Consider the following 550,441-nt stretch of genomic DNA (forward strand, 5'->3'; position numbering starts at 1 on the left):
CATTACAATATTTAAAAGGCATCCAGATGGGTATATAAATAGGAAAGGTTGAGGGGGATATGGGCCAATTGCTGACAAATGGGACTGGACTAATTTAGGATATCTGGTTGGCATGGATGAGTTGCACTGAAGGGTCTGTTTCCATGCTATACATCTCTATGACTCTATATGCTTTGAAAATCTAAAATCAGCCTGATTCTGGAGTCAGAATTTGGTTTAATATTTCAGGGAAGTGAGCATCCTGAAAAGTTTCTCAATTCCTTATGAAATCTAAGTTTCAGTTAGACCGAAGAACTGATCTACACATTATCAATATAGCACTAGTGCTAAATTTGGAATGGAAATGTACCTTTCAGAAATTTACAAAGGCTAACAAAAACATTCAATAAAATTCAATATTTCAAAAAGCAGAAAATAAGCTCAACACTTTCCTGTACTTATATCGATAGCGATGTAGAATCCCTACAGAGTGGAAACAGGCCCTTTGGCCCAACAGGTCCACACCAACGCTATGAAGGGTATCCACCCAGACACATTCCCCTATCCTACTACTCAACATTTATCCCTTACTAATGCACCTAATGTACACACCTCTGAACACTATGGGCAATTCAGAATGGCCAATTCACATATAAATACACATCTTTGGACTGTGGGGGGAACCGGAGCACCCGGAGGAAACCCATGCAGACATGGGGAGAAGGTGCAAACTCCACACAGACAGTCTCCAGAGGCTGGAATCGAACCTGGATCCCTGGCGCTGAGAGTCACCGTGCTGCCTTTTTAATAAATTGTGGACCACCCCTCCACCCCATATATGACCTACTCCTTTTCCTACATATTACAAATACCTTCTACCCAAGTTTCTGAACTTAATGAATTCAATCGCTTCCAGATCTTCCCAAACGTTATGAAGGATTGAAAGCTATATTTTGCAAGTTTTAGAGATTCAAACAATAAAGAACGTAGTCTGAACAAAGTTATTTTACATACCTTCTAAAATTGGACTGGAAGACCTGCAAATTCTTCAGATGGAGACGGTACATCATGCTGTTCACTCTACTACTGAGAATCTAGGAAACTATGGCAAGAAATATAAATCATGGTCTACTTCAATTATCAACTTCATTAATGTTTATCTCAATCTCAAAATTATCTTGTGATTTTCAATTTAAAATTCCAGTTTCATTCTGACATTGCATACTCCAGTCACCAAGGAGGCACCAGGTATGTTAAAATTGCTAAATCTTTTTTTTTAAAAACAAGACTCCCACCCCATTAAAAGTATCCATAAACATGATGTCTGGTGTAATCCTGCTCAAGCCTAAAGATGATAACCAAGAAATTGAAGAACATTTCCCACTTTTTACTTGAACTGGGTGTGCATATTTAGTCAAAGTCTACGTGGGTGTTAATTCAAACAGATAAAAACAGAAACATTTTTCTGATTTCTTTCCCCTTGATACAAATAACCAATTGTAACAATTACATTTATATGTTCACAGAAGACCAAATCTGCCATTCTGATCTTGCTTTCTTTTAAGCTTTTATGAATCTTGGAAGCACAAATAGTGGACATGGTTCTAACTGTTAGAGAGAGTGAATTGTTAAAAAACATACATTTCTCAGGTTTTATGCACATGGTTTTTAAAATCCAGTAATCTATTCACAAGGGCACTCTAAAAATCAAGCCTACTGGATGAAAAACTGACTTCCGACATGAAGAGAATACTGATGTTAGTTTCCAAAATCTGGCTACTTAAAGAAATGCAAGTGGTAAGAAATATAAATCATGGTCTACTTCAATTATCAACTTCATTAATGTTTATCTCAATCTCAAAATTATCTTGTGATTTTCAATTTAAAATTCCAGTTTCATTCTGACATTGCATACTCCAGTCACCAAGGAGGCACCAGGTATGTTAAAATTGCTAAATCTTTTTTTTTTAAAAACAGCATTGTTCCACAATAACTTTTTTTTTTAAAAAGTGAGCAAAGTCTAGATGTCACATACTTATCCAGCTCAGCATACTGTATCATGAAGTAGAACACCACAGTATTTCTTGCTTCTACTGTGTAAAGATGTGAAAGGAAAATTACTTGCTCTCATGATCAATACTGGTCTTATCCTCACTGAAATCTGGCATGGAACTGTTAGACAAGTAGGGTTTCAACTGTAGCCATGGCTACAATCATTAACTAATGCTTTAACTTATCATTTTAATGCAAGTCAGACAGTCAATGGTGTTTTTCAGAAATACTGCTGATTACTAGTAATTCTTTATGGAATATGAAAATAGTTGAAACAAAATCTCATGCCCACAAGCCATAATCTAAAAAACTAATTTGAAATTGTTTTCTGAACTGTCAAATCATAGCTTATACCAGAAGGAAAATACCCAAGAATTGAAGTACTACCTAAACATACTTAATCAGAATGTTTTGTATATTTCTGCCTTAAGTAAAATGTTAGAAACATGCAATAAAAAACATCAAGTTGTATTTATAATTTTAATTCCAAATATATTGTAAGCAATAATTTGAAGAGCCCAAATAATTAATCACCAGCAATAATGACAAAAAATGAGGTACTGTTCATTTTTATTGAATATTAAGGTAAATATTTCACATTAATACAGGCTACATAAAGTAGAGCCACTATACGACATGAAATTTACTCTCGTTTTAACCCTTTTTAGTATGTAAACAATTATACATGTATTTACCACTCTAAAACATCTGGATTAATTCACATAATTATCTAGTCCTCGGCTGCATACAAGCAGTTTACAGTACTGTTTAGCCAGCAGCACAAGAATAGTTTGTCCCAAGTCTTAAGTCAAAATGGCTAAACTAACCAGAGAACCAAACCTGCTATGCAGGTGATCACTTTGTTCATAGACAGTGGTAAATCAATTAAGTTCATGCGTAACAGCCCACACAGAATTTCAGTTAGGCACATCAGAAAAGTTTTGTCCTGTTAATTTCTTCCCAGATCAATCTTGTTTCAATCTCAGAAAGATGTCAGGAATTTGTGGGCATGCTTGCATCCTCTAGTTGACATGGTTCAGGTGCACGTTACCAATATGTGGTGCCCAGGTTCCAGGCCACACCTGCAGAAGTTCATTAAAACGACATGTTTATTTATGACATATATACCCTTATTGGGGAAATGTACAAATAAATGCTATAGAACACAAATACTAAAGCATATTACTGCAAAGTTTGAAATGTGCAATCGCCACAAGCTTCTGGAAATATTCATGCTGGTTTTAGATGTTGTTGCCACACATGGACCTCTACGTTCCACGCACTGAGAAAATAAATTAGAGGGAGCGCTGCCTGTCAGGATTTGCGGAGAAAAATACACCTAACGTTTCAGGTTGATGACTTGAACTAGAAAACATGAGACATTTTGAAGCAAATACAGAGACAGAAAACTTAGTCGAGTAGAGGGAAAAGAAAAAGTCTGTAATTGAGGGGAAGTCAGCAGAACCTGAAATAGAAAGTTGCAATGGGACATGTAATTAGACAAGTAAACAAAAGATATGCATGGCGATGGTGCAAATGGGAAATTGCAAGCCTGCTAATAGCTGCCATTCAAAAACAAAAAGGGTCAGAGACATTTATCTGGAAGTATTGGACTTATGTTGAGTCCAGGAGGTTATAAAGTACTAAATCAAAAGATGAGATGCTCTTCCATGAGCTTCTGTTGAATTTCACTAGCAAGTCTAGGTTGCAGAGGTCAGAGTGTGGGGTGGATAATTTAAATGGCAGAAATTGAAATTCAGGGTCACATCTGTAAACTGAAGTGGAAACATCCTGATGAGCAGTCACCCACACTGCGTTTAGTCCCCCTTATGTAGCAATCATCTACTTGCAACATCCAACTTGCTAAAGATGTTGCCACATACGCAAAACATTTCAGGCATTTTCCTTTGTATTCTATTAATCCATATAATCACATTTCAATATTAAGATTTGAAGGCATTAACTTAGGAAAGAGGAATTAAAGAAATCACACTGATCATATACAAAGACGTTTGTGTGCTTAATTTAGAATCTGAAGCTTTTGTCAAGTCAGTTAAACACTGGTGTTCCTTGTTCTTTGAATTTTTGTTCTAACTTTCAAAGCAAACCAATATAACCACTTCATAAATATTCTCTGCTGCACACATTATTCAGAGCAATGGCTAAGTGATGTAATCAAATGGTAATGTTGCAATAAAGTTTATAAAGACAAAAATAATCTTAACCTCATCTCATAATTACCAACAAATGTAAGCAAGATATCCAATGTGTAAAGATATTCCATCACGTACATGGTGCAAACAAGGCTTTTGATGAAAGTGTGCTATTTCAATACAGGTCATTCTGCTAGAATGCGCATTCTGTTAATGCGAATTCATTATAACGCGATTGACAAATTGGGGATACTTTCTAAAGTGTGAACTTTTAAAGCGCGTATAGGTTATAATGCAATTCTGATCCATTAGTTTAAATGCTATTACGCGATTTTCTTATAACACGAGAACGGAACTACCATGTTATAATAGAACTGACTGCAGTTGCTAAGGAAAATGTTAATTCACCCATGATGAGATGTTTATCAGGTAAACAATTTTTAAAATATTGGTGGAACATAAAAAAAAAGTGTCATCAACATGTGTGTGAAAGTTGATTCTGTGATGGCAACTGTCGAGGTATTGTATGTAGAACATATCGGTGAGATTATAGGATGGAATTTAGGAAAAGGTGTCTGTGAGACATAGGAAGGAAAAACATTTGGGATGCAGAAACCAACTGGAGCTACAAGTGTGTAGTGAAACTATCAAGAAAAATGTAAACTGAGTGGTGCACAAAGTGGACAAGGGCAAATTCCAGCCTGTCATAAAGCTGGATTCTAAAATCTGGTGAAAATTCAGACTGGAGGATAAGACACGTGGGAGACAAGTAGTAACAACTTGACATGGCTCAGAACAGAAATTTGTTGCACAATGCCTTTTTTTTTAAAAAAGAAAAACTTCATTTTACTTGCAAAGCTCTGACTCTATCAACATATCACTCCCACCTCATGTTAAAAGAGCTCACCAAGTTCTTGTTAATTTCTCACCTGTTGGGGGTCAGCATTCTCAGAGGAGTTTGTGACAACCTTGATCATAGGATTCCAGGCTGGATCTGTAGCATGAAGTCCATTAAAAAGAGGAGCACCTGGACCATCAGCCAACTGTGGATGTGGAGGAATCATAGCATTCCCATACATGGAAAGTGGCAAGCCCTGCTAAGAGGAAAATAGTTCCAGGTTTCATGAAACATCAAGTTTATTTTCTGATTTTGACAACAGACATTAGGGTTACTCATTTCTGGGAAGCATTCCAATAATTGTTTTCCTAGTTGGTAACAGTTTACTTCTTCATGCATAGAAGTTGGATAAACAGAATAGATCATTGGTGCATCACAACTAAACCATTGTGCTGTAAGCCAACTGATATGTTCTTTAGTATGCCTAAAGCTGGTAATTACCTATCAGTTTATGTTAAATATTGTAATTTTTTTTCCTATCTGGAAGGTCAGCATTTAATATCAAGAGTATAAATGTGGAGCCTGCTTTGCTTTTGTCAACATGGAATGCAATCAAAGCAAATGAATGAACAGACTTTAAACAACATATTCGACTGTGGTGCCTCAAAGTTAGTAAATGTGAACATTAGTTACAAGCAAAAGCAGACTATTTGCCCCTTGAGCTTGTTCTGCCAGTAGATGGTAATCTTGGGAAGTTAATCACCCAAGTAAAAATTAACCGTTTCTAAGCATAAGTACACAATGATTTTGAAAGAAGAAAAAGCTTTAATGAGTACTTGTTATTTTCCAATGGAAACAAGACTAAACTTGCTATTTAAAAGCTCATGTTAATCAATACACTAAAAGGAACAGAATACATTTACAGCAATAGATTCAGATATCCCATCTACTGCATTAAATAGAAGTAATCCGCATTAAACAATTGTCTATGAAACGTTTTGTACTGTGTGGTTAAAAATTGATCAAGTAACATGCAAACATGTTTATAACCAACAATGCAAGAAAGGTAGACTTTGTTCAAACAATTATTCTAACTGAATTAAAAATCACAGTTTTGTTGCGATGCTTAAAACCTGCCAATTTGGAGTGGAGTCATTCTTGCAGTGCTATAAAGGTGTTAGTTTTTTTTTGCCAGCACAAACTTCAGTGCTAGAGTTGAAAGATGGCTATCAACATACTGAAAATATTTCATAAATTTTAAAACTTGCATTTTTTGTGCTGGAAATTTTCACTGAACTATGGATAGCAATTCATGAAGTTTGGGGAAAAAAAACAAATTGCAAATACCAAAATTAAAACCAAAAATGAAATACTAAAAACATAGGGTAGTTAGCATCAGCAGAGAAAGAGCCCTGATGAAAGGTTGCATGATTATATCGTGAATTCTCCAGTGGTCAGTATTGAAATCCTTGCTTTTCCAGATATACAAACACCTGGATATTGATGTGCATGGGGCAATTTCAAAGTTTACAGATGACACAAAATTTGAAAGCATTATAAACCGTGACAACAGTATAAAACCCCTAAAGGATATAGGTAAGTTGGGAGAGTGGGCAGGTAGGTATCTGATAAGGTCTAATGTAGAAAAATAGAAGGTGGTGATGCACTTTGGTGGGAAGAACATTTAAAGACAATATAAAATAGAGAGTACAATTCTAAAAAGGGGATGCAAAACCGGAGTGATCTTGGTTTTTGTGCATGGATCACTCAAGATGTCAGAACAAGTGGAGACTTCAATTAATAAAGCTTATAGTGTGTTTGGCTTTATTAATAGAGTACAAGAGCAAGGAAGTGACATTGAACTTGTATAAGACACATGTTAGAACTTAGCTGAGTATTATGCAGTCAAAGGCATCACATTATAGGAAAGATGTGAATACACTGGAGAGACAATGGTCCTATGTAAGAAAAACTCCAGTTATAAGAACAGATTGAAGGTGCTGGGACCATTGTTCATTGTACAGACTGCAGCTAGGATGGAGGTTTTTAAAATCATGTGTAGGCTGGATAAGAGTAGTAGAGAACAAGAGGGCACAAATTTGACGTACAAAAGAAACAAGGGTGATGTGAGAAAACACGTTCACACAGTGAATGGTTAGGGCATGGAATGCACTGTCTGGAAGTGTGGTGGAGACAGATCCAATTGAGGCATTTAAGTAGATATTGGATAAGTAGTTGGACAGCAATAGTGAGCAAGAATATGGGGGCAAAAAAACAGGAGACTGGTACAAGGTAATGATTCTTCTTTGAACCCCGGTGCAAGCACAATAGGGTGAATGGCCGCCATGTGCACCATATGAGAAATAAGGTGATATGGTTGGAAATATGAACAAACAAAAAGAATCACATTGCTGTGAGAATATTGTAAACACTTATAACAAGGCAACGACCATAGAAGAGCAATGGGAATGCACAGGAGATCCATAATGTTGTTGTCAGAAAAGGAGAATGTTAGCCACAAAGAAAACTTAGATAGGTTGGATTTATTTTATTTGGAACAGAGGCAGCCAAGAGGAGCAGGGTCTGCAGATGGTGGACAACGCTGACCTAATTCCAAAGATGTCAATAACAATAGAACACAAATCCAAATTAATTGGTGTATGTTGGTGGGGATGTGGAGTGACGTCTTCACCCCAAGTATGCCCACATCCCATGAAGAAAAACTTTCAAGTCCTAGCTGAATTCATCTATGCTCTCACCAATATTCAAAAGTCCCCAAAGTTTTCAAACTCTTCAAATCTACTTCTTAAAACCCCACCAGGAGGTTAATCCCTTTGAATTTTCCTACACACCAATTAAGTCATTCTGAATCATCCAAACTCTAACTCGGAGTTGGGAACTTTCTCAGAGGGTTTCAGATACTCGGTAACTGTGCATCCAAAGTTGCAATTTCCAAGGCAATTCCCAGAGTCAACCACACTGACTTCTGCATGGTCCCAACATGCAACATCTGTCTATACTGTGATGACGACCATCTTTCTTTTGGACAACCTGGGTCAACGTTTTAAGTCAGTGATCTTTCATCTTATCAACAGGAAATGTTTCTCTCACCAGAGAAACTGTCTGACTTGCTGAGTATTCCCAGCTATTTGGTTTCCTTTTTTCACTAATTGTATGCCATTGTTTCAGCTTTTAAATTACAATAGACAACTTCATCAAAAAGCATATATAGGTGCATTATAGCAACATGCCCTACCAAAACTCGCCAAAGATTAATTCAGCCTCCAAGAGAAACATTCATTCACTGTTGCAGATTTGACTACTTTATAAACTACTGTTATCAGATATCAGTGCTCTGTTGAAATAAAAGCAAAGTAATCTTCACTAACCTTGTTATAATCCATGAAGTTGCTTGGCACTGGCTGATGGAACGTGTTTGAAGGTGCCACTATTCCAGTATCATCTCTTTCTAATGTCTGGTGTTGTGAAAATGAAGCTGGGTCTGACATTGATTGATGCATTAAGTGGCCACCCATCACACCTTGGGACCAGCCAGATATGCCATCTGAAATAAAAATCTTACTTCTCAGAAAATGGCAACAATTTGCAGCTTTGACACACAGCTCTGACAAATACACTCCTTATAAAGCTTATCAACACTACATTTTTAACACCTCACCTGAATTATTGCTGACACCAAAAGACCAGATTCCTCCTTGTCCGACAGGAGTTGTCAGATTACTACCCACCATAGTGGAAAGTGGAGTCATTGACCCAGTCTGCCGAATGCGAGCTGATCTCTCTGTTCCAATAGGTGGTGGTACCTTACGATCCTGGTTTGCATTACTTGATTTTGATTGGCCCAAAGATGGAGGGGCAGAAGCAGCAGATAAAGGTGAAGATGCTCCGGAAGAGACTGATGGAGGAGATTCACCTGCAGGGAAATTACAATTCACATTACATCCAGTAGTTTGTAGAAACAGATTATGTCTCCACAATATATTCTGAACCACAGAAAAGTCTCACATGAAGTGCAAGTTAAACTCAAATGTCGATGAGGCTTCCTTTTCAAATATTACACTGAATGTCATGCAGCATATGCAAACTACTGATTTTGATTCTTATTCTCCAATTTAAAAATCAGAGAAAGTTCAGATCTTTAGGCAATTAACATGTCAACCAATGAAGTCCTTCTGCCAAACTTCTCTTGCAAGTGTCATTTAGACATTCTGCAATTCATTTAAGCAGCAGATAAAATGTGAAAAAATCATTTTGATATGCAAAATTTATGTTAATGAATGAAACGCTGAAAATATATTTGTGCAAGTATTGTTTAGTTTTATTTCGTGATTCAATGCTGTTTGCTTCAACACTGCCTCAAAGTGTGTCATGCAGTAAAAAAAACTTAGTTTTTAATAAAATGTTGAACTTGTTCAACACCAAATTAATCACCACAAGGCACTCTGCAATTCTTTGAAACACATTTATGCATTTGGTTAAGGATGGAAGTGAATGCTTATGGATACAAAGACAGGATAGGAAATCTTTTAATTTGCTTAATATCCATGGGAATCAAGCAGCTGAGGAATGATCAAATCAAATGTTGGCAACTTGAGCAAGGGATGGTGTTCAAGCATAATTTTTTTTCATACTTCTTAGTATAAACATTTTTTTTGAATAAGGATCCCAGAAAAAACATGAGCAACCCCCAAGATCAAAAACTCTGCTTTGAGCTTTACAAATACATTGCTTCTGACATTTGCATGCATCAGGCACAGGAGCAGCCCACGTCTGAAAAAAAGAGTAATCAGATAGCAAAGTACAACACTTCAAATGTGTTTCATCTCCACCTTTTTTAAAAAAAAATGTAAGGACAATCATCAACTTTATCAAAGTTTCGCTCAAAGTTCCTGCAAAGCAGGACCTTCTTACTACATTAGCAGCACTATATATAATTGCAAATTATTGCTTAATAGCTCACTGCTTTGAGGCTGGCACACTAGTGCTCCTATTGGCTAGAATGAATGTTAAGCACAGCATGTCATTCATCTCCGCATCTTAAATTCATTTTTAACTTTTGCCAGAGGTTAAGTACATAACTGCACAAGAATAACTATCACTTAATATTTTCATCTAACAGTGCACAAAGATAGCATCACCTGTGTGCAATGCGACATACACTGTTACGACAGTCTAGAACTTGCCAGTACAGTACAAATAACCCATGGCATTATACATTTGCATAAAGTGTAATACAATGTATTCTGCAGAATAAGTATTCGGCATTCGTACAAAGAAATTATTGAAGATTGCAAAAATTTAATTTCCACATAAATAAGATGTAAAGTCATCAGAATAGAGATTAATTTTCCCTGACTGACATTTATTCATACCATAAAAGTGGCATCAGAACATTTAAAATTATTCATTTATTTTGCCATTTTCAGAAGCGATTAATCTGGATTTAACTGGCCTTGCATTCAAACAAAACAATTTTAAAGCTACACTGCTTCAGGGACCATGGACTCAGGGCTAATAATATTTTTTGGTTAAGCATTTATTCAACATTTTGTTTTTCAACCTTTGCACCATAATTTTCTACCTAAATTTGGAAGATTAGACCTACTGGAGGTTGTAAAAATGGTACTTTTAATGCATGAAATGAGTGCTGGATCCTACATTAAGGAGCATAATTTCCCACCCCCAAAATCGCAACTAAAATATAGAAAGGATTGGCTTGTACATACATGTAGCTGGAGCAGTTGTTGAACTCCAAGGGTGTGGGGAAAAATGTTGTCTGCTGAAGCTAGGAGCAGGCATTCCTACAGGGGCTGGTCCTTGTACATACACCTGAGTTCCAGCCATACTTGGAGCAAAACTCGTCAATGGGGTGGAAGAGGAAGAAATGGCATTGCCTGATGGGTCCATAGCAGACATTCCTTCAAAAACATTTTTAAAAAAAATCACATGAAATGGAATATTTGAGAAATGCACATTGTAAAAAGTGACTTATCTATAACTTGTACATTTCTCTTTAATAAAGGGGTAATAATCTAAACTGGGAGTAGTGCTCACCAAAGTGTCTCTATTTTAAAAAAAGGTAGAGTATTTGTACTCTTCCAAAAAAACTGAAATGCAAGCACAGACATGCACATCATTTCAAACTAAAAAGGAACTAATTTAAAAAAGTAACTTTATCCTAATCTCTTGAGCCATTACTGGCATGCCATAAACATACCATGTTAACAAGCTTCTGTTACTCCAAGAAAAATGTCTTAGACACTGCCTAAGAAACAGGAGTAGACGATTCAGCCCCTCTGGCATATTCTACTATTTCATTAGATCATTGCTGATCTGTACTTATGCTATATTTGCCTCCATAATAATTTACTAGTTTTCCCATACAAGCAATTTTTAGATCTTAATCTTCAAACTTTCAATTGACTTGATGTACACAGCACCAGATCTCCATCACACCGAGGAAGTGCTTCCCAATTGCTCTCCTTGCTGATTTAACTTTAGGATGATGCCCACTTGTTCTTGGAAATTAAACAGAAGACACACAAATCATTCTTCTGTACCTCACGCATTTTAAAGATCTTAATTAGATCACTCCTTGACTATCTAAAATCAAGGTTGCTCAATCTGTCTCCAATTTAACACCCTTGGAAACTACGAGGTCTTAAGATTTTACTCCTTCAATACCTGCTTGAATGTCTGAAGTCCAACTTATTGAAGTCACAAGCCATTTTTAAAAAAAGTGCATTATTGTGTGTGTTATTTTAGCTTTAAGAATCAGAGGCCTTTTTAGAACCTTGCAGCTAATTTGTGAAGTCACCTATTTATTCTTTTAAACACAAACTATAAATCATGGATAATGTTAAGAGTGCCCATTTTCAAAGAAAACTTGAGCTTGATGAACAAACAACTTGAAACTAATTTAAGATCTGTATCAATTACTGAGGTGATATGAAGTTTAGATAACAATTGTACGGTTCCCACCATCCTCAAACCCAATACCTTTGTCCAGTAGAATGAAAAGAAAAACAGTTGAATTAACAATTCTATATTTCTACAGATCTTGCAATTTAATGGTCTAATTTTGTTACAGTTAATAAAAGGACCACAAAACTACAAATAACTTATCAATTGTTACCTAAACATTATAAACATCATGAATAATCTCACAGATTAAACTTTGCAATTATAGCAATCAGGTTTTAAGCAGTACATTAACTTGAGGTTGAGGGTGATGGACGATTAGATGAAGGGGAGAAACAAATTTGTTCCTCCAGTCTCAAAGTCCTGCCTTGATGGTTAAACAAGTAACGAGAGAAGCCACTAAAACAAAGGTAGTGAAAGACAAAGAAAAAATAAATAAGAACATAGATAAAAGTGAGAAATACTCAGCAAGCAATTTGAAGTTTGGAATTTTTATTTGGTGCTACTACACAATACTGTGAATAATGGTTTAAATTAGAATCTTTAAAAATTAACCAAATATATCAATAAAATCCACAGTCAATCTCACCTGTGGGGCTTGATGTCACCCTCTGCGAAGGTGGCCTGAAACCGGGAGCCTTGGAATTATCATGAGGAAGTACTGCGTCCAATTGTCCAAGTACAGAATTGCCCATATAGTTAGAATGTCCACTAAACGTTGGATCTTGCGTTGGGCGTGAAGGCAGTGGGCAGCTTCCCCACACGTGATTTGCGGACACTTGAGTATTGTCGAAGAAACTGTTGAAAGGACTGAAGAGGGCTGCAGAGCCAAAATTTGGAGGCAAGGATTTGCTTCCTTGGTTTGCGTGAATCTGTGAAACATTCAGCATGCCGAGTGCAGATGAAAGCTGCATCGGAGAAGGTACACCATGCTGCTTCATAGGATCTTGGGTAGATACCATTGGAACTGGGTTTGGGACAAAAACTGATTGTGGTTCTTGCTGAACTAGGGGATAGAAAGGAGCACCAGGCTGTATTCTGTGAGATACTTGAGGAGAGGCAGCTAACTGAGGTAAAGTGTTGTTGGTCTGAACATTAGGGCAAGCTGACATGGTGACGGGGCGAGTAGAAGCTAGACTGCTTGGGGCCACTAATCCATGATCTGGATTTGAAATATAAGGCTTCGGCAAAGTAGGTCGAATATCAGAGGAACTACGGCATGGAATTTGTGGTAGAATGCTGGGCAGTGACGAGGTTGGTTGTATTCCTATAGCCCCAGAGCTACTGTTGACTGAAGAGCTGCTGCAGACATTTGAATGTGCACACTGGCTTCCTGCTGGCTGTTCTGTGGTGGCCACTTCTTCCTTCACAATGGAGGTGGTGAATGGTTCATTCTTACTCAGTGACATGGATTGTTGAGAAGGCTGTGCAACAAGTGGAGGAGGGGGTGGAGGTGTAGGCGGCTGCCCATTGCTCACTGATACAGTTGAACTTGTAGGCAATGAGCAAGAATTGCTAGTCACAGCTGAAGTCACTGATATCATGGCATTAGGTTTATTGACCGAGGTGAAGAGTTGCTTTCTAACTGATGAAGGAGTTGGACTGCTTGTGACACATAGAGACTGTGTAGTGAAAGTTGGAGAACTCACAGCCACAGAAGGTGAATTAATAGCTGAGCTACCACTGTTGGGATGAATAATATTACTACCCTGGTTATTGAGACGCGTTGTGTTATGTTTTGGTGAACTGTTGGCACTTCCAGGACTTACAGGTCTTACTGGGAAAGGACCCCAAGTGTTTGGTGATGGAGAGAAGGTTCCTCCAAAGTGTGCCATGGGTAACCGAGGGTGTCGAATCTGCTGGATAGTTTGAGCAGCCAGTAGAGCATGTGCTAACTGTGGATGTGAATAAGCCAAAGGAAGCGAGACTGAAAATGTAGGACGCATATTGCTTGACACAACGTTTTTACCAGATTTGTTAATGGATTGTAATGATGTGGATGATGTTGACAGTGAAGCTGTTGCAGAGGAAGACATCATTGAAACAGTTATTCGGTGGCCTGCAGTAGTGGTGCTAGCTGTAGTCGTGGCAGCTGTGGACCCCATTCGCGTGTTGGCTATTACACTTTTAATATGATTCCGAGGAATCAAATCCTCCAGTTCTTTTGCAGGATCCTGAATCAGTGCATTAATCAGCTGCACTGCATGTCTCGTTGATTCCGTGCCTCCTCTGAAACGAGTACAAAGTTTCACTGAGATTTTTTTTAAAAAAGTCTTGTTGATTTATGCTTGCAAATAAATGAAAAGATTCTGAATATTTATTCAATCCTAAAGTACAATTGACTTGCCACCAAACTACAGTACAGACCATTTTGAATGCTATTTCAAAGCAGGAAAGATCAAACTCTCGAGCAAGTTTTGAGGTAGATTAATAGTTCCAGCACTTAGACTGACCCAGTAATCCTCAGCAAGTTTTAGGCAGCATTGCTAAGAAATGCACACATCATTACTGATATTTTAGTAATTAATACATTTGAACATTATTAATGTAAATTTTAATCTGGATTGAATAAATATTCAAGTTAGAGATTGAACTAATTCAAGTTTTTGATTAAATACTGCAAAATATTAACATGTTTTAGTCCGCACAGGATAATTTTTTATCGGTTTGAAAACACAAGCACTTTAGGAAGCAAATGATATAATAATACTAAAAATAATCAAATAATAACAATCTTTCAAAAATGCAAGTTTGTAATTTTAAGGCTCTGATTAAATTACAAAACTTTTGTCAGAATCTTTTAAAAAAATAGTTCCTAAGAATAAAAGGCATATCGAGCAAATATTTAAGTCTAAATCCAATTTTATGGCGTTAACCAAATAAAATTAAGTACCCGTCAGAAAGATGAAATGCATGTAGAACAATTGCGCACTGAAAACAATCACTCGATTCTAGAGAGCACTTCGTGCTAATGAATTATATACTAAATTATCTTAAAACCTGCACCTAATCAGATGTGAACATCATTGACTATACATTTGTACTTACTATTAGTTCTATCTTTGTGCTGAATTTTTGTTTTACTCCTTGGAAATTGGAAAGAACAGTTGGGAATAACTGGTATTCAGATAATTACTTTTCAAGAGAGACTGAAAAAAATCAGTGCTTGCTTATAATTGTAGTGCACACCTGATAAGTCAAGATATGCTTGGATAAGGTTCCGAATGACATATAAGACAAGGAATAACCAGTCCAAAAACTGAAAATTTGCCAGATTTTTTAAAAATCTATTTTGTGAAGAGAATGAAGATAATTGTGATCAGTGCATTAATATAGTATTTCCAGCCACAGTTTCTTCATCTTTTTTCAGGACAAAGAAACAGTTAGGTGGTGTAGCACACAAGAAAATATTAAATTCCCAAACAAAATTGAAAAGATATTGGAAATAATAACAACAGCTAAAACACCAAGAACAAATCGATTGGGATCTCAAAAAATGGGCTTGTTAAAGAGGAGGAAAAAAAACAAAACAACTAAGTAGCACACAATTGATTAACTAAGTGACTCACCAGGAATAAATCTCAAATCTATCCTTCTCACATTTATTGTAAGTACTCAACATTTTTGAATGAATACAGAGTTCACTTAATTTTGAAGTCAGTTCTTTTATTTTTGCAAGATTTTTTTGTCCCCATTGGCAGAGGAATATCTACCAAATACCACCAAGCTGAGGGATAACCTTTGGTTTAACGAAGAGTGCAGCAGGGCATGCCAAGAGCAGTACGAGGCACATACCTGAAAACGTCATTTGTTCAGCTCAAAAACAGGACCCCCCACCTACATGTCAAACAGCATTAGCAGCAAGTGAGAGAACTAAGTGATCCCACAAGTATCAGATCCAAGCTTTGATGTTCTGCCACACCATGTCATGAATGGTATTAGACAATTAAAACAACTGACTGGAGGAGATGGAAGCTCCACAAACATCCCCATCCTCAATTATGGTGGAGGCCACCACATCAGTGCAAAAGACAAGGCAGTAGCATTTGCAACTGTCTTCTGCCAGAAATATCACGTTGATTCAACTTGGCTTCCTCCAAAGCTTTCCAGCTTCATAGATGCCAGTCTTCAGTCAATTCAATTCTTGTAATATCAAGAAACAAGTGAAAGGCTTTATGGGGTGTGACAACATTCTGGCAATAATAGTGAAGCCCTTGCTCTCTGCAACCCTTCACCAAGCTGTTCCAGTACAGTTACCACACTGGCATCCATGTGACAATCTCCAAATTTGCCCAGGTAAGCCAAAAGTAGGACAAGTCCAACACAACTAATAACCACCTTAGCAGTCTAGACTTGATCATGAGTAAAGTTACAGAAAAAGTCATTAACACTTGCTTACTGACATTCTGTTAGGTTGCCCTGGAGTCAGTTAGTTCCCCATTTCATTACGGTCTTTGTTCAAAGATGGACAAAATAGCTGAGCTCCAGCAGTGAGGTGAGGTGAGATTGACATCAAAGGCCACATTTGACAGAATGCAGTATCAAGAAGTCAGAACAAAACAAAGTCATCGGGAATGCGGTGGGGGCTCTCTGCTCGTTGAAGTCATACCTGGCACAGGTGAAGATGGTCACAGGTTTTTGGAGGACAGTCATCTCACCTGCTGGGCATCTCTGCAGCAGCTCCTCAGGATCGAATCCAACCTCTTCAGTTGCTACATCATGCAGCAGGTAACTCCTCTGATAGCCCAGAAAAACTGCTCACTATCCACAAGGCACAGGTGGGGTATGGGATGAAAAACTCCCTGCTTGCTTGGATGAGCGCAGTTCCTACACAAAGCTTGACACCATCCAGGATAAAGCAGTCCGCTTCATTAGTGCCACATTCACATACATTCATTCATCCTACTACCAAAAGAGTACACACTACTCCTGCTATCTACAAGATCCTGTGTAGCAGGTCCACCAAGACTCCTCAAACCACAATTTGCAAATCCATTACCATCTAGAAGGACAAGGCCAGCAGATTCATGGGAACACCATCTGCCAATTCCCAATGCATATCTATTTTCAAACTCTCTCTCACAGAAGTATAGGAAATAAGAGTAGGATTAGATCATTCAACACCAGTAGAACGGCCTACTCTGCCATTCAAAATGATCATGACTAATCATTATGCTCAAACGTAATGCCATGCTCCCCCCATATCCCTAGAGTCACAAGAGTATATCTATTTACTTCTTGGAAACACAATATTTTACACTCAACCATTTTTTGTGGAAGTGATTGCCAATGGCTCACCACTCTCTGGGTGAAGAAATTTCTCATCTCAGTCCTACAAGGTTTACCCCATATCCTTAAACTATGACCCTGTTTCTGGACTTCCCATCAGGAACATCCTTTCTGCATCTAACCTAGTCCTGTTGGAATTTTACAGGTTTCCATGACATTCCCCCTCATTTTCTAGACTCCAGTAACTACAATCCTAACCAATTCAATCTCTCCTCACACGTCAGTCCTGTCATTCTAGGAATCAATTTGGGTAAACCTTTGCTGTGCTCAAAATCCTGGAACTCCCTCCCTAAAGCAGTATGCATATACCAAATGGACTGCAGTAATTCAAGGTGGTGGCTTACCACATCCTTCTCAAGAGAAAATAGTTAAAGTCAATAAATTCCAGTCCAACCAGTAAAGCCTACTTCTCATTAACAAAATAAAAATTACTAGTTGCCCTGAGAAAGTGACGATGGGGTCAGAACTGCTTTAACAAAGCCTTTCTGGGCTACTTTGGAGCATTAAGAGACAAGTACTTATGACTGGAATTGCATGTGGGCTATGTCATTTTCAGACACAGGTTGCATTCCCTGAAACACTAAGGTTTTGTCCAACAATCCCACAGCCTTCACAGTCTGTTTTCCAGTGTCAGACAGCAAAACAATCACATTTATTGTGTTTAGTTGCACAACTTGCCATGTTTTTTTTTAAAACAACTCATCACACCTGGGCTACTCATCCAATACCATAACAAATATGCTCACACTCATCCGTTTTTTGTCAATCGTGCATTAAGACTCCCAGCTGAAAATGAACTGTAATCACTTGAAAGAGAACAAGAATAAGTATAATCAAAATATAATAAAAATGAATCAGTTATACCACATAAGATCTCCTTCAGTTCGAAGACTTTAATTTGAAGTAGCTCAAGTTAACAGCTTAACAGCTGGAACAACTTGAATGATTTGTCCTTTTAACTGAAGGTCACATTACCTTATGGTGATCATTCTTTCTCCATTCTTGTCTTTTTGCTTGTCAACATCAATATGTGCACCAGTAACATCTTGGATTGCAGTTATATTGCATCCCCCTCTTCCCATTATTCTTGATACAACCGACGCTGGTACAGATAATTTCTTTGACCTGGTTAAAGCAACTCTATATAAAAATCATAAAATTCTCAATATATATTATTTCAATTTTTGCATTTTCCACATACAAATCATTTCTACCCCCCCACCCACCAAAAAATATTAAAGATAGCAACAGTTATTAGGAGTGATTTGGGAAAACATGCTTCACATGTAAACCTAAATCACAAACACCAACTTATTCAAATCTAGAGCATATTATAAATACTATACCATAATTTTCACAATGACCACACAAATATTTTTCAGTCAGGACACCAAATAATGACTGAATGGAAATTCTGGCCACTTAATTTCAAATCAGGGAAATTCAAGTCAATTTGTGACACCTTTACTGCTGCCAAGATAAAGACCAGAACGCAAAAGTTCAATGAGTGCAGCTGAACCATATTAGTTTCCATGTCAATGTAATTCATAATTGTGTTTAAGTGAAGATAAAACAAACATCCATAGCACAGCTTTCTAAATATACAATCTTGAAATTTTAACTCAAGATAACAGTTTATCCCCTGTTGAGATCTTCTTTTTACTATTTCTAGTTTGGAGCTGTGAACAATGAGCGGAGAGCTGAAGGTGACCACTGAGCTGTGAGCAGCAACTTGTTTAAAAAAAAACTAAAACCGATATTTGTTTCTGAGGCTAGACCTGGAAATTAACTGCAAGTTGATTCTTGGTCAAAGTACTCTTACAGACCATTTCAACTCGTGAAAGGCAGTATATGCTCAAACAGATGGCAGATGTTTGCATGTTAACAGGGTCCTCATGAGAAGATTTGTGCCAAGAGAAAGTTGCAAAAGAGAAACCAAAGTTGGCATTGGTTTTGACTTGTCTGTATTTGTCAGAAGATCTGTAGCTGCCAAAAGGTACAGGAAGGAGGTCTGATTGAATAAATTGATGATGCAAGGTAAACTAGAAAGCAAAGTTCAGAGTACAGAATCTCAGAATATTCCTCAGAGCCTACGGGAAATTATTGGCATCGACTGGTGCCCTCAGAAACCAAGCAAGATACAATTCCATGTGTCTGTGATATCATAGAGACAATTTCAGTGAACTGGCATTTTTTGTTGTGATTTATCCTTAATGTCTGGTTAAGGCATTTTTGAGGGTCACTGAGTATTTTAATTTTACTATATTGTAAATATAGGGGATGGGAAGCTGATTTGAATTGGCAGTCTGTCTCTTGTGGAGAAACACTACTGACCTATCAATCCATGTCTTAAATGAAAGCAATGTCTATTTCAATACATGGCATAGATCATTCATATACTAGATAAAACTATTTTTCTACCAAGTATGCAATCCAAAATAAGCTAAAAGCTTTCCTTGTTTGCATAGGAGTCATTTTTTTTTTTTACATGCTACAAAATTCTTGTCAAATATTTATAACTAAATTTTAGCTCCTTTGATACTGAAGATTGGGTTAGCAACAAACTGATCTTTTAAGCAAATCAAAAAAGTGTCTTGGAGCAAGATTTTGGGGTTGAACCATCTTAGACTGGGGCAAAAAGCATCTTTACAAATAGCAATTTGACTGAGTGAACACCTTATACAAGATTTTTGCAATGCTACTGCATTTTATCTGGTGTCATGAATATCAAAATTTCAATAGCTTTTTGCTAATGTAAAATCAACTTTATGATCATAATCTTGGAAGCAACAGCTTGTAGACCCAACCAACTTACCAGGGGCTTAAAAAAAAACTTGCATCCCTGGATCCTGCAAAGTAAACAGTTCCTCAAAGACAGGGAAAAGTAAAACTTCAGTGTGATTTCTCAAGCCAAAATATGTGAAAGCGTCTATTACACCAAATCAGCAGAGCAACAACTATTGTATACTAAGGGCCTAGAATCAATGTTGATGCAGTCACTGCACAGCTTCTAAAACTCACCGACACCAAAAAACAGGCAAGTTCACAGATAGTGAAAAACAACCCTGTCTTTCAAGTCAGACTTCTAAAGCCCGAACAAATTAAATTGGACTGCACCCTGACTACTGCAACTAAGTCAGGCAAAGCAGCGAGAGCCGACAGAGTTACTGAGAATTGAAGAACATTACATTATCAGTAAAGTAGTAAATAGCAAAATTGTTCATCAATATACACAATACTGATATCATTCAAATATACGATACCAATCTGAGAGTGCGACCACTGCTCCTCTCTACCCCTCCAAAGGCCTGGGGAAGCAACTGTTGTCCCAGACCATTATCACCCTATCAGTACGTGCTCAATATGTACTCAACATGTAATATCCTGAAAATTCTCCTGCTAAAATAGAGTTCCAAACTTAAACTGCTGCTTAAAAACATTCCATATGAAGGCTGTTTTCCCTGAAGTGTTGTAGGCTGAGGGGTGACCTTATAGAGGTTTACAAAATTATGAGGGGCATGGATAGGATAAATAGACAAAGTCTTTTCCCTGGGGTCGGGGAGTCCAGAACTAGAGGGCATAGGTTTAGGGTGAGAGGGGAAAGATATAAAAGAGACCTAAGGGGCAACTTTTTCATGCAGAGGGTGGTGCGTGTATGAAATGAGCTGCCAGAGGAAGTGGTGAAAGCTGGTACAGTTGCAACATTTAAGAGGCATTTGGATGGGTTTATGGGTGGGAAGGGTTTGGAGGGATATGGGCCGGGTGCTGGCAGGTGGGACTAGATTGGGTTGGGACATCTGGTCGGCATGGACTGGTTGGACCAAAGGGTCTGTTTCCATGCTGTACATCTCTATGACTCTATAAAAGTCTGGGGAAGAACATATCTAGTTCTGCGCTGACCAAGACACTTTGACTGAACATTCATAAGGACAACTAGGAATCTCGTACAGAAACTGGTTGGTACTGATTTGGGTAGCAGAGCCAATACATGACAACATGCTTCATTTGCTTATATTGTACTTTGCTGCTGCTCAATCTGGCTCAGGAACTACCATGAAAATGTGGCAGTAAATAGATTATATCTGGAACATTGAGACCAATTCCGTTCAAATCACTTCCTGTTTTAAGCATACACTTAGCCCCTGCAGGGAAAAACACATTGCGCGAAGAATAGCTGACAGTGAACAAAACATACCCATTGATGCACGATCTCAAAAAGAACATAAACATACAATCACCTGAAATTCTATAAGCCCCCAAATGAAACATATTCAATTGCCAGCAACTCCATCTCTTATAGTGCATCTCCTGGTTGACTGCAAGTATTACCAACTTTAACAAAGTAACTGACCTAAATAATTAAATTCTAGGTTTCAAATTTCCATAGAAAATGTAAAGAATGCTCAAACTGCTTGAGGACAGTCAGGGAGGATGCAGTCATTTTGGAAGATAAGGAACACCTCAAATTTGATTTTTGCCATGCAAATCAGACCATAGACTGAATTCCTACCCTGAAAGATGCATTCTTGGTAACATCACAACCTCACACCATCAGATTAAGCCACTGGATGAACTGTTAACTTCAAGACTTAACATTCACTACTCTCCTAGCCATATGAGTGTTTCCCCACTACCTAGCCAGCACATTTTGACCTGTAAGTTAATTGAAAGGGGAACATTTAGCATGCCCAAAGGAATAGACATAAAACAATGTAAGCATTGAAATTTTGATATAAATATTGAACAGAATTTTTTATCTGCATCCTAAAATCAGTGTTGTTTTACCAGGTGATCCACAATGGCACATCTCTGGATTGGAATTTTCCATTGCACAGCATATTGCTGAAAAGATTTATAGATTCTAGTAAGACTGCATAAAATTTACTCTTCAATAGAAATGCTTTTTTTTAAAAAAGTGGTGGTCTTTCAGATAGCTTGGCAGCACTATAACAGGATGACAATGGAGGCTCAGAAGTTAGCACTGCTGCCTCACAGGGCAGAGACCGGGGTTCAATTCCACCTTCTCAACTGTATGTGTGGAGTTTGCATATTGTCCCTGTGTCTGCATGGGTTTCCTCAGACTCCAGTTTCCTCCTGCAGTCCAAAGATGAGCGGATTCGGTGGATTGGCCATGCTAAGTTGTCCATTGCGTTCAGGGATGTTCAGGCTAAGTGGGTTAGCTATGGGATGAGATTGGGAGCTGGGTCTGGATGGAATGCTCCTCGGACGGGCAGTGTTGACTTGATGGGCCAAATGGTCTGCTTCCAAACAGTAGGGATTCAAGAATATCCCATTTATAAATGCAAGCATTTTTGTTCAAATTAATGAAGGAGCATCATTACTGTATTTAATACATTAAAAACAACATCCCTGGAGAGTTTAAAATAAATACTTCCTTACTCAACATATAGCATAGCAACTCACCAGAGTGTAATAAAAATTAAGTACATTAAATACTCAAATGAGATTGATTCCTGACTTGAATCTCAGGCCATTCATTCAGGTGCACAAAGGTATACCAAAGTCTTCAAGAACCATTATCTATCTCCAACCCCAATATTACCAAAGAGGTTGCTTAGTCATTGAGAACTGTGAAATAATAATAAACTTCTAGGCAGGTTTTAAACCCTTCCAAAGCTCTCATCAAAAGAATGCTATGGATGAAAATATATATTTATACAGAAAACTAGCAGAAGGAGTTATGTAGCATTAAGCTAGATAAATGCAGGGCCCAACATTGGAAAAACATTCCCCACAAGGTCAAATTTCTATTCACTTTGGGCCAAAAATAATTTATTCATAGCCCAGTCCAAAATTCACTGCACATTGAAAACCTTCTCCCCCATGGCTTGACAATTTCAATTGTTCTTTTAATTTTTTGCTTTTGTTGACTTCCACAATGTTGCTGTACACAAAAATAATGAATGCCAAAGTTAATCTGTTTCCCTTTGGGAAATTAGGGCAGTGCATCCAAGTGGAAAAAAACTGGAATACTATCCCATCCCCATCAAATCGACGGTTAGATTAGTTCCATGGAACAAAATTCTTTCAAAATTTATTAAGATCTTGCACTTGGAGGAAGAACCAAAAATAATTCAATGGCTTTGAAGGGGCATGAGTTTTTTTTTGTTCATGTAATAATTCAATTACACCCCTATCAAAAACACAAAAATTCTTTAATTACCTTCGCACAACTTCTTTCCAACCATCTTCCCTCTTCTGACCCCGTTTAGGACTAGTCAGATTCATCTTTCCATTTGGGGATGACAATGGCAGTGAAGTAGTCTTATGAGTTGTAGATAGTGAGCTTGAATTTGTTTCATTAGTGCCATCATGTAGCCTACAACAAAAGCACATATCATAAATAAGAAAGAATGCCAACAGAAACAAAATTACTACTGAATGACAATGCCAGCACATGATTAATATTACCTTGGGTGATTTGGAGTCTCTGATATGGAAGTATTAGATTTTTCATTTCTTGGAGGGTACAATTTCTGGTCACCAAAGTTGTGGAAGTCAGCAATTGCATTGAGATCCTGGCTTTTACCGCCACTGCTGCACTCACTATTGCAATCTGTACTGTCAACATTATCAGAATCACTGTTCCCTCCTACTCCACCACCTCGCGGCTCCCCATTTATTTTATTTTTATCTGCCTTCTGTTGCGCTATACACATATGCTGATCTTCTAGAATTATTTGAACACTCTGAGAAGAATCCTTAGTTTTGTTTTTCTTGTTTTTCCTGTTCGTACTTGGTGTGGTTACAACATTGGCTCTCTTTTTCCCATAAGCATTAGTAAAAGTGGCTGAAGTTGCAGAAATACCAATGGTGGTAGTTGTTGTTGCACTGGGAGGTTCTATGGGTACAACTTCATCATCTGTGTAGAACAGAAAATATGAACTCAATTCTTTAAAAAAGAAACAATTTATGATTTACAGTAGACAATTTAAATTCAAAACAACTTGCCTTCAAACCTATCCTTTTCGGGAGTTTGCAGTTTCTCTGAATTCTCTTTAACTCTGGCTTCTTCCTCTTCCTGTTTCCGTTTCTGTTCTTCCTTTTTCTTCTTCCTTTTTTCCTTCCTTTTCTCTCTCTTTGCTGCAAGTGCTAGTTTTCTGCTTTCTTCCCTTGACTACAACAAATAATCAATTTATGCAAAGTACAAATCTTTCAGATTTAAACAAAACTGTTAATATAACATAGTATCAATATTTCAGGATACTCAAATTAAAGTCAAACTTCTATTTATAACAATAAATATAATGTAATTATGAAAGTAAAAGTTAAGTAGAACTGAAGCAAGCATAAAGATTCACATTTGGAAAAAGGAGAACAAATTGCACAAATGACAGAGCAATCCAAAAGATGGATTCTGATTAGCACAAGGTAGTAATTTGAAATACCAATCACTGAACATTCAGAATGAACTCTCACCTTCTCCAAGTCTAGTTCTTTGAGAAGGATGCTTGCATTCTTGTTTGCTTCAGCAGCTTGCTGGTCCTTCGCTTTAACTATCGTTTCCATGCACTGGTGACATTTCTTAAGCAGCTCCTAGGACAACAGAAAGTAAAAAAAAAATGTTTTTAAAGTTATTTAAAGACGGTGGAATACAGAACCATGAAGTGGGTGAATGCAAAGGATACATCTTGGAATAAAAAAAAAGTCTGTTGTCATGAGTTGACAGGATGTTGCAAACTAATCATGTCTTAGATTAGGAAAAACAAATGCTGATGTAAAACTATTAGTTTTTACAGAAACAAAACTGTTAACTAAGTTTCACTTGGTCAAATCAGTCCAAGTTGAGTTCAACCTCAAAAGTTTAGGAGAAGATTTGTAGCTCGGGTGCTCGTTGTTGTGGTTCTGTTCGCCGAGCTGGGCATTTGTGTTGCAGACGTTTCGTCCCCTGTCTTGGTGACATCCTCAGTGTTTGGGAGCCTCCGGTGAAGCGCTTCTGTGATCTTTCCTCCGGCATTTATAGTGATTTGTATCTGCTGCTTCCAGTTGTCAGTTCCCCAGCTGTCCGCTGCAGTGGCCAGTTTCTTGGGTCCAGGTCGATGTGCTTATTGATTGGATCTATGGATGAGTGCCATGCCTCTAGGAATTCCCTGGCTGTTCTCTGTTTGGCTTGTCCTATAATAGTAGTGTTGTCCCAGTCGAACTCATGTTGCTTGTCATCGGAGTGTGTGGCTACTAAGGATAGTGTACAAAATCCCATGCAAGGACTGCACAAAACACTACATAGGACAAACAGGAAGACAGCTAATGATCCGCAACTAGCCACGAAACGACATGACCAGCTATCCTTAGTAGCCATACACTCAGATGACAAGCAACATGAGTTCAACTGGGACAACACTACTATTATAGGACAAGCCAAACAGAGAACAGCCATGGAATTCCTACAGGCATGGCACTCATCCACAGATTCAATCAACAAGCACATCGACCTGGACCCAATATACCGGCCACTGCAGCAGACAGCTGGGGAACTGACAACCGGAAGCGGCAGATACAAATCACTATAAATGCTGGAGGAAAGATGACAGAAGCGCTTCACAGGAGGCTCCCAAGCACTGAGGATGTCACTTAGACAGGGGACGAAACGTCTGCAACACAAATACCCAGCTCGGCAAACAGAACCACAACATTGAGTTCAACCTCCACATAAAGAGTTCAATTTATCCACATATCTATATTATCTACTCTCAGGGTTTCTACAGCAAGTAGGAAGAGGTAAACACGCTACATGACTGAGTGGAACTTAGACTTTTTCATGGAAGACACTGGCTCAGAAGCTCAGTTTCGGATTAGATAGTACACCAAGGTTGAAAACAGTATGGTTCATTCTGGCTAAGAGGAGATGGTCCTCACAATGCTCCTATGAAGCACCTGGGGATATTTTGTTACAAGGCACTAAATAAATAGTCATGGTTTGTAGCTCAGGTTGAGGTTCTGGATGTAGGTTTGCTCGCTGAGCTGGAAGGTTCATTTTCAGACATTTCGCCACCATACTAGGTAACATCTTCTGTGAACCTCCAAATGAAGGACTGCTGGTGTTTCCTGCTTTTTATTTATATGTTTGGGTTTCCTTGTGTTGGTCACATCATTTCCTGTGGTGACACCATTTCCTGTTTTTTTTCCTCAGGGGGTGGTAAATGACATCCAAGTCAACGTGTTTGTTGACAGAGTTGGAATGCCATGCTTCTAGGAATCCTCAAATCTCTGTTTGGCTTGTCCCAGGATGGATGGGTTGTCCCAGTCGAGGTGGTGTCCTTCCTTGTCTGTAAGTAAGGATACTAGTGAGAGAGGGTCATGTCATTTTGTGGCTAGTTGATGTTCATGTATCCTGGTAGCTAGTTTGTTTTGACTTGGACCCCACTTACCACCCCTTCAGAAAAAGAACAGGAAATGAAGTCACCATACAAAATGACATCACCACCGGAAATGACATCACCAACCCAAGGAAACTCAAACATACAAATAGAAACCAACAAACACCAGCAGTGCTTCATCCGGAGGCTCACAGAGGATGTTACCCGATATGGTGTCGCAACGTCAGCAAACCTATATCCAGAACACAAAACAAGAATGGACTAAGGATAATTTCTTGGGAGACTGGAGAGATATTTGTGCAGGAACTAGAAGACAATTCTGATGACATTGTTAAAAAAAAATTGAACCAAGAAAACAATCACCACTGAGCTGAGCAGCAGACAGGCATTACAGAACAATAATGTTGTTGACCATATTAAAAGACTGCAAGGAGGGTAGAGAGCTAAAAGGTACCAAGACCATAGAAAATTTCACTTTCCAACTTCACATTTGACCATCTGAATTGTACAAAGTAACACAGACCCCATTTCATGGGCAACATTGTAACCCAGTCACAGTTTAGTCATTTCTTTACCATATATAAAATGTTCCCTATTTCAGAATTCTACTTTTGTCAGATGGCTATCCAATGCAAGCAATAAGACATAAACACAAACAATTATGCTGCATCATGTATCAGCAATTGGAAATTTATCCTGCAAATTCCTGGCTAAACACTACGTTTTCATCGAAACTCCATGAGGCAGTGAAAAAAAACCCAGTAGATCTGAAAAATAACAAACCTACTTGGAAATAATGGCTGATTCGTTACTGTGTCCTGTTTAGCCAAACATTATTTAAAAACTCTTAAAAGTGCACTAAGTCTCAAGAATACTATAATAATTTGCCATTAAGAGATCGCATATTATTCTGTGCTGAAGCTTTGAATTTTCTGAACACAATGTATTAGATACAGAAAACAAAGCTGTCACTGTCACTTACACAGCTTTACATAAGTGTAAAGCTAATTACACATGCATAAATTCAAGATTTGCTACAACATTGATAAATTACTGTTTGCACTCAGGTCACACCTATTTGCAATTCATAAAAGGTTGCTGCTGTTTGCCTCCCACTTTATTTTCTCTTTTGCTTCTCACTCATGCCATACCTGCTCTAACTTGCATTGATGAATATCCACTAGATCCTGCTTTCAGAAAATTTCCAACTTCTTCAAAACCCTAAACTCACCAGTTCATGCTACAACTCAATGGAACTGATTAAGCTCCTTTCTTCTTTTCAAGAAGTGCAACTTTAAATAACCACAAATTCCATTATTAAAAACTTTGCTTAAAAACATGTTGGAAATACAGAACAAAGCTAAATGACTACACACAAAAGAGGTGAAAACTGTTGAGAACACATGGGTCTCACATAACATATTAATATACTCACTTTGTCAGTAATGGTTGCTATGTACCTCATACATTCAATATCAGATGGAAACTGGTTCACTTCCTTGACCAAGTACTGTACAACTTTCACATGACCCTGAAAAAGTACGATTCAACATTAAATTTGCAAATGAATGGTTATATAAAATTTCTTTTAAACTGAGTCTTTCAAGCATCCTGATGTTATGAAACAGCTCAACAACTGTTTTACAGTATAACTTCAATATTGATATAGCTAGATATTAATTCAATGAGTTCTTATTTGAACTCACGGGTGCTACTTAACACTTATATTAAGGTTAGATTTGAATGTTTGAGGAGAGAAATAAATGAGCAAGCAAAGCAACCAGGAGATAACAAAAACATCTCCCCTTAGAACACAATTATTTCTACTTCAAGACTCAAATGACTGCCATTCATTTCTTAATGCACAAGAGTTTTATTATACTGGCGATCTTTAGATGGGCTGCAATGAAAACTACCACAACACAAAAATACTAAGCATGTGTAATGGGTTCAGTTCCTGTATTGGTTTGAGGTTACATGAAGGTCCTACCTTCTCAAACTCTCTTCACCAGAGGTGTGGTGATCCTGATGTTAAACCACCAGCAGCCATCACTGTCTAATGAGACAGCAGGCCCTTGGTCTGGTAGAACTATGGCGACTTTATCATTATCTAGTCAATGATATCCTTGAGAGCAGCCCGAAACAAAACAAAACCCAACATGATGGGTTATGAAGTTGCAAAGAAAATGACCAGCTACACTCATAACTGCCATTGCAAATACAGCAACTTGACTGGCTGTTCAAAATTGAAGAGGCATTCTGAACAACTTAAGGTGCTCTTAGTGGATATATTTCTTGTTTAGCAAAACAGCAAAAAGAAAATTGAACATACTAAGAATTTACCTTGCGGAAAGCTGCCATAAGAGGTGTGATTTTCCTGTTGTCTGCTGCATCCACATCAGCACCAGCCTGCACCAATAATTGGACCACATCAAAATGCCCACCATTTGCTGCCAGCCACAGGGGCGTGTTACCTTTCTTGTTGCGAACATCAATATGAGCTCCTCTGTAGAATTCATAAAAATCAAAATTTAAAATTGCAATGATTCTGATTATACTTTGAGGATCTTCACTAAATCCAACTTTTTGGATTAATTTTGTGTATATTATAAATTATTAAATACCTGTTTATCAGCAGTTCGCAAAATTTATAGTGACCTTTATCAGCTGCAATGGTTAAAGCTGTATCACGTGAAGAAGGCACTGGTGGTGCATTGACATCAGCACCTTTGTCAAGCAATACTCTTCCCACCTCAGCATATCCTCCAGAGGCAGCTTCCATTAAGGGAGTTAGACCAGTCTAAATAGAAACAGATCAACTCACTCAGTTACAAATTACATTAAATTTTATTATTAAGGTTTTGGAATCCTAAAATATTTAGTATGCATTTTCTTCAGTGAAGCAAGGGATCAACGTGTTACCCTAGAATTCTTAAAAACATCCATTTATAGACATGAAAAACAACTTGAAAATGCTCCAACATTTGACATTTGCACTGTTAACTTTAGCAGGCATTATGCAATAGCAACAATCCACATACCGTGAGATGAATGACCTATTTAGTTATGTAGTATGATTTGAGAAAGGAATTTTAGGCCAAAGTATTGGAACATCTTAATCATCTAATCAAAAGGTGAGCATTCACTGTAAAAGGGAGGCAGAAGTCTGTTTACCGTCTCAGGTAAAGATCAGTATTCAAAAAGGAGCAAATTACAAATTGAAAATCACAACTTCAGGTTATAGTCCAACAGGTTTATTTGGAAACACTAGCTTTCCGGAAGTGCACACTTATACAAAAGTGCTAATACAACCAAATTAATGTGTTTATCTACAAGGGGATGACAGCTTGGGGGTCACTGAACTAGTTATCCATAGACCCAGGATGTAGGTTTGCTTGCTGAGTTGGAAGGTTCGTTTTCAGAAGTTTCGTAACCATACTAGATAACATCTTCAGCAAGCCTTCGGATGAAGCACTGGTGGTGTAGCCCACTTTCTATTTGTGTGTTTGGGTTGGTGATGTCATTTCCTGTTCTTTTTCTCAGAGGGTGGTAAATGGGATCCAAGTCAAATGTGTTTGTTGGTAGAGTTCTGGTTGGAATGCCTTGCTTCTAGGAATTCTCGTGCGTGTCTCTGTTTGGCTTGTCCTAGGATGCATGTGTCCTCCCTCATCCGTATGCAAGGATACTAGTGAGAATGGGTCATGTCACTTTGTAGCTAGTTTTCTGCCCGTTTGTCCAATGTAGTGTTTATTACAGTTCTTGCAAGTCTTCTTCCTTGCAAGAACTGTAATAAACACTACATTGGACAAACAGGCAGAAAACTAGCCACCAGGATACATGAACATCAACTAGTCGCAAAAAGACATGAACCACTCTCAATAGTATCCTTACATACGGATGAGGAAGGACACCACTTTGACTGGGACAACACCTGCATCCTAGGACAAACCAAAGAGATCCACGCACGAGAATTCCTCGAAGCATGGCATTCCAACCAGAACTCTATCAACAAACACATTGAGTTAGACTCCATCTACCAGCCCTTGAGAAAAAGAACAGGGAATGCTGTCACCACATGAAATGATGTCACCAGCCCAAGGAAACTCGAACTAATAGAAAGTGGGCTACATCACCAGTGCTTCATCTGGAGGCTCACTGAAGATGCTACCTAGTATGGTGATGAAACGTCTGAAAATTAACCTTCCCGCTCAGCGGGCAGACCTACATCCAGAACCTCAACCAGAGCTACAAATCTTCTCAGAACTCGCTAATCCATAGACCCAAATGAATATTCAGCGAACATCAGCTCAAATTCTCCTACTGCAAGTGGTGGAATTTAAGTGCAATCAATAAATCTGCATAAGACAACTGTTGTCTTAGTAATGGCAACCATGAGAGTTACTATCATTATTAAACATCTATTAAGCTATTCATGGCCTAAAAATGAGGAAATTCCCCCATCCATAGCTGATCTGGTCTAAATGTGATTCCAGACCCACAGCAAAATGGTTGACCCAACTTCCTTCCGAAATAACAAGCTACACGATTCAAAGGTATTTAGGACTGGGAAACAAATTATGGCCTTGTTCACAGCCAATGATTTTTTTTTGGTTAAAGCTCAAGCTACACATAGTTCACATAAAACCAGCGAGGGCAGTACTGAAGTCATATATTCTTGAGAAAAGATTGATCTTTTGGTAAAAAGCATTAAGCCCGAGGAGCTGCTCTTTATAAATGTATGTGTTTTAATAGTCAATTAAACAGAATTACCTTTGCTCTGTGCTCAACATTGGCCTTTCTATCCAACAGTAGGCTCACTACTTCTGCTCGACCTTGGAAGCAGGCCAGAGTAAGGGCAGTGTTTCTATTGGTCTCAATCTGAGCATTAATGTCAGAACCCATATCAAGCAACAGTTTCACTGATGCCACATGGCCATTCATTGCAGCTAACATCAAAGGGGAAATTCCCAGCTTGCTTCCTGTCCTGCAAGAGAATAAATATTATCAAACAATTCAACATTTTATTGAAATTTGCCATGTGACAAGTACAATGTAGCAAAATTAGCACATGGAAACCACCTTCAGACATGCCGAAATGGTGAGAAAATCTCCAGTCAATAGTTTCTGTGGTGTAGAGGCTATTAGGTTTACCTCACACGCAAAAGGCACCCAACACCCCCCCCCACCCACATTCCTCGTACCACAATGATGTCATACAGGCATATAGTAATTTTAGTTCATTCCTCCTGGTTATCAATTGCTATTAGTTCTATTTCTAGTTTTGTTTCCATTTTAATTCTTTTTGCATTCAATTTGATATGAATTCACACACCCCAAACAGTACGTTTCTTTCATCCTTTCATTTCCCAATCTTTATATCTCATTGGTTAGAATCATGAAATAGGAGTAAGCCTTAGGGCCCTTCGAAACTGGTCTTCCATTCAGTAAGTATAATCATGCCTGATCATCCAACTCTGGATTTCCCTGTCCCTGCTTTGTCCTATAACTTTCAATTCTTTTGGCCCCAATGCTATACTTAACTCCTACTTGAAACCATAGTGTCTTGGCTTTGACTACTTTCTGTGGTGGCGAATCCAACAGGGCCACCACACTGGTTAAGAAATTGCTCCTCACCTTGTTCCAAAATTATTTACCCGGTTTTGTGACCCCCATTTTGGACTTGCCCACCGTGAGGAGCATCCTTCCTGCATCTGTCTGACCTCGTCCTGTTAGAATTTTATTAGCTTCAATGAGATTGGCCCTCATTTTTCTAAACTCTAGTAAATATAACCCGAAGAGATTCAAACTCTCCTCCTGTCAGTCCTGCTAACCCAGGAATCAGTCTGACAAACATTCGCTGCACTCCATCTACAGGAACAGCATCCTTCCTCAGATAAGGAGTACAAGCTTACATAAACACTTCCTTACAAAGTCCCATATAATTGCAGCAAGATGGCCCTGCTCTGGTATTCAAACCTTCGATGAATGCCAACATACCATTTGACTTCTTTATTGCCTGCTGCACCTGCAACTATCTTCAGCAACTGGTGTACAAGGGCACACATGACTCATTGCACATTCCCATTTATAGGAGAAAGTGAGGTCTGCAGATGCTGGAGATCAGAGATGGAAATGTGTTGCTGGAAAAACGCAGGTCAGGCAGCATCTAGGGAACAGGAGAATCGACGTTTCGGGAATTTCCTGAAGAAGGGCTAATGCCCAAAACGTCGATTCTCCTGTTCCCTAGATGCTGCCTGACCTGCTGCGTTTTTCCAGCAACACATTTCCATCTCATTCCCATTTATAGCCAGATAACAAACTGCATTCTATTTTTGCGACCAAAATGGATAACCTCACATTTATCTACAGCTACTGTATCTGCCAAACACTGGCATACTCACTCAGCTTGTCCAAATCACACTGAAGCATTTACATGTTCCTCATAGCTCACTCTCTCACCCGGTCTTGTCACATCAGCAGATTTGGAGATAAAACATTTAATTCCCTCATCTAAATCATGAAAACGTTGTGAGTAGCAAGGATCCGAGCACTGGTCCCTGTAATGCCCCAGTGGTGACACTAACTACGTTTTGGAAAAAGACCTGTGTATTCTGACTCTTCACTTGTCTGTCCACCTAATTTTCTACCCATCTCAAAGCACTACCTCTAAACTCATACAGTTGAATTTTACACACTTATCTTGTGTGAAACTTTGTCTAAAGCCTTCTGAAAGACCAAACTGACCACATCCACTGGCTCCCTTCATCAATCTACTAGTCAAATGCTCAAAAAATTCCAGTAGATTTGTCAAACATGATTTCCCTTTCATAAATCCATGCTGACATTGTCCAATTCTACCACTGCTTTCCAAATGCTATGCAGTTAAATCTTTTATAATGGACTCTAGCAGTTTCCCCATTACCAACCTCAGACTGCGTGATCTGTAATTCCGTTATCTCTCTGCCTCCTTTTTAAATAGAGGGGTTATATTAATTAACTCTCAAATGTTTTGGAACTTTTCCAGAGTCTACATAATCTTGTAATATGACCACTGATGCTTCCATTGTTGAAAAGGGCATTTTATTAACACAATTGCCGAATTGGGGACACTGTTTCTAAAGCGTGAACTTTTAAAATGTATTGCCTATAATGGGACTACATCGCCAACAATTTAAGTGCCGTTTCCAAAGCAGTTTGTATACAATGCAGGGTTGCACAAGAACACAACCATCATATTACAGAAGAACTACCTGTACGTCACTCTCCATCTTGATAAGGAATTCTATCAAAATTATGGTTGATCATTCCCAAAGGGCCTCTCAAAAATGATGCTTTTCTCATTATATAATAGCCAGTCTAGAATGGTCTTTTTCTCTCTCTCCATTTTTGGTTGCATCAGTCACCATGGTCCCCAGGAACATCCCTGCACCATAACCAGTTTGGATTTGCAGTAACTTGCAGCATAAAATAATTTTTGAGTTGAAGCGTTCAGGAAAAAGTCAAACTAACCATGTAGTAAAATCAGATCCAACATGAGAGAATAGATGGCTTTAGGCCAATATCATTAAAACCTCAGCTTTAGATAAGACACCAACATTGAAATAAGGTCTAATAACAGAGACAGGAATGATCTCCGTTGACAACCAGATATTCTTATATGAGGGCAACATGGACTATTTCTGCGTATGCTCCCCATATCTTTAATAAGTTATTTATTTGGCTGCAATACCTGGAATTAATTTCTGCTCCAGCATTCAGAAGGATCTTTATGATGTTAACATAGCCCCCAGAAGCAGCGAGACTGAGGGGTGTATAGTCTGAAACATTGCGATGTTCTTTGTTTGCACCACGAGCCAGCAGCAGCTCCACCACCTTAATCAAGAAAATGTTAAAAGATTCAGGTGAGAATTTGAAGAAGTGAGAAATCAAACTCTTATCTTTCATCAATTAGGATGTCATGTTTGATAGAATGTTAATTATAAACTGAAATGCCAAATTTAAGTAATCCTATGGCTTTACTCACTCGGAAATTTAGTATCAACATTTTGTAATCAATGCCATGACACACAGTTAATTTCAATGACTGATTTTATCACGGACCATTATTACAACTGTTTGATGAAACTATATGGAATGTACTCATGTCAAAGAAAACAAGGAACATTTAGCCTGTCAAGCCTAGTCAAGCCTATTCAGCCCCTTAATGAGATTAAGGGGAGTTGATGGGAGTTAACTCCACCTGCAATTTTATTATTCAAAGATTTAAAGAGATATCAAATAAAAAAATTATAATTAATATAGCATCAATTGCCATCTCTGAAAATATTCAAAACTGGCACAGTCATGTGTATGCAAAAGTGCTTTCTAATTTCCCAATTGCAAGAGCTGGTTCCAATTCTGAGATTATGCTTCTTAATCTTCGGTTTCCCAATCGGGGAAATAGTTTTTAAACATCAACTCAACTTGTTACACTTAATATCCTGAAAGCTTAAATCACATGATCTCAACATTGCTTTAATTTCACTCACAGGATGGGTGTGTTGCTGGCTATCATTTACTGCCTGTCCCCTTGAGGGGCTACTGGTGAGCTGCCTCATTGAACTGTGGTAATCTAATTTCCAAAAGAAAATACCAACTCTAGTTTCTATAACTTCTCCCAGAGGTTTATCCTTGGAGTGCTGGTATCCTTCTTGGAAACAAACTAAATTCCATCAATAGTTTATAGTAGCCTTCAAACAGTATGGTATCTAAATCTTCTTCGACAACTTTCGGTATGGTCCAACCTAGACTTTGTACAACTGAAGCATGACTTTTATCTCCTTGCTATCTAGTCCTAGGGATATAAAAGCCAGCATTCTATTAGCCTTTTGTCATGTTAGACAGCATCATTCTTTCTCATTTTTCACCATTCAGATGTGGAAGGGATGGGAACAAGAGCACTGATTGAGGTGAAGATAGAAGTTAAGTAAGCCTAAGAACAAAAAGGGTCAGATTAATGAACAGAAATTAATGGCAGAAATGGTGGTCTGTAACATTATGCATGGTGTGTAGATAGCAGTTAAGGTAGATGAGCTTAGAGCATGGAACCATAGTGTTCTAGACAAAGTAGAAACTTGATTGAGAGAAAGGCAGGTCTGGTAGCTTAATGTTCCAGGGTTTAAATATTTCGGGCATGATAGAGGGATATAAAATGGGGAGGGGTTTTGCATTACTGATGAAGGAAAATGTTAGAGCTGCACTAAGGACATCTAGTATGGTCATATGGTAGAATTCAGGAATAAGAAAGGTGCAATTACTATGATGGGTTTACACTGCAGGCCTCCCAGTAGCCAGCAGGAGATAGTGGAACAGATATGCAAGCAAACCATAGAAAGATGCAAAGCCAACAGGCAACTTTCACTTCTCCAATATTGACTCGATTCCTTTAGTGCCAGAGAGTTTGTTGGGGCTGAATTTGTTAGGTGCATCAGGAGGGTTTCTCATAACAATATGCAGATAGTTAACTAGGGAAGAGAATGTACAGCAAACTTTTTATTAACCTGTACCTACGGAACCAGGACTGTCCTGAGGAATTAGCTTGGCCAGATGATTGACAATTTAGGTGAGGGGGCATTTTGAGGCGCAGATCACAATTCTATAAAATGTTGAAAGGATAAGATTAAACCTCAAGTAAAAATGCTAAAATTTGAGGAAGGCTAATTACAACACCATCGATAGGAAATGGAAAAATTAGATTGGGGCAGCTGTTTCAGGGTAAATCCACACCTGATATGATGGACTCTTTTAAAGGTCAGCTGATCAGAATTCAGGATCAACATGTTCATGAGAGGGTGAAAGATCAGGATGGCAAGATTCAGGAAACCTGGGTGGTAGGAGATACTGAACATTTAGTCTAAAAATGCCAAAAGCATATACAAGGTTTAGGAAACTTGAAATCAGGCAAGGCACTTGAAGAATATAAAAGCAGAAAAGAACATAGAACATAGAACAATACAGTGCAGAACAGGCCCTTTGGCTCTTTATGTTGTGCCGATCTGTGAACTAATCTAAACCCATCCCCCTACACGATCCCATCATCATCCATACGCTTATCCAAGGACTGTTTAAATGCCCCTAAAGTGGCTGAGTTAACTACATTGGCAAGCAGGGCATTCCATGCCCTTACCATGCTGAGTAAAGCATCTGTCTCTGACATCTGTCTTAAATCGATCACCCCTCAATTTGCAGCTATGCCCCCCCCACCGTACAAACTGATGTCATCTAAGGAAAAAGACTCCCAATGTCCACCCTATCTAATCCTCTTATCATCTTGTATGTATCTATTAAATCCCCTCTTAACCTTCTTCTCTCCAACGAGAACAGACCCAAGTCCCTCAGCTTTTCCTCCTAAGACAGTCCCTCCAGACCAGGCAACATCCTGGTAAATCTCCTCTGCACCTTTTCCAATGCTTCTACATCCTTCCTGTCATGGGGCGACAAGAACTGTACACAATATTCCAAGTGAGGCCACACTAGCTTTTTGTAGTTACAGCATGCTCCAGAACTTAATTCCTCTACCAATAAAACCTAACACACCGTATGCTTTCTTAACAGCACTATCAACCTGGGTGGCAACTTTCAGGAATTTATGTACATGGTCACCAAGATCCCTCTGCACATCCACACCACCAAGAATTTTTCCAATGACCCAGTATTCTGCCTTCCTGTTATTCCTCCTAAAGGGATCACCTCACATTTAGCTGCATTGAACTCCACTTGCCACCTCTCAGCCCAATTCTGCAGTTTGTCCCCCCTACAACATTCTTCCATACTGTCCACCACTCTAACAACTTCAGTGTCATTTGCAAACTTACTAACCTATCCACCTATGCCTGCGTCCAAGTCTTTTATAAAAATGACAAACAGCAGTGGTCCCAAAACAGATCCTTGCAGCACACCACTAATAACCGGACTCCAGGCTGAATATTTTCCATCAACCACCACTTGGTGCCTTGTTCCAGAAAGCCAGTTTCTAATCCAAACTGCTAAATCACCCTCAAACCCATGCCTCCACATTTTCTCCAAAAGCCTACCATGTGGAACCTTCTCAAAGGCTTTACTGCGCTTTACACCAACTGCCCTACTCTCATCCACATGCTTGGTCACCTTCTCAAAAAACGCAATGAGGGTTGAGAGACATGGCCTCCCCTTGACAAAACCATGTTGACTATCTCCAATCAAATTGTTGCTTGCCAGACAATTATAAATTCTATCTCTTATAAACTTTCCCAAAAACTTTTCCTACAACAAACGTAAGGCTCACTGGTCTATAAATTACCTGGATCACCTCTACTGACCTTCTTGAACAAGGGCACAACATTTGCAATCCTCCTGTCCTCTGGAACTAAACCTGTAGACAATAACGACTCAAAGATCATGGCCAAAGGCTCCACCATCTCCTCCCAGCTTCCCAGGAATTGGATAAATCCCATCCAGCTCCGGGGACTTATCTACTTGCACACCTTCTAGAATTGATAACACCTCCTCCTTACTAACCTCAATCCTTTCCAGTCTAATATCTCTTATCTGATTCTTCTCCTCTCCAATATTCTCCTTTTCCAGAGTGAAAAACCAATGAGAAATATTCATTTAGCTCCTCTCCAGTCTCCACAGGGTCCACACACAACTTGCCACTTATGTCTTTGACTGGCCCTATTCCTACCCGAGTCTTCCTTGTATTCCTCACATACCTATAGAAAGCTTCAGGGTTCTGCTTTATTCTACCTGCTAAAGACTGCTCATGCCCCCTCCTTGCTCCTCTTAATTCTGTCTCTAAATCCTTCCTAGCTAATCTGTAACTCTCCATCGCCTCATCTGAACTATCTTTTCTCAACGTCACATAAGCCTCCCTCTTCAGCTTAACAAGAGATACAATTTCTTTAGCAAACCGCGGTTCCCTTACCTGATCACTTCCTCTCTCCCGACAGGGACATACATATCAAGGACATGCAATATCTGTTCCTTAAACCAGCTCCACATCTCAACTGTCCCCATTCCCTGCATTTTGCTACCCTATTCTATGTCTCTTAAGTCTTGCCTAATCGCATTATAATTGCTCTTACCCTGTAGCACGTACCTATCCCTTTCCATTGCTAAACTAAACATAATCGAATTATGGTCACTCTCTCCAAAGTGCTCACTAAATGAAACTTACACAAGAAATTTGGAAGGCTAAAAAGGGGCCATGAAATTCCTATGGCAAATAGGATTAAGGAGAATCCCAAGGCATTTTAGACACATAGTAGGAGCAAAAGGTTAATGAGAGAAAGAATAGAGAAGGGCTGATGAAGGGCTTTTGCCCGAAACATCGATTTTCCTGCTCCTCGGATCCTGCCTGACCTGCTGTGCTTTTCCAGCACCACTCTAATCTAGACTCTAATTTCCAGCATCTGCAGTCCTTGTTTTTACAGAGAGAAAGAGTAGGTCCACTCAAGGATCATGGAGAGAATTTATGCCTTGAACTACAAGTAGTCAGTGAAGCCCTTAATACATTTTAAAAGTCAGTATTCACCAAGAGGGACGTGGGTGATGCTAAGATTTTTAGGTGGTCTCTGTGCGTCCGTGATATTGATATTAAAGTCATGTTGTTGGCTGTCTTGAAAACAATTATGACTGATAAGTACCCAGGTCCCGATGGGACCGACCTTAGGATGCTGACGGAGACAAGGTAAGAGATTGCCTCGACCTTGATAGAGAATTTTGTATCCTCTTTCACCGCAGGCAAGGTCCTAGAAGATTGGCTATTCTCCAATGTTGTTCCTTCGTTTATGAAGGGCAACAGGGATAATCTGGGTAATTATAGACTCATCAGCCTTACATCAGGGATGGGGAAATTGGAGAAATAGGCTGGTCCAGAAGATTAAGTCACATGGAATCCAAAGCGAGTTGGAAAACTGAATAAAAAACTGGCTTGATCAAAGAACTCAGAGGGTAGTTGTGCAGGGTGTTTTTTTCTGATGGAGATGTGTTACCCGGCATTCTGCAAGGATCAGTGCTAGGACCTCTTGTTGTAATATACATAAATAATTTAGATAAAAACATAAGTGGTCTGGTTAGTACTTTTGCAGATGATATTCAAATTGGAGTTGTGGATAATGCAGAAGGTTGTCAAAGGATGCAGCAAGATACAGGTAAGTTGGACAGAGAAATTGTAATTGGAGTTTAATCCATTAAAGAGAGTGAGGGGATGTATTTTGTGGTGTCAAATGCAAAAGGAAAGTATCTAGTAAATGGTAAGCCCCTTAAGAGCGTGGACATAGAGGGATTTTGGGGTACACATCCATAGTTCCCTGAAAGCAGCAACACAAGTAGCTAAGGTGGTAAAGGAGGCATACCACATGCTTGCAACTGTACAAGACTTTAGTTCGGCCACATTTGGAGTACTCGTGTGAAGTTCTGGTCATCATACTATAGGATTATGGAGGCTTTGGAAAGGTACAAAAGAGATGTTGCCTGGATTGGAACATATTAGTTAAGGAGAGATTGAAGTAACACTACAGCATCAGAGGCTGAGGGACAACTTATGGAAGCATATAAAATTATGAGTGGCATGGCTAGGGAGTCTTTTTCCAGGATGTGGGGTGGGGGTGGTGAAGAATTTAAAAAGAGATGCTCAAGGCAAACTTTGTTTTTTTTTTAAAACAGAGGGTGGTAGTTGGCCTGTAACATGCTGTAGGTAGTAGAAGTAGATCCAATAGCAACATTTGAAGCATTTAGACAGACATGAATTGGCAGGAAATACAATGATATGAACCATGCCCAAGCAGATAGTATTAGCTTTCAATGGCATCACGGTTGACACAGACATGGTGGGCCAAAAGACCTGTTCCTGTGGTGTACTGTATATCCTCTCCTTTCCTTTGCAGATCCAAAACTCATTTGCCTACACTGAAATCCACTCATCAGGTTTAGCCATTTAATCTGGGAGTCTTCCCAGTTTTAAGCTTCCAGCCATACTCCTTAGAATGCTTCTTATTTGCGTAAATTTGGATACAAGGCTCTCCATACCATCATTCAAATGCCCAAATCAAGTTATACACTGATAAAAGATGATAAAAGACTGTCATGTTACACTAGTATTTAGCCATCATTCAAGAACGGTCAACCACAAGAAGGTCTCTCACCTCTTGCCTGCCTCCGGAACAAGCCAGTGACAATGGTGTATCCTTGGTGCGTTCAGATTGCGCTTCAATATCTGCTCCTTTGTCCAACAGAATTTCTACAACGCCAACGTGACCAGCAGTAGCAGCCAAAATAAGTGGAGTAAAACCTAACCAGATGAAAAAGAGAGAACCATTTTAACTGGCAAAATAGCTAACCTGTTTTTACGTGACTAGTCTGGTTAATAAAATAGGATTTCCATTCTGCATTCTTGAGTTCAACCATTCTGTAGTGGAAGACATCAAATGACTCTAAATGGGAGTTTTTGTTTGTTTACTGTACAGCACATAGTTACACTGATGAGCCCCCTGTGACTTTTCAAGTAGTGAAACACTTCTGGATGTCATTAGATGATTTCTGTATCTAAGAGTACTGCCAAACCCAATATCATATTTTGCTAACTATTATGAGTCAAGGGCAGAATAACAAACAACGATCTTCCAAACAAAATCTCAAAAATATTCCCGTATTTGGATGAATACATGAAACTTCGGGTATTTTAAATTCAAATCTGAATTTGAAAGCATCCCACAATCCATTGTATCAATCAAACAGTAGCGAGGTTTATGCTCACTCATTTCGTAAGGTTCCATATATAGCTAGTAGGTGAAATTGCAACTCCTTGCTAAATAGTTATACTAAACTACAGACTTCTCAAAATAGAATGTCAAGATTTGCTTACCAATTCAATAATCAAAATGACTCTCTCACTCCAAAAGATCAGATGGGGTACAAAGTAAATATCAATATAACAGTTTAATCAAGGAACAATCTCTATATGGATGAGTCACCACTACTGTTTTTAAAATTAGTGGAATCTGCACAGCCTTCTAGAGACAATGGCCACTGACAACACATGCCAAACATCTGAACTGGTCATGTTTACTAGCCCTGGTTGGAGAATTAAGAGCTTTACTTTGCACAGTCCAGTAAAGCAGCTCTGCTTGGAGAAAGGAGTTGGAGTGTCTGTTAAAATAGTGAGATGAAATAATGTGGAATGAAAATCTTGCGGAAGCTGAACACTTGTATGAACGCATTTGGTCAGTGGCCTGCTTCCATGCTTTAAAGCATACAAAGATATTGTACGTAAGTAGCCTAACTGCTTTCTAATCCTCCCTGTGTCCTAACGCAAAGGTCAGATTTACAGCTGTAAAAAAAAGTCTTAATATTTCAACTACCAATAAACACCCCAATTACTAAAAAGCAGTTTCAAGTCACATAAAGAAAGGGTAGCATAATGGTAATATTAGTGGACAAGTGTTCCAGATGCCACAAATAATGTTCAGGTGGGAGAAGTACAATTCCCACCAAGACAACGAAGAGAAATTAAATCCAAATAATTAATATAAGTGGAATAAAACAGTCCTATCTTTAAAAAAATCATTTGTACGTGTCACTGGCTGGGCGTTTATTGCCAAACCTACTTGTCTTTGAGAAGGGGTGGTGAGCTGCCTTCTTGAACCTCTCCACTTTATTTTTGGTCGACTCATCATGCTGTAAAGAGGAATTCCCAGGATTTTGACACAGAAATACTGAAGGAGCAAGGATGTTTTCCAAGTCAGTCCTGGAGGGGAAATTACAGGTGGTGTTGCTCCATGTATCTGCTGTCCTTGTCCTTCTATAGTTTTAGTTGTGGGCTTTGAAGATGCTGTTTAAGTAGCCTTGTTGAATTTCTGCAGTGCATCTTGTAGTACACAGAACTATCACTAAACATCAACCTCGGACACACGGAATGTTTATGGCTATAATGCTAATCAAGCAAGCTGCTTTGTTCTGGTTGGGTTTTTATAACAACCGGCAATAGTTTCAGTCATTGTTGAACTTTTAAATCCAGATTTTTGCTGAAGTCAAATTCCACTATTTGCCAAGGCGGGACTTGAACTGGTGTCCATAAAACCACAAGATGGAGGAACAGAAGTAGGATATTCAGCCCATTGTGTCATTCAGTGAGATCATGGCTGAACTAATAATCCACAACTCTGCTCTGCTACCTTTCCTCCATACCACGGATTCCTTTACTGATTAAATATCTTCCATCTCAGCCTTTAATATACTTAATGACTGAACCTCAACAGCCCGAAGGTAAAGAATTCCACAGATCCACTACCCTCAGAAGAAATTGTCCTCATCCCTGTAGTAAATGTGAGACCCCTTACTAAGATTATGCCCTCTGTCTGAGACTTTCCCACAAAGAGAAATAATCTTACCACAGCTACCAACTCCTCCAAGAATTCTGCATCTTTCATTAAGGCTGGCTTTCATTTTTCGATATTCCAACAAGTACAGACAAGTACAATTTACTCAATCGCTCCTCACACTACAATCACTATACCTAGTATCTGCCATTCAAACCTTCCATGCCCCAAGAACACTATCTGGCTCCCTAGATAACTAAATCAGTGATAATACAACAATGCCACTACCATGATGATTAAATTAATGAATATTCAAAATTTCTGCTTTATTTAATGACCCTGAAAGACATCTAACCTCCTTACCCAATCTGCCTTACATGCATATTCCTCCCAAAAAGTCAAGCAGATTTATGCTTATAAAAGTAATAACTAATTCTCTCTCAAACTATGAATATGATTTTTCACTAAAGTGGACTGCATGCAAACTCTCACCTGAACTCAGTAGCTTCAAAAGCTTGTTTTATGAATTCCATTAAATAAAAGATTATCCAAGTGTGAAACTAGTCCATACCTTTTTTATCTCTATGTTCAATATTGGCACCACGAGCTATTAAAACTGAAACAAGTTCTTCATGTCCCCCAGCACAAGCCAACGTTAATGCTGTATCGTGGTTACTCTCCGTCTAAGTAGAAAGACAGCACATTCAGTAATGTAGGAACGATTAAGTGCATAATACGGATTCAAATATTCAAAGCAAGGAATAATATTTATACCTGTCACGAAGACATAAAAACACAGGAAAAACAAATAAAAAGCCTTTGCGCCCTGCAAAACTGTTTATATTAAGAGCTTGGTTCTTCATCTACTTAAGTAACGCATTGCAGCATTTCCCCAATATCCCCAGATTCCTTTAGTACCCAAGTACTTGTTGATGTTTTACCATCTTATACATCATTGCACTAGTTATGTTCACTAATACAGTTCAATCTCGAAGTCTTTTTCGGTTTCTGCTGGAAGGATGAATTGACAAATTCCCAAGATCTGCTGGATTTCAGCAAGCAAAATAGTTAAATGCATTAGTTTTAATTCACCAAAACCTGACTGGAAATTATCTAATCCAATTATTTATTCAAACAGGGAGGTAGGCAGTTTGCTGTTTAACATTTTCTCTCTGACAACTGTTAAAAGTTTAATATCTATTAAAAAGGTATTGCAAAGCACTTGGATAAGTTCAAGAAATTGGCAGGGCCAACATGGTTTTGTCAAAGGAAAATCATTTAGCTTAGTTATTGGAATTCTTTGAAGTAGTAACTTGTGCTGGAGGTAAGGAGGAACCAGTGCATGTACTGTTCTTTAATTTCCAGAAGGCACTTAATAAAAGTGCCACAGTAGAAGGTGATTGCAGAAAATGAATGCTTATGCATATGCTGGCAATAAGTCTCAAGTAGTATGGCACCAGCATCAGTGCTGGGGTCTCAATTCTTTATATTTTATATAAACGACTTGGATGAAGGGGCTGATTTTATCATTAGTAAATCTAGCCGAGTTATGAAGAGGACATAAGGTGTCTATAAAAGGAATACAGAAGGTTACGAGAATAGGCAAACATCTGGCAAATGGAATACAATGTTGAAATGTGTGAACTTGTCCATTTTGGCAGAAAGAACAAAAGAAAGCATATTATCTAAATGATGAGAGGATACAAAGCTCTCAGATGCAGAGATTTGGGCATCCTAGTGCTTGAATCACAAACTTAAAAATGTGTTGCTGGAAAAGCGCAGCAGGTCAGGCAGCATCAAAGGAACAGGAGAATCAACATTTCGGACATAAGCCCTTCTTCAGGAATCTGGCTTATGCCCGAAACATCGATTCTCCTGTTCCTTTGATGCTGCCTGACCTGCTGCGCTTTTCCAGCAACACATTTTTAAGCTCTGATCTCCAGCATCTGCAGTCCTCACTTTCTCCATGAATCACAAAGTTAGGATGTAAGTATAACAAGTAATCAGGAAAGCGAATAGAATATTATGGTTTATGGAGAGGGGAATTGACTGCAAGAGTAGGGACGCGATGGTTTAGTTCGATACAAGTGTGACAGCATCTGGAGTACAGTACTGATCACTATACTCAGGAAAGGATTTAATCCCTTGGAAGCACTCGAAGTTTACTAGACGAATAAGTTGACTGCCTTCTGAGAAAAGACGACCTATATACACTGGAAATTATGAAGTTAGAGGTGTGATATTCAAAATCATGCAAGAGATTGAGGGGATTTGATGGGTGGATGTCGAAAGGATACTTCCTCTTGTGAAAGAATCCAGAATAAGTGGTCATAAAGAGGGAGTTTTTAAATTAAAATCTCACTGTTGAATACCTTTGAAATTCCAATCCTCAAAAGAAAGCAAATGCAGAATCTTTAAACAATTTTAAGGGAGAGGTTAGATTAGACTCTTGATTATCGAGGGGATGAAAGATTATCAAAGATATGCAGCAATGTACATGTTAAAATCAGATCAGCCATGATGTTATTAAATAGTGGAGCAGGCTCAAAGTGGACTTCTCATTCGTGAAGAAGGGCTCATGCCCGAAACGTCGATTCTCCTGCTCCTCGGATGCTGCCTGGCCTGCTGTGTTTTTCCAGCACCACATTTTTCAACTCTGGTACTCCAGCATCTACAGTCCTCACTTTCTCCTACTCTTGTTCCTCGTTTGTTTGCTCATTTGTCTAAAATGCCTTGCTATTTGCATGGCATGCATTAGCTTGTGATTCATATATTTTTAGATTAGATTAGATTAGATTACTTACAGTGTGGAAACAGGCCCTTCGGCCCAACAAGTCCACACTGCCCCGCCGAAGCGCAACCCACCCATACCCCTACATGTACCCCTTATCGAACACTACGGGAAATTTAGCATGGCCAATTCACCTGACCTGCACATCTTTGGACTGTGGGAGGAAACCGGAGCACCCGGAGGAAACCCATGCAGACACTGGGAGAACGTGCAAACTCCACACAGTCAGTCGCCTGAGGCGGGAATTGAACCCGGGTCTCTGGCGCTGCGAGGCAGCAGTGCTAACCACTGTGCCACCGTGCCGCCCCATAAGGACACCCAGACCCCTTTGAAAGCCAACATTCATTACCAAGTTTCATTATTTCAAAAAAGTCTGCCTTTGTAATATTACTATGAGAAAATTTGGATGCATTATGTTCAGTCCCCCATCGGGATACCTTTAAACAACCTGTATAGATATATTATTACATCTCTCGAGTAGGCAGGACTTCAATCCAAACCTCCTGGCTCAATTGTAGGGGATACTATCATTGCACCACAAGAGCCCTCCAGTCCCCTCATCTAAATCACTAAGATATAGATTTTAAGTAGCTAAGACTCAAGCACTGATCCCTGCTGTGTTATGAATTACTGATTCCTAATCCAAAAAAAGACACTCACTCATGCTGGTTAACTACTCTACTATTCATTCTAACTTCTTAGCTCTAGCTCTGTGCACAAACTTTACTATGACAGCTTACTGAATTGTAAACCTATACACTATAAACCTATAGACTATAAACCTATACACTATACGCACTGCTTCCCCTTACCCACTGTACGAGTTACTTCCCCGAACAAAAAAAAGTCTTGTCAAGCAATATTGCCCTACAAGAAATTCACACAGCATATAACATGAATAGGCAGAGTCCAAGTGTTTGATATCAAACCCTGAACAGTCTACAGTACTTCCCCAATGCCACCAGGCTAATTAGCCACAAATCACGAAACATGAAGACAAATCATTTAAATTGTTATATCACAAGCTTCAACCGTTTATCTTGAACTGTATAAATTTATTAAAATGTTCCGTAATTTGTTATTTGACAACCCATTTCCTGCTCAATTACACGCTTTTAGAATATTTACCTGTGCGTCAATTTCAACTGAAGGATAGAGAGGCAGCATTGATGAAGGAGAAACAACTGGACTGGGAGTTTGAGTCCGAGGCTGAGGAGTAGGGGGTGTTGTAGTGTGGGAAGAAGCATTCGGTCCAGAAGGCATTCTACTACTCACTGCTGCAAAACAAAATCAGTTGTCATTTCCTCAAAATGAGAAAGAACTCGAGTTTGTTCGGTTGGTACAAGCCTCCATATAGATCAAGCATATTTTACAAAGGGAGATTATGTAACAGTACCATTTGCAATATTCTGGAAATGTAACCTAGATGAAAATAAATTAAATAAAACTCAAATATCATTTTGTTTAAGATGTAATAAAGACAAATTTAACATCGCCAACAGTACCTCAAAGCTGTTCCATTATTATGCCAATATTTTACAGATATATTATGTCATGCCTAAATAAGAAAGTGAAATATTTGGCAAAGAAAATTGAAAAATGCTCACTTAAGTAGTTAATAATTTTGAACTGCAGTCCAAGTCGTTTCAAAGATGCCAACCTGTTAGCTTTGGCCCTCAAAAAACCCCACTGAGTTTATCAAATGAAAAACTGTTTCAAGATTCAAATTATGAAAATAAAAATGTTGACCATATAAACAGAACATACAAAACAGAATGATATTCTACGAGTGAAGATTTAAGTTGTAGAATTGTTCAGTTCCAGATTCTTTCTTTGCTTTAATGAGGTTTCAATTAGTCTGGATAAGCAAAATTAAATTAAAACAAAAAATTAACTACTTCAAAGATTGGAAGGCTAAAGGGTCTTGAATATTTCATAGAAATTTTAATCAGGTACTAGAAGCAATTTAAGTGATTTTTGGTGGTTTAATGTGGAGTAATCCCAAACAAATTCATATTAGGCAATTTATCTAATTATCCATCCCTGTCAAATGCCGATATGTAGCTAAGTCACTGTTAGTTAAACATAGTTTTAACAAGGCTCTACAAGAATTTTCAGTAAATTGGTTCCATGAAACTCCTATCTCCTTCAAATGAACTTAATTTCTTCTTGACTGAGTAAGAGCAATTAGTGGCCAACTCCAAATGTTCGAGGAAATAGAATGAAAACTAGATAAAATCTGATAGAATGGGAGTCTCTACTCCACATAAGGGAAGGGTGTTGAATATTTAAGGTTGTGACAGAGTCCAGGTTTGCTATGTAATTCTACTTCAATTTCACTTCAGTTTGCATTTCAAATTCCGATGACATCAGAGTAAAGGACTCTTTCACTTCATGATTGAATAAACTCGATCTTAGAAAAAAACATGCTCACAAATCTGGATGAGTGGAAGGACAAAAAGGTGCTCAGAGAGTGCTTAATTCAGCCTGTTAATCAAACTTTGCTCATGGAGGGTGATCTACAGGATGGTGAGCTTTATATATTGTAGGTTTCCAGTTTAGTTTTATTTACACTATTTTGCAACAATATATTTGCTTTTATAATTACAGCAATGAAAAATTTCCCAAGGAAGTTCTTCCATGCAAAGGTTTTTTTCTCAGGTGGAAATATTGTTTGGATGAAATAGTTTATCTCAATTCCCCCACCTATGTAGGTGGAAATAGTCCAACTAAAGTATTTGGCCAGGAGTAACCCAATGAGAAACAATTGCTGACATTTCCAGTTGCTATCCTGGTGTCATGCATTATTCCTGAAGGTCATGTGGTAAGCCAATGCAAAACCCTTGAAACCATTTCTACAATTATGCAAAGGTTAAGTGCAAAACTATTGTGACTCAGTCATTATTTGTATAGAAACAGACCTCCCACAAATCATTCAACAACATTTAGCTGTACAATTTACAAATTGAAAAAATGGGATCCCAATGATTCAGTAGACTGACGAACAATTTCGTGGAGTATAAAGACCAAAATGGCACTAATTTTCACTGTAGTCTTTACAAAGTTCAGATACATACTTGCTGGAAGCACTACAACTATACCTTAATGCTACAACATATTGGGGCAGGGCAATAGATAATAAACAGCTTAACTTCAAGTAAAGCTAAAACAACTCTATCATTCCTATTTTTGATCATTATCTGGCAATAAAATATACATTATAGATAGTGGATTCAGGATTTTGTTGCTGCCTGTGGTCAAACATCATGCCAATATTCATCACCAGACAAGAAGAATGGTCACTTAAGGCATCAAGATTTCAGCAACTTGGAGCAATATTGCCCCAGGAAAATATGTTTCCAGAAACAATAAGCCTGGACTTGTTTTTTTTTGGGAGGGGAGAAGCATTTAAATTATGGGAATGAACTTGATTTTTTCCTTTTATTTCCCTAATTTTCTCCCCTTAATTTTTAAGGCAGTCACACAAAATCATATATGGGTAGTTCCAATTCAGCTCAGTTAATAATACACTTGATGCAAGGTAATGGGTTTATATACTCCAGGATTTAAGCAGATAATCTAGGTACCAAGTCACCCAGACACTAAAGAGCTACAGGAATTGGAAATGCAACCTTTTAAATTAGATGCTAAACTTACCCAACTTCCTGTCCACATAGGAAACAGCATTACTTGCTTGCAAAATTGCCTTTAAACTAAAAGCAACTGCCATTTCACTTTTATTTATGGTAGGAGAGTTTTTTTAATCTGTAAATTGGCTGCTGTGTTTGAATTAGTGTATTAACATGTAGAAAATGCCCATCAAGGCTCTCCTCCCAAAAGTGTTCCACATTTTGAAGTCCTTAGCTTCAACAGGACATTGCCAAGTCTTTTTGTCATCTTATCCAGAATAACATGCTCCATCAAGACTAGTTGATCATGCAGAGCTTTACAGGTGAGTCCCAACTTATCTAATTCTACATGGTCAAGTGTGCATTTCCACAACAAAGGTACCAAGAGCTAAGAATTAGTATTTTGGTTGATTCATGCCTCATTATGCAAATTATTCACAGTTGCTAACCTCAGCAAATTTAGCATAAAGCAAGAGGTTTTTTTTAGGATACAAACTTGCCCAGCCAGCTATGAGGAAGGTGAAATGAAAAAACATATAACAAAGTTCCTGGACTTCAAGAGGTCTCCAATAAAGGACTACGTAAGAGACACTTGTACAAATTAAGCCACTGAATAGATTACAAGCTATGAGCGAGCTGAAGTGCAGTTATAAAAGGGAGCTAGATCACAAGATTGAGTAGGGAAATACAGTACACCACAGCTGGTAGCAGGATCCCTCACGTTTCCTGTACTGGTGACTAATTACAACAGTAGTTAAACATGCAGATGACACCAAGCAATGGAGATGTTAGAAAGAATTCAACGCCACAGAGAATCGAGACCAGAGAAGCTCAATAGAGACAAGTGCAAGGTAACGTATAACTGAAGTGAAGATGGGGCAGAATATACTATTAGAGGTGGTCAAGGAGTTGAAAGAGATGTAGAGATGATTGTTAATTCAACACTTGTTCAAGTAATGCCAACACTAATAATGCAGATTGACAGTGGGATAATGCTGCTGTATCAGGTGAATTCAAATCTCCAGAAATTCAAGCTGAAATCGTATAATTCTCCCATTTATCCTACACATGTGCTCATTGTCATACAAGGCGAGTAATGCATAACCCTTGGAGAATGTGTAATGTGTCGAGGTTGATTCCAATCAATGACGGTGGAGGGGAAAATACTATAAGAAATGGCTTCCTAAACTAAGCTTCCTTGGCCAAAAAAAATCTTGTAAATGAAGTAAATGAAAATTTCAATGCTGGCCCTGCTGGCCTGGTGCAAACATCTTCACACTAGGTGATTAACAAGTGGTCACAAAAGTGGTCAAAAAACCAAGATTTATTTATTAAAAAAAGATGGTGCAATTGGAAATGATTGAGCTGGGCATTCACAAACCCAGGACAAAGTACTGTTACAATAAAGGCTCCAAAAACATTTTGCAGTGCTTTTCAGAATTAAATGCTTCAAATCTCACATATGTACATGTTCTTCTGTCGTGTTCTCAGCAGAAGTAGTATGTGAAAATATTTGTTTTAACAGTTGCTGCTGATAGCAGATTTATGTGTAAAGTGCATATTACTACAAACTGAAAAAATCTTAAATCATTTTTTTCCCAAAAAGTCTGATAGCAAGAATCTCATTAATAAAAGATTAGACACGTGAAGCTTAAAAGTTAAAAAGAAAGCTCATTTGCAAGTTAAAAGAACTACATTACCTTCTTAGCTTTCCATGAAAGATCGTAAACATTAGATATAAATGTTGAAAGCACACTTTTTGAAGCTTAGTTACTGTTAGAAAATGCTACACAACAGCCAATTTACACAAATTCTCCTACAAACAACAACTACAGATTGTTTTGGCGTCATTGGAGATAAATGCAAAGGAACCTCAATTATCCGGTTTTACATTATCTGAATATCCAATTATCTGTTAAGATTGCAAGGTTCCGATGCTTGGTTAAACTAGGTTATCCGGCATTCGATTAACCAGACAAAATACTCCCTGCCTGTGCCCTTTGGATAATCTAAGCTCCTTTGTATTGACCAGGACAGAAAAAAATAGCAACTGAACAAAAAAACTTAATACTCCAGCTAGGTGACAGGAGGATGGTGTTCAAGTTGGGACCCACAGGCCCTAGGCCTTCTGGAACTGCAGGGTTAGAAACTGATTTAGAGTCTGTTTGCCTGGTCCATTTCAAACATCATTTCAGTAGCATTCTATTTCTGTCAGAGTGCACTAAAATTATTTAAGATCATTTCTTTTGGAGGATGGATATTACCTTTTCTGATTTAGGAGAGTATATGACCCAAGATGCATTTATATTGTTGCAAAGTTACCACCTTGCACAACAAAAAGGCTGTTGATCTAAAAGGGTCGCCACTCAAATGCTGCATATTAAAACAGTTAAGTTTTATTTTTGTTCTTTTGCATCAGACCCTTGTCCTTCCCATTTTGGATGTCATCTACCAGTTCATTTACTTTAAATATTATGAATTTTCAGTCAAGTGACCATTCTTCACACACAAGACCAAACAGATTACACAAATGACATAGGGATAATCACACCTGGACATCGTGTTCTCAGATAATACTCAAACATTCATTTTCTAGCAAAACACACAACAGGAACCAAGTGGCAGAATACTGGCAAATTTAATTTCAGTTTCCAGGCAAAACACTGCTGCAAAAACAACAGTTCATTTTAGAAGAACGTGCAATTTGAAAGATTCAGACAGACAAAAAAAAGGGGTGTTAAAATGCATCACAAAGATTTGAAAACCATAAGTAATAGTTCAGCATAGCACCAGGTTCTTATAATATTTGCACAATTGGGCCCCAGTTTTACTCCTTGAATAGTAATGATATAGGCAAATACAAGAACAGCAGAGTTATTAAAATCTTAACTTTAAACCTTTAGAATGGGACCAGCTGAAGACTGATAGGTGGAAAAGCTCTTTTGACAGTTCACATTAATAACCCTGAGTGAAATTAACCTGACTCGATTCTGCTCAAACTGAGTCAGCATGAAGCACAACATAAAACTATACCTAAATTAGCAATCTCATTTCAAAATGTGAGAATGAGTAGCACTGGAAGTATCACACTGGCCAAGTACTGAGTGCTCTTCCAATGTCAAGGCTAAGGAACAGAACTATTCGAGAATGGAGAGAGGCCTGGCAGAAACTTTTCAATGCAAACTGCTGATTTCTATGAGGAGATAAATTCAGCTAAGTAATCAGAACAATTAAAAAGAAAAACACATTTGTACAGCATTCTACCTTAACACAAGGCAGAGTCCTTAAGGCAACTTTTCATTGCTGGTTTCAACTCTGTTAGCTATATGAGGTAATCAAGAGAACAAATACTTTCAAGTGAGAATCCCTCCACCTACAGGGGCAAGAAGTTAATTGTTAAAATTCAACTGCTATTCATTCCAAGATTTGTATACAGCATAATTCAGTTTTAAGTCAAAAAATTTGAATATTTAAAAACTGATAACCCACTAAGTGACAACTTCAAAGTCCAAATTAATGGATTCACAATGTATTTAGCACACAAAACAAATTACTTAAAATTACAACAGAAAAAAGCCAAAGTCAAAGTGTTGCTCTCAAGGTGTCAGGTTGTTTTAAGATTTAATTATGAAAGGGATTTTACTTGCAGCAGATTTCCAATATAATACTAAGGTCTCATAACACCACCACTAGATGCCACTATTGCAGTAAACCACTGCAGCAACAGCGTACTTTTAAAATGCAAACATCTACCAACATCTAGTTAACAGCTAAGAAATTCAATAAGATCAAATCTCAATTATACACTCTAAGAAGCGAAAATCCAACGGAATATGAAAAACAAATCAGTTATGAAAACTATACTAGTTTTTCAAAAATGTCAATTGATCATATTTGAAATTGCAAGTCAAATTTTACACCTCAGGCTAATTTAAATAGTTCTCTAAATATCAAATAAAATCAAGCAGAGAACCACAATTTTGAAATTGCAAAATAAAGTGCACCACTGTGACTACCCATTTCCTTTACATTTGTTTAACCACTTCAAATTAACAAAATACTTGAAAGATGGGATCTATACTTGTAATTAATATCACCTTTAACTTGTTTTATTTCAATCCTCTTGTTGGTGCAAAATTTCATAAATAAGATTTATCATGATAAATACAAACCATCACTAAGACCATACGCTAGCCTTTGACATCTCCAATAAATAAATTCAACACCTTAAATACTGCAAGTATTCACCACAGTCAACAAAATAGCTGTATTATCATTTTCAAAAAAGATATTCTATCAGATGACAAATTTAAATTCCCAAGAAAAGTCTAAGATGAGGCTGATTCAAGATTAAACATTTAAAGTGATGCCCATTTTAGAAAAGTAAACCGTTTTCTATCATACACAGAGATACTTGTGAAGTTGAGTTTAAATCACTTTGGTTCATATTCTAAAGGATAAAGTATTTTGATTGGAGAATGGCAACATGTTACAAAAACCTTTGAAGCACAGCTGGAATGTGAAATAGGAAGGTCAGTACTAGTTTCTTAATGTCTATCATTTTTGATTTTGAACTCTTACTGGAAGCACTGCAATTATGCTAAACTGCTGTCTAATGGCAGTGTCCACACAATGTAAAAGAACTTCACTGTTCACTTTTAGTAAAGGAAAGGACAACTATTTGTAACAGCTACTTCATGTAAATGTAAACAAGACTGGTAGGCTGAAATTGTTTGGAAGTTATTACTTTTATTATCTATTATTGGTATTTTTTGTACTGTGGCAATCAGATTGCAAGTGGAGCAAAGCCATAGGTATAAAATAATCATTTGGAAGTGGTGCTTAACTATAGGTGGATCTGGACTTCTGATTTTTCACATCAAAGTGGTACTGTCCTTGCAGTGATAAAACCAAGATAAAACTATCCAAGTTATTTGTTTTAGCTTGATGTGATTTAAACTACTGTATGACAAAGGTCAATAACATTTGACAGACGAGTTATTAATCATTTGCAAAAAAGATTAAGGGCAGAACAAATATCAAAATTGAGATTCTGACCCATGCATCAACACATCTGATTGACAAAACAGGCCAACTTTGAGCAATAAAAGTTCTGATTATGTCTTAAAGCTAATGTATAATGTTTGAACTTAATTTCAAATGTGTTTATCCCTTATCTGCAAGCCCATTTTATTTTTCATTTAAAGAGATGAAGCATTAATAAAATTACAAGGAAATATTACATGAAGCTTATGAAAACTGGAAATCTGAAGTTAAAAAATCTGCTAAAAATGCACAGCCATGTAAACAAGCATCTGACAGAAAAATAAGCCAACTGGAGAAGATTAACCTTCATTAGGGCTATTCAATTGTGAACAAGAATCACTCAAAACATGAATCTTACTTTCTCTTTCAGATGATTATTTCCTCTGCACTTTCAGCATATATAGTTCAAATATCAAGAACTAATTTGAAAGGTATTAGTTAGTTGGTTTGTGCAGCCTTACTATTACAGTAGTTTCATTAAAGCATTAGTGTGCTGTTAAACTATAGTTGTGTATCAATGGATCTAACAAAAAGTCCATTTGTACCTAAAAGCTAGTAGGTATGAGCAAAGGTAAAAGGTAAAGTTGACCAATTCTGAACCCACCTGCCATGATGTCATCAAGAGTGTCAGTTAGCGTCTGCGCTGGAGTTGCAACCATTAATCCATCAGGTGCTTGAGCTAAGAGTCCCTGTCCAAGTCCAGCAAGTTGTGCCTGTCCTAACAAAGGCTGGTTCACAATTACTCGCTGTAGATCAGGTACATTAGTGATAGGATAAACAGAACTAGTAAAGTTTGGAGACACTGGAGTTGCTAAAGGTTGGATAGGAACAAACCCCATTTGGGTTGCAGGTGGCTGCTGCTGGCCATCTCTGTGCAAGATGGTGTCCACCTGAGGCAACTTTGAAAAGTCTTCCTCCGGCAGACAGTCACCAGTCCCCACCTGAGGGAACAGTCCTCCATGTGGACATTGCTGCTGTTGTTGCTGGAGCTGAAGTGTCTGCTGTTGACCCTTGGCTTCCAAGTACTCTTTGGTAAACTGCTGCTGAGTTTTCAGCTGCAATTCCCTTTCAACTTTTTGCAGCTCTTTCAAAATCTTTTTCTTCTTCTGGACTTGCTCTTCTCTGCTTTTTTTAAGTTCTTCTATCTTGTCTTTGGTTAAAGTGTCTCCCTGAATCAACTCTAGTGACTTCAATTGTGCCTTCTCAATTGCGTTAATTCTTTGTCCCAGCTCTGTCAGCTTGCCTTCCGTCTCTTCCACAATGCATTCTAAAGGCTGGTATTCGTGGAAGGGCTGGACATCCTGTTCCGCTACCTGCAGGGGACTGGACTTCTGCTTGGATGTACCTAAGCACACGAAAAATGTTTGAAAAAAATGCCATGCAAAAATTACTTACCCATGTGAAACCAGTGTAAACTTTTCACCACTTTGAGGCTTTTATTCAGTCTAGCACTGAACATAAACTATTCTATATTTGCTTTGTTCAATCTAAAGTATTTGCATTCCAGATATCAGTTTTGCAAGGTATCTGAAATTATTTGCCATGATTTTTGTCTCAGTGCAAGAGGAAAAGGAAAAACATTACACAAAACAGTCTCCCATCATGATATTTCTAGAAAATATTTTTAGTGGGAAAATGCAAAAATAATAAGATGACTGCAATATTAAGACTTTTTAAAAAAATGTAGTATTATTAATATCATTTTAAATGATTATTCATTCTGATGTTTGAATGCTACACCTATATAAACTTAGAATTTCCAGTAATAACAGTTAACAGAATCAAACTAATCTTGGCTCATAGGAAAAAGTAAAAAGCTGCCAAAAATGGCATTAGTAGGAAATCAAATTTTCTGAAGCACATTTACAATATTCACACTTGGGACCATTTCTGTCCAATACGAGATAACCAATGCAACTAAAAGTTGTTACCTGAAGAAACCTGTGCCAATGACAAACTTGAAATTTCCCAATTTCCATTTAATTTTGATCTATGAGTTGGTAAATCAAATTAGCCACTGGATAAATTAAAATTATCCATCAAAATAAGATTTATATTATATAATGATCTGGAAAAAATATTCTTGCTTTTCTAGATTTCTTTAAAAGACTTCTACAATAGAAATCAAATATATTTTGGATATTATCAATTCTCCATATGTTGATGCCACATGGAAAGAGAAGATAGTGATGTACAAATATGTAAATATTTGTGTCACTGAATTAAATCACATTATACTATTTCAAGACAAGTAAATTTCCTTTGGGATGTTCCATAGTTTCATGCAATCATCTCTCTGCTAATATCAAACAAAGTAGTGTGTCAAGCATAACCTCTATTGTTTTTTGTAAAAAAAAAAAGTGGGTGATCTTAGCTGGAGGAGCAGGAACATTATCCACTATCTCAGGACTTGGGCTGGGGAAGGGGGTGGGGTGGAGTGGGGGGGGGAAATGCAGATGTAGTAGCTGTCCTCATCAGTGACCCTGGTTATCAAGTAAACATTAGACTTGGATAGGATGAAGCTCATCTTTGATCACAAGGGAAAAGAGCACATTGATATTCCTACCTTCATCTTTATCCTAACTCACATCTGATTTTGTGCCTACATTAGTTTCCAACCCAAGATTCTTCCATGGCCTCACTAATTTTTTTCTCAGCAACCTATTCAGGCCAACAATCTTCTAATTCCAGCCTCTTGGATTGTCTTGATTTTAGTTACTCCACTATTGGCAACCATTCCTTCAGATCTCTTCACTCTCAGCTCAAATTCCTTCCCCATCTCTGCCTCTCCAATCTTTAAGGCATTTGTTAAAACATTGCTTTAAAGCTTTAGATCAACTGTCCTAATATTTTCTTATGTGGCTGTCAAATTTTTGTTTCACAATGCTCCTGTGAAGCAGCTTGGGAAATTTAACTACACTAAGGTACAACTGAAATGCAAGATGTCTTTTATGCTCACAAAAATTGTTACTTGGGAAAAAAAACAGCACAGTAAACCTGAACCCATGAAACTACCATCCAAAAAGTATCATCCTCTTCCATAAAAAGCACAAAATTGATTAAATATGGTAGAAACAATTTTCAGATGAGAAACTTTAGTCAATAATGAAGGCTAAAAATATATTCAGCTTTTATCTCTGGAAAGTATCCATGCATATACTGTATAATTTTTTTTTTAAAAAGTGAAATAAGCCTGGCAAATGAGTCCACTAGTACTATGCAGGTATACCTTACATGACAGCAATCTCAAAAAAGCCAAATAGTACAGAAGGCAACTGAGAAAAAAAAATTATTGAAGCTTCAGTTTTCTGCTTGCATTAAATTTAAAATTAATACAAATGTAGGCATGTTAGAAATTTAAAACAATCCATTAACTTATTGAACTAGGATGTTCAAGCAGAAAGGAACCCTCAAACTTTTAAACCCAATTAGGAATTATTCTATTAAGTTTCATTTTTTGTTAATACAAAAAAAAGAGAACTGACAAAACTCAGTTGCCTGAAAAACAAAAGCTGTTTTAAAATATTTGCTTAGAGTCAAAGACACTAACTGTCTGTTTATACGGGTTTAAGACTTAATGCCATCATCGGATGGCCTGACCCAAAGTGAACAAATTTCTAACTTTTTATTTTTAATCAAACATGGAAATGTTCCGGCTGATAAAAACATCAGTGTAAACTTTTAAGACAGACACAAAGGTCATGTAAAAGCATTTGACAGATCTTTTGTTTGAGTGTGCAAACAATAATGCATCATTTGCCACTACATTACATAAAAATGAGATGACATTTTTATGCAATATTCACACAAAAAGATTGGCACAGTTTCATGCAGACGACACCCCTCAAATTTGACACAGAATGAATCAAAACTTCAAGATGAGCAGATTTCAATCATGTAGCAAAGCTGGTTTCCACATTTAAACTATGTTAATGTTCCAGGAATTCTACATTTTACAATGAAAATTGGATTTTTGAAACAATTTTTTGTAACTACAATACTCAACATATTAAACGATCCATAAGCTGTCCACTGTAATGACTTAATATTTTCACTAACAGCTGTACCAATACAAATTCCCAATCAACATTTTCCCCCAGTATTAACTAGTTTTACATAAATGCAGTTAAAGAACGGGACATGGCTATAGAAATAATATTTGAGAAGTGTTAATTAATTGGTTTGAAAGCTAAAACATTGCTTGGAGTGTCAATCATACAATGTTTACTGTAAAGGAAGTAATAGTACAAGATGTAAAAAAAAAAGTCTTATAAACACAAAATGACATTAAAAAGTAAGTGGCCAACTAACTCATTATGTCAACACTATTATATGAAAATTTAACATTAAATGCGAGCGAGATGGTTAACAATTAATTTAAAACAAGAAATGAGCAGTTTTCTTTGGTCATCTTTTACTGAAAATGTTTAAAATTTAAATACCTCATCTAATCCAATCACCAGCTTATTATACATCAAATTCAAACACAATTAAACTTCTTTGTAACTAAATTAGTGGTGTTACAATGCCAAATGAGTGATCAGTATATTAGGTTGCTAAACATATAATGCTGAATTTATTATAGTAAATTTCATGTATTTTATAGCTAAAATTTAAACCTCTGTCACTTAATTTATCAAACAGGAAACAGTTTGGTTTATTTTTTTAAAAAACAGGAAATTCTTCATTAACAAAGGGAAAATTTGTTAATCATTGCTCATGATTTGAACAGTCAAAACTGCAATGTGAACAGTTACTTGTGAAGAACTGTATTAGATAGATAGCTCCATCAGTTTCAAATCACAGATCACATGAAGGAGACAAACCCTATCTCAACTCGTGTGTTTGTTTTCAACTGGATCACCAAATGGTTTTGTTTGGTATTGCTACACCTGAGGAAATGGGACCACTTAATGTGAGTATTACAAGAGGAAGGTAGCCCAAGAGTTTTAGGGACCCAAGTCTTAAACTGTAATTGATACGACTGGTTTGTAGTTAAAGCGTATCCATTGTGGTTAGATCAGGGGGAGCAATTTTCACATTCCCATAGAAGATCCTAACAAAATATTTAAATTACTATTAAATATACTTTTTAAATAAGCACAGCAGTTAACTGTACTCACATCATTAATGAGTCTAAATCAAAATTAGGTGTTTTGCAGCTGTATGGCTCATCCTTCCAACAGATGTTAAAACCACCAATTTGAAAAAGGAATTTCGGTTAATGTAGTCTCCGGGAACATTTGTAAACAAATTATGTACCAATAATAAAAGAAAAAAGCTAGGCTAAATTGAGCTGTGCACTACAGTGGGCCCTTAATGATCACTGCTCAAATTATTTGAAAATGCGTATGCAGCAATGTATTTTGCATTCCAAGAAAAGGCCAATTACTAAGGTCAACGGGCACTGCAACAGTATATCTCTCAGACCATACATCGGCTTACAATTCCAGCTGATGCACTTGTGGAAGTGCTTTACACACTAAGCATCCTCAATTACAGAAGAAAGTGTTTAAATATAGTATGGAGGTATCTAGAACAGTTCCACCAAATGATCTGAGATCACTGTTCAGATCACCAATGAAATTGCTCAAGTGTCTTCAAGCCCTCACATCTCAGGAACTCCTGGTTGGTAAATATCTTCAAATACAAATGAGGATAGGAGAAGGTCACTGCAGAATGTAAAGAGTAGTCCTAGATAGTAAGGCATGTCAATTCAGCAGTAGCTATCATTAAGATGTCTCTAAATACTAATATCCACTTACTATTTTATAAAATAACATTCTCTTTTACTTGAAAAAACTAAGCACATCTTCACCTGGTTTCATACACTAAAACCTATTGAGGAATGCTACATCGCTGCATTTGACAGCTTATCATACAATTTTATTAAGACTGAGTTAACCACAAAAAATGTCCTTTTTAATCACTGGATACCTTGACAGACACACTCATCACCAGGATTATGGCTCTAAATCTTACTCTTATGAAATCTACACAGGTAACATAGCTGATCACATCCCTGCAAGGAATAACCACAATTATCTAACAGTCCTGTGGGAGAAGTTTAGGATAAGCCAAGAGACCCTCTCCTCCTTTTGTCTAACCTAACCACTAAAGTTCAGCTGTATACTCTGCTAGTGCCATGTGACCGTTCTAGTTATATTCCAGAACATTATGTTTCTCTCCGATGTCATGTGAGAAACACTAAAATTAGGGCAACATTTGCAATGTGTTACATCATACAGAATGCCTGCCTTCCCACAATTCTTCCCTCCATTTCCTGCCCACTTCGAGGTGTCTCAGAAATCAAGACACAGGTTTTGGCATAAAACTGAGTCTTGGAAGGTTGATTCTTTTCCATTTTTCCCTGATCATATTGGAGACAAAGATCTTACTTATATTCCATAAAGCCTTCCAAAGGAGGATTGTCTTAATCACTAGCTGACAGGCACAGATTTGAGGACAGCCTACACAACTGCCAATATCAGAAGCAGCATGAAGAACAGTAAAACTGATATGTGCTACTGCTGCTTTTCAGATTGTGAAAAAACCACCATGCCTCAGACTGAGGTGTGGAGCTTCAGTGAAAACTGCTCGTTTCTCTGTAATATAAACCATACTGGGTATAAATCTTAGACGCAAGTGAAGTCTTATACTCTACTTTAGTGCAACACTATCAACTATCCTCAACAGGACCTTAAAAATGTACATCTTCAAATGTGATGAAATGTTCCAAAGCGCTTCACAGGTGATCATATAAAAATGAATGCCAAACCAAGATGATGAGGCAATTAAAATTTTCTTCAACACACGGATCAAGTTATTGATAATGGGGAGGTTTCAGTTTCCACCTCAGCTGCAGCCACTGGGTTTCAGCATGTTGAAGGAACTATATAGGACAGCAGCAATATACATAGCATTTTGATACTGTAGACATCTAAACTGAATATGATAAATCAGACTTTCATCAGTTGCTCAATCTAGGCCTCAGTCAGAGACCCTATCTGCCCCCCCCCCCCCCCCCCCAAAATGCTGAAAGTAGCCATAGCCTCCTTCCTTACAACTATGTGTCCTTTGTTTCACAAATCAACCCCAAACATCATTTCTAGATCTCTCAAGTAGATTAGAGGAAAGGTTTTAGTAATCTCAGGACCTAAACACATGAAGGAAAACTTCCTGTTCACACCTCATAGAATCCATTTTTCCTTACTAACAACAGGAGTTTGAGGCCAAAACAAAATCCAATACTCAACACAATCCAGACGAAGATGGTATCTCGTGCTCTGTATGCAGGTCAAAAAGTAAATAGGACAGTCACCTCAAAAGTCCTAACACTGCTCTATGACATCTAATGAAATTGTCTTCTGGTTAAGCCATGGTTTGACATAAGCAGCATTTTTTCTGGGGGTGGGGGGAGGGGAAGGAGGAAGAAGAACAAGGAGGAGAAAACAGATGTCATTGTCATGGGAGATCAACTTCTTAAAAAGCTTTCACAAGTGCCTGCAACACCCTCAGGTATCCCATTAATTTAAATGACATTGACAGCGAGACTGCATGTGATGGACAGTAGAATCATAGAATTTCTATAGAAACAGGCCATTCGGCCCAATAAGTCCACACCACCGCTCCAAAGAGCATCCCACCCAAACTCATCCCCCTTTCTCTATTCCTGTAACCCTAATATACACATTTCTGGATACTATGGGCAATTTAGCATGGCTAATCCACCTGACCTGCACATCGTTGGACTATGGGAGGAAACTAGAGCATCCAGAGGAAACCCACGCAGACACCAGGAGAATGTGCGAACGCCACAAAGAACCGCTCAAAGCTGGAAGTGAATAGGGGTCCCTGGAGCTTTGAGGCAGCAGTGCTAACCACTGAGCCACCATGCTGCCTTAAGATATCTCCTAATTGGATGAAGTTTAGTGAGTCTCTTAAGTACCTTCATTAGGAATCTTGAATAAACTTAAAAAGACATAGGGACGTACTCCCATCGTTTCCTGCTTCATCATGGAAACTGAACAAGGTTCTAGGTCAGAATTCTTCTGACAATCTATTAATACAATATAGGTGCACTCAGTTTTGGAATACTAATTGCATAGGAAGTAAACTACACTAAATATTTCTCATAAACCAATACTTTGATTATTCCATGGACTTCCCAAGAACATTATGTAATGACCCAAAGAGCCTCATTACAGTGACATAAGCAACGTTAAGCTTGAGTATTTTTTATTTCACTTTGAACTCAAATTATAACTACTACTTAACTATTAAGGGCATGTTATTCTCAAAATAGTCAATTTCCTATCCCCTCAACACAAAAGCAAAACAAGCTGACATTCCTCACATTAAACTCCACTACCATTAAAACTTTTGCCCCTATATTCTACCTTTTGGAATTAGATATGAAATTGATGATCAGTTAAAAATCCAGGAAGCTATTATCACAAGTAAGTAATTTTATTTTCAAGGGACACAAATAATATCTGAACTGTTAGTTACACATAGGGGTTTTAAACAAATCATGCAAAGAAAATTGAAACTGAAAACTAAACTTGCCTCCTGAAACCATGTGCTTAAATTACAAAAGTAAATAGACTTGTTACAGGTATCATTTTTACTTCCTACATGTTCCTTCAGTGTGGTTTCTTTGAGGGTCAGGTTGTCTAAGAGACAGAAGTTGGCAGGAAACTATATACTTAATCCACTGCACATCAACTTCCTCCTTTAATCAATAAAAAACAAATAAAAGAATCTCACCTTTATTAATGACAGAAAGCGTAGCTCCAACATTGGCTGGAGACTGGTCAGGCTCCTGGGGTGGAACTACCATGGCAAGTGCTTGTACTGGTACTCTGGGAACCTAAGAAAAACAATTCATTGAAGACCAAGAACACAGTAGTCAAAGTCTCACACTCATGCCCGTAAATGACACCTAGTTTCAGTTATAACTTTTATTCATATTGAAATACTAAATTTTTAATAAAACACACAGGCATAAAAACAAAGAATTTCCCCTACAAAACAGTTGTATGTGCTAGTCCCATTCCTGTGCACTCCATAGCCCTGGAAATTTTTACCCATCAAGTACTTCTCTATTTCACTTTCAAATTAACAGCGAGTTTTCTTTCGCCACCTTTCAAGTACTGCATTCAAATAATAAAATTAATCTCTTCGGATTCTTGTTAATTACCTTAAATCTGCAATCTTTGGTTAATGACCCACCTGTCACCTAATGCTTTTGAACTTTTCGATCAAAACTTGGCTAACCTTCCCTGTTCCAAGGGAATAATCCCTCCTCTTCATTTCTCAATGTAATGGAACCAATCTAATAAATGCCCTCTGACTTTCTCAATTGACATCAATCCTAACATTTAGTGCTGAGAATTGAGTAGCGTACTTCAGCCAGAGATTTGGGACAAAAAATTATATTTTACCCTTTGGCTTTCATATCCTATGTCACAATTTTTAAAACCAAACAGACTTCCCAAGTATTTAAACTATCTTCTCAGCTTGTCCTGCACTTAACATACTTGTATGCATGCGCTCCTGAGATTTGTTTCTTTTAAACTGTACCATTTAGCTTATATTGCTTTATTTTTCCCTAATAAATTACATCAATTGTCATCTACAACATTGCCCCGAATCGGTTATTGTCCACTGTGCCATTACTTCCGAACTCCATGTGAGCTGCAAATATTGAAATTTTCCTCTGCATAGTCAACTTTATTAATTTACGTCTAAAAGAGTAGTGGTCTTAACACTGACCCATGAGGAAACCTTTCTTTTCAGTCTGAAAACAAAATACAGACCATAACATTGTGTTTTATGTCCCTTAGTCAATTATGTGCATGCAGAGTCTTTGCCCTCCTAATCCTGCAGGTTTGAATTTTGCCAAGCAGTCCAATGTCAAACTTCATCAATATCCAATGTCTTTTTCAAAGTCCACAGCAGTCATATTACATTCATCAACCTCCTCCATTATTGAACACAATTTAGTATGATTATGGCTTAATTTTGGGCTTTAATTCCACTTTCCAGCACACTGCCCTTGATTCCACTGTACCAAAAGTTGCCTATCCCAAATTTAAGAGTATGCAACGATAAAGGATCTAAATACGTAGGGAGTTAGAAAATTCCAGTGATTCATAAGAAAGGAAGAAATCTTCAGATGATTGGTCATTAAACTTGAGATTATGACCTCATGTTCTTGATTCCTCAACAGAAATAATCTGCTTCTATATCAAGATAATAGTTCATAAACTCCTGTTTCAAAAAGGCTGCCTCTCAAGTCTTCTAAACTTCAGAATATATTTACTCAGCCCATTATAGGACATCACCTCATCCAGTCATCAGTTTAGTGAAACTTTACCACTCTGCCTCCAAAACACGTTTATGGTGATTCCTTAAAAAAATGAAAAATAAAATTGCAACCGTATTTTAGTTCTGCTCTCACCAATATCTTATACAATTGTAACAAAATATCTTTATTTCTGCACTTGCAAACTCAGAGTAATGCCACTATACTTTATAATTGCTTGCTGTAGCTACATATCACTGTGCATTCCTTGTGCACATCCATATAACTCATATACATCCACATTTACAAGGTGCACATCTTTTAAAATCTGCTTTTCTCTTCACGCAACCAAAATAACCTGACACTTGACTATGGTATACTCTACCTGTCAATGCTCCCTTACTTAACCTGTCTACATTTCTTGGTCGCCGGTATTCTCCCCACTGCTTACCTCACGTCAAGATAGAGACAAATGATGTAAAAGATATAGCAGAAGTACGTCACCGAGCAACATTCAGGTCTCAGGATTTTATGGTTATTATCACAGGAGGAATCCAGCTGATGACCATGACTCAGTGGAAGGGCAACTTTGCAATGCACAAGTGTTAGATGTTTCTAACCCATTCAGGAAGACACCACATGCAAGAGGTAGGCCTTGTCATTTTAAAAACATGGAAAGCAATGGCTAATGTCACAGACAAAAACAGCAGCTGGTTTTTGGCATGAAGCTGCAATGACTTAAGAGTTATCACAAACCATGACCTTTCAGTCCAACATCAAGAGCACTTCCTACTCTTGAAGATATTAAAATATAACAACAGAGTATGTGGACAAAATTCTTGAGTCTGTATCAGTGCAAAGCCCTTAAAGAGTAGGGTGGTTCTCCAATGCCAAGTATATCTCCCTTTATTCCAAAGGAGTTGCTGTACATCTTATTGATGAATGAGGCAGTCACTTGTAACAAAGGCGGCACTACCTGGCTCATCATATCCATGTCAATTCACTATGGAGCTACCCAGTTGATCACATTCCTCTGTTCTAACCCCTTAACACAAAGCTGATTCTCTTCAAGTCCTTTTGAAATGATGAATGGTATCTGTTACCAACAACCTGCGGGAAGAGAACTGGTTAATTACTACTTAGTGCTCAAGAAAGTTTATGCCCCTTGCATACCTTGCCCAAAAACTATGAATTTGCATTCTGATGGTTGAATGATTAAGTTAATTTAAAAGTTATTCCCAAAACAATTTTATTCACCTCTACAAATTTCCCCTCAACTTCATTTGCTTTGAGAACAATCCAAGATTATTGTTCACTTCCTCTGTTGAACGTGAATTAAGATTGGCCATTTTCTGTGGTCATTCCATTAAAAGGCTTCATCATGCTCTATAACAGTTCCACAAGAAACTTTATTGCAATTACCGCATACAGTTTAATATAACCTTCTGAATGAAGTCACTATTTAAAGTTTTAAAGATGTACAGTCTGCATTAGTGTTCAATGGACATCAATGCAGTTCAACAACACATGTTTAATCGAGCAATAATCATTGAGTTTAGCACTACAACTTTTCTTTCGTGTCACTGTTGCAGGTCTGTTTGTCCATCTCTTTATCAAAGTTTTAAGGCACAACAATAAGTTTCACTAGTGAAGAAGTTGATTTAGCAATGTACAGATGGACTTTAACTGTTTATATTGATCCATAATGCGGTATTTATGGAGAAATGCCTAGAACATATTTATGTGCTTAGTTGAAAGTTTCTTTGTCTCTTTACTAGACTGAATCCAGTTTGTTTCCGTTATTCATCATTTAAGTTATATTTTCACTTCAATTCATAAAATCTTAGAATGGTATGGCACACAGGTGGTGGTCACAGTGTCAAACACATTTGTGCTAACTCTTTTAAAAAGCTGCCTACTTAGTTCCAACATTCTGCTCTCCTTGTTTCTTTTCTTGCCTTCAAGTATTTATCCAATTCTCTTAACTATTTTGAATAAATTTGCTTCCACTACTCTTTCATAACTCATGGCACAAAAATTTGTGTCACATCACATCTGCTTTATTTGCCAGTTTAAATCTGTACACTGTGGCTACTAATACTTCTGCACTGCAAATAGGTTTCTTCTTATGCAACACTGTTTGAATTCCATCTTCATCTGTCCTGGTCCAAGAAGAACAATTCCGAATTTCCCAGATTTTGTATGTAATTAAAATCTCTCACCCCCAGTAATGTTCTAACGGCATGCTTGATTACCAGAGTATTTGATTTACTCCATTTACAATACTAAGTTAACACAGATGATAGTTAGAATGAACTGCAAACTTGCCTGTAGAAATATAACCAACTATTCAACTAAAATTTCTAGCCTCCCAAGTCTGCATGTGTGCTTGAAAAACAGATGACAGGCTTTCACATTGATCTGAATTAAAGTTGATGTCGAAAATTTTGGTGAGGTGCTGCAAATCAGAAATAACAGAAAAACTCACCTGAGATTGGTCATGTGAAGGTGGTGTGAGCTGAGCCACATCTGGTCCTGGAACAGGCAGGATATTGTTTGGGTAGTCTAACAAGTACGAAACCACATTTGTATGGCCTCCTTTAGCAGCTTCTATGAGCATGGTGGAACCATCCTAAGAAACACAAAATTAAGTTAGCTATCCTTTCTCAGAAAAGGAATTTTCTAGAATGATATTTGCTTTATCCAAGTTTCATATCGTTTACAATCTTACAAAAATGACTTGTGCAGCAACTTTTCAATACCTTTAATCGATGTGTTGGATCTGCTCCATGTGCCAAAAGGAGTTCAACAACTGCGAGGTGTCCTCCTGCACATGCTAACGAGACCACTGTGTGGTCATTGTTAGCTGTAGCTCTGTTGACATTCGCTCCTGAAAAGACAAAGTTAAATCCTAGTTGGTGTGAAACAACTGGGTCTTGACTGTATTGCAAACTACATATTTTGCATTAGTTTTAGTATTACCATGAACACCCTTCAGTTAGGGTACAATAACTTCTAATATTTCAGATATTCAATTAAAAACTTATATTCTGATGCTACAGGAAGGATGAAGAAAGGGAAAACCACATCTACAGATCCTCCTTTTGGCTACATACCTCTAGTAGATCCACTAAACTCAGTGAATAATGCAATGTGTCATCATTGCTTCAAAAGACTGAAGAGACTATGCAAAAATCTAGCAGATTACAATTAGAAAATCATATTACGAGCAAGAGTCAAGAGGATTTTTTTGAAGGGTAAATCATAATTAATTAATGCGTTTTTGAGGATGAAACAATCAAAGTGAGTAAAGGAGAACCAGATATAGTGTGCTTGCATTGCAAAAGGTATTTGTTGAAATGGTATAATACATTACTACACAAGATAGCAGCTCAATAGTGTTTGGAGGTGACACATGAGCACGGATAGAGGTTTGGTTTACTGACAGGAAACAAAGGATCAGGATTCAATTTGGCAAACTCAATTAATGCCATGCAACAGGAATCATTGCTGAGGTCTCTATTTATAATTGACATTTACAACTTAGATGAAGGCGCTGTAGCCAAATTTGCTAATATAAAAGATAGCAGGAAACCAATTGAAAGGCGGATACAAAAAGTCAAACCTGGGGGGTGGCAGTGATAGTGGTGTATAGTGGTAATGTCACTTGACTAGTAATCCAGAAGCCTGGGCTTCAAATCTCAACATGACATACAGTGAAATATGAACTCAAATGGAATTAAAAGTTAACCTAATATTGACCATGTTATCATCGACAGTGGTTAATCCTAAAAACCTACCTGGTTCACCAATATCCTCTAGGAAAGCAAATCTGGCATTCTGACCTGGTCTAGCCATTGGAGACACTCCAGGCTCTCTAATGTGGATAGCTCTTAGCTATCCTCAGAAATTGCTCATTATAACATGTTTGTCTCCAATTTTTACAAATTCTAACGAAAGGAATGAAATCACAGATCACCTTAAGTCAACCTAAGCAAGAGAAACAACAGCAGCAAACAATCCTGTTGACCCTGCAAAGATTTCCTTTCCAACAAATGGAAACTTGTGCCAAAATCAGGAGTGTTTGGCCACATACTAGTCAAGAAACAATCTCATGGAATCAAAGCTTACAGACAATGCCCGAGACATCATCTTCCCTGGGTATGTCCAAGCAGTAGGACATATGTACCGGAGGTGGCAGCAGAGAGAGATACATTTGGGAAACTTTCCCTGTTGAGTCCTCAAATCTGAACCCCATGGAATCTTTCCCACTCCAGTGCAGATGCATTGGTCCAGGACAGCATCAGTACAGTAGGTATAATCACTTCAGTTCTGCCAGAGACAAAAGCCCCATCTTCACTTTGAGGATACCATCCATAATCTCCATGTTGTGTGCCACTACAACTATGACAAATGGAACACACTGAACAGATACAGCAACTAAAAGCTGAGCATCTGAAGCACTGTGGGTGGTCAGTAGAACTGTATTCAACACTTGATGGCTCAGTAAATTTGTCACTCTACTCCCAGCAAAGCCAGGGGATCAACTCTCATGCCATGAAGTGTGCAAAGTACATGCAGGAGCAGCAACATGTATACCTAAAATTGAGGTGTCAACCTGGACTACCTGCACACCGAACAATGGAAATAGCTTCCAACAGATAGGGCTAAGTAATTGTACAACCAATCTGAAAACACCCAGCCAAGATTGGTAGTGGTCAATTAAACAGTAAGTGAAAGCCCCACAAATATTCCCATCCTCAATAACTGGGGAAGAGATTCAATTATTTGCATCTATCTTCAGCCAGAAGTCCGAATGTATGGTCTATCTTGGCCTTCTTCTGAGGTCTCAAGCATCACAAATACCAGTCTTCAGTCTTTTCAATTCATACAGTCAATGTCGCACAGCACAGAAGAGGCCTTTCTGCCCACAAGATGTCAAGAAAAAGCTGAAGACACTGTATACTACAAACGCTGTAGGCCCTGACAAGATTCTAGACACAGTACTGAAGATCTGCTCAAAAACTTGCCATTCCATGAGCCAAGCTGCTCTGACTTAATTTGGAAAACTGCCCAGTAATATACAGCCCGCAAAAAGCCATATGAATCCACACTGGCCAATTATCACAGAGGGAAGAAAGGGGCTGTCAATGGCACTATCAAGCATGCAAATATAAAGAAATAACTGACTCAATGTCACTCAGTTTGGGTTTAACCGGACTTATCAGTTGCTTGTCATCATAGCCTTGGCCCAAACCTGAACAAAAGAGCTGAACTCCAGAGGTGAGTGTAACTACGTCAACATCATGCTGCATTTAACAAGAGTACAGCATAAAGCAACCCTAGGAAAACTGGAGCTAATGGGAATCAGGAAAGAAATCTCCACTGGCTGGAGTCATACCTAGCAGAAAGGAAGATCTTTGATGGAGGTCAATCATCTCAGTCACAGATCTATATAACAGGAGCTTCTCAGGGTAATGTTTGAAGCATTTCTTCAAAGACCTTCCCTCCACCATAAGATCAGAATTCAGGATATTCAATGATTGCATAACGCTCAAAGGCATTCATAACTACTTAACTACTGAAACAGCTCATGGCCATATTTATCAGATCCTGAACAACATCGACGTTTGGACTAAGTAGCAAGTAATGCTCATGCCACACAAGTGCTGACAATTGCCATTTCTAAACAAGAGAAACCATCTCCACTTGCCAACCAATGACATTTCGATCAACATCTTGGTCACCCTGCAGCAGTGACCAAATCTCCTCCTGTCTTCCCAATGCCTGTGAATGATCAATAAGGCACAATTTAGCAGTGTGGTGAAAAATCTTCTTGCTTTGTTTGGATAAATGCAGTTCTAATTTCACTCAAGTAGTTTGACATCATATAGAACAATTGGCTGGCACTCGATCCATCAGCTTCAACATTTAATTCTTTCACCATCAATGCTCAATGATAGCAATGTATGCTATCTACAAGATGCACTACAGTAACTCATCAGGCTTCTTGAACTGCATTTTCCAATGACCTCTCCAGCTTAGAAAGACTAAGCCAGCTGATGCATGACCACATCACTACATGCAGGTTCCTCAAGTCACAAACCATCTGGACTTGGAAATGTATTCACATCTCTTCACTGTTGCCAGCGCTGTGGTGTCCCTACATTATGAAGGTTGCGGTGATTCAAATAGCCCGTCACCACCTTCTACACATTAGAGGTAGTCAATAAATTCTTGCCTAGCAAGTGATACCCATATTCTCTAAAATTTAATAAAAAGACATATTAAGAGGGCGAGCAAAAATTTCAGAGTGCATATGGTGGGAAAATGAGAACTTGTCCACTTTGGCAGGATCAACAGATAAACAACTTATTTACATTGAGAGACTACAGAATGCAGTAGCACAGGGTGGCCTTGCATATGAATCACCACAAGATTGTGTGCTGGTATAGCAATTATGAATACAAGTGAATGCTAGCTTTTATTGCAATGGCTTGGTAGGATAGGTTGAGCAGATCGATGCTATACTAATTGGAGCTTTAGAAAAGCAAGATATGAACTTGCTGAAACAGAAGGTTTGAAGGGTGCTTGACAGTTGCAGATTCCAAATGACTAGAAACATTGAAGGCATAATGTGTTCAGAAATAAGAGGTCTCCCGTTTAAGATGGAGTGGCAAAATTTTGTTCCTTGGAAGGTCATTCGTCTTTGGACTTCTCTTCTCAGGCTTTGCCCAATAAATCAACCCAATGATCAATTTGTGGAGTGCAACATACACAATGTGCATATCATGGATTAACAATTATAATCTCAGGTTTATACAGCTGTGAGCAGTGCAACATTTTAAAACATTTTACAGGACGAAAAATGAAGGCTCACCTTTGCTAATAAGGAACTGTACTGTACACAAATGGCCAGCTCTTGCAGCTTTCATCAAGGGTGTCCTCCCACCTTCAGATTCATGTTCCTTAAAAAGGAAGAAAACTTTTGCAACCTCATAAAAGTGGTTTTGGGTTCTAATGAAAGGATTCAAAAACTAGAATTCTAATCAGTTTGTACACAGTGAAGTTCAAAATCTTATTTAAAAATTACTAGCATGCTTCAATATAAAACCTAATAAATTTATTACATAACTAGGCAGAAAAATTATTATTTGAAATAAGTTAAAATCACAGTATTGAATACTTGCTCGTAAAGGTTTAAATATATATCGATTGTGGTTATGGAAACCACCATATTTGCACGTGTTAACTGGTGCAATATACTGCCACAAAATAGTGATTCTTACCAAATCAGCTCCTGCTTGTAAAAGAACATCAGCGACATCAGTGTGTCCATTTTCACAGGCATATGTTAAAGCTGTATCCCCTGTAGCTGTAGTGGCATGTACGTTTGCTCCTAACAGAAACAAGAACTCAACATTTCAAATACAACACGCACATGAAAGTGAACACATTTTATACGTAAAAAGACATCTATGGCTTATCATTCCATTAAGATAACATTTTAATGAAAAATTAAGTGTATAAAACTTATTAAAGTAGGGAAGTAAAACATTTATAAATGCTGGGTGCAATTTCTATCTCAAATGAAAGACTTGGATCACTTAGTATCAAATAGACCTTCATGGATCATTCTGAGCGCTCCACTTGAAATTGATGACTCTTCATCATTACCAATAGAATTTTTAAGAGTTGGTTACCACCAACATTAAAATGAATTCTTTCAACATGTTAAATGCGCTTACCTTTTAGTGACTGAGGTAACTGAGCTTCCAAAGAAATGAAAACAATTTATTGCAAGGAATTCTTGTTATCTGTGAACCCACACTTGCAATTACCAAAATTAGTGCCCAAATTAAAGTCTGTTTGGATTTAACATTATATTCATCTCACCTGAACTGAAGTTAAAATCTGCTTTTTTGTTTAAAATCAAAGGAAAACTAATTCAAAACACTTTTTTAAAAAAAGTTAAAATAAGCACCAAAAAAAAGAAAAGATAGAGCAGGAACAATTACAAAGCCCAATTGTATTTTTTCTGCATTATTGGTGATCAGGTTAAGAAAAAAAAATGTGCTTAACAAAGCACTGCATTTTTTGTGCTCTGCTTGCAGCATGGGTGGAGACTGAAGGTACTAGACTTATATCGCTTATATTACAATTACTTATATTGCAAGATTAAAGTATGTTAAAGGAGATGAATATTATAGTTTTGAAACTTAAATTTGATTTAACAACTGGCATTACTCCACAAAACAACATTTTGCCACTTACTATGTACAGTTAGACATGGAGAATTAGAGATACACACAACACTGCGAAAGGATATTAAAAGTTGCATACTGCATTGACTTATGACAGTATTTTGATTAACTTCTAAACTGCCATGCATTTCTTTGATTGCAAAGTAAAACAGCAAAACCTCATTTAGGATATCAGAATTAGGAACACACCTGCTGCAAGTAAATATTTGACCAATTCAAGATGACCTTCTTGAGCAGCCTCCATCAGTGGTGTTGAGCAACCCAATTCAATATCAGCTCCTGCCTTTATTAAAAAGTCTGCAACTTCCAAGAAGCCTCCACAGCAAGCTAGAGTCAGAGCTGTCTCTTGGGTTTCCTCGGTTTGTGCATTTATATTGGCTCCTAAAAAGTCCAAGCAGCAATTTATAATTAAAGAAGAGTTTGTTAAACCAAGCTCCAAGAATTTTAGTTATCACTGGTTTGGCAATAGTGTTGTTCTGTACCTTAATTATGAAGCTCTCAGGTTTTGTTTGAAAGCATTAAGCTACCCAAATACTAAGTAAAAACAATAGGTGAGTTACAATACAAGTCTTTGATTTAGTCCAAGAGGACTTAGTATAATGCTTCGTCATAGGCATTAACTCATTTGAAGTGCAACATAGCTGGTGACCATTTCAGAGAATAACTCAGTCGGGGAATAAAAGGGTAAAAACAAAGCATTTCAACATTTCAATGCTGCAGGATTTTGTCTGTCATGCCACACAAAGAGCTAAATCAGATTGTTTTTCTATCCACAACAGTAACTGCACAGTTGAGAAGTGTGTTCACTCAAAATGATTCAACTTATTTTAATAGATATGGGAATAAAGTACAGCATTTAGTGAGATAAAGGTGAGGCAATTCAAATATAAGAATTGTGAATTCTCTGAAGATATGTTTGTTTCATTTGCAACTCTTGATTTTGAGACATAAGAAGATTTGTTTTAAATGGTTTCAACAAGGTCAACTGAAACTGAAGTCATGCAACACAAGCAGACAAAAAAAAATCTCACAGTCAACCTCTAGTTGCAACAAAGGTCTCTGGCCAATCTATTCATATATTGGCACAGCAGCCTTTGCCAATTGTAATTTTCTATTTTCTGATATGTATAGGTGGATAATTAAGCCTGTGAAATTAAAAAGGACACCAGAAGTTGAATGTATTTAACTGTAGTACTAAGCCCAAACACGCTAATGAAACAAAGAAATATGCATGCTCAGTAAAAAAAAAGTCAACAGTTCCAAAGCTAAGTCAATGACTCCTCATCATGTTTAGAATTAAACACACAGGACATTTCATACCCTGGGCAAGCAGCAATGCTACCATTTCCTCATGACCTTCTCGTGAAGCTTCCATTAATGGTGTATATCCTTCATCATTGACTTCTTCTAGGTTTGCACCTCTTTCTATGAGCAAAGCTGCTAACTCCACATGACCACCACAAGCAGCAAGAGTCAATGGAGACTCAAAAGAATCAGCTGGCATGTTTACTTGCGCACCACTATCCAAAAGGAGGCGAGCCACTTCAACATGGCCATCCTATTCAACAAAGTCAATTATCAGCACCTTGATGCATTTAAATAGTCAGGACATTCCTTTCTAATATAAAGCATAGATCAAATTCAAATCCAATTATGAATCTGAACAGTCAAATAAAATAAGCATTTACTTTACATTAAAAGTGTAACATAGTACAATCAACCATATGTGAAAAACAAAGTTCATCTTTAACTTAAAAATCCTCAGGTTTCTATACAAATATTCATGAACATCCACCCCATAACTGAAATAGGTTACCATGCAAGAAACAAAATCTTGAAAATCATAACTTACTCATTCCAATATTTTGGGAAAATCTGTGTATTACCCTCAGGCAATGAGTAGTCACCAATATGCACTATAATTAAGTTTGCTCAATATCAAATTAACACTGTATTTGCTAGACTAAGAAAAATGGAACAAATCAAGATCTTAAAATACTGGGGCAGCACTTTTGCAAGGAACAGGAAATGATGATGCATAATAACACTTACCATACATGCTTCCATTAAAGCAGTATGCATCTCATCTGTTTTGTGCTCCTGATCAGCACCAGCTTCAAGAAGAAACCGTACCATTTCCAAATGTCCTGAGATACAGATCAAGTTAAGATATAAAAACATATTTTGACATGTAACCACCTAAATACATTTAGAACAGTTTTTAATGTATAAAGTTGTATTAAGTTTTCAATTTCAGATGGAAAGAAACCTATGAATTTTCTTTACAAAACTGTGAATGTAAAGTGGTGTTTTATTGAATTCTTAGAAGCTTTCCAACACAGAAATCAGTATTTTATTCAGTTGTTGAATATATTGACAGAGCCGATAGATTTTTGGACTTACAGAAATCAAGAGAAGTGGGGCAGGAAAACTTAGTTCAGGCAGTAGAACAAATGTCATCTAAATGAACAGTGGAGAAAGCCAGAGGTGGTATGGTGTACCCTTGTCCCTTTTTGGGTTCTTAAAGCCAAACAAATATAGCGTATTCGCTGTGCATTTGTCAGATTACAGCATTTTAAAGAGAGCGATGTCTTGGAGAAAGTCTAAATTAAATGAGCCTTTTCGCTCTTGTAGAAGCATCTTACCTTAGAATTGTATTTCAATATTCTTCTAGTCTACATATAGATCACCTTTATTTTCTCTTCCCTCCTCTAAAATTAATGAATTCTGAAGACATCAACATAGCTCAAAGAAAATGAAATTACCCTTTGAAAGGCTGACTTTGAAAGCCTTTTTAGTGTAGCATTGGAGCACCGAGTTAATAGGGATGTAACGGTACCACAAGGTTTCAAAGAAACTTTAGTTACTATGGAACTATTTCAAAGCTACTTCTCAATATTCATGTTTTCAAATTTTATTAAGTATATCAGACAAAATTGCTCTGAAATGCTAATCACGTAATAGAGTTCAGATAATCTTTCAACTTCATTATGAAAAAAGATATCTCAATTAAGTCTTCAGGAAAACCAACTACATCATTCATTTAAACATCACAATACTAATTGCTGCTAGCTTGGGTATCTTTTCTAAGTGGCAAAACTTAGATTTAATGCATTAAATTACAAAGTAAATAGATTCCAATATTTACAGCACAAGATGCCCATGCCAGTAGGTAAAAATTGGTCACACTAGTTCAATTTTCCAGCCTTTGGCTCATAGCTCTGGAGGCTATGGCAAAATAAATAAATATATAAATAAATACAGTCAGTCAGTCATTCTTCTGTATCCATGAAATTGCTTTTTGCAAACTTGCCTATCTGCACCAAAAAAAAAGTAACCAATTAAATCAACATCCCTGGACAAAAATCACATATCCGCAAAAACTTGTGTGGCCAAGGTAATAGGGTAGACTATGTTGCATTAGTTACAGTCTGCCTCTTAGACTACTGGACTGTATAGGTACTATACATTTTTTTAATGCTAATTTTCATTTTCTTCCATTACAAAACCATATTCTACTTAAGTATTAACAATGTCGGTAACATTTGTTATTTTAACTCAAATATAATAGGCAAAAAGTCATAATCTTGGGGTCTGGGAACCTAACCCTATTTTTATCATAAGATATTAAGATTCACACTCTCAAATTCATCGTTCACTAAGTTTTCTTTTGGAACAGAACTCTCACAGATAGAGGAACATCTGCACTGCTTAAACATTATAATTGTTTCTGACTCAAGCATTTTTCCCAACAGACTTCCAGATTCCCACTAGCCTCAGTGAAAAAAACATTCACTCCAACTCTCTTTCGTTTTAAACCTCTGGTTACTGACACCTCCACTGGGTGACTGTCTGTGTGGAGTTTGCACGTTCTCAGTGTCTGCGTGGGTTTCCTCCGGGTGCTCTGGTTTCCTCCCACAGTCCAAAGATGTGCAGGTCAGGTGAACTGGCCATGCTAAATTGCCCCATAGTGTTAGGTCAATTAGTCAAAGGGAAGTGGGTCTGGGTGGGTTAGTCTTCGGAGAGTCAGTATGGACTGGTTCGGCCGAATGGCCTGTTTCCACACTGTAGGGAATTTAATCTAATCTAAATGGACAAAAGTGCCTTTCTATTTACCCTGTGACCCTCAATCTGATACATCTCTATAAGGTCCCATGTCAGTCTTCATTGTTCCAAGGAAAACAACCCCAGCCAATGTAATCTTTCCTCATCTCAAACTCCATCCCTGGCAGCATGTTAGTGAATCTACTTTGCAACCACTCCAATGTAAGCATGTCCTTCCTGTAATGCAGTGACCAGAAGTACATGCTGTATTCCAAGTGTGGCCCAACCAGCCTTTCATAAAACTTCAGCAGGTCTCAGCTAATAAAGGCAAGTATTCTTTACCTTATTTAACTTCCCTGCTCCCTTCAAGGATCTATCAACATGCAGAATATTTTGTCACGTGATATATTGCTCACAAAACATCAACATCATACCTTTGTAACATGCCAATGTAAGTGCACTTTCCTTGAACTCATTTGAATGAGTATTGATTCCTGCGCCATATTCTAAAAGCACTCGAGCAACTTCCACATGGCCAGCACTTGCTGCTTCCATCAAAGGTGTGTGACCATTTTCATTGTGATCCTCAATATTGGCCCCTGCTTTCAGAAGTACTTTTACAACATCAACAAACCCACCAGCACAGGCATAAGTGAGTGCTGTATTTCCTAAAAGGAAAGCAAATTTAAGTTTTAAAAGTCTGAAGTGCCATCTCACTTTATGACGGAACTGAAACTAGATAGCTAAATAACTTGATTACTTACCTGTTGAAGACTGAGCATTTACATCAGCATCATGGGCCAGTAGCAATTTGACTATGTCTACATAGCCTCCACTGGCAGCAGCCATCAATGGAGTTATGTCTCCCTTGATACCACGATCTTCAACATTAGCATGCACAGCAAGCAAAACCTAAATAAATAAGTTATTAAATTAACAAGGCTCAAAAGAATAGTTTTATTATTCAAAAGTTTCAATTTAAAGCTAAGTGAGGAGCACAGCACTCATGAGTCCTGAGTACACACATCTTTTTTCTTTTAATTCACTCATAGGATATAAGCGTTGCTAGCTGGGCAAGCATTTGTTGCCTAGCCTTTGAGTGTGTGATGGTGAGCTGCCTTCACGAACCTCTGCATTCAACATGCGACAATGACCATGTGCCACCTTCAATATTGTTAGAGGGGGAATTCCGGAATTTTTGACCCAGTGAATGACTGGTAATCTATTTCCAAGTCAGGTTGGAAAAGGACTTGCAGGTAGTGGTGATCCCATGTATCTGCTTTCCTTGTTTTTCAAGATGGAATTCGTTGTCAGTTTATAAGGGGCTGCCTTAGTATCTCGGATTTTTTTTGCAGTGCATTTGTAGACTGCTGTTACTGAGTATTGGTGGTTAGAATGACCAAATGCTTGTGGTTATGGTATCAATCATGCGGGCTCCTTTGTGCTGGATAATGCCAAGCTTCTTGAGCAGAGTTGGAGGCAAATGGGGACTATTCCAGCAGATTCCTGACTGCATTTATGTAAAGCACAGTTCAGTTTCTAGACATCTATTTTGTTTCTCATCTTTTTTTCTTTTATTACTTGGCATCCTTCTGCTCGTTCCCTGAAACATCCGCAGACGTATTTCCAGATTCCCATTTGATTTATCTTCTCACTACTGACGGTGCTAGAAATCACGGGTAATTTTTAAAAAATTTGTTCATGGATTTAGGATTCACTGAATCAGAGTTGCTCACTATGGCCATTTCAGAGAGCAGTTAAGAGTCAATTACATTGCTGTAACATGTAGTCATACGTCGGCCAGATCAGGTAAGGCCAACAGACTTCCTCCCTTGGAGGATCAGTCCTTCACTCAGGACAATAGCAGAAGAGTTTGCACAACAATCGGGAGTGATTGCATGGTGACCATTAGGCGAGTTTTTAATTTAGTACAATTTTTAATACAAATTTAATAAACTCCCATGATGGATGGAACTCAAATCCATGTCTCCAGCACATTAGCCAAGAATTCTGAGTTATCCATCCAGTGATATTACTACTATGTCATTACCTCCTCTGAACTGCCAGAATTGGTACTTATCTGATCTTTGATATTTAAAGCCCAGCAAAAATTTTTAGATTTGCAGGAACAGTTTTTCTGAATTCTTCAATAATCTTTGTTTTCAAAATTTTCTAACTTTTTGACAATTGATCCATCCAGCTGATTTTCAAATGAAGTGAATTATCTTTTGACTTCATCCTCAGTAAATCTAGACACTAAACATAGATTTTTAGTTAAATTAAATTCTGTACTTTATCAGATTTATCCTTTTTCCTTTAAGGTACGATGAAATTTTGTCTAACTGCCTTATATCTTTGACATTCAAGCCTTTTCTTTAAGTTCACTTAATATGTCTCTCTTTCCGCACTTTTCATTAGCTTCTGTTCTACTAACAAATCTTTTCATTTCTCTCAATCAACCTTTTTCCTTTTCTATCCAAGCTGTGGCACCTCAGTTTCACATTTCCTTTCTAATTCTAAATGCTTAATAATCATTTAAATAACTTCTTCCAAGATTTTGCTTTTACTTCTGGATTCAAGTTATCCACTAATCCTCAGTGTAGCTTTAGTGGAAGGTTTCAAATAGTCCACTGCTGTCTCTTCCATTTCTTGAAAACTGTTAACATTTAAAGCTATCTTCAAAAATAAGTTTCGATGCAACATTGCCATTTTACATCCAGAACCTCCTTATGCCCATTTCTTTACATGAGACAGATCCCTCTTAAATGAAGTAAACTGAAAATGCAGCAAGAGTCCCACTTGTGATGTTCCCAGCTGATGTTACTAATGGATAAGTCAGATCCCAAAATGAAATGCTGCATAGTGGGACATTTTGTTTTTCTCTAATTTACTGTGGCAATCTTTCACTGAAAAATAAGTAAAAAAGGTTGTAGATTTTGTTTTAATAATGAAATAGAAGCTCATTTAACAAAAAGAAAATAGAACAAACAAGTCTGAAAGTTTTCCAAATCCATTGCAGAAACAAAATTTCATTTAATCTCCAATGCCATCACTTCATAGTTCCTTAAATAGCAAAAACACTTTACAATCCTCAACACTTCAAACAAGGAAAATCCACATCCATACATTTGACTTAATTGCTTTTTCTCAGTTCTGCTCCAGTGAGCTGCAAGGCTTTTTTTTCCCTTGACTACCCTTAGAACAGTTTTTAGACTGTCTCTTAATGATCTGCAGACATCTAACGAAACAGTTCTTGTCTGGACATTTCTCAAACTATACTTTTTCACTGAGGTGACTTATTTCCTGCTCTGAATCATCTGCTCATTCTAGGAGAAACCATACTTCCTCTAGCCCCAGTCAAGTTTCCTTACAACTGCCCAAAAGCTTTTGCACTAAATTTTTTGTACATCCTGGACTCTAAATCTAATGGTTTGATGTTTTGTTTCTCAAGTCAAAAATTCTCCTAGTTAACTTTCATTAACTCTCCAAAATGCACATGCTGGTTTAAAGGCAAGGTTTTGCAAAGGTAAGCCAGTTTTAAACCCCTTCACAAAATTAGACCAACAGCCATATGCCAGTGATTTAAAGTCCAAACTCAAAATATTAATACATCTCACATCAGTCATCACTGCAAAACAAATCTTTCACTTGTCTATATCTTGCATCTGTTAAACATGTGATCACAATACCCATTAAAAACTAAAGATTCAATTTTGTAGCAATAGACACTGGTTTCGTTTGGAGAATTTGTTGGAATGAACTGATGGCTGCCATCTCCACAGCTAATTTAAACACAATTAGTAACATGCAGTGTCCACACAATGGCATAATTGGTGTTCATTATTTAAGTTTTCATTGGAATAATTGCTGGCTTATTTTACCAACTCTCAGCAGTTAGCCATTTAACATTTACATTTATTTGTGTACACCCCTGGATTAGTACACATTTGAAATGGCTAAAGATGACCAAACAAGGAACGTCAGGTCAGCTGTTCAACCTTTGGCTCTATGAACATAAATCAACAGAACAATGGGTAGAGGTGTTGTATATACAATTGAGATGGAAGATAGATCTGAAAACACAGCATTGTATGGAGATATTAATAATGCTGCTCAGTCACCTGAAAGACTATACATTCAACTGCACTGGACACAAATCAGGCACCTCTTATCACTCCCCAAACCAATGAAGTAATAAGCAAAACAGTCCTATACTAATATGTTTAAGCTGTTTATATTTCAGGCTGCCTTAAACTGACTGGACTACTGGAATTTCTTCCAAGTACCAAATTGAATTAGCAATAGCAGCAGGCTTATATTAACCCTAGGCCATGCAAAGTTTGGTATGCAGGACTTCTCAAACAGATTTAGCCCGAGAGAAGACTTCAGCAGCTACCCACTGTACACAAACACGACAGACATAAAATTAAATTATCTTAATGTTAAATAATAGCAAGCTGACTTGCAGAAAACCAAGAATCAAAAGAAACTCAAATGAAAATCTTAAAACAGTACAAATGCAGTACTCTTCAGCACACAGTTGAAATTTGTAGTATGTTAGTTTATTGTAAAATAAATGAGTCACTTAATACTTACTTGTGCAAGTTCATAGTAGCCAGCTGAGCATGCCAAGCAAAGGAGACTTTCACCCTCTTCTGTATGCTCGTTTACGCTCCGACCTTCATCCAGCAGTTTTCGGACCGCATTCACATCTCCATCTGAACATGCTTCTGCTAAACTTCGGCTAAACCAAAAAACAATATTATTTACTTTGGCATGTCATCACATTAACAAAATGTTTTCACCACCAAGATTTAATTTTGAACTCTGTTTGTTGGAGAACTTAAACACAAAGGGAAAGTATGGTTTAAAAACTTGAAATGTGATAATTAATCCTAAAAACAATATCAACATTCACTTTTGGTCATGGCTACTGACGCTATGTGTTTTCTACACATTCTGAGCATGTGTTCCACAAACTACTCTTTTTATTACCTATGAGATTACTTAGCTAGCTGGTTTAGCAATTTATTACTAGAGTTAATTTTTATACCTCTTTAAACTGTTAAGGTGGTGTAGATATGCACTGTACCTTGAAGAGGAAACTAGCAAGGACTGACTGAAAGCACAGTATGCTGAACAACTTAAAAATTAACATTTGGTGGAAACAAATTGCTGGAGTTGCATTACCATAGAACAAAAACAAATTCAGATTCGGCCAATCCGTTTAAATTATGTCCCAGATACCAAAATCCAATTGAATTGGAATTTTAATGATTGGGATGACACCAAACCAATGAAATGGTCCGATGTTTTAGGGTAGAAACCTGGACATTTTAAAGTGTTAAGGGGAGAACGGCAAAGGGCACCAACAAGTATATACTGCTAGCCAAATAGCGCTCTGATAGGAATCTGTCCATAAGAAACGTTGTGCAGCAGAAGACCAAAGAAAAGGCGGCAGAGGAGGCTGGTTTTGAAACATGATTTTTTTTTCCTCTCTAAACCTTAAATCAGGGTTTTTGTTTTATCGGACCAGTATTGTAGAGTCGGAAGTAAAAGATAGGTTTGAGAGAAAAAGAAGTTGTATATAGTTGTTGTTTTAATGTTCTCTGTTGAACTTTAGGAATAAAATTTTTAATTCTTACTTTAAAATAGTGAACTCTGGGATAGTTCTTTGCCTCTCTAAATTTAACAAACTACGGCAAGATGAGCTTCTGTGTGTCGGGTTTAAATTAGCAGAGTGGTTTACCCCATGTCGCAACAAAACATTTTTAAAGAGTTATATTTGGGGAGGAAATGAAATTGCAACAGAATGAAGCAAAGAATAGCACATGTGCAATGGTATGAAAAGGGAAATTGCCAATTAAAATTAGTTCTGACACAAACAAACAAACAAAGGTAGATTACAGCCTTTACTATATTAAACAGCAACGACATCCTTTGGAAAGGCAAACAGTACGGAAATGACAATACTATGAAAACCAACTGCTGCCTGAGTGCCATCTGGATTAAGGGATCGAATCAAAACAATTCTCAAATGAGTATAATAGGTAGCAAATTTACAACAAATTAATACTTTTCTATGAAACTCAAATTATCCCCTTCAGCAAAGTCAGATGGGAAAGGGGAGAAGCAAACTAAGCTTTCTTGCTTATCCTGCAAAATCTGACAGTACTACACAGTCAAGTGAAAATCTAACTTTTTGTGCATCATCTGAAAGATACACCCACCTGCATTGATATTAAAACTGCATTTACTCCCAAAATATAAAGCACAAGATTAAATTTAACCGACGACCCAATATCCCCTTCTCAACATTTTCACTTATCGTCTAAGAGTTACACAGAATGGAAACAAGCCCTTTGGATCCAACTCGTCCGTATCAACCAGAAATCCCAATCTGACCTAGTCCCACTTACTTGTATTTGGTCCATATCCCTCTAAACCTTTCCTATTCATACACCTCACCAAATGCCTTTTAAATGTTGTACCAGCCTCCACCACTTCCTGAGACAGCTCATTCCATTTTTGCATCATCCTCTGCGTGAAAATGTTACCCCTCAGGTCCTCCTTTAATCCTTCTTTCCCCCCCCCCCCCCCCACCGAAAACCTATGCCCTCTAGTTTTGGACATCCCCACCCAAAGAAAAAAGACCTGAGCTATTCACCCTATCCATGCCTCTCATGAATTTACAAACCTCTATAAAGGTCACCCCTCAGCCTCTGATGCCCCAGGGAAAAGAGCCCCAGCCTCTTCCTGTAATGTAAACCCTTCAGTCCCAGCAACATCCTCGTACAACTTTTCTATACCTTTTCATGTTTAACAAAACCTTTCCTCGGGGAGGGTGACCATAAGTGCATGCAGTACAAGTCATTCTGCTATAATGCGCATTCACTGTAGCGCAATTCATGAACTGGGCACACAGATTCTAAAGCGTGAAATTTTTGAATGTGTGTCAGCTGTAACATGATTACAACACTAAGCACTGTTTCTAAAATGCAATTTTTCTATAAATGAGGGGTTGAACAAAGAACGCAACCACTGCGTCATCAAAGAACTACCTAGATGTCTTGAAATGGTTAAAGGTTAAAAATCCCAGGACCTGAGAACTCTGTGGGAAGCTAGAGAAGTGATTGCTGGGCCTCTTGCAGAGTTATCTGTATTATCGATAGTCACAGGTGAGGTGACGGAAGACTGGAGGTTGGCAAACGTGGTGCCACTGTTTTTTAAGAAGGGCGGTAAAGACAAGCCAGGGAACTACAGACCTGTGAGCCTGACCTCGGTGGTGGGCAAGTTGTTGGAGGGAATCCTGAGGGACAGGATGTACATGTATTTGGAAAGGCAAGGACTGATTAGGGAGAGTCAACATGGCTTTGTGCATGGGAAATCATGTCTCACAAACTTGATTGAGTTTTTTGAAGAAGTAACAAACAGGATTGATGAGGGCAGAGTGGTGGACATGATCTTTATGAACTTCAGTAAGGCATCTGACAAGGTTCCCCACGGGAGGCTGATTAGCAAGGTTAGATCTCATGAAATACAGGGAGAACTAGCCATTTGGATACGGAACTAGCTCAAAGATAGAAGACAGAGGGTGGTGGTGAAGGGTAGTTTTTCAGACTGGAGGCCTGTGACCAGTGGGGTGCCACAAGGATCGGTGCTGGGCCCTCTACTTTTTGTCATTTACATAAATGATTTGGATGCGAGCATAAGAGGTACAGTTAGTAAGTTTGCAGATGACACCAAAATTGGAGGTGTAGTGGACAGCAAAGAGGGTTACCTCAGATTACAACAGGATCTGGACCAGATGGGCCAATGGGCTGAGAAGTGGCAGATGGTGTTTAATTCAGAAAAATGCGAGGTGCAAATCTTAGGAGTTATACACTTAATGGTAAGGTCCTAGGGAGTGTTGCTGAACAAAGAGACCTTGGAGTGCAGGTTCATAGCTCCTTGAAAGTCGAGTTGCAGGTAGATATGATAGTGAAGGCAGCGTTTGGTATGCTTTTGTTTATTGGTTAGAGTATTGAGTACAGGAGTTGGGAGCTTAAAATTGTGTTGCTGGAAAAGCACAGCAGGTCAGGCAGCATCAAAGGAGCAGGAGAATCGACGTTTCGGCAGGAGTTGGAGGTCATGTTGCGGCTGTACAGGACATTGGTTAGGCCGCTATTTGAATATTGCGTGTAATTCTGGTCTCCTTCCTATCGGAAAGATGTTGTGAAACTTGAAAGGGTTCAGAAAAGATTTACAAGGATGTTGCCAGGGTTGGAGGATTTGAGCTACAGGGAGAAGCTGAACAGGCTGGGTGGTTTTCCCTGGAGCATCAGAAGCTGAGGAGTGACCTTATAGAGGTTTACAAAATTATGAGGGGCATGGATAGGATAAATAGACAAAGTCTTTTCCCTGGGGTTGGGCAGTCAAGAACTAGAGGGCATAGGTTTAGGGTCTTAGGGGAAAGATATAAAAGAGACATAAAGGGCAACTTTTTCAGGGTGGTATTTATATGGAATGAGCTGCCAGAGAATGTGGTGAAGGTTGGTAAAATTGCAACATTTAAGAAGCATCTGGATGGGTATATGAATAGGAAGGGTTTGGAGGGATATGGGCCGGGTGCTGGCAGGTGGGACTAGATTGGGTTGGGATATCTGGTCGGCATGGACGGTTGGACCGAAGGGTCAGTTTCCATGCTGTACATCTCTACGGCTCGAGTCCAAAGATGGCCTGATCAATGTCCTGCATAGCTGCAACATGACATCCCAACTCCTATACTCAGTGCTCTGACCAATGAAGGCCAATCACCTCCTTTACCACCCTGGCTACCTTTAACTCCACTTTCAAGGAACTATGCAACTGCATCCCCAGATCTCTTTGATCAGCAACACTCAGCAGGGCCCTACCTTTAACTGTACAATTCCTGCCCTGGTTTGCCTCACCAAAGTGCAACACCTCACATTTGTTGAAATTAAACTCCATCTGATCAAGAAACCATTGTACTGTGAGGTAACCTTCTTTGCTGTCCACTACACCTCCATTTTGGTGTCATCTGCAAACCTATTAATCTTACCTCCTCTCTTAACATCCAAATCATTTATATAAATTGCAAGCAGCTGTGGACCCAGCACTGACCCTTGTAGCACACCGCTCATCACAGGCTTCCAGTCCTTCTAAATCACAGATGCCTATTGTAAAGATGGACTTATGCTCACACTATTGGTATTCAATTCCTGTTGTGTATCCATATACATAAATATACTAGCCAGGAAACAGAACTGTTTTGAATTCAGATTTATGCCTTGACAAACTGACAGAAACACTGGCAATTGGAACACAGTATAACTTATGCTTCAGTATCACTGCTGAAACATAGCCATCCGATCAGTTTATCTGGATATGTGACCAGTCTAAAATTTAACCAAAATTCAATAAAAAGTGTATACATATACTAAAATGCATGGATTTAAATAATGAATGGATTAATCATAGATTAGCTATTCTTGAACTTTCAAGCCATGCAATGGCTACTCTACAAAGTAGGATGTAACCAGTAACACGTTAATACCACTGTCTGGGGTTTTCACTGAAACGCATGTAGCCAAATTTTTATGCCACAGCAAATACACAATTTGCATTATAGAAATATAATTCTACTTTCTCTGTTACCATATAATCACAGAAAGAACCAGAAAATACCTTTTGGAAAAAATTCCTAAATCCCATAAAAGAATTAATTTTTATAAAGTCATGCTGCTGAAATGTTTTGTTGAATAATCACCTATTCCATTTTCACTTATCTCCCTGCCCCAGCCCCATGAATACAGAAATAACAAGAAAAACATACTTGTCTGCTTGTCCTGCATTTAAAGTATTTTCTGCTCTCATTCGGGTCAAGGCAGCAGCAGCTTCATCCAACGCACAGCTAACTGAAGAAGTCAGTCTTCGGAGTACCTCAGGATCTGCGAAGGCTTTACCATCAGCAGTGGATAATTTACCAATTCCTTTTGTTTTGATTCATCACATCAGTTAGTAGGAGTGTTGCAGGTGAAAATGCAAAGACACAAACACAACAGCCATACGTTAAATGCAGTTCATGCACAATATGGTTAGTCCACAAAAAATTAAAAGCTCCATCATAAGTTTTATATTAAACATGCAACTTTAAATAAGATACAAGTAAAATAATTTGACACTCCTAATTAAGGGTTTGGCAGCTACATTTTCTAAATGCATCTGAAGACTGCTTTGTTTTATCGTCTTCTCTCATGCACCTGTTAAACTTGGGGGGGTGGGGGTGGCGGTTGGAAAGTGTGCCAAATTTTCAATTTTCTCCCTTCTCAGTGCAAAACATTAAATCGCAGGTTCATCCAATTGTGATTGGAAATGAGAAATTCGGGTTTTCTTCTGCAATACCATCATGCTCATCCCCATTCCTTTCAAATCAACATGAAGAAAGTGCACAAGTTTCAAATTCGACAAAAATGTAGCCAATCTAAAGAGTTTCATTATGTGCTCAAGAATCAAAATGATGAACTTTACATTAGAATTCCAAGTCACATCACATACATCATTTACAGAACTGGAGCACTGGAACTAAATTCGAATAAACATTCAGCAATACGGAACAAATTTTGAAAATATTTAGAAGCCTGATGATCCTCCATACAGTACAAAAAGTTAAAAGTTAAAAAAGGTGACAAGTACTTAAATACGTATTTTTGTGGAACTATGAAATAATTCAGTTAGAATCAAAACTAACATTCCCTATGCAGAACCTCATTCTTCCTTGAGCTTCTAGAGTTACTTCCAGCATTATACTGAAGGCCACTGCTAAGAAAGTTAAATGATTCCATTATACTTTAAAATGTAACACTGCACTCAAGGCAAGGAACGTTAGTAGTGGGGAACAGATACTTGTCACCTCAGACATTAAGCTGACAACATCAACTATTTTCAGTACATAATAAGATGATGCCCATAGTTTGGATATCTTACTACTGAAGACTTATTGCTGAAAGTGATTTTCACTTTATAGTGCCACAAAACTGTGCTGCAGACCTACAGTTTTTGACCTGAAGCCAGAAAGAAAAGCTTCAGTATGATAACTGAGTACAGCTCCTCACAGGTATTTAACCACATTTGGAAAACTTTGGGGTACATGCAGCAATCATCAGTGTGCTTTTTTAAAACCCACCAAGCTGCCAGCAAGGAGCATAAATAGGATAGTACCTGGCTGAAATCGATAACACATTTACTTAACAAAGACCATTGAACTTCAACAAATATACTAGTTCAGATTTTGTTAAAAGGAAAAGCATTCACCATTATGGAGCAACTGTCAGCATCCAAGTGTGCACAGTTAAATGTGGAAATCCTAAAGTTGCTGCTCAACTTGTTCCTTCATAATTTGGCAAAAAATTGCAGTTCTTTCCCACTCGTTACCCACCAGCATGCAAAAAAATGTTAAATTCACTTGCATTGGGATACATCAGTTTTTTAATAGTGTGCCAGACTTTTAATTATTGGCTTTGACCCTAAAAATGTAACTTTACAAGTGCTACCTCTCATTTTTCCGCAAGCTATTGTTGAAACATGTTAAGAATCATTATACTTGTCTGTCTTGCTTGGAATCCCATCTCTCCTGAACTGCAGATTTCACGTGTACATTATTTCACTTTGAATTAAATACTGTGCTTTTTTGCTTCCTCATTTAGATTCTATACCACAAGATAGATTTTAATTTAGTACCAGTTTGGTATTAAACAATGACCAATGGATAACATGATTTGCTCACTTAAAATTTCCCTCATATTAAAAATGTCTACAGCTTTATCTTCAATCATTTCTCAATTTAAATCAAAACAATAAAATTAACGACAAAATAAAAAGATGTTAAGTTAATTATTTGGAATCGCATTTATTCTTGTTAGAGAAATAAGAAAACCAGAGTTCAGATGAAAGGCCATCATTGAAACTTGAACTGTTTCTCTTGAAAAATGCTGCCAAATACTCAGCAGCTGTTGTTCTTATATTTCAGATTTCCAGCTTTTCTAAACACTTAGAACATCTCAGTAACTATGCAAAGAGTTTAACTAAACCCAAGTTAACATATTACATAATTGAAAGTTAAGCTGGCGAATGAAAAGTCTATCTGAATTGTGCTGGCAGTTCATTCAGAATTAATCTAACAAATCTTACATAAGGAATATCAAAATTACAAAGCATGTTGATACAGCAAATAAGAAGAAACATTTCAGCCAGGGAGTTGTTAAGTAGAGAACAAATTCCAATTAATTGTCAAAAAAATAGGTGATTTATTTTTAAATAAAACACCTATGATCTAGAATGCATGATCTGGGAAAGGTGTGGATGAAGTTTTAATGCCACCTTTCAAAAAAGGAAAACTAAATATATACTTAGACACACAAAATACATATGTACACATCAAAAGGTCGTCAGAATTTGGCTTCCAATATTTTAAAAAAATACAACTTTTGTTAAATTTGGTATTACATCTATATTGTCTGAAAATAACTCCATAAGCAGCATTCAAATATTCCAATATAAAAATTGGTCCACAACTCCTTTAACCAGTCAATAAATAGCATCCACTATTAAACCTGGCCTGGTCTATTACTGAAAGCACAAGGTTGAAATGACAAGGTACCCTCTCAAGGACATCGAGAATTTGAATGACGAAGGCATACAAGTATATTTCTTTAACCAATGAGACTGAAGCATTGTCGAATGAACAGTTCATCTGAACCAAGGAGGACAAGATGGAATGGTGAATTTAACATTAAGGAAAGAAAGTAGTAAAACAAATTAGATTAACAGATGAACTAAGGAGAGTGAAGGAAAGAGATTTTGATCTTAAACAAATGAAGGAAATGAGATTTTAGTAGCTCATTTTGAGGCCCAGAGAAGTTAACTGGAAGGAATTAGCTCTTTTTACAATATTAAGGGTACTTGGATTTGAAATTGCTAAAACACCTTTGCTCATACATGTCTGTAATTCATGCCACTCATTACAATCTGAAGAGGAGCCAGACTGCACACTACCAAGCTTGCAAAGCCAATTTTGGAACAGTACATCTTAGACAACTTTTCAATTCCTGTGTTACATCTTGCCCCTGCATTGCCTGGAGTTGCTAGTCACTTTCATTTGAATATGGTAAACAGAATTAATCTAAACATTGTTTTGACAGCAATTTGTGGGCCAATAATGGAATTGAAAAAGGTCAGAAGTCAAGGTAGAAATAAGCCTCGACCTCTTCCATTGAAGATTTCAACCTCGAGGAACATATACAGCAACGTCAAGAATTAGAACCTTTTATCTTTGGAAGGTTCTCCACTGATCCCTTTCAGTTCCATTAACCCAACCAGCCTATCAATAGTACTCTGGTTCATCTGCAGTCCAATCTGGCACATGGCATCACTAGTTTATGCATCCTTTGTGCTCATTTAGTCTGGCCGAATACGCGACTGTAAGACCACAGTAATGTGGTTGATTATCAAATTCCCTTGGAAACAACCCATCAAACAATTTATTTTTATTTTAAAATCTAAGAAATTAAAGCAGATGATCACTCAGGATCAACCTAGGTACAGAGTACAACCAAGGTACATTCAACCCAGTATTCCCTGCAAAGTCTTTTTAATATCAAGGTTTTGTGCCAAAGTTAGAAGAGATGGTTCACGGTTTAGTTAAGTAACAGCCCAACACAAATCATATTAGTAGAACTGTATCTCTCTGCCAACATTCTTGATTTCCCCTATCAACTACTATAGGTATACAGAGTTATCAGTAGTGATAACAGTGATTTATAGTCAGGAAAGAGGAACCTGGGATACTTCAGCATTAATTCAGAGTCTGATGAAGTCTAAAAATCTAGTCAAACAGACAAGGGAGCCTACTGCTCACTACCTATGGCCCTCCTTTGATGATGAATTAGTATTGCTTTACATCAAAAAGTACTCACAATAAGGGCTAAACACATCAAAGGATCTCAATGTTCATCAAAAACTGTGGTTCAAAATCTCAACCCACTCACCAAACTGACTCAGCCTTGAAAGACATTGCTAGGCCTTTGTTAGGTGGTAAAAATCTTCACAAGAAAGAAACCTACTTGATCTCACCCGCACCAATCTGTAAATTGCAAAATGTACATACAAGAAACATTGGCAGGAGCAACTACTGCACTGTCCTTTTGAAGAACAAGTCCCCTCTTCACACTGTAGAGACTGTCCATCATGTCGTTTGTCTCCACTGTTGAGCTGATTGCAATGGACTCCAGAAAAGGTTTAGCAGCTCAAAGGATGGCATTCACAAGGCACTACAGACCAACAGCAGAACTATATTCCAACATAATCTCTCGCTTCATGGCCTGGGTGCTCCCTCAGTCTTTCCTAACCACCAAGCCAGGCAACCAGTCTGGTTCAATGAATGAAATGCATACCGTGAATAGTCCCAGGCACATTTATGAGTTGCTGATCTACTCAAACAATTAAAAACAAACTCAGTGGATCCAAGGATGGTTATGGGCCCTGACAAAATTAGTCATGCTGGAAATTTATGTTCCAGAACCAGCTAGGTCCCGAGTCAATTTTCCAGCATAGCTACACTGCCATCTACAAGGTACCAGACAAAAAAAAACAGAAGGTTACTTGGTTGTCTTTTTCACTAAAGAGGGCAGACCTAATTTGGCCAAATATCATATCAGTCTATTCTTAAGCAACAATCACCTGACAAACATGTGAACTGTGCTACCAAGTAGCAGTTAGGTTAACGTAGTCTGCTTATTAAAATGCAGTTTTAGTTTCACCATGGGCATGCTGCTCCAGTCTTGGCCAAACATGGATGAGGTGAATTCCAGGAAAGACACTGTCCTGAGATTAGGGCACCAATGTTTAAGGAACCCTTCTAAAACTGAAGTCACTTGGATTCAGGCTGATGACTGTACTGACTTAGTCATACTGATGACAAAAATTATTTTGCACACCTCTGTGACTGTGATGTGCACTTTCAAAACATATGTACATGCAAAATATGAACAAGTCATTCAACCCCACAACCTCCATTCACCATGTGTTAAGATCATGACCCATCTGATTGTGACCTCATATCTATTTTCCTGTCTACCTCTATAACCTTGACTCCCCTGGTGCTCTCTGGGGAAGTGAATTCTACAGACAAATGACACTCAAAAATGTTCACTTGTCTCACATAGGAGACATCTCATTTTTAAAATCTTGCTACTTGTTCTAGCTTCTCTCATAAGGCGAAACATCCACCATTTAAGTCCCTTCCTTTCAGGATACTGCATGTTACAAGATCCTCTCTCATTCTTCTAAACGCCACTGGTTACAAGCCCAATGCATCTACAGCAAATATATTGTTTAATTTGGGATAGAGTAATTTGAAAAAAGTAGCAAAATAATACTTCCATAAGTTGATAATCTCAGCAGCAAAAGCAACATTATCAATAAAATTGAACACGCAGTGCTACCTAATGCTTTAAACCTTGTGTTAAATGACAAGAATGGTAATTCAGAAGAATAGAACAAGTTGTTGAATAAAATTGTTAATCACAAAGGCAACATTTTAATTGATTTAGTCACCATTTGTTTAAAGTAGAACTATCATAACAACTGCTTTGCAACTTCTACAAAGATCAATTATTCAGCTTTCCTACTACAAACCAACATGCATCCCTCTTCAAATAAAATTTTTAGATTTACATTCCCTACAGTACGGAAACCGACCCTTCGGCCCAACAAGTCCACACTGACTGTCCGAAGAGTAACTCACCCAGACCCATTGCCGTATCCTATATTTACCCTTGACTAATGCACCTAACACTATGGGCAATTTAGCACTGCCAATTCATCTGACCTGCACATCTTTGGATTGTGAAAAATCCGAACACCCAGAGGAAACTCATGCAGACACGAGGAGAATGCACAAACCCCACACAGACAGTCACTCAAGGCGGGAACTGAACCCAGGTCCCTGGCGCTGTCAGGCAGCAATGCTAACCACTGAGCCACTGTGCCGCCCAGTTAGAGGATCAAAAACTACCTAAGATTGGCAACCTGCTGAATCCAAAATGGTAAGGTAGCTCCACCTGGCTTTATAATTTAGCTGCTGAAAGTCAGAAATCAAAAAGTTCTTAAAACACAACAAATCAAATAGTTTAGAAGGCAGGTAACAAGTTCTCGTATACCTAAAAGGGCACTCAGGATGATACACATCTCTGAAAAAGTGGACAATCCTGTCCTAAATTGCACAAGTGCAAATAAAAACAAAATGCCTGATTTGTACAAAACTACCTCGTACTGTTAGTCTAAAAAGAAAATACTTCAGGACAACACAATTTGAGTGTTTGCCTGCAGGGGAGCATAATACAAAAGATTTTCCATTCAGAAGAACCCAGTGAGTAGTTTTAAGCAGGTGTAAGCAAGAAAGAGGAGGTTTTCAGCTAAAACATCACAAAGCCTATGATTTGGAATAAAAAAATTCAACAAGCAAACCTTGTAACCACAAGGCAAAAGAATTTCAGATCGAGTAAAGCTATGGAAACAGAAAAGATTCAGAGCTACATTTTTAGCTTTGGAACATACTGGAAAATTAAGATTTAAGCCTTTGTTTCTACTCTAATATTTACACCATTATCTGCAAACAATCCCAGAATAATAATAAAAATTCCTCCATTCTGCATAACCAGTCTCAGCTGCAAACCTGTCAGGTAAAATAATATCCTCAGATGTCACGAGAACAGAGGAAAAAAAACCTCTTCGCCAGAAAGGAGTGGACCACTTGCAGATTTGACATATCTTCATTCTGACATTTTCAGCGACAAGATAAAATTAATCTAATTTCATAGAACGGAGGAGAAATATGCATTTGCTGACACAAATGTTATAAATGCAGTCTGTTAAGATGACCACGTTAAGATGACCACTTTAACTGACATCAAACATAATTGGTATCTATTCAAGGGCATTTCTGGAGGAGACCACCATGCTTACACTGTAAATCTATCCCACAATTACCAGAAGCACAATGGTCATTATTCCCAACTTTCACTACTACTAATCTAAATTAGTCGTTAACAGCCAGGTTGGTGAGGTGGCATCAAAATTAAATGTAATATTGTTACAGAAGGGAAACAAAAATCAATCAGGGTTCTTAGTGATAACTGGAGATATACTGCTTCAGGAATGTGTATAGGCGTTGCTGACAAGTAACCTAACAGCAAGAAAGAGGGTCACTGAGCAATGAACTATACCATTGTGTTGGCATATGGAGGGGAGATAGGAAATTGGCAAGCACATATTGTTTAAAAGTTAACTTATTTTGGAGGTTTAAAAGTGAGAAAATAATATTTCAGATCACATTTTAATTATCCGGAGATAACTAGGTTCAGTTAAGTACCAGACAGTAGTTTCAAATTTACCAAATTAACACCATTAACAAGTTTAGAAATATTGACCATTTTTGTTTTAATAGATCAGATTTGTTACTAGGAATTTTACATTTTGTTTACACTTAATTTAACTGTTTAGTTGATTCTGTTAGAAAGGTACCAACAGGATTCGTGATTTTGATTCTTACCGAAAATACTTTGAGAATATGAACAATAGTAGAGTTATGATATGACTGGACTATTAATTCAGGAGGTTGAGTCAAAGGATTTGGAAATACTATCAAATCCCACCACAGCAACTAAGGAAATCAACTTCAGTTAATTCAATAAACATGGATTACAAAACTAATGTCAGTGGTGGTGATCATGTAAGTAGTAGATTGTATGGGGAAGTTGATGAATTTAGGGAACAAAGAGAATAGGAAAGGAATAGGTTATTTAGCCCTTTCAATTGCTCCATTTAATATAACCAAGGTGGATCATCCAACTCAACATGCTTTTCCCACTTTCTCCCAATGCCCTTTGATTCCTTCAGCTCCAAGAGCTTGATCAGGCTCCTCCTAGAAAACATTTAACCTTTGACCTCAAGCACACATACTATGGCAGAGAATCCCACAGGCTCACCATTCACTGGGTGAAGAAATTTCTCATCTCAGTCCTAAATGGCCTACCCCATATCCTCAAAGCAAAACCCTGGCTCTGGAACTGGTGGGTGTCCAGATCTACAAGATAGTTATGTTTTAACTGCCCTCTGAAATGGCCTACCAAGATAGTGAGCTGTGCCAAACTACTAAGACTAACAGTAGTGAGAATAAAATCGGATAGAACATTGAGTATCAACACAGGCGTCAGATTTAGCATTCCAGAAACAAAGACCCCAAACAACCCCAACTAATATCTAGAGACTTGCGCAAGCCGTCTCGGACAATCTCCGCGTCTTTTCACAGAAACCATCGTCATATTCACCAAATCATGCCTTTAGGTTAATGGCCCAGAAAAATCCTCATCTGTAGATACATCTTGTCCCATATTTTGGACAGACAGTGACAGTCTCTCATATAGTTGCACACTCATGAGGGAGTGGCCCTAACATTAAAAGGTCTTAACATTGATTCCAGATCCCATGAAGCATCATAGTAGAAGGTAAAAATATAGGTAAATGTGCTTCTTGTTAATCATCAGCTGCCTCCATACCCAGACAATAAATTATATTTCCATCTATCAGAAAAAATGGAAATTTCCCAGGAAATGTTCTTTCACCTAAAAGGACAAATCCAATTCAATCTATAATCAGTCCACTCTTTATTTTCATTCAGCACTGTAATAAAAATGGCTTTAATAGCACTATTTACTGGCATTTATTCACCAATTCTCAGTTTACAACATTGAGTTGGAACTTCACATCTCCAGCATCCGCAGTACTTTGCTTTTAGATAACGACATGATGTTCAGGACTATTGGTGACTCCTCGGATATGGAGGCAGTCCAGATTTATATGCAAAATCTGGACAATATCCAGCCTTGAACCCACGTGTGACAACTAATGTCCGCCCTACACAACTTGAAGAATGCAGGAGGGCATGATCAGTACCAAGACCAGGCTTACCTAAAAGTGATATGTGAACCTAATGAAGCTACAAAACAGTTTCACGTGCATGCCAAACAAAGGATAAACAGTGATAAGTGAGTCCTAAACTGGACTAACTACAAAAGCAAATCAAAAGGCCAGGAATTCTGCAGTCACTTCCTGACCACCCCCATACCCTTCCCAAGATTATCCATCTACAAAGCTCAAGTCAAATTTGAAACTAACCATGTCAGACGGTGAAATCAGAATTTCTTTTTTGAAAATCTGAAATTGCAAAGCCAGCCTAATGAGGACTACCTAACTACAACCAATTGTTGTGAAAACTCATCTGACTCCCTACTGTCCTTTAGGGATGCAACATTAACGTTCTGCAACAGTAGTGTGTACCATTTACTAGATGCACTGCAGTAATTCACTAAGGTTCTTCTGGCATCACCTTTCAAACCCGCGACTCTCCTCGTACGATGGAAAACTCTATTTGTCCAATGGTTGTGGCTCCAAGAACACAGGTTCGACACCATTGAAAGTAAAACAGTTCACTTGTTTCAATGTTTCAGTATGGATCCAGTGCGTAACATCAAGAACCAGCACCTTCCAAGGAAAGTCAACAAAGGGCAACAAATGCTAGCCTTTCCAGCAGCACCAAGTGTCACATGTTTCCATTCTCAAGTGCCCAATGACCTATAGAACTGTACTAGTTTACAGAAAACCAGCAGCCTTATGGACTACTACTCTTGCTCTTTGCCAAAATTAGTAAATCATTCTTCACCCTCCCCCGCCCCCCATCCTAACATTACTCCTCTGCTTCAAATATTTATCACATTTTACCTTGAAAGTAATAATTGTCTCAGTCTCAAAAACGTTGATTAAATCAAGGACACAGCTGCAAAACTGAGTCAGCATCAAGTGTCAAGGGAATCTCAAAAGTAATTTTTTGACCGAGTAGTCAACATTGAGACACCCCTTTGTTTGAACAAGCAAAATGATGAATGCACTGCCATTATGCAGACAGAAGTCTCAATGCCACAGAGGGTTAATTGTGTTGTGTTATGTCGTAAACAAACTTTCGTTTTAACTGGCACCTTATGAACCAGTGTATTCTCGATAACTGGCAAAGATTCTATACTTCAAATACTGTGATGTTTGCTGTATTATTTGGTCCAATTATTATAGCTTTTAATTTATTTACCTCTACATAAATATGCATGTTGTTCAATTGAATGACCACACAAAAGATCAATGGTTAATTTAATTTTGATTGAATTTTTCCTCAAATGTGAGATCTATCAAAATGTCCAAGTAGTTGGTTGAGGGTGCGAGTGAGGCTTTCTGCCAGTATGTTTTATTAAATGCAAAGTTGCATTATTATTTAAGTGATTTGTGCTGTAAATAAAGTTTAACAGTAATTAGCATAGCCCACATCATGTTTCTGTTAGTTAATGTGTGTTTTTGCATGATTATGTGGACTTTGACAATTGCCACACTCCTGGTCCCATTGGTGCCAGGTAATAATAAGTTTACTGTGTTACCATCAGACTAAGTGCACAAAACTGGTTTTCCAGGAGACACAATAAGTCATCAGCAGCAGTAGAATTGCACATGACCACAATAACCATGCCGAGCACGTTTTAAAAAAAAACACTATCAAATCAGTTTATTATACAAAATTCACTGATCGATCACACGAGCTCAAGTATCAAACAAGGTATTTTCCTCCACTAAAACTTAGCATTGTTTTTTAAAAAAAACTACAACTCAGGGGGTCTCCGCTCTGATGGAAATAATCCCACTAAGTAAAATCTTCTTCATAACTGGAGCTGTCCCATGGCTAGTGTTATTTTGGTATATCTACTTCACATTACTTATTATCTCCCTAAAAGGGTGGACTCAAAACTGAACCTATTACTGTGATCAGTCTTTTTCCATTTCAAATTTTGTGCTCTATGCCTCTAAACAAACTCTGCAGTTGATTTCATGCTTTACATCAGCACACACAAAGTTAAGCATTTGAAACACAAAGATTTGAGATACAGTCTGTGTATGCAGGGATTGAAGGAGTGTAGATTGCATGCATAATAATCTTTGAAGGTAGCAGGACATATTGGACAAAGCATTTAGGTATGTAAGCTCTTGAGATTCATAGATATACTGAAAATAAAAGCTACTGAGATTTATGTAGCAGCAGCATAACTTTAGTTAAATCACACGTCAAGTCTTGCATCCAATTTTAGTCAATATACTTTGGGAAGAATAATGAGGGGGGGCATGAAGAGGTGCAGAGGAGATTTACCAGAATGCACCTAAACTCTCCCACTCCTGGTGAGAATGTGTACAGGGTATGAGCAGGCAGGGAAAGAGTTAAGTTCTGAGTTTTGTGAAACAAGAAGTTCAGCTGAGCAGGACTCAGATCAGATAAGAGCTTACAGTTAACAATGGGGTGCTGGAGGCAAGGGTAATGGGTTAACAAGGTGGAAAAGCAGTCATTATGTACAGCCATTTAACAATATTGGAAGCATTCAGTACGCAAGGTCAGCTAACAAGAGGAAAAGTATCCGTTGTACGAATCCAGTTAACATGGTTAAGAACATTCATTGCATAATCATAAAGGGCTTGGTCTCTACTATGGATACTCGTTGATTGTACTGGTCACCCAATTAATATGTATGTTGCCTTATCTGGATGCTCCTCCCTGTAAAATGACTATCATTGAGAAATTGCTGTTCCAGAGAAGATCATAAACTCATGTCTCTGTGCACACAGGCGATTATTCTCTCCCTCTCCAGGGCCCAGAATAAAGATGAAGGAGGTGAAACTAGATTGAGTGCTTTGCTTCGATTGAGGGAGGGCAACTGGACAACACTGGAACCAATATTGGCTTGGCAAAGTTGGGTTTATTCTTCGAGCTAAACAGATTGAGAGCATATTTGACAGAGGAAATGGTAGGTTCAGATAGAGATGGACATGATAAAACTGTCCATAACCACCCCAGAGCAAAGATTCAAATGAGACTTTTTTTTGAGGGGCAGGGAAAGAGAGGGGAACAAGAGGGAGAAATTGCTTTTCATTTTAGCAAATGACTATGATCTACATTTTGTAGATCATTACAAGGTCAATAAAAACAAAGAACAATGATTTCAACAGGAAATTAGAGAAGCACTTGAAAAATGTGCAATCTATAGAACTATGGGTGTACAGCAAGAAAGAAGCACTGATTGAACTGCTTCACAAAGAGCTGGATGCTGCCTTCAGTACCATAAATGACTTAATGATCATCTTCATATATCTATAGTCTTCCATTAGTTATGTTCCCAAATTCCATAATGGGGAAAGGAAGATTAAACAGTATGCACCTTTCCTGACTTCCCACAACTAAGAAAGGTACTATGTTTCAGTAATACTTATGACAATATATGGAAAGACTGCAGCCAACATATGCTGTCTACAGAACCAGGAAATGCAAAATACCAACCATTATTTAAGGGTTGTTTTTTTCGGAAGAAAGACAGTGCAATTAGGTGCTAAATAATTAATTTGCACTACTGCCTATAAAATTGAAGGTTAAGCCAAATATAAATTTGGATCTACAGAAGACAGCTGATAAAAATCCTAGCATATGACTACAGGTAAATTTGATTTCAGTTCACAAATCTCTTGAATTTCCATTTTCACCAGGTGTTTCCATTGAGCCCTTTTGCAGGTTCATTTAGTTCCACAAAAAGGAGGTATAACAGCAAGGAAGCAGGGCAACATGTCATGGCTGCAGGTTTTCATGAAACTGCCAATGTCGAAACAGACCAGTCTTCTTTAACTGTCACTGCAGAAAAAAGGACCAGGAACAAGGGAACAAAGTGATGGAATTAGTCCTAAAAGGACCTCACTAATGTTAACAAATAGACTACAACAGGATACTTCATCCAGCCACCCATTGCCTTCAAAACACTAACGTTTGATGGTTTCTGATAAAAATGTGAACCAAATCCTGGAATGTCGTTTCCCTTGTATCAGTATTTAGCAACTGCTAAATTAAGATTTAAGCAATGTACTTAGAACGTGGCATCAGAGCCATCTGGCCTCAAATTTGTACCCCTTGCCTAAAGTAACATTCAATCCAAATTAGCCAAAAATCTCAAGTCAACTTGCTGAATTACGTAACTGATAGTGACAGAAGATGTGAAGCTTCCATTGTTTACAAACAAAACCAATTAAGGTCAGTAACGTTAAACTGTAACTGACCAGTGGTGAGGGGAAAGAAAACTATTTTATCAATTGTATTAAATGGTGCACCTAGCCTTACTCATTGCACACAAGTGCGAGAAAAACTCCAGGGAAAAACCCTAACAACGCCAAACATTTATAAAGGTGAAAAAGATAAAATGAAACCAAGTAGACGAGAGCAGACAAGGAGAAAGAGGAAATAAAGAAATTAAAGCATTTGCACTCAATGGGTGTTAAACAGACATGCTACACCAATCATGTAACTAATTTAAACAGCTTTTCTATGAAGATATACTTCAGGCAGCTTAATTCATATCCACTCCACTATGTCACAGAAAATATTCAAAGACATTTTGAAATACTATAGGTTTTATAATGCTCCTAACAAGCTAGAGATCAGAGCACAGTATCTGCATAAGTCATTGAAAAATAACTGCTTTAAAAGAAAAAGCCAAAACATGCGACACATGGTATAACCTTGAATTCCAACATTGTGGTTTCTTTCCTCCAAAGCATGGCCTTAAGATAATTGCATCAAGCGAACAGATTGTTGTCCAACTAAAAGTAACATGCATTTTATATCAAGTCAGATGCTTCGAAACATCATGGTACACCAAAACAGTGTGTATTATGTCACAGAACCTCCTTGAATATAATCTGAAATCATTCATCCAGGAAGTCAAAACAATTCTGCCACTGACCAGATAAAGTTGATAACTACAAGAGGAACTTAGATGAAGGAATTTATATTTATTTTAAAAGGATAGTGAAGAGATGTTACCTCAAACTTGAGAACAGTTTGGCTATAAAAGCACATGCTACTAGTGTCTCATTTTAAAATATTTCTTGAATTTAGAATTGTAATGTACTTCGCATACTGTTTTGAATGCCATAGAACATGCAACAGAAAATGAATGCACTAGGGGCAAAATAAAAACTGTAAAACCACCTTCACACAAACAGCAAACACAAAAATCAAGGCAATGGGCAAACAGACCATAAATATACACATACCATATATCTCTTCCCATTCTGAATCTTCAGGAGGAGAGGAAAAAGAAAAAAAATAAGTAGAATGACTTCATATATTTGACCTAAACTCCTTACTTCAGAACATTATGTAGTGCAAAAGAATGCGTTAATACTCAAAGGCCAAGAATTGGATTCTGACCTTTCACAGAAACACGTTACTGCACTTTCACTATTTGGACATCCACATTGGGGCTGGCTTGGGAGCAGCACAGGTGTATGAATTCTACTAGTTTTGAAGCATTCAGCTCTACAATGCATTATTGCGTGATTATGTTGAACTGACACCATAGCATGTAAGCTCCAATCTAGCACCACAATTCCAGACTGAAAACCTCCTCCATCTGAAAAGCAAGTTGCTCCAAGGCCAAGTCTTCCATTTTCAGTTAAACTACAGCACATTTATTTTCAATTACTTAGCATTACTGGCTTAACAGAATTCAGAGAGAAAAAAAATTTTCAAAATGGTTCGCCAAATTTGGGAGAAATCTGATGCTCAAAGTAGCATGGATTTAAAAAAAAACCCAAATAATTATAATTTAATTTAAACCAACTTACATCAGTCACATACTAGGACATAAAACAGATCATTGTTCATAGCAAATTTGAGAAAATCAGGTTTTAAAAACAAAATAGTAATTTCATTTGAGAACTGATTGACCATTTGCAAAGTTTAAAGTTGCTTTTACAATATTACAGAAGAAAAATGAAGTTCTGCCTCTTTCAACATTACAATAGAGAAAAACATAATAATGACCATCTGCACACCTTTAACACAACAAAAACTAATCACATCCAAGTTCTGAAGAAAGCACATTAAGTAAATGGACAAGATTAATGTTTTACAGCTCAGAACATGAATAATAATTGTTATATGTTGCACCTGTCCCATTAGCAAATTCAAATAATTGTAGGAACGGATAATGGTAAAAAATCTGCTTTCCCTTGAGGATTCACAAGATTCAGTTTAACCTGGACTAAAGAAAAACATAGGTCTCATAACATATCAGAAATGTGCATCAGTATTACTAATTTCCAGTGCATCTTTTTTCCACTCCTTCCTCCCAATTATCTAGTAAACTTTTGAATACATTTTCCAAAATGTAAATATACTAAACACTTGTGATTAGTAATTTCTTCACAATTAGAAACAATTAGAGAATTCAAGAGACAAAGATTTTCTCAATTTTAAAATGTTGATTTCTTTTTATTTAAAGCAGAATTGTTTCTTCAGATGTCTTAAAACATTCCAAAGAGCAGTTATTGAATTTGGTAAAACTGAGTAAGCAAAACTGTAACTCAAGTTGATACATGAAATGAGTGATATTACCCAATGGTTTCTTACTGAAAAGTTCAACAAATGTATTTTTAAATGCCTATTAATTTAAAATGCATTGCTAATACAGTCTGAGAATGGAAACATATCCAAACCATGCAATTACATAATTATAGCCGTAAATGGCCATATCACCAAAATAATTATGACTTGACATACATGTCTAATGTTATTCACTCATGATGAAGTGTGTTAAATGAACTAATGAAGCAGCTCTTTGTTTCTTTAAATTTCCTTTAAAATACTAGATTACACATTTCCTCTCATTTAGATTGGCCTGAATTTTGAAATGGGATATTACTATCATTGCCTGCACAGACTCTACCACATAACCATTCCAGGCTAATGAGGCAAAACAAAAACCATTATGCCACAACCTAGAATCCATGTGCATTTTTTTTGTAAATTGTTAACATTGAGAAGTCAACAACAGATTTAAAGTTTCAGCCAGGGTAAACACCTCAATTCATATTACAAGCCTCAACCTGGCAGAGAATTTGCCAAGTCAGTTATTACAGAATAGAATGCACATTGACTCAAGTTACCAAACAACTTGGTAATCAAATTTGGCTGAATCACTTCAGGATTTGGACCACAATCGCTGCCAACATCTCCCACTGTTTAATGATCGGCCCAGAGTTTGAAGATTCCTACAGGAATCCCTGCTGCAATGTCCTCTGCACCCAATTCCTTCCATAAGTCATTTGCCATTGTAGTTAGTACCTTTCAAATCTCACCCACTGTATAATGGTATTGTCCACAAAACCCAAATCGTGCCTCCATTTAGTTCTGTAACCTTTTGAAGTGGTTAGCACAACCGTAATTTAAATAAAAGCTCAACTTCTCTTGGCAAGTATAATTTGAATCCTACTTATGACACTACAGCTCAATGACAATTTCTACTGTGTTTCTGTACTTGCCTACTGACAAACCCATACATAATACTTTTGTTCCATGGATTCAACAGGGAGGAGGATGCGGGGCAAGAGTAGGGAAGAGTAAGGAAAAGGAAATAGAAAAGAGAGATGAGAGGACATGAAAGAGTAAGAGGAAAGAGAAGAGAAACTTTAGATTGCAACTCAGCAAGGTAAATAATGGGGTCTCAAAATCTGTTTAGACTTTGGGATGGAGGTGCCACTGATTGGATCAACATTTACTGTCCAGCCTATTCTGCAGTTGAGAACATGGTGGTGAGCTACCAGTTTGAACTGCTGCAGACCATATGGTTTAGAAACACCAACAGTGCTGTTGTTGAGGAGAGTGATCAATAATTGTGACACAGCAACAGGAAGAAACAGAAATTTAGTTCAAAATCAGGATAATAAATGCCTTGAAAGGGAACTGACAGGTGACAATATTTACATGTACCAGTTGCCCCAGTTCTTAGCTAACTGGTAAAGGTCACAGTTTGGAACGTGCCATCTCAGAACCCTGAAGCGAGTTGCTGAACTGCGTCTGAGAAATGGTACACTGTTGTGAAGGGAGTGAATGTCAAAGGTGTTGGATGGGATACTAGCCATGTGGGCAACTTTATCCAGAATGCAGTTTAGCTTGTGTTGCTCCAGTTGCATCCATTTCGACAACGTGAGATTATTCCATCACATTCCTGACATGTGTGCCTTGGAGACAGTGGGCAGGCTGCAAATGAGTCAAAGAATCATTTGTGATAAAATTTCTAAATCCTGAACTGTTTTTGTAACCACAGTCTTCATATGGTTCATCAGGATAAGTTTCTGATCATTGCTAACTCCCGGGTTAATAATGCCACTGAATGTCAAAGAAAAAATGGTAGATTCTCTCTTGTTGGAAATTGCCATTCTTGCCATCTAAGTGCCATGAAAACTTATTTGCCACTTTTCAGCCCAAACTAGGAGATAGTGTCCATGCATTTTTGCAATTGGTGCGGAAGCACTTCAATACCTGGAATCATGGATGGTGCGGAATATATTGTGCATTGAAAGTGCACAATACAGGAAAGGTCATTGGTGAAGCAGCTGAAGATGGTTGGGCCTACAACCCTCCAAAGAATACCTACAGAGATATGCTGAAGCATAGATGACAAAGAAACAACTATAGTCATACTTTACATGCAACATGGCTACGACCAGCAGGAAGGGATTCCCTCCAATTTCAATGCATTTGAACTTTGTTGATGCACAAACTGTTAAATGTCATTGATGTTAAGGGTCCTCTCATTTCAACTCGAGTTTAGCTCTATAGTCCATGTTTGAACAAACATTATAAAGAGATCAGAAGCTGAGTGACCCTGGTGGAACATTAACCTGTTTGTTAATGCACAGTTTATGTTAAGCAAATGCTGCATGATACATAATGCCCTTACACCCTGTAGATTAAGTAATTCAAACTAAGTTAATGATCAGGGACAACAGGGTGCGACTGAAAGTAAGGCAGGTAGGGGGATTCCGAGTTCAGGAGTGGAGGAGCCTCAGCCATTGATCTTGTTCAACAGGTATGAGATTTCTGCTCCCTGCATGGATGAGGAAAAGGGCTGTGGACAGCATGAGCCAGCTGACCACAGCACTATGGTGCAAAAGGCCATTCAAAAGGGGAGGAACAAAAAGACAAGTCGTTGTTATAGGGGATTGTATAATTAGGGGAATGGGTCTGGGTGGGTTACTCTTAGGAGGGTCGGTGTGGACTGGTTGTGCCGAAGGGCCTGTTTCCACACTGTAGGGGATCTAATCTATTCTAATAGTACCCTTTGAGAGCCTGATTGGGAGTCCACATGGTGTGCATTGCCTGCCCGGTGCAAGGGTGCAGGACATCTCCGGCCGGCTTGAAAGGATATTGAATTGGGAGGGGAGGATCCAGTTGTTGTGATCTACGTTCGGACTAACAACATAGGCAAGGCTAGGAAGGAGGACCTGTTTGGGGATTATCAAGCATTAGGAAGGAAATTGAGGAACAGGTCAAGGGCCATAATCTCTGGATTACTGCCCGAGCCACGTGCTAATTGGGAACTAAACACATGGCTAAGAGACTGGTGTGGGAAAGAGGGATTCCATTTCATTGGACATTGGCATCAGTTTTGGAACCAGACGGATCTGTACCAATGGGACAGTCTCCACCTGAACTGATCTGGAACCAGTGTTCTGGTAAAAAGTTTAAATAAGGTGGTCACTAGGACTTTAAAATTGTGAGTTGGGGGGGGGGGGGGGGGGAAGAGAGAAGCAACACGAAATATGGAGTCAAGTAGAAAGATAAGTGTGCAGGGTTTATGTTCAAGGCAAACAAGAAATGAAGCAAAAATATATGACAACTTAGGACATATTACTAGAGATGTTGAAAATCATGAGGATAAGAAAATTAACATCAAGGTGCTTTACCTGAATGCTCGTAGCATTTGAATTAATGACACAAATCATCATGAATGATTATGATGTGGTAGGCATCACAGAGACATGGTTGCAGAGGATTCAAGACTGGCAGTTAAACATTCAAGGATTTACAATTTATCGAAAAGACAGGGAGACGGACAGAGGGGGTGGGGTTGCCTTGTTAGTTAAGAATGAGATTAAATCTATGACACTGAATGACATAGGGTCAGATGATGTGGAGTCTGTGTGGGTGGAGTTGAGGAACCACAAAGGCAAAAAGACCATAATGGGAGTTATGAACAGACAGCCCCAGCAGTGATCAGGACCAGGGATGCAAGATGTACCAGAAAATAGATAGGGCATGTCAGAAAGGCAAGGTCACAGTGATCATGGGGGAGTTCAACATGCAGGTGGACTAGATGAATAATGTTGCCAGTGGATCCAAAGAAAGGGAATTCATGAAATGCTTACAGGATGGCTTTTTGGAACAGCTTGTGATGGAGCCCACAAGGGAGCAGGTTATTCTAGACTTAGTTCTATGTAATGAGCCACATTTTACAAAAGATCTTAAAGTAAGAGAACAAAGTTAGGAGAACAAGCAGGTAGTACTGAGGAAGTGGGGAAGCTGCAGAAGGATCTAGACAGTTTGGAAGAGTGGTCCAGGAAATGGCTGATGGAATTCAATGTGAGCAAATGCGAGGTCTTGCACTTTGGTAAAAAAAAAAAGAGTACAAGCATGGATTACTTTCTAAACGGTGAGAAAATTCGTAAAGCCAAAGTACGAATCTGGGAGTGCTAGTTGAGGATTCTCTAAAGGTAAACATGCAGGTTGAGTCCGTGATTAAGAAAGCAAATGCAATGTTGTCGATTATCTCAAGAGGGTTGGAATATAAAAGCACTGTTGTGCTACTGAGCCTTTATAAAGCTCTGGTTAGGCCCCATTTGGAGTACTGTGTCCAGTTTTGGTCCCCACACCTCGAAGGACATACTGGCACTGGAGCGTGTCCAGCAGAGATTCACACGGATGGTAGATCTAACATATGAGGAACGGCTGAGGATCCTGGGATTGTATTCATTGGAGTTTAGAAGATTAAGGGGAGATCTAATAGAAACTTACAGGATAATATAGGGCTTGGAGAGGGTGGACACTAGGAAATTGTTTCCGTTAGGCGAGGAGACTAGGACCCGTGGACACAGCCTTAGAATTAGAGAGGGTAAATTCAGAACAGAAATGCGGAGACATTTCTTCAGCCAGAGAGTGGTGGGCCTGTGGAATTCATTGCCCCAGAGTGCAGTGGAGGCTGGGACGCTAAATGTCTTCAAGGCAGAAATTGATAAATTCTTGATGTCACAAGGAATTAAGGGCTACGGGGAGAATGCGGGTAAGTGGAGTTGAAATGCCCATCAGCCATGATTGAATGGCGGAGTGGACTCGATGGGCCAAATGGCCTTACATCCGCTCCTATGTCTTATGGTCTTAACACTTAGAAAGAGAGAAGGCAAAATCAGATGTAATGGTGTTACAGTTAAATAAAGATAATTGCAGGAGCAGGAGAGGAACTGATGAAAATCGACTGGAAGCAGAGCCTAGTGGGGAAGACAGTTGAGCAACAATGACATGAGTTTCCAGGTGTAATGGAGGACACAGCACAGAGGTTCATCCCAAAGAAAAGAAAGATTATCAAGGGAGGGGTTAGACAGCCATGCCTGACAAAGGAAGTAAGGAAACGTATCAAAGAAAACAAAAAGAGAGCCTATAAAGTGGCCATGAGCACTGGGAAATCAGAAGATTGGGAAGACTACAAAAATAAACAGAGGATAACAAAGAGAAATAAGGAAGGAGAGGATCAAATAAGGAAGGAGGGTAAGCTAGCCAGTAATAGAGTCATAGTCATAGAGATGTACAGCATGGAAACAGACCCTTCGGTCCAACCTGTCCATGCCGACCAGCTATCCCAACCCAATCTAGTCCCACCTGCCAGCACCCAGCCCATATCCTTCCAAACCCTTCCTATTCATATATCTATCCAGATGCCTTTTTAATGTTGCAATTATACCAGTCTCCACCAGTTCCTCTGGCACCTCATTCCATACACTTACCGCCTTCTGCGTGATAAAGTTGCCCCTTAGGTCTCTTTTATATCTTTCCCCTCTCACCCGAAACTTATGCCTTCTAGTTCTGGACTCCCCGACCCCAGGTAAAAGATTTTGCCTATTTATCTATCCATGTGTGCAAGGGGGAGCGGGAGTGTGTGAGCACAAGCGGGTGTGAGTGCGTGAGTCCGAGTGTGACTGGGAGCAGGAGTGAGTGTGAGTGAGAGTGTGACGGTGCTGCTCCTTTAACAACATTATGTTGCCCTTGGTTTATTTTCTCAGAGCGGTCATAAAGACCCATGTTCCGGGAGGTCTGGGTTAGATGGGTTTTAGGGCCTGTCTGATTATAGCTAACAAATACTGCCTCAGGCAAGAGGCTTTCACATTCAAAAACCACTTGGACAATGAAAGGCCAGCTCAGCTTCTCTCTGGTACAATTTGGTTTGGTTTGTAGAAGGCAATTGCGAAGCAGCTGGACCCACAAAAGCAGGTCCATATTAATTCTCTCTCTCTCTCTGACATCTCTCCTGTCAGAGCCTGTATTGTAACTTTCCTTTATATTAGAAATGATAGTAAAAGTTTCTTTCAATACATAACAAACAAACGAGAGGCAAAAGTAGACATTGGGCTGCTTCAAACTGATGCTGGGAGATAGGAAATAGTTGAAGAACTAATAAGTACTTCACAGTGGAAGACATGAATAATATCCCAACAATTAAGGAGAATCGGGACAGAGTTGAGTATGGTAGCCATTACAAAACAAAGTGCTAGAAAAGCAAAAAGGTCTAAAAATCGATAAATCTCCTGGCCCCAATGGGCTACATCATCTAGTAGAGAGAGATGGCTGAGGAAAAAACACAGGCATTGACTGTGATCTTTCAAAAATTACTGGAGTCAGGGAAAGTCACAGATGATCGGAAAATCACTGTTGTAACCCCCTTTTTCAAGAAAGGATCAAGACAAAAGATGGAAAATTACAGGCTGATTAGCCTAACCTTGGCTGTAGGTATAATTCTAGAATCAAATTGTTAAGGATGAGATTTCTAAATTCTTGGAAGTGCAGGATCGGATTAGAACAAGTCAGCATGGATTTAGTAAGGGGAAGTCAGGCCTGACAAACCTGTTAGAATTCTTTGAAGTAGGTTAGATCAGGGACACCCAGTGGATGTTATCTATCTAGACTTCCAAAAGGCCTTTGATAATGTGCTTCAAGGGAGGCTGCAGTAAGGTGAAGGCCCATGGTGTTCAATGTGAGCTACTAGCATGGATTGAGGATTGGCTGTCAGACAGAGGCAGAGAGTTGGGATAAAAAGGTTATTTTTCGGAATGGCAGCTGGTGACAAATGGGGTCCTGCAGGGTTCAGTGTTGGGGCTGCAGCTGTTCTCTTTATATATTAATGATCTGGATGAAGGGACTGGGGGCATTCTGGCGAAGCTCACCAATGATTTGAAGTTAGACAGACAGACAGATAGTACCGAGGAGGTGGGGAGGCTGCAGAAAGATTTAGACAGTTTAGGAGAGTGGTCCAGGAAATGGCTGATAAAATTCAACATGAGCAAATGTGAGGTCTTGCATTTTGGAAAAAAGAATACAGGCATGGACTATTTTTTAAATGCTAAGAAAATTCAAAAAGCCAAAGTGCAAAGGGATCTAGGAGTGCTAGCCCAGAATTCTCTAAAGGTTGATTTGCAGGTTGAATCAATGATTAAGAAAAAAAATTTAACTCAACAGGGCTGGAATATAAAAGCAGCGAGATGCTTCTGAGACTTTATAAAACTCGAGTTAGATCCCATTTAGAATACGGTGTCCAATTTTGGGCCCCACACCTCAGGAAGGACATACTGACACTGGACCGTGTCCAGCAAAGATTCACACGGACGATCCCTGGAATGGTAGACCTAACATATGATCGGCTGAGGATCCTGGGATTGCATTCATTAGAGTTGAGAAGATTGAGGGGAGGTCTAATAGAAACTTAAGATAATGCATGGCTGAGAAAGGGTCGACACTGGGAGGTTGTTTCTGTTAGGCGGGGAGACAAGGACCCGTGGGCACAGCCTTAAAATTAGAGGGGGTCAATTTAGAACGGAAATGAGGAGACATTTCTTCAGCCAGAGAGTGGTGGGCCTGTGGAATTCATTGTCATGGAGCGCAGTGGAGGCCAGGACATTGGGTGTCTTCAAGGCAGAGATTGATAAATTCTTGATCTTGCAAGAAATTCAGGGCTACATGGACAGTGTGGGCAAGTGGAATTGAAATGCCCATCAGCCATGATTAAATGGTGGAGTGGACTCGATGGGCCGAATGGCCTTGCTTCTGCTCCTATGTCTTATGGTCTTAATCACACTGATGATCAAGACTAGATTGATGGAACAATGACTAGATTTAATTTTTCACGCTTTTCTTGTGGACAGGATACCCTGCAGCTGTTTTGCATATTGTCAGGAATATGCCAGTACTGTAGCTGTATTGGAAAGCTTTGCTGGAAATACAAGAATTTTTGGAGCACGTCTCTTCAGTACTTCAGCCAAATGTTGATATCTCACAGAATAAATAGAATTGTTGAAGACTGGCATCTGGTGGTTTGGGCATCTCAAAAGAAGGCAGAAAGAGATAAAAGATGAATTGCTTCAACAAATTTCATTTTCTTTTAAGCAAAATGGCTATTTAATACATTTTTGTTCAATGACCAAGAATATCTACAATAGAAGAACTTGATGGAGTAGATTGCAGATCATCCTATCCTCGGTGAATGGCAGGGTAGGCTCAAGGGACTAAATAGTCTGTTACTAATTCTATACCTATGTGAGTGGACCAAAATCTACATGATCGTAAAGGTGGGTATCAGGGATGAAATATACGGTCAACGTGGGCTCAGTTAATACTGGAATCGATATTTAATAGCTTAGCTTTTCCTGAGAAATCGTTCACTTGAACTTCTGATTTCAACTTGGAGGGTCACAGGCACGGAAGATTCTGTTGGACAATTTGTCGAACACCCTCAAAAATTGCTTCAAACTCTACGACAACAGAAAATCTGAACTATTTTATATTTAATGATCTTCACATTTTAAAACCTAACTCACTTTATGGCTTTGCCAGATGTACAAACTCCAGATCTTTCTCCTACGCTGTAACATGAAGCAAGGGCACTGAAGTAATCTATGAATATTTTGAATCATATTACCAATCTGGTCACATCATTCATCATACCTCTCAAACCTAAGACCTGGATTCCAATCAGTTCATCCAAGTAACAGAGAAGGATAATTTGAACACAAAAGGAGCCAGGGGCCATCAGAGAAAGACAGGAAGGTGGTGGCGAGGGCTCACTAAGATCAGTCATGATCTGACTGCTGGAGCAGGTTTGATAGGCTGAATGCTTCCTACACCTTTGATTAATATAACCTAAGAGCACTGGTTCTAAATGAATTCTCATCTGTCTCTATTAACCCAAGAGTTCCTATTCATAACTAGAGTCTGTATTTGTATAAACAATCAATTTGCCTTCCAGTTTGAAATCAGATTTCTAGTTGACTGGGTACAACACTCAAAAGGTCTTTTGCAAAATCAGACTGAAGGCAAGATCCCAGATATCCAAGTTCTGGTTTGCTCTACAAAATGCTTATAAAGTTAATAGCAATATTGCCATCTTAATTTCAAACTGCAGTCCAAATTAGTTTTGGAACATCTTGCTGTATGGACTAATGAGAGTTTAATTGTACATCACACTGGATTCCAAAGAACTGATATTTGATTTCCTGCATGCTCCTAAAATAAATTTAACAATATTGAGGGCAATTGATAAGTAGAAAGCAAAGAATTGTAGTTACTTCTACCTACTCCAAGGATATTGTTATCCTCCTATAAAGATTTGATCTTGAGAAAAAAAACAAAACATCAAGATGCAAAATTTAGAATACATTTCAAAGTTTAGCATTTCAGAGGAAAGACGACATTGTCTACTTTTTTTTTGAAAAACCAAGGATTAATGTTTTGTGAAAAAGATGCAGAAATCAAAAGTTCTAAAATCAAGTCTGCAAAGGTCCAAACAGAACCAGCTACTAGCCTCAATAAGCAGAAGCCATTGTAAAATGAAGTGCAATATAACATTCTTTTCCCAAAGTCTCAGCACATTAAGCTTAACCTCTGCTCAGTTCCAATTTTTCCAAAGAGCTCGACAGCCCGTCCACTGTCAGATTCATAGTTATAAAAAAACTGAGAAAAATGCTGAATATTCCAGTGCCTGAAATATTACAAAGCCCAATTCAACCATTTATAGCAAAGGCCCCATATGGCTTACCTGGTACAAGGATATGACAATTTTGTAGGAAAAATACATATTAATCAATAAGCTTCTGTGCAACGTTTTATTTTTGTAACTTGAATTTGATCCTGCCACCAAGATTTACACAATGCTCTACAAAAAGTCTCAAATATACACCAAGATTAAAAGCATTCAATCTTATTGTGCTGCTAGGGTTCTCCAGTTTCTAATGACAAAATACTTCAGTTAAACCTTGAAAATTAGTAAGCTTACCTTAGTAGAAATCAAACTATTATTCTCAATTAAAATCCTAACTAGAAAATTGTGCATCACTAACTCAGTTCACTTCAGTGTTCCTTAAAAAGCCACAAACGATGTAAAAACTCAACTGACTTGGCATGGTTGTTTTTTTGCTGAAGCCCATTCATTTTAAACAACTGAAACTGGACTTAAAAACTGCGCTTGACAAAGCAAAGCCTAAGTCTTGGTGAAATAGCATTATATAAAAAAAGTTGTAGCAGAAATAATTCTCCTTTTCTCTTATTTTCTTATCAACTCTTGCAGAGACAAAAAGAGACAATAAGTATGAAAACATGGGATAATTGGATGTAGAAGTTCTGTTCCAGGATTGACATGCAAATTCAATGTATTATTTGCACGTTTATGTTCAAGCAAAATTGATGAAAGCTGCTAAAAATTGCGTTAAAGCCACGTAGAACTACATTTGCACAGTTTCTTTGAACAATCAAACTGAAGCTAATTTTCACAAGTTTCCCAAATAGAAAATCGATTTTCAACAGGAAAAAAAAGAGCGAGCATAGAATGGGCTACAGATGTTGGGTGGGTTTGTATACATGAATAAAGGCACTGGAAACAGTTTATGTAAAGAAAACAGGAACTATAATTTAAATTGATAGAGAACTGTTGAATGTGGAAAAGTGTACATCAATATTGCAAGGCCAGGTTTTCTAGAATGTTATCATAGAATTTCTGCAGTGTGGACACAGCCCATTTGGTTACAACATTCATCCTAGTTTACAATAGGACTGGGACTATATCAAGACTTGAATTCACTAGTGCACATAAGTTTACACCAGTTTAATCGATGCTCCCTCTTAGCTACACAGGTGGACAGCTGTAGCAGGAGTCAAAATGACCGAACCTTGCTACTTAAGGGTAATTTGCTTGTGTTCAGTCATTTTGACTCCTGCCACAGCTATCCACCTGTGTAGCTAAGAGGGAGTATCAATTACCACGTGGTGTAAACTTATGTGCACTAGTGAATTCAAGTCTTGATATCATCCCAGTTCTATTGTAGACTAGCATAGGCTAAATGTTGTAACCAAATGGATGAGGAGCTGGCGTATAGAAGAAAGATTCGCATTTTTCGATCATTGGAATCTCTGCTGGAGTAGAAGTGACCTGTAAAAGAAGGACGGATTGCAGCTAAATTGGAAGGGGAATAACATACTGGCAGGGAGATTTGTTAGGGCGGCTCGGGAGGATTTAAGTGAGTAAGGTGGAGGGGATGGGGCCCAGGGAGATAGTGAGGAAAGAGATCAATCTGAGACTGGTACAGTTGAGAATAGAAGCGAGTCAAACAGTAGGGACAATGTAGGACTAATAAATTAAACTGCATTTATTTCAATGCAAGGGGCCTAACAGGGAAGGCAGATGAACTCAGGGCATGATTAGGAACATGGGGCTGGGATATCATAGCAATTACAGAAACATGGCTCAGGGATGGGCAGGACTGGAAGCTTAATGTTCCAGGATACAAATGCTACAGGAAGGATAGAAAGGGAGGCAAGAGAAGAGGACAAGTGGCGTTTTTGATAAGGGAAAGCATTACAGCTGTGCTGAGGGAGGATATTCCTGGAAATACATCCAGTTAAGTTATTGGGTGGAACAGAGAAATAAGAAAGGGATGATCACCTTATTGGGATTGTATTATTGACCCCTATAATCAGAGGGAAATTGAGAAACAAACTTGTAAGGAGATCTCAGCTATCTGTAAGAATATTAGGGTGGTTATGGTAGGGGATTTTAACTTTCCAAACATAGACTGGGACTGCCATAGTGTTAAAAGGGTTTAGATGGAGAGGAATTTGTTAAGTGCGTACCAGAATTTTCTGATTCAGTATGTGGGTGTACCTACTAGAGAAGGTGCAAAGCTTGACCTACTCTTGGGAAATAAGTCAGGGCAGGTGACTGAGGTGTCAGTGGGGGAGCACTTTGGGGCAGGCGACCTTAATTCTATTAGATTTAAAGTAGTGATGGAAAAGGATGGACCAGAACTAAAAGTTGAAGTTCTAAATTGGAGAAAGGCCAATTTTGACGGTATTAAGGCAAGAACTTTCGAAAGCTGATTGGGGGCAGATGTTCGCAGGTAAAGGGACGGCTGGAAAATGGGAAGCCTTCATAAATGAGATAAAGAGAATCCGGAGAAAGCATATTCCTGTTAGGGTGAAAGGAAATGCTGGTAGGTATAGGGAATGCTGGATGATGAAAGAAATTGAGGGCTTGGTTAAGAAAAAGAAGGAAGCATATATCAGGTATAGACAGGATAGACCGAGTGAATCCTTAGAAGAGCATAAAGGCAGTAGGAGTATACTCAAGAGGGAAATCAGGAGGGCAAAAAGGGGACATGAGATAGCTTTGGCAAATAGAATTAAGGAGAATCCAAAGGGTTTTTACAAAAACATCAAGGACAAAAGAGTAACTAGGGAGAGAATTGGGCCCCTCAAAGATCAGCAAGGCGGTCTTTGTGTGGAGTCGCAGAAATTGGGGGAAGATACTAAACGAGTATTCTGCATCAGTATTTACTGTGGAAAAGGACATGGAAGATAAAGAATGTAGGGAAATAGATGACGACACCTTGAAAAATGTCCATATTACAGAGGAGGAAGTGCTGGATGTCTTGAAATGCATAAAGATGGATAAATCCCCAGGACCTGATCAGATGTACCCGAGAACTAGGTGGGAAGCGATTGCTGGGCCTCTTGCCGAGATATTTGTATCATCGATAGTCACAGCTGAGGTGCCGGAAGACTGGAGGTTGGCTAATGTGGTGCCACTGTTTAAGGAGGGTGGTAAGGACAAGCCAGGGAACTATAGACCAGTGAACCTGATGTCAGTGGTGGGCAAGTTGTTGGAGGCAATCCTGAGGGACAGGATGTACATGTATTTGGAAAGGCAAGCACTGATTAGGGATAGTCAACATGGCTTTGTGCGTGGGAAATCATGTCTCACAAACTTCATTGAGTTTTGTGAAAAAGTAACAAAGAGGATTGATGACAGGAGAGCGGTAGATGTGATCTATATGGACTTCAGTAAGGCGTGCGACAGGGTTCCCCACGGGAGACTGATTAGCAAGGTGAGATCTCACTGAATACAGGGAAAACTAGCCATTTGGATACAGAACTGACTCAAAAGGTAGAAGACAAATGGTGGTGGTGGAGGGTTGTTTTTCAGACTGGAGGCCTGTGACCAGTGGAGTACCACAAGGATCAGTGCTGGGTCCCCTACTTTTTGTCATTTACATAAATGATTTGGATGCGAGCATAAGAGGTCCAGTTAGTAAGTTTGCAGAATACACCAAAATTGGAGGTGTAGTGGACAGCGAAGAGGGTTACCTCAGATTACAACAGGATCTGGACCAGATGGGCCAATGGGCTGAGAAGTGGCATTTGGAGTTTAGTTCAGATAAATGCAAGGTGCTGCATTTTGGGAAAGCAAATCTTAGCAGAACTTATACACTTAATGGTAAGGTCCTAGGGAGTGTTGCTGAACAAAGAGACCTTGGAGTGCAGGTTCATAGCTCCATGAAAGTGGAGTTGCAGGTAGATAGGACAGTGAAGAAAACTCATTGGTCAGAGTATTAAGTACAGGAGGTGGAAGATCATGTTGCGGCTGTACAGGACATTGGCTAGGCTACTGTTGGAATATTGTGTGCAATTCTGGTCTCCTTCCCATTGGAAAGATGTTGTGAAACTTGAAAGGGTTCAGAAAAGATTTACAAGGATTTTGCCAGGGTTGGAGGATTTGAGTTATAGGGAAAGGTTGAACAGGATGGGGCTGTTTTCCCTGGAGCATTGGAGGCTGAGGGGGGGACCTTATAGAGGTTTACGAAATTCTGAGGGGCATGGATAGGATAAATAGGCGATGACTTTTACCTGGGGTCAGAAAGTCAACAACTAGAGGGCATAGGTTTAGGGTGAGAGGGGCAAGATATAAGAGAGACCCTAAGGGGCAACGTTTTCACAGAGGATGGTACGTGCATGGAATGAGGTGCCAGAGGAAATGATGGAGGCTGGTACAATTGAAACATTTAAATGGCATTCGGATGGGTATATGAATAGAGAGGGTTTGGAGGGATATGGGCCGGGTGCTGGCAGGTGGGACTAGATTGGGTTGAGATATCTGGTCGGCATGGAGCGAAGGGTCCGTTTCCATGCTGTACATCTATGACTCAGCATACTATGATCCCAATGGGATCAGGCAGTGCAACAATCTAGCACCACAAAACAAACAGAAGTTGGTGAACAATGACGATGACTACTTTGAACAAAATAATTGAAAAATTTCCCTTCAATTATCATTTTTAAAAGAATTCTGAAGGAACAATGTTGTTAAGACAGTTCGTATTCCTTGCTGAGAAGTGGTGGTGCATATTCTTGAACTGCTGCAGTTCATGCAATGAAGTATTAGCCCCAGAACAGTCAGGTAGTGACTTCCAGGTTTTACTCAGGCAAAATAAAAAAGATTGTGATAAATATCAAAGTAAGATTAATGTATAAAATGCAATTGGAAATTTCAGGACACGAGCTCATGCCCTTGTTCTTCAAGATAGTCAAAGCTGCAGTCTTCAAAGATGCAGCTGAAGAAATCATGGCAAATTGCTGCAATACATCCTGTGGATTACCTCTATTGCTGCAGGGAGCACTTACATTGACAGCCCATACACAATCTGACTTTGATGTGCATGGAGGTGAGGTTTCCTGAGCATTGCTGCTGTTGCACCAAAAAGACAAATATTGCATCATATTCCCAAAGCATGTCCTGTACATTGTGGAAGGGCTTTGGAAGGCATATGGTGAGCCAACTCACCCAAAATACTACAATTTGTTCATTTATGCTTCACAAGATTCGTATCTAACAAAATTTGAATATTGGACAGGAGAAAGTTACAATGTGGAAGGACAAACTGTGGAGGTATTCAAAAACAGCTTGAGAATTTTAAATTGAAGTATACAGAACCAAGATGCGGCGCCAATAAGCACACTGTTATTAGTGACTGGAAGTGGGTGCAAGTTGGATATCAGCCCATTTGAGACATTGCCATTCAAGTTAATGGTGAAGATGAGGGGCAGCCAGGAAAGCACTGGATCATCACATCCACAGGCAGTAAAAGCACAAGTAAAGGTTGTGGAACTGGCGCATAGGCAAATTTCAGAATTCAGTGGGAATTTGGGGATAGGAGTTAGGAAGTTCGGTTCAGGATTTCAGTGTTTGCTTTGACTCTTATATGCTAAATCTTGCAGCTGCAGTCTTCACAGAAATAATTAGAATTCTTAATTTCAAATGTTATAATGACAATGGAAGTAATGAAATTATTTAAAAATACAGAACCAAGGGCAGGGCCAACTAATTACAGAGAGGGTGAAAGGAGGACATTATCATCACAAACTACAGAGTGATTGAGAAGCAGAGAGAGAGAGATCATAGATCACAGCAACACATTATGCCATTTCTAACTATGCTAAGGATCAACTCAGAACAGCGGAGGAACCCTAAATGGAAAAATTCTAATGTGAAACTGAGCTGAGGGGAATATGGGCTAAACTTTAGGTGATAACAATTGTGAGGAAAGGGAAATTGGGGGGCAGAACCATACCTGAACAATACAAATTATGAGTAGTAGCCCACTTGGTCCATTGAGCCCGCTATGCCATTCTGCAACATCATGGCTGATCTGATTACCCTACATTCACAACTATCTGATGAGCTTTTATCCCTTTACCTTATAAGGGTTCAAAGGTTTTGCGTCGTCACTTTTCCTGACCTGCTGAGAAAAAAAACGGCAGGCTCCTTATTTTGAAATGGTAACCTCAAATTCTAGTTTATTCAACAAGAGGAAACACACGCTCCATACACATCTTGTCAAGATCTTTCAATCAAGTCACTCGAGCTCTTCTGAACTCCAGCAGACACAAGCCGAGCCTATCCATTATGTGCCATTGCACTTCCTAAAGAACCAATATTCAGTTTGATAACATTTTTGTAGAAACTATTACAATGTTTACATAATCCTAGCTAGCTTTCCGTCATACTGACTTTTCACTCAAAAAAAAAACTAAAGAATTTTAAAAATGTTTTGTTCCACCTTCTGACATACCACCCATCTTTGCATAAAAAAAGCCTTTCCTTTTAAGATTGATACTGTCTTTTTTCGTTCACCATATATGGGGAGTCCTCTCCTTTAGAAAGTTTTCTCTCTCATTGAAACTTTATTCTGTTGATAACTCTAATGTAAAAATATTACCCTTGCAACTTTTACCTCATTTTTTTAACCATATTATCTTAGGTTTTAAACTATTTGAGAAGAGGAGAAGACCAAAGTCACACATGACCTTTCAGTGGCTCTAGTCACTTCTTGAAGGTTTTGAGTTATTAGTATTCGCACCTCATGGAAATGATGCCCTAAAAGGATTTAATGCAATCTAAAAGGCCGTTGGATTAGTACTACCACCTCTAATATTTATGAGAAGTGAAGTCCATATCAGCTACTGTGTTTTCCCTTCCCTGCTGTCAGTATTATATGTTAAAATAAGGACTTGAATACACTCATAACATTTTCCAGTGTCAGATCGGACATCAGCACAGGCCAAATCTAGCCCAGTGAGATAAACCAGCAAATTCCATTCCTTAATATCAGACGTGCAACCAAATCCTACAACTAAGTGACCCAACACAAATGTCCCTCATTGAAGAGATCCCTAAGGGATATCACTTCATATTTTGCGCCATACAGAAGAATTGTCAATTTGATATCACCAGAGTTATTTTGAATATCCTAAGCAACACCAAAAGAACAAATAAAAACCAAGCCATAATGATTCAATTTCACAAAGAAATCTAGTGGGAAGGCAGCTTGCTTTGGCTGAATGATGTATATTTTAGGGAGAAAAATCATTTTAAAAAAAGCAGGGAAGATGCACATTTTGCCCCTTAGAGACTATCCTGTGCAGTGATCACTCCTGCCAATTCTATCATAGACAAATACATTTGTGACAAGTAGATTGGGGAAGTCAAGGTGAAGTAGTTTTCCTCTCTTGGTTCCTTCATTATCTGCTACATACTTTGGGACTTGCATCATTCTGCCACACAGCAATACAATAAAGTCTCCTATATGGACTACATTCCGTGCCCCTGTAATGCTCAGTGCTTCTTCCAAGTCGTACTCAACACAAGTACGTTAATTCATTAGCCAAAAGTACAAGACAATCACAAGAGGATTTGTCTACGTTTGCCCTAATACCATGAAACTTCATAGGGTCTCAAGTTAAGGTTGCAAATTCTCAAGACAAGTCCTGACCTGCCATAAACTTATGGCACAAGCCTCTTAGCTGTGGCACAAACTCAGATGTTAATATAGATGACTTTACAGGATTGTCATGGCTAGGTAGTCATTTCTGGTACGAGTGTCCCATCCAGTTTTATTCCTTTCTTCAGATTTGAATAAGCAATTGTGATACAACTGAGTAGCTTGCTTGACCAATTCAAACAAATGTCTGGAGCTGGAGGCCAGACGAAATTGAGTCTAACCGATTTCGATCCCTAAAGGATTGCGAATGAGGTGGGTTTTATGACAATTAGGCTAGCTTTTTAATTCCAACCTTTTTTTAGGAATTCATATTTCACAATCTGTTATGCAGATTTCAATCACATCTCCCCAGTATCAGGGTTTCTGGATTACTCATCTAGTGACAAAATTGTTGCACCACCAACATCTCTTGAAATTTAAGAGTTTGGATGTAAATCAAATAATAAATTCAAAATGTCCAAAACCAGAGTCTTAACGCTGAGTATTGACTTGAAGAACAATTTGGCAGAGGTAGATTTAGAAATCAGAATTTTAAAAAAGACGACACTGAATAAGCCATTGCAGGTAGTTATGCAATACACATTACAATAAAACTCCATGGACAAAGTGGTTTTATACTTTTTGGAGCATTTCAATTGGCATTTAATGAGACAAAAAATGAGAAACAGAAGTATAAGAGGTATATTCTAGAGCTTGTGATTTCATCAACTGAAGGTTAGGCCGCCAATGGCAAAACAATTAAAACATCAAGGGAGTGCAGATATCTGAGCGCTTTGGGGCTGGAGGAGAAAGACTATGAAAGGATTGGAAAACAAGGTTAAATTTTACAAGGAAGACTAATAGATAAGGTATGTTATGGGGCAACTGACCTTGCCGCTGAACATTTACAAAAGACTTTCAGATGATCAAGTTATGGAGGGTAACACGTGAGAGATAAAAACAGGTGGTGCCACTGATGGCAGAGGTTTGAAGCTTATCTCAATAAAATACGACATCAAGGTATTCCAAACAATGGCCAAATCTCAGATGCCAAGCAAATAGATATCACTGATAGCTAGGGAACAGAACTTAAAACAATTAATCCAGACTTTGCAATATTTATGTGAGAAAATTTCTCTCCACACTACAGGAGATATCAGATTATTGGAAAAATAGCAACAGTGGAAGAGTCAAGAGAGATGGTGATTGTGGCTATGAAATAGAACTGCAAGTTGTCACCATAAACAAATACTAACAGTACATCTTCAAATGATGGCACCAAGGAACAATATGTAGATGGGAAATAAGAGATGTTCAAAGATAAAATGTCAGTGTAGGAATAGGAGGAGAACACTTTGCAAGTGATTCTTTGTCAACAATCAGCTAGGTAAGCATATAATAGTGAAAGCGATCCCACCTAACTGGACAAAAGTGGAGTGGCACTGAAAGAGCAGTGCGGGAGCCACAGTATCAAAACCTGCAGACATGTCTAGAGGAAAAATTTCCATTGTCACAGTTCCATAGGATAACATTGACTAGAATTGCAACTGGGGCAAACCTAAAAAGGATTCAAATGTGGAGGTCCAGAAAAAGATGAGAACAGATATATGAGGCAACAACACAGTCATGGGCTTTTGAAGGAGATTGCAAATTACCATCATATCGCCAATGACAGTAGGATTAAAAAGGTTTTTTTTTGAAAGGTGCAATGGAGACAGATTTAAAAAAAAGGAGAGGGGGACAACAGTCAAGGAGAAAGAACTAATCACAATACCAGCTCAAGGTACCATGGGTAATAAGGTGATTAGCAGTTAACAGATGAGTCTCATGGATAAGATGAGTTTGTAGAAACTAAAGGCAGAGGATGTTTGGTCTAGGGCAAAAGGACTGATAATTAATCCCAGTGGGCTAGCGGAAGCTGAATCACAAAGCCAATTGACTATCACCAAAACTAATCACAATCCAACGTCTGAGGGCTGTTTTGGGAAAGGAAGATGGACAGGATCAGGTAAACAAAGATTAAGGCACTGAAAACAAATGCTGGAGATCACAGCGCATCAGGCAGCATCCACTGAGAGAGAACAAGCTGACATTTTCAGTCTAGATGACTCTTCCTTCGTACCCCCTCTCTCCATAGATGCTGCCTGACCCACTGTGATCTCCAGCATTTGTTGTTTTCAGTAAATATTCTATCATCTGCAATAATCTGTTCCTACTCGAAGTTGAGGTACAGTCATTCTTTAAACTGGAGCTTGCTTGAAGGGCCAAATCAACCACTCCTCCTCCCTTTTCCAACTTAATGTAGCGTTTTGAGGGGGACTTGAAAAAGTTTGTTCATTTACCATTACAGCAATGGATTAGTTTTCTGACCTTACTGATGAGTTCTTTACCCAATAAATAGTAGCATATTTCTTGCACAGCTGTTCTTATTTGGTCAAAAAAGTAGTTCCAAAACAATAGCCAGAAGTTGTTTCACAAAAAACAGATCAGCCACCAACAAATTAGTGGTTGTAACATGACTCAAACAAATCTCATGATCTCTATGACAATAAGGAACATAAATTAAGGGAAATGGCTAAGATATTACAACCTATAGATGCCATCAAGTAGAAATATACACTCCTGAATTCATACAGATCACCAAAAAGGGAAACACTGTAAAACCAAGACAATAATCTAAATGCTTGAGACTAAGCAAACATTTACACAAGACAGCTTGCTGAAGAGAGTAAAATACACCATTTTTACAGGATTGTTTTATTCTGATGTGCACATGAATGTATTGTTGTCCATGAGATAACATTCACAATGCCAAATCAACATGTTGCAACATATGAAGCGGGCACATGTCACAGAAATATGTACTACTAAGAAGGATAGAAATTTAGCTATCCCTCTCGGTTACTTAACCGACCCAAAAAAATGACTGGGGAAGTTATATGCATTATTGCATTTTGAAAATCCATAATGCAGAGAAATTTCTGTGAAAAGGTTATGATAAAATTGCAATCACACTATTAAAAAAAATACCTGCTGCTTCAAGCAAGGCTTCTAATCTAGCTTGTGTTTCTGGGTCCACTGTTCGGAGGTCTGTACCATCTGCGGCACTTGATAACAGTAATTCAGAAGCTGTTTTGAGCATTGGGTTATCCAGATCTTCCTGGTCCAAAATAAATGATTCAACCTGAAAAAGAAATTACAATTCTAGGTTAAAGTTGCAAGGCAGCACTTCCTTCTTCCAACAGTGAACTTGCTTGACTGAAGAACAGGATGTGCTCCAGGAAATTAAGAATGAGAATGGCAAATAAAAACAAGGGTTGGCTACACAAACTGTACATACAGAATTCTAAATGTCATGCAAAATTGCATGAACATGAGATCGCTTAACATATTGTACAAGTAGCATACAATTCATATACAGCATATATAATTATGGCACTTACAAAACACTATAGTCAATATTGAGATAGAAGCGCAATTCAACACTGCAGAGCCTTAGCTTTAAATAAAAATGCTGCACTTTGCTGTTATATACACTTAGTCAAATATAATTTAAAGGGTCCGAAATACACACTGCATTTATACACTGGCAAGAGTAGTTTGTGACAATTGTCCCTTTCAGCGCCATCACTGCTCTGAAGTGTAAGCTTCCACAGGAGAAGAATCAGAATGTTATATGGCAACCATCTGTGTTTAATGTTCACTTACCACTTATAAAGTATTATTTTAGATGAAATTCAGTAAATGAACAGTTCATTCAGCTCCAAGGGAATACAGACTAGCTATGTACAGGGCTATACCAAATTACTAAAAAGCATGATCAAAGGCTAGCAAATAAAACCATCAACCAATGAACTAAGTCATATGCGGGCTGTTGAAGGGAAGGGCAATGAGAGGGGGATAATTACAAAGATGCTTGCAAAGATTTACGTTAATTTATACTGTGACCAGGATAATGAAGAATTTGGGCCCATTCTCTTCAAACAGGAGCATAAAGATTGTTCTTTATTGACTTAATTTAAAAATTCCCCATTACATACAACATCCAACTCTTATTTCAGTCCGCTTATCACAGTTAACATATCTTGAACAATAATTTCAGACACTTGAAAATTGTTTCACCCTAATAACAAGTACAAATACCATACACACTCAAAAGTAAAATCAAGATAATATGACACTTATGTATTGCTCTCCACACCAACAATACCAAATTAAATATGACTACCACCCCACCACAACATCCCAAGTAAAAGCACTGCTTTTACAAACCTGAAGTCCATTCTCTGGATGTACCAAGTTCGCTGATCACAACTGAAGCTGCAGTAAGAATATTACATAGGGCAGGAAAGAAAAATCATCCAGGATTCCCATTCCTGATTGCTATCCAGTAATTCCAGCTGTAAAACGTGAATTTCAACATCTGTTGAGAACAGGACAAGGCTCAGCCATAAGAGCATCTACAATCAAAAAGCTTGCTGAAACTTTTTATGCTCACAATACTGCTGAGGTACCCAAGGCTGGTGCTCATAACAAGAAAGTCAGTGCTTTCAGAGAAAGCAATCTAATTTGCATGTTCTTAAAAGGAGGGAAACAAAAGAGGCATATTTATGTATTTCCTATGCTGGTGCACATGTTAAACCTAAAACTATGCTCTCTTGCTCAGCTGGCTTTGCTGTCACTGTTCCACTTATGGTTATTTCTGATTTTCTGCTCCTTTCTAACTCAAATGGCTTTTTAAAAAAATATATGAAAAGAAGAATCTTTATGTGCTGTTCTATAACAGCTACATATCATAAATGACTTGGTCTCCACAGCCTTCTGCAGCAATGAATTCCAGATTAATCAACCGGTGGTTGAAGAAATTCCTCCTCATCTCACCCCTCAAGGTATAAATTAAAACGCAGAACTTGCAAAATAATGATCTCTGAGGCGCTGCTTGAACTACACACCAATTATCATTCAGATAAACCAAACAGAAGGTTAAAACAACAGCTGAAGGACTAGTGTGGGATGAAGGGATCAATGCTATCGGACACTGGCACCATTAGTAGGGCAAAAAGATGCTGTTCTATTGGTACAGGCACTACATTAACTGGACTGGAACCAATATCTGAATAACAATTTTTATTATTAACATTGGGGATGGTCCGTATACAAAATAAGGTATCCCATTTACTGTTATTGCTATCCAGTAATTTTCACAAAAAATTGAGATTATAACATTTAATTTTCACAAATTAAATTTCAACCACATACATGAGTTATACATTGTTGTCCAGAGGAAAACATTGTACCATTAAATATAGCACAATATTCTTGCCCAGAAGAAGGAAAATTACTAAGTTATCTAAATGGAAAAGCTCAGCTCGGGAGGACTCCATATTAGTGGTAAAGGAACTGAATTGTGTTAAACCAGCCATTTTAATTCCTCAGATGATTATGTGGGTATATGCACCAAATGTTTTGATTCTGAACCATAAATTTTAGAAGCTGCTTAAGATTCTCACGAACAAAAAGAATAAGATTTATTGACATTGTTGTAATAATCAATTAACTTACTCTCATTAAACAGAAATAAATTTTGCTTTACTGACGATACTACACACCATGTCCAAATCATTTCTTCTGCCAATACAAGCCTGACCATGGCAATTGATAGTGGGGTAATCCTACACATGAGGACAGGACTGCTAAATGATTATTGGCATTAACATCTGTGCATGAAGCTCTCTACCATTCATGCTGTTGTTGGAATTTGATTTTTGTGCAAGGTATAGTTCATAGCTTAAAAACAGGTACAAAGTCAATTCTAGTGTATCCTTCCATAATCCAGTCTAACCCAATTTTGTCACTGGCTGCCTATATTTTCAAAATATTTCACTGGCTGCCTATATTTCCTGCTGTTCTTTGCAATATTATTGTGGGGTATTGCAAAGTATTACTGTTGTCATATTATGCTACTACTTGTTTCTGCACCATGGAAACTGTATTTCAAAACAAATTTCAGCAACAAATTTATGGCAGAAAATTTGTTTTCTAGTGAACTTCTTTTTCTCTAATCTGCCCTTTCCTCCTATGGGATAGTTTAAATTAATACATTCACTACTATCTCCAAAGCAAAAATCACTTATTCTACCATAATCCTCCCAGACTTCAAAGACCTCCCTCAGGTCATCCTTCAACCATCTCCATTATTATAAAACTAAAGCTGGAATTTCTCATGTCATTCCATATAACTGCAATACCTTGTCTCTCCCAAAACCTGATGCACATATCATGCTTTTCACACTGCTCAACATCTTCCTGATAAATGGCACACACAAGTCTCTGCATGAGATTTATCTTGTATGCGGTCAACCTATGCTTTTGTTTCAATTACTTTGGATACAGCACCAAGAATTTAAGCTTTCTTTCTTAAAAGAGAAACAAATTTAGCAACCACATTTATGCTGCTCCGACTGCCTTTCCAACAAACATGTGGTCCCTAATTTGAAGTAAAGCGTGTGAAACCATGCATGCATTTTTAGAATCACATTGGCCAAATCCCATTGAAATCAAACTTTATATTCATTTGGCAAACTTCAAAGTCACATACAAATCATGCAACTCAGTTACTGGATTGTTAATCATTATTTAAGGCTCAAAATAGGAGTGGGAAGGGAGAGAAAAACTGAACAAAAGGAGTGATGAAGGGTGCACAGCATGAACAAAAAGGTGAAACAAGGTGACGATATAATGTAATATACAAAGAATTGTATATTTATGGATTCAGAGGGCACTGAAAACACATGTGTCAAGCAAACAGTAAACGTACATAACGTTTGGAGGACTACAGTCAAAAAACCCCATAGTTCCAGGGATCCAATATAGGAAGAATTTTAATAGCAACTTAAGTGCTGGTAAGTGTACTAACTTAGCCACATTTCTATGTTTCCATGGTACAGAAACAAGTAGTAGCATAATATGACAACAGTAATATTTTGCAATACCCCACAATAATATTGCAAAGAACAGCAGGAAAAAAAACTGTTGGAAACATACCGGCTGTTGCAAAAACATAACAGGATTAAATTAAAGACAGTTAAAGGTGCTATGGCGGACCATACATGACAGGTCATATAGGAAGACAGTGATAAAATCATTAAAAACAGTCTCTACTGCAGGTTTATATTAAGGATTAAAAATGGAGAGTTTGGTTTCAGTTTAAGATGAATTAAGAGTCAGTTTACTCAGTTTGTTCACAAATGATGGGTCAACGTTTGACCCAGCTTTTTGAGGCAAGAAAACACCATGGTCATTACGGACATAACTGCTGAGAATGAATGTATGCTCTAAACAGAAACTGGTGGGTTTTAGTTTTGAAAACATTAAAATGACAGACCTTTAGGCTGCAGACATCCAGACCAGCATGTTTCACCAAATAATTCAAGTTCTATATGTTTGAAGAGAGAAAGCAAATTATAGAGAATTGGAATCGGTCAAGTAGCTCTGAAAGGATAGCAGCCCAATTATAGAAAGAGTTGTTAGAGCAATATCCGAGTGTGCCTGGTAAACCATGGCAATTGTCTTAACAACCCCTATATTCGAACCAGGTGGTTATACAGGGAGGGAGATACCTATGTATTTATTGGAAACTGGGACCTATGCATCTAAATCCAGGATAAAAAGCAACTGCGCTCCAGAGTATAAAAGTACGCTGGAAAATCGCAGTAAAAAATGATAGTAAAAAAGATTTAGCTGGTTTAAGTCTGCTGGCTTGGTTTAAGGTAAAAGCTCGTCACTTAGAATCTTATTTTTTTCAGAGTACCTATTTCACGAGTGTTTGTAAAATAAGATGCTTCTGGAGTCCTGTTGAGCATTTTCCTATCTTTGGTCCTTCCACACACATTCTCCAAATGTGATCAGCTCCAAACAAACATCCAGCTGGTCTAGTACTTTAAGTGGGATCATAGCAGATCATACTGAATACTTAGGAGAGATGAAAGGGGGTTATGTGTGTGTACTTGACAGAGGAAACAGTACCTGGAGCAAAAGCATCAGAATAACGGAGAAGGGATGTTCGATTTCAAATTGAAATGTTGACAGACGGGTCAAGTCAGTCTGTTAAGTGTCGCACATAAAATGCTTAACTTACCTTGGGGACAAATGTAGGGAAACCTTAGAGAGCTTTACAATAAATATTATACTGCCGTGTAGATAGATATTTCAAAATTAAAATATTTTGACATCAACTTAAGCATCAATAGAGCGAATTGACGCCAACACCACAATTCCAAAGTACTTGGTTTCATAATTGAACTACAGCTCTCAAATTTTCAATCTGACCAAACCAGCAGGAAAAGGAACACTTCAGCGAGGAAAAAGTCATGTCAATTTGATACAATACTATAGAGAGCTGACAATACCAGACAACTAAGTGTTTTTCATTACTGAAGGTAAACTCATTTATCTGTGATAGAACAAATGAGAAATATTCTTACGCTTGGGTCAACCACAGTTGAGTACATGACCAAATGAGAAGAGCTCAGATACAAAAGGGGCCAAGACTTAACGACAACACCACTGAGCTACATACAACTCAATGTCCTATTCTACCAACCCCAATCAATTAGCATTATCTCCAACATTCAGTTCCACTTCGGGCCAGCTACAGAGCCAGTCATTAAACTGCATCCAACTTTGTCATGCATATATGTGCTTAAAGATTGCAGAACAGAAATAGAACTTGACTCAAAAATAAAACATGCACAAACGAATGAGGTGATCTGTCCGCACATAATGAAAATGAGACTGTTAGTGGGAACAAGAGCAATATAGACAAAGAGTCTGAATGACAAGGAGGGAAAATAAAGAACAAGTAAGCACAATAGGAATAAAGAGAATAGATACAAACAATAAAGAGCTGGCACACAAAGGGAAAGACAGAGTAACAAAACTGACTCTATACAGTCTATATAGGAGAGAGAGAGACAGATTCAAAAAGCCACCAGAAAAGGATTATATTTGTGAGAGAGAGCGCGAGCACAAGGGGAAGTGGGAGAGTGTGGAAGAGAGAGAGAGCGCGCAAGCGAGCGAGAGACCAAATGCCAAGGAAGCAAAGAGAAAGCAAGCAGGACAGTGAGGAGAGAAATAAGTAGAATAACTTGCATTTAAATATCATCTATCATGACTTCAGTACATTTGAGAGCTTGGTTAAGTGTCACTGAGGGAGGGGGGCGAATGCATTACAGAAAAAAAGGTAAACAAGATGCAAAGGACAAGAAGGGCCTGTTTCCACACTAAGTAATCTAACCTAATCAAACAAAACAAAAATAAATAATTTGTAGACATGCAAATTCATGACAACAGGAGTGAATCCTGCACATTCCAACTTAAGTTAACAAAACATTACAGTTTTGAGACAACCTGAAGAACAAATTAGAACTTGACTAAATATTAGCGGCACGGTGGCACAGTGGTTAGCACTGCTGCCTCACAGCGCCAGAGACCCGGGTTCAATTCCCACCTCAGGCGACTGACTGTGTGGAGTTTGCACATTCTCCCCGTGTCTGCGTGGGTTTCCTCCGGGTGCTCCGGTTTCCTCCCACAGTCCAAAGATGTGCAGGTCAGGTGAATTGGCCATGCTAAATTGCCCGTAGTGTTAGGTAAGGGGTAAATGTAGGGGTATGGGTGGGTTGCGCTTCGGCAGGGCGGTGTGGACTTGTTGGGCCGAAGGGCCTGTTTCCACACTGCAAGTAATCTAATCTAATCTAATCTATTAACATATGGAGCCACAACCATCTGCAGACCACTTGCTTCATTAAAAAAAAACAAATTAATAGAAGGCAGAGATTAACATACTTGTGTAGAAAATATCATACTTGCACCCATGATTATGAACTCCACTGTCAACAATTTCCAAAATGTACTTGCAATGGTTTAGAAACCTACTGAAATATTACTGAATGCTGTTGACGTACAATGTCAGTTAAGATCTGAAAAAAGTTAATATTTTTGTTTGCATGGAACTATTCATCAGTTCCAAAGAAGAACTTCATCATGAATTTTGAATTAAGACAACAGGTGCAGAACATTAAAACGAGAAATTCTCATTTCAGTTAGCCAAGAGCAGTCACAGACAAACATCAAGAGTAGACCAACAGGAGATCAGTGAAGTGTATAGAACTGATCGGTTTCTTTATATTGCTGATGGAAGACATCAAAAATAAAATTTACTGTTAAAAATTTCTGCACATCTTCAAAAAATAGGCCAAAGTATGGGGATCATTCAAATAATTTATTTAAAACAGAACTAAGACTTGCACCAGAGCTGAAAATGTGTTGCTGGAACAGCGCAGGTCAGGCAGCATCCAGGGAACAGGAGAATCGACGTTTCGGGCATAAGCCCTTCTTCAGGAATGAGGAAAGTGTGTCCAGCAGGCTAAGATAAAAGGTAGGGAGGAGGGACTTGGGGGAGGGGCGTTGGAAATGCGATAGGTGGAAAGAGGTCAAGGTGAGGGTGATAGGTCAGACTGGGGTGGGGGCGGAGAGGTCAGGAAGAAGATTGCGGTGCTGAGTTCGATGGATTTGACTGAGACAAGGTGGGGGGAGGGGAAATGAGGAAACTGGTGAAATCCAAGTTCATCCCTTGTGGTTGGAGGGTTCCTAGGTGGAAGATGAGGCGCTCTTCCTCCAACTGTCGTGTTGTTGTGGTCTGGCGATGGAGAAGTCCAAAGACCTGCATATCCTTGGTGGAGTGGGAGAGGGAGTTGAAGTGTTGAGCCACAGGGTGGTTGGGTTGGTTGGTCTGGGTGTCCCAGAGGTGTTCTCTGAAACGCTCTGCGAGTAGGCGGCCTGTCTCCCCAATATAGAGGAGGCCACATCGGGTGCAGAGGATGCAATAGATGATGTGTGTGGAGGTGCAGGTGAATTTGTGGCGGATAAGGAAGTTTCCTTTGGGGCCTTGGAGGGAGGTGAAGGGGGAAGTGTGGGCGCAAGTCTTGCACCTCCTGCGGTTGCAGGGGAAGGTGCCGGGAGTGGAGGTTGGGTTGGTGGGGGTTGTGGATCTGATGAGGGAGTCACGGAGGGAGTGGTCTTTACGGAATGCTGATAGGGGAGGGGAGGGAAATATATCCTTGTTGGTGGGGTCCGCTTGGAGGTGGCGGAAATGACGGCAGATGATACGGCTATACATAGAGATTGGTGGGGTGGTAGGTGAGGACCAGTGGGGTTCTGTCCTGGTGGCGGTTAGAGGGGCGGGGCTCAAGGGCGGAGGAGCGGGAAGTGGAAGAGATGCGGTGGAGGGCATCATTGACCACGTCGGGGGGGGGAAATTGCGGTCCTTGAAGAAGGAGGCCATCTGGGTTGTACGTTTTTGGAACTGGTCCTCCTGGGAGCAGATGCGGCGGAGACGAAGGAATTGGGAGAATGGGATGGCATTTTTACAGGGGGCAGGGTGGGAGGAGGTGTAGTCCAGGTAGCTGTGGGAGTCGGTCGGTTTGTAGTAGATGTCCGTGTTGATTCGGTCGCCTGAGATAGAAATAGAAAGGTCGAGGAAGGGGAGGGAGGAATCTGAGACTGTCCAGGTGAATTTGAGGTCAGGGTGGAAGGTGTTGGTGAAGTGGATGAACTGTTCAACCTCCTTGTGGGAGCACGAGGCGGCGTCGATACAGTCATCGATGTAGTGGAGGAAAAGGTGGGGCCAGTGTAGTTGCAGAAGATGGACTGTTCCACATCTGAGGTCTCCAGCATCTGCAGACCTCACTTTCTCCTCTAAGACTTGCACCAGCCCAGCTGGTAACATCTCAAATCAGAAGAGAAGGATTAAGGGGTTCAAGTCCCTCTCCAGGACCAGCACACAAAACAAAAATCAAAAGAAAATCCCTAATGTAAGTGTGTTGCACTTTCAGAAGATGTTATGCTGACCCAAAGAACCCTAGATGTCAATAATCACATGACAACTTCTTGAACACTTGAGACAGAGGTGTACAGCAATGGACCTTCAGTCTAACATGTCTATGCTAACCAAATTCAAGTAGAGTCTCATTTACCAGCACCCGGCCCATATCCTTCTAAACCCTTTCTATTCATATACCCATCCAAATGCCTTTTAAATGTTGCAATTGTACCAGCCTCCACCTCCGCTGGCACCTCATTCCATACACGCACCTACCCCTTCACCTTAAACTTATGCCCTCTAGATTTGGACTCTCCACCCTGGGGAAAAGACTTGGCTATACACCCTATCCATACCCCTAAATGATTTAATAAACCTCTGTAAAGGTCACCCCTCAGCCTCTAATGCTCCAGGGAAAATAGCTCAAGCCTATTCAGCCTCTCCCTATAGCTCAAATCCTCCAAAAGTGGCCTACCCAAAAAGTCTACAACATGACCTCCGAAATCCTATATTTATTGCACTGACCAAACAAGGCAAACACATCAAACACCTTCTTAATTACCCTATATATCTGCAACTCCACCTTCAAGGAACTATAAGCCTGCACTCCCAATGTCTCTTTGCTTGGCAACACTCCCCAGGTCCTTACCATTAAATGCAGCACCTCATTTGTCTAAATTGAATTCTATCTGCCACTCCTTGGCCCATTCACCCACCTGATCAAGGTTCCGTTGTGCTCGGAGGTAACCTTGCTCACTGTCCACTACCCCACCAATTTTAATGCAATTTGCAAACTTACTAACCATGTCTCCCATAATTGCATCCAAATGATAGATTGGTTAGCAAGGTTAGATCACATGGAATCCAGGGAGAGCTGGCCATTTGAATATAAAATTGACTTGACAGCTTAGACAGAGAATAGTGGTGGAGGATGCTGACAAGCAATGTGCATGCACATCGTCCCTTGAAAGTGAAATTGCAGGTAGACAGAGTGATGAAGGCAGCATTTGGTAACCTTGCTTCATTGGTCAGTGCATTGAGTATAGAAGTTGAAGGTCATGTTGTGGCTATACAGAACATTGGTTCGGCCACTTTTGGAATGTTGTGTTCAATTCTGGTCTCCCTGCTACAGGTAGGATATTGTGAAACTTGGAACGGTTCAAGGTTGTTGCCTGGGTTGGAGAGTTTGAGCTATAGAGATTAGCTGAATCGGGTGGAGCTATTTTCACTGAAGCATCAGACGCTGAGGGGCATCATTATACAGATTGATAAAATCAGGAGGGGCATGAAGAGGGTAAATAGACAAGGTCTTTTCCCTGGTGTGGGAGGTTAGAACTAGAGGACATAGGTTTACGGTGTAAAGGGACCTAAGAGGCAATGTTTTCATGCAGAGGGTGGTGCAATGTATGGAATGAGCTACAAGTAATAGTAGTGGAGGCTGGTACAACTACACCATTTAAAAGATATCTGGATTGGTATACGAATAGGAAGGGTTGAGGTGGACATGGGCCAAACACTGGCAAGGGGGACTAGATTAATTTAGGATATCTGTTCACCATGGACAAGTTGGACCGAATGGTCTGTAATTGCGCTGTATTCATCTCTATGATTCCAAGTGCTTAAAATCCAACATCATTCATAATGCATAATGGAAACTAGAGACAGAATCCTATTAATAGTCTGAGCAAGTTACTTGACTTCCTTGTCTTTCCATCCAATTGTCACTCTCAAATCTATCTTATACCTATAATGGTTGTCTGAAATTTCCAAGTCCATGTATGCCTTGCTACTTCCCATTTTCTATGCAGGAGGTTACAAAGTGAAACTCCTTACCTCAGGGAATGGCTGAGGAAAAATTGACTTGGAGGCACTTAAAAGGCTTCATAGTCTCAAGGGAAGAAGGGATACACTGACAGATTTAGTTGAAGAAGAATGGAAAGAGGCATGAACAAAACTTGAAACGGGTGCAGTCTGGATACAATGACGTACTTGTTTATGCATTTTATATATCCATATAACTCTCCAAATCAGTGCTCCTCCAATTTAGAGCTTATGCAAGTCACCCAGATCATCATTCCAACAGCAGCAACTCTATTCACTTGACTAGGTCCCCTGTTTTTGGAATTTCTGCCCCAAACTCCTTTGCATCTCCACCTCCCTCTCACTCCTTTAACAGGTACCTGAAAACATCAACTAAATCAAGTTTTTTGGCATCTATCCCGGTCTTCTTGGTTTATTACCTTTCCAGTGAATGTTATACAACAGTTTTTTTTATATTAAAAGCCACTATACATTTGGAAGATGCCTGCACATAATCAGAATGTCTCAAAATTTGATCCACATTGGCACTTGGTTGAATGCAGCACACAGAGGATTTGACCAATATTTCCCAATAATCAAACAAATTCCCAGCAATTTCCCTCATCTTGATAAGCGCAACATTCACAACAAGCACATTAGAAACAGTGAAATCAAAAAATAAAACCAAGGCGGCCCACGATAAGGCTTAGAAAAGTAGTAAAAAGATAAATAAAACTTGAAAGGAAGATGAACATAAATGGAATTTATTGCCAAATTCAAGCAATGCCCAAAATTTGCTCTCTTGAAATATTAACTTCTATGCAGTCATGTAACATAGAAATACTACATTCTGAAAACAAACATGAGCTTCTTTAAACATATGAAAGATGGAGAGGGATCAAACTGAAAGTAGGCCTCTGAGAAAATGACACTGGGGAATTAAATATGGAGATCTAGAAAATGGAAAACGAGTTAAACACAGTTTGCATCAGTCTATACAGTGGAAGAAACTTCAAACATTTCATTAATATTAACGAACATAGGGGACGAATTAAGTGTCATCACCAAGGAGGAAGTATTAAACAAAGCAATGGGCCTAAATGCAGACAAGTCCCATGGCCCATGGCTTGCATCCTATAATCCTACAAGTAGAAGAAACAGATAGCGGATGCATTTATTGTAATTTTCCAAAACTTGCTTGGATCCCGGAGAAGTACTGGAGGATTGGAAAACTGCCAATGTGACATCCAAAAGAGGCAGCAAGACATGGGTAACTATAGGTTGTTTAGCCTAGCATCAACGTTAGAAAATGCTGGAATCAATCAGTAAGGATGTAATAGCAACATACGTGGAAAATCATAATGTAATCAAGCAGAGTCAGCATGGCTTTAATGTCATAAAACTGGTCCCTTTTATAAAGGGTACTGTGTCCTTTTTTTTCAGGCGGGTAATAAAACACTCCCAGTTCTGGTTAGATTGGTTTGGTACAGAGATTAAAAGGTATTCAGAGGCCTTTTTGTTTATATGTAAACAGATGAGACGAGACTTCAGGTCAAAGTGGTCATGTTTTAAAAATGACCTGTGCAATGGAAGGGGAATAGTCAGCTTCTAGCTGAGCATGTCAGTCCAGAACTAGTTGGGGCTTCAGCAATGGACTATGTGAACAGATTCTCTCTCTCTCTCTCTCTCTCTGTCCTTCTGACTTCAATCTGTAAACATCTGTTTCTTTTTAAAAAACTGCTTAAGGGGGTTTGCTTATTGGGACGGCTGTGTATATTCAGAACAGCATAATTAAGTCTAGTTTGGATAGACTGAGTTCTGTAGAGTTTCTTTATTTTCTTCTTTGTGTTGCATTCTATCATTTGATGAATACATTTTTGTCTGTTTTAAAACCTAATAGTTAATCTTGGTAATTTACACCAGATAATTTTCACTGTACACTTACCAATAGAAATTTCAAAGTAATGGTCTAGACTGCCTGCTTAAGAATGTTTTTAGTGTGGCCTAGTCCATAACATTATGAAAAGGAAAATAGTGTCGGACAAATTTATTAGAATTCTTCAAGGAAGTCTCAATTAAGAGTAGATACAGGGGAACCAATAGATGTGTTGTATGTGGACTTCCAGAAAGCGCTTGACAAGGTATCGCATAGAAGTTTACGTCATAAGAAAACAGCCCATGGTGTTAGAGGTAGCATAATGGCATTGGCAGGAAACAGCAAGTGAGAATAAAGAGGTTCTTTTTCAGGTTATGACCTGTAACCAGTGCGATGACCACAACTGTTAATGCATGTTAATGACTTGGAGGTAAGAAGCAAGAACGTTATAGCCAAATTTGCAGACAACATAAAAAGTATGTGGAAAGACAAGTTGCAAGAAGGAAACAGTTAACGGAGAGATATTGATAGGTTAAGTGAGTGGCCAAAATGTTGGCAAATGTAGTAAAATGTGGGAAAAAATGAAGCTGTTCAGTTCAAAAGGTAGAACAAAAGAACAGAATTATTTAAAATGGAGAAAAACTACAGAAAGCTGCAACACAAAGGGGCATGGGGCTACTTGCACATAAAACAGAAGTGCTGCAGGTTGTCAGGAAAGCTAATGGATTGTCAACCCTTATTTCAAGAGATTGGAGTAAAATAATAGAGAAGTCTTACTGCAATTATGCAAGGTGTTGATGAAACCACATCTGAAATACAGAGTGTATTTTTGGCTTCCCTTGAGGAAAGATATCATTTCAGTGGAGGCAGTTCAGAAAAGGTTCACTTGGATGATTTCTGGTAGGAAGGATTATCTTATGAGGAAATGCTAAGTACGTGGGGACTCTACTCATTGGATTTTTTAAAAAGTGAGATGATCTCATTAAAACATTTGGGATTCTTAAGGGACTTGACAGGGTAAGTGTAGTGAGGATGTTTCCCATCATAGGAGAGTATAAAACGTCAATTTAAGACTGATAAGGTTTTTTTTCCCTGAGGATTGAATGTCTTTGGAACTCCTTATCAGAGAGTCTGTTGTAGAGTCCTTGTATATATTCAAGGCTGAGATGGACGGATTCTTGATCAGTAAGGGAATCCACAGCAAAGTGCACATGAGGAATGGTGAAACAGCCACAAGTCTGCTGAACGGTAAAGCAGGCTTGAGGGGCTGAACAACACACTATTAGTATTTCTTACGGTGTTATGGCATTTCCTTTACATATTGACAGAATAATATTTAATATGATCTGAGCCTTCAATTCAATCCATTTCCTGTCTCAGCACAACTTTGATTGCCACATTTAATAATTCCTGAGCTCGGCCAAAAATCCAAAATTTTCAGTCACTCTTTGTATGTTGGGTAATATTATGGTTAGTTTGTTGGTTATAACTTTAAGTGAGATCCAAGCTTTCTCGAAAGAGCAATGTTCCCTCATTTCAGTGGATGCTGACAACAAGGCACAAGACAGAAACCAAGTTAACCTCTGTAGAATAGACAGCATCTGGTGTACTGTATACAGTATTGGTCACCATGGTATACAGATGTTAATGCATCGGAAGCACTTCTGAGAAAGTTTACTAGACTAACATCTAACAAGAAAAGATGTACAAGCTAGCAGTGTATCCGCTGGAGTTTCCAAAAGCCAAAATTCACTTAATTCAATCATAGAATCCCTATAGTGCAGAAAGAAGCCATTCAGCTTATCGAGGCTGCACCAGTCCTCTGAACAGCATCCCACCCACCCACCAGCATCCTCGTATTTACGATGGCTAATCCATCTAACCTGCATATCCTTGGACTGTGGGAGGAAATTGCAGTACCTGATGGAAATCCACAAAGGCACTGTTGGGATCTTCCAGTAAGTCAGATACAGATTTGGTAATAGAAGACAGTAGTGATGGAAAGGCATTCTGCTGACTAGAGATCTGCAGTCAGTGGTATTCTGCAGGAATCAGTGCTAGGACCCTTGTTTGTAATACAGTCATTCCTCGGTGCCTGCAAGGGTTCCATGCCTAAGGATGCCCATAAATGATGAAATTTGCAAATGTGGAGCTCGTTTAAAAGTAGGTAAAATATCACAGATACAATCTTGGATACACAATTTTTACCAATGGATGTTAATATATATTTTGTGGCTCAGATGGGTGAATTTGCGATTCATGGTTTCACAGAGGATTCACTATAAATGATTGAGGAGAATGTAGATATGGACTGCACAGAAAAGAGACGTTTTTAATTTTGACACAGGCGTGATGGGCCAAAAGGCCAGTTCTTGTGCTGTACCATTCATCAATTATAAAAACAAATTTGCAAGGGACATAAAAGACAAATGGAGTTTTTTGTAGTAAAAGGGAAAGCAGCCAGTTAAGAGTACTACCAATCCACTAAAACAGAATGGGGAAACTGTTGATGGTCATGGGGAAATGGCAGATATACTGATCAATTACCTTGCTTCAGTATTCACAGCAGTAAAGGAGGATAGCTTGCCGGAAGTCCTAAAGAAATTAACAGAGGTTGTGGTTCTGTTCACCGAGCTGGGAATTTGTGTTGCAGACGTTTCATCGCCTGTCTAGGTGACATCCTCAGTGCTTGGGAGCCTCCTGTGAAGCGATGTGGTCGGTATATTGGGTCCAATATACACTGCAACGGACAGCTGGAACTGACAACCGGAAGCAGCAGATTCAAACCACTACAAATGCCGGAGGAAAGATCACAGAAACGCTTCACAAGAGGCTCCCAAGCACTGAGGATGTCACCTAGACAGGGGACGAAACGTCTGCAACACAAATTCCCAGCTCGGCGAACAGAACCACAACAACGAGCACCCGAGCTACAAATCTTCTCGCAAACTTTGAAATTAACACAGAGGATCAGGGACAGAGTCTAAATAAAGGTAGCTTAAATAGTTCCATTAATTTCCCCTAATGACTGAAGAGTGACAAATTCCTAGAACTTGATGGTTTCCATCCATGGACATTAAAAGGTGATAGGAGAGCACATCAATAGTCCTAAGCATAATCTTTCATAATTATCTGGATTCAGAATTTGTACCTCAATTAGAAATTGATCATGTCACTCCAGCTCTAAGAAAGGCGAGAGAGAGAAGGCAGGGAATTACAGACCAGTTAGCCTAACATCTGGTCTATAATCAAAGGATAGGATAACTGATCACTTCAAAAAAGTTTCAGTGAATTGGGAAGAGTCAGCATAGACCCATGAAGGGGAGGGCATGCCCGACAAACCTTAGTGGAATTTTTTGAAGAGATGACAAAGATGATGGACAGAGATAAGTCAATGGAGGCTGTTTGTACACATTTCTAGAAGGGGAAGTCCAGCATAGGACTTTTAATTAAGGTGGATTCACCCACAGAATTGACACGGAAAGGAAATTGGTTGACTGGCATTAAGGAGAACTGGAAAAACGGCTAAGTACTCAAATTGGAAGGATAGGAGTGGTATCCTGCAGGGATCTGCGTTAGTGACCATTGTAGATAATTAAGGCACTAACAACTTGGATAATGGCACAAAGTCAAATATTCAAATTTGATGATGACAAAATTGGGCAGCATAAATGTTTGCATCCTTATACTCCAGCCTTTTAGATATGAAGGCCAGCATTCCCTCAGCTTTCTTCACTACTTCTGCTCGTGTTTGTGACATTTTAAAAAGCTGTACACCTGAGCTCCCACGTCTAATTGAAGACAATGTTGATAACAACATAAATTACAACAGGATATTGATAGATTAGGCTAATGGTCAAAGCTATATCAGATTGATTTTAATATACACAAGTGTGAAGTTATCTATTTCAGACCAAGAAACTACAGATCAGAATATTTTCTTTAAGGCACAAAGTTAAATACAGTGAATGACCAATTAGATTTGGGGGCTCAGTGTATAGCTCTTTAAAATGTCACAAACAGGGGCAGAAATATAGTGAAGCAAGCTAAGGGAATGCTGGCCTTCATATCTGGAGTATAAGGATGCAAACATAATGCTGCAATTATACAAAACCAGAGTTAAAGCCATATGGAGTACTATCAGCAGATCTGAGCACCACACCTTAGAATGCTTTAGGTCCGGAGGGAGTTCAAACGCAAGTTTACAAGAATGATTCCTGGATTTCAAAGCTTACATTAGGAGGAGAGATGAGACAAATTCGGCCTTTATTCTGAAGGATTTACAAGGTTAAACAGGTAATCTAATAGAGGTCGTCAGGATATTAAACAGGGAAAGATAAAGTTAATCTATTTCTATTCATTGAAGATTCTAGAACCAGGGGCACAGCCAGAATTAAGGGCCAGGCCATTCTAGAGAAATGCTAAAAAATGCTACACGCCAAGAGTAGTGAAGGTTGAGAACTTTCTTCCTCAAATGGAGGTCAATGTGAATTCCATCATGAAAATTTAAAATGAATATTTTCTCTTAAGCAAGGGTATCAAGAGATTTAGGGCCAGTGATCAGCTACAATCTTCAGTGCTTAAGTAGGCTTGAGGGGGCTGAATGGCTTATCCTGTTCCCGGGCCCTTCAAATTTTTTTTTCTTAACAATTTTTTGTCCTCCCCTAGAATACTAACAATTGGAGAGTTGAGGAAAGGAGCTGTAGCAAGGGAGATGCTTTTCAGTCACAATGTCCAATGACCCTGAGCACTGAATTCATCACGTCCCAATTGCAGATTAATCTTTCCCAATTTGTATCACTAAATCCCACAAAATGATACAAAAGATTCAAAGTCTCTTTCTTTCTCCCATAATTCAAAACACTCTTGTCCAAAATCTCATCTGAGTGTGGAAAACAGGTTACCATAACTTTGATTTAATCAATTTCACTTTGAATTTATTCAGGATCAAGAGGAGCTTGCAAAGTTCAGTTAATGGGTTATGCTACTGATTATGGAAGATGGCCGAGAAGAGAAAACAAATCCAAGAACCAAGTACCATATTTGCAGTTATTGTAGTTTTGAGCATTGAATTTCCAGTATGTTGGATGCTTAACACAAATTAAAAGTGATGCAAAGATGCCATTTATTCAAACCCGCTTTCAAATAACATGCATCAGTACAGAACAACAGGACACTTGCTGTTCAATATCTTTATTTTTGTCAGGTAAATAAACACTCCACAATTTTAAACAAATAGGGAGATTCCATACTCATTCCAAAACAATTATTTCAAGAGATGAGATCCATGAATACATTAATTACCTATTATATACAAAACATTAAATACACATATTTCAAGTTATAAGCAAAGTAAATATGTGTTTTGGAACTTCCAGTTAGCATGGATCAGCTGGTAAGCATTCACTTTTGACTGGGTTTACAGAAACTCCACTTCAGGACTTCTTGTGCTTGAAGTTGATTTGCAGAGGCAACATCTTTTAAATGATATAATAAATACAAGTCCAAAGTGTAGAATGTTTTGTTCCCACATCCATTCATTTCAGCCAAAACCAAAAATAAAATTTGCAGCACTTCTCTCCATTAGGAAATACCCAACAGTCAAAATGATATCTTTGTATTTTTGTAAAAATACAGAGTCGGGCCTCACAGAACCTGATCTATGTTCTGCACCCTACTGGCTACACACTCCCCAGCCAGTAGCACAATTCCCTCAAGTCTTCCGATCAAGTCTCAAGTCAAACCAAAGTCAGTCCTCCCTGGTTTAGAATGGAGTACTCCTTGTAACTCCGCAAAGTAGTCTGGTAAGACAGACATTTTGAAGTCACGGTCCTCAGAAAAATAAATTAGTTTTTATCTATGACAGGGCGAAGTTTTAATCAGAAATAATTCTGCTGCCTCACAGCGCCAGAGACCCGGGTTCAATTCCCACCTCCGGCGACTGACTGTGTGGAGTTTGCACGTTCTCCCTGTGTCTGCGTGGGTTTCCTCCGGGTGCTCCGGTTTCCTCCTACAGTCCAAAGATGTGCGGGTCAGGTGAATTGGCCATACTAAATTGTCCGTTGTGTTAGGTAAGGGGTAAATATAGGGGTATGGGTGGGTTGCGCTTCGGCGGGTCGGTGTGGACTTGTTGGGCTGAAGGGCCTGTTTCCACACTGTAAGTAATCTAATCATATGATGTTTTCTTAAATGCAAGGTTCCAACGAACAATAACAGCCAGTGGCATATAAAATTCAGCAATAACTTAAGGAATTACTAAGTGTCATAATCAGAATCTTGAAATTATACAAATTTGGTGGGCTCAATTTGCAATGAATAAAGTTGTTTTTTTGCTTAAAGTTGTGTCTCCAATTTGTGATACACTAACAGCCACTCCAGCTCAGATGGAAGCAATCATTACAGTTACTGTTTTGGTGAAGTGCTGGTTATTAAGGGTAAATAAATCAAGTCATGTTCTCCTTCTGGTTAATGTCCTAATCTGTACAATTTCCTACTCAAACCTCTTCATCTCTTCCCAATTTTAAGACACGTCCTAAAAAGCATCTAATTATCAACCCTCTTGAGGTTTATATTGAATTTTATCAAGTATCATAAGACATTATGTTAAAAGCATACCAGAAATACAACTTGCAATTATTGGTTATGCAAAAACAAACATGCATATATTGGTGAGAACATCTCCCTAAATGTCAGGCTTCAGAAGTCTGCTAACTTATCAATTACATAAAAATATCCACTAGGTAAATTAAGATAGCATCTGGTTTGTATCCACCAGAAGGTAATATTTTCATGAAAACATTGGTTAAAAATAACTTAAGCATTCTCCTTTCAAGACTTAAGGATTCAGCTTGCTCAGAGACTAGTAGCACTATACACAATCCTTTCAATCACAAGAAATTGAAGACATCAAAAGAAAAATAGCTAGCTATTGTAATGTACATTGTAGTAGTATCAACGTGCAGATTATATTTAGTACACAGCCAAAGACAGATTTGGCATGGTTACCATATTGTACATTTAATAGGCACAATTATCAAGAAGCTTCCAAAAGAATCATGTTACAAATTCTCTTTTAGAATGTACTGATGTTTTGAATCTTCTCAACTGTTCACCAGTTTACGTTTAGATTTGTCCTTTTTTAAAAATAAGCCCTGGACCACAAATGTTTTACACATATGTAACATTCCATGTACTAGTTAGTTACAAAATAGATTGAAAGCAAGGTCCAAGAATCAATTAAAAAGTTTAGCAAGAGACACAGGAGGGAGCTCACATCTCTCAGTTTTCAAATGTTAAACCAGACTGACAAAATTAAGTGACATTTTCATTTGTCCTTGTGACTAAAATATGATACGAAATGAAGAAATGTGGATTTGCCACTTTAATTCTCAGTTTTTAAGACAAGTCTCTCATACATATACAATAAATTACTTCGTAAGGGAATCTCAAAGGATACAGCACACAAAAAGGCCATTTGGCCTGTCAGTTCTGCACCAAAGCACTTCAATCACCATTACTTGCCAGGCTTAGCCTAATGGTCCAATTTTTCCAAACCTTCAGACTTTACCTAATCCCTCTTTGTAATCCACAACAATCTTCTTCCATAGTATATACCGTTTCTTCTTTCATGATGCCTTTGGTCCTTTTGCCAATCACCTCAAATTTATGTTCTCTGGTATACAACCCCTTCAACAAAGGATACATTTCTCTATTCACACTGTCCAGATCATTTTGGACTTTGAACACCTATCAAACCTAATTTGAATCTTCTCTCTCCACAGACAGCAGTCAAAGGTTTTCCAATCTATCCATGTAAGTGAAGTCTCCAGAACTAGCTTCCTAAATTCTTCTGTGCACACATTTTTCACATCCTTCCTCAAGTGCAGCGCAGAATTAAATACAATATTCCTGTTGAATTTTGTTACAGTGCACCATAATTTCTTGGCTTTTGTACTCTGTGGCTACTCAATTGTAGCCACAGTGATGGCTATAGTATAGTGGTGGACCTTGAACAGACAACCCCTACTGCAATGGGAAGGCACATGACAAGTTACATGTCTCTCAAAAGTAAAATTTCACACTGGAGTCTGCCAGAAACTACAAAACCTTTTCAGGATAGTTATTCGTCATAAGTAAATGGACTACTTGATCAAAACGTTTTGACAGAATGTATCCCAATTCCAACTTATGGCATTTGCACTTTGAAGAACTAGGAATTATCCAGGTAAAACTAACCCAAGAAAATTCCAGGTGCAGATTCCTGGCAATTCCAGTTTACTGTGGTTATCAGCATACAGTTCTCACCAGGTAACTAGCTATGAAACTGAAATTACATTGCGGTCCAGACAATTCAAAGGAACAAAAACAAAAGGAGTAGACTATCCCTCTTCATGCCTGCTCTTTCATTAAGGTCCCGTCTGATCTTTCACCTCAATTCTAATTGCTTGCCTGTACTCCCTTAGTTCTCCTACTACTCAAATCCTTATTTGCCTTGAACATATTCAACCACTCATTATTAACATTTCTCTTGAGAAAATTCTAATGATTTACAACCCTCAGACAGGAAACATCACTTCAACTTAGCTTAAATTTGATCAATTCTTACCCTGAGAGACTGAATCCATATCTGAGCCTCACCAAGGGAAAACAACTTCTCAGCATCAGTCCTTTTCAGCTAAATCAGGATCTTCTGCATTTCAGTGAGTTCAACTTGTTGCTTTAAACTTACTATTGAGACAGTATTGCTCTATTACACACAATCCATCCTCACAGAACAGTCTTCTCACCCCAAGCATTAATCTATTCCATAGAACTATATTCTTCCTTTGTAGGTGCACATTGAATATAGCATGGTCTCACCCAAAACCCCTGGACAACTGCAAGTCTCTGCTATTTGTGCTCCAAACCCTTTACGATGAAGGCCAACAAATTGGCTGCCTTTGGTTTTGTGCACAAGACACCCAAATAGTTCTGAACATTTAATGACCCATCATATAGAAATTACTTTTTTTATTCTCTAAATCAAAGTGAATATCACATGACCGTACATTTCACCACTGCCATATTCTTGACTATCCTGTACATTTTACTTATCAAAGCGCATTGCACACACAAGATTTTTATTCATCGCACTGCTAGTCGGAGACCAATAATTTTCTTTTAAAATTGGAGGACCGAGGAAATCACTAAAAGAAAATGAAGCCACAGGGGTTTACAGTTCAAAAAAGGAATTTTATTGCACAAAAAAAAAACACATTATCTGCATTACCTTCAATGGTCAGTTACACTAATTGAAGTAAAATGAAAATTATACTCAATTGCCATAAAACACATTCCTACAGTATCCATGCAATTTGCACCCCCAAAAATCTACTTGTGCAACAACTGGAAAGTTGACCACTTGATCAGAGCACTACTTCAAAGACCAGTATAAGTCTGGTAATTTCTTGGTTTTCAATTTACTTCCAGCAAAGCTGTTCCTTCAAATCTACTCCAATCATCCTGTGGTCGTCAACTGCCCATTCAACACAGCATTTGGAAGACAGTACAATGAAGGGTATGACCTTAATGTAGGATAATAGGTTGGCACAACGTGGAGGGTTAAGGGCCTGTACTGTGCTGTACTGTTCTATGTTCATATCAACAGCATTGCTACCCAAGGTCAGAAGTCCTGTTTCTAAAGTTCTTGTATTGAATTTTACATCAAAAAGAAAATCCCTCTCTCAGCCTGAATCTTATGTAAATTCAACTCACTATTAGGAATTTTTCAGTTAACCAGACTAGAGTTTCTGAGCTAACACATGAAATTTGAAAGAAGCAATTTCTCTTTGCAGCTAGCTTGTTTGAAAACAAAAAAAAGACAATTGTTCAAACTGTTGGCCCCACATACACAAACTACATACCCCAGTAATTCACATGTGAGTGGGGAAACATGTAGAAAATAGTAACAACATAATACAGTTCAATGTTAAATTGAAAAAGGAAAAATAAAATCAATGATTAAGATCCCAGATGGAAAAAGGGCAGATTTTAGGATCCAAAAGTTGAACTGGAGCATATTGTTTGGAAACATTTTGGTGGATAAAACAATGGATGCTAAATTGGAGAACTTCAAGAGATGAACAGGGTGCAAGATAGGTAAAAACCTGTGAGAAATAATACAGCTAAAGCTATAATACCCTGGATGAGCAAAGATATTGATCAGAAAATAAGGAAAAGGAGGGACATAATGGATACTGGAATAATAATGATAGCAGATATCAAGAAGAGTCTCAAATGCAGGAGAGAGGTTAAGACTAGAATAAAAGAAAGGATAAAAAGGAAGCATAAGGTAAGGACGGCAGGCTGTGTTAAAACAAACAGCAGAATGTTCTTCAAACACATGAAAAGTAAAAGATGCACAAAGGATAGAGTTGTGACACATAAGGAACAGGGTGAGCTAACTAAAGCAAAAGGATATGGCAGAGATACTTTATGAATATTTTACTTCTGTCTTTACCAGATTAGAAGATGGTAACAAATAGCCTAGATGAAAGTGTGGGTGTTGAACACCTGAGCAGTATAACGATAAAGGAGAGGTGCTAAACAGGCTGGCGATACTTAAGGTACAGACGTCACCAGGCCTGGATGGGATTGCTGAGAAGGGTAAGGGAGCAAATTGCAGGCTTGTTGACAAATTTCCCATACCCTTATAAACATGGGACTGGTCATGGGGGACTGGACAATTGAAAATGTGACACCGTTGTTTAAGAAAAGGGGCAAAGGTAACCCAGGAAACTGATGTCAGTTGACATCAGTGGGAAAACTCATTATGGCCATAATATAAAGGTAAATATACACTTGAGAAAAATAAGTTAATACTAAACAGTCAACATGGCTTTAAATCAAGGGCAGGTTAAGTCTCTCAAATTTAATTAAGTTATTGACAACATGACCGGTAGTCGATGACAGGGTTGTGGATATTGTGTATTTGGATTATCAGAAAGTCTTTGATATGGTGCCAAATTAGATATGTTTGAGATTGATGAGTCTTTGGCAGAGTGGGTCAGAGGTTGGCTAAAAGATAGGAAACAGAGGGTAGGTATAGATTAACATTTCTCAGGTAAGAGACAGGTTCTAAGTGGTGTTCCCCAGGGATCAGTTGGGATGCTTGTTTTTTCTCATTTATATAAAAGATTTGGAGTGGAGGGCAAAAATCTTAAAATTTGCACACAACACTTAAGCTAGGAAGAGTAGTGAATGGAGGGGACAATACGGAGGGACTTCAAGAGATATTGACAAGTTTACCAAATGCGCAGACAGCTGGCAGAAATGAGAGTTAATGCATTTTGAAAAATGAAACACAGTCAATACAGACTCACATGACTTTGAAGGGAGTACAGAAGTAGATGGACTTCATGGTTCACATGGATAATTCTCTGGCAGTGGCCAGGCAAGTTGAAACAATTGTTAGGAAAGCTAAAAGGATCCTTGGGTTTACAAATAAAGACATGGAGTATGAAAACAAGGAAGCGATGCCACACTTCTACAAATCATTGGTCAGATCACAATTGGAGTAGTGTGTTCAGTTCCAGGCACCAAGATTTACTAGAACGATACCAGGAATGAGGAGTTTTAGATAAAAGGAAAACTTGGAGCAGAGAAGCTTAAGAGGTGACCTTATTGAGGCGTTCAAAATTTATAAACAATTTTGACAGGATAAAGGAAGATATTCTGGATGCACTAATTGGTAAGTCAGTAACCAGGAGTCAATTTCAAGATTGTTAGCAAGAGACCAAAGAGTGACAAGAGGAAAATCTTCTTTACTCAGAGTGGTTGGGATTTGGAATGCACTATCTGGGAAGAGGTGAATTCCACAAGTGGCTTCAAAAGAGAGTTGGATATATATTTGAGGAGAACAAGTTTACAGGGCTATAGTGTTAATGCTGGAGAAAGGCACCAGCTGGGTAGCTGGCTCAGGAATCAGTACAGACAACAGGTTAAATGGCCTCCTGGATACTGTAAAATTCAAAGATTCTACAGTTACCTAATGACTGACTCCAAATTATTTTATTGTCCAGCTCCCAGGCAGCTTCGTCACATGATTAGATCCTGAAAGCAAAAAGTCATAGAGTCATACTGCACAGAAACAAGCTCTTTCATCCAATCAATGCAAGGCAGACATAAGCCCAAACTAAGCTAGTCCTACCTGCCTGCTCCTGGCCCCTCTCTCTCCAAACCTTTCCTTTTCATGTACTTATCAAAGTGAATTTTAAACATTGGAACTTGCCTGCATCCACTATATCCTCAGGAAGTGCATTCCACATGCAAACAGGCTTGTGTAAAAAAAGTGTTTTTTTTTTCAAATAAATCTCTCCTCTCCCCTTAAATATATGCCCTCTCGTCTTGAAATCCCCCATCCTAGGTCAAAGATACCTGCCATTAGCTCTATCTACACCAGTCATGATTTTATAAACTTCTATAAAATGTCATCTCTCAACCTGCTCTCCTCCAGTGAACGAAGTCCCAGCCTATACAGCCTTTCTTTATAACTCAAACCTGCCATACCCGGCAACATCCTGGTAAATCTATTATGAACCCTCTCCAGCTTAATAATGTCCTTCCTATTACTGGGCAGCCAGAACCGCCAGACACAATACTCCAGAAGAGGCCATACCAACATCCTGTACATTGCTTCCCATCTTCTATACTCAAAAGGACCGAGCAATGAAGGCAAGCTTGCTAAATACGGTTTTAACCACCTTGTCTGTATGTGACAGAAACTTCAAATAATTATATACCTGAACCCCTGGGTCCCTCTGTTCTACAACACTACCCAATACCCTACCATTAATTGTATAAGCCCTACCCTTTTGTTGTACCAAAATGCAGTCTCACATTTATTCAAATTGAACTCCAGCTACCATTTTTCGGCTCATTAATCCAATTGATGAAGATCTCTTTGTAATCTCAGAAAGCCTTTATCACCGACTACAATGCCACCAACTTTTGGTGTCTTTGCATACTTATTAACCGTACTCTCTATATTCTCATCCAAATCATTTACACAAGAGGACCCAGAACAGATCCCTGCAGAACTCCGCTGGTCATAGGCCTCCAATCTGAAAACCTTCTGTGACCACTTGACTCCTATTGTTAAGCCAACGTTGTATCCAATTAGCGAGCTCAGGCTGAATACCATGTGACCTAACTTTACTAATTAGCCAACCTTGCGGAACCTTGTCAAAGGCTTTACTAAAGCAAAAAATAAACAACATCTCATGCTCGGCCCTCAATCTTTTTGTAACTTCCTCAAAAAACTCCAAAGTTTGAGAAACAACTTACCTCACACAAAACCCTGTGGACGATCACTAATCAATTTTTGCCAATCTAAATGTTTGCACATCCTACCAGAATGCTTTCTCAGAAATAATTTTCGACAGAAATTACGTTCCAAACAAAAAGACCACTACCCAATATATAGAACACAGCTAGCCTCCAGAAGCACATGGGTTCCTCAACATTCACGAACACATACAGAATTGATGTCATCTCGGATTCTAGTCACAAACGATGTACAGCATGGAAAGAGACCCTGACGTCCAACTCCTCCATGCCAACCAGATATCCTAAACTAATCTAGTCCCAGTTTCCAGCACTTGGCCCATATCTCTCTGAACCCTTCCTATTCATATACCCATTCAGAGATCTTTTAAATGCTGTAATTTACCAGATCCACCAACTCCTCTGGCTGCTCATTCCATACATACACTGCCCTTTGTATGAAAACATTGCCTTCAAGTGCCTTTTAAATCTTTCCCCCGTCACCCTAAACCTATGCCCTCTAGTTCTAGACTCCCCCACCCCAGGGAAAATATCTTGTCTATTCATCATATCCACACCCCTCAATTTTATAAACCTCTGTATGGTCACCCCTCTGCCTCCGATGATCCAAGGAAAACAGCCCTGGCCTATTCAGCCTTTCCCTATAGCTCAAATCCTCCAACCCTGGCAACATCCTTGTAAATCTTTCGTGAACCCTTTCAAGTTTCACAACATCTTTCCGATAGGAAGGAGACCAGAGCTGCACACAATATTCCAAAAGTGGCCTCACCAAAGGCCTGTATAGCCTCAACATGACCTCCCAACACCTATACTCAATGTTCTGACCAATAAAGGAAAGCAAACCATTCTATTGACTTCTCCACTTTCAATGAACCTGCACTCTAAAGTCTCTTTGTTTAGCAACACTCCCCAGGACCTTATCATTAAGGTGTATGGTCATGCTCCGATTTACTTTTCCACAATGCAGCACCTCACATTTATCTAAGTTAAACTCCATCGGTCACTTCTCAGCCCATTGTTCCATCCGACCAAGGTCCCATTTGTAATCAGAGGTAACCTTCTTCGCCGTCGACTACATCTCCAATTTTGGTATCAGCTGCTAACTTACTAACCATACCTCCTATGTTCACATCCAAATCATTTATGTAAATGACAAAAAGGGGACCCAGCACCATTCCTTGTGGCACACTGATGGTCACAGGCATCTAATATGAAAGGCAACCCTCCACTGCCGCTCTCGCTTCTACCTTCGAGCTAGTTCTGTATCCAAATGGCTAGTTCTCCCTGCTTTTCCTCGATCTAACTTTGCTAATCAGCCTACCATGAGGAAATTATTGAACATCTTATTGAAATCCATAGATATCACGTCCACTACTTTGCCTTCATATACCATTATACATTCACAAAACGGTGATACCGTGCCCATTATAAAGACAATGCACATCAGTAACTTGCTCTCCCTTACTATCAGCATCAAGAAAACCAAAATTATGAATCATGGTGTCAGATCTTTACCTTTCTGGAAGCATTAGCAAATTTTGCTCCCTCAGATCCATAATGGCAATGTTCCTTAGTACAGAACATGATACACACATTGGGGAAGCTGCTATCAACTTTGGCAGATATAATAAGTGTGTGAAGTAAAATCAGACCAAGATTCTGCTTTGAGAGTTATGTGCTCAACACCTTGTCACATACTGTGAAACATGGAATATTTCAGTTATCAAGAAAGAAAACTTAACCTTCATTGCAATTGTCTGTGTCGTATTCTGGGCATCTCACTGAAGGACAAAATGAGAGCAGCAGTCACCTCAAAGACGAATTGCTGAAGCATAATGGCAATCATCCAGTGACAACTCCACCTGCTACATTCAGATGATAGAAGTTGGATGTTTACGCAATAAGTTCCTGTACAGCAAGGTAACCAGAAACAAAAGTTCAGTTAGACCATCAATGGTGCTCTTTGAAGATGCATCAAAGATGACATGAGAGTTTGAAACAGCTACTTTCATAGCAAGCAAGCACAGGCTGATGACAGGTAAGTGACATCACCTGTGCACCTGCTGGCATTGCCACGACAGTCAATAGCGCAAGGAAATTTACAACCAACACCAATAAAAACAATCACATCTCAAAAATTGGTCAAAGTGCATCATAAGAAGCTATGTTATGCTCAATGGATTTGATTCCTTGCAGGTCCATGAGCATATGCAAGTGGAAGGATGCCAGTGATGTCAGATCATGAACACAGACTGTAAAAATCATATAGCCACATACTGATTGCTATAGCTCCCACCAATAACAGCTATAAAACCTGAAACTGACCAGTTTATTCTTGCAGTTTTCTGTCCTTTAGTCAATCTTCTCTTCATGCTATTGTATGCCTAATCCAGTGAACATTGGCTAATGTATCATGTGGTACCTTATTGAATGCTTTTTGTAAATCCACTGGCTTGCCTTTGTCTACCTTGCTAATTATATCCTCCAAAACACTAAGTTTCTCGAATTCAATTTCCCTTACATTAAACTATTTTGGATCTACCAAAGTGATTTTCTAACTGTTCTTAGCACTTTCATAAATTAAGTTTCCAGAATTCTTCCTATGACTAACACCTGGCTAAATGGTCTGCAGTTACTTATTTATGCGCCCCCATCTTTCTTAAATAGTATTTTACTTATTCCAATCCACGATAATATTCAAGAATCTAGGGAATTTGGAAGATCTCAAGCAGTGCAACCAGTCATCTCCACGAGACTCCTAAGGATCAAGCGCAGGTAATGTCAGTTTTGTTTTTATAAGTCATTTGTTTCTTTTTTACCTTTTCTTTCCAAGATATGGAATAATTTCAAGTTTTTCACTCATTACAGTTGGTGCCCTCTTTTGATAGTTTTTGCACCTATAAGACTTACAAAATATTTAGAGATGCCGGTATTGGACTGGCATTGCAATTAAACGTGCTGGACTGTAACCTGGTGTTGTGTGATTTGTAACTTTGTACAAAATATTTGTTCTATGTTATTTCTTTATTCACCCCTAAATTTATTCTTGCCCAAGTCTTTAAAGGATCCACATTTACTTTTGTAACTCTGAGGATGACTGTACAATCTTGTAGCACCTCTTAGAAGCTACTTCTTTTTGCTTACTACTTTACCCACTTTTTTCCTGGCAACATTCAAAGGTTCTTTTTCAATATATTTATATCTATAACCTCTTTAGCAAAAGGAGGGTGGACTTTACCCACCTTTTTGGAAATATTATTAATAAGCAATGCATATTCTCCGAGAAATGTGTGTCATTATCAAATGCCATGCCTTCTCATTTAATGCCCAATTATATTAAACCAACTCTCATCGCAGTCCTATGCAATAGGCTTGAATTAAGTTTATGACTCAGACTAGAGTATTTCTCCAACTTCATCCTACACTATTAGGATTTCCCATCCGACTTCTTTTCTAGTTTGCTTGAATTTTGAAGCATCAAATGACCTGTAATATTTAATTGCCAATCATTAGTGAAAAGGTCACCTATTGACCATCAAACACATGCATTTATCGTTGTACCATTAATTCAAATTATAGACAACTCTCAAATCCAGATAAAAGTGCTTTAAGTTTCACAATTTTCACACCAGTTCGATTTTATTCATTGTGCACTATTATTTAACCTTTGTCCATTCATGTTATATCTGTTTAAACAACCCAAATTGGAATCCTTCTATAGGATCCTTCTTTTTCTCTGCAAATTTATAAATACCTCCTTTCTTGAACACAACCATCTTTTACCTTTTAGTTCATTGACCTGTGTAGTGCCGTTATTCCACTCGCTAACACGTTGGTTTTAGTGCACTTTAAGGAGAACTTATTTCAATACAACAATTCTCTCTTTGTCCTGTACAGTGCTAGTACCCTAGGAATCAAAATCCTGATTTATTGTACCATTCAGATGCAGACATTCAGCATTCTGCTGTGTTTGACCCTGTGCAAATTCCCATTTGACTCAAAGTAATCATAACCACATTCCTTTTCACTCCTCCCACTTCCTACGTTCCACTATCAGAGTGCTATGGCATTCGTTCATCCATCCTTTAAGTTTTGACATCATCCACAAAGGCAGGTAGACCCTGCAACTATTAGATAAAAATAGGCTAAGCAGCACTGGATCTGGACCCAAATGCTACCAAATCCAAGTCACACACAGCCAACATAATCAAAGACTACTCCTCCCCTAGTTATAATCTTTTCTAACCTCTTCCATTGGACACAAGATACAAAAGCTTAAATCACACAAACCAACAGACTCAAAACAGTATCTTCCCCTCTTATTAAGCTTCTGAATGGACCTCTCTTTAAATTTCATATTGATCTTGCTCTTTGTACACCTTCTCTGCAACCATAACATGGTCTTCTTTGCTCTGTCCTATTAAGCTTATGCACTTTGTATGGTATGATCTTGCTGTACTGCAAACAAAACTCACTGTACCTAGGTATATTTGACAATAATAAATCAAAACAAAAAACCCAGATCCATGTCACGTCTTAGCCGATCAGATGTGGCTGCATCCACCAAGACAGACAGGTCAACTCTGACCATTCCCGATACCCTGCAAGATCTGCATGTTGGACTAGGAGCTGAACTTTTTCCAAGATAAATAGTTATTGTAGATGCGATTGTCTGAAATCAACCTTCTCAAAATTCTACTTGCCGTGGCCACTTTATAAGCAGAATTGCTTCTTTGGACCAATTCGACACAGCCTGATAAATGGTTGCTTGTTTTGGGTTTATTGACACTGCTATTGATATTGTACTGCTTGCATGAAAGTATGGAGTTAAGCAAAACCCTAGATAATATTCCAAACACCAGTGGATACCTCAATTGTGATAAGACACTACTGAAACCAGAGTTAGAATACAAATACAGAAGATACAAGTCACGTGTAATACTTTTACTTAGAATTCCTTTGATGCAAATCTCATTTAGGTGGTCTAATTAAAGGGAAGGGACTTACTAATTTGTATTGCCTGCATTTCAACCTAGCCTCAATTTAAATCCTAAATACATTTAGCTTAATTGCAATGGACGAGAAAATAAATCAGGATAGTCTCTACCTTTAATACTATCCTGGCAGCACTGATTATTATTGAGATCATTCAATAAGTCAGTAGTAGAAAATCTTGATACTTTGCCCATCCTCCTTGTTGTGCAGTGAACTGGTCAATTATCACATTCACAACACTACTCCAAGCGAAGTCAGAAAACCCAGAGGTAAAAAACTGAAGTTCAAACCAGAAACCTCCAGAGTCAACCATGCATTTACCAATCAAGCCCACACAGGTTCTCGGAAGTAAAAAAAAAAGTAGTTAGGCCAGTCAGATACAGTGAGTATCATTCAGTCTCTGACTCCATGTAGTATAGCAGCAGAGAAAAGAAACAGCATATTCCAATATTGTCAGAAGGAAAATAAGTTGCCTTAGCAACACTAATCAAGTTAAATTGTGTTACGCTTAAAATTTTGTCAAAGTGCCCATCTCACCTGAAAATACTCCTGTTCACAAACTTCAGATAACTGTAGGTCGTCCTCCCTACCCCTTCAATGGGTTGTGTCAACTCATACTAGGGTACTATCACTAGCAATCCAAGAATAGCTTAACCAATCGTGCTTAATTTCCAGTATAAAAGCAAAGGATTAGGAAACTATTTCAAAAGGAACACTTCTAATGCACTGCCAATTTTTAGTTGATGTTCACTATGCAACAGGACCTATTAGAATCCTGGCTATTTTTATCCATCATGAGCCTAAGTACCCAGAGAGAACAACCAATTAATTCTCCCTGTCTGATAAGTTAAATTACCACCAGGCCAAAAAAAAAAATCAAATCTTCCAGTCAAATGCATTAGTGTTACATTGTGCTACCAACATGAAACATAGTAGATTATTCAACTCCCGAGACATCTTCCGCCCATTCAATGAGATAATAGTCAATCTGGATTCTAACTTCATTCACTTACGCAGACTCCAAAATGCCCACTTCCTCACAACATGCCTCAGAATGTCCAATTTCAAATTACTTGAACACACATGATTTTCCCCCTTTTAAACAGATAATGTCACACTTGTACCATACTTTGTTAAACAAAGTGCTGCAAAGTGATTTAAAAACCATGAGTGAATAAACTTTGGCAGGGAAAATATGACCTTGTGCATTTTGGCAGGAAACATAGGAGACACATGTTATTTAAAACAGGAAGGAGTTTGCAGAACAGGTGTTACAGGAATCCAGATTCCCCATTACAGAAGAACCTCGATTATCCAGCATTCGATTAACCGAACTTCGGATCATCCGAACAAGATTGCAACGTCCCGATGCGGCAACGAATATCCAGCATTTGATTAACCAAATGCAATTCTCCTTGCCAGTGTCCTTCGGATAATTGAGGTTCCTCTGTACATGAATCACAAAAGGTTAGTATCCAGATAAAGTAAAACACTGGTATTTTTGCAAGGGGAATAGAATATGAAGGGGAAGTTGGACTGTAGTTGCGCAGGGCCTCAGCAAAGCTATATCTGGAGCTTATGTACAATTCTGGACTCGTTACCTGACAAAGGAGGCAGCCATAATAGACATTAGACAATTCAGAGAATGTTCACTCATTCCGGAGGTGATGGGATGATCTAGAGCAAGCCTGTAAAACACTGGAGCTGAGAAGAATAAGATGCGATCTCTGAGACACAGAAGATTGTGAGGAGACTTGACAAGGTAAATCCAGGACGATACTTCCTCACATGGAGGAGACGAGAACTACAAAACACAATTTACAAATAAGAGAAAAAGAGGAGGATTTCTTCAGATGGTCATTAGTCTGGGTACACAGAAAGCACTGGATGCCAAGTCACTGAGTTTATTCAATTTTAGATTTGATACATTTTTGATTAACTAGGGAGTTAAGATTTCTGGATGACAGACAGGAAATGGAATTAAGACTACAACTCTATTGGATATGATCTATCAAATAGTTGAGCAGGTTCGAAGGACTGAACTGCCTACTCCTGCTCCTAGTTCTTATTTCCTGGAGAAAGTCTGGTTCAGGTTTTGAGCTAACATTCCCTTTTCTGAAACTTCTCTTTCAGTAAGAAAAGATTCTGTTGACTCGATCAATTCCTTATGAAATACTAATAATTCAAAACAAAATCATCCCTTAAAACCTTGTCTATCAAAAAGGAATTTGATTTATACTTTCTGATTATCCTTTGCAGCCATGGTAGCATTCTGGTGAATCTGCAACACACTTTCCAAAACCAACATAGCATTCCTCAGGTGCCCAGAATTGCACACAGTAGTACAAATATGGTTGAACCAGAAGTTATCATTGTTTGACAAAACTCCCTCTCTCTTTTCATCTTTTATAATGACTAGTATTCAATTAGCTGTGAGATGTTTTTTTGAATTTGGCAATTGTTTTAGTGATCTTCATACATGTAGCCCTAAATATCTTTCAGATGTTTAAAAACTTTTTTTTAGTGCAATGGAATCCATCACCCATTGCTTTAGCTACTTATTAAGTGAATTGTGTTTATTTGCAATTTTAACCTAAGAGTATAAATCAGTGACACCATGACACTCTACCATATGATGAGGCTAAGGCTCAGTTAGGAAGCCACCATAAAAGAAGCAACACTTCAAGGGTAGCACCATGGCTCAATGGTCCCTACCTCAGTGCCAGGGACCCGGGTTCAATTCCACCCTCAGACTGTGCAAATTCCATACATTCTCCCAACGTGTGTGGCTATCCATCAGATACTCCAGTTTCTTCCCACAGCCCAAAGATATGCAAGTTAAGCAGATTGGCAATGCTAAATTATCCGACGTGCTGGTTAGGAGGGGTAGTCACGAGAAATAAGAGGATGAGGGATTGGTCTGGGTGGGATGCTGTTCAGTGTGGACCTTTTGGGCCAAATGATCGGATTCCAAGATTTGAACTAAAGAAGCCTTCTTCCTCAAAACAAATAATGTAATTGTACTTACGCCAGCAGAGCTGCCTTAAGACTAATTTAAGGCTTCAATGGATTCTAACTACATGAGCAAGGTCCCTTAACATATTGATATTTTCCAAAATACTTTGCCACAAACAACTGCATTAATGCAGCACACAGTGTAAATAAACGCTCTTCAAATATGTAGAGAAACAAACTGGACACTGAGCCAAAGATGAATATATCAGGATGGTCAATGAAAGTCTTCCAAATAACTTAAGAAAAATCCTACAGGATGAGAGAAATAGGTAGGCAGAGTGCTATAGTGAAGGAACTTCAACTTTAGGTCTGATACTAGGTTGAAGGCACTACCATTCATCACAGGGCACACGAAAATATCCGAATGAAGGAAGTATGCTTAGAACTACAATTTTTTTTTAAAAAAAGTAGAAATGGACATCAGGTGCAAATTAAGAACATAATCGAGGCAAAGCATATTAAGGTTTTTACATAAAAATGGATTCCAAACTCCAGAACAGTCGCTGAAACCTCTGTTACCAATGATGGCTAACATACAATGTGATCCAAAATTGCAAAGGAGAGCTCAGTTTGGAACATGGAATGGAATAGATCACTGATGAAGCAACACCTAGTCACAAAAATTCAAAAGCAAGCAGTAAATTCAACATGGTGCGATTCACAGATCCAGTGGGGAAAACAGATCTAATGAGACCAAGACAAATTTACAGTTGGTAATCGTATCTCGGGCAACAGTATGTCAACAGATCCACCGCTGAGTCCTATCCAATTCTTCTGCTGGAAAGAATACGTACAAAAACTACCTGGACTTATATTTCATGTTTAACACAAAAATTATGATGCTTCAGAGACACTAAACAGAAAAATGGGCACTTGACAAAGGGAAATATGAACTGAGAAGATCAAAGTCTTAGTCAAAGAAGTACATCTTGAAAGAAACACAAAGGCATTCATCTAGGTGATTTCAGTGGGTACTGCCAAAAATATCATTGTGTCAACACAAGCAAAAACCTTAAACCAAAAGGAGAATGCAAGAGTCCACTGGCAGAGGAATGGTAAATTTCTCTAGAAACTTTATTGCCTCTGGGATCGAAGATACTTAAATATATCAAATTCTCATTTTTAATACTCAAGACAGTAGAAACCAACAGATTCAGCAAGCACAGAGATCAAGGACAATTAGAACATATACAAGATAAAATTTGAGAGCCTGGATGATGGGACAAAGGTTCACACAGCATTGAAACAATTGACAAATGTTAGGAGGATTTAACAGCAGAAGGAAAGAAATGGACGGTCATGCTGATGCAGGCAAAAGGTTTTTAAATGGAAAGAGTCAATGGGTAGGAAACCCAACTCAATATCAAGCAGGATTCCAATGATGCAAACATCCTGGTTGAGAAGTGGTGGGGTTGCAACGGTATCATGGTGTGCAGTGGTGGCAACAAGATAATGCTTTGTGTCTTCCCAACATTTGTCCAAAGAACAGTGCAGATCACCAAAACCTACATTATGGAGAATTCTTGCAACAAAGAAACAACGGGAGGAAGAATATAGGTATAGAATGAAAGACACATTAAGCCAGCAGCTGACCTTGAAATATTTATCAAGGAAGAGTACATAAATTGAGGAGGAAAGATTATTAGATCCTTAGGTATTTAAAAGCTAGCTGCTTGTGCCATAGCAATTTCTAGAGCTACTCCAAGTACAATTCGGTTAACATGGTTCAAATTTAGGGTCAACACAGGAGGAATGGTTTGGAGCAAGATGGCACAACTATTTTAAAGACTTAAAGTTGAAGCGAAAGCTTATTCTGTGCAACTATAAAGTCATTTTTGAGTTTAGAGCTGTCCAAATGCTGTTCCGCAACAAAACCATTAATGGCAGATTCAAACACATACGCAGCTGTTGTCATGAGTTCTGACTGCCACAATACATTCACAATAGACAGGTAGGAGGCTGGAAGAACACTGAGCCAGGCAGCATCAGGGGGTGGAAAAGTCAACATTTCAGATGTAACCCTTTCACAAGCTCTGGAGAGGAATTTAGACAGGTTGCATGGGTAGACATATGCAAGTTTGTTAAAAAGCTGAGAGGCCATTTTAAAAGGTGAAAGTTCTTAAGTTAAGAAGCACAACACTAGGTTATTTTTTTTTAGATTACATTACAGTGTGGAAACAGGCCCTTCGGCCCAACAAGTCCACACCGACCCGCCGAAGCGAAACCCACCCATACCCCGAACCTAACACTACAGGCAATTTAGCATGGCCAATTCACCTGACCCTACACATCTTTTGGACTGTGGGAGGAAACCGGAGCACCCGGAGGAAACCCACGCAGACACGGGGAGAACGTGCAAACTCCACACAGTCAGTCGCCTGAGGCGGGAATTGAACCCGGGTCTCAGGCGCTGTGAGGCAGCAGTGCTAACCACTGTGCCACCGTGCCGCCCACAACCACTAAATAGTTATAGTCCAACTGATTTATTTGGAAGTAGAAGCTTTTGGAACACTGCTCCTTCATAAAGGGGGGGGGGTGCAGGAAGCCATTTCCTGATCTTAAAAGAACAAAAGCAAATTCAGGAAAAAGACAAAAATAAATTCAGAATGGTTTGCTTTGGTGCACATTGGGGAGAATGATAAAGCAAGAGAATCACTAAACAGCATTAATTTTAGGATCAATGAAGTCTATCTGCTGCTTTCACATTATGATGGGGCAGGAAAGAGGACTGAGATCTTGGCAGAGGAAAGTGAAATCTGATTGCATATGTGACACAGCCACATCTCATGACACATTTGTAACTGCATAACAGGTCAATTCAGTTCAGCAAACTTTAGAATTGAGGGAGTAAAGATGGGCAAAACCAGAAGAGAACAAACAGAACATCATCATGCCAGAGTCTTACATGAGAAAGAATCAAGTGGTGAAAGTGAAGGAATGCCAGAACTAATTAACAGTCATAGATCCACTGGGGCACTGAGAACAAGGAGTCAGGCACTGAAGCTAACAGAATAATTGCCTCTTGTGTGACAGGACAGGGTTCAACTATACACCAACATGCATGGTGTTAAGTTCTCAAATAATAAACAACCATGTGCAGCTATCAGACACTAAGGACATAGAACTTGTTTGTACCTTCAAATACAAACAAAATTTCAATATACGTATAAACATTAATTTGAATAAAGCAATGACAAAATTCAAATCAAATTTTGACAAAACTGTGATCCATAGTAATAATTTTATCAAGGTGCACCATTTAGTTATCTAATTACATTTGATGTTAATCCAGGAAAAAATAATTTTATGGCTGTGTATTCCCTCAATGCAGCTTGAGCATAATTTAGCTAATGTCAGATAAAAAGATAAACTAATCAGCTATGTTGTACCTGTGCAAATATTTTAAACCAAAATTCTGTTCTCAGCATCCAAACCCTTTTAAATTAGTTTTAACTTGTCCGTTGTCCCCCGAGACTGTTAAATCATAAAAAACCAAATGTTGTCAAGTTGAAGTTAAAGAAATTTGTAACGTTTGCTTCTGGCTCTTATTTTCATGTGCTCGCTGTAAACTGTAATATTTTGTCCATTTCTGTAGCCAAACCCAATTGTGTACGCTTGCAGACTAAAAACGCTGCTTTGTACTATTTTAAGATGCAACTGTAAAATGCCCCAAACAAAGTTGAAATTGTAAAACAGTAATGACATTATCGGTTCCCTCAAATGAATGATCTACCGATTCTGCAACACATACATAACCTCTTCTACAGTGAAACTAGGCACGTCACGTTCCTTTGGTAGCAGATCAAAATCAAATGTAGAACTATAATTGAGATGTAAACTAGAAACATAGCCTTTTTCAGACCTTAAATCATGTGACAAGGCCCGAAATACGGTATTTGTGCGAACGGGGACAACACAGGACCAGGGGCCTACTCGCTCATTTCCATTACGTTAGGCGCTTCCTGGCGTAAATGGGAATAATATGGTACCTTCGAACTCCGTTTATAGTCAAATGTACGTAAGCGAAATATATTTACAGAAAATGGGGCAGAAAAAAATCTGAGTTGACATCTTATGCAGTTTGTCCAATCTAATCGATGCGTTCATACTGTGGGAAATACTTAATATACCAGTCCTTAATGGTTCAACTTACATTAATCGTAATTCGAAAAGGGTTAGTGGCTTCAGGACAATTCAGGCCAGAACTAGTTTTTAGGTTCCAAAAAAAACCAAGCAGCGAGTCGGTAGCCTAATGGGAGTTGTAGTCCCAGTTTCCCGACGCTCCGATTCCAATCAAACTCCGAGTCGAACGTACGAACTACATTTCCCAGGATGCACAAGTCCCCGCGCACGCGCACACGGCACTCCGGCTCCTCTTTCTCTTGTTTCCCCCCCCCCACCCCTCCCCCATCCCCTTTCTCCTCTCACCACCACCACCACCCACCTCCCCCCCCACCCCGACACAATCTCCGGCCTACCGTTTCGGCCAGCCCAGCGCCGAGCCTCGGCTTCGTCTTACAAATTTAGACCCGGATCTGTGCGCACTGCCACCACCATTACAGGTCTCGGGCCTACTATTCAAAGGAGGTGAGATTATTGCCGGGGAGAAAGCATCAGAAGGGGAGGGGGCCGCGTACTAGCACCTCAAAATGATTGACTAAAAGAACGGTTCCGTGAGTGGCAATGGTGAAGTGAGGGTCACTTTACCTCAGAAACCTCATCCTCTTCGCTACCGGAGAGCACAGCCAGCTTGAAATCCAGGCGATCCCCGGGTGTCGGCTCTAAAATGCGAACTTTAGTGCTGACGGCAGCGGTCACAGAATCTATTTCGTCTTCAAAGCCGTCTGTCATCGTGTCCAGCGCTCGGTTCTCCGCTATTACTTCATTCTGCATATTCTTGGCCCTCTATCCTTACCGTATCGGGCGCCTACGAGTCTGACGGATTTCGGCGTCTTTCGATCGTCCCGATGTAAAGTTTGACTTGGGCGACGAACAGCGAAAGCCCCCGCACCTCAGAGACAGACTAGGCCCCGCCAATATTAGTCCACCCGAACCATTAACTTCTGTGCGCCTGCTCCGACTAACTTGATAGGTGCACATCCGGCCCCCGCCCCTGCCCAACTGCTCGATACTGATTGGTCAGAAGGCCCATCTGACATTCTGGCACGCGGCGTAACGGCAAGCAAAGCGGCCAGCAACTGGCTAGTATGGTTGCCAATCAAGTGGCTAGCGGGCTCGGATCAGGTTAGGTTGGTCAGCGATGTCTCCGAGAGAGAGAGAAAGACCCGGATTGGGGGGGGGGGGGGTGTTGCACTTGCTTTCTGTGTGGGACAAAGATTCATTTACACAGCTGGGTGTTTACCTGTCCTCTTTCATAATTTCAGAAAGGTAGTCTTTCTGAGCTTTAGGGGTTTAGTTTTTGTTGTTTTGTAGTTTTACCAGTTTTTGTGAATATTTTTGTCTCTTTGAGAGTCTATTTGCTGCTAGCTCCAGAAGTTGAGTCCACACACCAGGCTCAGAGTTGAAGGAAACCACGATTATTTTTTTCCCCTAAAAGCTATTCCCTGATTGCGCAATAGCGCAACCCGCCCCAGAGGGGAAGTATAGGTGATTTTACATTCTTCAAAATACGCCACAGGAAGTCATGGCTGAAGTGTATCTTTATTTTTATCTATATATCCTTTTTAAGGACATCTATCACATGCAGTCAGTGACAAATTCTGTTAAAACGCATTTATAGGTGACGAGCCCCATTATTGAAAATTCACTGCAAGTTTGCAAACATCCAGCACATAAGTACTGTTATCAAATGCAAACACTGAAAGTTACGCTGTTGTCACGTTGCTAGGGCCTTCGGCTTGTTCAAATAGAAGTAAGTACTGTGGAAGAGTAGAAGAATTTGAGTTTAGAAGTTGAGCGGGCATTTGGCAACACTTGACAACAATTCGTATCAAGATAGTGTTTTCAACGTAGTAAAATTTCAGATGTATACAGGTGCCTTATCAGACAAACGAGTAACCAAATGCAAGCATTACAGTAATTGATCAGAAACTTGATGGAAGAGGTTGGTGTTAAGGAGGATCAAAAGGTAGGAGAAAGACAAGCTAAGTAGAACTTCTTGGAAAGAGAATTTGAGAGTTTGGGGCATAGACAGTTGAGGACAAAGCTTATATCAGAAGGGCAAAGCAAATTTGGGATGTTCAAGAAGTCAGAATTGGAGCAATGGTGAGTTTTTGGAGAGTTGTAAGAGTTGGAGCAGGTTACAGCTGTAAGGTGGCTCATAGTAGGATTTAAATAAGCCAATCAGACACAAACAAAATTTCTGGCTTTTATTGCATTGTATAGTATACAAAAGCAAATCTATGTGAATCCATAAGGATACATCAGATTACTGTATGTAGTATCGGGCTGCATACCTGTATTATAGGAACGATTTTGTGGCTTTGGAGTGGACAATGAGTTCAGATCTCAGATGCTATTCAGCAGGATGAAAAACAAATATGATGGAAGATTTGAAAATCCAGATTGTTTTTCATTAGACTAATGCAAATTATCGGGCACCGTGATAAATATGTTTAAATTTAAGAAAAAAAAACCCTTATGGTACAAAGAAGTAGGTTTTCCAGTATTAGGGTTAAGTCATGAAAAGGAGAGATTCAAGCTAAAATGTGAAATATTTAAATCGGTGTGCAAGTGAAATTTACTTGTACTCAGCATTATGAGGATGTGGAGTTCACATTCATAGAATGATTACAGTGTACAGTAGAAGGACTTTGTTGATCCATTTTGTCTGTGTCTGCTCTCTGCAAAAGGAACTCTGGTCATTCCTTTCCCATGCATTTCCCTGTAGCCTAGCAAATGCTTTCCATTCTAATAATTATCCAATTCTGTCTTGAAAGCCATGATTGAATCTATCTCCCCACACTCTAGACAGTGTATTATACATCCTAACTACTCTCTCGTGTAAATTAAGTTTTATCTTGTGTTATCTTTGGTCCTTTTGCCTTAAAACTGTGCTCGAAGGTTCTCAATCTTTTCACCAATATGAACAATTCTTTTTCATCATCTTGATCCACATCTCTCATGATTTGAGACAGCTTTATCATATATCCTCTCAACCTTCTCTTTGCTAAGGATGACAGTTGCAGTTTTCTAACCTGATAAAGTAACTCACGCCCCTCATCCTTGGTATCATTCTTGTTTCTGTACAAGGTCTACTGCCTTCTCAGCCTTTCTAAACTGCAATAATTAGCATCGAGTACAATATTCCAGTTGAGGATAAAACAGTATTTATAAAGGTTCACAATGACTTGTTTACTTTTGCATTGTCTGCTTCTATTGAAGCTCAGGGCCTAAATGCTTACTTTACTATTATTAACCTGCTCTACCAACTTCTCAATTTGTGCATATACCAATGTAACGTTTATGTCATAGTATTCTTCCTTGATCTTCCTACCAAAATGTATCACTCAGACTTCTCTCTATTAAATTTCACTTGCCATCTGCCAACTGTATTATTGAAGTCTATCACTCACCTCATAGTTTGCAATACTTCTAAGTTTTGTATACACTGCACATTTTGAATTGTTCAAGTCAAGCTCATTAATATGAATCAAGGAAAGCAGTGATCCTAATATTGACACCGGAGGAAATCCTACTCTACCTGTTCCCAAGTCAGAGTAACAGCAGTTTATTATTACTCTATTTCCCATCCATGTTGTCATTGTCTCTTTTTATTCCATGGACTTTAAACTTGCTAGCAAGCCTGTTATGGAGCATGTTATCAAATACCTTTTGGAAATCACTATATTTATCACAAAATCCTCATCATTCTTATCTTGCTAACCTCATCAAAAGCTCAAGCAAGTTAGTTAAATATGGCTTTCAATTTTTTTGACAAATTTGGGTTTGCGTTCCTTTATTAATCAATATTTGTCCAAGTGATTGTTAATTTTGTCCCCAATTATCATTATATTGGTTTTCAACAAGTAAGATTAACCTAATTGCCTGTAGTTAATGACCTTATCCTTACACCTTTTGTTTTGAAAGAAAATTTTGCAATTCGCTAGTCCTTTGGCATTACCTTAGCATTGGGTAAAAGATTGAAAGATATGACTAGTGTCTCTGAAATTTACACACTTCCCTCAGTATCCTGGACAGCATCTAATCTGGTCTTTATTTTAAGTTTTTCCATTGGGTGTTAGAGTTACTAGCAGGGCCAGCTGTTGTCTATCTCTATTTCAACTCTAACAGCCAGACCTACTATGCTTTTTTCTAGGTAGTATTATTTGCTAGATTATTATTCCAGGGACGAATCTTGCCCTGACAGATGGTGTAATTTGAATTCACTAAAATGAAATTTGGAATTAAGAGTCTCATGATGACATCAAACATTGCTAATTGTTGGAAAACCCTTCTGGTTCACTAATGTCCTTTAGGAAAGGAAATCTGCCCTGACCTGGTCTGGCCGACATGTGACTCCAGATCAACAGCAATATGGTTGTCTCTTAGGGAATTACAGGTTGGCAATTAGTGGGCAGTTATAGATGGGCATTAAATGCTGGTCAAATTAAGGCAATTACCTGATTGTGGATCTGGAATTATATGTCGACCAGACTAGGTATGAATGGCGGAATTTCCTCCCTAGTAGAAATCAGATTTTTATAATAATTGGTTATAGCTTTCATGCTCACCATTAGTGAAATCACCTTTCATGTTCCATATTTCTGAATTGAATTTTAAATTTTACTAGCTGCTATCATTCAGTTTGAAACCACATCATCAAAGCATTAACCTGTCTCTTGTCGAATTAATAATTCAGTAACCTAGCACTGCAGCACCGTCTCCAGTATTTCAACCACCTCCTCTTTCAACATGGCTTTGACAATAAGTAGACCTTAGTATGATAAATGCAAGGTAGCTGTTTAGTAACTCAGTCATGACCTCTACTTCTATACAAAAGATAAATTCCCTACTAAGGTCCCAAACCAGCTCATACCATCTTTTACTATACTTTTACTATTCATGTACCTTAGAAGACTTTTGGATCCCATTTTACATCAGCTGCTAGTCTCTTTTTACATTCGGTCTTTGATTCTCTCATTATTAATCCCTTACAAATTTTATATTTTCAACTGGTCTTCACTTGTGTTATCAACATGGTATTGGTCATGTGCATCCCTTTTGTGAACCATGACCCCTTTTAAGGCAGCCAATTGCTTGTTACAATATTACCTACCAATCTTTGATTCCAATTTATCTGACCAATGTTTTTGTTTTCACCCCACTGAAGTTGGACCAGCCACAATTATTTCCAACTGTATTGCTCCTTCTTCTTTTCCACAGCTAACCTAAGTCTTATGATACCACGGGTGAAATACAATGCCCTTCCCTGTGATGAGTTTACTGGTGGGGAGGGTATTTAATCAGGCGAAGAGATGATAGGTTTAACGCAGCTATAAGCCTCTCATTGGTCATGTCTTCTGCTCCTGAGATCCTTAGTCTTGGGTAGGACCACCATTGGTCTGGCAGGTACCTAAATGACACTTAATTTGGTGAACCTTCCCTAAATAAGGCAAAATGCACTTTTTGCTGACTCTTCAGCAATGTGTGAAACTTCTATCTTCTCCATTAAATACACCCTACAATCCACTTCCAGGTTTGCTGGTTGAGGCAGAGATTGAACTATAGAATAGATTCCCTACAGTGCAGATCGAGGTCATTTGGCCCATTGAGTCTGTTTTGACTCTCTAAAAAACATCCCAACCCATCTTAATAACCATAGCTACTCCACCGAGCCTCCACATCCCTGGACACAATGGGGTAATTTATCATGCCAAAACCACCTAACCTGCAGATCTTTGGACTATGTGAGGAAACCAGAGCGCCCAGAGGAAATCCATACAGACATGGGGAAAGTGTGCAAACTCCACACAGACAGTCGCCCGAAGCTGGAATTGAATCCATGTGCCTGGCGCTGTGCAGCAGCAGCACTAACCACTTTGCCACCCAAAACAATTCCAACTGTGGAGATGCTGGTGATTGAACCCAGGGCCTCATACATGCACTGCTGTACCACTGAGCTGCAACCATTCAAGATTAGATTTAATAGATAGATGAATGGAATGTGTGAAGGGATATGGGAATATATGGGTAAGTATGATTAAAAGCTCATGTCACCAAATCAAATCTTTTGTTTAGGTTTTGAAATTCATCTGAGAGTGGTCCTAGGATGGTATATCTTTCTCACATTATAATGTGGTAACATAAATGGTTGATTCATGGTTGGTGCAAAAATAACTAAAATGTGGCTCATATTACAAACCCCCAGCCTGTGTGTTTAGCAAGTTACACTATCAAAGTGGAAGAGAGCAGTATAACAAAGCATCTTTACCCCTAGCACAAGAGTGATATAGAACATTGTGTAACATTTGGGTTTGGGCGTAAAGAAAGGAAGAGAGAAAATAAAGGAATGACTCAATAGCATTTGTGCGTCTGGCTGTAGCTTTCAGAGAATAGCGTCTTGGAGAGATCGGAGAGGAGAATTGTGAAGAAAATAAAGATTTATTTTTAAAAAGATGTCATTTCTAGTACTAAGGATTTCCTTAGTCTGGGTTCTGGTTTTATATGATCAGAACAGACATGGATGGATATTGTGAGACCTAGGAAAAAATCCTTTCCAGTTTTTATTGATGTAACCATCACTAGATTATTTTATAGGAAAGGTCAAGCAAAAAAATAGAATTAGACTGTGCTTTCTAATGTTTCATATCCTTAAACCAAAACCATGTTTTATTGGCATGCTATTTAAGGCTGTTCTTGTCTTTGAGCCAGTTAAACTAATCCTGAGAGTAAGCTTAATAAAACACAATTGAAATGTTGACATTTCTAATAATGTGTTTCAGCAAATAACACATGGTACCATTTGCATAAGCCCTGAAAGAATTGCCTTCTGCTGTTGCTGCAGAGTCAAATTTAATAAAAGTCCAAGTTAAAGAATCTGCTGGGGTAGTAAGCACACCCACTTCGCAACACCTCATATTTCCCAGCCATTAAACAACTGTGAATCTTATTGTATGCAAAATGTAAGATAGTCACTGGACTTCAAAGTAATTTGTTTCTTTGAAGCACTTAAAAGTGGTTCTTAGAGGTCTGAGAATGTCTCTTACATACTTTATTTGATTTAGCATAAGGAGAAAATTTTTGCACACAGAGGTCCTTTGTACAGTAGGTCTTTACAGAAATAAAATTCTGTCTTGTACTTCAAATTGTGTCGCCTTACTGTCATAGGGTTGCAATTTTGTGCACTCTAAGATTATTACACAATTTCTGAAGGACGTAGATTTTCAGCATTTTTTTGTCTTCAGTGTGTTCTAGTAAGAGCTAAATGCTAGTGCAAAAGTTTGAAACAAATTCTAATTCAATTAAATATAAGTGATTTCTATTTTTCATATATAGTCCTTAACTGATTACAATACTATGATTCCTCTGGAGGGCTGATCATAAATCTTGCAGTTTATCCAAGAAATAAGACACTAAACAATTCCAGCGTGATTGGTGACCATTTCATTTTTAAACAGCTTCAACTCTATTGCTCTGAAATTCGTGGATTGTCAAGAAGATGTTTAAATTGATGTCTTCTAGATATGAAATATCACAGGATCAGATATTTTCATCATGAAGTTTTTACCTTCTGAAACCACTGATTGTTGCTGGCATTCAGTTTCATCAATGCCTCTCAAATATTTGGAACGAGTATCTGTAGTCTATCCTTTAGTTCCTCAATATCCGCCCATGGAATTCTCAACAGGTATAAACAAGCAATAATAATATTGCAAACTCTGACTTTACTTCGAATCTTTCAAAATCACCGAGAACAATTCTGACTGCAAGGTTAGAGGTCAACAGACTGTGGTATTTTCTGGTTTTTAATAGCTTAATATGACACAAGACATACATTTGAATTTTAACTCAGAGAATACAGGACTGACCTTTATAATGTCAGTGATGATCCTAAAATGCTTACAGACCTGGAATTAACATTAAATTCTGATTGCTGCTGCAATTGAATTTCCTACTGTACTCTCATTGTTAGTATCACTATTCATGTTGATTCTGCTTTGTTCTGTAATGTACCTACATTAGCTATATTTTTTTTATGTGGTGTGTTAGCTCTATGCAGCTCTTTTTTGTTGTACTGCAATCGTATTGAGAAAACTCAATAAACATTTTGAAAAAGTTGTAAATAATCCTTGTCATTTAACATTTTTAAGCAGTTTGTACATAGTATACCAGCATATTGTCCAATCTGAGGTCTTTCACCCTTAGACAAGTTATAAATACAGCAAATTCAGAAAGAAAAACGTTAGATAATTTGACAATGCCTACAATAATGTGCTGGGACTGAGGTTACTATTATCCAACAACCATAACCATCTTCATTTGTGCAAAGTTTTACACCAGGTAGTTTCAAGCTTCCTTGCTGAATCCTATTAACTTCATTGTTACAACAGTTCCCAGATGTCATGCTCAGTCAAATTCTGCCTCAATGTCAAGGGCAGTCAATCTCACTTTGCCTTTTTTTAAATTCATTCATGAGATGTGAGTTTTGCTGGCTGAGCCAGCATTTATTATCACCTTAACTGCCCTTGACAAGGCAATGATGCCTTGATCCACTGCAGTCTGTTTGATGTAAGTCATAATGCAGATCAGGAGGAAGTTCCAGGATTTTCTACCCAGCGACAGTGCCGAAACAGTGATATGGTTCCAAGTCTTGATGATTAGTAGCCTGGAGTGGATCTTAGTGGTGGTGTTCCCGTGTATCTACTGCCCCTGTCGTTCTAGATGATAATGGTGGTGGGTTTGGAAGGTAGTGACTAAAGAGAATTTGTGAATCTCTGCAGTGCATCTTGTACATGGTATAAATTAGCATTGTTGCAGAAAGAATGAATGTTTGGGGATGTGAACCGATCAAGCAGGATCCTGTGCCCTGGATGGTGCCAAGCTTTTTGAGTGTTTTTGGAGCTGCATTCATTCAGGCAAGTAGAGAGTACTCGATCACACTGCTGACTTGTATCATGTAAATAGTGGAATGGCTCTGGGGAGTCTAGAGGTGAATTAATTGCAGAAAGATTCCTTAATTCTGCCCTGCACTTGTATTCACATTATATAGTTAGCCAATTATGTTTCTGGTAGTTAATGAAAGGGAATTGTAATGGTAATGCCATTGAATGTCAAGAAGCCATAATTCAATTCTCTCTTATTGGAGATGGTCATTGCCTGGTATGAATGTTACTTGCTACTTGTCAACCAAGTCTGGATACTATCCAGCTCTTACTGCATTTGGATATGGACTGCTTTAGTATCTGAGTAGGCACAAATGTTTGTTCATTGTGTAATCATCTGTGAACATGACCCCTTATGATCTTATAATGAAGGGAAGGTCATTGATGAAACAGATGAAGATACTCTGCTGAGGAAATCCTACTGAGATGTTGGAGCTGAGATGACTGACCTTCAACAGTAATCCCCATCTTCCTTTGTGACTCCAACCAGCAGAGCATTTTCCCAAATTTTCTTTGAGCACCCTGCAAAACTAGAGTCGATGTCACATTTGGTCAAATGTAGCATTGTTGACTAGGGTGGTGTCTCTCATCTCTTCTTTGGAATTGTGTTTGGACCAAAACCGTGTAAAGGTCAGGAGCCATTCTGGAACCCAAACTGAGAGTTATCGAGCGGGTTATTACAAAGCAAGTGCTGCTTGACAGCACTGTTGATGACTCTTTCCACCACTTTACTGATGATCCAGAGTAAACTGAAGGGGTAGTGATTGACCTGTGGAAATAAAGCTTGTTTATCCATGTTTGGACAAAAACTGTGTTGAAATCTACAACAGAGTAATCCTGACAGCATCCAAACTAAATATTGAAATCATGTAGGAGAAAGTGAGGACTGTAGATGCTGGAGATCAGAGTCAAAAAGTGTGGTACTGGAAAAGCACAGCAGGTCAGGCAGCATCCAAAGAGCAGGAGAGTCAACATTTTGAACATAAGCTCTTCATCAGGAATGTTCCCATTGAAAGCATGTACTTGAGGAAAAAGAATTTTCTGTTGTACTATCTCAAGACTGTGTAAAACATACTATTAAGAGATATGCTCATGGAGGGATCCAAGATGGCAGCGAGCTACGAAGATCGCACTGCAGAGCTCCGCAACGCAGCACAAGCGGGACAAACCTTTAACCCACCCAACCCAGACCATCGTGATATCTTGGGACTTCGGAAAGATCATGGAGCCCCAAGAAACTTGTAAAACTTAACTTACCTGCATCTCCAGTCGTCCAGAGATGCCGAAAAAGGGAGGAGGAGCATCCGAGGTCAGGTCTGCAGTTCAGCCTACGGGATCCTTGGAATCTATTACTTTCCAGGCCCTGGTGAATGAGCTCGCGAGATGCTGGGGAAACAGATTGAAGAGAAGCTGGTTCCAATCTCTCTCATGCTGCAGAAGCATGAGCAGCAGCTGGGAGACTTGGAGAAGAGGACGGATGAGATGGAGCACAGGGTCACAGTGGTGGAAGCTGATGCCAGCTGATTCAAGGATAAGATCCAAGCCCTGGAGACGCAGGTCTGTAATTTGCGCGACAAAGTGGATAATCTTGAGAACAGAGGCAGGAGAAAAGAACATTCAGATCATCGGTCTGTCTGAAGGTAAGGAAGGTGAGCGGCCTGCAGAATTTGTTGAGAATTAGCTGCCAAAATTCCTTGACTTGGAGGCTCGCATAAGAGGATTGAAGATAGAGGAGGCTTACCAGATCGCAATGCGGAGATCGGGTCTGGGTCAATGTTCTCGTCCTCTCCTGGTGCAGTTCCATCATTACCAGGATAAGGAGAAAGCCACAGAGGCTTCCAGAGTCCAGGGGAAGGATTCGAAGGCCCTAATTTATGAGGGCTGTCAGATCATGTTCTTTCAGGACTTCTCAGTGGCGGTGATCCAGAAAAGAAATTCTTATAGCAGTGTCAAGAGAAGACTGAGGGAGCTTGGGATTCAGTACTCCCTGAGATATCCAGCAGTGCTTTGGTTCACCTTAGATGGATCCATACATCTCTTTGACACATCGGAGAAGGCAAGAGGCTGTGGACAAACTAATCTAATTTGAACAATTTTAGTATGTATAAATAGTGTTGTTTGGGTATGTGTTTATTATTCTGGAAAAGAAACAGAGGAAGTCCAGTTGGAGCTTTAGCTTTCTTTTTTTTTTCTCTATTGATAATAATTTGGTTTAAACTATGTTTGCCGACAGTTGGGATATATATTTCTAGTTTCTAATATGAAAGGATGGGTGGGGTATTTATTCCCCTTTTTTATGTGTTTTTTTTTAATTCATATTGGTATTCTATGGGGTGTTTATTCTTTTCTGCTTGTGTTTGTGGTGCAGCTGTAGCTGAGAGAAGTGAAGGTGGCTGGGATGGTTAGATGCCTACTTATGGGAAGTTTGGGATGGGTAGTTGCCCCCTCTGGGAGGAGGTGAGTTCCCCTACTCAGCGCTGTTGGCGCTTTATATGTTGGTTTGTTCTTTGGTTTTTGTTTATAATTTTCAATAATTTTGCAGGTTTGTTAAATGTAGTGGTTTTAGTTTATGTAGTTTTTATATTTGGATCCTGTGACACTAAGGCTCAGCAGTTTGTGGTTCGGGTTTCTCCTCTCTGGAATTTAAATGTTATTTATTAAATGGTGTATCTGGAATATCAAGGAAAGTCACTGAGCAATTAAGAGGAAGGAGGTACTCTTGAGTCTTAGAAAGGAGAAGGTAGATATTGCTTTGTTACAGGAGACACACTTGGATGACAAGGAGCATCTGAAATTACAGCAGAATAGTTTTAACAGAGTTTATTTTTCATAATTTGATATCAGAAGTAGGGGAGTGGCTATATTGGTTAGGAAGAATCTCCCATTTAAGTTGTTAGAGTGTGTTAAAGACACACATGGGAGGTCTGTAATTCTTAAAGCCTTGATAAATAGGGAAAAATATGGTGTTTTAAATGTTTATTGCCCTCCAGCTGTGGTGAAAGGGTTAAAATTGTGTCCCAATACATGTGTGAATCTAACCGAAAATGGAAGGTGTCGCTTAGTCCCGTGTGAATCTTGTTATACACCTTCCCGTGTGAATCTTCTTATCTGTATGTAACCAGAATGGAATGTGTTTTTTAGCCTTGCTCTGCTGTTCACATGAATGTTTATATCTGGAAAAGGGTATATCAGCTGGAGAAGTCTCCAGTTCGGTAGAGTCTGCTCCGGGGTTACGTTTAACCGCCGAGCGTGGGTTGTTGGCAACCGCTCTACGAGAACTGACGGCTCCCAGTTTTGGTAACATGTAGAGTGAGTATAAGCCAGACCCGTTGTAAGTACGAGACTGGTTGTGGGGACACTGCGGGGAATAAAACTATATTCTAGCAGACCCGCCTCTTGGCTGTTTGTTCTGTGTCAGACTACTTTCCTGCGAGCCTGGTCCTTGACCTTGAGAATTTTTTAAAACATTTTGGCGTAGTCGGCAGGATCAATCGCAATTGAGGAAAGATTTTGATACAGAACAATGTTTTGGAAAAAGGCTAAGAAACCAGAGGAACAAACTGTGGAGGTCCTGACCGTCCCGGGATGGCATGGGCCGTGGCATGGCGTGGCAGTTTGTTTGAGAAATGGTGGGGGGCGACCGGAGGACTGGGAGGCCGAGGGCGTAGGAACCCCAGGGTCGCTGCTGTCCACCCTTGAGAGGATCCCAGTCCTGCCGAAGAACCCATTGCCTGGGGTACAGCGGAGGATGTGGGCCTGTGCGGCGGCTTGTAGACAACAGTCAGACAAGCGCCAAAAAGCTGAAGCAGAATTAGCCCTCCTGAAACATGAGCAGGGACTCAGTTCGGGAGATGCCTCTATGTTGAGGCAGGAAATTATGAAGTTAAAAGCTGAATTGACAGCATTAACTGAACTAGCAGGACGAACTATTATGTATTTGTCTGCTAAGAAACGGAAAGAGAAAAGGAAGGTCCCTCGAACCCCGGACCCGGTACAAGTACGGGCGTTTGTAGCCCAGTTAAATAACGGGGATCGGTGGGATATCGATCATTGGGATGGGAACATTTGGGGAGATTTAGATGATCAGTACGAAGAGGACCCACCCGTACTCCAAGCTAAACCAGTGGTTAGGAGAAAGCAGGTTCAGAGACGTCTCCCAGTGCAACGGGAGGTAATGTTAGATGAGAAAGGAAACCCTATACGGAATGAACAAGGGGAGGCAATTATGCATGAATTACCGCGGGCTCAGCCTCCCGCAGAATTCTCTGAATTAACGGAAGACTTCACTACCGATGAGGTGCTGTTTATCACCCAGAAAACTCGACGTAATCCTGGGGAGCCGTTAGAGCTATGGCTAATTCGGCTCCTCGAGGAAGGGGGGCAACAAGTGCAGGTAGACTATCAGGATGCTCCCAAGTTTGGTGGATTAGCAAAGGATGCTGCCATAGACCTGGGGTACCGCAACCAAGCCAAGGATATGGTAATAGATCGCAGTATGGGGACCCTATTTGGGATGTATGCCAGGGCAGTGGCCGAACAGTATCTCTTCCCGTCCGATTGGCCCCCCTTGGAAGGAACTTGGACAACGATTAAGGAAGGGGTTCAGAGGCTAACCCGTTTGTGTGTGCGGGATGCCCTGTTGCTGGGAGTGCTGGACGAGGTAGATAACACAAATGTTAGTAGACAGACTAGAGACCATCTAGTGAAGACTGCCCCCCCCCATTATAAACCACTGTTATTAACCATAATGTTGAGTGGACGGGGAGAAACCCTAGGAGATGCCCGTAGTATGATGAGGGAGATGGGTGGTTTGGGGGATTGGGGACCCACAACCCGTGCTTCTCAGGGGGGCACGGAGGGGCGTCGCCCTGAGGCTCGAGCAGGGGGAAAAGTAAACCCTAATCAAGGAAGTAACCAAGGCTCCTCACGGCGTGCTTTGTGGCAAGCTTTGATACGGGCGCAGGTCCCAGCATCGGAGATTGATGGCCTACCTACACCGGAATTAAAAGACTTATGCAGACGAAAGGGACTGAAGGTGTCCCGGGTAGAGACGGAGTCCCGACCCACTATGGAAGACCTAGTGGAATTACTAACACAAAAATGTCAGACACGGGGTCCGGTTGTTAATGAGCCTCGAAGGGGTAGAACTTCCACTTCCCAGCGGTGGGAATCCTCGGAGGACGAGGAGGAGGAGGAGGTACGGCCTCCCCTCCGAGAGTGTTATAAAGTGGATAGGCGTGGCCGGAAACCTAGTAAGAAAGGCAAGAACAAAGAAGGGCGAGGCAAACGTCTTTACCCAGTGCTGTCTGGGGAAGATGAATGGGAGGAACAATAGGAATCGGGCCAAGCCCCAAGGGTTTGCCCACGAACGAGCCAATGGTCAGCAGACGACATTCGACCTCATGTATCATTGACTATCTATTGGCGCAAATCCGTCCAAACCGTTATGGCTCTAGTGGACACAGGGGCGGAGGCCACCTTAATCTATGGGACGCCCCATAAGTTTAAAGGAACCCCAGTCACGCTGGTTGGGCTGGGAGGTAATCTGATTGAAGGAAGAACAGTACAATTGCCCCTAAAGATAGGTACAATGCCCATTAAAACTTATTCAATTATCATTACACCGGTTAGAGAATGGATCCTGGGAATGGACATTCTGGCCGGTTTAACACTTCACCTCCAACAGGGGAAGTTTGAATTTGGAATCACGAAAATGGCTTTGCGCTGTAGGACGGTGTTAGTGGGAAAGGTTAAGATGGACCCCTTCCCCATCCCGATCGCCGATCGCGTAATAAGTCTTAGACAGTATAGGATTCCCGGCGGACATAAAGAAATATCCGCCACAATTAAGGATTATTTGGAAGCGGGAGTGCTTAGGACATGCACCACGGCGTGGAATAACCCCTTATGGCCCGTACATAAAGCCGATGGGTCATGGCGGATGACGGTAGATTATCGGCAACTAAACCGTCACACTCCGGCCTTGACGGCAGCGGTCCCGGATGCCGTCACTATTATAGGACGAATCCAACATCATCCAGGGGTGTGGTACGGAGTAATTGATTTGGCTAATGCCTTCTTCACAATTCCTATTCCCGAAGATAGGCAGGAACAGTTCGCATTCACTTGGGAGGGTAGACAATTCACGTTCACACGACTGCCCCAAGGATATCTGCATAGCCCTACTATCTGCCACCGGATAGTTGCAGAACACTTGGCTGCCTTTAAAGTGCCTGACGAAGTGATGATCTCGCACTATATTGACGATATGATGATACAGGGGACAAGTCAGAAGCAGGTTCAGGAATTGCTGGACCAACTGGTTCAACATATGCGAGGATATGGGTGGGAGATCAACCCAGCCAAAATCCAGGGTCCCTCACAAACGGTAAAATTCTTAGGAATCGTGTGGAACAAGGGGGAAAGGGAAATCACTGCGAAAGCTAAAAATAAGATTCAGGTCTTTGCCGTCCCTCACACCCAGAAGGACGTGCAGCAATTTATTGGGTTATTCGGATTCTGGAGACAGCATATTCCCCATTTAGGACAAATTTTAAAGCCTTTGTATCGAGTTACGAGGAAAAAGGCAGCGTTCGAATGGACGGAGGTCCATCAAACTGCATTTGAAATGGCCAAGCAAGCGATACAGCAAGCTGTATCCTTGGGAAAGATACAGTCAGGACCTGTAGAACTGCAAGTCTCAGCACAGGGGGATTATGCCAATTGGAGCTTATGGCAAAAACAGGAAAGGACCCGTAAGCCACTGGGATTTTGGTCCCGAAAATTACCCCCGGCAGGGGAACGGTATACCCCCTTTGAGAAACAGTTATTAGCATGCTACTGGGGCTTGGTGGAAACCGAAGCCCTGACCATTGGACATGAAGTGATCATGAGAACAGCTATCCCTATTCTTCCGTGGGTACTTAGTGACCCCACTACCCACCGAATAGGAACTGCCCAAGAGAGCAGCATCATTAAATGGAAATGGTATGTGTCGGAGAGAGTGCGGACTGGACAGAAAGGAGTGTCAGTCCTACATGAGCAAGTGGCGGAGGCCCCTGAGGAAGGGGAAAAGCGGTTTGAGGTGATTGAATACAAGGAATCACCCGTTAAGATGGGAAAACGGTATGATGAACTGACCCCGGATGAACAAGCCACGGCTTGGTTCGTAGATGGGTCAGCCCAATGGAAAGCGGGACAGCGTAGATGGAAAGCTGCCGCCTTTAACCCAAAACAAGGCACTACCCTAGAAGAATTAGGGGAGGGAAAAAGTAGTCAGTGGGCAGAATTAAAGGCAGTGCATATGGTAGTCATGCAAGCAGGGGTCATGGGAGTTTGTTTGTTCTCTGACTCGTGGTCAGTGGTTAACGGCATGACACAATGGATGCCAACTTGGCAGGCCAATCAGTGGATGATCCAGAATAGGGAAGTGTGGGGTAAACAGTTATGGGAGGATATATGGGAGAAAGCTCAATACCTGGTCATATACATCACCCACGTAGATGCCCATACCTCTCGAAATGATGTGGAAGCTCTACATAACCGATATGTGGATGGTATCGTCCGAACCATGATGGTGCAAAGGGGCACCTCAGTGGACCTAGCTAGATGGGCACACCTTAAGGCTGGGCACTGGGGAGTGCAAGGAACCTTGCACTGGGCTCGAGACCGAGGAATAGATCTTATGGTAGATGATGTTAAGACTGCAGTAAACCAGTGTGAGCAGTGTCAACATCAGCGGCAGGGAGTGCCCCAACACATGATGGGACATATCCATCGGGGGGATGGTCCGGGACAGAGCTGGCAAATGGACTTTGTGGGTCCCTTACCCTCCTCACAAGGATGTAACCACATATGTACAGCTGTGGACACTATGTCTGGGGTTTTGGTAGCCCATCCCTGTCGTCACAACAATCAACAGGCTACCTTGCGATGTTTAGATTTGATTGAACAATTTTATGGATTGCCCATACAGGTCCAGAGTGACAATGGCTCCCATTTCACAGGAAGGGCGGTAAAGCAGTGGTGTCACGATAACCACGTGGAATGGGTTTATCATGTACCCTATCACCCACAAGCTGCGGGACTTATAGAACGAATGAATGGGCTTCTGAAGTCCTCACTACGAAAAGCAGGAGGTTGCAATGACTTAACGGGTTGGAGGAAGCAACTAATTCGGGTGGTGAAACAAATTAATAACCGCCCATTAGGAAATGGGGTAACACCCTTGAATAGGATGATACGAGTATGTGATACCCCAAAGACTCAGCCTATTAAAATGTGGAAGTTCGCTGAGGAAGCTGATATTCCCGTAAGGGCCACGCCGGCTTCGGCTGGACTGGACCTACGAGCACTAACTGCCCAGACTTTGATCCAACAGAAACCTACGGTGATTAAGACCGGGTTAGGGTTGATTTGTCCCCCTGGAACCTATGGGCATATCCTCCCGCGGTCGGGACTGTCACTAAAGGGGATTGATGTGATGGCAGGCGTAATTGACGCAGACTACCAAGGGGAGTTGGGGGTGATCCTGGTCAACATCACCGCTGAACCTTACGTGATACAGAAGGGGGACAGAATAGCGCAATTGGTCATTAAGCCATGTAACCTTACAACGGTGGAAGAGATGGGAGCTCCCGTTACGGTTACTGAGCGTGGGACGGGGGGATTTGGGTCTACTGACACTAAGGGGGCCAAGGTATGGGTGCGCCAGACGACCGGCCCCCCCAGGCCGGCCGAAATCATAGCACAGGGGAAGGACAGTCTGGTCACCATTATGTACCCCGGAGACCCGACCTGGGCAAACGTCCCGGCGAACCAGTGCTACTTACATGAGACCTAAATAATGTTGTAATTGCTATGCACCCGCAGGCTGACCCTCCGCCTTGAACATGGGGTGGTCATGGGGATTGCGACTCCTATTGGCGATGTTCGCGATCGGATGGCCACTCCAGGGCATCGGTATCACGGCCTGGACGCTGGTACCGGTCGCCCGCCATGAGGTGCGGTGGGAGGCCAGTAGCCAGCGACGGACGCAGGACGACTTTACATGTGAACCCGGTCAGCAGTGCGTTGTTCTGACTCTCACCAGCGACTGTCAATTGTACACATGTGCACAGTGCTACATGCGCCGGGATGGGGAAAAATATGACATATCGTTCATACCGCCTAATTGCACCCTGGTGGTAAATGCCCAAGTCAAGACGTGTTTGTGGGACCGACGCACCCAGACATGCGGGACAACGGGGACTCATTGGAGCGTCACAGCTCGGGGGGAAGATCTGTGGCTGCGCAATGCCACCGATATTCGGAATCGTCATCGATTCATGTGGTTAATAATGGTACTGCCCTCGACGAACGCCCCGTCTGAGGCGTTATTAAACCCCACGCGGGGCGGGCCAGCACCGAAGAGGGGTGCCACGGGGGGCGTGCGGTCGCATCGAACACAGTTGGCCCCTATTATGTCAACTTGTCAACAGATGGCCCGGGCGGTACTGCACACTGATGTTCATCGGCGGGTACAGTTGCCCCTCATACCCGAGTGTCATACCAAGAGGCGGCGACGAGCGTGGTACGACACCCTGCTGGGAGGCGCAGGAACTGTTATGGGTATCTCGAATGCCATTGACTCTGAGGTAACCCGTACTAAATTATCTAACACGGGACAGGCCACCTCACAAGGACTACATACTATTGGAAGGTGGATGCCATCCGTAATGATGACTCAAGGAGAGACAGCTGAAATAATGATACGATCTCTGCAATGGGAACTGGATGTCTGGGGCGCCACTCAGGAACTGTTTGAGAACATTACGGCTCAGTTAAATTGGACTGCCTGTCATATTCAAATGTTGCATGCTCAAATACAGAAAGAACGCTTTTTGCGTGTGGTAACATCCCCCAATGTACAAGCGTGGAGGGGAATATGGAATGTATCTGAGAAATTGTGGATGATAACCCATCCAGAGCGAACATGGTGTAACGCAACTATGTGTAACGGATACTTTGTTACCATGAATGTAACCCACACTGTTACGGTCTGTCGATATTATGTATTACCAGTGATTACATCTTCTGGATATTATTTTCTGAAGACAAGGGGACAGTGGTTTAGCCCAGATACCAATATTACCTATGATCTGTCCGCTTGTGAACAGACTGATCAGGGGAAAACTTGCCTACTGATGGACAGGTATCGGGACCCTTGCTTGACTAAGGGAACGGCCCTGTGCGAATGGACTGTTGAGACTCCAAGGGACATGATGTGGCAGATTGGGCCACACACGCTCTGTATGGCTACCAATAATCCACATCCTATGCTTCCCTCAGCACCGTTCTCGGGATGCCTCTCAAATGTCTATCAGTGGCACTGGCAGAATCACACCTATTTGTTGACCACTTATAGCAGTGCTCGCCACTTTACCAAGGTGCAGTGGAAAGTGCTGAGGAATCCCTGGAACATTTCCCTGGATCGGTTTAAGCGGGCATTGGACCGATCCGAGGAGCTTAAGCAGATATTACGAAAGCATCAAACCAATGTCACCAAGGTTACGGTGTCTACCTTTATACATGGACAGGAGGTAGTACATGCTGCCCGTGTAGTGGACGTGGAGTCAGCTCATCATTGGTGGGACATATTGAGTGGTATGTCCTCCACTGCGGGGACATTCCTGTTCCCACCCTTGTCGATCCTGGTAGCGGTCCTGGTGATTTTAACATGCTGTAATGTCCTGACTTGCTTGTATATTTGGCGTGTACGTAGGCGCTTGTTAGAAAGAATACATATGGGCATAATGTAACACATGTATTGGGCCAAGCAGTGGAATGTGGTGAAAGGGTTAAAATTGTGTCCCAATACATGTGTGAATCTAACCGAAAATGGAAGGTGTCGCTTAGTCCCGTGTGAATCTTGTTATACACCTTCCCGTGTGAATCTTCTTATCTGTATGTAACCAGAATGGAATGTGTTTTTTAGCCTTGCTCTGCTGTTCACATGAATGTTTATATCTGGAAAAGGGTATATCAGCTGGAGAAGTCTCCAGTTCGGTAGAGTCTGCTCCGGGGTTACGTTTAACCGCCAAGCGTGGGTTGTTGGCAACCGCTCTACGAGAACTGACGGCTCCCAGTTTTGGTAACATGTAGAGTGAGTATAAGCCAGACCCGTTGTAAGTACGAGACTGGTTGTGGGGACACTGCGGGGAATAAAACTATATTCTAGCAGACTCGCCTCTTGGCTGTTTGTTCTGTGTCAGACTACTTTCCTGCGAGCCTGGTCCTTGACCTTGAGAATTTTTTAAAACACCAGCTCATCCCCTTAAATTTTTGGTAGACGCTTTTTCTAAACTGCTAAGTCTCAAGTCCCAGCACATCATTATAGCGAGAGATTTTAACTGTCTTATGGATTCCACAGTAGACAGGTTATCCAAAGGTCCCTCACCCTCTGTATAAACTAAACAGTTAGTGGGTCTGTGTGGGGAATTAGGATTGGTGGATGTCTGGAGGCGTCTCCACCCTAAAGGTAGGGATTTTATGTTTTTCTCCAATCCGCACAGATGTCACACTAGGATTGATTTTTTCTGACCCCTGCGGTAACCCTGGATTTGGTGGCATCTTGTACAATTGATAATATTACCATCTCCGATCATCCAGTGTACCTTATGTTTAAGATTAAGGACGTTACAGTGGGTTGGAGGCACTAGTGAATGGATCCCTTTATCCTCAAGGATAATAAGCTTGTGGAATATTTCTCTAGGGAATTTCGGATGTTCTTAGACATCAACCTAGGCTCGGTTGGTAGATCATCCGTCCTCTGGGAAACTGCCAAAGCCTATGCTAGGGGGTTAGTTATTTCATATTCCACCAGTAGGAAGCAGCAGAAGAATGAGCAGCAACGTCGCCTTGAAGCACAGTCAAAGGCATACGAGAAAGCCTACTTTGACAGAAACTCGTTGGTCAAACTACAGAGGATTACCGCGCTGTGGTCTGCATTGAATTCCGTGCTCACGCAGACGGCAAAGAAGGAACTGGATTTTGCAAAGCAAAGGTTATATGAGATGGTGTCAAGCCAAGCAAATACTTAGTGTACTTCGCCAGAAAAAGGAGAGCCCCACAAGCCATTACAGCAATTAGGGAAGGGTCTGGAAACCTAACGTGATTCTAAAAAGATTAGTATGGCGTTCCAGAGATTTTCCCGAGGATTGTGAGGAGGGGCAGGCCAAAATGGAATTTTCTTTAGGAATCTGAAGCTCCCGGGTGTGACTCCCAAACAAGAGCAAGAAGTGCAGGAAGTTGGGAGGCAGTTTCAGAGTGGAAAGGCGCCCGGTCCTGACAGACCTCCCAGTGATTTCTATAAGGAATTTATAAGTATGCTGTCAGGCCCAATGCTCAATGTGTTTAATGATTCATACAGTCATGATTGTCTCCCATCATCTCTGTGAGTGGCCAACATTTCAGTTGTCCTTAAAAAAGGAAAGGACCCAGAAGACTGTACTTCGTACAGGTCTATCTCGCTCTTAATGTGGACTTTAAAATCCTCTCTAAGATTCTCGCGTTAAGGCTGGAGACTGTGTTACCCTCTATTAATAAAGAGGATCAGACGGGCTTCATAAAGGGTTGCAGATCCTCCAATAATAATGTCAGGAGGCTGCTTAATGTAATTCAAGCATGCCAAAAACAGTCAATACAGGAATTGGTGATTTCTCTAGATGCAGAGAAGACATTTGGCCGAGTTGAGTGGCCGTACCTTTTCTATACTCTGGAGCAGTTTGGTTTGGGCGAAGTCTTTATAAGATGTGTAAAGGTTCTCCATGGCGCTCCTCACCAACGGGGTACGATCAAGCAATTTTAATATTTTTAGGAGCAGCCAGCAAGGCTGTCCCCTTTCACCATTGCTTTTTTCGTTGCTGATTGAACCATTGGCAGAGGCCATTCATGGGGATCCCAATATATCAGCTCCAGAAGTGGGGTCAAAATTACATAAGATTTCATTGTATGCAGACAATGTCCTAATTTTTTTGACAAATCCAGCAGTTTCAGTGCCTCGCCTGATACAATGCATTCGTGTGTTTGGTGCTTTTCGGGGTACGAGATTAACTTTGCAAAATCAGAGGCTATGCCTATGGGTGGTCTTATGAAGGAGCTAGGTCTTGAGGGTTACTATAGATTCCCATTTAGGTGGTCACAGGGAGGTTGTGTATTTGGGCATATTCATGACTCCAGTTCTGGATTGGCTATTCAAAGCCAATTTTATTCAATTATTTGAAAAAATTAAACAAGATCTTCAAAGATGGGAGGCACTTCCTGTCTCATTGTTGGGTTGGATAGCGCTTATTAAGATGAATATTCTCCCCCGTTTGCTAGACCCTATACGGATGCTCCCCCTGATTTTCAATAAGCAAATACTCAGGAGACTGAATGGCTGGTTCAGCTCCTTTATTTGGCATCGTAAGCGACCCCTCATTAAATTAGCTAAACTGCAACTGCCTCACAGATTGGGTGGAGAGAACCTTCTGGACATTAAAATTGACCAACTAAGCTCGCTTTTGTCCTACGTGAATGATTGGGTTTGTGGAGACCGTCTTTCAATATGGCTAGATATCGAAGCCTCCCAGGCAAGGTGCCTCTTTATCAGTTTGCTGTTTTTGGAAAAAAATGAGGACAATTAGGGAATATTGCCACAACCCAATAGTTATCAATACTGTTAAAGCATGGAGGGCAATTTGGCAGAGGGAGGGCAATGTTGGTAACACATCTTTGCTTACCTTTAATGGATATGCTGAATTTTCAACTGGGGGTGATAGATTCAGGATTTAAACATTGGGCAGCTACAGGTGTGTCTTGCATGGGCGATTTATTTGAGGGAGATGTAATGATGTCCTTCAATCAGTTAGTACGGAAGTACGAGTTATCTAATAGAGACCTCTTTTGCTTTTTTCAAGTTAGGGATTTTATTCAAAAAAAAAAGCACACTTTTGACTGATCCCTACAAATCTGACATAGAGAGGGGGGTGCTAAGTGCTAAGAGTACACTTTCTGTCAGTACTTTATATCATCAATTGGGGGGGGTGCCACCTCAGATGAGTTTGATCAACTCTACAGGATGTGGGAGAGAAAGCTGGGTGTTGAAGTCTCCTCAGACGCATGGGAGGATATTTGGGAGAATGCAAGGAAGATATCAATTTGCAATAAGACCCATTCTTTACAGTTGAAGATTCTGCACAGTGTCCACTTGGCTCCGGTCTGTTTGTCAAAATTTAAACCAGGGGTATCTTCAGCATGCCCCAAGTGCAAGGTCTGTATGGGCACTCTTACCCTTTGTCTCTGGTCTTGTGATAGGCTTCAAACATATTGGAGCGCTGTGGTGGGCGCAATGGAGAGGATTTTGGATGTAATGGTGGAGAAGGACCCAATCTCCCTCCTTTTGGGTCTGCCCACTGTATTTCCTGCAGATGCGCATAAGAAAAAAACTTTTCAATATTCTCACGTCGCATGCAAGAAAGAATATCTTGCTCGGTTGGATATCTGAAAATCCTCCAGGCCTGTCGGGTTGGCGGAAGATTGTTATGGAGCATATTCCCTTGAATTTTCTCTCAAATATGGTACACCACAAAACTGAGAATTTTTATAAGACATGGCAGCCCTTTTTGGAATACCTTGATACAGATTTATCTGCCAGACTAACAAGGGCTTTTATGTAGCCGTAATGATTGTGTTTTATGAGTCCAATATCCAGGGAGGAGGAACTGTGAATGTATGAGCTGGGCTGAATTATTGCCATTTATAAGTTTGTTGTTAGTTATTTATTCATTTAGTAAAGTAGCCTGCGATAGGGTTAAGGTTAGGCCAGTTTGGGTTTTTTTTATTCTATACTTTTCTGTATATGTTTATACATATGTACGAGAGTGGGTTGGTTTTTTTAAATTGTTTTTTTGTACTGTTTGAATTGTATTGTTTTGTACTTGTTGTAATATTAAAAAATCAATTATTTTTCAATAAAAATATATTTAAATGAAAAGAAATATACTCATGATATTATTACCTTAACATTGCATGTGCCTTGATGGAATAAAGGTCTCAGATTCAACTTAGCAGGGGTCACTTGAAGCATGACACGTTGATGGAAGGGTGCTGTGGTTTGTAACCAAAAAGTTTAGTAATTGCTCAGACACTGACATGTCTGTGACTGTATGTATATATATACCAGGATAAACTTCTTTTCTAACCTTAAGTACCAAATTACTGAGACCTATTTTAATGTTATAGGCACTAACATAAGGATTACTTAATCAGATACAGCCATCCTGCTGAAGTCAAAAGGCCACAAAACATTGGCAGATCACCACATTATAGACAAAAAGGGGGATGTGAGATAAAGCACAACCGATATTTCAATGTGTCACCTTACGCACAAGTCAAACTGCCTCACATCCTGTAAATTTCTATCATTCCATGATTCAAACTGAGCACAGGGATTAATTTTGACTGATTCAGGCACTTTATAAAGTCAACAATAAAGATGAAAAAATGAAGCACATCAAATGTTGGAATTCTGATCTTAAAAGTAGAAAATGCTAAAATCATAGATTTGCCAAAAGTTACACCTTAAACAGTTGGAAATGTTGATGTATCTCTCGCATTAATTCACATTGTGAATATATACATAATGGAGAAATTACTTCCAAGAGGTTAAAAATCCTCATTATAGCTTTGCACTTGGACTCTTGCCTCTGGGTTAGACAGGCATTACTTCAATACATCTTTCAAATATTGGAGTACATAATTCAGACTCATGCCTTGAGGTTCAACTCCATCGAGTGCAGTTAAAACATAAGGACAAGGAGCAGGAGTAGGCCATCTGCCCCTTCGAGCCTGCTCCGCCATTCAATAAGATCATGGCTGATCTTTTCCTGGCTTCAGCTCCACATACTCGCCCTCTCACCCTATCCATTAATTCCTTTATTGTTCAAAAATTTATCTACCTTAGCATTAAAAACATTAACTGAAATAATGTCAACTACTTCACTGGGCAAGGAATTCAGAGATTAACAATCTCTGGGTGAAGGAGTTCCTCAGTTCAGTCCTAAGTCTGCTCCCTCTCATCTTGAGGCTATGACCTCTTCTCCTAGCTTCACCTGCCAGTGGAAGAATCCTCTCTACTTCAATCTTATCTCTTCCCTTCATAATTTTCTATGTTTCTATAAGATCCTCTATCAATCTTCTGAATTCCAATGAATATAATCCCAATCTACTCAGTCTCTCCTCATAAACCAACCCCCTCAACTCTGGAATCAACCGAGTGAACCTCCTCTGCAGCTCATCCTTTCTCAAGAAAGGAAACCAAAACTACATGCAATACTCCAGGGTGTGGACTCACCAGCACCTTGTACAGCTGCAACATAACCTCTCTGCTTTTAAACTCAATTCCTTTAGCAATGATGGAAAAAAAATCCATTTGCCATCCAAATTATTTGTTGCAGACCAACCTTCTGTGATTCATGCACAAGGACACCCAGGTCCCTCTGCATAACAGCATAGGGCAGCTTTTTACCATTCAAGGAATAGTCCTTTTTACTATTAATCTGACCAAAATATATGACCTCACATTTATTAACATTAAATTCCATCTGCCAGACCTTTGCCCACTTACTCAATGTATCTATGTTCCTCTGCAAAGTTCCACAGTCCTCTGCATACTTTGATCTTCCACTCATCTGAGTGTCATCTGCAAACTTTGACACCCTACACATGATCCCCAACTCCAAATCATCTATATAGATTGTAAATAATTGCAGCCCGAACACCAATCCCTGAGGCACACCACTAGTCACTGATTGCCAACCAGAATAGCACTCATTTATCCCCACTCTATGCTTCCTGTTAGTTAACCAATCCTCTATCCATGCTAATACTTCACCCCTAACACCATGCATCGTTATCTTATGCAGCAGCCTCTTGTGCGGCACCTTGTCGAAGGCCTTTTAAAAATCTAGGTATACCTCATCCATTGGCTCCCCATTGTCCACCTTGCTCGTAATGTTTTCATAGAATTCCAAACGATTTGCCAAGCATGACCTGCCCTTCATGAACCCATGCTGTGTCGGGACAATTTCTATTGAGATGCCTTGCTATCTCTTCCTTGATAATAGATTTAAACATCTTGCCCACTACAGAGATTAGTTAACCGGTCTATAATTCCCCATCTTTGGTCTACATCCCTTTTTAAAAAAAGCATCATATTTGCTGTTTTCCAATCTGCTGGGACTGCCCCAGAGTCCAGCGAATTTTGGAAAATTACCGTCGGTGCACCTGCTATTACTCCTGCCATCTTTTTAGTATCCTGGGATGCAGTCCATCAGGGCCAACAGACGTATCAATCCGTGGCTCCATTAGCTTGCCCAACACTAGCCCCTCTTCCGTAATAATGATTGTTTCCAGGTCCTCACCTACCTTCGTCTCTTTGTCAATTACTGGCATGTTATTAGTGTTCTCCACTGTGAAGACAGATACGAAATACCTATTCAATGCCTCAGCCATTTCATCATATCCCATAACTAAATTCCCCTTCTCATCCTCTAAAGGGCCAATGTTTATTTTAGCCACTCTTTTTTGTTTTATATATTTATAGAAACTTTTGCGAACTGAATTTATATTCTGTGCCATTTTCTTCTCATGTTCTATCTTACTTTTCCTTACAGCTCTTTTGTGGCTTTCTGTTGACCTTTAAAGTTTTCGCAATCTTCTAGTTTGATGCTATTTTTGGCTACACTGTATGCCTACTCTTTCAATTTGATTGCCTCCCTTATTCCCTTAGACACCCACGGAAGATTACTCCTTTTTATTTTAGCAGTCCTACCTTTTCACTGGGGGAAAGTGAGGACTGCGGATGCTGGAGATCAGAGCTGAAAATGTGTTGCTGGAAAAGTGCAGCAGGTCAGACAGCATCCAAGGAGCAGGGGAATCAACATTTCGGGCATGAGCCCTTCTTCAGGAATTACTGAAGAAGGGCTCATGCCCGAAATGTCGATTCTCCTGCTCCTTGGATGCTGCCTGACCTGCTGCACTTTTCTAGCAACACATTTTCAGCTACCTTTTCACTGGAATATACTTTTGCTGACCACTTTGAAAAATTGCTTTGAAAGTCCTCCACTGTTAATTGTCAATTGTCCCACCATAAAATTTTTGTTTCCGGTCTACTTTAGCCAAGTCATAGTCATGGAGTCAGAGATGTACAGCATGGAAACAGACCCTTCGGTCCAACATGTCCATGCCGACCAGATATCCCAACACACTCTAGTCCCACCTGCCAGCACCCGGCTCATATCCCTCCAAACCCTTTCTATTCATATACCCATCCAAATGCCTCTTAAATGTTTCAATTGTGCCAGCCTCCACCACTTCCTCTGGCAGCTCATTTCATACACGTACCACCCTCTGTGTGAAAGGATTGCCCCTTAGGTCTCTTTTATATCTTTCCCCTCTCACCCTAAACTTATGCCCTCTAGTTCTGGACTCCCCGACCCCAGGGAAAAGACTTTGCCTATTTACCCTATCCATGCCCCTCATAATTTTATAAACTTCTATAAGGTCATCCCCCAACCTCCGACGCTCCATGGAAAACAGCCCCAGCCTGTTCAGTCTCTCTTTACAGCTCTTATCCTCCAACCCTGGCAACATTTTCTGAACCCTTTCAAGTTTCACAACATCTTTCCGATAGGAAGGAGACCAGAATTGCACGCAATATTCCAACAGTGGCCTAACCAATGTCCTGTAAAGCCGCAACATGACCTCCCAACTCCTGTACTCAATACTCTGACCAATAAAGGAAAGCATACCAAACGCCTTCTTCACTATCCTATCTACCTGTGACTCCACTTTCAAGGAACTATGAACCTGCACTCCAAGGTCTCTTTGTTCAGCAAAACTCCCTAGAATCTTACCATGAAGTGTATAAGTTCTGCTAAGATTTGCTTTCCCAAAATGCAGCACCTCACATTTATCTAAATTAAACTCCATCTACCACTTCTCAGCCCATTGGTCCATCTGGTCAAGATCCTGTTGTAATCTGAGGTAACCCTCTTCGCTGTCCACTACACCTCCAATTTTGGAGTCATCTGCAAACTTACTCACTGTACCTCTTTTGCTCGCATCCAAATCATTTATGTAAATGACAAATGTAGAGGATCCAGCACCGATCCTTGTGGCACTCCACTGGTCACAGGCCTCCAGTCTGAAAAACAACCCTCCACCACCACCACCCTGTCTTCTACCTTTCAGGCAGTTCTGTATCCAAATGACTAGTTCTCCCTGTATTCCTTGAGATCTAACCTTGCTGACCAGTCTCTCATGGGGAACCTTGTCGAACTGAAGTCCATATAGATCACATCTACCGCTCTACCCTCATCAATCCTCTTTGTGAGACATGATTTCCCAATGCACAAAGCCATGTTGACTATCCCTAATCAGTCCTCGCCTTTTCAAATACATGCACATCCTGTCCCTCAGAATTCTCTCCAACAACTTGCCCACAACTGACATCAGGCTCACTGGTCTATAGTTCCCTGGCTTGTCCTTATCACCCTTCTTAAACAGTGGCACCACATTAGTCAACCTCCAGTCTTCCGGCACCTCACCTGTCACTATCGATGATACAAATATCTCAGGAAGAGGCCCAGCAATCACATCTCTAGCTTCTAACAGAGTTCTAGGGTACACCTGATCAGGTTCTGGGGATTTACCCACCTTTACCAGTTTCAAAACATCCAGCACATCCTCCTCTGTAATATGGACATTTTGCAACATGTCACCATCTATTTCCCTACAGTCTATATCTTCCATATGCTTTTCCACAGTAAATACTGATACAAAATACTCGTTTAGTATCTCCCCCATTTTCTGCGACTCCACACAAAGACCGCCTTGCTGATCTTTGAGGGGCCCTATTCTCTCCCTAGTTACCCTTTTGTCCTTAATATATTTGGAAAAACCCTTTGGATTCTCCTTAACTCTATTTGCCAAAGCTCTCTCATGTCCCCTTTTTGCCCTCCTGATTTTCCTTTTAAGTATACTCCTACTTCCTTTACACTCTTCTCAGGATTCACTCGATCTCTCCGGTCTATACCTGACATATGCTTCCTTCTTTTTCTTAACCAAACCCTCAATTTCTTTAGTTATCCAGCATTCCCTATACCTACCAGCCTTTCCTTTCACCCTAACAGGAATATACTTTCCCTGGATTCTTGTTATCTCATTTCTGAAGGCTTCCATTTTCCAGCCATCCCTTTACCTGCGAACATCTGCCCCCCAATCAGCTTTCGAAAGTTCTTGCCTAATACTGTCAAAATGAGCCTTTCTTCAATTTAGAACTTCAACTTTTAGATCTATCCTTTTCCATCACTATTTTAAATCTAATAGAACTAAGGTCGCTGGTCTAAAAGTGCTCACCCACTGACACCTCAGTCACCTGCCCTGCCTTATTTCCCAAGAGTTGGTCACGTTTTGCACCTTCTTTAATAGGTACATCCAAATGCTGACTCAGAAAATGTTCTTGTACACATTTAACAAATTCCTCTCCATCTAAACCTTTAAAAAGTATGGCAATCCCAGTCTATGTTCGGAAAGTTAAAATCCCCTACCATAACCACCCTAATATTCTTACAGATAGCTGAGATCTCCTTACAAGTTTGTTTCTCAATTTCCCTCTAACTATTAGGTGGTCTATAATATAATCCTAATAAGGTGATCATCCCTTTCTTATTTCTCAGTTCCACCCAAATAACTTCCCTGGATGTATTTCCAGGAATATCCTCCCTCAGCACAGCTGTAATGCTATCCCTTATCAAAAATGCCACTCCCCCTCCTCTCTTGCCTCCCTTTCTATCCTTCCTGTAGCATTTGTATCCTGGAATATTAAGCTGCCAGTCTTGCCCATCCCTGAGCCATGTTTCTGTAATTGCTATGATATCCCAGTCCCATCTTCCTAACCATGCACTGAGTTCATCTGCCTTCCTTGTTAGGCCCCTTGCATTGAAATAAATGCAGTTTAATTTATTAGTCCTATCTTGTCCCTGCCCACCCTTACTGTTTGACTCGCTTCTGTTCTCAACTGTACCAGTCTTGGATTGACCTCTTTCCTCACCGTCTCCCTGGATCCCAGCACCCCCCACCTCACTAGTTTATCTCCTCACAAGCAGCTCTAGCAAATTTTCCTGCCAGTATATTAGTCCCCTTCAAATTTATGTGCAATCCGTCCTTCTTGTACAGGTCACTTCTACCCCAGAAGAGATTCCAATGATTCAAAAATGTGAATCCTTCTCCCATATACCAGTTCCTCAACCATGCATTCATGGAACCATGTTTCCAATGTGGACAATGACCTCTTGCTGGCCCCTCTCCCCAGTGAGAACTGTCTGTACCCTCTCTGAGACATCCTTGATCCTGTCACCAGGGAAGCAATACACCATTCTGATTTTTCGCTGCTGGCCACAGAAACGTCTGCCTGTACCTCGGACGAGAGAATCCCCTAACACAATTGATCTCTTGGAACCCGACATACCCCTCATTTCATTACAGCCAGTCTCCATATCAGAAACATGGCTGTTCGTGCTACATTCCCCTGAGAATCCATCACCCCCTACATTTTCCAAAACAGCATACCTGTTCGAAATGGGTATATCCACAAAAGACTCCTGCACTAGCTGCCTACCTCTCTTACCTTTCCTGGAGTTAACCCATCTATTTCCCCCCTTCCTATAACTGCCATCCTTCACATACTGTTGCTGTTGCAAATTCCTCATTCCTTCTAATTGTCTCTCCAACCGATCCATTCGATCTCATAAGATTCGCAGCCAACAGCATTTATTACAGATATAATCCGCAGTAACCCTTAAACTCTCTCTAAACTCCCATATCTGACAAGAAGTACATATCACTCTACTAAGGCCATTTTTGCTCCTTTACAATTTACAGACCCAGAAAATAATACCATCTTATTCCTCTGCAAACACTGCCCCAGGTTAAATTAAAAGTTCTGGCTTAAATTTTAAATTTAATCAAGAGACATAGCTCCAAAAACATATAATCAAGAAAGAACCCACTCTACTCACTACTGCAGACTTTCTGTAAGCCACTTAAATCAATACACTTATCTGATTCTGTGCTGTGAATTTCGCCCAAACAGTTCCTCCAAGATCAGTTGTGAATTTCACTGTTTGTTAATTTTCCCAGACACACTCCGACGTCCACTGATACATGAATTCAAACAGCAAAGGCAATGTCAGTTTCTTTCTCTCTCTCCTGCACTGACCTCACCATGTGCTTCCTTTGTCTGTTTTCACCCTTGTAAAACTGCTGTTGTTTTGACTTTTTTTTTCCAAAAGTTCCAAAACAATGCAACAGCATATGAAACAATAATTGCTTCTCCTGGAATTCGAGGAAATCACTTCCAGCACGTAAAACACCTCAAAAAAGGAGCAACTGTTACAGCCAGAAATTTTTCCCGTCCTCCATCTTGGATTACCCAGAACCTCCCTCATTCTATTATAGTCCCCCTTACTCAAGCACAGGATTCTGGTATTGGATTTTATCTTCACACTCTCCATCTGTATTCCAAATTGAACCATACTGTGATCACACCTTCCAAGAGGCTCCCTAACTATGATGTCATTAATTATTCCTGTATCATCACACAAAGCCAAATCTAGGATAGCTTGCTCCCTCGTCGGTTCCATTACATACTGTTAAAGAAAACTATCACGGATACACTCAATTAACTCCTCCTCAAGGCTACCCTGACTGAGCTGGTTCGACCAATCTACAAGTAGATTAAAATCCCTCATGATAATTGCCATACCATTTTTACAGGCATTAGTTATTTATTTGTTTATTGCCAGCCCCAATGTGATGTTATCATTTGTTATTCAAGTAAATAAGCTTATTATGTGTTACATAATGCCAAAATCATGTGTTAAGAAATGGATGAAGTCGTGCAGAGAACAATTTTATGCAAATATGTTTGTGCTACACAATGTATCACTCAAAATTAAAGTTCTTCACAGAAATTATCTTATGCATTATTATTGCCTTTTTAAATAATATGATTGGGAAAAATGGAGTCACATAAATTTATTGGCCATAACTTACATGCTCTTCCCACCTTGTTTTCACTTTAAAAATAATGAAGTAGTGGAACTAAATTAACATCTATGTTTGAAGTTCAGGTTTACGGCTTGGTTTCTGCTCACTCTGGTTTTCAGGTGCACTTTGATCTAGGTCAAATCTCCTGCTGGAAACAGATAGGAGCCTCATTAATAAATGCAAATCGGAATCAAATGATGTATTTATGACCCATGATCTTATTTTCATCTCAGTCTGTTGCTATCATCAGTTCCTGCTCTCATCCGCAAACCTTGGATACTGCAATTCATGAAGTGGCCACTTTCAGCATTATTTGAAGGTATGTTCTGCTACTGTCAGATAAAACGTGTGAAAATCTTGTGAGACACTTTTATTTGGAATACATGATAATATTTTGCTATTTAGATGATTTTAAAGTAACTGTAGCTACTGTATAAAATTCTGAACTTGAAAGGGGCTTTTCCATCATACTCTTCTTCAGGAAGATCCTTCTCAGAATTCTACTTTAGAGGAGGAAGAGGGGCATTTGAAGCTGGAGGAAAGAGCAAACATAAAGAGTTGTACTTGCACCTTTTTTTTTAAACCATCCCAAAAGAGTTAGGAAGTTTAGAACCAAATACCCACAATTCTCTAAGAAGCAGTGCATTTGAAGGCTCTGAAAAGGGTGTCAAATAATTGTGTCACCTCCTTCAATAAGATGTCTCACAAATTTGTTTGAGTTTTTTGAAGAAGTAACAAAGAGGATTGATGAGGGCAGAGCGATGGATGTGATCTATATTGACTTCAATAAGGCATTCGACAAGGCTCATCATGGTTAGCAAGGTTAAATCACATGGAATACAGGGAGAACTCGCTATTTGGATACAGAACTGGCTTGAAGGTAGAAGACAGAGGGTCGTGTTGGAGGGATGTGTTTCAGACTGGAGGCCTGTGACCAGTGGTGTGCCACAAGGACCTGTGCTGCTTTTTGTTATTTATATAAATGATTTGGATGTGAACATAGGAGAAATAGTTAGTAAGTTTGCAGATGACACCAAAATTGGAGATGTCGTGGACAAAGAAGAAGGTTATCTCAGATTACAAAGGGTTCTTAATCAAATGGGCCAATGAGCCCAAGGAGCAGCAGATGGAGTTTAATTTCGGTAAATCTGAGGTGCTGCATTTTGGAAAGGCAAATCAGGACAGGACTTATAACTTAATGGTAAGATCCTGGGAAGTGTTGCTGAACAAAGAGACCTACAGATTTATAGTTCCTTGAAAATGGTGTCACAGATAGAGTAGAATTGTGAAGAAGGCATTTAGTATGCTTGCCTTTATTGGTCAGTACATTGAGTATGGTGCAAGAGTTGGGAGGTCATGTTGCTGCTGTACAGGACATTGGTTAGGCCAGTTTTGGAATACATGCATGCACTTCTGGTTTCCCTCCTGTAGAAAGAATGTTGTAAAACTTGAAAGGGTTCAGAAAAGATTTACAAGGATGTTGCCAGTGTTGGAGGGTTTGAGCTATAGGGAGAGGCAGAATAGGCTGGGGCTGTTTTTCCTGGAGCATCAGAGGCTGAGGGGTGACCTTATAAAAGTTTATAAAATCATGAGCATGGATAGGGTAAATAGACAAGGTCTTTTCCCCAGGATAGCGAAGTCCAAAAGTAGAGGGCTTAGGTCTATAGTGAGAAGGGAAAGATTTAAAAGGGACCTATGGAGCAACCTTTTTATGCAGAGGGTGGTGCGTGTATGGAATGAGCTGCCAGAGGAAATGGTGGAGGCTCGCACATACTACGACATTGAAAAAGCATTTGAATGGGTATATGAATAGAAAGGATTTAGAGGGATAGAGGCCAAATGCTGGCAAATGGGACTAGATTTATTTAGCATGGAGGAGTTGGACCAAAGTGTCTGTTTCTGTACTGTATGTGTTTATGACTCTAACTGAACCAACTGCCACAGTAAGCCAACCAGGATTCCATAGAAGAGATCGATAAACCAGACAATCCTCTGTTAATTTTGTATTAAGCAGCTGACTAATGTCATGGACGCTATAATAAACATTTTATCACTGTCCCCATGGACAATAGGAGTTATGCTCAAATAATGCATAACCAAAATATCAACAGCACATAATGGAGGTCTGTGTCCAGTTTTTTTTAGCAGCCATGATGACACTTTTATATTGCAGCAGTACTCCATTCTTTTCAATCTTTGCTTCTGCTAAGCAAGCAAGAGGCTGGATTCTTGGAGGTAAAGAATATTCGCTGACTCCTCTCAGGAAGAGTCAGATTTGCTAAAATCCGAAAATCCCACCTTTGAGTCAAATAGATCTCTCAATGAGTGAATTAACACAGTCCCCAAGCCATGATCTGATTGCATGGGGGATGAAGTACACAAAATAAAACAAACCTGTCTTGACGTCATGGCTTGAGAATTCCACTTGTATGCTCATGAAATTAAACTCTGCCCAAGACCAACATTGATATTCAGGTCAACCAACATTGCAACTATCTTTGGAATATGCAACTATGAAAAGAGTTTTAAAGGTTATAACTTTACTATTTACAAAAACAATACCACATTATTAACTGCCAAGTCTGGACCTTAAGCATTGATTTACCTGCTGTAGATATCCATTTAGATTTCCAATAAAGTGCTCCCGAATGGCTGGCAGCATGAGAGGTAGAAAGCCCAGTCAGGAGCCCATGAGATATTTCCAGCTGATATCCTCCAGAAGCTTCAGCCTGACAGTGCCCACTACTAGCCTCCATCAATTCATCTGGTGTCTGACCAATTTTGCCAATCTCACTTCTGGCACCGTGGAATCAGTCACCCAACTGAAGCTCTCACCCATTTGTCCTCCTAGCCTGTGCAAGATTGTTGAACCAAATAGCCAAAACTTGAAAATTGAAAACAAGGGATAAAAGCTCCACCTATCTTGCAGTAGGCATCTATGTTACTCAAGCATTCATAGACAAATTTAAACTTTTCCTTTGACAAAATAAGACTATTTACTATAACTAAACAAAGTGTTACAAAAAAACAAAGAGAAAGTCAGCAGGTCTGGCAGCTTCTCAGAGAGAATATTTTGAGTTCAATTACTTCTTTGGAATTTTTGAATAAGGCTACCCTCTCTTTCTCAAGATGTAATTATACATAAAACATTTTAATAAGTAAATTAATTAGGTTCCACGTGTGTCATTCCAAGATTTTCTTTTTAAACAGAGGAAGAAATGCCTAAGTTTGCAGTGGTTGATGTTATTCAAGCAAAAATAACAGTCATTCAACAGTAAAAATGGTGCAAATTATAAAAAAATAAGATTAAGATCATCGCATTCATCTGAAGATTTTGAATGAGCATATTAGGTTTGAATGATCAATTAATACATGAGATATCAGGTTCGCCATTTGTGCTGCAACTATCCCAATTTTCAATTCAAATGAGAAGTTTTCCTGTTTCATCCATTTTACACTGTCACCCAAAGTCAAAACTTTCCCTCTTCTTGTGGCTTCCTTATTATCCATGCATTGCTAGTCATGGCTTAATGGTGTCACAATATTGAGCAAGGAGAAGAGGCAAACATCAAGAGCTATTTCAGCCATTATGGGGACAGTGCATTGTTGTCAAGAACCATTCTATAAATAACTAAACTAACTGATCCTACAATATCACAACTATCCCCCATTACGTATGTCAAGACCAACTGATGACTTTTTTTCTTCTGTAAGTTGATTCTAAATGATTAAGAATTGGAACCAATTTTGACTGAAAGGTCAAGTGTAAAAATGACCAGATATTAGGTGGTAAAGATAACTTATAAGGATTGTGATATCTGCTTACAGGAGGTATTATTTATTGTGAGCCTTGAAAGAAAAATAGAATCTTACAAAAAATCTTTGACAAAAAAATTTAATATGATTCTGATCCTGCTACATTATTTCTGGTGCAACTCGAAATGGCAGTCACATTTTCAAGAAGAAGAATTACATGGAATACACAGAAGACCACAAAATAGACATAGGAAACATATTTCAATTATGAATCAATATTGCCATTGTTGTGTCACTATAACTTAGATACTGTATTGGAGCAACAATGAGAAGTGCTGTTGACATGATAACAAATGGAGTAATGCATGTCAGCTATGTCTAATGATTCATTTTATCTTGATGATAGTTTATGAAATTATGCAGCATTTCATATCGTTGTTAGGTTGTTTTGAAGAATGAGTGTGAGAGACTGACATCAGACATGGAGAAAGTGAGGACTGCAGATGCTGGAGATCAGAGCTGAAAATGTGTTGCTGGAAAAGTGCAGCAGGTCAGGCAGCATCCAAGGAGCAGGAGAATCGACGTTCCTGAAGAAGGGCTCATGCCGAAACGTCGATTCTCCTGCTCATCAGATGCTGCCGGACCTGCTACGCTTTTCCAGCAACACATTTTCAGTGCTGACATCAGACATGCCAATTCTTGGTAGCATGGAAGACTGATTTAATTTAAATTAGTGGTGACCAGATTTCCATCCCTTTTGTCTAAAAAGAAATGGTTGTTATTGGTGAAATTTCTAAGTGGCTCAGTGGTTAGCATTGCTGCCTCACAGCACCAGGGACACGGGTTTGATTCCAGCCTCGGGCGACTGGCTGTGTGGAGTTTGCATATTCTCCCTATGTCGCGTAGGTTTCCTCCGGGTGTTCCAGTTTCCTCCCACAGTCAAAAGATGTGCAGGTTGGGTGAATTGGCTATGCTAAATTGCCCATAGAGCATTAGTCAGAGGGAAATAGGTCCGGGTGGGTTACTCTTCGGACGGTCGGTGTGGACTGGTTGGGCCGAAAGACCTGTTTCCACACTGTAGGGAAGCTAATCTAATCTAAACTCTCAGTCGGTCTTACAAATGGCATATGCAGGACTCTTAAACCTGCAGAAACTGTCCTCAGTTGGATGATACTTCCCCTGTCAATGAGCTGAAGAACTGGTTGAACAACCCATATCCAAGGATGCAAAATTATTAATCTCTAATTCCAATCTGTTACCTAATACAGCAAAGCAACTTCCACAGGTTACTCTGTGTTGGTAAAGTTACTGGTATGCAGATGCTCTTCCTCTTCCCTCCCTTCCCTTCCCACCCCCCCACCCCCCACCCATTTTGCTACAGAGCCATTAACACAGGCAGAAAGAACATGGAAAGAGAATCAAATACTAAATCAATTTCTTTGTAAAAGGACAATGTTAAAAATCACACAACACCAGGTTATAGTCCAACAGTGCTCCAAAAGCTAGTACTTACAAATAAACAGAGTCATAGAGATGTACAGCATCCATGCCGACCAGATATCCCAACCCAATCTAGTCCCACCTGCCAGCACCTGGCCCATATCCCTCCAAACCTTTCCTATTCATATACCCATCCAAATGCCTCTTAAATGTTGCAATTGTGCCAGCCTCCACTACTTCCTCTAGCAGCTCATTCCATATATGTACCACCCTCTGCATGAAAAAGTTGCCCCTTAGGTCCCTTTTATATCTTTCCCCTCTCACCCTCTAGTTCTGGACTCCCGACCCCAGGGAAAAGACTTTGCCTATTTACCCTATCCATGCCCCTCATAATTTTGTAAACCTCTAAGGTCACCCTTCAGCCTCTGACACTCCAAGGAAAACAGCCCCAGCCTGTTCAGCCTCTCCCTATAGCTCAAATCCTCCAACCCTGGCAACATCCTTGTAAATCTTTTCTGAACCTTTTCAAGTTTCACAACATCTTTCCGATAGGAAGGAGACCAGAACTGCACGCAATATTCCAACAGTGGCCTAACCAATGTCCTGTACAGCTGCAACATGACCTCCCAACTATAACCTGGTATTGTGTGATTTGTAACATTGTCCACCCTAGTCCAAAAGCAGCATCTCCACATGTTTGTAAAAAAAACAGCAGCATAGTGTCTCAGTGGTAAGTGCTGCTGCCTCAGTGCCAGAGACCTGTGTTCAATTTCAGCCTCAGGAACATTCTCCCCATATCTGTGTGGATTTCCTCCAGGTGTTCTGGTTTCCTCCCACAGTCCAAAAGATGTGCAAGTTAGATGCTAAATTGCCCATAGTGTCCAGTGATGTGTGGGCTAGGTGGATTAGCCATGGGAAATACAGGGATGGGGTGGATCTGAGTAGGCTGCTCTTTGGAAGGTCGGTGTCGACTCAATGGGATTAATGTTTCACACTACAGGGATTCTATGAATTTATGAAAAGCTACCTAAAGGTGTATGCTTGAAGTAACTACTTGTATCACTCTGAGGTTGATCTAGGTGTTATTTGAATATAGATGCCACAGAATTGTTGCAAACCAGCTGCAGTGAATTACACGAGGACAATACAAGACAGGTGAGTGTGGTAATCCATGATAGCAGATCTCTGGCGGAAATAGCTACAAACAACAGCAGTATAAAATGGAGTTATGTGTTAATATTTAAATGCCAGATTTGATTCCAAAAACTTTATAATTTATTCTTAGGATAGGAACATCATCGGCTAGGATAGCAGTTGTTGCCTGTCATTAATTGATCTTGAGAAGCTGATGGGGAGATTCTGTATTGAACTCTTGCAGTCCAGTCCATGTGATACAGGCACATCCATAGTGCTATTGAGTGCGCTCAAAGGGATTATGGAGACTTGCAACCATACGTTCTGTGGATGGTACACACTGTTGCTGCTGTGCATTTGTAGTGGAAAGAGTGAATGTTCGAGATGGTGAATGGTGAGTCAATCAAGTGGACGACTTTGTCTTAGATACTGCTAAGCTTCTTGAGTATCATTAAGCACATCAGACGAAAGCGTAATAACAAGTTAATAATAGCCTTTTTTTATTAATTTGATTAAATCAACAATGTAAAAATCATGAAGAAAAGGGCATTCATTCTACATATGTCATCCACACACAAGTCCATACAAGGTCATGTTAACCAGCTTTCTCATGCCTTCCAACAGAAGCACTCAGTGACTGACAGTAACTCAAGGAGGTGAAAGTGGGTACTGCAGATGCTGAAGATTAGAGTAGTGTTGGAAAAGCACAACAGGTCAGACAGCATCCAAGGAGCAGGAAAATTGACAGTTAACCGTCATAAATGAATGATTCTGTTCACACAATTGCAACTCAATATGTTTAGGTTAATGAAACTGAAAATCTATGCATAAATGTAGATGTAAACAAACATGATTCATCAAAAACATGCCAAACAATTTAAAAAATAATTTCAGAGTGCTTTAAAGATGTGTCAATAATATGGGAGTAGATTAGTTTAGGATATCTGGTCAGCATGGATGAGTCGGACCAAAGGGTCTGTTTCTGTGCTATGTATTTCTGTGACTCTATGGCTCTATATAGCTGACGAAATGTTCAGACCAGTAAATCTATAAATGTACTTATAGATATATATTGAACCCAATTCGAGACATCTGATTTCCAAATGCCCATAAGTAAACTACAAAAGGCTAAAATTACATTACGCATTCTACACAGCATGATACAACACAGAAGTAAGCCAAAGGATCCATATAATCCGTAAATTACATTTGCTGCACGCACCCCTACCCACCCACTGTGCAAAGGTACTTTTTTCCCTAACTCCACTTCAATTATTTTATTGTACCTTAAGTTTGTGCTCTTGTATAGCTATATTACTGAAAACAACATTTTTTTAATCCTGAAGACCATTATCAGGTCACCCATAACCTCTGAGCCAACGGGGGTAATAATGTTAAATTCTCAACTGTGTGTTCAGACATGCAAATTCTCATCCCTGGCAACATCATAATAAATTTATAACGACAACAGCTATATTTATACAGCGTCTTTAATGTGATGAGCATTCTCAAGAACTTCATGATACTATTATAAAACAAGACATAAAACCAAACTACATTGGTAATATTAGTTCAGACAACCAACAGCTTGGTCAAAGATATTAAGGATTGATTTAAAAGTTGTAAAGTGAGGTAAAGAATTGGCAAAGCTTAGGGAGGAAATGGCAAAACTTAAGGCAACTAAAAGGCACAGCCACCATGAGTGAACCAATTGAAATCAAGGTTACACAGAGGCTAAAACAAAGAAGATTTCAAATAACTTGAAGGTTATAATTGGAGGAGATTACACAGATAGGGAAGGCCAAGGCCACAGGTGACTTTAAAAGCAAAGATAAGAACTGTAAAATCAAGACAATACTAAACAGGAGTCAATGTAGGTCAGCGAGCACTGGGTGATGGGTGAACAGGACTTTGGTGCACATCAGGAAAGATGTAGGAAAGCTTTGGAATACTTAAATCATGAAAAAAAGTTCAGTAAGTCATGCTTCTTCTTGCTCATTAAAATCCTAGGGATTCCCTTGTATTGAAATGGCATCTAAATAATGATGCAAACCAAAATATTTCACTTCTGTAATATTTCATTGTCAGTAATTGAGTCCAACAAGAAGTTGTAATTATTTCAGTACAAGAATATACCTGACCACCTAAAGATGACACTAATTTAAAACATCAAAATTAACTATTTATTATGAATATGAACTTGTTCAAGTTTGCTTTTCAATTCAAAAGAATAATGAAGGGTAATTTTGTTCTGTGCAGTGTAAAGAGAAGTTAGTTTTTGTTTTCAGACCAGAATAATCCTGTTTTACTTCTTCCACAGTTTTCTTTCCAATATCAGCATTGAGTTTGCCTTTCACTGTATCCTTTACTTTCCACAGAGTAAATACCTATTAAAATGAAAACAGACAATTGCTAAGCCATGAAAAATATGTGATAAATTGTAAGCAGCAGTTAATCTAACTTTACACAAATTTAACATATTAGCATTTTGTTGACATTTGTTTATATTTTATCACTTGTTAACTTTGAGAAATTTTGTTTTAGAGAGGGGGGAATAAAGCATATGTGTGTTATCCATTGAGATGTCCAATACAAACCATTTTGCCCTCCCGGAATTAGACCTAGAAGCTATACTGATAATATCAGAATCATTCATACAAGTATTGGTGATGATTCCCATAAAACAACTGAGTTTTTATTAAAACCAATCTCTCTACTTCACTAATGTCCTTCAAGGAATGAAATTTGCCATCCTTGCCCAGACTATACTATTTGAGACACCAGACCCAAAATAAAGAAGCTAACTTTCAATCGTCTGCTAAAATAACTCAATTCACCGCTTAGTTCTACCCATCTGCTACAAGGAAGCATAACAAGGATAAATATCATGGACGGTTTAGGTTCTTGTGGCACAGTGATAGTGTCCCTAAGCCTGGGCCAAGAGACCTGGGTTCAAGTCCCACTTGCTCTCGAGGTGTGAGATAGCAACTATGAACAGTTTGATTAGAAAAATAGGCAAAGAACCATAAATGGATTGTGCTCTTGTGGCACACTGGTCCCATCCTTTCCTCTGAATTAAGAGACCCAAGTACAAGTCCCACCTGCTCCAGAGGTGTGAGATAACAGCCCTGAATAGGTTGACTAGAAAATAAAACCAGGGACTGGAGTGTTCTTGTGGTGCAGCAATAGTGTCCCTTCTCTAAACCAGGAAGTGGGAGTTCAAGTCCCAGCTGCTCCAGAGATATATAATAATGTTCCTGAACAGGGTGATCAGAAAATATCCAAAACTACAACAGTGCACTGCCACTTTCCTAAAGCCTGTAGCCTCTTCCCACAGGGTGCTACAGCAGAACAGCCCCAAAACTTCAGGGAAGCTGACAAGATTGTCTTTCTCCCTGTGCAATGGTGAACCATCCACCACTGGTAAAATGCCAGAGGTTGTTGGAAAAGGTTCTTAAGTGGTGCAATTGGTTTCTGGGGAGGACATCTGTCATCTACCTTTCCCACTATTGGTAAAATACTTTGGCTGCAAAAAGATAACAGTGCTCCATTCCCTACCTTTCTTTACTATTCCACCACAGAACATACCAGATGGCCTCCTTCTTCAAAGATCGCAATTACCCTTCCCACATTGTTGATGCTGCCCTCCAGCACATCTCATCCACTTCCCACACCTCCACCCTTGAACCCCACCCCTCCAATCGCAACAAAGACAGAAACCCCTGGTCCTCACCTTCCACTCCATCAACTTCCGGATACATCGCAGTATCCTCCACCATTTTCACAATCTACAAACAGACCCAATCACCGGGGTATATTTTTCTTTCCACCCCTACATGAGTTCAGTAAAGACCATTCCCTCTGCGACTCCCTTGTTAGGTCCATGACCCCACCCCCCCCACCAACCAACCCACCCTCCCCTCCTGGTACCTTCTCTGCCACTGCAAGAATTGCAAAACCTGCACCCACACCTTCCCCCTTACTTCCATCCAAGGGCCCAATGAAGCATTCCACATCCATCAGAGTTTTACCTGCACTTCCACATGTCGTTTACTGTATCTGTTGCTCCCGATGTGTGGTCTCCTCTACACTGGGGAGACCAGACACCTACTTATGAAATGCTTCAGAGAACGTCTCCAGGACGCAGCAAAAAAACAACCCCACCACCCCGTGGCTGAACACTAACCCCCCACTCCACCAAGGACATGCAGGTCCTGGGCCTCCTCCACTGCCAAACCCTTACCACCTAACATCTGGAGGAAGAACTCATCTTCTACCTTGGGACCCTCCAACCATACGGGATAAACACCAGTTTCCTCATTTCCCCTCCTCCCACCTTATCTCAGATCCAACCTTCCAACTCAGCAACGTCCTTTTGACCTGTCCATCTTCCTTCCCACCTATTCGCTACACCCATCCTCCCCCCCAAAATATCACCTTCACCCTCAACTTCATCTACCTCCCACATCATCTACCTCCCACATCCTCAGTTACCTTCCCCCCCCCAGCCCCACCCCCTCCCATTTATCTCTCAGCCCCCTTGGGTCACCCCCTCAGTCCTGATGAAGAGCTGATACTCGAAACGTTGATTCTCCTGCTCCTCAGATGCTGCATGACTGGCTGTGCTTTTCCAGCACCACACTCTGACTCTAATCTCCAGCATCTGCAGTTCTCACTTTCTCCCATTCACCTCCCACCATGTCCCTAAGAAGGCTGGAAAAATCTAGTTCATGGAATCAGGGCAACAGATGGACAAGAGCATACCAGCACTGTTTTCCCAGTCCACCTTCACTGAAAATGGTAACAGTGTCGGTTCAAAGCCATAGCAAAGCCATAGCATAGAGGTTATGAGGAACCAGGTGTGTTCCTAATCTGTATATCACTAAGGACAAATGCAGTCAGGTACAAGCTTGACCAAAAATGTTCACATTGATGGGATTTTGAAGAAATGATGGAGGATCACATAACCAAAAAAAACTACCTGAAGGATCCCAATAAAATCTTATATCTCAGAGAATAACTGAAATACTGAGGTAAATGATAATAAATTTTTAAGAGCTGTGATGTGCTTGGTTTGAAGTCCAACAGAAGACATGAATCAATTTTTGATATTTTGTAACACATAAAAAGAACTTCTGAGAAGATGTTAGGAGATAAAAAGGGAACTGAATTTATACTCCAAGTCTTGACAAACTATACTATTAACTCTAGAAGTGCTTAATTTGTTTGATAATTTTTGTTTAAAAATGTGAAATCTTGTCAAATTTCTGGAGTGAAAAAATAGCTATATGTTTTCTCTAGGAATAGCGAGTCTCCATGTGCAGGAGGAGTTTTGTTATAATAATGTCAGCTTGCATGGAACTGGGACCTGAGTCTAGAGTACCACAGATGTTGTCTCTCAGCATTGCTTGTATGTAGCCTTATAATTCCACCTGATGAAAAAACTGCGTGAATCAGAATCCAGGGTGAAAAATGGCTTGACAGACCATAAGTTTTATTTTTGCTACTGTTTATTATTATTGTCAATCACAGAATATCTTTGCAAGTGCCTGCTAATGTGCTTTTAACAAAAAAAAAGACCAAAGCTTATTATGCACGAAAGAAAAAAGCTATTTTACACATTGGTAGAAATATTTGAAATAGTCTTATGACACATATTAGTATTAGAGATACAACTGTTTTATCCTCAACTATAACCTTACATATATGCAAAACTCAGTGAATGGTCATTCTGTTTCCAGTTTAAATTTCCTTGTTCAGCACATATCGACACAGACATCAAGTTTCTACACTTTTGCTATAAATTCTGTGTCTTACAATTGTGTACTTCACAACCACCTGATGAAGGAGCAGTGCTTCAAAAGCTAGTGCTTCCAATTAAACCTGTTGGACTATAACCTGGTGTTGTGATTTTTAACTTTGTTCAGTGGGCACAGTGGTATTTGGTTTCTTCCACAAATCTTGACATTTCACTTTGGTCAGTGTCTGTTCCAAATTACCTTAAACAAACTGCTAACATAGCTCATTTATTTCTTAATTTGGATTCTTAAAACTCCTCTTCCCCAGCCCTCTGATTCTGGAGATGTTCTATTGCTGACGTATAAGACTTCTTTTCAACCCAAACAGCATTAGAGAATACTAAGCTGACAGCATCTTTGTTGCCATAGACCTGTTCTCTTTGACAAAAGCATGCATACTGTCTAATCAACTTTCTGGATGGTTCTCTTTTTCCAAAAAGAAACTTGTTCCTGTATCTTATCTGTCTTTGGGGTGAATTTGCATTTGCAGAATTGTATGTGCAGATACATTCTATTTTGTTCAAAAAGCACACTATCTGTAGGCAGTCAATATTTTGTATAATTCATTTGACATTTTATAAATTCCTACTTTGGAAATAGAACCAGTCTGACTCAAGATTGGAATACAGACAGACTCTAACTTCACGCCTTTAATGCATTGTCTGAGCTGAGATATCACCTTTTTTAATAAAGTCTTAAGTTATCTTGGGAATGTGACTTGAAATAAGATTTACATATTAATGATTCGAAACCGGCAACCCATTCTAAAAGATGAAAGACCGAACAGCAATCTAGGTTTGTTCAATACATCGCATCAGTTGTATGACACTATGATCTTTTGCTATAAATTCTGTGTCCTATGATCCTACTCCACTAGCTACCTGATGAAGGAGCAGCGCTCCGAAAGCTTATACTTCCAAATAAACTGTTGGACTATAACCTGGCGTTGTGTGATTTTTAACTTTGTCCACCCCAGTCCGACACCAGTACCTCTACATCACTGTTTCCTTTTGTCATAGGACACCTTACTGCTAGGCAAGGATCCATTTTTTTTCCTCTCTTCTACCCTTGCTTTCTAAAGCGTTGAAGTATTTTCCTCAAGGTAATTTTTTTTAAAGACTCACTTAAATGGATCTCATCTATTTTTCTGCAACCTTGCACAACCCACAGAACAAATCAAAAATGAAACTAAAAGCATATCTTCCCTTCTCAAAGCATGTAACAAAGAAATAAAAATCAAACTTAAAGCTGTACATGGTTCTGTCCATTTTAGAACACAAATTTCCAAATAATAATACTATCCTGTGAAACCTTATCACAACAGTTATGTTAAATAAAGCCTGTTAATGTTCTCACCTAAGTGCAGATCTTACTACGGTTTCTTCCAGGTAATAACTGGGTGTCAAATTTCCCTTTAAAGTTAATCATCTCTACAGATATCAAGAGGACGAAGGTAACTAGATGCCATTGATTTTTTTTAAAAATCACCAAGAAATCCAGCAGGGAATTCATAAGAAATGTCTTTACTAAAGAAATGGTAAAAATGTTAACCTCACCGCCACACGGAATGGTTGAAGTAAATAACATGGATACTTTTAAGGAGGAATTAGACAAGCAAATGAGGGAAAAGGGGACAGATACAGTCACTGTGGTCAATCAAAAAAGATGGCAGGAGGCTCAAGCGAAGCATAGACAATAGTATGGACTTTTCTGGGCTGAATAGCCTGTTTCAGTGACATACATATTACATGCATGTGTTTTCCATCTTTTTTACTATCTTCTATTGTGGCTCTCAGTCTCTCACACAAGAATAACTGTCAAGCCTCTACTTGCTGCTGTTCTCTAATGTACTTGTATGAGTGCTGAAATATAATTTCGGGTGGACCTCTTCAGTTGTTCTGCTGTCAGACTCTCATATTGCCTGAGCTCCATGCTTTGCCTGGGGTTCTCACAAATCTCTACATCTTGCTGACTGTGGAAGCTTTAAAACAAAAATCAGCTGACCGGGAGTCCAAGTTTAATTTCAAATGTACCAATGTTACAGTTCCTTCTACAGCCCCATGTCCCAGGTATATCTAAAAATGATTTGTTCTTGATTCTAATGACAACACTGGGAAATCGATTCTCACTCAAATTTACTTTCTCCATTTACTTTGATTGAACAAAAATATCTCCAATAGTTTCCATTTGAGTTGGAATGTTGCTTTCCTTATTCTTACCATATAACATATTCAATTTATATAATACTCCCTACAAAGCATAATTTATGTTAAAGGGATAAGCAATAGAATCAGCCATTGTAAATGAGTTAAGCAAGATCACAAAAGCTTGTCAAATGGAAACTTGAGTGGAAAAGAATGTATGTTATACAGAAATAAGTATATATTGGTACAAGTACAACTACAGCACAGCTATTTGGTCCTATGACCCTGCTAGTGGATTTCATGAGGCAACAATAATGTGTTTTTTACTCCGATGGAGTAACTTGTCTCTGATGATCTTTTCTTCATGATGAGAAATCTGATCTTTGCTCCAGACTGACTCTTAAATGATTTGACAAAGACCAGGAACTTGAATGGGGACTCTGTGATACAAATTAGAATTGCTACAGCATAAATGCTTGTGCAAAGAGCTGTAAATGATGAAAGGAGCCTGGTATGTTAATATATTTCTTAAGGTATTATTAATTACACTCATTACTAATTATTTTGTTCAATTAATGTTCTAAGTGCAGGAGTAGACCATATAGCTCCATGATGGAAATGTGTTGCTGGAAAAGCGCAGCAGGTCAGGCAGCATCTAGGGAACAGGAGAATCGACGTTTCGGGCATTAGCCCTTCTTCAGGAATGCCCGAAACGTCGATTCTCCTGTTCCCTAGATGCTGCCTGACCTGCTGCGCTTTTCCAGCAACACATTTCCATCTCTGATCTCCAGCATCTGCAGACCTCACTTTCTCCATATAGCTCCATGAGCCTGTTCCACAATTCCAGTACATCATGGTTGATCCATTTGCTTGTTGTTGCTCCATATCACTTAATAGCTTCACCTAACAAAAATCTATCAATCTCTGTCTTGAAGATGTCTGCCAATCCAGTCATGATCTTTTGTTAATGTGATTTCCAAATTTTAATTTCCTTTTCTATGAACAAATGTTCCCCGATTTTAGTCCTATTTTAATTTAAGAATGATTCCTCTTTGTTCGGGATCTTCCCAAATTGATTTTCTGCATGCAATCTATTGAAACCAGTTATTGTATAATTTTAACTGTTTCAATGAAGTAATTCCTGAACTTTCTCAATTGGCCCTGGGTAGTGTTGTAAAACAGAGACCTAGGGGTTCAGGTACATAATTCTTAGAAATTTGTGTCACAGGTTGGCAGGGTGGTTAAGAAGGTGTTTAGCATGCTTGCCTTCATTGCTCAGACTTTTGAACATAGGAGTTGGGATGTCATGTTGAGGTTGTTACAGGACATTGGTGAGGCGTCTTCTGGAATACGGTGTTCAGTTCTCGTTCCCCTGTTTTAGGAAGGATGTTATTAAATTGGAGAGGGATCAAGAAAGATTTACCAGAATATTTCCATGAATGGAGAGTTTGAGATATAAAAATAGACTGGAAAGGCTAGAAAACTTTTCACTGGAATGTAGGAGGTTGAGGGGTGACATTATTGAGGTTTATAAAATCATGAGGACATAAAGAAGATAAATGACAAGGGTCTTTTCCCTAGGGTGGTGGAGTTCAAAACTAGGGGGCAAAGTTTTAAAGTGAGGAGAAAGATTTAAAAAGGACATAAGAGGCAACGCTTTTACACAGAGAGGGGTTCATGTGTGAAATGAACTACTAGAGAAAGTGATGGATGCAGGTACAGTTATAATGTTCAAAAGACATTTGGATAAGTTCATGAACAGGAAACATTTGGAGGGATATGGATCAAATGCAAGCAGGTATGACTCGTTTAGTTTGAGAACATATTCGATGTGGACTGGTTGGACGAAAGAGTCTGTTTCTGTTATATGACACTATGACTTTAAATGTAAAGACAATGTCTTTATATTTTTCTGTGTTTTTAATTGTGGACAAAAATAAGAAAGGAAATGTATAAACACCAATGATTGCTGAATAATTTGAATGGAAGTAACCTGACATTCATTGTCAACACTGTTTATATAGCTGCTGTTTCCAACAGTGTTTGGAATGTAGTTTGCAAATGAACTGAAGCTGTAAGGTTATATAAAAATTGAGCTTTGGTTGCCAGCAAGTCGTTGATTGGTCTGTGGACAAGTGATCAATTATCGATGATTCTGTCTCCCAACAGCTATATGATTGGTTCTCAGGTATCTGAAGAGTTTGGGGGCTGTGAACAAGATCATAAAAAGCCTTCAGATGACCACCAGTTCAGACATTCCTACTCCTCCCTGCAATAAGTGATTTTAAGCCTGAAGAAAACCAATTTATCTTCCCTCCAACAGTTGTTGTAAGCCGTGACTTTTAACTAATAAATGTGAATCCACCCATTTGCCTCCTGTAAACAAATAAAAACATCCTCACAAGACAAGGAAGCAGTGTTTCGATCAGCACAAGAATCATCTCAGCAGATGCTTGTGAGCAGAGACAACTGAGCTTTTTCCCCTCTGTCCATAATGTACCTGTGCACATCTGCGTGTGAATGTGGGGTGTGTGTGTGTGTGTGTGTGTCAGGAGCATAGTCGGAGGAGATCAGCATTTTAATTAGTAAAGTTATATGCTAATAGTTAATTACCTGTAGCTCAAGTCAATTTACTTATAATAAAGTTATTCTTGTTGCATTCAAAAACCTGGTCCATACTTTTTGTACCCCTCAGTCTAAAAGCAAGTGAATGAGGGAATTTTGCATGCTTCTATGGAATCCTTCACTTTGGAGACAACTCCAAGAATAGTAGGGTTTGATTTCCAGCAAGTTCACCCAGTGAAGCATAAGACAAGGGAGCACAAATCAAGTTTATGCAATTCATTCTGACTGTTATGCTGTGGCTTGTCTAAGAATATCATACCTTTCCTGAGGCACATCATCCCAACCAAAACAAAATATTTAAATGGGGTCTGTGATTACAGAGTGAAAATGTACACTTCATTGTGGATTAGCAGTGTGAAAGTAAAAGATAATCAAAGGAAGATCAATTGCTATTGCCACACATTGAATTCACATGGATTTCTGCAAAACAGAATCATAATCCTTTTCACATGCCTGATCCAGTTCCCTGTCTTGCCTTCTTGGAGCTTACATTCATGCATTTCTCTCAGCCTTTGCACTGTTGTTATTGAAAGATTGCACAGAAATTTCATTGAAAGCAAGAAACTCAAGTTCTAAGAACGCATGGTGATACAAATGCAATTAGAAACTTCATTCACATTTTCATATGTAGTGATGGAAGTAATTTATAAAAATAAATGGATAGATTTTTGAAACATAGTTAGATTTTTTTAAATGACATGGCATACATCAGAATTTCAGTTCAAAACTTCATTTTCATTAAGAAATGTTTTTCAGTGATTCAATATGATTTATTTTACTGTGAGACATAGTTTCATAGTTAAAAGGTTATGTGCACAAGGTATGCAGGTGGCGATGAACTGGTTTGGTTGTTTACTTACCATCTTTTCCTTCAATTCACAGAGATATTTATATCACAACCTTTTTGTAAGTATAGGTATTCAGACTAAAAAGGAAGAAAATAATTCACACTCAGTTCAACTTTAAACCACAATTTCATTTGTTTAGAAATGTTAATGTAATTCATACAGACTACTAATTCTTTTGTTGCAGTTTTGTGTTTCATGTATTCCTCTGCAGTTCTGACAGCATTGATTTATACCAAAACATAGATCTATGGCATTTTTGTGAATTTATAAACCTTCACATGCAAGTTTACAAAGCCTACACATATCACATAATGATATGCAATCATTTTAATACCACCTATGGGCAATTTTCAGATGGGAGCGGAACAATATCTTTCTTTATTTTCATTCATGGGATGTGGGCCTCACTGGCTAGATCCAAATTTATGTTCCATCACTATTTATCCTCATGACAGTGATTGTGAGCTGCATTCTTGAACAACTGCATGGGGTAAATACATTCAAAATGCTGTCAGGGATTTCCAAGATTTTGATCCTGCAACAATGAAGGGCGGGCAATACAGTTTCAAATAAGTTGGCCTGTGGCTTAGGGGGAACTGGTGGGTGATTGTGTTCTCAGGCATCTACTGCCATTCTCCTTAAAGATGATAAAGATCATATGTTTGGAAGGAGCCTTGGTGAGTTGGTGAAGAACTCCCTTAAGTGCCAGGGGCTTGGATGGGGGGAGTTTCTTAGGTGTGTCCAAGCTGGTTTCTCCAAATAATGTGTAAATAATCCAACTAGGGAAGGGACCATACTTGACCTGGTAATGGGGAATGTGCCTGGCCAGATGGTTGAAGTTTCAGTGGAGGATTACTTTGGGAACAGTGATCATAATTCTGTAAGTTTTAAGTTACTTATGGATAAGGATAAGAATAGTTCTCAGATGAAAGCACTAAATTTGGGGAAGGCTAACTAGTACAATATTTGGCAAGAACTGGGGAAAGTAGTTTGAGGGGCGGGTGTTTGAGGGTAAATCCACATCTGGCATGTTGGAAGTTTTTAAAGGAGAAACTAGACAATTATGAGGGATTTCAATGAGAAGGATAGTAGACTGAGATGTCCAGCTGGATGGAGAGAAAAAAGAGCAAAAGAAGCAAAATGCCCCTCACAGATGGTCTTGGTTTTACAGTCAAAATATGGCATATTATCTTTGTCATTTTGAAATTTGTGGTTTGAACACTTAGTGTCACAAATTAAAAGCACAAATTAAAATTGATCTTGTGGTATAGGATAATGGCATAATGGGTGGCTTGGCAAAAATTGGATAAAGACTTGTGGGACAAATTCAAAACAGTATTGCTCCTTCAAAAGGAAAATATTTCTTCACTTACTGGAGAACTTGAATATTTTAGCAACAGACATTGTGATTAAGTGTATACTCATCTAAAACTCATTAATTACATCAAAAATATTATATTTTTAATTACATGATATCAATTAGTTTCTGGCTTCAACTTCATGATCCATTACTGAGTTAAGTACATCAAACCTAAACTTGTAATAATCTGAATCATACCTATAAATTGAACTACAGTTATTTAACATTGTCACAGAGTTACATCATTATTACAGCTCAGAAAGCCAATTGGCCCATTATGTTGCGCTAGCTCCTCAAATGAACAAATCAGCTAGTGCCAATCCCCCACCTTCTTCCTTTTCAGATCATAATCCAATTCGTTCTTGAATACCTTAATTGAATCTCAGGCAGCACATTCCAGAGTTTAACCACACATTCCATGAAAAGGATTCTCATCACGTCTCCACTGTTGCTTTGTCAATTAAGTTTTAAGTTGTTAAGTTTTTAAGGATGCCTTAAACTTGCTTTTCATATTATAACATAAAATATTTTCTTGTGAGAAACAAAATACAGAATATTTTATATGACTTGTTCTAAATTGATTTAGTTCTCAGACATGTAATTTTCTTGAATGCTGTCTCTTGCCATCTGTTTTGACAGTTACCCCTCTGGATCGAAACAAGCAGATTGACTGCTCTCCGGCCTTAAGTAAGCTCCCAGTTCCATGTGTGAATACATTGGCTGCTGAGTGCGCATGTGACTGAGTTTAATGCTTCCACTTACACATCTGTCTGCACACCAGTGGATTGGCTGCTGTCTAAATCTGCCTGTAACTAGTCCATCTGCTGTCTGCACTTTCTCCAGCTGGCTGGTTGCTCAGTCATGCTGTCGATTGGACATGTTTGACAGTCAAGTGTGTTTGACAGGCTGAATACAACTGGGTTGATTCTATCTTTGATTAGACAGAGTGGATCTCTCAGATCAGGTTGGCTGCATGTGACTATTTGCTGTACATAGTTGTAATGACAGTGTGCAACGTGGCTGGCCGTGTGACTGAGTTGTCTGCAAACTGGATGTAATAAAACTATGTAAAAGAGTGCTCCGTATTATTTACATTCAATTTATATGTAGCTCTGCTTATTAAGGCCAAAGCCTGTTCATTTTGGGGAGAGATTTGCATGTAGATTCACGATCAAAGAAAGACAGATTGCGCATGTAATTAAATTCATGATTTTCTTTTAGAGAGGTTTAATTTCAAGAGAAATGAGTAAGCATTGACAAGAATTACAGAGGCTTGTGCTGTTAACATTTTCTAGCAAGGATATGCTATTTTCCAGCGACACACTGTGAATAAAAATCTGACACCAGAGATTGTCAAACACAATGAGCTGCATTGCAACTAGGAGCTCAGCTGTGAAACTGAGCTGACTGTCTGACACACATTCAGTTCAGGATTGAAGGGATCAGCTCTGTTGAGAGCTTAATTTTTCTCAATTAAAATGTGGAAAAATATAAAAGCCTATTTGAATATAAATACAAAATATTTCATTTGTAACTCGGAATACTGTGTTGTGTTCTTTGAACTGCTAGATGTGCTGTATTTTTAGGCCAGCCCAGTGCGAAATGAGGCAGAAGGGAGGGTGACGAGAATGGTTGTGCATTGCACTTCCCCCGTGCACCTCAGCAGGGTGGAAGCTGCCTGCAGACCAGAGCCACCCTATTTTATTTAGGCTTTCCTATTTTAATTAGATGTCTCTTTGGAATCGAATTCCAAAACTGGAACAATGCTCCTTGTGGTTTGCCTTAGCCATGTCATAAGGCAGACACTGCAGTCACCTACCTTACGGCAACTTCAATAAAGACCAAGTACAAGCAAGACTATTATCTCATGAGCCCATAACGTGGTGTCAGGAGTGGGATGTGAGCCCATTCCCCTATAAATTTGTCAGAGTCGAGCTGAGATTGAGTGTTAAAGACCTCAATCGAAGCACAGCTACTAAGGACAGGGCCATAGGATTATTCAGACCCACTGAAGGCAACTAAAATCCAGAGGAAACAAAAAAGTAAGCTACAGAAGAAAGTACTGGATAAGAAATAAATGGCTGAAAATCTTCCTCTTCCAATGCCAACCAATTGGAAAGGTCAGATGAAGCAGAACTGGCAGTTTTTCCACATACAAGATCAGAAAAACAAAATTGTAACACATTTAATTCACACACTAGAGCACCTACAAGTAGCTACTCTTCCATCGTTGCTAGCGAGAGACTGTTACAAAGCGTATTCCACCCTTAATCTCTCCGAAAAACAAATCAGAAATTTTGAAAGCCTCTAAGGCATGCTTTGAACCGGAACTGATCACAACTTATGAAGGGTATCTGGAGTCACAGGGTCATCGAGATGTACAGCATGGAAACAGACCCTTCGGTCCAACTCGTCCATGCCGACCAGATATCCCAACCCAATCTAGTACCACCTGCCAGCACCCATCCATATTCCACCAAACCCTTCCTATTCATATGCCCATCCAAATGCCTCTTAAATGTTGCAATTGTACCAGCCTCCACCACTTCCTCTGGCAGCTCATTCCATACACGTACCACCCTCTACGTAAAACAGTTGCCCATTCGGTCTCTTTTAATTCTTTCCCCTCTTACCCTAAACCTATGCCCGCTTGTTTTGGACTCCCCCACCCCAAGGGAAAAGACTTTCTCTATTTATCCTATCCATGCCCCTCATAATTTTGTAAACCTCTATAAGGTCACTCCTCAGCCTCCGACGCTCCAGCCTGTTCAGCCTCTCCCTATAGCTCTAATCCTCCAACCCTGGCAACATGCTTGTAAATCTTTTCTGAACCCTTTCAAGTTTCAAAACATCTTTCCAATGGGAAGGAGACCAGAATTGCATGCAATATTCCAACAGTGGCCTAACCAATGTCCTGTATAGGTACAACATGACCTCCCAACTCCTGTACTCAATACTCTGACCAATAAAGAAAAGCATATCAAACGCCTTCTTCACTATCCTATCCACATGCAACTCCACTTTCAAGGAGCTATGAACCTGCACTCCAAAGTCTCTTTGTTCAGCAACACTCCCTAGGACCTTACCATTAAGTGTATAACTCCTGCTAAGATTTGCTTTCCCAAAATGCAGCATCTCATATTTATCTAAATTAAACTCCATCTGCCACTTCTCAGCTCATTGGCCCATCTGGTCAAGATCATGTTGTAATCTGACGTATCCTTCTTCGCTGTCCACTATACCTCCAATTGTGGTGTCATCTGCAAACTTACTAACTGTACCTCTTATGCTCGCATCCAAATAATTTACATAAATGACAAAAAGTAGAGGACCCAGCACCGATCCTTGTGGCACTCCATTGGTCACTGGCCTCCAGTCTGAAAAACAACCCTCCACCACCACCCTCTGTCCTCTACCTTTGAACCAATTCTGTATCCAAATGGCTAGTTCTCCCTCTATTCCATGAGATCTAACCTTGCTAACCAGTCTCCCGTGGGGAACCTTGTTGAACGCCTTACAGAAGTACATATAGATCACATCTACCACTCTGCTGTCATCAGTCCTCTTTGTTACTTCTTCAAAAAGCTCAATCAAGTTTGTGAGACATGATTTCACACGCACAAAGCCATGTTGACTATCCCTAATCAGTCCTCGCCTTTCCAAATACATGTACATCCTGTACCTCAGGATTCCCTCCAACAATTTGCCCACCACCGACATCAGGCTCACTGGTCTATAGTTCCCTGGCTTGTCCTTACCACCCTTCTTAAACAGTGGCACCACGTTAGCCAACCTCCAGTCTTCCGGCACCTAACCTGTGACTATCGATGATACAAATATCTCAGCAAGAGGCGCAGCAATCACTTCCCTAGCTTCCCAGAGTTCTCGGGTACACCTGATCAGGTCCTGGGGATTTATCCACTTTTAAGCGTTCCAAGACATCCAGCATTTCCTCCACTGAATATGGACATTTTGCAAGTTCTCACCATCTATTTCCCAACTGTTTATATCTTCCATATCCTTTTCCACAGTAAATACTGATGCAAAATACTCGGTTAGTATCTCCCCCATTTTCTGTGGCTCCACACAAAGGCCGCCTTGCTGATCTTTGAGGGGCCCCATTCTCTCCCTAGTTATCTTTTGTTCTTAATGTATTTGTAAAAACCCTTTGGATTCTCTTTAATTCTATTTTCCAAAGCTATCTCATGTCCCCGTTTTGCCTTCCTGATTTCCCTCTTAAGTATACTCCTACTTCCTTTATATTCTTCTAAGGATTCACTTGATCTATCCTGTCTATACCTGACATATGCTTCCTTCTTTTTCTTAATCAAATTCTCAATTTCTTTCGTCATCCAGCATTCCCTATACGTACCAGCCTTTCCTTTCACCCTAACAGGAATACACTTTCTCTGGATTCTCGTTATCTCATTTCTGAAGACTTCCCATTTTCCAGCCATCCCTTTACCTGCGAACATCAGCTTTTGAAAGTTCTTGCCTAATACCGTCAAAATTGGCCTTTCTCCAATTTAGAACTTCAACTTTTAGATCTGGTCCATCCTTTTCTATCACTAATAGAATTATTGTCGCTGGCCCCAAAGTGCTCCCCCACTGACACCTCAGTCACCTGCCCTGCCTCATTTCCCAAGAGTAGGTCAAGTTTTGCACCTTCTCTAGTAGGTCTTTCCACATACTGAATCAGAGAATTTTCTTGTACACACTTAACAAACTCCTCTCCATCTAAACCTTTAACACTATGGCAGTCCCAGTCTATGTTCGGAAAGTTAAAATCCCCTACCATAACCACCCTATTATTCTTACAGATAGCTGAAATCTCCTCACAAGTTTGTTTCTCAATTTCCCTCTGACTATTAGGGGGTCTATAATACAATCCCAATAAGGTGATCATCCCTTTCTTATTTCTCAGTTCCACCCAAATAACCTCTCTATATGTATTTACAGGGATATCCTCCCTCAGCACAGCTGTAATGCTATCCCTTATCAAAAATGCCACTACCCCTCCTCTCTTGCCTCCTTTTCTATCCTTCCTGTAGCATTTGTATCCTGGAACATTAAGCTGCCAGTCCTGCCCATCCCTGAACCATGTTTCTGTAATTGCTATGATATCCCAGTCCCATGTTCCTAACCATGCCCTGAGTTCATTTGCCTTCCCTGTTAGGTCCCTTGCATTGAAATAAATGCAGTTTAATGTATTAGTCCCATCTTGTCCCTGCCCACCCTGACTATTTGACTCACTTCTATTCTCAACTGTACCAGTCTCAGATTAATCTCTTTCCTCACTATCTCCCTGGGGGTCCCACCCCCCCCCCACCTTACTAGTTTAAATCCTCCCAAACAGCTCTAGCAAATCTCCCTGCCAATTTGTTACTCCCTTCCAATTTAGGTGCGATCCGTCCTTCTTTTACAGGTCACTTCTACCCCAAAAGAGATTCCAATGATCCAAAAATGTGAATCCTTCTCCCATACACCAGCTCCTCAGCCGTACCAATTCTTGCCCTCACTAGCTCGAAGCACTGGGAGTAATCCAGATTCTATTATTCTCGAGGACCTTCTTTTTAAATTCCTGCCTAACTCTGTCGACCCCCTTCAGAATCTCAACCTTTTCCCTTCCTATGTCATTCGTTCCAATGTGGACAATGACATTGCTGGCCCCTCTGCCCCTTGAGAACATTCTGCACCCTCTCTGAGACATCCTTGATCCTGGCACCAGGGACGCAACACACCATTCTGATTTTTCACTGCTGGCCACAGAAACATCTGTCTGTACCTTGGACTAGAGAGTCCCCTAACACAATTGATTTCTTGGAACCCGACGTACCCCTTGTTGCATTAGAGCCAGTCTCAATACCAGAAACTTGGCTGTCCGTGCCACATTCCCCAGTGATTGTGAATTGATGGTGCCATTTGACCAGCTAGCTTGTTCTTTCTTTAAAAAAAGGGAAAGAGTAAACACATGTATAAAATGAACTGGCCTAGGAAGTTAATTGCAGGTGGATTATTGTTCAAAAGAAGACTGTTGATGTTTTAGTTCTGAAGATGCACTATGCTCAAAAGCTAGCAAATGTTTGAGTGTTAAAAGGGGTGATCACAGGAAGGCCTATGCCAACCATTCTAATAAGGAGAACATTGGAAAAAACATAAAAAGGAACCAAAGTTTGAACTGGCTTTAACTGTGTTTTCAGACATAAAGGCTGTGACTGTGAAAGCTGCTGGAAGGAGGAGTTTTTGGCTACTCTCTAGCTATCCTCTCATTATCAATTTATTGAAAGTATGAAGATTAGAATACCAGTTATAAGAAAGAAATGAATATTCCTTGGACCTTACTGGTAGCTATTTGCATTGACCAGTGTCATCACAATGTGCCTATGATACAATGCATCATTGAAAATGCTGAAGTGAACTGTCCAGTTACATCTCCTTTCGGTTTCTTTTAACTTATCCCTTAACTATGTCTGTTTATTTGTGTGGGGCTACATTCAAGGAAGTTTGGGTTTAGATCATGGACAGGAATTAGATTATCTTGTTTCGTATTGCACTGTTAAAGTTACTGTGCTTATAATAAATTGTTAATATGTGTTTGAGCTATAAACCTGGTGTCAGATATCTATCATTCTTTAAGTCTGGTTAGGAAACATTGGGATAATTTTGAGGGACATTGCATGCTTTTGTTTTACTGTGTTGTGAATATTGAGATAGGGAAGCTGATTTGATTTGTCTTACTATCCCCATATCATAACAATATGGGGATAGTATTGTTATAAGGACATAAAAAATGTCCTTATCAAGATGTGACTGTATTAGCATAGCTTGCAGAATATCATGAATTTGCACAAGTTAAGGATGATCTAATTAAAGACAGGTTTGTGTTAGGCATATGAGATCCTACAGTGAGAGCATGTCTACAGAGAAGGCATGGAAAGCAACCCATTGTGAAGACTAATGTTATGCCACTCCCCAAACTACACTTTCAATTGTAAAAAATGCTACTGGAGCCAGACCAAGTATTCCCAAACTCTGTCCAGATCAACTATCAGTCCCATAGTTCAACAGCATTCCAACAACGTAAGTTAACAGTTACCTCAGCAACAAGCAATTCGGAATTACACTTCCTGATAGTATCAGTTAGATGAATAGGCAATGATAATGCACACAAACACCATTAAGAAACTGACATGATTTAAAGACGATTAGACATCTGCAGAAACTGATGAGAAGAATGAACCGTGAATACATAAGTACCGTTTTGTGCATAATGGGTAACTTAGATGACTCGTAGTGTGAATGATAATGCATGTTTTATGTCTTAGAAAGGGGATTGAAATGTGATGCTGTACAAATATGCCTCCTGGTTTACCACAGTTATGTGACCTTGACTACACGGCTCTCACTGCAAACATCCACCTTACACTCAGTTCAATGAATGTTCTCGACAAGCAAGACTATGAGCTCCCAACAGTTATGACAGCCTTATCTGTACTGAGGTAGGATGCAATACAATTTAACTTCTGGAATTTTATCACACATGGGATGTGAAAAAGTTGGTGGCAGCATTAGGCCAGCGGAAGCCATTTTTGCATTTTTTGAAGGCATTTTGTGGACCGGAGAAGCAAGAGCACCAAAAATAGAAGCCTTGGTCTTCCTCTTCACTGGCATTCTGTTTCCTTAGTCCCCATGTGTAACCTAAACCATTTCCACCCCCACCCCCCACACTCCCCAAATTTACTCTGCTGGCTATTGGTTTTGATTAGCGTCAATTTCCCACTCAATTTCCTATCACTGGTTCTTATATCATTCCCAGTGCATTCTGGCAGGATCGAGCACAGAGAAATATAAAGTGGATCTGGGCAACAGAATGACCTGATCCTCACATTCAAATACTCAGAGATTTATTTGATGCCCTTCCCTGAACATAAACAAAGTTAAATTTGAGGCTCATGTTGCAAATATCTGCCATGTTCTCCTACATACACCTCACAATAAGATCTCTGCAGTGCAAACATCAAATTTCACATAGAATTTTCTTACAAAGGTGGTTATTACTAGCTTTTCAAAGAGACAAAATTCTGCACAAACCTTTCCAGCACAGGTTGTAAACACAAGGGAATTACACTTGGTCAACGTCCCTGTAGAAGAACTGTGCCAATTCACTCCTGAACAGAACTGCAGTGCTTAATCCTGGAATTTTTCTCATCATATATGATTGTCATTCAGAGCAATTAGCAGACATTTTTCTTGTGAATTTACCATAACAATTTCAACTTCAAAAATAGGCAAAATTACCTTCTATGTTCTGGAATAGTGCAGTGGTATACAAATACGTATAATAATTATCTTTACAAGTGATTTAGGTGTTGACATGAGAGATTCACAATAATTAGTACGATTGTTTTTTGCATGAGAAGGCATTTTCATGATACTGTGGCAAAGATGCTTTTAAATGATCATTTTTATACTGGAGCTACAGTGTGTTGTCAGATCACAACATGCAGATGGCAGAACTGTTCTCAGACGCTAGAGAAGAGCCATGATTTAAATGAAATTCTAAGTTAGTGCTTGATACTTAGAAGTAGCAATAAAATACATGTTGAAGGGAAATAATTGTTCAATTTAATCATCTCCAGAATGAGGGGGATTAAACTGCCACTAGATGGCTGCAAAGATCTCATGCTTCACATCTGTAAAATTTCTGTATTCGGTAAAATGAACAGAAAATACTCACATCTTCACATTCATTGTTTGAAGCTGCTTTCTCTGCTTTTTTATCTTCTAATACTTTGTTCTCTTTCTCAGGCATTGTGTCATCAAGCCAGCTTAGGTCATGTTTTGAGAAAATGCATTCCATTGCCTTCCGTACCCATACTAATGCCAGGAGCTATGAAACACAACATTGTTATTCAATAAAATTCTAATTAAACTAAAGAAACAACATTTTTATTTATTCTGTCAGAGAAAGTATTCAGTCAACTTATTGAAATGCAAAAGGAATCTTTGCAATAATAATTTTGACCCATAATATTAAATGCAATTTTTAACTTTTATAATCATCAGAAGGGGAGCAGTAGGAATGTTCTGTTCAGCTGACAGGGTTTCAGTTCCTCTATAGATGCAAAACTTAAATATTTAATGGATGGCCAGATCCATTATTCATCTGCTCAAAATTTTATTCATCTGCTCAAAAATGAAATGAAACAAAGCAGGATTCTGGTTTCTAAGATTCAAAGAATTGTTAAATATGGGGAACAATTAAGTACCAGGAGCGATTTTGTTTTGTTATTACCTTGTTCTAGAGCATGAATTACAGATTGGTTGCAAACATGTGGCATTCGTGCTGCTGAAACTTTTACCCCTCTTTGGATGAAGTTCCCTAATGTTCGGATCACTCTGTGCTACATAGGTGTAGATGCCAAAGAGTTCCCCAACAGTGGCTGTACCAGGGAGGTGCCATCGACAGAGAGGGTCAGTGCTGTAGAATGGCAAAGGAGTTGGCAACCTGTGTGCCAGACCTTTAAGGTCAATGTTTTATGTTAACCTGAGTTCATCAGACAGGAGAATTGAGGACCTCCAATAACTTGATTAAATATGTACCGTTTGTGGTGTCCCCAAGAGTAGAGGTGCTCAAGTATTAGCAAACTCTCATAACATGTTGTCCCCTTTAAAAACCCTCTGAGTGGTGTGTGCAGCAGCCCCCTCCCTCACAGGTCAAGTCATTGCCGTGTCCACTCCAAGCGTTGTCACAGCCATTTTCTTCCCATTGATTTCCATCTCAATGTGAGCTCATTGCCAGTGGTTCCAAGCCTCAACTTGACTGTGAGCCCCTAAATATCCATATCCCTTTCCTAGTTGCCCATCCTGTAATCTCGTAGGAATCACATGTCGACAAGACCCCACTCAGCCCATTGAACCCATTGACTTTTGGCAACACCTGCCTACTCTTCCCACCAACAGCCTGGAATATGAGGTGATTGTGTCTTGTGTGGTTGTTCATCTTGACCTCTGCCCTACTTGAAGCCAGGTTGCCCCCGAATGTGGATAAACACCCCCAACCCATCAATTTCACCGATATGGTCTGGCCATTATGGTCTGGCATCCTTCATCATCTTGCTTGCCTCCTTCACAATTGCTCTCTACTTTGCCCAGAACCAGCATCCCCAGTCCTGAAGGTTGAAACGCACCCCTCAGTGCCACAGCTGTGGCTGCTATTTCACTCCCATCAACCCCCCTTCCCCGAACCCCTTTCCATTTTGGACGACATGTAACTGAAAAATGACAAAAAAAATTGTGACAGGCAATGACCATCTCCAACAAGAGATAATCTAACTATCGTTCTTTGACATTCAATGGCACTACTAATGCTGAATCTCTCACTATCATCATCGTGATTGCTACCAGTGAACTGAACTGGACTAGCCAGGTAAATACTGTGGCTACAAGAGCATGTCAGCGGGTCTGAACCTTGCAATAAATAACTCACCTGACTCCCCAAAACCTGACCACCCTCTACAAGGCACAAGTCAGGAGTGTGATGGAACTCTCACTACTTGCCTGGATGAATACAGCTCCAACAACCTTCAAAAAGTTTGACACAACCCAGGACAAAGTAGCCCGCTAGATTGGCATCATATCCACAAACATCCACTCACTCCACCACTGAGCAGAAGCGGTGTGTACCACCTACAAGATGCACTCGAGGAAATAACCAAGGCTCCTTCGATAGCATCTTCCAAATCCACAACTATGACTTTCTAAAAGGATGAGGGCCGCAAATAAATGGAAACATCAACAGCAAGTTCCACTCCAAGCCACTCAGCATCCTGACTTGGAAATATATCATCGTTCCTTCAGTGTTGCTGGGTCAAATCCTGGGAATTCCCTCCTTAAATACATTGTGGGGCTACCTAAAACACATGAACTGCAGCAGTTCACCACCACCTTCTCTAGGGCAACTAGGGATGGGTAATATATCCCATGATTCAATATTTTAAAAAACCTTACTCATCTAAAGTCTAAGCCTCAAGGCAAAAAAGCCTACAACTCAGCAGGGAGGCACTGATCTAGCAGTATTATTACTAGCCTATTAACCCATAGAAGCAGGTAATGTTCCACGGACACCGATTCAAATCCCGCCAAGACAGATAATGGAATTTGAATTTGAAAAAGTCTGGAATTAAGAGTCTCAAGATGACCACAAGACCATTATTGATTTTCAGAAAACTATCTGGTTCACTGATGTCCTTTTGGAAAACTCCCATCCTTACCTGGTCTGTACTACATGTGACTCCAGATCCACAGCAGTCTGACTGATTCTTTACTCCCATCTGGGCAATTAGGGATGCTGGCCTTGCCAGTGACACCCACATCCCAGGGATGAATAATAATAATTTTTTGTTTAAATCACTATTTCCTGTTATGGTAGTCAGTCAAATCTTCCATCACCAACATTCCACCACTTACACATGAGCTTTTATTTTACACAATGACTTTAGATGTGGCACCTTATGAAATGCCTCTTGGAAATCCAAGTTCAATCCACCTGTTTCCTTTTATCTATATCATGTGTTACCTCCTTAAAAGAACACCAATGGATTTTCCAAATCTAAGCTCGCTTTCACAGTACTATGTTGACTCAACCTGATTATCTTGAACTTATCCAGGTGCTCTCATATAACTTTTATAAAACTTAGCATTTTCTCTAAAACAGATGTTAGGATAATAACCCTGTAACTTCCTGTGTTGAATAAAAGAATTACTTCACTATCTTCTAATCTAATGGGACCATCCTTGAATCAAGTGAGTTTTGGAAAATTAAAACTAATGCATACACCGTCTCACTAGCCACTCATTTGAAGACATTAAGGCTGTAGGCCATCAGGATCCAAACCCTTGTCAGCCTGAAGTTCCAACTATTTACCCAGCAAAGAAAGAAAGGAAACAAATTTTAAATAGACTGTGCAAAATTGCTCTGAGGTAGAGAGATCATGACTGAAGCTTTCTACATTCTTCAGACTCACAAACGTATCAACCGCACCTTCTTCAGTTGCTTTTGCAGGCAGTCATAGGTTTTTAATTCTAATTTACCCAGAATACTTGGAGTACAAAACCTAAAGTTCTGGAGGTGTAATGCAAACCTTGTCAGGTCACCCTTGTCACCCTTAGCAAGTGAATTGTAGAGAGGCCAACAACATAAGGAGATAAAGCAAACCATTAAATTTGGTTGAGGCAATTCAACCCAAATGACATCCAGCCCACTTTGATGCAGAGAAAAGTTCTTGATCTTGACAATATGATAAAAAAAGTGTGGAAATTTAGATTGAGGCCTTTACCTTATGGTTGATCCTATGGAGTAAGTATAATGTTCTTTGGACAGCAACGCAATCAACTGCATGGCTAGCTAATGTGCTTAACATGCCCATACAGGCGACTAATGTTGACACTTGCTATTTCTTCTTCCTTTCCTATTTCTCATCTACATGATGCCTCTCAGTATCAGCAGAAATATATATTCACCTATACATTGGTAGCACCCAATTGTACATCATGAACACCTTTCTCAATACCTCCACTATCTCAAAGTGGTCTGCTTATCTGACACCAAGTCACAGAAATTTCTTCCAACTAAATAGTAATGAGATTGACATCACTGTGTTTGGTCTCCATATCAAACTCTGTTCCCAAGCCATCAACTCCATCCTTCTCAGCACCCACTATCTGAGATAGAACTAGACTGTTTACAACTTCGATGCTGTACGTGACTCAGTGACAAGCTTCTGAACATATTCAGTACCATCAGTAAGACCACAGGCAGAATTGTTTGGATTGACAAGGTCAGTGAAGAATGCACTTGAAGCTCCTGATGACCACCATGTAGCTGCAGACAGGCCTTGTGCCTTAAACTGGGAAGGAAGGTCCTTGTCAGAGAGTCTCTAACGCAGGCAAGAACGATAGCCACTGAGAGGATTACCACAATCACACAGTGCAAAGTGATGGATGTCCAAAATGGAGATAAGTCCAGGGGGTCTCTGTCCGGGGGCTGACACGGGAGGTGCTGGAGATTCAAGTGGGTGGGAGCACTCAGGACCTGAACAGGAAAGGAGTCCCATGAGGGAAATGCTTCCTGTAGGCTAACCTCCTGGAAATTCACTTCCATCCTTGACCTCCTTCCACAAGCCTAAAATTATAAAACACTTTGAAAGCAGCCAATAATTGGCTTTTTACAAGTTTCTGTTAGTGCAAAGGCAGGCAGGTTGCCCCTTGACCCATCTTTATCCATAAAAGTCAAGAATGGTTGGGAAAGATGTGCTTAGGCTGTTCTGTGGCAGCCATCATTTGCACTATACAAGTGCTAGCCAATGACCATCTCTACCATTGGAGAATATAGCCATCTCCCCTTAACATTCAATAGGATTACAATTGCTGAATCCCCTGTCATCAACATTTTGTGGCTTACCATTGACCAGAAACTGAAATGGAGCAGGCACAAAATGACTGAAGCTACAAGTGCAGGCCAGAAGCTGGGAATTCCATGGCAAAGACATGTGTATGGTGACACACTAAGTGATAATGATCGTGGAACATACTCCCTCTAAGGGTAATGGAAGCAAAGATGATGAATGATTTGAAAAGGAAATTGGATAAGCACTTGAAGGAATAAAAACAAATTTTGCAGTGTTACAGGAATAAAGAATGGAATGGGACCGACTTGATTGCCCTACAGAAAGCTAGCAGGGACTCAAAGGTCAAATGGTCTCCTTTTATGCTATGGTGACTCTATGCTTAATTTCCCTCGACTTTTCCAAGTCTATCCCCCATCCCTAAAGCACAACTTAGGTGTATAATAGAATATCCTCCAATAAATTAGACAAGTGCAACAACACACAAGAAAGCTGACACCATGCAGGTTAAAGCAGCATGCTTTACTGACGTCCTAGCAACCTCCTTATTTACTTCTTTCATCATTGATGCACCATGTTCAAGATTCATTGCTGCAAATCCTAAAGGCTCATTCAGCAGCACCTCCCAAACTCAATCTCTACTGCCGAGAAGAATAACTGTAACAGACATATGGGAACGCCACCAAGTTGCCCTCCAACTAAAACTTCATCCTCACTTGGAATTATATCACAGTTTCTCCAATCTTGCTGGCTCAAATTTCTGAAACTTCCTATCTCAAAGCATACTACCAAAGGTATCCTACAATAAAAAGACCACAACAGTTCATAATCACTTTCTCGAGGGCAATTACAGATGGGCAATAAATGCTGGCCTGATAGCAATGTCCAAATACTATAATCAAATATAAAGATAATTGGTTCGCTTTCTAGATAAGACAGCTGACCATTGTGAAGAGGATAGTGGAATAAAGAAAGATTTACATGATAATGAGTAAGTATTTTACCATTCTGGCTCTGTAATTAAAATTACAGATGATTTTCCCGGCTAATTTTACAAATATTAAGTTCAAATTGGCTTAATGCATATTTATGTTGAAAATGTCTATAAAGTTGTTACTTACCATAACTGGAAATATGATTGCAGCAGCTGTTGATTTCAAAACCCACAGCAGAACCAAGCACAAGATCTGAAGCAATGTGAAAAGGTGGACTCGGCGCAGTGGAACATGACGTAAGTAAATTAAGTCAGGCTGGTGTTTAGCTGGTGTCAACAGCAACTTCAACCTATCCATGAACTATCAAAAAAAGAGGAATTGCAGACAGTTTTCTGATTATTACCATTTTTCATCATTTTTCAGCATTCCTTTCATTCATGCTTATTCTCAATTGCAACTTTTCTTATTTTATTGCCATTCTTATCCCTTACAATCAATCCCCTGATTTTCTACCAATATTCTATTTAGTTGGATCTAATTTTCTTTCAAAATTCTTACATTTCAATGCTCACTTACCAAAGAAATCTTTAGTCTGCTGTCAACACAAATTAATTCACAGCAAACAAAATTATGTTTAATATAGAAATCTCTTCAGCAAGGCAGCAACATTCCTGCCTCAATTAAAGTTATTGATAATATCATTCAATTGTGAATGATCTTCTCAAATGTAAAAATCTCAGAAAAAAATGTATATTATAGTATAGCAAACGTTCTGTGGGGCATAATCCTTGTGACAAATCTGTTGTTGCCCTCCAGTGTTGATCTTGAAGTCAGTCAGAGGCCACCTAAATTAAATACTGATGACAGGCATTCCGCCATGACAGTGCACCTTGGATATCTGTCTTCCCATCCAATGATGCTGGAAAATATGGCCTTCAAGTCCAGCCTGGGAAAAACAAAGAGAGGGGGAGACTGTGTGTGTGTGTGTGTCTATGTGAGAGAGAGTGAGGCTTCACAAACATAATATGTTCCGAAAACAAGTAATTTTTACATAGGAGAGCATATCATAAAAGTGGATCAGAGTGCTGTCCACTGCCTTTCTCCTAAGCTCATTGCAAGCACTTTCGACACAGCAAGCATGACCAGAGAGGAAAAAAAGGTAAAAAGAAATTACTGTGAAAGCATCTTTAAAACAGAAAACAGGTCTGAACTGCAAAACAAATGGTTGGACTGTGCAACACTATACTTATAATATATAAGACCAGAGTGTGACAGTATTGTTAAAGATAAGATGAAAACAAAACATGCCATACATTCAGAACAAAGCTCTCAATGCAGTATCATTTGTGTGCAGCTTCTTTGCCTCCCCCAGGCTACAGGTTCTGAGTGAAACAGAAGTCGAGTTATTTTATGGCAGTGTCTCCTGAAGCAGCTACTTCTGCTTCCAGTGAAATCCAGAAATAATTCCACCTTTCATTGCAAGAGGGTAGGCAAAATCACAGCTTTATTTTCACCAAAACGCTTTCATTGCAAATTGGAAACTGCACAGTTTACTAAATGTGTGTTTTTACAAAACTTCAGGTGGTTGTAAAAGCTGACTGCAGTAAACGGAATTCTTTCAGATGGATTAGCATTGAAACAGAATTTCCAACTGAATGTGTTTGTTAATGCATTTGTGAGAATAACTTACCAACTGTGCTAAACTGAAAATTGTAGTTGTGGACAGAATTTGAGGAAGTTCTTTAGCTCAAAACTATTCATAACATTATTGCGAATTATACTAAGTGGGAGATTCTGATTGTTGCCATGATCCTATTACCATCCAGAGTTAAAGACGAATGAGCGAGAAGCACCAATGATTTTTAGTCACTAAATATTTAGTGATATTTAGTAATTAGTTCCTGATGAAGGGCTTATGCCCGAATGTCAATTCTCCTGCTCTTTGGATGCTGCCTGACCTGCTGCGCTTTTCCAGCACCATACTCTCAACAACAACTATTTAGTAATGTCGAATCCCCAATATCAACATCCAGAGGGAAGCTTCTTCAGACTGGTCACATAAATACTGTGGCTATAATAGGTAAAAAGCTGGGAATTCTGCAGTGAGTAACCCACCTGTCTCCCTAAAGCCTCTCCATTATTGGCACAAGTGACCAATGTGATGAAATATTCTCCATTTACTTGGACCAAGCTCTAACAACATCTAAGAAATGTGCCACTTTCCAGGACAATTGCAGCCCAATGGTTGGTAGCCCATCAGTCACTTTCAACATTTACTCCCGACACGGTGGACACACGATGGCAGCACTGTGCACCATTGAAACATATACAGCAGCAACTCATCAAGCTTCTTTCAATAACATCTTCCAAATATCCAGAAGACAAAGGTAGCAGAATACCACAACCTGCAAGTCCCATTCCAAGCCACACACCTGACTTGGAAACCATTCCTTAAGTATTGCTTGTTAAAACCCTTTGTGTGAGCATTGTGAACATATTTTAGCAGTTCAAGGTGGTGGACCACTTAAGAACAATTTGGAAAAGGCAACAAATGCTGGACTAGCCAGTGATGCTCAGAGCTGATAAAAGAATAAAATGTTTTTAAAACATTAATTTGCATTTCCTGTCAGTCATCTGTCCTTCACAAAGGTCAAGTGTCAGTTCGCATTGTGTGCTCCATGAATCTATGCACTTCTGAAGCGAGAAATGTGATGCCATCAGTCCATGAGTTTGACAGTGCATCAATATAAACAGGTTATGGGAGAGATTTTAAAACTGCCAAGAGTTGCTATCTGGCCTTAAAGTCATCTTTCAGATCTTGCCCAAATGTACAGCAAGGCTCAGAACAGACTGGCATCAAGAACTGGAAGGCAGTCTCAATTTGGGTGCGGTGGCTATGCTGCAGTAATGAGTAAAGTTCAAGCAGCGTGTGCAGATGTGACAGGGCATGTGAATGTAGCCACTCTCGTGGCTAAATCATGATGACAACAACTGTTAGACCAGTGCACATTTGGAAAGTGAAGCATGCAAATAGTGTACATTCTGATCTGATCCTTTTGCTAAGTTGCTGTTTTCTTCATCACAGTAAACTTCACCTGTCATACAGGAAACATTGCCAATTACTGATATTTCTGAACACAAAATATGCACTCGTGATTTTTGAGAAGATTTGTAGCTCAGGTTGATGATCAGTATTTAAGTTAGCTCACTGAGCTGGAAGGTTTGTTTTCAGACGTTTTATCACCATGACTAGGTAATATCATCAGTGAGCCTCTGGTGATTGCCCTGGTTTCTTAAGGTGGATGATGTCATTTCTAGTTTTTTTTTCAAGGGAAGGTAGATAGGATCTAAATCAATGTGTGTATTGATGGAGTTCTGGTTAGAATGCCATGCTCTTAAGAATTCTCGTGTATGCCTTTGTTTTGCTTCTCCTCGGATGTGAGTGATGTCCCGGTAAAAGTGGTGTCCTTTGTCTGTATGTATGGAAACTAGTGATAGTGGGTCATGTCTTTTGATGGCTAGTTGGTGTTCATATATCCTGGTGGCAAATTTCCTGCTAGTTTGTCCAATATAGTGTTTTTTTTAACAATTCTTGCATGGTCTCTTGTAAATGGCATTAGTTTTGCTGGTAGTATCTAATGGGTCCTTTAGGTTCATTAGTCGCTGTTTAAGTGTGTTAGTAGGTTTGTGGGCTACCATTATGCCAAGTGGTCTGAGTAGTCTGGAAGTCATTCCTGATATGTCTTTGATGTAAGGTAATGTGGCTATAGTTTTTGGTTGCTTTGTGTCTGCTTGTTTGGGATTGTTTCTGAGGAATAAAACATGCATACTATGATTGGGGTGCTTCTGAAGAAAGAACCAACAAACACTTCCCCAGTCATTCACATTTCAAAGCGATCCCACTTGGGGATCAGTTTGTGCTGCATTTTTCAGGATGGTGGCCTCCTCGCTTCTTCAGGCAGTATTTTTCCTCTTTTGTTGGCTGATCATCTGCTTCAGTTACTTGCAGCCTTTCCTTGGCCTGGCTCCTCCATTTGTAGGTTGGTCTTCTGAAGGGCACAGCAGGCAACTATAATTTTACAGGCTTTGACTATTAGTTGAATCAAATTATTTCCACAATCCCAGGTGAATATCTGGGTCACACTGAACGTGGTTGGGTCCAGTTGTATTGACAATGATGTGTTCTGCAGTGTTGGGTTGTGGTACAGGGTGAAGACTGAATACCATGCTAGTGCAAACTAATGAGCATTTGTTAAATATTTATATAATTTACAGAGTCAAGGTTCAACAGGACTCTATTAGAACAATAATAACTCCAATTGTAGGCTGCTTTTTTGGAGGGCTATTTTACTCGCCTTAACTATTATTTGAAGCAAAGACATTTCCAATTCAGGATGTTAAGTGTGAATTTCACTTCACCCCAGGTGAATGTCTGGGTCACATTAGATTGCCTCTGAGCTGTTCTCCTTCTAGATGACACAGCTATCCTGAGTTATAGTTGTGGAACATACCCTTGGTCTCCTAAAAATTTATCCCTGAGATCTTCCTTGTCCTTCAAATAATATTGGAAGGGTAATACTGGATAAATAAAAGATGAAAGTTGTTTTTAAAATGAACATGATTCTGACCCTGTGGTCAAGGATCATGTGCAAACTGGTGGGACATCAATAGTTTCTGTTCACAAATGGTGGTACATTTGGGAAAAGGATAGGTATGAACACAAATGCTCTTTTTGGAATCCACTCATACAATAAAGTAGGAAAATTTCTTAAAGCTGCTAATTGTTTTTCACAGGAAATGTGTTGAAATTTCTGGTTTTGGCAATACCTGCTAGACACAATTATGAATTGATGTACAAAGTGTACAGAAATTTCTCCTGCATTCATCCAGAAGGTGATCTCTGCATTGAAGTTCAAGCCAGCAGCAACAGTTATAGTCAGTGACACAGCCATCCCTGCACTGGAAAAAAACTTAGCTCTCTATTAACAAATGTGAGCATGTGGATGAATGTGAATGAAGTACCTGAAGATGTCGTGTCCTTTGCAGTCCTTTTTCCAGACTCAACCAATGGAGAGTTACACTCAAGAATGTGCATTGTTTCATACTCTGGTTTTCTCCAGAACTATAGCAATACAAACTGCTAAGCTTTAACAAGCTACAAGAAAGACAAGCTCAATACCTTCCTTTGCCCAAGATTAAAACGGTGTAGAAACAGATATTAAGCAATATAGCAAGAACTGGACAGTAATTTGAAAGGTAACAACTGAACTTTCTATATCAGGTAACTCTCACTCTTACTCTCATATCATGTGGATGGGCCTTCAAGTGAAATGGAGTGGTATTAATGCTGGGACTCATCCAAAGCATTATCTGACGCACAGTGTCACAGGCAGCTCCCTTCATGTTTCACTTCCAAGAGAGATTCAACAAAAAAAAAGAAATATTTTTGGGAACACATAATATCAGAATTCAGTTAAGGTCAAATTGGATACTTGTGAAAGGCACACTACCTGAATTCAGATCTACATACTTTCAATGTCCTACTCTCTCACCTTTTACAGATTCCCAAGTAATTATTCCCAAAATAAGAAATAGTAAATGTCAGCAAAAAATTAAGATAAGCCAACAGATGAAAAGCAAACACTTTAAAACAGGACAAAAATATAGTAGGAAATTTTTGAAAGCATAAGCAAGAAACTGGAAGTGGCGGTAGCATGGTAGTAATTTAAAATACTGTGTAATGTAGTAAGGAACATTGGGTTGTGTACAAGTTTATGACTGGGTAAGACCAGAAACAATACTAGTGTAAACTAATGAACATATATTAAATGTTTACATAATCTACTGAGTCAAAGGATTCAACAGGACTCTGATAGAATATCTTTAGCATTCCGTCACAGTTTCATGTGATTTAGCATAATCTGACTACGTGATGGTGAATTCTAACTATTAGCAGAAGAGCTGTTAAACCCTTAAACTTCAGCTTGCACCACAATTATCATGTTTTGAATTTCCCATCTCAAATGTGCTGCGTGGAGGCCAGGCAATTTTCACCAAAGTGGAACTTGGTAACTCAGCATTCCCAACATCTTACAGACTATCAAATGACCAGATGCGCTGCCCAAGATCTGAGAATAGTTTTGTTGCCTGGTTTCTTGAGCTGAAGAATACAGAGTTGTACAAGGACGTCTCAAAGTGGGACAAAAAAAGAATGTCTGGGGATGGAGTGGGATGTTGGAGGGGAAAGAAAATAAATGATGTGTAAAGGAAGCCCTACTCAGAAAGTTGCTTCATAGAAGTTTTCCATATGAGATAAAACGTTACAACCTTTTCTTCAAAACAGAGTTAAAACTACTTAGTGAAAAACATATCACCACATTGCTAAATATTTTAAAAAGAAGTTGAGTGCAGAGAAGATAAATTCACTGCTGCGTAATGAACTGCAATTTTCAGTTTAATTTAAAGGGCTATACCAGGAATCTGAGCACACATTTAACATTCAGTTCTGAAAGCACAAAAATAGGGTAAGCCTCTGATTGCTTCAGAGGGATAGGTATTCTATGTCTCTGCCAAGTGATAGCCCAGAGACATTCACTATGTACATTCAGAGCAGTGTTTAATCGGGATGTCAGGAGTCTTGCCTAAAGGAAAGCCAGCCATATTATATGAGACTCAGACAGTTAACTGGGCAGTGGTAGACCTTCACTGGAGTCAAGGACACCAGTGGTAGAGGTCCTGTCTGCCAAGAGTTGCTGACTAACAAAGGCTGATGGTTCTATGAATGGCAGCATCACCTGCAAGGTGGTGGTAGCTGCTGGTACAATACCTATCAGAGACCTAAGGGCATCACCATGGAAGAGAGAGAATGGGTTACAGGGTCAGCAGCAAAGGCAAGGGTGTAGCTCTCAGTGTGTGCCCCTCCATTAGGCACTGAGACCCTTTGAATTAGGAGGATCTCCCCCTTGGGCTTACTTGTCATGCTCCCCGAAAGGTGGGTCCCCGCCCGATGTTGAGTTAGTACCAATGCTATCAAAATGATGCCCAATTGTATTCCTGCACTCTACCAAACTCACCACAGAACTGGGCATTACATTTCCTCCTCATTTTCCAAAATTTTATAAATTAGTATAGTTTAAAGTCATGAAAATGAATGATAAGCTGAGGTGAAGCTAAGTGTCTAAATTGGAAGCATCTATCAATAACATTGTTATGCTTAAAAGGATCTCTCCCATGAAAATAAATAAGCTTCAGTCCAATGTTTGGTTTATAATTCAGTTCTAGTTTGGAATAGGCTGTGAGCAGTCTTTTCTATTTTTAGCAATAATAGTTCATTATTTCCTGATCTGAATCGTAAGACCAAGACTGTACATGTACAGTAAGTTAACAACATAGCAAGATTTCAAGCATGAATGAAATGCGCACAAAAATCTTGATAACTATGATTTTTTAAAAATTGACTGGAGAATCACCTAAAGGTATACATAAGCTTCTTGTGGGCGTACTTTTAGAAATATCATGTTTGGTAGAAGCCTGTGGAAGTAGCTCAGATTATTATTATTTCCCTCAAATCTCCTTTCATTTGAGAAACAATAGATGGGCTATTCCTACAATGGTGGGTTTGCAGCTGACTGGGAATACCTTTGTGTATATACACCACTTTTTCTTATCCAATATACTCTTCCATGAAAATCTTTACTCTCTAGGTATTTGTTATGTATTTCTGACTGTGTTTAAATATATTTATGAGATTAATCACAACTAACACACATGCTCCTAGGCGTCAGCAAGCACAGTCATCTTGCTATTCTACAAGCTCCAACCTGCACAGTCAGCTCCATGTGTTTGGTCTTCACTTGGTTCGTAGGCAGCCCCTCAGGACTAAGGATGATTTGCTTCCACTCCAGGGTTGTGGATGTGAGGTTCTAAACAGTCCAACGCTGGGTCTGTACACCCAGCCACAGGTGGGGCAGCTGAGTGGGATATTCAGGTTTTCTGCTGTTTATGCTTAGCCTCCATCTGGGCCTGTCAGCGACACTGAAAAATGGTTAACACCTTTGCAGCTAATTCTTCTCCAGTTTGAGATGCCCAAATCTCATTTGGAATGAAATTTCCACAATTTGGCAGAAATATTACATTTTTCAGGGTGTCTCTAAGGATGGCCTGTTAGTGTATCCTCTGGTCTCCCATTAACCACTTGTAGTGATGAAGCTCAGAGAGTAATTTTCTGTGGGTCTTATGTCAGGCCTGCAAACAAGGTAGTCCACTCAATGCAACGAGAACTTTGCAATCCTACTGGTACATGGACGGTGTCAGGGGAGATAATCCGAGTCCAGGTCCATCTTCCTGTGACATTACTCTCACCTGGGCTCAGCTACTACTATCCTGGAGCCAAGGTTCACTCAGTCCCAGCAGCACACAGGAGGAACTCAGTGGTCTTTGCTATACATCTACAAAGAACAGACCTGAAATCCAATGCCCAGTTGTATGAAATAAATGCAAAATAACTGACACTAAAATAAGAAATATCAGAGATAAACACCCCACAAATAACATTCCCACCCACTCACACACTTGTATGTAAGATACAGTCACTGGTTAATCAGCAAGGCCTCGTCCAGTCTCACAAGGTCTCAGGGTAACATGAGTTAGACTGACAGCACCAGGAGAAAGCTGTCCAAGTTGATGGAGTGCTCAAGGGGAGATCATCCTCCACAAAGTAGAATCAATGTCATACAGCACAGAAGCTTTGGTTCTGCACTGACCAATCTACATAATCCCATTTTCCATCACTTGGCCCATAGTCCTGATTGTTATGACATTGTCATCCATGTACTTTTTAACAAGGTTGTCAGATATCCCATCTCTACTACCCTCCCAGGCAGTGCATTCCAGATTCCCACCGCCCTCGAGGTGAGAATCATAATCCTAAAATCCCCTCTAAACTTCCGGTCCATTCACCTTTATGTCAAGGTTATGCCCCCTTGTGTTAACCCTTCAACAATGAGGATCAGCTGCTTTGGCCCTTTGGAAGAGCTATCAACTTTGTCCATGCCCCTCAATCTTATACTTCTCAATCAGGTTCCCCCTCAGCCTTCTCTGCTCCAAAGAAAACCACCTGAGCACATCAGCCTTTTCATAACTAACCGGCTCCATCCAAGAAATATTCTGGTGAATCTCCTCTCACCCTCTCCAGTACAAATTATATCCTTCCTATAGTGTGAGGACCAGAATGGCACACAGTACTCCAACTGTGGCCTAACCAAAGTTTTATACAACTCCAACATAACCTCCCTGCTCTTACATTCTGTGCTAAGATAGATAAAGGCAAGTGACCATATGCCTCCTTAACTGCCTTATTAATCTATCCTACCACTTTGACAAGCACGCCAAGATCCCTCTGTTCCTCTGTGCTTTTTAGTGGCCTGCCATTCATTGGTGGCAAGGTGGCTCAGTGGTTAGCATTGCTGCCTTGCAATGCTAGGGACCTGGGTTCAATTCCAGCTCAGATGACTGCCTGTGTGAAGTTTGCACATTCTCCCCATGTCTGGTTTCCTCCAGATGCTCCAGTTTCATCCCACAGTCCAAAGATGTGCAGGTTAGGTGGATTGGCCATACTAAATTGTCCCTTGCTACAGGGATGTGCAGGCTAGATGGATTAGCCACGAGAAATACAGGGCCAGGGTAAGGTTTGGGTGGGCTGCTGTTCATAGGGTTGCTGTGGACTCGATGGGCTGAATGGTCTGCTTCCACACTGTAGGGATTCTATGAGTACTTCTGTTTCATGTTACATATTCCAACTCACAATTATTAGGGTTAAATTCCATTTGCCAGTAATTTGCCCATCCGACCAATCCATCTAGATCCTCATTAACCTAAGACCTTCATCCTCACCCATTTGGCCAATCCTCATGTAATCTGCAAATTTCCATATACCCTTCAATCTCACCAATATCATCTGTTAATCACAAACAATAAAGGACCCATCACTGATTCCTGTGGTAAGCCACTGTATACCAGTTCCAGTCATACAAGACAGTCTTGTACCACTAGCCTCTCTCTCCTACCACTGAGCCAATTTTGAATTCAATGAGCCCAGGTCACCCTGGTTCCCAAGTGCTTTTACTTTTTTTTATCAGTCTCCCATATGGGACCTTGTCAAAGGCACAGAAACTATATCAACTGAACTACCCTCACCTAACTACCTCCTTGAAAAACTATGCCAAATTTGTTAGGCATGACATCCCTGAAAAAGCCATGCTGATTATCTCTGATCAAATCTTGCCTCTCCAAGTAGAAATCAATTCTCTCCTGCTGAATTTTCTGCAATAGTTTCTTTACCAATGATGTAAGCCTCACTGGTCTGTATTTCCCTCTTTACAACCCTTCTTGATAAGTAGAATCATATTGGCTGTCTTCCAGTCTTCTGACACTTCTACTGTGACCAGCCAGGAATTGAAAATTTTGGTGAGAATCCCTATAATTTCTCTCTCATCTCCCACAGCAACCTGGGATGCAATTCATGTAGATCTGGGAAATTGTACACTTTTAAACTTGCCAAAATCTCCAATGCCTTCTCACTCTCTGTCAGTCTAATCAAGGACCTCACAGTCCCTCCCTGCAAACCCTTTACCTCCATCCTGTTTCCCCAAAGAGGACACCCAATCAATGTTCTCTGGCTTCACATACAGATTGTTCCCTTGGTTCCTAATAGGTTCTACTCTTTTTTTCTGATTATCCCTTTCCACTTAATATATGGTTACAGAATCTCTTGAAATTATCTAGAGGCAGACTTGATAGGGGAGCTTAAGGTGAAGGAAACCTTAAGAGGCAGTAATCATAATATGATATAATTTACTCTGAGGCAGAAGGTGGAATCAGATGTAAAGGTATTAGAGTTGAATAAAGGCAACTACAGAGGCATGAGGGAGGAGCTGACCAGAATTGGCTGGGTAAGGAGCATAGCAGGAAAGGCAGTGGAACAGCAATAGCAGGAATTCTGGCAGTAATTCCAGAGACATAGTAAAAATTCATCCTGAGGAAAAAGAAGCATACTAAAGGGAAGATGAGGCAACCATGGCTGACTGGGGAAGTCAGGGACATCATAAAAGCAAAAGAGAAAGCATATAATGTGGGAAAGGGCAGTGGGAAGTCAGAGGATTGGGAAACTACAAAGACCAAAACAGGACAACGAAGAAAGAAATAAGGAGGAAGAAGATTAAATATGAGGGCTAGCCGATAGTATCAGGAAAGATTGCAAGACTTTCTTTGGATATATACAGGGCAAAAGACAGGCAAAAGGGGACATTGGGCAGCTGGAAAACGATGCTGAAGAAATAGTAATGGAGAACAAAGAAATGGATGAGGAACTGAATAAGAACTTTGCATCAGTCTTCATGACGGAATACACGAGTAATATCACAAAAATTTAACATAGTTGGGTGACAAATATGAGTATGGTGGCCATCACCAAGGAGAAGGTGCTAGAAAAATTGAAAAGTCTGAAAGTGGATAAATCACCTGGACCAGATGGGCTAGGGTTCTGAAGGAGATCACTGAAGAGAAAGTGGAGGTTTTAGTAGTCATCTTTCAGATATCCCTGGAGTCAAGGAGGGTCCAAGAGGACTTGACAATCACTAATGTAACACTCCTATTTAAGAGGGGAGCAAGGCAAAAGACAGGAAATGATTGGCCAATTAGCCTGACCGCAGTCGTTGGTAAGATTTTGAAGTACATTGTGAACTATGAGATTTCTGAATACTTGGAAGTGCATGATAAAATAGGGCAAAGTCAGCATAGTTTCATCAAGGGGAGGTCATGCCTGAACAATCTGTTAGAATTCTTTGAGGAAGTAACAAGCAGGTTAGACCAAAGAGAGCCAATGGATGTTATCTATCTGGAATTCCAGAAGGCCTTTGATAAGGTGCCACACAGGAGGCTGCTGAGTAAGATAAGGGTCCAAGGTGTTAGAGGCAAGGTGCTAGCATGGATAGAAGGTTGGCTGTCTGGCAGAAAGCAGAGAGTGGGGATAAAAGGGTCCATGTCAGGATGGCAGCTGGAGACTCGTGGTGTTCCACAAGGGTCAGTGTTGGGATCACAAGTTTTCACTTTCTGCATGAATTATCTAGATGAAGGAACTGAGGACATTCTGGCTAATTTTGGAGATGATACAAAGATAGGTGGAGGGGCAGGTAGCATTGAGGAAGTGGGGAGGCTGCAGAAAGATTTAGACAGGTTAGGAGAGTGGGTGAAGAAGTGACAGATAAAATACCACATGGGAAAGTGTGAGGTCATGCACTTTGATAGGAAGAATAGAGGCATTGATTATTTTCTAAAAGGGGAGAAAATTCAGAAATCTGAAGTGCAAAGGGACTTGGATATCCTAGTCCAGGTTTCTCTTCAAGTAAACATGCAGGTTGAGTCGTAGTCAGGAAGGCAAATACAATGTTGTCATTCATCTTGAAAGGACGAAAATGTAAAAGCAGGGATGTACTTTTGAGGCTTTATAAGGCTCTGGTCGGACCACATTTAGAGTATTGTGTGCATACTTTGGGCCCCATAACTCAGGGAGTTGGCCCTGGAGCGGGTCTAGAAGAGATTCATGAGAATGATTCCAGGAATGAAAGGCTTAACATATGAGTAACGTTTGAGGGGTCTGGGACTATACTCAAAGGAGATTAGAAGGATGAGGGAGTATCTGATTGAAACTTTCAGAATACTGAATGGCCTGGACAGGGTGGAAGTTGGAAAGATGTTGGAAAGGAGAGACTAGGACCTGAGAACAAAACCTTAGAGTAAAGGGAAGACCTTTTAGAATGGAAATAAGGAGAAACATCTTGAGCCAGAGCGTGGTGAATCTGTGGAATTCATTGTGGAGACCAGATCACTGAGTATATTTAAAACAGGGATAGATAAGTTCTTGATTGCCAATAGAATCAAAGGTTACGGGAAGAAAATGGGAAAATGGGGTTGACTGAATGGCAGAGCAGACTCAATGGGCTGAGTGGCCTAAATTATGTTCCCGTGTCTTATGGTCCTACTCCAAATTTTACCTGCCAGTATTTTTTAATGCCCCTCCTATTTTGCTCTCCTGTATGATTTCTAAAGGTTTCCCCCCTGCATTTTCTATCCTCCTCTCAGGCTTCCATTGATTTGCTCCTTTCGTACTTGTTAAAACCCTTTCTCCTTCTTGTCCACTCCTGAATATTCCTTGACATTCTGGCCTGTATGGGCTTGTTTCTTCGACATTTCACCCAAAAGGAATAATTTACCCTCCCCATTCCCTTTTTGAACACACCTCACAGTTCAGCTGTGGATTTACCCACAAGTAGCTGTTTCCAGTCTACTTTGGTCAGATCCTTCTTTATATTTTTAAAAATCTGCCTTCTCCCAATCCAAAACCCTTTCTTTTTGTTGCAGATTATCACTTTCCTTCTCTATAACAAACTCAAATAAAACATTGTTGTGGTAATTTTCACTAAAATGTGGCCCCCTGCCTGGCTTTGTTTCCCTAAGACCAGCCCGGAATCATCCCTAATTGGTTATTTTACATATTGACATGAAAAGGTCTCTTCAAATCATTTCAAGAGACTGCATACTATAAACTCTTTGCATTGTGCTATCCCAACTAATGTTGCGTAAGTTGAAATCCCTAAACATAATTTTTCTGTTACTGTTTCTGCATATCTCAGTGAATTGTCTATTATCTGCTCCTATTAACTATTACCTATAGACCATTTGGGAATCTATAATACACTCCTAGCAATGTGTCTGTCCCCTTTATGTTCCTGCATTCCAGCCACAAAGCTTCATTTGAAGACCCTTCCAAGATATCATCCCTTTTTACGACAGTAACCAACTCCTTGATTAATAATCCTCTATTACACCATGCCCTGTCTCACCTGAAATGTGAGTTGAGTTGTCAGTCCTGTCTGTCTCTCAACCATGTCTCTGTGCTCACAGCAATATCACAATTCCACTTGAGAGTGTGTTGCTGGAAAAGCCTCAGGTGTGGGGCTCCCAATCTCATCTTAGTGAAGGGCTCCGGCCCAAAACGTTGATTTTCCTGCTCCTTGGATGCTGCCTGACCTGCTGTGCTTTTCCAGCAACACACTGTCAACTCTGATCTCCAGCATCTGCAGACCTCACTGTCTCACAATTCCACTTGCCAATCCATGGCCTTAACTCATCTTGCTTACCTGTAAAATACTCCTGACATTAAAGTATGTTGCCATCTAACTTGCTTTATTCCTTTGAATTGCAACATGGCTGAGCTCCTTTGCTATGTTATGCTGTGTCTCTACTGTACTAATTCTCTGTATCTCTCCCTTCACTGAACCATTTTTAACAACACTGGCAAACTTACCTGTGAGGATGTTATTTCAGGTACAGACCATCCCACTTGTACACGTTCCACATTCCCCAGAAAGAGTTCCAGTCGTCCAAGAAAACACAATCTCGGTGATTCCGAATGAGTCTCCATGCCAGGCCCCATGGCTTCCAGTTAGCCCTATTTTGTCACTGTGTCAATAACTGGCATTTTTGTCTTAGACTCATCAAATGCACTTTAGACTCTGAAGCCGGATATTCACAGTTACTAACATATAGATTCTGCCAACCAATTGGAAGTTAATACTGCAAACATCCTGAGAATTAAAAGTGTATTTCAAGTAAAAATAAAAAAACACAAAAAGCTTAACCAATTTGCAGACAAACTGCCTTCTCCCTTTGCATTAACTGTTCAATATAGTCCCACTTCCAATGTCTATTTTTCCTCCTAGCCTCTCTGCTCTCTGTACATTAGCAAATTACACACATTTCCTGTATCATTTGTGGGAAATTCATTCTCCACATCTCTCATTGAAAAAAACCTTCCCTTTTCTCAGCTCATCTTCCTCTTTATTATCTTCATAGGATATGGAAATCATAGGCAACATTAGAATTTTTTTTGGTCAAGATGGTGGTGAATCACGTGCTTGGATATTTGATTAGATTAGCTTACTAATATACTTTGGAGCTCAATCAAGTTACGTATCGGCCATTCTGAGGAAGGACGGCAGTTTGTCTTTTCAGAGGGGTTTTGTGAAACAGATGGGTATTTGCAATCATTATTGATTCTAGCTTTTTAATTCCAGATTTATTACAGTGAATTTAAATTCCCCAGTGATCATGGTGGGGTTTGAATTTATGTCTCTAGATTAGTAGATCCTGCATCTGGATGACTCATCCAGTAATCCTATAAATTCTTCATGACCTGAATTGACCTACAGAAGAAATGCACTCCCTGCCACTGGAAAAATGGCAGTGGACACAGGTAAGATAATGGGCAAAGCACACTGCCATAGTACCCATTTTTACAGCCACCTCACCAACCCTCTTGCCCCGAGAGACAACAAAATTCATTCAAGATTCCAGTCAGTGATAAAATGCAGATGCAAGTGTTTGTGGGTTTTAGTTTTCATTACAAAAAAAAGCATGCTGAATGGTTTCATCACATTTTCCACTGGAGATAAAAATAATGCCTAGAAACAAAAACCAAATTTGCTTACCTGAACACTGCTGAGAGCAGACATACCCATATACAGAAAGATTCCAAACAGGACTGGCAATGGGATATACTAAGAAGCAACAGAAATTTATCATTGATTGCATTTTTTAAAAACACTATCAAAATTTATTTTTAATATGATTTATAAAGTTTAAATGTAACGGCTGTGGAATTATCATCACCTTAAGAATTGGAGCCAAACAGAGGGATACGCCAATGAGGATGAAAACAAGCAGTCCAGTCACTCTTTGCTCTCTACAAACATACAAAGAAATGAAGTAATACATTTAAACTTTTCCATTTAAATAGGAACAAACTTTTTCTAATCATGGAATTTTAGTTTTTTTTAGATTACATACAGAATGGAAACAGGCCCTTCGGCCCAACAAGTCCACACCGACCCTCCGAAGAGCAACCCACCCAGACCCATTCCTCAACATTTACCCCTTCACCTAACACTATGGGCAATTTAGCATGGCCAATTCACCTAACCTGCACAGTTTTGGACTGTGGGAGGAAACTGGAGCACCCGGAGGAAACCCACGCAGACACGGGGAGAATGTGCAAACTCCACACAGACAGTTGCCTGAGGCGGGAATTGAACCCAGGTCTCTGGCACTGTGAGGCAGCAGTGCTAACCAGTATAGATTTATACCAATGAGTAATTACATTGATTTACATAAAACAGTGTCAATGATGCTATCTAAAACAAATTTAGCAAACCTTTGACCGCATAATTATCAACAAAATATGGGAAGCAAAGGATTCCATTTGAAGTATCGAATGATCCATCTGCACTGGGTATGTTTTGCAAGTAATATTGACAATGAAGTTCTATTCCTGTCTACAGCACCCACTTGAAACTGCGATTAAGTCTATACAAATAGAGGTCCTAATATCTATTTCAGATCTTTTCCTAAAAGATCATCAAACTGAGAGTACTACGCACCATGTGCACTGTAGTCACTTTTTTTCAGATGAAAATAAATGGTCTTCAGACAAGATCAATAGAGCTTCCAGCAACATAGCACAAAAGTAAAAACTTGAGTGTGAAGCTAGAAAGAGAAGTGCTTATCCCATCTTCAATTTAAAATTGTGGGCAGCAGATACCCTGTTGCTCTCATTATTACCTCCTCTCACCCAAACATATCAGAAGAAAGCCTCTGAAATCTTGTTCCCAACTGTGACCAGTAAGCTGTGTCCCAGCTATGATTTATGTTTACAGTTCACTGTCATATCCCTAGGCCAATTTATCATGATCTAATTTGTAAGCCATTATTCCTTGCATTGATAATTCCCTTAACATTATTATAGAACTGGCTTATGAGCCCCACCCGTGGGACCTACAAAAAGGATTGATGAATTATTTAAAGTTAGAGCTGTCATAGTCTTGATACGTCAGAGCCTTCAACTTTCATGCAGTATTCACTAAACTTTTTTTTTTGGTTGTCTCCATGAAGGCAGAGGTTTATGCTGGATGCAATTCTGTCAATAAAGGCGGTTAATTTGAATCTTACTGGACTGAATTTTCTTTTCAACAGACTATTTAGTCCAAGCTCTGGGGTCCTGTGGTCAAATGTAGTGCCCTACTGCTACCCTATTTGAAACATATACAGGGGAACAAGAGTAGGCCATCCACCTGTCTCCCCATCTAATTAAATCTTGACTGTTAAATCATGACTCAATTTCCCCTGATATGCTAATGAACAAATTGTTGAAAATTCCACTGGTCCCAGTATCCACAGCTTTTGTGGGAGAATTCTAAATCATATTACTTTCTGCGTGAAGTCAAGAGCAGCACCTCAACTCGCCCTTAGGCGTATTTTTAAAAACTTAATCACATATGGAATTTTATAGGAGTCTGAGCAACATGGGCTATGGTGAGATTTTTAGCAGAATCAGGCAAGGAGTCTGGCAAAAGGCATGGACATTGGGAATAACTCGCTTTCTGTTATGCTTTGCTGAGCAATGAAGCAAGTTTCTCCCTGAGTAGCGGCGAATTGCCAAGTCAGGAGGATTATTGCTTTTTAAGTACCTCATTAATGCTCCAACTGACTTCATTAATATTCAGCTTCCTATCTTACTAAATGTGCTGAACAAACTATATATTGAGAAATCCTGAAATGGAAGTCAAAGCAGATACCTGGCAACATCAGCTCACCGCCTGCAGTGAACAGCCTCCATGTTGGTCAGCATGAACCAGCATAGAACACAGAAAAGTACAGCACAGAACAAGCCCTTTGGCCCACGATGTTAAGCCAAGATTTAATCCTAATGTAAATAACTTAACCTATGCATCCCTCAACTCACTGCTGTCCATGTACATGTCCAGCAGTTGCTTAAATGTCCCTAATGAATCTGTTTCCACCACCACAAGCTGGCAACGCATTCCATGCATTCACAACTCTCTGCGTAAAGAACCTACCTCTGACGTCTCCTTTATACCTTCCTTCTAATATCTTCAAACTATGACTCCTTGGACCAGTTAGTCCTGCCCTGAGGAAAAGTCTCTGGCTATTGACTATCTATTCCACTCAGCATCTGTATACCTCGGTCAGGTCTCCTCTCTTCCTCCTTCTCTCCAGATAGAAAAATCCGAGCTTATTCAACCTTTCTTCATAAGGCAAGCCCTCCAGTCCAGGCAGCATCCTGGTAAACCTTCTTTGCACCCTCTCCAAAGCTTCTGTATCTTTCCTATAGTAGGGCGACCAGAACTGTACACAATATCCTTGAAAAGAGGAACAACATTCGCCTCTTTCCAACCCTCCGGTACGACTCCCGTGGAGAGTGAGGAGGCAAATATCCTCGCCAGTGGCTTAGCAAACTCCTTTCTCCCTTCCCAGAGCAGCCTAGGATAAATCTGGTCTGGCCCTGGGGATTTATCAATCTTAATGTTTTCTTAATGCTTAATAAGCAAAAAACTCATTTAGGACTTCCCCTATCTGCTCAGATTCCATGCACAAGTTCCCTCCGCTATCCCTGATCGGCCTAGCTTCTCCCTGATCATTCTCTTATTCCTCACATATGAGTAAAATGCCTTTGGTTTTCCCTAATCCTTCTGGCCAAGCCTTTTTTGTGCCCCCTCCTGGCTCTCCTCAATCCATTTCTGAGCTCCTTTCCAGCAAGCCTGTAATCCTCTAAAGCTGTGCGAGATCCTTGCTTCCTCTACCTTATTTAAGCTGCCTTCTTCATTTTGATGAGAAGCTCCTCTGTTCTCGTCATCCAAGGTTCCTTAATCTTACCTGTCTCAGAGGAACAAATTCGTGCATCACTCACAACAACTGCTCCTTAAACAGTCTCCACACGTCTGCTGTGCCTTTTCTGTGGAACAATTGCTCCCAGTCTGTACTTCCCAACTCCTGTCTGATAGCGTCATAATTTCCTTTTCCGAAATTAAATATCTTCCCTTGGTAACTGCTCCTTTCCTTCTCCAAGGCTATGGTAAATGTGAGGCAGTTGTGATCACTGTCACCAAAGTGTTCTCCCACCGCGAGATTTGACACCTGTCCTGGATCATTGCCGAGCACCAAATCCAAAATGACCTCTCCCTTCGTCGGTCTGTCTACATACTGAGTAAGGAAATCCCCTTGAACACACCTGACAAAAATGGCTCCATCCAAACCATCTGCACTTAGGAGGGTCCAGTTGATATTGGGAAAGTTGAAATCACCCACAACAACAACCCTGCTACTTCTGCATTTTTCCAGAATCTGCCTGCCTATAAGTTCTTCAACCTCCCTACTGCTATTAGGTGGTCTGTAGAAAACCCCCATTGCGGTGGCTGTTCCCTTGCTGTTCCTCACTTCCACCCATACTGACTCAGTGGACAAACCTTCCTCAATAACCTTCGTTTCTGTAGCTGTGATGCACTCTCTGATTAGCAATGCTACACCCCCACCTCATTTTCCACCCTCCCTGTTCTTTTTAAATGTTCTAAATCCGGGAACATCAAGCAACCATTCCTGCCCTTGTGAAACCCACGTCTCTGTTATGGCACAACATCGTAGCTGCAAGTATCTCAAGGTACAATCCATGGGCACCACCCACATGCACCCCATGAACACGGACATTGACATCTGACATTTGACAGCCGTCATGACCATCATGGCACCTCTCTGACCCACCTGCTGGCCACTTAGAAAGTACAGGCTCACATTGTAGGACAACCCAGCAACTAGCATTGAAAGGCTACAACTGTATGGACAGATACTTGGCTCATGCAATGAGCCAGGCTGTCTCTCAGCGCTTTGTCAATGTTTGCTCACTAAGCGTATACAGTACTTGCATGTTTGCAACATCCATGCCCTGCCTTGTCAGTTAGCACAGCCACACATCCAGGCAGCTTGCCTTTCTAGTCAACAGTCCTCAGTCAGGGACACACATATCTCGGTATACAGCAGTGTGCTAAGTCAATTTCACACCTTGACTGTGCACTAGCATATGCAGCAAGCAGGCAGTCATGTCTCAGTGTCTTAGGGGTGTAGTCTTCATTAAAGTCAATGGAGATACCCATTAGTCAGGGGCTCCTAGCATAGTACATCAAGGAAATCTCTGATCCCAGACCAGGGGATTAGCCACGGTCAGCCATCCAGTCAGGCTGATTCATTCAGGGGGTCCATCCCTCTCCAGGCCAGGAAATGGGTTACTGTCAGTCCTGTGGCTCTACAGCAGCCAGTCTGGGAAGGTAGGGCTAATGCAGTCTGGGAATTTCTCACCCAGGGCTGTCCAAGAACGTCACTCAGAGAAGGTGAAGCATGGTCAGTCTATCAGGACTATCCACAAAAGCTGATGCCACGGGAAGGAGACTTTGGAGCCTAGTTTTCAGGAATGGGGGCTGCAGGTTGGTTGGGAGGATTGTGGGAAGGCCAGAAGAGAGGTTGACAATAATGAAGGGGCAATAGTTTGCAAGGGAGTATCTGGTAAATCATGGAAATGTAGGGGTGCCATAAGGAAGGTTGAAATGTTCATGGTCGGGCACTCTGGCTTTAAGGGGGACACAGGCTAGGCCTGGTCTCCTCACTTGCCAGGCAGTAGAAAGTTGTTGGTCCATGTAAATTGGTTGGGTAAGTACCTGGGGAGGTATAAAGCTTATGGTGTCTATGGGAAGGCCTAACAGGAAGGGGGAACTAGGTGTTTCAATGTTTGGGATCTCATGGGTATACAATGAATAAGAGTAGTAGATAACTGAAAATTGATCCTTGAGGCTCTCTGTGTGCTGTATATCTTTCTATTTCAGACATCGCTGACCACCTCAATCAAACCAATGCTTTTGGAAACAGAGGTCATGGAATTGATAGGAATGTTGTAGGACAAGAATCAATGGTGTAATCAGCACCCATTGTCCTGTTTGCACCTTGTTCATCTGTGGTAGGTAAGTTACTTGAGAAGATTCTGAGAGATACGATGTACATGCATTTGGAAAGACAAGGTTTGTTTGGGAATAATTAGCATGGCTTTGTGTGTGGGAGATTATGCCTCACAAATTTGTTAGAGTTCTTTGATGAAGTGACCAGGAAGGTTGATGTTGGCAGGGCAGTAGACATAGTCTACATGGATTTCAGTAAGGCCTTTGATAAGGTTCTGCATGGTAGACTGCTCTGGAAGGTTAGAGCACATGGAATCCAGGAGGAGCTGGAAAATTGGATACACAATTGGTTTTTTGGTAGGAAGCAGAGGGAAATAATGAAAGGATGCTTGTCGGACTAGAGGCCTAAGGGGTTGGTGCTGGGCCCATCGCTATCTCTTATTTATATCAATGATTTGGATGAGAATGTACAAGGATGATCAGTAAGTTTGCTGATGACACTAAAATAGGCCGTATCATAGACAGTGAGGAAGGTTATCAGAAATTGCAGTAGGACCTTGATCAGCTGGGAAAGTGGGTCAAGAAATGGCAAATGGAGCTTAATATAGATATTTGAGGTCCTGCATTTTGGAAAGTCAAATCAAGGAGTTTTATGATGAATGGTTGGGCCTTAAGGAATGTCGTGGAATAAAGGAACCTTGGAGTTCAGGTGCATGGTTCTCTGAAAGTGGAATCACAGGTAGACAGGGCAGTGAAGAAGGCTTTTGGCACACTGACCTTCATCAGTCAGGGCACTGAGTATAGAAGTTGGGAAGTTATGTTGCAGTTGTACAGGATGTTAGTGATGCCACATTTGGGGTATTGTATTCAGTTTAGTTCATCTTGCTATAGGAAGAATGTTATTAAACTGGAAAGAGTGCTGAAAACATTTACATGGAGTTTGCCAGGATTCAAGGGTCTGAGTTAGAGGGAGAGGTTGGACAAGGTAGAACGTTTTCTTTAGAGCAGAGTAGACTGAGGGGGATCTTATAGAAGTGTATAAGATCTTGAGAGGCATGGATAGGGTGAATGCACTCAGTCTTTTTCCTAGGGTTGGGGAATGAAAGACTAGAAGGCATCAGTTTAAGAGTACAGGGAATAGAATAAAAGGAAACCTGAGGGGCAACTGTTTTACACAGAGGTTGGTACATATATGGAATGAGCTGCCAGTGGAAGTGGTTAAGGTGGGTGCATTAACATTTAAAAGGCATTTGGACAAATACATGGATAGGAAAGGTTTAGAAGGGTATGGGCTAAGTGAATGAAGTGGGGTTAGTGTGGATGGACATTTTGGTTAGCATGGACCAGTTTGGGCTGAAGGGCCTGTCTTTCTGACTCTATCTTGTTTCCACACGCTACGGCAGGCTCTCAGCACTAACACTGATCCATTGTACATCCAGTAGGTATCATACTGGCACTGTTACATTCAGGACCACGCAGAGACTTAAACAAACAGATATAAAGTCAAAACAGTAGCATTTATACAAATGTGAGAATTGAAATACACAATGTAATGTCACCCGTATCGTCATAGTGCCCTCAATAAGTTTTAAGGACATGAGACGAGAAGTAGGCCATTCAATCCTGTAAACCTACCCCGCCATTCTATAAGCTCATGGCTGACCTGCCCCAAGCCTCAACTCCTCTTTTAAACCAGCTCCTCATAGCCCTCAACTTCTCGATATTTCAAAAATTACCTCCTCTTTTAAACACTTCCAGCGATCCAGCATTCACAACTCTCTAGGACAGAGAATTTAAGACACTACCCTGACAGAAGAAATTCCTTCACATCTCAGTTTGAATTGAGTATCCCCTTACTGTTTACTATGTCCCTAGTTTAAGACTCCCCCACCATCTTCTTACATCTAAGCTGCCAAGACCCCTTGGAATCTTGGAAGTTTCAATAAGATCACTCCTCATCCTTCCAAACTATAATGAATAAAGGCATACTCTGTTTAACCAATCCCAATAAGTCAACCTCTTCATCTCAGAAATCAGCCTGGTGAATCTATTTTAAACTATCCCCAGTGGCAATATATTCTTTCTTAAATACAGGAATCAAAACTGCACCCAGTGCTTCAACTTGTTTGTAACAAGACTTCCTTATCTTTAAACTCCAACCTCTTACCAATAAAGGCCAAAATTCCTTTTATGTTCTTAATTATTTATTGCATCTCATGTTATCATTTTGTGTTTCATGCACAAGAGAACATAAATGCCTCTGTACATGCACTTCAGAGTCCCTCTCATTCCATTAACTTAGTTAAGGGTGGCGGGGAGATTAGTAGTACTCACCAGAAGTTATTAAATCTTCCAGAACAAGTAATAGGACAGAGTGTAGAGAATATCATGAACCTAACTTCAACCACTGCAGGTAAGGGAAGAGTTTCAGGGTTGCAGCAGGGAGCGTTGACTCAGGACTGAGGGTGTTGTAATTAATTGCACAAAGTATATGAAACAAGATACATGAATTTGTAGCATGGGTTGAAATTGGTGGGTACGATGTTGTGGGTACCACAGAGATGCAGCTGCAAAGGGATCAGGGCTGGGAACAAAATATCCAAGGATACAAATCCTATCAAAAGGACAGGTCGATGGGCAAAGGGAGCAGGGTTACCTTGTTAGTAAGAAATGAAATTAAATCAAGAGCAAGAAGTGGCATAGAGTTGGAAGGTGTCGAGTCTGTGTGGGGAACGTTGAGGAACCTGCAAGGGAAAAGAAAACCTAGGCCTCCTAGCAGGAGTCAGAATGTGGGGGAGGAAATAAAATCAGGAAGTAGAAAAGGCAGATAAGAAAGACATTATTACGATAATCATGGGAGACTTCAGTATACAGGTTGATTGAGAAAATCAGGTTGGTAATGAATCCCAATAAAACGGGGATTTGTGGAATGGCTACCAGATGGTTTCTTGGAGCAACTTGCGATGGAGCCCATTGTGGAACAGTCAACACTGGACTTTGTGATATGTTGAGGTAGATTTGATTAGGGAGTTTAAAGTGAAGCTTAAGAGGGTAGTGACCATAATACATCAGAATTTGCTCTGCAGTTTGAGAAGGAGAATTTTGAATCAATTGTAACTGAATTACAAATGAGTAAAGCTAACTACAAAACCAAATGGGAGGAACTGGCTTGAATTGATTGGAAGGGGAGCTGAGCAGGGTTTTCCGGGGGGGGGGGGGGTTTGGGAGACACAGCAGAAATTCGTCCCAAAGAATAAGGAACATACTAAGCCAAGGATAAAGTAACCATGGTTGACAAGGGAAGTCAGGAACAGCATAAAATAAAAGAAAAAACATACAATGTGGTGATGTTTAGTCAACGATAAGGATTGGGAAGCCTTTAAAAATCAGCAGAGTACAACTGAAAAAAAGGGTAAGCTAGTTAGTAATACAAAAGAAGATTGCAAGAGGTTTTTAGATATGTAAAAGATATAAGTGGCAAGAGTAAATATTGGACCACTGGAAAATGAAGCTAGAGAACTAGAAATGGGGAACAAAGAAATAACAAGGAACTGAATAAGCATTTTGCATCAGTTCTAAGTGGAAGACACCAGCAGCATACCAGAACTTCAAGAGAATCGATGGAGAGGTAAGTGTAGTGGCTACCATTGCAGAGGTAGTGCTGGGAAGCTGAAAGTCCTGAAGGTGGATACATCACCCAGACCAGATGGACTACACCTAGAGTTCTGAAGGAGATAGCTGAGGAGTTTGTGGAGGCACTGGTGGTGATTTTTCAGGAATCACTGAAGTCAGGGAGGGTCCCAGAGGACTGTAAAATGGCTAACGTAACACCCCTGTTTAAACAGATGGGAAATTATTGATGACTTAGTCTGATCTTGGTTGATTGTAAGATTTTAGAGTCCATTATTAAGGATTAGATTACAGAGTACTTGGAAGTGCATGGTGTAATATGGCTGAAACAGCATGGCTTTGGAAAGGGGACATGATGCCTGACAAATCTGTTAGAATTCTTTGAGAAGGCAATGAGTAAGTTAGACAGTAGAAAGCCAGTGAACATGACTGACAGTATTTGGATTTCCAGAAGGCCTTTGACAAGGTGCCACACAGGAGGCTGCTAAATAAGACAAGAGCACGTGGTGTTCGGGGCAAGTTACTGGCATGGATGAATGATTAAAATGTCTTTTTCAGGATGACAGCCAGTGACTAGTGGGAGTTCTGCAGGGTTCAATGTTGTGACCACAACTATTCACGTTACACATTAATGATCTGGACAAAGGAACTGAAGGCATTGTGACTAAGTTTGCAGAATACATAAAGATAGATGGATGGATAGGTAGTGTGGAGGAAGTGAGGAGACTGCAGAAGGCCTTGGAGAAGCTAGAAGAGTGGGCAAAAAAGTGGCTTATGGAATATAATGTGGGAACATGTGGGGTTATGCAATTTTGTAGGAAGATTAGAGGCATAGACTATTTTCTAAATAGGGAATGACTTTGGAAACCTGAAGCACAAAAGGGACTTAAGACAATCCTTAACTAGGATTCTCCTCCCATGCACCAGCTCCTCCACCAGGACCTCTGTGTCCCTGTCAGGGTACAGCAGTGCCATTTTCCCTTTTCTCTGACATGTTCAGATTCTGTCCGGCAATAAGCAGGGCAGCTTGGAATACTCATCTGGGTCCATAGAAACTTTTTAAATAATCGCACGGTGGCCAAGGATGTTTGTTATTTGGCCGACGTCTGGTGAGTGGCAAATTGTTTTGGGAATAGTGTGTAGTAAGAAGGGGAGAAGTGGGATGTGAGGGTTACTATACTGACAGGCAAGTGGTTAATGAGGTGAGTTTGGTAGGGTACAGCAAGAAACCTCACTGGGCCTTTCAGTGAGGATCCCTCCAAAAAAACTCAATGTGACTCACATTTAACCAGAGATTCATTTGTTTCAGCCCTTTGTTTTTAATTTCACCCTTGAATGACCTTGTTATAATTCCAAGTTTATTCTACAAAAGAAAATGAATTCGCTGAGTCCTTTTACATTTTAAACACCTTGATCAGAGTAGTTGATTTGAATTCCAAAATCTCTGCTCATTTACAATCTCTCGTTTCTCCCATACAGGAAGCAATTTGATGTATCTTTCTTGAGGCCAATGTGAATGGTCTCATACCTATTCACATTCAAATTCACTTGTCATAGTTTTACACAGTTGCTTAATCTGTCCCCATGCATTTGCAACTTCTTATTTTTATTCCTTACTTTTAATCCTAATTTATTGTCATCTGCAACAAGATAAAAGCAACTTTTATCACATAATAAATATAGAGTGAAAAATTGAAGCCCTAGAGCAGATCCCTCCAATCAGACTGCCCTTTCTTCTCATTTACTTTTCCAATTGGTTTCCAATTTAAGTCAATAACTTATTTGCAATTTCATATACATTTATTTTTGCTCATAATCTCATATGTGGAATGATACCAAATGCCTTTTAGAAGCCCCTGTAAATATAGGATAACATCCATAATTCTCCCTTATAGGCCTTATTAACAACATCCTCAAAAAAAATCAACTAAATTTGATTTTAACAAACTAACTACTGTTATATAGATGAGGCATCTAACCCCAGATGTCTTGTGTTGTATTATTCACTTGGACCACTATGTGTGACTCCTCTAGAAACCTTTATTTCACTATTCTATCTCCCTCAGCTCTTAAGGGGATATCTGGATACATTTCCACAGAGTGGCCCAAATGCCCATTTTTCAGATCAATGCAGTGAATATTTGACACATTTCATCTCCAAGACCAATCATGACTTCACTTAAAGGTCTTCAAGAAAAAGAGACAAATCAGACTGGCAAGTAAAGAATCTCTCACTTGTCAAACTACTACAAAAACAACATTTTTTCTGAAAAGGTTATATTAAGGCCAAGTGAACCCATTACATTTTTTTAAAATGCTGTGCTATTTACAAACATTATGTGTCTTTTTGCTTATAGAATCATAGAGGCATAGAGTTATACAGCATAGAAACAAGCCCTTGGGTCCAACTCAACCACGCCAATCAGATATCCTAATCAGTCTAGTCTCATTTGGCCCAAGTCCCTCTAAACCTTTCCTATTCATGTACCCATCCCAATACCTTTTAAATGCTGTAATTGTACCCATTTCCAACACCTCCTCTGACAGCTCATTCCATACACGCACCACCCTCGGCATGAAAATGTTGTCTCTCAGATCTGTTTTAAATCTTTCTGCTGTCACCTTATGCCTATGCCCTCTAATTTTGAACTCTCATACCCTAGGAAAAAGACTTTGGCTATTCACCCTATCCATGCCCCTCATGATTTTATAAACCTCTTTAACAAAACCCTTTGGCCCCCAAAGCCCCAGCCTATCCAGCCTCTTCCCATTGCTCAAAGCCTCCAGTCCTGACAACATCCTTGTAAGTCTTTTCTGAACCCTTTCAAGTTTCACAACATCCTTCCTCTAGCAGCAAAAACAGAACTGAATACAGTATTCTAAAATTGGCCTCACTAATGTCCTGTACAGCCACAACATGACCTCCCAACTCCTACACTCAGTGCACTGACAAATGAAGATAAGCATGTCAAACATCATCTTCGCTACCCTGTCAATTTGCGACTCCAATTTCAAGGAACTATGCACAAGCAACCCAAGTTGTCTTTGTTCGACAATATTTCCCAGGGCCCTACTATTAACTGTATAAGTCCTGCCCTGATTTGCCTTACCAAAATGCCTCATATTACACCTCACATTTATCTAAATTAAACTCCATCTGCTACTCCTTGAGAAATTGGTCCACCTGATCAAAGTCCCATTGTACGCTTTTGCGACATGAACTTTCTTCACTGTCCACTACACCACCCAGTTTGGTGTCATCTGCAAACCTACCAACGATATCTCCTATATTCACATCCAAATCATTTATAAAAATGAAAAGCAGCAGACCCAGCACCAAGCCTTGCAGTACATCGCTGGTCACAGGCCTCCAGTCCAAAAATTGACACTCCATCATCACCCTCTGTCTCCTAACTGCCAGCCCATTTTGTATCAAATTGGCTAGCTCCCCATGGAGCTCAAGTAATGTCACCTTGCTAACCAGTTTACCATGCAGAACATTGTCTATATAGACTTCAGCAAGGCATTGACAATGTGTACCCTGCTCTGCCTTCATCAATCTTCTTTGTCATCTCTTCAAAAAACTCAATGCATTGTCCAAATTATATTAGCATGTCATTTTAATTTGTGATAGTCAATCAATTTACCAAGTAATTGTAGTCTGTGTACATTACTCCATCATTAGTTTATTGCTTTCAAACATGATTGGGAATTATTCTTCACATATTCTCTCACAATAAGATTACAATCACAGAATAATTGTTAAATTTACTTGTATTAATCTATATATTGTGCTGAATGTGAGATTGAATTCATAACAGTCTGCTCATGGAAACTACTGTGTAGCCATGAAACAACAGCATGTGCTGAAAAGAGAAAGATTAGGTACAATGATTATACTTAGACTAAGAATCTGAGATAATAACTGATACATGTCCATGGATATGTTGGATGAGAATACAGCTCAGTCGATTACATGAAGAACACAATTATGCTCTAAGTAAATGCACCCAATTTAAAAAGAACTCTAATTATATTATTTCCATCAACAATCTATTAAAAATCCTCAGAATATTGCTCAACATACCTCACTCCCATAAATGTGGGCTCTACACCTGGGGCAGATTTTGCAGTCTCCATTTTCAAGCTGTCTATGTGTGCAAGGGATATTACAGTTGCGGACACGTACCAGGGCAGACCCATGAATGAAGTAAGGATCATAATGATAGCTATCCAGAACAGGTCTAGGTGAAAGCCAGCACCTTTCTGTGGGGTAATTGTCACAGTTTGAATTGGGAAAAGAAAACACATGCTAAATAGAAATTGCATCTGTCCAAAATATTACTTACCCTGATTGCCATTTCTCTAAAACTTCAAGATTGGTCTTCTGTTAGAGTTGTACAATGGAGTCCCTTTCAGATGTTATAAAATAACATTGTTTCCCTCACAATAGTCATTTCAGTTTTCAGATTTCAGCTACTATTCCATGTAAAGTATTCATATTTCACTTTTATATATTAAATTAAGTTACATACAATTATTTAGAAAAGTTCCTATTTTGCTTGGTGAACAAGGGATTGAAGCTAAGTGATTCACTTTAAATTGACTTATTTTTCAATATTCTACATTGCAGCCAGTAGATGATCTCCTAGTATTGTAGCAATTATTTGTTTATGTAGGGTTTAATCAGTATATATATTAAAGTGAAAATGAATTAATAAATGGTCCATAGTTAGGTGAAATTGAATGATTTTAATAATTTAAATTTATTTTTAAATTTACACAATTAATATCCCTTCTGTTTATGGAAGGAAGGTAATGTGGCAACTTGTAATTCGACTTTTCTGCCCTCATTTGGCCTTGAAATCTTTCCCCTTGTTCTCTCTTGAAACTCATTGCCATTTGCTGAGACAAGGTTTCCATTTTCCAATATCTCAAAGTAATGAGTCGTAATGTTTGTATCTGGAGAATTGGTAAGGGGAAGTTATTTAATAATGTGGACTGTTAATCTGAGTCTGTGCTGTTCCATGTGTGAACATGAAGACTTCAAGAGATCATTGTCAAATTACTTCCTTTGTCAAACACTGAACAGGTTAATGGAAGAGGGATAAGTAAGGACAGTATGTGGCTATTACAGATGGATAGGGCTCTCATTACCATGACATTAGAGTAACTTCTAGGTCTGGAGAAGGCTGTACAGTAAAGTAATGCATCTATATGGTTTTTTTAAGTTGAAAATGCTCCATGACACAGAGGTATCATCAGACAAAAATAGATGCTGAGACAGTTAGTGAGATAATAGAAGTGGTAGCCAATGGGAATTAAAAGAGAATCTTACAGGTGGAGAGGGAGCAGGTAATTTGAAGGGTTGGTGGCTGGGGGTTTAGTGTCTGGGTTGGGGAGGGAGGAGAAATATTGAAATCAGAGTGGTAAAACAAAACTGAAACTTGAAACAGTCTTATGATAATGAAGAACAAGACAGTGCTAAAGCTGATCTTGAGGCACACCTAAAGTGTAGGAGGGAAATGAAAATGAGGCTTTAAAGAGCAAAACAGATTATTCAAAGAAGACCAACGAATAACATAGAAGAGGATATACAGGGCATTTTGGGGAGAGGCATTCAAATCCTGCCATTGTAGATAGTGGAATTTGAATTTTTTTAAAATTGTGGAATTAAGAGTCTAATGATGACCATGAAACCGTTGTTGATTATCAGAAATACCCTTCTGGTTCATTAATATCTTTTAGGGAAGGAAACTGCCATTCTTACCTGGTCTGGCCGACATGCAACACAGACCCACAGCAATGTGGTTGACTCTTAACTGCTGTCTGGGCAATTAGGGATGGGCAATAAATGCTGGCTTAGCCAGTGATGCTCTCACCCCATAAATGAATACAGAATTTTCATGAAAATATAAAAAAGGAAAAGAACAAACAAAAAGAGTCAAGCAACTCCAGGATGTAGGAAGTAATCTTAATTGTGTAGACTGAAAATGGCACATATATTACATATCCATAACCTGGAACTTCCTTGGAGTTGTTTATGCTGCACCATCATAACTTCCCGTGAAGTTATGTCAGCAAATTGGGAGCTGCTTGAAGAAATTATCAGTCAATATTTTGCATTTACCTTAACAAAACGAGAGAGCTTTTGTATAGTAGCAGAACTTTTGAAACAACCAATCAATAAAACAATTGATATCGGACAACTCAAATTGAAACAGAAAATGCTGAATAAACTCAGCAGGTTTGGCAGCATATGTGGAGAGAGAAACAGCGTCAACATTTCAAGTCCAATGTAATTTTTCTTGAGAACTGGCTGCGTTTGCTTTCATTTGATATCAGACAACTGATGATTCAGAAAATACCCAAGGTACTCAGTACGTCACTCAACATTAATGTAAGGTAATTGACCTTGTTTCTTTCTCCATTGAAGCTACCTGAACTGCTCTGCATTTCGTTTTTCAACTTCAGATTTCCAGCATCTGCAGTATTTTGCTTTTATCTGACATACTGTTCAGGGTTGATAAGTTAGAAGACTCTAACACATGTACCCAGGCTACAAAAAAGGAATCAAAAGTTGGATAATAGATTCTCTGATCACAATTTGCGAATCCTGACTAAACATGAAAGTTGTGCCCTGGAACCAGAGACGAGAGGATATCGCATCATTGTTTAGAAAACGGTAAGTGGTTAGTCACACAACTATAGATCTGTCTGTCTAATAGCAGATGCAATTAACAATTAGATATTCTTAGCAACTTAACAATCGATTTTTAATCCCCGCTGTCTGTTTTGCTGAAAGACACATTGTGTTTTACAAGTATAATACCTTTTTGAAGAAGTGATGAACTAGATAAACATTGTATGTCAGATAGATTTTAGAAGATACTCAAAAGATGCCACACAAGATGTCTGTTAGAAATTTCTGTTGCATTGGAAATGAATAGGGAGAGGTAGAACATTGTTTAATAGCCTAGACAAAAAGTGGGCTAAAAGTGTCCCACGTGTATTCATACAAAAGATTTGGATGAATGTTGTCAATTTAAAAATAGAATGAGCAATATAAAGACATAAAGACAACAAAAGTAGGCTAATGGAATGTGTCAGATGCAATTTAATATAAATAAGTCATTAAGCAATACGTTTTGAGGAAAAAGGAAATAAAAAGATTATTTCACTTATGGAAAGGCACTGAAGGGAGTGGGTGAAAGGACTTAGGAAATTCAATTCCATGATTTTATAAAAATGCAACTGTAATTAGATGAGGCCATAAAAAGGTCGATAGAATTTTGCATTTTATGAATATAGATTTGGATGTGAATGAAGAGTTAACGAAGAATTTATATAAATACAGGCTCAGATACAGTCGAACTGAATCTCATCTCATGCATCACCAATGGCATACAGAGCATGAGCTGAGAGCACTAAATGACGTAGTTACAAGAGGAGAAATGAAATCTTGCAATTCTTTCCATATAGCAGAGAAAGCTAAGGAGATGAAATTGAGATTTTTAAAATTATAAGAAACTTAAATGGAAAACATTGTTTGTGCTGATTTGAGAGCATGAGAAAGTGAGGATTGCAGATGCTGTAGATCAGAGTCGAAAGTGATGCTGGAAAAGCACAGAAGGTCACGCAGCATCTGAGGAACAGGAGAATCGACGTTTTGGGCATAAGCCCTTCATCAGGAGTGTGTGTGGGTGTGTGTGTGTGCGCGCACGAGAGAGATGAAGGGCTTATGCCCGAAACATTGATTCTCCTGCATCTCGGATGCTGCCTGACCTGATTTGAGCAACAGCAAAGAATAATCAGTTTAAGACTGGAGAGTGAGGAGAAGTGTTCGGAAATATCTCTTAACACAGACGTTGTTAGCATATGGAATGCTTTGCCACTGAGAATGGTTAGAATAGATACCACACTCTCTTTATAGAATTTGATGCAGCAAGATGAAGTAATATGAAAAAGCATGGGATTATGAGATTAGGTTTGAATTGCTCTGCTGAAGAATCAGAATAGATAGGATAGGTTGTCTGACTTTCTTTATCATAAACTTATATGTTTGTAATGCTAATATTAATAGATGACATAATTTCAGCAAATACATGGATTGTTAATTATAGCTAAATTTCAAAATAATTTTGGAATAAAGTTAGAACTGTCATGTGATTTTGCAAATATTTAAAGAAACAAACCATCAAGCAATTGTTTTCCAACTGACAGTGCAGTGAAACAATTTTTTTTTCAAACAGGAGAAATTAATGACAAACCTTGAGTTTATGTTCCTTGCGGTTCAGGATGAGAGCAGTAATCTGCTGGTCCATAAAGATAAGTATGGTGACCAGTAAAGCTGGTGCAATTGCAATGAGGCACATCCACCATTCATTCCCACCAAATGGATACACAAACCACCCTCTGTGTGGGTTCGTTGGCTTTAATAAAAAGAATAATATCCATTATATTGCATTTCCTCAAAGCATTACAAAGTGAAAAGCTCCATTTATCTTCCACACATCTTTCCTCATCTAACGATCTATTTAACCCTTTATTCCTGTTTCCCTCATCTGTCTATTTAGCTTCTGCTTAGAAGTTTGTATAGAATTCATTTCCATAAATCCGTGTGGTAGTGAGCTCTCAACACTTATGAGTAAGGGTGTTTCTTGAAAATTCCCTCCTGGATTTATTGGCTTATTCTATTGCAGAGAAAATTGGACACTTTCTGTAACTCTGACAGTTCATAAGCTGATAAATGTAAGTTTATTGTTTAAACATCAAAAATAAATGCATTTAAACGAGTGTTTGTGTGATGGAAGAATTCAATATCAGTGTAGATTAATTTATAATCAGCAGATTAAACAAAAATTGCCTACATTAAAAAGTATTCAAAGAACAGTTGTATTTTGAAAGTTAAAGACCCTGAAGAGCTGTTACAATGTCATTTGGATAACCATGCTTAAAACCCATGAGTTCATATAATTCAGGGAGATTTGAGTTGATAAACAAATACAAAAAAGTTTACCCAATCTCTTTATTATGGCAACAATGTCGTCTTTAAGTTCATACTGTTGCATGTGTTGGTAATAGACAAACCAAACAATTTACTAAAGTATTAACTATGCAGAGGTATTATGTTTAAATATTATTGTATGATCGTCCCACAAATAAAAAATTAATGCTGCTGCTTTGTTTCACACTAAATCAGAATTAGTTCAATGTTTTGATGTTTCTGTGTCAATGCAATAATTAAAAATAGGTATTTTAGCCTCCTAAAGGGCCAGAAAAGCAGCTTAAATATTTTGCAATCGCGTGTGACAATAAAAACCTTGATTTTTGATTATAGTGGCAAAATGAGAGTACACCAAATTGGTGGGGTTAGCTTCCTATAACAGGGTAAGTTTCGAGAACAGGCAATTGTAGTTTACAGTACTGACTGGAATAGCCTTGAGACTGCTTTTCTTCTTTTTCATTAAGACCTTTTACAAAGTAAATTTGCCCAGTTATTATTTTAAAACTTCTACTATCCTTAATAATCCCAAATGCAAATATAGCAATGTAATTACATCATGCCATCTTAAGGCAGTAAGAGAAAGTCCATAGAATATTCATGTTAGATGTGACAAAGCATCAAATTTTACCTCATTACAGTTTTACTAACACAATCCGGAGACAAATATAACAAATGTTTTGCCAGAAGCAGATGATAAGCAATGACACAAATTGCTAATTTCATAATTGGATGTCTTGAATTCACCAAATTGTCTGCAGGAAGTGCACGAATAATGAATCCCACTGCCTCGATTTTACATTCATTAAGTGCACTTTGCTGCAGGATGTGACAGCTGTGTGTTTAAATTAAACCCTAGTCCTTGTTCAGATTTGTTAATTATATTTAGACTGGACTTCAAAACTTTCTACCTGGGGAAATGGATGGGATAAGACAAAAGTTCAATCTCTGGCCCCTTGCTGAGATATTTGTATCACCGATAGTCACAGGTGAGGTGACGGAAGACTGGAGATTGGCTAACATGGTGCCACTGTTTAAGAAGGCTGATAAAGGCACATCAGGGAACGACAGACCAGTGAGTCTGACGTCGGTGGTGGGCAAGTTGTTGGAGGGAATCCTAAGGGACAGAATGTACATGTATTTGGAAAGGCAAGGACTGATTAAGGATCGTCAACATGGCTTTGTGCGTGGGAAATCTCACAAATTTGATTGAGTTTTTTGAAGAAGTAACAAAGAAGATTGATGAGGGCAGAGCGGTAGACGTGATCCATATGGACTTCAGTAAGGTGTTCGACAAGGTTCCCCATGGGAGACTGATTAGCAAGGTTAGATCTCACAGAATACATGGAGAACTAGCCATGTGGATACAGAACTGACTCAAAGGTAGAAGACAGAGGGTGGTGATGGAGGGTTGTTTTTCAGACTGGAAGCCTGTGACCAGTGGAGTGCCACAAGGATCGGTGCTGGGTCCACTACTTTTTGTCATTTATATAAATGATTTGGATATGAGCAGAAGAGGTATAGTTAGTAAGTTTGCAGATGACACCAAAATTGGAGGTGCAGTGGACAGTGAAGAAGGTTACCTCAGATTACAACGGGATCTTGACCAGATGGCCAATGAGCTGAGAAGTGGCAAATGGAGTTTAATACAGATAAATGTGAGGTGCTGCATTTTGGGAAAGCAAATCTTAGCAGGACTTAATGGTAAGGTCCTAGAGAGTGTTGCTGAACAAAGAGGTCTTGGAGTGCAGGTTCATAGCTCCTTGAAAGTGGAGTCGCAGGTAGATAGGATAGCGAAGCAGGCGTTTGGTATGCTTTCCTTTGTTGGTCAGAGTATTGAGTACAGGAATTGGGAAGTCATGTTGCAGCTTTACAGGACATTGGTTAGGCCACTGTTGGAATATTGCGTGCAATTCTGGTCTCCTTCCTATCGGAAGAGTGTTGTGAAACTTGAAAGGGTTCAGAAAAGATTCACAAGGGTGTTGTCAATGTTCACAACATCATTGCCTTGACTTGCTTTTTTGTTCTTTGCTCCCTCAGAGCTTAAAGGCTTCAGCCTTCTGTCCAGCCTTGATGTTAGTACAGGCACAAAGCTATGCAGCTTGTCATGGCTGTCAGCAATCAGACAAGTGAGTGGATATGTTGCTGTACAGCACTCTGCTACTTCAGTGTTACAGCTGCAGCTGACAGAGCACACACACTGCATTTACGTCAACAAAATGGCCAGGTCTCAAAGTAGTCCTCAGTCAGATCAAGGGAGACCATTTTCAGCCAGGTGTCCCAACACGGTTAGAATAAGGGCATCAATCATTATTAGCTCAAAGGCTTAGATACAAGCCAACTGCCTAGGACAGTCAGTGTGGGGGTCCATATCACCATTTGTAGGGAGTGCGCTATGGTCAGTCCTGCATGCCCAGTGCAACCAGTTCAGGGGGTTGTGGGAAGTCAGGCAGAGGAGCTCTGCAGAGATTAGTCAGGGTTCTACTCAGTCAAAAGTATGGCTCTGGAAAAGCACAGCAGATCAGCAGCATCTGAGAAGCAGGAGAGTCGATGTTTCGGGCATAAGCCCTACATCAGGAGAGTGTGTGTGTGTGTGCACGCGCACTGAGAGATAAATGGGAGGGGTGTGAGACTGGGGGAGAAGGTAGCTGGGAATGCGATAGGTGAATGAAGGTGATGGTACTAGGTTGGAGCTGAGGGTGGAGCAGACACGTGGGAAGGAAGATTGACAGGTCAGACAGGTCAAGAGTGCAGTGCTGAGTTGGAGGGTTGGATCTGGGATAAGGTGGGGGGATGGGAGATGAGGAAACTGGTAAAATCGACATTGATCCCATGTGGTTGGAGGGTCCCAAGGTGGAAGATGAGGCGTTCTTCCTCCAGGCATTGGGTGGCTAGGATTTGGCGGTGGAGGAGGCCCAGGACTTGCATGTTCTTGGCGGAGTGGGAGTGGGAGTTGAAGTGATTGGCAGGGTTGTTTAGTGTGTGTGTCCCAGAGATGTCCTCTGAAATGTTCTGCAGGTTGGCGTCCTGTGTCCCCAATGAAGAGGAGACCACATCGAGAGCAATGGACACAGTAGATGAGGTGTTGGATGTGCAGGAAGATCACTGTCAGATGTGGAAGGATACTTTGGGGCCTTGGATGGAGGTGAGTTGGGGGAGGTGTGGGCGCAGATTTTAAACCTCTTGCGGTGGCAAGGGAAGGTGTCGGGAGTTGAGGGTGGATTGGTGCAGGGGGCGTGGACCTAATAAGCGAGTCGTGAAGGGAATGGGATGTGGAATGCTGATAGGGGTGAGGAGGGAAATATATCTCTGGTGGTGGGGTCTGACTGTAGGTGGTGGAAATGATGGAGGATGATCCATTGTATCTGGAGATTGGTAGGGTGGAAGGTGACCACCCTGCCAATCCTTGTTGTGGTTGGAGGGGTGGGGTTCAAGGGCGGAAGTGTGGGATGTGGAAAAGATGCGCTGGAAGGCATTGTTGACCACATGGGAGGGGAAATAGCGGTCCTTGAAGTCAGAGGCCATCTGGGATGTTTTGGAGTGAAATTGAACCTCCTGGGAGCAGATGCAGCAGAGGCAGAGGAATTGGGAGTAAGGGATAGCATTTTTATAGGAGGTGCAGTGGGAGGAGGTGTAGTCCAGGTAGCTGTGGGAGTCGGTGGGTTTGAAGTAGATGTCCGTGTTGAGTCAGTCACTGGAAACGGAAATGGAGAGATCCATAGTGGAGGAAAAGGTGTGGAATGGTGCCGGTGTAACTGCGGATGATGGACTGTTCCTTGTACCCGACGAAGAGGCAGGCACAGCTAGAGCCCGTTCAGGTGCCTATGGCTACCCCTTTGGTCTGAAATTGGCAATGGTGGCAGTGTAATGGGGCAGCTGGGGCAGAAATGATATCATCATTTACCGCAGTGGTGGCTGTAGCAGCCGCATGGCTAATGGTGTCTGAGTGGTCAGTCAGTCAAGGTTGACCATCCAAGTTGTCAGAGGGTGGCAGATCATGGTCAGTCTTAGGGATCAGCTCAATAAAAGTCAATGGGATTTATCAGGGGCCAATGCTGTGGTAGTGAAGTTAGTGAAGTCAATTCTGTGGACTTATGGCAGCATGCTGGGATGCAGACTGGACAGTAATTGTAAAAGGGGAAAGGGGGTGAAATGATAGTGCATTAGAGACAGGAGCTACTGCAGGGGCTGAAGAATTGTCACTGCTACGCTGACTCTGATAATTGGGAGCTCACTATTGCACCCACTGTGATTGGTATGATTAAGCTGTATGCTACACCAGGGATTGGGGGATAAGTAGCACTTCTCTAGATAGAATTCTGAGATTGATGACTTTCAACCCTTTGTAACTTTTCATTTGAAAATATTGTGACCTGCAATCATGTTGTTGATTTCTGTCATTGCTTTTGTTTTCTCAAAATGTCATTTTTCTCCACTGTGCTTTTCTACATTTCACAGTTAAATACATGTAACTGTTTTTAGGTGTCTACCATCTTGTTTTCAAGGAAGATTTAGATAGAGTTCTTATTGCTGCAGAGTATGGTGAGAAAATGGGAACACGGTACTGAGTTGGATGATCAGCCCTGATCATATTTAATGGTGGAGACAGCTCAAAAGACTGAATGGCCTATTGCTGCTCCTATTTCTGCCACAGGGAGAATAGGAACTTATTAAGGTGGTGCTGGCAGGGTACTTAGAAAATCTCAATGCAGTGTGGCAGAGTCAACATGGTTTGTAAAAGGAAATCATGTTTGACTATTAGCATTCTTTGCGGAAGTAACCAGCAAAGTGGCTAAAGGGGAACCTGCAAACGTGACATACCTTGATTTGCAAAAAGCATTTTACAAGGTATCACACATGTTATTACATAAAATAAGAGCCCGTGATGTACAGAGTAACACATTAGCATGGATACAAGATCGGTTCGCTAATAGGAAACAGAAGGTAGGTAAAAGTGGGTCATTTTTAGGTTGACACGATGTAACAATTGAAGTACCACAGGGATCAACGCTGTGACCTCTTCCACTATTAATGATTTATTTCAGTTTAAGTGAGAGCTTAGGTGTCTGGTAACTAAATTTCCTGATGACATAGAGATAACTGTGAAGGCAGGTTTCAGACAGTGTGTATAGAGTCTGCAAAGGAATAGATAACGTAAGTGAATGGAGTATAATGTGGGAACGTGTGAAACGTGTCCACTTGGGAAGGAAGAATAGAAAAGCAACATAATATTTAAATAAAAGAGAGACTGCAGAACTCTGAGACAAAGATGGATCTTGGTGTCTGAGTGCATGAATCATAGCAAGTCACAATGCAGGTACAACAAGGGATTAGGAAGGCAAATGGCAAGGTAAGTAGAATGTAACAGTATAAGTGGTCTGTGATATTTGTACAGGTCTTTGAAGAGACCATCACTAGGCTAATTCCTGGGATGAAAGGGTTATTTATCATGAACAGCTAAACAGGTGAGGCCTTTATTCATTATCACTTTGAAGAATGAGGGGTGAGCTAAGAGAAACATAAGATTCTGAGAGATCTCAAAAGTTTGAGAAACTTTTTTCCACTAATGGGGGAGTTTCAAATTCGGGAACATAGTTACAGAATAAGGAAACATTCATTGAAAACAGATATGAAGGAATTTATTCTTTCAGAGGAAGTGAACATCTGGAATTCTTAGTGGATTGTGGAGGTTAGATTAACGAAAGAAATTTAAAAAGTAGTTAGTTTTTTGAAATTAATCGAGGAGCTCAGGACTACGAGGAGTTGGTACAAAAGAGGAATTTAGACCTGAGATAGATTAGCCATGATCTTGTTGAATGATGAGGTTACCATGAGAGGCCAATGGCTTATTCCTGGTCTTATGTTCATATAACTATATTAGTGCATTAAGGAGATATTTCATTGCATTAGAAGCAGTTCAGAGAAGGTTTACTTGACTGATTCCCAATAGGAGGGAGTTACCTTTGAAGGAAAGGTTGGAGAGACTATGGGTCTCTATCCATGTGCGTTTAAGAAGTAAAAGATCCTAAGAGGATTTCACAGGGTGAATGCTGAATGGACATTTGTGTGGGAAAGACTAGAATTATGGGTCACAGTTTAAAATAAAGGAGGCTTCCATTTAAGATGGAAATGAAACAATTTGTTTTCCCTCAGAAGATCCCAATTCTATGGAATGCTCTGTCCAAGAGAATGGTGGAAGACACTGAATGTCTCTAAGGTAGAGATCGATGGACATTTGGCTAACAATGGAATCAGAGAATAGGGGACAGGCAGGAAAAAGTGGAGGTTACAGTTAAATCAGCCAGAATATGATTGAATGGTGGAATAGGTTTGAGGGTCCAAATGATCTAGGAAAAAGTGAGGATTGTAGATGCTGAAGATCGGAGTTGAGAATGTGATGCTGGAAAATCACAGCAGGGCAGGCAGCATCCGAGGAGCAGGAGAATCAACGTTTCGGGCAAGAGCCCTTCATCAGGAATGACCTTCCCCTATTCAGAGTTTGCATGATTAGGAGCATGTACAGACCCCTGCCAATACATCTTTTCACCAGAAGCTTGCTTGGTACTTCGGCATCCATTCACTCATTTGTAGGATTTTAATACCATATTCAATTTTCCTTTTCTTTATCCTTCTCACTGTAAATATACACACTCTGTGTATAAAGGTTTATAGGTTTTCCTCTTTTATTTCAACTATTTCAAATATTATTAAACTGTTTCTCCACTGCCTCATACTTCAATCCCTCTGTTTATTAATCTCATGCTTTTAATTCCTTCACGAACTACAAGTTTTGCTGATTGTTAAATAACTGTGTATTTTAAAATAAATCATGAAGTATATAGTTCCATTAATGCCTTTATTGGCTAAGTGTAATGATGTCTGAGAATTACGTATGGAAAGAGGTGAATAATATCTGTCACACATGATCAAAGATCACAGAATTTTTATGGTGTAGAAAGAGGCCATTTATTCTATCGTGTCCACACTGCCTTGTTGAATAAACAACTTGCCCTGTGAATTCTCTTACCTTCTCCTTGTAATGTGTGCACTTTTCCTTTCTAGTTAGTGGTCTTAGTGGAAACTGGGCAGTGCATTTCAGTTCCTAACTGCTCACTACATGAAAGAAGGTTTTGCTTATATTACCTTGGTTTGTTTTACTTGTTACTTCAAACTTATGTTGAAAAGGGTGGTGCTGGAAAAGCACAGCTGGTCAGGCAGCATCTGAGAAGCAGAAGAGTCGATGTTTTGAGCATGAGCTTTTCACCTTCCTAATAAAACATCGACTCTCCTGCTCCTTGGATGCTGCCCGACCAGCTGTGCTTTTCCAGCACCACACTTTTCGACTCTGATCTCCAGCATCTGTAGTCCTCACTTTCTCTTACTTCAAATTTATACCCTCTCACTCATGACACTTTTACAAGTAGGAAAAATTTCGTGCTAACCTTTCTATTCAGACCCTTCATGATTTTGAATACCGCTGTCAAATCTCCTCTCAGCCATTTACTTCCTCCAAGCAAAACAGTTCTAACTTCTCCACTCTGCCTTCATGACTGAAGATCATCATCCCTGGAACCATTCTTGTGAATCTTCCCTCCACTCTCTCTAATGGCTACCCAAGCTTCTTAAAATGCACTGATCAGAACTGGATGCAATTTTTCAGCTGAAATAGAACTAATGACTAATACAAGTTCAACATAACCTCATTGCTCTTGTACTTTATTTCACTGTTAATAAAGCCCAAGATACTGTACACTTTATTAGCCACATTCTCATCCTGTCCCGTCACCTTCAATGATTTCATAAACAGATGTACACAAACATCCTATTCCTGTAAGTCCTTTAAAAGTTTTACCCTTCATATGATCTCTCCATTTTTTTTTCCAAAATGCATCACTTCATATCTCTCTGCATTGAAAATCATCTGTCCACTTATTCATTCAATTTGCTGGTGTTGACAATGTTTCCACATACTAGAAATGGTTTATGGCAAAGTAGCCTTCACTTCCAAGAAAAATCAATGCATTAATTAGACTGAGCAAACAATCTTCATATTCAGTGACACAAACCTTAAGCTCACTTGGCACAATGAGTTTTGGGGTATCCACACCAACGAGGATATCAACTCCACAGAAGATCAGTATTGACAGGATGATGGAAAAATCACTAATTAGTTTCCTGACCTAAGGAAGAAATCAGTAAGTTGTAAAACAATCATCATACAAAACAATTTAAATGGTTTCATATGCAAAAATTGGAGTGTTGAACTTTAATTGTTAAACTTGAGTCAACTATAATTATGGAATGAATTGAGAGAGCCAATCTAAATGTAATCCAGTTCTGATTATTTACAAGGACATTCCAGAACAAATGTGCTCTGACAGGTTTTACAGAATAGAATATGTCTGTCACAAGAGGCAATGGATCAGTTGGTCAATGTTGGACCCCAGCTCACAAATTCTGGCTGATTAGGCGCATGTTACTTGTTCTGATCTGTTGAGTGAAGTAATGCTAACTTCTTACTTCTGTGCACTGGAGGTACTGCTTCTTAAGCCTTTCTATCCATTAGTCATGTACATGAACAATAGCAGGCCGATTAGCCTAAACTCAGTCCTGGGTAAGAGTTTGGAGTCCATTTAGAAGGATGAGTTTTCTGAGTACTTGGAAGTGAATGCTTGAGATGGGGTAAAATAGGGTAAAGTCAGCATGGTTTCATCAAGGGAGGTCATGTCTGACAAATCTGCTAGAATTCTTTGAGGAGGTAATGAGCAGGCTAGACCAAGGAGAGCCAATGGATGTTATCTATCTGGACTTCCAGAAGGCTTGTGAGAAGATGCCATAAAGGAGGCTGTTGAGTAAGATAAGGGCCCATGGTTTTAGAGGCAAGGTTCTAGCATGGATAGAAGGTTGGCTGTCTGGCAGAAAGCAGAAATTGGGGATAAAAGGGTCTTTCTCAGGATGGCAGCTAGTGACATGCAGTGTTCTGCAAGAGTCAGTGTTGGAACCACAACATTTCACTTTATATATTAATTATCTAGATGAAGGAACTGAGGACATTCTGGCTAAGCTTGCAGATGATACAAAGCTAAGTAGAGGGACAGGTAGCATTAAGGAAGCAGGGAGAGTGCAAAAGGATTTGAACAGGTTAGGAGAGTGGGCAAAGAAGTGGCAGATGGAGTACAATGTGGGAAAGTGTGAGGTCATGCACTTTGGTAGGAAGAATAGAAGCATGGACTGTTTTCTAAATGGAGAGAAAATGCAGAAGTCCGAAGTGTAAAGAGACTTGGAAATTCTAGTCCAGGATTCTCTTAAGGTAAACCTGCAGGTTGAGTCAGTAGTTAAGAAAGCAAATTCAATGATAGCATTTATTTTGAGAGGACGTTAATATGAAAACAGGGATGTACTTCTGAGGCTTTATAAGGCTTTGGTCAGACCATATTTAGAGTACTGTGCACAGCTTTGGGCCCCATATCTCAGGAAGGATGTATTGGCCCTCGAGCGCGTTCAGGGGAGGTTCACAAGAATCGTCCCAGGAATGAAAAGCTTAACATATGAGGAACCTTTGAAAACTCTGGACCTATACTCAATGGAGTTTTGAAGGATGAGGGGGGATGTGATTGAAACTTACGGAATACTGAATGGCCTGGACAGAGTGGATATTGGGAAGATGTTTCCATTGATAGCAGAGACTAGGACCCAAGGGCACAGCCTTAGAGTAAAGGGAAAACCATTTATAATGGAGATAAAGAGAAACTTGTTTAGCCAGAGCGTGGTGAATCTAAGGAATTCACTGCCACCAAAGGCTGTGGAGGCCAGGTCATTGAGTATATTTAAGACAGAGATAGATAGGTTTTTGATTGTCAAGGGGATCATGGGTACAGGGAGAAAGCGGGAGAATGGAGTTGAGAAACCTATCGGCCATGATTGAATGGTGGTGCAGAGTCAATGGGCTGAATGGCCTAATTTCTGTTCCTATGTGTTATGTCTTATAGCATTCCTGAGCTTTAATGTGCTACCAATCAGTCTCAGATTGGCTAGGTAGCCAGCTCAATTTATGATTGGTTTCTTAAAGGTGATAGTCATCTTACTGATATCACTTCCAAACATCCCCTGACTGGTTCCCAAAGGTGTCAGTCATTTTTTGAATGAATTATTTCATTACAGCTTTTCCTTGTTAGGGTATTATCTGTACGGCTCCTCACTGAAAATGAAAATTCACTATGAAAGTGCTTTGTGTATGCTTAGAGGATATATAGTCGAATTGATACTGCTAAATGTTCAAAGCCAACCAATTCTTTTTAGATAAAAATAACTCTTTGTTTATGTACTACTTCACAGTAATTGCTGCTGACTGCAACAAGCTAACTTACAAGACATCTTTTTAAAAATTTCCTAAGATGTAGGGGTCATATTAACAAGCATTAAACCTTAAAATCACACTATATCTAAGTCAAGATTGACTTAAGAAATCAATATGTAGCATTAGAACTTATATTTCATACATTTACATTGAAATTAAAGGCCTGTCTCTTACATTGGATGCTTTAAGGAGAAAGTTACAACTTTAAGTTAAAATAACTAAACCAATTTCAAACAAAAGCTGTTTCACTTCAAAGCATCGTCACGAACATTTATTCTGTCACAAACATCTGTCTTTTTTATTTTGTTTGTTTACTTGTTTATTTTGAACTGAGGCGATGTGACACGTTTCACTAGAATAGGTAACGTCACCATAGTCCCAGATGCCTATATGGTTGCTCTCTAATACATATGCAAGTTACAGAAAAAGGCCATATCATATTGCACTGACCATAGCTCAACAAAATATAAAATCTAATGTCTGCTTGCTTGCACATACCAAATTATAACTAATTATTGAATAATAATCTTAATCCTACATTTGGACTAGCTAATTCCAATGTAATAAAACAAACGTAAAGCAAGCATAAACTGCAATTAAAGCAGCAGTACCCATTTTTAAATGGACACTTGCATGACTGAATTTGTGAACATGTTATGATTAATGATAATTAAGAATATCTATGGACAAGGATATTTAATTTCAAAACTGATAAAAAAACAGATTTAAAAATAATACCAAGAAGTTCATCTTGATGTAAGCAGTGTTTAGAAGCAAACAGGAGTAGAAGCAAAACGTTTGGAATTATTTAAGAGATAGTTTGATGCCCTAATGGGAAGTCAAGTCTTTTTTTCCTGAAAGGATGAGCTCATGTAGTTTGAATGCCCTCTCAATCCCATGTTCATCTTGTGATCTTTCCAATCTGAGACAAAAGTGCTAACTATTTTCAGCATGGGAACTGAACAGTCATGCTTTGTCCTAAGTTTGAGGGTAATTTAACCCAATTTGTTGCTAGAATTGACTCTGCATGATTATTTCAAACTGATGTCTCTGTCAAACCACAACAAAGCTAAGTTGCACTCATGAAATAATTTCAATGCCTTTTCAGGGGAAACATAAAATACGGCCAAATATTATGATAATACAAATCTCTACAATGTATCTGCCGGTACATTGCTGAGGTACAAAAATAGTCTTTCACCTCCTTTTATTTTCTTGGACCAGTCACAAGTTTAGTTCTTCTTTCAGTAACATCTTAACTTCATGCCAAAGCTAACCAGAGATAATAGCATCACAGAAGAGGGGAGTGCCATCATCGGAAGGCAAATCTGGCATGCAATGAGTTCAGAGCAATTTTATTCTGATCTGACAATCACACACACTAGTTTACGATAGTTGATGAATACTGATCAGAAATGGGAACATTGGGTGACTTTCCCCTCTTCTCACTGGACTCCTAGGGATGTTTGGCACTTCTCACACTATCAACCTCCTGCAAAGGTGGGTTGCCAATTTAGATTCACCAAAACCTAAACATTTAAATTTAACAACATGCCAGCAATATGATGATTTATTTATTGTCACAATGATTTATTTATTGTCACTTGCATTTTACAGTGAATAATATAGTAAAATACAATGAAAAATTTCAACAGTTGCCGCAATCTGGCACCATTTTGAATAGTCTAAGACTAAAAGGGATAAAAGACATAACTAAAAGAAATTGCTGAGCCCTGAGAGAGCTCACCATCACCTACGCCATCACCCCTCCTCCACAGCCTTGCCACCATCTGTGCTGGTCCCACCAACATAGGAGTTGCCACTCTTCAGGCGCCATCTCTTCACCACTGGGCCCACCTAATCGCCAATGGCAGGTCCCATGCTGAACCCACATTTGCTCCACACCCAACAGCCTGCAAGCAGCCCTGCAACTCTGCTGCCAACTTGAATATACATTGAACATATGAATTTGACTTAGTTTCCAATGTCACTAAGATTATTCACAAGTCTTGGTCATCCAGACCAGGAAGGTGTGATTGCAAAATTCACTGATAACACAAAGATAGGTAGGAAAATAAATTATGAAGTGAACATAAGGAGGCTACAAAGAGATATAGATAGTTTAACTAAATGGGCAAAGATGTGGAAATAGATTATAATGTGGAAAAATGTGAAATTGTCCTATTGGAAGAAAGAACTTTAAAAAAAGAATTTTATCAAATGGTGAGAAATTGCAGCGCTTTGACTTGCAGAGGGATACGGGTGTCTTTGTGCTTAAGTTGCAACATATTAGTATGCAGATAATTATGAAAGCTTATACAATATTAACATTTATCATGAGTGGGTTGATTATATAAGTATGTGATTATACCTCAATTATACAGGAACTCCCAAGATCTCATCTGGAATACTGTATCTAGTATGTGTTACCTTATTTATTGAAGGATATAAATCCATCAGAGACAGTTCAGAGATGAGGTGAAATGTTTTGCCTCAGAAAATAATAAGGCTTTGGAATTCTTCCTTAAAAAGGTAGAGGTAGATAGTTTATTTTTAGTAATGGGCTGAAAGCTTATTAGGGATATGAGGAATGTGGATTGAAGGTTACCACTGGATCAGCAGTGATCATATTGAATGGTGGAACAGGCTTGATGAATTGGATGGCCTACAACTGGTCCTAGTTCACACGTTTACATGTAAGCTTTCATCACTAGCTAACTAGGCTTCTGTATTAAGCTCTACCTTTAATTACAGATGGATTTGGGGATGCCAAACCCTAAAGGAAAATCATCCTCAACCTGCCAACCAGATACATGGTCATTTTTATAATGTATAACAAGATGTACAAGTCTCTTGCCTTAAAGAACCTGGAGACTTCATTATAATATTTAAATCAGGCTTAGACAGTCTAATGATGAGTCTGATTTAAAAGTGCTTTCAACCAGGTTCCTGAGAGTTTGAGGAATCAGGCAGCAAAATAAACTGTTCTGAGAAGGTGCTTTTTACAGCACTCCATGTATTCAGAAGGAGCAGAAATGCTCCCTCCAAACCATTGGAGCAGCCTTTCGCATCACATCCACCAATCAGAACTGCTCTGCTATAGCTACAGACCTCCAGTTCACCATTCCTACCCTGATCTGTAACCTATCCTGTAAATTGATACAATCTGCCCCACCTCCCACCATAACGTCATCTGTCCCACCTCCAACCATGATCTAAAGCCTGCCCTAGAATTCGTGAGATCTCTTTCCAAGAGGGCATGCTGTGGCTTCTTGCCCAGAGTTTTCCCATCCAACAGCTGGTCAGCCTATCAATCAGTCTGACGGCTGGGCAAAAAATAGAAACAAGGTTAGAGGTTGTGTCTTCTCATTCACCAAGGACACCTGTCCCAGGTGTAATCTCTTACGTTACTAAGCAAGCCTGCACCCAACCTGTAAATATCAGTACACTGATCATATGCAGTACTGCAATTACAATCAAAGGAACATATCCAGTGTTCCTACTCCAGGTCACCCTACAGTGACCCCTGCTGGGTGTATAAAAAAAGGACAGGAGAAACTATTTTATACAGAGTATTTAGAGGCTATGGTGTTCACTTCCAGGTATTGAGACATATGCTGTGTGAGGAATTTTATTCCACCATTGCCTGATAGAAATTGGAGAGCACTGGAGAGAATGGTAGCAGGTAAGATGAATCCAGGACTCACCTCTTCTGATTCAGTCACCTTCCCATTGGTAAGCTTTTAAAATTTTACCTGAATTTATTTTAAAATGTTAACTGATAGATTGTAAAGTTTTATATGAGGATTCCTTATATATCAAGAGGTGGAGTGTTTCCCCCTCTTCTTCCTGATCATCTGAAGGAATGCCCCCTCCAGTGACCACCACAAGTAAATCTCATTCTGTTGCTGCCAAATTCCCTTTCTTGCTTGCAGGTCAGATTTTGGATCTGGCTGAGTTGAGGCAGAACACTGGAAACTTTTATGTAAATGAAGATCAGCCAGGTCCACATGTGTTCCGACTCCCTGGGGACACCCCTGATAACTTCAAGCAATGGCAGACATGGTACCCCGTCTGCCTCCTCCCCTCGATTATGTTTAAACCAAGACCAATAAGTTTTGTTTTCTGTCTGCCAACTGATTGCCGTTGATGAAACATAAACTCTGCTATCCACAACCTTTCAGTTTTCATTGCTAATATTAGCTTTGTGACAGTTAAGTGACTGGTGTTTTGGTATTTTTAGTTTTCAGAGCTGCCTAGAGGCATGTTGCTTTCAACAACATCTAAAATGCGTGTTCTCGACAGTGGCTCTTAAAGCAGCTTTTTAAGCAGCTCCAATTGATCATTCATTGGGCAACTGGCTCTCACTTTATCTCAAATAACCGAAGTTGAGATATAATTTTCAATTATTTGATAATATTACATTTTACAAAGCTCAATAACGTTGACTCATTGTAAACTGGTTCTCAACAAGGCTTATTTAGAAATTAAACGGGGTTATAAACTAAACTTGTGATTACTTGCTGTTATGAGAAAGCAACTATAAAAATTTTTTAAAATATTATGCTTACCGCAAATGGGAAGTATCTGCTTGTTTTAAAGTTCTTCAGCGACATGGAACAAACAAATGTACCAAAGAAAAGAATAAAGGAAATGAGTGTGATGTCTGGAATATAATCACAGGTTTTGCCCACAAGCTGTCCTCCGTACTTCAAACAGTCTTGCTTTGTGAGTGAAGGCCAATTGACAGACTCTATATTGGGCTGAAATAAAACACACAGTCAAGTAAGATTATTATAATTTCTTACAGATATTTAAGAAATATACAATCATGCGCAAGTCATAAAGATAGAGATCTTAGTTTCAAAAAATCCTGTATTGCATAATTGCATATAAAAATCAGGCGAAATTGCACATGATATATTTCTACCGAAAAGAAGCAAAACATTATGCTGAACTGGTCATGTGACTAATCTCTCAAAAACACCACAACTGGAATCCTGCTGAAGGCTCAATAAGTAAATGCAGCCTCCAGTGGAACACAAACAGATAGATTTGATTTGGGGTCTGTACTGATCTCAACAGAAACTGGTTTGTAGCTACTTTAGTGATTCTGGAAGTGTTTTCAATACCATTGGGTTAATGGAGGAAAGTCAATTTTCTGATTTTTGTTCAGTAATATCCAAGGGACATGTGCATGTATTGACATCTGGTCAGAACAGCTTCTGACCCAGATATGTAGCTACATTTTGGTGAATAGCCAGGGCAAATAAACCCAACTGGCAAATCTTACCACTCAGGCTCCATTCCTGCAGACTGCTACTTTAACTGGACTCTGTTGTCAGTGTCAGCCTGGTTAGTTAAGAAAATCAGATGTCTACGACATAATTAACACTCAATCGACATTTTAATTACTTAGTAACTTGGACTCATATTGCAACTGCCCCATTTCTCTTGGGAGAGGTGCATGAGCTTAAACACTATGTCACACAGGGTGTGGAAGACAAGAGTTCTTTTAAACCCCACCTAAAACATCTGCTCTTCAGGCCTCTTCCTTTTAGTTTTTAAAGAGATCATGACAAAACTTCCATTACAACTTAACTGAGTGCAATCACTAGTCTAGCAACTCTTTGTTTAGTTTTCAGCAAACTCTTTATACCCATGTTTTGCAAGTAACTGGCCAGCAAGATGTAAATGAGGTCACAGTGAAAATCGCACAGATTTCCAGTGGATACTGTCCAGAAGTGAGCATTGATTTCACACTCGCTCACTGAAACTGGCCTTCAAGACTGTCTCCATGGCAACCTAGGCTCACATGTGAAACCAAGACCTTGGAAGGGCTGCTGTGCATTTACCAACATCTTCATGAAAATAAAGGAGAAAGTTTAAATAAGAGTTAATTTCAGAACATGACAACATTTACTTAAAGCCAAAACTTACAGTTGTATTATAGGTGGCAGTGCTGAGTTTAAAGTGTGTCTCAGTTGTTTCGTTAAACAGACTTGAAACATTTTCTAAAAGAAAGAAATGAATTTGATGAATTCTCTAAATCTTCTTCCAATAGTTTGTCTAAAATTGTGGAATCAAAGATTTCTCTAGCAGGAGAATCTTACCTGTTTCAAAAGGAAGACATAAGCAATGATCGAGAGTAACGTGGTCAATGTTAAAATCAGAATTGATTGGATAATTCTTAGCCAGGTTAAACATTTTCTGAAAAGCATCATGGATGAAAATGAAGCTGATCAGTGTGCAAAAGCCTTCCTCAGTGAAACGTGTAAAATATTGAATTAGGTAGCTGGCATCTGTGGCGACCAGAACGAGACAAAAGAATGCTGTCCATATTCCAATCCAAAGACGGAATTCCAAATAGTCAAGTTGATAGTCACTGTGAATTTATATTTAGAGAATAAAGAATGAATACTGATTGCGCATTAGATAAAAAGTGAAATTTTTCCATCATTATAACTTTAGACAGCTCTAATTACAGTTGATCAGCTTTGAAGTTTATAGAAATTAATGTAAAGTCACTAGATAAATACACGTATAAAGATACAAACTATACACCAGAATTTACACAACTGATAGTGAAATCACTCTAAGAAGTGTTTTGAATTATGAATGTATTTAAATTTCACCTGACTTTTTATCCCAAGATACAGTTCAAGAACAAACTACATTTCCAATTATTGTACAGGGTCTTTCTAGACAACATGGAAAGTGAAACTACATAGAACTTCTGTATGATTCTTTTATGGGGTGTAGACATCGTTAGCAAGGCCAGCATTAGTTCTCATTCTGAAGAACCATTGAACTGAATGGTTTTCTAGGCCATTTCAGATAGCAGTTAATGAGCAGCTACTATAGCGTAGGCGTTATCTCCAGCAAGGTATTAATACCAAATGCAGCTATACTTAGGTTACCTCCTGTAACACAAGAACTAAACATGGGTAACATGGTATTGAAAGAGTCAACAGATATTCATTACAGCTCCTGATATTTACTAATGTTACAGTCACGGCACTTCTGGTCTAATATTAAACTGTTTGATCTCAAAGAATAACATGCTTTCACAAAGTATCATGCCTCAAGTGACCCAAGTTAAGATGGAGTATGAGACCTTAATACTGTGAGATGACATGCAATGATACAATTTTAATATGATAATGCCATGAACCTGTCTCTTAAAACGTATACTACGTACTAGTTGGGAGACATAGTACAACAGTTGAGTGCCACTCATATTACTGTGGGTCTGGAGTCACATGTCGGCCAGACCAGGCAAGGATGACAGATTTTCTTCCCCAAAGGAAAACACAGATGAGTGTTTTGAAGATCGTATGAGGAAAGACTGAGACACTTGGGGCTGTTTTCATTAGAGAAAAGAAGGTTTGGGGTGACTTGATTGAGGTGTACAAGATGATTAGGGGGTTAGATAGGGTTGACAGTGTGAACCTTTTCCCGCGTATGGAGTCAGGTATTACAAGGGGGCATAGCTTTAAATTAAGGGGGGGTAGATATAGGACTGAAGTTAGGGGTAGGTTCTTCACTCAGCGAGTCGTAAGTTCATGGAATGCCCTGCCAGTAACAGTGGTGGACTCTCCCTCTTTATGGGCATTTAAGCGGGCATTGGATAGGTATATGGAGGATAGTGGGTTAGTATAGGTTAGGTGGGCTTGGATCGGCGCAACATCGAGGGCCAAAGGGCCTGTACTGGCTGTATTCTTCTATCTATCTATCTTCTAACAATTAAAGTTGTCATAGTCACCATTACTAAAACTAACAATATTCCAAATTTTTAAAAACAATTGAATTTAATTCCACAATTACTATGATGGGATTTGACCCCATATCCCCAATTTATATTGTTCTTTGGTACCTCTCCTGCAAACCCTTTATACACATTTTATTCAGGAAAGTGGCCAGCAGGATGTAAATTAAGTCAGCAGTGAAAGTCACAAAGGCTCCAATCTTCAGAAGAGCTCTGAAGAAGAGTCATATTGGATTCAAAATTTTCATTCAGTTTCTCTATCCACAGATGCTACCAGTTCTGCTGAGTTTATCCAGAGTTGTCTGCTTTTAATTCAGATTTTCAGCATCTGCGGTGCTTTATTTTTATTACCACAGTGTTAACCTGGATCACTGGATTACCAATCCAGTGATATTACCATTTCATCACCATCCCTCAGGTAAAATATCTGTGCTGAGCTAGCAGATTGCAACTGGGGAGATAGAATTGGCAACAGCATGCCCAGATTAGGGAGCAATCAGATAAGGTTATAAAATTATGGCTATATTGCCTGCTTCAAAGTGCACTTAAGTGAAAAAATGCCCTAACAACACTGAAAGTAAACCAACATACCCTGCTTTACATGAGACCATAACGAAAGCATCAATGGAGTGTCATTCAAAAAAGTTGCACCTCATAATCCCTCACCACTTTTTTCATCTATTTTGAAAAAAGGTGGAATGTATATAATGGGTAACTGATTTACCACTGGCTATCTTATGATCTCACCAATATCTGTCTGATTCTTCAATACTGCAGTATCTACATCCAGTTTCTTGGAAAGCCAAACAGCCAGGCAGCTCAGATACAAACCCTTCAGTCCAATCAATCCTTGCCAAACATAGTCCCAAACTAAACAAGTCCCACCTGCCTGCTCCTGGCCCATATCTCTCCAAATCTTTCCTTTTCATGTACTTAGCCAAATGTCCACATCCACCATTTCCTCAGGAAGTTCATTCCTTCATTCCACACGCTCTGTGTAAAACAGTTACGCCTCATGTCTTTTTTAAATCTCTCTCCTCTCACTTCTAAATGTGCCCCCATCTTGAAATCACCCATCCTTGGGAAAAGATACCTCCCATTAACTCTATCCATACCCCGCATTATTTTTTAAACTTCTGTAACAACATCCTAAACTCCAGTTGAAAAAAGTCCCAGCCTATCCAGCCTTTCTTTATAACTCAAACCTTCCATATCTGGCAACATCCTTCTGAGCCCTCTCCAGCTCAATAATATCCTTCCTATGACTGGGTGACCAGAACTGGACACAGTCGTCCAGAAGATGCCTTACCAATGTCCTGTACAACCTCAACATGACTTCCCAGCTCCTATACTCAAAGGTCTGAGCAATGATGGCAAGCGTGCCAAATGCCTTTTTAACCACCCTGTCTATATGTGACACAAACTTCAAAGAATTATGTATCTGCATCCTTAGGTCCCTCTGTTCTACAACACTACCCAAGGCCCTACCATTCATTGTATAAGCCCTACCCTTGTTTGTTATATCAAAATGCAATAGCTCCTATTTATCCAGATTGAACTCCATCTGCTATATTTAGCCCATTGACCTATTTGATCAAGATTCCTTTGTAATCTTAGAAAACCTTCTTCACTGTCTACCGTGCCCCCAACTTTATTGTCATCCACAAACTTACTATGTCTTCTTTATTCTCATCCAAATGTTGCAGGAAATAACATAAGTATTGCCAAATGAGGAAAAACATACTAATGGAGGTAATCTGACAACAACCAATATAACTAGGAGAAAGTGAGGACTGTGGATGCTAGAGATTAGAGTCGAGAGTGTGGTGCTAGAAAAGCACAGCAGGTCAGGCAGCATCCAAGGAGCAGGAGAATCAACATTTCAGGCAAAAGTCCTTCAACAGGAATGAGGCTTGTGAGCCAGGGGGCTGAGAGATAAGTGACATGGGGGTGGGGTGGGGGGAAGGTAGCTGAGGGTGCGAAAGGTAAATTAAGGTTGGGGATAATGGTAATAGTATGGAGAGGAGGGTGGCGGGGATAAGAGGTAGGGGCAGGTCATGAGTTGGAAGGTTGGATCTGGGATAAGGTGGGGAAGGGGAAATGAGGAAACTGGTGAAATCCACTTCAATCCCATGTGGTTGGAGGGTCCCATGGCAGAAGATGAGGCGTTCTTCCTCAAAGCATCAGATGGTTAGGTTCGGCGATGGAAGACGCCCAGCACCTGTGTGTTCTTGGCAGAGCGGGAGGGGGAGTTAAAGTGTGCTGGGGTTGGTTCGGGTGTGTGTCCTGGAGATGTTCTCTGAAGTGTTCTGCAAGTAGGTGTCCTGTCTCCCCAATGTCGAGAAGACGGCATCGGGAGCAACAGATACAGTATATGACATGTGTGGAAGTGCAGGTATATCTCTGATGGTTGTGGAAGATTTCTTTGGAGTCATGGACAGAGGTGAGAGGGGAAAAGTGGGCGCAGGTTTTGCAATTCTTGCTGTGGCATGGGAAGGTGCCGGGAGGGGGTGGGTGGGTTGTTGGCAGCATGGACCTGACAAGAGAGTCTTGGAGGGAATGGTCTTTATGGAAAGCAGATAGCAGTGAGGAGGGAAATATATCTCTAGTGGTGGGGTCCATTTGTAGGTGTGGAAATAGCAGAGGATGATGTGATGTGTCTGGAGGTTGGTGGGGTGAAAGGTGAGGACTAGGGGTTTCTGTCCTTGTTGCGGTTGGGGAGATGGGGTTCGAGGGCGGAGGTGCAGCAAGTGGATGAGATGTGATGGAGGGCATCATCGACCAAGTGGGAGGGGAAATTGCAGCCTTTGAAGAAGGACGCCATCTGGTGTGTTCTGCGGTGGAACTAGTCCTTCTGGGAGCAGATGTGGCAGAGGCGGAGGAATTGGGAATAAGGTGATAGCATTTTTACAGGAGGCAGAGTGGGAGAAGGTGTAGTCAAGGTAGTTGTGTGAGTCGGTGGGTTTGTAGAAGATTTCCGTGTTGATTCGGTCACTGTTGATGGAGATGAAGAGGTCCAGGAAGGGGAGGGAGGTGTCCGAGATGGTCCAGGTGAAATTAAGTTCGGGTGGAATGTGTTGGTGAAGTTGAAGTGTTCAACCTCCTCGTGGGAGCGCGAGGCGGCGCCGATACAGTTATCAATGTAGCAGTGGAAAAGGTGGGGAATGGTGCCGGTGTAACTACAGAAGATGGACTGTTCCATGTAACTGATAAAGAGACAGGCATAGCAGGGGCCCATGGATACCCCTTGGTCTGGAGGAAGTGGGAGGATTCAAAGGAGAAATGGTAGAGGGTGAGGACCAGCTTCAGCCAAATTAATGAGAGTGTCGGCGGAAGGCTATTGGTGGGGACCCTGGGAAAGGAAGAAACAGAAGGCTTGGAGACCTTGGTCATGGCGGACAGAGGTTCATAGGGACTGGATGTCCATGGCGAAGATGAGGCATTGGGGACCGGGGAAACAAAAGTGATGGAGGTGGTGTCCCTAACGTATGTGAGGAGTTCCTGGACCGGGGGGATAAGACAGCATCAAGGTATGTGGAGATGAGTTCAGTGGGGCAGGAGCAGGCTGAGACGATAGGTCGGCCAGGGCAGTCAGGTTTGTGAATCTTTGGTAGGAGGTAGAACCATGCGGTGCGGGGTTCCCTGACTATGAGGTTGGATGCTGTGGGTGGGAGATCCCCTGAGTTGATGAGTTGTGTATGGTCTGGAAGATGATGGTTTGGTGATGGGAGTTGAGGTCATTGTAAAGGGGGCAGTAAGAGGAGATGCCCGTGAGTTGGTGCGTGGCTTCAGCAGTGTAGAGGTCAGTGCACCAAACTACCAGTGTGCCCCCCCTCCCCTTGTCCACTGATTTGATGGTGAGGTTGGGGTTGGAGTGGAGGGCTGCACGTTGCGAGGGTTCCCAAGTATTGAGGGGGGTATTGACTCGGGAACACTTTCGAATACAACTAGCCAATTTTAGGAACATGATTACAAAATATGTTTTACATTAAAAGGGAGAAAACGGCCAAATTGAAAGCAAGAGAATTATAAAGATTTTAAATATTAACAAGATGGAGTTTTGAAACATTCTTTAAAAGATCACAGTTTGTCACTTTTCTTTTGTAAGGAAGAATTAAGGAAAATTAAGTTTTCTAATATTCTTTATCAATTCTGAACAGATGTTTGTTTCTTGTAGAGTTGGGAAAACATCAACTAATGGGTGCAACCGCTCAAAAGAAAAATAATTCATATAAAAAGGATTCCTCTGTATTTTGAAAGACCTTAAAGAACTACAGTGTCCCAGTGGCTCAACTGTTTCAAGCAAAGCATAACCAAACCTTACTGATCAAAAAGATCTCATGTTTGATTTCCAAGATAGGATTTTAATTTTGAGTCAGGTTACAAACATTGGCAAAAAATGGAGGCACCGATCTGCAAACTGACAGGAATAGTAATTGGGTATCAACCTTTATTGAATTGATTAGTTAGCAGCTTGAAGACAATAGGAAATACCTTCAAGAGGAAGATAAATCAATGGAGATATTTCCCTCTTGCCCATTGCTGGGGACCTCCTGACAGGGATTCTCCTGTACTTGAGATTGCCTCCTCAGAGAACCCAGTCCAGATTCTTGCAGAGTCAGCCTCATCTGGTGTCAATTATATATGGGTTTTTTTTAAGATTAGATTCCCTACAGTGTGGAAACAGGCCCTTCGGCCCAACAAGTCCACACCAACCCTTCAAAGAATAACCCACCCAGACCCATTTTCCTCTAACTAATGCACCTAACACTGTGGGCAATTTAGCATGGCCAATTCACCTGGCATGCACATCTTTGGACTGTCAGAGGAAACCGGAGCACCTGGAGGAAACGCAGACACAGGGAGAACGTGCAAACTCCACACAGACAGTCGCCTGAGGCTGGAATCGAATCTGGGACCCTAGTGCTGTGAGGCAACAGTGCTAACCACTGAGCCATCATGCCACTGGTGGGGCTGAATTCAGGGATATCCATTAGAATTCCAAATGACAGCTGTTTTTACCAGCATGGAATAAGCAATCTCACGACCCAACTTGGCTACCTCCATTTCTGAGTTATGCAACTCATAGCCCCTGCAACTTTCATTTGGGTATATTGGAGTAGCTTTTGGGTGGGTCATAGTTCACTTGTTCCCCTTTCATGATCTCTGTGCTTCCCAGGCCATCACCATTCTCATCTATTCCCATGAACTGTGCAGAGAACAGTGACCTATTTAGTAAATAATGGCAAGTTTTGAGATGCTGAGAAAAAGACACCCATTCAGAAATCTGCTTTATATAACTCTATAAAAATATGAATCAGACAGGATCAGTAATAGAAGCTTTAACAACTTTGCACATCTGAGTCATAGCTAAAATTAACACTATTACAAAGCTTCACAGGAAGAAGAACATTTTATAACCATATAAGATTGTCAATCAAGCAAGCAAACATTCCATTTCAACTTGTCCAATAGAACCCAGCTGAAGTATGCAGTTCGAGGTTTTAGAGATCAACATTTAATATAAACTGCTCTGGGAATGTATCAGAATGTATTTGATTCTCATCTTGGGCTTATTTGTCTGTTTTTTCATATGTTTCATATAAGAGAGACCATTCTGCCACAGCTTCTATAACAACTTCAATCTCTTACTTCAGCTAAAGAGCTAATATTCCCAGTCAAATGTGACAATTGATTATTTGCAGTCATTAATATGGCATTTTCAGATTTAGGACTAGGAAACCAGTTGGCATTTCAAAAAAAAATTCGCCAGAATCAAACTTTACGCCAAAACTTAAGTAACATCCAACCACAATTACTGTACCTGCTAATATTGTAGAGGAGTCGCTCAAATACCAACACAGGGCCAGTGCTGCCAAGAACTGTTAATGGTTGGCCAGCAAAGAGACAAAATACTGTTCCAGCAATTGCAGTTCCAAGGAAGCTTTCTAGGACTCCCTAGAATACATACACACAGACAACAAGTGCTGATTATAATATGTTTTTTTTTGGTCTACAACAACACAGTAGAAGAAGATTAGCAAGAAATAAAGAAGCAAAAAACTAGAAGAGAAACTAAGTGGAGAACAAAGAAACTGAAAAGCAGAAAATGACAAGAAAAGGAATACAAGTATAAATGGTAAATTATTAAAATTGTAATATAAAACAGAGCTTAAAATATTCACATATGTACAGCACATGAACAGGGATAAAAATAGCAAGTAGAAAGCAGTGTAAGTGTTTTGCCTTTTGATTAGTCAAGCTTCATGGACTTCAGTAAGGCATTCAACAAGATTCCTCATGGGAGACTGACTAGCAAGGTTAGATCTCATGGAATATTGGGAGAACTAACCATTTGGATCCAGAAATGGCTCGAAGGTAGAAGACAGAAGGTGGTGGTGGAGGGTTGTTTTTCAGACTGGAGGCCTGTGACCCTGTATGCCACAAGGATCGATGCTGGGTCCACGACTTTTCATCATTTACATAAATGATTTGGATGTAAACATGTGAAGTTTAATTAGTAAGTTTGCAGATGATACCAAAATTGGAAGTGTAGTGCAAAGCAAAAAGGATTTTCTCAAAGTACAACAGAATCTTGATCAGATGGTCAATGGACAGCAGAGTGGCAGATAGAGTTTAATTTAGATAAATGTGAGGTGCTGCATTTTGGAAAAGCAAATTAGAGCAGGACTTATACACTTAATGGTAAGGTCCTAGGGAGTGTTGCTGAACAAAAAGTGCAGGTTTATAGCTCCTTGAAAGTAGAGTTGCAGGTAAATGGAATAGTGAAGAAGGCATTTGGTATGCTTTCCTTTATTGGTCAGAGTATTGAGTACAGGAGTTGGGAGGTCATGTTGCGGCTGTACAGGACATTGGTTAGGCCACTGTTGGAATATTGCGTGCAATCCTGATCTCCTTCCTATCAGAAGAATGTTATGGAACTTGAAAGGGTTCAGAAACGATTTACAAGAATGTTGCCAGGCTTGCAGGGCTTGAGCTATAGGGAGGAGCTGAATAGGCTGGGGCTGTTTTCCCTGGAGCATCAGAGGCTGAGGGGTGACCTTATAGATGTTTATAAAATCTTGAGGGGCATAGGATAAATAGACAAGGTCATTTCCCTGGGGAGGGGGAATCCAGAAATGGTGGGCGTAGGTTTAGGGTGAGAGGGAAAAGATATAAAAGGGACCTAAGGGGCAACCTTTTCACACAGAGGGTGGTGCATGTATGGAATGAGCTGCCAGAGGAAGTGGTGGAGACTTGTACAATTACAGCATTTAAAAGGCATCTGGATGGGTATATGAATAGCAAGGGCTTAGAGGGATATGGGCCAAGTGTTGTCAAATGGGACTAAATTAGGTTAGTATACCTGGTCAGCATGGACGTGTTGGACTCAAGGGTCTGTTTCCGTGCTGTACATCTCTCTGACTCTAAGCTGACTATCCAACTAGGATAAAGAGCATTATAATGTGTAATTACTGCGACTAAGGAAGTCTTTTATGGTGCAGATGCTGTGCACTTACATTCTAAATGAAAATTGCAACATCATGCTCCTAAAATAAATAACATCCAAGTAATCAGCATACAAACCTGCATGTTGTCAGTTGCATCACCCAAGATTCCTCCAAATGTAATTGCATTTGTTACACTGGCCAAATAAATAAACAGGACAGCTGACAGACATTGAAGGTTCAGAGCATCATAAAAGTCACTGGCAAACCAAGGTGCTTTTCTTTTGATGTCATTAACCAATCCGCCAAATAACCTAGAGATAAGACAAAAATTACTTCGTTATTGTAACAGATTTTAATGGTTTACATTATCAAAGTAATTTTCTGCAACTGTATTTAAGTTTAAAGGAATTCTCCAGTTCCATCTAATTGAATTACTTGGTAACTATACAGTTCTATTTGATTTTGAGCAAGATTTTCAGCTTCAAACCATGATGTAATTCTCAACTGGAATGATTTTTAATTCATCTAGGAGATATGGGTGTCACTGGCTGGACTAGCATTTATTGCCATCCCAAGTTGCTCTTGGAAACATGACAGTGAGCTGCCTTCTTAAATTGCTGCAGACCAGTAGGTGTAGATGCACCAACAATTGTATTAGGAAAGGAATTCCAGGATTTTGATCCAGCGACACTGAAGGAGTGGTGATAAATTTCAGTCAGAATGGTGAGAGGCTTGGAGAGAAACTTGCAGGCAATGGTGTTCACATATATCTGCTGCCCTTGTTCTTCGAGGTGGAAGTGGTCGTGGAAGCACTAGTTTGGAAGATGCTGTCTAGGGAGACTCGATGAATTTCTGCAGTGCTTCTTGTAGAATAGCATACACAATTACTGCTGACTGTCAGTGGTGGAGGAAATGTTTGCTGTGGATATGGTGACAGTCAAACGGGCTAGATGGTGTCAAGCTTCTTGAGTGTTGTTGGAGTGGCACACATCCAGGCAAGTGGGGAGTACATCACATTCTTGACTTGTGTCTTGTAGATGGTGGACAGGCTTTGAGGAATCAGGAATCGAGTTACTTACTGCAGGATTCATAGCTTTTGACCTGCCTTTGTAGCCACTGCGTTTATGTGACAAGTCCAGTTGAGTTTCTGGTCAATGGTATTCTCAGATTGTTGATAGTAGGGGAATTCAGTCATGTTAATGCCATTGAATGTGAAGGGGAAATGTTTAGATTCTCTCTTGTTGGAAGTAGTCATTGCCTAACTCTGAAGTGGCACAAATGTTACTTGCCACTCATCAGTCCAAGCCTGGATATTGTTCAGGTCTTGATACATTTGAACATGGATTGCTTCAATGTCTGAGGAGTCATGAATGGTGCTGAACACTGTGCAATCATCCGTGAAAACCTCTTTCCTCTAACCTTATTCTGGAGGAAAGATCATTCCTGAAGCAGCTGAACATGTTTGGGCCTAGGACATTACCCTGAGGAACTCGGAGATATCCTGGAGCTGAAATGACTACCCTCCAACAATCACAACTATCTTCCTATGTGCCAGTTTATGCTCCAACCAAAGGAGAGTTTGCCCCGACCCCCATCGATTCCAATTTTGCTAGGACTCCTTGATGCCATACTCAATCACATGCAGCTTTGATATCAAGGGCTGTCACTCTCACCTTACCTCTGGAATTCAGTTCTTTTGACTATGTATGAATTAAGGTAGTAATGTTGCCAGAGCTGAGTGGCCCTGGTGGAACCAGAATTGAGTGTCAGTGAGCAGATTATTCCTTTAAAAGTATTGTTTGATATCACTTTTGATGATACCTTCATCACTTTACAGATGATCAAAAGGAGACTGCTTGGGTGGTGATTGACTGGGTTGGATTTGTCCTGCTGTTCTGGAGAGGATGTAACTGGATAATTTCTCAAGTCAGGTAGCTGCCAGTGTTGTAACTGTACTTGCTGATGTGTGATAACTTTTACTTGGGTGAAAGTTCCATCACCCAACTTTCCAGGGGGTGATGGAAAGTTCATACTCCTGCTGAAATGTTGTCAGGGCCCCCAATCTCTGTCTTCAACAAATTCTTGATGTCATACGGCTTGAACTGAATTGGTTGAAGACCAACATCTGTGATGCAGGATACTTACGAAGGAGGCCAAAATGAATCATTTACTTGACACTTCCAGCTGAAGCTTGTTACAAATGCTTTAGCCTTGTCCTTTGAACAGATGTAATGAGTTCTTCCATTAGGGATGCTGGAGAAATTTGTGGAACCCCCCTCCTCCAGTGTGTTGTTTGATTGTCCACCACCATTCACAATTTGATGTGGCTGGACTGCAGAACTTAGATCTGATCCATTGGTTGTGGGATCACTTAGCTCTGTCTGTCACTTACTGCTTATGCAGTTTACTGTATCAGTAGTCCTGTGTTGTAGCTTCACTAAGTTGATATCTCAATTTCAAGTGTGCTTGGTGCTGCTCCTGGCACTCTCCATTGAACCAACGCTTGATGGTAATGGTTAAAGGTGGGATATATCAGGCCATGCGGTTGCAGATTGCTTTGGAGTACAATTCTGCTGCTGCTGATGGCCCACAGCACCTCGTGGATGGCCAGTCTTTAGTTGATAGATAGTCCAAAGCTCATCCCATTTATGAAGAGGTGATAACTTAGTGTTGTTATCGTGAGGTTATTAATCACAGGTAATGTTCTAGCGACCCAGGTTTGAATCCTGCTATGGAAGATGGTGGAACTTAACTCAAACGTCTGAAGCTAAGAGTCTGACGATGACCATGAAACTGTTGTCAATTGTTAGAAAAATCAATCTGGTTCATTATTGTCCTTTACCGAGGGAAACTACCATCCTTAACTGGCCGACGTGACTTCAGATCCACAGCAAATGTGGTTAATTCTGACCTGCCCTCTGGGCAATTAGGGATTGGCAATAAATGTTGGCCTGGCCAGCAATGGCCACATCCTGTGACTGAATAAAATAAACAAAGTACAGTGAAAGTGTCACACACCCAATAGAAGGTATTCTCAATGTGAAGGCACGACTTTGTCTCCCCAAAGACTCTGCAGTGGTCATTCTTACAGATGATGAACCCTTATGGTAATGGACAGATGCATCTGCAGCTGATAGATTGGTAAAAATGAGGTCAAATATGTTTTCCCCTCTTGTTGGTTCCCTCACCAGCTGCCATAGATCCGGTCTAGTAGTTATGTCCTTTAGGACCTGATCAGCTCACAGTAGTGCTGCTGCTGAGCCAATCTTCGTTCTGGACATTGAAATCCCCTATCCAGAGTACATTATGTGCCCTTTCCACCCTTAGTACTTCCTCCAAGTGTTGTTCAACATGGAGGAGTACTAATGCATCAGCCCCTGTTGGGGCGGTGGGGGAGTGCGGGGTGGAGTGGGGGTGCGGTATTGGATTGTGATACATGGTAATCATGGGAGATCTCCTTGCCCATGTTTAACCTGAAGCCATGAAACTTCATGGAGTCCTGAGTTTATGTTGAACACTCCCAGGGAAATTCCCTGCTGATTATATATCACTGTGCTGCCACCTCTACGGAACACAGTCTGGAATGATTATGGTGTTTTCTGGGATAGTGTGTATGACTGTGTCAAGCTGTTGCTTTACTCATCTGTGAGACAGTTTTTCCAGTTTTGATGCTCACCCCAAGATGCAGATGACTGGTTTCATTCCTTTATCAAGACCGTCGAGCAGTTTGGATACAACTGAGTGGGTTGCTAGACATTTCAGAGAACAGATTTGAGTCAATCACATTACTGTGGGTGTGCAATCACGTACAAGTCAGACCAGGTAAGGATGGCAGATTCCTTCCTTAAAAGGATATTAGTGAACCACATGACTGATAGATTTGATATATTCGTCTTGTTTGGATATTTATTCTTCTTTGTCAAAAATATATTTTATCTATAAAACTTGTAAAAGTACATGACATAACAATTAAACTTGGCTGTAAATAAATAAAGTGGAATAAATTTCTTTCAACAAAATATATGACAATCTGAATTTACAATTATAGGTTATATGCATCATATACATTTCATGTCAAATATGCTTTTCCTTCAGTATTGTAAATAAGCCAAAAAGTATGTAGATACTCACTTTCCTGTTCTTTTCAAATCTTCAGCAACATGCAGGTTACTCCCATATCTCTCTTCATGCTGAATATGATTTCCTTTATACATGTGAACTTTAGAACCAAGAGAATACATAGATTTCCTATAAGATAAAATGTTAATAGGAACAATAATTTCACTAAGATGTAATTTTAATATCGTGCCAAGATAATGTGTTGTACAGATTGTTATACTATCAACGTGAATGGAGAACAATTTACTTTCGTAATTTATTTCAGGGCTACAAAAACTAAAAAAGTGACTAATGCATAAGATATCTTCTGATAGAGCTCACATTACAAGATAGTAACAGAAAATGTGATTAAGAAATGGGCCAAATACAAGACTATGTGAATAGGTTGAGAAAAAATAGACTGCGGAATGACAAATGGCATTTTGTGAGGACAGCAACAGAATCTGACCACATGTTTTGAGAACTGGGCCAACTGATCCCTTATCTCCTTCACCATCAGATCAGATCACCTGAAAATGCTGCAAATATGGTTTGGCGGGGCCAAGGTGAGGCAGGAATTCGTCTTTTGGGAACACTGCTCTGTCTTCATTTCAGGTAAGAACATAGTCATCAGGTGTGAGGCACTCTCTCTGAAGTGGTATGTGGCACAGATCTGGCTCATTCCCTGAAACTGTGTCATTGCGGTCACCCGAGCCATCTTTCCACTTCATCTGGAGATCTAAAATAGACTGTGTGCACAGAGTCCACATTCCTGATGAAGGGCTCTGGCCTGAAATGTCGATTTTCCTGCTCCTCGGATGCTGCTTGACCTGCTGTGCTTTTCCAGCAACACACACTCAGGTGTGTCCACAGAGATACCCATGTACAAAATTCTGGATAATGGGGAGGTGGGCAAGTGAGGTGGGGGACATTCCAACACTGTCACTATCCCGATGGACATCTTAGTCTGCGGCTGCATCAAGCTGTGCGTAGACCCTAGGTATGCAAACACTAAGAGTCACAATGTACTGACATTCTATCTGTTCCTGGTGTTGCGAAGGATGGGACTGGCTCCAAGGACTTGGACTGTTCTGTATTATCTGTCATTCATGGAGAAATTTGCAAAGAAAATGTAACTTGAGACCCTGCAGGTAAAAGAAACGATGAAACCTGTCAAGTGATTCCCTGAGCAGACTGCCAAAGTAATTTGGCAGAATGCCTCATCACCAGAACTTTCCCAAAAGTGGCAAGACATCGCTTGGTTGATGATGAAAAGGGCACTACCTGTGAGATCCTTCTTGTACACCGGTCAGTCTGCACCACTGCACGCTGCCCTCAAAGTGGCTGGGTTGCGGGAGTGGAGTGTTGAAACTGTCATACATCTCCTTCTGGAATGTGCCTTTGCAAAGGACGTCTTGAAAAAGGTGTAGTGGTTTTTGTTGAGGTTCATCCTGAGCAGATCTGTGACACTGGACTCTGTGCTCTAGAGTCTGTTCCCCAGGATGCACACCAAGACAAACATCAACTCCGCCTACAGGACATCAACTTGGTGAAAGACCCTCTATGGTCTGCCTGAAATTTGTTGATCCTCCAGAGCAAGGAGTTGACTTTGACTGAGTGTTGCAGACTGGCACATTCCAAGTTCCAGGACTATGCGCTGAGGGATGCATTAAAGCTTTGGGCAGCTGCTGCCCAGACGCAGTGGGAATGACCACAGTCTGAGGTCTTCCTGCTGAAGACAAATGGGGATCCATTCAGTTATCGGACTGGTGACCCAAATGCCTATAAATGTAGCCTGGTTCAAGTACGAGATACCTTTGGTTTGTTTGGATACAGTAAAATTCCAGTGTTTATTTGTTTCTTTGATATGCTACTGTACAGAACCGAACTGCATTTGTGATTATGTGTGTGTTATTTTTTAATTAATAAAGTATATTTTGAAATTTAAAAAAATAGAATCTAGCATTTATAAAATGCCCCTGATGTCATCACTGTCACAAGGCTCTTCACAGGAGCACCGTGGGCGGCACGGTGGCACAGTGGTTAGCACTGCAGCCTCACAGCGCCAGAGACCTGGGTTCAATTCCCGCCTCAGACGACTGACTGTGTGGAGTTTGCACATTCTCCCCGTGATTGCGTGGGTTTCCTCCGGGTGCTCCGGTTTCCTCCCACAATCCAAAAAAGTGCAGGTTAGGTGAATTGGCCACGCTAAATTGCCCGTTAGTGTTAGGTAAGGGGTAAATGTAGGCGAATGGGTCTGGGTGGGTTACGCTTCGGCGGGTCGGTGTGGACTTGTTGGGCCGAAGGGCCTGTTTCCACACTGTAGGTAATCTAATTCAAATCTAATTCAAATCTGATGTGAGAATAAGAATCCAGATGTTTGAGGAGATGTGTATGTGTATGTTTTAAGTAGTACCTTAGAAGATGAAAAAGTCGCAGAGAGATTTGGTCAGGGAATTCTAAAGCTTTGGGATTAACATCTGAAGTCTTGCGACTGAAGAAAATCAGAGCTTCACAAAAAGCAAAATATGAGAAGCACAGGGGGCTTTTTAAAATTCATTTACAGAGTGATGGTGTAACTGGCTAGGCCAGCATTTACTGCCCATCCCCAATTGCCCAGAGGGCAGTTTAAGATTCGATCATATTGCTATGTGTCTGGGGTCACATGTAGGCCAGGCTAGGTAAGGATAGTCAATTCCTTCTCTAAAGGACATTAGTGAACCAGATGGGCTTTTCCCAACAATTGACATTGAATTACTGGCCATTGTTAGACTTCTTATTCCAGATTTCTATTAAATTCAAATTCCACTATCTGCCAAGGCAAGATTCAGACCTAGGTCCCCAGAACATTATCTGGGTCTCTAGATTAATAGTCCAGCGATAATACTACTAGGCCATCACCTGAGCATTGTGAATGTGGTGCAAGTTTCAGAATTGAAGGGGTGAGGTTATGGATAAATTTAAAAACAAGATTATGATTTATATAATCAAGATATTGCCAAACCAGGAGTCAACTTATGCTTGGACCCCAAATATTTACGATAATCTATGAATTACTTGGATGAGGGGACCAAATGCAATATTTCAAATTTGTTGACAATTGAAAACTGGGTGTGTTTGAGAGTGGTGAGGGGAACGCGAGGAGGCTTTAAGGTGATTTAGATAAGTTGAGTGTGTGGGCAGATGCAGTATAATACTGATAAATGTGGTTATACATTTCTGTGTGTAAAACAGAAATGCAGTGTATTATTTAGATGATTATATATTGGGAAGTGTGGATATACAATAGAGATCTGGCGTCCTTGAACACCAGTCAGTGTAAGAAAACAAGCAGGTTCAGCAAACAATGAAGAAGGCAAATTATACAGTATGTTGGTTTTCATTAGAAGAGGATTTGAGCTTAGAAGTTGAGATGACTTATTGTACCTATACAAGGCCTTGCTGAAACCACAGCTGGAGTATTGCACTGCACCACATGTGCAGTTTTGGTCTTCTTATCAAAAAGAGGATTTTATGCCATAGACGGAGTACAGCAAATGTTCACTCGGCTGATAACTGAGTTAGCAGCACTCTAGTATGGAGAGAGATTGGTTTGATTGTGCCTGTATTCATAAGAGATTAGAAGAATGAGAAGCGATCTGATTGAAACATATGAAATTCTAACAGAGCTGGATACATTAGATACAAGTAGGATGTTTCTCTGGAGAAAGTGAGGTCTGCAGATGCTGGAGATCAAAGTTGAAATTTTATTGCTGGAACAGCACAGCAGGTCAGGCAGCATCCAGGGAACAGGAGATTCGACGTTTCGGGCACAGGCCCTTCTTCAGGAATGAGCAGAGAGTGTTCAGCAGGAGAAGATAAAAGGTAGGGAGGAGGGACCTGGAGGAGGGGCGTTGGAAATGTGATAGGTGGAAAGAGGTCAAGGTGAGGGTGATAGGTCGGAGTAGGATGGAGGCGGAGAGGTCAAGAAGAAGACTGCAGGTCAGGAAGGCGGTGCCGGGCTGGAGGGATTCGGCTGAGACAAGGTGGGGGGAGGGGGGATGAAGAAACTGGTGAAGTCCAAGTTCATCCCCTGTGGTTGGAGGGTTCCCAGTCGGAAGATAAGACGCTCCTCCTCCGACCGTCGGGTTGTTGTGGTTTGGCGGTGGATGAGTCCAATGACCTGCATATCCTCGGTGGAGTGGGAGGGGGAGTTGAAATGCTGTGCTACAGGGTGGTTGGGTTGGTTCGTCCGGGTGGCCCAGAGGTGCTCTCTGAATCGCTCCGCAAGTAGGCGGCCTGTCTCCCCAATATAGAGGAGGCCACACCGGCTGCAGCGGATGCAGTAGATGATGTGGGTGGAGGTGCACCTCCACCCACATCATCTACTGCATCCGCTGCAGCCGGTGTGGCCTCCTCTATATTGGGGAGACAGGCCGCCTACTTGCGGAGCGATTCAGAGAGCACCTCTGGGCCACCCGGACGAACCAACCCAACCACCCTGTAGCACAGCATTTCAACTCCCCCTCCCACTCCACCGAGGATATGCAGGTCATTGGACTCATCCACCGCCAAACCACAACAACCCGACGGTCGGAGGAGGAGCGTCTTATCTTCCGACTGGGAACCCTCCAACCACAGGGGATGAACTTGGACTTCACCAGTTTCTTCATCCCCCCTCCCCCCACCTTGTCTCAGCCGAATCCCTCCAGCCCGGCACCGCCTTCCTGACCTGCAGTCTTCTTCTTGACCTCTCCGCCTCCATCCTACTCCGACCTATCACCCTCACCTTGACCTCTTTCCACCTATCACATTTCCAACGCCCCTCCTCCAGGTCCCTCCTCCCTACCTTTTATCTTCTCCTGCTGAACACTCTCTGCTCATTCCTGAAGAAGGGCCTGTGCCCGAAACGTCGAATCTCCTGTTCCCTGGATGCTGCCTGACCTGCTGTGCTGTTCCAGCAATAAAGTTTCAACCTGTTTCTCTGGAGTCTAGAGCCAGGGGTCACAGGAGACGGGTTAAGCCATTAGGACTGAGATAAGTCAACATTTCTTCATTCACAGGGTGGTTATTCCAGGGAACCTCTTGTCACAGAAGGCTATGGAGACCAGTTCATTGAGTATAGTCAAGAAAAAGTTTGATAACTTTATAGATATTCAAGGTATTAAGGAGTATCAAGAAAAAGCAGAAATATGGTATTAAGGTACAGGATCAGCCATTTTCATATTGACTGGTGGATCAGGTTCAAACGGCCAAAAGGCCTACTCCTGTTTCTTGGTTTCATGCTTATATATATCCATACTTTGGATGCAGAATAGAGCAATGAAATATCATAAAATATCCTTTTGTCTCAAAAAGTGCTAAAAATAAGCCATAATTAAAAGAGAATGGACCCATGGATAAGTGACACCTGAAGGAATCAATCATGAGTTAGCTGGATACCTGACGTCAGTCAATATCCATCAATGGGGTGGTACGGTGGCTCAGTGGTTAGCACTGCTGCCTCACAGCACCAGGGTTCCAGGTTCAATCCCAACCTCGGGCAATTATCTGTGTGGAGTTTGCACATTCTCCCCGTGTCTGCGTGGGTTTCCTCCGGGTGCTCCGGTTTCCTCCCACTGTCCAAAGATGTGCAGGCCAGGTGAATTGGCCATGTTAAATTGCCCATAGTGTTAGGTGCATTAGTCAGAGGGAAATGGGTTTGGGTGGGTTACTATTTGGAAGGTCAGTGTGGACTTGGTTGGGCCGAAGGGCCTGTTTCCACACTGTAGGGAATCTAACCTAACCTCAAGAGCGAATCACAGATTGATCATGCACCCTTGAGCTAATTACAAATAAATCTGGCCTCATCCAGGCTAATCTGAATGTAATAATGTTATTGATCTTGCAGTGCATGGAAAGAGTTAACAAGAACCAGCTTTCATTGACAAGAGTATAAACCAAGTTTGAAAGTGAAATTAGAATACTTTGCTGTCCTGTGGATATTTGAAAATGACAGAGGTATTGGGAAGAGATTGGAGACCAAGCATCAACCCTTGCCCTCATCTAAACTGGAAAATAAGAAATGTAGTAAGCCTGTAAAGATACTATCCTGCTTTATTAAGTATTACTTTATAACATAAGTTCCCTGAGTTACTGTCTCCTGTTGCCTGAATGTTCAAAGTAGATAGATGTTGAGGTTTAGATTTAAACTGTAAAAGCTTACCTGTCCAATGATACATCTTTGGAAGCTCCTGAGCTCATGGTGCAGGCTGGGAAGCTAAACCATTGCAGGAGCTATTTTGGCTATAATGATAGATGGGCATTAACCTTGTTGAGAGTAGTCCTATCAAACTAGATAACAGAGTGGAGGTGTTGGGGGAGGATGGTGTGGTCATCTGTGTCCACATAGTTGGCACACAGTTCAAGATGCATAAAGAGTGATAACTTACCACAGACAGACAGACACAAATGTGCACGAGTCATATGATATGTCACTTGTGATTTTTAGAAATGAGTCATTTCAGTGCACATGGATGGAAACCAAATTAGAGGAGTTCAAACAAAGAACAGCAGGAAAGATGGCACAGATTTGCAAGTGACACACTTTTGGGAACTTTAGAGAATAAGAAAGTTTGAAAGGAAGCCAATAGTTTGCAAGAACAGAGAAGTGAAGGAAAATGATGTAAAGACCAGAATAATTTCTTGCAGAACAAAATTGAAAGCAGTAACATCTAGAAATTGGTTTACAAATGAGGATGATCACAAAGTTCCAAATATTCTGAATGAACATATATCCTTCAGGTATCATAAGGAAAAACATGAACAAAAATTTGTTATCGGTGGGACAGAATGTGAGAAAGGACGTTAGAAAAGGACAAACATTAGATACTGACTTTCATAGCCTCAGCATGTCCCAAAACACTTCACAGTCAATGAAGTACTTTTCAATTATAATTGTAGTTAGGTTGTGAGACGATGTGGCACCGAATGTTGCAGGGTCCCACACACAGCAGTGACATAAATGGCTATATTTTCTGTATTAGTCAAGTTGGTTGAGGGAATAAATATTATCCAGTGTGTTGGAGAATTCCCACAATTAGAGCTTTCTCACTGAAATCACTATTATAGATTCAATTAATTACTAATGTGCATAAGGAGGCCATTCAGTCCATAGTGTCTGTGCTATAGCTGGAATGGGACTTGAGCCCACAGCAGTCTAGGTCCTATGTCAGTCTGTATCAGATAGTTGCCAGCCTCAGTTTGGCTGGTAGAAATCAGGAGACAGCGTTCTTCTCCCAGTGTCCTTGATTCCCAGAAAAAGCTTGCCTGATTGGTAAGTACAGAGGTGGGCCTTCCCCACAAGGTGGCCTGGGGCTTTCACCAGTCCTTCACTCATATCACCTCAATTAAATTCCACTCAAAACATTTATTCTATCCACCCAAGTCCTACTTCATTGTTGTTCTTTCTATAGGAAACCAAATACAATACAATACAGCACAGCACAGATTCCTATCCTTATTTAGACCTGCTACTTATTGCCCATGTGAAGTAGCTGTCACTCTGTTTGCCTCACATTCGTATGTCTATCAAGATACGCCTTAGACATCACTGATGTCTGATATGTGCTTCTGCCACTGGCAGTGCATTCCAGGCACATTACCCTCTGTGTGAAAACTTGTCCCCACATTTTTTCCCTAAGTTTTCCCCTTTTCACTTTAAACCTGTGCCCTTTTGTAGTTGACCTTTTCACCATGAGGAAAAAGTCTCTGACTCTCCACCTATGTCCTTCATAATCTTGTCAATGGCTGTCAGGTCGCTCCTCAGTCTCTGTCTTTCCAATAAAAACAATCTGAGTTTTTCAACCTCTCCTCACAACTAAACTCCTCCAGACCAGGCAACACTCTGGTAAACCTTCTCTGCACCGTCTCCAAAGTCGTCATGTCCTTCTGCTATTTTGAAAGAATAGCTTTAAGAAATTACTTAAATATTAATCTCAACTTGCTGTTAGAGGTTTATAGAGATGACAACAATGCCTTTTAGAAAGAAAAGGTCTATTCTTCTGTAAAATACCATCTCAGACCAATTTCATGGCTTCTCTGGTGATCGGTGGATTCTTTTCCTATTGTGAGATTAGGAAGAATCCAGTGGTTAAAATGTTCCAGCATAATTAGTGGATTTATGTGTGTGATGAGGAAAAAAACCAATTCATTTGGCACTTACCGTTTGTGTGGCGATGGAAGTATTTTTGGTGGTGCTATCCGTAAAGTGGGATCCCATTTCCCTGGAGGCAGTACAGTTACCTCATCAAGGAACTCATCAATTCCAGCCAGTAGGTCTTCCCTCAATTTTGCCTTGAATGCCACAATGTGGAATAACTGCAAAATAATATTATCAGCAATCATTAATCAACTAATTAAAAGAATGAATAATTCATTATAAGTAAATGCCAACTATAAATAAAACTCTTTTAGATTATTTGCTGAAGATCTGGAAGGAAATAAATATTAATTGAAAGTTGGAGAATATCTTTGTGTTTCTAAAGTTGGAAGAATTATGAAATTCTATTCCACATCTCTGCTACGCTAATCCTAGCATACAGATGGCTCGTCAGAGGTGTCAAACCGGTTCTGAAGCAGTTGAAAACCTGGCTGGCAGGAGCCATTTCTGCTCTTCAAGACTGTTTTGACCGCACTGACTGGCACGTGCTAAGAGAGGCGGCAAACGATGCGGTTCCACCAACTTAGAGGAGTACACGGTGTCAGCGATTTGCTACATTAACAAGTGTATTGACAACATCACTGTGTCCAAGATCATCACTTCTCATCCCAACTAGAAGCCGAGGATGACCGCAAAGGTGTGTGCACTGCTGAGGACCCGTGATTCCTTCAGAGCAGATGACAAGGCAGCCCTAACAACAGCGAGGGCCGAGCAGACCCAGGCCGTCAAAGGGACAAAGTGTGCACACGCACAGAGAATACACAGCCACTTTCAGGACAGTGGCGATATGCGGAGCATGCGAAAGGGCATCCAGGCCATCGCCAAACACAGAACAGCATCGTATGCTTGTGCTGGTGATGCCTCCCTCCCGGATGAGCTGAACAACTTCCATGCACAGTTTGAGGCACGAAACGACATGGCAGCGAGAAAGCCCATCCCCCTCCCAATAACCAGGTGCTGTGTCTTACCACGGCTAACGTGAGGAAAACCATATGCAGAGTCAACTCACATAAGGCTGTTGGACCAGATAACATCCCTGGCAGAGTGCTCAGAGGATGCTCTGACGTACTGGCTGATGTTCTCACAGACATCTTCAACATCTCCCTGAGCTGTGCCATAGTTTCAATGTGCTTCAAGGCTGCTACCATCGTCCTCATGCCGAGAACACTTCAACATCATGTCTCAATGAATTATACCCCATTGCACTAATACCCATCATCATGAAGTGTTTCGAGGGGGTCATGATGAGGCAAATTAAGACCTTGCTGTCCCCTTCACTGGACACCCTGTAGTTTGCGTATCATCCCAACCACTCAACCGATGATAACATTTCCACCACCCTCCATCTGGCCCATACCCACTTGGAGAAGAACACCTAAGTTAAATTACTGTTCATAGACTTCAGTTCTGCTTTTAATACTATCAATCGTCTGCATCTGATTGGAAAGCTGAGTCTGCTGGGCCTAAATACTTCCCTTTGTAACTGGATCCTGGATTTCCTGACTGGGAGACCCCAGTCAGTGCGGATTGGGAACAGAATCTCCAACACGATCACATTGAGCATGGAGGCGGCCCCCCCCCCGCTGTATGCTCAGTTCACTGCTGTTCACCATGCTGACACATGACTGTGCAGCAATGCACAGATCGAATCACATCATTAGGTTTGCTGATGACACAACTGTAGTGGGTCTCTTCAGCAGGAACGACAAGTCAGTATACAGAGAGGAGGTGCAGTGGCTAATGGACTGGTGCAGAGCCAACAACCTGTCTCTGAGTGTGGACAAAACAAAAGAGATGGTGTTGACTTTAGGATGGCATGGAGCAACACTCTCTGTTGGACATCGACGGCTCCCCCATGGGGATCGTGAAGAGCACTGAATGTCTTGGTGGCCACCTAGCGGAGAATCTCACCTGGTCCCTCAACGTCAGCTCCATAGCCAAGAAAGCCCAGCAGCATCTCTACTTTCCGTACAGGCTGAGGAAAGCCCACCTCCTACCCCCATCCTCACCACATTCTACAGAGGGTTCATTGAGCATACCCTGAGCTGATGCATCACTGCCTGGTTCAGTAATTGCACCGTCTCGGATCGTCAGACCCTACAACGGATAGTGAGGACAGCTGAGAAGATCATCGAGGTCTCTCTTCCCTCCATTACAGACATTTACACCACACACTGAATCCAAAAGGTTAAGAGCATTGTGGAAGACACCACACACCCTTCGCTCAAACTCTTCCCCCTCCTGCCATCTGGCAGAAGATCTGGCAGGCATTTGGTCTCTCACAACCAAATTGTGCAACAGTTTCTTCCACCAAGACATCAGGCTCCCTAACACTGTATGATTGAACTCTTTTCCATCTGAAACTCTTTGCACAACTTTGAATTGCTGCTTGAACGATGCCTATTAATTATCATTCTTTTATTACACTTGAATTTATGTGTTTTGCACTTTATGTCTCTCTTTGTATGGTCATGTAGTTTGTGCTGTCCATGTAGCACCTTGGTCCTGTAGGAACGCTGTCTCATTTTTAACTGTATCAGCTGCATTTGATAGAAATGACAAATAAAAACCTTCTCTCTCTCAAAAGTAAGTGATAAAGCCTGCACCAAATTGAAAACTAAAGGCTCAAAAACTGCCAACAAAATAACTCTGAATTTCACGTACATGCTGTTCCTAGTGTGTAAATTGTCCAGCAACTTGTGATAAGGCAAAGATTCTTCATAATTCGTAAATAGTCAAATGTCGCAAGAAGAATTATACCAATCCACTGCTAATCTCAATTAAACAGCACCAACTATCCCATGAATTTCATGTCGTTGCTGTATTTGCATATTAATTGCCCACTTAACGCTGCTCAGAAAGTTAAGGCTGATAAATAATGATGTAAATATCCTTAATAAGAAGATTAATGTACCTAAAGAACAATCATTTTCTCTAGCCCAGAAAGCAAACAATTTAAATTGTAGAGTCTCATTCCAAAAGTTACTATGAGCTCTCTTGTGGTGCAGTGGTAATGTCCCTACCCCTGGACTGCAGAGGCCTGGGTTCAAGTTCCACCTGCTCTAAAGGTGTGTAATTATATTGATGAACAGGTTAGGGAAAAAATTTGGTAATTAAAAAAAAAGTCTATACTTTTGTTTTACTGAATCTTTGTTTTCTTTCCCTTTCTGATTCTTATCTCTCTCTTAATCCAATTTTTTACCATCTTATTTTTCTTTCTAAAACTGATTTGACTTTAATTTACCCATTCAATTCAACCTTTTTTTCCTTTGTTAAAAATTACACAACACCAAGTTATAGTCTAACTGGTGTAATTAGAAGCACACTAGCTTTCGGAGCGCCACTCCTTCATCAGGTGATGAAGGAGCGTCGCTCCGAAAGCAAGTGTGCTTCCAATTAAACCTGTTGGACTATAACCTGGTGTTGAGTAATTGTTAACTTTGGACACCCCAGTCCAACACCGGCATCTTCAAATCATGACTTTTTTTCCCTGGTTCCTCTGTTTCTTTCTTAACGGAGTTACATTGTTTTCTGATTCTAGATGCCTCATTGTCTTTACCAGGTGGTCACCGTTTTTAAATTTTTAAAATATTTATATATTTTTTATTTTTATTTGTTTTATATTTTATTTACGTGGTTATCAGTTCACATTTCCAGCTGCATGCACCCTAACCCTAACCCAACACTGCACAGTGAACTGCTGCTTCTCCATCATCCACCAGACACCTGGCCTCAAGCAATTTGCCCTGCAAACTGTTTTTGGAATCTACTCTCCAGCCACCGAATAAGATTTAGGGTCCCAGACATCCTGTATCTTATTCAAACCCCTGATATTTCAATTTTAGAGGAATATCCTTGTACTAACTGGAAGGTTGGTCAAGTCAGTCTTATAGTTGTTCAATATCTTCCTCTTGTCTGATGCTCACTTATACATAGAACATAAAACAGTACAGCACAGTACAGGCCTTTCGGCCCTCAATGTTGTGCCAATCTTTTATTCTACTCTAAGATCAAATTAACCTGCATACCCTTCATTGTACTATTTTCCATGTGCCTATCCAAGAATCGCTTAAACGTCCCTAATATATCTGACTCTACTACCACTGCTGGCAGTGCATTCCACAGAGCCACCCACCATTCTGTGTAAAGAACCAACCACTGACATCTCTCCTAAACCTTGCTTCAGTCACCTTAAAATTATGACCCCTTGTGATAGCCATTTCCACCATGGGAAAAGGTCTCTAGCTATCCATTCTGTCTATGCCTCTTATCCTCTTGTACAACTCTATCAAGTCACCTCTCATCTTTCTTGCTCCAATGAGAAAAGCCCTAGCTCCCTCAACCTTTTTTCATATGACATACCCTCCAGTCCAGACACCATCCTGGTATATCTCATCTACACCTTGTCCAAAGCTTCCACATCCGTCCTATAATAAGACAACCAGTACTGAACACAATATTCCAAGTGTGATCTAATCAGGGCTTTATAGAGCTGCAGCACAACCTCACAGCTCTGAAACTCAATAACCCTGCTAATGAAAACCAACACACCATGTGCCTTAGAGTCATAGAGATGTACAGCATGGAAACAGACCCTTCGGTCCAACTTGTCCATGCCAATCAGATATCCCAACTCAATTGATTCCCACCTGCCAGCACCTGGCCCATAGCACTCCAAATCCTTTCTATTCATATACCCATCTAGATGCCTTTAAAATGTTGCAATTGTACCAGCTTCCACCACTTCTTCTGGCAGCTCTTTCCAGACACAGACCACCCTCTGTGTGAAAACGTTGCCCCATAGGTCTCTTTTATACCTTTCACCTCTCAACCTAAACTTTTGCCCTCTAGTTCTGGACTTCCCACCCCAGGGAAATGACTTTGTCTATTTATCCTATCCATGCCTCTCATGATTTTATAAACCTCTATGAGGTCACCCCTCAGCTTCCGACGCTCCAGGGAAAACAGCCCCAGCCTCTTCAACCTCTCCCTATAGATCAAATCCTCCAACCCTGGCAACATCCTTGTGATTCTTTTCTGAACCCTTTCAAGTTTCACAACATCTTTCCGATAGGAAGGAGACCAGAATTGTACACAATATTCTAACAGTGGCCTAACCAGTGTCCTGTACAGCCGCAACATGACCTCCCAACTCCTGTACTCAATACTCTGACCAATAAAGGAAAGCATACCAAACGCCTTCTTCACTATCCTATCTACCTGAACTCTACTTTCAAGGAGCTATGAATCTGCACTCCAAGGTCTCTTTGTTCAGCAACACTCCCTAGGACCTTACCATTAAGTGTACAAGTCCTGCTAAGATTTGCTTTCCCAAAATGCAGCACCTCAAATTTACCTAAACTAAACTCCAGCTGCCACTTCTCTGCCCATTGGCCCATCTGATCAAGATCCTGTTGTAACCTGAGGCAACCTTCTTGTTGTCCACTACACCTCCAATTTTAGTGTCATCTGCAAACTTAATAACTATAACCTCTTATGCTCACATCCAAATCATTTATATAAATGATAAAAGATAGTGGACCCAGTACCGATCCTTGTCTCACTCCACTGGTCATCGGCCTCCAGTCTGAAAAACAACCCTCCACCACCACCCTCAGTCTTCTACCTTTGAGCCAGTTCTGTATCCAAATGACTAGTTCTCCCTGTATTCCTTGAGGTCTAACCTTGCTAACCAGTCTCTCATAGGGACCCTTGTCAAACGCCATACTGAAGTCCACATAGATCACATGTACCACTCTGCCCTCATCAATCCTCTTTTGTTACTTCTTCAAAAAACTCAATCAAGTTTGTGAGACATGATTTCCCATGCATAAAGCCATGTTGACTATCCCTAATCAGTCCTTGCCTTTCCAAAAATGTGTACATCCTGTCCCTCAGGATTCCCTCCAACAACCACCACCACCACCGACGTCAGGCTCACCGGTCTGTAGTTACCAGGCTTGTCCTTACCACCTTTCTGAAACAGTGGCACTACATTAGCCAACCTCCAGTCTTCCGGCACCTCACCTGTGACTATCAATGATACAAATATTCTTAACAACCCTGTCAAATTGTGTGGCAACTTTGAGGGATCTATGGATGTGGACACCAAAACCCTTCTCTTCCTGAATACTGCCAAGAATCCTGCCTTTAACCCTGTAATCTGCATTCAAATTTAACCTTCCAAGATGAATCACTTCACACTTTTCCAGGTTGAACTCCATCTGCCATTTCTCAGCCCAGCTCTGTATCCTTTCAATGTCCCATTGCAACCTCCAACAGGTCTCCACACTATCCACAATTCCACCGACCCTCGTGTCATCGGCAAACGTACTAACCCACCCTTCTACTTCCTCATTTAAGTCATTTATAAAAATCACAGAGCAGAGGTCTCAGAACAGATTCCTGTGGAACACCACTGGTCACCGAGCGCCAGGCTGAATACTTGCCATTTATTACCACTTCTGTCTTCTATGGGACAGCCAATTTTGTATCCAGACAGCCAAATTTCCCTGCATTTCATGCCTCCCTACTTTCTGAATGAGCCTACCATGGGGAACCATGGGCCTTGTATATCCTTTCCCAAATAGTCCTTGTACTTGCTCATTTCCTCAAGAAATCTTGGAGTGAGCACAGTCTGGCACAAACCTTCAACAGGTAACCAGCTTAATTCCTAACACATGCAGCTCCAGTGAACAGAACCTGTAACATAATCATAGTGCCCACAACAGCAGGTCAGAAGCTGGGAATTCTGAGACCTATAACTTACCTCCTGACTCCAAACATCATTCCAGCATCTACTAGACATAAGTCAAGAATGTGATTGAACACTCTCCACTTGCCTGGATGTGCACAGCTCCAACAGCACTCAAAGAGCTCAACGCCATCCAGAACAAAACAACCAGCTTCATTGGCATTCCATTCACCACCTCTACCATCGACGCATAGTTGCAGCAGTATCTACCATTTAAAAGATGCACTGCTGCCATTCCTGATGACTCTTTTGAAAGCACCTTTCAACCCCCTGACCTTTATCACTGAGAAAGACAAGGTTGATAGGTGCACAGCAGGTTTCCCTGCCAGCCACCCACCATCCTGACTTGGAATTGTATGGCTGTTCTTTCAGTGTCCACCTAATAGCTGTATGGGTATACATATACTACCATGGACAGCAGGGGTTCAAGAGGACACCTCACCATCACCTTCCCAAAGTCATTTAAGGTCGGGCTATAAGTGTTAGCCTAGCCAGCAACACTCACGTACTATGATAAAATCAAAAACTCTAAAACATAACAAAAAGCAAATCTAGACATTAATTTCAGATTATATTAAAGATTTCTCCAGATCGGAGGCAGTAGTGAAACCTTTGCTAGTTACACTTGTTGTTTTCTTTTCCATGAGAGCTTGGTTCTCATCTTTCATTGAATGCCCTCTATCACCATGAGAACCATGCAGTGGAAAGTAAACGGTCAAAGATTAAGATGACTCATTGATATAAGGGACTGTATATGAATACCAATCAAACTGACAGCAGGATTGTGCACACAGCTGTCTACTCCCAAGCAATTAGATATTACTTAAAGAGAAGGGAGTGTCAGGTATCAAAGGAATTTGACCGTAGTGTCAGGGAGAAAATGGCTGCCTAGCAGCTCCAGTTCCGTAGATAGTGCTGTGTAATCACAGGAGACTTGCAGAGGTTTGAACCAAGATCATGCAATAAGTTAAAGGAGGGTGCATAATAACAAGTTACACAGCACAGAGAAGGAAACTATATATCTCAGAAAAGAAAGTGTGTAATGTTTTCTGCTTACAAACTTGGATGAGACAAAGTATTAATATGTGAAAGACTCAATCCCCTTTTCTATTATATGTTTCTACTGAAGATATTAAATTTTAAATGCTATATAAAGTTAACATTGTAGCTTTTATACTTGTTTTTTATGCAGTTAACAAATTACTCCAAAAGCTATAATTTTATAATTGATTCCTGTCTTGCCTCATCAGTAAGCAGAGTTGCAACAGCTCTCCCAATTTGATGATAAGCCATTGTCTTAGTTTTTGGCCCGAGGAGAATGAATAGAAACCTGAAAAAAGAAGACAAAAAGCACATTATTTCTGTGTAGAACTATTCCAGACTAGCTTTCTGTTTCAGGGTATATTTGTGAGGTCTCAAACATCTATCAGAATATCAGAAGCATGCTGTGTGTGTGACCAGGGAGTCTTGCAAATTTATACTTTTTATAAAATTAGCCAAGAAACACTTGAAACGTAATAAAAAATCATTTATAGTATACTTCTTTGCTAGATATACAAATTATCGAAAATGTAGAACAAAAAGGAACCATCTGGTTCATACCAGGGAATGGAGCCATGGTAATGTCACTGGACAATAAATCACAGGTCCAGGCTATTTCTCTGGGATACAGGTTTGAAGTAGTGAAATTTGCATTCAACAAAAAGTTTGGAATTCAAAAGTTAGCTCAATGGTGGTCATGTCGATTGTCTTAAAAATCCATCTGGTTCACTGAAGTCCTTTAACAAAGGAAATCTGCTGTCCTTACCTGGTCTGGCCTGTATGTGACTCCAAAGCACAGCCATGTGGTTGACTCGGAACTATACTCTATAAGTGAGGGATTATATTAGATTAGATCTACCTACAGTGTGGAAACAGGCCCTTCAGCCCAACAAGTCCACACTGACCCTCCGAAGAGTAACCCACCCAGACCCATTTTCCTCTGACTAATGCATCTAACACTATGGGCAATATAGCATGGCCAATTCACCTGACTCGCACATCTTTGGACTGTGGGAGGAAACTGGAGTACCCGGAGGAAACCCACGCAGACACAGGGAGAATGTGCAAACTCCACACAGACAGCTGGAATTGAACCTGGAACCCTGGTGCTGTGAGGCAGCAGTACTAACCACTGAGCCACCGTGCCGTGAAGGATGGACAATAAGTGCTGGCTGAGCCAGCAATAACCAAAGTGAAACAAAATTATACGAAATTTGTATAATAAAATTAAATCAAGTTCAGTTTGGGTAAAAGTTTGAACAAGAGCAGGAGCACATGACAAAATGTAACCCTGGTCAACAAAATTAAAGCATAGCTTTACAAAGAAAAATGATGCCAATACGAGTTTACTTTCCCTATATTTTGGGCATATCCTAACTCATTGTTTTTAGCATTTTCAATCATGTGTTGAGACAGAACTTTGCAAAGTAGAACAAATTTTGACCAGGAGCTGTCAAAACGAGCAGAGTGACCAATCAGAAATCATGATTAGATTAGATTCCCTACAGTGTGGAAACAGGCCCTTCGGCCCAACAAGTTCACACCAACCCTCCAAATAGTAATCCACCCAGAACCATTCCCCTACATTTACCCCTGACTAATGCGCCTAACACTACGGGCAATTTAGTATGGCCAATTCACCTAACCTGCACATTTTTGGACTGTGAGAGGAAACCTGAGCACCCAGAGGAAACCTGCACAGACACGGGGAGAATGTGCAAACTCCACACAGACAGTTGCCCAAGGCGGGAATTGAACCCAGGTCTTTGGTACTGTGAAGCAACAGTGCTAACCATTGAGCCATCATGCCACCCTATTTTAAGCATAAGGATAAAACTCATTAGCCTAAACGTTCTAATCGGAAAATCGTTGTTCCTGCAGCATATAGAGGTGTGCACAGGAACCGTGTAGAAGTCCCAAAACAGCTGACTCTGCCGGTATTGCTCAGGAAGTGGAAGATTCTGCCGAAAATAAAGGCCCCCAACTCTGAGATTTTTTGAAGACTTCAAATGCTTCTTACACATTTAGTTACCCAGGAAAATCTAGAAAAATCAAAAGCTGCTCTAATTCCTGAATAACTACAAAACTACCCCTTACAACTTTGCACTGCCCTCTCCCACTGATTAAGTGCTCCCAAACCCCTATAACACACTGATACTTCCTCAAACCTGGCACCCCACCCTGCCTGTGCCAACCTGTGAGCCCTCCCAATCTCTGCCCCACCACAAGGACCTCACCCAAGTTAACCCCCTCAGCACCCCTGACAAAAAAGGATCCTCACAACCCAACAGCACTTGCTCAAACCAAACCCCAGAACATGGCCTGGCCTGACCCCCTGACACATTCCACAATATGACACGTGACATCCCTCAATCCAATGCCCCCCGATTTGTCACCTCCCCCAGCCTGACACTACCCCAATTTGACCAGCAGCATTCCTCCTACCAACTCCTCAGCTGACATCACCCCTGACAGCCTCCAACCTGTCATCTCCTCCTACCTAACATTCTCCCAGCTTGACCGCCAATCCCCATCAGCTCTGACTCAACCTCTGACACCCCGATGGTGCTTTGGTTTACGCTGAAACCACCACTGGCTCTTGGGAGGGTTTCCTCCGCAATGGTAAAGGCACAAGCATAGTCAGAATCCTTCCAGCCAGGATCTTCCCAGCTAAATGTGGGATGATCCCACGTCACTTGACTATTCTTCCTTCTTCTTGTACAAGGTGATGAAACCAGCATCCTGTGGGATCCTGCCCTGTTCCCAACCGACCTTGAAAAACTCATGGAGTGTGGTACATAGGGCATAATCACTATGCCTCAAATAGCTTTGCCACAACCACTGCTCAGACTCATACTGGCAGAATGCCATCCAGGAAGATAGAGAACTAACAGAGAACCACATCCCAATCCAAGTCAAAAGGAAATAGTGATTTCATTTGTGATTAAAATAATATTTGTAACAATAACTGACATAATACAATATCCTTACCTGGTTGGCAATGGAACCTCTGTAAGAGCCCCTAAGATCATAGCCTGCTTTAATCGTACAAAGGCAACAAATGGCTTCTCCAAAAAATTTACTTCACCCACAAGCACATTTGCAGCTTCAGCACCTTCAGGGATCTGCTTCTTGAATTTATTTTTCAACTGAAACAATAAATTCAGAAATGTGCATGCAACTTTGGTGAAATTATAATGGAATTTAGTTTTCAACTCATATAAATAATAATAGTTAAATACAGTAAACTTATTTCTCTTTCAAGAATCAACAGAAAATAATTAAGTTATACAAGTTCCTCCATTGAACGGTTAACAAAGTAGGTACAGCTGCCTTGTCTCTTGCAAGCAAATGACAGAGGCCGGGACTGGAATCTTCCCAGATCTCGAAAGATATGAACATTGTGAAAATGTTTGCAAAATCAAGAAAGACCATCAGTCATGAGATTGTTGATGTCAAGAGCAAAATGTCCCATTATCTAAATAATAGATAACAGATCTAAATAATTGTTGAACTATGAAATAAGAATCTCACTTGTCAGCAGTGATAGGCTTATTTACATCCACTTACATAATTAACATAATTCATATTATTAGTTAATCTCACTTTATTTATATACAGTTTCCCATAGAAACTAGACAATGACAATTTCTGATTCAAATGTCTGAGCAGGTAATTGGTGATTCCAGCTCACCGCTTACTCCTCTGGGCCCTGCATGTTGCACATCAATCACCAACATCTTAGGGCACACTCCATGGGCAGTAACCACAAGCTCTCACCACCACCTGTATCCACGGACATTGGCATCAGACAGGAACCAGTCTAACACAACTTCTTGGCACATCTACGATCTACTTGCAAGATAGTTCTGCACTTTAGTGCTGCATTTTGCTGCACCTTTCATAGGAATGCTGCTGCTAATGTACACAGTGACAGTCACACACTTCTGATTTGACCAGGGTTCATCTTGGGGTACCTCATTTCCTCCACAGGTTGGGTAGCAGTTTGGGAATTTTAAGACTCCATTCACAGAGGTGATAATGAGAGAGCGACAGAGCAATGGACAATGACTCTTACTCAGTTACCAGTGCACTTGGCATCACCACAGGAAAGGTCACTAGCCAGAACCAGAATTCTTTCTTCATAGTAGGTGAGGAGTCAAACACTGAATGCCCCACCACCTATTCTGGTCCTCTTAACTCTATTCTGGGCTGTTTTCTCCTGGAATGAAACCAGGAGAGATTGAGGGAGATGAAAGTGGTTGGGACAGCTGTTGGCTGGTAAAGGTGGGGGAATGGTGGCAAGTTTTCCCAAGTGAATGAGTAGGTAACATAGAGACTAAGCCAGGTTAATAATGTAGAAGGATTGGGTGGGTGAGACTGGGGGAGGGAACATGTTGCGGGTAATGGCGAGAGTGGCAGACCATAAGCCTTGGTGGGAAGTGGGTACAATAGCTGAGATAAAGTAAGTGGGAGGTAATAGAGGGAAGATAGGGGTACTTATCTCACAGAGCAAAGAAGGGCATTCACATTCTTATGGCATTACTGGGCATTCTTCTGGATCATTGACACTGGTGGTAACTTTAGATTGAGCTGGCAGTGTTGTGGTTCCGTCTGCCAATCCTGAGGGAAGAGTGAAGCCTGTTCTGAACCATCCTGTCCACCAGAACCTCCAGATCTCTATCAACAAAGCCTGTGCCAATTTTTCTCAATCACCATCTCCAGGGCAATTCATAAAAACCATGCAGAGCAGCTCTGAACTGGCAGGACATTATATATGGAGCTGCCGCAGGAAATCCTGGGAGTTGCCAGGAGGGGTGTATTCTTCTGTCTGCGGCAAGGGGAGAGATATACTGAGCAGCTCTCCATTGGGTTTTTTGGAGGCAAGTTTTGGAAAGTATCGTGAGAAATCTTGCTTGGCCTCAGAGAGAAGCCCTCCACAAAATTCACCAAAATTGACAGCTGATTTCTGGTAAAATTCAGTTCTAGAAGAGTGAAACTTTCTGTGAGCTATGGCTCAATGGGATCAACATTGTCTCTCTCTATCATTGGGTTGAGAGGTTAAATTCCATATCAGAGATCTAGGTACAAAAGTCAGGTAACTCTTCAGTGCTCAATTGAGGCAATGCTGCGTTGTTGGAGATGCTGTCTTTCACATTAAAAACTGAATCTTATTAGAACAATGCAACTTAAGGGCAAGATGTTTATATAATGGAATCCAACAGAGTGAACAGACTCACTGATTCATATGGTGGATATGTCAAGAAAGATAATGAGAAATTGGATGAACGTTCATGCAGAGGACTCAGAGCAATGAGCATGCTGCAGGAGTTGTCTGTGGGATTTGTTTCCAGCTGTAGTGGTTAAGTCAAAAAACCATGTTAATATTCAAGATTAAATTGCACAGGTGCATGAAGGAAGAGAGGACAACTGAGTTGGGTAACAGGATGGGAAAGTGTGATTATGAACCATTTGTTCATGGGGCAGGGCAGTTGGGAGTAAAAGCCAAAGGACCTGTGGGCCAAATGGCTATTTCTGTGTTGTAATTTCTATGTATTCCTGCATGCCTGTCTGAGTCTTTGTTTTCTGACTGTAAGACTTCCTTACTCTATCAAGGGAGCTGTTATCTAGCAAAGTTACTATAATCGTTATAATGCGATATTACATTAAAATTACTACACTTTGTGGATTAGTTTGTTGACGCGAATAATATCTTAGAAACTTCAAAATAACCAGTTTCCACTGAGAGAGGTTTGGGAAAACAAGAACTAGTGAGCAAACATAACACCATGTGAAAAATAACCACTTACCTGTTCCTGGAGAGGTTTATCTGAGATTTCATTGGTGAAGTCTGCAGTTGTGTTAGAATTCAAGGAAGCAGATTTATCTGACCAGAAAGTTAAAATGTTTTACCAAGAGATAATTTTAATTACTTTCTCAAACTTGGAAACATTATCATAATTGACTGACACATGAGCCCCAACTGAACTATTCACAGTAACTGAGATATTGATGGTGGAAAAAAGGTTATCTGTTGGTCAGTATTGAATAATATATGCAAGTGTTCAGATATTTAGCTTTTATTTTACATTTATTTCTCGACACTTACGTCGCTTTCTTTTTACCATAATCATAAAGGATTATCAGATAGGAATAACTAGTTGCTCAAACCTACAGCAAAGAATCAGTTTTGGATATTTGCCACTGTATTATGAGACATGGAAAACGTACTCTGGATAGGAACATATAAATAGGAGTCGGACATTTAGCGCCTTGATCTTGTTCCACCGTACAATGAGATTAGGACTGATCTGTGGCCTGACTCCACACACCTGCCTTTAGCCTATATCTTTAATACCTTTGCTTAACAAAAATTTATTTATCTCAGATTTAAAAGTAACAACTGCATTTATGGAACCGAGTTCCAAATATCTACCATCCTTTGTGTTGGATTGTATCATAACCTTTAATGCTGCAGCACGTGGGTAACATCAAGACAAAGACTGTGCACCTACCATTATTGTTATTCTATTCCACAGACACAGTATCACCAAACATGGATATATAACTGTTCTTTTTATCTCTAGCATACATGTAAATGTTGTTTAAGTATATTTAGCAGAAAAAAGCGATTAGAACACTAATGTCACATACATATGTTATACACATCCAGAATAATGATACGCTATTTCCTCAGACTTATTCTGACATGTCAGTTCAGTCTTACTTGGAAAACAATATGCAATCCTGGTCACCACACAAAATAAATTGAAGGAAGAAGAGAGAACCAACAAAAAAATCTTCAGTGCGAAAGTGATAAGGAAAATGAAGGATTTTAAATGTTAGCATTTAGTGACAGAGCAGACACTACTGAGAAATATAAAATATTGCATTTCAAAAATAGGACAAATTCTATTCATGGCATCCTCACAACTAAGTCCAATCCTCTACACGTTTTCAGCAGGATGATGATCCAGAGTCATTAGGAATTAAGTCGAAGATAGTTTTAGTCAATATTGTTCAGACAATCACATTCTCAATCAATTGAGGCATAGCAAACCATAAAACTGAATTCTATAGTTTATCATAATTCCAGCACATTAATTCAAGTGTGAACAAATAATTTTTACATGCTCAACAATAATCAGTTATGCTGGTGTTACAGAATGGCATCATGCCTAAACCCAGCAATTTAAATTGTGAAATATATTTTCAGTTTACAGTATAGTGCAGGGACAATGTAACCCTCTTAAATCCAAAGATTTAAAACAAATTGGACTCTGCTTCCTGACAATGAACTTGTGAAAGCAAGTTCCAAACAATGAACTTGGGTATCATGCCGGGTTTGGCAGCTGTTATGCATAAACATAAATTTAGAAATGCATACTTATATCAAAAAACATACAAATGTTGGAATTTGCTTTCTGGTGACCCAACTGATTATATTCTTAACTAGATCATTTGCTGGAGAGTGGCAAATATCAGGCTCCAGCTGCCTAAATCTGCCATCTCGATGGCAGAACCAGTTGAGATTTCTGTATCCTTCAGAGTTGTAACAGTTCTTAGCCAGAAAGATGTTACAGATAGTAAATTATATGACCTCAAAACAAAAGATGAAATGACCGGAATGTGAAGTGGCAGGATGGAATGGAGTCAGTTGGAATACCAAAAATACAGTAATAGTGCATTATCTTCTATCATTAGATCAATGGTAAATACTAGTCTTGCCAAACTATTTATTGTCTGTTCAGTTAAGCTGCAGAATTCATGTTAATAATTTCCTAATGACCAAGTTCTTTATCTTTACTGTGTTATTAGTGAAGTGTTAGGTGCTAAGCCCAAGATAACAACCCACCCCACCTCCCTCAAACCTCCAGTAGGAAGGGAAGTATTTTAAGCCTTCAGGACTATATGAGAAAGATACCAAAAGCTAACAATGTGTATTAAATGACACATTAAAATGTTATTGCTGTTGAAAAAGAAGAAAAATAATGTCAACGAATTGAAATAAAAACAACCTCAACCTTCTGAGTACAGTAATTTGTACTGCTTGGACTGCATTGGCTGGAATAAGTTGCCTTGCTGCCTTCATGATGGTGTTAAAGGCTACAAAGAGTCAAAAATGAAAGTTAAGAAATCTTTAGAGAGAAAAGGGACTACATTTGCACTGCTTAAAGAAATGACTTACTTGCAAAGGAAGCACCCCTCAACAGATCAAGCATGGTCTGCATTCTGGACGTCTTTATGTGATGCTTGTGAGTTCTAAGAAGGACGTGCATGACCTTTTCCTTGAGCACACTTTTCTGATTGCCAGTTGGAATTTCATTGTTGACTATTATCTCTGAAATATTTGAAAGACTTGGTACAGAACTTGACACTAAATGAATGGGCATATCAAGTATCAAAAATTGTTTTACTTTCTCTTATACCAGTCCTGTAAGTTGATGTTTATCAAGGTATGATTTAATATGGATTAGCAGTCTGACAGGTTATCTGTGTAGCTTTTTTAATACATGGAAACCAAGAAAGTTAGTGTTCACAAGTAAGTCAGCATCACATCAGAGCCCATTGTTCTCTCATTCCATTTTCTCACACAGACCAAGCAGAATTTAAACACTTTCCCCAAGGCAGGTTTGGAAGACAGGTGGAGGAGTAATTTACTCAAGGGAAGGCTGGCAGGTGAGGAGCCTGTTGGCTTCCCCACTCTGTTTCAATTAAGGCCAGGTTAGGAAAACACATTTTGTTTTTTGATTTGAACTATTTTTCTAATCAATCTGTTCAGAGATGTTAATACACTCATCTAAAGCATACAGGACGTAAACCCAGGCCTTCGGGTCCAAGGGTAGGGACTCTACCATTGCACCACAAAGAGGGCCCTTTAAAACACACCCTTACTTGTAACACTGCACAGCTCAGATATACCCTGTATCACACAATCCCCATTGGGGAATTGAACACTGGTCTCCTGCATGACAGGCGGGGATACTGATGGCCTTCCTGTTTCACTGCTATTTGAGAATTTAAGTAGGTAATGGAGTGGAACCCAAATTTAAGATGATTTACAAAAGAAGCAAAAGTAGCACAAGGATAAACCTTTTTACATAATGGATGGTTAGAATTTGGATTGCTCTGCCTGAGTGTACTCTCAATCAAGGTGTTCAGAAGAGAATTGAAAATTATCTGAAGAGATAAGTTAAAAATCACACAACACCAGGATATAGTCCAACAGGTTTAATTGGAAGCACTAACTTTCGGAGCGCGATCCTTCATCACAACCACCTGACCAAGGAACGCGCTCCGAAAGCTAGTGCTTCCAATTAAACCTGTTGGACTATAACCTGGTGTTGTGTGATTTTTAACTTTATACATCCCAGTCCAACCCAGGCATCTTCAAATCCAAAAGAGAAAATGTTTGCAGGGCTACAGGGAAAAGGCAGGGTTGTGGTATAGGTGAGTTGGTCTTTCAAAACATGAGCATAAACACAGTTGGGTGAAGGGGCTCCTTTTGTGCTGTCACCATTCTGTTATTCTTAGGTCATCACGTCACATTTTAATCTGATGACATTAAAATCCTGAAATTTCACTTTCGATCAAAAATAGAATCCTGTTGTTCAATATAATTAACAACTTGCTAATTAATTTGTGGAAACTCAATTTCTGATTGTGCGATTTTGTTGGCAATGCTGGTTATTAGGCAAAAATATAGATACTCTGCTGTAGATCATCTTATGAGCTCAGGCACTGAGGCCAGTGAGAGCAGCCTAACAATTTCCTCAGTTGATTCAGCGTGTCAACTAAGAATCAAGTCTATGATGTTTTGGCTTGTATACCTTAATGTTTAATGGTTATTCATAAGACAATTATATAAGAAAAGTAGCCACAATAAAACTAATATTGATTTACATTCCTCCAGGCTACCTAACTGTGACAATGACTAGGTCAGCTATACTGAACCTGATCTTAACCTCAAAACAAAGTCACAGTTAAATGTTCTGCAGCCAGCAACTGTTCTCACCTAACAGAAAATATTTCTTCTCAGGAAGGTCTGAAAGTGCATTTTTATTTCTGAACATCATGAGATAGTTTCATTAAGATAATTTTGCATTTTACACTTACAAAAGTTAAACTTCATAAAACGTTTCCTGTGCTATATTGATTTGTGTCAATATAAGTTAATCCTTAGTTGCTTACAGTACTTATTCATAATTACCTAATATTTCTTTAAAATTGTTTGCTTCTAAATCAAACAGAAGTGTTCCCCTTTCAATGCACGTACGTAGCTCAAATAAACTGTGTAAAGGCAAGGTGGTCACATGAGGTTTGCTCCATCTTTCAGCTCTTTCTTCGATTTTTTCCTCAAACTTTATCCACCTGTGAATGGAAAACAGAATAGGAATTAGAAAATGCATGGATGTTATTCAATTCAAGAACTATATTTTTGTTCAGGAAATTACACATAACACACAAATTATAACCAACTGCCACTTATAAAATATCATTATTTTAAAGTCATTCTGGGGCAATTCAGAAGCAAATGAGAAAAATGATCCCGAGGTCAAAGGAAGAGCTATTATGAAGATATCAGAAACTATGTCAAGGAGATAGGTTTTAGGGAAATGTTTGAAGGAGGAGAGGAAATTAGCAGTGTCTACAGGAAGAAATGCCAAAGTTTGAGATCAACCATGACCATTAATGGTTGGACTAAGGGAAAGGAACCAAGAAGTCACATTGAGAAGCATGCCCAATTTGTAGGGAAAGTTTATTTTAAATTGATCTTAGAACATGGGCAATACTGGCTTGTTATTGCCCATCCCTAATTGGCCTGGAAAATGTGGTAGTGAATTGCATTCTTGAGCCGCTGCAATTCTGAGGTGTTGATGTTTGGAAGGATGCTGTGTAATTTTGACCCAGTGACAGTGCAACAGAGACACTTTAGTTCCGAAATAAAATAAGTGCTGCTTGGAATGAAATTTGGTTCAAGAGATGGAGAAGTCCAAACTGTAGCAAAATCTAAACATGACAAATTTTAGGTTTGAGCTGCTGTAGCTTTAGGACACAATGATAGCCATGAAATTATTTGGAATAGTGAAACTTGGATATGACAAGGCTGTAATGGAAGGGTTTCAGAAAGAAATGGGCTAAAGTAGGAACAGAAGTGAATGATCTTACATGCAGCTCTTACAATGTGGAGGATATGGATTGGAAACTCAAACTTAGAGTGAACAATATAAAGGATATGTATCTCTGGTGAAGATTGTTACTTCCTGGGATGGGAATATGGAATGGGTCTGGGAGGAGATAACAGCCAAGGTATCAATTGCAACACAACAGTTTGTTTAATACCACTAAATGAAGGACAGGAATTATCAGTCAGGTGAGAACAGGATCAGTCTGTGAAAATAAATAACCAACAGATGCATGCTCCTTAGACTTTAGGGAGAAATTATCCAGTGAAGGAAGTGTTGGAGGATGCCTTGTCACCATGGAGCCACACTATGACTAATGTCAGCAGCACTGAAAAAGTTTAGGAAAAATCTCAAATAGAATCAGGTATAATTGCCCACTGTTCATAATAATTACTCTTAGATTCTCCATTAACAATTAGAGCTTTAATTTTATCCTAATATCTTTTATCTCTGAGGAAATACTGAAATTGAACAGAAATAGCATTAACAATCAAAGTGTATAGCTTTCTGTGAGACTTTTTAATTATAAGATTATCTCATCTCCAAACATCCTTTGAGTTCAAAATCTAATCATTTCTTATTTAAAGAATGTGGCATGCCCTTAATTTAGTTTAAGTTAATTAAGCTGTTATGCTTATTCAGATGTGCTGGAGAGCTGTTAATTGTTAGAGCTGATTCAGTCCCTTAGCGTTTATTTAAATCCTGTTTAAATATGGATCACAAGGGCTGTCCTGAAGGCTCAGCAGGTTTAACTTGTGAACTAATGAGCCATTCAAACATTCTAGATTCCAGATGCTCTCCCATTTGATGCCAAATTACTTAATTTTAGCTGTTACTATGGCACTGTTATTACAATTGATATACATACTGTCGTGATAGACAAAAGCAAGTCAGGCAAAGGCAGACATGACAAATTTTCCTGATTGTAAATTGACAAGAGTGAGATGAGAACAAGATTGAGCTCAGCTGTAAGGCATCTACAGATCAATTTTCTGTCAAGGCACACACACGAAATTAAGAAATTCAGATGGCGAAACTTTTTCACAGAGTTGATATATATTTTATCTGAAAATAGTTATTTATCACTTTTGGTATTTTGCGTTATTTACTTACATAATTTCTTTGAGATTTTTTAACAAAATCTTTTGCATACTTCCAATTTTGTTTAAAATGAACTTCAAATATATGCAACATAAAGAAACAAACAATCCTTACCTTGCTGTTTCCTTCCATTGCAATTGTTTCTTATTGTCGAGAATAAGTTCATCTAATTCAGTGAAGAGTTGTGGGGTTTGGGGTTCATCCTCTTCACCCAACATCGTGGAGATTCTCTTGGTAGCAGGTGAAAGATTTGCAGTAAATATATCTCTATTTACTGCTTGTGAGATAATAAGAGAATTGCGGTTCTGCAGGTCTGTTTTGCAGACACAGTCAGTACAGGCTTCATTTGCCCTATTGTGCAGAAGCAGTTCTTTTGTTTCTTCAGGTATCATTGTTCAAATAGCAAAGTTCAGACTGGATCTGAAATGACTTGCTCCTGCGACAAGTGTGAATTACTACTGAAGTCTTGTTCCTTAAATGCAGTGACCTAACAATTCTCAGCAGCTTACAATATCATTGAATACAATTCTGACAACAGTGGAATGTTACCAGTATATCACAGAAAAAGCTTGTCCTGTCCAGACTGATGTAGGTTTTGCTACTAAATCATGATGTACTACTGCAAAAACAACAGCTTCTCTTCCTGGACTTCTGAATTCTTCAAAACACCTAACAAATATAGTCACTAGATAGTCACATAATAAACCAAGTTCCTTACTATTTATTTTTGTATAGCAGATGGACATATTTTCAGAGATAATATTTGTAAAATAATATTTGCTGATCAAACTGAGAGCTTAGAATTTTGATTGTATTTATTAGGTTTCTTTAACAAGGTTTTGTTTCCCAATTAAGATATAGATGGATGCTGGGTTCTGCAAGTTGCCTAGGTCTTTCCTACACACTTTATTGTCCACGTATCTGTTGTGCACAATCATTACTAGTCAAGTATTTGACCACAGGGGAAAGAGAATGAAGGTGTACCTAAGTCGGTTCAAGTGTCTGACTGAAAGACCTTGAAAATACATGTTTCAGAAGCACCACCAACCAGTGATTGGAAATGGAAATCTTCTCTTTTTCCCTTTGCAAATACAACCGTTTGGTTTTCCAACTGAGATCCTCAAATGTAATTAACTGAACATGAACCCTTTTAATCTGTATGACTGAGACCCAGACCAAGCAATTATGGAAATGACCTATCTCCAGTATAGGTATAATCAAAGCAAGCTCCTTGATATTTTTTTAAAAATTGTGTTGGTGGTCTAGTGTTGTTTTTTGGTGTGTGTTTAATCTTCATTCTTAGAATTCATGCCTACCATTAATAAAAAAGCGAGTCACTATTATTTCCACATTTGAGATGATGATTTTTATGATTAAAAAATGTTATTCCTTCGATACCAAAGTGACATTGGCTAGAGTCCAATAAAAGGATTACAGAAACTGCAAAACAAAGTTGACTTTGTCTTACAGAAATCTCTACAAACAAAAAGCTATGTTTACAGTGTAAAGAGTATAACATATATAAAAACAAATTTCACCATCCACAGTATTATTATATAAACAGCATTGTAACATAGCACGTTTTTTTACAAAAACTTAAATAAGAAATGTCAGCAAATAAAATAATTTTGTAAAAACGTGCTATTCTCTAGTGCCAGTTCTGATGCAATGAATCATATTTGGTTTGTTTTCCAGCCATTCTCAGATACAGAGCTAAAGCAGCTATTATTCATACCTGAGGCTAGACTACAACATTACTGAATTATTTAACCTGACAAGATGTCAAATGCCATTTATAATCAGCCAATATCTACACTTCCATGGAATGCTGGCAAATCTTTTCTTCTCCTCTCAGACCCTTTGTTGGGTATTTGAGGGAATTAATGCCCTGTGCCACTGCTATGGCTAATTCAACATCATCTTGGAAATAATTCTGAGAACTTCCCGAAAATTATGTGTCACATTGTGCATTTCCTTCTTCCTTAATATGTGTGTTCTATAGTTCTTCTTATATTTTATTATCAAGTGTCTTCTCTCTTCTACTGCTGGAAAAATCTATAATTTTTTAGATTAGATTCCCTACAGTGTGGAAACAGGCCCTTCAGCCCAACAAGTCCACACCGACCCTCCGAAGAGTAACCCACCCAGACCCATTTCCTTCTGACTAATGCGCCTAAAACTATGGGCAATTTAGAATGGCCAGTTCACCTGACCTGCACATCTTTGGACTGTGAGGAAACTGGAGTACCTGGAGGAAACCCACGCAGACACGGGGAGAATGTGCAAACTCCACACAGACAGCCACCCAAGGCTGGAACTGACCTGGGTTCCTGGTGCTATGAGGCAGCAGTGCTAACCACTGAGTCACCATACCACTCATAATGGATGCAATTAGACAATACCTTATATAAACAGACAATCTTCATTAAAAAAAAGAACTGCAGATGTTAGATCTCAGAAACAAAACAGATATTGCTGGGAAAACTCAGCAGTTCTGGACCTGAAACATTAATGTTGCTTTCTCTCCACAGATGCTGACAGACTTGCTGAGCTTTTCAAGTCAATCTTCGTGCCTGAGTTGAGGCACTGAGGAGCTAAATATGCCTGTATAAAATTAGCTGGCTTCAACAAATTTGTTTTCTTCATTCATGGGATGTGGGCTTAGTTGTCTGGGTCAGTATTTATAAGTCTTCCCTAATTGCCTCTCAGGCATGTTAGGACCACTTCAGAGGGCAGCTAAGAGTTAACCACATAGTTGTGGGTCTGGATTCACATGTAGACCAGTCCAGGTAAAGACGACAGATTTCCTTCCCTACAGAACTTTAGTGATCCTGATGGGATTTTACAACAATCGACACTGGTTACATGGTTGAAATTAGGCAAGCATTCAATTCCAGATTTTTACTGAATTTAAATGTCACCACAGTATGATTTGAGAGCATTATCCTGGTGTTCTGAGTTACTAGTCCACTATCATTACCACTACGCCACTGCATCCCCACTCTGTTCATTTCAAGTTCTACATTGTATTTACAGTTTACAATGCTTCCAGATTTTGTATCATGCGCAAATTTTGAAATTGATCCCTGCACACCAGGATTTAGGTATTAGTATTTGTCAGGAAAAGCAAGGGTCCTAATACTGATCCCTAGAAAACTCCACAACAAACCTTCCTCCAGCCGAAAAAAAATCTATTAACTATTACTCTCTTTTTCTATCAATGAAATGAAATCAGTCTATTCATGTCATTTTCAGGTAGTTCAGGCACATCTTTCAAAGATGATCACTTGATGATTGGGAATGGACATTTTGATTTGCTTTATCCCTTTACAGTCATAGCGCCAAAATTAATGACAGCACCTTCACCATTACCCTATCTGAGATCAGCAAATGTATAATAGGTATGATTGTACATGATCTACAATTCTAATCACGTGGCTGAGTTCTAGACGAAGCAATTCACTAAGTAATTTACCTATCTCCAATAAACTTTGTGATTTTGATTTTGATTTGCATCAACAATTTTGTTTTGTATCATTTTCATTGTTAAAAATTATGCTTAAACATAAAAAATGAGAAATCATTCTACAAAGTTTACACATGATTATACAGGGAGACTGGAGGTATAATGGTAGGATGAAGTGGGCACTGCAGATGCTGGAGATTAGAGTCAAGATTAGAGTGGTGCTGGAAAAGCACAGCAGGTCAGACAGCATCCGAGGAACAGGAAAATTGACATTTCGGGCAAATGCCCTCCTGGAAGGAACCAATGAACCAGTGAAAAACTGTTCATTGCCTGTATCCTGTTATTTCAGTCAAATAAAGATGAAAAAATTGCAGATACTGTAAAGCAGGAGCAAGGGCAGAGGATGCTCATGGGTCTGGCGGCACCTGTGAAGAAAAATCAGGAATTGGAGGAGCCGGTGTTGGACTGGGGTGGACAAAGTTAAACATCACACAACACTAAGTTATAGTCCAACAGGTTTATTTGGAAGCATTAACTTTCAGAGAGCTGCTCCTTCATCAAGTGGCTGGGAGCAAGAGTTTATAGCAAAAGATTACAGGGTCATGCAACTGAAATGATATTTTAAACAAACCTAGATTGCTGTTAAGTTCTTCATCTTTTAGAATGGGTTACAGGTTTCGGTTCATTAATATGTAAATCCCAGAATTTCTTTTAAGTCACATTCTTGACATAACTTAAGCTTTTATAAAAAAAGGTGACATCTCTGCTCAAACAGTGCATTAAATGTGTGAGGGTTACAATCTGTCTGTACTTCAATCTTGAGTCAGATTGGTTCTATTTCCAAAGTGGAATTTATAAAATATTACATAGATTGACTGCTTGCATTGACTGCCTGCAGATTGTGTGCCTTTTGAGCAAAATAGAACGCATCAGCAAACATAATTCTGCAAATACAAAAGCTTGATAAAGCTTTTGAGTGTGATGAAGTATAAGCCTGTGAAAGGGTGTGTGCATGGGTGTGAGTGTGGGGGCTGTATGTGTGAGTGTCTGAGTGAGATTGTGTGTATGAGAGAGGGTCTGTGTGAGTTTGTGCATATGTAAGAGTGTGTGTGCATGTGTGCTTGTATGTGTGTGAGAGAGTGTATAGTGTAGTGGGGTCACCTGTTGTGTGACATGAACCCAAGGTCCCGGTCGAGACCATCCTCATAGGTACCAAACTTGGCTATCAGCCTCTGCTGGGCAACTCTGCGTTGTTACGTGTCTCAAGGTCTGCCTTGGAGGATGGTCACCGATGATCCAAGACCAAATGTCCTTGACCGCTAAAGTGTTCCCCAAGAGGGAACACCCCTGTGTTGTGCGGTGTCCTTCAACCGTTGTTGTAGCATCTGCCTGGTCTCACCAATATATGACGCCTTGGGGCATCCTTGCCAACAGCATATGAGATAGACAACATTTGCTGAATCACGTGAGGACCTGCAGTTGTTTAAAGGCGAGAAGTAGAGGAGTAGGGAAGGTCTCGGCCCTATACAATGATATCAACAAGTTTCATCCCATAATCAGACTTACCATTCTTTAGTATCTGTCTCATTCTTGGACACATGTATCTTCATCAAGGATGCGGACCTCAGTATCTCACTCTACCACAAACCCAAGATAACCTTACGATGCTACACTTCTCTAGCTTCCACCCGAAGCATATTCAAGCAGCCTTCCCCTACAGACAAGCCCTACACATATACAGGATCTGTTCAGATGAGGAGGAATGCGATGGGCACCTGAAGGTGCTCAAGGATGCCCTCATAAGAACAGGGTACAATGCTCAACTCTTCGATTGCCAATTCCGATGTACCACAGTAAGAAACCAGAGTGACCTCAGTACTTCCTGGGAGCAGAGAAATGTTCTTCGCAGCCTGAATCTCGCCAAGACCTTCCCATGCCTCCACTTCTGACCGTTAAGCAACTGCCGAACCGTAAACAGACCATTGTTCTCAGCAAACTGCCCAACCTTCAAGACAACATCGATCACAACACCGTACATCCCTGTCAGGGCAACCACTGCAAGACTTATCAGAGTGTCAACATGGATACCACCATTACATTTGGGAATACCATCCACCATGTACGTGGCAGGTACTCATGTGACTCAGCCAATGTTGTCTATATCATACGCTGCAGGCAAGGATTCCCCGAGGCATGGTGCATTGGTGAGACAAGGCAGACACTACAACAACAGATGAATGGACACTGTGTAACAATCACCAAACAGGGGTGTTCCCTTCCAGTTGGGGAACACTTCAGCGGTCAGCGACATTCGACCTCGGATCTCCGGGTGACAATCCTCCAAGGCAGACTTCGGGATACGGAACATCACAAATTGGCCGAGCAGAGGCTGATAGCCAAGTTCGGTACTCATGGGAATGGCCTCAACTGGGACCTTAGGTTCATGTCGCACGACAGGTGACCTCACTACACTATACACTGTCTCACACACATTCTGTCTTTTTGTAAATATTTTTATTGAGAAAAAGATCTTGAATTTTTTACAAAATTATAAAACTACTACAAGGTAGGATAACAATCATATAACAACAAATAACAGTAAACAAATTACTACTCTATTCCACAAACAGTTTAAAAGAAAATAAAGAAAAGAAAAAGAAAACCCATACCCATATAATTCAATAAATACATTAAATTTCAAGAACTAAATAAAATCGAATTGAACCAAGGCAAATTAAACTAAATTAAGTTACAACACTCAGCACAACCCCACCAAAGCTCCTCATCACCAGGAGCATCTGTTGGCATACCTCAGGGGTCCCCTGCCCACCAGACATAGCCCAACAGACATACACAAAGGCCCTGACCAATATAGCCGACAACTTTGTGTCTATATAGTTCAAAAAGGGCCGCAATGACCTATAAAAAAATTCCGTTTTCTGGTGCACCATACTTGTAAGGAAATCCGGGGGATATGCTCCATACCTAACCTATGCCAACCCGAAAGCCCTGGTGGGTTTTCCGATATCCTGTTCAACAGTTTCTTCCCATGCGCATCCAAAGAGGGGAGATTCGGCAAACCCAAGAGAGGGGACACCGGATCTATCTTGATCTCAGTTCCCAAGACCCCTTCCAAGACGCTCGCTATGGTGCCCCAACACCTACGAAGCTTCGGTCATATTAGAGACGCTCCTGTCTTAAATTTCGCAAGCCGTTCCGATGCCAAATAAACCTTGTGGAGTACCTTCAGTTACATAGCCTGCGTGCTATTGCAAATTGAAACCTAACTTACGTTCTCCCAAATATGCTCCCATGCCTCTGACGAGATCTCCACCCCCAGTTCCTGAGTCTACATCCCGCACAGCCACTCAATATCCTTTGAGACATTACCTCCTAATAAATGATAGAGGGTGCTAACCATAAGTGTACCTGTGGACTGAAGTATCCTCCTCTCTATCTCAGACATAGAGATCAACCAGTCTTTTTCTGTACAAAGTCCCTAATCTGAAAATAATGAAAGAGGTCCCTCCTAGATACTTCATATTTCTGCTCGAAAGACATCATGACCTCCCCCTCAAATTAATCTCCCAAACAGGAGACTTCTCTAGACTCCGAGAGCCTAAAGCCAAAATCCATCGATCCTGGCCGGAATCCTGGCATTCCTACTATGGGAATAAAAGGGGAAGTTTTTTGTAAATTGCCCTCACTTTGTCACATCATTCTCCATGCTTTAACCGTGTTAAGGACAATCAGATTTCTACAATTCTCCATAACAGTCCTCATCTTGGCCATAAACAACAAATTAATGAGGGGGCATTCTGCCTGGGAGGCCTCAATGTCCAGCCAAATTGACCTCGGATCCTGGCAAGCCCAGTCAGTCACATAGGATAATATAGAATTCATTGATATTTCTTAAAATCTGGAAGTCCACACCCCCCATCCCCTGCAGAAGCTGCAATTTGGTAAGCTTAATAAGAGATCGCCTGTGACGCTCAGGCCCAACTGTTAAGCCTCTGTAGCACTTGCTTTGGTATTCACATGGGATATAATAAACGAGGAAGAACATTTATTTTAACCAGAGCTATTCTACCCAACCAGGATATCGGAAGATCCTCCCAGGGCTGGAGGTCCTGTCTTATTTTGTCTCGCAACTGCACAAAATTAGCTTTATATAATTGATCAAAGGCCGAGGTAATAAAAATGCCTAAATACAGGAAACCTCCCCGTAAACACCTGAAAGGGAATTGGATTCCATCCCCGAGGTCAGGCCCTCTATCAAGAACCCCCACAGGCATGGCCTCTGCCTTCATAAAATTGATTTTATACCCCGAGAAAGAATCAAATAAATTAATCACTTGTATTAAACAAGGCACAGATATTGTTGGGCTAGTTAGAAAAAGAAGAGCATAAAGGGTGATGTTATGCCCCCCTGATCCGACCTCCAGGGCAATTATATTGGGTTCCATCTGGATAGCCTCTGCTAACGGCTCAATCACAAACATAAACAGCCTCTATCAATACTAAAATTGTCAGACCTTATACCATTAGTGAGAACTGCTGTTTTAGGGCCATTATATAATACTGCCACTCACCTGGCAAAGATCTCTCCAAGACCAAACCATTCCAGGACATAGAAGAGGACACTCCACTTGGTCAAACACTTTCTCTGCATCCAGGGAACTACCAGGCTCGGAATCGACCCTTGCTGGCATACCTGAACCATATTCAGTATTCTTCTAATATTGTTAGAAGACCTGCGACCTTTAATAAAACCTGTCTGGTCCTCCATTATAATGGAAGGCAAGACCTCCTCCAACCTAAATGCCAGCATTTTCGACAATATTTTAACGCCACATTTAATAGCGATATGGGCCTGTACAAAGTACAATCCTCCGGGGCATCCCCTCTCTTGAGAATAAAGGAGATATTTGCTTCTTTCGGAAAGGATGGGAGGCAGTCTGACTGTACGAATAATGTAAATATCCAACATTGGCACGGCCAGCATGTTTATGTTTACAAACTCTTCATAAAACTCGCTCTGAAATCCATTTGGGCCGAGCACCATACCGCTCTGGAGCTGCCTCTCCTCCTGTATCTCTTAGATTGTCAGGGGAGCATTCAAAGGAGACGCCTGCTCCGAAGTTACACATGGGAGGTCCATAGTCTTAAAAAAGGACTCCATCTTCACCAATCTGTCCTACAGCTCTCCGACTGGTACAACTCAGAGTAGAATTTCCTGAATGCCACGTTAATCTTTTTGGAATCGCAAGTGAGAGTACCAGCACACTCTCTGATAGATGTGATAGATTGGGGGGTACTCTTCTTTCTGTCCAGATACACCAAATAGCTACCCAGCTTTCACCATACTTGAATAACTTCTGTTTCACCCAGGAGATCTCCCTCTTTGCTGTTAGGGTGAGTGCAGAGTTCAGTGTAGCCCTGAGGGCTGTAATCCACTGCAACTTGGTCACAGACAGTCTGTCAAAGTATGATGTCTCGGCTGCCTTCAGCCAGACCACAAGTACACATTACTGCTCTCCCCTCTGCCGCCTCCGGGTCGCCGAGTAAGAAATAATCAAACCTTTGCAGAAGCCGACAGGTTACTGGCCATACTCGAATTAATATCTCAAAAAATTTTAAATTCCCGTGCAAAATACTCAGTAAACTTACTGTCCTTCAAGAGGAAAGGATCCATGTGCCAATGCCGCGAGCCTATCCCATTACCACCAGCTTAACCTCCATGTACACTGCTGCATGATCAGAAATGGCTATGTTCTCAATTCTACAGAACAGCACCAAAGTCAAAAAGGCCGATGGAGCAAATAACATGTCAATCCTAATGTAGCACTTGTGTGGGTTAGAGAAAAAGGTGAAGTCCCTACCCTCAGGGGAAGACATCTCCACACATCCACCAGCCCCAGCTCTCCACTCAGATCCACAGTTGCCTGGATTGCGAGGATAGGCCTGTGAGACCCCAGGCATCCTATTTACCTCTGGGTCCGTAAGACATTTAAAGTCTCCCCCATACTCATATGGCGCACTCCAAGGGCCATCAACCTGGAAAGTGTACTGTTAAAAATTTGAGGGGGTGTACCAGGGGAACAATATACGTTCAAGATCCCATACTCCTCTCCATGTATTAAAGCTTTAAGGATCACAAACCGCCCATATTTGTCCTTAATTTGGTCTAAGAGCTGAAATGGGAGACTCTTCTGGTTAAGTACAGCAACCCCTCTGCTTTTAGAATTAAAGGACGAGAAAAACACCCGGCTGAATCCTCTTTGCTTAAGTTTAAATGCTCCTTATTGGTTAAATGTGTTTCTTGCAGCAAGGCTTCATCGAATTTTTCTTTTCTAAGACTTGAAAGTATCTTCTTTCTCTTAAACGGTGAATGACTCCCCTTAATATTCCAGGTGCACCATTTAAACGAACTATTAGCCATAGCCGTCCAAGAAAGCCTGTGATCCCCCTACACCCCGCCCGGGAGGAAGAACCCTGCTCATAACGCACCGAGCGAAAACAGTAAACAGTTCATATAAACTAGAAAATACAACTCCAAAAACTACCAAATCAAAACTTCTAACAACTACTTCTAAAATGAACCAACACATAAAACAAATAAGAGGAGACTTTCCCCCTTGTCCACAGGGGGCACTCACTCAACGCACTAACCCCTCCATCGTGCCTTCTAGATGAAGCTGCGCTCAAACCCAGACAAAACAAAGTAAAACAAAAATTCCATGCATCTTAAAACAAGAAAATTAAAAGTGGGTATTCAGCCTGTCCCATCCATACTTTGACCCTCGGCAATCCTGGGAGATAACCCATCCCCAGACTCACCCTCCCCATTATATACCAAGACAGAGAAAAGAAAACAGAATGATCAAAAAAGGATAATGGGAGGGGAGAAAGAAGGAAGAATAGAGAGAAAAACAAAAAGAACAAATCCAGGTAAAACAGGCAAACCACAGGGAAAAAAACAAAGTAAACACTATTGTCTGTATTATTTGAGCCGGCCAGTCAATTTTAAAGTATCCTGGAAGTCCTTTGCCTTTTCCAATGAGTCCCTCCGTGGCTGAAACGTAATATTGCCGGATACCTGAAAGAGTACTGAATATTCAAGTCCTTCAGCCTCCTCTTGCCATCACAGCCACAGAAAAGTCTTGGAAGAACATTATTCTTGATCCCTTCTAAATCAGGGCCTGTGGATCCTTCCCCAGTGCTATGGAAGCTTCCAACACTATTTTCTTCTCTCTATAGTGCTGGAGTCGCACCAGGACCGGGCGGGGGCGCTGGTCCAATCTGGGCCTGCACACTGTGACCCAGTGGTCCTGCTCGAACTGCACCTAGCCCGCTCTGACTTCGAACCTCAAAACCTGCAGGAGCCATTGCTCCAAAAAACCAACTAGCTGGCCTTCTTCGTCCCGTTCCGGCAACCTGACCAGGCGGATGTTCTTCCAACAGCCTTGATTTTCGAGATCGTCAACCTGCTCCACCAAGGCCCAAACCTGCCATTCCAAGGCCTGGACCTGACCCACCGAGGCTTCTGCCGTGTTTTCGGAAGCCACCGTCCGCTCCTCCACGCACTGCCCGAGATGCTGGAACCCCTGGTCATGCTTCTGCAGCATGGCCAAGATCGGTTCCAGCCTGGTCTGAGTCTCCTCCATCACTGATTCAATCTTCTCTCTGAGTTTCACAAACTTCGAGACCAGGCTCTGCTGCACAGGTAAGTCCCCGGGATGTAGCAGAGAGCGGCGGGAGCTGGGCGGAAGTAAAGTCGGAGCACAAAGCCGGTTGGGACGGTAAATGATTGTTATTTAAGAACTTACCTTGACGCCAACGGTCTTTTTGCAGCAGAGAGCGGCGGGAGTTGGGTGGAAGTGAAGTCGGAGCGCAAAGCCGGTCGGGAAGGTAAGTGATTGTTATTAAAAGTCCACAGACTTGCCCCAAAAAGAGGGTCCAAGGAAGTTCCTGTGGATTGAAGAGTGAGGCTTTAGCTAAGGAGTCTTTGACAAGGAGGTTGAGCAAAGTGATTACGCCACAGTTGAAGAGGGTGTAGATATGACTGCCAAGCTGGTTCAGTGTGCTACGTGCTTAATGTGGGAGGTCAATGATTCTGGTGTGTCTGGCTTGTATAAGTGTGGAAAGTGTGTGCACGTTCAGCTACTGACAGAGCATATTGCAGCACTGATGAAAGAACTCGAGGACCTTAGCCTCATCCGAGAGAACGAGATCTTTCTGGACAAGACCTTCAGCGAGGTTATTACACCGACCATACCAGAAGAGAGCAGAAGAGACAGACGATGAGGAAGGCAGAGAGGAAACAGGTGCAAGAGACGCCGGGGGAAGCACCTGTCAGGAACAAGTTAAATCTTTTGGAAACAGTAGAGACAGATGACACTGCCAGTCCACGAGGCAGCCAGGTCTGTCAATCAGAGGTTGGTGTGGAGGCAGAGCAGAAGAGTCGGACATCGCACAGAGCCGTGGTAATAGGGGACTCCATAGTGAGAGGAACTGACCGGGGTTTTTGTGACAGCAGACGGGACTTAAGGATGGTGTGTTGCCTTCCTGGTGACAGAGTTAAAGACATCACAGACAGAGTGCAGGAAATCCTCAAGGACGAAGGTGAAGAGCCAGAGGTGGTGGTACATGTCGGCACAAGTGATGTCGGGAAGAAGAGGAAGAACAAACTACAGCGGGACTTCGGAGACCTAGGAAGAAGGCTGAAAAGCAGGATGTCCAGGGTAGTTATCTCTTGTTTGCTTCCAGTTCCTCGGGCTGGTGAGGCCAGAAACAGGGAGATAATGGACTTGAGTGTGTGGCTGGGGAACTGGTGCAGGAAGCAAGGATTTAAATTCTTGGATCACTGGGGTATGTTTTGTGGTAAGCATAAATTATACAAGAGAGACGGTTTGCACCTTAATAGGTTAGGGACCAGCATTCTGGCAGACAGGTTTGCTACTGCAACACAGCTACGTTTAAACTAAGTAGCGGGTGGGAGGGGACAAACTGGATGTTTAAGAAGGAAATTGAAGGGAAAGTTAGAACAAGGGAAATCAAGAAAGACAACTATCAATGAGGCAGAAAACTCAGAAAGGGATCATGCTGTAAGGTTGAGTGAAATAGGAGTTGATGGGAAGGGTGAGGGCAGTAACAAATTAAAAATACTATACACGAATGCATGAAGCATTACAAATAAGATGGATGAGCTTGAGGCTCTTTTGGAAATTGGCAGATACGATATTGTGGGGATAACTGAGATGTGGCTTCAAGTGGACAGGGCCTGGGAAGTGAATATTCAAGGCTACACGTACTATCATAAGGACAGACTGACAGGCAGAGGGGGTGGGGTGGCCATGTTGGTAAGGGATGATATTCAGTCCCTTGCGCAGGGGGACCTAGAGTCAGGGAATGTAGAGTCAGTGTAGATAGAGCTGAGAAATTCTAAGGATAAAAAGACCCTCTTGGGAGTTATCTACAGGCCCCCAAACAGTAGTGTGGATGTCGGACGTAAGTTGAATCTGGAGCTGAATTTGGCCTGTCGCAAAAATGTTACTACAGTTGTTATGATGGATTTCAACATGCAGGTAGACTGGGAGAATCAGGATGGTATTGGACCTCAAGAAAGAGACTTTGTGGAGTGCCTCTGAGATGGATTCTTAGAACAGCTGGTGCTGGAGCCTACGAGGGAGAAGGCAATTCTGGATCTGGTATTGTGCAACGAACCAGAATTGATCAGGGACCTCGAAGTGAAGGAGCCATTGGGAAGTAGTAACCATAATACAATAAGCTTCAATCTGCAATTTGAGAGGGAGAGGGTAAAATCGGAAGTGACAATATTTCTGTTGAATAAAGGGAACTATGGAGCTATGAGGAAGGAGCTGGCCAAAGTTCAATGGTGCAATACCTTAGCAGGGATGACAGTGGAGGAACAATGGCAGATATTTCTGTGTATAATGCAGAAGATACAGGATCAGTTCATTCCAAAAAAGAAGAAAGATCCTAGGAGGAGGCATGGGATGCCGTGGCTGACGAGGGAAGTTAAGAAAAATATAAAGTTAAAAGAGAAAAAGTATAACATAGCAAAGATAAGTGGGAAAATGGAGGACTGGGAAGCTTTTAAAGAACAACAGAGAATTACTAAGAAGGAAATATGCAGAGAAAAAATGAGGTACGAAGGTAAACTGGCCAATAATATAAAGGAAGATAGTAAAAGCTTTTTTAAGTATGTGAAAGGCAAAAAAATGGTTAAGACTAAAATTGGGCCCTTGAAGACAGAAACAGGGGAATATATTTCAGGGAACAAAGAAATGGCAGAAGAATTGAATTGGTACTTCAGATCTGTGTTCACTGGGGAAGACACAAGCAATCTCCCTGAGCTAACAGTGGCTGAAGGACTTGCACTTAAAGGAATTTATATTTGCCAGAAATTGGTGTTGGAGAGACTGTTAGGTCTGAAGGTTGCTAAGTCCCCGGGGCCTGATGGTCTACATCCCAGGGTACTGAAGGAGGTGGCTCGAGAAATCGTGGATGCGTTGGTGATTATTTTCCAGAGTTCAATAGATTCGGGATCGGTTCCTGTAGATTGGAGGGTGGCTAATGTTGTACCACTTTTTAAGAAAGGTGGGAGAGAGAAAGCAGGAAATTATAGACCAGTTAGTCTGACCTCAGTGGTGGGAAAGATGCTGGAGTCTATTATAAAGGATGAAAATACGACACATCTGGATAGTAGTAACAGGATAGGTCAGAGTCAGCATGGATTTATGAAGGGGAAGTCATGCTTGACTAATCTTCTGGAATTTTTTGAGGATGTAACTTTGAAGATGAACGAGGGAGATCCAGTAGATGTAGTTTCCTGGACGTTCAGAAAGCTTTTGATAAAGTCCCACATAGGAGGTTAGTGAGCAAAATTACACCAATGGTATTGGGGGCAAAGTACTAACTTGGATTGAAAGTTGGTTGGATGATAGGAAACAAAGAGTAGTGATAAACGGCTCCATTTCGGAATGGCAGGCAGTGACCAGTGGGGTACCGCAGGGATCAGTGCTGGGACCGCAGCTTTTTACAATATATGTTAATGATATAGAAGATGGTATTAGTAATAACATTAGCAAATTTGCTGATGACACTAAGCTGGGTGGCAGGGTGAAATGTGAGGAGGATGTTAGGAGATTATAGGGTGACCTGGACTGGTTAGGTGAGTGGTCAGATGCATGGCAGATGCAGTTTAATGTGGATAAATGTATGGTTATCCACTTTGGTGGCAAGAACAGGAAGGCAGATTACTACCTAAATGGAATCAATTTAGGTAAAGAGATCTGGGTGTTCTTGTACACCAGTCAATGAAGGTAAGCATACAGGTACAGCAGGTAGTGAAGAAGGCTAATAGCATGCTGGCCTTCATAACAAGAGGGATTGAGTATAGAAGCAAAGAGGTTCTTCTGCAGCTGTACAGGGCCCTGATGAAACCACACCTGGAGTACTGTGTGCAGTTCTGGTCTCCAAATTTGAGGAAAGCCATTCTGGTTATTGAGGGAGTGCAGCGTAGGTTCACGAGGTCAATTCCTGGAATGGCGGGACTACCTTACGCTGAAAGACTGGAGCGACTGGGCTTGTATACCCTTGAGTTTAGAAGACTGAGAGGGGATCTGATTGAGACATATAAGATTATTAAAGGATTGGACACTCTGGAGGCAGGAAACATGCTTCCGCTGATGGGTGAGTGCCGAACCAGAGGACACAGCTTAGAAATACGGGGTAGACCATTTAGGACACAGATAAGGAGAAACGTCTCCACCCAGAGAGTGGTGGCTGTGTGGAATGCTCTGCCCCAGAGGGCAGTGGAGGCCCCGTCTCTGGATTCATTTAAGAAAGAGTTGGATAGAGCTCTCAAGGATAATGGAATCAAGGGTTATGGAGATAAGGCAGGAACAGGATACTGATTTAGGATGATCAGCCATGATCATATTGAATGGTGGTGCAGGCTCGAAGGGCAGAATGGCCTACTCCTGCACCTATTGTCTACTGTCTATTGTGGTCGTGGGTGTGTCCATTGCTGCAAGGGAGCGGCCTGCTTGTTGCAACCCTCGCTGTCCTTTTCCATTGGTCATCTTCCTTAAACAACATAACTCATACACTGCAATTCTGGGGATCTAAACCTGCTGATTTTTACCACAATAACTAAGAAAGGGGGGGTAAATGCCCCAGTTTGCTTGGGTTATGGTGCAGAGCATAGCAGGGTAGCCCTACTGGATCGCAGCCATCTTGGATATCCCCACACATATTCTTACATACTCACACAATCACGCATACGCTTCTCTCATACACACAATCTCTCTCATATATACACACACATGCATCCCCCACACTCACACACATGCATACACCCGCTCACAGGCTTATACTCCATCACACTCACACACTTTACCAAGCACGCATACACGCACACAATCTCTTATGTGCACTCACACACACTTACACGCAGACATTCGCACTCTCTCTCTTGCTCACACACACACACACATAAGTCTCTGGGGTGAATTTGCATTTGCAAAGTTCTATTTGCAGATACATTCTATTTTGCTCAAAAAGCGGACAATCTGGAGACAGTCAAAGGAGTCAATCTCTGTAATATTTTATAAATTCCACTTTGGAAATAGGACAAGTCTGGCTTAAAATTGGGATTGACAGACTCTAACCCCACACCTTTAATGCAGTGTCTGACTTACAGACTCTAAGTTCACATCTTTAATGTATTTCTGAGCTGAGATTCACCCTTTTTATATATAAAAGCTTAGGTTATCTCAAGAATATGACTTAAAAAAAGTTCTGGGATTTTCATATTAATGAACTGAAACCTGCAACCCATTCTAAGATGAAAGACTAGGTTTGTTCAATATATCATTTCAGTTGCATGACACTATAAGCTTTTGCTATAAATTCTGTGTCTATGGTCCTGCCTGACTAAGGAGCAGCACTCCGAAAGCTAGTGCTTCCAAATAAACCTGTTGGACTATAACCTGATGTTATGTGAGCAAACATCAGTCTTAACCTTTCAGGTCCAGCGACCCTTCCCCCAGTTTTCCTTTACCCCCAGGTTGCCAGACCTGCTGGGTTTCTCCAGCAGGTTCTGTTTTTCTTCCATGTTACTCCAGCCATTTGGTTTGTCGCCAGCACCACCTTATTTTTAATTTTTTGTAAATATCTCTCAGCCTCATTTAATCAGATTATCGGGCATCCCTTCGGTTGTTATTCAGCTAATGACACTTTACTCACACCGTCTAACACCCTTGGTCACCTGCAGAGACTTACTATTCAACACTTCACTCACATCATTTGTGTGATCTTTTGATCTCTCTGCTCTTGATCTCTCTGTCCACAAGTGCAGTGTTCTGTGTGCTTCCCTCTCACTTCACCTGACAAAGAGGCTACACTCTGACCGCTTGTGATTTAAATAAATTTGTTGGACTATAACCTGTTGTCGCCCGATATCTGACTTTGCCCACCCCCAATGCAACACCGCCTGTTTTACATTGGACAGTTGTCTGGGAAGGGTTCAAAATTGATAAGGAAGAAGTTTTGGATATGCTATTGGCACCTAAAGTTCACAAAACTCTGGGACCAGCCAAGATGCAGTCAAGGAAATTAGAAAGAAGTGAGAGTGAGAATTGCGGAGCACTGACCATATCTTTCAGTCTTCCCTTGACTCAGGTGTGAGAAGACTGGAGAATTGCAAAACTCACACCTTTGTTCAAATAGGCTTGGGGTGGCAGGGTGGCACAGTGGTTAGCACTGCAGCCTCACAGCACCAGAGACCCGGGTTTAATTTCTGCCTCAGGCAACTGTCTGTGTCGAGTTTGCACATTCTCCTTGGTATGTGTGGGTTTCCTCCGGGTGCTCCGGAAAAATGTGCAGGTTAGGTGAATTAGCCATGCTAAATTGCCTGTAGTATTAGGTGAAGAGGTAAAGGTAGGGGATGGGTTGCTCTTCGGAGGGTCAGTGTGAACTTGTTGGGCTGAAGGGCCTGTTTCCACACTGTAAGTAATCTAATCTAATCTAATCTAAAAGGTAAGCCCAGCAATTACAGACTAGTTTGTTGGCTTTTCAAAAAATAATTGCTTGCATTTGTATAGTGCTTTTTACAAACAACATTTATTTAAAAACTGCTTTATAGTGAATTACATTTTTTGTCATGTAATGATTATATTGGAGTGGTACCTCCAAACGGACCCCACCACCAAGGATATATTTCCCTCCCCTCCCCTATCAGCATTCCGTAAAGACCACTCCCTCCGTGACTCCCTCGTCAGATCCACACCCCCCACCAACCCAACCTCCACTCCCGGCACCTTCCCCTGCAATCGCAGGAGGTGCAAGACTTGCGCCCACACCTCCCCCCTCACCTCCCTCCAAGGCCCCAAAGGAAACTTCCATATCCGCCACAGATTCACCTGCACCTCCACACACATCATCTATTGCATCCTCTGCACCCGATGTGGCCTCCTCTATATTGGGGAGACAGGCCGCCTACTTGCGGAGCGTTTCAGAGAACACCTCTGGGACACCCGGACCAACTAACCCAACCACCCTGTGGCTCAACATTTCAACTCCCCCTCCCATTCCACCAAGGATATGCAGGTCTTTGGACTCCTCCATCGCCAGACCACAACAAAACGACAGTTGGAGGAAGAGCGCCTCATCTTCCGCCTAGGAACCCTCCAACCACAAGGGATGAACTCGGATTTCACCAGTTTCCTCATTTCCCCTCCCCCCACCTTGTCTCAGTCAAATCCATCGAATTCAGCACCGCCTTCCTAACCTGCAATCTTCTTCCTGACCTCTCCGCCCCCACCCCAGTCTGACCTATCACCCTCACCTTGACCTCTTTCCACCTATCACATTTCCGACACCCCTCCCCCAAGTCCCTCCTCCCTACCTTTTATCTTAGCCTGCTGGACAAACTTTCCTCACTCCTGAAGAAGGGCTTATGCCCGAAACGTCGATTCTCCTGTTCCCTGGATGCTGCCTGACCTGCTGCGCTTTTCCAGCAACACATTTTCGGCCCTGATCTCCAGCATCTGCAGATCTCACTTTCTCCTACAGTGAATAGCAACCCTGCCTCTGAGCTGGAGGCACTGGGTTCAAAGCCCACTCCAGGACATAATAGCCACAGAAGGTGCATTCATAATATAGACAAAAATATTGAATATTGAATTCTAACAACTTATGCCAATGGCAGGTGGTAAGAGCAGGGCAGATTCCTGATCAGATCAGACATGTGATTGCTAGAAAATGGAACCTCTATCATAGCTCCAGACAATGACATACATGTGAAAGTGTATGTTGTCACTGCAACTCAAACTACATGAGGGATTGGTTGGCTCAGTTGGCTGTTGTAGATCAGATTGGAGTCAATAGAATGGGTTCAATGCCCATTCCAACTGGAGTGAACACAGGACCCTTATGGTGGAAATTGTGGCATTGTGGGTCAGACCTTCCTTCAGGCAGAGAACTCAAGAAGAAGAAAGTGAAGACTGGAGATCAGAGTCGAGAGTGTGGGTACTGCAAAAGTAGGTCAGACAGCATCCGAGGAGCAGGAGAATCGATGTTTAGGGCATTTAGAAGCCTCATTCCTGATGAAGGGCTTATGCCCAAAATGTCGGTTCTCCAGCTCCTTGGATGCTACCTAACCTGCTGTGCTTTGCCAGCACCACCCTCTCGACTCTGATCTCCAGAATCTGCAGCCCTCACTCTCTCCCAGTTGATTCTAACCCTACTGCAAGGCCTCTTTCAAGTTTGCCTACCTTGAAGAAGTTCGCCTCTCTCAACAAGCCTCATTCCTGATGAAGGGCTTATGCCCGAAAGGTCGGTTCTCCTGCTCCTCGGATGCTGCCTGACCCGCTGTGCTTTTCCAGCACTACACTCACGACAGAGATCCTAAGAAGAAAATTTATTGTTTTGGTGCTCACCGGCTAGAAAATAAAACAGTGGGGTATTACAGGCAGCAAATTCACCACTGTCTGTATTACATCCAATGCAAAAATTAAAAATCTACCCCAAGTCAAAGCCAGATAGATGTGAAATCAACCACAACATGGCGTTGAATATTAAAGCACATTCTTGAGTTAAATACAGAAAGAGGTATTGGCTCTTGATCCGTAGTCCAAGATGACAGCTGTCTGTTGAGAGATGGCGGGCGAAGAAGGTCAGGAAAGTGGCAATGGAAGATTCTGATGATGATCCTGAAGAGTCCAGTGAACACACACACCCGCTCACCAACCTGTTGCCCTGGCTGCAGTTGGTAAGGCCATTGAGATAATCCAGGATTTCACACCACAGCACGAAAACACACAAAAAAGTTTAACTTCATGGCAGATTCACAAACGGGAGCAAGCTAAGGAGAAAAAGGCCATTGAGATTTTTTTCAGAGTTTAAGAGAACATTTGACAATGTATTTTACTGCACAGGTTGAGGCCAATGTCAGGCACGTAAATATAAAGGCGTTTTTCAAAGCTTTTGCTGCATTGCTATGTTCTCATTTTGACTTAACACAGAGCATGACTGTAGATAAATAAGGTTACATAGGGGCTTTCGCAGATATCTCAAAGTTCCAAGTAACCTGTATTTGAGGGCAGGACCCGTGCAATCATAATTTTACTTCTTGTAAAGAAGTAGTGACAGTGCCTTAATGGACTCTTTGAAGAAAGTGAAGAGAGGCACAAAGGATAGGCATGAGCTTAAAATCATATAACCATACAGTTCAGGAGAGGTCCTTCAGCCCACAGAATCTGCACCAGTAAAAACTCCTCTAAGTCTACTCTAGTCTCATTTTCCGGTACTTGACCCACAAACTTGAATGTGAAAAGAATGTGGCTGTAAGAATGGCTCCCTTTTTGAGGTATCTTAGGTGTGGGAGGTGATTTCTTCAAATTCCAAAAGCAGTAATTACTGTCTTATAAACTGTTGCATTGTTTTGGAACTTGGGGGAAAAAGATCAAAGCAACGGTGCTTTAAAAAGGAGGAAGACAGACAAAGGCAGTGATCACATGGTCACAGAAAGAAACCTATACTGCTGTCTGATACTGATGTGAATCTGCACAGCTACTGGCTTTGCTATTTGAGTTCAAGTATCTCTGGACATCGGAGAGCATCTAAGAAAAATTCATAGCTGACTGTGGAGAAACATGTGTGCAAGAGCTTACAACACAGGAGCAGATAAATGCATAGCTTTTAAGTGTAACCTTGCTGTCTTTTTTAAATAGTGAGTAGAGTGAGTTCTTTTTGGTTATATGTTTTATTGAGATCTGTCTCTTGAATTGGAAGGGGACCAAAGTACTGCCAGGGAGATTTGCAAGAGCTGCTTAGGAGGATGTAAACTAGTAAGGTTGGGGGGTGGGGTGGGAGTGTGTGGTGAACCCAGGCAGATAGTGAGGAAAGAGATCAATCTGAGATTGGTAGTTGGGAAAAGAAGTTTGGCAAGTCAAGCATTCAGGGCAGTCAGGGACAAAGCAGAGAACAAGGTAGGGCTGATAAATTAAACTGCATTTATTTCAATACAAGAGGCCTAACAGGGAAGGCAGATGAACTCAGGGCATGGTTAGGAACATGGGACTGGGATATCATAGCAATTACAGGAATGTAGCTCAGGGATAGCAATTACAGGAATGTAGCTCAGGGATAGCAATTACAGGAATGTAGCTTAACGTTCCAGGATACAATTGCTATAAGAAGGGTAGGGTGGGGAAAAAAAGGAGGGGAAGTGGCGTTTTTGATAAGGGATAGCATTACAGCTGCACTGAGGGAGGATATTCCTGGAAATACATCCAGGGTGAAATGTAAAATAAGAAAGGCATGATCACCTTATTGGGATTGTATTATAGACCCCCTTATAGTCAGCGGGAAATTGAGAAACAAATTTGTAAGGAGATTTCAGTTATCTTTAAGAATAATAGGATGGTTATGGTAGGGGATTTTAACTTTCCAAACATAGATTAGGACTGCCATAGTGTTAAGGGTTTAGATGGAAAGGAATTTGTTAAGAGTGTACAAGGAAATTTTTTGAGTCAGCATGTGGATGTACTCACGAGGGAATGTGCAAAACTTGACCTACTCTTGGGAATTACGGCAGGGCAGATGACTGAGGTATCAGTGGGGGAGCACTTTGGGACCAGCGACTATAATTCTGTTGGTTTTAAAATAGTGATCGAAAAGGATAGACCAGATCTAACAGTTGAAGTTCTAAATTGGAGGAAGGCTAATTTTGACGGTATAAGGCAAGAACTTTCGAAAGCTGGTTGGGTGCAGATGTTCGCAGGTAAAGGGACAGCTGGAAAATGGGAAACCTTCAGAAATGAGATAACGAGAGTCCAGAGAAAGCATATTCCTGTTAGGGTGAAAGGAAAGGCTGGTAGGTATAGGGAATGCTGGTTGACTAGAGGAATTGAGGGTTTGGTGAAGAAAAACAAGAAAGCTTATGTCAGGTATAGACGGGATAGATCGAGTGAATCCTTACAAGAGTATAAATGCAGTAGGAGTATACTTGAGAGGGGAATGAGGAGGGCAAAAAGGGGATATGAGATAGCTTTGGCAAATAGGGTTAAGGAGAGTCCAAAGTGCTTTTACAAATACATTAAGGTCAAAAGGGTATGTGAATAGGTCCCCTCAAAGATCAGCAAGAAGGCCTTTGTGTGGAGCCACAGAAGATGGGGAAAGATACTAAATGAGCATTTTGCATCTGGATTTACTGTGGAAAAGAACATGGAAAATATAGAATGTGGGGAAATAGACGATGACAACTTGAAAATTGTCCATATTACAGAGGAGGAAGTGTTAAATGTCTTGAAACACATAAATGTAGATAAATTCCCAGGACCTGAACAGGTGTACCCGAGAACTCTGTGGGAAGCTAGGGAGGTGATTGCTGCTGGACCCCTTGCTGAGATATTTGTATCATCAGCAGGTAAGGTGCTTGAAGACTGGAGGTTGACTAACATGGTACAATTATTTAAGAAAGGTGGTAAGGACAAGCCAGGGAACTATAGACCGGTGAGCCTGATGTCAGTGGTGGGCAAGTTGTTGGAGGGAATCCTGAGGGACAGGATTTATATATACTTGGAAAGGCAAGGGCTGATTAGAGATAGTCAGCATTGATTTGTGCATGGGGAAATCATGCCTCACGAAATTGATTGAGTTTTTTTGAAAAAGAAACCAAGAGGATTGATGAGAGTAGTACGGTGGACGTGATCTATATGGGCTTCAATAAGGGGTTTGACAAGATTCTCCATGGGAGACTGTTTAGCAAGGTTAGATCTCATGGAATACAAGGAGAACTAGCCGTTTGGATACAGAACTGGCTCAAAGGTAGAAGACAGAGGGTGGTGGTGGTGGAGGGTTGTTTTTTCAGACCGGAGGCCTGTGACCAGTGGAGTGCCACAAGGATCGGTGCTGGGTCCTCTACTTTTCGTCATTTATATAAATGATTTGGATGTGAGCTTAAGATGTATAGTTAGTAAGTTCGATTACAACAGGACTTGATCAAATGGGGCAAGGAGTGGCAAATGGTGTTGAATTTAGATAAATGCAAGGTGCTGCATTTTGAGAAAGCAAATCTTAGCAGGACTTATACATTTAATGGTAAGGTTCTAGGGAATGTTGCTAAACAAAGACCGTCGAGTGCAGATTCATAGCTCCTTGAAAGTAGAGTCACAGGTAGAAAGGATAGTGAAGGCGGCGTTTGGTGTACATTCCTTTATTGATCAACATTGAGAATAGGAGTTAGGAGGTCATGTTGCGGCTATACACTTGGTTAGACCACTTTTGGAATATTGTGTGTGGGATGTTGTGAAACTTGAAAGGGTTCAGAAAAGATTTACAAGAATGTTGCCAGGGTTGGAGGATTTGAGTATTGGAGTATTGGGAAGGCCTGAATAGGCTGAGGCTGTTTTCCCTGGAGTGTCAGAGGCTGAGGGATGACCTCATTGAGGTTTATGAAATCATGAGGGGCATAGATAGGATAAATAAACAAAGTCTTTTCCCTTGGGGATGGGGGAGTCCAGAACTAGAAGGCAAAGGGTGAGAGGGGAAAAGATATAAAAGGGACCTAAGGGGCAACTTTTTTTACGCAGAAGGTGGTGTGTGTATGGATTGAACTACCAGAGAAATTGCAACATTTAAAAGGCATGTGGATGGGTATATGAATAGGAAGGGCTTAGAGGGATACAGGCCAAGTGCTGGTAAATGGGACTAAATTACATTAGGATATCTGGTCAGCGTAGACAAGTTGGACCAAAGGGTCTGTTTCCATGCTGACTCTATGTTGGGCATTATGACAAATCGGAAATTGAGTAAAGGAAACCAGTATACAAAAGTGTGTTACTTATAGCTATTCTACACCTGAAGTTTTGCTGTTTTATGCCCACTCCATGATGTAGTTTCTCTTATAAAGACTCTATTCTGGACTAAAAACTATACATGGGAGTTTTCTACAATTAAGCTGGTTTAACTTCAATGGAAAATGAAACAAAGTTATAGGTACATTAGGGGATAAAACAAATTTTCCCAGAGTTTTGTTGCGACTTTTTGAACAATTGCTCCTCACTGTATCTTCAGATAGCATTAGTTTGAAAAAATGTATCAGAGCAAGGTGCAACAAAAATTGAAAAATTTCAGGGTAGATATTTACTAATCAATGTGTTCGGAGATGTCATGACAACTCTGGAGCAAATAAGATTGAACCGTGGCCTCCTAGTCAGAGGTCGGGACAGTACCATCATGCCACTAACAACTTTTTTTTTGCCTGTATCATTGACATGTGCTCAGCTACATCTGGGACCTCTGGAAGACTTTTCCTCTTAGCTGAAATCAATGTTCATGTAATATAATTGTTGGAAACCCCGAAAAAAGGCCTTTTTTTAAACTAGATTTTAGGCCACTTTTGTAGAGGGTAGTGGTTTAGCCAATACAGCATCCTGAGAATCTGTCCTTTTGTTCTATACATTCCAAACAAGAAAACATCCTGAAAATATCAATGCCGTCAAGCCCTCCAAGAATGCTATACTTTTCAATAGATTATCTCATTCATCTAAAAAGGTCCAGAGAATAAGCTCATTCTATTCAATCTCTCAGCATTGAAGTCAATCTTGCAAACCTTAATTATAGCCTAAATGCCAGAACTGTACAAATGGTGTGGACTCATCAGAACCCAGTTATAATTGCAGTTAGATTAACATGTCATTCGCTTTCCTAGTAGCTTGCTGTACTTGTGTTGACTTTGTTATTTGTGTACAATAACACAAATCTTTTGGTCTATCAATATTTAACTGGAATCTCACCCGTTTAAAAATAATTATGTCATCTTCTTAACAAAGCAAGAATTTCCCTAAATGTGCAATCACAATATTGTTACAGCACAAGAGGTCCATTCAGCCCCTCATGCCTACACCAGTTCTATCTCCAAGTGCCAATCTCCATTGATTTCCCCCATCCCAAAGTACCATTTCTATCAAAATCATCCAATGCCCTCTTGAATGCCTCAATGGAACCTGCCTCCATATTTTCAGGCAGTGCATTCCAGATCTTAACTACTCATTGCATGAAATTTTTTGCCCCTTGCTTTATTTGTGCATCATTTTAAATCTATTAACAATCCCATTCATTGTTTAACTCCATTAGCTTTGCTGAAACCTGCACTAATAAGATCCTATAGGCTATTTGCCAGGAGGATAACTGGACCATCCAAGTAAACATTGTAGCAATAAAAGTAGAGCTGAAGTTGGAAATTCCACATCGAACTTACTACTGACACCCCAAAAGTCTAATCTGCAAGGCACAAATTTGGAGTGTGATGAAATACTCAATTTGCAGGTTCAAGAAAGTAGACATATCCTGGTCTTATTCATCTCTCATAAAGAAAAGATTAAAAAGCTAAATTAATATGGAGTGGAATATGAAATGAACAAAAACAAAATACTGGATAAACTCAGTAGGTCTGGCAGCTCCTGTAGAATGCAAGAGTGTGCTAACAGAGTCCAATATGTCTCTTATTCATAAGAACTATACCAGACTCAATGTTAACTGTTTCTTTCCACAATGCAGTCAAACCTGCTGAGTTTCTCCAGCATTGTTTCAGATTTCCAACATTCACAATATTTTGTTTTCAAGAAGCAGAAAGCACAGAAGAGGCCTTACTCTAAAATCTAAGCAAGTCCCACTTTCCAGGACTTGGACCATACCTTAAAAATGAGATTACATTTCAAGTGCTTATCCAACACTTTTTGCCACCTCAACTACCTTCCCAGACAGACATTTTCTCCCTCTTCATTTACATCAGTGTTACATTTAATACCCTCCAATCTATAAGAACCAATGAAGAATCCAGGGAATTCCTGAAGAATAAAACCATGTAACTATCATCTTAAATGCCACTATTAAAAAAAAAACACCAAGATTTAGAGACTTGCAACTTATTATTGTTAGCTTCAGCAGACTATACATTAGCTAAACCAACCCACTTTCTCCCACTTGAATGCGGAGCTACTGGTGGTGTGTAGTTGACAGTCATCAGGAACTTACAATAATGCACTCACTTAGAAAAGGACCGAAAAGTAAGAACAGGTGCAATGTTTTTTTTCCAAAGGATATCCTATTTGACAAACTTAAGTATGAGGAAGTACCTCTAGGTAGTTAAAAAGAGGAACCTGTAGATGTAACAATGGAATTGAATTTAAGGCATTCAAGATGATGCCACACAAGCTTAATATAAGAGATAAGGGCTCCTGTTTGCAAAAAAAGATGTAGACAAGTTGCGTGAACAAGGGGCAGGTAGGGAGCCATGTGGAATTGAGGGTATTCATTCATTAGTAAGAATAAGAAATCCTAAATCTGAATAGTAGAGCAGGCTCCATGGATTGTATGGTCTTTTCCCACACCTACTTCCAACAACAAAATTCTAAAAATACTTGTAAAAGCTGAAGAGTTGGATTCTAGTAATAACTTTAAAAGTATCAAAGATTAGGCATGCACATCTGGTAACACTTTATGTTCCCTTTCTCAAATTTGAGATCATATTATAAAGACCAGAACCAGATTAATATTTTTATTTAAAAATACAGAGTAAATACAATCACAGATGAAAACAAATCCAATGCATTTGGATTTTATACTGAAAACACAACTCAAAATAGAAAAAGCTCAATTCACGTTAATAAAAATCTATAATTCACATCTATTTACACAATTACACACATACAAGTCTAACCTTGAAAAAGGGTGTTACAAAATGGTTGGAAGCAATGAAAAAAAAAACACAAGCCACAGAATAACAAGTGTAGAGAACTGCATAGACCAACTTCTAAAATACTTAAGTTATTTTATCTGGAGAACATTTTGACAGAAGCAGAAATAGATAAAATAGGGGCAATACACATCAGGGCACTGATAGTTAACATTACAAACTTGCACCAGAACTGTTGGAATACACAGAGGCATGAGGAACGCAACCAGATTAGCACACAGTCTTTAGTTTACTGTTATCATTTATATTCACAATATTGTAACATTCACTTACTAACTGATTCATCAAGAGCATAGTAGTACACTTGACTATGGTTTATGCAGGACCATCTTATTACATTCTTAACCAGAAATTGTTGAGATCAGCAGCACATTTGGATAAAGACAGACCATCAAGATAGTTTGGATGCAGGAAAACAAAGTAGGCAGGAAGTACAACGAATGTGCGTGCAAAATTACAGACCTGTTTGCATACTTAGTAACTAGATAAGTTCCTCTTCATTACCCCTCCAGAATAGTTAAAACTTTTGATAAATATTTAAGTCACATACAGGTGTATGCTTCTTAAAATCGACACAGGTTTTTAAAAAGTCAGTGCAAACCTGGTCAAGGTTTGTCGCTAGTTGATGTACTATAAAGTCTGCAGGAATGTCTTCACCTGTTAATGAGAAGTAATGTTATGGTGAGATTACCTGCTACAGATATCCTATTTAACTATTAAGTATATCACTTATCAATTGAGTAACAAGATTAACTTGCGAGAATCTTTAAAGTTAATTTTAAAAATACTGAAGCAAACCAGTTGTAGGAAGTAAACAAATAAAATTTGCAAAAAATTCAGAAAACCCCAGATTAAGAATAAAACAGATGGTTAAAAACAAAATAGATGAAAAGAACTCAAATATTTGAAAATATTGGCTAGACCCACCCAAGTAATAAAAATCTTATATATTAAAGACATATTCTGACTAAATATCTTTAAGAATACATCAATATTTTCTCTATTTGATTGGTTAGTTAGTTAGCATTTTGCTGGGACAACACCATGAGGAAACTACTTTATCCAGTTAGCCATTCTTCAGATTTGAGACAGAGTAAGGACTGAGGTTCTTGAAACAGAAATTTAAAACAGTACCTTTTCTAAAATGTCCTCTTGTTTGATCTTATCGTCTTTAAAATCTTCATTGACATCAAGCACCAAAATAGGAATGTCTTTCAAGTATTCAAAGTCAAGCCTGAAAGAGGTTAAAAAATTATAGTAGTTTTATTTTCTGGAGCTGGGTTATAGAAAAAAAAGACAGTGATATTACTGCGAGATACAATCTACTAGGATTAGGATATAACTTCCTCCAAAAAAAGGACAAAAATCTCAAGTTCAAATGGGTCCTACATACCTCATTGTTCGATTATAAAGCCAACATTCATGTTTGTAATGCAGCTTTTCTAGGTACTCCAACTCAATTCCCTGTTCCTCCTCCCTGCCTCTCAAATGAAGGCGCTCCATACATTTCTATCGGATACAGATGACAGATTTTTACCATGACTGGAATGTTGTTGACATTGCTACAGTTAGATGTTTTTAAAAAAGAAAAAAGTACAAAATGAATCAAATAAACCAGATTTTTACTTACTTCAGGGGTTGCTCGAAGGTAGATCAGGGCATCCAATTCAATTTGAGCGCCAAACTGGTTTAGTATCCAACCATGCCAATCTTGGTAAATCGCCCATTCAGTTTCATTAAGCTTGCCAGATTCAAACAAATGTGAGGCAAATATATACCTGTTTGGACAGAAAAAAAGCTAATAAACATTTCAAAAGCAAAGCATTCTGAATAATTACAAGAAAATAAAATCAGAACCAATTTTTTGACAGTTCTTTGCCTCAGGCAGGTTTGATATAGCACCATGGCCTGTATCACAGGCAGGCCAAAGAAGATCACAAATGAACAAAGATTGGTACCAGCAGCATACAATTCAATCTGATCCACACAGCAGACCAGTCAATGAAATCAACTAACCCACCTAAGATGTCAGAGGTGCTTTAACAAAATACATTTTATATTCATATTGGGGTTTGGAGAAAAAGATACATTTTATATTCATATTGGGGTTTGGGAAATCTCCCAACCAGGAATCTTGCTTGCTCTTGCAAAGTGTTACAACTTGATGACCAACCCATTCAGCCAGTACAGTAATGCACTTTACTGTTCACCAAATTAGAGTGTGAATCTTGAATTTGGAGCTTAGAGTTCAAATGCAGCAATGACACAGTCAAGACATCAGGAGACACCCCAGAATAAGTTTTAAAATGATAATAATTAAATTGTCTATTCTTAAGATAATTTGGTCATTTTCTCTCATCTACCCAGAAATAAACCTCTAACAACTAATAGTTAGTCTCACCTGTCACTGTATACCGATCTTTCAAAGAACTGTACAGGATGTTCAGCCTCTTGAAGTTTGGAGGAGAATGGTTTAAGCTGTGCTCGAACCCTACTCAGGCAAGCATAGGTTTGAAATGTGTACGCCCATCTACTTGGCTTGTCATAGAGCATCTGGAGGAGATTGCCACCACTCTTCTGGGATGTTGTAAGTTCCTTTTAGGAAAAAAAGTTAGAAACAAAAAAAAAGTTAGGACAAATTTCACCAAAATCTAGACACAAAACATTCCAATAAGCAGAATCCAATAGTGTGATTGTAAAGTAAATTTGAGCCGTAATCTCACAGCCAGACACCTCCCTTCCGGTAATTAGATACTGAATTGAGCAATACAAGACTTGCAACCTAACCAGTTAAGCTAGCAGACCTGAAAATCAAAAGTTTGCAACTGAAAATATAGCAGTTTTGTTACTAACTGAAAAAGCAAGTTATTTCACAAAAATTTACAAAGCAGGGATTGAAAACACCTGTGGCCATTGAGAGATATTCATAAAATCCCTAGTGTAGATGCAGGCCATTCTGCCAATGAGTCCACATAGACCCTCAAGAGCACCCCACCCTGTCCCTGTAACCCTGCATTTCCCATGGCTAACCCACCTAGCTTGAACATCCCTGGATACTATGAGCAATTTAGCATCGTCAATCCACCTAACCTGCACATATTTTGGACTAAGGAAGGAAACCAGAGCCCCTGGAAGAAATCCTGCACAGACAGACAGTTACTAGAGGCTGGAATTGAACCCAGGATCTTGCCAATTCCTCCATTTTCAAAAATATTGCAACTTAGTTTCCTCAAATGATAGAGAACAATTTCTACTAAAGATACCAATTCAATATCTTATCAAAATTTGAAGGACACCACTGGACATTATCACAAATGGAATTCAGTTACCTGGAATTCATCATCCACTGTTTGAACATTACACCATTTTCCAATAGGTTCAGGAACAACTTCCCATTCATCACTGGCTCTTGACAACATGTGGACAAAAGTAGATTTCCCTGCAGCTGTTAACAACAAGGTAAGTTAAAATGGATAACTTTCCACAAGAGTAGAACACATTGTCTCAAATATTTGTAAATGTTTAATCCTTCACACTAACATGTAATGAACCTTTTAATTGACGTGTGTATTGCATGAAGACTTCATTCACATCAACTCCAAAATGTTTAGCATCTAATTTATTTCTGGATGAGCACTGGATCCATATTTTATAGAAAAACATCTATTTGTTAGATAAAAGATAAATAGTGCAATGGAATTAAATTGAAATTACAACATATCTTAAAATTCTAAGTTCATCCATCCACTCGCGAAACAAATCGAGGCAGTCAGTCAATGCTAATTTCAAATAGACAAAATGAGTGCAAAATATATTGAAAGAGAGCGTTTTTGTAATACTAATACCCAACAGGTTACGGTAAAGTTTCAATATAGTTAACTTGAGCAAAAAAAAACTGGAGACAGAGAAATTACAGAATATGAAAGCTGAATGCAAGTGCAACTGAGATTTAGCTACAATAGTTCCTAATGCAAAAAAGCTAGACAGCAAGGGGAACATAGGCTGGTCATTTTTATTTATACGGCCATCATAAATACCGAATGTTCTACTAATTGAAGTCATCAAGGCTGTAAAATAAATCTATTTGACAGGTTAAAATGAAGTAAGATGGCTGAAATATGTTCAGAAGCAGGAAACCATCCGCGTAACTGACAAAAGCTTTCTTGCGCAACCACTTAGCTGGATAAAGTAACAAAAAGTAAACACTAAATCCCATATTCTCAGCCCAGAAACAACTCACCTGGCCCCACTTTAATACTGCAAAACAGAAGAAATGCATTACCTTCAAAGAGCTTCCGCTTGACTGGTAAAGATTTAGAAACGTCCAGCCCGCCAAAACACATTGGCGCCAAGAGAAACCCCTCTCACAATCCGCTTGCACCATTAAACAAAAACGAAAGTCAGCATGGACTGTTGCTATCACTTACCAATATTTCCTTCAATTGAGATCTTCCTCACTCTCTTCTCAAAGCTGTCGTCGAAAGTGGGACTGACACACATTCTTTTTGGCGGAGTGGCCATGGTCTTGTGCGAAATTCTGCAAACTCGAGCGAGCAGCGCTAGAAATGTTTGAATGTGGCGGGCTCGGTTTGTATTTGTAGCGTGGGGAAGTCGTGGCCGCGCCTCTCTGCGGGCGTAACTCTAGCTCAGTGCGGAAGAGCCGCGGCGCTGTTCATTCATCACAGCCAATCCACTCCTTACCCTGTAACAATGGGGAGCACACTATTGTCGCAGCATCTTCAACCTACACAACCCAACAAAAGCGCCCCTTCCCAAAGGTGCACAGATAAATAGAAAGCTATTTCACATCAAAGAAAAAGTGAATATATCTGATTGAAAGTCTGCTAGGTTTTGCCAGCATTTCTTTTTCATTTCATTTTCCGTCTCAGCCACGCATTTCGGTTGCTAGAGCTTCGCGATCCAGTCGAAAAACGTCACGTAATGTGACGGTCAGGAGAAGACTACAATACCGCTGTGTAATTCCTGTTATACATGAGTAACATCCTGAATGTAGTCCTTGAGAAGTCTTTCTGGAAGTGTAGGAGGTTGGAAGCTGTGCAGGGAAGATCTCCGCAGAACGGGAGGTTCGTGACAATCCTGGAGACAATGGCTTGGTGCCCGGAGGTAGAATCTCGATCCAGGGGGAGCTAGAGGGAAGTATCAGAGACGTGGCATTCAACCTCTGGCGAGGTAGAGATCAGTTAGGAGAAAACCACAGCTCCATACCTGGAAGAGGCTTGAAAAGAGGAGATAGGTTAGAGTGAGTGAGAAGCGTGGATAATTTCGGGGTGGCTGGAGCTTGGCAGGCACAGTCAATGAAAATATCAAGAGAGACCAGAAGGCCGAAGGGAAGAATCGAGTTGAAAAGAATACTGGAGACAGATTAAAATGTTTCACTCAGAACTTGGGGGGGGGGGGGGGGATGTTCTTGGCCATAGGAATGGGCCTGACGGAAGAACTCAGCATTGTTCCAGTCTTGAAATTCACTCTGGTACAGGGAAAGACCCTTGCTTAGAACACCAAAAGAGAAAATGCTGGAAAATCTCAGCAGGTCTGGCAGCATTTGTAAGCATCTTTGTCAAAGGGTCAGTTAGACTCGAAACGTCAGCTCTTTTCTCTCCTTACAGATGCTGCCAGACCTGCTGAGATTTTCCAGCATTTTCTCTTTTGGTTTCAGATTCCAGCATCCGCAGTAATTTGCTTTTATCCTTGCTTAGAACAGATCATTTAAGGTAATGTGTATACAGGGTGAGGGATATGGGTCGGGGGGAAGTGAAGGGAGATCTGGAGTTGGTACCCACGAATTTTTGGAGTTTGTGATCGTACCTCGGAAGAAAGTGATGTGAGATGAAGGATGAAATGAGACAGTGGACCAGGACAGCTTTAAAATAATGAGTGCTGTGGATCAGAAAGGTCAAAATGTTCATCTGATGACAACTGATATCAGGCACTGATCTCAGGGTGTACCTTGAACAAAATCTCAAGGAACATAAATTAGTCAGGAATATCCGTAATTGTGGTGGATCCAGAAAATAATGGTGAGAATTTTAGATGGAAGCTGAAATATGTCAAAAGTATACACTGTCGTTGAACTAGGTTACAGATCAGTCAGTATAATTTTGGTAATGGGAAAGTTCTACAAACAATTATTTGGGATAGAATTAGCAGTCACATGCTAAAAGGTGAGTTTATTAGGAAGGATCAACATGGAACTTTGCAGGGGAAATCATGTTCAACTGACATGCTGGAATTTTTCAGAAGAGGTAACAGTTTCAATGACGTAAACACTGTTGATGTTTTATAAAAACCTCACAACAGACTTGAACGTTAGAGTTCATGGTATAAAAGGAGCAGTCACAACATGAATATAAATTGTCTGATCGATAGATAACAGAGAGTAATGGGAAGCATTTTTTTAATCTCTCCACCCTGGAGGCACCCTGAGTCTATTCCTGATGAAGGCCTTTTGCCTGAAACGTCGATTTTCCTGCTCCTCGGATGCTGCCGGACCTGCTGTGCTTTTCCAGCACCACTCTGGAAACAGAGAGTAATGGTCAATAGATATTTTTCAGGCTGAAGCATGATTTGTATTGAGGTTTCCCTGGAGTTGGTATCGGGACCTTTGTTTTTCCTGATATATATTAATGATCTGGATCTTGATGTGAAGGAGAAAATTTCAAAGTTTGCAGCTGACAAAAAACTAGAAGAATTGAGGAGGTTATCAAGTTGGTGGAGTGGGCAGATAGATAGCAAATAAGATTCAATGCAGAAAGTTGGGAGGTGATGTACTTTGGTCAAAAGGACATTGAAAGACAATGTAAATTAGGGGCACAATTCTAAGTGGGTTGCATTATACATGCATGGATTATTATAATTATGCATGGATAATTGAAGCTGCAGGAGAAGTGGAGAGAGCAGTTATTAAAGCCTACATTGTCCTCAGCTTCATTAATAGCTGTGTAGAGTACAAAGGCAAGAAGATAACATTGCATTTGTACAAGACATTTCTTACACTTCACCTGGTGTATTGTGTATAGTTGTGAACACCAGATTATTGAAAAGATGTGAATGCACTGGAGAGACTGTAGAAGTGATTTACTACAAGAATGATTCCAGTTAGAATGTCATGCCTCTAGGAATCCTCATGTGTGCCTTTGTTTCGCTTGTCCTAGGATGTGTGTGTTGTCCTAGTCAACATGGTGGTCCTTCTTTGTCTGTATGTATGAAAACTAGTGATAGTAGGTCATGTCTTTTGGTGGCTAGTTGGTGTTCGTGTATCCTGGTGGCAAGTTTCCTGCTTGTTTGTCCAAAGTAGTTTTTTTTTACAGTTCTTACATGATATTTTGTAAATGATGTTAGTTTTTCTGGTAGTATCTAAGGGATCCTTTAGGTTCATTAGTCGTTGTTTAAAAGTGATTGTAGATTTATAGGCTACCATGATGCCAAGGGGTCTGAGTAGTCAGGAAGTCCTTTCTCATATGTCTTTGATGTAAGGTAATGTGGCTATAGTTTTTGTTTGCGTTGTATCTACTTGTTTGGGTTTGTGACTACATGTTTGGGTTTGTTTCTGAGGAATTGGCAGATTGTGTTTATTGGGTAACCCTTTTTCTTGAAAATGTATAGGTATTTTTCTTCTGCTGTTTGTAGTTCTTGGGTGCTGCAGTGCGATGTAGCTCATTGAAATAATGTCTTGATGCAGCTCTGTTTGTGGGTGTTGAGATGATTGTCTCTGAAGTATTTGGTCTGTGTTTGTTGTTTTTCTGAAGATGCTGGTTTGAAGCTCTCCATTAACTCTACGTTCAACTGTCACGTCAAGGAATGGGAGCCTATTGTCGTTCTCCTCTTTTGTGAATTTTATGCCTGTCAGGATATTGTTGATGGTGTTCTATGTTTCCATGAAAATCAATTAGCCACCAAAAGACACGACCCACTTTCACTAGTTTCCATACATACAAAGAAGAACACCACTTTGACTGGGACAACAAACACTTCCGAGGACAAGCGAAACAAAGACATGCATGAGAATTCCGAGAGGCCTGGCATTCTAACGAAATTCCATCAGTAAACACATTGATTTAGACTCCATCTACCTTCCCTTGAAAAAAAGAACTGGAAATGACATCATCCACCTTAAGAAACCAAGATCTATAAATAAAGAGGTGGGACATACCACCAGCGCTTCACCGGAGGCTCTCACTGATTATGTTACCTAGTCATGCTGATGAAACATCTGAAAACAAATCTTCCAGCTCACTTACATCCAGATTATTTGGATAGAAATAGTGAGTGACAGTATGGGGAAAAAGCACGAGATTGGAACTGGATAATGATATTTGTTTGAATAGTTGGTACAGGCATGATAGTCTGAATGGCCCTCTTCAATACTGTAACCATTCTGTGATTCAGTGAGATGTAAAAGTGAATTTTGGGTAATACCTGATCACTTGCTATCTCCCTTCTCAAATTTAATGATGGTGAATCAGGGAGAAAACAAAGGAAAATCCCATTGGAGACAAGATCTTCAGGGTGAACATTTCTGGATGAGAAGTGGGAGTCAATTAATTACCAATCAAAAATAAAACTCTGTGCTCCTGTAAATCTGAAATAAAACCAGAACGTGCAGAAAATGTTCAGCAACTGAGTTAATGTTTCAGATCAAAGTTTTTCTCTCCCCAGATGCTGCTTGGCCTGCTCAGAAATTCCAACGTTTTCTAATTTCTAATTCTATTAAACAGAACTCTTCTTCTCTTGTCCCATTAGAGATGGACAGGACTGGCAGCTTAATGAGGACGCTTTAAGGGACATCTCTGGAACACCCGCACCAATCAACCCCACCGCCCTGTGGCCCAACATTTCAACTCCCCCTCCCACTCAGCCGAGGACATGGAGGTCCTGGGCCTCCTTCACCGCTGCTCCCTCACCACCTGACACATGGAGAAAGAACGCCTCATCTTCCACCTTGGAACACTTCAACCCCAGGGCATCAATGTGGACTTTACCTGTTTCCTCATTTCTCTACCCCCACCTCATCCCAGTTCCAAACTTCCAGCTCAGCACTGCCCCCATGACTTGTCCTACATACCTATTTTCCTTTCCATCTATCCACTCCACCCTCCTCTCTGACCTATCACCTTCATTCCACCCCCATTCACCCATTGTACTCTTAGCTACCTTCCCCGACCCTCCTCCCTGACCTATCACCTTATCCCCACCCCCATTCACCTATTGTACTCTATGCTACTTTCTCCCCATCCCCACCCTCCTCTCATTTATCTCTCCACTCTTCAGGCACACTGCCTCTTTCCTGATGAAGGGCTTTTGCCCGAAACGTCGATTTTCCTGCTCCTCGGATGCTGCCTGAACTGCTGTGCTTTTCCAGCACCACTCTAATCCAGAATCTGGCAGCTTAATGTTCCAGGTTACAAAAGCTATAGGAAAGACAGAAAGAGTGGTGAGAGAGGATGGGGTGTCATGTTTTTGATAAGGGATATTACTGTTGTACTTAGGGTAGATATTCCTGGGAATACATCCAGGAAAGTTATTTGGGTGGAACTGTGAAACAAGAAAGGGATAATCACCTTATTGGGATTGTGTTATACACCTCCAATAGTCAGTGGGAAATTGAGAACAAATTTGTAAGGAGATTTCCGTTATCTTTTAGAATAATAGGACGGTTATGGTAGGGGATTTTAACTTTTCAAACATACATTGGGACTGTCATAGTGTTAAGGGTTTAGATGGAGAGGAATTTGTTAAGGGTGTGTACAAAAAAAGTTTCTGATTCAGTATGTGGATGTTCCTATGAGAGAATGTACAAAACTTGACCTACTCTTGGGAAATAAGGCAGGGCAGGTGACTGAGGTGTCAGTGGGGAAGCACTTTGGGGCCAGTGACCATAATTCTACTAGTTTTAAAATAGTGATTGGAAAGGATAGACTGGATCCAAAAGTTGAAGTTCTAAATTGAAGGAAGGTGATTTTGACGATATTAGGCAAGAATTTTCGAAAGGTGATTGGGACAGATGTTTGCAGGTAAAGGGATTGCTGGAAAATGGGAAGCCTTCAAAAATGAAATAACGAGAGTCCAGAGACAATATGTTCCTGTTAGGGTAAAAGGTAAGGCTGTAGGTGTAGGGAATGCTGGATGATTAGAGTAATTGAGATTTTGGTGAAGAAAAAGAAGGAAGCATATGTCAGGTATAGACGGGAGAAATGGAGTGAATCCTCAACAGAGTATAAAGGCAATAGGAGTATACTTAAGAGGGCAAAAAGGGGACATGAGATAGCTTTAGCAAATAGGGTTAAGGAGATTCCAAATGGTTTTTATAAATACATTAAGGACAAAAGGGTAACTAGAGAGAGAATAGAGCCCCTCAAAGATCAGCAAGGCAGCCTATGTGTGGAACTGCAAGAGATGGAGGATATAGCAAACAAGTATTTTACATCAGTATTTACTGTGGAGAAGGACATGGAAGATATAGAATGTAGGGAAATAGATGGTGACATCTTGCATCAAGTATATCCTAGAACTCTGTGGGAAGCAAGGGAAGTGATTTCTGGCCCCTTTGCTGAGATATTTGTCACAGATGAGGTGCCAGAAGACTGGAGATTGGCAATTGTGGTGCCACTATTTAAGAAAAGTTGTAAGGAAAAGCCAGGAAACTATAGACCAGTAAGCCTGACATCAGTGGTGGTCAAGTTGTTGGAGACAATCCTGAGGGACAGGATTTACATGTATTTGGAAAGGCAAGGATTGATTAGAGATAGTCAGCATGGCTTTGTGCGTGGGAAATCATATTTCACAAACTTGATCGAGTTTTTTGAAGAAGTAACAAAGAGGATTGATGAGGGCAGAATGGCATTCTATATGGACTTCAGTAAAGTGATCGACAAGGTTCATCATGTGAGACTGATTAGCAAAGTTAGATCTCATGGAATACAGGGAGAACTAGCCATTTGGATACAAAACTGGCTCAAAGGTCGAAGACAGAGGGTGGTGGTGGAGGGTCACTTTTCAGACCGGAGGCCTGTGACCAGTGGTGTGCCACAAGGTGCTTGGTCTACTATTTTTCGTCATTTATATAAATGATTTTGATGTGAATGTAGGAGGTATAGATAGTATGTTTGTAATAGACACCAAAATTGGAGGTATAGTGGACAGCGAAGAAGATTATCTCAGAGTACAATGGGAACTTGATCAGATGGGCCTAGTGAACCATTTCAAAACTTTTAATGACTTTCCTTCCAGCAAATGAACCTGAATCTGTCCTGAACCTTTGATCTTAATTTGATTACAGTGGGTACTTCATAATTAATTACCATAGTGTCCTCAATTGTATCAAGCTTTGTTCTTGTAGCAGAACTTGAAGCCATCTCAACCTTTGTCTGTGGAGCTGATGGACCCACTACAACCCCACCCATCATTGATCTGCTTCTAGCTTTTTTCTTCAAATCACAATTCTCCTTCCTATGCTCTGCAGACTTTGAACACTGCTCTTTTTATCATTACTACTACTGTGAGATATTTTGTATATAAAAGGTGTTGTCTACATGCATATTGATGTATTTTAGATTACTTACAGTGTGGAAACAGGCCCTTCAGCCCAACAAGTCCACACCGACCCGTCGAAGCGTAACCCACCCATACCCCTACATTTACCCCTTACCTAACACTGTGGGCAATTTAGCATGGCCAATTCACCTGACCCGCACATCTTTGGACTTTGGGAGGAAACCGGAGCACCCGGAGGAAACCCACGCAGACACGGGAAGAACATGCAAACTCCACACAGTCAGTCGCCTGAGGTGGGAATTGAACCCGGGTCTCTGGCGCCATGAGGCAGCAGTGCTAACCACCGTGCCGCCCATTTCAGAGGTAAAGTAGGTCCCAAAAGGAACAATCCTCATGTACATTTTCCTAAATGTCAACGTTTTATTTCCCCCATTATCTACTGGTTATCATCATCAGAATTTATTTAATTTTATAAATAAATAAATTTTAGAAGTCTCTAACTGGCTCACAAAGGTAAAACAAGTGACACTTCAAAGCAAATATTCAATTTTAGATATAATCATAGATATTATATACCAGGCAAACAAAGTTTGTGGCATGAATGTTTTTTTTAGATAGGGGTAGATTTTGGCAGCAAGTTGAGGATTATCAAATCTGCCATGATCTCATTGAATGGCAAAGGACACTCAATTGGCCAAATGGCCTACTTCAGGTCCAACATCTTATGATTTTACATTGATTTTGATTCCGATATTGCTCCATCATAGCCGACTTTACCTATCATGTTGTCATGGAAGGAACAGATGATGTCGAACAGCCCTGGTGGCCAGCTTATTTTCTCCAATAACAATAGGCTGTTATTGTGCCGGTTTTGCTCACTGACAATATCATGGTGAGGTTGATGAAGACAATACATATAGAAAGCAGAGTTGAAGTTGTGACTCTGGTGACTCTTCATCATTACTCTGAGTCAGAGTCACCAACCTCAAAATGTTAACTCTGCTTTTTCCTCACTGATGCTGCCAGACCTGCTTGAGTTTTGCCAGCAATTTCACATCTCCACCATCTGCAGTTATTTGTTTTATCTTAGTCATTCCAGTCCCTATACATATGCTGCATAAAAATGATTTTCCTTAGTTTTTTTTAAATCATTCACAATAAGTCCAGTTCTCACTATCTTGCTAGATAGTTTCTCGCTATCAACTCTGATTTGAACGAAAGGAAACATGGAGACTTAGAAAGGATTAGGGAAGAAATTCCAGACTTACGTCATGGGCTGCTCGATAATTTCTTGCTATCAACTCTGATTTGAACAAAAGGAAACATGGAGAGTTGCAAAGGATTATGGAAGAAATTCCAGAGCTTAGGCCCTGGGCGGCTGAAGATACAGCCTCCTATAGTGAAATCAGTGATGCTAAAATGGTAGAGTCGCAGTTTAGTTTTTAGCTTCCTGCCCAATATGGGATGCCCTTGGGTTGAGTATTTTGAAGTTTGGAAAAACTCTGTGGCCTTGTGAGGGATGGGTCCTTTATTCACTGTCAATCACTGCCACTTGTCAGCCAAACATGCTGATTTCAGATTTTTATTTAATCAAAATCAACCAATGAAGCAAAAGTAGAGTCTTGATGGTTCCGAATGACAGAGTTATAGTTTTGATGGCTAATGTTAATGTCAGTGATATAAAATCACTTTCACATTGGCAACCATCCTGAAAAAAAATCTTTCAGCCTGTTCTATATCCTTATGATGCTGCTCTCAATGTTACGTGATGAGGTCTAAATGATTGCCCCACCAGCCTTCTTGCCTAATGTCAATATCAGTCATTTGAAGTTATATTCAAGTCACCATGCCCCGTGAGGAAAGATGCTATCTTATTGTCCTCTTCATCATCAATTATTAACTAGGAATGCCAAAGGAAAAGATGTTCAATCGAGAATGGTCAAAATGTAGTTTCATAGCAAAGAGCAGAAAGAGCATTATACATTCTGCAATTTGTGCTGAAATTATATCAATGTCAGTCACTTTGGAAAGGGAGACATGAATCATCATGTTTTGTCAGAAAACACAATCTAACGCCCAAAGTTCCTTCGTCTAAATTACCTATGTTCCCGTAAAATAACGAAGTGATGACTATTGAACTAAGTAAAGCCTACTATATTATGAGGCACCACCAGTCTTACAATCTTATTGTCTGTGGTATAGAAGTTGATAAAGAAACATACATGACTCCTCCACAGCAGGCATGGATGAACAAAGCCAAAACATTGAAGAGGAATGATCGAACACAATATTCTATCCAGAAGCCCTTCGATTACACAAAGCAAAAGAATTTTTTTCCCTTTGGAAACCAATGTCTGAAACAAGGGTACAGCGAAGTTTGGTTTTCAGATTTCATAATTTTGAGATGGAGATTCAGTATTTAAATTTTTATAATGATGGACAGGGAACCATAGAAAACATCACAATCAAGCTATTATCCAAACCCACATTTCCTTTGATCTTTCACATAATCAACTGATAAACGCAGGTGTTCATGACAGAAAGTATAATAGGAGTTACCAAAAATTGAAAAGTGCTCAAAAGGACATTGTTGTAACCAATTTTTGATTCGTCTTTTAAACAAGGCAACAAAGTATGCCTTAAGACACGAAAGATCATTCTCACTATATTGTTTCTGCATGCAGAACACCATGATTGAGGGAGATCTGTTTCTTACTTGAAGTGGAAGAATGCAATCTATTGAGGCATGTCATGTCCAGCTGGTTTCCTTTATTGCTGTGTTATTGACAGCTTACTGAAATGCTGAAAACTTATGACAAACTACATTCAGTATTCAGTGAGGAGGTATACCCAAAATATTGTCAGGATGCTTCAGAACAAGGGGATGCAAAAAAAATGACTGAGGTTTACTTTCTCTTTCTCAGCAATGAGCTGCAACTATTTAGGAACTGTACTAAAGCGTTAGGGCCTAATTTGATCAGAGTATGAACCGACGAGTAACCTTTACAGGAACCTAGACAAAAGGATTTGGTAATTTATTTTGCATTCACGGCTAATGATAGACTGAAATAATTGACCCTAGATTTGCTCTCAAAATGTGAGTGAGACATTATTGATTACAAAAAAGTTATAAACAACATTAGTGGCAGAAATGAAAACAGATTTCATAGTTTGTGGGATATAGGTGAATTAATGTTATTTCTGCAATTATAAGTTCTGATACAGAGTAAATGAATTCACATTAGTTTGGGATTGTTTCGGACGAGAGCTGACTTAGAAAAAAATGAGGAAACATATAATCCGTTAAAGAAAATGGTATGTTAGCATGAGATGTGATTACAGAACAATGGTGGATGTATGGGCAAACAGGATAAACATCTGTTTCTCACTTGTACAGAGACACAGGAACAAACCCCAATTAAAAGGACTTAGTGATAAGATGCTGTGAGGGGCAGCACAGATGGAGGGAGCAGATAATGGTAAGCAAAGGATGGGATGACGTCAAACAACCTTATAGGAGTCAGAGATAAGAGTTTGTCACGGACAAGACAGGATAAACAGAAGTTGTGGGATAAGTCTTAAGGAAATGAGTGACGTAAGCGAAGCAGGGAAAAAACAATGGAATAAGGAAAACATATGGGAAAATAACTGTATAAATTGCGAGAGTTTGTTGGGGTTTACTGTGCATTTGTCATTGCCTTACCTGGCAATTAGACATGGCACCCACTTGCAAGTGTACAAATAAACGACTCTGTTTCAGATATTTGGTCTCGGACTGAAATTATTGATGTGAGTGGGCTTTGTTTCTCACATAGTTGATTGTCCAAATAAGCCAAAGCAACTCCTTTGAACAATTTTGCAATAGTGTTCAAATGTGCAATTTTTGTGCTTTGAAATAATTCAGCATTATGAAAAGTGATACATCCTCATTGAAATTGAAGCATGACTAGAATAGTGAAGAGCCGAAAATGTGTTGCTGGAAAAGCGCAGCAGGTCAGGCAGCATCCAGGGAACAGGAGAATCGATGTTTCGGTCATAAGCCCTTCTTCAGGAATAGTGAAGAGACAATGCTGAAATTTTTCAACAAAGCCCAGGGGAAAAATATCATGAACATGAAGAATATAGCTTTTATATATATATTCCGCATAGCATGTCTCAAAAGGATTTTTCTTCAAGGTGACCATTGCTTTGAGAAATGAGTAGAACCAGTTGGAAGTGCACAGTATGAAAACAGACCTCCAAACTGCGTCAATTTGTCAGAAGAATGCAACGACATATGCCCTGAGTTCGGAGGGAGCAAAAAAACTTCTGTTAAAAGTATTAATATTTGCACTAGCTCCCATAGTGGGGAGATTGGTTTTCAATTTTGATATTATTGATTGTTATACTATATGGCATTATAATATATACAGTGTAGTTACTAGCAATTACCATTTACATTTAATCAATAAAATAATTCAGTGTAAATGCAATTTCAATTCTAATTTTAATTATATTAGCAGACCTTAAACACCTGGCTATTTTTGCATGTGTGCATGGATGAAAGTGGTGACCAGAGGGACAGGGTATTCTATAGTTAGTGTGCAGATACCTTGGATAGTTGTGACTGGAGAAGTTTATAGATGTAAGGCAAGGTCATCAAGGAATTTGAAAACTATGAGAATTTAAAAATTGGGGTGATGGAGATCCAGCAAAGATTGCTTACAATGGATAAAGGCAAAAGGCTCAGTCTGAGATTAGTATGTAGCCGGTTTACCAACTAAATTGACGTTAGTTCAAAATCATTAAATTTGTTAAGAACCTTCTCATAAAGATTTCAGCATTATCCTTTCCATTAATCAAATGTATTCTGAATCTGGTTTCCTTATTTTGCTCCACAACATTGAGAGCTGATGGGGTAGGCATGCCAGATAGCTTTATTTATAATCTATTAAATCATACATTTCCTTGAAATTAATTCCAAGCAGTCTGTATTTTAAAAATACAAAAACATCGTTTCCAGTGTTTGCACCCTCATCCCCACAGTCTGGTAATTAATAAAAGTCTCTGAAATTGAGCTATGATTGACATTGGAGTGGGGGAGGGGAAGGGAAGGAGGCGGCAATGTGGTCTGCGCAGGCGCCATCGGCGTCTTTGCTGCGGACACAGCCCCACGCAGGCGCAGTGGTGGCACGTGACTTAGAACTTCCGGTCCGCTGGGGCGATCTCCACGCTTTGAAAAGAAAAGAAACGGAAGGAGACGCGCTGTTAACGGGCGTTCTGTGGTCGTTAACGTATCAGAGTTAGTGCTTACTTGAGGTTTTTTTCCAAGTCGCTATCGCCTTGTTTTCGGTAAGTGGTCTTGCGCAAGGCTTCATTCTTATTTTTTTGAATCGTGTTCGCTTGAAAAAGGCGAATGCGCGGCTGATTGAGACGTGCGCGCGGCCTCTGCGCCGTCGAGGCCTCGTTTTCCCGGCGGCGCCTCGCTCGACCTTTTTGTTTCTTTTAGTCGACGGCTCTCTCCCATCCGGGTCTAGTCGCGGCTCCTCAGCGCGAGGAGTTTGCTGGAGGTTGCTCTGGAGAGCTTTTGTTTTTGCTCAATTCTGTCAAACGTTGGGATGCCGCTTGGTGCCGATTTGAGGCCTAATGACCTACCCCTCCCCCACCACCTGCCGCCCACATCCTCCTGGGGTTTCCACAAAGCTGGGACTTGCCCGCTTTGTATTTTTATTACACTAAAGAGAGTGAAAAGGGCCAGAAAGAGTGTGCTTCCCGTCGACACTGCGAGTTTTATGTTAATTAGTAATTTTGCAAATGGTTGTGTCTGATTGTATAGTTTTCATATTGAGTGTAGATGGAAACTAATTGGTTCGCGTCTCAGCAGTACCTGAGGCACTAATATGGTAAACGTAATTCCGAAGAAGTGATCAGAAAATGATGACGAAACAGAATCGACGTCGATGTCCTTTTTCTTTGGCCGCTAGTTTGTTATAATGCATTCTGTGGTTAAATTGATTTAGTAGACAACTTTTGGTTGTCTAGTCCCTATGCCAAAGTACTCATGTTACAAAGTTTAAAAGGTCTATCCAATTCACAGCCCTTTTCTTCCCTTTTTTTAATCTATACTTTATTGGACTTGCACCTTGAACTCAATTGTGGATATATGCATGCTGGTTTCAGGTATGCTTATTAGAATAACAGTTTCTCATTCTGGTTGGAAGTATGTTCTAACTAAGTTTGGATCCATCTGACTGGGACTGCTGCTGTTTCAATCACTGGTCTGTACATCTCAGGTTTGGTACAATTCTTCCTTGGTAATTAATTATATACCTCTACTTTGTCAGAAAATGCTTGTATTATATTTGTTCTATGATTGTCTTTTTCCCTTGTTGTTTTCTTACTTTAATCCACTTAAAGTTCAGACCACTGTAGTTTTCCTGATCAGTTGATTCTCAAACCTCGGTTAGTACTTGAGGAAGATTCAAGGTCATTGTGGGTTAATGTAGAATTATTGGTGCAAATTTACTTTTTCTAATTAAATCTAAAGAAAAGGAAAGAATTTTCAGCTACCTCATTATTGTGATGTATCTTTGAATATGTCAGAGAAATTACAGCTGTCCTTTCTTCGCGGAAGAGAAAGTAATGAATTTTGATTACAACCCAATGTTGAATTTGTGCCTTGAGTCCAAATTACAATGTACCAGTCTGTCTCCAAAAAGTCTGCTAGTCAATAACTGTACTGACCTGGACCAGTTCTGCGTACTCAGGGGTACTCTGTTTGAACTACTGTGGATATGTGACCATTGGCACATCTACATGTTGATCCAACCAAGTTCTAAAAGCAATTTGATTTTCAGATCTTGGTAAAACTTTAGTTGATTACTGGCTTTCTACATACCTTTCTAGAGTTCATTTGATTATGTCAGTATAATAATACCTCTTTGCACTGGCGGAGAAAAAATGATGTGGCTCAGTGGATATCACTCTTGAACCATGGCATGATGGATTCAAGTCCCACAGGCTAGATTTCGTAATTTGATTGAACAAAATTTAAACTGTAGCTCTACTGTCATATTGTGGAGTACTGCATGGTCAAAGATGCTCTCTTAAAGTATTACTTATCAATCAACCAGCATTGCTTTATATTTAAAAAGCTGGTTATCAGGGGAACTTGAGTTCAGATGGCAATGTTTCCTGCATTGTGAAATAATGATTCTTTCAAATTTTTTCATTGGTTGGGTAGTATTTTGGGGGCATTTGAGGTTGAGAAAGAATCTGTGAATTAGTGTTTATTATGCAAAGCATATCCTGGATAACTTCTGAATGATTCACTGCAAATAAACCATCTTTTAAGTTTGTTCTGTCTGATGTATTGGCTGCTTGAATGTAAAAATATGTTGAAATTGTCTGATTCAGGATTTTTAAAAGGAAAACTTGTTACATCGTTGGAAAGAAGTCATGTCTAGTTCAGAAACTGATGGATTTGTTATCCGGGTCCGTGGATTACCCTGGTCATCTGCTGCTGAGGAAGTTTCACGCTTTTTTTCTGGTATGTAAGGTGAAAAAGTGGACCATATTTTTGTAAGCTTAAAAATGGGCAATGAAAATGTTATTTGTGTAAACATATCAAGAATCAGTTTGCCATATGTATTCCACAAGAATAATGTTGTGAAGTGCATGTTATTAACTTGTATTGCTTTGTTATTTTTGGAGGCGTTTTCAAAGATGGAGCTGAAACTATTAATGTAACTTTGTCTTTCAGTAATGCACTAAATATGGAATCTGGTATGATGCAATTTTCAGTTAGCGATGACCAGTTTACATTCCTCATGATTAAAGTTTCAAGTTCACTGTATTTGAAATAAGTTTTTAAACTTGGTTTTCAAAATCAGTCAAAAGTCCTGACGTGGAGCTTTTAGGCTATTTATTATTAACAGATTTGGGCGGCACGGTGGCACAGTAGTTAGCACTGCTGCCTCACAGCGCCAGAGACCTGGGTTCAATTCCCGCCTCAGGCGACTGACTGTGTGGAGTTTGCATGTTCTCCCCGTGTCAGCGTGGGTTTCCTCCGGGTGCTCCGGTTTCCTCCCACAGTCCAAAGATGTGCAGGTTAGGTGAATTGGCCGTGCTAAATTGCCCGTAGTGTTAGGTAAGGGGTAAATGTAGGGGTATGGGTGGGTTGCGCTTCAGCGGGGCGGTGTGGACTTGCTGGGCTGAAGGGCCTGTTTCCACACTGTAAGTAATCTAATCAGATATACGCTTTCTGAAAAGTGAAACTTTAAAATGAGTATGTTAAAATTTAGGTGGCAGTCGCATTCACTTCGAGATCACTTAAAGTTTGGGTTAAGTTTAAATAGTGCTCGAATTGCATTGTCATAGTTCCAAAACTTTGCCAATCCATTATTTTATTTTTTCTCTGAAGAAATATCACTAATAGCATTGCTTTCCCCAACACACTTCTACTGTCATCAATCTCGTTTTATTTCAAAAATTCAAAATGATGCTACCCTGCCCAAAAAGTAATTAAAGTTGAAGCTGGCATAACAAAACTCTTCCTGCTCTTCTCTTCCCCACCTCCACCCCCTTTCTGAAGACATTTTTTCTTAATTATTGCATAGGTGACTTAGCAGCTACAGTGCAGCTCAAGTAGTTAATGTTCAAGTCTTCCTGAGTGTTTTCAGGCGTGCAGTGCTTCATCCTGTCCTCACTGTAATTTTCCCTAGTCTTATCCAACTGAATCATGTTAAAATGGGACATCAAAGTCTAGATTGGCAGAGTGAATGTAAACAAATGAAAGGGCCATTGTTTGGTAAATCCTAACACTTTTAAAGTAAAAACTAGATTTGGTCAAGTAGAAACATCAATGCAGTTGCACTGAATTCAAGCCTGTGGAATAGATGCAGTGGCATGGTTTGAGGATCGGTCAATGAAAGCATGAATAATTGGGGTATGTTGGTAGTTTGTAACTTGCAAGTTGAGGTAGATTACAGTCCATGCTTGTTCAGTTATTTTGTCAGTGACTTGATTGCAACAGAGTTTATTATATTCGTATAGTTCATTGACAAAGTAAAGTTAGATGGAAGGGTGGAGTGGGCAAAAGTGACTGAAATGTAAAGATCAGCAAAATTAGTGGGGGATGATTTTTTAAAAACTAGATTGGTAATTTCTATATGCAGAGGGAACTGTTAATGAAAATGAATTGTTAAATGAAGAGCACAGTTTTGCTCTTCACACTAATAAAGTGTGACTGCTTGTGAGGTTACAGAGCAGATTCCTCAGATTATTACTTGGACTGTAGAATTTTAATGAAAAAGATAGTAGAAGGACCTATCCTCTTTGAGGAACCCATAATCACGCTGTAGATAGTGGGGACTGAGAGGAATCTCTTTTTGGGTTCTGGTATTCTTGAAACGAACATAAGTGAAATCTGCAATATTTAGGTACTAGATGTGCCCTTGGTAGTGTAGTAATCTTGAAGGCTGTGACTAAGAGCTGGAAAATGGGTTACTTTTGGCTTCTAAATTGTAAATATCCATAATTGAGATTAATTATGACTTGGAAAAAATGTAATAATACAGTATAATTGCTGTGATTAGCCAAACTCTGAAAACATCTGATGATTTCTGGTATCTTTGGGGTCCTTGTGTCTCTGTTTAATGTAGAGTGTGCCAAGGTAAGTAGGGTGTAAAAGGAAGACTCTGTAATGTCAGAAATTGAATGGACCTAGCATTTCAGAATGTTCATGTATAAGGAGAGCAGTATCCAGAAGATGAAAATCAAGGTTATTAAGTCACATTTCTAATGATTCAAAATTAACTTCACAGGTTGAGGTAACCTTTTTTTTAAGCAAAATGTCTCTAACATTGGGCAAATTTACTAGCCATTTGGCTACCTTGATGTCTAACCATCTGTCTGTATTAGAAGGCCTGGGTTGAAGTACCGCTTACTCCATAGGTGTATCATGAAATGACTGATTTTTAAAATGACGTGATCTTTGTATCCTATTGAGGTGCCTTGTGGATTTACTTCCAGATATTATTGAGATTCCTGGATTAAGGTTGAGACAAATTCTGAAATCTTTAATGGAATTTAGTATGAGTGATTATAGATATCGTAACTTTTACATTTCAGATTGCAAAATCTTAAATGGGAATTCTGGAATTCATTTTACGTATACCAGAGAAGGCCGCCCAAGTGGGGAAGCATTCATACAACTGGAAACTGAAGATGATGTCAAAATTGCAATGAAAAAAGACAAAGAAAGTATGGGGCATAGATATGTAGAAGGTAAGTTCATGCTTGAGCATCACTAAAAGGCGATCAATTAAACCCTTTCAACTTGCACTCATCAGATCCAGAAGAAGAAACTTAAGACTTCAGTGAAGGGACTCTCTTTTGTTCAGAATGAGAAAAGGGTGCTGATTGAGCCATAATTGGTAACCAGGCTGACATTCTGCAGGTACAAAAACAGAAAGCCCTAGAGAAATTCGTGTCTAGCAGCATCTGTGGAGAGAAAACAAGAGTTCATGTTTCGGTTCAGTGACTCTTACTTACACCATATACTGGGCAGCTGCTTTACAGAAGACCTACACTGTATTTGCAAAAATCATTCTGAGCTTCTGGTTGCCTGCCACTTCGGCACACTACTGCGTTCCCTGGCCAACATCTGTCTTGGGCTTGCTGCAGTTCTCCAGTGAAGCTCAGCATGCACAGTGTCATTTCCACTTGGGGATCCTGCTGCCTTCCAGTGCTCAATATAAAGGCCAAGTAATTTTGGGCCTGAGCACTTTGTGCCCGTCCCCGTCCCCCGTCCCCACATGCATATGCACACACCGGACCGCTTCATATAAGGGCTGCTTTCGCCACACGGATTTTCAACTGGTTGATGGCCTCCACCAGCAGCTTTTCTTTCTCCCTTGCTCATGATTAGACCTGAGTTGCTCCAGCTATTTTTGTTTTGTTTTTAGATTTCCAGCATCTACAATTTTTTATTATTGTTTAATATTCTGCAGGTATTTGTTTTAATACCATCATGGTAGATAGTGAAATTTGATTTAATTAAAATCAGGAATTCCTTAATTACCACCACCTACCTCCTTGGCTGATGAGTGCGTGCCAAGGGCACAGACTGTTCTCTGGATGGAGGATTTAAATGTTCATCAACAAGAGTAGCTGATTAGCACTACAGATGGTCACAGATGTACAGCATGGATGCAGACCCTTCAGTCCAACTTGTCCATGCCAACTAGATGTCCTAAACTAATCTCGTCCCATTTGCTAGCATTTGGCCCATAAGCCCCCTCAACCCTTCCTATTCGTATACCCATCCAGATGCCTTTAAATGCTGTAGTTGTGTCAGCCTCCACCACTTCTGGCAGCTCACTTCCATACACTCATCACCCTCTGTGTGGAAAAAGTTGTCTGTATGGTCCCTTCTAAATTTTTCACCTCACTGTAAACCTATGCCTTCTAGTTGTGGACTCCCCCAACTTGGGGAAAAGACTCTCATGATTTTATAAACCTCGATAACTAATTGATCAAGCTGCTGAATCAGTAAGGTCCGAGACTATGTATGCAGCAGATCCAAGGAGACGAGTGAAAAACTACTCTAACTCCCCTCACCAGTGTATCTGATGCAAATACATCTGTCAATGAGATTATTGTTTGAAGGCATTGACTACATTCTGGCAATAGCATTGAAGACCTCTAATTCCAGAACTGGACACTCTTATTCCAGTACAGTTACAACAGTAGTGCATAACTGGTAGTATGGAAAATTGCCCATGTGTGTGCTATGCTTGGAAAGTAAGACCAATTCAGCCGGGCAATTACTGCCATATCAGCGTATTCGCAACCATCAACAATGTAATGGAAGGTATTATTGACATCCTTATGCGGCAGTACTTAACAATAACCATCTCAGTTACGCATAGTTTGAGTTCCTCAAGAATTGTTTGGCTGTTGACCTCATTCCAGCCTTGGTCCATTCGTGGACCAAAGCTGAACTCCGAATGAGGTGAGTATTTGACCAAAAATGACATTGAAGAGCTTGAAAATTGCAGTTAGGAGGCACAATGGAATACTCTGGAGTCATATTTGCCACAGAGGTGTAGTTGTGACTATTGGAGGTTAGTCGTCATTGAATTCATTGTATGGCCAGTGGGAATTTTCATTGATTCCACAATGTTCAACATAGTTTGCCATCAGTATTCACTGCCTTTACTATAATATCAGTAGTGCGTAACGTCTATAAGATGCACTGCAGTAACTTAAAAGGCTGTTCTGACAGCAATGTTCAAACCTGCCACTTAGAAAGACAAGGGAGGACCGATGTACCAATGTGTTCCCCTCCAATTACACATCATCTTGACTTGGGATTATATTGCCATTCCTTCAGCACCACTGGGTCAAAATCTCAGGTCTCAATCCTGAAAGACAGTAGTTGTCCTTGAACCTCAGCTTACCACAAGCTTCTTGAGAACAATTTGAGATGAGTAAGTGTTGGGCTAGCTAATGATGCCATGTCTTATGAAAAAATAAAAAATTGTATTCGTGATGAGATGTGCCTTTAAAAGTGATTTTATTTTGTCCTATTTCTCTTGAGAGACATTGTAAATCTAGTGCTGAATGTGTTTGCTCCATGGAAAATAGTAAATAACTTTTGGATTTTTAAAAGAAGTAGACACAAGAATGAGGGATGGAGTCAGGCTCTCAGACCCAAGGGTTTAGTTTTGCTTTGTTATTGAAACTGGGGTTGTGGAATGAAACTGCCAAGTACAGCTTTGCTGCAAAAGCTTGAGTTCTCTTTCTGCTGCTAGATTCATTCTGTCAGTGTTTCTCCTTCTGGACTGGAGAAGATTGCAAGTGAGGGAAATCAGTTTTGCTGAATTTGTTGATGTGATAAAATTGTCAATTTTCTTTTTTTTGGTTTTGTTTTTTTAATTTAGTGTACGGATGAAGTATTTTGCTTAAAGCCTCATAACTTAATCAATTTAATCGCATCTGGAACAGTGTCTTACCCTTGCCTATTAAATAAGATAAAATTATTGTCCAGACTACCTTGGCATGTTTTGAGGGGGTTTAGTCTGTTTGATAGCATAGTGAACGATGCTGAGTTAACACATGATTAAGCAATGATTATCTACTTGATTTTGGGATTCCTATTTCTCAAACATTTCAGATTTAACTGCTTGCTTTTCTAAAATGATTTCTTAAACTTTTTTTTAAACCTAGTATTTAAATCTAACAACATTGAAATGGACTGGGTTTTGAAGCACACTGGCCCCAATAGTCCTGATTCCTCAAACGATGGCTGTGTTCGTCTTAGGGGGCTGCCGTTTGGCTGTAGCAAGGAGGAAATAGTACAGTTTTTTACAGGTACAAAAAGCAGATTTTTTTAAACTAATTCATTTTAGTAAATTGGCTGTCTTAAGTGGTTTTGTTAAATTAATCACTTTCTATGTCTAATCTACAAATTAGTTTTAAGATTAAATAAGTTGATTTGTATTCACTTCCAGTTGATAAGGTAATCTTTTCTATATTTTACTTATCTGAATTTTATAACATTGTTTAAATGTGATGTAATGTATTAACTATGCAGTCAAGTAATTAATACTCAAATTCCTGCCCCAGTACAATTTTCTGTTTTTTTTTGCACTTAATGTAGTAATTTACTCTGGTGATGAGTGAGTGTCTCTCACTGGTTCAGATCAAGATTAGAGTTGTTAAAATTGCTTTCAAAATGTTTTATAGTCACATTATCCAGGAGAATTCACCCTTAAGTCTCTCAAGTTAGTGACATCTAACTTGTCACTTGCCATCTATTCTGTCACAAAAGTCTGATTTCTGAAATCTGTTCAGAGAAACTGAGAATTAATCTTTTCATAGTCTTTTTATTCTTAATCTTTCCTTCGGTATTGTCAGAATCCCACCAATTCTTCCTAGCATTTTAGAAACAGCAGCTTTGTTAAAATAAGGCAGGTAATTAATGGATATTTGTTGAAATGCGAAGCTAAACATGTCTGGATTTTAACTTAGTTTTCTAAATTGGCAACAATCAGACGTGCATCAAGACACGTTTAAAACAGATTTCCAGAAGTGCTTTTAAAGTAGCTTCCACACAGTTTATTCATTTATTTTAATAATTCCTTTTGCTCATCTTAATGAAACTAGTATAATCATTTGCTTTGGTTCTGTAGCTCCATTTGTATTAGAGAAAAACTCCAATATGTCACTGAAGTTTCTGAAGGCTTCTGGATAACCATTTGAATAAAACTGTATGAGTTTAAGTGGATTGATAGTCTGTGCACTGATCTGTGTTCACTTTTTCTTTCCCTAATCATTCCCCCTCACCCCCTTCCAAAATTGTGTGTGGGTGTCCACTCACTCCATCTCTTCTCCCTTCATGTCAAGGACTTTTTTTAAAAAAAAACAAGAAAATCCTACAGTTGGTTTATTCTTGGTCTGATCTAGTGTTTGTAGATTTATATAGTATACTTAAATCTATGAAGGTATCAATTTTTTATATTTAATTGCTAAGTTTGTTTTATTAGAAATTTAATGATATTTAAATGTGGGTAACATGCTGATAATATGTGCCAAAGTGGTACAACAAGCAAGTTTAACATATCAAATACTGATCTGAGCTTCTGGAGGCAACAAGTGAAGGCTGATTGCTTACCAGTAAGTGGGTGAAGAAATTAATGGGGGAGCACTGACTCAGCTTCTGAAGGCTGTAAGCAGGAGCTTCATTGACCATCTCACCAGGGGAAGATGGTGTGCTTGGCTGCCATGTGTTAGGCTAGTAAGAAACTTGCCAAGCCTTTTTTTTTTTTTGAAACTAAATGTTTTATTTCTGGGCGAGGTGAAGGGTAGAAAGCCACTGTTGACAGCTCTTTGAGACATTCCTACATGTGCAAGGCAAAATGTAGCCTGATAATTTTTCCCATTGGTTGTTCAGGTAATTGTATCATATCATGCAACTTGGAACACTGCAGCCCACAAAAGCTGTTCATTCAAAGCATGGTGTCATAAGCCAAGAGCTGCTGAGCCGATTGAATGTGGTCTCAGTACTGCAGAGTGAATTTCCACTCCTGGCATTGCATGTGTGAACGTCAGATGAGAACAGGTTGTACTTGGCTGTGATGGCCCCACAGTCCAAAAGTGCACACCGATTTGCACATGGCAAAAAGACCACTTGGGTGAGGCATCTAACACTGGTGGAACTGATGAGTTCCTGAAATTGAGGATGGGGGAATGTGCTTTGATTTTAGTTGCTATATTTTGACCTCTTGAGTCAATCTAATGCAGCTGCTTTCAATTTACTGGGGAGGAAAGAAAACTTGACTGTTTAGTTACATTGTGTGTTATTTTGAATTCCTATTTTTTTCTGACACTAAAATTTGGGAAGTATTTTAATTGTATTTTTAAATAATAATTGCTTTGTTCTAAGATGTTATGTGACACGTGGCTGTGCTGCAACCCAGGGAATTCCCTCTGGTTGTTTAGGTTCTGACATTTTTTACACAGCATGATTGTCACACAACACTTTAGTGCATTTTAATTTTGAGCTGTAACTTGCAGTAGTTTACATTTTTATAAATGCTACGTCATAAGTAATAATTAGGCATGTGCACCCTTTAATGCTATCCCCTACTGGGGTTATTTGTCCTTGGGTTGAAGGGTTGGAAATCGTGCCAAATGGGATAACATTGCCGATGGACTACCAGGGGAGGAGCACGGGGGAGGCCTTCGTGCAGTTTGCCACACAGGAAATAGCTGAAAAGGCTCTAAAGAAACACAAGGAAAGAATAGGGCACAGGTGGGGATGGATGGATGAGTCACTTTTCTTATGGTATATGATTGATTTGTTATCTAGTACAACTGTTTTGGTATGGCGAATGTTTCACCTGGATGCATTGTTGTTTAGGTTTTAAGTACTTTTATCACAATTCGCACCTTTTGATACCATAAGAAAATGTGATTAAGCACAATTTAAAAGCTCTTTAAACACATTGTTACACTAATTTTTGTTGTAATTGTCACATGTTGAGTATTTGTGAAATGAAACTGAAATACTGGTAATCTGAACCTGAAAAGCTACTTGCCATCATAGCTGATACTTTTGCTGTGTCATACAATTAATATACAACCTATTGGATGTTTTGAATGTCGAGATAATTATCTGCTTTTCCACATTTGAAATTATTAATGGCTCATGGCTTAATATGTAATTAAGCTTAATGACCAGTTTGTTGCTAATAAAATAACTAAGGCAAATAGCTTTTCAACATAGTTGTTATTTAAGTTTACTGTTCAAAGAAGCATGTCCAACTTTGGTTCTGTCATTGGACAGTTGAGTATCCAAGTATTCTTCGCAGTGTTTTTTGCAGAAATTGCCTTTCATTCCTGAGACCTCTTTTATAATTTTAATAAGTTGGGATGAAGGTCTCCCTTTCTGGCTATGAAAGGAATTATTTTCCTGTTTGCATTAAATTTCCTTAAATTAACCACTGCTTTGAGGATAATATACTTGCTGTTTGCTTACCTGAATATTAACTAAGAATTATTAGTAATGATGATGGAAAAGATTTGTCAATGTGTAGTTCGGGGGTGTTGTGGTTTTATTTCAGGCAGAGTGCCACAGTGATGTGAGCATTATGTTCCTCCTGCCCTGTAACAGACCAAACACAACAAGTAAATGTGAGATTGTAATTATTTTCTCATTTTGGAAGATTGCTGTGTACAGAAACCTAATGTCCCCAAATTGACTCTAGTCTGTTTAGTCTCCAGAATATAAATAGGATCATGGTAGGACAGTTGGTTGTATTGGTGCACATCTTTGTTTTCCATTTTTTAGCAGATGGTTTCATTGTACACTGCAGTCTACACTTGTTTGCACGAGTCTTGATTATAGAAGTCTTGGGGAAAGCTATTAACTTGGTGTTCTGCATATTTTGAAAAATGTCCACATGTGACCGTTATGCATTCTTCTGTCTCAACTGATTGGATCCAGTTTTGATGCCACGTTGTAGATCTTTTCTGTTAGCCAAGAGGGAAAAGGATTTCAGCTGAAGGATAGTGTCTGAGTCTATTCGGATCTCTTAGCAATTATAAATGCACCAAAAAGTTGACTTTAAAGTTAATGTGCTGGAAATAGATTTTGTATTTCATATATCGATGTTTTTTTTATTAAAAGTTCAAATTGAATCTAAAATAGTATCATTGGTAGGCTTAGTTGGGATTTTTTTTTGCTTAGCACACCGTTTGGAAGATGTGATTAGGAAGAAAAATCACATTGCCCAGCATGGTAAATATTCTACTGGAGCAGTTTGAAGGCTTTCAGAACTTCTGTAAGAATTATTTGCAGCAAGTCCCTCTAAGATGCAGCACATCTTGAGTCTCAGCAGTTAGTTCTTTAGCAGTGTAAAGCTGTGCTGTTTAGAGGTTAGGTTGAAATGAGATGCGCAGCATTGTTTGGATGTGTAACACTGCTGGTTAGCAAATGGGTTTTGCCATGTCCTTTTTGGATAGCTTAAAATTAATGAGGTGCTTTACTAGTCATTTATGCAGCACAGAATTGGCATTATCTTGATTTGACAACTGGAAGACTATTGGGTGTTCCTTTGTTCCAAGATTGTTGCTACTTTAGTTCTCCAATGCCCAGTCAATAAACTGTATCCTATTTGTACATGGAGTTTGAACAAACGATCACTAATGTCATTTCCTGAAGATGAAATGTCTTTATTCTTTGAAATAAATTATCTCCACATAAAAAGCCTCTGTGCCATTGCTTTGATTACCATGTTTGACTACTTGTAAAAGAACAAAAATTGAAATTTGACTGAGGGTTTATACCTTATCAAAGTAAAGTTGAGAGTCTCTAAAAGGACAGTGTCATGATTTTTCAACTCCTCTCTTGATCCTGTGTTGCATTTTTATGTGGACATTGGAAGTCATTCAAAGAGCAAAGAATATTTTCTTCATAAAAGTTAATTATTAGTTTAAGCCCTTCTAAATGGCAACTTAGGTTAGAATTGCTATGTCGTTTGTTCTGTTTGTTTAAAAACCATTTTAAGTTGCATTTTAAGAATGCTTCATGTTTACCCAATTGCCAAAGTATGGACTCCAGTTGCATGATTAAAATTTTGGTTAAAGTAAAAGTTTCTATGGTTTTGTTCCAGTATTTGAACTTGCAACTTGGGGATTTTTAAGTGTGGAATACCCTTTGTAAATTACTTTGTAATTTTACATAGTATTGATGATTCAGTTGTAATGGGGCTATTCTTAAAATGTCAGTTAGTAGATGAAGGGTTTGGTCCTTGGCTCAAATTTTCTTGTGTGGGCAATACATGGTTAGGATACTTCAAATTAGTGTATAATTAGCAATGTTGTTCTTGTAACTAGTTTGCATACGAGCAAAGACTGAAATGTTTAAATACAATGTATAATCCTTTAGGTACATTGAAATTTTCAAGAGCAGCCGGGCTGAAGTGCGCACCCACTATGATCCTCCCCGGAAGTTGATGTCTGCTTTAAGACCAGGTCCTTACGACAGACCGATGACTGGGAGAACTTATGGTATTCCTAGAGGATCTTATGAGAAGATGAGACGTGGAGTGTATGGTGGCGGTGAGTCAACTCATGAATATTGATCATGTTTGAGTATTTTAATGTTCAGGCAGTTTTAAAAGGGATCAGGAACTACTTTCCAGGATAACATTGAAAACTGAATTGATTTGAACGATTAAGCAGGGAATTCTGACGCTTTTATGTATGTCTTATTGATAATGAAATAGCTAAAGTGCCTTTAGTTTTGTTACTTAATTGTTTTGTGTTCACTAATAGACACTTGATGAACTTGATTATTTAAAACTCTGCTTCGAAATGCTATAATGTAAATTTCTCAGTTTTAGTAACTGTTTCAATCCACATCGGGTCCATTTGCAGTTGCTGTATTAGCAGGCTCTGCATCAATTCAGGATTTTTAACGTAAGCACTCAATTTCTGTTCAGGTTATGCAAGTTATGATGATTACAATGGATATAGTGATGCATATGGCTATGGGACAGATCATGGATATGGACGAGATCGGGGTGAGTTTTTCTAAGCTACATTTTGTAGAGAATGTGTGAAAATATGTTCTATTATTCCATAACACTACTTTTATTAACAGGAATAACTGCGCAAGCATATGCAAACAGTGATTCTACCTTCCAGAGTACAACAGGGCATTGTGTACATATGAGGGGCCTGCCATTTAGAGCGACAGAGAATGATATATATAATGTAAGTACTTCAAAATTTTCATTTATGTGGCTTAGGTGTTGGTAAAGTATGAAAGCAAAGCTCCCAGCTAAGTATGTATTCCATTTTTTTTAAACCTGGGAGCTCCTTAACAGAATACACTCATAACCTAGTTGCATAGAATAGTTTGTATTGGTTCTACATATAAGACAGCATGCAACTGATATCATCCTAAGGAGTTGTAGCTAAGATTCCGGGTAGGAGAGAAGGAAAAAACACTTCCATGCCTGCCCTGTTATGACACTGGTTTGTGTTTCAACATTTCACGTGAACTGATTTGTTACCCAAAAATTGTGTACTTGAATTTATTAACAGTTGATTCAGAGAATTTATGCATTTCGCTGAGGGTGGAATTAATCCAATTTGTAGACCCAAGGTTTTAAAACTTGGGCAACTTGTTTTTTCTCCCATGTCGAATTTAAATTATGCATCCAGGAAGTCTAGAAAGCATTGTCATAACAGTGGTGCAGCAGATTTTTCTAAGAATCCACTTATGTAAAATTGCTTGAAACTCCTTTTTATTGTTTTCTATTTCAGTTTTTCTCACCCCTCAACCCAGTCCGTGTCCACATAGAGATTGGATCTGATGGTAGAGTGACAGGAGAAGCTGATGTAGAGTTTGCTACTCATGAGGATGCTGTGGCGGCTATGTCAAAAGACAAAGCTCACATGCGTAAGTTGATGAAAGCTTTATATTAAATTGAAATGTTACTATAACCTTCTCTGAAATTTTTTCTTTTGCTTTTTAGAACATAGATATGTGGAACTTTTCCTGAACTCTACCTCTGGAGGCACTGCTAGCGCCTATGCAACTCAGATGTCAGCAATAGGTAAGTGAATATCAAATTCATTTGCAGCTCAACATTTTTCTTGGTAATTCTTTAATGTCTCGGGCCAGTGTGTATGAATGTTGGTTCACAAGATCAGCATGTATCTTAATATTTTTGGAAGTTGGAGTGTCTTGCAAATAAACCTGTAAAGAAATCTTATTTTAAAGGTTTGAGTTCAAATAACACCAGTAATTTTTGAATACTGTGTAAGGAACAGAATGTTACTATCAGTTTTTTTTTATTTGTAGCTTGTGGTATCCTGGATGTAAGTTTGCTAGCTGAGCTGGAAGGTTCGTTTTTAAAATAAGCCTTCCATCTCAGCAAGCAAACTTAAATCCAGAACCTCAACCTGAGCTACAAATCTTCTCAACTTGTGACATTCAGGTTATTTGCAGCATCTGTTAGAAGCACTGAATGCATGCAAAGAATATATATTCAGAATAGTATAATTTTGTGCTTGAATGGACTTCTAGCACTTCTGATATTTTGAGCACAGTATTCTATTACTATGATTTTCTCAGCAGAATTTGCCTTTTTTTACTTGCGCCTAACAGTTTGGTTAATTTTAATACATGGAAATTGATTATCAATCATTCTGAATAATAAAAAGCAGAATATGGCTGCAGCTACCATTTTGATAGAATTTTAAAATCTGTTATTCATTAATGCAAAATTAGTTTTTGCAATCAATTATAGGCACTGCATGTTAAAAGAACATCTATCCTGAGCTCTAAAATAAAACTAGGTTACATTCATAGAAGTTGTTAGTGAACTTGTAACCTTGCTTCACTGAGAGCAGTAAGTGGAGCATGAGTCACACCTGTGGTGACATTGGAGATAGTATTCTTTCAAGACATGTTACGCGAGTGTCTGTCTGTTTTTAGGAAGCCAATCAAGCTATGCAAGTCCAAGCTATGGTAGTCCTAACAGTCAACAACTAAGCACTGCGTATGGAGTTTATGGAAGTCAAGCAAGCTTGAGTGCATATGGTAAGTGACCAGTTACATTACTGAACTTTTATACACAGGAATCTCGTGTCCTCACAGTAGTTTTTCCAAGTTTCAAAAAAAAAAAACAATTTTTCATGAAACTGTTTTCCAGGCAGCCAAGCCGGGATGAATGGAAGTTACTATGGAACTGGAAGTAGAGGATCCATGGGGCTGAATGGCATGGGTGCAATGTCAAACATGAGTGGAGGATGGGGAATGTAACTTTTTTCACTATTTAACAGATACCAATTACCAGCTTAAACTTGGTTATGCTTATGAAATGTGAATTCAGTATACGCATTCCTTTCATTATGACTAGAATTCAGCATAAGCCTTTTCCTAGGTTGAGGAAAATTCTAGGGTGGCACCAGTGTGTTCATCACATGATTTTAGTTTGAGACCCAAGTTTCATTATGTAAGGTATTTTGGCACTAGTTGAACTTTTCATGCCTCTGACTTGTTGCGCATGTGCAGTGTACTGCTTCTGCAGGCTTGATTTGAATGCAAGAGCATTGTCAAGCGCACAAAGAAGGTTGGTGCAAGCAACATCAAGACACAATCTGGATGGCTTAACTGTAATAAATCTTGTACCCATTTAAATTCCCAGAATGTTTGAGATTGAAACCCTAAATTGTTAACTAATTGGCAGTGTCTTCTGGTTTATTGTATAAAAATGTAAAGTGTGGTAGTGCATTCATATTCAACAAAATTCTTTGAAACTTAAAATGAAAAACTATAAACACTGGTGAGTGTAAACTGAACAATTATGTGCTTATATTTGTTGCTTGACTTCTTTTTTTTATATTTGTCTAAAACAAGTCTCTGGTTTAATTTTTTTAGGAAGTGAAAATGATGAGAAGCATCTTTGGATGCTCTATGGCAAATAAAAATTTTAATGTAGAATTTTTCTTTAGACCGTTATTGTAGGGTTTAATCTTGGTCTTCAATATCAGAGACCTGACAAGTCACTTTTGTTCATATTTGTAAGGTGCGAAGTGAAAATAAACTCACTCAATAAAGCTTTGCCATTTTTAATTGTTGTGATATTTTTTAAAGTTGTGAATTTGTCCTTCATTATAGTATATCTTGTTGAATTTTTGATGTTTAAAAACTTAAAGCTTAGTCTTCTGAATGGATATAACTATTGTTTTCACGTCTTTTGTCAGAACCCTTGTTAAATAATTAAAAAGTTATTAGGGCTCGTTGCTCCTGTTTTTGTTAAGTCAATAGTGTATCTTGTTATGCATTTAATGGCATTCAGTGCATTTGATTAAATTCATAGAGCACTCTGGGTTTTTTTTTCTTTCCTGATTTGTCAATCTCTGAATTTTATTTATTTCAATACATACCAAGGGCAATTTCCTTGCCAAGTTTTTTTAAATCCATGTCTCTCCATGTACAGACATCTTGCTTGCTTTATCTGCCTGCTGTCTGTTGCCTTACCCAGTTTCCAAATTGTTACACTTCTAGCTTATCTGAAGTTCTGGCTGAAGTTGTTTTCAAAAGCTGGAAATCAGTCAGTTGCCAGATTAGCATTGGTTACAACTTCATAAGCCGTGACCCTTTTTTTTTCCCAATTATTTCCTTGTTTTCAGAGCAATGATCAGGATCTTTTCAGGTCAGCATGGAGGCATTTTCATGGGTGAAGCATTTATATCTCATTAACATGCACACTTAGATTGAGCAACTGACTATGGCTATTGTATATGGTCCAACTTAAAGGCCAATAGCAATCTGTATTGTGGGCAAATAAAGAAGACAATATTGACCCTTGCCTTTTCTAACCCTACAATTTTTAAGGAAGGAGGAAAACAGATCAGTTAGCCTGACAGTGTTAGAGGAAATGCTAAAGTGTATAAAATGCTTGATAACAGCAATTACAAAGTATTTAAGTTAGTAAGGGTTTAATGAAAGAAATGTCATGTAATCTACTGTATCTGATCTACTGTAGTTTTTAAAGAATGTAACTAGATAAATGAGAAGAATGGATGTGGTGTATTTAGATTTCAAGTAGGCATTTGATAAGATCCCACTAGGTTCGTGGGCAAAATGAAAGCCGGTGGAATTGTAGGTAACATGTTGTCATGGATTGAGACTTCATTGACTGGGAATAGATGGGTTTTCTCCAAAAATGTAGTAAACAAAACTAGGATAATGGAAGCCAATGCAATACTTTGTTTGTTTATGACTAAACTCAATGGGATTGATTGTGGAGGCTGGGTCACTAATTAAAGAAAAAAGATTTTTAGATACTAAAATGCATCTAGAAGAAAGGGAGAAATGAGAGATATGGTGTTTAGCAACAACAGGCAAAAGAGATTAGTTAAGCTTGGTATGGATGATTTGGACTGAAGGGTCTGTTTCTATGCTGTATGACTCAATAATTGACACAGGTTCTGGCTGGATGGTCTACTGTTGGTTCCTACTTCTAAATGTTGTCAAAAGCCTCATGAACTGGCTGTTTGTTTGTAATTAGTTTTGCCATGAGTATATTTAAAAACTCACCATATTTTTGAAAGAATTAAGTGGGAACAAGTGTCCAATAAAATAATCCCTTCCCTTTACCAGCAGCCAGCATAAGCCCAACACTCAGTATAGCTTTGCAATTCCACTAATTTTATTAGTGAAAGCTATGGTAAAACTTAAAACAGACTTGGTGAATTTACAAGAAAACCATCAAAAGTACTAATCAATGTTTTTATGGAAAACTTGATCATGGGCTTGTTGGTATAACATGTATTGGTAAGAACTTCTGTTTGGCCTACCAAGTAGAATTGACATAGTGCTGGCTTAGATTCATGACTTGGTCCTGCAGAACACCAGAAAAGCAATAGATTGTGAAGATTCTGTTTGAATCCTGAGCCTTGTACTTCATGGTTTAGTTAAACTACCTGTGCCCCATTGATGTCTTGCCACTAATTCGTTAGACAAGCAAGCCTGAAGGTTAGCTTGAATCTGCCTGCATATTAGCATAAAAGAATTGCTCATCAGAAACTCCGAGTGTAAAGATTGCATCTTTCGTTTCTTTTAGATAATGGATCAAATTGGAAAGTGGTTTAAATTAAGGACCTTTTAGATGGATTTAGTGGAACTCACCAAGTTGTGTTTATATTCCTTTGTTCAAGCAGTGGGGGAAGAATTTTAAGATTCTAGGGAAGTGGGGCTTTCGGCACAGTAAACTTCACCTCGCAACAGATTTGTTGATTATTCAGATGCAAGAAGTCAGCATGCCAGCATCTTTCTGGCTTCTGGGCAGGTGAATAGCTTCTGGGTTTATACCAGAAAGAAATGCCCACCCTGCAGCAAAGATGAGCTTTATTGGCTCTAACTAGTAACTGAAAAACTTTACAATTAGCGTGACAGCTGCCCAGCATCTTGCACAAAGAATTGAGAATTAACAAGATCCTGGAATGAAAAATCATGGGAAGCAAAGCAGCACCTCGTTGGATACTTTGGATTGCTGTTTAGTGTCCTTCCTGGGTATCTCTCCCTCCAGCAAATCATGCCAATGTTTGTGTTTAAGGGGATTAGTGTTTCAACTGGTAGTTGTTTGTTCAAATCTGCAAAACTAAAATTTGATTTACTTGATATAAATAGTTCTTCGTGAGCAAAAACCTAATCAGTGATTTCTGTTAAGCTGAATCTCTGGTAAATTGGGGGTTTTGAGTAATTTGATTAAATCTTTAACTTTTGTGACTCCTCTGGAAGTAGTGGGCTTCAAGTATTAGTAGACTTTGCAAGTGAGTCATGAAATCAGGTCTCCATTGTCACTGACACCAGACAATAATTTGAATATTTCCAAGATTTGCATGAATCAGTATGAAGTGAGGAATGCAAGAAAGGAAGGTGACCAATGAAAATGGTATCTAATTTCTTTGTAATAAATAGCTTAAGCATACTGTATAGACCCCTGCCCTGTTTAACCATTCAATATGATTGTGGTTTGATCTACTTGAATTCATTATTCCTGTCTGTTCTGTTGTTTTCTTAAAATAACAGGCTAGACTGTACTCGAATGATGGAATATCTATGCTGTAATGAGGTAAAGAATTCCAAAAAAATGCACTGCTTGTGAAGAAATTAGTCCTCATTTCATACTTGAATTAATTTGTTAGTAAAGACTGCCCCTCTGTTCTAGTTCCCCACAGGTAGGGGAACTGACCTGTTTTGTGACTGCTATGTGAAGCCCCTTTGGAATAGGGAAAATTAACTCAGCCACTCAATGAGACTCCAGTGGCTGTACTTCAGTACCATTGGTAACATTGTCTTATCTGGCCAGAGGTCTGCACTTGCTAGCGAGAAATTACTTGAGCTTAACCTAAAGGTCACCAACCCCAAGATGAGGGGAGCAGCTGAGAAGGTGGGATCTTCGTGGTAATTTTAGCTGGTGCAGACATTAAACCAGTGCTCATGTCACTTGGTTTGGCAGACCAGCTGTCAGGCACATGATTAACTGAATGCATGTCTGCTTGATTTTCTCCAGACACCAGGCTGCAGCATTTTTGTTTTTGAGTGGGTCACTTTTCATTTTCAAAATGAAATTGGATCGCAGCACTGATTTGTGTGCTAAGTATCTGTCCTTTTCCTGTAGTTAAAAGTTCATTCAGTTTTGATCCTGTCTGTAAGGAAGCTGAAGTCAAGCAACAAAAGTCTTGACCGCTTGTACACTTGATTTTAGGCATCAGAGCTAAAAATCTTTGCAGATCTTTATCTCAAACACTACACATCAGCATGAAGGATTCGTTCATAGTAGTATTTAGTATGTCAAGTAAGGATTTATAACCAGTTGAAGAGCTGTTGCTCAAATCAAGTTTGCAGTCTTAGCAAAAACTTCCATGTCATGAGCAGACTCTTAAGTTCACTTGTTAATACTTGCTGATTGATTCACAGTAGTAATTGACATGAAGGGGCATCAAAATAAATTCTGCAAAAAGCAACAGTATATTTGACAACAGTGAGTTAACCAATCATTTGTGCCTTACATGCTAATGCACCATCACTTGTGGAAATTAGTTCTGACTGCTGTGGTTTTTCTCAAGCATGTACCTTTTTTTAAAAAAAAAAATTGTTGTCAATATCCTCTAAGACCAAAGGGTGAGAAGTTCCTTTTTGGTTGTTACATCATTTTCAAAAACATTGTGCAATGTCAACCATCAACATGTTGATGGATTCATTGAACTATGTTGAGAAGCATTCAAAGTCCTTTTGGTTACCACTGTAGTTGCTGAAAGATCTCTTTGGACGAAGGTTCAAGACATCTTGCTAATTGAGAAACACCAAGTGTCATGCTATGGATTTCATTATTTTTTCTTTTGTTTTTAGAGACATTGAAGCTAATGACTCATTAATTTGATTCTTTAATAATTGTAAATGATTTCTTGTGTAATGCTGGAAGATACATTCTTGAAATGATATTTTGGTATATGGCTTGTCAGTTTTTTCTAAACTGCAGCAAAAGGTAAGTTTTCAGAACAATCTTCAACTCCTCAATTCTTTCCAGTGTGCTGATCAAGGGAAAGATTTCCTTCCATTTTAATGTGCATAATTTTGTGGAGTCATTCCAAATTCCTTTTTTTTTACTTATTACACATTAGTAATGTGTAAGAAGAGAAATGTTCTTCTCCATTTGTGTACAAACTTCATTTTCCCATTTCACCTGAAGTTGGACGCTTTTCAGTTTGGTTTTTCTCTGTTCCAGATTCATCAGTAATCATAATCACTGGCCAAAGATGAGTTTTTTTTTTATCTTAGCTAAAAATAAAGATAGCACTAACTGCTAACCTATAACTGAGAATGCAGCTTGGGCTAGAGATGTAAACTGTGTATGATAAGCAACCAAGTTTTTCAAATTTGTTGAACTCAAACATAAATTCAGCACTTGTAACCAGTTGTGAATTTTTAAATGTGGATGTGGAAGCTGCTTTTCCCTTCACTTCACTTCATCTTCTGTTTTCCGATGTCAGTACCACCCCTGCTACACTGCAGGTAAACGTCTGGAATGTTGGTAGCAGCTTGCACGTTTGAAGGCATCGGAGTTCACTTGTGATCACTGTTTCTGTTGCTCTGGTATCGCATGAATCTGAATGAACTCATGAATCTGAGTTCATTGCATGCCTATAGCTTTTGGAAGCGGAAGCCATACACCCGTGTAACGATTGATATGCATGTAAAAGGGAAAATAGGCAGTGGGTAAGATTTGAGAACTGAGATTGGTGGATCACATTCTGAATTAGAATGAAGGTATGGTCCAACTAGATCTTGAAATTAACAAGTGTCAGCTGAAGCACATCAGTGCTTTGGAGATAACTGAAGTGCAAAACCATGTCATAGTATCCTACTGAGAACTGTAATCCAGTATATTATAGGAACCTTCAAGCAAATTGTCCTGGCTTCCCATGCTGTCATATGTAGTTATGTCATGTGTTTTGCTTTAGTGCCGTGAGCTTCCAGGAATTCTAGAAAATTAATAGAAAACTGTTGTTAAGAATCTCAACAATTTCACTCAATACTTTTGGTCCCATACTGTTTACATTTGAGAAACCAACTTCCAAATGCTGCTGAAGAAGCTTGGAAAGTTGACTCAAGTTCATCTGAAGTCACAATCATATCAGGAAAGACCTGACGCAAGATTCCATGCTTCAATCATACATTAAGCTTAAGGCAATCTTAAATCAAATTGATGCCAGGCATCAGACACCAATGCCTGGATAATGGGAGTACGGTCAGCATAAGTCAGAATTGAAGAAACTTTTAAGGAACAAGTTTTTAAAGTAGTGAGTACAAAGAATCCAATTTGGAAATGTAAATCAAAGAATAGAGTTGAGGCCAAAGAGAAAGGTGTTGATATGGGAAATTTAAAAACAGACTGTGACAGCAACGGATAGTGACTACGAATCTAAGTCAACCAAACGACAAAACTAGAGTTTTCAAAGCGGGTAAGCAGTTCCAACTAAAGCCTCAGATCTGAATACATGTAGCATTCGAAACATAACAGATGTAGAAACAGTTTGGATGAAAATGGTAAATGATAAAGGTTTCCCTGGCTATAGGACAAGCCAAACAGAGAACAGCCAGGGAATTCCTTGAGGCATGGCATGGCACTCATCCACTGATAATCAACAAGCACATTGACCTGGACCTAATATACCAGCCACTGCAACGGACAGCTGGAACTGACAAACAGGAACGGCAGATTCAAACCACTATAAATGCCGGAGGAAATATAGAAGCACTTCACAGGAGGCTCCAAGCACTGAGGATGTCACCTAGACAGGGGACGAAACGTCTGCAACACAAATTCCCAGCTCGGCAAACAGAACCACAACAACGACCACCTGAGCTACAAATCTTCGCACAAAGTTTAATACACTTCTGGGACTGGTATTCAGACCCTTGCTAGTAAGCTCTGTGTAGGGTAGACAATAAAGGAAGAAGTAATGAGAGCTTGTCAGAAAGACCTAGCTGATAATCATGGGAGATTTTATTCTATATATAAACTGGAAAAGTTAGATGGGTAAAGGTAGCCTAGATCAAGAATTTGTAGAATGTTTTTGGATTAGTTTCTTAAAATAGCATATTCTGTAACCAAACAGAGAGCAGGCTATACATGACCTATTGAGTAGTAGATTAATGATTTATCTTATAGTGAAGGTAGTAGTGGCCATAATATTGAATTTTTCATTGAGTTGAAGGAGTGGATATGAGACTTTTTAAAGAAAATTAAGGCAATTATGGGTAGTACAGTAAAGCTCTCGAGAGTGAATTGGAAAATTAGGTTAAAGGTTGAGTTAGCAGATGCAGTGGAAGATGTCAAAGAGCGATGCATTACAACAAGAAAGAAAAATTCCAAGACTCACCCATAATCCATGGTTAGCTGAATTTGTTAAAGATGGTATCAAACTAAAAGTAAAAGCTTATAATTGTGTCAGGACTCAGGGCAGTTTAGATTGGAAGGAAGGTGAAAAGAATAGTCAAAAGTTAAAGGGCTAAAAAAGAGAAAGCTGGCCAGAAGTATAAAAACAGATTTTCTGAATATTTTAAAAGGGTCAAATTGTGCATTTGTTCTTTAGAAAGTGAGACTAGAGAATTAAGAATGAAAAATAAGGAAGTAATAGTCTTCACTATAGAGGATATGACTAACAAAGCAGAAGCAGTGACAAACCAGGAAATAGAAGGGAGATTCAGGTGACTGTATGGAGTTTGTACATTCTATATGTGCATGAGTTTCCTCCCACAGTACAAAGATGTGCAGATTAGAGAGATTGGCCATGCTAAACATTATCCGCAGTGTTCAAGGACATGTCGGTTTGGTGGATTAGCTATAGTAAATATGGGGTTACAGATAAGGTAGGACCCTGGCTGAGATGCTCTTTGGACATAAGTGCTCTTCTGCACTGCTGGGATTCTATGTAACTTCTTTGAAACAACTTCCTGGTGAACTTCATGCTTGGAGCAAGTGCCCAGTGAGATTGTGTATGCATTGACTTTTAATTTCTTCAAAACTCCCTTGATTCAGGCATGGTCCTGTTAGATTGAAAGGTAGTGAATGAAACTCTTGTTCATACAAGAAGAGGAGAGGCAATGCAGAAAACTCAAGACTTAGCTTAAAATCTGCCGTGGGGAAATGTTAGAAACTATTATTAAAGATGTAGCACTTGTTGAAGCTCAAGGTAATTGGGCAGAGGTAATGTTATTTTGTAACAGGGAAATCATGTTTGACTAATCTATCAAAATTCTTTGAGGAGGTAACATAAGCTGTGGATAAAGCAAAACTTGTGAATATATTTTGATTTCCAGAAGGCATTTGATAAGGAACATCAGTGTGAAAAACTGGGTTTATAGTGTTTGGAATCATCTGAATTGAAAATACAGGTGATAATGAAAGTATTGAAAAGCAAGTAACAAACTCACAGTTCACTGTGAAACAAAGGAAAGTAATACTTTTGAAAGAGAGTGAAAAAGCTGACCGAGGTTACTTTTTTAAAAAAACGTGGGGAGAGACGTGTTCTTAAGTATAAATTAAGAGGCAACCACTTGCTAGAACGGATTTAGTCAAAGCTTGAACTCTGGGTTGACAAAAAGCAAGAGGTGGACAAAAAATAATTTGGGAATTGAATTAATAGGAATGCTAAATCATGGAAAAACATTTGGAGTTAAAAGTGGTCCTGAATATAAATGGGATCGGGTGAATTCAGTTGTCAGATGAAGGTACTTAGTTGTTGGAAGCTTTTCAGTAGCAAGCACACATGTGCATCGACCAAATAGCCTTGTCACACAGCTGCAGGGAAGTAGTGCCCAATACAGTGAGGCTGCTGGAAGGTGGTCCCTGGTGCAGTTAGTCAAAGCTAGTGCCCACTCAGTCCAGGGGTCTGGACTGCAGATTGAGTGCAAGTGATCAGGTGACAAGAAGATCATAAGCCAGGGAGATGCACAGAAATCAGTCAGAGGTCTGGTCAGTCATCAGTTTCAGGCTGTCTTTTCAAGTAATTCTGAAGGTTTGAGCGCAGTCAGTCTTGGATGTTAATGGAATGAATGTCAGAGGTGAGTAGGGATACTGTTGCGTTGGAAGGTGGGGGGACTCTGCTAGGGATTTGAGGCAGCAATGTGTGATGTGGAGGGTACAAAAACAGTTAAGGTGGAAATTTGGTGGTGTATGGGAGGACATGGGATGCTGTGGGACAGGAGGGTGTTAGGCGGAGGCCATCACTGTGGCCTTGACCAGAGGACTGTGCAGCACAAAGGTGAATATGATCAAACTGTAACAACTGAGCTCCGGGGTTAAGGATGAGATTTGGAATTGTAGTTTGAAGTAGTGGGTGGGATTTGTGGTTATAATCCAGAAGGGCTACCCACTGAGCGCAAGATAAAAAGAGATATGGTGATTCAAGATAACAGTGTATCTGATGACCCGGCCAAGCCTAGTATTTACAATGTCGAATGCAACATAAATTGCTTTCCATTATCTGTCAAGTGTTAAATGTGACCAGCAAATGGAAAATGGCTGAGAGTATGCTGGCTTACTACTTGATGGCCAAAAAATCGAGTTCCACATCTAAGCAACAAGAGGCCCTTCAACAGCAATTACATCAATCAGGCACTTGCAGGATGCTGGTTAAAATCATGTGCAGCCATGTCGTTGTGCATATGACATACATACTATGTGGGGTACAGATGGTTGGTCACAGGCTACATTAATCACACCACTGATACTTGCAAATTGAAGATAGATATCTCAGTGATGCAGAAGTAATCAGAGGTGACCACAATGCACGCAGCTCATTCAACGTCTGCTGGGGTGGGTAGGGGCACTGAACTGAATTCCTCTCAAGCTGAACTGCAAGTGTTACGCAGGACTTTCTTCATGCAATGGCATCTTTCTTCAGTGAAATAGGACTGGGAGAAGAGGGATTCAGTTCTCGTGCAGAATTTACCTATTTTTACTATATCTTTGTCTTTAGTGGTGATGCATTCATCAGAATAAGGTCCAATGTCAAAGTGCCATGATGAGTCATTTCATGGCCTTTCTTGATGAATACTCCATGTCCCAATTTGGAGGATTATATAAAGCATCTGTTTTTAAGTGCTTTGAATGGTGCCTTCTTACATTGATAAGGGCCTGTTCAGTGTTTTTTCTGCTCCCCAAACAGGATCATTGCAAGTGCGACTCTTGGATCCAGCCACAGCAGGCATTATCATCACTATTACTGTGATGCAATAAAGGTGCACAGAAATGGAAGAGGAATGGATGTGCCATCAAGCCCAGAACTAGCAACAAGCTTCCACGAAGCAGTCACAGCTGAAGAGCAGCTCAAGAGGCACAAAACTGAGTCTTTTGTCTTTTATGTTGTTTCTTGTGGATGAGCAGTGTCATCTCAGGCTGAGGACTTTCTGTTACTGAACTGTGCCAACTGCTGGATTGCGACCTGTGACCTTGAAGGAGTTGGTTGCCTTCCTTTCCCATTTGCCATGAATGTGACAGCTAAGTTGAGCGTTTATGCACAGGCTCCTTCCACTGGGGGCCTGTGTGGGATTTCTTGATGGTTCACCCAAAAACGCATCAAAACTGTGACTGATGCTATTTATTCCAGATCATACTCTTTCTCTCGTTTTCCTATAAAGAGATCAGAGCTGCAGCCTAGACAATAAGCTTGGACAATTTGGCTGGATTCCCCAAATGCAGAGCCTGAAAGGGTGAAAGGGCTATATCATAGTGCAGCTGGAATTATCACGAGGAGAGTGTTCCATTCCATAAATGCGCAAGTTATCTGTGACCATCAGAACAACTTCTTAGGGGTGTTCACCTGCTACCCTGGGACCTGCCGCAATGCTTGTATTCTTGACAACTCTCATGTTCCTGCTGTGTTTGAAGGTGCAGATGGTTCATAAAGATGGTTTCTGGGAGACAAGGACTACTACTGCAACTATGTCCAGGAGCAGCAATTACTGTTTTATATGCTGTGGCATTGTTTTGGAACTTTTGGAAAAAAAAGTCAAAACAACAGCAGTTTTAATAGGGTGAAAACAGACAAAAGAAGCACATGATGAGGTCAGTGCAGGAGAGAAATAAAAAAACTGACACGCAGTGAACCTGCACAGTTACTGTCTTTGCTTTTTGAATTCATGTATCGCTGGACATCGGAATGCATCTGGGAAAATTAACAAATAGTGAAATTCACAAATGATCTTGGAGGAACTATTTGGGCAAAGTTCACAGCACAGAAGCAGATAAGTGTAGTCGGACCTACAGAAAGTCTGCAGTAGTGAGTAGAGTGGGTTCTTTCTTGATTATATGTTTTTTTTTGAAATATGTCTCTTGAGTAAACTTAAAATATAAGCCATAACTATTAATTTAACCTGGGGCAGTGTTTTGTAGAGGAATAAGATGGTGGTATTTTCTGGGTCTATAGATTGTGAAGGAGCAAAAATGGCCTTTAGTAGAGTGATATGTGCTTCTTGTAAGATGTGGGAGGTTAAAGAGAGTTTAAGGGTTACTGCGGATTATATCTGTAATAAATGCTGTTGGTTGTGAATCTTATCAGATCGAATGGATTGTTTGGAGAGACAGGCAATGAGGAATTTGCAACAGCAACAGTATGTGATGGATGGCAGTTATAGGAGGGGGGGTGGGGGAAGTCTCAGGTACAGTCACGTAGATGGGTTAACTCCAGGAAAGGTAAGAGAGGTAGGCAGCTAGTGCAGGAGCCTTCTGTGGCTATACCCATTTCAAACAAGTATGCTGTTTTGGAAAATGTAGGGGGTGATAGATTCTCAGGGGAACGTAGCACAAACAGCCAAGTTTCTGGTATTGAGACTGGTTCTAATGCAATGAGGGGTACATTGGGTTCCAAGAGATCAATTGTGTTAGGGGACTTTCCAGTCGGAGTTGTAGCAAGACGTTTCTTGGCCAGCAGCGAAAAGTCAGAATGGTGTGTTGCTTCCCTGGTGCTAGGATCAAGGATGTCCCTGAGAGGGTGCAGAATGTTCTCAAGGGGGAGAGGGGCCAGCAAGAGGTCATTGTCCACATTGGAACCAACAACATAGGAAGGGAAAAGGTTGAGATTTTGAAGGGACATTACAGAGAGTTAGGCAGGAATTTAAAAAGGGGCTCCTCGAGAGCAGTAATATCTGGATTACTCCCAGTGCTACGAGCTAGTGAGGGCGGGAATAGGAAGATAGAGCAGATGAATACATGGCTGAGGAGCTGGTGTATGGGAGAAGGATTCACATTTTTGGATCATTGGAATCTCTTGGGGTAGAAGTGACTTGTACAAGAAGGATGGTTTGCACCTAAATTGGAAGGGACTAACAAATTGGCAGGGAGATTTGCTAGAGCTGCTCGGGAGGATTTAAACTAGTAAGGTGGGGGGGTGGGACCCCCAGGGAGATAGTGAGGAAAGAGATTAATCTGAGACTGGTACAGTTGAGAACAGAAGTGAATCAAACAGTCAGGACAGGCAGGGACAAGGTAGGACTAATAAATTAAACTATTTATTTCAATGCAAGGGACCTAACAGGGAAGGCAGATGAACTCGGCATGGTAAGGAAGATGGGACTGGGATATCATAGCAATTACAGAAACATGGCTCAGGGATAGGCAGGATACAAATGCTACAGGAGGGATAGAAAGGGAGGCAAGAGAGGAGGGGAGGTGGTGTGTTTGATAAGGGATAGCATTACAGCTGTGCTGAGGGAGGATATTCCTGGAAATACATCCAGGGAAGTTATTTGGGTGGAACTGAGAAATAAGGAAGGGATGATCACCTTATTGGGATTGTATTATAGACCCCCTAATAGTCGGAGGGAAATTGAGAAACAAACTTGTAAGGAGATCTCAGCTATCTGTAAGAATAATAGCATGGTTATGGCAGGGGATTTTAACTTTTCCAACACAAACTGGGACTGCCATAGTGTTAAGGGTTTAGATGGAGAGGAATTTATTAGGTGTGTACAAGAAAAGTTTCTGATTCAGTAGGTGGATGTAGCTACCAGAGAAGGTGCAAAACTTGACCTACTCTTGGGAAATAAGGCAGAGCAGGTGACTGAGGTGTTAGTGGGGGAGCACTTTGGGGCCAGCGACCATAATTCTATTAGATTTAAAATAGTAATGGAAAAGGATAGACCAGATCTAAAAATTGAAGTTCTAAATTGAAGAAAGGCCAATTTTGACTGTATTAGGTAAGAACTTTCAAAAGCTGATTGGGGGCAGATGTTCGCAGGTAAAGGTGCGGCCAGTAAATGGGAAGCCTTCAGAAATGAGATAATGAGAATCCAGAGAAAGTATATTCCTGCTAGGATGAAAGGAAAGGCTGGTAGGTATAGAGAATGCTGGATGACTAAAGAAATTGAGGATTTGGTTAAGAAAAAGAAGGAAGCATATGTAAGGTCTAGACAGGATAGATCGAGTGAATCCTTAGAAGAGTATAAAGGCAGTAGGAATACACTTAAGAGGGAAATCAGGAGGGCCAAAAGGGGACATGAGATAGCTTTGGCAAATAGAATTAAGGAGAATCCAAAGGGTTTTACAAATACATTAAGGACAAAAGAATAAGTAGAGAGAGAATAAGGCCCCTCAAAGATCAGTAAGGCGGCCTTTGTGTGGAGCCGCAGAAAATGGGGGAGATACTAAATGAGTATTTTGCATCAGTATTTACTGTGGAAAAGGATATGGAAGATATAGAATGTAGCGAAATAGATGGTGAGACCTTGCAAAATGTCCATATTACAGAGGAGGAAGTACTGGCTGTCCTGAAATGCATAAAGTTGGATAAACCCCCAGGACCTGATCAGGTGTACCCTAGAACTTTGTGGGAAGCCAGAGAAGTGATTGCTGGACCTCTTGCTGAGATATTTATATCATCAATAGTCACGGGTGAGATGCCGGAAGACTGGACGTTGGCTAACGTGGTGCCACTGTTTAAGATAGGTAGTAAGGACAAGCCAGGAAACTATAGACCAATGAGCTTGACGTCAATGTTGTTGGAGGGAATCCTGAGGGATAGGATGTTCATGTATTTGGAAAGGCAAGGACTGATTAGGGATAGTCAACATGGCTTTGTGCATGGGAAATCATGTCTCACAAACTTGATTGAGTTTTTTGAAGAAGTAACAAAGAGGATTGATGATGGCAGAGTGGTAGATGTGATCTATATGGACTTCAGTAAGGCGTTCGACAAGGTTCCCCATGAGAGACTGGTCAGCAAGGTTAGATCTCATGGAATAAAGGGAGAACTAGCCATTTGGATCCAGAACTGGTTCAAAGGTAGAAGACAGAGGGTGGTGGTGGAGGGTTGTTTTTCAGACTGGAGGCCTGTGACCAGTGGAGTGCCACAAGGATCGGTGCTGGGTCCTCTACTTTTTGTCATTTACATAAATGATTTGGATGTGAGCATAAGAGATGCAGTTAGTAAGTTTGCAGATGGCACCAATATTGGAGGTGTAGTGGACAGCGAAGAAGGTTACATCAGAATACAACAGGATCTTGATCAGATGGGCCAATGGGCCGAGAAGTGGCAGATGGAGTTTAATTCAGATAAATGCAAGGTGCTGCATTTTAGGAAAGCAAATCTTAGCAGGACTTCTTGAAAATGGAGTCGCAGGTAGATAGGATAGTGAAGAAGGCGTTTGGTATGCTTTCCTTTATTAGCCAGAGTATTGAGTACAGGAGTTGGGAGGTCATGTTGCGGCTGTACAGGACATTGGTTAGGCCACTGTTGGAATATTGCATGCAATTCTGGCCTTCTTCCTATCAGAAAGATGTGAAACTTGAAAGGGTTCAGAAAAGATTTACAAGGATGTTGCCAGGTTTGGAGGATTTGAGCTATGGGGAGAGGCTGAACAGGCTGGGTCTGTTTTCCTTGGAGCGTCGGAGGCTGAGGGGTGACCTTATAGAGGTTTACAAAATTATGAGGGGCATGGATAGGATAAGTAGACAAAATATTTTCCCTGGGGTGGGGGAGTCCAGGACTAGAGGGCATAGGTTTAGGGTGAGGGGGGAAAAGATATAAAAGAGACCTAAGGGGCAACGTTTTCACACAGAGGGTGGTATGTGTATGGAATGAGCTGCCAGAGGAAGTGGTGGAGGCTGGTTTACTTGCATCATTTAAAAGGGATTTGAATGGGTATATGAAGAGGATGGGTTTGGAGAGATATGGGCTCATGCTGGCAGGTGGGACTCGATTGGGTTGGGATATCTGGTCGGCATGGACGAGTTGGACCTAAGGGTCTGTTTCCATGCTGTACATCTCTATGACTATAATGACTTTGTTATCCCCGACTGAAGCCAATCATAGGTACAATGCAGCCCAGTCTTCAACCACGGCTATGGTAGAGCAGACAATAGGCTGTCTGAAGCTGAGGTTCAGCTACCTGGACCAGTTTTGCTAGGCTTTGCACGATACTGGATATGGCTTGTGCTGCATTTTCCTAGCATGCTGCATTCTACACACTGGAACAGGGTCGAGGAGATGGAATGGATATTAATAAACTAGGAGAGTGGGAATAGTCTTCTGAATGGAAGGTTGAGAACTTTGGTGAGGAGGAGCATCACCTTATGCCTGATAAATTCTCACTTCACTGTGCATTGTAAGCTAGACAGAACTGACACCCTGCTCTCGTAAGTAAAGGCTGGTTACAGAGTCTGTAAAATTTTTGGTGTTTGTCATGCAAAAATTTTTTTTTGTTTTGAGAGGCAAATATTGCTTCTGTTTGATACATTTCTATTGGCTTTTTGTGTTTGTAAGGAAAAGTGACTGAAGCTTTCCTTGTATTTGATGGTTCCACACTTAACAATATTTAGGGCTACAGTGGGTATTGGGATAAGAGTAGAGATGCCTTAGATAGGATTGTAAGTTTGGATGTCCCATTGGAAGGTCAGCCGTATATCTCGGTGCATAACAGTGCTATGTGAGGAATGTGCCGTTATATGGGCAAGGCCTTTGTGCCTTGAGAAATGTTTGTTTGTCACTGCTGTGCCACTATGTATACAGTGAAGGGCAACTCTGGACTGCCAACACTTGACTGGCTGGATAATTAGGGATCTAAGCTGGCACCAGTGCCAGGGCTGCTGATACACCCCAAGTTATATCTGCAGTGTTGAATAGCTGTAGCTGTGGTAAGTGGGAAAATCAGGCAAGCATCAGACAAGAGGGGTATCGTAGAGACATAGTAGATAGTTATGAGACAAGTTTGGGACTACAACATGAGAAAACTCACTAGGCCTCACAGAGAGAAACTCTCCATGAATCTTGACAAAAAAGACACTTTGTCACAATATGGTATGATTCATACTCCAGTAACCTGGAGACTCAAGCTAATGGTCTGGGGAGAATGACTCTCATTATAACATGACAACTTGTGGAATTTAAATTCCATTAATAAAACAATGAAATATAAAGCTAGTCTCGGTTATGATGTCCATGAAAATTACAATCAATTGTTGTAAAAAATGCCCTTTTGATTCATGAATATCCTCCTGGTCCACAGCGATGTGGTTGACTCTTAACTGCTCTCTGAAACAACCTAGCATGTCACTTTGTTCCAGCAATTAGGATGGACAAATATTCTGACCTTTCAATACTGCTTGCATCCCAATAATTCATAAAGAAAAAGAAAGACTGGTTTTAAAGATGAACAAAAAACATTGCTGTAACCAGAGGGTAATGGGCAATTTTGCTTGGATCCCAATTCATGGCCATCAATATTCAGAAGCTGGGTGGATTGCCAGCAATCAGCACTGTTCTTCCCAAGATTAACCAGGCTAAAAGAATTTTAAAACATTTGGACCCATCACAACCAATCAGGTCCAGACTGTGCACAGTCCAATACTACTTTTGAAAAACTACATAAGAAGTACTAATCCAAGATGTAATCTTTTCACCAAATGGAAAAATTGCAAAGACATATACAAAATGAAAAAGGAGACCTTTTTATGGGATTGAGGGTGAGTTAACCAGCTGCGATCGACAGTCTTGTATGAGAAACATTGGCACTGTCACAAACGTTATGCAAGCTGAGCTTTACATATTGTCAAATGCTTTACCATAGTTGTTGCAGTTATTTTTTATGATGCTTGTTGCCTCAACAAGATTTTAAATGGTGAAATATGGCAAAAGTGGAATGGATGTAACCTGTACTGTGTAATAAGTTGTTAACATGTTCATAAAATTAAAATTTGTTGTATTTTGATAGTGCTGTACAAAAAAATCACCATGATAATATTTTTAAACAAGTGTAACTTAAAGGGAAGATTGTTTTATAATGTCTCTTTCAACTTAAGGTAAAGCAGACCATTCTGAAAAGGATGATGGTGAAGTTTTGATAAAATACCTCAGCTTAAGGAAATAGCCGTGCTATCCAGTTGTCATGGGATAGATACCTGAATAGAAATGCATCGAGGTGTAGGTGATAGTTTTATCACTTTTCAGAGTATCTTAGAGTACTAGGAACAACTGCTGTTATGATAAAACCAAAAACTGCAGGAAATATACAGGGGAGGAAGTCAGGCAACATTTGATTTGATTTGCTTTATCGTCACATGTATTTATTACAAATATAGTGAAAAGTTTTGTTTAGTGTCGCCACTCTCCGGCACTGTCATAAAACAGAAAATAAACCAAAACATAGAATATAAAGTCAGAAAAATAAAAGTTCATCTTATTGTCTTATCCCAGTAAGGTGGTCTTTGGAACAGCTCCCGCTTCTAGCTCAGCCATGGGCCTGGATCCAGGCTCCTCCACCCCGATGCCTTGAGCTCTTGTGGCTAAACCAACTACATTGCTGTAACCGCGCTTCATCACACTGCCACCGCTGTAATGAAGAGTCGCCATTCTCCACCAATGCCACTGCTGCCGCCGTCGTGATGCAGCCGGTGCTGCAAGGCCCTGCACTGGGACCAAACTTGCTAACATTACTGCCTCTGCCATCAGTGCCTAGGCCTAGTCACAGACCTGGAGCCTCAGCACAGCCTGCAAGTCTGGACCAGGGGATTAAGCCTGGCACCTGATCCTCGCTAGGTGGGAGACCTCGGGCTGGGGTGGAGCTGCATCCATCTTAACTTGACATTGCTGCCACCACCAATGGACGCCTTCTCCTTCGTCATTTACTCGACCTAACCGCTCTCAGGCCCATGTTGCCATCTTTACCCACTGTTCTAAACAGGGCCCACTCTCACCAATACCACACTGATGCCAATTCAAATGCCAATAACATCCAGATCCTGATTAATCGAGTGTCACTGTTAGATCGTGATAGGGTCTTTTTAGCAAAGCATCCACTTGCAATGTCCTGCTCCGAGTATGGGAAGGGATTCACTCAGTCACCCCACCTTTTGAGATACCAGCATGTTCATACTGGGGAGAGATCACTCCCTGCTCCAAGTGTGGGAAAGGATCATTCGATTACCCAATCTTCTTAATCTTTCTGGATGCAGCAACTAGTGATATTTAGATCTTGATGAATCAAGTGACTCTGTCAGATCTTGATCTAATATTTAGATGGTCCAGTCTGCAAAAGCTTCTGATTGTTTATGAAACCTCCTGTAGTACCCTGGCTCCCATTCTCTTTTGCCTTCTGCTGGTTGCTCCCACGTTACATTCTCCTTCACTAACACTCTTACCAAACTTTAGCCACAACCCTAACGTGGAGAGAGAAATAGTTGGTGTTTCTAGACAAGGACATTTCTTCAGAACTGTAGGAAGATAGAAATGTAATAGGTTTTTTGCAATTTGAAGTGTGTGATAATGATTGTAATACAGGGACTAGAAGATTTCACCAGAGTGGGTTTGAATGACAGAATAATTAACAACTATGTCTAATGAATATTTCTAGTTCCAGTCCTGTTTGGAATCTGTTTACTTATTAATTTCTTCAATACAGTACCTTTTCCTTAATTTGCTTTAAATTTCGACCTGTCTCTCACTGCGTATGATCTATCTTACTCAATTCTCTGTCTGCTTTTTTAGGGACGGGCTATTGACAAATATTATTAGTTAATAATAAGCGCTTCGGACTCCCATAGTTACCTCAACTACACATCCTCATGCTCTGGACTCCATTCCAGTCTCCCATTTACATAGTCTTCATAACATTTATTCTGGTGATACAACTTCACAAAAAAGAACTTCTGATGTGTCTTTCCTGTTCCTCAGCCAAGGGTTCCTCACTCCATTGTTGATAGGATGCTCACCCATATCCCATACTTCTGCTCTTAACACTTCCTCACCCTCCCAGAACCTCAATAGAGTTCCCCTTACCTTCACCTTGTACCCCACCAAACTTTGCACTCAACGAATCATCCTCTACAATCTCACCATCTTTAACATAAAACGTATTGCTCTTCCTACCCCATCAACTTTGCAAAAGGGCTGTTCCATCTGCTACATCCTGCTCCACTCCTCAATCACTCCTTATACCTTGATCCCATCTGATGGCACACTCCCATGCAAACAAACAATGTAACAGTTGCCTTTTTACCTCCACACTTTTCATCATCAAAGATGCTGCAAACCCTCTTTCCTGGTTAGGAATAGTTTCAATATTTTTAAATTGAACTTCTTGTTTACACTGGGGAGACAATGTTCAGATTGGACAACTACTTTGCAAAACAACTCTGCTCTATCATAAACATGATCACCAGCTTTGGGTTGCCTACTATTTTAATTCTCTGTCTTATTCTCACATAAAGATCTCTGCCCTTGGATTGCTGCAGTGTTCCCAGAAATCTCAATGCAGCCATGAGCAAAGAGCCTTAACTTCTCGATTAGGCACTCCATAGCCTTCTGGACATTGAGTTCAACTATTTTAGACTATAGACTGCTTTTTTTGTGCACTTGCTCTTTATCATGTTTTTGCTTTTCAACATTGCTACTGACTATTCTGCCATTCACACCCACTCTGGCCAAACCTTTTGATCGTTTACTAGAACCATTGCCACTCACTTTATCTTTTATAACAAGATCTTATGTCACTGTAATCTCTTCTACCTTCCATCATATCACCAACCTTTCATTTTGTACTTCCTGCCCTCTTCCCCACTTTAACCCGGACAAAACTTATTACATTTCTATCTTCCTTCCATTCTAAAGAAAGTTCCTTGAATTCATTTGTGAACTTCGTTTCTTTCTGCACAGGTTTTTCCAGATCTGCTGGATATTTCCAGCATTTCTCTTTTTATTTTGGATTTCCAGCATCCACAGTATGATGCTTTTGTTTTAGCTACTGTTGAGACACAGTCGGGATAATAATTGAGACTCTCTTAAAAACAGGTGTATTCATTACTGTATGAAAAAGGATGAGAGGAGATGTAAACTATCTGTGGAAAACCATTTTACAGGAGCCAACTGATGTATCAGTTGCTTTCCAAAAAGGTTTAGATGCAAGAATCTGTGGAATTCAGGATTGTTGTGTTCCGAAGATGATGATTCGATGAGATTTATATTTCTGGTGATTCGCCTATGTGGAAAAACTCAGGCACATTGGAATGTTTGCCGAAGTTTCAACCTGGTGAAGTGGGGAGAGTTTAATCTGTCTGGGGAGCTGGGAATAACTTTGGGACTTTGTAATGCTAGATATCTGCCAGGCGTGTGGCATAGAGCAAAAGCATTTTATAAGAGTTTTTTGTTGTTTGTTACTTAATGTGAAACTTGCTATAGTTTGATCTATCAGTTGCCAGTTAATTAATGTTCCATTGATTTCAGTTTGTTAAAAAGTGAAATGTTGTGCATTAGTTTGGTTCCATTAGTGATTTGGGAAATTCATTACTTTTAAAAGGTTATCATTAAATGTTGCAAATGGTGTGAAGGATGAGAGATTTGCATACAGATGTAAATTGTGACTTTAGATTTGTGATATCTTGTGCCTGCAATAGGAACCAGATAGACAGATTTGGGTCGTGTCAGTTGATCCATGTTGATCCATGTCATTTTTTTCCAATTGTGAATTGTTGGAATGTTTCTCGGACATTAGAGGCAATTTATAAAGGTAGGTACTTAGTGGTGGCAGAATTGAAAAAGAAAGGATTATTCATGAGGGTTGAGTAATCATGAGATAGAGACAAAGATGCAAGTTCTTGGCAAGGAAAGATGAAGCTGGAAGACACTCTGGCTTGATGGGGAAGGCAGAGGCAGCTGAACAAATCTTCTGAAATTTAGTAAGAAAGAGGTAAACAAGCAGAAAGAAACGTTGTATAATTTACTTGTATTTCAGATGATGCTAGCATATGATGTAGTTTTCAGAAAATGAGAACTAAACCATTGTTCTGATCAGATACAAGTAAGTGACCAAGTAAGGCTCTCTGTGCAGTAGAGAGCATAGTTGATGGAACATATGTGAATATAGGTAGGATAATTTATATGCCGAAAGAAAGCCAGTGAAGCACATTTATAAGAAAGGTTCTGCTGTAATCATTACTAATTTTAATCTTCATATTGAATGGACAAACTAAATTGGTAAAGGTAGCCTGAGAATGAATTCATGAAGTGTGTTGAGGATAGTTTATTTGAAATATGTTCTGGAACCAGCAAGTGAACAAGCAATTTTAGACCTGGTAATCTGTAATGAAATAGGATTATTTCATTACCTCATAATATAGCATCCTTTAAGAAAGTGTGATTGTAATATGCTAGTATTATAACATGGAGACAGACAGTTGAATCAAATCAGTTTTCCTACTTCTATAATCGCAACATAGTGAAATTAAAACCTTCAAAGATCCTCAAAATTGACACCAATGAATCCTCACCAGACGTTTTGAATAATCAATCCTAGACACTGGATTTGTAGCTTAAACAAAAGACTAAACAATTTATTAGCAATTCAGTAACCTTAGCACAACAAAATTAGATGACAAATTAATCAAATCGATGTTTATGAATTAAACCCAATTACAGTTGTTATCAGCTCCATTCAGACAAATGGCAGACAAACAGCCAATGGATAAATAAAAGAAAATAATAAGACTCGACAGATTACTTAAGCAGTTTTCACAATGCACAAGTATATGTGATTCTTTCTTGGGTTGATTTTTATCAGGGTCACCTTTTCAGTTCACGCATAGGAAGTCAATAATACTTCTAAATTAGTTTCTATTCTTTAAACTTCCAACAGCTTTTAAGGGAGCTTAGGCAAAGAGCTTTCAATCTTCACATTGTAGCATCAAGAGCCAAACTCTCTCTCACAAAAAAACATAGTCCCAAAAAACAGTTCAAACTCTGTCCCCTCCCTTGTTTTGATCATCAACTTTCCTTCCAGACTTGCTGGCACCAGTTCCCAGGTATTGATGTCTGCTATCTGGTTAAATATACTGCTCTCCGCACCAGTATTTAAAAGGTCTATGCAATCCTTTTGATTAAGAACCAAACTGCAATTAACTTTCAGGCCTGGCCTCACAAACAAAGATCAGCTTTCTTTTTCTCTTTTTTTTAAAAACAAGCTACTGCTCATAGTCCAAAGATCACCTTCAGTTCACAGTTCTCAGTTCAGAACTCCAAAGCAAAATTGATAGAAGAATGAAATAAAAATAATGAAAGATCAGTGAGGGTTCTAGCATTAGAATTTCATGTTTGATTTTGACGGTGAGAAACGTAGGCCTGAAACTAATTTTAAAATTAATGAAAGGAAGCACCAGGGTATGAAGACAGAGTCGGTGAATATGAAAAATAGATTAAGAGGTAAGACAGTTGAGAAGTTTTGGCAGACGTTTAAGGAAATATTTCATAACTCTGATCAAGATATAACACCTTGACAAAGATAGACTTTACAAGAAGGATGCACCTTTCCTGACTAACTAAGGGAGTTAAGGATGATGTCAGATTGAAAGGCTTAGAGTGCTGCAATGATTAAAGTTTAAGAGTAAACCAGAAGTTTGAGAATATGTTAGAAAATAGAAATGAGAGAAAATTATCAAGAAACTTGATGTCATTGGTATCTAGCAATGTCAGTCTTGAACATACTTAATGACTGAGCTTCCAGAACCCTCAGGATTGAGAATTCAAAAGATTCGCTACTCTCTTAGTGAAAAAGTTCCTTCTCAACTCATTCCTAAATGGCTTGTTGTTATTCTGAAATGATGTTCCTAGGTTCCAGAGCCCAGTCAGTGGAAAGATCCTTCATGCATCTACCCTTAAGAATTTTGTAAGTTTAAATGAGATCATCTCATCTAAACTTAAGTTTATAACAAAAACATAAAAAGGGGCCTGTGAATACCTCTGAGAATCAACCTGGCCAAGATAACTGACAGGTCTCCTGTAAAACAAAATTTCAAGTCTTTAGGTGTCACCTTTTCCATTTGTTAGAACAAATCCTTTATCTGGGTCTAGCTTGATTCAATGCAAGGGCTTGACCATTGAAAAGTTTCAATCAAATTCATGTCGGGTTTTTTTCTGGTTGTTCTACTGTAGGTATTATTAAACTAGAAACAGTGCTGAACTAGAAACAGTATGAGGATATTATTTGGAAAGGAAGGTTTGTGTTGTAAAGAGAGGTTGGATAACCTGGGACTATTTTTCCCTGGAGCATAGGGGGACTGAGGGGTGACCTTACAGAGGCCTATAAAATCATGAGAGGCACAGATGAAGTAGATAACCAACAGATTTTCCTTATGGTAGGGAAGTCTAAAACTAGATGGTGTGTGTTTAAGGTGAGGGGGTGGTGGGGGGGGAGATACAAAAGGACATCCTTCCACATCCAACAGAAATTTATCTGTACTTTCACCAATGTCATCTACTGTATCCGTTGCACCCAATGTGGTCTACTGTACATCGGGAGACAGGATGCCAACTTCGGATTGTTTCCAAGAACATCTCTGGGACACTCGCAGCAACCAATCTCACAGCCCCGTGGCTGAACACTTCAATTGCCCCTCCCGCTCTGCCAATGACATGCAGGTCCTGGACGTCCTCCATCGCCAAACCCTTACCACCTGACGCCTAAAGGAAGAATGCCTCATGTTCCGCCTTGGGACCTTGCAGCTACACGGGATTAATGTGGATTTCACCAGTTGCCTCATTTCCCCTCCCCCCACATTAACCTAGTCCCAAGCCTCCAACTCCGCACCGTCCTGCTGACCTGTTCATCACTTTCCCACGTATTCCCTCCACCCTCCTCTCCAACCTATCACCTTCTCCCCCACCTTCATTTACCTATCAGCTACCTTCCCCCCAACTCCACCCACTCCCATTTACCTCTCAGTCCCCCGGCCCACAGCCTATTCCTGATGAAGGGCTCTGCCCAAAATGTTGATTCTCCTGCTCCTTGGATGCTGCCTGACCTGTTGTACTTTTGCAGCATCACTCTCGACTCCGATCCCCAGCATCTGCAGTCCTCACTTTTTCCTAAAATGAATCTTTGCCAATATTTCAGGCTGTGGTTGCCATTTTTACTCACAAGAAGGGGATACTGATCAGCCTGAAAATCTCAGAACCTTGCTGATATGAAATTGCTCGCATGTGTTTGTCAGACATTCTGTCTGCTTTGAAGTATAAATGTAATATAGCTTGTGGCATTATTTGAAAGTGACAGAAGAGATTGCTATTGCTTCTCAGTTCCAAAGTGGTGAAAACAGTGATGCAGTGGTCAGGAGAGTTGTACAATGTGCTTGTTATGATTGTCATTGGACTAATCACTATAAGTTCCTGATACTTGATCTACAGAGCTCAATGTCTTCACTTCTGAGAATCAGTAGTAGTGGCATCACCAGTGCATGAGAGCAAAAATGAACTCATGGTTAGAGTGGTGCACTGTGGGGAACTGCAATTCTTCACAATATGTTGTAAGAAATTTCTTAGTGTACCATATGGATACATTGTTCTGTTCTAGCCGTTATCACCTGACATGTAGCAGGATCCATAATAGAATATTACTAAGAACGCTTTTTCAGTAGAACTGGGGACTATAATTGAGAATGGACACAATGGTGTTCTGGTACATTTTCACCCTGAAGACAAGATGAGACATTATGAATTATTTGCCATTTTAGCACAGTGATAAGATGCACCACTTATAGGTACTGATCAGTCATTTACATTGCCTGAGTTTGTAATATTACGGAAAAGTCAAAAAACTCAGTCAGTGCAAATTTGCAAAGGCGTGCTCCCTCAAACAGCATTGTTTGCTGATAATAGCTAATCAACTTTGACTTAATCTATGTCCTTGCAGCAGCAGAGATTCCATGATGAGGATGACCAACTCTTAAGAAAAAATAAGACAGACCTTATCCATGCAAGCCTATCTGAGGAAGTAAAACAGTTGAAGCGGTTTGGGAGAGTATCAGAGAGCTGTGAACCTCCTTCCACGGTGAGGAGTCATAGCATTTTTCATCTTGAAATGGTGCTGTCTGCTGTGTTCTTTTTTCACCATTTTCATGAAAACAGATATTCAGTCAATCCTTGGATAATATGTGAAAGATACCTTTTCTCCAAAAAATGTTGCCTACATTGTTCAAGGGTTCTGAAATAATGTTGGTTTATTTATGTGACCTGAATTCATGAACTTACTTTTAACTGTGTAACTTCACCTGTGAATTGAATCTGAATATTATTTACCACTGTTTTCAATGTGAACCAAATTTTGATTACCTTTTCATGTACAAAATTTATGTTGTTATATCATTTTGTGTGATTCATACAATTCATCCCATTGCTAATCTCATTAAAATGTGATGTAAATGTGAATAATTGCAGTCAATGTTCCTTTATTGTGATCTTTTGAGTTTGGTGAGACTTATTATACATTTGATTATAATAATTTGGAAATGTCTAGTCTCACAGTAAACTCACTTACTAAGATACCTGTCTTTTGACACTACAGCTTTAGCAGATTACAGTTAAATCATTCATAGGTTATACATTCGCTGCATGACTGAGATTTTGGAGAAGATTTGTAGCTCAGGTTGTGGATCAGGTTGTAAGGTTGCTCACTGAGCTGATATATTTGTTCTCAGATGTTTCATCACCATGCTAGGTAACATCATTAGTGAGCCTCCGGTGAAGCATTCGTGTTCTGTCCCACTTGTTATTTATGTGTCTCAGTTTGTTTTGGTAGGTGATATCATTTCCAGTTCCGTTTCTAAAAGGTTGGTAAATGGAGTCCATATCTATATGTTTGTTAATGGAGTTCCGGTTTAAATGCCAAGTCTCTAGGAATTCCTGTGCGTGTCCTTGTTTAGCCTGACCCGGGATGGATCTATTGTCCCAGTCAAACTGGTGTCCCTCCTCGTTCTGTGTGTATGGACACCAGTTGGTCATGTCTTTTGGTGGCTAGTTGGTGCTCATGTACAGTATCCTGGTGGCTAGTTTCTTGCCCGTCTGTCCAATGTAATGTTTGTTATACTCCTTGCAGAGTATTTTGTATTTGACGTTCATTCTGCTGGTTGTTGGTACTGGGTCTTTTAAATTTATCAGGAGCTGTTTCAGTGCAGTGGCAGGTTTGTGGGCTACCATGATGCCTAGGGACTGGAGTAGTCTGGTTGTCATCTCCGAGATATCTTTAATGTATAGCAGGGTGGCTAGAGTCTCTGGACATGTGTCGTCTTGTTTAGGTCTGTTGTGCAGGAATCAGCGGACTGTGCTTATCGAGTTGAGACTGTGGTGCTGGGAAAGCATAGCCGGTCAGTCCGCATCCAAGAAGCAGGAGGATCGACGTTTCAGGCATAAGACAGGTACCCGTTCCTGAATATGCTATATAGATGTTTTTCTTTGGCTTCTTGTAGTTCATGAGTGCTGCAGTATGTTGTGGCTTGTTTAAATAATGTCCTGATGCAGCTCCGTTTGTGGGTGTTGGGATGATTGCTCCTGTCGTTACGAATCTGGTCAGTGTGTGGCTTTCCCATAGATGCTGGTCTGTAGCTCTCCACTGGCTTTTTGTTCTACTGTGCTGTTGTTCTCTTCCTGTTTGGTGAACTTTATACCGGTGAGGATGATGTTTATGTATTTGTGGGTTTCTTCCAATTTTGTTGCGTTTCATGATGCCAGAGGTGTCATCCACATAGTGGACCCAAAACATGGGCTGGATTGTGGGAAGGGCTGTTCGTTCTAACCTCCTCATAACTGCTTCTGCTAAGAGTCCTGATATTGGTGATCCCTTAGATGTCCCATTGATTTGTTTGTAGATTTTGTTGTTGAAGGTGAAGTGGGTTGTGAGGCACAGGTCTACTAGCTTGAGGATGCTGTCCTTGCTGATGGAGTTGGCGCTGTCAGGCATTGTGTCCTTGGTTCGTCTAGCAATGGAATTACCAAATTTCTACAGATTACCAAAAGTATATAAGCAAGCCCCCCCCCCCCCCCACACACACACACACACACACACACACACACACACCCTCCCCAACCCCGTCAGACTCATGGTCTCCCTACCTGGTGCATCGATGTACACACTAGTAAAAGAACTGCAATGCAAACTGAAACACCTAATAGAAAACTCAACCCACTTCATCCACTCCACGCAGGAATTCCTTAACATCATCAAAAACACCAAGGTAGAGGGCGATGAGGTCATGGTTTCCTTCAATGAGACAACCCTATTTACATCAATAAACATCACCCTTGCCAAAGAAACACTGGCCTCACTGTGAGACGAACCAAGGACACAAATGCTTGACAACACCAACTCCATCAGCAAGGATAGCATCCTCAAGCTAGTAGACCTGTGCCTCACAACCCACTTGGAGTCATAGAGATGTACAGCATGGAAACAGACCTTTCGGTCCAACCCGTCCATGCCGACTAGATATCCTAACCCAATCTAGTCCCACCTGCCGGTACCCAGCCCATATCCCTCTAAATCCTTCCTATTCATATACCCATCCAAATGCCTTTTAAATGTGCAATTGTACCAGCCTCCACCACTTCCTCTGGCAGCTCATTCCTTACACTTCACCCTTCAATGACAAGATCTACAAACAAATCAATGGGACATCTATGGGATCACCAATATCAGGACTTTTAGAAGAAGCAGTTATGCAGAGATTAGAACAAACAGCCCTTCCCACAATTCAGCCTAAGCTTTGAGTCCACTGTGTGAATGACATCTTTGCCATCATGAAATGCAACAAATTAGAAGAAACCCACAAACACATAACCAACATCCTTACCGGTATAAAGTTCACCAAACAGGAAGAGAACAACAGACTCCCCTTCATAGATGTCATAGTAGAACGAAAAGCCAATGGAGAGCTGCAGACCAGCATCTACAGGAAAGCCACACATACTGACCAGATGCTCAATTACAGGAGCAATCATCCCAACACCCACAAACGGAGCTGCATCAGGACATTATTTCAATGAGCCTCAACACACTGCAACACCCAGGAACTATGAGAAGCTGACGAAGAACACCTATACAACGTATTCAGGGACAACAGGTAATCGATAAGCGCAGTCAGCTGATTCTTGCACAACAGACCTAACCAAGATGACACATGCCCAAATACTTTAGCCACCCTGCCATATATTAAAGACATCTCTGAGAAGATGACCAGACTTCTCCCCCCCTAGGCATCATGGTGGCTCACAAACCTACCAACACACCGAAACAGCTCTTGATGAATTTAAAGGACCCCGTACCAACAACCAGCAGAACAAACGTCATATACAAAATATCCCGGAAGGTCTGCAACAAACATTACGTTGAACAGACGGGCAGGAAACCAGCCACCAGGGTACATGAGCACCAATTGGACCCCAAAAGACACGACCAACTGATAATCATACATACAGATGAAGAGGGACACCAGTTCGACTGGAACAATACATCCACCTGAGACAGGCTAAACAAAGACACACACGGGAATTCCTAGAGGCCTGGCATTCAAACCAGAACTCCATTAACAAACTTATAGATTTAGACCCTATTTACCAACCGCTCAGAAACAGAACCAGAAGTGATATATCACCTACCACAACAAACTGAGACACATAAGTAGCAAGCAGGACAGAACACTGGAGGCTCACTGATGATGTTACCTGGCATGGTGATGAAACTTCTGAGAGCAAATCTACCAGCTCAGCGAGCAAATTTACAACCTGATCCACAATCTCACTACATAACAGTCGGTAGTTACATTTTAGCTCTTATGAGATCAACACCAAGCCCATTTGTATAAACAGCTCACCTTTGTCTCAAAATTGTAGAAACAGATGCTTAAAGCTTGTTAGGAGAGTCCTCGAAGCTTTGTTGGTTGATACCCTATTTCTAGCTGTCTCTCCTCTCCTATCTCTACTGATGTTGCTATTACCTGCTTGTGTCTATTCATGTCTCTGTTACTGCAACCATACTCCCCAACTCATGTTGGTTTGGCTCTGTTCCTTTCGCGGGGCAAGAGGACCCGGCCCAATGTGCCTGGGGAAAGAGCTGAAGGCAGCAGTCAAAGAAGAGCCTGCCATATTGCTACCTTTGAATCCAGGACTTCTCAGCCTTTATGACAACGTCAAGTTTCAGAGCACAGATGGAAATTTGAGACAAATGGCATCCGGGAGAGTTTTCCCATAGAATGCAGGGCAAACACTTTTTTTATGGATACCGTTTGACCATCAGCAAACATCCTTCTGATGGCTTTATAATGGAGGAAATGTCATTGATGAAGAAGTTGAAGGTGGTTTGGCCTATGACAATACATTGAAAAACTCCTGCAGTTGAGATGTTTAGCATCCACCAACTACTACCACCTTCCTTTGTGCTAAGTTTCCTTGATGCTACATTCAGTCAAATAGTGCCTTGATAGCAAGGCCAGTCAAATCACCTCATCTCTGAAATTCAGCTCTGATGTCCATGTTTAAACCAAGGTTGTAATGAGGTTAGGAGCCAAGTGGCCCTGGTGAGCAATTTGTTGTTTAATAGCTGATAGAACTGTCAATGCCACCTTCTGTCAATTTACTGAGAGTAAACAGATGAAATTATACTAAGCGAGATGGAATTTGTACTAGTTTTGAGAACAGGGCATGCCAGGGTGATTTTCTACATTGTTGGATAGATGCCAGTATTATAGTTGTACTGGAAGAGCTTGGCTGGGGAAAGGGCCAGTTCTGGAGTACAAATCTTCAGTTATACTGCTGGGATGTTGGCAGGGCCCATAGCATTTACAGTAACCCATTCCTTCAACTGTTCCCTAATCTCATGTGGCATGAGTTGAATTGGCAGACGTCTGGCTTCTTGGGGATCTTGGGATGAAGCCAAAATGGATCAGCTTGGGCAAAAGATCATTGCAAGCACTTGAGCCTTATTCTGCAACGACCTATCTTGAGCAAATAACTTTATAGAAAAAGAAGAGTTCTGCAATATTTACTTCTCGTGGAAAAGTCTATACAGGTGTTTGACAAATTGCACAGGTTAGTACACTACTTGATTTCTGAAAATACAGAAAGAGAGAAATGGAATAACATTGAAAATCATCCTGTGGAACCTCAAGCATCTTTTGGAGGTCATAGAATTTTGCTGCAAAACATCCAGAATTTGTCTGCTTTTTTATTGCTCCGCAAAACAGTATAGACACCCAAGGCATACTTACATGTTTTAATGACTTGGAGGTGCCGGTGCTGGACTGGGGTGGACAATGTTAAAAATCACACAACACCAGGTTATAATCCAACAGGTATATTTGGAAGCACTAGCTTTTGGAGCGCTGCTCCTTCATCAGGTGGTTGAGGCCACAGCTACTTGATGAAAGAGTGGCGGTCCGAAAGCTGGTGCTTCCAAATAAACCCGTTGGAATATAACCTGGTGTTGTGTGATTTTGAATTACACATTTTAAACAGTTGTTTCTCTTTAGGCTAGTTTCTACTATAGCTTAAGCCTTACTTTTGAGAGCTTCATTTTTGAGTCACCATCTCGAGCCCCTTTGCACAGTTCTGTGAAACTCAAGATGTTGCACCAAGCACTTGTGTTAGTCTGTCACTGTTAGACCTGATGATACTAATCTGTTGTATGGTGCAAAGTGATATTAGAATTATTACCTGTTATCTTTGAAGTAGCCACCTTATAGCCTTGTTCTGTTTATTTCTCGTTTATCATTTGTGTAAAGGTTATTCAGCTTCTCGCAGTTAGAGCATGGTGTTCCCCATACTGAACATGTTTCCTATTATGTGATGCCTTCCACAATATTTACAGCCTAAACTCTGGCTTTGATCTTTCTGGTAGCTCTTTTGCAAATATTTATTTATTTTTCCCCCCAGTCTATTGTTTTTATTTAGCTTGGAATATCCCTCAGCATAATGCAAAGCCTTATACTATAGCAGATGATTAGCAATCTCAGAGATCTTGGACCAGTCAATACTCCCCTTAAAAGTGGGGTTCTCCTCTCTCAGGAGATGTGCTCTCACTTTGGGATTTCTTATACCGGAGAAAACCTTATCTCTGAGGAGAAAGTGAGGTCTGCAGATGCTGGAGATCAGAGATGGAAATGTGTTGCTGGAAAAGCGCAGCAGGTCAGGCAGCATCTAGGGAACAGGAGAATCGACGTTTCGGGCATTAGCCCTTCTTCAGGAATGAGGAAAGTTGGTCCAGCAGGCTAAGATAAAAGATAGGGAGGAGGGACTTGGGGGAGGGGCGTCGGAAATGTGATAGGTGGAAAGAGGTCAAGGTGAGGGTGATAGGTCAGACTGGGGTGGGGGCGGAGAGGTCGGGAAGAAGATTGCAGGTTAGGAAGGCAGTGCTGAATTTGACTGAGACAGGCTGGGGGGAGGGGAAATGAGGAAACTGGTGAAATCCGAGTTCATCCCTTGTGGTTGGAGGGTTCCTAGCCGGAAGATGAGGTGTTCTTCCTCCAACCGTCGTTTCGCTCTGTTGAGTTAACCTTTCAGTTGTCCAAATTCTCAGGATCCAGCTGGATTCATCAGTGATCAGTATTGATCAATAGCCTACCTCTCCCTTTGAATAAATACCATTCACAAGCAATATTAATGAGGTTTAACCTGTATCTTCAAAACTTGCGAAATCTCTCCTGTTTGTTCTGCTCCTCATGGAGATCTAGGCTGCATTCAGCTTGTAGTTTGTCTCCCCAGCATTGATAATGGGTTGCAACTCAGACCTCTAAAAATTAATTTTGCTGCTATTTCATAGTTTTGTAGCTAGGAATGGAAAACAAAATCCAAGTCTGTCTCATACCTCCTTTTATTTCCAAAGCAGCAGAGTAGAAAATGCACAGCAATTTTGACTCACCCAATAATTCAATGCTATAGATTGTTGTTTTTGTATTTGTTCCTTCTTCTTTCAACAGTTGGCTCTCTTGTAGCTCTAAAAGTCCACACGGTTTCAGTTGGATATGCCTTGTCACCTTTTTCCCAGTTTCTGGCTGGTATAGCTTTGAAAGTCATCATATTTTAAGCTATACTTCTCTGAAATGGCAGAGTGACTCAGTGGTTAGCACTGCTGCCTTGCAGTGCTAGGGACCTGGGTTTGATTCCAGCCTTGGGTGATTGTGTAGAATTTGCACATTCTCCCTGTGCTTATGTGGGTTTCCATGGGTGTTCTGATTTTATCCCACAATCCAAAGATGTGCAGGGTAGGTGAGTTGACCTTGCTAAATTGCCCACAATGTTCAGAGCCTTTTTCATTTCATTTGAGAAAGTGGCTGAAAAGTGAAATGGCCATTTGTTGATTCAAACAAAATTGGTAAGTAGAGCTAGTGAGGTGTTTGATTCACAATCAGGGGGGTATGATGAGGTGAATAAAGCTGTTTAAATACATATAATCTAGTGCCAGTGACATATGAGCAATGTTTTGGGAATCTAAGGACAGAACATGGTCAAGTGTACAAGGTAAAAACAATGACTGCAGATGCTGGAAACCAGAGTCTGGATCAATGGTGCTGGAAGAGCACAGCAGTTCAGGCAGCATTGAGGAGCTTCAGCAAAATCGACGTTTCGGGCAAAAGCCCTTCATCAGGAATAAAGGCAGAGAGCCTGAAGCGTGGAGAGATAAGCTAGAGGAGGGTGGGGGTGGGGAGAGAGTAGCATAGAGTACAATAGGTCAGTGGGGGAGGAGATGAAGGTGATAGGTCCGGGAGGAGACGGTGGAGTGGATAAGTGGAAAAGGAGCTGGGCAGGTCGGACAAGTCCGGACAAGACAAGGGGACAGTGTTGAGCTGGAGATTTGAAACTAGGATGAGGTGGGGGAAGGGGAAATGAGGAAGCTGTTGAAGTCCACATTGATGCCCTGGGGTTGAAGTGTTCCAAGGCGGAAGATGAGGCGTTCTTCCTCCATGCGTCTGGTGGTAAGGGAGTGGCGGTGGAGGAGGCCCAGCACCTCCATATCCTCGGCAGAGTGGGAGGGGGAATTGAAATGTTGGGCCACGGGGCGGTTTGGTTGATTGGTGCGGGTGTCTCGGAGATGTTCCCTAAAGCGCTCTGCTCGGAGGCGCCCAGTCTCCCCGATGTAGAGGAGACCACAACGGGAGCAACGGATACAATAAATGATATTAGTGGATGTGCAGGTAAAATTTTGATGGCTATGGAAGGCTCCTTTAGGGCCTTGGATAGAGGTGAGGGAGGAGGTGTGGGCACAGGTTTTACAGTTCCTGCGGTGGCAGGGGAAAGTGCCAGGATGGGAGGGTGGGTCGTAGGGGGGCGTGGACCTGACCAGGTAGTCACGGAGGGAACGGTCTTTGCGGAAGGCGGAAAGGGGTGGGGAGGGAAATATATCCCTGGTAGTGGGGTCTTTTTGGAGGTGGCGGAAATGTCGGCGGATGATTTAGTTTATGCGGAGGTTTGTACGGTGGAAGGTGAGCACTAGGGGCGTTCTGTCCTTGTTACGGTTGGAGGGGTGGGGTCTGAGGGCGGAGGTGCGGGATGTGGACCAGATGCGTTGGAGGGCATCTTTAACCACGTGGGAAGGGAAATTGCGGTCTCTAAAGAAGGAGGCCATCTGCTGTGTTCTGTGGTGGAACTGGTCCTCCTGGGAGCAGATACAGCGGAGGCGGAGGAATTGGGAATACGGGATGGCATTTTTGCAAGAGATAGGGTGGAAAGAGGTGTAATCCAGGTAGCTGTGGGAGTTGGTGGGTTTGTAAAAAATGTCAGTGTCAAGTCGGTCGTCACTAATGGAGATGGAGAGGTCCAGAAAGGGGAGGGAGGTGTCAGAGATGGTCCAGGTAAATTTAAGGTCAGGGTGGAATGTGTTGGTGAAGTTGATGAATTGCTCAACCTCCTCGCGGGAGCACGAGGTGACGCCAATGCAGTCATCAATGTAGTGGAGGAAGAGGTGGGGAGTGGTGCCGGTGTAATTACGGAAGATCAACTGTTCTACGTAGCCAACAAAGAGACAGGCATAGCTGGGGCCCATACGTGTGCCCATGGCTACCCCTTTGGTCTGGAGGAAGTGGGAGGATTCAAAGGAGAAATTGTTAAGGGTGAGGACCAGTTCGGCCAAACGAATGAGAGTGTCGGTGGAAGGGTACTGTTGGGGATGTCTGGAGATGAAAAAGCCCTCCCCACCTCTTCCTCCGCTACATTGATGACTGCATTGGCGCCACCTCGTGCTCCCGCGAGGAGGTTGAGCAATTCATCAACTTCACCAACACATTCCACCCTGACCTTAAATTTACCTGGACCATCTCTGACACCTCCCTCCCCTTCCTGGACCTATGGTCAATACTATCCAGATGATTGGGATAAAGGAATTCCAATTATACTTTTTGCGATTAGGGATACCCATAATGAATCAACTAAATTCAGTTCATTTGAATTAGTTTTCAGACATGCAGTAAGAGGACCACTGAAATCAAGGAAAAGTTGGTGAGTCAAAGTTCAAAGGTTATATATTTGGACTATTTCTCAAATTTTAGGGAGATTAAATAGAGCAGATGAGTTAGCTAGAAAGCTTTTAAAGGTAGCACGGCATATGATGAAGCTGGAAGCAGACAAGTGATCAAAAATTCATAACTTTATTCGTGGAGATAAAGTGTTAGCGTTACTACCAGTGACAGGTGAACCTTTAAAGGCAAGGTTTAGTGGATCTTATTAAATCGAAAGGAAATTGAATAATTTGATAAGAAGGGTAGATAGAAGGAAAACTCACAGAGTTGTCATGTGAATATGCTCAATTGATAGGGAAAGAAAGCAAAAGGAAAATGTGTTTCTGTTTACAACAAAGAGTGAATAGTCAAATTCGGATGATTCTGAATTTGATACTCCTCAAGTTAAATTGGACAAGGAATAAGTTCTCAAAAATTGTGATAAATTCCAGAGGAAAATCAAAATGTCCTAAAAGAATTATGACAATCACATGGAGAGATATGCTGGGAAGATATAAGCTGGGAAGTATTAAACTGACTATGCATGATGTAGATATAGGAAATACTGATCCAATTAAGCAATATCCTATGGGCCTAACCCTCTAAAATTGGTACAGGTTCAAGGAGATTGAAAGCATGCACAGAGAAAACATAATCATTGTTGGTTGCAGCGAATGGAGCTCATGCATAGTGATGGTCCAAAACCAGATCTTACCCAACAATTATATGTGGACTATCATAATATCAATGCAGTTATGACATCGTATCTTATTTCATATTTAGAACACTGTATTGAGAAGGTGGGACAAGAAACTCATGTTTCTAAGCTGGACCTACTCAGAGGATACTGGCAGGTGCTTTTATCCGAAAGAGTGAAGGAAATTTTGGCTTTTGTGACACCGAATGGACTTTACCTGTTTAAAGTCCTGCCATTTGGTATGAAAAATGTACCAGTTATATATCAAAGGCTAACCAATGAAGACATTTCAAACTCCCAATACGTGGTATACATAGATGATTTCGTGATTTTTAGTCATGTGGAAGGAACATTTGGACCATCTATTGGAATTGTTTTACTGACTTCAGAAGGTGGACTTGGTGATAAACCTGGCTAAAAGTGAGTTTGCAGAAGCCCAAATCACATTCCTAGGCCATATCATTGGATATAGACAGATGGCCCCATGGGATGTGAGAAAAATGGTTATTGCAATTTCCCATTCTAATGACGAATACAGAAATGCCATTATTCCTGGGACTGAGTGTTTTTTATCGAAAATTCGTGTAAGTATGGATAATCTTAAGATGGAGGATGGGGAAAAAATGGTAGCCGTAAGAGCTGCTCCTCTTTTGAGGTATTTTCAGTGTTGAAGCTAATTTCCTTGAATTCTTAGAGCGGTAATTACTGTTTTATAAGCTATTGCGTTGTTTTGGAACTTTGGGGAAAAAAAATCAAAACAATGGCATTTTAAAAAGGATGAAGAGAGAACAATATTTAAAAGGCATCTGGATGAGTATCTGAATAAGAAGGGTTTAGAGGGAAATGGGCCAAATGCTGGCTAATGGGACTAGATTAATTTAGGCATATCTGGTCAGCAGAGATGAGTTGGACTGAAGAGTCTGTTTCCATGCTGTACAGCTCTAAGACTCTAACCAAACTTTAACAGTGTAACTGCTTGACTGATTGATTTGTCAAAAGTGCAGAAAATTTCAGTGGATGTAGAAGTGTCAGAAGGCATTTGATAGTCTGAAAGTTACATTGGCTACTGCACCAGTGCTGGCAACATGCAAAGCCAATTAGGATGGCTGTCGAGGCAAGATATTTGAGTGTTGGGGCTGTACTCTTACAAGAAGATGATGAGAGTATAGAGAGACTATTAGATATTTCACCCAAAAGTTAATATTCATCAAATGAACTATTCCACCATTGAGAAAGAGATCTTGAGTTTGGTGTTGGCATTGCAACATTTCAACATAAATGGTGCTAGTAAATTATCTGAGACTTTGTGTATACTGTATATAATACCTTAAACATTTTTGGAAAAAATTAAGTATAGAAGTACCAGACTGTTTAAATGGAGTTTATTGTTACAGCCATACAATTTGAAAATTATAAGTGGCAGAATGAGGGAATGTAATTGGCGATGCATTGTCACAACTTTAATGAAGGAAGATGAACGTGTTTCGTGGCAGAAGAAAAGCACTGAGATGGACTGTAGTATTGAATATTTGCATGCTTAGGTTTGGTGTAATGTAGAGTAATAATACTGTGAGACTGAAGTCTTTGAAAACGAAGCCATCCTTGTGTATTAATGTTTCTTTTGGAGAAGGGGTAGGTGTGATGATACTGTGCCTCTAAGGGGGATTTGTTCTGTGTTGGTCCTCCTGCATAGAGGTGTTGCTAATCGTACCGGAATATCTGTTTCAAAAGCAGTGGGTATACTCCTTTTTATTAAGTGTTTTAAATTAGACAAAGGAAGCATGAGTGGGTGGAGTCAGGCTCACACAGAACCATTGTTATCAGGTGAAGTTAGTATAGCTCCCTCTCCACTGCTGGATTAGTTCTGTTAGTGTTCCTTTCTCCTGGACTGGAGGAGGTAGCTAGTGAGGAAAATCTGTTTTGCTGAATTCTCCTTTGCAATGGATGTGTTCATGAGATCCTGCTATATTGGAACAGTTGATGAGTAGTAGTTAAGATATATATCATTTCAACAGAATTATAGTTATGCCAATTCTGCTTTTTGTATTTTAAATGTGTCATAATAATAGTGTTTTGCTTAAAACCTCGTAGTGGGCCACTCAAATCACAATGCCTTACACTTGCCTTGAAAAAAGATAAAAGTTAGGGTCTAGGCTATCTCCTTAAGATATTTCGAGGGGGTATGTCTGGGCCATAACACTTCTAAAGCATTTGACAAAATTCCTCATGGTAAAATCCATGTTGACTACACCTCCTGCACTACCCTTATAAATCATTATCAATTCCTCAATAAACTCAATCAAGTTTGTGAGACAAGACTCCCCCACATAAAGCAATGCCAACTGCACCTATCAAGTCCATTCATCTCCAAATGTGAGTAAGTCCTGTCTCTTAGAATCTTCTCCAATAATTTCACTACCGCTGATCTAAGGCTCACTGGCTAACAATTTCCTGAGTTATCCACATTGCCCTTCTTAAACAAAGAACATTGACTATTGTCCAGTTTTCTGTGGCCTCATCTGTAGCTAAAGAGGATACGAAGATCTTTGCGCAGTTTTTGGCCCCATATCGAAAGAAGGATCTGCTGGCATTGGGAGGGGTCCACAGAAAGTTCATAAGAATGATCCCAGGGTCCATGAGGAGTGGTTGAGGATTCTGGGTCTGTTTAGAAGTTTAGAAGGACAAGTGGGGATTGCATGGAAATTTACAGAATATTGAGGGACCTGGTTACCGTGGACTTGGAAAAGATGTTTCCACTGGATGGAGAAACTAGGACTCACAGGCACAGCTTCAGAGTGAAAGACAATCCTTTGGAATGGAGATGAAGAGGAATTCCTTTAGCCAGAGATTTATTAATCTGTGGAACTCATTGCTACAAAAGGCAATGGAGATAAATCATTAAAAGTATTTAAGACAAATATAGGTTCTTGATTGCTAAGGGGACCAAGTGTTAGGTAGAAGAAGGCAGGAGAATGGGGTTGCAAAACGTATCAGCCATGATCGAATGGCGAAGTAGTCAATAGGTCGAATGGCCTAATTCTGCACCAAATAACCCCATCATCCTATGGCCAACCACTTTAACTCACCCTCCCACTCCACCAAGGACATGCAAGTCCTAGGACGACTCCACCTCCAAATCCTAGCCACCCGACACCTGGAGGAAGAATGCCTCATCTTCCACCTTGGGACCCTCAACCACAGGGGATCAACATCGATTTCACCAATTTCATCTCCCCTCCCCACAACTTATCTCAGATCCAACCCTCCAACTTGGCACTGCCCTCTTGAACTCTCCCACACGTGCATCTTCCTTCCCACCTATCCGTTCCATCCTCTGCTCCAACCTATTATCATAAGCCCACCTGCATCTACCTAACATCTTCTCAGTTATATTCCCCCCAGCCCCACCTCCTGTTTATCTCTGAGCCCCCTAGTCCCCCCTTCCATTCCTGTTGAAGAGCTTATGCCCAAAACATCGATTCTCCTGCTCCTCAGATGCTGCCTGACCTCCTGTGCTTTTCCAGTGCCACATTTTTCGACTCTGATCACCAGCATTTGCAGTCCTCACTTTCTCCTTTACCTTACGGTTAATGCCCCAGTAATCTTCTCCCTTGCCTCCTTCAGTATCCTGGGATAGATCCCACCAAGCCCTGCAGCCTATCTACCTTAATATTTTTCAACACATCAAGCACCTCTCCCTTTTGTTTTGTAAATACATTTATTAGCAAATTTTTTTAACTTTACAAACATATTCATTGAAAAATACAATCAATAACAAATATCGGTATAATAAAAAGAAAAACACCCACAAATTACAATACAACTACTGTCTACTAACTACTAACCTATCCTATAATACAAAACAAACCCTAACACTGTGGAAAGCAACACCAATAAATAAGTAAATAAATAACAGATCAACAAAAAGCAAAAAAAAAACAAAAAAAAAGACTACGGAACAGCTATACTCGGCGCAAAGCTCCCAAACAAAGGAACAGGAGCATCGTATTAACTCAGGAGACTCCCTCCAGGGCCCAGGGCTTAACAAACCTAACCATCCTGGTTAAACAAACGCCCTAGTTAAGATAACTGACAAATCTATATCCAAATAACTCAAGTAGGGCTGCCATGTCTAATAAAAATGGTCTGTTGTGTGGTGCACCATGTTTGTAAAAAAAGTCCAAGGGAATATGCTCCATAATTAATTTCTGCCATCCCAGCAAGCCCAATGGGTTCTCAGACACCCAGTTCATCAGAATATTCTTCTGTGCACAGTATACAAGAATATTAAATAGTTTTTTCCCACGCCCGTCTCAAGATGGTAAGTTTGGTAGACCTAAGAGGAGAGATATCGGGTCTACTTTGACTTCGTCCTCAATACCCTTCCCATCTCTCCTGCCACGTGCTCCAATAAACACGGAGCCTGTGGCATGTACAGAAGCAATGGGTAAGAGTACCTGCACTTATTTTACATTTGGGACACACTGAAGGTGCCCCTTTTTTAAACTTCACCAGATGGACTGGTGCCAGATGAACCCTGTGCAGAATTTTTAACTGCGTAGCGCATGTCCTATTACAGATTGAGATCTTTCAAGAATTCTCCCATATGTTCTCCCATGTTTCAGAAGAGATCTCCACTCTTAGCTCTTGCTCGCAGACCTGTCCTGTCAGGCCCTGCCACCTACCAGGTGATATAGGGCACTAACCGAAAGGGTGCTTGTGGAACGTAGCAGCAACCTCTCTGTATCGGGCTTATAGAACTTAGTGAGAAGCGTAGTCTCCTTCTGAATGAAATCCCTAACCTGAAAAAAACGGAAAAGATCTCTGCTGGGTAACCCATATTTGTGGCTCAGTTGCTCAAATGACATCATAACTTCCCCTCAAACAAGTTTCCCAAACTAGAAACTCCTCTCGCTGCCCATAGTTTAAACCCTGAGTCCATCATCCCTGGACGGAACCCTGGCATGCCTACTATAGGCGTAAGTGGTGAAGTCTTGGATAAGCAACCCTCACTCTGACGCATCGCCCTCCATGCCTTGACTGTACGAATGACAATGGGGTTCCGGCAGTGGTCCTTAACTGTCCTCCTCTTATCCATGAACAACAGGTTAATAAGAGGGCATTTTGCCTAGGAGGCCTCAATATCCAGCCATATTGAGTTTGGATTGTTACCTACCCAATCGCAGACAAAGGACAGCAGGGAACTCAACTGATACCTCCTGATGTCTTGGAAATCAACTCCTCCTCCTCTTTGAGGCAACTGCAAATGAGTAAGTTTGATGAGGGGACCGCCCATGATGCCAGACAAAGAAACCAAACCATCCCATAAGCTTCCGCAGCGATGACCTGGGAAACATTATAGGGAGCATACACATGGGATAAAGCAAACGAGGAAGAACATTCATCTTAATGAGAGATATTCGGCCCTGCCATGAAATTGGAAAAGCCTCCCACCTCTGGAGATCTCGCCGAATATTGTCAAGCAAGTGAGCAAAGTTAGTCCAAAATAACAGATCAAACTTGGGGGTAATAAAAACGCCTAGATATCAGAACCCTGCCTGTGACCACTTAAAAGGGAACTTAGGGCCACCTTCAACTTCTGGCATAGCCTCTGATTTTGCAAATTGATCTTATATCCTGAAATAGCCCCAAATGAATTGATATATTGTATCAGATGGGGTATGGAGGTCATTGGGTTTGATAAAAACAGAAGGACATCATCCGCCTCCAGTGTAATCTTGTGTGCCCTCGATCCCACTTCCAGAGCGGTTATGTGGATGTTCTGACGAATGGCCTCTGCCAGCGGCTCTATCACCAATGTAAACAACAACAGTGAGAGGGGTCAGTCTTGCCGACTACCCTTACCAATCATAGAATTCCCAGACTTCACCCCATTGGTGATGACTGTGGCCAGAGGGTGGTGATATAAACCCTCCACCCATCTAGCAAAACCCCAACCCAACCCAAACTGTTCTAACACATAAAGATACGGCCATTCCACCCGGTCAAATGCTTTCTCTGCATCTAAGGAAATCACCAACCCCTGGATCGATCATTGCTAACAAACTTGGACCATATTCAGCAACCTTCTAATATTATTAGAGGACCTATGGCACCTTATAAAGCCTGTCTGGTCCTCTTTAACAATATGGGGCAACACCTTTTCCAATCTCAGCGCCAAGATCTTGGACAGAATCTTGAAATCTGAGTTGAATAGAGAGATGGGCCTGTATGAGGCACAATCCTCAGGAACCTTTCCCTTCTTAAGAACTAAGGAAATATTAGCTTCTCTCAAAGATAGTGGTAGGCATTCATGCATATAGGTGTGATTGTACATCTCCAACATCGGTCCTGACAGAATCCCTATAAACTCCTTATAAAACTCACCCAGGAGACCATCAGGGCCAGGTACTTTCCCACTCTGAAGTTGCTTAGTAGCCTCCTGTATTTCCTGAACTGTCAAGGGGATATTAAGGAGCGAGGCTTGTGCCAAGGTTACCCCTGGGAGGTCCAAGTTCTTAAAAAAAGGTCTCTAATTTAGCCCTCCTGTCCTTGCAACTTTCAGGCCGATACAATTCAGAGTAAAAGCTCCGAAAAGCCTCATTAATTTTTTTAGGATTGTATGTAAGGACCCCGGCACTATCTCTAATTGCAGTAATGGATTGGGGAGCACGCTTTTTCCTAGTCAGGTACGCTAAATACTTGCCTGGCCTATCCCCATATTCGAACAGCTTTTGTCTAGCAAAAACAAGTTCTTTCTTTGCTTTTTGTGTTAGTATTGAATTCAAGGCAGCTCAGAGGGCTGTGATCTGTTGTAGTTTAGTCACCTCGGCGGCTTTCAACCATGTCTCAAGTAGACGCTGCTGTTCCTCCTTCTGTCATTTCCAGTTAGCCGAATAGGAAATAGCTAATCCCCTAGCAAAGGTCTTAGCGGTCTCCCATAGCATAGATGGACTACCAGCCGTGCCTGAGTTGATAGTCAAGAATTCCTGAAACTCCTTCAAAACGTATTCCACAAATTTGGAATCCTTAAGAAGAGTCCAAACGCCAGTGTCGCAAACCTAGCCCTTCACTCTTAGCTTTAATCTCCAAATATATCACCATGTGACCAGAGATAGCTATATTCCCAATTTTACAACTCATAATCGAAGCCAGAAGGGCCGAGGTAACCAGAAAAAAATCAATCCTCGTGTGACATTTATGTGGGTTTGAAAAAAAGGTGAAGTTCTTGCCGGTAGAGTGAAGACTCCAACTCCTCGCATAAGTCAACCACCTGCTTGGCCTGCAAAGAAATAGTTGGAGGCCCACAAGGCATCCTGTCCACTGTCGGATCCAAAAGATAATTAAAATCCCCCCTATAATAATGTGCCGTGTTCCAAAAGCACTCAGCTTAGAGAAAGCACTAATCAAAAATTTGAGGGGATGCACCGGAGGACAGTAGACATTTAAAATGCCATATTCCTCCCCATGTATCAGGGCTTCCAGTATCACAAACCATCCCTGCTCATCTTTCACCTGCTCTAATAATGTGAACGGAAGATTTTTCTGGATAAGTACTGCCACTCCCTTACTTATAGCAGTAAACAATGAAAAGAGTACCCGGTCATAACCCCCCTATTGTAATTTCAGGTGTTCCCCATCATCAAGTTGGGTTTCCTGCAACAAAGCGACATCAACCCTTCCCCTCTTCAGGCTAGAAAGCACGTTTTTCCTTTTAATAGGAGAATGACTTCCCTTGATGTTCCAGGTGCACCATTTAATAAGACACTTAGCCATGTCCTCTTTCAGAGACCCTTTATCTCCTAGAAGGGAGAACCCTCCTTACAAAGCGCTGAGTACAAGTAAATAAAGACTCATAGAATCAAAGAATTTTATATATACAAAAACTACTCTATCATAATTATAAACAACTCTTACTACCAAAAAATTACAAAGAAAACCAACTATAAAACCTTGAATGAAAGACTTCCCCCTGCCCATAGGCAGCACTTACCCTACCCATCTCCTCCTTCAAACATGGATTGTGCCCCAGCCTTAGGCCAGAAAAAACAAGATGATCCTTAAATCAACAGAAAAAAAAAAGTCAGGATGAACACTCCATCCAACCCTGGCTTCACATCACCCCAACTTGTGACTAAAAGAGAAACAGAACAAACAAAAAAAAGGGGAAGACAACAAAGACCATCCACAAAATTTCCCATCAGAAAATCGTTATTAAAAAAAAAGGACCAACTTATTCCAAGGTTTTTCCCCTTTTCCAAAAAAAATTATTAGAGAGAAAGGAATAAAAAAAAGGAAGGGAAAACATGGGGAAAGAAGGAAAAGAAAACAAATATTAATCACATTCTTCAGGCCAGTTCGTCTATTTTGAAGTGTCTACAAAATTTTTAGCCTTATCACGGAGTCAAATGTATAAACGGAGTCCTCATGGCTGAAATGGAGCATTGCAGGGTATCTCATGGAGTACTGGATGCCCAGGTTCCTCAGCCTCTTTTTAACTTCATTCAAGGACTTCCTCTTTCGAATTAAAGCTGCCGAGAAATCCTGGAAAAACATGACTTTTGACCCCTTGTACAGCAGTGCCTGCAGATCATTTCCCAGTAATCTAGAAGCTTCCATCACTTTTTGCTGGTCCTGATATGAGTGGAAGTGCACTAGGACCAGGCGGCAACGCTGTACTGGCCCTGACCTGTGCACTGTAACCCGATAAAGCCCTTTCAACCTGTAGCCCGTTGGACTCGACGTGGAGGCCCAAATACTTCGGCAGCCAGCTTTCAAAAAAGCTGACTCGCTGCTCACCTTCCGGGAGCCTGACAATTCAGAGATTTATCCTCCTACTCCAATTTTCGAGGTCATCGATATGGTCTCGCAAGACCCGCACCTCTCGTTCCAGCACCTGAATCCAACTGGATGAGGACTCCATTGCAGCTTCCGAGGCCTTAGTTCGACTCTCCACCTCCTACAGCCGCTCCCCGAGGCCCTGGATCTCCTATCCATGCTTCTGCAGCATGGATGCAATAGGTTGGACCTGGGCATGAATCTCAATCGCAGCCTCAACTTTCAAGGTAAGTCTCTCCATCGCCGCAGCCAATTTCTGAGCATCTGTCAGGTCCGCAGGGGGTTCAGGAGAGGCTGCTGCTGCAGTCTCTGGTGTGGTAGGTGCTACGGGGAGGGGGGGGGGGGGGGTGTCTTTCCTACTGCTGTTTGCTCACTCTTTTTCCCTTTGGCATCCTTCCCACTCCCAAATATTAACAAATAGGTGTTCTGTGAGGTTTTAAACTAATAATTCCACCACATAAGTTGACCAGGGATGGCAAAAAACACCAGTATACCTTGGCTGTTAGGCAGAGCTGTCCACAGCAGTTCTACAGAATCGCTGCCATCTTACAGAGTCACCTCTCCCTTTTTAATATCGATACACCTAACATATTCTGCTCCAATACCTAATCTTACCATCTGCCATGTACTTCCAGTTAGTGAAAAATAATGCAAAATATTGATTAAGGACATCCCTCAATTCCTCTGGTTCCACCCATAAATTCCCCTTTTCCTTGAGTGAGCCTACCCTTTCCCTCTTGCTCCCAATATGTATGAAATGCCTTGGGATTCTCCTGAATTCTACTTGCCAGGGACATTTCATGGCCCCTCCCAGCCCTCTTAATTTCTTAAGTACTTTTGTGCTGCCTTTACATTCCTCATGGGTCTTGCTTTCTAAACCTCACATATGCTTTCTTTTTGACTGAACTCTCAATATCTCTTTAACCCAAGATTCAGAATCTTGCATCCTTATTGTTCATCCTCACAGGAATATGCTGGTCCTGAACTCCGGATCAACTGGCCTTTAAAAAGACTCCCATCCACATCTCAGAAGTGGATTTACCCTCAAACAGCAACCCCCAATCCACTTAATTTCTCTAGTTTCTGCCTAGTAGATTGTAGCTTTCCTCCAATTTAGCATTTTTACCCAAGGACCTTATCTCTAACTACCTTAAATGTATGGACACTGATCCTGAAACGCATCCCTGCTGCAACTTCCATCACCTGGCCAGCCTCATTCTCCAATACAATATCTCATACAGCCCCTTCCAGAGTTGGATTATCTACTTAATGTTTAAAGACAGCCTCCTGGATTCACCTAACATATTCTGCCCCAGTTATGCCCCTGGCACTAACTCCCAGATAAAATCAACACTGGGGAAGTTAAAATCACCTTTTATTCTTAAATAAATCTTTCCATGATCTGTTTACATATCACTTCCTTCATCTCATGCTGGTTATTGAAAGGCCTAAAACACTATCATTGTGATTATACCTTTCTTACTCTTGAATTCTACCAGATGGAGGAACCCATCAAGATGTCCTCTCTTAATGCAACTGTGACATTGTCCTTAATCAATAATGGACATCCCCTATTTACGTTCCTTTCTATTTCCCCTAAATCATGGCAATGTTGGGCTGTCAATTGTCTTTTTTTCATTCAAGTTTCTGTATCTACCATATCATTGTCCGATGTACTAATGCTCATCTGTCTTACCAATTATAGTCCTTACATTAAAATAAATACACTTCAGACTGCTAGTCCCACCCATGTCCATTAACCTGGCCCTGCCCATTTTTCTTGTTCGATTTAACATTGCCTTTCCCCTCAATCACACCACATCTAACCTACTGCTCTAGTTCCACCTCCCCCCACCATCTACTACTCACATATACAAGACTAATTTATGTATCTTTTTCAAACAAAAAATCACAACACCAGGTTACAGTCCAAAAGGTTTAATTGGAAGCACACCAGCTTTCAGAGCATCACTCCATCAGGTGATAAGGAGCGATGCTCTGAAAGCTAGTGCGCTTCCAATTAAACCTGTTGGACTAGAACCTGGTGTTGAGATTTTTAAACATTGTACACCCCAGTCCAACACCGGCATCTCCAAATCATGACTTTTTCAAACTAGGTCTTTCTGCACTGCACATTTCAATTCTGTGTAGATGTGGTGCATTTTATTATTTTCCTTGTGATTTTATTAAATAAACTCAAACTTTGCTTAACCCAAGAAAGCCTAGTTAAATTGGTTCCTTGTATAACAAGTACTTTGGAACTGTGCCAGGTATCAAATAGTGAAGAGATGCCTTCTGTTCAGTTAACCTTGTTGCAACCAGTTAAGGTAAGGGGCTTTGAATACAGAATACATTCCTACAGGAATGTGTAGGTTAGGTGCATTAGTCAGGGGAAATGTAAAGTAATAGGGTAGAGGAATGGGTCTGGGTGGGATACTGAGGGTCAGTGTGGACTTGTTGGGCCATTTCCACACTGTAGGGATTCTAAATTCCTCTCTTGTGCCTGGGAATATAATCAACTGGGGAGGTTTTGACTATAATCATAGTCCCCCAGGGGCTAGTCACAACACCCTGAAAACAAGAAGCTGTAGTGGCCATTCTCAACTTACATTTGAGATTTTAAATCTTGGGACATCTTAGTAAATGCAGTTTCCTGTTCTTTGCTAGGTGACTGTAGATATATTTGCACGAGAATATTTTGCAAAGTTGCATATGCAGCTCTAATCAGTGAAAACCACAGGTTGAAGAGAATGAAACGGATCAGTTTTCTATTGAAGAGTTTATATTCGAGTGAAGTATATAAGAAATATACAAATAGTACATAGAGAAAGGATTTTATACATTCATTAGGACACCCAGTTGAATGATAAAGAGGAATCAACAAAAAAAACATACAATTTTGTTTTGTTAAATATGCATGCACTTTTTAATCCGCATAATAACAGCAGATTCTTATGCATTGTTCTGGCAAAGTTGTGGTTTGACTGGTTTGATATTTGCAAAATGCAAGAGCTACGCTATTTTATTTCTAGCAATGTAATAAGCCATATTATTAAATTCATACATGTAAATTCTACAGCTTCAATACAGGTATTGCAAGGTGTTATGGAACAAAGGCACATGAAGCCATAAAAATAGCTCTGAAATACAAATACATTATGGCACTGCAAACATGAAAAATAATTCTAACTTCAACCAACATAATCAATTTTGTTGACCATAAGTAAGTGGAATTACATCAGTTGGTGGTAGTGTAATAATGGCCTACACAATTAAAAGTATTCTTGGGGAGATGAAAAGAAAGGGAAAAAACAATTTTATATCAAGAATAAAATATATTCTGGACAGATTTTGTAATAAAGATTGTGTATTACCTTGAGTGAATTATCAACATTTTGATTACAATTCTAATATTCAATTTAAGTTGCAATTTGGTCAATAAGTTAATGCAAGCCCTTCAATTTGTCCAGTTACATGAAAATATTCAGATGAGTTCCAGAAAGAGATATTGGCATATAGAACCTAATTTCTTTAGCAGCTTTACTGATGCAGTAGAGCTTCAAAACAAAAAAGCTAGCACTAATGGCTGGTTATAAATTCAGTTGAATTCAGGAAACATTTGAAGAACACCTCTGTAGTAGTAGCGTATGGCAAGTGTCACAGACCCGCACAGGTTTAGGATATGAAGGAAGTGCCAACTCATTGCTAGAACAGTTGTTGCAGAAGATATCACCACAGTTTCGACAGTGATGCTAATTGTAGGAAGAGAGAAAATAAGGAAAACATTAGAATAAGATGCATTTAATCCAACATGTTTAAAGATTGGATCTATCCCCTCCTCCCAGTTCATCAACCCACAATGGGATATCTTCTCATTTTCCTTAACTTGATCTGATGGCATTACATGATTCTAGAAAGTTTTGGAAGGCTATTCCAGTGTGAGAGCCAGATTTGATTTCATTTAACAATCAGACACTTGCTTTGTATTCAGCAACTGAAAATTTCAGAGCAGAAACCTTGATCACTTTTTCCTGCCATACCCAGCCAAGTAATGGAGTTCAGCTGCAGTAATTTTCGAAGTACACATTATGTTTTATAAGGTCAGTGGAGCAGGACTCAACATGGATTCCCAATCCTGGTTTAGTCCAATTCCTTAGCCACCAGAAAATCCCAACAATATCATCTTTGCTTCAGTGTTAGCATTCACTGAACAGAAAGATTGAGATTGGGATTATAATGCTGCATTGTTTGAAATCACCGTCTTTCTAATGAGTTAAAGCAAAGTTTGCCCTTCAATTTGAATATATAACTACCGATCCCAAATTCTGTTCTCAAAAATGCATCGTTATACTTGTTTCCTCATTTTCATTTCAAACCCAATTGTAGCATATGGGTAGTATGAACAGGTATTTATGCTGTAGCAACACACATTAATGTTACATTAATATAATAAAAAATCCCAAGACTTTGGTAGGGCCCCTGAGAAGCAAAGTTTTTGTTTCTGAGCTGCATAAGATGATATTAGAGCAGATGAGCAAAGGCTTTCAAAGATTTAAGGAGCTTCTTGAACGGAGTTGTGCATATATAAGAGAGACACAGAAACAGATTTGTTTCTATGTGTCAGACACGTTCAAGTACTTCTAAATAAAAAACATGCTCGTAATATAGTAATTGTGGCAGGCAACTTTGTGCATAGCAAGCTCCCAAAAAGTAGTAAAAAAATGAGAATAGTAAATATTATCCAGGTATAAATCTCCTGTTATTCAAAAGAATGCCTTAAGACATTTTACTAGAGACCTCCAGCTTGTCCACATAGGACATTTTATATCCACTGACAAGAGGCAGATAAAGCCTTGGTTCAGTGCATCAGTAGAAGGTAGGAGGTCTCAGTTCATTACTTGTTTTGCTAATTAGCTGACTTCAGTCAGGATACTGGCAGTAATTCATTAGTCTTCTGTGCCACAAACATTTACAAATAGAAATCAGCTAGGATTCTCCACTCAACCTCCAGAAATTCCTGTCAGCAACCATGAGCTGAATCTTTTTTTTTGGTAATTTCACAGAGTTTCAGGGAGGGTTGCTCTCCTTGAGGTTAGTGGGCTCTCTCTCACTACTAAACCAAACTCAAATAATTAATTCCTGATTTCACCCTAATGACATCTTTAATGACCAATGCTCACCCAAATCTACCACTCACCATACTCAGAAGACCATGCCATTGCCAGGATGTTATAAAATAGGCTAGCATCCTTGGTACCAATGCCATCTTCAAAAAGGTTCCTGTGCACCCAGACAAGCACAGTATGGTTTGTGAAATTTGCCCTGAATGTGGCAATAAAGGGGAAATCAGAGCCACGTTAACAGACAGGCATCTGGAGGTCTTGGTTAATGATGTGGTGCAGAGGAGAGGCCTCCCCCTCTTCCAAAGTTGACAGAGGAGACTATTCTAGTTAACCCTGCCAGTTTGGTCAGAGGTTGTCAACCAAATCATTGAGATCTGTCTAGAGAAATGCCCAGAAGTGAAGGAAAGTCAATTATCTTGTCTGCTCAGCTAGTGTAAGTGCTAGCATATAGTCAGAGTGATACAGCATGGAAACAGACTCTTTGATCCAACCCAATCAAGCCAACCAAGTTTCCCAAACTAAACTAGTCCCACCTGCCTACATTTTGCCCATTTCCCTCTCAATCTTTCCTAATCATGTACCTATCCAAACATCTTTTAAGTGTTGGAATTGTACCTGTATCTAGCACTTCCTTTGGCAGTTTATTCCACATTCAAAATTACCCTTTACTATTCACCATATCTATGCCTATGATGTATAAACCTCTATAAAGTTGCCCCTCAACCTCTTACACTCAGTGAAAAAAGGCCCAGCCTATCTTCAGAACTCAAATCTCCAATCCCAGTAACATTGTTAAATCTTTTCTGAACCACCTCCAATTTAAGTGGTCTTCCTATATTAGGGCAACCAGAAATGTACACTATTCCAAAAGTGGCCTTGCCCACATCCTGTACAATCTCAGCATGTCCCAACTCCCATACGCAAATGAAGGCGAGCATGATAAACAAGTTGTTAACCGCCCTGCCTACCTGTGATGCAACTTTTAAAGAATCATGTACATGAACCTCTAGGTCTCTATTCAACAACCCTAAGCAGGGCCCTACCATTAACTGTATAAATCCTGCCCTTGTTTGTTTTACCAAAATGCAATACCTTGCATTTATTCAGATTAAACTCCACCTGCCACTCAGCACATTGACCCAACTGATCAAGATCCCTTTGTAATCTTAGATATGGAAAGCATGGCATTCTAACCAGAACTCTATCAACAAACACATTGGATTTGGATCCCATCTATCGCCCTCTGAGAAAGAGGAAATTACATCACCAACCCAAGGAAACAAACACAAATAGAAAGCACGTCATACCATCAGTGCTTTACTGGAGGCTCATTGATGATAATGTTACCTAGTATGATGACGAAATGTCTGAAAACAAACCTTCCAGCTCAACAAGCAAACTTACACCCAGAACCTCAACCAGAGCTATAAAATCTTCTCCAAACTCGCGAATATGACTTCCTCCTCATTATTGATTGGAACTTCAATATATCTTTATTCATCCATTGTTCCCTACTCTTTCTACTCTTCGTTCTTGAGACATAATGCCTCTGAACTCGAGTGTTCGCACTTTTGAAAGCCTCCCACTTGTCAGTGGGCCCTTTACCTGAAAGCAGTTTACTCCAATCAACTTTTGAAAGTTCCTGTCTCAGAAGGTCAAAATTTTCCTACTCTAAGAACTTTAACGTTTATACACAAGGTCTATCCTTTTCCATAACCATTTTAAAAACTAATAGAACGATAATCACTCATTCAACAGACACCATAGGTGGGCATGCCAGGTGCAGCACCAGGCATACCTGAAAAATGAGGTGTCAACCTGATGAAACTGCCAAACAAGTCTACTTGCCTGCCAAACAGCATTATGAAAAGTGACAAACAGAACTAAGCGATCCCAAAACCAACTGATCAGATTGAAGTTCTGCAGTCCTGCTACATCCAAATGGACAATTAAACAACTCACTAGAGGCACAGACAGCTCCAGAAATATCCTCATCCTCAATGGTGAAGAGCCCAGAACAGTGCAAAAGATAAGGATGAAGCATTTGCAGCAATTTTCAGGCAGAAATGTTGAGTAGATGGTCCATCTTGGCCTCCTGCAGTGGTCCCCAGTATTACAGATATCAGTCTTCAGGCAATTAGATTCACTCTACAAGGTATCAAAAAATAGTTGAAGACACTGGACACTGCAAAGGTTATGGACCCTGACAACATTCTGGCAACAGTACTAAAAAGACTTGTACTCCAGAACTTGCCACTGTCCTTATGGAGCTGTTCCAGCACATTTACAACACTGTCATCTACCTGACAATGTGGAAAATTGCCCAGGTATTTCCTGCACATATAAAGTAGGTTAAATACAACCCAGCCAATTACTGCCCCTTCAGTCTACTCTCGGTGATCAGAAAAATGCCCTTTAAAATGGTCTAGCAAGATATTCAGTTGTACCAACCGCTACAAAGTCTCAAAGAAATGAAACGGGACAGATCACTGTCATTGACATGCACTGGAGAAGGCAATGGCAGAAACAGACCTTGTAGGGTCCTCCTTATTAACATCTGGGAGCTAGTATCAAAATTGGGAGAACTGTCTCACAGATTAGTCAAGCAACAGCCTGACAGTCATAATCACAGAATCTTACCTTACAAAGACCCAGATAACACCATCACCATCCCTGGATATGTCCTGTCCCACCAGCAGGATAGACTCAGCACAGGTGGCAGATAGTGGTGTACGGTCAAGAGGGAGTTGCCCTGAGAGTCCTCAACATTGACTCCTGATGCCAGGAGTGTCTTGTGGCTTCAGGTTAAAGATGGGCAAGGAAACCTCCTGCTGATTACCATGTACCATCCTTCCTCAGCTAATGAATCAGTACTCCATGTTGAGCAACACTTAGAGGAAGCATAGAGGAGAGGATGACATGGGCTCTAAACTTGGTCTGGATAGGGGATTTCAAGATTGGCTCTACAGCATTACCACAGATTGAGCTGGTCGGGTCCTAAAAGACATAGCTGCTAGACTGGCTCTGCGGGAGATAGCGAGGAAACCAAGAGAGAAAAATATACTCTGCCTCATCCTTATCAATCTGCTAGCTGCAGAAACATCTATTCACGACAGTATTGGTAAGACTGACCACCACACACAGTCCTTGTGGAGATGAAATTCTGCCTTTACATTGAGAATAACCTCCATCCTATTGCGTGGCACTATTGCTGTGCTAAATGGGACAAACTTTGAACAGATCTCGTAACTCAAGACTGGGCATCAATGAGGCACTGTAGGCCATCAACACTAGCAGAATTGTACTCCAGCACAATCTAACTTCAAGGCCTGGCATAATCACCCACTCAACCATCATCAAGCAAGTGGAATGACCCTAGTTCAGAGAGTGTAGGAGACCATGCCAGAAAAAGCACTAGGCATACCTGAAGATGAGGTGTCAACCTGGCAAAGCCACCAAACAGGACAACTTGCACCCCAAACTGCATAAGCAGCCAGTGATAGGCAGAGCTAAAAGATCCCACAACCTACTGATCAGATCTAAGTTCCGCAGTCCTACTACATCCAGTCATGAATGGTGGTGGATAATTAAACAACTCACTGGAGGAGGTAGCTCCCCAAATGTCCCCAACCTCAAATGATGGAAGAGCCCAGCACATCAATGCAAAAGACAAGGCTGAAGCTTTCACAGCAATCTTCAGGCAGAAGTGCCGAGTGAATGATCCATCTAAACATCCTCTAGTGGTCTTCAGCCAGTTCAATTAACTCAATATGATATCAAGAACTGGATACTGGAAAGACTATGGGCCCTGACAACATTCTGGCAATAGTACTGAAGATTTGTGCTCCAGAACTTGCTGCCCCCCCCAGCAAAGCTGTTCCAGTGTCATTACAACACTGGTATCTACCTCACAAATGTGGAAACTTGCCCAAGTGTGTCCCGTACATAAAAAGCAGGACAAATTTAACCCAGCCAATTATTGCCCCATCAGTCTACTCTTGATCAGTAATGTGATGGAAGGTGTTTTCAATAGGACTATCAAGCAGCACCAGATCAGCAATAACCTACTCAGTAATGCTCAGTTTGGATTCCACCGGGGCCACTTAGGTCTAGACCTCATTACAGCCTTGGTTCAAACATGAACAAAAGAGCTGAACTCCAGAGGTGAAGTGAAAGTGACAGCCCTTGACATTAAGGCTGCATTTGACTGATTGTGGCATCAAAGATCCCGAGCAAAACGGGAATCAATGGAATCAGGTGGCAAACTCTCTGCTGGTTGAAGTCATACCGGACACAGGAAGACAGTCGTGGTCATTCGAGGTCAATCATCTCAGCTCCAGGACATCTCTGCAGGAGTTTCTCTGGATAGTGTCAGAGGCCCAACTATCTTTGGTTGCTTCAATGATATCCCCATCAAAGTCAGAAGTGGGGATGTTTACTGATGATTACACAATGTTCAGCACCATTTGAGACTCCTCAGATACTGAAACTGTCCATGTTTAAATGCAATAATATGTGGACAACGTCCAGGCTTGGGCTGACAGGGCAAGCAACATTTGCCACACAAATGCCAGGCTATGACCATCACCAATAAGAGACAAACCAACCGCCCCTTGGCATTCAATAATGTTACCATCACTAAATCCTCCACTATATACATCCTGGGGGTTATTACTGACCAGAAACTCAACTGGACTCAGTGGCTACAACAGCAGGTCAGACACTAGAAATGCTGCAGCAAATAACTTATCTCCTACATGCTCAAAGCCTGTCCACCATCTACAAGGCACAAGTCTGGAGTGTAGTGGAATACTCACCACTTGCTGGATGAGTGCAGCTCCAACAATACTCAAGCAGCTTGACACCATGCAGGGCAAAGCAGCCCACTTGATTGGCACTACATCCAAAAGCATCCATTCCCTCCACCATTGACGCTCAGTAGCAGCAGTACATACTATCTACAAGACGCACTGCAGAAGTTCAAAGATCCTCAGACAACACCTTCCAACCCCACGACCACTTCCAGCTTGAAGGACAACAGCAGCAGATATATGGGAACACCAGCACAAATTCCCCTCCAAGCCACTCACCATCCTGACTTGGAAATATATCACAGTTCTTACACTGTCGCTGGGTCAGAACCTAGAACCTTGGAATTCCCTTCCTCATCATTGTTGGTCAACTCACAGCAGGTGGACTGCAGTGGTTCAAGACGACAGCTCACTACCACCTGAACCAAAAATGCCATCCTCCATTACCAACCCCAAATCCTTCCCCACAGCATATAAACCCTGGAACATTGTGCTGGTAGGCCGGTCCATCCCTCAGCCTTATTTCTAGAATAGCTATGATGTTCCAGTCTCAAGTTCCTATACAGGTCCTGAGCTCATCTGCTTTACCTGTAAAGCCCCTTGCAATGAAATATATGCAGTTTAATTCAGTTATCTAGTTCTGACTTTAAAAAATTCAGAACCTTCATAATCAGTCTATTTGCACAACTATTTAGGATCCCCCAACTAGTTTAAAGGCTCTCAACTGGCACTAGCAAATCTCCCCACCAGGGTATTGACCTCCTATCAGTTCAAGTGAAACCTATCCCTTTTGAACAGATTGAATCACTGGGATCTCTTCTGGGACAGAAACAAAGATCTGAATCCTTGTGCACTACACCATCTCCTCAGCCGTTGATTTATCTGCCCTATCTTTTTATTCCTACTCTCACCAGTGTGTGGCACATGGAGTAATCCTAAGATTACTACCTTTGAGGTGCTGCTTTTTAACCTTCTACCCGACTTCCTGAATTTACTCTGCAAAGCCTAAACCCTTTCCCTAATTACATTGCTGTGACCAGAGCGTACAGGTTCTCACTCTCCCCTCTGATAATATGCTGCAACCGTTTTGAGATGTGCTTAACCCTGGCACCAGGGAGGCATTGTACAATCCTGAACTCATGCTCATGGCTGCAGAACCTCTTGTCTGTGCCCCTGCCAGGAAAATCCCCTGTAACTCTTCACATTCCCTGCTTAACACAAAAATTCATTCTTGGTGCCCAAGATCTGGCTGTCACTTCTGTTTTCATTTAAAGGTTTACCTCCACAGTCCCAAAAATGGTCTCTCTGATGGGAATAGCCACAGAAGACTCCTGAACTACTTTCGTATCTCACCTGATGGGTGACTCATCTATCTGCTGAACCTGCTGTGTAACCACTTCTCTAAATCTACAAAACATTGTGCGCCATGCTGCGTCAGTGATTCTAACTGCTTCTCCAGCTGATCCAAACAGCCTGATGTGAGATGGATCCAAACACCCCTTCTGCTGACATTGTTTCCAGAGACAGTCAACTATTCCCTATTCTTCCAAATCCAACAGGAGAGGCGGATTATTCCAGTGACTACCATGAGTGTCCCGTAAAATCTGCTCACTTAGATTTGCCTAAAAAGACCCACACTTTTCTCAAATACAATGTTTGCAGACCGATTACTGCTGATCCACTGCTGGGGGAAAAAAAAACAAACTACATTCTACAAGGCCGAAAAAAGTCTTTAAAAAACCCTTTAAAAAACCCTTTAAAAGTAAAAAAAAACTACCCTACCCTTCCCCACAGTTTTTAAACTTTAAGCTTACAAAAGAGAAAGTAAATAAAATCAAATCTTAAAAATCAGCACTTAGCTGAATCTTCCAACAAAAAACAGCCTCCTCCTCAAATCCTCTATCAGTTAGTTCTTAAATCTCTGGTCTGAGTAAAGCAATGTTGTTCCCCTGTTATTTAACCTGCTAATACTGAAATCTTGACAAACAAGTTGTAAAGGTCAAGCTTCCAAGTTCTGTGCAAACAACAAAAAAAACACTCGAGCTATTGACACCTCTACAAAACATGTGGACAAACCTCTCCCACAATCTCTGTCATGCAATCTCTCCTTCCTTATTTATTTCCTTTGGACTGTAAAAGTTCCATACATTTTAAATGAAAAATTCTGCTTCGGCTCTAGAAAAACCAGAGGAAAATCACGAGCATCCAAGATCCACGCAACTTTCCTTCTACCATTTTTTTTTAAAGTATCTGTTACAGCACTCACCCATTATATAACATGTAAAATCCTCCCTCAGTTACACTCACCCACCCCAAGCTCCCACCCTCTTAACTCTACATGGCCAATAATAAGCAATAATCCCAATTAATCAGCCTCACACCACTGCCTAGCATGCTGCCTACTCACACACTTAGGAACCCTCACTACTTTACCCCCATGAATACCCACCCATTCGATCAATCTGTCTCTTTCTAACATCCAGGTTATGATCAAGATGAGTGAGCACAGACAGTAAGCAGGCAACTGCCAAGGTGGGCCAATTCAGAGTTGGGTGCATATCCCTCCATGTAAAATATACTTGCAGCAGCTGTTCAAAGTTAGTTGCCAGCCTGTTCGGAAGTGCAGCATTAAAATGCAAAAGCGTCCTATAAATGAAAGGTACCTTGGGGTCTTGAGACTGGCAGGCATCAGTGTCTGTCAACATGGAGTAAGTGCAGCCAGTGCCCCGACATATTGTTTGTAGGGTGTCCAAAATGGCAGTCTGGTAGAGCTAGTAGCAAGCTAAAGTCACCAGATATCAGCTCTGACTTTCATGTGAGGAATTCTCAGCATCTAGTTTCCGGATTATGATGGTAGGATAGGAAGCTGCATATTAGTCAGGCAATGAGGCCAATAATAAGCAATAATCCCAATTCATCAGCCTCACACCACAGCCTAGCAAGAACCCGGTCCAGAACTTAGTTGGAAAATTTGAAGCTTTAAGATAATAGGAACAAGTAGGTAGACAGAACAATTATTTCTGCTAGTAGGGAAGTACAAGGCTAGAAGCCTAAAAATTAGCCAGACCTTTCAGGAGTGAAATTAAGAAACACTTGCATGTTTGGAACTCTTCTGCTAATGTCAAGTGATGCTATATCAGTTATTACAAATCCGAGACTGATGGAATTTAGTGAACAAAAGATAAGAACTATATTTCAAAGGCCAATATTTTGAAGTTAGGTCAGAAGATTAGACAATCTTATTGAATGGTAGAATGGTTTGAGGGATAAATGGCCTACTAATGGTCCAATATTCCTGTCCACTGGATGGATATTATAGTGACAGATGCTGACACCTGCTAGCCTCAAGAGCTGCATGGTAACTGCCCACTGCCAGAAATATCAGAACCTCAACTAGCATTATTAGTCAATATATCAAATAGACACGTGACTTTTTACAGTAAAAGCACTTTAAGGATGGTTCTGGAACCATTCAATTTGAGCAAAAACCTTTGTATAATTCCCAATAGGAAGAAGTCTAAATATTTGAAAAGTAGGATAGATGATTTGATTTTGGGAAAGACAGGAAGCGAAATGAAATTATACAAGTCAAAGTAATCTTGGGTAATCCCAGACATTTTTTGGAAGTAGTTTACGGAATTGGACTCAGATCCAGAATTTGTTTATCTAATGTTCAGCATGACACTATAGACACAAAGGCATTTTTACAAGTTTCATATGGTTTATTTCCTAATTCTTGCTGCATTAGTGTGACGATACTATTGCTATAGAGGTGTATTTTGTCTTTTTTTCCAAATGTGGGTTTGAGCTGCAAGTGGCAAGCAGTCTCCTCCAGGCTAACAAACTAAACAGCTTGAGGTGCCTTGAAAGCTTTGGTTTTAAAAAAGTTTGAATAATTGACACAACATGAATGGATGGAGTCAGGCTCCCACAGAACCAGGATTTTAGCTTACTTTTAGTCATTTCTGGGTTTTGAAGCTGTTGAAGTTGCCATATTTTTCTCTTAGCTGCCAGAATCACATGAAAAACCAACAGTTTTATTGATTTTGTCTTTGCCTAGAGCATGTTTATCCTATGTTACTATGTTGGAACAGTTGCTGTTTAACTGTAGTTAAAGTAATCTATTCTTCTGTCAAGTTTTCCAATAAAGTTACACCAATTCTTACATAGAACATTACAGCACAGGCCCTCGATGTTGCACCAACCTGAGAGAACAATCTGAAGCCCATCTAACCTACACTATTCCATTATCATCCATGTATTTATCCAATTACCATTTAAATGCCCTTAAGGTTGGTGAGTCTACTATTGTTGCAAGCAGGGCATTGCACACCCTTCCTACTCTGACATCTGTCCTAAATCGGTCAGCCCTCAATTTAAAGCTATGTCCCCTCATGCTAGCCATCATCCAAGGAAAAAAAGGCTCTCTGTGCACCCGACCTAATCCTCTGATCACCTTGTAAGTCTCTATTAAGTCACCTTTCAATCTCCTTACTAACAAAAACAGCCTCAAGTCTGTCATCTTCCCTCCATATCAAGCAACATCCTGCTAAATCTCCTCTGCACCCTTTCCAATGTTCCCACTTCCTTCCTATAATGCAGGGACCAAAACTATACGCAATATTCCAAGTGTGGCCGCACCAGAGTTGTGCGCAGCTGCAACATGACCTCATATCTCAAACTCAATCCCGCTACCAATAAAAGCTAACACACCGTACGCCTTCTTAACAACCCTATCAACCTGGGTGGCAACTTTCAAGGATCTATGCACATGGACACAGATCTCTCTGCTCATCACATGGTCTACACATCAGGGAAAACTCAAAGATCATACCAACTTATTCCAAAATAATCTTAAATTACTAAATTGGCAGGACCAATGCAGATGGCATTCAACATCAAAAATAATGCCTTGTCAGGAACATGACCAATAAAAATGATCCCTGGTGACTTTGTATCATCTGTTTCCTTAGAGACTGGAGCAGAGTCTCCTGCAAAGTTGCAGGTAAACCTTACTTGACCGGATCTGCAGTCACTTGGGTCACTGGAGGTTTGGAGAAGAACAGGGCATCTTCTGAACACCCAGAGATAAAAAGGTCCCAGTGTATCTATCAGTCAGTCAATCTTCCTCTTAGAGCCTCCTGGCATCACCCTCTCTGGCAATCCTCAATAATCAGAAACCTCAGATTTCAGTGACTTTGGACATGTTAGTGATGTGATCACTGGATTGTGCCCATTTGTACTCCAGTACAAATATCCACTGAAGTCAGTGGATCTATGCTGGGGAAAGGGAGGCAAATGTCAGAAGTTCCGCCCTCAGGAGGTACAAAGTGCTGGAGACCTTCAGGGGCCATGTCAGTTTTGCAGAAAAAAAACTAGTTGAAGGAACAAAACCTTTCATGCAGTGTAAATGCAAGAATGGCTGCATTTCTGAGAAGAGGATTCGATTAGATTCCCTACAGTGTGGAAACAGGCCCTTTGGCTCAACTAGTCAACCCTGACCCTCTGATGAGTAACCCACCCAGTCCCATTCCCCCTAACTAATGCCCCTAACTTTATGGGCAGTTTAGCATGACCAATTCACCTAACCTGCATATCTTTGGACTGTGGGAGGAAACCAGAGCACCCAGAGGAAACCCATGCAGACACGGGGAGAATGTACAAACTCCAGACAGTCGCCAGAGGCTGGAATCGAACCCAGGTCCCTGATGCTGAGAGGCAGCAGTGCTAACCACTGAGCCACCCAGGAGACAAGGCTGCTCACAGGATTCGGTAATGCATTGGCAGAGACAGGTCTTGATCCTCTTCAGTCAACCAGACTGCATTTTCTTCAAAAAAATTGATGATGCAGAGATCAAGAAATGCTGGCATGGGCCATTATTTAAATAAAAAGTGTACCCACATATATGCATAGACAGTTCACTATGAAGGGAATATGTGCATGTGCACTTGAAGACCATTTCCAGCCTTGCTAAGTAGTGATCCATCCTTAGAGAGTAAGTATGAAAGCAGTGTGTGGGAAATACTAGAAGATTGGTGGCATGACCAAATGACATTGCCAATACAGTGGTAGCATTAGATTGAGTGATGGCCTTAAGATTGAAAAGGAGCAGTGAGACAGTGGAACTTACCCTCAGAGTAGAGAATGTTTATCCATTTCCTGCACAAAGTCATGTTTTGTTTTAGGCTGCTGGGAGTCACTGATTTCACATGCAACTTCAGTCTAGGCTTCCACAAACCAATGAAGTAACTTCGTTTGACAGAAAGAGAAGGACCTGCTCTCTAGCTCAGCTGGCCTGGAGCAGAGCATTCAGGGGAGGCATGTTGTGAGAGAAGGGGCCAGGTGGCCTTTAACTACCATAACGTTTGACCTTGGAAGGTTGGGAGAGGCAAGAACTTCAACTCATCATTGGCATCTGATTTAACATTGAAGTTGGCATAAAATTGCTTGAATATAAAATGTACTGAAAAGCAAATAGTCACTAAATGTTCACCAAGGGCCATGTGAATGTAATGCTATCCAAGATGCTTGCCACCATATTTGAACTGTAGAAGGGAAAATTCTGGTCTGTCACTGAACAGCATAGCAAAGGGTGCTGTTCAAACTAACTAGGAGCACAGGATGCTCAAGACATTTTTCCTGTCTAGGATTTGTGTAGCTTAGGAAAATCAGATGGACAAAATTTCTCACTTTCCTTGTTCTCCCCATCCAACACAGTTACAGATGGGATAGGAGTCATTCAATAGCCTGAGGGGCTAGATATTAGATACTATGTGTTTGCACATACAGTATTAGGAACAGGTGTCAACATAACTCGAAAGTTGGACTATGTCAATGGGACCAATTTCCAAAGTACACCAAGCTGCTATAGACGAAGTAACCACGAACACGGAGAAAAAGTAAGTGAGGGAGATGGGTGCTGCAAGTTATGTAGTGTAGAAAACAAATATTACTGCTTCAAATCTTGTAGTGAATTAAGGAAGGAGGCTAAGATGATTAATAGCTAACATTACCTTTAAAGAAATTCTAGTTCTTAGAATTGGCAATATTACATTCCAAAGCATGAGATATTACATTCTCAGTCCTAGAGAATAGCAAATAATTAGTTAAACTGGATGAAAAATTCATAATTTATTTGAGCAGTACCTTTCTTCTTGAGATTGAAAATTCTTTCTCACATTGTTTGCAGGATGTTGCTTCATCATCTTTCAGCCAGGCATTTCCCTACCAATAAAAGTAGTTTTACATCATAGCTCACAGAACAGAACAGTACAGGCCCTTCGGCCCTCAATGTTGTACCGATCTTTTATCCTGCTCGGAGATCAAACAAACCGACATACCCTTCATTGTACTATCTTCCATGTGCCTATTCAAGAGTGGCTTAAATGTCCCTCATGTACCTGACTCTACTACCACTGCTGGCAGTGCATTCCACACACCCACCAGTCTCTGCCTGAAGAACTGCTTTTGACATCTCCCCTAAACCTTCCACCAATCACCTGAAAAATTATGCCCCGTCGTGGTAGCCACTGTGTCCTGGGAAAAAGTCTGACTATTCACTATGTCTCTCATCATCTTGTATACACCTACCAATCACACTTCTTTGCTCCCATGAGAAAAGCCCTAGCTCAGTCTACCTTTCATAAGACACGCCCTCCAGTCCAGGCAGCATCCTGGTAAATCTCCTCTGCACCCTCTCTAAAGCTTCCATATCTTTCCTATAACGAGGTGACAAGAGCTAAACACACTATTCCAACCAGGTTCTAATCAGATCTCGATAGAGCTGCAGCAGGACCTAGTAGCTCTTAACCACAACTCCCCACTAATGAAAGCCAACACACCATATACATTTTTAACAACCCTATCAACTTGGGTGGCAACTTTTAAGGATCTATGGATGGGGACCCAAGATCACTCTGTTCCTCCATACTGCCAAGAATCCGGTCTTAACCCTATATTCTACATTCAAATTTGACTTTCTAAAATGATCACTTCACATTTTTTCAGGTTGAACTCAACCTGCCACTTATCAGCCCAGCTCTGCAACCTATCAATGCCCCGTTGCAACCTACAACAGCTCTCCACACTATCCACCAACCTTTGTGTCATTGGCAAACTTACTAACCCACCCTTCCATATCCTCATCCAAGTCATTTATAAAAAACACAGAGCAGAGGTCCCAGAACAGATCCCTGTGGAACATCACTGGTCACCAAGCTCCAGGCTGACTATTTTCCATGTACGACCACCCTGTGTCTTCTATGGGCCAGCCAATTCTGTATTCAGATAGCCAAATTTCCCTGTATCCCACGTCCCCTTATTTTCTGAATGAGCCTAACCTTATCAAAAGCCTTGCTAAAGTCCATGTATACCACATTCACTGCTCTACCTTCAATGTGTTTTGTCACACCTTCAAAGAACTCAAGGCTTGTGAGGCATGACCTGCCCCTCACAAAGCCATGCTGACTATAATCTAATCAAACTATGGTTTTCCAAGTAATCATAAATCCTGTCTTTCAGAATCCTCTCCAATAATTTGCCCAACACAGACGTAAGACTGACTGGTCTGTAATTCCCAGTATTATCAGCATAATGGTGATCAACTAGTTGGGTGTTACATTCCATTTATTTAGTTAAGTATTTTAATTCATGCAGGATTTCTACAAAAGACAAGATAATCTTGATCATAACATTAAAATATTAACATTACCGCTACAAAACACCAAGTTGAATTGTTTGTGTCAAAGAAACCACCTTGAAAAATACAGTTTACACAGATGGCCAAACAAACGTTCATCTTGATAATTCAAAATTCTAACAAATTGCAAAGATTTTGCTGCCAGAGAAAAGTACCTTTAATGCTTTATTGACCTCTTTAATGTCCTCCATTTTCAATTTTGATCTGGGGAAAAAAAAATGTTAAGCATCATTTATAATGCCGGATCACTGATGTAGTTGTTTAAAATCGGATTGACAATTACTTCCATTTCTAAAAGAAAAATAGTTCGAAACAGGAAATCTAGAATAAATTAATAAACAGTGGCAATTTTAAAAAGGTCAATGTTTCCTGAATAATTTTAATTTTTGTGAATATATTGAAATTGACATTAAAGTTTCTAATTAATTTAGTACTTTAAATCAACACAAACACATGTCTGATTTCACTTAGCTAAGTATTACTTTCAATACTTTATGCTTTCTTTCACCTTAAGCAAAAGAGCAGAAACAAAGTTGAAAAAGCTTTACAAACACATTCTAAAAGAATGACTTACTGACTAAGATGGAGTCCCATTTCTTGTAGCGCCTGTTCCTGTTCTTCACAGATCTTGTGGAGTTCTTTTTTCTCATCTTGCAATGTCTGCATTTCCTGTAACAAAAAAATCCTTTACTGCAAATGGTACAACTCTGTTGATACCACTACATATTCCAAAGCCAGATTCTAGTATGTGGAACATTACTTTTATAAAAAGTCAAACAAAATTGTAAACATTATCCACTGACTCAAATATATTCTCTGCATGAGAAAATCTCTGCTGGAACCTACCAAAGTAGTTAATTTTATATTCATTGCCACTCATGGAAGAATATCTGACAATTTGGACCAGCTATTTTGTGCACAATTCAGCTTTTAATTGATAACAAATATCACAACCGATGCCAATAAAACATGAATCCTCATCACGTAAGATACTAAATCTAAGATATCAAGAAACTGCTCACTAACAGATTAGGACTTTCATAACCAGGCAAAGTCTTGATTTGTCAGGCAAGAAGATATTTTATAGACTATAACAGAATAGACAATTTGTGATGTGCACAAGCAAAGAAAAATGATCACTTATCGAAAACACAGCTGAATTCCTTCACAAGGATCATAGTTCTTAAGGAAGCCAACGGAGGAAACTTTAGACCATTAAAAGTCATTCCAGGTTCAAAACATCATGTTTGTCTGCCACACGTTTTAAAACTTGGTGTTCAGTTTGCTCAAAAACTTCAATATATTGCCTGCCTCATGCTTTCCTGAACAATCATTATTTTGAAGTAGAATACTTAAAAGTTAAAAGGGAAAGGGGGGGGGGCGCGGAGTGAGTGAGAGCGAGAGCGAGAGCGACGTGATCCCTTCCCATATGATTTTATGGTTTGGTAAATATATTTTTTCTATTCTCCAAATAATAAAAATGTCAAATATTAATGATAAAAATGAGGGGAGAATTGTGGAACAAAGAAATTACACACGGAGAATCAATTCCACAGAAAATATAGAACATAGAACAGTACAGCACAGAACAGGCCCTTCAGCCCACGATGTTGTGCCGACCACTGATCCTCATGTATGCACCGTCAAATTTCTGTGACCATATGCATGTCCAGCAGTCTCTTAAATGTCCCCAATGACCTTGCTTCCAAAACTGCTGCTAGCAACGCATTCCATGCTCTCAACTCTGTGTAAAGAACCCGCCTCTAACATCCCCTCTATACTTTCCTCCAACCAGCTTAAAACTATGACCCCTCGTGTTAGTCATTTCTGCCCTGGGAAATAGTCTCTGGCTATCGACTCTCTATGCCTCGCATTATCTTGTATACCTCAATTAGGTCCCCTCTTCTCCTCCTTTTTTCCAATTAAAAAAAGTCCGAGCTCAGTCAACCTCTCCTCATAAAATAAGCCCTCCAGTCCAGGCAGCATCCTGGTAAACCTCCTCTGAACCCTCTCCAAAGCATTCACATCTTTCTTATAATAGGGTGACCAGAACTGGACGCAGCATTCCAAGTGTGGTCTAACCAAAGTTTTATAGAGCTGCAACAAGATCTCACGACTCAAACTCAATTCCCCTGTTAATGAAAGTCAAAACACCATATGCTTTCTTAACCACCTTGTTCACTTGGGTGGCCATTTTAAGGGATCTATGTACCTGCACACCAAGATCCCTCTGTTCCTCCACACTGCCAAGAATCCTATCCTTAATCCTGTACTTAGCTTTCAAATTCGACCTTCCAAAATGCATCACCTCGCATTTATCCAGGTTGAACTCCATCTGCCACCTCTCAGCCCATCTCTGCATCCTGTCAATGTCCTGTTGCAGCCTACAACAGCCCTCTATACTGTCAACAACACCTCCAACCTTTGTGTCATCTGCAAGCTTGCTGACCCATCCTTCAATCCCCTCATCCAAGTTATTAATAAAAATTACAAAATAGAGGCCCAAGGACAGAGCCCTGTGGAATACCACTCACCACAGACTTCCAGGCAGAATATTCTCCTACTACCACTTGCTGTCTTGTTGGCCAGCCAATTCTGTATCCAGACAGCTAAGTTCCCCTGTATCCCATTCCTCCTGACCTTCTGAATGAGCCTACCATGGGGAACCTTATCAAATGCCTTGCTGAAGTCCATATACACCACATCCACAGCTTGACCCTCATCAACTTGTCTAGTCACATCCTCAAAGAACTCAATAAGGTTTGTGAGGCATGACCCGCCCCTCACAAAGCCATGTTGACTGCATTTAATCAAGCCATGCTCTTCCAGATGGTCATAAATCCTATCCCTCAGAATCCTTTCTATCACCTTGCAGGCGACAGACGTGAGACTTATTGGTCTATAATTGCCGGGGATTTCCCTATTTCCTTTCTTGAAGAAAGGAATTACATTTGCCTCTCTCCAGTCCTCAGGTACGACTCCAGTGGAGAGTGAGGATGAAAAGATCTTTGCAAGTGGCGAAGCAATTGCATTTCTCGTTTCCCAAAGCAGCCGAGGACAAATCTGGTCCAGGCTTGGCGACTTGTCAATCTTAAATGTTTAGGATTAGAAAACATTAGGAAAGTTATACCTAATTGATATATATTTTGGATAAGCTTTCTTAACGTGCTTATATATCACAGTATGCAATTATGGATTAGTAGTTCTGAAATTGTAGAAATTGTATCTATAAATTATGCAACCTAAATTCAATAATGGAATGAAGGTTGGATGGCACAACAGCTTTGAAAAACTATATTTTGAGCAATTCCTTTTGTTCTGGAACAAAGTTGCTCATGGGCAAATAATTGCGGCCAACTTGGGAGAGAACTACCAGAAATAAAATGTTTGGAACTAGGATTTGTTTTTAAAAAAAAAGAAAGCTTTGAATGACAAGTGTTTGATTCCATCTCAAACAATAGATAAGGACTATCACATTCGTGTAAAGAAATCTGCAAAGTTATGGAAAAATGAACAGTTCTTTATAAGACGTAGAATAGACCACCTGCATTCGAACAAAATAGAATGACTTGCTTTCTGGTCTGTCAATATACACGCAACTATTCAAGATGGGAAGTTAGCCCACTTGTCTAGACAGGACACGAAGATGTGAATAATCTTTTTTTAGAAGTTGGTAAAACCCTAACCTCTTAATGCTCAAGTAGCCTGGAACCACGTGTGCGAACAGAAAATCAGACTGTGGTTCCATGACAGAATCAAGCTTGAAATAATGACAGTTTATTAACACAAATAGCAACCCCAAATCTGAGATTCAAGGAAATGCAAAGGGAAGAGATTGTGCTGAGCAAAGAAAAGCACCTGTCTTAATTTCAGCAACTCAAACTCCACCTGGAGCAAAACTACGAACTTAATTCCACAAGTAGCAAAACACTAAAGCTGTTGCTATAAACTTTAAACTTTCATTTTATTCAGTGTACCAAAACAGAACCATCAGGTCTTCAATGCTTTAAGCTTCCAATCCATAGGGATGACATTTTGAACCCTTTAAAACCTTAAAAGCTTATCACTTTTGAAATTACCTTGCCTGTGTGTGCACCATTGTGAATACATTTAACTGTTGAGAATTAATGGTTTAGTTTTGTTTAAACCTGAACCAGAAAACCAGTCTTGTGTCTGTTTTTAAAGTCACACTACTCAAGGAGTTAAAACAATTCCACTTCAGCGCAACCTAGTTTGGTTATTTAAGAGATAGAAATTGGAGGTTTGGTGGGCAGAGAAAAGATAACCCACCATCTTTCCTCTGTTCAGAAAAGGCTTACTTTAAACTGATACAGAAACAGACATTGCTGAGAAAGCTCAGCAAGTATAGTAGCATCTGTGGAGAATAAGCAGAATGAACATTTTGGAGCCAGTGGCCCTTCTTCAGAGTGAAGTTAATTCTGCTTTTTCTCCACAGAGTCTGCCAGACCTACTGAGTTTTCTGATATCCAGCATTCACAGTTCTTTGTTTTTTTAAAAAAACAAACTGATGTTGAGTATACTTGAGGAAATCAGGAGGGCAAAGAGGGGACAAAACATAGCTTTGGCAAATAGGGTTAAGGAGAATCCAAAGGGTTTTTACAAATACATTGACAAAAAGGGTAACTTGGGAGTGAAAAGGGCCTCTCAAAGATCAGCAAGGCGGCCTTTGTGTGGAGCCACAGGAAATGGCAGAGATACTGAATGAGCATTTTGCATCAGTGTTTACTGAGGAGGAGGACACGGAAGATATAGATTGTGGGGAAATAGATAGTGACATCTTAAAAAAATGTCCATATTACAGAGGAGAAAATGCATAAAAGGTGGATAAGTCTCCAGAACCTGATCAGGTGTACCCTAAAACTCGGTGGGAACCTAGCAAAGTGATTACTGGCTCCCCTGCTGAGACATTTGTATCATCAATAGTCACAGGTGAAGTTCCAGGAGACTGGGGGTTGGCTAACATGGTACTACTATTTAAGAAAGGAGGTAAGGACAAGCCAGGGAACTGGAGACCAGTGAGCCTGATGTCAGTGGTGGACAAGTTGTTGGAGGGACAGGATTTACACGTACTTGGAAAGGCAAGGACTGATTAGGGATAGTCAACATGGGTTTTGAGCGTGGGAAATCATGTCTCACAAACTTGATTGAGTTTCTTTGAGGAAGTAACAAAGAGGATTGATGAGGGCAGAGCGGTAGACGTGACCTGTATGGACTTCAGTAAGGCGTTCGACAAGTTTCCCCATGGGAGACTGACTAGCATGGTTAGATCTCATGGAATACAGGGAGAACTAGCCATTTGGATACAGAACTGGCTCAAAAGGTAGAAGACAGAGGGCGGTGGTGGAGGAGGGTTGCTTTTCAGACTAGAGGTCTGTGACCTGTGGAGTGCTACAAGGATCGGTGCTGGATTCACTGCTTTTTGTCATTTATATAAGTGATTTGGATGTGAACATTGGAAGTATAGTTAGTAAGCAGATGACACCAAAAATTGGAGGTAAGTGGACAGCGAAGAAGATCACAGATTACAACGGGCTAATGCCCGAAACGTCGATTCTCCTGTTCCCTAGATGCTGCCTGACCTGCTGCGCTTCTCCAGCAACACATTTCCATCCTTGATCAGATGGGCCAATGGGCTGAGAAGTGGCAGATGGAGTTTAATTTAGATAATGCAAGGTGCTGCATTTTGGAAAAGCAAATCATAGCAGGATGTATACACTTAATGGCAAGGTCCTAGGCAGTGTTACTGAACAAAGATCTTGGAGTGCAGGTCCATAGCTCCTTGAAAGTGGAGTCGCAGGTAGATAGGATAGTGAAGGCAGTATTTGGGTGTGCTTTCCTTTATTGGTCAGAGCATTGAATATACGAGTTGGGAGATCATGTTGCGGCTGTACAGGACATTGATTAGGCCATTGTTGGAATATTGCGTGCAATTCTGGTCTCCTTCCTATCGGAAGGATGTTGTGAAACTTGAAAGGGTTCAGAAACGATCTACAAGGATGTTGCCAGGGTTCGAGGATATGAGCTATAGGGAGAAGCTGAATAGGCTGGGGCTGCTTTCCCTTGAGCATCAAAAACCGAGGGGTGACCTCAATGGTTTATAAAATAATGAGGGGCACAGATAGGATTAATAGATGAAGTCTTTTCCCTGGGGCTAGCGGAGTCCAGAACTAGAGGGCATAGGTTTAGGGTGAGGGGAAAGATATACAAGGGACCCAAGGGGCAACTTTTTCACAAAGAGGGTAGTAAGTATATGGAATGAGCTGCCAGAAGTAGTGGAGGAGCCTGGTACAATTCCAACATTTAAAAAGGCATCCAGGTGGGTATAAGAGGAAGGCCTTTGAGGGATATGGGCCAAATGCTGGCAAATGGGACTAGATTAGGTTGGGATTTCTGGTTAGCATGGATGAGTTAGACCGAAGGGTCTGTTTCCCTTCTGTACATCTCTATGACTATGACAGGATGCATGCCAGAACAAATGAGAACACATGCATACATGCAGCACAAGATAACATGAGCAAAGCAGAAACAGTAAGTTATGAGACATGAAGTGCAAACAGAAGTACGAGAAGCAGTGATCTCCTGAGGTAAACAAAATTCCAAGAATCGTTCAGTGAAAAAGACTGGGTAAGTCATAACACTTATCAGGATGCAACAGTTTTATTTTTGGCCAGAGTTGCACATGCAGCAAGCACAGTGTGACAAGTTTCTAAATTAACATACTCATCAATTGACAAGAAGTAGTCTGTGACTGTCTGATACCAAATTAAGTAACTGTCTTCTGCCTGTAGAATTGAACTCCTTGCAACTTTTGTCCAAAGCAAAGCACCTTTGCATAAGTCTGCAAACTGTCCTTTTTCTCCTTTTAGTAGGAGACTAAACTGGTTTCTAATTTTCTGGCCCTTTAAATTTATTTTGTATAGCTGAAAATGAGAGATAACATCACGCCGACTTGTGCTTGGCCTGCATGGAACTTTTAGATTGGCCTGATTTGCAAAGCTGCACAGCAAACATTGATTAAATATTTAACTGGCTAAAACAGTACTGCTGAATAGTAAAGATTAAAAAAATTTCACTCCCCTCCAACTAACTTATTTCTGATTTACCACATCTGAAGGTACAATTTGGACGGCCTCACAACCAATTTACCAAAGGATATCTTTAACAGTTTGTCCAGAACAAAAAGTTTGTACTGAATTTCTCAAATGCCTCTGAGAAAGTTTCTCATAAGCTCTTGTTCAAATTTCACTAATATAGGAATCAGGGGGACATTATTAAATGGGATCCAGCACTGCCTAACCAAGATGACAGAGTGATGTATAATAGAGAATCGTTCTTTCTCACATGTCCCTTCTACAGTACCCACAGGAACAGTGTTGGGACCTTCCCAAACATTAAAGAACTTCTCAATAAATTGCAAAAAAACAGGGCATGACTATTTGCAAAACACTGCATGGTCTACACATCAGGGAAAACTCAAAGATCATACCAACTTATTTCAAAATAATCTTAAATTGCTAAATTGGCAGGACCAATGCAGATGGCATTCAATACCAAAAAAAATGCCTTGTCAGGAACATGACCAATAAAAATTATCCAAACAGTTTCAAGTTCTGAAAATTAAATTCTGCAACAGATCAATACGTAACCATATCTACAGGGTTCAGCTTCAATGGGGTTCCACATTCAGCTTTAGCAATCAAAGCAAATAAGATTCTTGGATTTTTGAAGCAGAATCTTTGGTATTGCAACATAATCACAATTACAATTTACCAAACATTTCTTCATCCAGTCTTGGAGGATGGTATATGGGATCCTTATATTAGGAGAGATAAAAATAAAAAAACTCAGCTGATCCAAAAGATGTGTGTTACGTATGTCTGCATAAATCAGTCTGTAAACTGACAGGTGTCACATCCTTGATCAAAGATTTGGAATGACAATCACCACAGCAAAGTGGGAGCAAAATAGTCTGGCCATGTTCTATAAAATATGAAGTGACCTGGTAGAAATTGACAAAAACAGCAGTGCTGTATGACAATGACAAAATGAGGCGACGATCCACACAAAACCATTGGTTTCCAAGAGTCTCTCTTTCCAAGAACAATGCCATAGTGAAATGAGCTGCCAAACTATATAGTCATAGCCACATAAAATCTTCAAGACCCAGCATCTCCATTCATTAGCTTTTCATTTTTATGATGTAATTACAATGGGTCACATCCAGCTCAGCTAATATAACCATATTCATAAATGTTGGTGAACTACTAATGTTAATCTCGGATGTCAACAAAAAGCAGAAGCATTTTGCCATTTAGACCTTTACCATTCAGAAGTTTATCTTAAAAGGACTTTAACAATTATTACCGACCAGTTGTGCAGTATTGTTATAGGTTATCTTTAACAACACACTCACCAGGTTCCTGTTCATTCATTCATAACCCTTTAACTCCTTATTTACTATAACAGTATTCATTAATTCATAAAACCATGGTTCAATAGTATATTTTATGATCCAAATTTAAAACAACCTTTTCTAATCAAGACAACACTTTCAAACCTTATGAGCACTTGCTACACGCAGTGTTTACCTCTGAATAAGTGTAGCATACAGAACAGTATCATCCCCATCAAGTCTCCACAAAACATTTTAATATTAAATCAGTCCTTACCAACCATCTCCTGGACCTGAATAGATTCCCTAAGTACCTGTTAAATATCTTTTAACTGAGCCATTATCCCTTTAAAGAAACTAACTGACAAAATAGCACTTCCATGAAATTGACGAGTCAATGAAACTCACACCAGCAAATAGTAAACAAATCTTACAACCCAGCTGCAATAATCAGTTTAATACCCTGTATTCTTTTACATATAGGTACAATTTATTTTTACTTATTTAGAGCATATAGGCTTAGTAGTTTTACCAACATAACTTAAAAAGATAAAAGAACTAAACATCTCAAATTATCCAAGCAGACCGGATAAATACTCTTAATTCCATCAGAAGCAGCAATCAGCATTTAGCACATTTTAACCCAGCTTCTATCACCCAGGACAGAAGCCCTTCAAACCTTTGTTTTATTTCTAGAAAATGGAACTTTAATATATCTAAGAACTGCATATGAAGGGGTTCTTGTGAGAACAGTACTTCAGGATTCTATTGCCACCTCGAACTTGTGCTGTGATTGCTGAATAAAAGAGGCTATTTTCGCCAATCACCAATTTCCGTTGTTATTTGAACACAATCCCACACAGTACAGCAAAGATGTAAGCTAGTATTATAGAACCATTGTGTTTCTTGTTCCAAAAGCTGTAATTTATGAGATTTGTGAATTGTTCAGTGCCATTTCAAAACATGCAATTTATTGCAGAAAAAATATCTACCTTCTCTAAGCCAGACTTCTGCAACAGTTGAGCTTTCAACTGAGATGTTACATCCCTCTCTTGTTGCAACTGCTGCTGAAGACTTTGTCTTTGTTCCTTCTCAGCTTTAAGTTCAGAATCCAACGTGGAGCTACAGTTTAAAAAAATTAAGCTATAGTTAATTCCAAGATTTGACTCGTGTCAATTTTAAAATGCAAGTCACAACATGCCCAATTCATAACTCCATAATAAAGATGATGCCATGCTTTGCATAAAGAAATATTTCAAAAAGCATGCTGTCAAAAGTAAAAGTGCCATTCAAATGCCATTACATAGCCTTTAAAGTAGCATTTAAAAACTGTATGTGAAAGGATTGTGGAAAGGAACCAACTTTTAATTTTACATTTCTCATCTACTCAACTGACATATTCTGGAGATGTTATTGACTAGGAATGGTTAGGAAGATGCGGTAATAGTAAAACCAAACCAAAATTAAGTTAACATTTAATAACGTTCAAAAGATCACTGCAGACTTCAGGGCCATAAAGTGAGCAGGTGCAATTCAATACCCTGGTGTCCATGTATTCAATTTCCTAAAATTAACCAATATTTCTACTTTCATTTATAAATGGAAGCAGAGAATGTAAAGACAACTAATGTTAAAGCTTTTTTATCACTGGTTAGGGCTTATAGGAGTATCATGGATCGTTCTAGCACCACATTTCAAGAAAAATGCAAAGCTTTCAGGACTTAGAGTCATAGAGCCATACAGCATGGAAACAGACCCTTGCCCATGCCAACCAGATATCCCAAATTATTCTAGTCCCATTTGAAAGCATTTAGCTCATATCCCTCTAAACCCTTCCTATTTAACTACCCATCCAGATGCCTTTTAAAAAAATGTTGAATTATACCAGCCTCCACCACTTTCTCTGGCATTCCATTCCATTAATGCACAACCCTGTGTGTGAAACAGTTGCCCATTAGGTCTCTTCTAATTCTTTCCCTCTCACCCTATGCCCTCTAGTTCTGGATCTCTCTCTCTCTCTCACACTCTCTCCTCCCCCCCCCCCACCGGCCCAGGGAAAAGACTTGTCTATTTATTCTATCCATGCCCCTCATGATTTTATAAACTTCTATAAGGTCACCACTCAGCCTCCAATACATCAGGGGAAAACAGCCCCAGCCTATTCAGCCTCTGTACAGGAAAGGCCTTAACCATTATCAGCACAAAGATGGCAAGAACATTACTGGGCCCAAATGGTATTCTTGTGCACTCAGTCAGCAGGTGAATTTCCCAAATTCAAACAGCGTTGTTGGCTATGTTTTCCCTTTAATATTTCATCCCATTCTCTTCAAAAGAAGAGTAATATTTCTATGTAATGAAGCCACTAAGTATTTTATTTGTTTCTCAGAATTCCTTTTAATTCAGATAACTGTTCCCTTGAAATGTTTGAGAAAATACAGAAACAGAAATATGGAAACATAAGAAAGTAGGAGACAGAGTAGACAATTTAGCCTTGGAGTTTGCTATTAAAATGTTGTTTGATTGTCCAGTTTCCCACTTTGTCTCCATATCTTTTCAACAATTTAGCCTTAAGAATTGTATGTAGCTCCTTGAAAACCTTTAATATTCTGTGACAGAGAATTCCACAGGCTCACCTCATTCTGGGTGAAGAAATTTCTCCTCCTTTCAGTCATAAATAGCCTGCCCCATATGATTACATTGTAACACCTGGTTCTAGAGTCCTCAGTCATAGGTTAAACACTGGTAGGATGTTCCCAATCTAGTGCTGGGTTCCATGAGATTCCATATTCATTTTTTAAACCGCAGTGAATATAGTCCTGATCAATACAATCTCTCTTCATGTCAGTCTTGCGATCTCAAGAATCGATCAGTCTGTAAACTTTTGTTGCACTCCTTCCATAGTCAGAACATCCTCCCTTAAGTGAGGCAGTCAAAACTGCACACAATATTCCAGGTGTGGTTTCATCAAGGCCCTGTAAAATTGCAGCAAGATATCCCTGCTCTGGTGTGCAAACACTTGCTATAATGACCAAACCTTTTGGCTTCTTGACTACTTGCTGCACCTGCATGCCTAACTCCAGCAACACATTAACAAGAACACCCAGGTCTCATTGCACTTGCCCTTTTCCCAATTTATTGCCATCCAGGTAATTATTTGCCTTCCTGCTTTTGCTATCAAAGTGGATAACATCACATATCTACATTATATTTGATCTGCCATGTACTTGCCTGTGCAATTAGCTTGTCCAAATCACACAAACATCTCTACATCCTCCTCACAGATCACCTTTCCTGCCAGCTTGGTGTTATTTGCAAACTTGGATAAATTACATTTAATTCCATCACCTAAATCATTGATATGTATTGTGATCCGCTGGGATCCAAGCACTGGTCACCGTGCTATCCCACAAGTCACTGTCTGCCACTTGCAAAAAGAGGAGAAAGTGAGGTCTGCAGATGCTGGAGATCAGAGATGGAAATGTGTTGCTGGAAAAGCGCAGGTCAGGCAGCATCTAGGGAACAGGAGAATCGACGTTTCGGGCATTAGCCCTTCTTCAGGAATGAGGAAAGTTGGTCCAGCAGGCTAAGATAAAAGATAGGGAGGAGGGACTTGGGGGAGGGGCGTCGGAAATGTGATAGGTGGAAAGAGGTCAAGGTGAGGGTGATAGGTCAGACTGGGGTGGGGGCGGAGAGGTCGGGAAGAAGATTACAGGTTAGGAAGGCGGTGCTGAATTTGATGGATTTGACTGAGACAGGCTGGGGGGAGGAGAAAAGAAGAAACTGGTGAAATCCGAGTTCATCCCTTGTGGTTGGAGGGTTCCTAGCCGGAAGATGAGGCGTTCTTCCTCCAACCGTCGTTTCGTTGTGGTCTGACGATGGAGGAGTCCAAAGACCTGCATATCCTTGGTGGAGTGGGAGGGGGAACTGAAATGTTGAGCTACAGGGTGGTTGGGTTGGTTGGTCCGGGTGTCCCAGAGGTGTTCTCTGAAACGCTTCGCAAGTAGCTGGCCTGTCTCCCCAATATAGAGGCCACATCGGGTGCAAAGGATGCAATAGATGATATGTGTGGAGGTACAGGTGAATCTGTGGCGGATATGGAAGTTTCCTTTGGGGCCTTGGAGGGAGGTGAGGGGGGAGGTGTGGGCGCAAGTCTTGCACCTCCTGCAGTTGCAGGGGAAGGTGCCGGGAGTGGAGGTTGGGTTGGTGGGGGGTGTGGATCTGACGAGGGAGTCACGGAGGGAGTGGTCTTTACGGAATGCTGATAGGGGAGGGGAGGGAAATATATCCTTGGTGGTGGGGTCCGTTTGGAGGTGGCGGAAATGGCGGCGGATGATGCGCTGTACATGGAGGTTAGTGGGGTGGTAGGTGAGGACCAGTGGGGTTCTGTCCTGGTGGCGGTTGGAGGGGCGGGGTTCAAGGGCAGAGGATCGGGAAGTGGAAGAGATGCGGTGGAGGGCATCGTCGACCACGTCGGGGGGGAAATTGCGGTCCTTGAAGAAGGAGGCCATCTGGAATGTGCGTTTTTGGAATTGGTCCTCCTGGGAGCAGATGCGGCGGAGTCGAAGGAATTGGGAGAATGGGATGGCGTTTTTACAGGGGGCAGGATGGGAGGAGGTGTAGTCCAGGTAGCTGTGGGAATCGGTTGGTTTGTAGTAGATGGCCGTGTTGATTCGGTCACCTGAGATAGAAATAGAAAGGTCGAAGAAGGGGAGGGAGGAATCTGAGACTGTCCAGGTGAATTTGAGGTCGGGGTGGAAGGTGTTGGTGAAGTGGACGAACTGTTCAACCTCCTCGTGGGAGCACGAGGCGGCGCCGATACAGTCATTGACGTAGCGGAGGAAAAGGTGGGGGGTGGGGCCAGTGTAGTTGCGGAAGATGGATTGTTCCACATATCCTACGAAGAGGCAGGCATAGCTGGGGCCCATGCGGGTGCCCATGGCTTCTCCTTTCGTTTGGAGGAAGTGGGAAGATTGGAAAGAGAAGTTGTTCAGGGTGAGGACCAGTTCAGTCAGTCGAAGGAGGGGGTCTGTGGAAGGGTACTGGTCGGTACGGCGGGAAAGAAAGAAGCGCAGGGTTTTGAGTCCTTCGTGATGGGGGATGGAGGTGTACAGGGACTGGATGTCCATGGTGAAAATAAGGCGTTGGGGACCGGGGAAGCGAAAATCATGGAGCAGGTGGAGGGCATGGGTGGTGTCCCGAACGTAGGTGGGGAGTTCTTGGACTAAGGGGGACAGGACGGTGTCAAGGTATGCGGAGATGAGTTCGGTGGGGCAGGAGCAGGCGGAGACAATGGGTCGGCCGGGGCAGTCAGGTTTGTGGATTTTGGGCAGGAGGTAGAAGCGGGAGGTGCGGGGTTGTGGGACTATGAGGTTGGAGGCGGTGGATGGGAGATCCCCCGAGGTGATGAGGTTATGGACGGTCTGGGAGATGATGGTTTGGTGGTGGGGGGGGTGGGGTCATGGTCAAGGGGGCAGTTGGAGGAGGTATCTGCAAGCTGGCATTTGGCCTCAGCGGTGTAGAGGTCGGTGCGCCAAATTACTACCGCGCCTCCCTTGTCTGCTGGTTTGATAGTGAGGTTGGGGTTGCAACGGAGTGACTGGAGGGCTGCGCGTTCCGAGGGTGAGAGGTTGGAGTGGGTGAGTGGGGTGGGGGAGTTCAGGTGGCGGTTAATATCGCGGCGGCAGTTGGCTATGCAGAGGTTGAGGGCAGGTAGGAGGCCAGCACGGGGTGTCCAGGTGGATGGGGTGTGTTGGAGGCGGGAGAAGGGGTCGTCAGAGGGTGGGCGGGAGTCTTGGCTAAAGAAGTAGGCGCGGAGGCGAAGGCGGCGGAAGAATTGTTCGATGTCAGCCGCGTGTTGAATTCATCAATCCGGGAGCGTAGGGGAATGAAGGTGAGGCCTCTGCTGAGGACTGATCTTTCATCCTCAGAGAGGGGTAGGTCTGGAGGGATGGTGAAAACACGGCAGGGCTGGGAGCTAGGACCTGGTGTGGGGCTGGAGCTGAGTGTGGGGGCGGGGTTAGGTCTGGTTTATTCCTATTTTCTTTGTCTCCGGTCTGCCACTCCACTCTCTAAAAACATCAGTATAGTATCCCCAGTGCCATGCACTTCAATTTTACATGCTAATCGAGGGACCTTAGCAAAGCCTAGTTTTTACCAATCAGAATCCATGTGAATCTTAATACAACATTTGTCCAAACTTTTTAAAACATCAGATTTCATGGTTATAAGATGTCTGATAACTAATTTAACAATTTTAGAGTTCTCTCTCAAGCACCTTGTTAATGAATGGCTTGGATGATTTTTCTTTTAAAAATCATATAGAATCCCTAGCGTGGAAACAGGCCCTTCGGCCCAACAAGTCCACACCAACCCTCGAAAGAATAACCCTCCCAGACCCATTTCTCTACCCTAATATCCTACATTTTCCTACTAATGCACCTAACCTACACATCCCTGAACACTCTGGGCAATTTAGCATGGCCAATTCACCTAACCTGCACATCTTTGGATTGTGGGAGGAAACCAGAGCACCCGGAGGAAAGCCATGCAGACATGGGAAGAACGTGCAAAGTCCACACAGGCAGTTGCCAGAGGTTGGAATCAAACCTGGAACCCTGTCACTGTGAGGCAGTGGTGCTAACCACTGAACCACACCAAGATACAGTGTTAGGCTCAAGAATGATTGACAAATCATTCTTAATCCATTGTTTCGTTGAACCTGAAGTTAGCATAAGACCCTAAGATATAAGAGCTGAATTAGGCCATTCGGCCTTTTGAGCATGCTCTGCCATTCAATCATGGCTAATATGTTACTCAACTGCATTCTCTTGCCTTCTCCCTGTAAGATTTGATCCCCTTATTAGTCAGGAAGCTATATTACACTTCTGTTGTAATGAGTTCCACAGATTCACCACCATCTGGTTGAAGGATTCCTCTTCATCTCAGTTCCAAAGGATTTTGACTTCACTCCGAGCTGTGCTCTCAGGTCCTAGTCTCTTTAATAATGGAAGCATCTTGTCCACGTCCACTCTATCTAGGCCTTTAAGTTTTCTGTAAATTTCAATGAGATTCCCCTTCATCCTTCTAAACTTAATTGGGTGAAATGAAGGAACATCATCTCCTTTTCTCTCCATTTCTTCTACAAACTAGAGTTCAGCTTTGTCAGCAGCTACATGGTTCAATGCAGTTTTTGGTCAATAACCTCACATTTATCTACATTACACTTCATCTGCCAGGAGTTTATTTACCCTCCTCATCCAGTCAGGACAGTTCATTTACCCTCTTCACCCGAGTAGTGGGTGTTCAGTCACCATCCACATTCTGAACATGCACTCAAAGTCCCATTTTTCCACCCTCCCAGGTTCTCAAGTAGTCTAACCTCTATGATCTGCAATCCAGGTGCTGTAATGGTCCCATTCTTGTTTAATGCCACCCAATTGTTTAAGTATTGTGAACTGTAATAATTCTCCCAATTCCAGTCTTCCCTCACAGTTCCCTATACACACTAAATTAAAAGAACATCACTGGCCAGTTCCATCAAGGATTCATTTGATCAGATCATTTGTTTTAACTGCCTGGAGGAGTAAAGTCTCCCAAACATCAGCTGACTGCTGCCTCATTTTATCAGATAAAGCGAGCTCTCTATCACTATTAATTTTCTTGGAGATAAAAACCGTTCTTACTGAAATTGGCAGTCTGTGTGGGTACCTTAGCCTTTTCTCCCACAGGTGATGAAAGCAGTTCCCAGAGTTACAAATTAATTGGAAACTCAGCTACATGTTACACATGATGCTCTAGCAAAGCCTGATGTTGAGCAGTTAGAGGCAGCTGAACCTTCAAAAAAAAAAGGTACAAGCAAAAGAACATTATCCACTGCTCCTTGAGCAGTTCTCAAATCTTGTACAGGCCGAGCCACCTTGTTTATGTAGAGCAAAGGCAAATACACAGGTGCCCATCCTCAAAAAAAAAAGGTGTTGTTCACTGCAGTCACTATTACATGATTTCCAAAGACACCCAGCTATCTCTTAATCTATTCAACTCTAACAACACAAATATTCTCAATTTCTGCTGAGAGTATCGATTGGGTCACAAACTACCAGAAAACTCAACGAAAAGTGAGACAAGGACAGATAGTGAGGTTGATGTAGCCACAACACTGGATGTCTGACCCCTGCATAGCAGTGATTTCTATGAGGGAAGAGACATTAATTAGCTGGCACTACCATGCAAGATGCTCACAGAAAACTGCTAAACAACAGACAACCTGGCTCCTGTGTTGATTAGACATGATGCTTCTACCTTGCCAAATTTCATGCTTACTGTAGTGCAAGTCCCATTTTGCTCCACATATGACTGAACCTCTTCCTGAAGAGAAAAAAAAACAGAATTGCAGATGCTGGGTATGTAGACTCATGCTTTCTCTCCACAGATATTGCCAGACCTGCTGAGCGTCTCCAGTAATTTCTGTTATACTTTAATTTTCCTGAAGAAACCTTCCTCCCCACCTGGCTCTCACTCGGAGGCCCAGCTCGTTGAAAATCCAAAAGGGAAGGAAAGACTATTGAACTGAATGGGGTCTCTGTGCCTGTCAGCAGTTGTTAGAGACAAAAATCCAGCATCAGCAGTCATTTTGTCTCTAACTAGGTTTGTACCACTGCGGAGTCTCTTCAAAAGGATGCCCGCTTTGAAGGGAATTCTCTGCTTCTCTCAGATGCGCACTCAGAGTCCCTTTCTCACTGCCAAATGCTGTGAACTCCTCAGCCCTCCAGGTCTTGGAAAACACGATGAAACAAACTCACTACTATAACCACATGATGTTCCTCAGCTACTGTCTTTGCAACCATCTCATTGAGGCCTACAGGTACATTTTAAACACTCCAAATTTGGACCCACCTTTGACGCTTCATACTTGCAATACCTCCAACACCGCAACAAACAATTTGGTCTCTGGATTCTCCACTCCACCCTCTCAGTTATGTAGAGGCACCACCATTCCCTCTCCTCATCCCTCCCCCAGCTCAAGGCCTCCCTTTCCCAAATGTGTGGAGGACCTCTACTATTCTACATCAACAAAACACAGTTTTTCGGTTTCATATCTGATCGCTGAGCATCTCAGCCGCACATACAGGGGCCAAATGGACCCCTCAGTCACTGCCCATTTTAATTCCCCTTCCCACTCCCTTTCTAACATGAGCATCCTTTGCCTCCTCCATTACCACAACGAACCAAACCGCATATTGGACGAACACCTCACATTCTGCCTTAGCAGCCAACAGCCTGGAGTTCTTCAATTTCAAATAACCTCCCTTTGTACTCCCTCAGTTCCACTCCTCCCAGCCACCTGGCAGATTTATTATTCCCATTGACCAATTAGGTCTTATTCTCTACTCGTCGTCACATATCCCCATCACCCTATTTATCTGCAGCTCCCCTTACACCCACTCCCCAGTCCTGAAAGGTTACACCCAAAATGCTGACTTCTCCACATCCTGATGCTGCCTGGCTTGCTGTGTTCTTCCACCCTCTGTTCATCAGCAGTGGTGGCCATGGTCATTGAGGGCATTCTTTGTGTGGCATTAGCCTGAGGTCTACACCCCTATCCATGCTTACAGTCATCTGCACAATGTTAACCTCTTTCCTGTTCTTAAGTCTAATCTTTCCCTATGATCTGGATGATGCAATCTCATGTTCCAAAGATAGATAACTGACATTTGACTATTAAGCCTTTTCAACTGTCTGGATGTTTCCACCCCTCACTACTTGCACTTGACAGTTGAATTATCTGTCCCTGATAGATTTGAAGGAGACAACCAGGAAGATAATGCAATCAAACTATTTCAACTCTAGGGATATGGAGACCCAATCCTCATCTACACCTTGCTTGTACTCAAAATCTCTGCTGCAGCTGTAGCAGACTCCTGAAACGCCAAAAATCTGGTCCACACCTCAGAAGATCTGCTTTCAATATACGTACGACTTCCTAATATTTCCCAAGAGCTTTACTGCAGATTACAAATGGCATTTGCTCACTCACATTGATGCTGCTGGATCTTTTGACCAACTGTGCAATCCTCAATCCACTCTTCAATTATCAAATGTGTCCAGCTTCCTACTAATCAGCAAGTAGTTTATCTGACCAGGAGTACAGCTCCTTTCTACTCAATGTAAATACAGTATCTTTTATTTCTGTATTTTTGATTGCCACTGAAATGAGAAAGTGACAGTTTTAAAATTCAAAGGATTGTGGAAGGGATTGACACCTTTTAAAAGCAAACTACCAACACTTACTGTAAGTGTTGCTTGCTCTGTTATATGTTCAGCAAGTGAGGGAAGTTTAGTTGTAATCCAATTGGCACAAGGAAGCATGTTCAAGGTGAGATTCAACTGGCAACAAGTAGCTGATCTGACTTTGGAGTTGTGATCAGCTGTTGATGGTAAAGGCCTCCTGCCAGCCAACAACTGGCTCCCAAGTCGCTGAATAGCTTTTGGGTAGACTGGTATATTGGCTTTCCAGAAGGGTAGGTGCTGTTCTTGCCTTGGAAAGAGTAAGAAAAAAAAAACTAAAGGCTAAAGCAAGTCTGTTCATTTTTCCTCACAAGGGCCATAGCTGTTACTTTTAAATTAATATCAGGGACTTGATAAGCTGTGAAACAATCACTCTGTGGCTCTAGCAAGCAAGTGAAAATACTCATGTGAAGGAAATTTCTAGGACGCTACTAGGGACAAGGGATTTCTGTTGAAGACAATACAGAAATTTGAAAACTCTTCTTGAAGTAGAAGATTAAAATGTAACTTAAATGGGCGCTATCAGGTTGAGAAATTTTGTTGGAATAATAAGTGAAAAACAGTTCCCTCCAGCAAAGTGCTCAAGAACAGTGAAATGGATTATAATCATTAGCACAAGTTCGAGAAGGAAAACGAGGGTAGTAGTTCTGGAATTGCGAAGAATCTGTACGTTTTTCTAAAAAAAGGTGATGCAAGATGATTCTAAAAAGAATTTTAAAACAGGGAGGTGGAAAAGTTTTAGAAGAACTAACCGGACTTGACTTAATTTATTTTCCTGCCTTTTGCCCAATGTTCCTCTTTCATAGCAACTAGGAGCAAGAGTAGGCAATTCAGCCTTTGAGGCCTCCTCCACCACTTAGTATGACCACAGCTGATCCATTTCAGCCTTTACTACTTTACTGAGAGCTCTCCATAACCATATTATTAATTAAAAACTGGTCTATCTCCGCTCTAAAACGTATTCAGTGTCACAGCACTTACCATACTCTTGGAGAAGTGAATTTCACTACCTGAAAAGCAGCAACTTTTGCTCATTCATTTTAAATCCACTACCCTCTTTGCCTAAAACTATAGGATTTAGATTTCCCCACAAGGGGAAAAGTTCACTCTACTTCTAATGTTATCAATCCTCTTTAGCATGTTATGTATCTTAATTAAATCTTCCTTCATCCTTCTAAACTCGAGAGCATAGCTCAAATCTCTCCTCTTTTTCTGAATGGCAGGCAGTGACCAGAGGGGTCCAATAGAGATTAGTACTTGGACCCCAGCTATTCACAATGTATTAATTATCCAGATGGAGGGAACTAAATATATTACCTCAAAATTTACCAATGATATGAAGCTGGTGGAAGATTGAGCTGTGAGGAGGATGTAAAGATGTTGTGTGATTTGGACAGGTTGAGTGAATGAGCAAATGCTTGGTAGATGCAGTATAAATATGGATAAATATGAAGTTATCCAATTTGGTGGCAAAAATAGGAAGGTAGAAAAAAAAGAGAAGAAAAATGTTCAAGGAGACCTGGGTGTTCTTATGTACCAATTGTTGAAAGTAAGTACACAGATGCAGCATGCAGTAAAAGCCAAACTGCATGCTGGCCTTTACAGTGAAAAGATTTGGAGTACAGGACCAGGGATGTCTGGCTGCAATTAAGCAGGGCATTGGTGAGGCCATACCTGGAATATGGTGCGCAGTTTTGGTTACTTTATCAAAAGAAAGCATATTCTTGCTTTTGAGACAGCATAGTGAAGGTTTGCCAAAATGGATTTCTGGAATGACAGGACTGACATGTGAGGAGAGATTGAATTGGTTAGGATTGTATGCATGAGAGTTAAAGAATGAGGGGGGAGGGTCTCAATTTATAAACATTCCAATAGGACCAGACAGGTTAGATGCAGGAAGAACGTTCCTGACAAGGTGGGGGTGGGACGAGTCCAGAACCAGGGGTCAGAGTTTAAGGATAAAAAGGGATAAACTTTTTAGGACTGAGGAGGAAAAATTTCTTCACCCAGACACTGGTGAGCCTGTGGAATTCACTACTATAGAAAAATGGGTTGAGGCCAAAATAACGTGTGTTTTCAAGGAGGAGGTAGATACAGCTCATCACTAAAGGGATCAAGGGATTAATATATTGGGGTCAAATGGCCTTCTATGTTTCATAAGATAAGCCTTTCACCTCTGGAATTAATCCAGTTAAGTTTCTCCTGAAGTGCTTCCAATGCAATTACATCTTCCTCAGGTAAAGGAACTAAAATTGTATGCAGTACTCTAGATATGGTCTCACCAATGCCTTGTACAATTGCAATCACATTTCCCTACTTTTATATCTGCATTTCTCTAGCAATAAATGTCAAAATTCTAGGTGCCCTCCATATTACCTGCCAGCTTTCTGCAACTCATTCATGTGGGTATCCAGATGCCTCTGCATAAAGTATTTTGAAGTTTCTCTCCAATTAAATAAAATAAGTTTCCTTTTTATTCTTCTTGTCCACATTAAACTCCATGTGCCTAATTCTGGTTTATTCATCTAACCTACTTATATGTAAGTTTCTTGTTTCTTCATTGCCCCCCCCATTTAGTTTCCCACCTATTTTAGGTGTATTCTGTAAACTTGGATATAGAACGCTGATTTGCTTGCAGAAATGGAATATGGATCCAAGTACCAATCCTACATCATCCAAATTACAGTTTGCCACCTGAACTCCCCCACCCCACTCACCCACTCCAACCTCTCACCCTCGGAACGCGCAGCCCTCCACTCACTCCGTTGCAACCCCAACCTCACTATCAAACCAGCAGACAAGGGAGGCACAGTAGTAGTTTGGCGCACCGACCTCTACACCGCTGAGGCCAAACGCCAGCTCGCAGATACCTCCTCCTACTGCCCCCTTGACCAGGACCCCACCCCCCACCACCAAACCATCATCTCCCAGACCGTCCATAACCTCATCACCTCGGGGATCTCCCATCCACCGCCTCCAACCTCATAGTCCCACAACCCCGCACCTCCCGCTTCTACCTCCTGCCCAAAATCCACAAACCTGACTGCCCCGGCCGACCCATTGTCTCCGCCTGCTCCTGCCCCACCAAACTCATCTCCGCATACCTTGACACCGTCCTGTCCCCCTTCGTCCAAGAACTCGCCACCTACGTTCGGGACACCACCCATGCCCTCCACCTGCTCCATGATTTGCGCTTCCCCGGTCCCCAACGCCTTATTTTCACCATGGACATCCAGTCCCTGTACACCTCCATCCCCCATCACGAAGGACTCAAAACCCTGCGCTTCTTTCTTTCCCGCCATACCGACCAGTACCCTTCCACTGACACCCTCCTTCGACAGACTGAACTGGTCCTCACCCTGAACAACTTCTCTTTCCAATCCTCCCACTTCCTCCAAAACGAAAGGAGTAGCCATGGGCACCCGCATGGGCCCCAGCTATGCCTGCCTCTTCGTAGGATATGTGGAACAATCCATCTTCCGCAACTACACTGGCCCCACCCCCCACCTTTTCCTCCGCTACATCAATGACTGTATCGGCTCCCACGAGGAAGTTGAACAGTTCATCCACTTCACCAACACCTTCCACCCCGACCTCAAATTCACCTGGACAGTCTCAGATTCCTCCCTCCCCTTCCTCGACCTTTCTATTTCTATCTCAGGCGACCGAATCAACACGGCCATCTACTACAAACCAACCGACTCCCACAGCTACCTGGACTACACCTCCTCCCATCCTGCCCCCTGTAAAAACGCCATCCCATTCTCCCAATTCCTTCGACTCCGCCGCATCTGCTCCCAGGAGGACCAGTTCCAAAAACGCACAACCCATTTGGCCTCCTTCTTCAAGGACCGCAATTTCCCCCCCGACGTGGTCGACGATGCCCTCCACCACAGCTCTTCCACTTCCCGCTCCTCCGCCCTTTAACCCCGCCCCTCCCACTGCCACCAGGACAGAACCCCACTGGTCCTCACCTACCACCCCACCAATCTCCATGTCCAGCGCATCATCCGCCGTCATTTCCGCTACCTCCAAACGGACCCCACCACCAAGGATATATTTCCCTCCCCTCCCCTATCACTCCCTCCATGATTCCCTCGTCAGATCTACACCCCCCACCAACCCAACCTCCACTCCCGGCACCTTCCCCTGCAACCGCAGGAGGTGCAAGACTTGCGCCCACACCTCCCCCCTCACCTCCCTCCAAGGCCCCAAAGGAAACTTCCATATCCGCCACAGATTCACCTGCACCTCCACACTTATCTATTGCATCCTCTGCACCCGATGTGGCCTCCTCTATATTGGGGAGACAGGCCGGCTACTTGCGGAGCGTTTCAGAGAACACCTCTGGGACACCCGGACCAACCAACCCAACCACCCTGTAGCTCAACATTTCAATTCCCCCTCCCACTCCACCAAGGATATGCAGGTCTTTGGACTCCTCCATCGCCAGACCACAACAAAACGACGGTTGGAGGAAGAACGCCTCAACTTCCGGTTAGGAACCCTCCAACCACAAGGGATGAACTTGGATTTCACCAGTTTCCTCATTTCCCCTCCCCCCAGCCTGTCTCAGTCAAATCCATCAAATTCAGCACCGCCTTCCTAACCGGAGATCTTCTTCCCGACCTCTCCGCCCGCACCCCAGTCTGACCTATCACCCTCACCTTGACCTCTTTCCACCTATCGCATTTCCGACACCCCTCCCCCAAGTCCCTCCTCCCTACCCTTTATCTTAGCCTGCTGGACAAACTTTCCCCATTCCTGAAGAAGGGCTTCTGCCCGAAACGTCGATTCTCCTGTTCCCGGGATGCTGCCTGACCTGCTGCGCTTTTCCAGCAACACATTTCCAGCTCTGATCTCCAGCATCTGCAGACCTCACTTTCTCCTCCAACTAGAAAAATATGCCAATCATGACTAACTTCAGTTGGTTAACAAATCCTCTATCCAAGGTAATATTCCCCAAGTCCTGTGTGATCTTACTTTGCGTAAGAATCTTTTGTACAGCACCTTATCAAACATTTTCTTGAAGTCTATATGCATTTTATCTACAGGACCCCTGTTTTACACTGCACTTGTTATATCAAAGATAACAGACAACTATAGATCAAACAGCCTCCCATTTGTTGTAAAGCTTTGGAGTTCAAACATTACCATGCAGAATGCAAAGAATTTCTAATAAAGTTACCACACTGACGTTTGATCAACCACATTAAGCTTTTTTCTTCAAACCTATTTTTCTAATCAACCTGTTCAGAGATGTATTACACACTCCTGGAGGTGTAACTTGAACTTGTGTCTTCTGGGCTGTGGTAGGGTCACTACCACTGCACCACAATAGTCCCCTCATAAGCTTTGTAAATTTTAAATGTTATGGGAACAGATGGTAGAGTTAGTTGCCCAAGTACCATTGAATTTGGGGCAGCTGTAACACTGTGATGTAAGCTACGAGACTAAAATGTGCCAAACTGTCTGAACAAAGAAAGCTTGTGTGTATTCCTTTCTATCTTGCCAGCTGTATTTCAATTTATTAATAATCAGGTTACATGACACTGAAAGGAATTAGAAACATCATATTTTTAGGATTTTTCTCCATACATAGTAACACAGAAGATAGCAGAAATAGGCCATTCCATCCTTGGAGCCTGCTCTGCCATTCATTATGATCATCGCTGATCAAACTCAATTCCTTAATCCCAGCGGCACTCCATGTCCCTTGATCGCCTTTAAATCACAAGTGCTATATCTATCAGCTTCTCCAAAACACAATAGTGTGAAGACCCTGTGAAGAGGAACCGACATTAGATACTTGAGAATGTCAAGTTATAGGATTGACCATATATTTCCATTATGGTTTATAGTATGACTATATAACCAGTGATTCTTTAGCCTTGATCATCTTGGATTGTACTTTCGCCAATCTGAAAGTAAATATACTTTTTCTAAAGCATTCAACAGGATCTTGCAAAAGTCATGTCTACATCCACCACCTTGGCTCCACCAGAATCATTCACAAATTCTAGTTCCACCACAAATTGTGGAGGTGCAACAGGTGGTAATTTCATTCAAAACCTCTTGATATAAATTTTAATGGCGGTCTCTCTCATTCATCACTATTTGCATGAAACACCTAAATGTGCCCATCCCCACCTGCTGATTCAATTTTGCATCCAACAGTTTCAGTTAACCAGAAGCCAATATCTTAGGAGTCCCCAGTATTGAGGCAATGATTCAGTCACTTGTGCAATGTCCATTTTTTGAAGATATGGTTTGATGTCTTACCGTTGTTTGTCCAATTCACTGAGCTGCTGCTGGAGATTCTCAATCTTGCTTGCAAATTCTCTCTCAATTTTTCGATTTTTCTCTTCTGCTAACTGCCTAGTTTGTTCAGACTGTTGCAATCTAAGATTAAAACAAACAGTGTCAATGAACGCAGAATTAAAAGTTAAGAGGTACCAGAAAAGGTTAGATTTTTTGCACAAATATTACTGGAAATAATGTAGCAATAACTAATTATTGAGCTAAGAACGCTCAGTTCTTGCTTACCACAACATAATTGTAATTTCCTACCAGTGAACAGTGTATTCTTATCACTCCTTATTGATCCTTCATGTATATCAACTTTGATGTCAACTTTAGTACCTTACGGATTCCTGGGATGGCAGAACTAACATGGAGAAACTGAGTAAATTAGGACATACTCACTGAAGTTTAGAAGAATGAAGGAGTAACCTCAGAAGTCTATAAAATTCTAAACACGACTAGACAGAGTAAATCCAGGGAGGATGTTCCCAACAACCAGAGAGTCCAGAACCAGGCTGCACAGTTTAAGAATAGTAGGGCAGGCCATTCAGGACTGAGGTGAGGAGAGATTTCTTCATCCAGAGTGGTAAATCTGTGGAATTAGCTGCCACAGAAAGGCCAAGGCCAAAACATGGAAAACCTTCAAGTAGTTAGATATAGGTCTCCGGGCTAAAGGGATCAAGGGGTATGGGGTGAACCTGGCAACAGTGTGCAGAGTTGGATGATCAACCATAGCACAACAGGCACCAACAAAAAAAAAAAGGGCCAAATGGCCTTTGCCTGCTCCTAAAATTCAGGTTTTTTGGTTTAGCCAAGATACTCAAACATTCAACAGTGCTGCCTTTGTTCAGCTAAGAGACATTAGTGCATCCAAAAAACAGCCATCACGTTCCCCCCCTTTTGATAACTATCAAACAACCATGTTGAAAAACAGACAACTACGATGAGGAATTCAATAGAGAGAATGGGCAGAGTGATGGCAGAGGGTCACGGTTGAGGAAATAAAGTGAATCTATACTTTAGCATATACTTTTCCACCACACTACAGTTGATGTCCTTTTACCTGCATCAATTCCAGCAAACAGCTAGTCTGTTTGAATATCAATGGTTTAATTTCAACTCAAATTTGTACACAAAGTTGTGTACAATCTAGTCTGGTCCTAAACCATACAGAAGATAATTCAAACTTGAACCAGTGCTGACTGCAAAATAAAATGAGGTGCAATTATATATTACTATGATTTAGTGCTGTTTAAAGTATGCCAAAAGCAAATGATTCAGATTTTCCCACATTTCTCAGAATGCCATTAAGACATTTGACAATATATATGTTACTCCTTAATTGGGAAGTCAGGCTAAATCTACAAAAACAAACAGTCTGAACCAATGCTTCCCCTTAAAGAGTTTTAAAGTTTAACAGCTCTGCAAAGACAAATTTAAGCGTTATAAAATTGACACATTCACAGCTGAAAAACACATAGCGTAAAGATAAAATTTATGAAATTTCTCTTTTTACTGTACCTTTCCTCCATTTGCTTTGTGGCATCAATCATTTGATTAGTCTTTCGCTCCAGAGTGTTTATCATTTCAGCCTTCTGCTGCGCTGCCCCCTCAGAATTCTAAGCAACAATTGATCAAAACAAAAAGGAACAAAATTAGGATAAAGCTACAAAACGTCCCTTTATGTCACAAGATCTTTACTCAGCATCCTTCTGTGGACTTTTGCCACAACTAAGAGTACTGTGCACAATTTTTGATATACAATTATAGAACAGACATTAAATGATAGACAAAACATGCTGCATATAGATTCATCAGGGATTTAAAAAAATTATGAACACAGACTAGAGATGCCACACAACTACTACTTCATAAAATCCCAATAGATATTAAAGAGGATTAAACACTAAGTATTTCAAAATGACTAGTATGCAAAGTAATAATGAGTAAATACTGCTTCCTCCAACTGCAAAAGGAAACAAGACATTAAATTTAAAATAGATATTCAAGGTGAGTAGTAGGGTAGAAAAGAGCAAAAGACAAAGACAACAAATTCCCATGGCTCGCGACTGGTCATATCCCATTGCAGCTTTGATTCTAAATAAGAGAGACACAAGGCAATACAATTATATCCCATAATTTGTACCCTCTAACATTTCCTTAACAACCAACAGTAGTCCCTTCTCCCATATTTCTTCACCTTAGCTTTGTTAAACATCTGCAAATTGATAGCCTTTACTTCTTCCAACTGTTGTCGGAGAGCTACTAACGTGTCTTGCTTCTCATGTGTGTCCTTCTCCAGTAGCTTCATGGCTATTTCCATTTCTTGCTTCAAGCTCATCTGTAGTTCTAATTCTTTCTCCAGTTCCTAAGCAGAAACATATACCTCTTCAATTATCAAAACTGAATTTAGAAAAGTGCAAACAGGTGATAATATAGGTTTGCAAGTGAGAGCTTAGCCATACTAGATTTTTCTTCAGAGGCCACTCTAGATAGTATTTAGGAATAGACAATCACAAACGATCATATCTACAGAAAGGTTAAGTGTTTAAAGTCCAGGTAACCTTCAGAATTTAAGTCAGTACTGAAATACACAAATTAAAAATTCTCAAATATACAAACTTTTTTACAACTTTTATAATTACTATTTCTTTAAGCTACTTTAAAAACAGAGCACAATTATCCTTTATAAAGATTCACCGTTCGAATTTTTCTCTCTTCTTTCAGTTGCTTCCAGACATCGTTGTACATTTCATCTAGACCTTGACGAGTTTGTTTGTATGTTTCCAGTTCTACTTCAGAATCTTGTCTGGTCACCTAAGAAAACATTGAAAAGTATTCAAAAGCAATGAGAAGAGATTGCAACTTCAGTAGTAAGTAGCCATATAGTAACAAAATCAGAAAGAAGAGCTCTTTTATCCAGAAACTTGTTGATCGAGAAGGCAGTGTGAGAAAGATGGCACACAAATTTTTAAAAGGGTATCAGACATATTAGTCATTCAGTCATACAACATGAAAACAGACCGTTCAGTCCATGCCGATCATGTTCCCAAACTAAACCAGTCCCACTGTGTTTAGTCCATTTCCCTCTGGACTAATCCTGTCCATGTACTTATTCAAATGTCTTTAAAAACGTTCCAACTGTACCAGCATCCTCTGGCAGTTAATTCCACATACCAACCACTGTTTAAACAGGTTACCCCTCATGTCCTTTGTGAAATCTGTTCCGGTCACCCCGGTTGTGAATTCCCTCACCATATGGAGCAGACCCTTGCTATTCACCTTATTTATGCCCCTCAATTTTATAAACCTGTGGGGTCACCCCCTTGGACTTCCTACGCCCCGGTGAAAAATGTCTCAGCCTATTTTAATCACTTAAACCCTCCATTCCCGGTAACATCCTGGTAAATCTTTTCTGAATCCTCTCCAGTTTAATACTCTTCCGGAAAAGAAAAGGGCCTGGGGAAAGAGCATAATGTGGATTAATCTGATGGCTTTTCAAACAAACTTTCAGTGAATTAAGTACTCCAAGTGATGGATTGGGTCGTTGATGGGGTTATCGAACAGCACTTATTAACAATAACGCGCTGATCAGTTTGGGTACCAGGGCTACTTAGCTCCTGTCCTCATTACAGGCTAGGTCCAAACATGGACAAAAGCTTGAATTCTAGGTGAGGAGAGACAGCGACTGCCCTCAACACCAAGGCAGCATTTGACAGTGTGTGGCACCAAGGGAATTAGAGGAAGCCCTCAGTACTCAGTCAAAAGAACAATACCAAAAAAAGTTGCTCAACACATTATCAATCAATCTCTTCAGAGAGAGGTTATGACATACATCTGGAGCAGGTGGGATTAGGCTCAGGCCTCCTGAATCAGAGGTAGGGAAACTACAACTGCACCACAAGTGAAGTGTCACTGGGCCTAATCATCTTCAGCTGTCTCAGCAATTACATTCCTTTATCATAAGGTCAGAGGTGTGATTGTACTATCAGTAAACATCACTAAGCCTCAGTTACTGAAGTAGTCTGCATCCATTTGCAGTAAATCCTGGACATTAGAGACTAAAATTGCTTAGTGACACCTAACATCTGTGCCATACAAATACCAGGCAATAATCATCTTCAATGAGAGAAAATCTCATCCTCTTGCTTGATGTTCTATGGCATTATCATGGAGTCCCTCATTATTAATATCCTAGGGATTTCTATTGACCAGAAACTGACCTAAACTAAAACAAGGAGAAAGTGAGGACTGCAGATGCTGGAGATAAGAGCTGAAAATGTGTTGCTGGAAAAGCGCAGGTCAGGCAGCATCCAAGGAGCAGGAGAATCAACGTTTCGGGCATGAGCCCTTCTTCAGGAATGAGGAAAGTGTGCCAAGCAGGCTAAGATAAAAAGGTAGGGAAGAGGGACTTGGGGGAAGCGTTGGAAATGCATTAGGTGGAAAGAGGTTAAAGTGAGGGTGATAGGCCAGAGTGGGGGTGGGGGCAGAGAGGTCAGGAAGAAGATTGCAGGTTAGGAAGGTGGTGCTGAGTTCGAGGGTTGGGACTGAGACAAGGTGGGGGGAGGGGAAATGAGGAAACTGGAGAAATATGAGTTCATCCCTTGTGGTTGGAGGGTTCCTAGGCGGAAGATAAGGTGCTGTTCCTCCAGCCGTCGTGTTGCTATGGTCTGGCGATGGAGGAGTCCAAGGACCTACATGTCCTTGGTGGAGTGGGAGGGGGAGTGGAAGTGTTGAGCCATGGGGTGGTTGGTCTGGGTGTCTCAGAGGTGTTCTCGGAAACGTTCCGCAAGTAGGCGGAATGTCTCCCCAATGCAGAAGAGGTCACATCGGATGCAGCAAGTGATGTGTGTGGAGGTGCAGGTGAATTTGTGGCGGATATGGAAGGATCCCTTGCGGCAGAGGGCGGCGGAGGAAGGAGGAAGATTTGTATTTCTTGCGGTTGCAGGGGTAGATGCCGGAGTGGAGGTTGGGTTGGTGGGAGGTGTGGGCCTGACAAGGGAGTCACGGAGGGAGTGGTCTTTTCGGAACGCTGATAGGGGAGGGAAATATATCCCTGGTGGTTGGGTCCATTTGGAGGTGGCGGAAATGACGACGGATGATATGATGTATATGGAGGGTGGTGGGGTGGTAGGTGAGGACCAGTGGGGTTCTGTCCTGGTGGCGATTGGAGAGGCGGGGCTCAAGGGCGGAGGAGATGCGGTGGAGAGCATCATTGACCACGTCTGGGGGGAAATTGCAGTCTTTGAAGAAGGAGGCCATCTGGGTTGTTCGGTATTAGAACTGGTCCTCCTGGGAGTAGATGCGGTGGAGACGAAGGAATTGGGAATATGGAATGGCGTTTTTACAGGGGGCAGGGCGGGATGTGGTGTAGTCTACGTAGTCGGTCAGTTTATACTAAGTGTCCGTGTTGATTCGGTCGCCCAAGGTAGAAATGGAGGTGTCTAGGAAGGGGAGGGAGGAACCTGAGACTGTCCAGGTGAATTTGAGGTCGGGGTGGAAGGTGTTGGTAAAGTGGATGAACTGTTCAACCTCCTCGTGGGAGCACGAGGCAGCGCCGATAGAGTCATCGATGTAGCGGAGGAAAAGGTGGGGGGGGGGGGTGGTGCCAGTGTAGCATACCCCCCCCCACTTCCTTCCAAGGCCCCAAGGGATCCTTCCATATCCGCCACAAATTCACCTGCACCTCCACACACATCACTTGCTGCATCCGATGTGGCCTCTTCTACATTGGGGAGACAGGCCGCCTACTTGCGGAACGTTTCAGAGAACATCTCTGGGACACCCGGACCAACCAACCCAACCACCCCGTAGCCCAACACTTCAACTCCCCCTCCCACTCCACCAAGGACATGCAGGTCCTTGGACTCCTCCATCGCCAGACCATAGCAACACGACGGTTGGAGGAAGAGCGCCTCATCTTCCACCTAGGAACCCTCCAACCACAAGGGATGAACTCATATTTCTCCAGTTTCCTCATTTCCCCTCCACCCACCTTGTCTCAGTCCCAACCCTCGAACTCAGCACCACCTTGCCAACCAGCAATCTTCTTCCTGACCTCTCCGCCCACAACCCGGCCTATCACCCTCACCTTAACCTCCTTCCACCTATTGCATTTCCAACACCCCTCCTCCCTACCTTTTATCTTAGCCTGCTGGACATCCCTTCTTCAGGAATGAGGAAAGTCTCATCCCGAAATGTCTATTCTCCTGCTCCTTGGAAGCTGCCTGACCTGCTGCGCTTTTCCAGCAACACATTTTCAGCTCTAAACTAAACAAGCCACATTAATTTAATAAATCCACAGGTCAGAGACTAGAAATCCTACAGAGTGCAATTTATCTAACTCCCTATGGCTGTCCACTAAAGACACAAGTCAGGTGTTTCTGACCTGAGTATTCTCTACTTGTCTGCATGAGTCCAGCTCCAACAGTAGAAGTTCAACTATCCAGGCAAATACATTCTGGTTGATTGGTATCCCAGCCAGCACCTTCAACATTCACTCCCTTCACTATTTTACAGTGGCAGCACCTGCAAGATACACTGCAATAATTCATGAAAACTCTTCAAACACTGCCAGATGATCTGTCTATTCTAGATGATCCTTCAGAAGGGCTACAGAAACTTTAAAATACGACAGAAAACAGAAACTTAACACATGGTAGTTAATGACTGGGGCAATTAACAGGATGCTGGCAGTCCTCAACTAAGTAACTTTTCCTTAAACTGTAGCTCATGAAAAATCAGCTGGAGGGCACTGCAACTGAGTAGTCATTTCTTTATCCCAAAATAGGCCAGATTCATTCTGTAACAAGATACAAATAAAAGTGAGTTTTGAGAAGATTTGTAGCTCAGGTTGAGGTTTTGGATGTAGGTTTGCTCACTGAACTGGAAGGTTCATTTCCAGACTTTTCATTACCTACTAGGTAACATCTTCAGTGGGCCTCAGGCAAAGCAATGCTGAAAATTCCTGCTTTTTATTTATAGGTTTGGATTTATTTGGGTTGGTGATGTCATTTCCGATGTTGTTATTTTCTGTGGTGAAGTCACTTGCTGTTTTTTCTCGGGGGTGGCAGATGGGGTCTAACTCAATGTGTTTGTTGACAAAGTTCCGGTTGGAATGCCATGCCTCTAGGAATTCTTGTGTCCTTGTTTGGCTTGTCCTTGGATGGAAATGTTGTCCCAGTCAAAGTGGTGGCCTTCCTCATCCTTGAGGGTACTAGTGAGAGAGGGTCATATCTTTTTGCGGCGAGTTGGAGTTCATGTATCCTGGGGGCTAGTTTTCTGCCTGTTTGTCCAATGTAGTGTTTGTTACAGTCCTTGCACAGTATTTTGTAAGTGACATTAGTTTTGCTTGCAAAAGTAAAATCCACCTAACGTTTTACATTTCTCTCAACCAGGAGGGAACAATAATTCCCCAACTGGCACCTTGACAAAGTTAACTAACTTAGTGGGAAACAAATGGATCGTTTCGTCAGTTTGGCTTATAGTGCCATTATTCAACAGACAGCAGGGAAGTTCCACAACTGCTGACTTCAACCAAATCAGGTGAACTCAAACAGGAAGTGAATCTTGGATCTAGTCAGGATCTTATTGCAGGATTAGCACTTCTTAAGCAAAGTATTTCCTTGACATTTTCTTGGAAATGGCAAAAAAAATTCTAAACATGAAAACTGTACTCTTGTACTTGTAAGCATAGCAATTCATGCAAAATTATGGTTTAATTTTAATTCAAGGAGCCATGAAATTATTAATGTATTTAATATTTCAAAACTGAGCCCATCCCTATTTGCACATCTAAATTAATCTTTCACATGATCAGATAATCAGTGTCTTGTCCTCCTTCTAGCCCAGGACTAAAGTGGATAATTGTGCTGCCTGAACTGAAACCAAAACCTAATGACAATTATTATGTGTGCATTTCAAATTTGTCAAGTCAAAAGCAACATATAATTCTGCGATTGAAACCAACATGCCAGTAGATGAAAAGATTATTTGCCAGATACTCTCAGCCGAAGTTAATGCATTAAAGCTTCACATTTTGGAAATAAGCAGGATAGAAGGAACTAAGCCTGTTGTGCTTGTACCAATACTTGACAGAGCATTCATGGTACCACATTTTGTTCATAACCTTGAAAGGTCCTCATTAAAATTCATAGAAAACTACAATTGGAAAAAGGCCCTGCAGCCAAATGTATTTGTGCCAGTCAAAAATCACCACCAAATTGGTACAATTACTTTTTCAAGTAAAGCATTCTAGATCCTGACAACTTTGGATGAAAAGCTTTACTCTCAAACTCCTCCTCTTTCGGTCTTTGTCAATAACATTAAAATTAATTGAAGGCAGAGAGACAGACAGAGACATTCACTCTTACCAAAATCTACATTGAAAACTTCTGTTAGATCACCTTACCATATTTATTGCAACGAGAACAGTACTAACTTTTCCAATTTCTACTCATAAATGAATGCCCTGATTCTAGTAACATCCTAGCACATCTCCTCTTAACCTTTTCCAAGAACTTTATATCTTGCCTGAAATGTTGTGCCTGAATTCTCCATAATACTTCAGCTGAGACCTAACATGTTATTTATGAATTCAATAATTTATTTGACAATGCTTTTTAAACCTGTAGAATATCTGCAGAAACAGATATACACACACATCTCTCTGCATCACTTTATCAATCTTTCCTGTTATCCCAAAATAAACCAAGATGGTCAGATATGATTTGTCTTGAACTGGCCCTCTGATTAATCCATACCAGTCCAAATTGATGTTTATTCAGTCTTACAAGAGAAAACAAAATTAAATGACCTCACACACACTTTCTACAACAGATAAAAGGGCTAGTGGAAGCCAGCTTGGCACATCTCAGAATATTAAATTAGCTCTTTTGACCAACCTCTACTCTACGTTCACTTGTTTCAAGGATTGATGAATTTTCTTGCTTCAGTTGATTCTGCTCCTCCTGAAGTGACTGAATTCTATCATTTGCTGCTGCAAGCTGCAAGAATATCAAAATCAAGCACAGAATCAGACCATGTACTCAAGATAGAATATTTTCAACACCAGAAAAAGGACTTGATCGTTACTATTTACCTCTTCCATTAGTTTTGCATTAGTTTTTTCTAATGAATCCAGCTTTGTCTGTAGATCAGAAACTGTACCACTTATACAAAAAAAAAAATCAGTTAATATGTTTGATTGATGCAAGACATCAACATACCCAGACTAAGTCAAGAGGTAAAACAAAATGATTACTTATTAACAGGTGACTTAGTGCACTGCAATGGGGTTACAGAAAGTGTTCAAATACATCAAGAATCCAGAGGCATCACAGAGTGCACTTGCTGAAATTAACAAAATAAAAATTTGGCAGAGCACGCATGTAAAACAAAGATTTTTGATGGTTCACCTCAAATGTCTGTTGAGTTCTTCCACATAATGTTTCTGATCCAGAATTTTAGTGAGTTCAGTGTCCCTGAAGGTCAAGAAATAATAAATCAATAATAGACTGAGTTTTGAACACCCCTTCAGGCAATCCAGTCTTCTGTAGTGCATTCTGACTCCACAATGAACATTTTTAAATGGCTGCTGCAGAATGTTCTATTCTTTGTGTATTTTAACAGTCATTGAATGGGTGGGGCTGCAACTTTTGGGTCTACCCAACAAAGTTGGGATCAGAACTTTGATATTCCCACAGTATGGCCAGATATTCCATCCTCAGTTTGGCCTCCTCACATTATAGTTGTGCAAGTGGCTGAATACAAAGTTGCCTTCTATGTGCAAAGTTCAAAAGCTTTTCATTGTTTACTTCAAAAACAAGTGGAGAATGAGTTTATTTTTCAGTGCATCGTATTTTTCACAACTAGCTAACATTTTATGGATAACCTTCCATCAAGTAATGATTTGATAGACACCCCTGGACTTTGGGATTGCCATTTGAATCACGCTCACTCAATTATGGAAGTTCAGTTGAGACCCACATCTTTTTTAATTTTGTTTTTTTTTAGGCTGAAGCAGAATAGTTACAGTTTTAATAACTACATTTACTAGAATCATTTGCAGCTTGCAAAGCCAATGCAGCTAACAAGTATCTAAGAAACTATGTTACAGAGTGGTGGACATCAAAGCCACATAAATTGCCTCTATTTGTGTTCAAGATGATTTTGCCCAGACACTGACTTGGTTGGCTTTGCCATTGACCAGTTAGTGTCGTTGCGAGAACGCTCAACTTAACAGCAGCTGGATTGGCTGATGATGCTGTGTTTCAGTAATACAGCAGAAAGACCTCTAAATGGAAAGTGTCAAGACAAAGCTCTCTCAATTTTGTTTATAAGATGGCCCAAGATAGCCAGCTCCCACAAGCTGTTCTCACCCACATTTTTTCCTGTAACTCCTCTCTTTGCACACCCTGTCAAAGGATGAAGAAAGTCTTCAAGACTACTGAAAGAATCAATTCACTAGAAGACAAAAAATTGTTTTCAACACAAGGTTGTCTGCACCACAAAACTGAAAAGGGATCAAAGAAAATAAAGCTAAAACTAAGATTCCTGTACTCCAGATTGGCACTGTTGCCAGTTTTCTTTTTTAAAAAAAAACTTAAAAATCCATATCTTTGTGTGTCTGAGTATTTAAGAAGGGACAGTTAGTGTTTTCATTAATTCATATTTGTTACCAGTTAAAGATAATTTGTTTGCAATAAACAGTTTGTTCCAATTAAGTACAGAAACTGTATAGTGCGTTGATTTGCAATCTAAATTAAACAGTTAGGTAAAATTGGGTAATTTTGTGTTAACTAAACTACTGAACTGAGGTAGGCATTGTGCCAGATTCTCAGACAGCCTCTCACCATGATAATGTTTTTATTTTTTCCTTTGAAGTTGTCTTTTGATTATTCTTTGTTGATCCCAGCACTGGGAACATTAAATTGAGGTGGTCACCACTGCCACAATAGTTTATGGTTTGTTTTCCTTTTTGGATACCCCCTTGGGTAAACTGTGGCCTGGTATATTTTTGGAAAATGTCCCCCACCAGAGAGTAACTAGAACATAGAACATTAAGTGCAGTACGGGCCCTTCAGCCCTCAATGTTATGCTGACCTGTGGAACCAATCTGAAGCCCATCTAACCGACACTATTCCATTCTCATCCATATGCCTATGCAATGACCATTAAATGCCTTTAAAAGTTGGCGAGTGTACTATTGTTGCAGTACAATCAGTAAAGAAACTACCTCTGACATCTCTCCTATATCTATCACCCCTCAATTTGAAGCTATACGCATCGTGCTAGCCATTGCCATTGAGGAAAAAAAAAGATTCATTGCCCAACCTATCTAACCCTCGACTATACTGTGACTCTGGTTGGTTTCTGCCAAATTCTATTAATCTACACTAAAATAAATTATGTAGACGTGTGTCTCTCTGGTACTGATTGTTCCTGCTTACTTCAGATTCTAGCATATACTTACTGATTTCATTGTTACACAAAGATATTTGGAACATTGTCAATTGACTCTTAGATTTCCTGTTTTTGGGGTAGCAGAAAGGAAATCTCAAAACTATACTCTTCGCCATCAATCAAAGCAGGTGATCCTCACTACATAGTGGCATAATCTTTTGTACAATCCTACTCTAGGAAAAGTGATTACCTTCTGAAGGATACAAGCAAGGTGGAGCGAAAGTTAAATAATATGTTTTAGTTGCATGTAATCGTCCATAGACCAGTCAAATGAGAATAGACTAACTTAGAACAGCACAGTGCAGGCCCTTCAGCCCTCGTTGTGCCAATCATTTATCCTACTCTGAGATCAAACTAACCTGCAGACCTTTCATTGCACTATTTTCCATGTGCCTATCCAAGAGTTGTTTACAGGTCCCTAATGTATCTGACTCTATTACCACTGCTGGCAGTGCATTCCTCACACCCACCAGTCTCTGCGCAAAGAACTGACCGCTGACATCTCCCCTAAACCTCCTTCCAATCACCTTAACATTATGCCCCCTTGTGATAGCCATTTCTGCCCTGGGAAAAAAATCTGACTATTCACTCTATGCCTTTCATCATCTGTACAGCTCTATCAAGTCACTTCTCATCTTTCTTCGCTCCAACGAGAAAAGGCCTAGCCACCTCAACCTTTCTTCATAAGACATGCCCTGCAGTCCAGGCAGCATCCTGGTAAATCTCCTGTGCCCCCTCTCTAAAGCTTCTACATCCTTCCTATAATGAGGTGACCAGAACTAAATTATTCCAAGTATAGTCTAACCAGGGCTATGTCGAGCTGCAGCATAATCTTGTGGCCTTTAAAAATTCAATCCCCCTGGCGAAAGCCAATACACCACACGCCATCTTAAAAACCCTATCAGGTTGGGTGGCAACTTTGAGGTATCCATGGAAATGGACCCAAAGATCCCTCTGCTCCTAGACACTGCCAAGAATCCTGCCTTCACCCTGTATTCTACATTCAAATGCGACTTTTCAAAATCCCTTCATACGTTTCCAGATTGAACTCCATCTGCCAATTATTCGCCCAGTTCTGCATCCTGTCAAGGTTCCGTTGCAACCTACAACAGCCTTCCACACTATTCACTGATCCATCAACCTTTGTGCCATTGGCAAACTTTCTAACCCACCCTTAAGTTTTTTTCCTTGAGGTTCTTGCACACTTTATGCAACTGCAACACCGTCTGAACAAGCAACCAAATTTATTAAGCACTGTACAGCCCAGGCTTTGGAGAAACCTTTAACACACCTCGCAGGGCTTATGGGGTCATGGCAAAGACTCTGAACAAAGTCTTCCTTCATACAAAATCTTTACATCAGTTAGTAATGCCTACAAGACAACCCCCAGTCAAGCCCTCACAGGTCACATGCCACTAAAAACACAATGCAGTGACCACCTCACCTCCAGAAACAAATGTAATGCAAATCATCCCTTAATGGCCAGACCAGTATGAATTGTATTCTAACTATAGGGTGCAGTCAGAATTTCAATTGCAATGTTCCAAATTACTTCTGAATAGGTGGTGGTGGTGATGATGACGATGCAAATCATCCCTGAATGGCAAAGTATGGGAACGTAAACCTTCCACATTCCACCTATAAGACAAAACACACACCACCCTACCCCCTCAGGGCATTCAGTTTCTTGCAGGTCAGCAGAGGAAATTAACTCTTCAATATCACACCTTCCACTTCCTCATCCAAATCATTTATAAAAATCACAAACAGCAGAGGTCCCAAACAAATCCCTGTCGAACATCACTGGTCACTAAGCTCCAGGTTGAATATTTTCTATCTACTACCATCCTCTATCTTCTAAGGGCCAGCCAATTCTGTATCCAGGTGAAAATGAGGACTGCAGATGTTGGAGATCACAGCCCCCTCATTCCTGATGAAGGGCTCCTGCCAGAAACGTAGATTTTCCTGCTCCTCGGATGCTGGCTGACCTGCTGTGCTTTTCCAGCACCACTCTAATTTCAATTCTGTATCCAGAGAGCTGAATTTCCCTGTATACCATGCCTCACTTTGAATAAACCTACAATGGGGAACCTTAAACGCTTTGCCAAAAATCCACATACACTACATACACTGCTCTACCTTCAATGTGTTTTGTCACATCCTCAAAAAATTCAAAAAGGCTTGTGAGGCATGACCCTCTAACCACCTGGCAATACTCTAGTGGACAGTGAGGACACAAAGATCATTGCCAAAGGTGCAGCAATCTCTTCCCTCTGCATTTCCCATTTGACCCAGGGACTTGGCTATACTCATGTTTTTCAAAATTTTCAGCACATATTCTCCTTCACATCAACTTGTTCGAGCATATCAGTCTGTTTCACACTGCCTTTAAAATGTCAAGGTCCCTCTCCGTAAATATTGAAGCAAAGTATTCATTAAGGACCTCTCCTATCTCCTCCAACTCCAGGCACCAGTTCCCTCCACTATCCCTGATTGGCCCTACCCTCACATAAGTGTACAATGCCTTAGGGTTTCCCTTAATCCTACCCGCTAAAGCTTTATCATGTCCCCTTCTTTCTCTCCTGATTCCTTTCAGTTCCTTCCTGGCTACCTTGTAACCGTCTAGATCCCTACCTGATCCTTGCCTCCTCAACCTTAAGCTTCCTTCTTCCTCTTGACTAGATGTTCCATATCCCTTGTCACCCAAGGTTCTTTTAACCTACCATCCCTTCCTTGATGAAGCCAGACAAACCTGTCCAGCACGGAGTAGATGCTTCCAAACATCCACCACATTTCTGGGGTGCATTTCCAAGAATGTGATCCCAGGTTAGGCGCCCCAGTTCTTGCCTGATAGCATTGTAATACCCTCTCTCCCAACTAAATACTTTCCCATACAGCCTGTTCTTTCCCTCTCCATGAGTATGGTAAAGGTAAGGGATCTGTGATCACCATCACCAAAATGCTCTCCCACCAAGAGACTGGATACCTGGCATGGTTCGTTGCCAAGCACCAAATCCAAAGATGGCCTCCCCTCTAGTCAGTCTATGTATTGAGTGAGAAACTCTTAGACACCTGACAAAAATTGCTACATGCAAACTATTGGCATTAAAGGAGGTTCTAATCAATATTAGGGAGTTAAAAGTCACCCATAACAAGAACCCTGTTATTTCTGCATCTTTCTAAACTTGTTAATAACATGTGCCAGATCAAATGAATACGAATTAAATTTTACTGGCATGTGTACTCAAGCACAGAGTTATAGGAGTATACAATGTCACCATTCCCCGCACCACACCTTAGGTACAAAGGTACCTGGGTGCAAATTCTAAAAAGTTGCATCAATATTTAGGTTAGAAAAGGACTAAGATATAGAACACAGGGAAATAGTTGGTTGGCTAACACGGTGCCCCTGTTTAAGAAAGGTGGTAAGGACAAGCCAGGGAACTATAGACCAGTAAGCCTGACGTCGGTGGTGGGCAAGTTGATGGAGGGAATCCTGAGGGGCAGAATGTACATGTATTTGGAAAAGCAAGGACTGATTAGGGATAGTCAACATCGCTTTGTGCATGGGAAATCATGTCTCTCAAACTTGATTGAGTTTTCTGAGGAAGTAACAAAGAAGATTGATGAGGGCAGAGCAGTAGGTGAGATCTATATGAACTTCAGAAAGGTGTTTGACAAGATTCCCCATGGGAAACTGGTTAGCAAGGTTAGATCCCCAAATTGTCAGGGGTGAATGTTGGGAAATGGGGCTTGGTGGGTTGCTCTCGGAGGGTCAGTGTGGACTTGTTGGGCCGAAGGGCCAGTTTCCACACTTTAGGGAATCTAATCTTAATCCCATGGAATACAGGGAGAACGAGCCATTTGGATACAGAATGGGCTCAAAGGTAGAAGACAGAGGGTGGTGCTGGAGGGTTGCTTTTCAGACTGGGAGCCTGTGACCAGTGGAGTGCCACAAGGATCATTGCTGGGTCCACTATTTTTCATCATGTATTTAAATGACTTGGGTGTGAGCATAAGAGGTATAGTTAGTAAGTTTGCAGATGACACCAAAATTTGAGGTGTAGCGGACAGCAGAGAAGGTTACCTCAGATTACAAGATCTTCATCAGATGGGCCAATGGGCTGAGAAGTGGCAGATGGAGTTTAATTCAGATAAATGTGAAGAGCTGCATTTTGGGAAAGCAAACCTTAGCAGGACGTATACACTTGATGATGAGGTCCTAGGAAGTGTTGCTGAACAAAGAGACCTTGGAGTGCAGGTTCATAGCTCCTTGAAAGTGGAGTTGCAGGTAGATAGGATAGTGAAGGCAGCGTTTGGTATGCTTTCCTATATTGGTCAGAGTATTGAGTACTGGAGGTGGGAGGTCATGTTGCAGCTGTACAGGACATTGGTTGGGCCACTGTTGGAACATTGCATGCAATTCTGGTCTCCTTCCTATCGGAAAGATGTTGTGAAACTTGAAAGGGTTCAGAAAAAATTTACAAGGATGTTGCCTGGGTTGGAGGATCTGAGCTACAGGGAGAGGCTGAACAGGCTGGGGCTGTTTTCCCTGGAGCATCAGAGCTGAGGGGTGACCTTATATAGAGGTTTACAAAATCATGAGGGACTTGATAGGATAAATAGAGGTTTTTCCTGGAGGTGGGGGGGGGGAAAAAAAAAGTCCAGAATTAGAGGGCATAGGTTTAGGGTGAGGGGAAAGACATAAAAGAGACCTACACGGCAACTTTTTCAAGCAGAGGGTGGTTCGTGTATGGAATGAGCTGCCAGAGGAAGTGGTGGAGGCTGGTACAATTGCAACAGTTAAGAGGCATTTGGATGGGTATATGAATAGGAAGGATTTGGAAGGATACGGGCCAGGTGCTGGCAAGTGGGACTAGATTGGGTTGGGATATCTGGTCGGCCTGGATGAGTTAGACTGAAGGATCGGTTTCTGCGCTGTACATCTCTATGATTCTATGTACAAAAGTAGCAAAATAAGGAAACATAATTAAAAGTTCAACTTTAAAATCCTTGATTCTAGTTCTAAATTCTAGGTTGATTCTATAAAGTAAACTAAACGGAAAAAGTTAAAAAGTGAGCTAGTCAAGTCTGCAATGGTAATTGCCATTTCAGTCCATAAGGAAAATATCAACACTGAAATGGCATCAGACATACCCTGAAAGAAAACAACTTGGAGAAAAATTTAAACTTTGGTGTCAAGTAATTGTTAACATGCACATTTGTGGAGGTATGCAAAGGACACCAATTTTATCACTCAAATTTTGTACAAATTTTTAAAAGAAATTCCATACTACTGGATTTGACTACTCACTGTCGGCAGTCAGCATTATCCTGAACTCCATCTTTAAGATACAGCGAGAAGTCAATCACTCCCACCTGAAACTCAAGTCAAGTAATCTATTAGAACAAACTTAGTGGTGCAGGTCTAAATCTGAAATATTTTAAATTTAACCATAACATTTGAAGTAGTAATTTTGAAAGAGATATGTAGAGTCCAGAAGGTCTGCAAAATAAACTTGTCAGTCAGAGTGAGTGAACGAGTAACTTGCCACACACATTTAATAGAATGGCAGTTAACCTTTGTCTTTAGTAATAACAAACTACCTACTTACAAACCTTCTGAATGCACTGCCTCCTCCATAATGATTGGCTGTGTGGTTTTCAACAATGTGCATATGAATCTCACATTTACTTTTTTTTTTAGGGAAGGGAGGGGAGGATGGAAGGCCAGAAACTGGTGTGTAACAGAGGTGCATTCAATTTGGTTTCATGCAGTGACCAAGTGCCATTAAGGTATTTCCTGACTGCTGTGCCTTTCCATTAATTTCTGTATGGATGAAGCATATTGAATTTTTGAGTAGCTTGAAAAGCTGTCACCAGGATGTACTTGTGCAAATTCATTGCCTAATTAACTGAAACTGGCTTTACACAGGTCTGTAAAATACTTCAGACACTGTCATATTCACCTGACTATTCTGCAATAGAATGGAAACTTAAGATTATGAGTTTTTTTAAAAAAAACAAACCAAAATACTAACCCGCTTTAAACTTATTGAACATCAAAAAATGAGCTTGCTGTTTAAAATTGATTTAACTAATACTTGTACTGGATTTGTAAGCAATCTGCCAACCAATTGTCTGTCAACAGTATACATACCCAGTCTTTAACCACATTTAGGAGTAGTTTACTAACAGGTACAAAATCAGGGGCGGCAAAGATGAAACTGCAAATCTCAACTGTCAATATAGATTAGAATTTTCCGATAATCAGAAAGGTATTACTCAAGCATAAATGGGAGTTGCATAAGGAGATCCTATGAAATCCTCATTGTCACAGACTACAAAGGAACCTCCTCAGAAATGGAAGATTCTGATAGTCATTTCCCTACCCGAAACTCTCCAAAAGTATCCATTTAAGTCAGAATTTGATGGGTTCCAATGAAATTAAATAGATCGAGGTAATCAGAAAAAGTCACAATCAAATACATAATCCAATACCTGAATAGGTATTCAGCCAACACCATTTTCCCCTCATACACCTCGCAGATATTTACACTCCCTCACGACCCAGCTCCCTACCCTCCCTTGTTCAGACCCACTCTCCCTTTCTTCCCAAGAGTTGGCCTCCCCTGCTCCAGACCCCATCTACCTCCACACCAACCCAGGGATTCCCCTCAGGATTCAGCTGCCTCTAGACCAAATTTCTCCTACTTTTCCCAAAATACATTAAATTTTACCCATTACTCTCTTGGCCTCTTGCCACCTTACACCCATACACATGGCACCATACTTGCTTAGCAACCCGACTTCACACTTACCTCATTTACTTATTATTTGACAGCAACTATCAAAATGGCAGCCCATTTTGATACTGGATACTGGATCTTTAATTTCAGATTACAGCAGCTGACTTCGGTGAAAATGGGTTACACAGTTTGCCTTCTCCAAACAGTTGAGACAAGAGAACTGTCAGAATGCAAGTATGGCTCTGCATTTCTTAAAGAGCCTCAACTGGAATTTCCTGAGAAATATGATGTGCTTTCCTTGGTTTAAAACAAAAAGTATCTGGCTCATAGCCTCAGGAAAGAAATCATAGTGACTTATTAGACACGACTCCTGCATATATTAATTTTCATAATATTTCAGAAAGATTACAGTAGCAATAGAAAATATGGTCACGGATTCTCAGCTTTTAAAGAATGCCTTCTGCAAAGCTATTTAATACTGATGTGAGGGAAAATACAACTTAGATTCTGTCCATTTAACTTTTTTCCAAAAACAGAGTTCTTAAACATGCAGGGAAAAAATATTTGAGGTTCCATATTAAACTTTAAGCAAATATTGTAGATGGAAGTGCTCCTTTTGAATTAGACAGTCAAGTCCATTTGCTTTAGTGGACCCTCTGAATCATGAAATATTTATAGGATGCAATAAGGCCATTCAGCCCAGCATATTTTTGCTAGCTCCCTGTGAGAGAAACTCAACTCATTCCACTTTCTCCTCTTTGTTCAAGCATTGCAAGACTTTCACTTCAAATAATCAGTTCAACCATCCTGTGAAAGCTTGGATTGAATCTGAATCAACCACACAGAGCACACGACAGAACCTAACCATTTCCTGCTTGAAAAAAAACTTTACATTTACAAATCGGGTCTTTTCAGTTCTCTACCCTTCTATCAGTAGAAGCAGAGTTCTTCTTTCTGCCTACACCCATTATGTTGAAAGTCTACCGAATCATCTGAATTTTCTCTTCTCTTAAAAAAAAAATGCAACCTATTTTTGCTAATCTACCCACGTAGTGCAAGTCTCTCATTCTTGGAACTTTTTCCACACTATCTCCAGTGCTTCCAGAACAGGAAACTATACTACAGAAGAAAAGGATTTTCTATGTTTTGAAAAGGGTTTAAAAAAGGTCTGCCTTAACTTTCTTGCTTCAGTACTCGATGCCTCCATTGATAAAGCCCAGGATCCCTTAAGCTTTATTCACTGCTTTCTCAACATGTTGTGACACACTTCCCCAATTTGAGCACATGTACCAGCAGGTTCCCCTGTTGCTGCACCTACTTTAGCTTTGTAGGCTCACGTTACGTTATTCTTCCTATCTAGTCAAATTAGTTCAAGTTTCCCTCCATTAAATGCAAACTGAAAATAATTTAAAGAGTGCAAATTCCATTGAGGTACAAGATTAGAAATTGGAATAGTTGAAACTACAACAGTCAACTGTTAATATAGTTCTTAACATGGAAAGCATGGCCAAGGATTACCAACTAGTTTATTTTAGGTATTTAAAGTCAATCTTAGTCATTCTCAGTATGTTCTTGGATTTTAAAAAGGAGTTATCATTGATTAATCTCTGAAGTTCTAAATGGGAGGTCCCTTGGTAACAGGAAAAAGGCCTCAATGCAGATCCAGTGGGGCTCCTGAGGTAGTGGTAGCTTCCCTACTTCTGAACCAAGAGTCCTGAGTTCGAGACCCACCTGCTCCAGAGATGTGTAATAACATCCAAGAAGTGTAAGAAAAATAAACACAAAACAGACCCATCCCTGTCAGTCTTGGGCTGGGACTATCCCACATACACCACAAGTAGTGGCTCTATTTTGGTGTTCAACAAATGATGCTACTTTCCACTTGGACTTTATTATTTCGACAACAAGAGCGGCATACAAGGGGACCATTGACAAAAAGCTATGCTGTAATATTAAAAGATTAAATGGGAATCACGCTCTCAACATTAATGTAACATTAAAAAGGGTTAAACTACACTGAGTGAACATTCTGGAAGTGAGTGGGGATGACAGTCAGGAAGGAATGCAAATGATTCCAACTCCAATTAGACAGTCATTTTGCTACTACTCCCCCCTACTTTCATAGCCATCCTCAGCCAATTCAGGTTCGCTTGCATGATCATCCCCGATGCAGAGGCCCACCACACTTACATTGTCTGAGGAAGCGGCAGGAGCCAGAACTCATGTGCATGGCCACCCCCAAGCTAGGACACATCACATCTACATTGTCTTGGGGAACCACCGAGTCAAGAAATCGTCTGCACAACGATTCCCCAGGATTAGGGAATTAGTATTTGCATTCTCGGAGGACAAGCTCATCCTACCATTGTGCCTGGGGTAATGTGACAGAGGCTGGGGGTTGTCTTGAGTGGCATGTGGCTATGGGGGAGCGGCCACAGTATCCGTTATTGCCAGCAGACCTGTATAAAGGAAACGTGTTTTCTTTGTTCAACATGTCTCGGACTTGATGTCACACACCTGCGAAGAGCATCAGAGGTATCAGCTAGCCTGTATAAGCTTTAATAAACTTAATGTCTGCAGAAGTTGATGTGCGCAAATTGCATCAAGTGTGGGAAACCTCAGGAAAAGAACCTAACAATGCTCTTGGCCACTTTGGGCCCTGATTTTCAGCATTATGCAGAATTTAACCTAATCAGCAAAAAATCCTTAGCTGAATTGATAGTGGTCGGCTACCATATCTATGACCCCAAACCATCTCTCATTGCAGCGCGGAAAGTTTAATAGGGCAAATAGACTTCCTGGAGAAACCAGTTACCGAATTCTTGATGAGACCACAGAAGTCCGAGTGTGTGGGTCACCGCTTTGAGTGCTGTTAAGGGGTCACTTCGTTTGTGGAATTAATAATATTGCGATTCAAAGGAAGCTTCTAAGTGAACCAGATCTGAACTTCAAGCTACAGAACTGGCACCTCCCTCCCATAACATGGAAAAAGGGGCTCATAGTAGTATCTTCAAAAATCAGGAAGATCACAAAAATAAAAACACACCAAACACCTCGAGCAGAACCCTCCACAGCGGTGATTGTCACAATGGACGTTGAGCCCTATGCAGTGACTCTTTGCTCTTCACAGAAGAGATGCTCGCCTACTTTATTATGTGCCCCTCAACCAGACCTGGAAAGCAACAGGAACGGAGCCATGGAGAAATCTACGCAGGAAGACACAGGAGTGAGGGGGATCCAGAGGGGTGGGATGCGAGAACCCCTTTAAAAGATCATGGGGAATGACTAATCTCACCATTGAGCATGAATTCTCTTGGTAACAGACAATGGCCTACTCAACTGGAACTCATCACCTGAGACCTTAGTAAAGCAGACCCAACCAGTTAATGTTTGTGCCTTAATATCCTTGGAAAGGGAGCATACACAGTGTCCATCAATGCTCAAATGCTTTGAGAGAGAGGTGGACACTGCAGGGTTTATAGTGCTTCATTTCCCATGACCCCACCACCTCCAACTCCATTTTGATTTACTTCCTTCTTACTCTCCTTACCACCCTTCCCTTCACCTTAGCTAGGGTTAGCTAAGTATAATAATGGGTTTTGCTTGGAAATATACATGGATTGTTTTTGTTATGGCAGTGTTTACTAGTTTTAATAAAGAAAGTAATGATTTTGATGATGCATAAACTAACGTAAACCCAGTTGAGAGAGAGGTGGGCACCAGGGAAGATAGTGCTTTATTTCACCTTACAAATCCATTTTGATTTAGTGCCTTCCCGTTCTCACCTTTGATGGTTTGCATTGCCCATAGTTAGCTTTGCTTGTAAATACACAATTGGCTACATAGGATGTTTTTAATTGGTGGTGGTTGCTCATCAATAAAAAGAATTAGTGATTCTACTGTTGGGAAGATCGTTCAGTTTGTGTGAAAACACTTCTGTATATATATTTTCAAAAAGCAAACCAGGGATGCATCTGCAGAAGTCTATTCTAGGTTGGGACTAGCCTGCATATGCCATGAGTAGTGGCTCTGTTTTGGTGTGCAATAATATGACTATACTTTCTAGTCAGGCCTTCTCAGTTTTTACACCAGTGGTAGGATTAGGGTTCTGGTAGTGGGCAATCAGTTTCCTAGCTTCCCACAGAATTCTAGGGTACACCTAATATAGTTGTTGAATAACCTGATCAAGAAACATTTACAATGAAATCCCTATATTTATCACATTGTTAATGTGCAAAATTAGTTTTTAAAAAGTATGTTATTTAAAATCTGGTATTTCTTAAAGGTGCAAATGATCAGAAATTCAACAGTTAATCATGTTATGCAATGGGGAAACAGAAAAACCCCTAATATTCTTTTACTGCATAAACCAACAGGAATAGAGAGATCAGGCTTTGAGACATAGAATCCTTCAAATAAAGCAGATATATCAACTCTTCATAAAACAACTATTCTGAAAATAAACAGTATGCAAACTCCAAAATATTTCTGAAACTAAAGCAGTTTAAAAAACACTAGGATAGGATATCAAATATTACCTGAGAATCCAAGTCTTCTCCTTTTAAACAAAGATTCGCATCAATAACTGTAAGGCCCACCAGTAGACCAACAATGACCGCTCCTTCATCATGCATCATCAGTGCATTAGGATCATAGAATTCACTACAGTAACAAAATGCATCAATTAATTCATACATAGAAAGCAACTTAATAACTGACATCCATTTAACTAGAAAACAGTATGAACAAGTTCTTCGAAAACAATTGTTCACATATCTATTTCACTAAACAAATTCCCCACTCCTAAAGCATGCAGTCTAAATTTCAGAGCAACAGATTAATAACTGTTTAATTAAGAATTCTGAAACTCAACTTCAAAACAATGCTACTTTCACCTATCTGATATAAAACAATGAATGTTCACAAGATTCTGAAACAACTGCAATGTGGTGCTGTCAACATGGCACCATGATACTATTGAATGGAACCAAATTTGCTGTGATGACCCAACAGTCTATATAAATCCTGTGTATTGCCCTTCCAAAATATTTAATGACATCATAAACAGAGGGACCAGAGTAAACTTGAAAGACTGAACAGTGTAAATGCATACCAAAAATGAACATCTTAAAATTCTGAAGCTGGATGCACTGAAGACATTTGAAAGACTGCTTTTATGTGGTGTGAATTGAAAGACAGACATACTCAAGACATGTGAAAAAAAAACTGAAGTTCACTAAGCTCCAAACACAAAGCAAATAGAACAAAACATTATTGATAAAATCAGACTGAAGAGAACCATACAGAACACAAGGAGTGCTGGAGTCACTTTCTATGCATTCCAGCTCTGATTATCTCGGTCAAACCATCTTTTTATTTTGTACTTCAAATCCCCTCACCTAATGGCCAAGTAACCACTCACCATTTGCCAGGTGGAACCCAGGTCCCCAGAACATTACCTGGGTCTGTCTGAATTAATAGTCTAGTGATAATACCACTTGGCCATCATCTTCCTTAGTTTTGCTGCCCTAACTACATTACCTTTGTTCTATTATAAACATTAAGGAACCAGAGTAGCTAATTCAAACTGAAAATCAACACACATCAAGCATGGCTGCATCTATGTTAAGATTAATAATAAATATAAAGGGGAGCTGAGGGAGGAAAATGGTAGTTGTTAGAATTAAACAAAGTTCTGCAGCTAACTATTTAAAATATGAAGTGATACAAACAATGTCTTTACATTGATCTGGCAGTCTGATCAGCAAACAGCTCAAAGTAAAATAGAACAAAATTATGGAAAAGTTAGAACGAGGATAACAGTTATAAATGCAAGCCAATTCAATTATCCAAAGGAAGAGAAGAAGATGAAGAAATAGTTTTTCTAAAAAAAAACAAGATTTTCCCTCAATCATAAGTTGCTCTTGCAACAAGTCAAATCTGGTTCTAGGTGATGCAATTAAGTGACTTTGAAAAGTGGAATCGGAAACAGTGGCCATGATTAAACTTCAAGAATTAAGGGGGGGGCCCGAAAGAGAAAGCAAATGCTCACAAAATAAGATGACATTACCTACAATAAAAATAACAAGTGGTAAGCAGAATTTTGTAGATTGGTAATAATCCATTCCTGCAGGTTTTAACAGGTTGACAGAAGTACTGGATTTTGGAAAGTAACAAACCGGTTCCTAGGAATGTCTATCCTGAAATCCAAGTCCCAGTAGAGTCTTCCAAGTTCTACGATGTCTTTTTAAACTCAGTTCTGAGCTACAGACTAGGAATGAAAGTCCAGAGAGCGTTGACAAGTGTCAGATTAAGGAAGCACTTTGCTTGAGCATTCTGATTTAACAGAATTCAATAACCACTAGGTGGAGGATATCAGAACAAGTTGCATTATTGCACCTTCAGAGTAAGAAAATGTCCCAGCATGTGGAAGCCTAGGGGAAAAAAAAAATGGAAAAATCAAGAATACATTAGAAAGGGTGACCAAAATTTTGTTCAAAAGGAAGCTCAAAAAAAAAGAGAAGTCAAAAACTTAGGGGCACAGAAAGCTAAAGCAATGAGCCAAGAAAAAAAAAAACCTGTTTCAAAGAAAACAGAACATTGGGTGGTGGAGCAGATAAAGCTGGAGAAGACAACAGACAGGATGAAGTAAGGCCACAAATTATTAAAAACAAGGGATGAAAAATTTATATTTGAGGCTTTGTGTGACGAGTGAACTGGAGAGATGATGGCCAAATGGTATTATCATTAGACTATTAATTCAGACAGACACAGGCAATGTTCTGGGGACCTGGGTTCAACCTGGCAAATGGTGGTGAGTGGTTACTTGGCCATTAGGCGAAGGGATTTGAAGTACAAAATAAAAAGTTGGTTTGATCGAGATAAATCAGAGCTGGAATGCATAGAAAGTGACTCCAGCACTCCTTGTGTTCTGTATGGTTCTCTCCAGCCTGATTTTATCAATAGTTTTTTGTTATATTTACTTTGTGTTTACATCCAAATGGACAGAGAGATGGACAAGCAATACAATGAGCAGGGCAAAGAAATGAATCAACTGCAGAATATAAAGAATGGAGGCTTAGATTCATCCATAAAGAGACTTGAGAACTTAAGAATTTCTCATCACAACAGGATTAGATAAAACTCAATAATTAAAGTGGTGAAACATTATGTTAAGGTAAACAGAAATAGGCTGCAATAGTTGTATAGATTATTAAACAAAAGCTAAGTGTTGAAAGTAATTGGAAAAATCCTAAGAGAAAGGATAAACTGGATTGTCCATTCAACATTATTAAAACAAAGTCAATAAATTACATCATGAAATGTTCCTCAAGGAGAATTGGAAGCAGTGTCAGAGTCCCTTGGTAATACTCTAGGAATCTAGGTACAATGTGCTAAGTGGCAAAATTTTAATTCAATAAAAGTTGGAAGGACAAAAAAAGTTAGTCGAAATGGTGACCACGCAGCCATTATCAATTGTCAGAAAATTGCATCTGGTGCATTAATATCCTTTAGGGAAGGAAATCTGCTGACCTTGCCTCACCTGGCCCCCATGTGACTCCAGAACCACAAATGTGATTGCTCCTTTTTGCTTTTTAAATTTAATCAACATACTTTGATTTTTAGGAGAATGTCACCCCTCATCATTCCTGTAATCAGTTCCTATGAAAACTGCAACAAGTCCTCCTCTTCCCTCCTCAAGACCCTACATCATGGAATATTGAGCAATCAATCCTGCCCCTCTTTCAACCATGTTTCAGTGACAGCAATTACAACCTCCCATGTTTTAGTTTGTCGTCAACCCATCTGTCTTGTTCGGCAGACTCTCCTTGCATTAAAAGATAAACACAATCCAACCTTGCCAAACTCCCTTGTGCCTTAACATGCCTTTAATTTCTCTGCCTTCCTGACTCACTTGTGGTCTCTTCTAATTTTAGCTGTTCATCTCCCCCTGCTGAAAATTCTCTGGATCCCAAGTTAGTTTATACTCTCCACTACAACACTCGCAAACCTGCCCACAAGGACGTTGCTCCCATTCCTGTCCTGGTTGCAACCGATCCACCTTGTACTGGTACCATTTTGGGGGGCAGTGGAACCTATGTTCCAGAAATCGAAAGATCCCCTCCTGCACGATCTCTCTGGCTATGCATTCATCCGGACTAACCTCCTGTTTCTATTATCATCTCATACTTGGCATCAGAAATAATCTACAGATTACTACCTGTGTCCTGGTCTTCATGTACTTCCCAGCTCCCTAAATTCTGGTGACAGGTTCTCATCCCTTTTCCTACCTATTTTGTTGGTACTAATAGGTACCAGCATCTCTGGATGTTTGCACTCCCCCTTCAGAAATGCCCTGCAGCTATCCAGCGACAATCCTGACCCAGTGGAGGCAGCATACCATTCTGCAATTTCTTTTATTGCCTGAAATATCTGTCTGTCCCCTACTCAACTCATTCTTCTTCCTTCACTCATGCAGCAGACCTACATATTGTGCCTTAACATTGGTTGTCACTGATTTTCCCTGCAGTCACTGTCCCCCAAAAGTACCCAAAATGGTATATTTTCTGCTGTATGATTCTGATTCTATCAGAAAGGGTCATGGCCACATAGGACTCCTGTACAGCCTACCTTCCTCTACTCTGGTGGTCACCCACACCCGTTCTGCCTGTTCAGTCTTCACCTGCGGTGTGACCACCCACTAAAATGTGTTATCCACAATGTGCTCAGCATCATGGCTGCTGCACAGTGAATTATAGAGACCAAAACTCATCTTCGCACTTGAGATACCCTCCATTATGTTGTCACAGCAGCAGACATGTATTTAAGTGCCAGGTGCAAGCTCATGGCCTGGTTCTACTAATAAGCCATAAGATCAAATCTGATTCAATAAAGAGTACGGAGGCTATGCCAGGAGCAGCACCAGGATTATCTAAAAATGAGGGATCAATCTAGTGAAATAAAACAGAACTATTTGCATGCCAAACAGTGAAAACTACTTGTAACAGATAGGGCTGAGCAATTCCTGGTGAAGGGCTCCTGCCCAAAACATCAATTCTCCTGCTCCTCAGATGCAGCATGACCTGCTGTGCTTTTCCAGCATCACACACTCTGGACTCTGATCTCCTGCATCTGCAGTCCTCACTTTCTCCCAGGGCTGAGCAATCCCACAACCAACCAATCACATTTTAGCTTTGCAATCCAGTCAGTGCCAGCTGTGAATGGAAAATTAAACTCACTGGGGTGGACAGTGTACAAATATTCCCATCCTCAACAATGGGGCAACTCCATATAAATGACAATGCTTAGATATTTGCAGTCTTTAGCCAGAAGTGCCAAATGGATGATTCAGCTTAGTCTTTCCTAGAGCCCCCTGGCATCACAAATGCCAGTCTTCATCCAATATGATACACTGGTTGGAGATTCTAGAACTAGAGCGGCACAGTTTAACAATTAGGACCAGACCATTCAGATGTTAAGAAGCAATTCTACACACCAAAGGTGGCAGAAATTTGAAATTTTTTCACAAACAGCAGTTCATGTTAGATCGGTGCTAATTTTAAAATTTTATGTTAAGCAAAAATATCAAGGAATATGGACCAAAAGCAAATATTTGGAATTTGGCCAAAGATCAGCTATAATCTCACTGGACATAGGAGGGACTTAATGGCCTGCTCCTGTTCCTATGATAAGTGTTTGTTATATATAGCAAAGATGAAACCATAACAAAGCTGTTAAAGGCCAGTTTCAATCAGGGACACATTTTTATAAGAGGGAGGAGCTTAAAGACTCAAGAGACACAGGAAAGGTTATTGTTAAAGACCAAAAAACAACAACAGAACAGCATGAGAACCAAGCTGTTCAGACACCCTCAAGGTTGCTTGCATTAGAATTTTAAAATTCATGATCCAAGAAGGAGTTAAAGAAAGCAATAGGTACATAACCATATCGAGCACAGACACAAGAATCAGACAGTTGCAGTTGACTGTTTGTCTGTGGGAGAACAGATTAGCTTGAACATGAAGCCACTGGTCCCAAAAGACTATATAAAGAAAAGTGAATACTAAACTCAAATATTTATCAGAAGAGACTAAATTAATGGAGAAACATAATTAGAAGTGGGAAAGGCCACTGAAAAATATAACTTCTGGTGGCCAAAGCATCAAAAGTAGTCGACACTCTGGACATCAAACAAACAAATATACAGTCTAAACATTGCCTCAAGTTGTAACCTCCAAGGTCCATCTTAGTAAATGTGTGCTGTCTCTAGTTGAAAGTAGACTTTGCCGTGTTTTACTGACACCATGGGGTGGTTGGGCAGCTTTCAGGCATCGTGATGAAACAAATTTTTTTTTAAAAAATAGGATAGGATCAGTAAATTTAAAAACAAACTGGCAATAAAAGGGATAAAAGCAGAATTCAAAATTGGAAGTCGGGTTTCAAGGTCTTTTAACTACATTGGATCGTAAAATAAGTAAAATGGATTGATTATTGCTTTACATCAGCAATCTTATTTTGAAAATGAACAACAGCAATAAGACTAACAAATTATACCCTCATGAAAAGATGCAGCAGCTGCCAAAACTGAAATGGAGGCATCCCAAAGTCTATTTGGACAACTGAATTGGTTGGCACCTAAAATGAGACAAGATGCTTGTTTTGAGGTTTTACGAATTAGGTACAACCATGAAAAAAAAATCTTAAGGTGGAAGATATTGTTCAGCCAAACAAAACACAAATTTAAAAAAAAATTTAGAAATGTTCATTATTGGAAGACACCAGGAACACAACATTGCTTTTAGTGATGCTTCTTATGCAAATCACCATGGGTATCCCAAATTCAGGATTGTTTGTAAGTTCTCTTTTTAAGAGAGAGAGGGGTAAAATGCTGTCCTTTACCCAAGGAAGCTAAAAAGATCAGAAGTATAGTAAGTATCTTACTAACAGAAACTCTTGCTCTTTTTGAAGCAATAGGTATGGCAACATTTTAAACTAAAATATTGCAAGTAACTCGACAAAACAAAAAAGGATTCATCATTAATACTCCTTAAATGTCACGATGAGATAAAGAGTGTAAAAAGATTGACATTGCTTCATTCTTCAGCATCTGTATCAAAACTGTAATCTCCAAACTGAACAGGTAGATTGCAGCAGTCAGTTATCTGATTGCTTTACAAAGAAAGGAAGGGATTCCAAGAACTACTGGAAAAAGGTCATCTGGAATTTTAAAGTTAGGAAATCTGCAGCAAGTAACTCACCTCGTGACCACTCCTCATACATGTGCACCACCTATAAAAGGTGCAAGTCAAATGTGATGAAATACTTGCCATTTGGGTGAATGGGACAACATTTGAGCAGTTTAACACCATCCAGGACTAAGCAACTGACTGGAATAGCACATTTATTACTTTTCATATTCATTTGTTTCGCCAACATAAAGTACTGATGGCTTCATTGCGATGCGGTGACAGCAGTGTGTACTATCCACAAGATGCACTACAGTAACTCATCAAGGCTCTTCCAACAGCATTTTCCAAACTTGCAGCTTCTATCATCTAAAAAGGATAAAGCGAAGCAGACATATAGGAGCAACATCAGCTGCAAGTTCCACTCCAATCCACACAGTCTTGACTTGGAACTATCAGTGTCCCTTCACAGTCACTGGGTCAAGTTCCTTGAACAACCAGTAGTGTTGTGTACCAACACCCAAGGACTGCAGCAGTTCAACAAGGCAACTCAGGTTTTAAGGGAAACATGGCTGGCTAACAAATGTTGGATTAGCATACAACCGAATGAATCAAAAACAACAGATCAGAGTACTTTCTAGATAATATGAAGTTAAATACAGTGAATGTCCAAAGTGGGGACTTGGATGCATTGATCTTTCAAATGTTACAGGTGCAGAAAATAATCATGAAAACCTCTGCTGGCTTTTATCTCTAGCAGACTGGAGCATAATGCTGCAGAAATTAGGCTGCAGTTATACAAAAATGTTAGATCCTACTTGGAGAACAGATCTTGATCACCACATCTTAGGAAGGATATATTGGCCTTGAAGGGGCAATGCAGATTTAAGAATGATATTTGGACTTCAGGGGTTACATTATGAAGAAAGATTACAAAAATTAGGTGTGTAGTCTCTAAAATTTAAGAGATTAAAGGGAGATTTGATAAAAGTTTAAGATATTAATAGAAAAAGATAGGATAAATTAAGGTAAACAATTTCTACTAGTTGGGGAATCTAGAACCAGGCAACAGTTTAGAACTAGGGCCAGACAGTTCAGGAGAGATGCAAGGAAGCAATTCTGCACAAAAAAAAAGGTAGCAGAGGTTTGAAACCCTCTTCCACAAACAGAAGTTGATGTTAGATCAACTTAATTTTAAATCTAGAGAGACATAATTTTTTTGTTAAGCAAAAGTATTAAAGGATATGGGTCAAAGGCCATATGGAGTTAGGCCACAGATCAGCCATGATCTCACTGAATGGCAGAACAGATGTGAGGGGCTGAATCACTTATTCTGTGCCTTTGCTAATTTCCATAAGCATGGTCTAATTATATTGATACAGACTTGTAGATCAGTAATGACCCTTTTGTACTAAGATTCAGTGATTAAATTTCATTTTAGCAACTAGATATTCCAGTGATCACTCCAGCATGTTTTGCTTCAGGGTGATGAGTATGAAATCTATCCCAGTTAAAGCATGCATATCGTTCAAAATAAAAGTCACCTTAGCAAATCTTTCCGATCAAGCAAGGCCTTCAAATAATCAGCTAGTTTCTTCTGCATTAAAGCAAGATTAAGCCATGCTCTTCCTCTTCCTACAGCAGTTCTGAAAAGTAAATGTTATGATTAGTGTTTCCTTTTCTTAAAAGAAAAAGGCCAATAAAGCTCCTCAAAACAAAAATATAGTTTACAAACTCACTTTAGCCCTGGCAGGTCTCGAACACTAGTTGCTATTTCAGCAGCTTCAGGGCAAAGTTTTTCCACCACCTCTAGAGGACCCCAAAATGACTTGTTTGGGCCAAGGAAAGTCTTTTTTACTGAGAAAGAAAATAGAAGAAGTTGTGTCAGTTTTGTGATCTTTCACTGAATGAAACAGACTACTGAAACAAGCCCTACAGTACCTTTCAGCCCATGTTTGAGGCATTGCTCCATGACCACAAAAAACTGCTGAAGAGGAGGGAAATCTGCGTCTAAAGTTCTTCCCAGGCTTAATGCAGACTGAATAAGCACTTTGATACTCAGTTTCATCATATTCATGAGGTTGACTCGTTCATTTTTCATATGCTCATTAACATCTAATTTAAAATAGAAATGAATTAGAAAGATCAGATAACTGCAATTAAAACATGGTTTTTACAGTGATATTAACATTAATACATCAAAAGCATTGCAAGTTGTAAGAAAAACCAACTACCTTAAAATATTTTTGCAGCAAGCTCACTGTTAGTGCAGTTTTCAGGCCTTGTTTTTCACCACTTCTGTAGTTTTCCATTCCCCAAACTTGGAAAAATACACTAAACCCTTCCCTAGCTGGTTATGCCACTTTTTGCTGAAGCTTTTCATTCTCAGTCACTAACTGACAGATGCTGAGTATTTTTAAAGGACCGTGTCTTTATTTTGTGGGTTTTTTCCCCCAGAAAACATGGACTGAAATGAGAAAAATTATCTTAATGACACTGTTTGAAAGAATGTTGGTACATTTGGAAAGCAAAAAACCCAAAACATATGTCACGCATTACGTATCCAACTATTTGGACAAACATGAATTGAAGTTTGAGTTGCAGACAATTTGGATCCAAGGTGGTATACAGATATACCCCCTCCCCTTCCTCGACCTTTCTATTTCTACCTCAGGCGACCTAATCAACACGGACATCTATTACAAACCGACTGACTCCCACAACTACCTGGACTAAACCTCCTCCCACCCTGCCCCCTGTAAAAACACCATCCCATTCCCCCAATTCCTTCGTCTCCACCGCATCTGCTCCCAGGAGGACCAGTTCCAAAAACGTATAACCCAGATGGCCTCCTTCTTCAAGGACCGCAATTTCCCCCCTGACGTGGTCGACGATGCCCTCCACCGCATCTCTTCCACTTCCCGCTCCTCCGCCCTTGAACCCCGCCCCTCCAACCGCCACCAGGACAGAACCCCACTGGTCCTCACCTACCACCCCACCAATCTCCATGTACAGCGCATCATCCGCCGTCATTTCCGCCACCTCCAAACGGACCCCACCACCAAGGATATATTTCCCTCCCCTATCAGCATTCCGTAAAGACCACTCCCTCCCTGACTCCCTCGTCAGATCCACACCCCCCCACCAACCCAACCTCCACTCCCGGCACCTTCCCCTGCAACTGCAGGAGGTGCAAGACTTGCGCCCACACCTCCCCCCTCACCTCCCTCCAAGGCCCCAAAGGAAACTTCCATATCCGCCACAAATTCACCTGCACCTCCACACACATCATCTATTGCATCCTCTGCATCCGATGTGGCCTCCTCTATATTGGGGAGACAGGCCGTCTACTTGCGGAGCGTTTCAGAGAACACCTCTGGGACACCCGGACCAACCAACCCAACCACCCTGTGGCTCAACATTTCAACTCCCCCTCCCACTCCACCAAGGATATGCAAGATAGCCTAGACCCTAACTTTTTCTTATTTTAAGGCAAGTGCCAGATGTTGCGTTCTGAATGCAATTTGTTATGGACCAGGCCAGACTACCCTAAAACATTAAGTGGCCCAGACCCTAACTTTGCTAGCTGTTTTAAGCAGGTGTAATGCAGATATTCCAGGGAGGTACACAGTTGATCAAACCACCTAGTTTTAAACAACACTATTTATTTACTTACTGAATGAAACACAAAAGAGAACAGAATACCAAATAACTTTACCTATCCGAAAACCCAACAAATCATCCCAACTTAATGCTGCTGTTCCAAATACTTGCAACAATCCCTTGGCACAAAAAAGGTAAAAATCAAGCACAGGGTGTTAAAGAGATGTCAGAGGGGGAGGAGGATCAGCCTGGACCTGCTTCTTTAGGTTCAGCACCTTTTACAACACTACTGCTAAAAATCAAACTAAATCAGAAAAGCTGAGCTAGGAGAACTGGCCACTTCCCTTTCATTATACAAGTGTTTTTCTTCCAAAACTGGTCCTAAAACCCGTCAACCTGGACTTTTGAGTCTGCGCCTTTTATGACCTCTCTGGAATAAAAAAAAAAATTAAGGACAGCATAACCTTGTTAAAAGGAGCAGCATCACCACATCTTTCCCCCTTTAATAAAAAAAATGTACCACTAGTATCCAAAGATGATTTCATTTTAAAACCCTTAAATTGTGAGTACACCACAGACACATTACATTGACTATAAACATGCATGACAACATTTTCTTTCAGTCTTTTTTACTCCTGTCACCAAAAGTCTCTCTCTCATTCTGACAGCCTGCTGTCCTTTGAAACCTACTGCTTTTCTTTAGCAATTCAATGAGTGGAGCAGCCACACTGCTAAACTTTGGTATGAGTAGATTTTATCAAAAATTCAGTCCCAGGAATTGTAGTACTGCCTTTTTGTCAATGGTATGAGGAAACTCCTCAATTATCTTTGCTTTTGCATCCAGTGGAGCCATTTGTCCATGTCCAATAACATGGCCCAGGAAGGTGATTGGGCTATGACAAATTCACTTTTAGTCAGGTTTAATCTCGAAGCCTGCCTTCTGACATCAATCAAATAAGTCTGATAAATGTTGCAAATGTTCCTTCCATGTGTGACTAAAAATCACCAGGTCATCTAAGTAGACGACATAGTTGGGTAGCCCAGTTGTGACCTCACTGGTTAGTTTCTGAAACGTGGCTGGCGCAGTTTTCATACCAAATGGCATGACTTTAAACTGGTACAGTCCATTTGGTGTTATGAAAGCCGAAAGCGTCTTCGCTCTTTCTGACAAAGGTACTTGCCAGCATCCTCTAAGCAAGTCCAACTTTGAAATACAAGTTGCTTGTCTCACCTTCTCAGTCTTCCAGATGTGAAGTCAGATATGCATCAATCTTTGTAACTGCATTGACTTTGAGACAGTTCACAAATAACTGTTGGGTGCCATCTCCTTTCGGCACCATATTATGGGCAAGCTCCAGTCACTAACTCAATTTGATGTAGTCTTGGAGCATGCACTCAATCTCCTTTTGAACCTGTGCCAATTTTAGAGATTATGCCTATACGTTGCTTAATCGGAACAGCATCTCCTATTTCAACATCATGCATAATTAGGTTAGTATTCCCAGTTTGTTTCCACATATCTCCCTACGTGATAGTAATAGATCTTTCAGGTTATCTCGGAAAGTCAATAATTTATCCCAATTTTTTGACAACTTCCTCAATATCCAATTTAATGTGAGGAACATCCAATTCAGAATCCTCTGAACTTGGTTATTCCCTGTGTTGTAACCAATAATACATTCTCCTCTTGCTTTCCTTCCCTGTCAAACTGCCTTTTGAGCATATTCACATGAGACAGACTTCTTTCTGTCTGAAGTCCTTACCAAATAGTTCACCTCTCCATTTCCTCTTGACTTGATAAGGTCAATGAAACCTGCTTTTAAGGTTCACCTATCACTGGAAATAATATGAATACCTTATCCCCGATAGCACAATTGCGAGTTTTTGATTTGTTTCATTGTATGCTGCCCATTCTATTTAATCATTCCCTAAAATTTGCACCATAGTCCAAATATGCGGTCTCTGAATTTTGACTTACCAATTCCTCTATTATTTTTAGTGGTCCTCTCACTTCATGCCGAAAAACTAATTCAAATAGACTGAATTTGTTTGATTCTGATCGCAAACAGCACAAATGGAATTCCCATATCCCAATCATCTGGATAGTCTTGACTATAAGCCCTCAACATTGTGTTTAATGTCTGATGTCACCTTTCTAGTGATCCCTGCAATTTTGGATGGTTCCATTAGATTTGTTTTATTCCTAAACTGTCCATAACTTCCTTGAATAATTTTGATGGAACATTTGACACTTAGTCTGATTGTATCTCTGTGGGAAGTCTGTATCTAGTGAAAAATGAGTAATTACTCTACAATCCCCTTTTTCCTCAGATGGTGAAGGCTAATAAGAGGGGACATAGCTTTAAATTGAGGGGTGGTGGATTTAGGACAGATATTGGGGGTACTTTCTTTACTCACAGAACAATACAACATAGAACAGGCCTGTCAACCCTCAATGGTTCTGCTGACCTGTGAACTAATCTAAGCCCACCCCCTACACCACCCTATCATCCATATGTTTATCCAAGGACTGTTTAAATACCCCTAATGTGGATGGGTTAACTACATTGGCAGTAGTAGGAGCGTGGAACTGCCTGCCTGCAACAGTAGTTGACTCGCCAACATTAAAGGGCATTTAAAAAGGGCGTTGGACATACATATGCATAGTAATGGAATGGTGTAGGTTAGATGGGCATCAGATTAACTTTGCAGGTCGGCGCAACATGAAGGCCAAAGGACCTGTACTGCGCTGTAGCTTTCTATGTAATACTTTTAGCTGTGATATGGCGTAATGGAATGGCCTCTGAAACCTAGTTGACACATCCATTATTGTTAACAAATACTGACTCCCACTTTTTGGTTTAGGCAATTAATCAAGACTCTTATAAAAGGTTCCTCAAATGCAGGAATAGGTATTAAAGGTGTCGTCTTCATTACTTCCTGTGGTTTTCCAATTACACGTGTCTGGCAAAATTCAACTACACGCTTGTGCAGCCTAGCCTTGTAAAAATTTAAACTTGAGATTTTCCCACCCCTAAACGATCCCCTAGCTCATGCGCCACTCCCAACACCTCCTTTCTATAATCCACTGACAATATGATTTGATGAACTCCTGCCCATTGCTCATCTGCCTGAATATGTAGTTGCCATTTCCTCATTAAAATATCACTAAGATAACAATATTCAGGGATACATTTGGATTTTTCTTCCTGTATGCCTTTTGATACAATCACTTTAAATTTTCACCTTTCTGCTGTAACTCAGTTAACTTATCGGAGCTGATGACGTTAGCTTTGTCATTTATCTGCTCCTGGATTGTCTCAACCATTGGATCAAACACGATCTCTGCTAATTCCACTTAGACTTTATCCCTCATGTTTCAACTGGTGACTTTGTGACCTTGCTACCAGAATATGTGTTCTGTAATAGTTCAGTTGCCTGAGTTTCCACTGGCTTTTCAACCACAGTTGACAGCACTCCCACCTGTGAAACAGCTATATCACTAGCAAGGACAAATGGTGTTCCTGGAGCTGAAAGTTTGTCCAATAATCCTACTAGGACCTCTCCACGCTTCAATAAATATTCTAATCTCACATCACACAGTTGGGCACTTCTTGTCTCACTGTGAATTCTTGTTACTAGCACTTTTTCTGGCAATAGTCTTCAGTAGTACATACCTCATCTTTCAGCATCACAGATTGAAAGGATCCTGTATCTGTAAAGATTGTAACCTCTTTCCCTGCTGCTCCTGGCCAATGTGAATAAACTTTACCTTCATAGGTATACAGTTTAAGATGATTTGGCACTTCTTTCTAAACCAACCTCTGACCAGCTTGTACATTCTGGTGCAGCTTTCTAGCCTCCACTGTGCTTTGTTACCACTCCAACAAAATTCACTGGCTTATCCTGTTTTTCTACATCTGACTTCCCAGTACTTTTCATAGCCCACCAACACTAAATTTCTATGGCCTACTTTGTTGCAGTGAAAACACCAGAGCTTTCTAACTTCTTTCCTCTTCAAGGATTTCCTTTTTATCCTGTGGTAAGTTATCTTTACGATCTTCACAGAGAATTACTGTTCCCTTTCCATGTGAGGATTTCTCTTTTCCCCAATTTCTATCCCCCTTGGTTTGAAATTGATTTGGGAAGTCAAACTTTGAATTGGTCCATAAATCAGCCATTTCAGATGCTAATCTTGCTGTTTTAACTCTCTGCTCTTCCACATCAATTCTCAAACTTCAGCAAGTGAATTTTTGAACTCCAAAATAATTGTCTAAGAGAGTCATAGGTTTGCGCTATTTTAATGCCCTTATCCATATATCAAAATTACTTTGATCTTTTTTGTCCAGGGTCCATCCTTATATTCCTGAAATATTATCTGCAGGCTTCTGGCACAAGTTCACATGCACTTAAGATGGCTTTCTTCACCTCCTCATACACCCCAGATATCTCCTCCGATTGTGATGCAAATACCTCACTAGCTCTACTAACAACTTTGGTTTGGATCTGCATTTGTTCGCCACCTTTTCAGATGAGACGGAAGAGGTTGTCACGTCCTTCGCATCAAACTTAGGCAATGCTTGAATGCCGTGGGCAGCACAGTGGCACACAGTGGTTAGCACTGCTGCCTCAACGCCAGAGACCCGGGTTCAATTCCCATCTCAGGCGACTGTGTGGAGTTTGCACATTTTTCCAATGTCTGCATGGGTTTCCTCCGGGTGCTCCAGTTTCCTTCCACAGTCCAAAAATGTGCAGGTTAGGGGAATTGGCCATGCTAAATTGCCCATAGCGTTAGGTGCGGTGGTAAACGTAGGGGAATGGGTCTGGGTGGGTTGCACTTCAGCGGATCGGTGTGGACTTGTTGGGCCGTAGGGCCTGTTTCCACAGTAAGTAATCTAAGTAATCATATTTAAGCTGTTTCTCACTCGGCCTTTGGCTGCTCATCCTCTCACCTCTTTCTCACTAAGATTATCTTCAGCCTTCATCTTAATCCTTTTAAGCTGACTTTCCTGTCTAAGTGGAGAAAGTGAGGACTGCAGATGTTGGAGATCAGAGCAGAAAATGTGTTGCTGAAAAAGCGCAGCAGGTCAGGTAGCATCCAAGGAACAGGAGAATCGACGTTTCGGGCATAAGCCCTTCTTCAGGAATGAGGAAAGTGTGTCCAGCAGGCTAAGATAAAAGGTAGGGAGGAGGGACTTGGAGGAGGGGCGCTGGAAATGCGATAGGTGGAAAGAGGTCAAGGTGAGGGTGATAGGCCGGAGTGGGGTGGGGGCGGAGAGGTCAGGAAGAAGATTGCAGGTTAGGAAAGCGGTGCTGAGTTCGATGGATTTGACTGAGACAAGGTGGGGGGAGGGGAAATGAGGAAACTGGAGAAATCAGAGTTCATCCCTTGTGGTTGGACGGTTCCCAGGCAGAAGATGAGGCGCTCTTCCTCCAACCGTCGTGTTGCCATGGTCTGGCGATGGAGTCCAAGGACCTGCATGTCCTTGGTGGAGTGGGAGGGAGAGTTAAAGTGTTGGGCTACGGGGTGGTTGGGTTGGTTGGTCCGGGTGTTCCAGAGGTGTTCTCTGAAACCACAAATGGGCGATTTCAGGGTAGATGACAAGCAGCTTAGTCATAGAGGCAAATACGAAGACAAGGAAGGAAGTATAGAAGTGAAGATGTTTACATTGGGAACTATAGCTTTTGGAGCCTCGGGATCTGAAGGGATAGCTACCTATTCTGGAACAATTAAAATCAAGGGATGTTCAAAGACAAGAATTAAAGTCAGATATCTTAAGATTTGTGGGCTGGAGGAGACTACTGTGATTGAGAGTGAGCCCATGGAGAATTCAAAAAATAGAATGAGAATTTTAAAACCAAGGTGTCATTTACATCATGAGCCCATGTAAGTCATCTGGTGAATAACCCTTAACTATGCAGACGTTTAAGTGCTGTCATAATCACAGGAATGATTTGAAGACGCCGGTGTTGGACTATCATTCTAACATGGTCTTTATAAAAGATGAGAGATTTAACAAACAATCCAGGTCTTTTTCAACATATAATTTCACTAACATCACACTGTAAACTTTTGCTATAAATTGTGTCTTCCAGTCTTATTCTACACAACCACCTGATGAAGAAGCAGCCATAATCTGGTGTTATGATTTTTAACAATATAAGTCACAGGAAGAATAGAATACAAGTTCTCCACCAGGAATGCACTGGAATATCAAGTTGCAACAACAAAACAAAGTATTAAAGAGAATTTGGCTAATTAGCTGAAGCAGGACAGGATTAGATTATGTCGCAGAAATGGAAATAGGCTTTCAGTAATGACAAGGTCATTACAGGGCCAAGTATGACACCAAGGTCTGGTTTAGTCTCAAACATCACCTGCCAGTCAAAGCAGAGGAGTCCTTAGCCAGGGAACACAGTTTAGATTAGATTAGATTACAGTGTGGAAACAGGCCCTTCGGCCCAACAAGTCCACACCGACCCACCGAAGCGAAACCCACCCATACCCCTACATTTACCCCTTACCTAACACTACGGGCAATTTAGTATGGCCAATTCACCTGACCCTGCACATCTTTGTGATGTGGGAGGAAACCGGAGCACCCGGAGGAAACCCACGCAGACACGGGGAGAACGTGCAAACTCCACACAGTCAGTCGCCTGAGGCGGGAATTGAACCCGGGTCTCTGGCGTTGTGAGGCAGCAGTGCTAACCACTGTGCCACCGTGCCGCGCGGGGCCAAGGGGTGGTGTGGGGCCAGGGAGCGCGCGGGGCCAAGGGGTGGTGTGGGGCCAGGGAGCGCGCGGGGCCAAGGGGTGGTGTGGGGCCAAGGGGTGGCGCGGGGCCAAGTGGTGGTGTGGGGCCAGGGAGCGCGCGGGGCCAAGGGGTGGTGTGGGGAACTGGAAACTGAAAGCCATGGTTTCTCTCCACAATACTTAACTAGAGAAAACAATTCATTCAATATTCAACAAATAGGCAACATTTTAGCAGCTGTGGGACAGGTGAAAAGTGGCGATGGTGAGGGAGAATTGGATACCGCCATTGTACCTGTCAAGAAGTTATTTTTGAATAATGTCACAGTTGGGTAACCGGTTGGTGAGAAACAGGAGGACGAAGCCAACAATAGGAAAGACTAGAGCTAACATTTTAGAAGCAGGGCTCATGTGGCATAGTGATGGTTTAAGTTCCAGGCCAGATACAAAAGTAAATCATAGAATCCTGACAATGTGGAAACAGGCCATTTGGCCCACCAAGTCCACACCAACCCACCAAAGAGTACCCTATCCAGACCTATTCCCCTACATTATCCCTGAATGACACATCCAGCTTACACATCCCTGAATAGTATGGGCAATTTCACACAGCCAATTCATCTAACCTGCACATCTTTGGACTGTGGGAGGAAACCAAAATACCCAGAGGAAAACCATACAGACATGGCGAGAATATGCAAACTTCAAACAGACAGTCACCTGAAGCTGGAATCAAACCTGGGTCCCTGGTTCTGCAAGGCAGCAGTGCTAACCACTGACCCACCATGCCACCACAGTCCTAGTGAATCATCATACTGCTCTCTCACTACAGTGAGAAATGGTGATTGTTTTACCAGAGAGTCACCATATCTCAAAAAAGTAGAGAAGTTCTTTATGGTAAACTCAGCTAGTGCAGGAACTGAACCCAGACCATTAGCATTACTCTGCATCAAAAAACAACTATCCAGTCAACTGAGAGGTCAAAAGACCCAGGTTCAAATCCCAATTGCCAAAAGTGGAATGTCACATGCCTGAACAGATTTTTTTTTGAAATTGCTGCAGGTAGACGCTCATATTCACAACAATTAGCCAAGAGCCAGGCGCTGTAGTAAAGTTATAGGTCAACCGAACACCTCGCAGACAGGTCGAGAAGGCAAATATTACGTTAAACTGGCTGAAGTCTCAAAGGTGTTCGCTAGAATTCCAAAGAGATCAGATAAGACAACTCGTTATAACGTGGGGATCCTGCTGGTGTCCCCGATCCTACACATTCCCCTGGCCCCACACCACCCCTTGGCCCCGCGCGCTCCCTGGCCCCACACCACCCCTTGGCCCCGCGCGCTCCCTGGCCCCACACCACCCCTTGGTCCCGCGCGCTCCCGAGCTTCGCCCCGGGACCCCAAGCCAACTCTGCCCATTGCCCGCGGCTCGCGCATAGTTGGCCCCGCCCCATTCCAAACCTACTTTTGCTGATCGGGTTGTCACTGCCGCTCGCTTTGACCGCGAATCCCACGGCTGCTGACTTGAGAGCACTTCCGTAGTTCGCCGAGAGGGTCTCTGACGCTTTCCTAGCCAGGGATAAGATGGGAGTCGACCAACCGCCTTCCTCCAAGCCCAGGCCACTTGCAGTAGGTGACGAGGGCGGCTCGGTTTTGCAGTCCGTCTCAGCCGCGGCGCTACTCAAATCCTCGGTTTTGTCCGCCATCTTCCCTCGTGACACAGACGTGTGCAATCACTCGCCGAGAAATGGAGCGAGAGTCGCGCAGGACAGACAGTGGAAATCCGAGACATGAACCAGCGAGCGGGGACTGCGCAGGCGCATTAAGTCTTTTTTAAACCTTCCGTCTTCAGTTATTGGGTGAAGACAGATTTAATATAGAATCCAGGAATGAGGTTCACCCCAGTGATAATAGCACATGTCTCCATCTTTCTAATCTATCAGATTGACTGGCCAGATCATCGGAATCCACCTGTAGGAGTCAAAACAACAGTAGACCATTCAGCCCATCGAGCCTGCCCTGCCGTTTCATATGAGCACGACATATCGAACAGTCCAGTGCCTTTTATTTTTTTTTCACAATATTTTACTTTATAAAGAATATTCCAGTCAAAATGTCAGTGAGGTGAAACAACACCTTTTACACCAATCCAATCCAGTGTGCCTTCTTTATTAAAAGTAACATTGCTGGAAATACTCAGTAGGTTTGGCAGCATCCCTCTTTCCAGTGCCTTTTATTCAACCCATCCCCATAACTGTGGAAACCACTAGCAATCAGAAATCTATAAATCTGTCAAAGATTGCAGCATGTGACACAGTGCCAGGGACCTGTGTTTGATTCCAGCCTTGGGAGACTGTGTGGAGTTTGCACATTGTCCACGTGTCTTTCCGTCGGGTGCTCTGGTTTCCTCCCAGGTCTAAAGATGTGCAGGTTAAATGGATTGGCCGTGCTTAAGTGTCCAGGGAAGTGCTTGTTAAGTGGATTAGCTATGGTGGTTATGGTGATCGGGTAGAGGTCTGGGTCTGGGTGAGATGATCTTCAGAGGATAGGTGCAGACTTGATGAGTCAAATGGCCTCTTTCTGCAGTGTAGGGATTCTATAATTCCGCAGCTTTGTGGTAGAGAATTCCAGTTTTCCCAATCTCCTCACTTGAAAGTAATGGCATCTTCCTTTTTAAATTCTGCCCATTGGTTCTACATCCCACATGTGTCTAATTTGTCTTATAAGTGTTTTGTACATTTCAAGGAGATCACCTCGTTTTTTGAAACTTTAAACAATAAGGCCCACTTTGCCCAATCTCTGTTCAATAGAGTTATCTCATCATTCTGGGAGGAAATTTAGTGAACCTTTGTTGCACTTTATAATTCGGATGTAATTCCTGAGATAAGGAGATTAAAACTGCACACTGTAATCGAAGTATGGTTTAAGCAAGCTTCTGTACAGTTGAAACAAGACTCCACTATACTCAAATCCTCTTGCACGAAGGACCAACAGTCCATTAGCCTTCTTAATATCTTAGTGCACCTGCATTTAGTGACTTATCAACAAGGACACCAAGGTCCCTTTGTTCATATACATTTTGCAATCTCTTACCACTTAATTAATATGAAATTCAATCCAGGCAATATGAGGTGATACACTTGGGCAGGACAAAGAAGGCAAGGGGATAAATAATGAACAGTAGGACCCTGAGAAAGCCTCAAATATCAGAGGGATCTTGGTTTCCGTGTCTGCTGGTCGTTTTAGGTAGTGGGACATGTAGATAATGTGGGTCAAAAAAGGCGGGGTGGGGGTGGGCGAGTGTGGAAGGTAGCCAGGAATGCGATAGGTGGATGAAGGTTGGGGGTGATAGTGATAGGTCAGAGTGGAGTGGATAGGTAGGAAGGATGATGGACAAGTAATGTGGTTGAGAAGGTATATGGGATATTTTGTTTGGTTACGTAGTCTGCACATTTTGAGCTACTTCTTTGATTCCATATTCTTTCCCAGTTTGGTATCACCACAAATTAGACAAATTTATATTAACTCTGGTGGCATCTGTTAGTCTTGTGAGATCATGGATCCATGCCTGGGAAGTCTACCTTCAATCTTTTTTGGTAGAGCAGCATCTGTTGTGGCTGTAGAGGTCCACAGGGGAGTGGCAGTCTTGGTTTCAGCTATTGCACTTGAAGGTGCTGACTTCTGGTGTTGTCTTGGTGCTATTTTTTTGACAGGTGTGCTTTTCTTCAGGAGCAAGCCTCATCTCTTTTTAACACTTTAATACAGCACTAATACAGTAATGTCCCACAGGGATGCTGCGCAATGATTTCTGTCCTATTCTTAACATTACCTCTCTGACCAGTACCCAATTCTTTCCTACCTTTCAGCCAGTTTCTTAATTCCTACTGTTTACAGCTTAGTAGGAAATCTTTTGTTTGACATGTTATCAGATGATTTTTGGAAGTCTTAGAGCAAACATGGTTGGGGATTAACACAGTTTTAAAAGTTAAAGAAAGAATTACCATGATGTCACAAAGAATCTCACGAGGAATTCTTTTTGAAGCATTATTACTTTTATGTCAATGGTAGAATTGCAGGACCCTTTAAACTTCATCTCTAGAGCTGTTCAAGAACAGGTGACGCGCATTTAAGTACTGACCTCTTTTCCAGTCGGGGGAAGAGTTCCTGTAGTGCAGTGGTAGTGTTTCTATCTCTGAGTTAGGAGATCTGGGTTCAAGTCCCACCTACTTCAGATATGTGTAATTAAACAGGTTGATTAGGGAAAGAAGTATCTTCTCCAGAAGGGAGTTAGCTTCTGGACAGGGAACAGAAGGGAAAGATGGAAACTGCTGTTGGTGCCAAAATACAGATTTACAAAAAGCACCTTACAATTCTCTGCAAGTGTTTTGCTGTCTAGATCAAAATATCAATATTGTTCTGGTAAATAGTAATTTAATCAAATCCAGTCAGCAATTTATATGTGCTAACACTTCATAAACAGCAATGAGATAAATCAGAAGAATTAATTGTATTGTCACACATACTCACGTGAGTACAATGAAAAGTTTACAAGTCGCCACTTATGGCGCCATCTTATGTACAACGTCTTAGTGAAAATTAGAAATATAAAGAAAATGTTCAGCGTTACAGACCTTTGTGCCATCTTAGGCGCAAAAGTACAAAATCATCAAAATATATTTACAAAAATAAAGAAATAAAACATTCAGAAAACAGTTGTTCATAATAACCAGACAATCTAATGTAGTAATATTAATTTAGGACTAATTGTTTGGCTAGACTGCCAGAGTTGCATACGTTTTTCTGCAAATAGTGTCATGACATAGCTTTGCAGCCACAAGCGCAGCCATTTTAACCATTCATCTGAAAGTTGGAACTTCTTCAGTACACCACTAGATATATGCCAAGATGTTATTGGCATATGTTCAAATCTGAAATGCGGGTTTAACTCGCAACCTCTTTTGCTTCACAGATGGTCACTTCTTCAAAGATACTAAGGGGATTGGTAAAACAGGATGTTCCCTTTTAGAAGTTAAGTTAACAACTGGCTGAGAGCTAGATTGCTGTCCATTCACACCAATGTGATTGCACTATGTATCATCTACAGCAAGTACTGGCAAGAGCTCATTTAGGCTTATTTGGCATCATCTTCCAAACCTGCAAGCTGTGCCATAATAAAAGACAATGGCATTTCTCTTCCTGGTGGTGGAATATAAATAAAGATTTACACACTTGTTGTTTTTCACTGTGTCCAACAGCTGCACACGCATATCATGGGTGCTGGGCAAAGATAAGCATTACCGCAGGTGGTACTGTGGGAATAAAAAAGACAAGGGCAGCAACCGCTGGGAACACCATTAGTTCCAAGTGACACACCATCCTTTTGAGTATTTATAACTGTCCCTTTATTGGCATTGTCTCAAAGTCCTTGTTTGTTACCTAATGGTATTGTGGAAGCACCATCACCACACATTGTGCAACATTTCAAGAAGTACATCTTCCATTTCGTTCACAGGTTACTAAAGAGAGACGGCAATGCCTGCATCTTAAAACAAAAAATATTCTTCAAATAAGCTCCTGATAATCAAACCATTATTGTACATCAGCGTAATCTAAGGTTAATGTATCCTTAATTATCAGTACTTATTTTGACACTTTTTGAAAATATTGTCATCTTAATAGCCTACTGCCAGTCAACTGATAATTTTCCCAGTGTACTTAGATTCCCTAATGAATGTCGCTGCAATTTAAATATGCATGCTTATATTTCTGAATGCTCTAGATTAATGCTGTTTAATGTTGGGCAGTTATTTGCTTTAATTCCTTACAGCCAGTCTGGGACTTCAGAAGCATTTATGTCAAAGTTGAAGATTTTTGCTGAAGTTATGTTGTTCATAATTTCCCCACATTAATTATTCAGAATATTTATTATCTGATGCTCAACATACATTCAATGTTTATGCAACTTTTAACGTTCCTATTTCTTCTCTTGGAAACCTGTATATCAAATGGCAAATGTAAAGACCAGATATTTTCATTTTTCTGTATTTCTCATTATGGCATGAAATAGGAAAATAACTTGAAAAAAAATGAGGATTATTGAAGGATGATTGCACTTTTTAAAAAGCAAATAATTTGACATTCATTATAAGTACCCATCTGCTTGTTCAAGAAGTAAGGGAAACCTGGATTTCCAATGAGCTTAAGCAAAGGGGTGTGTACGAATGGAGCATTGACTGTCAACAAGTAGCTGATTGGACTGTGGTTGAGTGACCAGTTATTGAAGACAAATCCTTTTTCCCTATCAATAATTATGTAATTGGTTTCCAAGTAGCTGAACAGTTGGGGTTGTGAATGTTTTGACAGAAACCATTGGACCTCTGGAAGAAATGGTTCTCTTTAAACTATACAGTAAAAGTTGCCTTTAGACTGAAAAAAATCCAGTTTTCTTTTCCCCTCAGCAACTGCTGTAACCTGTGACTTTTAAGCAGTAAGCCAGATACTGTTAATTTGAGCCACTCACCCTATACCTTCTACAAGCAAATGAAAGTATCTGGAAAAGGAAAATCATGGAGCACTACATCCTCTCAATCAAAAGGATAATTTATTAAATTTAAGCATGTGGTCACTCCAAATTATACTCAGTATCCAGTATATCAAATGACTTTTACCAATTGTGAGTCAATAATCTCATTAAAATTGTATAGTACCACCAATCTCAGAAAGTTTCTGGCAAACCTGCTGATTTGTGGACCCTGCGACCTGAGAAAAAATAACCCCTAACAAATCCAAAAAGACAAGTATCTGTCTCAAAGCAATTTCAACATTTCAGGACAACAGAGTCATGTAAGTATGTCACAGGGCCAGTGCTTTCCCTCCCTTCCAACTGTGACTAAATTTGTAATATTTACAGTCAGATATGCAAATTAAGATTTAGCTTAACATCAAATATGGGGTGACACCAACCTAGCTGGTGAATAACTGATCTCCTTGCTGAATGTTCAGCTGTGAATAGTGGTTGCAGAATCCATCACTGTGCAACTTTTCTAACAAAAATAAAATTGTTAGTAATTTTTGCTTCCACATCAGAAGACTCAAAAGTAAAAACTTAAATAAAATTACATAGTTTGACTAATTCAAAACACTGATTAAAAATTGATACAGTATCCTATTTAGTACACAGCTTGCAGATTCTTTGAATAAGTATTTTAATATGCTGATCTCCCTCAAATAATTTGTGTCTGAAATTTTTGTGCATGTTACCTACATTGTGCCATGGTTTTCTTCTTAGCTTTGGTAAATTTGCACTTTTGTTAGAATGTACCATATTAAAATTTTCTCCACAGTTTCATTTTTCTCTACAATTGTATTCAAAATAATCACTGAAATACTACAAAATGACAATTCCACCCATAATACTGCCTTAAAGCTATTATGTAAAATATGATCTTTAAAACGCTAAACAAACGTCTTCAATGATGTTTTCTACAAGTTCCTCTTATATATTGTCTTCTACATCCTACAGCAGACTATCTGTCCATGACAATATGTTAAGAATAATTACCACACTGTGTTTTGCCAACAGTGCTGTCTTCATTGGAAGACACCCTCCATCCTGTGTATGGCACGATTCCCATATGAAATAGGATAAGTTCAAAAGAGAATTAGCGGCTGAAAGCTTGATACACTATAAGGTGTTGTAGCCATCACAATCTGTAACAACGTGGATTTGCACATTCTTCACTAGGGTATCATTACCATAAAAACCAGGACCAACCCTGATTGAATGGGAAGCACCAAGTGTATCTAAAAATGAAGTGTTACGCTGGTGAAGCTCATACAAATCTGTATATGTGCTAAACAGTGGACATAACATGCTATAGACAGAAATTAGCAGTTCCACACAAACTAAATAGGATCAAATATTTGCAGTGCTGCCATATGTAATCATGACTGATGGTCAATAATCTAACAATGAGCATGATGAAATAGTGCCATGAATTTTCCCATCCTCAATGATATTAGAGTCTAGTATGTCAGTGCAAAAAACAAGGCTAGAGCACTTGCAACCAACTTCAACCAGACATCTGAATAGATCCACCATTTTAGCCTCCTGCAGTGGTTCCCCAGCCTGTTATTAAGAAAGAACTTTGCATGTCGGATGTGGCAAAGATTAAGCGTCCTGACAACAGCTTGGCTAAAGTTCTGAAAATGTATGATCCAGAACTTGTGGTACTTCTAGCCATTCTGTTATGGTAGAGCTACAACCCTGGCATCTACTCAACAAAGTGGAAATTTGGTCAAGTGTGTGAAAGAATTGTAGAATGGCCACCGCACAGAAGAAGGTCATGTGGCCCATCGTTTCTGTGCCTATTTTCTGTAAGAGCATCTCACTAGTCCCATTTGTCTGCTCTTTCCCTGAAGCCTTGCAATTATCTCACTTCAGGTTCTTGTCCAATTCCTGATTGAAAGCGATGATTGAATTTGTCTCCATTCTTCAGTCCATGCATTCCAGATCATAAAAGATCATCACTATTATTAAATAATTAAAATCCCCATTGATTCTTATGCTAATCACCTTTAAACTGTGTCTACTAGTTCTTGATTTTTCCACAAATAGGAACAGTTTCTCCTAATCCATTATCGAGACTCCTCATGATTTTGATCTGCTTTACCATTCTTTCTCCAATAAATGAATAAAAAGAATCTTCATCCTTGTTTCTATATTATAGGCAGTGAAGGATTCCCTTCAGGAAAAACATTACTCCTTCACCGACGAATTTTAAATTTGTCTCGTGCTTCTATTCTTATTGAAGTTGTAGGAGGACGCTTCAGTAAATCCCATAATATTATAAAATCTAAATGTGGGCGGCACGGTGGCACAGTGGTTAGCACTGCTGCCTCACAGCGCCAGAGACCCGGGTTCAACTCCCGCCTCAGGCGATTCTCTGTGTGGAGTTTGCACATTCTCCCCGTGTCTGCGTGCGTTTCCTCCAGGTGCTCTGGTTTCCTCCCACAATCCAAAAATGTGCAGGTTAGGTGAATTGGCCATGCTAAATTGCCCATAGTGTTAGGTGAAGGGGTAAATGTAGGAGTATGGGTCTGGGTGGTATACGCTTCGGCGGGTTGGTGTGGACTTGTTGGGCCGAAGGGCCTGTTTCCACACTGTAAGTAATCTAATCTAAGTAATCTAATCTAAATAACTCCCTTAAAAGAGATGAGGATACTTTCAATGGATCTGTGGAATTCAGTACTGCAGAGTGGGGTGGATGCCAGGCATTGAGTAAATTAAGGAGAAGGCAGCTTTTTAAATGGAGGGATATGGAGAGTGGACAGGAAAGTGAAATTAAGATGGATTCGATCGTAATCATTTTAAATGGTGGAGGGGCTGAACTGCCAACTCAAACTCTTAGTTCTTACATTCTTATCCTCCATTGAACTGAATTTTAAAATACAAGATGACTTAGAAAATTATCAAATGCTAAATTTACAAGGTCAGCAATTCATTCTGTTTAATTTTAAAAAGGCTAAAGAAAGCATATACGTCTGAAACTGCAATAAATGTGAAGTCATATAAAGGTGGATGTTAGCCTCAGAATATAGAGAGGATGTCTGCTGTTTTTATTTCCAATTTCAGTTTTGCCTGAAGTCTGTCAGAGGTGAGTAAGATGCTTGATCCCTAAGAAAAGTGCAGCAATGTAAATGATATCAAGGTAGTATTATTAAACTTAAATTAGTCGTTTCCACTGATATATACCACCATAAATGTAGAACAACATCTGAGAAAGGTTGATTCTAGAATTTTAAAGCCGATCTGCTGTATTTAATTGTGGTCTTATAGATAGAGATATTAATTTAGAATGCTGGGAATGGAAGAATTTCTCATTCTGTTTAAAGGTTTCCCTCTAAATAATTTATTGTGGGGTAATTACCTATCTAAGGGAGAAAGTGGCTAAATTATTTTCTTTATTGGATATTCCCTTTTCATCATTTCTTGGAAGGAGAAAAAAAAAGAACAGCAGTCAACAAATAAGTCAGGTTGATAAAGCAATTTCACAGGAAGGGAACATGGGGTTCAGCAAAACTGGACTGAACCTGATGTTTAACAAAACCAGTGTGGGAGAGAGGCAAGGTCAAGCATGGCTTGATAGTGAATTATAAAGCCCAAGTATATCACGTTATTTTAACTGTGGTGTTTTTATAATCTGTATGAAATTCAGGAACTTTAAATTCCGCCTGTTTTCCTGGTCTGATTTTCATGTGACCAACAACAGGAAGGCTTCTGTCTATCGCTTACTGGCCACCCCTAATTGCCTGGAGAAGATTATGGTGAATTAGCTTACTGAGTTGTTGCAGTCCAAGTGGTAGACGTCCTGACGCAATGCTATTAGAGTAGGAATACCAGAGTTCCAATGACAATGAAAGAACACCAACATATTTCCAAGTTAGGATGGTGTGGGACTTAATGTTGAAACTTGCAGGTTCACGTATTTTTACAGTCTTTATCGTTCTACCTGGTGAATGTTATGGGTTTTATGGGGCATTGTCAAAGAAACCCTGGCAGGTTACTGCAGTGTTTCTGGTAAATGGTACACACTGAAACTAATAGAATTATGGTTGCTGGCCCCAAAGTCCTCTCCCACCTCAATCACCTGCCCTGCCTTGTTTCCCAAGAGTCAAATTTTGCACCTTCTCTAATAGGTACATCCACATACTGAATCAGAAACTTTTCTTGTACACACCTAACAAATTCCTCAATCTAAACCCTTAACACTATGGCAGTCCCAATCTATGTTTGGAAAGTTAAAATCCCCTACCATACCCATCCTATTATTCTAAAAGATAACTGAAATCTCCTTAGAAATTTGTTTCTCAATTTCCCGCTGACTATTGGAGTCTATAATACAATCTCAATAAGGTGATCATCCCTTTCTTATTTCTCAGTTCCACCCAAATAACTTCCCTGGATGTATTCCCAGGAATATCCTCCCTAACTGCATTTGTAATGCCATCACTTATCAAAAACACCACTCCCCCTTCTTTCTTGCCCCCCAGTTCTACCCTTCTAATAGCATTTGTATCCTGGAACGTTCAGCTGCCAGTCCTGTCCATCCCTGAGCCATGTTTCTGTAATTGCTATGATATCCCAGTCCCATGTTCCTAACCATGCCCTGAGTTCACCTGCCTTCCCTGTTAGGCCTCTTGCATTGAAATAAATGCAGTTTAATTTATCAGTCCTACCTTGTTCTCTGCTTTGTCCCCGACTGCCCTGGCTGTTTGACTTGCTCCTTTTCCCAACTGTACCAGATTCAGATGGATCTCTTTCCTCACTATCTCCCTGGGTTCCTCCACCCAACCTTACTAGTATAAATCCTCCCAAGCTGTTCCAGCAAATCTCCTTGCTAGTATTTTGATCCCCTTCCAATTCCAGTGCAATCTGTCCTTCTTGTACAGGTCACTTCTACCCATGAAGAGATTCCAATGATCCAAAAATATGAATCCTTCTCCCATGCACCAGCTCCTCAGCCACACATTCATCTGCTCTATTCTCCTATTTCTACCCTCACTAGCTTGTAGCACCGGGAGTAATCCAGATACTATTACCCTCAATGATCTCCTTTTTAAATTCCTGCTAATTTTCTATATTCCCCCTTCAGAATCTCATCCTTTTCCCTTCCTATGTCATTGGGACCAATGTGTACAATGACCTTCTGCTGGTCCCTCTCCCCTTTGAAAACATTCTGCACTCTCTCTGAGACATCCTTGATCCTGGCATCAGGGAGGCAACACATCATTGAGAAGGAAAGGATAACAAATGAAAGAGCCCACAGGATCATGGCAAGAAAGCTAGATACAGATCTGTGTCCATGCTCTGTCCTGGTAAGGTTCCATCATTATAAAGACAAGCAGAGGGTCATGGAATCCTCTCGAGCCCATGGGAGGGACCTGAAGGCATTGGTATGTGTGGCTCAAGGTCATGTTTTTTCAAGACTTCTTGGCTGCAATGGCATAGAGGACAGAGCTTTTTGGGTATGCTTTTCTTTAAAAAGGACTTTGTGGAATCTTCTTTCTAGTAATAAGTTGCGTGAAATGATGTTCGCGATGGATAGAGTATTTATCTTAATTTCTAAGTTATGTTAATGGATGAGTGACATATTTATTTTTAGTTTATTTGTCTATAGTACTAACCTTGCTCTTGGGTTTTTTCTTACTCTCCTGGCTGGTCGATGTATGTAGCGTGACCCTAGCTGGTAGGAGTTGAGAGGGCAGTTGGGATCGTTAGTAGGATTGTAGGATGTGTAGGTACCCCCTTTGAATTAGGGGTGGGGGTGGGGGAATTCCTCCAATCAGTGCCTTTGGTGTTTTTTTTTGTTTTTCTGTTTTTGCTGTACATAGTTTTTGTAAGATTTGTAGATTTGTTGGCTGTAGTTATTTTAGTCGTGTAGTTTTTTGGTTTTGTGCATTCTTTTGCATTAAAGCTCAGCAATCTATAGTTTAGGTTCTTCCTCTCTGGAGTATAGATGATGCTATAGAAAGTTATGGCTAAGGATGTGTTTAAGTAGTGCACTTGGAATATTAAGGGGAGTCATTCACCTGTCAAGAGGAAGGAGGTACTTTCCAGCCTTAAAAGGGAGTGGGTGGATGTTGCCTTATTACAAGAAACTCACTTGGATGATGCAGAGCATTTGAAGCTGCAACAGAATGGATATGACCGGGTTTAATTTTTATCTATCAATACGAGTAGAGAAATGGCCATTTTAGTTAGAAAGAATCTCCCATTTAAGTTATTAGAATCCATTAAGAACACACACGGGAGATTTGTAATCCTTAAAGCTTTGATACATGAGGAAGAATACGGGATCTAAAATGTTTACTGACCCCCGGCCCACCCCCTTAAGTTCATGACAGATGCATTTTCTAGACTGGTTAACCTTGCATCTCAACATATCATCGCAGAAGGGGATTTCAATTGCCTCACAGACCCTACAGTAGACAGATTGCCCAAAGGCCGGCTGGTATCTTCTTTGCGATCTAAACAATTAAGGGATCTGTGTGCTGAATTGGGGTTGGTAGATGTTTGGAGGCATCTTCACCCTACTGATAGGGACTTCAAGTTCTTTTCGAACCCACATAAATGCCACACCAGGACTGATCTTTCTCTGACCCTCGCAGCACATCTCGGCTCGGTGGTATCATGTACAATTGGCAATATCACTATTTCCGATCATGCCCCAGTGTATTTAATGGTTAAGAGTAAGGATACTGTGGTAGGCTCGAGGCACTGGCAACTCTTCTCCTTTGTCCTCAAGGATAGCAAGTTTATTGAATTATTTTCTACTGAGTTCAGGGTTTTTTTAGATATGAATTCAGGCTCAGCCAGTAGCCCATCCATTCTTTGGGAAACAGCTAAAGCCTATGCTAGGGGGTTGATTATTTCCTATTCAGCCAGTAAGAAGCAACAGGCAGGTGTCCAGCAATGTTTGCTTGAGGTGCATCTGAAAATAGCTGAAAAGGCATACTTTGACAGGCCCTCTCTGTTTAAACTGCAGAGGATCACAGTGCATCGGTCTATGCTGAACTTCATGCTCACATGGACAGCAAAGAGGGAGCTTACATTTGCAAGTCAAAGCCTGTTTGAGCATGGGGATAAGCTGGGCAAGTACCTAAGATACGTTGCGAAGAGTAGGAATGACCCCTGAACAAGGGTCTCTCCTCAATGCCCATTGTCAGAACAAGAGGTGCAGGAGACTGTGAGGCAACTCCAGAATGGAAAAAGGCTAGGTTCTGATGGGCTCCCCAGTGAGTTCTATAAGGAATTTATAAGTATATTGTCAAGGCCAATGCTTAGTATGCTTAATGACTCACATAGTTGTGGCCTCCTCCCAACATCTCTAAGAGGGGCCAACATCTCTCTTATTCTTAAAAAAGGGAAAGCCCTGGAGGACTGTGCTTCTGATAGACCTATTTCACTCCTGAATGTCAACTTCAAAATTCTATCTAAGACTCTGGTATTAAAGCTAAAAGCTGTACTGCCCTTCATCATTAAGGAGGATCAGACAGTGTTCATAAAAGGTCGTAGATCAATGGATAATGACAGGTGATTACTTAACATGATTCAAGTATGCCAACAGCAATTGATACAGGGATTGGTGATCTCCTTCGATGTAGACAAGGCATTTGACAGGGTTGAGTGGCCATATCTTTTTAATAATTTGAAGCGGTTTGGCCTTGGAGAGATCTTCATCAGGTGGGTGGAGGTTTTGTGTAGTGATCCTCTTGCCACGGTTCTCACCAATGGTGTATGGTCAAACAATTTTAATATTTGTTGGGGCAGTCGACAGGGCTGTCCCTTGTCACCATTGCTTTTCATATTGGTGATCAAACTGATGCAGGAGGCAATATTCAGGGATCCCAACATAACCGCTCCAGAAGTGGGGACAAAGTCACATAAATCTTACTGTATGCGAATGACGTTCTTGTCTCCTTCTCAAACCCAATAGTCTCAGTGCCATACCTGATACAATGCATCAATTTATTTGGTGCCTTCTTGAGTTATAAAATCAATTTTGCAAAGTCAGAGGCCATGGGTGGTCTCCCGAGAGTGCATGATCCTGAGGGTGGATCTCGGTTCCCTTTTAGATGGTCACAGGAGGACTTTCTGTACTTGGGTATTTTTATTACTCCCGTTTTGGATCGGCTATTTAGAGCCAATTTTGCTGATTTATTCGATTGAATCAAGCAGGACCTTCGTAGATGGGAGGCGCTTCCGATTTCTTGGTTAGGTCGAATAGCCCTCATTAAAATGAACATTTTGCCCCACCTGTTGTATCCTATGTGAATGCTTCCTCTGCTTTTTACGAAGCAAATATTTAGAAGACTGAATGGCTGGTTTAGTTATTTTATCTGGTATCATAAGCGGCCCCTCATTAAATTGACTAAATTGCAGTCCCCTTACAGACTGGGAGGAGTGGGCCTCCCAGATATCAAAAACTATCAGTTAAGCTTGTTGCTATCTTACATGAATGATTGCACCCAGGGAGACCCTCACTAACTTTGGTTGGACATTGAAGCATCTCAGACAAGATGCCCCCTTATTAGGCTGCTGTTCTTAGACAAAATGAGAACAGTTAAGGAATATTGCCATAGCCCAATAGTAATCAATACGGTCAAGGCGTGGAGGGCAATGCATCAGGGTGAGGGCAATATTGCCAAAGTATCATTTTTGACACTCATAGTTGGTATGCCAGGCTTTCAGCCAGGGCTGCATTTTGGGAAAGCAAATCTAAGCAGGACTTATACACTTAATGGTAAGGTCCAAGAGAGTGTTGCTGAACAAAGAGATCTTGGAGTGCAGGTTCATAGTTCCTTGAAAGTGGAGTTGCAGGTAGATAGGATAGTGAAGGTATGCTTTCCTTTATTGGTTAGAGTATTGTGTACAGGACATTGGTTAGGCCACTGTTGGAATATTGTGTGCCATTCTGGTGTCCTTCCTATCGAAAGATGTTGTGAAACTTGAAAGGGTTCAGAAAAGATTTACAAGGATGTTCCTGGGGTTGGAGGATTTGAATTGTAGGGAAAGGCTGAACAGGCTGGGGCTGTTTTCCCTGGAGCGCTGGAGGCTGAGGGGTGACCTTATAGAGGTTTACAAAATTATGAGGGGCATGGTTAGGATTAATAGATGAAGGGGAGTCCAGAACTAGAGGGCATAGGTTTAGGGTGAGAGGGGAAAGATATAAAAGAGACCTAAGGGGCAACTTTTTCACACAGAGAGTTGAATGTGTATGGAATGAGCTGCCAGAGGAAGTGGTGGAGGCTGCTACAATTGCAACATTTAAAAGGTGTTTGGATGGGTATGTGAATAGGAAGGGTTTGGAGGGATATGGGCCGGGTGCTGGCAGGTGGGACTATATTGGGTTGGGATATCTGATAGGCATGGACGGGTTGGACCGAAGGGTCTATTTCCATGCTGTACATCTGTATGACTCTATGACTTTATGGATGATGGACTCTGGGTTTACACTATGGGCAGCTAGGGGTGTGTCTTGCCTGGTGACTTATTCAAAGGGGACGTATTGATGTCTTTTGACCAGTCGGCTCGGAAATATGAATTTCCCAGTAGGGACCTCTTTCAGATTAGAAACTTCCTACAAAAAGAAGACCACAATTCTAACTGATCCTTATGGGTCCAGTATGGAGAAGAGGGTGCTGAGTGCTGAGGGCACATTATCTGTTAGTAAAGCTTATCATCTATCGGGAGAGGGTCCCTCTGACGAGACCGAATGGCTCTGTAGGATATGGGAGAGGGAGTTGGATGTTAAGATCTCTTCTGAAATATGGGAGGTTATCTGGGAAAATGGAAGAAGGATCGCAATTTGCAACAGGACCCATGCTTTACAATTAAAGATTGCTCACAGGGTCCATCTGGCCCCAGACCACCTCGCTAAATTTAAAGCGGGAACATCTCCAATATGTCCTAAAGTGAGCATGGGCACGCTTACTCATTGTCTTTAATCCTGCCACAGACTGTGGGTATACTGAAGCGCTGTGTAAGGTGAAATAGAGAAGGCCCTGGGGACGGAGGTGGAGATGGACCCGGTATCAATTCTTCTTGGTTTTGTTCATTCACTTTTATTAGATACACACAAAAAAAGGCTTTTCAGTATCCTCTCTTTTTGTGCCAGAAAGAACATTCTATTAGGGTGGGTGTTGGAAAACCCCCTGGGGTTGGCGTAAGTTAGTCATGGAGCACATCTCCTTGGACTTTCTTATGAGTATGGTGCACTATAAAACTTAGATTTCTATAAGACGTGAAGGTCCTTTTTGGACCACCTGGATACAGATTTGTCTTCCATACTAATGAGAGTCTTTATATAGCCATGGCAATTCTATGTAATGGATTTGGTATCCAGAGGGGAGGAACTACGAACATATGAATATGTATAAACTTATGCGCTCGATGATCGAGGACAATTGCTTTGTTTTGCTGAGCTGTGTTATGGTTATTATCATTATTATTATTGTTAATATTTCCCTTTTTAGCTTAGTTATTAGTTATTATTTATTTATGTAATTAGTGGATTTGTTTTTCAATATGGTTTGAATTGTTTGGTTTTGTATTTGTTGTAATATTCAAAAGAAAAAAAATTTCTTTTTTTAAAAATACATATTTTTTAAAAAGTGCCGTTGTTTTGACCATTTTTTTCTCCAAAGTTCCAAAACACTGCAACAGCATGTAAAACAGTAATTGCTGCTCCTGGAGTTCGAGGAAATCACCTGCAACATATAAAATAACTCAAAAAAGGAGCAGCTCTTACAGCCACAATTTATTCCAATCCTCTGCCTTGGACTACCCAAAATCCTTGTTGCAAGTAGTTGGAACAGCATCATTAAGGTGGGATAATCTATTGGGTTTTCAGATTAGTATACTTTTCTTTATCGCTCAGAGCTTTGAGTATAGAAGTTGGGAGGTCATGTCGCGGCAGGACATTGGGTAGGCCACTTTTGGAATATTGTGTGCAATTCTGGTCTCCTTCCTATCGGGAGGATGTTGTGAAACCTGAAAGGGTTCAGAAAAGATTTACAAATATGTTGCCAGGGTTGGAGGATTTGAGCTATAGGGAGAGGATGAACAGGCTGGGGCTGTTTTCCCTGGAGCGTTGGAGGCTGAGGATTGACCTTATAGAGGTTTATAAAATCATGAGGTGCACGGATAGGATAAACAGACAAGGTCTTTTCCCTGGGGTGGGGAAGTCCAGACTAGAGGGCATAGGTTCAGGCTGAGAGGGGAAAGGTATAAAAGAGACCTAAGGGGCAACGTTTTCACACAGAGAGTGGTGTGTGTATGGAATGAGCTGCCAGAGGAAACTGGTACAAATGCAGAATTTAAAAGGCATCTGGATGGGTATATGAATAGGAAGGGTTTAGAAGGATATGGGTGAAACGGAATGAGATTAGGTTGGGATATCTGGTCAGCATGGATGAGTTGGACCGAAGGGTCTATTTCTGTGCTGTATATCTCTATGATTCTCTGTTATTCTATGTTCTGTTTTGTTTGTGTTCCATTCAGTAATCTTGCAAATAAATTGTGTTTTATTTAAAACTAAGTGGATGGGCCAGCTGCATCCCTCGTGGAATATCCACTCAACACCTGCTTAAAACAATTAGCAAAGTTAGTGTCCGGACTACTTTATTGAAATGCTTTGAAAGGTCTGGCCTGGTCCACAACAGATTGGGGCCTCTTAGCAGGATTTGTTCTATAATTCCAATGTGGGATTAGGGTTGATGGATTTGAAGGCAACGAGTGGTAGATGTAAGTGTCTTTTGTTCTGGGTTTTGGATTCAGTAGGTTTAAACAGTGCTTGGGATAGCAATGGCTCTTTCAGTCACCAGATGAGATTGGGGGTGGAAAAAGTGACTTTGGGGGATTTGCAAAAAGTGATTAAGGCCAAGACGTTGGAATTAGCAGACAATCTGGAGTTGGAGCTGCCTCTTTCTGTAAGGAAAGGAGAGATAATTACAGCATTTATATTTGCTGGAAACGCCATTTGAATCTGTGGAGATGGCTAAAATTCAATTGAAAATGAAGCAGCTTGAGCTGGAGGGACAAGACAAGGAAAGCGCAACAGAAATGAAATGGTTTGAGTTATGATTAAAAGCAGAGGGAAGAGAGAGAAAAGGAAAAGAAGAAAGGAAGAAAGACAAGGAGTTTGAACTTCAGAATTTGACACTTAGACAGGAAAGTCAGCTTAAAAGGGTCAGATGAAGGGTGAGGGTAAGATTATTGAGGCAGAGAGTGAGGGTGAGCAAACTCATGGTAGCCAAAGGCCTGGTTAGGATTTGTTAAAAGACATTCACACATTGCATAAATTTGATGAGAAAGATGTGGAAGACTTTTTCATCCCACTTGAAAAAGTGGCTCAACAAATGCAATGGCCATTGACCATGTCAGTTTTATTGATTCAAACCAAACTTGTAGGTAGAGCTAGTGAGGTAGTGAGGCATCACTATCAGAGGAGTTATCTGGGGCTTATAAGAAGGTAAAGAAAGCCATTTTAAATGAGCTTGTGCCAGAAGCCTACAGACAATGTTTCAGGAATCTAAGGAGGGAACCTGGACAAACCTATATTGAGTTTGAGAGCATCAAGCAAAGTAATTTTGATAGGTGAATTAGGGCATTAGAAATGGATCAAAACTATGACACTCTTAGAGAAACAATTATTTTGGAGGATTTCAAAAACTCATCCACTGAAGTAATCATGATTTGGAGATTCTGGTGTTGGACTGGGGTGTACAAAGTTAAAAATCACACCGCACCAAGTTACAGACCAAGAGGTTTATTTGGATGCACTAGTTTTCAGCACACTGTTCCTTCATCAGATGGTTTTGGAGTGTAAGATTGTAAGACTTAGAATTTATAGCAAATGTTTACAGTGTGATCTAACTGAAATTATATATTGAGAACTCATGTGGAAGAACAGAGAGTTAAAATGGCAAAATTAGCAGCTGAAATGGCTGATTGAGTTGGTCCACAAATCGAAGTTTGGCTTCCAAAATCAATTTCAATCCATGAGGGATAGAAATTAGGGAAAAGAGAAATCTTCATGTAGAAAGGAAAAGGTAGATCTTGGTAAAGATCATAAGGATAACTTAGCACAGGGTAAAAAGGAAACCCTTGAAAGGGAAAGAGAAGTTAAAAAGCTTTTGTGTTTTCACTGCAATAAAGTAGGCCACATGAAATCACAGTGTTGGTGGGTTATGAAAAGCACTGGGAAGCCAGATGTAGGAAAACAGGATAAGCCAGTGAATTGTGTTGGTGTGGTAACGCAAAGCACTGTGGAGGCTAGAAAACTGCACCAGAATGCTCAAGCTGGTCAGAGGTTGGTTAAGAAGGAAGTGCCAGATCTTCTTAAACTGTATACCTGCGAAGGTAAAGTTTACTCGCATAGGCCAGGAGCAGCAGGTAAAGAGATTAGAATCTTAAGAGATACAGGATCCTCTCAATCTTTGATGTTGGCAGATGAGGAAGATGTACCTCAGAAGGACTATTGCCAGAAAAGGTACTAGTAACAGGAATTCACAGTGAGACAAGAAGCACTCAATTATGTAGAGTGAGGTTAAAGTATCCAGTGGCTGGGGATCCAAGATGGCGGCGACCCAGTAAGACTGAGTCTATAGTGCTCCTCCCAAGACTTGGGCACAGTGGGTCACCTACCCCCTACCAAGCTCACCAAATCATTTATAAATCATTTATAATAGTTTAGTAACTCAATTAGTTGTGTAATATTACATTTAAGCAACTTAATCCTAAGTTAAAATGACTAAAGGGAAGGGAGCCCGCAGCTCTCAGCAAGCAGGAACCCCTCCCCCACACTCTCCAGCTGCAGCAGAGGCGTCCACAGCCGCCCCGGGGGACTTACCTACAGTAGCAAGTCTTGCAGAAATGCTTTCCAAGCTTGACTTTATCGTCGAATCCAGAAATCGTTGGGAGTCGCTCTCGGCCGCGCTGCAGAAGCACGACCGTGAAATTGAAGAAATTCAACGCCGAGTCGGAGGGGCGGAGCTAAAGGCTGCGACCTCGGAGACAACCGCTCAATCGGCCGTGGATCAGGTCCGGACTCTCGAGCAGCGAGTCCGGACCTTGGAAAATCATATTGACGACCTCGATAATCGAGGTCGTCGAAAAAATATTCGTTTGCTGGGCCTTCCCGAACAGGAAGAGGAAGGCCAGCTTACAGCATTTCTGGAGCAGTGGCTGCCACAACTTTTAAATCTGCAAGCTGGATCAGGCCAGGTAAGGGTGGAATGGGCCTACCGGGTAGCAATACGCGGGCCCGGCTCGAACCAGCGCCCACGCCTGGTCCTGTTCCGGCTGCAGAGCTACAGGGAGAGGCAGGTACTCCTAGAAGCCTCGAGAAATCTCGGAAAAGACCCCCAAGCTATGATCTACAAAGGATCCAAGATCATGCTATTTCAGGACTTTTCCCCAGCTCTGGTTCGAAAGAGGAAGGCATTCGACGAGGCGAAGAAGCGTTTAAGGGACTTAAATGTTCAGTACTCCTTACGCTACCCAGCGATGTTACGCTTTAACCATGAAGGATCTGTATATAACTTTGGATCACCAGAAAAGGCTAAGGAATTCTTGGACTCTCTTAGATAAACTGTAGGATATAATGGATGTTGGTCTGCCTTTCCCCCCCCCCCCCCCCCCCCCCCCCGCTTTGGTTTATATCCCCTCCCTTTTTTTTTCTTACCTTACTGCTTAATATTATCATGGGGGGTGGGGAGAGGGATTTGATTTTCTCCCCCCCCCCTTGGAGTTGTTTTCTGTTATTATTTTATGTATATATGAGGGATGTATGTATATGTGTGTATGTATGTATATATATATGTATATATGTGTGTATGTATATATATGTATATATATATATATATAAGCTGGGGGATTTGGTTAATGTTGGTGGGGGGAGGTGGTTACCTTATTCGATTTTACCTCTGTCTTTAGGAGCGGGGTTGTTTTTCCCTTCGTTATTTTGTATTATTATATTTAATTATTATTTGTTGAACTGGTAATTTTATAGTTATATGTTTATATATGGTATTAACATTACCAAATATACCCAGGTGTTGGTAGGGGTGGGGGTGGGGTGCTCACTGTTAACTCTAGCTTTGTATTATATTTGAATTTTCCTCATTTTATTGAGGAGTGCCTGGGTCAAGGGTGGGGCATTGGTTGGGAGAGGATATGAGGGATTTTTGGAGAGGAAGTGACGCCCCCTGGGAACAAGGGGGAAAGTCTCCACTTAGATACGTTTTATATTTTTTTTATTTAGAAATAGTTTTTTACTGTATTGTTGTGGGTGTATTAAAGAGGCTTTATTTTTGTAAATTTTACATGTTCCATGCTCGGGATGTTCTGGATAGGGTTCCCCCTCCCGAGGGTCTCGGATTGGCCCAGAGGATTATGGTTGATCAGTCGGTTAAGTGGTGCACCTGGAATGTCAAGGGGAGTAATTCGCCACTTAAAAGGAAGAAAATATTATCAAATCTTAAGAAGGAAAGAGTTGATATAGCTCTCCTACAGGAGACACACCTGTCAGATAAAGAACACTTGAAATTACGACAGGGCGGATTTGATCAGGCCTTTTTTCTTCTTTTAGCTCAAAAAGCAGGGAGTTGTTATTCTTGTTCGGAAGAATTTCCCTTTCAAAATCCTAAAGCAGATAAAAGACGAATCTGGACGATATATCTTGATTAAAGCCCTCATAAATGGAGAGGAATATGGGATTTTAAATTTGTACTGCCCCCCGGCACACCCCTTTAAATTTATAAGGGAAGCCTTTTCAAAATTGATGGCTTTTGATGCCCGTCATATAATTATAGGGGGAGACTTTAATTGTATTATGGATCCGGAAATAGACAGGATTCCCAAGAGTACTGCAGGAGTATCTCCCAGATCTAGACAATTGATGGATCTGAACAAAGAATTAGGATTAGTAGATGTATGGAGATGTCTTCATCCACAGGGTAGAGATTTTTCTTTCTACTCTAATCCACATAAATGTCATACCAGAATTGATATGTTTTTTGCCCCCTCGATTTTTTTAAATTCCATATCATCCTGTAAAATAGGTAATATAGCAATTTCTGACCACGCTGCTGTATATATGGAAACTAAGGCGAGGAACAGTGGGACATCCCCTCGGCATTGGCGTATGGACCCCTTCTTAATGAAAGATAGTAAATTTGTAAAGTACTTCTCTCAAGAATTTAAAACTTTTTTAGAAATTAATTCAGGTACAGCTAGCAACCCGTCAATGATGTGGGAGACCATCAAAGCTTACACACGAGGCTTGATCATCTCCTACTCAGCGACCCAGAAGAAATTAAAGGGAGAACAACAGCGTCTGCTTGAAGCCCGCTTAAAAGCGGCTGAAACAGCATACACTGATAGACCTTCTATTATTAAATTGCAAAGGATTACAGCTCTTAGGACAGCTCTAAATACTACACTTACTCAAACGGCTAAGAGGGAAATATTATTTGCAAAGCAAAGGTTATATGAATATGGCGACAAACCGGGTAGATACTTAGCATTTCTTGCAAAGAAAAAAAAGGCCCCTCAGACTATTATGTCTATCAAGGAAAGTACGGGTATTTTGACTCATGATCATAAAAAGATTAATGCGACCTTTAGAGAATTCTATTCAGAGTTATATAAATCACAGGATTGTGAAGATAGGACGAAGAGGATGCAGTCATTTTTTAAAAATTTGACTTTTCCAGACCTAACTCCGGAACAAGTATCGGTCCTAAATGCTCCTCTTACACCCCAAGAAATAGTTGATGCAATTAGGCACCTTCAAAATGGTAAGGCGCCGGGCCCAGATGGCTTTCAAGCTGAATTCTATAAAGAATTTACAGAAATACTGGTTGGTCCACTTATGGACATGTATAATTATGCATATAGTCAGGGCTGTCTCCCGCCTTCGCTGAAAGAGGCAAATATCTCTCTTATCCTTAAAAAAGGAAAGGACCCAGAAGATTGTACATCATACAGACCAATATCCTTGCTAAATGTAGATTTTAAAATCCTCTCTAAAACGTTAGCACTGAGATTAGAAAGGATACTGCCACATATTATAAAGGAGGATCAGACGGGGTTTATTAAGGGCCGTAGATCATCCAATAATGTTAGAAGGGCTCTGAATATGATTCAAGCTTGTCATCAGGGAAAGATACCAGGAGTAGTGGTTTCATTAGACGCGGAAAAGGCATTTGATAGGGTCGAATGGTCATATTTGTTTTACACATTGGAGAGGTTTGGTGTTGGACAGGTGTTTACCAAATGGATCTCAACATTGTATAGTGATCCCAAAGCAGTTGTGGTTACCAATGGATTAGGCTCGGATAGCTTCAGTGTGGGTAGGGGCTGCCGTCAGGGATGTCCCCTCTCGCCATTGTTATTCACGCTAATAATTGAACCACTAGCAGAAGCTATACGAGCTGATCCTAATATAGTAGCCCCAAGGATTGGTACAGGTAAACATAAAATTACCCTTTATGCAGATGATGTTCTTCTATTCCTCAGTAACCCTTTGATGTCCATACCTCGCTTAATCCAAGTTATTAATACATTTAGTGCATTCTCAGGCTAGAAAATTAATTTTTCAAAATCGGAGGCTATGCCAATGGGTGGCCTTGCTGTGATACCCCGCTTAGCGGACGGTTCCCTTTTTCCCTTTCGCTGGTCCCTGGAGGGTTTCTTATATTTAGGCATTTTTATTACTCCAGTATTTGGTCAGTTGTATAAGGCTAATTTTGTGTATTTATTGGAAAGGATAAGGCAGGACCTCCAGCGATGGGGAGACCTGCCAATTTCCAGGTTGGGTAGAATAGCATTAATCAAAATGAATATCCTGCCCCGTCTTCTATATCCTATGAGAATGCTTCCGGTGATGCTGCCGAGGACGGCTTTATGTAAATTATACGGCTGGCTGAGTTCCTTTATCTGGAATCATAGGCGGCCCCTCATTAAGCTGAAGAAGCTACAGCTTCCACAGGCAAGGGGTGGATTGGACTTCCCAGATTTTAGGAAATATCAATTAAGTTCCCTATTAAGTTACATAGCTGATTGGGTCTTGTCTGATCCACAATCAATCTGGTTGGACATCAAGGCTTCTCAAGTAAAATACCCACTTATTAACCTTTTATTCTCAGACAAGAGGAAAATCATTACAGATCACTGTAAAAACCCTATAATACTGAATACAATCAAGGCTTGGAATATAATGCGGCAAAATGAGGGTAATTCACATAAAACATCCCCCTATGCACCGATAGTGGGAGCATGGGGATTCCAACCGGGGTTAACAGATGCCACTTTTAAACTCTGGAGATCCAGGGGTATCTCATGTCTCGGGGATTTATTTAAAGATGGGGTCCTGATGTCTTTCGGACAGCTGCGTCAGAAATTCGGATTACCCAATGGAGACCTCTTTCGATACTTCCAAATTCGAGATTATATACAGAAGAAGACTACGTTATTAGATAGTCTTTATAAATCCGATAGAGAATGTAGTGTCCTACGACCAGTGGGGGTATCTTCCGTCAGTAATATTTATCATTTACTACATGATGAAGTATCGGGAGATATGGATAATCTGCTTAAAACATGGGATCAGGATCTGGGACTAGAAATCTCCACAGAAATGTGGAATGATATCTGGGAAAATGCTAGAAGAATTACTATTTGTAACAGAACCCAGGCTATCCAGCTGAAGATACTTCATAGGGCCCATATAGCACCGGTTCGATTGGCAAAATTTAAGGCAGGAGCATCTCCAATGTGTCCTAAATGCAAAATAGAGGTGGGCACTCTTGTACATTGCTTATGGACCTGTCATAAGATCCGTAGATATTGGACTAAAGTAGCAAGTACCCTGACAGAAATTTTAGGAACGGAAATAAAAGTGGACCCCGTATCTCTCCTCTTGGGCTTTTCGAACTTTCCCTCCCTGGACACGTACGGGAAGAGACTATTTTCTATTCTTTCTTTCTGTGCAAGGAAAAATATTTTGATGAACTGGGTGGCGGAGGGCCCCCCTGGACTTTCAAATTGGCACAGACTAATTATGGAATGTATTCCCCTTGACTTCCTTACAAATATGGTGCACCGAAAGACCGAATTATTTTATAAAATATGGCAGCCCTTTTTGAATTACATAAATACAGATATTTCGGCTATCCTAACAAGGGCTTTTATTTAATTGAGATTACAAACCTGGCTGGTCCGCGGCCCCTCGGGGGAGGAATCCCGCACGAATACGGGTTTTATCATATCTGATGCTAACACATCCCGAGCATGTAAGAGACTTAAATATACACCCTGGTTAGTTGTAGGTTAGATTAGTAGATAGTTGAGTTTTGTTTGTTTGTTGTTTTTTTTTCTTTCTTTTCGGTTTTTTTTTGTTGTTTTGTTTTTTTTTTGTCAAATTTTGGCTATTGTATATTTGAGCTAATTGTATATCAATGTTTATATCTGAGAGTTTTGTTTATTTTTGTAAACTTGTAAAAATGTTAAATTTCTAATAAAAATATCTATAAAAAAAAAGTATCCAGTGAAGAGTATTGGTCGGAGTATTGGACAAACTCTCAGCTCCAGGAATACAATTTGTCCTTGCTAACGATATAGCAGGTTCACAGGTAGGAGTGCTGCCTACTGTGGTTGAAAAGCCAGTGGAAACTCGGACAACTGAACTATTGCAGGGTACATATCCTGGGATTTTTCTCAACTGTGTGGTAATGGGGTCACAAAGTCACCAGTTGAAATAGGAGAGATCAAATAGTACTGATAATAAAGTCGAAGTGGAATTAGAAGAGATCCTGTTTAATCAAATTGTTGAGACAAATCAATCGCAGATAGATGACAAAGCAGACATATTTAGCTCAGATTATATAACTGAGTTACAGCAGAAAGACGATAATTTAAAGCGATTGAGTCAAAAGGAATACATCAAAAAAGAATCTGAATTTTTCCCTGAATGCTCCTATCTTAGAAATGATATCTTACTGAGGAAGTGGAGACCAACACATAGACAGGGCAGATGAGAAGTGGGCAGAAGTCATATTGGGATTATAGAAAGCAGGTGTTGCAAGTGGCTCATGAACTACCAGTAGGGGGTCACTTAGGGATAAGAAAAACTCAAGTTAAAATACAAAAACATTTTTACTGGCCTGGATTGCACAAGAATGTAGTTGAATTTTGCCAGACCTATCAGACATGTCAGATAATTGGAAAACCACTGGCTATAATAAAGCCCCCACCTTTAATACCTATTCGTGCATTAGAGGAACCTTTTACAATTGTCTTAATTAATTGCCTACCTAAAACAAAAAGTGGGAATCAGTATTTGTTAACAATAATGGTTGTGTCAACTAGGTTTCCAGAGGCAACTCCATTACGCAACATCACAGCTAAAAGGATTGTGGAGGAATTACTTAAATTTTTCACTAGATACAGACTATCCATAGAGATACAATCAGATTAAGGGTTAAACTTCACCTTGAAATTATTTAAGGAAGTTATGGACAGTTTAGGAATAAAACAATTCAAATCTAATGCGTACCATCCAGAATCACAGAGAGCGCTAGAAAGGGCTTATAGTCCAGACTATCCAGATGATTGGATAAGAGAATTCTTTTTGTGCTTTTTGTGATCAGAAATGCATAAAATGAATCAGCCAAATTGAGTCCGTTTGAGTTAGTTAGTGGGCATGAAGTGAGAAGATCGCTTAAATTAATTAAGGAGGAATTGGTAAGTCAGAATTCACAGACCACATATTTGGACTGTGGGTCAAATTTTAGGGAACAATTAAATAGAGCGGGGGAGTTGGCTAGACAGCATTAAAAGTATCACAGCATACAATGAAACAGGAAGCAGGCAAGAAATCAAAAACTCACTATTTTGTTATCGGAGATTACATCCAGTGATAGGTGAACCTTTAAAAGCAAGGTCTAGTGGACCTTATCAAGTCAAAAGGAAATTGAATGAGGTGAACTATTTGATAAGGACTCCAGACAGAAAGAAATCTCAGAGTGTGTCATGTGAATATGCTCAAAAGGTACTTTTACAGGGAAGGAAAGCAAGAGGAGAATGTGTTATTTGTTACAACACAGAATGAAGAGCCAAGTTCAGAGGATTCTGAATTGGACAATCCTCACATTAAATTGGACATCGAAGAAGTTGTCAAAAATTGCGATAAATTATTGAGTTACTTGCCAGAGGAAAATTGAAATGGCCTGAAAGAGCTATTACTATCGCATGGGGAGATATGTGGAAATAACTGGGAAGTACTAACTTAATTATGCATGATATAGACATAATACATGCTGTTCCAATTAAGCAACATCCTTATAGACATAACCCTCTAAAGTTGACATAAGTTTAAAAGGAGATTGAACGCATGCTCCAAGATGACGTAATTAAAGTGAGTTATCGTGACTGGGACTCACCTATAATAATGGTGCCAAAACCAGATGGTACTCAACAGTTATGAGTGGACTGTCGCAAAGTCAATGCAGTTACAAAGACTGATGCATATCCGATTTCATGTTTGGAAGACTGTGTTGAAAAGGTGGGACAAGCACCTTATATTTTGAAGTTGGACTTGCTCAGAGGATACTGGCTGGTACCTTCATCCAAATGAGGGAACACAGTTTAGGCCTTTGTAATGCTGAATGTACTATATCAGTTTAAAGTCATGCCATTTGGTATGAAAACTGCGTCAGCCATATTTCACAGACTAACCCATACGGTCATTTCTGGATTATCCAATTGTGTAGTTAATATTGGTGAGCTGGTGATTTTTAGTCACACATGGAAGGAACATTTGCAACATTTATTCAAATTGTTCGATCAATTTTGGGAGGCAGGCTTGGTGATAAACCTGGCTAAAAGTGAATTTGCCAAAACCCAAGTCATCTTCCTGGGCCACGTTATTGGACATAGACAAATGGCTCACACTGAATGCAAAAACAAAAGTGATTGCAGAGTTTCTCAGACCATCGCTGAAAAGAGCAGTACTTCAATTCCTGGGATTGAGTGGATTTTATTGAAAATTCATAGCAAACTTTGCAGTGTGGCTGCCTCATTCACTGAATTGCTAAAGAAAGGCAAGAAGTTTCAGTGGACAGCAGACTGTCAGAAGGCATTTGACAGCATGAAAGCTGCATTAACCACTGTCCCAGTGTTAGCCACACCTAATTACGCAAAGCTATTCAAGGTGGCTATCAATGTGAGTTATATGGGTGTCGGTGCTGTGCTCTTACAGGAAGATGACAGGAAGATAGAAAGACCTGTCAGGTATTTTTGCAGAAAATTGAACATTCATCAGCAGAAAGAGACTTTGAGCTTGGTGTTGGTATCACAACATTTCAATATTTATGTTACCAATAATATATCTGAGCCAATCATATACACTGATCATAACATATTGAAGTTTGTGAAGGAATTTAATGACAGAAATTCTGGGCTGTTTAGATGGAGCTTGCTGTTACAGTCATTCAATGTGAAAATTGTGCATGTGGCAGAACGAGAAAAAGTGATTGCCGAGCATCGTTGAAGCTTGAATGAGAAACAGGCATTTGATGGCAGGAGTAAAACAGCCTGAAACAGATTGTAGCAGTGCATGTTTGCATGATTATTGTCAATGCAATGTATATGTGTTGTAGTAATTTAAGATTAAGTGGTTTTAAAATGAAGCTATCTTTGGATATTGATGGTTCATTTTTTTAAGGGGGGAGAAGTGATGATGCTGTTCCTTTAACAAGGTTAGATTGTCCTTTTTTTTCCAGGAAGTTGTAAAGACACTGGTTCAGGGGAGGTGTCGAGTTTGGAAGAGTTTTAGGGCCAATTTGATTATAGCCAACAGATACTGCCTCAGACAAGGGGCTTTCAATATTTAATTTATAGTCATAGAGTCATAGAGATGTACAGCATTGAAACAGACCCTTTGGTCCAACCCGCCCATGCTGACCAGATATCCCAACCCAATCTAGTCCCACCTTGTACAATGAAAGGAGTGTGGCTGGTTCTCCCAGCTCAGCTTTTCTCTGGCTTGGTTTGGGTTTTAGCAGGAGAAAGTGAGGTCTGCAGATGCTGGATCACAAAGTTGAAACTTTATTGCTGGAACAGCACAGCAGGTCAGGGAGCATCCAGGGAACAGGAGATTCGACGTTTCGGGCACAGGCCCTTCAGCAGTCTGGCTGTTCAGAGCTGCCCGTCAGTTTTAAAGCTGCTCATCAAAGAAACAGCCACATGGAAGAAGGTGTTCCATGCTGAATCTCTCTGTTGTCCCTCTCTCTGTTCTCTCTCCTGGAAGACCTTGTGTTTGTTTTTTCCTTTTTTGCCAAGGGGTGTTTATGGGGATTGTTGCAAGTCATTGGAACAACATAATTAAGTTTGGATAATCTGTTGGGTTTTTAGATAGGTTAAGTTATTCTATATTCTATTGTCTTTTGTTTGTGTTTCATTGAGTAATTTTGCAAATACATTCTGTTTTATTTATAACTAATTGTTTGGGCCAGTTGCATCCTTCCTGGAATATCTACAATACACCTACTTCAAACAACTGGCAAAGTTAGGATCCAGGCTACTTTCTTGAAATGTTTTGAGGGGGTCTAGCATGATTCATAACAACCTGACATGTGCTTCCTTCTTTTTCTTGATCAAAACCCAATTTCTCTAGTCATCCAACATTCCCTACACACCTACCAGCTTGCCCTTCACTCTGACAGGAACATCCTGTTTCTTGACTCTCGTTATCTCATTTTTGAAGGCCTCCCATTTTCTAGCTGACCCGTTACCTGCAAACCTCCACCCCCACGCCCATAAACGTTTGAAAGTTCTTGCCAAACACCTCCAATTGAGAACTTTAACTTTTAGATCTGGTCTATCATTTTCCATCACTATTTGAAAACTAATAGAATTATGGTCATTAGCCCCAAAGTGCTCCCCCATTGATACCTCAGTCACCTGCTCTGTCTTATTTCCCAAGAGTAGGTCAAACTTTGCACTGTCTCTATTGGGTACATCCACATAGTAAATCAGAAAATTTTCTTCGACACACCTAACAAATTCCTCTCCATCTAAACCCTTAACACGATGGCAGTCCCAATCTATATTTGGAAAGTTAAAATCCTCTACAGTTACCACTCTATTATTCTTACAGATAACTGAGATCTCCTTACAAATTTATTTCTCAATTTCCCGCTGACTATTGGGGGTTCTAAAGTACAATCTCAATAAGGTGATCATTCCTTTCTTGTTTCTCAGTTCCATCCATTGTTAGTATATTAGTCCCAATTCAGGTGCAATCCATCCTTCTTATTGGGGTTACTTCTACCCCAGAAGAGATTCTAATGATTCAAAAATGTGAACCCTTCTCTCCTGCACTATCTCCTCAGCCATGCATGCATCTGCTCTATCGCCCTATTCCTCCACCATAGCACTGGGAGTAATCCAGATATTACCACCCTTGAGGACATCCTTTTTAACTTCCCTGGATGTATTCTGAGGAATATCCTCCTTAAAAACAGAAATACTGTTACCCCTTGTCAAAAACACCACTCTGTCGCTCCCCATCTATCCTTCCTATTGTATCCTTCCTGAGCCATGTCTCTAAGATTGCTATGATATCCCAGCTCCATGTTCGTAACCATGCGCTGAGTTCATCTGCCTTCCCTGTTAGGGCTCTTGCATTGAAATAAATGCAATTTAATTTATCAGTTCTAGCTTATTCTCTGCTTTGTCCCTGACTGCCCTGACTGTTTGATTTGATCCTTTTCTCAACTATACCAGTCTCTCATTGATCTCTTTCCTCACTCCCTCCCTGAACTCCCACCCCGACTAGTTTAAATCTTCCCAAGCAAATTTCCCTGTCAGTGTATTAGTCCCCTTCCAATTCACGTGCAATCAATCCTTATATAGGCTACTTCTACCACAGAAGAGATTCCAATGATCCAAAAATGTGAACCTTTCTCTCCTGCACCAGCTCCTCAGCCATACATAGATCTATTCTATCCTCCTATTCCTACCCTCACTACCTCATAGCTCCGTGAGTAATTCATATATTACTACCCTCGAGAACCTCCTTTACAAATTCCTTCCACAACTTTCGACATTCTCCTTTGAGAATCTCATCCTTTTCCCTGCCAATGTCATTAGTTGCAATGTGTACAATGACCTCCTGCTGGTCTCTCTCCCCTTTGAGAATATTCTGCCCTCTCTCTGAGATATCCTTGAACTTGGCATCAGGGAGGCAACACACCATTCTGATATCTTGCAGTCCACTGCAGAAATGTCTGTCTGTGCCTCTGATTAGAGAATCCCCTATCACAATTGACTGCTTGGAACCTGACATCCCCCCCCCATTACATTAGAGCTGGTCTCAGTACCAGAAACTTGGCTGTTCACGCTATATTCCCCTGAGAATCCATCACCCCCTACATTTTCCAAAATATCATACTTGTTTGAGATGGGCATAGCCACAAGAGATTCCTGCATTACCTGCCTCACTCTCCTACCTTTCCTGGAGGTAACCCATCTACTGTATTTGTGATTTTTCCCTCTTCCAATAACTGTCATCCATCACACATTCTAGCTCCTGTAAATTCATCATTATCACTAAGTGCCGCTCCAACACATCCATGCGGTCTCATAAGATTCGCAAGCAAGCACACTTGGGACTCGATTGATTTAGGATATCTAGTTGGCATGGATGGGTTGGACCGAAGGATTGGTTTCCATGCTGTCCATCTCTTTGATTCTAAATAGATTTTCTTGTACATTGTATACCCTTGTATATTAACATGGATGCTATTGGATGTCTTCTAGAAATTAACCAGCAGAGGGTGCTTGCATTGTACCTTCAGCTCAATCACGCTCCAGTTTTAAGATTGAAAGGAGTTACTTACTATAATGCCTTGAGCTTTGTCACCAGTTTATTCAGGGAGTCACAAATAGGGTCAGAAATGTTATATCCAGAATAACCAGCTTAAACCTTATGTTAGGCACAAATTTAGGACATAACTTTGACCAACACTTTCCCCATGATGTTACAGCTCACAAACTACTGACAAATCTTTAATGTTGAAATAATACTTCTCAGATGGCATAAAAATATGGCTGGGAGAAAGTGAGTACTGCAGATGCTGGAGATCAGAGTCGAGAGTGTTGTGCTGGAAAAGCACAGCAGGTCAGGCAGCATCCGAGAAGCAGGAGAATTGACATTTTGGGCATAAGATCAATCTGGCCACCAAACAATAAACTTTTTAAAATACTTTGAAACTTTAAACTTAACCTTTTTAAAGTTTAAAGTAAATTATTCTTGTGAACAGTAACAAAATTAAATTGACCTGAACATGAAATGCTCCAAGGGCCCCACATAGAATACAGCAATAATTGTATATAAATCATATTTAATAGTATGCGTGTTGGTGGGTACAAACTGGGGATTCACTTGTGTCCCTGGAAATAGCCACATAATGTAGTTATTGCGTTTAGAGGTACATCTTGTAATGTGTAACACTGTAATTTGTTGATTTTAATGTTCTGTAAAGAATGGTTTGCCATTCTATCCTTCACTAACAAGCTTTTTGGAATAGTAGCAGAGTACAGTTACTTAAAGGTGAAGGATGAAAATACAGAAAAAACAATTTCATTTGAAAACTTAAATTAAAAAAATCTTGCTCAAATATATTGGTTGAAATTTTTTCTCTTATTTATTATGTAAATGCATTTTATGTTGTGCATAACAACAGAAAATGGTTGCAGTAAAAATTACAATGTCTTCTTAGCAGCTACCACAATTCGAGGTCCTTGAATGTGTTTGTATACTATACAAACATGAAGAACTTTGGAAAGTCAGCCAACTAGTTATAATAATAAATGCAAATAAGACTAGCATTGTTAAATGGAAGTATAGCTCCATACCTTTCTATTTGCTTTGCAAACATCAGAAAAAATGCGAGAGTCCTGGTTAAAACATCTACAATCCATATAACTGAGGTCACACTGAATAGTGCAAGATACAGCCTCAGGGCTGTGTACCAAAAATCTAATTTGTATAGATCATATTCCAAACATTTGCATATACGAAAGTAGAGGAGGAAGCATATCGATTTTAAAATAGATATTAGTTGGATACAATGATGTTTAACATTCTTGGTCTTGCATCCAGATGGATAAATACAAATAGCATTAACAGTGATTTTAAAGAATTCACAAGGATCTTTATCCAAGTTTAACTGAAAACCAATTTATACACTATGAATTTTTCTTAATTCATAACTCATTCTTCCATTCATTCATAATGAATTTAGTTTCGCAAGTCTGAAATTTGCCATGCATTCATCTTGTTTAATATTTAGGTTCAGCTCTGAGGCAAAGGTTTAGCAAGGTGTGGCAAGGTGTGGCACTTGGAGCCATTAGTGAAAGCTGAGTGAGTCATAAATTCTGACTGCTGACAAAACCCACCCTTGTAGATGGGTGTAGTTGCTTGCCATTCAGAAGCACTTAGTAATGTCTGGTTTATCAGGTCACTAAGTTTAGTAACATCATTAATTAAGCTTACGAAGAAACAGGTGGTGGCTATTAATTGTCTGAGCACACATACAGTCAGTTCTGATATAACATGATAGTTCAATCCCATGCTATAAGAAAATTATATAGTAGCAGCATCATTTAAACCAATGGGACTGGAATCGGGGTTTGGCCAATACAGGTAAGGAAAGTTCGCATTTTACAAATAGTGGTCTAATTCTTCAATTGAGTAATTGCTAGTTCATGTTGAAGTAATGTGTGTTCTACCAGAACCGTCTACACATCAAACTGGGCAGGGGGGTGCAATGTGCTAGTACTAGTGTCACTATATTGTTAATATGGAAACAAGCAATAAATATCTGGAGTCTCATATATAGACAGCCCCCTTAAACTCCATTTTGATTTAGCTCCCTTTTCCTCTCCCCACTTCTGGTATTCTGCATTCCCCTGAGTGGGCTCTGCATGTAAATTAATAGTTAGGGAAAATATGGGTGATTTACTAATGGTGAAAAAAGTGCCACATGTGATTTGGTGATGGGAAAAAAATTCAGTTGTGTGTAAGTGCACTTCCGGATATAGAAAATAAACTCATATCGGTTCAATAGAGCACTGGTCATGCTGTGGTGATGTTCCTTCCTTTATGACAAGACACATAATTATAATTCTACCTGCTGTGGTCATAACATGTCAGTTGATTAAAGATATCCATATATAAAAAGCCAGTTTTTGTGGCACTGCTGGACAACGGGCCCAGCTTTGAGTCCCACCTGCTCTATTAACACTCTTTACTCCTATAGTATGAATTGCTGTATTGTTTGAAATTTTGCATTTTATTTGTTTGTCTGGATGAAGGCAAGATGAAAAACTTGAGCAACCTGTCTTTCTTTTCAGTATAATGATATCTCTGAACAGGTTGATTAGAAAATAAAGATGAATAAAGAGAGCACTCTTTCAGCACAATGTTGGTGTCCCTATCTCTGAGCCAGAGATCCAAAGATGTGAAATAACATCTCTCTGAATAGGTTGATTAGGAAATATCCACACATCTAGAGAGTATCTCTAACATCATGAGGGTGGGGGAGATCTGGAAAGTGCTGTAAGACTGAGCAGTCAATAAACTCTATCCACTAAGGAGGTTGCCTTGGTTTTCTGATGCCATGCTTGACTTCAAATTTTCAGTAACTACCTCTAGGGTTCACTATACATGGCATCTGAATAGAGAAAATGGAGTGTATGCAATGAATGCCAAGATGGTTGGCAAAGATTGCTGGTAACCCTAAGCAAACACAAATTGAGCCGGTGATTCTTGGCATTCATAGCTTTTGCTCAGGCTTGAATCAGTCCCACGGTTAAGGCAAGAAAAATAAATAAGCTCTGGTCCTAGATCAGACTAAGTATTGAGCGGTTCCTTCAAAATAGATAAGAAGGAAACCCCTGAGGAAATTGGTAAAGAAGATGAAGAAGTCAAAAATTAAGAAAAAAATTAATGAAGTAAATAGCAACAAGAAATAAAGGGTATAAAATGGAAAAGTCTGAACCCAAGGTCTCATCTCTCTGAAAAGAGCTGAACCCAAAATAAGATGATGCCTGCATCATGGTTGGGCTCATTCTCGATACAGATAATTTCAAATTAATATTGCAGAGCTGAATTTGATTGGAATTTCACATTAGTTAAATCCTCACTTTCGCTGCCACAATAAAGATGTCTGTTACATGTGTCACTTGATCTCTTTATGAATGTGTGCACTTTGCACCACCTAGGGGTGGCTTTTATACAATTCATCAGAGTTTGTAAATTTGCAAGGTACTGTATAGTAAATGCAACTTGAATAATTGGTTTGGCAATCATTTTCTGTTGACATATGTAGGAGCAGATGTTCAACCATCAATACTTTTAAGTGTTCTTGTTAAACTGTGTCCAGTGCCTGTATTTTGGTGCCTGGCATTGTGCCTACACTGAAATTTATATACAGCGATATTGGGATGCAGAACATCTTTTTTAGACTGATGGCAACATTCTGTTAGTGGAAAATATCATGTGTATGGTGGTACTGTGAAATGGTGCAATGCCAAATATTTCGGCTGTCTGTCTGTCTGATCAAATCAAACAGCATGCTCCTTTGATTCTGCATAATGGATACAGTACAGGCTTTGCCAAATCACCCTGCACCACCAAAAATGTGTTTCCAGTTAGATGTGATTTCATGATCAGGCAGCAGCTGCTGAACAATCCTGAGTGTTCATGGCTATGTCAACAATCAATTTAAGATAACCAATTAAGCTCATAACATTGCTCATCTAAGCATGCTACAAGTAACAAACATACATATATATATACAAGGGCCCATTCTCCACAAACAAAAGGGTACGTTCAAGCCTTATGACTTTAATGTATTTCCCAGGAGCTTGGGAATCTTATTGTTTCCTTTTGCTTTCTCCACGACAATGTAATAGCAAATCAGATTCAACTTGTCAATCAATTAACACTCTTTACTCCTATAGTATGAATTGCTGTATTGTTTGAAATTTTGCATTTTATTTGTTTGTCTGGATGAAGGCAAGATGAAAAACTTGAGCAACCTGTCTTTCTTTTCAGCATCTACAAGTTCCAAACTCTCCAGTGATTGTTTGATTACAAATGCATATTTGATAGTAGAAGAACTTCTTTTCCTCAGATTAAGTATTGAAAAACTTCAAATCCTCAAGTAATATTTATTGTAATTGAACGAATAAAGGGAAAAATTCACCATTATATTTTATCTTTTCCAATATTCTTATTGAGAAGATACAAACTTTAGGTATTAATTTGAACTTCTTGAAATACTTGTAAACCTTTGTAAAGTGAGAAACATTGCATCTACTTCATATAAATTTGAAGTCAGTGAGACCTGCTCCCCGGAGGACTCTGAGGATCAGTAGGATTCAATCTTAGGTCTTCAGGTTGATAATCAATGATTTTGCATTCCTTCTAATAATTAGCTGTTTAGGCATATTATCTCTCCTTCCAAACAAATTTGTCATCTTCCCCTGGTAAATACAGTCTGACTATTCTGTACACAGCTGCTGCGAATATCAACACATAATCCTGCTACCTCCTTTGCCAGTAGTACAGTCAATAAAGTCCTCATTCACCAGGCATCAGTCACAGTACTTCCAAGTCATTAGGCAACCAAACAACTGAGATGATTCATATGCTGACCAAAAGCACTAGTTTTATCTTGAACTCTTGGCTGGATATACAGCTCAAGATGAATAATTAGTAGTGAAAATTACATTCACAGCTGTCCTCCATATATAGGGGATGCCAAAGTAGTGGTTATAAGAAAATAAATTAATCTCACTTCATTTAGCCAAATATGTGTGCCTGGCACCTCTGCAATTCAGGCCAAACTTGTTGAAAGACACATAATAACTATCCAAAGGACCAAATTAACTTGTAACAGTTTGTTTTTTTCACAGCCATAACTTAGCCCCATTTTGAAGCTCAATATTTAAAATTTTAATTCTTAAATATATAGCACAAATTTTCTGTTAAAATATTTGTTGCCTGTTGTTAATTGAAATCTCTTCAATGACATCACATTCTTAATGTATAAAACCATTAAGACAATTTGTGGCATTTATAAATCCAAAATAAAGATAGACAAAAATGATTACACACATCAAAAATGCTATTATTTATATGCCAAATTTTAGAGTTCAAAAATTTGCCATGGACCATTCATCTTACAGATTCCCTCTAAATCCCACATTCACATTGTGATGTAATTTGTGGAGGAGTTATAACATGTACCTTGTTTATAGGTATTTTACATCAACCTGTTCAGACACATGATGACACACCTCTGGAGCAGGTGGGACTTAGACCCAGGCCTCCTGGCTCAGAGTTTGAGACACAATCAAAGCATCACAAGAGCCTTACTTCTCCTGTTTATTATATACTTTCAGATTTTCAAACATCTGTTGGAAAAACTGCATAATCAATTTAAGCTGAGTAATACTAAAGCTTAATGTGATAGTATTCCCCTAATATTACAATGAATGAATGTAAATAGGTTTTTCTTCAGCTTGTGAATTCCACAGAACATCAAGCAACAATACCTATAACAGTGAAGCATTCTAAATATTTTAGAAGTGAACTGTCATTAGTCAACATTTCAAAACTTAAAAGATCAAATTAAATTGTGTGTGAGCTACAGACAGATAGAATGAGTTTTTGATGAAGAAAACTTCCATTTATATAGCACATTTTATAACCTTGGAATGTCCCAAAATGCTTGACAAACAATCAATTATTTTTGACATATAGTCATTACCTTAGTGTAGAATTTACAGGTGGCAATTTGCATTCAGCAATTTCCCAAAACAGTGACATGACAATGACAAGAAAGCCTCTTTTCGTGCTGTTGTCTGAGAGGTAAGTTGTGACTAAGACATTGGGAAAACTCCCTTGCTGTCATCTTTTAAATCCATTTGAGAAAGCAGGTTTAGATTGCTTAAAGTGTGGAAACAGGCCCCTCGGCCCAACAAGTCCACACCGCCCCGCCGAAGCGCAACCCACCCATACCCCTACATCTACCCCTTACCTAACACTACGGGCAATTTAGCATGGCCAATTCACCTGACCTGCACATCTTTGGACTATAACTCCACATACTGGATCAGTGGTGCTGGAAGAGCACAGCAATTCAGACAGCATCCGACGAACAGCAAAATCGACGTTTCGGGCAAAAGCCCTTCATCAGGAATAAAGGCAGAGAGCCTGAAGCGTGGAGAGATAAGCTAGAGGAGGGTGGGGGTGGGGAGAAAGTAGCATAGAGTACAATATGTGAGTGGGGGAGGAGATGAAGGTGATAGGTCAGGGAGGAGAGGATGGAGTGGATAGGTGGAAAAGGAGCTAGGCAGGTCGGACAAGACCGGACAGGTCAAGGGGACTGTGCGGACTGGAAGTTTGAAACTAGGATGAGGTGGGGGAAGGGGAAATGAGGAAGCTGTTGAAGTCCACATTGATGCCCTGGGGTTGAAGTGTTCCGAGGTGGAAGATGAGGCGTTCTTCCTCCAGGCGTCTGGTGGTGAGGGAGCGGCAGTAAAGGAGGCCCAGGACCTCCATGTCCTCGGCAAAGTGGGAGGGGGAGTTGAAATGTTGGGCCACGGGGCGGTTTGGTTGATTGGTGCGTGTGTCTCGGAGATGTTCCCTAAAGCGCTCTGCTAGGAGGCGGCCAGTCTCCCCAATGTAGAGGAGACCGCATCGGGAGCAACGGATACAATAAATGATATTAGTGGATGTTCAACCATGTTGTGTCCTTTTCCACCTATCCACTCCACCCTCTCCTCCCTGACCTATCACCTTCATCTCCTCCCCCACTCACCTATTGTACTCTATGCTACTTTCTCCCCACCCCCACCCTCCTCTAGCTTATCTCTCCACGCTTATGCTCTCTGCCTTTATTCCTGATGAAGGGCTTTTGCCCGAAACGTCGATTTTGCTGCTCGTCGGATGCTGCCTGAATTGCTGTGCTCTTCCAGCACCACTGATCCAGAATCTGGTTTCCAGCATCTGCAGTCATTGTTTTTACCTCATTAATTATAACTCCACATAGTCAGTCGTCTGAGGCGGGAATTGAATCTGGGTCTCTGGCGCTGTGAGGCAGCAGTGCTAACTACTGTGCTACCGTGCCGCCCACATCTCATCTGAAAAACAATACTTCTGACTGCAGCACTTATTCAATACTGATCCAAATAATGGATTTTTTTTTAAACATTACCAAAGTAGAAAATAAATAGTAAAAATCTTTTGAATTTTATGGTAATCAATTATTTCCAGTTTTGTCAAATATGGAAGAACAATCCGTTTCCTTCTTTCTTGTTAATCTGATCAAACATTGATTTGATTTTAATAAAAAAAACTGCAGATATTGGAGATCTGAAATAAAAACAGAAATTGATGGAGAAATTCAGCAGGTCTGGCAGCATCTATGAGAAGAAAGCAGAATTAATGTTTGAGTCTGATGACTCTTCATCAGAACTGTTAGTAAATAGGAAATAGTGATATTTACGTTGAAACCAAATTTGTAGTAGGGAGAGGAGAGGTGAGTGGGTAGATGGACACGGAACACAAACAGACAGAGCGATACGAAGGGGGTAGGTAAACAATGAGATTATGGATAGCAGGCCAGCAAAGAAAAAAAGCTGAACAAATAATAATGAAGAGCTAAGAGTGAGAAAATGGCTTCACTGTGCTGAATGCAGTACATATAAAATGATAATGGGCTTAGGAGTACATGGGAGTGGGTGACTATGCTAAAAGCAGTCGGTGTCATAACAAGTGAGATATGTAAAAAATAAATGGAAGGATGGAATCAATCTCTACTGAATGTGATGTTGAATTATAGAGGCTGCACGGTCCCCAAATGGAAAATTAGATATTGTTCTTTGACACAAAAAGCATTAACTTGGCTTTCTTCCCACAGATGCTTCTAGACCTGCTGGGTTTCTCCAACAATTTCTGATTTTGTTTTTGCTTTATTCTATGTCGTTTTTCAAGCTTGTGTGAGGCTCACTGGAATACTGCAGCAAGTCAGATACAGAAATGTTGGCATTGGAACATGGTGGTGTGTTGAAGTGGCAGGCAATTGGAAGCTTGGGGTCATTTTTGTAGAGAGAACGTAAGTCTTCTGGAAAGCAGTCACCCAGCACTCACCTCTCCATTGTAGAGTTGAAGGTGAATACATTAGACAAGATTGAGTGAAGTGCAGGTAAATCACTGCCTCCCCTGGATTGCAAGAGAAAGTGCTGTGGCGTTGTGAGGAGTTGTTGGGAATGGCGGAGGTGTCGACCAGACCGAACCGAAGGGAATGGTCCCTGCGAAATGCTGACAAGGGTGGGGAGGGGAATATGAGCCTGGTCATGACATTGTGTTGGATATGATGGAAATGGTGGCTTATAATCCTTTGGAAGCAGAGGCTGGTGGAGTGGTAAGTGAGGGCTATGGGGATCCTATATTGTCAGAGGGAAGTGAAAGGGTGAGGGCAGAAATGCAAGAGCTGGGTCAAAAATGGCTAAGAATCCTGTCAAATATGGCGTGGGGAATGCTTGGTTAAGGACTAAGGTGGCCATTTCTGAGGTGCCTCCAACAGAAGATGGAATCAATGGAACAGATGTGACAGAGATGGAGAAACTGAGAGAATGGAATGGAGTTCTTACAGGAAGCAGGATTTGAGGACTTGTAGTCCAGGTAACTGTGGAAGTCGGTGGATTTATAATGGATATCAGTGGCCAGGCTATTGTCAGAAATGGGAACAGAGATACTCAGGAGGGAAAGGGAGGAATCAGAGATGGATCAGGTGAAGGCCAGGGCTGGGTTAAAATTGGATAGGAATTGATAAATATTTCCAATTCTGAATGAGAGAAGGAAGCACCAATGATGTCATCGATCGGCCACAGGAAGAGTTGTAAGGCAGGCACCCAAGTAGGACTGGAACAAGGAATGCAGGTACCCATAGCCACACCTTTGACATGAAGAAAGTGAAAGAAGTTAAGTGAGAAGTAAGGATGAGCTTGGCCAGGCAGGGATGGTGGCGGTGGTGGTTGAGAACATTTCAGGCCTCCTTTCCAAGAAAAAATAGGGAGCCTTAAGACTATTGTGATGAAGGACGGATGTACAATGGGATTGCACATCTATGGTAAAGAGGAAGTGGCTGGAACCTGCAAACAGGAAATTTTGAAGCTGACATAAAGCATCAGAAGGATCACCAGATGTCAGTGGGTGGGGGGGGGGGGATTGGACAAGGGAGAAAAAAGTTGTGTCGAGGTAGGAAAAGATGAATTCTTTGGGGAAAGGACAAACCAAATCAATGGGTCTGCCTGGGCAGTCCTGTTTATGGATTTTGGGGAGAAGGTAGAAGTGGGCTGATGGAGTTGGAGGATTATGAGCTGGGAGGCTGTCATGGGGTGATCCCTAGATGAAATACGGTAGGTGACAATTGTGGGCACAATGGCCTAATATTTGTTGGTGGGATCATGGTCCATGGGGAGATAGAAGGAGGTGTTGAAGTTCTGGTGCTGAGCCTCCACAATGAAGAGGTCAGTACGCCTGACAACAGCACTACCCTTGTTGGCCAGGCCTTACGGCAAAGTCAGGATCGGATTTGGGAGCATGGATTAGATTCTGCTGAGAAAAGTCAAGTCAAGAAACACAAATTCTATTTCAACATTCTAATGTATGATGGCTATGTGAGCATATTTCTTAAAAGAATTGCATATAAATTGGTGCTTAAAGTTAACTGTACCCGCAGCTGACCATTTCTATGCATGTTAACAAATCTCTTTCCAAGTTTGTGGCTTGGTGCTCAGTGGTTAGCAATGCAGCCTCACACTACCAGGGACCCGGTCGATTCCTATCTCAGCCAACCATCTGTGCGGAGTCTGCACATTTTTCCCGTGTCTGCATGGGTTTCCTCCTGGTGCTCCAGTTTCCTCCCACAATCCCCAAAGATGTGCAGATTAGGTGAATTGGCCATGTTAAATTGCCCATAATGTTCAGGAATGTGTAGATAAAGTGCATTAGTCAGGGCTAAATGTAGAATAATAGTGTAGGGGAAGGGGTCTGGGGGGGGGTTGCTCTTCGGAGGGTCGGTGTGGACTTGGAACAAATGGCCTGCTTCCGCACTGTAGTAATTCTATGATTCTATTTTATTCCCAAACCATGTGATTTCAAATAAACCTGTTGGAATTTAACCTGGTGTTGTGTGACCTCTGAGGATTATTAAGGACATGGGAGAAATGTGTAATAATTTCCCCCTTCATTCTACCTCTCAACTGACGTCAATAAGACGTATCGTTGAGAAAACATGTTTTCATCTCTTTAATCCTGTGACTTAAAATAGACAGAAAACAGTCTTTTTGTAAGTTTAAATCAAAAGCAAGTATAAATGTTTATTTTTCACAACATCTGAAATGTAATTGAAACAAACACACATTCTTCACATACACAAGATACACCCACAGGCAAAGATGATTTCTAAAGAAGTGATATGTGCGTCAATTATTTAATTGCCAAGGGTAATTAATTTAGTCCCATTTGCTAGCACTTGGCCCGTATCCCTCTAAAACCTTCCTATTCATGTATCAATCCACATGCCTTTTAAATGTTATAATTGCACCCGCCTCCACCACTTCCTCGGGTAGCTCATTCCATATGTGCATCACCTTCAGTGTGAAAAAGTTGCCCCTTAGGTCCCTTTTAAATCTTATCTCCAAGTAAGATACGGAAAGAATTGTAAGCCGGAAAATACTTTTTTAGTTTTTTCTGAAGGAAAAATGAAGATTGGAGATCTCTGGTGATGAATTAGCAATGATATACTATCAGGTCTCTGACTTCTTCTAGCCAAATGCTTTGATGAGCTATTGTCAGCTCCTGTATCGTTCTAATAAAAATAGGTTTCTGTCATGTGGCAAGAGTATCAAAGGGCTGTACATTAATTTACTTTGGCTGTGTGTCAATTTCGACAAGTTTCATGGAGGCTTAGCGAGTTATCACATGCTATCATCTCAAACTTGCCTTTTTAACAACCTAACTCAACCTTCTCAACTGGTTACCCACTCAACTGATACAATTCTGTCACATGCTGAAAGCAAACAAACCTGCCGCTGCCTGGATACCTTATATAAGTTTATAAAATGATGAGGTGTATGGATGGGGTAAATAGACAAGGTTTTTACTTTGGAGTGCGGGAGTCCAGAAGTACAGGGCATAGGTTTAGGGTGAGAGGGGAAATATTTAAAAGGGACCTAAGGGGAACTTTTCGACGCAGAGGGTGATACATGTATGGAATGAGCTGCCAGAGGAAGTGGTGGAGACTGAGACAATTACAACATTTAAAAGGGGTCTGGATGGGTATATGAATTGGAAGGGTTTAGAGGGAAATGGGCCAATTACTTGAAAATGGGACTAGATTAATTTAGGATATCTGGTCACCATGGGTGAGTTAGACCTAAGGGTCTGTTTCTGTGCTGTACATCTCTATGAATCTATTTCTCATACTGGTGTCATCTTTGAAAGGCAGTTACATACGTGGACAAGAACTGCCAGTCTGCATCAGCTCTGCCTTGTTCATGACATTTGTCACAGGCATGGCAAATAAGAGGAAACTGGCATCTTGCTTTAGACCTGGAGGTCCTGGTAGGTGGGCTGGTGCAGAGGAGAGAAGTCCTCTTGGTTACACTGCAGCAGTGGTGGTATTCTCATGCATTTGCTGCTCTGCTTTTTCTAGATGGTAAAGGTCTTGGGTTTAAATGGCGTTGTCAGAGGGGCCTTGGTAAGTTGAAATCACTGATCTGTTTCTGTCATCTTTCTATTGCCAAGATTATTTGTCTCTCCCTCATTTTCCAAGATCCAAAATTTCCCAGTCTGCTTCACTTCTCCCTACTCTCAACCATCCAAAATTCAAAAATACCCTAATTTCATAGAATTACTGATGTCAGAACCCTTTCATTTCAAAGATGCTCCCAATTTCAGAGTGCATCGTGAATTCCAACAGTCTGCGTTCCAATTCTCCAGTCCCATCCTGAGGGTACTCCACACCTCTACTGCTTTCTACAGTTGCAGTTAGTGACAAAAATGTCTCTAACAGTAGCCAGTGACATCATGCCAAAGGGGATGCTCTGCAGCAAGAATTTTAAATTGCGTATCTTCCAGACTGCTGCAGTTCAGAAGAAATTCTACTTAAAGAAACTCTCAGTTGTCCTGTAGTGTTTGTTAACCTAACTTACTGTCATAGACTCATAGAGATGTACAGCACAGAAACACACCCTTAAGCCCAACTCATCCATGCTGATAAGATATTCTAAATTAAACTAGTCTCATTTGCCAGCAGTTGGCCCATATCCTTCTAAACCCTTCCTATTCAAACACCCATTCAGATGCCTTTTAAATGTTGTAATTTTACCAGCCTTCACCATTTCCTCAGGCAGCATATAGAATATTGTCTACACTTCTGGTCACCATGCTATAAAAAGG

The 550,441-nt window shown here is 40.4% G+C and overlaps 5 protein-coding genes and 1 long non-coding RNA gene across 28 annotated transcripts; 2 read left to right on the top strand and 4 right to left on the bottom strand.

The window, feature by feature from the left end:
- Positions 1-2,584: 2,584 nt before the first annotated feature.
- ankhd1 (ankyrin repeat and KH domain containing 1) lies at positions 2,585-162,062 on the bottom strand. Of its 18 annotated transcripts, none has more exons than XM_043703618.2 (35): positions 161,476-162,062; positions 122,912-123,065; positions 101,246-101,269; positions 86,844-87,000; positions 81,605-81,752; positions 77,773-77,920; positions 77,443-77,676; positions 75,017-75,111; positions 74,285-74,522; positions 73,154-73,345; positions 71,990-72,099; positions 71,581-71,668; positions 67,463-67,611; positions 67,189-67,332; positions 63,161-63,263; positions 54,996-55,736; positions 46,845-46,993; positions 43,497-43,608; positions 40,754-40,899; positions 34,321-34,463; positions 31,362-31,575; positions 29,216-29,391; positions 28,935-29,097; positions 28,027-28,122; positions 24,694-24,810; positions 24,226-24,391; positions 23,686-24,136; positions 23,438-23,593; positions 18,229-18,378; positions 12,554-14,193; positions 10,770-10,961; positions 8,702-8,956; positions 8,412-8,587; positions 5,114-5,281; positions 2,585-3,113 (listed from the first exon to the last, which is right to left on the bottom strand). In XM_043703618.2, exons 1-35 carry the CDS (start codon positions 161,659-161,661, stop codon positions 3,054-3,056), a joined length of 7,641 nt encoding a protein of 2,546 aa, XP_043559553.2. In that variant the 5' UTR covers positions 161,662-162,062; the 3' UTR covers positions 2,585-3,053. The 18 variants fall into 18 exon arrangements, with proteins under 18 accessions (XP_043559553.2, XP_043559552.2, XP_043559551.2 ...); XM_043703617.2 differs by having other exon boundaries at positions 18,229-18,393; positions 46,845-46,990; positions 161,476-162,061; XM_043703616.2 differs by having other exon boundaries at positions 5,114-5,278; positions 18,229-18,393; positions 161,476-162,061.
- LOC122556651 (uncharacterized) lies at positions 161,232-221,000 on the top strand. Of its 3 annotated transcripts, none has more exons than XR_006313592.2 (4): positions 161,232-161,355; positions 212,707-212,754; positions 219,445-219,566; positions 220,876-221,000. It is a non-coding gene; the product is annotated as an uncharacterized LOC122556651 (long non-coding RNA). The 3 variants fall into 3 exon arrangements; XR_015759738.1 differs by lacking the exon at positions 161,232-161,355 and adding an exon at positions 193,234-193,281 and having other exon boundaries at positions 219,393-219,566; XR_015759737.1 differs by lacking the exon at positions 161,232-161,355 and adding an exon at positions 193,234-193,281.
- Positions 201,548-318,233, bottom strand: LOC122556650 (electrogenic sodium bicarbonate cotransporter 1-like). The gene is made up of 22 exons (XM_043703637.2): positions 317,941-318,233; positions 315,750-315,910; positions 313,728-313,880; positions 311,350-311,426; positions 308,531-308,688; positions 305,741-305,828; positions 297,748-297,902; positions 289,599-289,715; positions 285,604-285,778; positions 283,841-283,974; positions 276,362-276,633; positions 276,189-276,262; positions 274,820-275,011; positions 267,958-268,071; positions 259,158-259,319; positions 254,975-255,153; positions 242,135-242,207; positions 241,954-242,022; positions 226,595-226,768; positions 220,805-220,957; positions 210,720-210,784; positions 201,548-201,679 (listed from the first exon to the last, which is right to left on the bottom strand). The coding sequence occupies exons 1-21, from the start codon at positions 318,216-318,218 to the stop codon at positions 210,731-210,733; spliced, it is 3,012 nt and encodes a 1,003-aa protein (XP_043559572.2). The 5' UTR covers positions 318,219-318,233; the 3' UTR covers positions 201,548-201,679; positions 210,720-210,730.
- Positions 318,234-344,370: 26,137 nt separating this feature from the next.
- LOC122556652 (deoxycytidine kinase 2) lies at positions 344,371-349,690 on the bottom strand. 3 transcript variants are annotated; one of them, XM_043703639.2, is made up of 8 exons: positions 349,010-349,682; positions 348,134-348,245; positions 347,912-348,027; positions 346,984-347,177; positions 346,213-346,360; positions 345,976-346,091; positions 345,717-345,816; positions 344,371-345,239 (listed from the first exon to the last, which is right to left on the bottom strand). In XM_043703639.2, exons 2-8 carry the CDS (start codon positions 348,243-348,245, stop codon positions 345,213-345,215), a joined length of 813 nt encoding a protein of 270 aa, XP_043559574.1. In that variant the 5' UTR covers positions 349,010-349,682; the 3' UTR covers positions 344,371-345,212. The 3 variants fall into 3 exon arrangements, with proteins under 3 accessions (XP_043559574.1, XP_087851474.1, XP_043559575.1); XM_087995348.1 differs by having other exon boundaries at positions 348,123-348,245; XM_043703640.2 differs by lacking the exon at positions 348,134-348,245 and having other exon boundaries at positions 349,010-349,690.
- An 11,595-nt stretch (positions 349,691-361,285) lies between these two features.
- On the top strand, positions 361,286-378,231 carry hnrnph1l (heterogeneous nuclear ribonucleoprotein H1, like). The gene is made up of 12 exons (XM_043703646.2): positions 361,286-361,424; positions 363,489-363,621; positions 366,204-366,359; positions 369,306-369,449; positions 371,754-371,892; positions 374,530-374,702; positions 375,086-375,166; positions 375,247-375,359; positions 375,915-376,050; positions 376,127-376,207; positions 377,092-377,196; positions 377,309-378,231. The coding sequence occupies exons 2-12, from the start codon at positions 363,531-363,533 to the stop codon at positions 377,416-377,418; spliced, it is 1,329 nt and encodes a 442-aa protein (XP_043559581.1). The 5' UTR covers positions 361,286-361,424; positions 363,489-363,530; the 3' UTR covers positions 377,419-378,231.
- A 46,472-nt stretch (positions 378,232-424,703) lies between these two features.
- LOC122556653 (RUN and FYVE domain-containing protein 1) lies at positions 424,704-507,056 on the bottom strand. 2 transcript variants are annotated; one of them, XM_043703641.2, is made up of 19 exons: positions 506,794-507,056; positions 496,916-497,089; positions 496,714-496,831; positions 496,519-496,620; positions 488,327-488,450; positions 482,354-482,418; positions 474,993-475,058; positions 474,677-474,746; positions 474,480-474,581; positions 468,277-468,393; positions 467,777-467,944; positions 467,098-467,195; positions 465,556-465,675; positions 457,309-457,353; positions 449,982-450,111; positions 441,151-441,245; positions 440,732-440,780; positions 439,025-439,102; positions 424,704-425,695 (listed from the first exon to the last, which is right to left on the bottom strand). In XM_043703641.2, the coding sequence occupies exons 1-19, from the start codon at positions 507,032-507,034 to the stop codon at positions 425,552-425,554; spliced, it is 2,106 nt and encodes a 701-aa protein (XP_043559576.2). In that variant the 5' UTR covers positions 507,035-507,056; the 3' UTR covers positions 424,704-425,551. The 2 variants fall into 2 exon arrangements, with proteins under 2 accessions (XP_043559576.2, XP_043559577.2); XM_043703642.2 differs by lacking the exon at positions 457,309-457,353 and having other exon boundaries at positions 506,794-507,051.
- Positions 507,057-550,441: the final 43,385 nt, after the last annotated feature.

This window comes from Chiloscyllium plagiosum, unplaced genomic scaffold (genome assembly GCF_037043375.1).
Source record: "Chiloscyllium plagiosum isolate Xiang-an unplaced genomic scaffold, Cpla_swu_hap1 HiC_scaffold_16, whole genome shotgun sequence".
NCBI classification, from domain to species: Eukaryota; Metazoa; Chordata; class Chondrichthyes; order Orectolobiformes; family Hemiscylliidae; genus Chiloscyllium; species Chiloscyllium plagiosum.

Excerpts from the sequence above, each read along its gene's own strand:
- ankhd1 (XM_043703615.2), bottom strand. The coding sequence starts at position 161,661 with ATGCAGAATGAAGTAATAGCGGAGAACCGAGCGCTGGACACGATGACA. Across the intron at positions 46,994-54,995 it reads TCTTGATGACATCATGGCAG|CAGTGAGTAGTAGAATGCCT; the intron begins GTGGGTTCAGAA and ends TTTGTTTTGCAG. Across the intron at positions 10,962-12,553 it reads GGTGACATCAAGCCCCACAG|GAATGTCTGCTATGGACCCA; the intron begins GTGAGATTGACT and ends ATGTTTTTGAAG.
- LOC122556650 (XM_043703637.2), bottom strand. The coding sequence starts at position 318,218 with ATGATACCTGAAGAAACAAAAGAACTGCTTCTGCACAATAGGGCAAAT. Across the intron at positions 315,911-317,940 it reads CAATGGAAGGAAACAGCAAG|GTGGATAAAGTTTGAGGAAA; the intron begins GTAAGGATTGTT and ends TTCCATTCACAG. Across the intron at positions 242,023-242,134 it reads GTTTGGCTCCAATTCTTAAG|TATATCCCATTGCCAGTCCT; the intron begins GTGATGATAATT and ends GTTGCTTCTTAG.
- LOC122556652 (XM_043703639.2), bottom strand. The coding sequence starts at position 348,245 with ATGTTTTTCTATAAAATATGGATCCAGTGCTCATCCAGAAATAAATTA. Across the intron at positions 347,178-347,911 it reads CAGTGGATGATGAATTCCAG|GAACTTACAACATCCCAGAA; the intron begins GTAACTGAATTC and ends TTTTCCTAAAAG. Across the intron at positions 345,240-345,716 it reads AAGAGGACATTTTAGAAAAG|GTGAAGACATTCCTGCAGAC; the intron begins GTACTGTTTTAA and ends TCTCATTAACAG.
- hnrnph1l (XM_043703646.2), top strand. The coding sequence starts at position 363,531 with ATGTCTAGTTCAGAAACTGATGGATTTGTTATCCGGGTCCGTGGATTA. Across the intron at positions 363,622-366,203 it reads AGTTTCACGCTTTTTTTCTG|ATTGCAAAATCTTAAATGGG; the intron begins GTATGTAAGGTG and ends TTTACATTTCAG. Across the intron at positions 375,167-375,246 it reads TGGATATGGACGAGATCGGG|GAATAACTGCGCAAGCATAT; the intron begins GTGAGTTTTTCT and ends TTTTATTAACAG.
- LOC122556653 (XM_043703641.2), bottom strand. The coding sequence starts at position 507,034 with ATGGCGGACAAAACCGAGGATTTGAGTAGCGCCGCGGCTGAGACGGAC. Across the intron at positions 496,832-496,915 it reads CCTCAAACATGGGCTGAAAG|TAAAAAAGACTTTCCTTGGC; the intron begins GTACTGTAGGGC and ends TTTCTTTCTCAG. Across the intron at positions 467,196-467,776 it reads AGATGTTTAACAAAGCTAAG|AATTCTGAGGGGGCAGCGCA; the intron begins GTGAAGAAATAT and ends ATTGTTGCTTAG.